This window comes from Jaculus jaculus, chromosome 4 (assembly GCF_020740685.1).
Source record: "Jaculus jaculus isolate mJacJac1 chromosome 4, mJacJac1.mat.Y.cur, whole genome shotgun sequence".
NCBI classification, from domain to species: domain Eukaryota; kingdom Metazoa; phylum Chordata; class Mammalia; order Rodentia; family Dipodidae; genus Jaculus; species Jaculus jaculus.
Window position 1 is genome coordinate 60948362 of NC_059105.1, and position 525859 is coordinate 61474220.

At 42.1% G+C, this 525859-nt stretch overlaps 3 protein-coding genes across 3 annotated transcripts; all 3 read left to right on the top strand.

Annotated features, from left to right (window-relative positions):
* Nucleotides 1-37323: 37323 nt before the first annotated feature.
* On the top strand, nt 37324-456337 carry Pde11a (phosphodiesterase 11A). Its single transcript, XM_045146663.1, has 20 exons — nt 37324-38226; nt 90719-90877; nt 173956-174045; nt 178404-178544; nt 204351-204415; nt 232266-232398; nt 265443-265518; nt 268522-268589; nt 269809-269901; nt 307180-307230; nt 353880-354026; nt 354272-354379; nt 371084-371193; nt 380400-380490; nt 384517-384617; nt 400706-400783; nt 407092-407155; nt 414847-414921; nt 418670-418753; nt 455089-456337. Exons 1-20 carry the CDS (start codon nt 37324-37326, stop codon nt 455242-455244), a joined length of 2793 nt encoding a protein of 930 aa, XP_045002598.1. The 3' UTR covers nt 455245-456337.
* Nucleotides 218434-218925, top strand: LOC101610148 (probable ribosome biogenesis protein RLP24). The gene has a single exon (XM_045146664.1). It carries the CDS (start codon nt 218434-218436, stop codon nt 218923-218925), a length of 492 nt encoding a protein of 163 aa, XP_045002599.1.
* Nucleotides 456338-467948: 11611 nt separating the features above from the next.
* Nucleotides 467949-470016, top strand: LOC101610436 (tetratricopeptide repeat protein 30A2). Its single transcript, XM_004660300.2, has one exon. It carries the CDS (start codon nt 467949-467951, stop codon nt 469941-469943), a length of 1995 nt encoding a protein of 664 aa, XP_004660357.2. The 3' UTR covers nt 469944-470016.
* The last annotated feature ends 55843 nt before the right edge of the window (nt 470017-525859 follow it).

The following is a 525859-nucleotide window of genomic DNA, read 5'->3' on the forward strand; positions in this document are numbered from 1 at the left end:
TGAATGAGATGATTCTTTTTTTTTTTAAATATTTTTTGTTCATTTTTTATTGATTTATTTGAGAGCGACAGACACAGAGAGAAAGACAGATAGAGGGAGAGAGAGAGAATGGGCGCGCCAGGGCTTCCAGCCACTGCAGACGAACTCCAGACGTGTGCGCCCTCTTGTGCATGTGGCTAACGTGGGACCTGGGGAACCGAGCCTCGAACCGGGGTCCTTAGGCTTCATAGGCAAGCGCTTAACCGCTAAGCCATCTCTCCAGCCCGAGATGATTCTTAACTAGTAAATACTGGTGGAAGCTAGGTGTGGTGACAACAGGTCTGCATTCCCAGCACAGCTAAGGTTGGAGCAGGAGGATTGTTGAGTTGGAAGCCAGCCTGGGACAAAGCCAACAAATCAATAAATACAGGTTGTGTAAAAAATGTTGACACAACAAAATGATTTCCCTTGATATCCCTTTCCTTTCTGTCATTGCTGAATCTATTGGTTTTGTTTTCCTTGGAAGAGAGTAATGCTTGCTCCAGAAGTAATCTTCCATGATGAAAGATGGTGGTAATAAAAGTGGTAATTGTGACTAATACTTGTAGTTTGAAGAGGGATAATAGATATTTTTAGCAAATGACTTTCATGTGAAATCTATAGCTTATGAGTAAAGTGTCCTAAGTTGCTAATAACACTTAATTGCCGCAAAGTCTAGCTAGTCTTCCTGCCTTATATTAAAAATAATCAGGAATAAAGTATTTCTAGTTACTAATAGATAATACTTTCTTTTTACTTTGTTGTATCATGAATGTACTTCACTGACATGACATATATTTTCTTTTGCTGCTGAAGCTTTCTCCTTTATGGCTGTTATTCAAGCACCCACTGAAGTTTCACGCTATTCAGATAATTAATAAAGTGTAGAAATTGAATGTGGTATTTTGAGTGATGATTGGAATTGTAGCCTTCTTTTGGATAAAGCAAGTTTCTTTTTTCTTTCTTTTTTTTTTTTTTTTAGTTTTTCAAGGTAGGGTCTCATATTAGCCCAGGCTGACCTAAAATTCAGGCTGGCCTCAAAATAAATAAATAGATTAATTAATTAATTTAAAAAATAAAAGACTATCCTCCTACCTCTGCCTCCCAAGAGCTGGGATTAAAGGCATGTGCCACCACACCTAGCTAAGGCAAGTTTTTTTTTTCTCAATTTTTATTAACATTTTCCATGACTATAAAAAATATCCCATGGTAATACCCTCCCTCCCCCAACTTCCCCCTTTGAAATCGATTTTCCAAAATATCCCCTCCCCATCTCAACCAGTCTCTGTGTTATTTTGATGTCATGATCTTTTCCTCCTCTTATGATGGTCTTGTGTAGGTAGCATCAGACACTATGAGGTCATGGATATCCAAGCCATTTTATATTTGGAGAGAGCATGTTGTAAGGAGTCCTACCCTTCCTTTGGCTCTTACATTCTTTCTGCCACCTCTATCGCATTAGACCCTGAGCCTTGGAAGGTGTGATCGAGATATCACTCAGTACTCCAGTCACTTCTTTCCAGCACTATGATGCCTTCTGAGTCGTCCCAAAGTCACTGCCATCTGAAAAAAGAAGATTCTCTACCCAAAGTGAGAGTAGCATTAATATAAGGGTATAAATATTAAGAGAAGTGCTTACTGGGCAGTTTGATAAGCATAGTATATACATTTATCCAGACATCAGCAGATGTTACAACCCTAGGGCTCATGACTATCCCTGTTTTAAGTTTTCAGTATCAGGGATATATTCCCTCCCATGGAGGAGGCCTCCAGTCCAATTAGAGGGCAGATGGCTTCCATCATGACAGACATGCCACTATTGCACCCGTTGGCTCATTTGGGCTGGCTGGCCAATTATAAGGCTTGCAGTGTCCACTGTTGAGTATCTTCACTGGTGGTATCTCTCCCATTGAACTACATGTAGAATGGTTTCTTGCAGCTTTCTGTCAGCTGGTCTACATGGAGGAGGTTATCAGCTCAGTTCCAGTAGGATTTCCCAGTGGCCTTGCAGTCCAAGTATGTGGAGTCTTCAGCAATAGGGTCTTACCATCAATTACTGCTGGGAAACCAAGGGCCTTGGAAATGGCCTATAATGTTTTGGGGACATCAGGGACCTCCCTGGCCACAACTCACTGGAGGTATCCCATCCCTAGCACTGAAAATATTCTAACAATGATCTATGGATCCCGAGTGTTCCATTGTCCAAAACCAGAGGATTCCATCTGATATTTGTATCCTCTTAGATTTTGAGTAGCCCTCACTCCACCTTTCCTTTACTCAGTATCTTCCCCTGACCTCATTTTGGGCCTTTTCATCCCTGTTAATCTATTCTTCTACTTACATATATACAATACCAACTTATTAAGTACCCTCCTCCCTTCATTTCTCTTCCCTTTATATCTCCTTTTTAACTTACTGGCCTCTGCTACTGAGTTTTTTCCTTCTCACACAGAAGCCCAATTGTCTGTAGCTAGGATCCTCATATGAGGGAGAACATGTGGCACTTGGCTTTCTGGGCCTGGGTTACCTCACATAGTATAATCCTTTCCAGATCCATCCATTTTCCTGCAAATTTCATAACTTCATTTTTCTTAACCACTGAGTAGAATTCCATTGTATAAATGTGCCATATCTTCATTATCCACTCATCAGTTGAGGGACATCTAGGCTGCTTCCATTTCCCAGCTATTAAAAATTGAGTGGCAATAAACATAGTTGAGCATGTACTTCTAAGGAAATGGGATGAGCCCTTAGGATATATGCCTAGGAGTGCTATAGCTGGGTCATATGGCAGATCAATTTTTAGCTGTCTTAGGAACCTCCACACTGATTTCCACAATAGCTAGACCAGATTGCATTCCCACCAACAGTGTAGAAGGGTTTCTCTTTTTCCACATCCCTGCCAGAATTTATGATCATTTGTTTTCATGATGGTAGTCAATCTGACAGGAGTGAAATAGAATCTCAATGTAGTTTTAATCTGCATTTCCCTGATGACTAGGGATGTAGAACATTTTATTAGATGCATATATGCCATCCACATTTCCTCTTTGGAGAACTATCTATTTAGCTCCATAGCCCATTTTTCAATTGGCTTCTTTGAATTCTTATTATTTAACTTTTTGAGTTCTTTATATATCCTAGATATTAATCCTCTATCAGATATATAGCTGGCAAAGATTTTTTCCCATTCTGTAGGTTGTCTCTTTGCTTTATTCACAGTGTCCTTTGCAGTACAAAATCTTTGTAATTTCATGAGGTACTAGTGGTTAATCTGTGGTTGTATTGCCTGAGCAATTGGAGTTATATTCAGAAAGTCTTTGCCAAGACCAATATGTTGAAGGGTTTCCCCTACTTTTTCCTCTAGCAATTTCAGAGTTTCTGGTCTGATGTTAAGGTCTTTAGTTCATTTGGATTTAATACTTGTGCATGGAGAGAGAGAAGAATCTATTTTCATCCTTTTACAGATACATATCCAGTTTCCCCAGCACCATTTGCTGAAGAGGCTGTCTTTTCTCCAATGAGTATTTCTGGCATTTTTATCAAATATTGGGTGGCTATAGCTACCTGGACTTACATCTGGGTCCTCTATTCTGTTTCATTGATCTACATGTCTGCTTTTGTGCAAGTACCACGCTGTTTTTGTTACTATGGCTTTGTAATATAGGTTAAAATCAGGTATGGTGATACCACCCGCCCTATTTTTTTGTTCAGTATTATTTTAGATATTCAGGGTTTTTTTGTGATTCCAAATGAATTTTTGGATTGTTTTTTCTATTTTCATGAAGAATGCCATTGAAATTTTGATGGGGATTGCATTAAATGTGTAGATTGCTTTTGGTAAGATTGCCATTTTCACAATATTGATTCTTCCAATCCAAGAACAAGGGATGTTTTTCCATTTCCTAGTGCCTTCTGTAATTTCTCGCTTGAGTGTTTTATAGTTTTCATTGTAGAGATCCTTTACTTCCTTGGTTAGGTTTATTCCAAGATACTTTATTTTCTTTGATGCAATTGTGAATGGGAGTGAGTCTCTGATTTCATCCTCTGTGTGTTTGTTGTTAGCATATAGGAATGCTACGGATTTCTGTGTATTTATATTATATCCTGCTACATGGCTGTAGGTGTTTATCAGCTTTAGCAGTTTGGTGGTAAAGTTTTTAGGGTGCTTTATATATAGAACCATGTCATCTGCAAATATTGATAATTTGATCTCTTCCTTTCCAATTTGCATCTCTTTTATGAGTGTCTCTTGCCTTATTGCTATGGCTAAGACTTACAGTACTATATTAAATAAAAGTGGGGACAGTGGACACCCTTGTATTGTTCCTGATTTCAGTGGAAAAGCTTCCAGTTTTTCCCCATTTAGTAATATGTTGGCTGTAGGCTTGTCATAAATAGCCTTTATTATATTGAGATATGTTCCTTCTATTTTCAGTCTCTGTAGGACTTTTATCATGAAGGGATGTTGGATTTTGTCAAATGCTTTCTCTGCATCTAATGAGATGATCATGTGATTTTTTTTCTTTTTTGTTCTTTGTTTTGTTTTGTTTTCTAAGGTAGGGTCTCACTCTAGCTCAGGCTGACCTGGAATTCACTATGTATTCTCAGGGTGGCCTCTAACTCTCAGCGATCCTCCTACCTCTGCCTCCAGAGTGCTGGGATTAAAGGCATGCGCCACCACACCCGGCTGATCATGTGATTTTTGTCCTTCAGTCCATTTATATAATGTATTACATTTATCGAGATTTGTGTATGTTGAACCATCCCTCATCTCTGGGATAAAGCCTACTTGGTCAGGGTGAATGATCTTTCTGATATATTCTTGTATTCTGTTTGCCAATATTTTGTTGAGAATTTTTGCATCTATGTTCATGAGGGAGAATGGTCTGTAATTTTCTTTTCTTTTTTTTTTTTTTTTTTGGTTTTTCGAGGTAGGGTCTCACTCTAGCCCAGGCTGACCTGGAATTCACTATGGAGTCTTAGGGTGGCCTCGAACTCATGGCAATCCTCCTACCTCTGCCTTCCGAGTGCTGGCATTAAAGGTGTGTGCCACCATGCCTGTCTGTAATTTCCTTTTTTTGTTCTATCTTTGCCTGATTTTGGTATCAGAGTGATGCTGGCTTCATAGAAGGTGATTGGTAGGATTCTTTCTTTTTCTATTTTATGGAAAAGCTTAAGAAGCAATGGTGTTAGCTCTTCCCTGAAGGTCTGGTAAAATACAGCAGTGAATCCATCTGGGCCTGGGCTTTTTTTAGTTGGGAGATTTTTGATAACTGCTTGGCTCTCCATGCTTGTTATACGTTTATTTAAGTGATTAATCTCATCTTGATTTAATTTAGGTAGGTCATATAAATCAAGGAAATCATCCATTTCTTTCATATTTTCATACTTTGTGGATTATATGCTTTTATAGTATGTCCCTATGATTTTTTAAATTTCTCTGGCATCTGTTGTGATGTTACCTTTTTCATTCCTAATTTATTAATTTGTGTCTCTTCTCTCTTTCTTTTGGTCAGATTTTCTAAGGGTTTATCAATCTTGTTTATCCTTTCAAAGAACCAACTCTGTTTTATTGATTCTTTGGATTGTTTTTTTTTGTTGTTGTTTCTGTTTTATTAATTTCTGCCCTAATCTTTATTATTTCTTCCCATTGACTGATTTTTGGTTTGCCTTGTTCTTCTTTTTCCAAGGCTTTAAGGTGAAGCACTAGGTCGTTTGCTTGCGACCTTTCTAATTTCTTTTTTTAAATTTTTTTTCTCAATTTTTATTAACATATCCCATAGTAATACCCTCTCTCCCAACCTCCCCCCACTTTTCCCTTCAAAATTCCATTCTCCATCATATCCCCTCCCCATCTCAATCAGTCTCTCTTTTTTTTTAAAAAAAAATTTTTATTAACATTTTCCATGATTATAAAATATATCCTATGGTAATTCCCTCCCTCCCCACCCCCACACTTTCCCATTTGAAATTCCATTCTCCATCATATTACCTCCCCATCACAATCATTGTAATTACATATATACAATATCAATCTATTAAGTATCCTCCTCCCTTCCTTTCTCTACCCTTTATGTCTCCTTTTTAACTTATTGGCCTCTGCTACTAAGTATTTTCATTCTCACGCAGAAGCCCAATCATCTGTAGCTAGGATCCACATATGAGGGAGAACATGTGGCACTTGGCTTTCTGGGCCTGGGTTACCTCACTTAGTATAATACTTTCCAGGTCCATCCATTTTTCTGCAAATTTCATAACTTCATTTTTCTTTACGGCTGAGTAGAACTCCATTGTATAAATGTGCCACATCTTCATTATCCACTCATCTGTTGAGGGACATCTAGGCTGGTTCCATTTCCCCACTATTATAAATTGAGCAGCAATAAACATGGTTGAGCATGTACTTCTAAGGAAATGAGATGAGTCCTTTGGATATATGCGTAGGAGTGCTATAGCTGGGTCATATGGTAGATCAATCTTTAGCTGTTTTAGGAATCTCCACACTGTTTTCCACAATGGCTGGACCAGATTGCATTCCCACCAGCAGTGCAGAAGGGTTCCTTTTTTTCCACATCCCCGCCAACATTTATGATCATTTGTTTTCATGATGTGACATAGAACATTTTTTAGATGCTTATATGCCATTCATATTTCTTCCTTTGAGAACTCTCTATTTAGCTCCATAGCCCATTTTTTGATTGGCTTGTTTGATTCCTTATTATTTAACTTTTTGAGTTCTTTGTATATCCTAGATATTAATCCTCTATCAGATATATAGCTGGCGAAGATTTTTTCCCATTCTGTAGGTTGCCTCTTTGCTTTTTTTCACTGTGTCTTTTGCAGTGCAAAATCTTTGTAATTTCATGAGGTCCCAGTGATTAATCTGTGGTTTTATTGCCTGAGCAATTGGGGTTGTATTCAAAAAGTCTTTGCCAAGACCAATATGTTGAAGGGTTTCCCCTACTTTTTCCTCTAGCAGTTTCAGAGTTTCAGGTCTGATGTTAAGGTCTTTAATCCATTTGGACTTAATTCTTGTGCATGGTGAGAGAGAAGAATCTATTTTCATCCTTCTGCAGATATATATCCAGTTTTCAAAACACCATTTGCTGAAGAGGCTGTCTCTTCTCCAATGAGTATTTTTGGCATTTTTATTGAATATCAGGTGGCTATAGCTAGTTGGGCTTACATCTGGGTCCTCTATTCTGTTCCACTGATCTACATGTCTGTTTTTGTGCCAGTACTATCCCCATTTCAATCAGTCTCTCTTTTATTTTGATGTCATGATCTTTTCCTCCTCTTATGATGGTCTTGTGTAGGTAGTGTCAGACACTATGAGGTCATGGATATCCAGGCCATTTTGTGTCTGGAGGAGCATGTTGTAAGGAGTCCTACCCTTCCTTTGGCTTTTACATTCTTTCTGCCACCTCTTCCGCATTAGACCCTGAGCCTTGGATGGTGTGATCGAGATGTTACTCAGTACTCCAGTCTCTTCTTTCCAGCACTATGATACCTTCTGAGTCATCCCAAGGTCACTGCCATCTGAAAAAAGAAGATTCTCTACCCAAAGTGAGAGTAGCATTAATATAAGGGTATAAATATTAAGAGAAGTGCTTACTGGCCAGTTTGATAAGCATAGTATATACATTTATCCAGACATCAACAGATGTTACATCCCTAGGGCCCATGACTACCCCTGTTTTAAGTTTTCAGTATCAGGGATGTATTTCCCCCCTTGAAGTGGGCCTCCAGTCCAATTGGAGGGCAGTTGGTTTCCACCATGACAGACATGCCACTATTGTACCCGTTGGCTCATTTGGGCTGGCTGGCCAATTATAAGGCTTGCAGTGTCCACTGTTGAGTATCTTCACTGGTGGTATCTCTCCCATTGAACTACATGTAGAATGGCTTCTTCCAGCTTTCTGTTAGCTAGTCTACATGGAGGAGGTTATCAGCTCAGTTCCAGTAGGATTTCCCAGTGGCCTTGCAGCCCAAGTATGTGGAGTATTCAGCAATATCTAATTTCTTTTTTTTTTTAAATTTTTATTAGCATTTTCCATGTCTAATTTCTTAATATAGGCACTTAACACTATAAATTTACCTCTTAGGACTGCTTTCATTGTGTCCCAGAGATTTTGGTGTGTTGTGTTCTCATAATCATTTGACTCTAAATTTTTTTATTTCCTTCTTGATTTCATCATTGATCCATTCATCATTTAGTAGTGTGTTGTTGAATTTCCATGATTTTGTGTATGCTCTATAGCCTTTCTTGGTATTGATTTGTAGTTTGATTCCATTGTGGTCACATAGAATGCAAGGAATTATTTCAAATTTCCTGTATTTGTTAAACTTTGCTTTGTGTCCTAATATATGGTCTATTTTAGAGAATGTTCCATGTGCTGCTGAAAAGAATGTGTAATCTGCCGCATTTGGATGAAATGTCCTGTAGATATCTGTTAGGTTCATTCCTTCTATGACCTCATTTGGTCCAGATGCCTTTCTGTTTATTTTTTCCCGGGATGACCTGTCAATTGATGAGAGTGGGGTGTTGAAGTCACTGACTACCACTGTGTTTGGTGTTATCTGTGACCTTAGTTCTAATAGCATTTGTTTGATGAATTTGGGGGCCCCTGTATTAGGTGCATATATGTTTAGGATTGTAATGTCCTCCTGTTGGAGTGTGCCCTTAATCAATATAAAGTGGCCTTCCTTATCTTTCTTGATTAATGTTGGAATGAAATCTACCTTGTCAGATTTTAGGATAGCAACCCCTGCTTGTTTTCTAAGTCCATTTGCTTGAAACACCATTTTCCAACCTTTCACCCTAAGATAGTGTCTATCCTTTGTAGAAAGATGGGTTTCTTGGAGGCAACAAATTGTAGGATCCTGATTTTTAATCTAGTCTGCAAACCTATGTCTTTTCGTTGAGGCATTGAGGCCATTGAAACTAAGAGATAATATTGAAAGCTGTGTATTCATTTTTGCCTTTTTTTTTTTTTTTTTGTATTTCTTACTTTTGCTCTCTGTGTTAACTAGTATTTGAGTATTGTTTGTTTTTCCTGGTTCCTTATATGTGTGCTTTTCTTTTTCTTCAGCATGGAGGATTCTTTCAAGTATTTTCTGTAGAGCTGGTTTTGACTTCAAATATTCCTTTAGCCTGCTTTTGTCGTGGAATGTCCTTATTTCTGCATCTATTTGAATGGATAGCTTTGCAGGATAAAGCAACCTTGGTTGACAGTTGTTATCTTTCAGGACTTGGATTACATTACTCCATGCCCCTCTGGATTTTAAAGTTTGTGTTGAGTAATCTTCTGTAATCCTGATAGGCTTGCCTTTGTAGGTAACTTGATTTTTCTCTCTGACTGCTTTCAGTATTTTTTCTTTGGTTTGTGTGTTTGGTAGTTTGATTATAATATGGCGAGGAGAGGTTCTTTCCAGATTTTGTCTGGCTGGTGTTCTAAAGGATTCCTGTATCTGCATTGGCACCTCTTTCCCAATTTGGGGGAAGTTTTCATCTATGATTTTGTTGAATATGCCTACTATGCCTTTGGAGTGGAATTCTTCTCCTTCTACTATGCCCTGAATTCTTATGTTTGATTTTTTCATAGTGTCCTGAATATCTTGAAATTCCCACTCGTACTTTTCTATTAGTCTTTCTCTTTGTTGGGCTGTATTAGATCTGCCACCTGGTCTTCTAGTTTAGATAGTCTGTCCTCTCCTTCATTCATTCTACTAGTGAGATTTTCTATAGGGTTTTTTATTTCATTAACTGTGTTCTTCATTGCTAGTAATTCTGACTGGTTTTTCTTTATTATTTCTATTTCCTTATTTATGTCTAGTATTGACCTCTTTATTTCATTAAATTGGTGTTCTCTGTTTTCTTTGATTCCTTTGATTTCCTCTTTCATTCCTCTGATTTGTTCTTTGATTTCTTTGAACATATTTATAATCATTCTTTTGAAATCTTTCTCGGGCATTTCCTCTAACTTGCCCTCACTGGAGGTCATTTCTGATGCATTAATACTTTTTGATGGATTTATATTGTCTTGATTTTTGGTGTTTCTTGTGTTATAATGTATATATTTTTTCATCCTGGATTATTTAATTATTGGATTTTCTAGATAGCGGGGTATATTTAGATGGATCAGTCAATCTGATGTTATATAACTTCAGGGTAGGAGCTTAAGGTGCTAGGTGTGGCTCTTAAGACTCTCAGAGTATCTACAAAAGCAACCCCAGGTGTTGTTTTTGCCTGCTATGAGAGTATTCAAGTAGGTTGAGTAGAACCAAATACAGATAGTTTCTAAAATTTAACTAAAAATGTACACTTTCAATGAAAAACAGCTGAGAGTATTTATCCAAGAGTAGGTATTATGACAACCAGATCCTCTGTCTGTCCCTTAGCATGTGTGGTGCCTCACCCACTCCCTTAATCCTGACAACAAGGAGGTTGAGATTTCTGGTCTGTTGAGGGTTGCAAATTAGCTTGTGACCAGGTGAGACCCTTCCCTGGTGTAATCCCAGTTACCTCTGTTTCTGTTTGGGTCCCACTGTTGGTTCAGGTAGGCATGGCCGGGTCCCTGGACCGCTGCCCTGTTCACTGGAGCTGGGCACTGGCGCTGGGAGAGGGGAGGCTGCTGATGTTGCTCTAGTTCTCTTGCTATTCCATGTGTTCTTCTACTTGTGATCTACTCCTCTGTTGTTCACTGCCGCTCTCCCTTCATGTTTCTTGAGTTTGTGGAGAGCTCCGGTGTGAGTGGAAAATCCCCTGACCTGGCTTTTCCTGCGGCTCAAGCCGAGCCTGGCAGCTTTCTGGTGCACCGCTGTTGTTCCGCGGACCTGCCAGACCCACTTCTAGGACGCTCTGGATCTCTCCTACTTTTCCGCTGCCATTTCAATTTCCTATACACCTCACTTTTTAGTAAAAGTGTGTGTTTTGCTGTGTTTTTTTTTTTGGCTCCCCATCCCCCCAGGCTGCTTTGGCATGGTACCTACACCACCATCTTAACTGGAAGCCCTAAAGCAAATTTTCTTATCCTGATTTCTACCATATCTAAAACATTGAATGCTAAATTCTTTATTTTTGGATGCTGTCCCCTAAAAGTACGTTTTTCTTTTAGGTTAATTGTTCATATTATTGTCGATAGCTATACAGACTAAAGAAATTAGGAAGACACTCATTTTGCCTTTGTTTATTTATTTTTGTTTATTTTTATTTATTTGAGAGCCACAGAGAGAGAAAGAGGGACAGAGAGAGAGAGAGGGAGAGAGAGTGGGCGCACCAGGGCCTCCAACCACTGGAAACGAACTCCAGACGCATGTGGCCCCTGGGTCCTGGGGAATCAAGCCTCAAACCAGGGTCCTTAGGCTTCACAGGCAAGTGCTTAACTGCCAAGCAATCGCTCCAGCCCTTTATTTAATTATTTTTTAGGTAAGGTACTGCTCTAGCTCAAGCTGACATGGAATTCACTCAGTAGTTTCAAGTTGGCCTTAAACTCACAATGATCCTCTTACCTCAGCCTCCCAAATGCTGAGAATAAAGGTGTATGTCACCATGCCCAGCAATACTGTATTTAAAAAGCTTGTCAGGTGAATGCAAATATTCTCTAGTTCTTAAATCAACATATGCTTAAGGCAGCACAGTCAAATAATTAGAATTATAGAACTATGGTTTCTGTAATAATAATTTGCTATGTCAGAATATATTCTAATCACTATGTCCCCTGTACTCATTGTTCATACAACACAAAGTATTAGGGAAAAAAAATCCAAAAAACAGGAAAAGCACCAGGATTTTCTTATAGTTATGCAAACAAAAATCGAGGTAAAACCTAGAAGTTATAAAGGAGACACTGACATCTTATTGTAAAGAAGAAAGCATGTGGATTGGCATAATTTACCTTATTGATTGTTTTTGAGGCAAACCCAACGGACTGGTCTTTTCTAATTTTTTTTTTAAATTTTTTTTGTTCATTATTTATTTATTTATTTGAGAGCAACAGACACAGAGAGAAAGACAGATGGAGGGAGAGAGAGAGAATGGGCACACCAGGGCTTCCAGCCACTGCAAACAAACTCCAGACGCGTGCGCCCCCTTGTGCATCTGGCTAACGTCGGACCTGGGGAATCGAGCCTCGAACTGGGGTCCTTAAGCTTCACAGGCAAGCGCTTAACCGCTAAGCCATCTCTCCAGCCCCTTTTCTAAATTTTTAAGAAATATTTTATATTTTTGGGCTGGAGAGATTATTTGCCTATGAAGCCTAAGGACCCTGGTTCAAGGCTGGATTCCCCAGGACCCACGTAAGCCAGATGCACAAGGGCGCACGTGCACCTGGAGTTTGCAATGGCTAGAGGCCCTGCCGCATCCATTCTCTCTCTGTCTGTTGCTCTCAAATAAATAAATAAAAATAAACAAAAAATTAAAAAATATATTTTATTTTTATTTATTTATTTATTTGAGAGGGGGGCAGGGAAGGGGAGGAAGAGAGAGACAGAGAGAGAGGTAGAGAGAATGGGTGCACCAGGGCCTCCAGCCACTGCAAATGAACTCCAGATGCATGTACCACCTTGTGATCTGGCTTACATGGGTCCTGGGGAATTGAACCTGGGTCCTTTGGCTTTGCAGGCAAGCACCTTAATCACTAAGCCATCTTCTTCTGCCCTTTTTTTTTTTTTTTCTTTTTAAACATTGTATTTATTTATTTGATAAAGAGGCAGACAGAGAGAAAGAATGGGTGGTGTGTCAATGCCTCCAGACACTGCAAACAAACTCCAGACACATGTGCCACCTTTTGCATCTGATTTATATGGAGAATTTACTGGAGAATGGAACCTGGGTCCTTAGGCTTCACAGGCAAGTGCCTTAAACACTAAGTCACCTCTCTAGCCCTAGACTTTTTTATTTTTTATGAGGGAGAGTAAGAGTGTGTGCAAGGGCAAGAGAGAGAGAGAACTGGTGTTCCAGGACCTCCAGATACTTTACGTGGATACTGAGGAATTAAACCTGGGCCCTTGAGCTTTGCAAGCTTTAGCCTCTGAGCCATCTCTCCAATCTCCAACGTGCTTAGCTTTATTGAGTTAGGTTTAACAAAGGAAATTATATGTCATATTTTATTTGTTTGCCTGCTGTCAAGGTTTGTCTCAGTCTAGCCCAGTATGACTTGGAACACACAGCATACCTCAGCATCCTGAGTGCTGGGATTAAAGGTGTGCATCACCATGTCCAGCAGTGAAAATCATATATATTGTTTATTTATGAGAGTGTGAGACAAAGAGAAATAGAGAGAGAGAGATTTAGCATGCCAGAGCCTTAGCCACTGCAGATGAACTCCAGACAGGGGCACCACCTTATGCACATGCATCACCTTGTGCATCTGGCTTACATGGGTTCTGGGGAGTTGAACCTGAGTCCTTAGGTTTCACAGACTAGTGCCTTAATCACTACGCCATCTCTTCAGCCTGAATATCATATTTAAATGACAATAGTTGTAGTGTTTCTATTTGAATTGGTGCTTTTTTGCAGGATTGGAAAAATAGGTAGTTTGAAAAGCATAATGAACTATTTAGTTATTGGTAGAAAGAGGATAATTTACAAGTGAGGAAATGAGATTGAAAGTGATTAGAAAAAGCTATCATGTCTTTTCTAAGCAGTCATCTTTTTTTAAAATTTATTTATTTATTTATTTGAGAGCGACAGACACAGAGAGAAAGACAGATAGAGGGAGAGAGAGAGAGAATGGGCGTGCCAGGGCTTCCAGCCTCTGCAAATGAACTCCAGACGTGTGCGTCCCCTTGTGCATCTGGCTAACATGGGACCTGGGGAACTGAGCCTCGAACTGGGGTCCTAGGCTTCACAGGCAAGCGCTTAACCGCTAAGCCATCTCTCCAGCCCTAAGCAGTCATCTTTTTCTAGTGTTTGTGTGTGCGTGTATGTGTGTAGCATATATGTGTGTGCATCTGCACTAACATATCAAGTATTTCTAAACACTATTTTAAACTTACTAGTGGCCTACTATATCTAACAGTCTAGAATTCCAGACCCCTACTATCTGAAAAGGCTTTTAAAAAATTAATTTAATTTAATTTATTTTTTGAAGATAGGGTCTCACTCTGGCTCAGGCTGACCTGGTAGTCTCGGGGTGGCCTTGAACTCATGGTGATCCTCCTACCTCTGCCTCCCGAGTGCTGGGATTAAAGGCGTGCACCACCCCACCCGGCTTATTTAATTTTTTTTTTTTGACATAGGGACTCAGTGTGTAATCCAGCTTGGCCTTGAACTCACTATGTAGCTCCTGCTGGCATCAAACTCATTATGATCCTCTTGCTTTCATGTCCCAAGAGCCGATTGATGACATGCATCACATGCCAAGCTGTTTTACTTATACTGAGTAATTCATATCACATAGCATTTCAGAATATATAATTCATTAGCATTTACTGTTTTTTATTTTTATTTTATTTATTTATTTGAGAGTGACAGGCAAACAGAGAGAGAAAGAAGCAGAGGGAGAGAGAGAGATAGAGAGAATGGGCGTGCCAGGGCCTCCAGCCACTGCAAATGAGCTCCAGATGCCCCCCCTTGTGCATCTGGCTTACGTGGGTTCTGGGGAATCCAGCCTCGAATCAGGGTCCTTAGGCTTCACAGGCAAGTGCTTAACCACTTAGCCATCTCTCCAGCCTGGCATTTACTGTTTTTTATCCAATGTTTTTATCATCCCATAGCACCTTCATCTAATTAGATTATCACTCCCCATTCTCTCTTACTCCCATTCCTTGACAGCAATAAATCACTTTCTGTCTCTTTGGATTTGCATACTGGATATTTCCTGTTACATCATCCATTACCCAGGGACTGGTCTTTTTATTTAGCTGAGTATTTTCAAGGCCTTTCACAATTGCAGCATGTATCAGCCCTTTGCTCCTGCTCTTGGCTGAAATCTTCATCATTGCCTCCAGCTACATCATCCCAATCTCTGCCTTTGTCATCACAGGTTCCCTCTGTGTCTCTGTCTTCATGTGACCATTTACTTTTTATTTTAAAGATTTTATTTTATTTATTTGTTTTTATCTGATTCATTTTTTATTTATTTATTAGAGAGAGAGAGAGAGAATGGGTGCACCAGGGCCTCCAGCCACTGCAAACAAACTCCAGATCCATGCACCACCATGTGCATCTGGCTTACGTGGGACCTGGAGAATTGAATCTGGGTCCTTAGGCTTCACAGGCAAGGGCCTTAACCACTAGGCCATCTCTCTAGCCCTGATGTATTTATTTATTAGAGACAGAGGAAGGGAGAGAGAGGGAAAGAGGAGGGGGAGAGAATGGACACGCCAGGAACTCTAGCCACTGCAAACGAACTCCAGATGCATGTGCCATCATCTGCATCCGGCTTATATGGGATCTGAAGAATCAAACCTGGGTCTTTAGGCTTTGCAGGCATGTGCCTTAACTGCTAAGCCATCTCTCCAGCCCTTTGGCTTTTTTTTTTTTTAGGTAGAATTTATTTCACTCTAGTCCAAGCTGACCTTGAATTCACTATGTATTCTCAGGGTGGCATCGAACTCATGGTGATCCTCCTACCTCTGCCTCCCAAGTGCTGGGATTAAAGGCATGCGTGACCATCCCCAGCTGACTGTTTATTTTCACAGATACCAGTCATATTTGATCTGGGGCCCTTCCTACTCCTACATGGCCTTATCTTAACTACTCAGAGTCTGGGGTACTGGAGGTTAGAACCTCAAAATATCTTTATATTCAAAGATTACATATGTCATAAACAGATAATCAATAAATATACTCAGTCTAAAAGTAAATTAAATCTTTGTTAAATCAGGGGTATTTTAAAATGTTAAAAATCTCAACAAAGAAGCCGGTGTGGTGACACACACCTTAAATCCCAGAATTCCGGAGGCAGAGGTAGGAGGATTGCCATGAGTTCAAGGCCACCCTGAAGCTACATAGTGAATTCTAGGTCAGCCTGAACTAGGATGAAACTCTACCTAAAAAAAAAGAAAACCCAAAATCAACATAGTTATTAATAGTATTATTGTACTCAGAATGTGTAAAATAAGTAGGCAATAGGTATTATAAAAATTAATTGGGTATTTATCCTTGTTTTTTTTTTTTGTTTGCTTGTTTTTGTTTTTCAAGGTAGAGTCTCACTGTAGCCCAGGCTGAACTGGAATTCACTGTGTAGTTTTAGGGTGGCCTTGAACTCAATCCTCCTACCTCAACCTCTCAAATGCTGGGATTAAAGGCATGCAACACCATGCCCAGGTTGTCCCGGTTTTTTGTCAGGAAATCTCTAAAGCCTTAGCATTTCCCAAGAGAAAGGAGTATCATGTTTGGCCTCTGGCACTAGGATTGGCTCTTGCTAGCAAGATGATTTCCCTCTGAAGGGCTCTTAGATCATTTCTGAATAGGGGATGACCTTACTGGAAGGACCAATCATGTGATTAGATAATTGTGGCCTTGAGCTAGGTCAGTCAGATTTCTGGAAGAGAACAGGGAGTAAGATTCAGGAAATTGCATTCTGTCAATGTGGCCAATGAGTCAGTCATGTTTGTGTAATGAAACCCCTGTAGAAAGCTCTAGACACTTTCAAATGGAGGCTTGGGTTGAGTGTCCTGGTGGGTGAGCACATCCCTGTGCTGGGAGAGTAAGGATCCTGTATGTAGGCAGCAGTGCATTTGGGATCCTCTAGGTCTTCACCCTTGTAGGTCTCTTCATTCCTCATTCTTGACGTGTAGCCTTCACGGTGAGCCATGACTGCAGGTATACAGTGCTCCCGAGCATAACAGTAGGCTGTGGGTTATAGCCTCCATGGTTCCAGCCCAAGCAATCTGTTTCCTGACCTCCTGAGACACAGAAGTCATATATTAGCTCTTACCAGGAGAGACCGAGCCCCAGGCCCTATGCCTCCCCAGACATGAAGCCATGAACTAAAATAAACCCTTCTTCCCCCTACGTTGCTTTGCTCAGGTATTTTGTCCCAGTAATGAGAAAAGTAACTAGTATGGAGCCCTTCCTTCAAAGATGACATGTCTGTGTCCTGTGGCCTGGAAGGTGAAAAACTGAGTTTAAGGAGATTTTCATGGCCAGCTGACCCGCTCTCTTTTTTTTTTAAAGCCCAACAAAAGGTTATAACCTTGCCCTTCAGGGCATGTCACATACTTCAGAGAACTAGTTTCCTGAGATAATCTGTGATGGGCTTCCTCCCACTCTGGTCCAGGTTTCATGCGAGTGACAGTCTTCTAATGATGTTTAGAATTATAGGTGCTCCTTAAAAAGGCTTTTACAAATTTATTTATTTAAGAAAGAAAGAGGCAGATAGATACAGTGTGTGTTTGTGTGTGTGTATGAGAGAGAGAGAGAGAGAGAGGGAATGAATAGATGTGCCAGGGCCTCTAGCTACTGCAAATGAACTCCAAATGCATGCGCCATCTTGTGCATATGGCTTATTTGGGCATTGGAGAATCAAACCTGAGTCCCTTAGGTTTTTCAGGCAAGTGTCTTAACTGCTAAACAATCTCTCTAGCCCCCCCAAAAGATTGTTTAAAAAATATGTTTCTATACTTATTTATTTGACAGAAAGAAAGAGGGAGAGGGGGAGAAAGAGAGAGGGAGAGAGAGATTGGGCAGGCCAGAGTTCCAGCCACAGCAAACGAACTCCAGATTGTATGCCCCCTTGTGCATCTGGTTTACATAGGTCCTGGGGAATCAAACCTGGGTTGTTTGGCTTTGCAGACAAACATCTTAACTGCTAAGCCATTCCTCCCAGCCCCCCCAATTTTTTTTTCAACATTTTTTTAAAATTTATTTGAGAGCGACAGACACAGAGAAAAAGACAGATAGAGGGAGAGAGAGAGAATGGGCGCTCCAGGGCTTCCAGCCTCTGCAAACGAACTCCAGACGCATGCGCCCCCTTGTGCATCTGGCTAACGTGGGACCTGGGGAACCGAGCCTCGAACCGGGATCCTTAGGCTTCACAGGCAAGCGCTTAACCGCTAAGCCATCTCTCCAGCCCTGTGTAGATTTTATCTTCGCTAATAAATTCAAGAATTCAGTTTAGGGCCGGAAGCAAAACTTGGAGCTTTTACTCCTATTCTATGCCACTTTTTTGTCATTATTATAAGGGCGGTATTATCAGTTAACTTCCATAACATTGGTGTGAAGATCCTGATTGTGCTCAGCACATAGTTGAAAGGGAGACAATTCTAGAAGATTCCATTAAATCTGCTCAGTGCTCAGGCTTATTCTTAATATATCTGACAAGTAGGGGACAATGCTTCTCTTGGAGCCCAGTGTCAGGGTACTGTGTGGGAAAGTGCCTCTGGGGATGCAGAGAGGCTTCCGGCAAGGCTGAGTTTGTTACTCTCCACCTGAGGGAATTTTCTGATGAGAGGAGAGACATTTATAGGGACTCCAAGAGAATATTCAGAGCAGAGGTGGTTTGCAAAGATACAACATTAGGTGACATCCTTCATTTGCTAATAAGCAGGAAGCCCATTAGCTGCGGGAGAAAGAGCCTGCGCTCAATTCGCCTCATCATCACCGCTCAGATTTACACAGCCCAGGCAGACGGGCTTGGTGGGAGGGTCCCACGTCTGGACTTTAAATACTTTTGACGTAGAGGAAGTAGAAGGAATCTGGTGGGAGGAAAGCTGAGATGTTAAAAAGCAGCTGGGGAGAAATGGGAACACAAAAACATCGCAACACACTCGCACACATTCACGCAAAAGAAATTGTTCAGGCAGCAATGTGTTGAATAGCGCCTTACGCTTAAATACGGTATAGTCAGGGTAAAACAACTACCTTGTGGATAGTAGCAATGCTTCTTTTCTAAAAAAATTTAATTTAGGGCTGGAGAGATGGCTTAGCGGTTAAGCGCTTGCCTGTGAAGCCTAAGGACCCCGGTTCGAGGCTCGGTTCCCCAGGTCCCACGTTAGCCAGATGCACAAGGGGGCGCACGCGTCTGGAGTTCGTTTGCAGAGGCTGGAAGCCCTGGCGCGCCCATTCTCTCTCTCTCCCTCTATCTGTCTTTCTCTCTCTGTCTGTCGCTCTCAAATAAATAAATAAATAATTTTTAAAAAATTTAATTTAATTTATTTGAGAGAGACAAAAAGGGGCAGATTAAGAGACAAAGAGAAAAAGAGGGGGAGGGAGTTAGAGAATGGGTGCACCAGGGCCTTCAGCCACTATAAACAAACTCCAGACGCATGTGCTATCTTGTGCATCTGGCTTACATGGGTCCTGGGGAATTGAACCTGGGTCCTTTGGCTTTCCAGGCAAATGCTTTAATAGCTAAGCTATCTCTCCAACCCATATGTTTCTTATATTAATGAAAGTTGGAGGAAAATTTTCAAATGAATAAGCATGTGGGCTGCAGGGGACCTGAAACTGTCCGAAATCACATCTCCAGATCCCACACAAAACAGCTGGGCGCAGACAGCCATGTTCGCCTATAACCCCAGTCTTGCAGGGAGCCCTGCAAAGCTCTGGAATTAGTTAAAGGAGATTCAGGTTCAACATAGGCCTAGGGGCAGAGTGATGGGACGCTTGAAGTCTCACTCCAGCTTCCACAGGCGAGCAATCTAGAATAAAAATGTGTTATTTAATTAAAGTTAGAATGTGAAGTCATTTCACTAGTGTTAGAGAAGGAAAGACTAGAACTCTTCAAACAGCAGTGGAAGTCATTAGGGCCTGCATTCCTCAGATTTTTCACACTAACTTGTAAAGTATCTCCCTGATGTAAAAGTCTAAGCAGCAGTTCATGTGAGAAACAACATAATATTTATTTTTCAAGAAATGTAATTTTTTTAACTGACCCTCTGGGTGCTACAAGATCATTGTATATAATACAACATAATTTTGAGAGTGTTTTTCACTTATGCTTCCTCCTTATCACCTTCAAAAACATTAGTGCTTATTAGGTAGGAATTTAGAGTCAGGTTATCATCTCCGTATTTCTCACCTGGTGATCATTATCATCCACTTGTGAGTTCAAAACCACAATTTCATTGAATTCCTTAATCCCCACTTAATAGCCTCTTTTAAGCACAGAAGCTAAGTGAGCAGGGCAAGTTGGAGTGAGGGGTCACTGCGTGCATAGATTACGCAAGGGTCGCATGAGCTGATGACAGACAAAAGGCAAAGAAGAGCACAGAAAGGGGCAGTGTTTTCCCACACATTATTTATTTATTTATTGGAATTACAGGGTCACATCTTAATTCCTGAATTTAACAGTTTAGCATTAATATCACCACATGTATGCAAATAGTGTAAAACAAGTACAATGGTATTTTTAATATTTTCTCAGATTTAAAATGGGTGTATGTGGAGGAAACTCTGGTGGTTTGAATTAGGTGTTCCCCATAAACTCATGTGTTTGGAATGCTAGGTCCCCACCTGATGGCCATTTGGGAATTGGAGTCTTGCTGGAGGAGGTATGCTATTGGGGGTGGGCTTGTGGATGTTGTAGCCAGCTTCCCCTTGCCAGTGTTTGGCACACTCTTCTGCTGCTGTTGTCCACTTGATGTTGGTAATGCCCAGCCTCTGCTCATGCCACATTTTCCCCTGCCATCATGGGGTTTCCCCTCAAGACTGCAAGCCATAACAAACCTTTCTTCCCACAGGCTGCTTTTGGTAGGGTGCTCTGTGCCAGAAACATGAAGGGAATTGCAACACTCATTTTAAAAATATATTTCTAGGACCATTCATTTAAATGCACTTTCCTACTAAAGAAAGCTCAATATTTATAATAAAGCCATTCTGACAAAGGAAAAGTGACACCTTCTTGCCTTCTAAAGTGTAAAGCTGCTGGGTGTGGTTGCACACACCTGTAATCCCACCACTTGGTGGGCTGAGGCAGAAAGATATCTAGTTTGAAGCCAGCCTGAGCTACATTAAGACCCTGTCTTCACAAACAAACAAGACAGAAAAGAAAGACAGGATGAGATGGGGGCGGGGGAGGAAAGGACAGAGGAAGGAAGGGAGTAGGGGAAAAAAGAAAAAGGAAAGAAATAACAGAAAAGGAAAATATATTTAAAACAAGTTCATCTCCTTTCAAAATGCAAAAAAAATAAGGATATTTTTGCAGACAGGATGTAAAAATAAACACCAGTAAACACTAGAAAACTGATGGTTCCTATATATTAAATTTTATTTATTTATTTGACAGAGAAAGAGGGAGAGAGAGAGAGAGAGAGAGAATTGGCGCACCAGATGTGTGCGTCCCCTTGTGCATCTGGCTAACGTGGGTCCTGGGGGACTGAACCTTGGTTCTTTGGCTTTGCAGGCAAACACCTTGACAGCTGAGCCATCCCTTTAGCCCCTATGTTAAATTTTAAACTGAGAAAACTGAGTGAGAGCTAAAATCAAGTATTTAGTGCTGATCCTATATGCTGGTGATACAGGGATTGTGGATTCCTTTTACACCAATGCACTGATAATTTGGGGTGTACCCAGATCCTTGTTCTTTGAAGTCCAAGAATAAAATCCACAGACCAGAGGATAAGGATCAGGAAGATTTATAGCTTAAAGCTTAATGAAGAGGAGGCTTGAGCCTAGAACCTAAAAGAAGGAAGCAAGCTGGAGCTCTTTTTGCGGGGTAAGGGGTAGCTGCATGAGGAAGGTCAGGTCTGCAGGTTACTATGGACAAAGACTAGATTTTATAGCTTTGCCAGTCATCTTAGGTAAGGATCAGAGTTTCTGTCCTCTAGCAAGGTACAAGCTTAAAATCTAGAGGTCTCTCCTGAAGGGTGTAACACCCAGTTTTCTGCAAGCTTAGTAACATTTCCTGCTTTTAGTCAAGGAATAAGAAACCATTCTTGGAGGATTTGGAGGATTCTATTACCCTGACTGCCTAACCAATTCTGTTTTCTGGTTTCCCAATATGTGACGTTGTGACCTTTTTATGTCAGATTCTTGCTATACCCCTATACTTTTTTTTTTTCTGTCTTTTTTCAAGGTAGGGTATCACTCTAGCCCAGGCTGACCTGGAACTCACTTTAGTCCCTGGTTGGCCTCAAAATCACAATGATCCTCCTGCTAGGACTAAAGACATGCACCACAACGCCTGGCTATAGCCCCATACTTTTTTTTTTTTTTTTTTTTGGCTTTTCTAGGAGGGTCTTACTCTAGCCCAGGCTGACCTGGAATTCACTCTGTAGTCTCAGGGTGGCCTTGAACTCACGGCGATCCTCCTACCTCTGCCTCACAAGTGCTGGGATTAAAGGTGTGCACCAACATGCCTGGCTATCCTATACTTTTAACTGGTGTTCCATACACTTGATACTAATATCACCTGTCTGTCTCCCTCACACTGAATTCATTTATTCAAGGTGGTGTCTCACCCTAGCCCAGGCTGACTTGGAATTCACTACGTACTCTCAGAGTGGCCTCAAATTCACGGTGATCCTCCTACCTCTGACTCCCAAGTGCTAAGATTAAAGACATGTGCCACCACGTCAGGTGAATTTTTTTTTTTTTTTTTTTTTTTTTTTTTTTTTTTTGGTTTTTTGAGGTAGGGTCTCACTCTGGCCCAGGCTGACCTGGAATTAACTATGTAGTCTCAGGGTGACCTCGAACTCTGGGCGATCCTCCTACCTCTGCCTCCCAAGTGCTGGGATTAAAGGCGTGTGCCACCACGCCCGGCCAGGTGAATTTTTTATCCTATAAAAATTTGCAACAGTTGGGCTGTGAAAATGGCTTAGTGGTTAAGGCATTTGCCTGTGAAACCTAAGGACCCCGGTTCAATCCCCAGTACTCACGTAAGCCAGATGCACAAGGGGGAGCATGCGTCTGGAGTTTGTTTGCAATGGCTAGAGCCCTTGGCACGCCCATTCTCTTTCTCTCTCTGTCGCTCACTCTCTTTCTCTCTCTCAAATAAATAAGTAAAATAAAACATTAAAAAATTGCAATAATTGAATGGAACTGAAAAAAAATTATAGAAGCCTTGGTTTTGGTTGATTATCTATTTGGAGGAAGGTATTTAACATAATTCATGACAATCATGACGATGCAAGTGCTGCTGCTTGATAAAAAAACAATACAAATGGGCACTGAAGATGCACACCCATTTCTGTCATGGTAAGAACAGCCTGCCGCAGTGGAAGCCATTCATTACTAGTCAATAAACACGTATTGTGAAGTGGTATGTAGTCTCCAGAGATGCCCTCAACAAACTTTGCTTCCAGATAGTCATGACAGGAAGCAATATATTCATTAGATTTATTACCTGTTGTTAAGGTTATTGCCGGTGACAATGTCACAAAATATTTTAACCCTGTACAATATAGGTTGCCATTTTTTCTAGCTCTTTGTAACAGTTTCTATGTTATCTTCTATCTGGTTAACAAAAAAAGAAAAGAAAAGAAAATATAGGTCAAGCCAAGCCCAGTCCAGGCACAGCTCTTTCTCACCCTCATAAGTCAAACCTCACAGTCCATAGTTCTTACTACATTTCAACTCTGACCAGCATAGTCCATCAAGCTGAATTTACAGCACTAAAAGGCGCCTCTTAGGGCCAAGGTTTCAACTCCTTCCACATTCCTCTTGAAAATTAGCTCCAAAAACCCAAAGGCACACAGTCAGGTGCCTAGCTTAATCCCACTCCTTGGTACCAGTTTACTGTTGCAGTCAGATTTGCATTGCTGACAGAAATCACCTGATCAAGAGAAGCTTTTGGAAACAAAAGATTTATTTTGGTTTACAGATTTGAGGAGAAGCTCCACGATGGCAGGGGAAAACAATGGCATGAGCAGAGGGTGGGTATAACTCCCTGGCCAACATAAAGTGGACAACAGCAACAGGAGAGTGTGCCAAACACTGGCATGGGGAAAGTGGCTATAACACCTATAAGCCCACCCCCAATAATATGCCTCCTCCAGGAGGCTTTAATTTCCAATTGCCATCAGCTGTGGAGACTAGCATTCAGAAGACTAAGTTTATGGGGGACACCTGAATCAAACCACCACAAGGCTTAATTACAGCACATAAGGCTATGCGGGACATTTCATATTCAAACTGCCACATTCTCCTACAAATATTTACTTCTGCTGAATTCTGTGTTTTTTAAAATATATTTTATGTATTTGAGAAAGAGACAGATAGAGAATAGGTGCCCCAGGGCCTCCAGCCACTGCAAACGAACTCCAGAGGCATGTGCCATCTTGTGCATCTGGCTTACGTGGGTCTTGGGGAATCAAACCGAGATCCTTTGGCTTTGCAGGCAAATGCCTTAACAGCTAAGCAGTCCCTCCAACCCATGAATTCTGTTTTTTTTTTTTTTTTTTTTCGAGGTAGGGTCTCACCGCACTCTGGTCCAGGCTGACCTGGATTTAACTCTGTAGTCTCAGGGTGGCCTTGAACTCATGGCGATCCTCCTACCTCTGCCTCCCGACTGCTGGGATTAAAGGCGTGCGCCACCATGCCCGGCTGAATTCTGTTTTTATTTCAAGTAATTTTTCAATTATCCCCAAGTAGCAGAAGTTATATATTATTAAATATTCATATCAGCATTTACTGTTTTCAAAAAGAGTATAAATATTTAAAAATTATGTTTTCTTTAGGCATATGGATTGGTGGTTAAAACAATAACATAACATACTCATGGAGGGCTCACAACATGCCATATTCTGTTGTAAGTACTGTGCACATGTGAATGCTTTTCATTCAACAATCCTACTAGGAAAATGATCTACACTCTACAAATATAGTTGATGAAGCAGACAGAAGTTAAATAACTTTTCCCACCAAAGCTTGAAGCTAGTAAAAATATGACAAATAGAGAAATTAAGAATAGCCTGAGGTTAGTGAGATTTCCCAGTGATTAAAAGTACTTGACTGCAAAGCCCGATGGCCTGAGTTTGATTCCCCAGTACCCAGGTACAATCAGATGCACAAAGTGCCATATGCATCTGGAGTTCACTTGCAGTGGCAGGAGGCTTTGGCCCTTCCTTCCTTCCTTCCTTCCTCTCTCTTTCAAATAAATAAAAAAAATTTTTAAAAAGAACAACCTAAAAAGATTAAAGAGTGACAAAGTTGACTATGCTGGAGGCTTCCCACAGTGGCTCTCACTGTGACCATTAACAGAGGTGCTATTCCCACTTTAGTGGGGGAATCTGCTGAATAAGAAGAGCTAACCTATGAAGTATTAATCTTGAGTACATATTTAAAGTATGGTGTTTTAAAATTGTCGATATACAAATGATCTTTAATCTTGATATAAGGAAATATTCTTTCTAATTTTAAAAGTTATGGCTATGATCGCCTTTTAAAAAACTTTTTGACAACTTCCATAAGCATGGAAAATAAACCACGATAATACCTCCCACTACCCTCATTTCGCCCTCCTAAATTCACCCTTCACTGAATCTCTTCTTTCCAATTAGTCTGTCTTCTATGTTGAGGCATTTTTTCCCCCTCTTCTATTATGGAGTTCTTGTACAGGTGGTGTCAGCCACCATGAGGTCATGAATATCAAGGACATTGTGTGTCTGGAAGAGTGCATCATAGTCTTTCCTTCCTTTGACTCTTAAATTCTTACTACCACCTCTTCCAAAGTGATCCCTGGGACTTCTTAGCACTATGGTGAGTTTTGAGTCACCCCAGTGGGTCACTGCCAGCTGAACAGAGAAGCTCCTCTTACCAGAAGTGAGAGTAGCATTAATATGTAGGCATAAACAAAAGTGTTAAGAGGGCAGTTTAGTGGATATAATACATGCATTTAGCCAGACAACAGTAGTCATTCCTCCCCTAGGGCTTATGACCTCCTAGCCATAGGCTTTTGACTAGTTTTTCAGTACCAGGCATGTATTCCCTCCCATGGCATAGGACGCCAGTCCAGTCAGAAAGCAGCTGGTTTCTCTTAACAGACATGCCACTCACTATTGCACCAGTTGGCACATTAGGCCTGGATGGCCAGCTATAAGGCTTGCAGGGTATGATCACTTCTTTTTGTTTGTTTATTTGCTTTAGAGGTAAGGTCTCACTCTATCCCAGGCTGTCCTGGATCTCACTCTGAAATTCCACACTGACCTCTCCTGTTTTCACCTCCCATCTCTTCATAGGCACAGGCATGTATGTGATAGTGTGACCTGGAACTCACAGTGATCCTCCTACGTCGGTCTCCCAAGTACAACACCACTCCTGGCAGGAACACTTTTTTATTTTTATTTTTATTTTTTTAATTTTTTATTTATTAATTTGAGAGCGATAGACACAGAGAGAAAGACAGATAGAGGGAGAGAGAGAGAATGGGCGCGCCAGGGCTTCCAGCCTCTGCAAATGAACTCCAGATGCGTGCGCCCCCTTGTGCATCTGGCTAACGTGGGACCTGGGGAACTGAGCCTCGAACCAGGGTCCTTAGGCTTCACAGGCAAGCGCTTAACCGCTAAGCCATCTCTCCAGCCCACTTTTTTATTTTTTCAAGGCCTCAGAGTCTTTATATTTTCCACAGTGTTATATAGGGGAAGAAAAGTGGGGAAATAAGCTGGCTGACGTGATTTAGGGCTTTGGAATTTTCAGGAAACCTAGAGGGGATGTAATTAGGTGTTCATCTAATCTTGCCTCAATGGCTTAACATCCTGACCATAAACTGGCCTTTTGCAAAAGATAAGATTCTATAAGCAGTCTGCTGACCGACAAGGAACACTTTTTAATGCTTAAAAAAAAGTTGTGCAAATTTTGAAGAAAATCATCAGAATTAGTTGCAAATTATAAAAACAAAAACGGAGACAGAATCAATATAATGAAGTCACTACCACCACAAACATGGTTGAAAGTTTCCCCAAGGTCAATGACAGATTATCTCTAGAGGTTGAAGATCAGTTCATAGGGAGAAATTTGCTGAAGCCCAGCCTGAACGCATGAGTGGAAAAACCCAGGCAAGGCAAGCCAGGATAAGAAAGATGCCCGTTTGGGTCATTGTTAGCAAATGACACATCTTTTCTATGCTCAGAGGAATATTTGAGTAAGACACTAAAATAAACCACATTTTTCATCATCATATATTGTAGCTTGAACTTTATAATTTTCCAAATTATTGGGTTTCTTTTTTTCCCCTTTTTTATTTATAATGTTGGTATTTGAAGAGATATAGATTGGTCTATTAAAATTTCCTATACATACAAAAATTTCACTGAAGTAGGTCATAGGCGAGGTGTGGCTATGGCTCAATGACAGATGTACAAGACCCTGGGTTCCCTGCAAAGACCAACAAAAGAAAACAAAGCAAGCTCCAGGGCTTGGGGAGATGGCTCGGTGGATAATGCACTTACAGAAAGCGTGTAAGCATCATGAGTGGTGGAGTTCGGATCCCCAGCATCCATGTGAAAGGCAGACATGGCATCACACACACGTCTGTAATCCCAGCATGCCTATGCGGTAAAAACAGCAGGGTGGAAAGCTTGCAAGCCAGGTAGCTTGGCAACACATTGGTGAACAACAAGGAGACCCTGCCTCAAACAAGACTTCTGAAGTCTGAGGACCAACCCCCAAAGTGGTCCTCTGATCTCCACATGTGCACTGGGGCACGCATATATGCGAAGAGTAAGTTATATACTAAAAACAAACAAACAAACAAACAAAAAAAACCCCACACATTTATACAAGTGGGAAATATCCTTCACAGGTGAGATATTTCAGATGTGTCCACTGGCAGTTCTAGCTTGTATGCAACAAGTTCTACCATATACAAGGCCACATTATTTAGTTGTTTTTATAACACTTAGCAATGATGTAATTATAGCTTCCAGAATGATGCCTAGTTGCATTAGTTACTATTTTATAATAGACAAGTGCTTTAACTGCTGAGCCATCTCTCCAGCTTACTATCTTCTAATAGGTTCCACACTAGCAAGAGTAATACATGAGAGATTCATGGTTTCTCTCATAGTCTAAAATGTCTTTTAAGTTTGCATGTTCACTTCAGAAAGGTAAATTCAAACATTAAAATGTTATAGATGTTTTATGACTAACTTAGGTAGAGTACTTTAAAAATAAGTGCTTACTGTAAACTAGAGCTTCTTGGCCTTGCTCTAGTTCCTAATTTATTATGGTCACTCAAAAATAATAAATAGAGAGCCGGGTGTGGTGGCACAAGCCTTTAATCCCTGCACTCGGGAGGCACAGGGTCACAGTGAGTTCAAGGCCACCCTGAGACGACATAGTGAATTCCAGGTCAGCCTGGGCTAGAATGAGACTCTACCTCGAAAAACCAAGCAACAACAGAAAATAATAATAATAAGTAGAGAGTTGTCATGTTTACTTCTTGACATTAGTTATTGTGAAAGTTAGCCATGGGAGTAATATTTCATCTTTGGATCAAGTCATGCATAATAGATGAAACAAATGGAGAATGTCTTTTTTTTTTTTCCGAGGTAGGGTCTCACTGTAGCCCAGGCTGACCTGGAATTCACTATGTTGTCTCAGGGTGGCCTCAAACTCATGGTGATCCTCCTACTTCTGCCTCCCGAGTGCTGGGATTAAAGGCATTTGCCACCACACCCTGTTGAGAATGTCTTTTAATGATAAAGCATTTGTATTCTACTCTTATAAGACATGTAAAGCAGTGCCAAAAATAATTTTTTTGATTGAGTGAATAAAGTCATGGCAATTCAGAAGACAGGCATTAATGTTTAACCTTTATTTCCACCCTTCATATATATATATATATGTGAATGTTTTGTTATTTATTTATTTAATTGAGAGATAGAGAGAAAGAGGCATATAGAGAGAGGGAGAGAGAATGGGTGTGCCAGGGCCTCCAGCCACTGCAAATGAACTCCAGATGCGTGCACCCCCTTGTGCATCTGGCTTACGTGGGTCCTGGGGAACCAAGCCTTGAACTGGGGTCCTTAGGCTTCATAGGCAAGTACTTAACTGCTAAGCCATCGCTCCAGCTCACCCTTCTCATACATTAGTTCCCTAAATTAAAATCTATTATTGAATTTTTTCTCTCCAATTTTCCTCCATTAATTCTAATTAGTAAGTCTACATTCTCCTTAACAACATTGATACTAATACTAATACAGATTGCTGCTGAGTATATACAAGCAACATTCTGAAGTACAATATTATACAGATATTGTTTGTTTCATTCATTTATTTCCTGGCCTAACACATTATCAATTGTCCACTGTCAATTGTATAAATATATTGTCTTACCTACCTAATTAGGCAGTTGTTTGAGGAAAGGGATGAGGATTTATGTGTTAGCTTTACATTTCAATTTCCACATGTGCAAAAATGAAGAAGTGATCCCTAAGGGTCTATCCAGTATCAAAATGCAATGGATCCTTTTGGAATAACAAAGATATTGTATATGCCACCCAGTGTTTTGCGGGGGTCTTCCTACCTTAGGATCTTGAGTGATGAAACTACAGGAGTAGACCATCATGGCTAGCTTGGGTCCCATTTAAAGTAACAAAAGTTATCCTAGATGTCCATGCAGTGTTTTGTACATTAAGAGTGCTAACTGAATGTTATTGATGAGTAATGGTGGTGTATGCCTGTAGCCCAGGAGGCTGGAGCAAAAGGTTTATAAGTTGAAAGCCAATGGTCTATATAATGAAACTTTGTTTCAACAGCAATGGCAACAACATGCTCATTGGCAATAATGATGACTCGATTGACATTGACAGTGAAATGACAAAAGTAAGTCTGTACTCATGCTTTAAAAATGTTTTGCTTATTTGCAAGCAGAGAGAAATAGAAAGAAGAGAGATAGACAGAGAGAATGGTCACACCAGGGCCTCCAGCTCCTGCAAACACACTCCCAATGCATGCACCTCCCTGTGCAAGTACCTTCACGGGGGCACTGGAGAAATGAACCCAGGTCATGAGGCTTTGCAGGCAAGCGCCTTAACCGCTGAACAATCTCTCTAGTTCAAGCATATATTCCTAATAGAAAGAGTCATTTCTTTTTCCTCCATAAAAAGCCACTTGGACTCCATTCACAGCTTGCTGGAGACATGGGTGGTAGATGGGGAGGGAGTCAGCAGCCTTTTCCTGAGTAGACTGACACAATAATGGACCTTTTCACACACAGTTGTGCCCCGGAGGATTCTGCCGGCTGAACAGTGTCTTACAAAATCATATCTACTTTCACAATATCATACCTTTGAGCTTTGAGAGTTGATGCCCCAAAGGGGTTTTGATAGCCTGAGCCCGTTGCAGCGTGTGGGATAACAGCTTAGATGCCATTAGCCCATGAGCAGAAGAGGGCAGAATTACACAGAGAGTTCTCTGGAGTTACGCTTTTGAAGGGGAAATATATTGTGCTTTTTCCTAATGGGACTTCTTTGAGGTTCTGTGTTGCATTCATTTAGCCCCTCCAGAACGGACATGGAACCTGCTTGTCTCCTCTCCTCTTTGCCCAGGGAGGATGCCCTGTACAGGTTCTAGCAGCAGGCTCAACTCCTTCACCATCTGGTGAGTTATGGCCATAGATGAGGGAGGGATAAGGACGAATTCAAGGGTTTCATTCTAACACCCTTCCTTTAAGGTCAGAAGTCTGCCGGTGTCTTCTGGTAGGCTGTCATGTCTCCCTTCAAGGAAGCATTACTTTGTAAACTTCTCTTTTTCTGGGTGTTGGAAACTTTCCCTCTGTCCTCCCATTAGCTCTAGGGGAGATAGCCTCCCCATTGCTGAGTCTCAGCTCTTTTGATAATCCCTGCGCTCTATATTATCCTTTTTGTTGTTGTTTTCAAGGCAGAGTCTCCAGCCCAGGCTGATATGGAGTTCACTATGTAGTCTCAGGCCGGCCTCAAACTCATGGCGATCCTCAAACCTCAGCCTCCTGAGTGCTGAGATTAAAGGCATGCACCACCATACCTGGCCAATAGTCTATGTTTAAAATTACTCCTTTTGGGCTGGAGAGATGGCTTAGTTGTGAAGGTGCTTGTCTGAGAAACCTAAGGGCACATGTTTGAATCTCCAGGTCCTAGGTAAGCCAGATGCAAAGTGATACAAACATGCAATGTCACACATGCACCACAAGGGGCGCATACATGTGGAGTTGGTTCACAGCACCTGAAAGGGCCTGGTGTGCCTTTGTTAAAAAAATAAAAACTTCTTTTGTAACTTAGTCTTATAATTGCTGTCATTTGAATGGTCTTTTTCTCTTGTTTGGATTATGACTAGTACTCCCTGAAAATAAAGAGGAAATGACACTTGGGCCACACTAACATACAGTTTTGACTATGTGGCCCTCCATCGCAGCATTCTGGACTATCTTCCCCAACTTATTAACATTTGTAGTGGCTTCATGTACCAAGCAAGGAAAAAGAATCTCACCAATTAAAAAGCCAAACAAGAAATGTCAAAATCATTCCCCAAATCTGTCCTTTATTGCTTTTCCTTTCCTTCCCAGTTCCTGGCTTTACTCCTGCTTTTCTTGGTCTGCAGAATGAAATTCTCAGTCAAAAGTGAATGTTTTAGATTCAGCTCTTCAAGATGAGTAAAAGGATTCTGAAGGCACATGGTAATGATGATTGCATAAAAATGTGAACCCAGTCAGTACTACTGAGCCACACACTTAAAATGGTTAAGATGATAATGCCATATGTATCTTGCCACGATGAAAGAACACATACATAAATTAAAAAAGCAGAGGTGTTGTCTTGTTCTTTCTTTTGCAGACACCCAAGCTTCATAAATGCTAAGTAACTGCTGTATAATGAATGCATGGAAAAGCCTGTTCACTAAGCCTCTGTTTTTAGGCAGCCCAGCACTTGTCTACCTCTCTCCCTTCTCTGCAGGTATTCGGAACTTTTCTTGCCTCCATGCACAACAGTGCTGTTGTATCATGAATGGTCAGTAAGTTGCATGCTAGTAAATAGGTTTTTATTTCACTTTACTTTGTAACAGTTTATTATTATTATTGAGGTATACTTCACATATCCTTCAATTCACTCACTTAAAGTATCTAATGCAGCTGGGCCTGGTGGTACAGACCTACAATCCCAACTACTTGTGAGGCTGAAGAAGGAAGAACCAAGGCTCAAGGCTTCTATGTGCTTCAGAGTGAGTTCAAGTCCAGCTTGGACAACTTAGTGAGATTGTCTCAAAATAAAAAGTAAAAAGATGTGTGGGGATAAAGGCTAGTGGTAGAGAGCTTGTTCAGTCCCGTATGTTCAATTCCATACATTTGTCTGTTCAGTACAATATAACACAGTAATTTTAATATTATAAAGTGCGTAATACAGATTGTGCAGCCATCACCACCATCAATTTTGGAATACTTTCATTACCTCTCCCCTTAAAAGCCCACATTAGCCGTCATTATTCTTCCTTTCCCCTCAGAAGTTTATCTATTTTTGGGTTGGAGAGATAGCTTAGTGGTTAAGGCTCTTGCCTGCAAAGCCAAAGGACCCGGGTTTGATTCCCCAGGACCCATGCAAGCCAGATGCACAAGATGGCATGGGTGTCTAGAGTTTGTTTGCAGTGGCTGGAGGCCCTGGCATGTCCATTCTCTCTCAAATAAATAAATAAATGGAGAAATGAATCTATTATCTCTATGGATTTGCCTGTTAAGAACATTTGATGTAAATGACATCATGTGAAATGTGACCCTTTGTGAATGATTATTTTGCATATTATTTTAAAGTCTTATACATAGAAGTACTCTATTCCTTTTTATAGTAAAATAATAGTTCATTATATGAATGTACCACACTTTATTAATCCATTATTAACTAATTGATGGATGTTTCCACTGAAGACTTATAACTATTTAAGAATAGATAATGTATTTAAAGAATATACTGACTTGGAACATTTGTGGATTTTCATGGTATAAATATTTTCATCCTAGCTGACTATGAGATACATAATGTAACTGAACACACATTGGCAAGAAAGGGTTACATAAGCCGGGTGTGGTTGCGCATGCCTTTAATCCCAGACTTGGGAGGCAGATGTAGGAGGATCACCATGAGTTCAAGGCCACCCTGAGACTACACAGTGAATTCCAGGTCAGCCTGGGCTAGAGTGAGACCCTGTCTTGAAAAACCAAACAACAACAACAACAAAAAAAAAAAAAAGAAAAGAAAAGAAAAGAAAAAAGAAAAAGAAAAAAAGAAAGGGTTATATAGGTCCTTGTGAGTCTCCACAAACCAATTCTAACAAACCATTAACCATCTCTACTGATGGACCATTGAAGTAGCCAGAGATGTGACTTCTTGCAGCAAGGTTTTCCCACACTAATAAGTAAAGACAGTAATGAGAAGAAAGTAATAGAACAGCTAATATTTATTAAGCACTTATCGTGCTGGGAAATGTACTAAACATTTTTTTTTTTTTGTCTTGACTCAATTCTCTATCACCACTCACCTTCTTGGCAGGCATCAGTTCCAAATTACCAATATTCCGTGCCTGTTCACTGTCTCGGAGCCGGTCTCCCTGCTGTTCTGTAAATACTCCCACACACCCCATCTCACAGTGTTAACATGCACTTCCTCTACCTGGAACATTCTTACTCCAGATATCAACACAGCTCGTTTGTTTATCTCCACCAGATCTCTGCTGAAGTGTCCCTTCCTCAGAAAGGCTTGCCCACCACCTCATCCCCTTATCTAAGTAATCCTCTGTCAATCTTTCTTTTTATTCACAGCACTTATCACTAACATTCTATTTCTTAGTATTTTTGGACTGTTTCCCCTTTATAATATAAGCATCATGAAAGCACAATCTATGGCCACACTCAAGTTCACAGAACATTTGTGTATGTACGTATCTATGTATGTATGTACGTATGTATGTACAGAGCCTCATGTAGCCTGGGCTGGCCTTGAACTTGCTGTGTAGCTGAGGATGACATTGAGCTTCTGATCCTCTTGTTTCTACCTCCAAGTGCCAAGATGACAGGCATGTACCACCATGCCCAGTTTATGTGGTGCTGGGAATTGAACCCAGGGCCTTGGGCATACTAGCTAAGTACATTACCAAGTGAACCTCATCACTAGCTCTGAATTGTAACTTTATTTTATTTACTTATTTGAGAAAGAGGGAGGGAGGGAGGGAGGGGGAGAGAGAGAGAGAGAGAGAGAGAGAGAGAGAGAGAGAGAGAGAGAGAAGGAGAGGGCTCTTAGCCACTGCAAACAAACTCCAGATGCGTGCAGCCCCTTGTGCATCTGGCTAACATGGGTCCTGGGGAATAGAAACTGGGTTCTTTGGCTTTGCAGGCAAACACCTTGACCGCTAAGCCATCCCTCCAGCCCCTGAATTGTAACTTTAGAAGAGAGTTATGGGTTTGTGAATTCTAACTCGATAAAACTGTTAGGAAACAATAACTGAAGCCATTTACTAGTACCCTGCTGGCCACGGTACAGCAGCACTGTAGCTGGTGGAAGCAAGAAAATCCCTGGGCATTTGTTTTACTCACTTTAGTAGTGTTCCACCGCAAAGCCTATGAGCTGGGCAGTTTTGAACAAGTGTTTCCCTCTGCTCCTCCTCGTATAATCCAGAATGTTCAGAGAACATTTTACTTCATTCTCTGATTTCCTTTGACTGGTCCAAATTCTAGTACGTGTGGGGCTCACCTAATGCAGGTGGAGACAATAGAGCGCCGTGTCTAAGAGTATGCTTGGGCTGCAAGGTCACTGAGAAATTAAAGTGGAGCTGAGCTGAAAAACTCTTCCCCGTAGACCGGCTGACAGTAAGTTGGAAAAGCTATGCTGCATGCAGCTCTGTTCTCGGGAGAGAGAAGTCACTGGCATTGATAAACAACAGTGGACACTGCAAGCCTGAGGTTTGGCCAGCTAGGCCAAATGACCCAACAGGTGTGACAGTGGCATGTCTGTTATGGGGGAAACCAGCTGCTGTCTAATTGGATTGGAAGCCCACTCCATGGAAGGGAATACATGCCCGATACTGACAACTTAGTCAAAAGCCTATAGTGGGGGAGGTCATGAACACGAGGGTGTAATGTCTGCTGTTGTCTGGCTAACTGTATGTATTTTGCTCATAAAACTGCCTTGTAAGCACCTTTCTTATCATCCATACCCACATATCAATGCTACTCTCACTTTTGGTTACAGAAGCTTCTCTTTTCAGATGGCAGTGTCCACTGGAATGGTCTTAAAAGGTACCATAGTGCTGGGAAGCTGTGATGGAGGAGTGTTCAGCACTGAAACCTCTCTATCACACCTTCCCAGGCTCAGAGTACATTGCCGAAGAGGTGGTGGAAAGAATGTCAGAGCTGAAGGAGGGGTAGGACTGCTTACAATGCAATTGTCCACTCAGAAACTGTCCTTGAAATCCATGACCTCGCAGTGCCCAGTACTACCATCACAAGACCCTCATAATAGGAGGAAAAGATGATGACATCAAAATAAAAGAGAGACTAATTGAGAGGGGGACAGGATATAATGGAGAGTGGATTTGTGAAGGGGAAAAGTGGGGGAGGGGAGGGAAGTATCATGGTTCATTGTCTACAATTATGGAAGTTATCAATAAAACAAGTTAAAAAAATTAAGGTGGTGAGCAATTGAGGGAGACACCCTATATGGACCTCTTGCCCCCACATGCACTCACAAGTGTGTGCGTGCACACACACACGGATGCTGAGAAGATAAGTTTTGGCTATTTAAAATGATAAAACATTGCACTTTGTCTGCTAAGCTCTGAAGACACCTTCTGGGGACTGAGCTGTACTTACTGGCAAGGTCTCCTGCGTGTGTGTGGCACGGAAGCCTCTGAAAGCGTTCTGCCCCTGCAGCCCTCATCTCCTGCCCTCCTTGCTGGCATCCTCTAGCAGCGCTCCGGGGGTACCCTTGTTCTCCACCTGCTTTTGTATCCCACGGAGCGACACCATCACCTGCATAGCCTTTCCCCTTTCCTGCGTGTCACTTAGCTTAACCGCCTGGTTGGGGAAGGCCGGTGGGAAACCTGGTATTATCAGCCTGCCACGGACCCACACCAGCTCCGGCCCGGAGAGAGGCACCTCCCCATTGTGCAGATGCTTACCTTAGGACATTGAGAGTGAGGATGAGCGGACATGCTTTTAGAGAGAGAGGCAAGAGAGAGGAAGAGAGAGAATGGGTGCGCACCAGGGCCTAACTCCAGGCACATGCACCATCACGTGCAGCTGGCTTACTTTGGGTTCTGGGGAATTCAAACTGCGTCCTTAGGTTTCGCAGGCACGTGTCTTAACCTCGAAGCTATCTCTCCAGCCCCGGGGGACATTCTTGAAAGAAAGATCTGGTATGTAGTGTTGGCTGGAAGGCTCCTGGGGCCCTCAAGTGGACTTTGCTGTTTGAGCAGAGCTTCAGGAAGAAGTCCAAGTAACTGAGTTTCTCCCCTGTCTCCACCACCTTCCTCCCATCCCAGGCAGCACACAGTCAGGCACACGCCTCGGGTCCCTGAATGTCATTAAAATCAGGAATTGCTCACACGGTGTGTGTGTGTGGGGGGGGGGGCAGCCTTCATTTGCTAATTTCTGGGAAACTCAGTTCCATTAGTATTTACTGAATGACCACAGGATGCCGGGCAGTTCCCAGGAATCCTGAGAACCTACAGTCCACTACACGCTTATCCCAGGAAGATACCCACCCTCCCCGGACTGCCTCTGAGCACCCTCATTTCCTCGGTCTGCGCTCCTCATCAACTCTTCTCCGTACTTAGTGCTGGGGTGGGGGGAGCGCCCGTTTGGACGTAGCAGGATCGAGGGGCGGGAGTGGGGCGGGCCTGGGAGGCGAGGGAGGACCCAGGTGCGCTCCCCGTTGGCATCGCGGCGCTCCAATCAGGAGTCGGCCGCGTTCCCGCCGCGGACACAGGCGACGCGCACTCTTCCAGGAAGCGCCTGGCATCCTGGGCCGTGCACTAGGACTGGGGCTGGAGTGCCCGCCAGCCTCCTCCTCCTCTCCTCTCCTCTCCTTCTCCTCGCCTCTCTCTCCGGCCGGGCCCGAGGCTACGAGCCTCACCCCGGGGCGTGTCCCGCTCGACCTCCCGCGCACCGGGATCCGCACAGCCCGGTTCCAGCGGCGGCGGCAGCAGCCCCCGAGCGTGGGCGGCGGCGGCGCGGGTGGCCCGGGGCAGGCGCGCGGGGTCCGGCCGGGCACCTGTGCGGAGCAGGGCTGGGTGGGTGGCGGCTGGGTGCCAGCCACTCTGAACCGCCGGAGGACTGCGCGACCTCCCTCCCAGCTGGGATTGGCGTTGCCCCCAACAACCTGCGGCCGCCCGGCCAGGGAGGTGGCACGGAGCTGGGGACACTGGAGTGTGGCAAAAACATGTTCAGAAACAGCTAGGGGCAGGTCGACGTTTGCTCCAAGAGTAGTAAGGCAAGACTACCGGCGCCCACGACGATGGCAGCCTCCCGCCTCGACTTCGGAGAGGTGGAAACTTTCCTGGACAGGCACCCGGAGCTGCTGGAAGACTACTTGATGCGCAAGGGGAAGCAGGAGCTGGTGGACAAGTGGCTGCAGAGGCGCAGTCAGGGTCCGGGGGCTTCAGGCCCAGGGCCCGCTCCAGCTGATGCTGGCATCTTGGCTCACAGCGGTGGCAGAGGCGCCGGGGGTACCGCTGGACCACCGGGCCCTGCCAACAACCAGCCCTCATCCGGGGTTGCGGATGGAGCTGGGGTTCCACTGAGTCCCGCCTGGGCCAGTGGCAGCCGGGGCGACGGGAACCTGCAGCGGAGAGCGTCGCAGAAAGAGCTGAGGAAGAGTTTTGCCCGCTCCAAGGCCATCCACGTGAACAGGACGTACGATGAACAGGTGACTTCCCGGGCCCAGGAGCCCTTGAGTAGTGTAAGGAGGAGGGCACTGCTCCGAAAGGCCAGCTCTCTACCCCCCACCACGGCCCACATTCTCAGCGCCCTGCTGGAATCCAGGGTGAACCTGCCTCAGTATCCCCCGACCGCCATCGACTACAAGTGCCACCTCAAAAAGCACAACGAGCGCCAGTTCTTCCTGGAGCTCGTCAAGGACATCTCCAATGACCTTGACCTCACCAGCCTGAGCTACAAGATCCTCATCTTTGTCTGCCTCATGGTGGACGCTGACCGCTGCTCTCTCTTTCTCGTGGAAGGGGCAGCCCCTGGCAAGAAGAGTTTGGTCTCCAAGTTCTTTGACGTGCATGCGGGAACCCCGCTGCTTCCCTGCAGCAGCACGGAGAACTCAAATGAGGTGCAGGTCCCCTGGGGCAAGGGCATCATTGGCTACGTCGGGGAACACGGAGAAACCGTCAACATTCCAGATGCCTACCAGGTAAGGACTTTGTCTTGTCCCTGGTCCCCGGTCCCGCTGGCTTGCGAAGCAGACTTTCTGTGCTAGCGCTTTGGCATGGCGAAACACATCTTATTTAGACCTTTTTGCAATGCAGTCTTGTTGTTTAAGGACTTTTCTCTTCACTTCAGACTAGTTAGAATGCTACATCCATCTTTTGAGGTAATGGTCTTTCCCCAACACAGTGGTTTATGGGAACTTCATACAGCAGTCGTTAGTACCACGTGTTTCCCTTTCAAGCTACTGTCTTTAAGAACATCCCTGTATAGGTTTAGAAGGTATTTGTGGACACAGTTAGTGTCTACACCCGAATTGCTTTGTCAATCTGATGTTTGTGTCCCTGATATTTAGGTGTGTGTATGTGTGTGTGTGTGTGGACACCATAACCCTTTTTTTTCATTCTCTGGTGTAAGGTTGGAAAGGGAAAAATGTGCCTAGCTCCCTTCCTGCTGTCCACCTCTTCTCTAGCTTAAATTTGCACGAGTTCTAACGTAGGAAAGACAAGGACGACAGGAGGCAAGTCAGGGGACCCGTGTTGTGTGTCGGCATCTACTTGAGTTGTTTCTGTGATCTAGTTCTCTATAGGATCTAATAGAACATTCTCTGAGTCAGCTTGTGCCAACAGCAAAGTAAACAAAAATGCACATTTTTAGCAGCTCCAAAGGCAACCAGCAGGGTAAACATGTTAGTGTCAAGTGGAAAGGAAACCCAACATGCAGTTGTCTGGTTTTTCTAGCCCCTTCATTTCCATAGTGATTTGAACTTGATAATGGATGCTCAATCTGAAAGCCAGTCGCTTCTCATTGCTACAGTATCTAGTCAGTGAAAGTGATGAGGCTGGATGTTACCTTCTGTGAGACTTCTTCAGGGCTCATAAAACCTAAAAGTTCTGAGCCTGTGGAAGTTTTACAGTCTTTGATGACAACTACTTGCCTCAGAAAGATACATGTTTCTCCAGGGTTTTGTCGCTGTTGATCAGAATAGCAAAAGTGGTTGCAAGAAGCCTCACTGTAAATTTTTCTCTATTTCACCCTTAAGTTTACGATTTTACGTAGAAAGCTGACTGGCTCAAACTAAACCCATGCATCATATTTTCTTTTACTCACACATCTGTCAACGTAACTCTTAAAACTTAAGGAATGCCTATGAAAATGATATTTTGTTAAACCTTTGTATTGATTAGCTACATTATTCTTGAAGACTTTGATATATTAAGGCCCAGAAACCTATTAGTGCTTGCCAGCAAGTATTAATATCTCTGCAGTCCTTGAAAGTCATGGGATGAAATGAAAACATTTAACAGTTGATATATTGAAGGTTCTCTATAATACTTGTTTAAAAAATCACAAATTCCTTTCTTATTATGTACACACCCTAGTTACGTGTCCGGGCTGTGAAAATTCTCTTTATTTGGACGTCACTAATTCAACCTTGGAGCTGCAATCTTTTTATGTCATCTTTACTTTTCTTTTCCATTTACAATTGATTTTTTTTTCTTATTTATATAGCTTTTCTTTCCCATTGTCCTCTTTCATCCCCTCGCTGTTATTTAATATTGTTCACATACTGCTGTTTCTTTTTGGCTTTCTTGGCAGTTATCGTGTCTTCCTGAAGCCTAGAATTGTGGCTGTGGACAGAGCAAATCAGGTTTTCAGCAGTTATCGCTTCCTGTGAGCACTGCCTTGACTCTGCAGATCTTGTAAAGTGACGTTGCCCTCTCGTATGCGGAGGCTGCCGTTTTCTCACCCTGGGCAGCAATGCTGCCACGTGAGGAAATTGCTTTAGGAGACTGAGATGGTTGGTGATGTTACTTCATGTCCATTGAGTGGAGAAGTTGCATTGCTTTTTCTTTCAGCATTGGCTTTTACATATTTTTGCTTTTTCAGCTTGTTGTGCTTTTTAAAATTTTACCTCTCCTATTCTTTTTTGATAAAATTACTGTTTTTTTTCTTTATTTCAGTACACTACTCTCATTAACAGTGAGACCCTAGGAAGAAGTAATTTCCCAGAATCTCAATTTCCCATTCACACAATGGGAATAACAGCGACTACCTGGCAAAATTTATTATTGTGAAAATAAAATGAGATAGTATATTAAAGCTTCTAAAAGAGTATGACCCAAGCCGGGTGTGGTGGCGCACGCCTTTAATCCCAGCACTCGGGAGGCAGAGGTAGGAGGATCGCCCGTGAGTTCAAGGCCACCCTGAGACTACATAGTGAATTCCAGGTCAGCCTGAGCCAGAGTGAGACCCTGCCTCGAAAAACCAAAAGAAAAAAAAAAAAAAAAAAAGAGTATGACCCAATGTAATTACATAAGAGGAGGTAGCTGTTGATGATAATCATATTTACTTCCTTATCTTAGACTGAAGTGTGCACTCAGCACATTGTGATGAGACCAATCATTCCTACAGCTATGTTCCACCCTTACATCAAATATTTAAAAACAGCTTTAGGATCTAGGAGCGCGGAAGAGCTTTTCTTCCACTTTCTACTTAAGCTTCTCTTAAGTGTGGTTGCTATCAGCTGACCACATTCTAGCCAATCAGAAGTTCTATACCTTGCTCTGTGGTAAATCATGGAATAGAAACTTTTTCCAGAGTTGTATTGCCGTTGCATATTTCCCCAGTTCTAGCATTTCCCCCATCCTTTCTTTTTCCAAGTATTACAGATTTTTATTCATAAAAATTGATGACCTTACAAATGCATGCTCTTTCATTATGATGTTTTAATCCTTATAGTGTATGCAAACATCTTGAAATTTCTATGTAAAAATATCTTTCCTGATTTCCTGAATAGTTTAAACATGTGTGTTGCTTAGATTTAGTTAGTGTACATCTTTTTCTTCAGGAGATTAAATTTTATTACAGTTTCAGATTTTAATCATTTGATAATTAGGTTACCAGTCTTAATCACTGGGGGGGGGGGTGACATGAGTGGGGTCAGCATTGAAGACATGTATGATGAGCATGGCATTTGGAAGTCAAAAGTAGAATGTTTTTTTTTTTTTTTTTTTTGGTTTTTTCGAGGTAGGGTCTCACTCTGGCTCAGGCTGACCTGGAATTCACTATGTAGTCTCAGGGTGGCCTCGAACTCTCGGCAATCCTCCTACCTCTGCCTCCCGAGTGCTGGGATTAAAGGCGTGCGCCACCACGCCCGGCCCAGAATGTTTTTTTAAAATATATTTTTATTTATTTATTTGCAAGGAGAGAGAGCGGGGGGGGGGGGGAGGAAGGGAGGGAGGGATAAAAGAAAGAGAGGGCTAGAGGATGGCTTAGCGGTTAAGGCATTTGCATGCGAAGCCAAAGGACCCAGTTTCGATTCCCCAGGACCCACATTAGCCAGATGCACAAGGGGGCTCATGCGTCTGGAGTTCATTTGCAGTGTCTGGAAGCCCTTGTGTGCCCATTCTCTCTCTCTCTTTCTCTGTCAAATATATATATATAATTTTTTTTTAAAGAAGAAAGACAGAATGAGTGCACCAGAGCTTCCAGCTGCTGCCACTTTGTGCATCTGGCTTTACATGGGTACTGGGGAATCAAACGTGGGTCCTTAGGTTTTGCAGGCAAGTACCCTAACTGTTGAACCATGTCTCCAGTCCCAAGAGTAGAACGTGTAATGAAATACTAAAGTTGAATAAAAGTTTACAAGCCAAAACATTCCCTCTGTTTATTATTTGTATTACTTTTCTTAATTAGTCCTGGAGTACAGACTTGAAATAGGGAGAAAAATAAAGAATTGCAAGGAAAGAAACACACTCATTTTGAGTATCTAGCATAGTGATTGCAATTTCCCTTCTTTCCCCTCTGACAGTTATAAGTTATTAAGCAACCTGCTTTAATATAGTAATGAATAAATTGCCCTCCAGAGGTTGCAAATAAGAGCATTCACATAACAGTGCTCTCTTTGAGATATTCTAAACATCCAGGAGATAGCACTTTGAGCACTAATAAAAAGTGCGAGGGGAATTTGCGTTCGTTTTGGTAATGATGACACTGGCGTTTGGAGGGCTTGGATCTGGACAGCGGCCGGATGTTTTGTCAGGTGAACTGAGCGGAGGAAAGGGCGGGATGCGGAAGAGTTCCAGGTGTGCAGGCTTTCCAAAGACCTGATCTGTTTACACAACAGATTCATTTATTCATTAAGTCCAACAAGCAGGCACTGAAGTCCTATTACATCCAAAGCCCTGAGTTGGGAGTGTTCGGGTGTGCGGGGACCTTCTTCTTGTCCTCCACGTGCTTGCCTTGGGAACCATGGACTGCGCTAAAACAGCAAGGCAAAATGGTGTCATTTTCAGAGAAGAGTGCGGGCATGGTGTGACTCAGCTCATGATGGAGGACTGAAGAGAGGAGGTGTCATACCAGCTGTAAAAAAGGGTTCCATTGCCCAGCCGGGGACGATTTTGAGATGAGGGACATGAGCCAGGTACTTCAAAATGGCTGCAGCAGGTATCCAGTGATAACCAAGCGCGAAGTGTGTATCTGAGAGCTTGGTGTACTTGAATTTGGCCAGAGGACTGTGTGTACTATAGCAGCAATTTCCAAAAGTAAGGCGAGGACCAGAGAAGAAAGGACCTTGACTACCTGGCTCTGTTGTTTGCTGCCAACAGTAGGTCACAAGAAGCCCTTACCAACCTGTTGGCATGATCCGTCAGTAACTTGGTGGATCAACAGGGAAAGGTTTGAAGGTGGGGGAATAATTAGGAGCCTCTTACGATGGTGGGCCAGAATAACTAAACTAGAGCGGGGACAGTGGCAGTGAAGAAAAGATGGGTGATGTCCTGCAGGTGTGGATTTGGGCTAGGAGGGAGGGAAATCAATGGTGACTCAAGTATGAAGGGTGAGCCTTTATTTATTTATTTAAGTTTTTGAGGTATGATCTCACTCTAGCCCAGGCTGACCTGGAACTCACTCTGTAGTCCCAAGCTGGCCTCAAGCTCATGAACATCCTCCTACCTCTGCCTCCATAGTGCTGGGGCTAAAGGCATGCACCACCACGTCTGGCTGGTGATGCCTTTATTAAGAACCAGAGCGGGCTGGAGAGATGGCTTAGCGGTTAAGCTCTTGCCTGTGAACCTAAGGATCCCGGTTCGAAGCTCAACTCCCCAGGACCCACGTTAGCCAGATGCACAAGGGGGCACAAGCGTCTGGAGTTCGTTTGCAGTGGCTGGAGGTCCTGGCGCACCCATTCTCTCTCTCTGTGTCTGTTTGCCTCTTTCTGTCTGTTGCTCTCAAATAAATAAATAAACAATAAAAAAAGAACCAGAGAGCTAGGTGTGGTGGCGCATGCCTTTAATCCCGGCAGAAGTAGGAGGATTGCTTTGAGTTCAAGACCAGCCTGAAACTACATAGTGAATTCCAGGTCAGCTTCGGCTAAAGCAAAACCCTACCTCAAGCCCCTACACCCCACCAAATAAAGAACCAGGGAGAGAGTTGGATGATGGTGGCTTATGTCTGTATTAAACCCACTGTGGGCTGAGGCAAGAAGATTGCTACAAGTTCCAGGGAAACCTAGGTTACATAGTGAGTCTGAGGCCAGCCTGGGCTACCACAAAGTGAGAACTTGTCTCAAAGGAAAACAAAGTGGGTGTGGTGGTACACACCTTTAATCCCAGCACTTGGGAGGTAGAGGTAGAAGAATTGTTGTGAGTTCTAGGCCACCCTGAAACTACACAGAATTCCAGGTCAACCTGGGCTAGAGTGCGACCTTCCACGACAAACCAAAAAAAAAAAAAAAAAGGCAAAACACACACACACACACACACAACAAACAAACAAACAAACCCAGAAACAAACAGGACTTAATGGTTGAGTGCTTGTCTAACATGCATTAGGCCCTAAGTTCGATTACCAACACTGCAAAAACAACCAACCAACTACTAACAAACCAACCTTGAATAACGAAGCAGAGGAACTGGATTAATGGGAAAAAAAAAATTCAAGGTAGGACTAACTGTAATATGTGGAGCTTAGAGCAAAATGGTGGGGGTTAATTGCAGGGCATGGTGGTTGCATGCTTTTCATCTCAGGCATATGTAGGAGGATTGCTGTGAGTTTGAGGCCAGACTGAGACTACATAATGAATTCCAGGTCAGCCAGGGATAGAGCAAGAGCCTACCTTGAAATCCAAACCAAACCAAAACAAACAAAATATTGGTAGGGTTGTGAAGTCAATCTCTTCATATCTCCAAAGTGTTTTTTGTTTGTTTGGTTTAGTTTTTCTTTTTTTTTTTTTTTGAGGTCTTGCTCTAGCCCAGGCTGACCTGGAATTCACTATGTATCTCAGGGTGGCCTCAAACTCAAGGCGATCCTCCTACCTCTGCCTCCTGAGTGCTGGGATTAAAGGGTTGCACCACCACCTCTGGCCCAAAAGTCTTTTATGTAAACCACAGCAGCTTCCTGGCTGGGAACAATTTGGTAGTTGTTCTCTGGTGGGGGAGAAGCCCCTGCTGAGTTGCCTGCTGCGTGTGCCCTGGTACACCAGCTCTGCCAGGAGATGATCCGAGCCTTGTTCCACCCTGAGTGTGGACCACACGTTCCCCTGCTCCCATGGGGATCCCATCTTGGAGCAAATAGGGATACCAGATGTGGCTTATGGGCCTCTTCCTCCACTGATAAGACCAGGTTGCCCTGCCTGGTTTCAGGGCAAGTCAGAGAGAAGGAGACTGGGTGGAGCCCCGGGGACACCAGGGAGCAAGATCAGGTGGTTGGGACCCAGCCCTATGCAGACAGGGTGAGGGGAATACATGTGGAGCCAAGGCTCCAAGCTCCAGGTTTACACTTCATGGTCCCTGTGGACTTTACGTGCAAAGCGCAGATTCGGAAATAAAATTAAGACTTTCACACAGGGCAGTTTGAAGACTCAAGGAGCACCACCCCTCCCCCTGTGACTGCACTGGTCACATGCTCATGAAGCTGGCCCTGACTCTGAGTCATGCTGAGTTGAAGGTGGAGAGGTTCAGTTTTATTCCAGCCTAGTGTCTATTGCTGTCCATCACGTGGCCTCAGCTCCATCTTAATTAAATCATGTGCCATTTTCAATGCCTGGTTAGGGCTATTCTATTTCTGTGCTTTGCATCCTTTCTGCCAGGAATATTTTTTTTTCCCCTCCATTTTGGCACATCTGAATCTTACCCTGCCTTCTCATGATGTAAGAAGGGGCAGCTGACTGCTTGTGCTCGTGAGAAGAAAGGCTAACACATCAAGTTGTATTTAAGAATCCATTGCACCGTGCCAATGTTGTTATGATGTATTCACTAATACTGTGTTGGCATCGAACCGTTCGTTTTCATTGAATTTCATTTTTGATTTGATTTTAGAACAACCTTCATAATGTTCGCCTCAGAAGGAATTAATTTTAGGTATCTAGAAAATTCAGTGAAGAGTGTGCTTCCATCGCTGATGAGGTAGGTGCTGACACATACGGTCTCTCGTCATGTGACTGCGTCACAGAGATTCACAGACAGATGTCAACCCTCTTCCAACCCTAGTGTTATATAGAAGTGGCATGAAATCTCGTTTCAGCTTTGTTTAAAAATTTACTCAAGCCCACGGGCAAGTTCACTAGTCCAGAACCAGAATTGATTTTGTGCTTGCAGCAGGAAGCCTTTTCTGTGTCAGCCCCTCTTCCTGACAGACTCATGATCATGATAAACACAGTGACAAATTGGACTGGCTGCTTTTTGCATGAAGAGCGACGACAGAAAAGGATGATTCCTACAGCATCTTGGAGAGGTGGTTTAAGGTGAACTCAATTTTTTCCCAACCCACAAACTAAATGTTTACTGATCTGCCCAATTTATTTTGGTTCTTGAAGTTTGGTCACATGTTTACTTACAAGGCAGGCTTTATTTGGAAGCCAGTGTTTCATGTTTAATATGGTGTTAAGGAGTCATAGGAAGTTCTTCTCCGAAATAGTGTTGAGTTGTTTTATAGGGAAGTCACTGTGATCATTGAGGGGCACTACTTGTTACTTTTGTCAATTATTTCAAAGCTAGTAGTTTGCAATGTGGCCACATTCTTCTGGAAAGTGAAATCTGAATCATAAAAAGTTTAACCATAAGGGAGTTGGTTAGTTTTATAATATTTTGAGCGAAACTTTGGTTCCTGATCATTTATAGGCATCAAAGCTAAATTTCTTTCCTTAGGATAAAAATAGTACAGAAGGCATTTTAAAAAGATGAACTTTCTTTTTTTTTTTAAATAAATTGTTGTTATTTATTTATTTGAGAGAGAAAGAGGCAGAGAGGGAGAAATTGAGAGAGAGAGAAGGAGAGAGAGAGAAAAAGAGTAGGCATACCAGGGCATCCAGCCACTGCAAATGAACTCTAAATGCATTTGCCACCTTGTGCATCTGGCTTATGTGGGTCCTGGGGAATCGAACCTGGGTCCTTTGGCTTTGTTGGCAAGCACCTTAATGGCTAAACCATCTCTCCAGCCCAAAAGATGTACTTTTTATTATTCCAAACCTTTCTTTTTTTTGTTTGTTTATTTTTATTTATTTACTTGAGAGCAACTGAGAGAAGGCGGGAGGGAGGGAGGGAGGGAGGGAGAGACAGAGAGAGAGAGAGAGAGAGAGAGAGGGAGAATGGGTGTGCCAGGTCCTCCAGCCACTGCAAACGAACTCCAGACATGTGCACCTCCTTGTGCATCTGGCTAACGTGGATCCTGGGGAATCGAGCCTCGAACCAGGGTCCTTAGGCTTCACAGGCAAGCGCTGAACCTCTAAGCCATCTCTCCGGCCCCAAACCTTTCTTATTAATTGGATGGTTTCAACTGAACAGCAGTGTCATAGGTTATAAATTATGATTCCTGTCACAATGTATAGCTTCAGGCTATTGCAAATTTAGTATAGGAATTTTTTTCACTTCAATGAAACACTGAGGTACCAATGAGCCAATGAATGTTGATAGAAGATGAAGAGAAGCCCCATTTCTCATCAGCAGTAACCCCACTTACTGGAGTTCCAATAGCAAAGCCAAGTGTAAGCTCTTTCAAGACTTCTTGCGGTTTTTTTTTTTTTTTTTTTTTTTTTTGGCCAGGTGTGGTGGTGCACGCCTTTAATCCCAGCACTTGAGAGGCAGAGATGGGAGGATTGCCATGCGTTCAAGGCCACCCTGTGACTACATTGTGAATTCCAGGTCAGCCTGGGCTGGAGTGAAACCTTACCTCAAAAAAAAAAAAAAAAAAAAAAGACTTATTCTTTTGATCTCCTGGTAGTTTTCCAATTTATAGAAGGACAGACCAAAGCTTGGGAGGATTAAGCAATTTACTCCAAGTAGCTCAGAGGGTGAGGGAGCCAGGATACAAGTTGAGGCCGGTTACCTGCATAACGTTCATGCCTAGCCACTCCTAGGATGACCTCTACTTTGTCCACACACTCATGCCCAGGCCTTTGCTTTCTCTTGTTCTCCTTCAGTCCAAATTCTCTCACACTAGCTGGGCAGTGTGGCTAAAAGCCTGTACTCTGTGCACTCGGGAGGATGTTGCTGTGGATCCTGTGTGGCTCAATAGAGGGCTCTGTATTCAGCTGAGTAACTATCGCTCATGTCTGCCTTACATCAGTTCATGTGCTTCCAAACTGAAAGTTCTGCCAACTCAGACAATACAGGCGACCCATCAGGAAGTTTGTCTGTGAATACATCTTTTAAGTTTTTGCTCTTTATTTTGAGGGTTTTCTAAAATAGGACTTAAAGGCCTAAAAAACTCTGAACTGCTTGTCTACATTAGTTAACTCTCCATGTTCAGTATTCTAACTCGAGCTTCCCTTGCTTTAAGGTTTTCTTTTCTTTTTCTAATGTAGTTTGTTTGTTTATATATCTGAGAGAGAGAGAGAAAGAGGCAGAGAGAAAGAGAAAAGGGGTGGGAGGGGGGAGAATTTGGGTATACCAGGGTCTACAGCGACTGCAAGTGAACTCCAGATGCATGTGCCACCTTGTGCATCTGGCTGTTTTGGGTCCTGGGGAATTGAACCTAGGTCCTTTGTTTTTGCAGGCAAGTGCCTTAACCACTAAACCACTCTTCCAGCCTCTCTTTATTTTTCTTAATTGGCTGATGTTTTCATTCACTTCATTCCATGTAGAGACCATGTTATAGAGGGTAGACCAACCCCAACCAAATCTAGAGGCATCCCACTGCCAACGTACGGGAGGGAATAGGATGGAGCAGAACTGCTCTGACTAGCTGGGTTCCTAGTGTTTGGGGCACTTTTCCTGGGGAGGACTGTCCAGGTAGGGCACCAGTGACTGAGCAAAGTATGACTCTATCAAAGCTCAATTTGATGAGCCAGTGAGATGAATGGGTTTTACTTACACAGCATAGCATGCATGAGGATTTCCCTATAGGAGTGTGGGTGCCCCCAATGCAGCTCAATCACCAAGATAGCTTACTTACCCCAGCTTGTATGATGAGTTCTCCAAAGCTGTATAGACAGTGTCTCCCCTTCCACACACTATATACATTAGTACCTCCTAAGATCATGACGCCACACATAGTATGGGCAGAATTATGTACAGCTGACTGGGAGATACAGGAGAGAATGGCTGGGACCTCAAGGGAGGGTGACTCCCTTCCTCCTATGAGAGAACATTGAGAGGCCCAATCTTCAGGAGCCACTGCTTGGGAGGAAGATGGGATTGGCTTGTATTTTCAGAGGACAGTGCTCATTCAGATGGTATAACTTCTTGGAGGTAGAGCATTGCTCCAAGTGGAGGGAGGTTTTCTTTGCACATCTTTATAGATGTGGGGGATTATAGCCAATAACTTTGTAATTATTTATTTTTCAGGAACATTACCCTTTCGAGCTTATTGATCACAAATTGTATCCTCCACATACTCTGGAAAGGTCATATAAATATTTAGGCATTTCAGATGTGTATTAGTCAGAGTTCTCTAGAGGAACAGAACTGATGGAATGAATTGTATTAAAAGGGAATTTATTGGATTAGTTTACAGCTGTCCAACAGTAGCAGTTTGCAGGTCCAAGAGACAAGGAACTGTAGCTGCTCAGTCCACAAGGTTGGATGCCTCAGCAGTCCCAATCCATTATTGAAGGCTTGAAATATTCCTGGAGCCTCTGGTCTTTAGTCCACACTGGCCTCCAGTCCATGCTGGTCTCCAGTTCACGCTGGTCTTCAGTCTATGCTGGTCTTCAGTCTACACTGGTCTCCAGTTCACGCTGGTCTTCAGTCTATGCTGGTCTCCAGTTCATGCTGGTCTTCCGTCTATGCTGGTCTTCAGTCTACACTGGTCTTCAGTCCACGCTGGTCTTCAGTCTATGCTGGTCTTCAGTTCACACTGGTCTTCAGTCTATGCTGGTCTTCAGTCTGCACTGGTCTTCAGTCTACACTGGTCCCCAGTTCACGCTGGTTTTCAGTCTATGCTGGTCTTCAGTTCATGCTGGTCTTCAGTCTATGCTGGTCTTCAGTCTGCACTGGTCTTCAGTCTACACTGGTCTCCAGTTCACGCTGGTCTTCAGTCTACACTGGTCTTCAGTCTGTGCTTGAAGGCAGCAAGCAGCACTGCATCCAGGTGGGAGGAAGGAATCCTCTTCTCCCAGAGCTTCCTTAGATAAAGCCCCCCTCCAACAGGGGCTGCCCACTCTGGAGGAAGGTCCCCACCTTAGGGAATGACTTCCTCTTTTAGTTAATCCTTCCTGGAAGCCATCTCAGATACCCACTCAGGAGGAATGTCTGTGGATTCCTAAACCGATCAAGTTGACAATCAAACTCAACCTTCACAAGATGGCTGTACTTATATTCTGTTTCTAAGTTGGACTTATTAAATGTCCACAGGCCATATCCAGTTGAAAGCCATCCCTTTCCCTTCTTTTACCTAGAATTATCACCAACACACAGGGCTGGTTGCTAAATCTCCTCTCCCCACCTCCCAGACTGCTTTCACCCAGAATACCCAGAACCCAACGAGAACTACATCGTGGCAGGGAGTTGCCCATCCAGAGGGACAATAATTTATCCAGACAAAAAGCATGTCCTGAGAAGAGGGGGGCAAGAAAATATCCTCCTCATACCCCCCCATCTCCTACTAGTGCCTCTTCCTCACTGAGCCCACCTGGTGGACCAGGGGAACCTGTCCCAGCACTTTTCAGGAGTCAGCTTCCTGGCATGGGATGAGAAGGAAAAGGTGGCAAGCCCATCAGGAGAGGGAAGTGGGGACATTCTAACAGTCAGTCAGTTTTCTCACCACCGATATGTGTGCACAGACCAAGTGAAGGAGGAATCTCTTAGGTGAAGTGAACACTAAATGTCACCAGTTTATGGAGTATTGGGATTCAAACCTGTTGAAAATAAGTTCAGAAATTCCTGAATGATATGTGACTACCTTATTCTTTCCCAGTAATCCTATTGATTCTAGATGCTGTATGTTCCTGAAAAAAGTCTGTGGGTGGTAACAAGAATCAAACATACTTACAGAAGGGTGAATTTTGAAAATTTTTTTGAAGATTTATTTTTATTTATTAGAGCTAGAAAGAAGGAGAGATAGAGATAGATAGAGAGAGAGGGGGAGAGAGAGAGAATGGGTGTGCCAGTACCTCTAGCCACTGCAAAGAACTCCAGATGAATGTGTCACCATGTGCACCTGGCTTATGTGGGACCTGGAGAAGTGAATCTAGGTCATTAGGCTTTGCAGGCAAACACCTTAACCACTAAGCCATCTCTCCAGCCCCAACTTCTGGGTTTTGACAGAAACTTTCTTCTGTATAACTGGTTTAAGATCATTTGTTGGCACTCTTCATATTTCTGTGGAAGCAAAAATCTTGGATACTATTCTCAGTTCTATCAAAGCTTTTTCATCTATAGTGTAGTTATAATATTTCAAGATAGTTCCACCCTACAATATTTGATGAGTCAACTTCTTAAATCTAATCATTGCATCCTCATGACATAATGGAAAATCATTTCTTCACAAAAATGTAAGTTTTTATTAATGTTTAAAATTTCCTAGTCAATAGCTCACAGTGATTCTCTCGGAAAAGAAACTTTTTACAAAAATATTTTACTTATATTTATTTATGAGAGAGAGAGAGAGAGAGAGAGAGAGAGAGAGAGAGAGAGAGAGAGAGGGAGGGAGGGAGAGAGAGCAAGAGAGGGAGAATAGGGGTGCATCCAGTCATGGCAAATAAACTCCAGACACATGTACCACCTTGTGCATCTGACTCATATGGGTCCTGGGGAATCAAACCTCACTCCTTTGGCTTTGTAGGCAGGTGGCTTAATTGCTAAGCCATCTCTCCAGCCCCCCCCCCTTTTCTTTGTTTTTTTTCAATGTAGGGTCTCACTTTGGCCTAGGCTGACCTCGAATTTATTTTGTAATCTCAGGCTGGCCTCGAACTCACGGTGATCCTCCTACCTCTGCCTCCCAAGTGCTGGGATAAAAAGCATGCGCCTTCATGCCTGACTTTCCGACATTTTTTTTTTTTTTTTTTTTTTTGGTTTTTCATGGTAGGGTCTCACTCAATCCCAGGGTGACCTGGAATTTACTAAGTAGTTGGGACCTTGAGAAATGATTGGAAGTATGTGGTAGGGGAAGTTGTTTACCTTGGCCGGGAAGTAAGTGTGCATATGTGTGTGTGTGTGTGTGTGTGTGTGTGTGTGTGTGTGTGGTGTGTAGAGCAGAGACAAGATATATACTTCAGTCAGCATTCTACTTCTCTTAGCTAGGCCCCACCTCCCAATATCCACTCAGCTCTAAATTCATATAGGTTAATCTATCAATGATGTTATAGCACTCATGACCCAATCATTTCTCAAGGTCCCGACTCTGACCTTGAGACCAGCTCACTAAGGACCAGAACTTCAGTATATAAATCTTTGGAGGCCATTTCACTTCAAATTTTATTTATTTATTTATTTATCAGAGTGAGAAAGAAAGAGGGAAAGAGAGAAAGAGAGAAAGGGGGGGGGAAGAATGGGAGCACCAGGGTCACCAGCCACTGCAAACAAACTCCAGATGCATGCACTCCCTTGTGCATCTGGCTTACGTGGGTCCTGGGGAATTAAACTGAGATCCTTTGGCTTTGCAGGCAAAACCCTTAACCACTAAGCCAACTCTCCAGCCTGGCCATTTCATTTCAAACCAACCAGGCCAGGGCTAGGTACAACTAGAGACCACCTCTATGACACACAGCCCAACAAAATTATGCAAACGAGCCAATCCTGAGCTTACTCCATACATCTTCCTTGCTTTGCCTATTCCTTCTCTCAAGAACCCCAGTAAAGGCTCTGAGTCATGCTTTACCCTCAACTCTTCTACCAACTGACCCAAGTATTCTGACCAACCTATCCTCTACCACATGGCCTGGTGTGGCATACTGTGGCGACTGCTACTGGGGTCTGTGAGCAGAAGCTCATTTCTCATGACAATAATTTCTGTGCCCGCATGCCTTAGCATACCTGATTAAAACAAGACAAGGGTATATTTGAACACAGTGCCACATAACCATTACTACATACATACACAGGTAATGATGATCTTAAAATATAAAGTAGGGCTGGAGAGATGGCTTAGCAGTTAAGGTGCTTGCCTGCCTGCGAAGCCTAAGGACCCATGTTTGACTCTCCAGATCCCACGTAAGCCAGACGCACAAAGGTGAGGCAAGTGCAAGGTCACACATACCCACTAGGTGGCGCAAGCATCTGGGGTTTGATTTCAGTGACTTAGGCCCTGGGGTGCCAATCCTCTCTCTCTAAATATATATATGATGATTTAAGTGAACAGCAGACTTAGAGGATTTACTTGGCACTTGATAAGCATGGGAATGTTGGAATTGTTTTTATGTTTGACCAATATGCTCACATTTCTAGTATAATATTGTAATTCCAAATATAACATGTTTCTTTGCTTTAAGTCCCCATAAGAAACCTCTATACTAACCATTTGTAGTTTTATTAGTAAAATTCTAAGATTTTAAAAATAGTTTTCATTTTTTAATTTATTTGAGAGAGAGAAAGAGAGAGAGAGAGAATGGGTGCATCAGGGCCTCCAGTTCCTGCAAACAAACTCCAGATCCATGAGCCACCTTGTGCATCTGCCTCATTTGGGTACTGGGGAATAGAACCTGGGTCCTTTGGCTTTGCAGGAACTTGTCTTAACTATTAAGCCATCTCTTCAGCCTGAAATCTAAGACTTTTTTCTTTTTTCTTTTTTTTGAGGTAGGGTCTCACTCTAGCCTAGGCTGACTTGGAACACACTCTGTATGCCCAGGATGGCTTTAAACTCACAGTAATCTTCCTATATCAGCCTTCTGAGTCCTGAGACTAAAGACATATGCCACCATGCCCCCCTCTAAGAATGTTTTTTGGGGTTTTTTTTTTTGAGGGGGTAGGATCTCCCTCTAGCTCATGCTGACCCGGAATTCATTATGTAGCCTTAGGCTGGCCTCAAACTCATGATGATCTTCCACCTCTGCTTTCCAAGTAATGGGATTAAAGGCATGTGCCATCATGCCCAGCTTCTTTATCTATTATCTTTGTGCTTTAACATTTACAGTTTTTTTCTTTTTTCTATTTTTTAAAATTTATTTTGTAATTTATTTATTTGAGAGAGGGAAAGAGGCAGAGAGGGAGAGGGAGAGGGAGAGGGAGAGAGAGTGAGAGAGAATGGGAGGGAGAGGAGGGAGGGAGAGAGAATGGGCGCACCAGGCCTCCAGCCACTGCAAACGAACTCCAGATGCATGTGACACCTTGTGTATCTGGCTTACGTGGGTCCTGGGGAATTAAACCTGGGTCCTTTGGCTTTTCAGGCAAGCACCGTAACTGCTAAACCATCCTTGTAGCCCATGTTTTTTTTTATTTTTTAATGACAATATTTGGATCAAGTATTTTTAAACTATAAAAATTCTATCAGCTGATGTTAAAGGGCACATGAACACCAAGTTTTAGTTTTTGTAGTCAAGATGCAATGACTCACTAGGCTAGGTAGAGTCTATGAGACATTTTTTTTTTTTTTTTTTTGTGGTACTGTGACTTGAATGGAATTGATCTCTGTCTCCAGTTCTTTGTTTTTTATATTTTTAAAATTTATTTGTTCTTTTATTTGTTTATTTATTTATTTGAGAGAGAGAGGGAATGATGCTAGGGCCTCTAGCCATTGCAAAGAACTCCAGATACATGCATCATCTTGTACATCTGACTTTACATGGGTGCTGAGGAATTGAACCTTGGTCCTTTAGTTTTGCAGGCAAATGCTTTAACCACTAAGCCATCTTTGCAGTTCTCTTGATTGTCTTGAGACTGTGTCTCTATGTAAACCAGGGTGGCCTCAAACTTTCCATGCTTTCCATCTACCTCCTAAGTGTTAGGATTATGGTTGTGCACCATCATACTTGGTTTCATAATGGATTTTACTTTGAATGTGTTGGCATCTAATTAAACAAAAGGTAGGCTTCTTGCTTTTCTATTTGGATTTGGCATTACTTTTTTTAACGTCTGTGTATACATATTTTATTTTACTATTTTTGTTTGGTGGGGGGAGGGAGAGAGAGAAGTAGGTAGAGAGAATGGGTGCACCAGGAACTTTAGCCTTGCAAACAAACTCCAGATGCATGCGTTCCCTTGTGCATCCGTCTTACGGAGATCCTGGGACTCGAACCTGGGTCCTTTGGCTTTGCAGGCAAATGCCTTAACAGCTAAGCACTTTCTCCAGCCCGACATTACTTTTAAGACTGTGCATTATTCTTTTAACATTTATTCTCTGTGCTACTTGATCAGATTACAGAATGTTTTAACCTTTACTTTTTTTTTTTCAATTACAAACATTTAGATGGTATTCCTTTTTCATTTAAATGGCTGTGCAAAGTTTAATGAGCTAACAGTTTTTATGGGTATTTGGCAACTTAATGTGTGTGATTACATATTTAAAGTTTAATAACGGCTGTAATGGAATTAAGAACTGTAGACTTGGGACATTGTGAGAAAGATCATCTCAGAGTTGCTAAGGAAACCTTTCTTTCTAGATTTGTTTTACTTTTCTGCAGAAGCTCTTCTGGATCTTCTGGAAAAGTGAAGCTATTCCCCCCTCCTTCCCCACAGAGTCCCCACGGCTCCCTGTCAGGCTTCTGCCTCTCCCATGCTTCTAGAGGACTGCTAGGCGAGAGGGCTCTCTCACTAGGACTGGCTGCTGTTTTGCTTGTCTTCAGGTATGCCGGGATAGGGCCAGGTTCTTCTCTTCCTGTTCTGTGAGAACCTGGATTTGAAAGCCTATGCCATCATTATAATCCCCGTTGCTCATAATCCTGAGATCCTGCAGAGAGACAAGAAGGAGTGGCAGCCTTGTGCCAGGCATTCCCGGCAGGGAGAGGAGCGCAGGTCTCTGGAGAGGGGGCTGGGCATGCTGCTGGGCTCCGAGGCTTCTCTTCCCTATGGGTTTCATCCATTTTTAAAATGAAGAAACCAGAGCCAGCTTTTGGGTTGGTTCCTCCATCTACTCATGCTTGCTGTAAGTAGACAGAAAGGAACTGGCACTTGGGGAGTGCCCACTAATTTAAAATACAAAGGGCAGGAAAACATTTTTCCACCTCCAAATTAGTCCAAATGAGATTCTACTATGTTGAATTGAAGAACAAAAAGGTCAGCTGGGAAAATAGGATTCACTATCGTCATGAAAATATTTCATAGTTAAGACCGTGGGTTTCTGTTAAAAGAACAATTTTGTTCTCCAGAAAAAAGCCTCTAATGAAACGAGATCAGGCATTCATGTGTATAGCATTGCAGCTGTATTGATTGGTAACTTCTTGGAGCAACCTGGTGAGGCTGTATCATTTAATGCAGAACGATGGGGAAATAATCTAAGGCAAAAAATGCACAGAAACTAAGAAGGAATAAAAAGAAGTAGGTATGCCTGCTTAATTAGTGTAAATGCGGCTCTCAGCCACCTCCTCACCTCACTCGCCCATTGATCTGCCCTTCTCTTTGAATGGTAATTTGACACGTACAACAGTTTCTGTACCTGGTAACTAGTAGGAACTTATTTTTAAAGGCTTTTTTTTTTTTTTTTTGAGAGAGAGAGATGGGGGACACACACACACACACACAGAGAGAGAAACAGAGAGAGGGAGAGAATGGGCATGCCAGGACCTTCAGCCAGCTGTGATGAACTCCAGAACTCTTTTGTGGTTAATGTGTGACATTGTGTGCTTGTGCCATTGTGTATCTGGCTACATGGGACCTGGAGATTTGAACATGAGTTCTTAGGCTTCACAGGCAAGCACCTTAACCACTAAGCCATCTCTCCAGCCCTAGTAGGAACTTAATAAATAATATTTGAATAAATGAAGTGCCTCTTCCAGACTTTATTTTGTCTTGAGAGAGACAATATTACATAGGCTAGGGACTGTATTAGTTAATGTTCTCCAGAGGGACATGACCAACAGAATATAGGAGGTAGATAGATAGATGCACATAAATACATATATAGGTGAATATATTGATAACTAATAGATAAATGAGAAGGGCTTTTTTTGTGTGTGTGTGTGTGGGGGGGGGAGAATGGACTTAAGCGATTATAGAGACTGAGAAGTCTCATGGTGGATCATCTGTAATTTGAAAACCCTGTGATACTGTATGCTGGGAGCATGGCTTAGTCCAAGTCCAGTGCTTCAGAGCTAGGGAAGCTGATGGCACAAATCAGTCTGAAGCCAAAGGTTTCAGAACCCTAGAAGACAGTGGTCATTGGATTATGTCTCCGAGTCAAAAAAACCAGAGAGCCTGGAGTTTGATGTCAAGGATAGAAAAAGAAGAGTATCTCCTGTTCCAGACATAGGTAGATAAACACACACTCTTTGTTTTCATTCTCTCCAGGTCTGAGGCCAACCGGAGGGGAGGTGTCTGCCCACATCGAGGGCAGATCTTCCCCCTCAGTCTATTCACGTGTGCATAATAACCTCTTTGGGAAACTCTCCTAGCCATACCTAGAATCATTCTTCACCAGGTTTTTAGGCATCCTTAAATCCAGTGAGGTTCATACCTAAATTTACCACCTCAGAGTTTCTCTGGAGTGACACCTTTTACAATTGGGATTAGATAAGTGTTTTTTTTTTTTAATTATTATTTTTGCTGTGGATTAAGGGCTGATGTCACTGGGTTTTGCGGCATCTTCTAGCCTCTATCCATTATATACTTGCCCACTTGGGACAATTTGAAAGGTCTCTGGACTTTGTCAAATGTTCTCTGCGGACAAAAGTAGCCTCCATCCCAGAGTTTGGAAACCACTGGTATAGGACTTTGTAATAATTATGTACTGCCTTAAGAATATTCATAACTTCCAATGTAACAGTTCCAGATCATCCTGAGGAAAATTTCATGGTACATATGCTCAGAATTGTCTGTATGAATATTCATGATAGCATTATAATAGTGTAAAATTATCAACCCAAATATCTGACTAAAGGCTTGGCTAAGTAGATTATGGTTCATCATAAAATGGAATATTTAATCAGAGGAAATTTTTTACAAAATGCTATTAAGCAAACAAAGCATAGTAGAGGGCAATAGAATATCAGTTTTCTTAGCAGCAGCAGCAACAACAGAAGCTTGAGGGAAGTTACTGTGGGTGGTAGTTTGGGACACACTGGGTTTGGTTCCACTACCCAAGACTTGTGGAATATATATTACCCCTCCAGTTGTTCATGTCTGTAATCCTAATATGGGGATAATGATAGCCATCTTAAAAACCATTCCAGGATTGGGCTGGGGAGATGGCTCAGTGGTAAAGGTGCTTGCTTGCAAAGTTTGCTGGCCAGGATTCAATTCCCTAGTACCCATGTAAAGCCAGATGCACAAAGTGGTGCATGGGCCTGGAGTTCGTTTGCAATGGTAAGAGGTCTGGCACACTCATGTCTCTCTCTCTTGTTCTCACTCCCTGCTCACAAATAAATAAATAAAAGTATTTAAAAAACTAAAATAGGGCCAGAGAGATGGCTTAGTGGTTAAGACACTTGCCTGTAAAGTCAAAAGACTCCAGTTTGATTCCCCAGGACCCACGTAAGCCAGAAGCACCTGGAGTTCCTTTGTAGTGGCTGGAGGTCCTGGCATGCCCATTCTCTCTCTCTCTCTCCTTCTTTTTCTCTGACACTTGTTTCTCACAAGTAAATAAATTAAAAAAATTAATAATTCTTAAAAAATTCTCCTGGCTTAGGTGAATTTATACATGAGAAATACTATTTGTTGCTTTGTAAAGATTTAGTAAAAAGTGGTACAAGGCTGGGGATAGACATACCAAAACGTTAGTAAAATTATCTCTGAGGGGTGGGCTCACGGGTAATCTTGAATGGTCTGGCCTCCTCTTTTCAAATCTGCATTCATAGCTGCTTTCACAGAGGTACCTCGAGAGCTGTGCGGTACAGGATAAAACACACAGGAGTTTCTCTCTGTTCTGGAACTCAGTGCCCGGCTCGCCTCAGAAGGGGCTTTTTTTTTTTTTTTTCAACAGTGACCAGGTTTGACTTTATTCTTTTTTTTTTAATCTTTATTAGCATTTTCCATGATTATAAAAAATATCCCATGGTAATTCTCTCCCTCCCCCCCACACTTTCCCCTTTGAAATTCCATTTTTTTTTTTCCCTCTCTCTAGGGACTTTTTTTTCCCCCTCTAGGCATCGACATTCTCAATAGGTTGCTACCAGCATTGTCCTTGGTTGATGAGGTAGGGAGGGAAGTAGGAAGAAGAAGAGGAAGGGGAAGAAGAAAGAGAGAGAGAGAGAACTTGAAATGGGAGAATTGAAAGGGTTGGCTCAGGCAGGGGCATACACTGCTCACAATGCACTGTGAGCATGCTTGTGATGCAGGGTTGGAGTTCTGGGATGGGCTAGGTCTCCAGAAAAACGCAGGAGACACCCCAGGCTCATGAACCCCAACTTCAGGTCCTTGTCCAGGTTATCAAAAACTTGAAAATGTGAACTCAGAGAAGGGTAAATTATGAATTATGAGATTTCTTTTAGGGAGAGTTAGGATTTCTGGGGGAGGCAAGCAGGAGAGCCCAACCTAAAAGAAATTCTCTCCCCTCCTACCCGGGCTGGGCAGGGCTGGGGAGATGGAGAACAGGAAAGAAGTCTGTGTGGGGAAGGGGATCAGACAGTGCAAAGCAAAGCAGGAAAGCGCTTAGGTATAAAGAAATTCTAAGGCCGGGTGTGGTGGCGCATGCCTTTGATCCTAGAATTTGGGAGGCAGAGGTAGGAGGATCGCTGTGAATTTGAGGCCACCCTGAGACTACATAGTGAATTCCAGGTCAGTCTGAGCTAGAGTGAGACCCTACCTTGAACAACCAAAAAATAAATAAATAAATAAATAAAAATAAATAAAATTAAATTTAAAAAAATAATAAAGAAAAAAGAAAGGAAAAAAATTCTCCCCTTCCCAGCCAGGCTGAATTGCTCCCTCACATTGTTGGGAAGGGTCAGCGGGCCAGATGGTCAGAAGACCCACGACTTTACAAAAAGTTCCAAAAGCCAGGAGGGGACAAGAGACTTCACCCAAGTGGCTCAGGCCCATTTCCATGACTCACACACCCAATTAGGATGAGTCAGCCTCACCACCAGACTCAGGTGTGTAAGGGAAGGACGTGATTGGTTGCTAGACTCAAGAGGCTGAGTCAGGGAGGGCCAGCCCTGCACAGAGGTGCTAAGCAAGGAAAAGTTGAGGAAGAAGCAGGAAGCTGTCACAGAGGACCCGTTGTTTGCAGCCATCTCGGATGCGACTGGATCTCACACTGTATTCTACTCTTGCCAGAGCAGGCTAAATGACATCTGTGTTTTGGTGGGTGAGTCCCTAGTTAACTACTTATCATCTTATATGATGTATCCAAATGAAATATGATGTTAAAAATAATAATAATAAAAGAACAGAATGATCTTGCTCCTAGTGGGTATCATTTGCACCATGTCTAACTGCAAGGTGGCTGGCCGATGTGGTTTCGTTCTACCCCAGTCAGCCACTGTCCCGCAAAGTCCAGGATCTTCTAGCAGCGAGCTGTGAGCTATCTTCTACAGCAGGTCATAACTGCAACAAGATTTGAGGGAGAAAATCTGAGGGGCTTTGGGACAAGATCAGAAAGGCCCTGGAAAAGGACCCCTCCTCTCCACCGTGTTAAGAATGGTTTGGAGAATAGGACTCTGATGGCAGAAAATTTACTAAGGAGAGTTTTACCTCTAAGCTAAAGGGTCTCAGGGCTACTGGGTCAAAGGCTGAGATTACATTTGGATGCATAATTTGTAGCGTGTAGAGAAAAATGAAAATGGGATATTGTCCAGTACAGGGAATTCAATCTCTCCTCCCCCAAGAGCAGTACGTTCAGGCCACACCCCTACCCATGATAAAATGAACGGGAAGTCCAAAGGATTACCATCTCGGTGCCACATAAGCTTGTACCTGGATCAGGATGGGCAAGAGACCCTCATAGAACCCCTTACTAAACAGGGCATGGTGCTGCCAGCCTGGTGTGGGCACAACCTTGGTCTGACTCCACTCTGAGACATGGAAGAGGCCCCTGACCTTCTCTATACTCATGCTTGGACTTCTGCTGGGCATAGAGGACACCTCAAACACACAGCCCCTCCCCCAGCTACCCTACACGGGTGCAGCATTAGCCCTGAAGCCTGGATGGTGGCTGCTGGAGACTGAGAAGGTACTAGAAGGCTGAACAGGACAGTAATTGTAGAGCATTAAACTTTCCGGGGGTGGGGCCCTTTGTGAATGCACTGTGACTTTAACTGTAAGAATGAATGATGGGGTTCTGGGGCGATGGCTCAGAGGTTGAAGGTGTTTGCTTGCAAAGCCTGTCAGCCCTCTATTCTCCAGTAAAGCCAGGCACAAAGTGGTACATGTGTCTGGAGCTCATTTGAATCACCAGGAGACCCTGAGGTGTGCAACCCAGTCCGCCCCCCGCCCAATGCGCACAAATAAAATGATGCAAATGGAAGTTCATTCTTTTCCTACTTACTCCCATAGTGCTTTGTTCATATGACTCCTAAACATTCCTTTTCTGTCATTTAAGTTTTGGCTCACTTGTTTTTCTCTCTATTAAACTGTGAGCTCCTGGCAGACATAGGCTTCAGCTTTCTTTCAAGAATTCTGTGTTGGCATAGCACCTGAAATATGGCAGAGAAAAAAATACACACGTGTGTGTGCTTGAGAAAAAGAAATGCAAATGGAAATTACCTCACAAGGGCTAATAGCCTACATGCCGTCGTTGCGCTAGGTTCCGAGGTCAGCTTAGAACAAAGGTTTAGCTAAGTCCCTTATAAACCAAGAGTCCTTCTGTTTTCCTGCACACATGGCTGCAGGGCTGCAGTGGTGTACACTATGGAAGTTAGCCACAGCAGGGTCCGGGGCAGCAAAGAATTCCTGCGTTACTCACGGGGAAGATGAATTATCAGGCTCCAGAGGCTGAAAGCAAGAGAGGGAGGTGTAAGCGGTGCTCTCATGTGACCGGACTGGGGCTTTGGGAAAACCGTGCTGACGTGGTTCGTGATGGCAGTGTTGGAACAAAGGAGACACATTCAGCTTTGCATGTTTATTTAAACGACAGTGGAAATATCTTTTAGGCAAGGCAGAATGATTCACTAGAGAGAACACGAAAGGTCAGACTGGGACTGTTATGATGCAGGGTGGTAATTGAAGCCAGATTAATGTGTATGGAAAACTCAGGATCAAGCCTCTAATGGTGGCAAATACACCGCCTCACCACTTTCACTTTTCTCCCACAAGTATTTCTATTTCGCTAGTTTGTCCTTGTTTCTAGGAAGCAATCTCCCAGTTTATCACATCCATTTTTCTTCTTTCCCTTCTTCTTCTTCTTCCCCTCTTCCTTCTTCTTCTTTTCCTCCTCCTCCTCTTCTTTCTCTCTCTCTCTCTTTTAAATAATACTGGGGTTTAAACTTAGAACCTCCCATATGCTACTCCACCTCTGACCTGTATCTCCAGCCCCATCAGGTTACTTTTTTGGGCATTGTTAGGCATTTTTAGTTGCGTCATCTGCCATTACCTTGGGTCCTGTGAGAAGAACGCAGTGCTTCAGAAGCCCTCAGTGACTTCTTCGTTTAAACAGCTACATGACCGGTATCTTCAAAGACGGGACTCCCAGTGCTCAAGGGATCCAGGACTCACCGCCAGAGATCCTGGAGCTGCTGCTTCTTCCCTTACCCCCTCTCCCTTCCCTTTCTCTTCTCATCCTCCTCTCCCCATCCCTCCGCCTGTGCTGTGCTTTTCCTCTTTGCCATCCCATGGCTGCTGCTTCTGTGTTTGTTATGGGTCTCCTGGTCACCCCTCCAACTTATTTTTCTTCCTCCTGTTATCCTTTATCTTCCTGATTTTTTTCCTAATTCCTTTCCTCTTTCCCTATTCTCTTGATCTTCTTTTTTCTTTTTCTTTTTTTGTTTTGTTTTGTTTTTTCGAGGTAGGGTCTCATTCTAGCTCAGGTTGACCTGAAATTCACTGTGTAGTCTCAGGGTGGCCTCGAACTCATGGAGATCCACCTACTTCTGCCTCCCAAGTGCTGGGATTAAAGGCGTGCACCACCATACGCAGCTTCTCTTGCTCTTTCTGACCTTACTGTACTTAACAACAACAACAACAATAAAATAAATATAATATGCAAATAAGTATTCATTCCCAACTTTTAAAAAATGTGTAGCCCAGGCTGGCCTTGAACTCCTGATCCTCCAGCCTTTGCTTTTTTCAGCAATTTCCTACCAGTGTGTGCTATCACAACCAGTCTTTCCCAGTTTTTAATTTCAAACTCATTTTTTTTTATTAGTTATGTGAAGGGTGTATACAGTCTTGTTTGTACCACTGTTAGCCTTCTCCCCATCCTCCCTCCTCTGCAGGGACCCTCCTCATTGGGGAATATGTGTCGTGCACAATTTTAAAAATCTCATTTTAATTAATCTTATTTCCTCAGAAACCTGTCTCTTTTACTGCCATGTGGCCAGTGATTGTACCTTCTTTTTAATTTTAAAATGAGATGCATAGGATATTTGTTCTTCTTTTTAACTATGCAAAGTTTAATTACATTTTACACTGCTACCCCATGTGAATCTTATGTGGGTCAATGTCTTACAATATAAAAAGGACCTTATGCTTCAAGAACATTCTAAGAACAAGTATCAGGGAAATTGATATTTAAATACTTGGCATACAAAATTCAAGCTTTTATTTGAATGAGAAGAATGATATAAACTCTTTCTTTGGTATCTCTCTTAGCCTGGTGTCTATCAGGAACCCTTGACAACAGCAACGTAGAAGTTGCCATATTAGAAACAGGCCTATTGATTATTTAACATCTTGTCTCTGTGAACTGTAGGTTCCTGATGTTGAATTTCCCTTGCAAGGGATTTTTAAAAAATCTTTTCTTTTGTATACAAAAAGAAATATTTTCCATCTTCCTGAATCCACCAGGATGCTTGTGGGGTTTAATCACCCTTGTTACTATATTTCTTCTCCCTCAATGTCTTAACGCTCCAGAACTTGCTTATTCATTTGTAAAGTCCAGCCACAGGACTTGCTGCTGCCCTTCTGTGACAATCCATCAGAGAAAATTGAGCAAGCTTTTGAAGCTGTGTGCTGTGTTTCTGAGCGAGGACTTTTTCATCTTGAGTGAGAAGAACACAGAACCTTAATGTCTGTATCTGTATTAGCAGAATGTGATCCCTTCTCTGTATATGGAAGTGTATTTTTTAGTCACCCCAGCTTTCTGACAGATATTTTCTCTCTTGATATAGGAATATAGTCATTATAAATTCACTTCTAATCCTAAAGTTCTCTAGAAACCCATAAAGTTAAAGAATAGGCTATATTTTCAACATTTTCAATAGGAAAACTTAAATAAATGAGCACCAGAGTTTTAAAATTTTCTCTTTTCCCGTGGAGCTGTCACCTTTAATAAACCACTAGCTGTCTAAGGAGACATGATAGTAAAATAATAATTATAATACATATTATTATTACAGCAGAAATACCAATTTTTCTATTTTCAATGTTCTCTTTGCAGAACTTTCCTTTATATATTACTTAGTGCATTTGGAATTAAAAGTAATGGCTTCTTGCAGGGCATGGTGGTGCATACCTTTAATCCCAGCACTTGGCAGGCAGAGGTAAGAGGATCGCTGTAAGTTCGAGGCCACCCTGAGACTACATAGTGAATTCCAGGTAGTGAAGACCCTACCTTGAAAACTCCCAAAACACATGCCATTTGGGATTAAGTTTCAAACACATGAACTTTTGGGGGTGTTATTCAAGCCAGGGAAGAATGCATATAAGACATCAGGATATCACATTTATCATTTGGGAAGCTCATATTGAGCTGTGTATTTATACTTAGAGGCATTTATAACATTCAACTCCTGAATTAGACTTAACTTCCCAGGAACAGACCATGTTGGATGTCCATAGTCCCCCAGATGAGCAACAGATCCATTGAAGCTTGCAGCCTTTAGAGACAGAGTGGAAGGTGTGCTTCTTCAAGGGATCCTGACTCCTGACTAAGGGACAGAGTGGGGGGCTAGGCTGTGCTCAGGAAACCAGTCCTACTTCCTTGGGAAGATCAAGGAGTGAGTCCCATGGCTGGAGAAGTTAAGGGACTTCTCTTGGGATCCGGCAAAGGCAGTAGAGTGATCCTTTTCTCTCAGATGCCATGCCTCCCATCAAATACATTATTATTCCTCACACACACAAAATTGTTTCTTCCACTTCCCACCCCACACCAGTCTTCTTCCCTTGCCTCCTCATTCTCAGTGGTCCAGGCCAGGAACCTGGACATTATCTTGGATTACTTCCTTGAGTTCACTCACTATATGAGCTCTATCAAAATATTCTTGATTGGGCTGGAAAGATGGCTTAGTAGTTAAGACACTTGCCTGAGAAGCCTAAGCACTCAGGTTCGAGTCCAGGTAAGCCAGATGCACAAAGTGATGCATGCTTCTGGAGTTCACTTGCAGTGGCTAGAGGCCCTGGCACATCCATTCTCTCTCTCTTCCTCTATCTGTTTGCAAATAAACAAATATAAAAACTAAAATAACTCTGAATTCTTTAAATAGATCTTAAATATGTCACCTTTTCCCATTTCCACCATCCCAACCATGTCTAAGTCACCATTATCTTCCACCTTTTTATTGAAATTGCCTGGTCCTTATCAGGTTCAAAAGAATGTATGAAAGCCGGGCAGGGTGGCACACGCCTTTAATCCCAGCACTCGGGAGTAAGAAGTAGGAGGATCGCCATGAATTCGAGGCCAGCCACCCTGAGACTCCATGGTGAATTCCAGGTCAGCCTGGGCTAGAGTGAGACCCTACCTCGAAAAACCAAAAAAAAAAAAAAAAGAAAAAGAATGTATGCGGCAACATGAAGTTCTTTAGTTGCTACCCAAGGTAATAGTGGATAGGAAGGTGGAGCTTGCTTCTTCAAAGGATTTGTTGTCACAGTTACCTTCATTTGCAAGTAGAAGGCCTATGAGCAGAAGTGACAAAGTAATTGTGTCTTTCTTGAAAAGTTTGGGACATGGTGCCTCAGGAAACCTTACATCTTTGCAATATAACTCATTAATTTCTGTGAAAGCAAAACAAAAATAGTAACAGTAATAACTACTTATGAGGAACTTACTCTGTGCCAGGCATTGGCTTAAGCATTAGCATTAATTCTGGTATTGTATTCATGTTTATATCTCCCAGGAGCTCCTTATGTGACCATGAGGTGATGGTTTTAACTTACAGGATTATAATGGAAAATCATACATTATATATATTATGTATGACATATTATGTATGATCTATATATATCAGTATGTATACATATGTATTCAGTATAATGTTTGCATATTTTGCTTTCAAAAAATAAGTAAATGAGGATTCTAGGTTCATATCATTTCTATGAGGTGAATTGTATGTCAAAAAAGATTCGTGATGTACTTAATCATCAGACTTTTAGAGAGCACTTAATCTCCTCTTTGTCTTTGGCAGAAGTCAATCTTCGCAAATATATTTACTCACACCCCAGAAAAAATAAAACAAAATTACCTGCTTTGAACTTAGCTAACAAGAATGGCAAACAGTATTGACTTCTGTCTCTGTTTGTTCCCACTTTGATTGGTCTTTTTATGGTTTGGAACTAGATTTGACACAAACGTGAGCAATGGCTTCCTAAAACACATCACAGAGTCTTCAAAGTCAGACAATATGGCTAAAAGAGCCCAAGCTTTAGACCAAAGCATGTCTTGAATTAGCAGCCTGGCTCAGTCATTGTAAAATATGTAGCTTCTCTAAGCCTCTCATTCCGTGTGTGTGTGTGTGTGTGTGTGTGTGTGTGTGTGTGTGTAACGAGGCCAATAATGCCTACTGTGCATGGCTATTGTGAATACTGTCTATGTAAAATACTGACATTGATATGTGGTTATATGATAGGCTCTACATAAATTATAGATGCCATTGCTACTATTGGAGGAGTCATTATATTGTATAACTATCTCAATTCCTTTCCAAATTGAACTCATCACAAGCTTTATTTGGCCCCTGCTGCACAGCTAGCTTACCATGTGTGATGTTAGAGTGGTAAAGATGCTTATGTCTGTTTTTCTGTTGACTTAGAAAACCAAAATTGAAAGCCACAGTCTGAGGATGTTGTTGCTTTTTCTTGAATACACATTTTGTTGTTAGAAGCATCCTTGTCTTTTCTGGGTGGTCAGGGGTATAAGCTTAGCACCGCAGGTCTAGTTAATATCCTGAACCTGGTGTGAAAGAAGGGTCCAGTGAAGACGTGTCCTAGAAATTCTATCAAGCCATTTGAAAGGCTTCAGGTCACTCTTTTGCCTGGGATAGATATTGTCTGATAAGGGAAGTAGGATTTATTCTTATCTAAAATGATTTCTTTCTTACATTCTATTTCACAGCTACTGAATACTTACCAACAGCCAAATACGATTGTATAAGGTTGCATCGCATGAACCAACCTAGAAATTATCCCTAGAATGAATATTTGTTGGAAATATTACCTGGAATTTATAGTCATCATTTCTAGCATCTTCTGGGGCTGCCTCCCCAGCAGCCAGCAGACAGTGAACCTATATTGTCTTTTTCTTGTTTGCCCCATTGACTGATTGCTCCTCATGTGAACTTCTCAGATTTCTGATTTGTCTGTCTCTCTGCTGCTCTCTTCTACCTTTTGACTATAAATAGCATGTGATACCCAGCCCCACACCTAACTAAGGTTTCTGGTGTACCAAACATGCATCTGGACCCAGTGTCCTTAGCCCTCGATTGATGGGTAGAAGAGATAGGAACAGAGTTTAGGCACCCTATCATGATCTAATTTATGACACTTACCTTTCCTTGGAAATTTATTAACAAAACTTGGCCATTGTTGTATCAGTTATATGGGACCATAACATGGAAAAAATTCATTTGTGTTATTTATTTCCTGTTATGTGTTAAAGTGTCTTCTATTATTTCAGATAATAACTATATCACATATGCAACTGAATCAATGATTTGTACATCTGATGTGGATTATGAGAATTTATCATTTGTTTTACTTCAGTCAAATTTAACACTTTCAGTGAGGAAACAAACTTTCATTATCTTATCTCAAGCAAGAAGCCAATCTGAAAGATGAGGTGAAACAATAAAAATACTTGTGGTTGATGGCTGAACGTGGCAGACCAAGGAAACTTGGCCAGTTTTAGTTCTTCAGCATGCCATTCTGTGGCTCTCTGTTGAAATCCATCCTGCTAAGTTGCTAATTTAGGAGCACATGGCAGAAAAATAGTGAAAATTTTGAGTCCAATTCGCTAGGTACTGTGAATCCAGACCAAAGTCAGACCAAACAGGATAGCAAATCTGACTGCACAGTGTTTTGTGTAGATTTGGAAAATCAAGGAACTCTCTGCTTATATCTGGGTTCAGTCAGCTATTGCTGTTGGTCTTGAGTACATTGTTTAAACTGCTTATTGCCTGTTTCTGTGTATGTAAAATGCCTACCATGCACTTTCAACACATTCTTTGCACTTGTCAAGAGCAGTGCATTCAAGGCATTAGAGCTTATGTCTTTGGATACATATTTTTTTATTATTTATTTTTACTGACAACTCCCATAATTATAGACAAAAACCATGGTAATTTTCTCTCCCCTCACTTTCCCCTTCACAATTCTATTTGGATATATTTTTTTCTTTATTAGTTATGTACACAGTAGGTATACAGCCATGTTGGTACCATCATTAACCTTCTCCCTGTCCTTTCCCCTCCACAGGGAGCCTCCTAGTTAGGGATTTTGGGTCTTCTATTGTGGGGTTTGGCATCAGTTATGAGGAAGAGGCAATGTCTTTGTGCATAATGTCCCAACTTGTGACTCTAACATTCTTTCTGCCCCCCCTCTTCTGCACAATTCCCTGAGCCATGTTGGGTTTGTTTAGGTCTACTTCAGTGATGAGGTTTTGGGAGCCTCTCTGTCTCTGGATCTCTGGTTTGGTAGGAGTTGAGTGTTCTCTGCATCTGTCTCCTTCACCCTTGTGCTGGTACCAGCTTCACCAAGAAAGCAGCACTCTTGCTCATTTCCCCAGTTTACTCTTTCAGCTAGGGCCCTGGTGAGGTGCGATAGGCTGAATCTGTCCTCAGGTTCTGCGTCATCTGAAAAAGAGAAGCAGATAATCCAAGCTATAAGACAGAAGCATCCTTTGTTACACCCAGTTGCTGAGGTTGAGTTTGCTTAACCTGTAAGATTCATTCTCCATACTGTAAAAACATACCATACAGAAACTCTTTCTGTGTTAAAATATTATGTCAGCCAGTTGAGCGCTGGCTATTATGATTACCTGAGAACTCTAAGGTTCAATGTTGGTCACTTGTTCAAGTTTTCACCTCTAGCTGTGTGCTGTAACAATTAGTACACATTTAATACAATAATTTTGCAGCAGTAAATCATATTTTGGTTATGCCCTCCCATCCCCAATTATATAGTTTGTCTATGTAACAGGACTTGGGAGAGGCAATTAAATTAATGACCTTGAAATAAGGTAATAATCCTGTATTCTCTGAATATGTCCATACAAAAGGGAGGCAGGGAAGCCAGAGTTAGAGGGAGAGCCTGAAGACTATTGCCCTGCTCTGAAGCACATTGAAGAGGGGAGGTGGAACCATGGACCAAGGAATGTAGGTGGCTCATGGAAGCTGAGAGAACACACACACACACACACACACACACACACACACACACACACACTTGATCATTGTTTAGGCATGTATCAAATTTACAAGCTAGTAACAAAATGTTTTCCAAAGTGATCATTAAAGAAGTCAACTACCCATCCCTCCCCCAACAAGAAATGGTGATAAGTATAACTTAACCAAATTACAAAAATGGCAAAATTTTAAGTCATGCACATCTATTTCTTGAAACCTCTTTTCAAAATAATGTGAGCCAGGCGTGATGGCACATGCCTTTAATCCCAGCACTCGGGAGGCAGAGGTAGGAGGATCACCATGAGTTCGAGGCCACCCTGAGACTACATAGTGAATTCCAGGTCAGCCTGACCCAGAGTGAGACCCTACCTTAAAAAAAAATTTAAAAAAAAAGCAAAATAATGTGAAACTTCCCAATGTAAAAAGTTCTCTCAAAAATATATGGTAACATTAAATGCCAAAACCAACTTTGGAAAAGTAGAGAAATATTTTCTAATTTTACTTTAGGTTTTATTTATTTTATTAACTTTATTTATTTCAGAGGGAGAGAGCAAGAGAGAGAGAAAGAGGAAGAGAGAGAGCGAGAATGAGAATGGTCACGCCAGGGCCTTCAGCTGCTGTAAATGAACTCCAGATGCATGCACCATATATGGCTTACGTGGGTCCTGGGGAATTGAACCTGGCTAGCTTTGCAGGTGCCTTAGCTGCTAATTCATTTCTTCAGCCCTCTTTCAGTTTTTTTTTTTTTTTTTTTGGTTTTTTGAGGTAGGGTCTCACTGTAGCCCAGGCTGACCTGGAATTCACTATGGAGTCTTAGGGTGGCCTCAAACTCATGGCAATCCTCCTACCTCTGCCTCCCAAGTGCTAGGATTAAAGGCGTGTGCCACCATGCTTGGCTAAGGTTTCTTTATTTTAATATTTATTTTACTTTATTTTGGCTTTTTGAGGTAGAGTCTCACTGTAACCCAGGCTGACCTGGAATTCACTATGTAGTCTCAGGGTGACCTGGAACTCACAGTGTCCTCCTACCTCTGCCTCTCGAATGCTGGGATTAAAGGTGTGCGCCACTATGTCTGGCTTTATTTTTTTATTTATGAAAGAGGGAGAAGGAGGCAGATGGGGAGAGAGAGAGAGAGAGAGAGAGACAGAGAGAGAGAGAGAGAGAGAGGGAGGGAGGGAGGGAGGGAGGGAGGGAGGGAGGGAGGGAGGGAGGGAGGATATGAATGGGAACACCAGGGCCTCTAGCCACTGCAGATGTATGCACCACTTTCTGTATTGGGCTTTTTAAGTGGGTTCCGGGGAATTGAACCCAGGTCCTTAGGCTTTGCAGGAAAGCACCTTAACCACTGAGCAATCTCTCTAGCCCTCTTGTAGATCTTGAGTTGATATAGAGCAGGGGGAAGAGGTGGAGAAAGATGGATAAAGGGAGATTTCAGTTGTTGAATTCAGTATTCTCGAGAATGCAGGAATATATTTTAAATAGGACTCATTCAACAAGATGTCTGGATGAGCAGATTTGTGGAGAGAGGTATTCCAAAAAGAGCTTGTTTCTAGACCATTGGATAGGTATTGACTACCTTTGAAGGGTGCTAAATTGTGCTAAACCTGTGTCAGAAGTTCACCTACTATCCTTTAAATATCTAGTCTTCAAAATGTACTTGGTATTTACCATCTGACATCTGACATTTTATATCTCCTTGGGAGTTCCCTAGCAACATTATGTTGCTATGGTCATTTAGTTGATTGAAATATTCTAATTTTTGTCAAATATGTTGTTTCCCTTTTAAATCATTTGAGAACACCATTTTCATCAAAATCTGTGAAACTGAGCATTATTTTGACTTTTTTTATGTGTACTTTTATTTTTTCTCTCTCCTTTTTTTAATTTTTAATTTTTTAATAATTAACAACTTCCATGATTATAAACAATATCCATGGTAATTCCCTCCCTCTCCCCACTTTGTCCTTTGAAACTCCACTCTCCATCATATCTCCTCCCCCTCTCAATCAGTCTCTCTTTTATTTTGATGTCATCTTTTCCTCCTAATATGATGGTCTTGTGTAGGTAGTGTCAGGTGCTGTAAGGTCATGGATATCCAGGCCATTTTGTGTCTGGAAGAACACATTGTAAGGAGTCCTACCCTTCCTTTGGCCTTTACATTCTTTCCGCCACCTCTTTCGCAATAGACCCTGAGCCTTGGAAGGTGTGATAGAGATATTTCAATGCTGAGAACTCCTGTCACTTCTTCTCAGATGAGGCATCTCAGTGATGCCTTCTGAGTCATCCCAAGGTCACTGCCATCTGAAAAGAGAAGCTTCTCTAATGAAAAACAGAGTAGCAGTGGTATAAGGGTATGAATGTTAAGAGAAGTGCTTACAGGGCAGTTTGCTAAGCATAGTATATACATTAACCAGATAGCAGCAGACGTTACACCCTTGGGCTCATGACTACCCCTGTTGTAGGTTTTCAGTATCAGGGATGTATTCCCTTCCATGGAGTGGGCCTCCAGTCCAATTAGAGGGCAGTTGGTTTCCCCCATGACAGATGTGCCACTATTGTACATGTTGGCTCATTTGGCATGGTTGGCCAAATATAAGGTTTATAGTGTCCACTGTTGCGTATCTTCACTGGTGATTTCTCTCTCTCCCATTGAACTGCATTCAGTGTAGTTTTTTTTTCCAGCTTTCTGTCAACTGATCTATGTGGAGGAGGTTTTCAGTTCAGTTCCAGCAGGATTTCTCAGTTATTTTGACTTTTTTTTAAAAAAAATTTTTATTAGCATTTTCCATGATTATGAAAAAATATCCCATGGTAATTCCCTCCCTCCCCCCACACTTTCCCCTTTGAAATTCCATTCTCCATCATATTACCTCCCCATCACAATCATTGTATTTTGACTTTTTGATGATAGCACTAGCTTATATATTTCTGATAGTATACCACTTATATAGCTAAAAAATGTAATTAGGTGTAGTGACTTTTGCCTTTAATCCCAGAACTCAGGAGGCTTAAGTAGGAGGATGGCTGTGAGTTCTAGGCCAGCTTGAGCTAAAGAATGAGTTCCAGGTCACCATAAGTTAGAGTCACACCTACCTCAGAAAACACAACAAACAAAAAATGTGAACTCAGGGATTTTTTGTTTTGAAGTCTATCAAATAAATTCTCAAATGTTTCTTTGAACACAATGTCAGATTCATCTGTAGTTTCTTTAAGTGTAGCTTTTTCTGGGAATCTTTTTCAAAACTTGATCCTTGGGCTGGAGAGATGCTTAGTGGTTAAGGCACTTGCCTGCTAAGGCTAAGGACCCAGGTTTGAGTCTACAAGTCCCATGTAAACCAGATGCACAAGGTGGCACATGCATCTGGAGTTCGTTTGCAGTGGCTAGAGGCTCTGGTATGCCCATTCATTCTCTCTCTAGCTCTCCCTCTCTGTCTCTAATAAATAAATTTTAAAAATCAAAAATCAAAACAAAACATCCATTATGTGGCTTAGTACTGCATTCTACCATGTAAGGGTGTGTCTCTTGAAGTGGTAAGAACAAGATTATGTTGAACAGCACAATACTTCCCAGGAATGCATAATTCTTTGTACATTCATCTGTAACCAGTTAATAGTTGTCAGTAATATTTTGACATGTTGGGCATCTTTTGCTTTTGTAGCAAAATCTACGTGTGTCATTGACAGTGTGTTGTTATCTGAAATATAGTAAACACTGAAATATTGTAGCTCCTCCTTTGAGAATGCCACAGGCAGTTTCTTCTGCTCTTGTAGGGATCTTTTTTTTTTTTTTTTTTTTTTTATTTATTTGAGAGCGACAGACACAGAGAGAAAGACAGATAGAGGGAGAGAGAGAGAATGGGCGCGCCAGGGCTTCCAGCCTCTGCAAACGAACTCCAGACGCGTGCGCCCCCTTGTGCATCTGGCTAACGTGGGACCTGGGGAACCGAGCCTCGAACCGGGGTCCTTAGGCTTCACAGGCAAGCACTTAACCGCTAAGCCATCTCTCCAGCCCTCTTGTAGGGATCTTCATGTGTGGAATGCTTCTGGAATTTGTATTAAATTTGTAATAAACTCTTAACCAGTCATGTCTTAGTTATCCAATGTTCATCTTGAGGATCATGGTCTGTGTTTTCCTCTTCAAGGACAATATGAGCTTAGAGAAGGGAGGCTTCAGGGATGTGGGCTTGGAATGGGCAAGCCAGACCCAGGGCCCCATCTGGAAGATTGTTGGGAAGTAATGTCATGTTACTCCAAGTCTTTTTTCCCTGTGGAAGGTCCTGGTTGTGTATCCTGGGATCTCAGTGGTTGGACACACTGCTATGGCTGGAGGACTTGCTTGTATCATTCTCATGCAGGGTTCTATCAACTGGTGCAAGTGAGCAGAAACATTTTTTTAAGGAGAATTAATATCAGCTACTACTAGTTTTCAGCTTTTAGTATTTATTCTTTTGGCAAACCAAGATGTTACATAAGATGTTGTGATGTTTAATACTCAAGTGTGGGCAGACTCTATGTTGACAGTCCGTCCATGTCATACTTAGAATACGGCCCCACTATAGTAGCTTGGAAATTTTTCAGTTCTGTTTCTTGATTTTGGGCAATATTATCAGGTTTTTTTTTTGATACTCTGTGTAACAATTTAATTGGCTCTAACACTCATGATAAATCCTTATTACCAGGATGATAACAGCTTAAAAATTACTAAGGCATTTCGATGGAGACTGGTTTAGACCCACTTACATCTGCTAGAGTGTGGAGGTATCTGCTTTTTATGCTGTTATTATTTGCTAAGATTAACTTATCTCCTTCTTGGAAGCAATCATCTAGAATATCTTGCTTTTCCCTTTTACTGAGAATCTCATTGCATAATGACTTTTCTTTTTGGTTGGCACTTTTGAAGCTATATTGCCATCCAGATCAGTAATATCATCACACTGAAGGAACTGCGTTGATTCTATTGCTTTCTAAGCTACTTTTCTTCAAAATGTTCTTGTGTCCTAATAAAATCAATTATAATATATAAACTAGTAACCTATACATTTATATGGTAGTTTGAATTCTACCATACCACAATCAGTTTCCCATTGGATATTAGCTATTTTTCAATTTTCTTATTTGATTTTTAAAATTTTTTAAAAATTTTGGTTTTAATTATTTATTTATTAGAGAGCGAAAGGGGGGGGGGGGACACACCAGGACATTCAGCCATTGCAAACGGACTCTAGATGCATGTGCCACCTTGTGCATGTGGCTTACTTGGTTTCTAGGGAACCAAACCTGGGTCCTTTGGCTTTACAAGCAAGTGCCTTAACTGCTAAGCCATCTCTCCAGCCCTTAAATTTTTTTTTTTTTAATTTATTTGAGAGACAGAGAGAGAGAGATACAGAGAGATTGAGAAAGGACACATTGGGTGTGCCAGAGCCTTCAGAACTCCATACTCATGCACACCTTGTGCATCTGGCTTACATAGGTCTTGGAGAATTGGACCTGGGTCCTTTGGCTTTGCAGGCAAGTCCCTTAACTGCTAAGTCATCTCTCCAGCCCCCTTATTTGAATTTCTTAGAAATAAAGTTTGAGCTGGACGTGGTGGCACATGCCTTTAATCCCAGCACTCGGGAGGCAGAGGTAGGAGAATTGCCGTGAGTTTGAGGCCACCGTGAGACCCCATAGTGAATTCCAGGTCAGCCTGGGCTCGAGTGAGAACCTACCTCAACAAGCCCCCCGCCAAAAAAAACAAAACAACCCCCCCAAAGTTTATGTATTAAAGAGATAAAATGTTTAAAGGCTTTTGTTACTAATTGCTAAATTGTCCTCCCCATATATTTTGTATTATCACCAGCAATGAATAAATATAGTTATGTCATTAATACTTTTTTTTTGTTGTTGTTGTTTTTGAGGTAAGGTTTTGCTCTAGTCCAGGCTGACCTGGATTTCACTCAGGGTGGTCTTGAACTCACAGTGTTCCTCCTACCTCAGCCTCCCAAGAGCTGGGATTAAAGGTGTGCACTGCCATGCCCGGCTCATTAATACTTTTTTTTTTTTTTTTTTCGAGGTAGGGTCTCACTCTTGTCCAGGCTGACCTGGAATTAACTCTGTAGTCTCAGGGTGGCCTCGAACTCATGGCGATCCTCCTACCTCTGCCTCCTGCATGCTGGGATTAAAGGCGTGAGCCACCACACCCGGCTCATTAAAACTTTCAATAAAACCAAATATTGATACCTTACATTTTATTTTTTTCCAACTTTATTGAAAAAAGCACCATTAGGATAGTTTTGCACTTCTCACCTATTTATAGCCATCAAAAACTTTTGTTACTTCCTTATCCTTTGGTTCATAATTGTATAAAAGGATCTAATATTTATTGTTACACATGAGCATCTAACATTGTTGTACCTAAGGATCTAACATAATTGGTTTATACAGTAAGAATCTAACACTTTGCTAACCACAAATGTTTAAAATATTTTTCTGGGGCTGGAGAGACGGCTTAGTGGTTAAGGCAGTTGCCTGAAAAGCTAACAACCTAGGCAACCTGGGTTCAATTCTCCAGTACCCACGCAAAGCCAGATGCACAAAGTGGTGTGTGCACCTGCAGTTCCGTTGCAATGGCTGGAGGACCTGGCACACCCATTTTTCTCTCTGTATGTCCTTCTTTCTATCTTTCTCTGCTTGCAAATAAATAAAAAATAAATAAAAAATATTTTTCCAAGATTATTTTACTTTCAATTCTATTTGTATTTTTAATTTGTCATTTACTTATTTGAGAGGGAGAGAGAAAGAGAGAGAGACTGAGAAAGAGAGAGAGCGAGAGGGAGAGAATGGGTGCACCAGGGCCTCTAGCCACTGCAAACAAACTCCAGATACATGCACTACCTTGTGCATCTGACTTACATGGGTTCTGGGGAATTGAACCTGGATTCTTAGGCTTTGCAGGCAAGTGCCTTAACCACAAAGACATCTCTCCAGTCCTCTATTTGTATTTCTTGTGTGTGACAATGACAGACTATGTATCCTTGGCTGGCTTCCAACTTGTAATTCTCCTACCTCAGATTCCTGAGTGCTGGGATTACAAACATGTACCACCATACCTAGCTTTTTAAATAATGTTTTTGAAGTTATGAAATGATATTTCATATGTACTCAAATCTATTAGTTTTCCCTTCAAGTTTTCTTTTGAACTTATGCCTCAGAAGACTTCCTCCTGTCTGATCATGAAATCACAAAATTTCAGTTATGTTTATTCATTTTGAATATTTTTTTGTTTTTGGTTTTTCAAGGTAGGTCTCCCTCTAGCCCAGGCTGACATGGACTTCACTATGTAGTCATAGAGTAACCTTGAACTCATGGTGATCCACCTACCTATACCTCCCAAGTGCTGCGATTAAAGGTGTGTGCCACCATGCCCGGCTCCCATTTTTAAATTAAAAAAAAATTAATTTTTATTTATTTATTTGACAGAGAGAAAGAAGACCAAAGGGTGGGGGGGGGAGAGAGAGAGAGAGAGAGAGAGAGAGAGAGAGAGAGAGATATGAATGGGTGCCCCAGAGTCTCCAGCCACTGCAAATAATCTCAAGACACATGTCCCGCATTGTGCATGTGGCTTATTTGGGTTCTGGGAATTGAACAGAGGCCCTTTGGCTTTGCATGCAAGAGCCTTACCTGCTAAACTATCTCTCCAGCCCCCATTTTGAAATTGTTGATATTTAAGATTGAGGTAAGCCCAACAGACTGGCCTTTTTGTGTGTGCAAGAGAGAGAGAGAAGGAGAGAGAATTGGTGCGGTGGGGCTCCAGCCACTACAATTGAACTCCAGACACATGCACCCCCTTGTGTCCATTGCAACTTTGAGCTCTGTGTCACTTTGTGCATCTGGCTTCCACAGCACGTGGATAGTGGCAAATGGGTCCTTCAGCCATCTCTTCAGCCCAACATTTAAAATTTAAAGAAATAAAAATGTTTTAATATAATTTTCAATTGTAACAAATAATGATTTAGTCTAGTATTCTTCTACCAAAAGTATTTTTTTTATCATTTGCTTTTCTGATAAGACTCAACTGAAATAGTACAAACAGAAGAAACAGAATGAAATCTCTCTTTTATTACTGGCTAAAGATTCGGTAGAAATAAAGGCCAACACTTTAGTATTAGGCCACTAAATTTTCTGAGTGCAAATTTATGATTTATTAGGTAGTATGTAGGATGTATGCATTCTCATAATGTTGACTATAAAATTAAAACATTTTTTCTTATGTTAAAATGGAAATTATGTCTTAGAGTAAATTTTCTGCCCTACTTGTTCAATTTTTCAGAAGTTCATTATTTTTTTGGTGTGTATTTATGTAATGTGTGTGGTATGTATATGTGTATGGATATATAGTATATGCATGAGTTTGTACCGATGTGTGTGTGCCCCATGCACAAAAGAGAATGTCAGCATTTTCCTCTATCACTCGTCCACATTATTTCCTTGATACAAAATCTATCCCTGAACAAGAGCTGCTATTTTTGGTCAGACTGGCTAACCTGCTAACCTTATTGATTCTCTGGTCTGGGCTCCACTGAAGGACTGGGGTTATAGGTGTACATGGATTGTTAACATGGGTGCTGGGCATCAAACTCAGGCCCTTTCATGCCTTCATGCCTAGGCAGCAATTTCCCCAGCCATTAGTTAATTATTTTTAGCTTCTAATTCTGCTTGAAATTTTTATGCATGAAACTATACAGAGATCATATTTATTTTCTTCAAATAAGCAAGTAACTGAGTGATCCATATTTTTATACCTGATTTGAAGTATAGGTCTCATGATTAAGCAAACATATTTATTCCCCCCCACACACACATGCGTGATGTGTGCCTTCCTGTGTAGTCAATTGTCCTGTTTTAGAGCAGTCTCTTACTGTTTTAATTACTCTTCTTTGAAATACTTTTTTTTTTTTTAAGGTAGAGTCTTGTTCTAGCCAAGGCTGACCTGGAATTCACCATTAGTGTCAGGGTGGCCTCGAACTCATGACAATCCTCCTACCTCAGCCCCCCTAATGCTGGGATTAAACATTGTGTGCCACCATGCCTGGTTGAAATACATTTTTATATCAAGTGGTTCCTTCATTTTTATCATGTTCAGAAGAAACAGTAAAACATTTAAAATATTTCACTTTAAGATATTTAAAAATGTTTTAGGGCTTTGAAAAGCTGACTTTAAATATATTACTTGTGTGTGTTTTGCATGTACACGTAGAGGCCAGAGGACAACCGTAGGTGTTGTTTCTCAAGTACTGTTTTTATTTTGTTTTATTTTTTTGTTGTTTTTCAAGGTACGGTCTCACTCTAGCTCAGGCTGACCTGGAATTCACTCTGTAGTCTCAGGGTGGCCTCGAACTCAAGTGATATCCTACTACCTCTGCCTCTGCCTCCTCAGTGCTGGGATTAAGGGCTTGCGCCACCACACCTGGCTGTTTTTTTTGAGGTAGGGTCTCCCTCAAGCCCAGGCTGACCTAGAATTCACTATATAGTCTCAGATGGCATCAAACTAATGGCAATCCACCTATCTGTGCCTCTCAAGTGGCGAGATTAAAGGCATGTGACACCATGTCTGGCTATGTTCCCCATTTTTGAGACACGGTCTCTCCTTAACCTGGAACTTGCCAAGTAGGCTAGACTAGCTAGTCAGCAGGCGTCAGGGCTCCATGTGTCTCTGACACCACCCCCTAGTGCTGAGATTCCAGGCATGCACCGCATGCTGTCTTTTTATTTTACACGGGCTTTGGAAATCTGGACTCAGATCCTTAGGCTGGTAAGGCAAGCATTTTATTTACTGAGCTTTCGCTCCAGCCATGACACTCTTTTTTAATGTTTAAGCTGTGTGTCAAACAGCAACAGTGACTTCAACGTGATCTTGAAAATGTAGTGAAAATATATGATAGTAATCATTAGTATAATTTGACATGAATGTGAGAAAGGTCAGGAACATACTGAGATGGCTGTTTACAAATCTATTCCTTTTGGAGGCCCCTTTTCAGGTTGTCTCAATTGGATATATGAGGAAAGGTTCAAAACTCTTTGCTGAAGGTAGCCCTTGCTAGGTTTTTTTTTTTTTTTTTTTTTTGGTGTTTTGAGGTGGGGTCTCACTCTGGTCCAGGCTGACCTGGAATTAACTATATAGTCTCAGGGTGGCCTCAAACTCTGGGCAGTCCTCCTACCTCTGCCTCCTGAGTGCTGGGATTGAAGGTGTGTGCCACCACACCTGGCTTCCTTGCTAGCTTTTAACAAATGGATGACACTGATTCTACAATGTGCTCTGTTACATTCGTACTCCTGACCTCTGCCTGCCTTTTCATGCGTCTCTTTCTTCACACTGGCTTTCCCTGCATCCCTGCTTCTGATGGTTTGTTTGGCATCTGAACCATAGCTCCACACTGACGATTAATTCCCTTGTCCCTATCTGCAGACTTCTTGGCCTTTCTGCTTCTACCTTACAGCCACATTGTCCTGATTCATTGCAGTTCTAGAAGATCCCACCGTGACAGGAAGAGAGGTTATCTGTGCTTCAGGAACTGGCCTTTTCTTAGACATTTTACTTTCCCACAGTGAAGCTTGTAGAATGTCTAGTGGTATCCACAGGAAACATCTGCACCATCCACTAAGGCCGGTGAGGAATTTATCATTTTCCTTCTCTCCACCTCACCTGGACTTGCCTGTTGTGCAGTACTTCTTCCCCTTTCACATATTGTTTTGTTTGTGTTTGTCCTTAGACGTATTTATTGTCAAAAAGATAGATACGGGCTGGAGAGATGGCGTAGCGGTTAGGTGCTTGCCTGTGAAGCCTAAGTACCCCGGTTCGAGGCTCGGTTCCCCAGGTCCCACGTTAGCCAGATGCACAAGGGGGCGCACACGTCTGGAGTTCGTTTGCAGAGGCTGGAAGCCCTGGCGCGCCCATTCTCTCTCTCTCCCTCTATCTGTCTTTCTCTCTGTGTCTGTCGCTCTCAAATAAATTTAAAAAAAAAAAAAAGATAGATACTAAGTGATAACAGGACAAGATTGAAAAAATTAGTGCCAATTAACAGAAGAGCACAGACACAGGATCTTGCAGACAAGGTTTATTTCAATAGCACAAATAAAGGGGGAGAAACCCCACAAACATGTGATCATAATGACTGCTTCAAAGCCTCCTATCAAATATATACATTTTTTAATTTATTTGAGAGCGATACAGAGAGAAAGCGGCAGATAGAGAATGGACACGTGAGGGCCTCCAGCCACTGCAAACTCCAGACACGTGTGCCCCCTTGTGCGTCTGGCTAAAGTGGGTCCTGGGGAGTCAAGCCTCAAGCCTGGGTTCTTAGGCTTCACAGGCAAGCGCTTAACCGCTAAGCCATCTCTCCAGCCCTCAAATATTTTTTTTTATGGTGTCTGCTAACCCTAATTCAATTTGGAATGAAAGGAGGCCCATTAACTGTTTTTTGGATAGAGCTGATCTCTGCACAAACTGCCCCACATTGACTATGCCACTCAGGTCTATAGAAAAATGGAAGATTTGGGGCTGGACAGATGGCTTAGCAATTAAGGTGCTTGCCTACAAAGCCAAAGGACCCAGGTTTGACTCCCCAGGACCCACATAAGCCAGTTGCACAGGGGCACACACATCTAGAATTCATTTGCAGTGGCTGGAGGTCCTGGCATGCCCATTCTCTCTTTCTCTCTCTGTACCTGCTTATTTCTGTATCTCTCTCACTCTTAAGTAAATAAATAAAAATAAAATATTTTTAAAAAATTTTTTGTTTTTATTTTTATTTATTTATTTGAGAACGATAGAGAAAGAGGGAGCGAGAGAGAGAGAATGGGTACATCAGGACCTCCAGCCACTGCAAACAGAACTCCAGATGCATACGCCCCCTTGTGCATCTGGCTTACATGGGTCCTGGGGAATCGACCCTTGAACCGGAGTCCTCAGGCTTCACAGGCAAGCGCTTAACCGCTAAGCCATCTCTCCAGCTCCAAATAAAATACTTTTAAAAAGAGAAGATTTAAGGGCCACGTAAGCCAGATGCACAAGGGGGCGTACTCATCTGGAATTCAGTTTGCAGTGGCTGGAGGCCCTGGCGCCCAATCTCTCTCTCTATCTGCCTCTTTCTCTCTTTCTCTGTCACTCTCAAATAAGTAAAAATAAACAAACAAAAATTTTTTTAAAAAAAAGAGAAGATTTGAAAGAAGATTTGAAATTGTGAACAGTTTTTGAAAATACTTTGTACAATTTAAAACTCTATGTGTTGTGATATAATTCAGAGACAAGATTTTTGGCTACTACAATAATGCTTTGCATACATATCAGGAACAGCAATGATAATTTTGTGTCTTTTCTTCAACAAGAATTTATAGGAGGCCCAAAGCATTGCTATCTAGTTACCATATGCTAGGCCTTTGTTTTTATGTGATGTAATCGCAAACCGTCTATTAATTCAGAACAGTTACTTGTTTGTTTTTTTTTTTCCTATGGAGAAAGGCAGAATAGTACATTTCAAATCATTAAAAACTAATCAAAACTTTCAAGAGCTTAGCTTCTCAAGCATTCTTTGGAAAGTATGTCTAATGATAAATTATAACTGTAAGGAGATGCTTTTATGAATTGGAATTATATGACTGTTACTAATTGATGAAACAATAAAAGTCATTTTTTGAGCCTCAGAGACTTTGGCAATCTTTGGTTTGGAATTTCAATGGATTATTCATTTTACACTTTACATTTTTATCAGTTTCTCTGCATTAAAACTCCATAACACATTTGAAAAAGAATGTAGATGACATGTGGGAATGAACTTGGTGTCTAGACTTTTCCCTGGGTGGGTGGCAGCAAGTGTTAGGAAAGGTATACTGACCCAGTCCATCAAGCTTTTAAAGAAAACAGAAGGAACATGTAACAAAATACAAAATGAATAAAGTTGTACTGAAAACTCCAAAGTGTAGTTTGCAGTCTATTTCCATCATACCCCAGAACCTTTGGATTTAAGTGACTCTGTAGTTCAGTGTTTTTTTTTTTTGTCTTTTTTTTTTTAATTTTAGAAAGAGAGAGAGAGAGAGAGAGAGAGAGAGAGAATTGGCCTGCCAGGGCCTCAGCCACTGCATCGCACTCCAGATGCTTGTACCACCTAGTGGGCATGTGCGACCTTGCGCTTGCCTCACCTTTGTAAGTAGCTAAGTGGGATCTGGAGAGTCGAACATGAGTCCTTAGGCTTCGTGGGCAAGCACCCTAAGGGCTAAGCCATCACTCCAGCCCTCATCCCGTGGTTTTTAACCCTGGCCAACATCTAGAAGTCAGATTCCTTAGCTTGCATCCCCAACTGCTCAGGCTGGGTCTAAGATATCACAGTTTCCTAAAGGTCTCCAGGTGTTAGCAAGGGTTGTCAGTGACAACCCTTCTGTTGTTATCCACACCAAAACGTATCTGTAAAGCAATACCATATATAGCTTATATCACTTTTGCTGTGTAGTTGATTATCACAGTAATTCTGAAACAAATTCATTTTTGCAAGTATCATAAAACTAATAGAAATTTTATAATTAAATGTTTCCTCATCTTTTAAAAAAATTTTATCTTTTTGTTTTGAAAACATAACTACCATCATGTGGACAGTTTTAAATTCAACACCTTTAAGCATTTTGTCTTTGAAGGGTACAATGTAGAGTTGAGATTCTGGTTACAAAGATCTCTCTTTTTTTTAAAAATATTTTTATTTATTTATTTGAGAGCGACAGACAGAGAAAGAAGCAGATAGAGAGAGGGAGAGAGAATGGGCGCGTCAGGGCCTCCAGCCACTGCAAACGAGTTCTAGATGCGTGTGCCCCCTTGTGCATCTGGCTAACGTGGGTCCTGGGGAGTCGAGCCTCGAACCGAGGTCCTTAGGCTTCACAGGCAAGCGCTTAACCGCTAAGCCACCTCTCCAGCCCCAAAGATCTCTCTTGTAGGATAAGTAGTGGCTGAGACTAGTTCTTGGCTAAATCATGAGCATGGGACAACTTCACTAGAAAGTGTTGGGAATAGAGATCCGATACCTGAGTGAAGGCATGAAAGAGACCTTAGCTAACACATCCTGCCATGATCCTGAGACCTTCTTCACTGTGACTCCTGCCGCGCAGTCTTGGGTGCTCGTTCTGGGAAGATGGAAAGGGGATGGACTACTGTTTTGCTTTAAGCCTTTGTACTGATTGCTTTCCTCTCTGCTTTGACAAAATACTGGACAGAACAACTGACAGGGAGGAAAGATTACTTTTGGGTTATAGTTACTGGGCTTTCAGGCCCTAGACCTTGGCTCCGTTGACTCCGGGCCCGTGGTGAGGCAGAAGGTCTAGGTGGAGCACCTAGGAGGGGACCAGGTATAACCCCCAAGGGCATTTGCAGTGTCCCTTCTTTCAGTTAGGCTCCAGCTCCTAAAATTTTCACAACCTCCTCAAATAGCACCCCCAGTTGAGGACCAAACATCCGCCGCATGAGCCTGTGGGGGACGTTTTGTACTCCAGTCCTAACAGCCTTCCAGTGTGCCCTTCAGCTGTGTCTTTGGGAAGCCAGGAGGGATTCTCAGGCAGAGTGGATATAGCTCTTTGCTCAAGGTTCTGAGCGCTCGGGCCGCAGAGGGGAGTTTCTCAGGCCTGAGTGAAGGTTGAAAGTGGAGGCTCGTTTGCCCAGTGTGTTCTGCGACACCATATTCAATAAGGAACTGATAGACGAGGCTGCAATTACAGAACGTGGGTCAGAGGTAATACCGTATTACTGTTCTTTAGGTAGGGGACACAGGTCAGTTCTCTTTTATGAAAAGTAAAAACTGGTTTTGGCCTTTTGGCTTTGTCTTTTTCTCAATGTTAAAAATCATAATCAAATATCACATATAAAAATATGTCTGCCCAAAGGCATTAGAAGATCCCTGAATTCCTCAAGAGTAATTATACTTAAAACAGCTGATAGGAAAAATATTATGACATAAAAAATACTTGAAGCAAGAAGAGCCTACTACAGTCGTAAGAAACTCATTTCAGATTTAACAACCTTATTAAAGGAGCCCTTACCTTCATTTATTAGAAATCATTCCTGGTACAGATCATTTCTTGTTTTGTCCTAAGGGAAATGAATAAAAATTGAGTACCATTCTCCTTGTGATATTTCATTAGAGACCTAGAGGCATTTGCTAGTTTCCTAGCCAAGCATCCACTCTTAGAAACAGATAAGCCCCCTGCCATGGGCCTTGGTGCCTCTCCTGTTGGTCCTGCTTCCTTCACACTTGGCCTTCTGTGAAACTTTGTTGGTGAATGTGGCAAATTTCTAGACTTTCAGCTTAAAATTTAATAGACAAAATTTTCCTCCTCACCAAACCAGTCTTTGCTTTCTGTTTTAAGTTCATTTACCAAACACACACACACACACACACACACACACACACACACACACACACACGTCTCACTCTAGTCCAGACTGACATGGAATTCACTCTGTACTCTGCATTAGTTTTGAATTCACAGTAATTTTCCTAAGGCTCCTGAGTGCTAGGATTAAAGGTGTCAGCCACCATACACCATACCTGGCTTGAACAGCTCACTTTCTTTCTTTATAAAAAATATTTTATTTATTTGTACATGAGATAGGAAAAGGGAGGGGAGAGAGAGAGAGAGGGAGAGAGAGAAAGAGAGAGAGAGAGAGAGGGAGAGGGAGAGAGAGAGAATGGGCATGTTAAGGCCTCTAGCTACAGCAAATGAACTCCAGACACATGAACCCCTCCCTTGTGCATCTGGCTTCTGTGGATCTTGGGGAATCAAACCTAGGTCCTTTGGCTTCACAAACAAGTGCCTTAACCACTAAACCATCTCTCCAGCCCAAATAGCTCATTTTCTTTTTATTTCATTTTATTTTTTATTGAAACTTCCATAATTATAGGCAATAAACCATGGTAATTCTCCCCCCACCACTTTCCCCTTCATACCTCCCCTCTCAATCATACCCCTTCCCCCTCTCAATCAGTCTCTTTTTTATTTTGATGTCATCATCTTTTCCTTCTATTATGATGGTCTTGTGTAGGTAGTGTCAGGCACTGTGAGGTCATGGATATCCAGGCCATTTTATGTCTGGAGGAGCACGTTGTAAGGAGTCCTACCCTTCCTTTGGCTGTTACATTCTTTCCGCCACCTCTTCCGCAATGGACCCTGAGCCTTGGAAGGTGTGATTAAGGTGTTTCAGTGACAAACAGCTCACTTTATTTGGGAGATTTTCTCTGGCCTCAGACTAGGTGTGCTCTTTGTTTCTCTTACTGCTACATTCATTTATCATCATTAGTTAGCTGTTAAGATCTATTTCTTAATATCATCTGTTATTAAACTTTCCACTTGAATGTCAGAGTCATATGTTTCTTTAATCATTTCCCTAATTTTCTTCTTGTCATAAAATTAATGACTCAATTTTGTGTGCAGCCTTCTCACCATCTTAAGTTGAAAGGTTAATCTAGAAACTAGCATATATTGAGAAAGTGTATGCTTCCATCACTTCTCCTGGCCTCCCACCAGGTGAGCTGAACTTGGTTGTGTCAAGTTTGAGTTAATTCATGAGTATTATCCTAAAAGTAGCATGGTGAAGATGTGGGCATAGCATGTTTTAAGATGTATTGTTTTAGGCTGAGAAGATAGTTCAGTCAGAAAAGTGCTTGCCTCATAATGATGAGTATCTGAGTTCAATCCCCAGTGCTCTGGTGAGGAAATGCTGGACAGAGTGGTGAGGACCTATAATCCCAGTGTGAGGAGGCAGAGACAGGTGGATCCTGGAGCTTGATGGCCAGTCTAGCCTACTTGGTAAGCTCCAGGCCAAAGAGAGACCCCTTCTCCAAGAAATGGATGACATATATGAGGGTGATACACAAGGTTGTCCTTAGGCTTTCATGTGTGTGTGCACATATATGAACACCCCCACATGTATCCACACATACATATGCAAATAAAAATGAAAAAATTAAGGTGAATTACTATTATTATTATTATTATTATTATTATTTTGATTTTTTGAGGTAGGGTCTCACTCTAGCTTAGGCTGACCTGGAATTCACTATGCACTCTCAAGGGTGGTCTCGAACTCATGGTGATTCTCCTACCCCTGCCTCCCGAGTGCTGGGATTAAGGCATGTGCCACCATGCCCGGATAAGGTGAATTATTCTTTTTTTAAAAAAATTTTTATTAGCATTTTCCATGATTATAAAAAAATATCTCATGTTAATTCCCCTCCCACTTTCCCCTTTGAAATTTCATTCTCCATCATATTACCTCCCCATTTCAATCATTGTACTTACATATATACAATATCAACCTATTAAGTACCCTCCTCCCTTCCTTTCTTTTCCCTTTATGTCTCCTTTTTAACTTACTGGCCTCTGCTACTAAGTATTTTCATTCTCACGCAGAAGCCCAGTCATCTGTAGCTAGGATCCACTTATGAGAGAGAACATGTGGCGCTTGGCTTGCTGGGCCTGGTTAAGGTAAATTATTCTTAAAACCAACAAAACTCAATTAAATGAATCTCTCTAGCTTTTAAGTGGAAACTATTAAAATCACAAATATCAGGCTGGAGAGATGGTTTAGAGGTTAAGGCACTGGTCTGTGAAGCTTAAGGACCCATGTTTGCTTCCCCAGTAAGCCAGATGCCCAGGGGGATGCATGCATCTAGAGTTCATTTGCAGTGGCTGGAAGCCCTGGTATACCCATTCTTTCTCTCTCTGTCTCTCTCTGTCTGTCTACCTCTCTCTCTCTGTCTCTCAAATAAATAAATAAATATATTCAAAAAATTTTAAAAAATCATAAGTACCACTGTGGCTATTTCTTTTGTCAAGTCACAGTTTATCAGGTAGGTTTGGAGAATTGGTTGGATGATGACGGTTTGTAATGTTTTTCTAATCTGCCATCATGCTGGAGCATTCCAGTGACTGTTGTTCTCACGTGAGTTTGGATACTTTGGCAATGAATATATTCTAGGTTTGGTGGTTGGTCCCTTCAGAGTTGGTGGAAAAAAGACCCCTCTCCACAGATGCAGACTGAATTGGAATTCACTATGTAGTCTCAGGGTGGCCTTGAATTCACAGTGATTCTCCTACCTTTGCCTCCTGAGTGCTGGGATTAAAGGTGTGTGCCACCACATCCAGCAAGATTTTTTTTTTTCTTGAGGCAAGCCCAAGAGACTGGTCTTTGTGTGTGTGTGTGTGAGTATGAGAGGGGGGGGGCGGATTGGCACACAAGGTCCTTTTGTCACTGCTGGGCCTTCAGCCACTGCAGTGGAACTCAAGATGCATGTACCCCCTTGTCCATATGTGCAATCTTGCATGCTTGCATCATCTTATGTGTTAGGATTACATGAGACCTGGAGTATTGAACATGGGTCCTTAGGCTTCACAAGCAAGTGCCTTGACCACGAAGCCATCTCTCTAGCTCAGGATTTTTTTTGCCTGTGTCAGGACCTTCACAAGGTAATTTTTCCAGCTTTGTGTAAAGCTCCTTCCATCATTCTCTGTCTCTCTCATGCACCTTGTCCTTGTCTGTGGTCTCACGTACCATGGTGTATGGTGGTACATCTGTCTGCCTTGCCCACACATTGCATGTTTGTGAGGAAGGGCTGTGGCTGGATTTGCCTTCTGCTCTGTCTCTGGGAACACAGCTTGACACAGAGGTTCCTTAGTGGTGTTTTACAAAATTAGCTTAAACATGTGTGTCTCAAAGTTTGGTTGCATGCTCATTTTAATATTGGAGATGACGCATACTGGTCAGAGTCCAGATACAGGTACAGAGTCCAGGTACAGTGTTAGTTTAGTCTTGAGGTTTTTTTTTAGATTTATTTATTTATTTATATTTATTTATTTATTAGAGATAGACAGAGGGAGAGCATGCAAGGGCCTCTAGCCACTGCAAGCAAACTTCAGATGCAGGCGACACCATGTGCATCTGGCTTACATGGGACCTGGAGAATCAAACCTGGGTCCTTAGTTTCACAGACATGTACCTTAACCACTAAGCCATCTCTCTAGCCCATAGTCTTGAGGTTTTCATCTTGTGCAAACCTGTCTCCTTAGACCCTTAATGAAAATAATAGCTCCTGCCCGGCGGAGGTGGTACACGCCTTTAATCCCAGCACTCAGGAGGAAGAGGTAGGAGGATTGCTGAGAGTCCGAGGCCACCCTGAGACTACATAGTGAATTCCAGGCCAGCCTGGGCTAAAGTGAGACCTTACCTTGAAAAACCTAATAATAATAATAGCTCCAAGGCTGGGGAGATGGCTCTGTAGTTAAGAGAGCTTGCAACTTAAGTATGTGGGCCTTTGGGGGCCAGAAGCCACTAAGTTTGACTCCCCAGAATCCTCCTGAAAAGCTGGATGTGTCCATGGTAGTTTTAGTTGGTGGGCTGGTAGGGATGGAAACTGGAGAATCGCTGGGGAAACTGGAGAATCGGCAGCAGTTTTGGGTTAAGGGAGAGACACCTTCTCAAGGAAACACATGCTTGAAGGATAGAGAGGGGTACCTGACATTGTCCTCTGGCCTCCACATACATAGTCCATACATCACACATGCCACATTGCATACATACTCTATACACATGCAAAACAAACAAACAAACAAACACAAACAATAGTTCCTAATGGGGATTGGGAATAGCACTTTTTTTTTTGGTGCTAAGTCTGTACATATTGTGGAGTGAATGGAGAAAGATTAGGAAAACATGTCATTCCAGCCCCTGGCTTGAAGTAGCAAGCTGGTTACGTCCAGGTCCTTGTCTTCCACAGAACATGTTTAGTTTCTGTTAGCCTTGCTGGAAGCCAATATTCCTCACCCCCAAAATGATCTAGTATATGCATTTTCAAATAAGGATGTTCTCCTATATAACTCCAAATAAGTTTATATTAAAACCATGATATGCTCTAATATTAAGTCCTTATTTCAACTCTTTCCCACTCCCCACCCCACACAAGTAAAATACCTTTAGTGAATAATTTCCAGTGACAAATCACATATTTTGTCTGGATATCAAACCTCTTTACAACTCCAATGGCTTCTGAATTTTGGCTTTTGTTTTAAGTTTTTGTTTCTCATGGTGTTAGCATTCTTTTCTTTTTTTGTTGTTATTTTTATTTATTTATTTGAGAGTGGCAGACAGAGAGAGAAAGAGGCAGAGAGAGAGAGAGGAGAGTGGGTGTGCCAGGGCCTCCAGCTACTACAAACGAACTCTAGACGCGTGTGCCCCCTTGTGCATCTGGCTAACTGGGTCCTGGGGAATCAAGCCTTGAACCGGGGTCCTTAGGCTTCACAGGCAAGTGCTTAACCACTAAGCAATCTCTCCAGCCCAGTGTTAGCATTCTTGAAGAGTCCAGGTCAGGCTTCAGAAGGAATTACTACTATTCTGCATGCTACTTAATCTTCTTTCCCTGAGGGATGTGATTTCTGTTATTTGGCAAGAGCATCCTAGGTTCTTGTGATGCCTTCTTCTTCCTCCTGAGTACTGGGATTGCAGGTGTGAGCCACCACACTCAGCTCAGCAGTAAAAATTTTTTTTTCTAAATATTTGTCATGGTATTCCATTTATATACTTATATGCTTTTCTCATATATTTTATATCCAGTTATCCTTTTAAAATAACATATTTTATAATGTAGCAGACTATAGGTATAGCAGACAGCTTCAGGTTCTCTGAGATGAACTTCCAGACCAGGCACAGCTATGGAGGAAGGGATATTTATAGAAGCTTACAGATCCAGGAAAGTTCCATAATGGCAGAAGAAGCTGGCCTGCCTTCACAGGTCCAAGCAGAGAGCCCGAAGCACAAGCCAAAAAGCCAAAAGCCACACGGCACAGCACACTTCAGGAACTCCAGCTAGGCACACTTTGCATACCTATAGATTGAAATCTCAAACCCACCACCACACCTTAAGATCTGCCCAGTGACATTGCTTCCAGCCAGGTGGCTGCAGATACAAACTATAAATTAATAAAACACTGAATATATTTGGGGCCATCTATTCAAACTACCAGAGCAGGTCCCCTTAGAAAACTTGCCTCTTTCCCAGCTTTGTTAAGTTGCCATTTCAGACCTCTCTCTCCATGAGTCATGGAGATGATGCTCATGGAATCATTTGTGTTCCAGTGCTGGTTTCCCAGGAAGTCCAGTCCACTACAGAGAACAAACATCCATGGGGGCGGGCCAAGGATTGTATATCACATATGGAGTTATACTTCTCATGCCTGTTGATCCCCTTATACTTGGAAGTGAATGCTTGCTCTGTCTTATTAATGTTATTATTATTTTAGGATCGAAGATTCAATGATGAAATCGACAAGCTAACTGGATACAAGACCAAATCACTTTTGTGCATGCCTATCCGAAGCAGTGATGGTGAGATCATTGGTGTGGCCCAAGCGATAAATAAGATCCCTGAAGGTGCTCCATTCACCGAAGATGATGAAAAAGTAAGATTCTTATGTCTTGCCTGACACGGACTTTCCTTCTGGGTCACTGATTGCTACTTTCCCTGAAAAGATGGGAATTGTGTGAATAGCTCTTCCATTAGCCCCATTCATAGATCAAAGCACTTTTCTTGCATTATACAAAATGGAATGGGAGAATTTTTTTTTTTTTTTTTTTACATTTCATAGAATGTAGGATAATTGAAAATAATTACTTCATCTTTTTCTAGCTTGCTTTTCATTACAAGTCTCAGTGGTATTCTTGTGACTCCCTGGTCTTTATCTTTCTTATAAGTAAGCTCTTTAATGGGGGAATCACACCATAACCACATCTGGCCCAAGGGAAGGCAGGGAGGGTAGGAAAGTTATTGTGTTTCAGAAACTTAGCATTTTGTCTTGTATTTTTTACAACTATAATGAAGAATTGTTTTCACAGTTCTTATATAAAAACTCACATAAAATGAATGTGATTTAATTGTTATTCCAAATCACTAATAAAAGGAACGTTATTTTTTGTCTCTGAGGAGCAGTTAACCTTGATGGAAATGGTGTTCTTTTCACTCTGAAGTTCTAAGTTCTCTCCCTAGTAGTTTATTGCCAGCCTATCTTAGAAGGGGCCTTTCAAAGCCCCTATGTTCTGATTTTGAGGCTCTTATCTTCCTATTGAATAGAACCTGGTTGAATATTTGTAACATTTGAAGCAAAAGCAAATCTCAGTGGGGTGTGGTGGCGCACGCCTTTAATCCCAGCACTTGGGAGGCAGAGGTAGGAGGATTGCTGTGAGTTTGAGGCCACCCTGAGACTACATAGTAAGTTCCAGGTAAGCCTGGGCTAGAGTGAAACCCTACCCCGAAAAACAAACAAACAAACAAAAAACCAAAATCACAACAAATAAAAAAAAACAACCCCAAATCTCATGTCAGTTTGAAGACTGCCATATTCCTATTTGATGAAATATACTTAATGATTTTACCTTCTGGATGAGGGGTTGCTATTTGCCAGTGCTAAGTACTAATGCATTAAATTAATGTAAATGTTCTGCTACAGAAGGTCAACATAAAATTTGATTATAGGGAAATAGGAAGATTAAAACAAAGTGTTTTTTAAAATCTTTTTGAGGGCTGGAGAGATGGCTTAGCGGTTAAGCGCTTGCCTGTGAAGCCTAAGGACCCCGGTTCAAGGCTCGGTTCCCCAGGTCCCACGTTAGCCAGATGCACAAGGGGGCGCACGCGTCTGGAGTTCGTTTGCAGAGGCTGGAAGCCCTGGCGCGCCCATTCTCTCTCTTTCCCTCTATCTGTCTTTCTCTCTGTGTCTGTCGCTCTCTAATAAATAAATAAATAAATAAAATTAAAAAAAAAATCTTTTTGAGGTAGGGTCTTACTCTAGTCCAGGCTGACCTGAAATTCACTATGTACTCTCAGGGTAGCCTTGAACTTCTGGTGATCCTCCTATCTCTGCCTCTCGAATGCTGGAATTGAAGGTGTGGGCCCCCATGTCCGGTGGAAGATTTTTATTTTTTTAATGAAATGAATCCTTAATCAAGGTCATTTTTATAGCAGAAGTGAAGCCGTTCAAATCCTGGTCAAAGTTTATAGGCTGGCAGAACATGATAGGACCTCAGATTATTTCTGAACAATTTTGTAAGCTACAGCATAGGATGCATGTGGATTGTTGTAGAGGCTAAGGGGCAAATCCCAAATCTTTTATGCCATTCAGGAGCTAACAAGGTGAGAGGAAACAAGTTGGCCTAAGACATGTTATGAGTTCCTAGGACTCTTCAAAGAGGTAGCATTTAACCTTGTAAGCCAGAATAGCTTTGTTATGGGGTCTATTGTCTATTGTAAGACCATTCAACTCACAGAATGTGAGGCAAAGTTTTATTGGGTAAAAAGGAAGAAAAAGAAGAAAGCTGGTATACCAGGTCTGCATCCCAGAGGATAGGATCTCAGAATGCAGCCCTGAACTGTTTGGAGTCTCAGCTTTTATGGGAAATAACCACATGATGTTTATAGTAAAAACAGGATTGGTTGTTAAACCACAAAATTACATACTATTAAACAAGGGTGGGGGGAATACAAGAAGTCACAAGGTTACATAGGTCACATAGGCAGAACTGAGGCAAGAATCATTCTATGCTATGTAATCACAAAGATATTTAGAAACAAAGAGATATAGGGAGGTCATGGTACATTGCACAGAAGGGTCATCCCATTCCGTAGGTAACACTAAACACCCGCATTGCACAGAGGGCTCATCCCATTCCTTTCATATTCCATTTTCCAGCTTTCCATTGGCTGAACAAAATGAGACTAAAAAGACATTTAGGAAACCAAAATACAACTTTATGAAATGTCTAAGGAAAACAGATGACAGAGTTCCAAGCTAATGCACCTTCTTCCAGGATTTAGAAAGATGTGGGGTGTGTGTCTTCAGAATGGAACAGCTACAACCTCATGGCATGACCCAACATTCATACATGTGACTGTGGTCCTGTCTCTGTTCTGCCTTGTTCATTACCTATTTGGTTCTCTTGTTTGATTCATTCATGTTGTTTGCTTCCTAAGTGACTGCTTACATAGAAGCCACGGCTTCATGAGTTCTGCATGATTTAGAAGCAAGGTTTGCATAGGACTTTGCACATCTCTGAAGCCACATCTGTGTTTAGATCTATTGAGAATGAGAACTTGGGCTGAGATCCAGCTTGGTGACTGACAAGAAGAGACCCATAGAATTTGTTGGCTTTCTCACCTGTCAGCGATGGTGTCTACCATTCTGTGGCACAAGCATTAAATAGGATCATAAACAAAAAAGAATTCATGAAATATAAGAAACTGAGTAACTATAGAATATAACTTTTGTAATTAAAATAACATTTTCCTTAAGAATTAAGAATTTTTCTTTTGAAATTGTCACTTGTTCATAGGTCACTTGTTTCTTAATTGCAGCCCTAGGTCCCCATTCTGAAAGTTGTATTTTTCTCTTCTGCAGTTATCCCAAGGGCTTATAGCAGCATTTTATTTTCTAGTCCTTTTTGGCTTTGGTTTTGTTTTTCAAGAAAAGGTCTCACTCTAGTGCAGGTTGACCTGGAACTCACTTTGTATTCCCAAGCTAGCCTCAAACTCACAGTGATTCTCCTAACCTCTGTTTCCTAAATGCTGGGATCAAACCACCATACTCAGGTAGTGTAGTTCTTTTTTAAATTTTTTGTTCATTTTTATTTATTTATTTGAGAGTGACAGAGAGAGGGAGAGAGAGAGAGAGAGAGAGAGAGAGAGAGAGAGGGAGGGAGAGAATGGGCGCACCAGGGCCTCCAGCCACTGCAAATGAACTCCAGATGTGGGCGCCCCCTTGTGCATCTGGCTAACATGGGTCCTGGGGAATTGAGCCTTGAACTGGGGTCCTCAGGCTTCACAGGTAAGCGCTTAGCTGCTAAGCCATCTCTCCAGCCCTAGTTTTTTTTTTATGCTACTTTCACTTTTTGGGTAAAGCTAGCCAGGGTAGGTTGGTAGGTAGGTTATATGCATGTAGGTAGCCCCCCCCCCAATATGTTAAAACTCCAACTTTTGTAGACTATAAGCATATATGGTACAAATAAAAATAGTTCACAAAAGCTGGGTGTGGTGGTGCACACCATTAATCTGAGCACACTCAGGAGGCAGAGTAGGAAGATATCCATGAGTCTGAGGCCAGCCTGGGACTACATAGTGAATTCTAGGTTAGTCTGAGCTAGCATGAAACCCCTACCTCAAAAAACCAAACAAAAAAATTATTATTTTTTTCACAATATGAAAACCAGTACTTTCTTTGCCTGAGAGAAATAAAATTAAATGTGTTACATTTATTTAGGGCTATTCATGTATCTCGTGTAATTGTGCATAGGATTGTGTTTGGTTTCTTGAAGATTCTATGCCTGTGTGGTGTCCTAGAATAATTCTTGGAAGTGCCTGGAAAAATCACTGGTGACTTTGCCATCATTCTACCCAGGTCCCATCATAGATGCTCCCCTGATAGGTGGTAGCCTGACCTCTGACCAAAAGTTTTCTTTTCATGATATGAACACTGTAATGATCTTTAAAGTTCTTCTATAATTAGCAAGAACTTGATCAGCAGTGGTGAAGGTTTTATGTGAATCTCAGCCTCCCCTATACACATATTAATAATTTCATTTAGAGACTGACAAATTACTAGTTTGTAGTTCACGTTGGAGGCACACACACAAAAAAAACCAGACCATGTGGAAGAGATGATTGGAATGTTCTGGATCACTTCATGGGTTTTAAGCAAATGTTCTTGTTTTTTTTCGGTGATATGTGTAAGCTAGCTGATTTAGGTACTACAACTAGAGTCCCTGTATCCAATTAATTTGTCACATTGTTATTCCTTGGTGAGGGAAGGGAGGTGTTTTTTTTCCCCAGAATAAAATAATGAGACATGAATAGGAGTAGATCCTTTTTTTTTTTTTTTTTTTGAGGTAGGGACTTGCTCTAGCCCACGTTGACCTGAAATTCACTCTGTAGTCTCAGGGTGGCCTTGAACTCACAGTGATCCTCCTACCTCTGCCTCCCGAGTGCTGGGATTAAAGGTGTGCGCCACCACGTCTGGCTTAAATCTCGAAGATCTATTAAGATGTATGTCACACTAGCATGAGAAGCAGGAAATGGCCGTGGGCATGGGCTCTTGTCTGTCCTCCTAAGCTGCTTATATTTATGTCACAAAGGTTCCGTTTCTTGTGGCGATGTTACATCAAGCAGGACGTGTCCATTTACGTATCAACATCTGACATGTAACAATTGTGGCCCGAATGCTTGGCTACTGGTTACAGGGTTTCTTTGGCCTCCACGCACCGCTCTTTGGCTCATAATTTGGAGCGTTCAGCTGCCCGAGTACTTTCCTCTGTGCGACTCCTTCAGATACCCTGTGAAGCTGGGGCGCAGCCAACTGAGCTCAGCTGCTGGGCACTGGCCGCCCTCCAGAGCTTGTTACTGGTGATGCCGCCTTCCCAACCGACAGAGAGCGCGGTGCCTGATGACGCCTGAGTCTCTGTAGACACTGGAGTTCATTATCAGGAACAGGCCTGAGACGCAGCCCCGCACTGGGGAGGATTTCAGGAGCTCTTGACATTTCAAAACTGCTTCTGCTTGAGAGGCTGAGATGGCAAAGGTACAAAAGTTATGACTGTGATGGGCCGGCGTGGGGGGTCTTTGAGGGCCTTCTGCTGATGGAGTGACGATTTGGTGGCCTCAGAAGACTGACGACAGTTCAGGCATGTGTTACTTATCTAGCTTTTACTGGCATAGGATTGAGTTTCTTTTCTTTAGACCTGGCTGCGTGCTGCCATTCTTCCAGATTAGCCAGCTCCCAAGCATCTAGTAAGTTTAGTAAAATCAGCTGTAATACGAGAAAAGTTACATGGATTTCTTCTTTCGATTTATTCCTTTGAATAGCTTTTATGAAAGATATGCTCTTAAAGTATCTTTCAAATACTTATTAATCCTTGTTTTCCAGGATATGTTACAACTTTCAAAGGAAAGTTTGTGGTTTCTTATATTCCATTATCTTTAAGATACTTAAATGCTGTCACATGAACCTTTTCCCCTGGGCAGACGTGAACACATAAGGGCTCACTCTATAGATGGCCAAGATGACAGACCAAAGATGGCACTAATACTAGTTTGATGAGCCAATGAGGTTATGGGGGGGGGTTCCTTACAGAGCAGGGTGAAGGGTTGATTACCGGAGCAACAGATGGCTCAAAGGCAGTTGCACCTGTACCTTTTACTTTATTATTTATCTTCTATCAATTTTATTCAAATGAATGTGCTTTATTAATATCAATAATAAAAAAGTAACATCAAAGGAGCCCAAAATAAAATAAAAACTCTTTCACAATGGAGCAAGACTTGGCTCAGTACTCTCTATTAAATAACTATGACAAAACTGACTTCAACTGAGTTTATTTCTTTTTTCCCTCCTTTCTTCCAGGAATTTACTTAAGGAGTATGTCTCTAGGCAACCTTTATTACACTGAACATGCAAGAGAATCTTGCTTTTTTATGTTCATTGCAAGTATCCTTGTACTGTCTTCTTATCAGTATCAAATTGTAATCACATCAATTTATCATCAGCTGGGTGGAGGAAATTAAGAGATTTGTTTGCAACCTGGCATGGGACCAGGCTTGATAGCACTGGGTAGATGAAACTCTGGTTTCTAGGAGGGACAGGTCAAGGGCTGAGGACACTAAGTCTGTTGTCGTATCAAGGGACCAGTAGATCCATAGCTCTTGTGGAACTTGAAGTAGTTAAGCTGCCTCTAACACTATAGAGTGATCAAGAACTTAGAAAACATGGTCTCTGGTTTTTTCAGGGTTTGGACAGGAAGGGATGATCTTCAGTCACACATTAGAAATAAACAAGCATTAGTTGGCAGGCAGAATTGTTATTAAAGAACCAGAGCAGGTGCTGTGGCTTCTTATTTACTAGAGATTTCAAATTGAGGCAGATGACTGTCTTTGAATAACTAGTTTAATGCAATTGTCTGAATAGAACACCAAGGGTGTTTCTTTTCATCTTAGAATACTGAAATACTTGAATTGATTTTTTTTTTTCCCCTGAGGTAAGGTATCACTGTAGCCCAGTCTGACCTGGAGTTCACTTTGTAGTCTCAGGGTGGCCTTGAACTCACAGTGATCCACCTACCTCTGCCTCCAGAGTGCTGGGATTAAAGGTGTGCACCACTATGCCTGATGACAGAATCATACTATGTATCCCAGGTGGGCCTGGAGTTTTCTGTGTTGCCCAGGTTATCCTCACACTCACGGGCCCCTGCATCAGCCCTCCTGCGTGCTGGGATTACAGGAGGCACCTCCATGGCTTGCCGTGGCAGTACTGCTGCTTCCTCCTCCTCCTCCAAGACAAGACCTCACTAAGTAGGCAGGGTCTCACTATATATTCCCAGGCTGCCCTGGAATGAAATTGTAAAAACTTATTATTATTATTTTTTTTTTTACTACAAATGCAATTTAGTAGAAATCTGAGTATATTTAGCTATCTTAGGATTGCATGCCTGTCTGTCTGGAATTTTTTCTTCCTTTTAAGACAAAACAATTTTCTTTTTTAAAAAATTTTATTTTATTTTACTTATTTCAGAGAGAGATAGAAAGAGGCAGATGGATGAGGGGGAGGGGAGGAGAGAATGGGTGCACCAGAGCCATCAGCCACTGTAAATGAACTCCTGATGCATGAGACACCTTGTGCATCTGGCTTACGTGGGTCCTGGGGAATTGAACCTAGGTCCTTTGGTTTTGAAGGCAAACACCTTAATCACTAAGCTATCTCTCCAGCCCAGACAAAACCATTTTCTAATTCTAACACCAAGTCAAATTTATTGTAGAAAATTTTATAACTTAGAAAAAAATATTAATATCACCCATTATTCTCTTTCAGATTATATTGCCATTATTATTTTTATTATTAATTTATGTTTTTCTCTTCTTTTTTTATTAAGTAGGAACTTTGTATGGATATATCATGTGTTGGTTCCATCATTTCCCTCCTCCCTGTCCTCCTTCCACTAAGGGCCTTCCTCAGTGGGATTGCTGGTATTCACCATGGGGCTGTGGTTATGCATTGTGAGAGCAGCAGTCTGTCATTGGCAGGGGACAATGCCTCTGGATATACCCTCCCACCCTGTGGTTCTTACAACCTTTCTGCCCCATCTTTGCAAAATTGTCTGAGCCTTGGTGGATATGCTTTAAGTCTACTTTAGTGTTGAGCTCTCAGCAGCTTCTGGGTTTCTGCTTTGGTGCATTCTGATTATCCTCAGCATCTGTCTCCATCACCCTGGCCCAGGTTGTCAGGCTCCCCATGGAAGCAGCGCTCTTGGCCATCTCGCCAGTTCCTCTGTGGTTTCACCTGGGCCCTGGCTCATGTGTGAAGAGTGGTTTATCTCCTGCCAGGGAGTCAGATATCTTTTCATATCTTGTTGATAGATTTTGGTTGTCTTTGATTCTCGCTGCCTTCTGAAAAAGCAAAATAGATTCTCCAGTGGAGAGTGAGATCAGCATAGATTAAAGGGGATAAACGTTGTTAATATAGAGAGATTTTGATGGCTAAAGCCTGTCTTTGGCTAAAAACTAATGAGAGCTTCTCGTTAGAGTTCGTAATCTTGGTTTCCTTAGGATTCTGATTCCTAGTTGCTGCTATGGATTCTTTCCACTGAACAGATCTCTTAGCCCATCAGAAAGCCATTGGTTACCCACATAGGCTCGGTGCTATTTCACAGGTGTGTATGTCTTGTCAGTCTGGTTGCTTTCATATAGCAGTGTCTCCTGCTTGCTCGTAACATTGTTGACCATTTTCCCCCAGCAGCTCATGTAGTACTTTCTAGCACTATATTGGCTAACCTTCTGAAAATTAGCTTTCTTTCAGATTAAGATCCCTCAATGTTCTTTGTTGCCAGCATGTGGTGTATTCAGCAATAGGGTCTTAAAACCTTTTACCTCAGGTGAGTGAGTAATCAAGGGCTTTGACAGAAGCCTGTTTTGTTTTGGGGACCTCGTATGTCTCTTTTATCAACAATTCAACCAATTTCTTGTACTGGAAGTAATAAGCCAGAGCTTAATATTTCAGGGTTAGGCTTAATCCCATCCTCTCCAGGGCCCTTCTTATCAGACAATTCCCTCATACTCCTATTGAGGGTTATAAGTTCAATCTACTATGCAGGAGGAAGGTTTCTATGATACCAGTTCATTTTGTATTTGGTTTTGTGTATATCTCCCTTCACACTCCCACTCCCCTTCCTCCCAAATCCTTCCATCCCTCTTGTCTCTTGAATTTTCTGTCAGATATGCCTGCAATTCAAACTGTTCCAGTTTACCAACCACAGATGAAGGAGAACATGTGGCATTTGTCTTTTTGTGATTGCATGAGTTTGTTTACTATGATCTGTCTATTTTCCTACAAATTTCATATCAGTTTTCCTAAGTGCTGAGTAGAGTTCCATTGTGTATTTGTACGTCTTCATTGTCCATTCATCAAATGATGGCCATCTGGGTTGATTCCTGTTCTTAGCTATTGTGAATTGAGCAGCTATAAATATGGTTGAGCAAATACCTCTGCACTAAGTGTGGAGCCTTTAGGGAGGATGCCCAGTAGATACTGGGTCATTTGGTAGTTCTATTTTCGTCTTTTTCAGGAATCTCCATATTGATTTCCATAGCGGTTGAACAAGTTTTCACCCTCACCAGCAGTGAATGAGGGTTCCTCTTTCCCCACATCCTCGCCAACATTTATTGTCATTTCATTTTTTAATGATTGCCATCCTGACTGGAGTTATGGAGTCTCATGATTTAATTTGCATTTCCCTGATGGTTAGGGATGTCAAATCTTTTCTTTTTTTTTTTAAGGTTTTTTTAAAATTTATTTATTTGAGAGCGACCAACACAGAGAGAAAGATAGATATAGAGAGAGAGATAGAGAATGGGCGCGCCAGGGCTTCCAGCCTCTGCAAACAAACTCCAGACGCTTGCGCCCCCTTGTGCATCTGGCTAACGTGGGACCTGGGGAACCGAGCCTCGAACCGGGGTCCTTAGGCTTCACAGGCGAGCGCTTAACCGCTAAGCCATCTCTCCAGCCCTCAAATCTTTTCTTAACTGAGTGTTAGGCTATTGTATTTCTTCATTGAAGATTCTGTATTCAGTTCCCTGCCCCATTTTTTGAGTACATTGACTTTTTTTGTGTGTGTGTGTTCCTTGTAGATTGTAGATATTTGGCCTCTCAGTGGTATAGCTGGTGAAGGTTTTCTCCCATTCTGTGGGTAGCTTGTTGGCTCTGCTTATGGTGTGTTTGTCTATACAAAAAAACTTGTTAGCTTTATGAGATCCCACTGGTTGAGTGAATGTTTAATTTCCTGGGATACTGGGGTATCATTCAGGAAGCCTTTCCCCATTTCTGTATTATGGTTCATTCCCCCCATTTTTATCTTCCAGTCATTTAAGAGTTTCAGATTTTATATTGAGGTCTTTAATCCATCTGGGGTTGATTTTTGTGCATGGTGAGAGCAGTGAGTCTAGTTTCAACTTTTCTACAAGTGGTTACCCAGTCTACCCAGTCTACTCAGCCCCATTTGTTGGATGCCATCTTTTCTCTAGTGTACACTGTTGGCTTCTCCGTCAAAGAATCTGCAGTTGTATGAACTAAGGGCCAGGTCTTCAGTTCTGTTCCATTGGTCTGTTTGTCTGTTTCTATGCCAGTACCATGTGGTTTTTGTTACCATTTTTCATTATTCTTATTCTTTTCTTTCTTTCTTTCTTTCTTTCTTTCTTTCTTTCTTTCTTTTTGAGGTAGAGTCTCACTCTAGCCCAGGCTGACCTGGAATTTACTATGGAGTCTCAGAGTGGCCTTGAACTCACGGCGATCCTCCTACCTCTGCCTCTCGAGTGCTGGGATTAAAGGCATGCGCCACCACGCCCGGCTTCTTTCTTTCTTTTCTTTCTTTCTTTCTTTCTTTCTTTCTTTCTTTCTTTCTTTCTTTCTTTCTTTCTTTCTTTCTTTCTTTTTGAGGTAAGGTCTCATTCTAGCTCAGGCTGACCAGGAATTCACTATGGAGTCTCAGGGTGGCCTTGAACTCATGGCAATCCTCCTACCTCTGCCTCCGAAGTGCTGGGATTAAAGGTGTGCACCCCCACACATGGCTTGGATTATTTTATACTATTCTTCAAACATATGATTTGTATGTTTGCATTATTTTGTCATATCATTATTCAGTTGTTGTTTTAATCATTTTAATTTTTAAATTTTTGTTTATTTTTATTTATTGGAGAGCAACAGATAGAGAGAGAAAGAGGCAAAGAGAGAGAGAAAGAAAGAGAGAGAATGGGTGTACCAGAGCCTCCAGCTACTGCAAATGAACTTCAGATGCATGCGCCACCTTGTGCATCTGGCTTATGTGGGCACTGGGGAATCAAGACTCAAACCAGGGTCCTTAGGCTTCACAGGCAAGTGAAGCCATCTCTACAGCCCATAATCATTTTAGTTTTAATCCCAAAATTATTTTATTCTAAAATTGAGATGAACAAATTAAGTAAATCTTGGACCACATCTTAGGATAGCTATTGGGTTGAACTATTACACTGAGGTGTCACAGATCAGCAAGGATCCAGTGTCTGTAACTTCAGTTGATCCAAACTAATGCTTAGAGTTACTGAGTCAAGGGATTTGAGATTAATTTTTTTAAGCAGCTTTGTTGAGATATAATTCATATACAGTAAAATTTACCTATCTACCAGTTCAGTGGTCTTTACTGCATTTGCATAGATATTTAATTATTATGACACATTTAAAGATATTTCACCCCCAAACCTCTGTCCATTGGCAACTCATTTCCCATTTCCCCAAGCTCTCTCCTAGTACAGAAAGCTGCCATTCTACTTGCTGTGCCTGTGGATTTGTCCATGTGGATGGCTCCTATAAGTAGAATCATGTGGTATGTGACCCTTGGTGGCTAAGTTCTGCTTAGCACAGTGCCTCATCCATATTGTAGTGCATATCAGTACTTCATTCCTTTTCATGGCTGTATCCTATCCAATGTAATAATTACCATATTTTATTTGCCTATTCACCAGTCAATGAGCATTGGAATTGTTTTCACTTCTCAATTATTATGATGATGCTGCAACACACACAAATTTTTGTGTAAACATGTGTTTTTATTTCTCTTTGTTCTATTCCTGTTGGGCTATCATGGTAACTTGTTCTTTTATATTTTTCAATATTTATCTATTTATTTGACAGAGGTGAGAGAAAGAGGAAGAGAGAGAGAGAGAGAGAGAGAGAGAGAGAGAGGGAGAGAGGGAGAAATGGGTACACCACGGTCTCCTGACACTACTGCTGACCTCCAGACACACGTGCCACTTTGTGCATCTGGCTTTATGTGGGTACTGAGGAATCGAATGCAGGTCATCTGCTAGGCTTTGCAAGCAAGCACATTAGCCACTGAGCTATATCTCCAACTCCTAAATTGATCCTTTTAAACTAGAAAACAAGATTAGCATGATGCAAATATACCACAGCCAATTTGGTCACACCCCACCTCTAGATGATGTAAAGTAACACCTATCAGAATATAACAAAATGGCTGCCAAAAAGTCAGAATTAGATGAAATTTTCTTATTTTTCTATATGCTTTCTACTTTGCTTTCGTAAAAGTAGATCTTAGATGAAATCTTCCCAACATGAATATGCTTATTTAAACAAACTTCTGCTAGAAAATTCAGTCAAATAGTACATATATTCTTTAGTGATCACTGGGAAGTCAGAATGCTCTTATAGTTGATGTAAGTCCACCTTGTAGCATTTCACAAAAGGACCTGACTCTGGTGGGTAGTGTCAGCAGGTGCCTCATTAGGTCCAGTGGCAGGGCTAGACAGCCTCAGGAGCCATCCCACTGGATACAGGTTTGGAGCTTGCTAAATCTTTTTTTTTTTTTTTTTCCCGAGGTAGGGTTTCACTCTAATCCAGGCTGACCTGGAATTCACTATGTAGTCTCAGGGTGGCCTCGAACTCACGGTGTTCCTCTGCTTCCCTGAGTGCTGGGATTAAAGGTGTGCACCACCACAACTGGTAAGCTTGCTAAATCTTTACAATATTTTAGTATAAGGATGCATCTAACACTTTGTAATAAATATGTGCAACTTGAGTATTACTGATTATAGTTATCAGACCTAATATGCAACACCTATTGTCCTTATTAACATGCTACCAATTTTACCAACAAAGTGTATTTCTATCATGAGCCCCACCTTATGCTACTGAAGGCAGATAATGTTCTCTGGAGCTCTTGTCACAGCTACATTTGGAGAATGGCTTTTGTCCTACCCCTGGAGTACACTCTTTTTTTTTTTTTTTTTTTTTGGTTTTTTGAGGTAGGGTCTCACTGTAGCCCAGGCTGACCTGGAATTCACTATGTAGTCTCAGGGTAGCCTTGAACTCACGGCGATCCTCCTACCTCTGCCTCCCAAGTGCTGGGATTAAAGGCGTGTGCCACCACGCCTGGCTGGAGTACACATTTTTTAATTTAATTTTTAAAAATAGTTTTATTTGTGTGTGTGTGTGTGTGTGTGAGAGAGAGAGAGAGAGAGAGAGAGAGAGAGAGAGAGAGGAAGAGAGAGAGAGAGAGAGAATATACCACCAGGGCCTCTTGCAGCTACAATCTCCAGACACACATCCCACTTTGTGCATTTGGCTTTAAGAGGGTACTGGAGAATAGAACCTGGGTCAACAGGCTTCACAAGCCATCATCTTTAACTATTGGGCCATGTCCCCAGCCCTTGGAGAACACATTTTTTTTTTTTATGAGCGAGAGTGAGTAAGTGAGAGAGAGAGAAAAAAAATGGTGCTGCAGAGCCTCTAGCAACTCCAGTTGAAATCCAGACACATGTGCCACCTTGTGTTTGCATTACATTGTGTGTCTGGCTTACATGGGACCTGGGGAATCAAATGGGGGTCCTTAGGCTTTTCAGGCAAGTGCCTTAACCTCTAAGCCATCTCTCTAGCCCATGGAAGAGACATTTTTGATGGAGAAAATATCTGCTCCTTCATAGTATATTAAACTCAGATTCCTACACATAAACACATCATTTCACATTGTCTTTGCCAAGAGAACTTAATGCAAATTATAGGCATCAACAGTGTGCAGTTTTTCTCACTTTTTTTCTTCTTAAGTGAGAAAATAATGGTAACGTTTATTACCTGTCTTTGCGGTGATAGGTGCTTTGCATACGTGATCTCATTTAATCCTTATAATAGCCCCAGGGTTATTTATGAATCATTCTCACTTTATGGATGAGGAAACTGAATACAGAGTTCAAGAGTGTGCCAAGGATCACCTGGCTTGTGCTGCAGAGCCAGGATGCCCCTGTACCTGTCAGTCTCAGTGTGGCACACAGGACCTTTGGCACATGTTTGCTATTCTTCTGTTGTCTCGCCTTCATGTTTGGTACTCAGATACACACAGACTGCACTACACCTGATGCCGATGCATAAGTGCTTAAATAAAATAGGAGATTCTGTGGTTCGTAGTGGAGGATGAGCAGTGTGTGACTAGGTAAACCATTGATAATTGACAATGTCTGGTGTCATTTCAGCCTTCCATAAATATCTGTAAACAAGCTTCTGCAGTAATGTGTGGAAGAAAAACAGAAAATCTAACAGACTAAGAGTTGGGATCATTAAAGTGTAGTGATGCAGTTGCATATGTCAAACTGTGAGGTGGAAACCTTTCATTTTCATTCTTTCCACTCTTTATGTTCACTGACAGAAGAATTTTAAATGTGTGGGGGGTAGTTTTAGTATTTTTTTCTTCCTGATCAACATCTAGCACTCTTTTGTTTTTAAAATGTTATGCTTAAAATTCAGAATTTGTAAATGGCATTCAGTTGTGCTAAGTAATAAGGTGACATGTTCCAGTATAAGTTACTCTGCAGTCAATTAAGCTTTTTCTGTTCAGAAAAATTATGGTGTAATATGTTTAAATGAAGCTACATCCTATTCCTTGTTGGAGAATTCAAAGTAGAACATAAGCTAAGTTTGTGGCATACTTTGTAATTTCAATTTCTAACAATTATTTTTAAAATACTGACTTAAAAAATACACTTGGATCTTTCCCTTTTCTTCTTTTTTATATTGGAGGTAGAAATGAAGCCATTTATTTTTGTCATTTTCCACCATTTCCTCTTTATTTCTCCCATATCTGCTTTGGGTCATATCCTGGTTCGATGTGATTGTAGGCTTTTTCACTGGCAGATTCTGATCGCCTTGCCAATCGGCAAAGGGGAATTTTCTCCTCCCCCCTTGATTTGTCACGCTCCATTTAAAGAGAAGGACAAGTCTCAAAGGTAGGCACCACTATTACCAAAGCAGGCAGCAAGGTCCCTCCAAGGGAGAGCCGGAGCTGTAGTGAGAGCATGCTAGGAGGGGGCGGGAGTAACAAGCAGCTTTGCAAAATGAGGCTTTATGTAAGTTAGAGCTGCCCAGAGAGGCTTTGAAGGTCTTTTATGCAGAGTTCATGGAAGGGGGCTTTTATAAAACTAAGATGTAATAATGAAACTCACTGGAAACAATTCAAAATGATTGCTCATATGAGAACACACTGGCACCATGAGAAGGTTGGACCCTGCCTTCATCCATCTGTAAAGCATGCTTGGTGGCTGGAGGGATGGCTCACTTAAAGTCCTGATGGGAACTGAGACTGCCTGAGTTCTATTCTTCAGTACCTACCTAAACAGATGGGGACAGTTACACCTGTCTGTTATCACAGTCCTGCGGGGAGCAGAGACTGGAGAATCACTGGGGCTTGCAAAAATGCCAGCTCTGGAATCAGGAAGAGACTCTGCCTTAAGGAAGCACTGGGCAAGTGTTGAAGGGGGACCCCTGATGTTCTCCTGTGGCTTGTGCCTGCATACACGTGAACATGCACATCTGTACACACATGTGCATATGCCACACACACACACACCCTGCATACCACACACATGCACCAGACATTCTACACACATGCACATGCAAAAAAGCATGTGTGATGTTTTGGAATAATTACTGTCTATAGGATATGAGTGAATACGGAAATCAGAACCTTTCTGTAAAGATTCCACCTAGTGTCTAAGAGCAAGGAGCAGCTCACAGTGTCAGGGAAGTTTGACCTCCATCTTCAGGGCTTCATTATTTGGGTTACTTGGGTTCCGAAGCCTTATCTATATCTGCTTTCTTTCTCTCTTAAAAATGATTCTTACTGGGGCTGGAGAGATGGCTTAGCAGTTAAGGCACTTGCTTGTGAAGTGTAAGTCTCCAGCTTTGATTCCCCAGGACCCACATAAGCCAGATACATGAGGTGGCACATGCTTCTGGAGTTCATTTGCAGTGGTTAGAGGCCCTGCTATGCCCATTCTCTCTGTCTCTCCTCTTTTTATCTGCCTCTTTCTCTCTCAGATAAATAAATAAAACAAAATAAATTTTAAGAAATGATTCTTATTAATTTTACAGAGCTTTTCATACTGACTTCAAGTTTGTTTGTCGTTACTTTTCATTGGTTCTTGTGGCTTAGTGTAACTGAAATTTGTTCTCAGTATTTAGCTCCAGTTTCTATTTCCAGACCCACAGTGAAGGAGAAACTTTCTGTTATTTTCCACTGTCATGAAGACAGGGAACCAAAGTCCTAGATGAACTCACTAATATCCACTGTCTCCTTTCAGAAAGTGACTCTAAGTTTCTGCACAATCTTCACCAAGCACCTGACAAGATACCATCAGGATTAGCATGGATCTAGAAATGAGAGTTTTGTGTCTTCGCCTGTGAAACAGAGTGACAAGAATTGTGGTCTCTGGGGCTGGGGAGTTGGTTCAGCACGTACTTGTCAAGTCTGCCAGCCTGGGTTCAATTGCCCAGCACCCATATACTTCTGGATACAGAGTGGCACACACACATCTGGCATTTATTTGCAGCAGCAAGAGACCCTAGCATATACACACATATGCAAATAAGTAAATCCATTAAGTTTATTCTAAAGAAAACAATCGTGGTTTCCAGGAGCTTGAACACACATTCTTTTCTAGATCGAGAGTGTTCGTGGTATTAAGATTTGATCCCGATGCTGTGGCTTGCTGCCAAGGAAGGCGTCCATTCTTGCGAGCCATCTAACCAGGAACAACACGCAGACAACTTCCAGTCCGCAGAGCAGCTTTCTTCAGTGACAGAAATACCCAACCCAAACTGCTTCTTTCTTGTCCTGAGAGTGTTGCCGTGGGGCAGATTACACACAGATCACTGGGTCAAGTGGGGGTGATTGTTCCCCTGGCCATGTGCACGGCCCAAAGTCATTCTCCTTGGAGTTGCATCTTCACTGAGACTAGTGTATAAACACAAGTCTATTTGTGCTGGAAGTACAAGGTCATGGCCATCCACCTGGAAGATGATTATTCCTAGAAAAAACATCTTTGGAAAAAAACACTCTGTTTCTTTCATGGTTCAGTGATGTAAAATGTATGCATATATATATATATATATATATATATATATATATGTATTTATATATATATGTATCAAACTCTTCTGAACACTAAAGGCAGGGAGCATATCTAGCAGACAGGCCAGTGGGGCAGGTGCTGTTGAGAAAGATGATGCGACTGGGTAGATCACATGTCAGATATGCAGCTGGTTGTAGTTGACGCTCTTTGGATGATGGAAGTGCGAATTAGCATAACATCAACATTTACAGTTTGGAACCGTTATCCTTCATATATGAATTTTGTATGATTCTCCATAAGGCAGCTGCTTAGATTTTCATTATAGTTGAGGTTCCTGCCATCTGTCTGGCCCAGCAGGAATTGTGGAACTGGAAGTCATTGTTCTTCCTTTGCATTCCTCTTGGCTTGGCATATATATAGACAACTTCTATACTTGGCCCTTATTTTTATTTTTTTACTTTTGGTTAGTAATGGGTTGAGTATTCCCTCTTCTTTTTTTTTTTTAATTTTTATTTATTTATTTGAGAGCGACAGACACAGAGAGAAAGACAGATAGAGGGAGAGAGAGAATGGGCGCGCCAGGGCTTCCAGCCACTGCAAACGAATTCCAGACGCGTGCGCCCCCTTGTGCATCTGGCTAACGTGGGACCTGGGGAAGCGAGCCTTGAACCGGGGTCCTTAGGCTTCACAGGCAAGCGCTTAACCGCTAAGCCATCTCTCCAGCCCTTCCCTCTTCTTAAAAAGGGAAGATCTGGGGTTAGGGAGATGGCTTAGCAGTTAAGGAGCTTGCCTGCAAAGTCAAAGAACCTAGGTTTGATTCCCCAAGCCCCACATAAGACAGATGCACAAGGTGACGTATGCGTCTGGAGTTCGTTTGCAGTGGCTGGAGGCCCTGGCGCGCCCATTCTCTCTCTCATACATAAATAAATAAGTAAATAAATGTTTAAAAAATAAACTGGAAGAGCTGAAAGTGAGAGTACTTCTTGTGTTTATTGTATAAACAGTATGATTTTATTTATTTGTGTGTGGGGGGGGTGTATGCCATGGCACTTGTGTGGAGGCCAGGGGTGTCTGAGCTGTACCTTACATGCATCCTAAGGAATCAAATCTGGGTCCTGTGGCTTTTCAGGTAAGCACCTTAACTTCTAAGCCATCTCTCCAGCATAAAACGACATAATTTTGACATGCCAGAATGTGCAGCTAATCAGTGTAGAGAATGTGATTCTACTTGAGGATTAAAACAATGAAGTCAGTTTTTCATGTGTGATGCACATGGAGCTTTTAAGAAATATGTGCAAGGGGCTGGAGAGATGGCTTAGTGGTTAAGGCATTTGCCTGCAAAGCCAAAGTACTTCAGCTCAATTCCCCAGCAGCCACGTAAGCCAGGTACATAAGGTGGCGCATGTACCTGGAGTTCATTTGCAGTGGCTGGAAGTCCTGATGCACCCATTCTCTCTCTGCCTCTTTCACTCTCTTAAATAAATAAATATAAAATATTAAAAAAGAAATACGTGCAAGAGTCTTATTCTATAAGTCTTTATGAAAAATTACTGAGAGCTGTCTGCTGTGAATGTATGTGAATGTAAATCAGAGGAAGCAAGGAGACCTTAAAAGTATTTTGTTCCAACTCTCATTTTTCTAAAAAATTTTTTTGTTTATTTTTATTTATTTATTTGAAAGCTACAGAGAGAGAGAGGGAGGGGGAGAGAGAGAGAGAGAGAGAGAGAGAGAGGGGGAGGGAGAGAGAAAGGGAGAGAATGGGTACGCCAGAACCTCCAGACACTGCCAATGAACTCCAAATGCATGCACCCCCTTGTGCATCTGGCTAACATGGGTACTGGGGAAATCGAGCCTCAAACTGGGATCCTTAGGCTTCACAGGCAAGCGCTTAATGGCTAAGCCATCTCTCCAGCCCTTTTTGTTGTTTATCAAGGTAGGGCCTCACTCTGGCCCAGGCTGACCTGGAATTAACTATGTAGTCTCAGGGTGGCCTTGAACTCATGGCAATCCTCCTACCTCTGCCTCTCAAGTGCTGGGATTAAAGGCATGTACCACCATGCCTGGCCCAACTCTCATTTTTGTGCTAAAGAACTACATATACTTAATGTCTTTTTATTTTATGTGTGTGTGAGAAAGAGGGGGGTGGGTGGAGGGAGGAAGGGAGGGAAAGAGAGAGAGAGAGAGAGAGAGAGAGAGAGAGAGAGAGAGAGAGGGAGAGAGAGAGAGAGAGAGGATGAATTGGTGGTGGCCAGGGCCTCCAGGCACTGCAACTGAACTCCAGATGTGTGTGCCCCCTTGTGCACATGTGTGACCTTGAGCGCTGTGTCACCTTGTGTATCTGGCCTACATGGGACTTGGAGATTCCAACTTGGGTCCTTAGTCTTCTCAGGCAAACACCTTAACTGCTAAGCCATCTCTCCATCCCTACTTAACTTTTCTTTTGCACAGTAACTAGAGCACAGAGCTCAGCGCTGCATTTTTCACTGAACTCCAGCATCACTGCACCTTCCTCTTGTCCACATGGATGTTTGCTGCCTACAGGCAGAGGACCAGAAGGAGATAATCATCCAAGGCTTTGGGATACGGAGGGGTCAAAACCACCAGACAGTTCTGTTATATGGGTAGGAAATTCTGGTGCAGTTTGTCCCCAGAACGAAGACTGTGTGCAGGCACCAAGTGCTTCCGGTCCTGTGTAGGGGAGGAAGGATTTTCCTATTTTTTTTTTTTCTTTTTCTTTCAAAGGATGAATACTTATGGGACAAACTGACTAGACAGATTAACAGGAGGACAGGTCTATACATTTATTACATGCATAGAGCATCACATGACTAAAAAGTAAGCACTGCAAAACCTGGTGAAATCTAGAGTCTTATGAGTGTTCCTTCCAGAGGAAGAGGAAGCAGGATACGGGCTCCAGGAAAGCTCCTGCCTTTTCCCCCAGTAACACCCTAAACAAGGTTCTTGAATGGCATTTCCTGAATTCTCACACACTTCAAAACCTAGGAAGTTTCTGCTTCCACAATGACAAAGAATTCCTGGATAATGTTTATATTCCAATCATGAGAATTAGAATAAGAAAAGCCTGGGAATATAGCTCAGTAGTAGAGTGTGAGGACCTGGATTTGATCCCCAGTATTGCAAATTAAAAAAAAAAGACAAGGCTGGAGAGATGGCTTAGCAGTTAAGGTATTTGCTTGTGAAGTCTAAGAATGCATGTTCAAATCTCCCGGTCCCACATAGCCAGACACACAATGATGCAAGCATGCAATGTCGCACATGCACACAAGGGGGCGCACGCATATGGAGTTTATTCACAGTGGCTGAAAGGCCCTGGTGTGCCCATTTTCTCTCTCTCTCTGCCTCTTTCTTGCTCTCTCAAAAACAAAAATAATTTTTTTAAAAAAAGGATAGCATGAAAAGAGTAAAACGGAATCTCCTTCCCAAGTATCACTGAAGTAAAGTAGATTTTGTCATACATTTTTGTAAAATTTATTTTAATTTATTTATTTGAAAGAGAGAGAGGGAGAATGGGCACGCCAGGGCCACCGGTCCCTGCAAACGAACTCCAGACGCATGCGCCCCCTTGTGCATCTGGCTAACATGGGTCCTGGGGAACCAAGCCTCGAACTGGGGCCCTTAGGCTTCACAGGCAAGTGCTTAACTGCTAAGCCATCTCTCCAGCCCAATTTCGTCATATCTTGACAATCTCATTCGCACTGACATTAAAGTGCTGAGTGGTAGGTAAAGTCCAAGGCAGTCAGAGTTCTGCCTCTGTTAATGCTGACCTTCACTCTGATCAAATTTCTTTTATGTCAGACTGAGGAATCTTCAAAAAAGTTTTTGTAAAATCATAATGTTACGCACATTAACAGTGCTCCAACTGCTTACCTATCTACTGGTGACCACTAAGCTGGGCAAGTAGTGAATACAATATAGGCAAGGGTAAAGTTAGCAACTGACAGCTTATGTGGAATGTCCTCTTAGGAACCATGAGAAATACAAAGGTTGAATGATGGAAATGGATTGAGAGGAAGTAGAAGGAAGGTGTTCACTGAAGAGGCCAATAGAAAAATTTCAGTAACTTCTCTTATTTGTCCACATAGTGCATTTAGAGTCCAATGTGCTTTTATGGTGCCTATGTGTGCAGTATACGGTGTAGGTACACATGTGCATGCAGATGCACTCACCCTCATGTACGTGCACAGAGGAGGCTGGTGGATCTCTCCCTCTGTTGCTGTTTGCCCTGTTTCTCTTAGACAGAGTTGGTGCCCTATTGAACCTGGAGCTTGCCATTTGGATTTGGTTAGATGGCTGTCCAGTGAGCTCTAGTGATCCTTCTGTCTCCACCCTACTCAGCTCTGGTTGCTCGCATGAGCTTCCAGGCCCCGCTTTTTCATATGGGTGCCGGGGAACCTGACCTCAGCCAGCAAGCGTGCAAGCACGCGTATCCCCTAAGTCAACTCTCCAGCCCCTTTCTTTTTGAAATATGTTCATTTAAAAAATTTATTTGCGGGCTGGAGAGATGGCTCAGCGGTTAAGCGCTTGCCTGTGAAGCCTATGGACCCCGGTTCGAGGCTCGGTTCCCCAGGTCCCACGTTAGCCAGATGCACAAGGGGGCGCATGCGTCTGGAGTTCGTTTGCAGAGGCTGGAAGCCCTGGCGCGCCCATTCTCTCTCTCTCCCTCTATCTGTCTTTCTCTCTGTGTCTGTCGCTCTCAAATAAATAAATAAATTAATTAATTAAAAAAATTTATTTGCAAGAAGAGAGAGACGAAAGAGAGAGAGAGAGAGAGAGAGAGAGAGAGAAGAGAAAAGAGAAAGGGAATGGGCATGGGCATGCCAGGGCATCTTGCTTCTGTAAATGAACTCCAGACACATGCGCCACTTAGTGCATCTGGCTTTACATGGATACTGGGGAATCAAACCCAGGCCATCAGGCCTTGCAAGCAAGGGTCTTTTTAACCTCCAAGCCCTCTCTCCAGTCAGATTCAAATGTTTTGGTGCAGGCACATTGCCAGATTTACAGCCAGCAGACATCCTAGAATCGTAAGCATTTTAGCTCTATGCAATTTGCTTTATTAATTTATGTACTAATTGGAAACGTTGATTTTATGTAACTGTTTTTCTGATGAAGCCTGTTTTATAGAGGCATTGTGTGGGTGTGTGTGGTGTGTGTATGGTGTATGCGTGTGTGTGGAGATGAGTGTGGAGGCTGGAGAACACCAGGCTTCCTCCTCCATGGCTCTTCCGCTTCCTTCCCTGAGACAGAATCTCTCAGCCCCTCAGGCTTGTGCAGCAAGTGCTTTCATCATCTGTGCCATCTTGCCAGCGCTGTCTTGATAATGCTGGGACGGGTTGCTCTTATATTGCTAGTAAGATAGCTCTACAAGTTTTTGTTTCTATGTGCGTTTGAAGGCTGTGTTAGGTATATTAGAAAGGAAGGGTTAGTCTATTAGAGTTGGGAAGCCATTCAGGTGGGATCAGATTTCTCTCCCCAAAGCATGATTATAAACAAGTTTCACTGTAAGAGGAAATGTGTTTTATTTAGAGAACAGTTAGAAATTTAATTAGGGTTTTGGTGAAGTCCGGGACTGAGAAAGAAATTTTATTACGACTCAAGTGTTCTCTCCCCTCTCTATCACAAAGCACTCATGGTTAAATAAAAAAACTCAGGGAACAAGAAGGAGTGCGCCCCCAGTCCCTGCATAAAGAAACAACAACAACAAAACAGGCAAACAAGCAAAAAACCCAAAGGTGTCACCTCGAAAGGAACAGCAGATATTTCAGCAGAGTCTTCATTCTGGGGCCAAGGGTGAGTGAGCTCGGCCTGGGGATGCCAGGTTTAGGTTACTTCAAATTTCCATGTTCCAGTGGGATAAACAGTTTCATGGAGTTTTTGTAGTAACAGAGCAAAGCCAGGAGTCAAAACGCTTTCCAAATACATTGGCGGAACACATCAGCAAACTTGGAACATTTCTGCCATAGGCCTCAGACGCTGTCTTATGACATTCTTAGCTTTGGGGTTGGTGGAAGCTAGGGTTCTGGTCCAAAGTTCCAGAGGTATGTGACTGATAGTAACAAGGATGAAGGCTACACGCAGAGGTGAGGATCATTTAGCGGGGTGAAAGAGCACAAGATCATTTGCTTCTGGACCCATGACATCCTACGCCCCCACAACCACTGAAGTCCTCATTGGCCTTGCTTAGTGTAGGCGTGGCGTCTCTCCAGGAACTTGACTTTACAAAGGGAATGCTCTTCTTTGTATATAGATGGTTTGTCACATTTAAAACCGCATGCCCTCCTGGTATCTTCTAAGTGATCTCTTGTATTCTCATGACTTCTGGATGTAGCTCCTTGGAGGCATAAAGTTCTAGGATTGAAAACTACTATAAATAGTTTTTTTTTTTTGTAAAATTAAGTATCATCATAAATTATGTAATTAATTTTATAAAATGAAGTAATAATCTTAGTTCCTTTTATCCCTCCAGAAATCTTTCTGATTTACTGAAGTGTTTGGAATAATAAAGCTAAGAGATGAAAAATCCTCATGTTCTCATAGAAATCTCTAAAAGCCCTGTCCTGACCAGCAAACAAGGCTGCTAAGACTGCAGATGGCATCTGAAAGCAATATGCATAGTTTTATGCCCCAGTATAAATTTCACTCATTCGTTTTTGTTTTAGCAAGGTATAGCCTCGCTCTAGTCCAGGCTGACCTGGAATTCACCGTGTGGTCTCAGGCTGGCCTTGAACTCACCGTGATCCTCCTACCTTGGCATCTTGAGTACTAGGATTAAAGGCATGCACAACCATGCCTGGCTAAAATGTATTATATTTTAAATGCTTTTCTCAAACTATCCTCTCTAGGAACTTATAACTCTGAAAAGTTCTGTTACAATTTTATTTTGTTCATTTACTTTCCCTCCCTCCTTTCCTAACTTTCTTCTTCCTTTCTGTGTGAAGGAAATTTCCAGGTATCCATGCCCTCTCACATACATGGCAAATATTCTACCACCAAGTTACATCCCCAGACCTTCCACTAGACATTTTGAAAGTTAAAATCTAATTGGTTGGGCTGGAGTCATGGCTTAGCAGTTAAGGCGCTTGCCTGCAAAGCCCACTACCCATGTAAACCAGATGCACAAGGTGGTGCATGCATCTGGAGTTTATTTGCAGTGGCTAGGAGGCCCTGACATGCCCATATAAAATCTGATTGGTGAAGAATGTTTAAATGCAAAAATAAATGAAGCACTGTTATAACATTAAAGGAGAAATCACACAACCTGAGATGCAAGAAAATTCAACATACAAATGCATTATAGCTGGCCAAATAGTAATCTCATTGAAATAATTCCCATTTCCTTCTGTGAAAGGGTTATTGGATTACTAATCATGTGACCTTTGCTGGGCCACCCCAAAGTGGCTGGGATGAGGCTCACCAAAAGAGAAAGAATGTCCTGTCTGCATATTAGATATTTAAAGCTGAGCCTGTGGTGGCGTTGTTTCAGGTTGAATGAAAATGCCACATAGTCAGTTCTCTCACCCTGTCTCTTCCTCTCTCTTGTTTCTTAAAGTATTTGAGGCACCCGATGGGAAATATGAATAGTTTCATGGCCAGATGAGATGGGGAGCTAGGAATTCTCCAAGACTGTTTTCATTTTTACTTTTTTTCCCCAGTGGTTGGAAGGGCTGGTAATCTCTGATTACATTAAGCCTTGACCAGTATGGGTCCACCCTGTCTTTCTGGCTGTAGGATTCCAGTAGACTACTGGTATTGAGCCGTGTCTCTGACTCTAGCTGAAGGAATTTCGGGTGAGGAGTGGCGGCCCGCGGGGCCCGTGGCACTATTCAGAGAGACCACACAGTCTGTACTCTGCCAATCCGAAGAGCTATTCTCTCTGGAAACAGGGAAATTCGTTAACTATAACGAAGAACCATGCCAATGCATAACTGTTAGGATTTTGGCTCCAACAGACCAGTTAGTGGATCCACTTCCCTGCTGTGTACATAGCATAAATCCCTAGTTTGTACTTAGAGAAACCCACAAAAAATATCCTCTGTCTTAGAGAGGAAATGAGTTTTCATTTCCTTGTGTATCAGTAGCTTGCTTCTGAATATGCCAGGAAGATTTAGCCCTGGGCTGAGTGTTTTTCTGGCCTGCATTCGTTCTGTGCCATGACTAATAGCTTTTCCTCATAACCACATCAATACATGACATTGCTTTAGGAAACAGCATCCCCGATCTCCAGCGAGTTGCTTATCTGTCCTGGAGCAGACGACATAGCACAGACTGTCGGGCTTATGCATTGTCTGACGTCATGAAGGTGCTAAGGCTACCGATTGTTCTGTTTAATGTGTGGCCCAAGACAAGTCTTTATCCAGTGTGGCCCTGAGAAGCCAAAAGGTCGGAGAGCCCTGATCTAGAGTGTAGGAGAAGTACAGTGGATGACCGCTGAGGGAGGACAATGAAATCAGACTCGGATCACCAACAAGATGATGTGTGGCTTTGAATGCAGTTCGTGGGTGCTCCCATTTTGCTGTCCCCTCCGAGAGCTCAAACTGAAAATTTTCAACTTAAACCAATCCATTTTAAATACATAAGACACCATGTGTGAGGCCTCTAAAATCTGTGGCTTGATTTACACACACACACACACACACACACACACCATCTCAGAAAAGAGTGGTGGATTCCAGACCTTGGGAAGGTTCAAAGTCTTTGAATTTCAACAGACATCTCTTGCTTCCCACACACTTGTCATGGCAACAAGCTTCCCACAGCTGCTGTCTACGGTCCTCACCTTGGCTTGACTTTCAGCATTGATTCACATCTTAATCCCAGTGCCACAGGGAATGAAGCAAAGATGGCCTTCTATTGTCTATATGTATTCTAATACATATAGACAATTCAGACTCCTGGCAGGGCCAACAACAACAGCAACAACAAATATATATATATATATATATATATATATATATATATATATAATATTATATATATAATATATATTTATATATATAACATACATACATATATATGCAATATTAATTTATTTGACAGAAAAAGAGAGAGAGAGAGAGAGAGAGAGAGAGAGAAAGAGAGAGAGAATGGGTGCGCCAGGACCTCCAGCCACTATAAACAAACTCCAGATGCATGTGCCCTCTTTGTGCATCTGGCTAACGTGGGTCCTGGGGAACTGAACCTGATTCCTTTGGCTTTGCAGGCAAACGCCTTAAGCGCTAAGCCATCCCTCCAGTCCCCAATGATATATCTGTAGAGATAAATGCAAAATGCAAGCAAAGACGATTAAGACTTTTAGCTTGCACTGCTTTGAGTCATGCCTAGGACCCTTCTTGGCATTGGGGCTTGGAGCACTGCACAGGTCACGTGCCCATGAAGCAGGAGTTTTAGTTTGGCTGTAAAGATGGAGAAGGATTTGCCTTAAATATATGTAACTTAGAAAATAGTAATTGAATGATGTTGTTTATGTTAAATAGTATTTATTTTGATCAAAGAACTATAATTAGACACCTGGTATCTTGGATGTTAAGATGTTAACTTTGAAGAGTGTACACAGTATTTCATGACAGGACCTTTCAGCTAACTGGCCTTTAACTGCATCCTTCCGGGAGTTTTTACAAGTAGAAGTGGATTTACCTACCCATGCATGTGTTCATAGTGAAAGCTTAAGGGTTCCAGAAAACACTGGGTTAGCCAGGGTGCGCTAGAGGAGCAGAAGCAATAGAATGAATATGTATCATAAGTGGGGTTTATTAGCTTACAGGATATGGGCTGTTCAGTCAGGTAACAGCTCTCTGCAGGCTGAAGACCTGGAGAATCCGGCTGCTGCTCAGTCCACAAGGCTGGATGCCTCCGCATTCCCAGTGTGGGGCACTGAAGACTGGAGGATTCCTGAAGCACCCCAGGTCTTCAGTGCACACTGGAAGGCTGACAGAGCTGACGTCTGCTGTCTGCAGAGGCTAGCAGCAGAAGGGTGGGTGCACCAGTGAGTAGCTCTGACACCCAGGCAAAAGGCCCCGCGCTGGCTTGGAACTTTGCTATATGCAGTCAGTCCAGCAGTGGAAGTGAGGGAAGGTCTTGCCCCCTCCACCAGTCCTTCCTGGAAATACCCAAGAATGTCGATAACTGATTCCTCATCTGATCAAGTTGAAAATAGAATTTAACTGGCACACACTGTGTCCTTCAAACTTAAGTTCTTTGAATTAAAAAAAATATGTTATTTTAAGGTTTTTGTATGCTCTGTAAAAACAGAAAGATTTGAGTTAACTAAGTTTGGTTTAAAATAGGCTCATAATAACATAGAATAGATCTCACCAGATATGATAAGGATTGGTAAGTGGTTAGTTAAGTACAACTTTCATTAAAGTGGCGAATCATTTCAAGTTAAAACATTTTATTTTAGCTTAAAATATTACTGTTCAGTCATTGAACTGTCTTACTGGCATGCAAATCTTTTTCTTCCAATAACTAGAGAAACTCTGCTTTCCTTACATAGCCTATATCTATGGCACACTTCCCTTGGCTAATAATTTTATATATTAGAGGTAAGGGCTAGCCCAGACTGACCTGGAATTCACTATGTAATCTTAGGGTGGCCTTGACTTCATGGCAGTTCTCCTACCTCTGCCTCCCAAGTACTGGGACTAAAGTCATGTGCCACTATGCCTAGCAATCTAATTTTTTTTTTTTTTCTTTTTGAGGTAGAGTTTCACTCTAGTCTGGGCTGACCTGGAATTCATTATGTAGTCTCAGGGTGGCCTCGAACTCCTGCCTCTGCCTCCTGAGTGCTAGGATTTATGGCATGTGCCACCACTTTGAGCTAATCTCACATTTTTAAAAATTATGTGTATGTGTGGGAGAGAGAGAGAGGGAGAACACATATAAATCATGCACGTGGGTGCACAAAGGCTTCTTGCCCCTGCAAACAAACTTTAGTAATATTACAGACGTAAATTTATATTCCTGTACCTTTCATTTCTTGGGAGGAATTATTCCTGGGATACTCCTCAGTGCCCCTTGCAGATGGATTCCTGACAAGTCCAGCCCATCAGTCTATCAGCTATTGCCCAGACTTGGGCCATAGCATTCACAGCAAGTCTCCTTATCTGTGGCAGTTACCTTCTCATTGCTGGGAAAAACACCCAACCAGATGCAGGTTATGGAAGAACAGGGTGCATTTCACCTTACAGCGTCAAGGGGGAGTCTCATCACGGCAGGGGCAGCGTGGCAGTAGCAGGAAGCTGTCTGACATTGTCACACACCAGCACCAGGGAGGAAGCACCAAGAGTGAGCTAGCTGTGAGCCCCATTGGGGTTGAGCCAATGAACTCCAAGGCCCACCAACAATGACACACCTCCTCCAGCAAGTCCCTGCCTCCTAAAGGCTCCACCAGCTAGGGACCAAGTCTGAGGCTTAATCACCAGCACTTGAGGCTATGGGGGGCCATTTTACATTCAAACCATCACAATATCGTATCACATGTCTCTGTTCCTTCTTTGTCATTAGCTACAGCTATCGTGGTGCTAGGAATGTTCATTAAGTGTGCTGAACACATCCTAAGCACTCCACAGGTACTGTTTCATTCAATCCATGGACCACTGTGGGGTGTATGCTATGATTATCCCCATTTTTAAGAAGAGGAAACGAAAGCCCAGGGAGCTAGACAGACAAGCAGTAAGCAGTGGTGGCAGGTCTGGAATCAGCTCATTAATCACAATCTAAGTTGTGTCTAAGAGAAAGAACACCCATGAAACCCTGCCCGCAGGCGGGGCAGAGCAGAGGGAGCGCAGGGAGCTGTGAAACGCCGGTGACACTGCTGTCAGAGAGGCTTTTGTGCTCCTGGGCAGCTTCGTGGCTTCTCAAGGCTGATGCATGACGCTAGGGAAGAGAGAGCTGAGAAAGGGAAGAGACACAGAGTGGATTATCCTGATGGTCAGAGCTGAAATCACCCGTTCACTGTGTGTCTCATGCATAAGAGATGATAACGGAGGAGTGTGTGCTCTTCCCACGGTAACCTAGTGACATCATTATCTGTTCTGTTCCTGTCATTGCGTATAGGAGGGTGGGGTCAGCGGTGTACTAGGTTGGGACAAAAATGAACAGTGAAAGCGAGGGTCCTGTTTTCTGCTTGTTATGTTTTTCTTGCTGCTTGAAAGACCTCCTAGTTGCAAAATGTCATTGTAGATAAAGGAGGTTTTTGTCAAAGATCACTTTTTGAGGCTAACTGCAACCTTCTTCTGGAGTTTGTTTGCAGTGGCTGGAGGTCCTGGAATACCCATTCTCTCTTTCCCTCTTTCTCTGTCAAGTAAATAAATAAAAATAAAATAAAATTTAAAAATTGCTTTTAAAAATAAGAAGGGAGGGCTGGGGAGATGGCTTAGTGGTTAAGGTGCTTGCCTGGGAAGCTTAAGGACCCAGGTTCAATTAGCCCGCACCCTCGTAAGCCAATTGCATGCATCTGGACTTTGCAGTGACTAGAGGCACCCATTTTTCTCTCTGTCTCTATCTGTCTCTTTCTCTCTTAAATAAATAAGCAAAATATTTTTTAAAATAAGAAAATATAGTCCATTCTTGATTTATTTGGGTTTGAATTGATTATCAAACTATGTTAGAAATGTTTGCTCTGCTTCTGCATTCTTTTCCTTGTGCAATTTAGATTTTTAAAGAAATTGTATTTATTTGAGCGAGATAGAGGCAGACAGAGAGTGAGAGAATGGGTACAATAGAGCCTTCAGCAGCTACAAACAAACTGGAGATGCATGTGCCACCCTGGCATCTGGCTTATGTGGGTCCTGGGGAATTGAACCTGAGTCCTTTGGCTATGCAGGCAAGTGCCTTAACAGCTAAGCCATCTCTCCAGCCCCCCTTGTGCAATTTAGTTCAAACCACAGGTGTCCCTATACCCCCAGGGGCCATATATATTTGGAAAGTAGGAGCAACACAGACCAAGTGAAATGAAACTGGAGGTCCATGGTGGCAACCCTTTATTAAGGTTCAGCAATGTGACATTTCAGTACTCTAAGTGAGCATTCTTTCCAAGAAGGGATTACTACCATTTATCTATACTAATTCATTTCAGCTTCCACTTCCATTTGGCATGTAGATGTTTTTGTAGTAATCAAAAAAGAGCAGCACTAATTTTTAACCACCAGCACCCGAAGTGCTTGCTGTCCCAGCACAGCATAGGCTTATCAGAGGCCATTGCAGACCATTACTGAACATTAGCTATGCTCCTTGATTCAGTTGCATCAAATGCCAGTTGACTCAGGAGTCTCTTCAAGAAGCAGGGATGTGCTACTGGGAAGGCTTATTCTGAGAGAAGCTGGAAGGGTCTGAGAGAGTAAAAGTTTTGAATGTCTGCTTTATGAGATGCTTGGTGCTATAATAACAGCTATATTGGGACACAGTTGCTTAGGTAATTTATCTGAGAACATCATGCCAGTGTCAGTCAGCTTTGGATCCAGTAGACCTCGGGCAGCAGGCCTGCTTACTCCTGCTCTTCTGCCTCTAGTCCATAAGTAGGCCAAGGGCTGTGAAAAAAAAGTACTCTTGACTTCAAGACTGGGCTCTTACTACTCATTAGTTAATGTAAACTTGGTGAGTTATTTTTTTCTTCTTAATTTTTATTTATTTATTTGACAGAGAAAGAGGGGAGAGGGAGAAGAAGAGGGAGAGGGAGAGGGAGAAGAAGAGGGAGAGGGAGAGGGAGAGGGAGAGGGAGAGGGAGAGAGAGAGAGAGAGAGAGAGAGAGAGAGAGAGAGAGAGAGAGAGAATGAGAATGAGTGAGCCAGGGCCTCCAGACAGTGCAAATGAACTTAGAAGATATATTACTGAACCCAGGGAGCTTTTAATTGGGGACTGAAATGTGCAACCAGGTGCAAATTAATCATTAAGAAAAAAAAGCAGAAAGAGGGGATGGGGAGGTGGCTTGCCAAAGTACTTGCCACACAAGCCTAAGGACCTGAGCTCAGATCCCCATGTTCTATGAAAAAGCAAAGCAGGATGTTCCACATTTACAATCCCAGACATGAGGAAGCAGAGACAGGATAGCACTTCGAGCTTGTTGGCTAGCTAATTTAGCTGAACTGGTGAGGTTTAGGTTCAGTGGGATACTCTGTCTCAATGAATAAAGTGCAGAGCAACCAAGGAAGACACCAGACATTGACCACTGGCCGCCACATGCATGTGGCTGCATACCTGCACACATAACGTGCACATGTACATTCACCCAGAAATCCCCCCCCCCCACAAAAGCACCAAGAACAAACTCCCACAATGTGCAAATGCTTGAAGGAGGTACCAACGTCAGCTATGTTTTCTTTTTTCTCAGAGTTTCTCTGCAATTAAAAGTGCATGTATGGGGCTGGAAAGATGGCTTAGTGGTTAAGGTGCTTGCCTGCAAAGCTAAAGGACCCAAGTTTGATTCCCCAGGACCCATGTAAGCCAGATGCACAAGGTGGTGCATGCATTCAGAGTTCATTTGCAGTGGCTGGAAGCCCTGGTGTGCCCATTCTACCTGCCTCTTTCTCTCAAATAAATAAATAAAAATTTATATACATATATGATGGAAAGCTGGATCAATGGTTAAAGGTGTGCTCTTGGAAAGCCTAATGGCCTGGGTTTGATTCCCCAGTACCTGCATCAAACAAAGTGGCACATGTGTCTAGAGTTTGTTTGCAGCAGCAGCAGACCCTGGTGCACCCATACTCATTCTCTGTCTCTCAAATAAATAAAAATGAATTTAAAAAAATTGAAAACAAAAAACTGTTTTTTTAAAGGTATGCGTGTGCCACTTACACCTACCTTTAGAAATATAGTAGTGATTTCGTCAGAACACTTTAATTCTCAAATTTTAGCGTATGGAGCTATCTGACTTTGCATTTGACTTGTTATGTGCAGATGACCAAAAATGGCACGCATCATTTTTTAAAAAAATTTATTTATTTATTTGAGAGCGACAGACACAGAGAGAAAGACAGATAGAGGGAGAGAGAGAGAATGGGCGCACCAGGGCTTCCAGCCTCTGCAAATGAGCTTCAGACGCGTGCGCCCCCTTGTGCATCTGGCTAACGTGGGTCCTGGGGAACCGAGCCTCGAACCGGGGTCCTTAGGCTTCACAGGCAAGTGCTTAACCGCTAAGCCATCTCTCCAGCCCACGCATCATTTTTTTAACTTATTTATTTGAGAGTGACAGACAGAGAGAGAAAGAGGCAGATAGCGAGAGAGAGGGAGTATGGGTGTGCCAGGGCCTCCAGCCACTGCAAATGAACTCCAGATGTGTGCGCCCCATTGTGCATCTAAATGTGGGTCCCGGGGAATCGAGCTTTGAAACAGGGTCCTTAGGCTTCACAGGCAAGTGCTTAACTGCTAACTCATCTCTCTAGCCTGCATGCATCATTTTTAGATTTTCCATTGTTACCAATCTAAAATGAGAATAGCAGTAATACACTCTCAAGTAGTAATATATCTTTTTTAGTAACAGGCACATTTCAGATTTTTGTATAGCCATTTCTGTACCCAAGCCTTGCAACAATTGAATGGTGAGACACAGTTATTTTTGTCTTGATTGACAGCTGCTGAGTAGAAAAGAATTATGTATAAGGAATATAACCAACAGTACATTAAAGACAAGATATATCATTAATTTGTTTTATTAAGTGGCACTCTTTTGGGAGTTGGTTTTGTCACACATTCCTGGTAAGAGCCCCTCATCAGCTTCAGAATTGCCCATCTGGAAGGTCACTTTTCTAGGCTGTCAATGTTGGTTGCCCTGTTTAGTTGACTGAAACAATCCAATTACACAGACTTGGTTACTAAACTTGTTTATGTCATGGCTATATCTAGTGAACTGTAAATTTGGAATTTTATGTTTGTCTTACAACTTATGTATAAATTAAAATGGTGCTAGGTATTTTTGAATAAAAGGTTAAGGATCGCAAAACAGGTGAAAGAGATTCCCTTAATCTGGCAAGTAACAGAATACTTGGGAATTTATGTTTCATCTTTGAATTGATTCATTATAGTAAATAAAAGTCCTAAAAGGGGCTTCTTCTGTTTGGGAAATGGCTAGAATGAACTTTTGATATAATTATTATAGCTTCTTCCTTCCCATTGATGTACTCTTGCCAGTCTACATTATAATCTTACACTTTTCCCAGTTTTCTTTAAAGCCACTTGGGCTGGTACCTTTTAGAAAGTGGTTGTTGATTAAAATGTCAATAGCCCATTACTTATAGTGCCACCTTGTGGCCATGATTTATTACTGCTGGCCACTTAGAAGAGGTCGTATGTTAAGCAGTTTCTCTCCAGCTCCAATATTAACTATTTTGAAGCTCTTTATAGTTGTAGCAATGATTACAGTGCTCAAACGTCACAGTATATTCTGGTTTGTGGCATAAATATATGTCATTGTGTGAAGTCTATGCAGCAGTAGAAATGAATGTGTGGTTTTGGGGTATTATGTTTGCATGATGAAAGTGGGGTTTGAGTCAAGGTCATGAACAAAGTGAAAAATAGAAAAAACTCATATTACTCATTTAAAGACATTTAAAGAGAAAAAATAAATTGGTTGCAAAGAATTCATTCTGACTAGAAAGTGTGTGGTTTCTCTCTGTAAGTTCCATTGAGAGCCATTCTCTTCCATCTGTGATAAGTACAGTTGAGGTCATCATATGATTAACAAGCAGTTAAAGAAAAGGTCCGCATTCCTTTTCTGCAGTATAGACTTTTGTGGGCCTCGCTGAAAGGGCCTGGGGCAGTTTTTCTTGTCTTGAGACCAGGAAACCATAGATGACAGAGAAGTGAGTGTCTAGTCATTCCATATCCAGCTAAGAGCAAGGAGACATCGGTTCACAGTGTAGTCATTACATTGAACTCGCTCAGTACGTGCCTTCAAGATGAACAGGAAACAGAATGAATCACTAGAGAAGGATGTTCTACTGGCCTAAAGTGCTTCATGTACCACCCTAGCTAGCTCTTGCAAAATATCTCTAGCAAGACAATTGGTAAATAATAGTTGCAGACTGACTTGTGTCTTTACCACTCTCTAAAAAAAGAATAAGTTGAAGTTCTGATGCCCAGTTACTCAGAGTGTGACCCCATTTGGAAATAGTGTCTTTACAGAAATGCTCATGGAAATAGGGTCCTTATAGAAATAAGAGAATAAAAATGAGGACTTTAGGGCAGGCTCTATTCCACTGGAGTAGTGTCTTTTAAAAATGGTGAATTTCCTATGTGAAATATGCATGCATCAAGGGAAATCTATATAAGGAGAGTACCACAGAAGGCCTGGAGTTCTCCTGCCCTAAACCAGAAATCCTTGAGGCTACCTGGCAAGTGGAAGCTGGAAGCTGGAAATAGCAAGGAGAGACCATTTTCCAACAGGTTTCAGACCTGGATGGCCCTTCTAAGACCTTGATCTCAGATGTTCAGCCTTGGGTACTGTGATGCAACATACTTCAGTTGATCAAAGCCATCCAATTTGAGGTACTTTGTTAAGGTGGCCCTAGAAACTTGACATAATAAACTTTGCTCCAGGACTTATTGCTGGGCCCTCAGATTGAGCATCTTTAGGAAGTTATCTTAACATCACCCCTGGAAATCTGTTGTTTTTATTCTAAGGTGCTAACAGATGAGGGAACTGTTTTCCTGAGGGCAAGAGATTTGTTCAAGTTCACATAGGTAATGAGTTAAGGAGCCGAGGACTGGTGCTGAAGTTGATTTAACTCTAGATTCTCACTTCTAATCTCTTTCTTGTTCTCTGTGTGTGCATGTGTGTGTGTCTATGAGTGCATATGTAGTATATGGTTTTCCCAACATGTTTACTTAGAGCCACAGATAGTTGGCATTGTCACATATCACTCAGAACCAGCCACCTGCATCCAAGGGAAAGTTACTCCTAACCTTCACTAGGAGTCCCCACCTTCCATTTTCAAGGATATGACAGGGCTGTCCAGTTCTCTGACAACAAAAGGAGGATAATATTCTCTTGACTCTGAAATTTGAAATTTATAACCTTATTGGCCTCTTTCCTCACAGCTCTCCATTTCTTTCTGCCTGTTTCCATCACCCAAATCCATTCAGCTTAATATGTGTAACAAGGTGAAAAATTTACATGGAGCCAATTTTCTGCTTCAGAAGAAGTTCTTTTTAAAAGGCTGACCAATGACTCTGTCCAAAAAACTCACAAATAAATCTTCACTGAACTATATAGATATCAGAGATTCTGAAAGTAGAGCTAAAACTTGAAACTCAGGTTTCCATCACTGAAAATTCTAAGAACAGACCCTTTTTCTAAATATCAAAATGAGTGCCTTAATTTTATTAATAGTTGTTTCTAATTTATACATCAACTCCATTAACTGATCTAAAAATTTTAGAAATTAGTTTTATTTTCAACAATGCCACAGGTTGATATAAGTTCAGAGGGAAAATCTAGGTAGGTTGATAGTTATATAAAACAGACAGGTAGTTGGACACTTGGTCATAAGATATAAAAACTAAAGCTATCAAATTAGATTTCTATTAGTTCCTCAAAGGTAGATCATTAAGAATCTCAGGCTGTACTTAGTTGTTAATTCCTAAGATGTCTCCTTATCTGGTGTGATGGTTTATGTTGACTGCCAACTTGACAGGACCTAGAATCACCTACAAAATGAGCCTCTGGGCACACTTCTGAGGGATTGTCTTGATTAGGACCATCTTTTTTTTTTAAAAAAAATTTTTTTTCATTTTTTTTAAATTTATTTATTTGAGAGCAACAGACACAGAGAGAAAGACAGATAGAGGGAGAGAGAGAGAATGGGCGCGCCAGGGCTTCCAGCCTCTGCAAACGAACTCCAGATGCGTGCGCCCCCTTGTGCATCTGGCTAACGTGGGACCTGGGGAACTGAGCCTCGAACCGGGGTCCTTAGGCTTCACAGGCAAGCGCTTAACCGCTAAGCCATCTCTCCAGCCCAGGACCATCTTAACTGTAGGTGGCCCCATCCCCCTAGGCCTGGGTCCTGGACCAGCACTCATCCCTCTCTGCTTCCTGATTGTAAATGCAATATGAGCAGCTCTGCTCCATGTTCCTGTCACCATGAGGGATTGTAGCCTTGAACTGTGAGTTGAAGTAAACTCTTCCACCTTAAGTTGCTTTTGCCAGGAATTCTGTCAGGACAATGAGAAGGGTAATTCATACATCTGGTGTTCTTCAGGTTAATTTCAGGTGTCACCTTCCACTTAGTGTTCTACCCCAAAGCAGTAGCTTTCAAAGTTTTTTTTTTTTTTTTTTTTTCAAGGTAGGGTCTCACTCTGGTTCAGGCTGACCTGGAATTCACTATGTAATCTCAGGATGGCCTCAAACTCACTGTGATCTTCCTACCTCTCTTCTCGAGTGCTAGGATTAAAGGCATGTGCTAACATGACTGGCCAAAGTTTTTCTTTTTAATATGGATTAAAAAAAAATCTATTTGAGAGAGAGAGAGAAAGGCAGATAGAGAGGGAGAATGTGCGTACCAGGGCCTTCAACCACTGCAAACAAATTCCAGATATATGGGCCACCTTGTGCATCTGGCTTATGTAGGTCCTGGGAATCAAACCTGGGTCCTTAGGCTTTGCAGGCAAATGCCTTAAGTGCTAAGCCATCTCTCTAGCTCAGTTTTTTTTTTTAAAAAAAACTCTAATCCGCAGTCATAATGTCAGGGTAGGAGATTCAAGGGGAAGCAGCTCAGCCCTGCTAAGTGCTGTTGAAATATGAAGGATGACTAAAGTGACTGCATACTTGGGAATCATTAGGTATTGAAGCAAATGTTTTTGCCATTTTTGATAGAAATGGTCAATGATAAATGTCCATTCATACTTTAGTAAGAAAGCTCTCAGGTTCCTATTGTCTAAGGTCACCTGAGTATTTCTCTACTTTCTTATTAATACAGTTGCAGAAAATGACGAATCCAGCTTATTTTAGAGATGGTGGGTAACATCTAGACAATTTGGAGTGAAAATTCTAGAAAACCAGCCACCTCTAAGCAAGTCAGAAAACAAAGCAGCTAGAAGAGTGGAACATGACTTCCAAGCAGTGACGCTGCACCGTGGGCCGGGGGCACAGTAAGCACTGGGGGCAGCCGCACCCCCTCCCCAGGGGCCCTGTCCGCTGTCGGTTTCTCTCGTCTTCCTGGCTTCGGTGAAAGCGCAACTCGTAGCAGGCTAGGAAAGCTGAAACCTCCAAATCGTATTGCTGTCAAAGCTGATCCACACCACCAACAGAGACTTGGGAATTTCAAAGTAACAAGTGGCAGATCAGACCATGAAAATGAGAAAGGCTACTTTATAATAATGTTTGTAGACCAAGACCAAGAGAGGACTCTTTAAAGTCTGGCACCAAATGGTAGACAGGAAAAAGAACCCCGAGAAACAGTCCAAGACAGGCAGAGAACAGTGAGAGAAGGAGGCCGGAAAGGTCCAACATGGTATCAGGTCCTATTCAAAATGTAGACGTGTTACCTCAGTGAAGGTGGGGAGAGACGGGAGAAGCAGGGAGAGAGAAGAAACGGATGCAGTGACCACATGGAGCACATTTGTTTCTTCAAGATGTTTGTCCTTGAAGAGAAGCAGAAGGGCAAGTGAAAAGAACAGTGGAACTGAAGAAGGTAATATGATGGGAGAAATGAATATAAAGGAGGAAAAGGAAGAAGATGGTTGGGCAACGGGTTCTGTGCCTTGCTGAAGAGATGTTAGCCAGACACAGAGGAGGGGCGGGATAAAGGCTAGGATGAAGGCTCAGAGGGTAGGGAGACTTCAAAATCAGGTGACTTTAGGTAACTCCCAAACAAGTCCCCCTTCTCTGTGACTGAGGAGCCAGTGGTCAACCCAGAGGTTGGTGGGCAGTAAAGGAGGACAGAGAGCTTTGAAACTGCAATCTTGAGAGTACTTAATGTAGTCGTTGTGATGACAGCGGTGGAAAGTGTCAACTGAGATAGTGGTGGGACTGAGTTGGAAAGGGGAGGCGGTTTATGGGGACAAGAGAGTTCTGAGGCTCTATGGGCAAGACCTGCCAGTCAGCACGTTGTGGTTTGTGTAAGAAATGTCTCCCAAAGACTCATGTATTGAAGGCATGTTCCCCACTGCAGTGTTCAAAGGTGGGCTTTGGTGAGTGGCTGGATCATGAGAACTGACTCTGGGTCATTACTGAATGACTGTTGTGGAAGGTGGGGCCTGGGTGAGGGAAGTGGACTGCTGCTGGGCATCTCTCGTGTGGTCCTTTCACTGGCCTCTCTGCCTCCTGGACACCATGAGGTGAGCAGCCTCCTCCATCACATGTTCCCATTACCATGATGCCCTGCCTCACCTCAGGCCCAAAGCAAAGAGCCGGATGACCTTGGATTGAAGCCTGAAACCATCATCCAAAATAAGTGCTTCTTCCCTTGAGTTTTCTTCTTCAGATTTTTTTTTAACTTTTGTTTATTTTTTATTTATTTGATAGCGACAGACAGAGAGAGAAAGAGAGAGAGAGAAAATGGGGCGTGCTAGGGCCTCCAGCCACTGCAAACGAACTCAAGATGTGTGTGCCCCCTTGTGCCTCTGGCTAACGTGGGTTCTAGCGAATCGAGCCTTGAACCGGGGTCCTTAGGCTTCACAGGCAAGCGCTTAACCACTAAGCCATTTCTCCAGCCCTCTTCAGATTTTTGCCACAGCAATGCAAAACTAACACTGCCCTCATATGTGGTTGTGATCCAGAATATTGAAGAGAATCTCAGGCAGTATTTTCTAAAATGTGAGCCATGGCTCATTGTTGGGACAGAAAGTCAATTGAATCTTGAGCAGTATATTTTTTGTATTTTTTTTTTTGTTGTTGTTCTGATAGTAGGAATTAAACCCAGGGTTTTGTGGATGCCAGGCAAGTGTTCTACCACTGAGTTATAGCCCCAGCTATTTTTTTAAAATGAAATTAAATAGACTAAAAACAACCAGAGTGCATTGCACTTAGGTAGAGTAAGTATTATGATGATGTTATTAATATATATAATGTGCTGGATTCCTGGTGACCAATCAAAGATTGTCTCTCTCCTTGGCATTTTCCCACTTGTGATAGGTAGTATTGTAGTCTATTAGGTCAATTTAGTTTTATTGAGTTTAGATATCTAAGTACCAGGATGAAGTCTATAGCTTTTTGAAAATCCTTCTAACACTAAAGATGTTAGTAGAGGACAGAATGATTACTGGTGACTGTGAGTCTTCTTAGCCAGGCCTTTAATGCCATTGGCTAGTTGTGAGCCTTTGGGCAAGTCACTTTTCTCAGATGAGTTCGATTCTCTATATATGTATGAAACTGACTTCACTTCCCTGTGTTATAAATAACACATTAGGAGAGAACAAAACACATTTTTTCAAAATTTTGTTTATTTTTATTTGAGAGCAGCAAAGAGAGAGAGAGAGAGAAAGAGAGAGAGAGAGAGAGAGAGAGAGAGAGAGAGAGGGAGAGGGAGAGAGAGAAAGAGAGCAGGAGAGAGAATGGGTGCTTCAGGGCCTCTAGCCACTGCAAATGAACTCCAGATGCATGTGCAACCATGTGCATCTGGCTTACATGGGTCCTGAGGAATGGAGCCTCTTAGGCTTCACGGGGCAAGCACTTAACTGCCAAGCCATTTCTCCAGCCTGAGAACAAAACACATAAAAATATATATATTTTAAAATTTTTATTTATGTATTTAAGAGGCAGAGAGAAAGAGCGTGTATGGGCACACCAGGGCCTCCTGCCACTGCATGTGCCACTTTGTGCACCTGGCTTTATATGGGTACTGGGGAATTGAACCTGGGCCATCAGAGTTTGTAAGCAAGTGACTTTAAACACTGAGCCATCTCTCCATCATGCAAACAAAACAATTTATGAGAAAAAAAGTAAAAGGATATATGCTGAGACTGCCTGTCCACTTCTTGGGTGTTGTGAGATCACTGGCTCAGTCAATCCCGAGAATGGGTAGCATATGTCTTGTAAATTGGAGAGGGCCTGCCTCAATCCTAGTGCCATTTGAGAGAGTGATAAAGTTCTTTGAGGCATGGTCATTGGCATTGGTCAGATCAGGACTCACTGTTTTTTTTTTTTTTTTTTCTGTGTGTGTGTGTGTGGCTTGCTTTCTTTTATACACAATTTTATCATCCATAGATATTCAACAAGTTCTTATTGAACCAGTACTATATCCCACCTGTATCTGTGAAGTAACAACTAGAAGAGGCATATCGGCCCTGGCAGAATTTATTTTTCCTAGCACGATTCTAATAATATATACCCTTCATATTTCTGTGGGAATTAGCGGATATAGTACAGATAGACTGTGTGGTGCAAGGCTCAGCCCCTCGTACATCTAATGAACTAGAGAGACTGAGAAATTTAGTGTGGCAGGCATGCAGAAAAAAGTGATGGTTAGGGGACATAGTGTGGCGAGGGGCCATTGTTGTTTATTGAGTACTTACTATTGTCAGTGTTTGTCCTAGGTACGATAATGTATCGTACTTCAGTGAGGCAGGTATTGGCATGAACTCGGTCATAACTGAGGAGCTTCTCTATCTGAGGCACTGTGCCGGGCACCAGAGATAGGGAGAAAGTATGACACAGGCCTACTTCCAGAGGTAGGGGCAAGAGGAGGCAGGGTCAGTGCTGGGGAGGACATGCCATGGAGAGTGAGGCACACAGGACCTCTGCAGCCCCCGAGCCATCGGCAGGGGTAGACTGGCTGGTGGGAGTCAGTGTGGAGGACACCTTAGCTTGGGTTACAGAGGACTCTGGTTCCAAGCAGAGACCTTGCTCCACTGGAGGTCATTGTTGCTTGCTAGGAACGATCTGGAAATTGCTTTAGGATGAGAATGAAATACATTCAGATAGACTGTTGTTTTTTTTTTTTTAAATTTATTTATTTGAGAGCGACAGACACAGAAAGAAAGACAGATAGAGGGAGAGAGAGAGAATGGGCGCGCCAGGGCTTCCAGCCTCTGCAAATGAACTCCAGACGCGTGCGCCCCCTTGTGCATCTGGCTAGCGTGGGACCTGGGGAACCGAGCCTCGAACCGGGTTCCATAGGCTTCACAGGCAAGCGCTTAACCGCTAAGCCATCTCTCCAGCCCAGATAGACTGTTTTTGAAAGCAGTTTCTGAAAGAGGATCAGAGACCAGGGCAAGAATGAGCTGGGTATGTCTTTAGATCTACTCTCCCCCTATAGAGAGATCAGGGAAGGGGGACTGGGTACCAGACTATGGTTGGGAATCCATTAGGAATGAGCTTTGTCTCTTTTTTGGCCTTGAGTTTAATTTTCTAAGTTAGGAAAAGTTCCTGGATTTTTTTAGTCTTTTTGTTTTGTTTATTTTTATTTATTTGAGAGCAAGAGACGGGGGGTGGGGAGAGAGAATGGGCGCCAGGACCTCCAGCCACTGCAAACGAACTCCAGACGCATGTGCCCCCTTGTGCATCTGGCTAACGTGGGTCCTGGAGAATTGAGCCTTGAACCAGGGTCCTTAGGCTTCACAGGCGAGCACTTAACCGCTAAGCCATCTCTCCAGCCCTGGTCTTTTTGCTTTTTTAATTCAGAGGAGTTATGGAAGATTATAAAGGTCTTACATTTTGTGGTTTCCACGTGGGAGGGCGGGCCACTGGAATGCAGTGTGTGTCCCCTGCTACTACATGCTCGGGTGGGCTCTGATGGATTGCTTTGGGTTGGTGGCTTCCCTAGAATCCATATAGATGGGGACCCTTATAAGCTCAGGGAAGGTCATTGAAAACAATAGATTTTGCTTTGTCTTTTTATTGTCTCATGAATAATTAAAGGGTAGATATACAGAAAGCTTATGGACTGTTAAATTTTATTTAACTTTCCTGCATCATCCCAAAGAGTCTCCTATTTGCTTTGCCTTTAAAATTCCTGTATGCACCTTTTTCTTTTTGAAAAGTAAAGTTTTGCCCTCAAGGAAGTTATAATTCTGGAAAATGTTTTTTAAAGCATTTGGATATTAACTAAGCTTCCAGTTCAAACCTTACATTTTCTGAAATATTTTTCTTTAGCTTAACCTCCTTTTGCATCTACTTGTGTTAAGCTCTATAATAAAGAGCATCTTCATTAATCTAAAAAGTATGTTCCTAAAATAGAAATCAAACATAGAAAGATGCTCCAAGGATTTTCTGTTCAAATGGTATCTACTGTAAATTTATTTTGCAGTGTAACTTATGTGACCTAACTTATCTTTGCCTACTTGGATTTCAATCTGTTAGGTTTATCTGAAGCAAGGCTCATCAATTAACCACTGTTTATTTTGTCTTTATTACTCTCATAAAATCTGGAGCTACCACTTCCACAGTTTAAAATCCAGTCTCATGTGGTTAGTACTAAGTTACTATTAACAGAAATATGGAGTTTTCCTTTATTTACAATATATTTTATATCCAAGATAGCACTATATATTTGTATGTGTTCAGTACATCAAGATATAATTAAACAATCCCCATTAAGCATGACTGAAGGATTAAGCATCTCCATTTCACTGATTATATATCTACAAATGGTGACTAGAGATATTGACATATTATATATGTGTACATTTATTCACTGAAAAAATGTTTATGTAATGACTACTATGCACCAGACAGTGGACTAAAAACACTGAGGAATATGAAGTATAATTATGTGTATAAGATATATACACATAAAGTCCTACATGATGTAAGACTTAAATTATGAATTAAGATAAGAACATAAAGTAGCATTTGTCAGATTGTAATAATATGAGATAATTTTAGCTGGTTGACATAGACAAACATTTTAATATTAATGGTGATATTTTTATAGTACATGCTTTTACATCAATTTATGTAGATTATTACTGGCATTCCAACATAGCTATGATCTAAAATTTCATATAAATGTATTTAAGTAAAAATGTGGGACTTCATTTCAAGAAAATACTAAAGATAAAAATATAACAGACAGAGCTGGGGAGATGGCTTAGCAGATAAGGCATTTGCCTGTGAAGCCTAAGAACTTATGTTCGAATCCCCAGGTCCCATGTAAGCCAGATGCACAGTGACGCAAGCGTGCAATGTTGCATAAGCACACAAGGGGACACTCGTTTCTGGAGTCCATTTGCAGCAGTTGAAGGTCCTGGCATGCCTGTTTTCTCTCTCTTTCTCCCTGCCCCCTTTGCTCTTAAATAAATAAATGATGTAACAGATAGTATGTGGATATGGAAAAACTAGTGACAGATATGTGAACACTGAGATTTGAGACCCTGGTGAAAGGAATGCCATGCAGGGATTTGTGCCAAAGCACGGTGTCCATGAGGCTCTCATACTGGAGCAGGGGAAAGTTCTGGTAGGCGAGGAGGCCAGGACAGGCTCTGTGCAGAATGAAGGAACTGAATCCAGGCAGGGAAGGGAGAAAAAGGATGGCTTTGGTGAGGTTATCAGCATGATAACTGAACCTGGAGGCCAGAAATGATGTTATATCATGTATGGATTAAGGAAAAAGTGGAGAGTGGAAGGGTGTGGAGGAAAGGATGGAGGAGACGTGGCAAGTCTAGAGAGGGAGGAGCAAGACTGTACAAGGAGCTGAATGTTACCCTGAGAAATCTGGGCTCTTCCTGCTGTTTATGAGGAAGCCCTTGATTACTCTATTTAAAGCATAATATAATAATTTACAAATATTTTACTTTTATTTAGTTTTTGAGAGATAGAGAGACAGAGGCAGATAGAGAGAGAGAGAGAGAAAGAACAGACATGCCAGAGCCTGCAGTCACTGCAAATGAACTCCAGATGCATGCACCACCTTGTGCATCTGGCTTATGTGGGCCATGGGAAATTGAACCTGGGTCCTTTGGCTTTGTAGGCAAGTATTGCTAAGCCATTTCTTCACTCCTATAATCACTTTTATAATCACAACTGTTGACTAGCACTCTTTTTTGTTTGTTTGGTTGTGTTTTTGTTTTGTTTTGTTTTTTGAGGTAGGGTCTAATTCTTGCTCAGGATGACCTGGAATTCACTATGTAGTCTCAGGGTAGCCTCGAACTCTCAGCGATCCTCCTACCTCTGCCTCCCAGGTGCTGGGATTAAAGGCGTGTGCCACCACGCCTGGCCTGACTAGTGTTCTTACTACCTAAAATTTTGAAGCTATTAAAATGTAAAGTAATAAAATGCATACAACTTTCTTCACTAATACTTGATAAACAAATAAACTGTATTCTTTCCTACCCGAATCTAGTTCTCTACCTGATTTAACTTTCGGATATCCAATTGACATATCCCATTTAATATAATCTCTTTGCAACAAGTTTATCTGCAAAGTCATCTCTATTTTTCTAACATCCTCCCGCTTGTTCCAAACTCAGTAGTTTTTTGTAAAATCACTGGTTAATTTAATCAAAACTATTGGCACATTGACTGAGGCTCAAAATAAACACTCAGCGTTCATATCCACAGGTTGCATTTGACTTAAAGTATAGAAATTCTTTGATGTCCTCATGCGACTGGTGCCAGGACCCCCCATAGATAGCACCATCCTTAGATGCTCAAGTCTCTCATATACGGTATTTGGGTAGAACTATCTCCGTTCTCTTCATTATTGTAGCTACCACCCTGGTCATCGTCCAGGTCTCCTGTTTGGATCGCCTGGATGAATGCTCGTTATACATATGTGTCGTCATCATACTTTGTTCTCATCCATTCTCTTCAGATTTTCCTTTTCAAATTAATTAATTAATTAATTAATTAGTGAGACAGACAGAACGACGGCGGGGAGGGGGGGAGGCTAGAGGTGCACCAGGGCTGGTTTACTGTTTTTTTTTTTGGTTTGTTTTTGTTTTTGCTTTTCAGGGCAGGTTCTCATTCTAGCTTAGGTTGACCTGGAAGTCACTATGTAGTTTCAGGGTGGCCTCAAACTCATGGCAATTCCCCTCCCTCTGCCTCCCAAGTGCTTGGATTAAAGGTGTGTGCCACCACACCCAGCTGGTCTATTGTCTTCCCACAGCTTCTGCTCCTGGAATGTAGGCTACCTGAGGATAGCAAGTCCATCTTGATGGGAACCTCTCACTCCCAATACCAGCAGGGTACCTGGGATGACACAGGGTGGCTGATTTTGTTAATTGGCCAATTTATGAATTTTTAATTTCACAAGTTTAAGGAGGAATATCTTTCATTTTTTTCATATTCTTTCTGCATGTCCTTACTACTACATCAACAGTCTTTAACTATAGAATGAATCTATGTGGAGAGGCAGGACGAATTCAGCACTTCTCTCTATGCAACTCAGCTCTGACTTTTCCAGCTTGAGAAATTATGCCTTTTCCTTATGGTTTGATTCTGATGAAACTCTCACCAGAAATTTTGAAGCTGCCTCTTTGATAGCTATTCTTTTCACTTTCTTCACAGTACAGCAGCCCAAGGAGGGAGATTGTTCCTAGGGTGAGCATGAATGATGGCCCATGATTGCTTCTTTGAGATCACAAAGCAGTAATTTACCACTCTTGACCTTACTTCACTTCCATTTGTGGAGAGATAGGCTTGTTAGTCTGATTTTTTTTTCAAGTCCAAACTAAAATATGTTTGCTTGGCAATTAAATAAAACTGCACATACATTTAAAGTAGAGAAGGGATGGAAGCAGTCTTACGAGAGCTTGTGCTGATCTTGAGATGCTTACCACCACTATTCTCCACTAAGACCATTTATCAACCCTGCTGTATGTTTGTGCTACACGGGGGAGAAAACATGGTGCAATACTGTATGTACTGCAGAGTTTAATTATATATATATATTTTAAATTTTTATTTATTTATTTGAGAGCGACAGACACAGAGAGAAAGACAGATAGGGGGAGAGAGAGAGAACGGGCGCGCCAGGGCTTCCAGCCTCTGCAAACGAACTCCAGACGCGTGCGCCCCCTTGTGCATCTGGCTAACGTGGGACCTGGGGAACCAAGCCTCGAACCAGGGTCCTTAGGCTTCACAGGCAAGCGCTTAACCACTAAGCCATCTCTCCAGCCCAGAGTTTAATTATATTTTTAAGTGCATTGAAATAATAGAAAGATAGTTCTGAAATGATATTTTGTTTTCTTTATATATATATTTTTTACAGATTTCTGGGTTTTAACATAAAATCAGGTATTACTTGTATTTACTTTTTCCATTGATGATCCTAAATAAAAAGACTGTTCTGTAAGAGAGAGGATTAGTGGAGCTGAAGCCCGACGTGGGCTGTGAGCACGGGACCTTTCTGCATGATTTTGTGCGCCCGCTGCCAGGCATCCTCTCTCATTCTAGTAACTTGGAGAGTCATGTAACTCAGGGGCTTCTGTTTTATTTTCTGGTTCAGAAAATCTGGCTTCTGGTTCACAACTTAGTTTGAAGTATAATTCTTCTCCAGACGAAAATGATTTAAAAATCACATTGTACTACATAATATAATTTCATTTCTTCCTGAGCAGCACGACCCAGGGGAAAGTTTTTGTCTCATTTGTTTTGTTGTTGTTTTTAGGATTAAAAAAAAAATTGCTTCCGTTGAATTGATAATGTTTGGTTCCATGAAAAGAAACACTATTGGATTTAACAGTTCTAACAATTGGTGCTCTGAGACCAATGAAAATAAAGAATTCAGTTTGCCATCTTCGTTGTCCTTTTGTGTTGGAAGAAATAGCATGTGTTACATTGAATTTTCAAGAAAGGTGGAGATATTTGTACATTTGTGTCCTTGTATACTAGGGAAAGCCAGGACAGTTGGTGACATATTTTTAAGTATATTGCAACTTAAAGATGGACCTATGGACAAACAGGTAGTTAGAATCCAGGCCCACTATAGACCTGTTGAATCTTACCTAAGCAGCCTAACAAGATCCAGGCACCTTCATTGATGACTGGCTTAGAATGCTTTGGGACTCTGTTGGCCTTGGTGGCTAAATCTCTAGCATCATTTACTACTTTTCTTTCCTTCCCTGTCACCCTTGAACAGTCTTGTAAAGTGGGTCTTAGGGAGTTGAGTGTGGTTTGTGACCTTACTGAAAATGTGCATAAAATTAGGTGCATATACTCAGCTCTCCTTAGTCTTTTCAGGCTGCAAACCCAACAATATCACATGCTACCTTAAAACATGGAACAGGGTGGCTGTTATCATCACAGAATTATTATCTTTACCTGGGAAAAAATATCTAGAAAAGAGCCCACAGCAATAAACCTTTTCTATTACAGAATCACATTGACCAGAGAATAGAGCAGAGACATGATTTTTGGAAGCAGCATTGTCGCTCAACCCAAATTGAATTCTGCTTCACTGGTCCTGATGTGTCTAGGTTAGAAGAAAATTGCCTGTTCCAGTCCCATAGGTCTTGCATGTTTTAGGGTAATTAAAAAAGATGAATGTCTTCACAAATGGGAGTTTTGTTCCCTAACTTTTATCTTTTTGATTACTTCATTTCCCTAGACAGGTTAGAATCATCCCACCCCAAACCAATTAAATCCGCTTCCTAAAGCTTGGGAATGGGGATGAGGTCTACTGGGTTTTGTTTTGTTTTGTTTTAACACCCTCCTGGTGGTTTTCAAGTGTAGTCAGGTTAACAACAGACTGCACAGAGCAATGTGTTCAATAAATTCCAGAATAGCCTTCTTGGGGAATCATGTATCTTTCATTATCTAAGGGACAGCTGATTCTGTTTCCTCTGGGTGATAAAGTCCCATTTCATATTGGAATATCATTATATACATGCCCTGCTGGGCTGTCTTCCCTTATCATGTCAAATAGAGGCTCATGTACAAAGAAGTTGTTCAAATCTGGAACTGACTCCAAGAACTATTGACTCTTCCAGCTTCCCCTCTGCCACTCTAATTACCAGCCCAACTCTGAAATACTTCCTGATTTTTATATTATGTGTGACATTTCAAACACAGTAAGTCGGAAAGGGACTTCTCTCTTGGGCTCCTTTGTAGAGTGTACTCAGGACACTTAAGAATAATGCAAATGAGCAATTGTGCTGTAGCTAAAGAATTTTTAATTGTAAGTAACTTTTTTTTTTTTAAACCCATTTAGAGTACTTGGCTTTGTGATACTGTAGCTTTAAATAAACACTCAGACATTTTTTTCAGGTCGATAGCACACAAGAATCTGTACATCCCAAGATTTCAAAAAGAACATCAGAGAGCATTTTAGACTCAGGATAATTTACTATCACTAGTAATGCCTTTCATCAAATAAGGGAAGTGAAATCCTGTGAGAAAGTTCCCACTTAGATAGCTTCCACTCAGACACATTTACAAATTTATGCCCAGTTACATACTTATATATTTTTTCCATTTTGTACCTTAAGCATTTCTGGCATTATTAGATTTTACAGCCAGTTCTCTGAAAAATAACCCAAGAGTTTACCTGTGAATTGTGCTTCTCTAAAGCTTGCTGGCGATCTGAAGGTTCATCTTCTCACTCTTTTGGGAATTTTCATGAGAATTAGAGATTTGTGCTCACCTCATGTTCACCCCTAGAAGGGACTTACCAGAACTTCTCCTCTAAACAGGATTTGCTTCAAGATGATGAGAATGTATCTGAGAATGAGAAATTAGCATTAGCATCTTTTGGGGGGGGATGGGAAGTGGGGTCTGTAATTACACAATAATTTAAATGTAATGAAGATATTTTTGAAGTAGCAGCTTGTGCTCTACATTAATGGAAAAAATGGAAATGCTTTCTTTTCCTAGTATTAAAGCTTTAGTTTTTCATTCTGGAGAGAAAAATCTATTCAGAGGGATGCTACGCTTCTTATGCGATCTTAGCCTGTCTCCACCTCTTTTTATCTGGAGGATTTGATTGATGTCTTATGGGGAATAAGTCTTTCCTCTTTTCATGTTGCTGCTCCTCCGTGTTTGCCACGAGAAAGAAACGCTAGTACGTCATGTTTATGTAGAGAAGCCGAACAACGAAGGGTCTAATAAAGCCTTGCTTATTGCATCAGTGGTTGGCGTGAAAAGGATGTGAAAGAACCTGAGTGTAGGCCAGGCGCAGAGGCTGGAAAAGTCACTTCATGCACACAGGAATTCCCAGTGTGGCTGTCCACCTTGTTGAGCTCCACGGCTGGGGCACTCCCGCCTGTGCCAAGATCAAAGATGAAGGCTGAGGCTGAGAAGATATCTCAGTCAGTGAAGCCCTTACCTTGCAGGCAGGCAGAAGGACCTGAGTTTGAGCCCCAGAAGCCAGGTGTAGTAGAATGCGCTTATAATCTCAGCACTGGGGAGGCTGAGTCAGATGGATGACCGGGGCTCACTGGCCAGCTAGTCTAGCCTCCTTGGTGAGTTCCAGGCCAGTGAGAGACCTCCCCATCTCAAAATAAATAAATAAATAAATAAAGAAAGAAAGAAAGAAAGAAAGAAAGAAAGAAAGAAAGAAAGAAAGAAAGTGGATGGAATCTGAGGAATAGTACCCAAGGTCCAAGGCTGTCTTCTAGTCTCCACTGTGAATGATGTCCTTCTTAGATGCTCGCAGTGTGTATTTAGCTGCACAAGGTGTGTAAAATGCTGCGCAAGATTTTGTCTCATCCAGTGACTTCTGAACCTACTTGGCAGAACGCTCCTCTTTGAGTGTTATTAACACCATGCAGAGCAAGCGCTAGGTTAATTTCTTGATTTTTATTATTTGCAAAGAGAACTGTTCATATCTTAAAAATTAATCTTTAAATGTTGTACAGTGTTTGTTTACTAAATGAGATTGATAATGGCATTAGCTGGGAACATAGCAGGCTCACAGGAAGACAGAATATTATAAATGGATGTGCATCTCTCATTCAAGCAGCTGCTGAAATCTCAATTTCCTTATTAGGCGTTTCTGGGATAAATAAAACAGTGTAAATTCCCAAGAATCCATTTTGTCCTGATTATCATTTTATATACTTTTTCCAAGCATGATTATAGCATAATCAGAGTTGCCTTTTGGCCTGGATATCTTTGAAGAAATGTAGTCCAACAATAAATTGGCGATTACAGTTAATTCAGATGCTTATTCAGTTTCTGAAGTAAAAAAACCCACAAATTAGTGAGTATATTCTTGATATTTAGAAGCATACTTAAAAGCTAGCTTCTTTTGGGCAGTCCATTTTGGGGGCTCATAATGAAGCCTATATATCATGATTGGCTGATATATCTAAGTATTTTTAAAGTATTGGCTCCTTCTCTCTTTTTCTTTTCAGAATTTTGTTGTTGAAGAGATAGCGAAGTGACCAGTTTGTTGTGGCTTGCCAAAGCTTTTCCTTCTGTTGACATGGAAAGTCCCAGGTCCTAGAAAGTCCCTCAGATCCCAGGATGTTTGTCCTATGAAGTTTTCCACAACGTGTATTTTGCTGGCTGCATTCCCACTGTTAGCACATCCCTCTGTTTCCTGTAGTTAGGAAATTCCTGTGTGGATCTTGGATGAATTTCGGTTCAATCATCTATCCCTCTCTCCTTCCCCTCCTTCCATTTTTAAAAAGTATTTTTGTTTGTTTATTTATTTGAGAACGACAGACACAGAGAGAAAGAGGCAGATGGGGGGGGGGGGATAGACAGAGAATGGGCATGCCAGGGTCTTCAGCCACTGTAAACAAACTCCAGACATGTGCACCCCCTTGTGCATCTGGCTAATGTGGGTACTGGGGAATTGAGCCTCGAACCAGGGTCCTTAGACTTCACAGGCAAGAACTTAACCACTAAGCCATCTCTCCAGCCTGCCCTCCTTCCACTTTTGATTGTAGTGTATATATATACTTCTGTCAGGAGACAGTAATGTCTGGTTATTATTTCTCTTTTTGTGAGTTAGCAGCTATTGATAAGCAACTGATGAAAAAATATATTAAAAATCCTTTTCTGGGCTGTGGTGATTGCTCAGTGATTAAAGACACTTTCTGGTAAAGCTTGCTGGCCCTGGGTCCTATTCCTCAGTACCCACGTAAAGCCAGATGCCCAAAGTGGCAAATGTTTCTGGATTTCCTTCGCAGCAGCAAGAGGCACTGGTGTGCCTATGCTCTCTTGTTTCCCTGCTCACAAATAAATGTTTCTCCTACCTCACATTTCTTCTGTTGCTGACTGTGAGCTATATAAGCTTGCTAAGACAGCATAGCGAACACCACAAACTGCAGAAACTTACTTCCCCACAGTTCTAGAGGGCAAGAGTCAGGGTTCAGGGCGTGAGCAGGTCAGTTTCCTCTAAGGCTCCTTCCAGCGACATCACACCTCTCTTTTTCTATGGCTCCCTAGGACTGAAGACTAAGATAAAATCTCATTCACGTCTGCAGAGAAAGAAGAGCCTCCTAAAAGAGGTCCAGGGGAAATTAGGCAACTAGGTATTAGAGTTTGGGTGGCGGTGAATGGTTGATAAGAGGCGAGGCCCATACAAGACTTAAATAACTCAAAAATACTTACAAGCATGGCATGGTTAACCAGGACAACTCTATACAGATCGTGTGTCCTTAATTAATAAAGAAATAAAAAATGATTGTTTAATAATAGCAAATTTAGAGATAGATGGGAAGCTGGGGAACTGGGTGAATGATACAAAATTTCAGACAGGAGAACAGTTCAATAGATTTATTGCAAAGTAACATGTTGATGATAGTTAATCCAAATATGTTGAAGCCTTGAGAATTACTGAGCAGATTTCTAAATATACTGATCACATAAAAGTACACTCACTGTTCCCTTCAGGCCACCGCAGGTAAGTGCACTCCACTGCAAAATGAGAGATGACGCATTTTAAGTACCTCAAGTTAGCCATTTCACAATGTCTGCATATCCCAAACCAGTACGCTGTGCATGACAAATATACACAAATTCAGTTTATATTATATAAACAGGACTTTGACAGTAACACTGAATTAGAGACAGGTAGAGAATTTACAACGCATACATGTAAGATGAGAGGACTGTTTTTTTGACAATTTTCTTACGTGCACATAATGTGTTTTGATCACAGTTCCCTCCCATTACCTTCTTTTGTCCCCAGGAGATGCATTTCTGATGGTGAAAACTGTGGGAATCAGAGGGTTAGCCTATGTCTGAGCATGAACCCTGAGGGGGATGGTCTTAGATAAAAGGCTACTGGGTAGGACTCCCTTAGTGTGGAACTTTTGGGACTTTTCCAGTGAGAGTTCAGAGACCAGGAGCTGACGAGAAGGCTCAGTGGTTAGGAACACTTCCTGTGCTGCAAGAGGCCTTGAGGCCAGAGAGAGCGCTCCACCAGGCCTTCCCCCACAAACCTGGTCATGGCCATGCATGTCTGTACCCCAGCTCTGTAGGGGTGTTCTCAGGCCACCACAGGTAAGTGCACCCCACAGCAGGTGAGCGCAGAGGGTTCCACATGGACACACACATACCCATATTACACACATATAGACACCAAAAAAAAAAAAAAAAAAAAAAAATGAGGCCAGTAAGAAGCTCCCAGTTCTCTTCAGTATTCTGAGGATTGAACAGGGTCCCAGTTGGTTTGTGTTGGAGGCTCACAACATGATAATCTGAGGGAACACATTTGTGTTTTGTTTGGAGCACTGAAAATGACTTTGCTCTTACATTACTTGATGGCTCCTGTGGACTGTTCTTCCTGGCTAAGTCACTGGCTCTCCTACACAGTGCATATAGTATATTCCCCCTGAGTTTTTGGGGGTGAGGTGTCGTGACCCTTCTCCCCTCCTTTGCATCTTACTTTAAGGGAGAGAAGGATTGGGCCTCAGGGAAAGCTAGTTATTCAGTATTCCTTTACACTGACTGTTGCTTCTACCGTGGATCTGGATTTCCCCAGAATGGAAACCGAGACTCATGCCAAAACTATAGATTTTTTTTTCTATCCTTGCCTGTATTTAATTTGTTTCCCCTTTCCCAGGTGTTGGATATGGCTATTGATTACATTTTGTAGTTGCTAACACATGCTTGCCTGCCTGAGTGCAGTCCTCTTTATTTCATAAGCACATGTGTACCATCTACTGCCTGCTCTGAGGGAACGTGGGTATTAAATCAGTCTCTAATCTAACTTCTCAAGTTCTTCAGAAAAATTAGCTTCAGGAACAGTAGTCGTTTTATGAGTGCAGCACAAATATATAATGATATTATGAGATAGCTGCTGAATTGCATATAATTAATTGATCAATTTAAACCTCAAAGAATGTTTTAAATTGAGCAATGAGAACTCTTAACATATTAACTGCCGAACCACAGAAATCTGACAACGTGAACTACCAACAAACACTATGCATTTTGCTTATTATAATCATATTTATCTTGGACTCTTGATTTATTAAATAAACAAGTTGTACAAATGTTTGCTTCCTTGAACATATTAAAACAATTTTTATATTTTCTTTTATTTATGAGAGAGGGAGAGAGAGAGAGAATGGGCACACCAGGGCCTCCAGCCACTGTGAATGAATTCCAGATGCGTGGACCACCTTATGCATCTGGCTTACGTGGGTCCTGGGGAATCAAACCTGGGTCCCTTAGCTTTGCAGGCAAGTGCCTTAACCACTAAGCCATTTCTTCAGCCCCCTGTACTTAAAAATCTTATTGCCATCTTTAATTCCTGCGTCAGTGCAAACTTTGATGGTTCTTTACCTTATTTCACCAAGGTAGGGTCTCACTAGGGCTCCCCAGATTGATCTGGCTAGCCAGCTTGCCCCAGGGATCCCCCAGCACCTTCCCAGGGCTGGGATTACAGGTGGGTTGTCACCCTGGCCTGGCATTTATATGGGCCTTAGGGATCCGAACTCTTCTGCTCCTGCTTTCACAGCAAGTGATTTATTCTCTGAGCCATGTTCCCAGCTCTTCAATGCATTCCTTCAAGTACCGTTTTAAGGTTCAGTTATTTGAAATGCTGGATAGTAGTTTTCATTTCTCAAGGTTCAGGCAGTTACTGACTTACTGACATCTAGTTGGCATTTTTAAACACTTAGCCCATCAGTGGAGATTGTCAGCTAATTAAAAAACAATCTCTCTAAATATAGTCTCCAGGCCCCAGAGAGTGGGCACTCCCTTAGAAGGGGGAAGAGGAATGAGGTTTGGAGCTGAGGCCCTGTGGAGGAGGACTCTCTGATCTAAGTTGGAGGCAGTTGTTGACACCATCCAGTGGTGCCTGGGAAGATGAGAAATGAACATGCAACACACAAAATATGATTTAAAGGAGGGCCAGAGGAATTCACTGAAGCAAAGCCCCTCACTGACTGTACTTAACGCTTTTATTCAGTTTCAGGCAGTAAAAGCTACAGGGAGTCTAGACGTAAGACAGATCATGAGTTCATATCAGCTCAGATCACAAATTGTTTAGCTAGTAGTTAACATGTCAGGAAATCTTTGCAAAATCTGGTGAATTCCTTATGTAGGAACTCCACCTGCACAGTTTTCCATGTCCTTGGGATTACCCTGTGCGAAGATTAACTGTTGTGAATGTAACTGTGTTGATGTACACAGGAAGTGAGCATTCAGTGTGGGGCCAGGATATGGCCTCGAAGCCCTTGTGGAGAAGAGCTGGCTAACTTTGGTCTCTGATCTCTCTTTCCAAGCTCAGATTCCCCACCCCAAAGACCCCTAAAGACAAGGATTTTGTTTTGTGCATTCCTGTACCCCTGTTGTTTCTTCAGACTAACTTAATAAAACACAGGTCAGGTTGTTAAGGCTCTCATATTGCTTCATTTGGAAAAATGTAAAAATTGAAGTCATAACTTCAAGTTGTGTTACTAGATTAGTCTATTAATTTGAACAAAGTTAATTCTTCAGCTCGAGTGAGAAGACAGAATCAGATTTTACAAAGAAGCAGGAGATATTGAGCTCTGATTACAGGAGTCTGTCGTTTATTATTAGAATCACAGAAATAAGATCTTCATTGTCAAGTGATTGTCATGTGGCTTTGTCAGTGTTCATTAAATCAGGTTTTTCTGAAGGCTGGCTCCTCTCTCTATCATGTTCTTTTAAAACCCACTGTAGCAGTATGTGCTGATGTTGGTCTTATAGCATTTTTTTAAACCATAACTCAGAGCTTCAAAATACTCCTTTGTTTTAACCAAGTAGTTTATGTTACTTTTTCCATTAAAGCTAGAATAATGAATGCAAAGACCTATTGTCTCATTTACCCAAGATCTCATACATCACCACTGAAGTAATATGGAAACTATGTGATTCTAGAACTCTTTTATCCAAATATAACTGTGGGCCCCCTTTTCATGGGACAGTGTGCCATGTAGCCTGGCACAATGGAGGGTGATGAGGGTTTTGTTCATTCTGTAGCACACCAGTTAAGAGGTGCATTTTCATGTTCTCCATGTTTCTGGGGCATAGCGTCAATGCTGGTACTGCTGCTGGCCAGTGGACATTTGGGAAGTAGTCTCTGTTTTGACTTAAGAGAAGAGGCAAGTGTGTATGAAGGTAAAACTTAAAAACGATGGCGGAAGAAAGTCAAGTGCTGCATGTTCTCTCTCATATGTGGATCCTAGCTTCAATTATACTTGTATGTGAGTTGGAATAAAAGTCATTATAGAAGCCAGAAAGCTAGAAAGGGCCTATGAAGCAGGGGAGGGAGAAGGAGGAGGTAAGGGGAGGGTACAGTAGATATGTAAGTACAGGGAAAAAATACTGGGAGCGGGTGATTGTTCTAAGGGGAGGAGATAAAGAAGAGAAGGGGGTGGGAAGGTTAATCACAATTTAAGATGTGGCTGGAGGGATGGCTTAGTGGCTAAGGTGTTTGCCTGCAAAGCCAAAGGAACCAGGTTCTATTCCCCAGGACCCACGTTGGCCAGATGCACAGGGTGGTGCATATGCCTGGAGTTCATTTACAGTGGCGGGAGGTGCTGGTGCACCCATTCTCTCTCTCTCCCTCTTTCTCTCTGTCAAATAAATAAATAAATAAAAATAATTTAATAATTTAAGATGTTATGAATAAGCCATATGGAAACCTACTTCTTTACTAGTTAATTATATATGTGTCAAAAAGGAGAGAGTTTGTATATCTGTGGAGGTAGATAATGTTGTGCTCAAAAGCCAAAGTGGGGGCTGGAGAGATGGCTGAGTAGTTAAGGTACTTGCCTGCAAAGCCTAAGGACCCAGGTTCTACTCCCCAGAACCTATGTAAGCCAGATGCACAAAGTGGCACATGCATCTGGAGTTCGTTTACAGTGACTAGAGGTCCTGACACAGCCCATTCTCTCTCTGTCTTCCTCTTTTCTCTCTACTTCTCGCTCAAATAAATAATAAAGATATTTTTTATTAAAAAAAAAAGCCAAAGTGTTATTAGAAGAAGTTCTGTGCCAGGGGTGGGATACTTTCCAGTGACTTGTTGGCTAGGGAGGCTCCTGATGCTGCCAAACATTGCAGGCTATTTCCAAGGCTTTTGGTTGCCCACCAGCACTAGATGGTGAGACCCAGCTGTTGAAGATTGCACATGCTTGGGCTGCAGGTCGCTGAGAAATCAAACTGGAGCTGAGCTGGAAGTCCCCTCCCTGCTAATTGCCTGTCAGGATGCTGAAAAGAGCTGTGTAGCATGTACCCTTTGTGAGGAGAAAAGTCACCACTAATCTTATCCTGCAGTGGACCCTGCAAGCTTTACAGCTGGACAGCCAGGCCAACTGTACCAACTGGTACAATGGTGGCATGTCTGTTTTAGTGGAAGTAATTGCTTTATTATTAGATTTGAGGACTGCTCCACAGGAAGGAATTCATACATGGTACTAAAAACCCAGTGAAAAACCTGGGGCTGAAGAGATCATAAGCCCTGGGCTTGTTGGACTACGAGTGTTGTCTGGCTAAATGTATATATCATGTTGACCAAACTGTCCCCTAAGCCTGTAGGTTTATGCCCATATATTAATGCTACTCTCACTTTTGGTTAGAAAAGCTTCTCTTTTCAGATGGCGGTGACCACTGGAGTGATTCAAAACTCACCAAAGCATTGAGAAGTGACAGTGGAGTTTCAGCACTAAATAAGACATCATGAGCCTCCAAGGCTCAGGGACCATTGTAGAAGAGGTGGCAGAAACAATGTCAGAGCCAACGGAAAGAGGGGACTGCTTACAATGCTGCTGTTCAGATATCAAGTGGCCTTGATATTCATCACTTCACAGTGGCTGACACTAACTACACAAGGCCTGCATAATTAGTGGGAAAATGATGACATAAAAATAATAGTGGAATAACCAAGACAGAAAAAAAAATTCAAATTCAAAGTCTAGTTTACAGAGTTCAGTTAGCTGTCATGGCATTGGCTCTTTAAAAATTAATAATTAGAGCCAGGCATGGTGGCACATGCCTATAATCCCAGAAAGCTGAGGTAGAAGGATCATTACCTTGAGGCTAGCTTGAACTGCAAGTGATATATAGAGCCTGTCTTAAATAACCAAAATGAAATAAAATAAGGGCCACTAGATGAGGGCTGGTTAATGATGATGTGGCATTTATGCCAGAGCCAAACTGAAGGGCACGGGAGACCTCACCTCCAGGCTTTAGGGAGCTAATGAGGATGCTTAGCTAGGAGATGTTCTCATCAGATCTGAGCAGCAGATGGTAACAGAAAGAGAGGGAAAGCTAAGGTGGAGGCACAAGAAGGCTGGTAAAGAGATTTTTCTGGTAATGCAACTGATAGTTAAGTCTTACAGACTTGGAATAAAAAATACCAGGATAGGAAAGTCTTTTCATGTCATCATAGTAGACAGGGCTTTTAGTGCACAGATCTAAAAATATGAGACCACTAAGACTGAGTGGAGGAAGAAAAAAACTAAAAACTAAACACTCAACAAAAAATCTAAGTGAATAATAAATAAGATATTGTTCCTACTTCTACTGTCCTACTATACTTTGGGCTTAAGTAAGGTAAAAAAAAAATTATGGCAAACTTTGAAATTTTCAGCTCCCCCTTGAAACATATCTGAGATCTGACTTTTTCCTTTGAAAGTTTCAACCCCTCAAAGCTGGAACACTGTCTCCTGTCTGTGGGCTCCATGTTTCATGGCCCAGAGTTTCTGGCTCTTGGCGTCTTCATTTCTTGCTTGCTTGCTTGCTTGCATTGCATCCACTGAGTCAACATGAAGACCTTGAGAGATACTGAATTACATATTAATGAGTCAAAAATTGATCCTCTTAAACATGGAATGTGCCCATAAGGAATATTCAAGAAAAGCTGAAATTAAAATTCTGCTACAAACTTTCCTTAAAACATCATGAAACCAAGAAGGAAAGAAAGTTCAAGTTACTTTTTACTTTTAAAAATTATTCAGTAGTAGCACAGGGGATGAATCAAGATTTTTCTGACCAGAGATGAAGAGCCTTCTAAGGTTAGCTTGAGACACTTAAGAATGGCTATACATGGGCTGGAGAGATGGCTTAGTGGTTAAGCGCTTGCCTGTGAAGCCTAAGGACCCTGGTTCGAGGCTCGGTTCCCCAGGTCCCACGTTAGCCAGATGCACAAGGGGGCGCACGCGTCTGGAGTTCGTTTGCAGAGGCTGGAAGCCCTGGCGCGCCCATTCTCTCTCTCTCCCTCTATCTGTCTTTCTCTCTGGGTCTGTCGCTCTCAAATAAATAAATAAAAAAAAATTAAAAAAAAAGAATGGCTGTATATGATGTGATGTGTAGGCAAGAGGAAGTCAGGGCTATGTCTGACATGTAATTTGTACAAATAATGTTTTCAAAGATAGGCACATTGTTGGTTTAGTCTCTGAGACCTTATTAACTTTCTAAACTGATGTAGATTTGGTGAGAAGTTTTGCTGCTGCCTGACTCTTTGTTAAAGCAAGAAAAATGATATAAACTAAAAGTGAGTCCTTTATCCACCCCGTCCCACATCTGCACTCTGAGCTTCCTGGTACCCGTGAGGGAGAAAGGGCTGCCGCCACATCCTTCCCCTTGTCAGGGGCTGTGCCGGGGGAAAGTCCAACAACAGTAGAACATGGGGAAACAAAACCATGAAGATATGTGTGGTTCTGTATATGTATAGGCACACAATAAATTGAATTATTTTTTGAGAGACATTATGCTTGAGATGGTGTTTTAGTTTACAGGGAGAGAAAAGACAAACAAAATCATGACTTCATCACCCAAGATTTCACTGTCCATCCATGGACTTGGCATCGGGTTTTAACAATTCGTTGAGCCGGGGGCCTTGTCTAACGTTATGGTAAGTAGATGAGCATGAGAACATTCATGCCGTGACACACCCGCGAAAAGTAGGTTTGCTGGAGATACTTGTGAGATTTCTACCCTTTAAGATCAATACAGACAGCCATTATTGCTTTTCCTATGGAAGACCTCTACTTGGAAGTCAGTGTTTCTGTAGTGTTGGCTTGGGACAGGCTGTGGTTGGATGATGGCACACAGATGCGGTAGCATATAGAGGAAGTCCAAAATAAAATCAAAGGTACTAGATCAACATATTATGGTTGATTTTAGTGAGGATAAGAGCTTAAAGCATGGGTGCATTCTGAACTTTTAAGAAATATATTTTTTTCAATTATTTGAGAGAAAGAGGCAGTTATAATGGATGTGACATGGTCTCTAATTTGAGAGAGGGAGGGAGAGAAAGAGTCAGATAGACAGAATGAACATGACAGGTCCTCCAGTGGTTTCAAAATAACTCCAGAGACATGTGCCACCTTGTGCATCTGGTTTACAAGGGTCCTAGGGAATTGAACCTGGGTCCTTTGGCTTTGCAGACAACTACCTTAACCAGTAACCTATCTATCCAGCATGCATTCTATTTATTTATTATTTATTTACTTATTTATTTATGAGAGAGAGAGTGAGGTACACAGAGAGAAAGAGAGAAAGATAATGGGCACGCCAGGGCCTCCAGCCACTGCAAACAAACTCCAGACACATGTGCCACCTGTGCAACTGGCTTACGTGGTTCCTGGGGAATTGAACTGAGACCTTTGGCTTTGCAGGCAAATGCCTTAACTGCTAAACCATCTCTCCAGCCTCTGTATAATGAACTTTTGCAGGACAAAAAAAGAGGTTGGGGGAAAGTCTACAGATATTTCTTTAGACAGATGGAATTGTGTCACCTATTAAATAGTGAATTACATTCCAGAGTAAAGCAGATGCATGTATTCTTGTTTTGGTCATTGCATGTACTCAGGTGTGACATTTTCTAGACATTATTCTTGATAGTTTATAGATGTGCTATTTGTTCATCAACTACTATTTATTTAACATATCTGGTTTGAGGCAATCTCTACATGCTGGGTTTGTGCTGGGTGCTCAGAAACCTCAAAATAGACATGAAGGTTTTGGAATAGATATAAAATTTTAGAAAATTTCAAATAAGTGTGGTAACACCAAGCATTGTGGTTGAAATGAAGGTTAAAGATAATTTTCCTAAATAACTGTATTTGTGTACACTGATCATTTGGGACAGAGCTGTGATTTTTCTCTTTGTACTGTCCTTTCCCCCATTTGTAGTCATTTGTGTTTTAGCCCCCAACTCACTGATAGGCTTATGGTTCTAGTTTGGACTATCAGACAATTTATTTTCTTCAGCTACCGGAATGGGTTCATTAGGACCTGTGTGGGGCAGCTCGGGCCAATGAAAGTGAGGTGTAGCATTTCTGTGCTAGCCATCAAGAGAAGGAAGTTGTTTCCACACTGCTGACGTCTTATTCTGAGTAGCTATGTGGAGAGCTGCTATAGTGCTTGGGAGCAAGCTCACATGAAGAACAGCTGGGCCAGTGAGATAGGAGTATTCCTTTTGCTGCTTTTCCTTGTTTACCTGTAAACAAAGCCATAAAGATAAGCTGTAGGAACATATTGAGGTGCCCATTTGGGGCCAAAAGACAGAAAGACACAAAAATGAATTAGCTATTGCCTTGGACTTCAAGTAATTCTTAATCCAGGATTATAGATATCAATAAAAATGAACTCTATTATTAAAGTGCCACATGCATGGAGTATAAAATCATGATAAAATACTCTGTATTTGGTGGGATGGGGAAAGGGCCAGAGAGAAAATGAGATGCTAAGAGGAAGCTCCATAATGATGAATTAAAATTATATTTGAGCCGAGTCTAGTAAAACAGAAGTAAATGGATGAAGTTGGCAGGTATATTCTACAATGAGGGAGTAATAATCAACAGGGAGGTTATAAAATATAATTGTACATAAGGATAAATAATCTGTTGTGTCTAAGACATGAAGATTGTGAAGAGAGAAGTGTGCTGGAAGATAAACCTAGAAAAGTAGGTTGGGAAGAAATTATGAGGGCCTTGATGTCAGGGCCACTAAGAGGCAAGGGGAATCATGGAAGACTCTTAAGTGTAGCTTGGATTGAGTTACATGGAAGAGTCATAAGTCTAGCTTGAACTGCAGGGTCGAGGGAATAAGAGAAGAGAGCAGCTATGCTGAGAGACGGCTCACGGGTGAAGTCAGCATGACTCAGTGACACTGGATGCAAGACATGTTGTTAGTTACCTTCTCATTGCTGGCAGAAGCACCCAACCAAAAGCAACTGAAAGTTACTTATTTTGGCTTATAGTGTTGAGGGGAAGCTCTGTGATGTCAGAGGAAAAATGGTGTAGCAGAGGGTGGACATCACTTCTTCCCCACAAGTAGAAAACAGAAGTAGGAGAGTAAGCCAACTAATACTGGCAAGAGAAAGGTTTATGAGCCTCAAGGTCCACTTCCAGCAATACCTCCTCCAGCAAGGCTCTATCTCCCAAATTGCCATCAGCTGGCAACCAAACATTCAAAGTACATGAGCATATGGGGGACACTTAATTCAAACCACCACATCATGCCTCGGATTTTGGGTTCTGGTCTTCTTGGAAAGGTAGGAACCTCACTAAGATATCATATTCCTCTTGGAGGGGAAATAACTTGCTAAGGCTGATAAGTTGTGAATTTTGCCTTGGGCATAGGCATTTGGGGGGCTTTTGAGACATGTAGGTAAAAATCTTGAGGAAGTTGTATAGTTCTCAGGCTCAAAGGGCTAAATCTGTGTTGGAAACATAAGCTTGGGGTCATAGACATGTGACAGGTTAGTTTAATACACTAGTGTAGATAGTGTTTCCTAGAAAGAGAGGAGAATGATATAGGAAGTCCAGGATCACACCTTGAGAAATTCTACAAGTAACAACCAAATGAAAAACATTAATGCGTCTGCATTAATTAATTAATTAATAATAATTAAGCGCAGGAGAAGGAATAATGTTTTGTCGTTCTGAACCAAGATGTTCTAATGGCATTCACTTTCTCTTGTGTACCCATCTTGTTCATGTGTCACACTTCCCATTGATGAGAGGGGCCATGGCCATGTGTGGTGTCTATTTAGGGAAGAAGTTAAACTGGAGATATCTTTGACTTGATTTATATGACTTCCATTCATTTTAAAGTAGAGTTAAGTTGCTGCTGGCTTTAGACTATAACATTGGCTTCCCTAAAAACTCTTTTACCCCTTGTGATGGTTAATCTCTGGTTGACACATTGACAGGGTTTAGGATTACCACAGAAGTCTGTGAGAGATGTTTTAGTTTAGGTTGGTTGACATGGATGGACTCACCTTAACTGAGGGTAGTATTGTTCCACGGGCCAGGGTCCCAGACTAAATAAAAACCCCTTGCTGTCTGCTCCCCAACTGTGGTGTATTGATTGTGACCAGCTGCCTCAAGCTCCCACTGCTTTGCCTTTCTCTACCAAGGTGGACTGTAACCAAGACTGTGAGCTGAAATAACTACTTCGCAACAGATAAGTAACTAACACAGCCACTGTCCCAGCTCCCTCAGTAGCTTGGCACGAAAATCCAAAGCCAGTGGTAGAGAAATTTAAAACGGATGGAGCAAGGAGCTAGTCTTTGTAGATGTTCTCCAGTCATCAAATATATAAAGTTTGCTTTTCACAGATGCCCAAACAAAACAGTTCATTCTTGTTGGGCCAAACTCAGTAATGCAGAATGTATGGTGACAAACACCCCACACTTTCTTTTCTTTATTGCTGATATATGGGATTGTGAACAGACTAATTGATCATGTTTCTGGCATTTGTTGGACACAAATCTGTGCTAGTCTTACAAATAGAAAATTTACTATGTTTCTAGGTGAAGGGGTATGTATTCTGCATTCCAACCATCAATAACACAAAACAAATTTTGATTGACCATGCTAGAAAAGACTGAATTGTGTTTCTTTGTATCTATAGGAGAATATTAAAAACTGTTGGGCTGGAGAGATGGCTTAGCGATTAAGCACTTGCATGTGAAGCCTAAGGATCCCGGTTTGAGGCTGGATTCCCTCGGACCCACGTTAGCCAGATGCACAAGGGTCACATGCATCTGGAGTGAGTTTGCAGTGGTTGGAGGCCCTGGCACGTCTGTTCTCTCTTTCTCTCTCTCTTTGCCTCCTTGCCTCCTTCTCTGTCTCTGTCTGTTGCTCTCAAATAAATAAATAAAAATAAACAAAAAAATTTTTAAAAACTGTCATCACATGCACATACAAAGACAATCAAAAAGTGTGCTGCCACAGATTTAGGAACATTAATGAAAATATTTCATTTTTCTTGGATATCATTTTGTTTAGGGTATTTTTCAATTGTTAATTAATCAAAATATATTATAATTTATTTTGTCATTCTAAATAAATGCTAATTTTTATAATTTTGTATGTTTTTTGTGTCTCCTAAAAGAGCTCCCTTTTCAAGCCTTTCAAATATGAGATTTGCCCCTAGTTAAGATATGAGAACATTTGAGTAAAACTATCTGAATGTTTTAGCCAGGCGTGCTGGCACGCATTTTTAATCCCAGCATTTGGGAGGCCGAGGTAGGAGGATCACCATGAGTTCAAGGCCACCCTGAGACTCCATAGTGAATTCCAGGTCAGCTTGGACTAGAGTGAAACCCTACCTCAAAAACCAAAAAAAACCAAAAAAACAAAAAAACAAAAAAACCTATCTGAGTACTTTATAAAACTAATTTTCTAAGATTGTAAGCCTATACTTTTAAACAACATTTTTTTTTGCAACACTATTTTTTAGAGGTACTATACCAGTTAACCTCCCTCAAGAGATATATAGTAATAATGATTTTTGTTGTTGTTTCTCGAGGTAAGGTCTTATTCTATCTGGCTTAGGCTGACCTGGAATTCACTATGTAGTCTCAGGGTGGTCTCCAACTCAAGGTGATCCTCCTACCTCTGCCTCCCAAGTGCTGGGATTAAAGGCATGCAACACCACACCCAGAAAATAACTACTTTTAAAAATAAATTTATTGGCAACATCCATAAATATCTACACAATAGACCCTGATTATAACTCTCTCCCATCACCCTCCTTTGTCCCACTTCCTCCTTCCCCCTCTACCGTACCCCACCTCTTTCCAACTGCTCCCTCTTTTATTTTAATGCCATCATTGGTTTTTCCCCTTCCATCATCTATGACAATATGAAGATGGGTCCAATATCATGTAGGTCTTGTGAGGTAATGATAACTCTCTGAGGTCATAAGCTTACCAGCCTCTGCGTGTCTGGAAGACAGTGGGGAATGACTATTTCTTTAAATTATTATCAGCTTTAGGTATTCATTTTAATTATAATGTTTGTCAAGATAGTAGGAGAATTTTGTTAGTATAATTATATACACATAATAATTTATATAATTGATATAACTGATTTATATATTTGATGCAATAATAAATTTTATAATTAGTATATTGATTTTTTCTTTTTAAAAATTATTTGTTTTCGTTGTTGCTGTAAACTATCTGTTTCTATCTCTAGGTCATTTTTATTAGCTCTTTTCCTGATTTATTTTAAGGAATGCTTTCCTTTATTAGAGTATTCATAATTGTCATAAACATTGCCAATAATTTTCTCAGTGTGTTTGCCTGCTAATTCTATTTATTCTATATCTTGAGATGTACATGTTTCCAACTTCAAATGTCTTTCAGATAATTTCCACATTTAGGAGGTGGCCTTTCACAGTGTTTTCAACATTTCTCTAGAACTTTACAATTTTATTTTTTACATATATACTTTATTTTTATTTATTTGAGAGAGTGAGGTGGCAGGAGAGGGCCAGGAATGAGTGTGCCAGGGTCTTCAGCCACTGCAAATGAGCTCCAGATGCATGTGCCATCTTGTGCATCTGTCTTACGTGGGTCCTGGGAAATCGAACCTGGGTCCTTTGGTTTTGCAGCAAGTGTGCTGCTGAGCCATCTTTCTAGCCCCAAGCTTATTTTATTTTTTGTCTTATCTCTAATCTCCTTGAAATTTTTTTTAAAACACTTTTATTTTTAGGGATTTTGTTTTCCCAAAATGGTGGAGTATGTCCCAACATGATTGTTTCAGGGAAGTGCTGTGTTTGTAACATGGTAATTTATTTTATGTATTTGGTTCTAGACTTCTGATTATTAATTTTATTATTACCAAGTCCCAATAATACTCTTCATGAATCATCATAGCTTTGTGATAGCACCTTTTTGAGTCATTTGTTTCTTTTAATGATGGCTATCATAAAGTTTTCACTGCATTTGAATTTTAGAAAAATTCCCCCAAATTATGAAAATGCCATTCCATGTTTCATTAAAAGAAGTACCAGTGAATTTGGAGGGAATACTCATATATTTGTAATATTGAGTCCTTTTACTTAGAAAGAAACTGTTATGTTTCTCAATTAAAAAACTCCTCAATACCTTCTATAGCTTATTAAAAAATTTTCATAGCTATTGGGTAATTAGATTTGATTAAATAAAATATTAGAATATAAAGAAGACCATATTTTCTTCTTTTACAAGTTAAACGTTTACAACAATTAATTTTGAAATACTAGACCATCAAAGTATTCTAAATAAGAATTCGCTGGGCATGGTGGCGCACGCCTTTAATCCCAGCACTTGGGAGGCAGAGGTAGGAGGATCACCGTGAGTTTGAGGCCACCCTGAGACTCCATAGTGAATTCCAGGTCAGCCTGGGCTAGAGTAAGACCCTACCTCAAAAACAAACAAACAAACAAAGAAAGAAAGAATTAAGCCTAATATGAAAAAATGAACTATAACTAAGAATTCTTTTTTTTTTTTTGAGTGCTGGGCTTAAAGGCATGAGCCACCATGCCTGGCTTTAATTCAATTTTTAAAAATATTTTATCTATTTGCTAAAGAGAAAAAGAGAGAGAGAGAAAGAGATAGAATGGATACACCAGGGCCCCTAGCCACTGCAAACAAACTCCAGACACATGCACCACCCAGGTTCTTTAGGCTTTACAGGCAAGTGTCTTAATTGCTAAAACCATCTCTCCAGGCCAAGAATTCATTTTCTTATTCTTTCTTTCTTCTTCTTCTTCTTCTTCTTCTTTTTTTTTACAAGATAAAAGGGCTTTATTTTACTCAGTTTGAAAGCAGTCATTGTTTACTAACTCATTGAAGCAATTAATTCATTATTTTAGTCTTCAAATGATCAATTATTCAACTATTTACCCATTGCTAATTGAACTCTTTCCTCCTCCCTCCCTTTTTTATTTATTTATATTTTAATTAATTTATTTTTTATTGACAACTTCCATAATTGTAAACAATATCCCATGGTAATTCCCTCCCTCCCCCCCCCCCACTTTCTCCTTTGAAACTCCACTCTCCATCATATCCCCTCCCCCTCTCAATCAGTCTCTCTTTTATTTATTTATTTTTTAATATTTTAATTTTGTTTATTTATTTACTTATTTGACAGAGGGAGAGAGTAAGAATGGGCACAGCAGGGCATCTAGCCACATCAAACGAACTCCAGATGCATGTGCCCTCTTCTGCATCTGGCTAATGTGGGTCCTGGGAAATTGAACCAGGGTCCTTTGGCTTTGCAGGCAAATGCCTTAACTGCTAAGCCATCCTCCAGCCCTTTTATTTTGATGTCATCATGTTTTCCACCTATTATAATGGTCTTGTGTAGGTAGTGACAGGTACTGTGAGGTCATAGATATCCAGGCCATTTTGTGTCTGGAGGAGCACATCGTAAGGAGGCCTATTCTCCCTTTGGCTCTTACATTCTTTCCGCCATCTCTTCTGCAATGGACTCTGAGCCTTGGAAGGTGTGATAGAGATATTGCAGTGCTGAGGACTCCTCTGTCACTTCTTCTCAGCACCATGGTGCCTTTTGAGTCATCCCAAGAACACTACCATCTGAAAAGAGAAGGTTCTCTACCAAAAGTGAAAGCATTAATATATAGGTACGAACATTAAGAGAAATGCTTACTGAACAGTTTGGTGAGCATAGTATATACATTTAGCCAGACAACAGCAGATGTTACACCCATAGGGCTCATGACTACCCCTTTTGTAGGTTATAGTATTAGGGAGGTATTCCCTCCCATGGAGCAGGCCTCCAGTCAAATTAGAGAGCAGTTGGTTTCCCCCATAACAAACATGCCACCATTGCACCCATTGGCTCATTTGGCCTGGGTAGTCAAATTTAAGGCTTTCAGTGTCCATTGTTACCTTCACTGGCAATCTTTCTCTCTCCCATTAAACTGAATGCAGTGTAGCTTTTTCTAGCTTTCTATCAGCTGGTCTACATGGGGGAGGTTTTCAGCTCAGCTCCAGCAGGATTTCTCAGTGACCTTGCAGCCCAAGTATGTGGAGTCTTCAGCAGTAGGGTCTTACCATCTATTCCTGGTGGAAAGCCAAGGGCCTTGTCCATGGCCTGTAATGTTTTGGGGGTACCAGGGACCTCCCTGGCCAATAACTCACTGGATGGTATCCCATCTCTCGCACTAACATTTTTCTAGTAACAATCTATGGCTTCTGGGTGTTCCATTGTCCAAAAAAGTAGGTTTCCATATAAATTATTTAAATCCTCTTAGATTTTGATTAGCTCTCCCTTCCCCTTTCCTTTACTCAATCTCTTCCCCTGACCTTACCTAGGCCTTTTCACCCCCATTAATCTGTTGTTCTACTTACACATATACAATACCATCCTATTAAGTGCCCCTCCCTTCCTTTCTATTCCCTTTAAATCTCCTTTCTAGCTTACTGGCCTCTGCTACTGAGTTTTATTCCTACTCACATAGAAGTCAATCATTTATAGCTAGGATCCATCTATGAGAGAGAACATGTGATGTTTGGGTTTCTGGGCCTGGGTTACCTCATTAAGTATAATCCTTTCTTGATCCATTTTCCTGAAAATTTCATAACTTTATTTTTCTTTACCACTGAGTAGAACTCCATTGTGTAAATGTGTCACATCTTCACTGTCCACTTATCAGTTGAGGGACATCTAGGCTGGTTCCATTTCTTAGCTATTATGACTAGAGCAGCAATAAACATAGTTGAACAAGTATCTCTAAGGTAGTGAGATGAGTCCTTAGGATATATGCCTAGGCATGGTATAGCTGGGTCATATGGTAGATCTATTTTTAGTTGTCTCAGGAACCTTGACACTGACTTCCACAATGGCTGGACCATTCTCTGCATCCTCACCACTGTTTATGGTCATTTGTTTTCATGATAGTAGCCAATCTGGCAGGAGTGAGATGGAATTTCAATGTAGTTTCAACAGCTACTTTTTTTTTTTTTTTTTTTAATTTATTTGAGTGTGATAGACAGACAGAGAGAGAGAGAGAGAGAGAGAGAGAGAGGGAGAGAGAGCGAGCGAGCAAATATGAGCATGACAGAGCCTCCAGCCACTGCAAATGAACTCCATATGCATGTGCTACCTTGTGCATCTGGCTTACGTGGGTCCTGGAGAATCAAGCCTGGAACTGGAGTCCTTAGGCTTCACAGGCAAGCGCTTAACCACTAAGCCATCTCTCCAGCCCCTCAACATAGTTTTAATTTACATTTCCCTGGAGACTAGGGATGTAGAATATTTTTTAAGATGTTTATATGTCATCTGTATTTCTTCCTTTTGAGGACTTTCTAGTTAGTTATTTAGTTCCATGGTCCATTTATTTTATTTTATTTTATTTTTATTTATTTATGAGAGAGAGAGAGAGAGGAGAGAGAGAGAGAGAGAGAGAGAGAGAGAGAGAGAATGGGCATGCTAGAGCCTCTAGCCACTGCAAATGAACTCCAGATGCATGAGCCACCATGTACATCTGGCTTACATGGGGCCTGGATGATCGAACCTGGTCCTTAGGCTTCACAGGCAAATGCCTTAACTGCTAAGCCAGCTCTCCAACCCCATGGCCTATTTTTTAACTGGGTTGTTTGATTTCTTATTATTTAATTTTTTGAATTCTTTGTATATCTTAGATATTAATCCTCTGTCAGATGTGTAGCTGGCAAAAGATTTTCTCCCATTCTGTAGGTTGCCTCTTTGCTCTATTCACAATGTCCTTTGCAGTACAAAAGCTTTGTAATTTCATAAGTTTCCAGTGATTGATCTGTGGCTTTATTTCTTGAGCAATTGGGGTTATATTCAGAAAGTCTTTGCCAAGACCAATATGTTGAAGGGTTTCCTCTACTTTTTCCTTTAGCAGTTTCAGAGTTTCAGGTCTGATATTAAGGTCTTTGATCCATTTGAACTTAATTTTTGTGCATGGAGAGAGAGAAGAATCTATTTTCTTCCTTCTACAGATACATATGCAGTTTTCCAAGCACCATTTGCTAAGGAGGCTGTCTTTTTGCCAATGATTATTTTTGGCATTCTTGTCAAAGATCAGGTGGCTATAGTACCCAGTCTTAGATCTGGGTCCTCTTTTCTGTTCCACTGATTTACATGTCTGTTTTTATGCCAGTACCATGCTGTCTTTGTTACTATGGCTCTGTAATATCGGGTAAAATCAGGTATGGTGATACCACCAGCCTTATTTTTGTTGCTCAGAATTGTTTTAGATATTCGAGGTGTTTTGTGCTTCCAAATGAATGTTTGGATTTTTTTTTCTATTTCCGTGAAGAATGCTATTGGAATTTTGATGGGATTGCATTAAATGTGTAGATTGCTTTTAGTAAGATTGTCATTTTCACAATACTGATTCTTCCAATCCAAGAACAAGGGATGTCTTTCCATTTCCTAGTGTCTTCTGCAATTTCTTGCTTGAGTGTTTTAAAGTTTTTCTTGTAGCGATCTTTCACTTCCTTGGTTAGGTTTATTCCAAGTACCTTTTTTTTTTTGATGCAATTGTGAATGGGACTGATTCTCTGATTTCATCCTCTGTGTTTGTGTTGTTAGCATATAGGAAGGCTACTGATTTCTGTGTGTTTATTTTGTATCCTGCTACATGGCTATAGGTGTTTATCCACTCTGTTTGTAAGAATTCATTTTCTTAATGCTCAAATATATGTATATACACATTTGATCTTTAAATACTTTTATCTAGACTCTTTCATGCTTAGTTTTTAAGGTAGTGATTCAATTTTGTGCTATTTTCAAGATGATATATTATCAGGAATATTAGGTTTTCAAAAAATATTTAAGAGTTTCCTGAATTCTGATAGTTTGAACAACACAGAAATTATCTTGTTTTTTTAGGCCTGAAGGAATTTCTGTATGAAATTTCTTTATCTGGTACTGACATCTTTTCTGAGGACAGTTCTCTTATAATTCTTTCTTGTATTTTTGCAGTGATTGTTTTATTTTGGTTTATTAATTCTTTTCATTCAATTTTCTTAATTTACATTTAAAGTTCACATGATTACATCAGATTAACAAGCGTATGCAATTAGGATTGTGGAAAGAAATCTATTATGATTCCTTTATTAATTTTTTAGATAGCTGTGATTATATTTTTATTACTTTTGTTTTCCCTTCCAGGTAAATTAGCTAGTGAGTTACTTATCTTACTGCTTTTTCTAGCAGGAACCAGTTTTGAATTTAATTACCAACTTTGCTAGCTGTTTTCTCCACTTTTTTTCTTTATTTTTATTCATTTCTTCTTTCTTCAGGTATATTTTTTGTTCTTTGTGCTTACTCTGTATTTACTTTAGTACTTAAGTATTTGAACCATGAAGAGAAATAGCACTTTAGAAGAAATGAGACTATATAGTGGATAGACTGTGGGTGAAAGTAGAAGTTGTGGGTGGGGAACTAAAGCATTCTGGCTTTAAAGATAGCTTCCTGGGTTTCATGCTAGACTGCTTTAAGACAAAGAGTGAAAAATCTCATTAAATTTCTGATGAATTACACAGACAGTATCCTCGTCTTTGGATTTATACCACATTTTAGAAATAAAGGTTAGCCTCGTACATAGTTCTATTTTTTTTAAGGCCAAATTATAAAGTTCTCTTTGTCCTTAAGGGCTTCTATTCTAAATGTCTTGAATTTACTAGGCAGTGCTTTGGTACTTTAGTTGCATAGACATAACTTATGAATTTGATCAAGGCTTTTTCATTTGTAATATTCATTTAGGGTACTGTTATATTAATTAAATATTAATGATCTAAGCATATTTTCTATGGCCTTCTTTGTCTTAAATGCCACTGGAGAATATTGCTGGAAATTTTAAAAAATGGATGGTTTATTTTCTCTGTCATTAATATTGCATTTTGATGAAAAATTACTTTTGGAAAATGAAAAAAGAAAGTTCAAAATATGCAAGTAGAATAATCTCTTTTGTGTCTTGTGTGTTTCTTTGAATAGCAACTTTATATTACCTCACTATCTTTTTCTGAGACTATTATACCTCTTGTATAAGCATGTACAAAGTAGTAAGCTATAGTCTTAAATATTGAAGATAATTTTTGATATGCTCCCAATGAAATTTAAAAATGACTACACATGGTATAAACATGCTCATACAAAAGGAGCTTGTAAAAACTTAGTTTTTACTATGCCTATGACATTTATACTATTGCTTACATTTAAAAAATTAGAAAAGGCCCCACTGGGATATGTTTAACAGCATGGCTTTTCTGGATGGGAAACAAAGGTTAGTGGGTGACAGAAATGGAGAGGGCTCTGGGGATTGGTAGCACATCATGAGGTACTGCTGTCCAGAGGAGCAGAGGAATAGAAATTTCACAAACTGCTCAAGTGTGATGACCTCCTCAGGCCTGTATATGGATAACAGTTAAATGTGGCTCCAGGGTCTGAACCTGGGCGGTTTGAGATTTATGTTTCATTTGACATAAAGGACATTTTGAGGACTTGCTCTTTGTTTTGAAAGAAAGAATTTTTTCAGAGTGTAGTTCATAGGATACGCTTGCTTTTGAAATGCCAGTTTTGAGGTAGGTTAGGAACCTTCCAGTTGAGATGGCCCACAGGCAGCTGACTATGTGGAGAACAGTAGAAAAGATGAGACCCAAAGAGCTGACTTTAGAATCCTTGCAGAAGTGACTATGAGGGTACAGATGAAAGGTCAGGACTTCAACACCTATTTCATGAATAGGGTTGAATTTAGGGTTCATTTGAACCTAGGACCAGAGATTCTAAAAAAAGCCCGTGTGACAGAAAGAGCATGTTCACAGCTCAAGTTGTATGTCATGATCAGAGACTGAAGCCTGAGTAAGGAAGGTGGTAGAGGTAAAGGAGAAGTGAGTTAAGGACACAGGCATGTGCAGTCAAGGTTAAGACATGGGAGAGTGACGTCGGTGCAGAGGGACTCAGTGATGGGCTAAATCCAGAGCAAGCAGGAGAAGCAGGTCCATAGAAAGAGGACATCTTGGTGACTTTCAAAACTTGGCATCACAGTTGTATTTCTAGCTCTATCATACTTGAAGGTTATTCTTTGAATGGCTTCCCTATTTTATTTTGTCATAGCCTTGAATTGTGAAATCCTTAGAGAAAGATATAGAAAGGGATGGTCAGAAGACCAAAGACTGAACATAACTTGCCAAAAATGTAAAAAGAAATCAGGCATCATGGCTTACATCTGTAAGAATAGTCCTCAGCAGGCTAAGACAGGAGCCTCTTTAATTGGAGGACAACAATAAAAGAAGAGAAGGAAGAGGAAAGAGATGTAGGAGGGCATAGCACTTGGAAATAAGCCAAGTTTAATGCCTAGCCGCTGGTATGTGTGCATGGTTAAAGAGAAGGTAAAAATGAAAGAGTTGATGTATTTTGTGATTGTATTGGTTAACTTCTCATCACTGGGACAAAAATGCCTGACCAAAATCTGTTTAAAGGCGGAAAGGTTTGTTTTAGCTTACAGTTCCAGATTAGATTCCTTCATGGCAGGAAGGCAGCCGGAGCTGGACACACAGAGTCCAACAGTGAGGATGCTGAGCAGAGCCACGAATGCATCCTCTTGCTCAGTCAGCTCTCTCTTTCTTACGTAGTCCAGGACCCTGCCCACAGTCAAGGTGGGTCTTCTTGCCTCAAATTTCCTGGTCAAGATAATCCTTCACAGGAGATTATAGATTGTGTCAAGTTGGCAGTCGACATAAACCATCCCAGTGACCTTGTGACTGAAAGCTCACAGACACAGGCTACTGCTGGCTGTTGCTGTAGACTGCAGACAGTGAGCCAATGACAGCAGGTCACAGTGAGGACATGACAACGTGCTGACACTGAGCACACGGAGGATAGGAACAGCAACGCCAAGGGGAGAGAAACATATTCCCCTCTGAAGGGAGAGGGCAGTATCTAAACACAAGTGACAGAAACAGTCATGTTAGAGCGGAAGGGGACCCAAATCCCTCAAAAGGGACTGGGATCTAAAACCCACATCAAGGAGTTACCTTCACATAAAGCATGCCTATTCCCCTGGACCAAGACACAAGGACAATGTCCTAGGTAAACTGAGATAAAATAACGGTAAGTGTGGAAGTTAAAACTTTTTATTAGTGACAATGTTATATAACCCCCTCCCCCAATAATCTAGTTCAACTTTATAAAAATAGCATGTACAAAATGGGCAGCAGACAGGGAGAACAAGCTTTTCACTCACATATCTGGTAAAGGCTTCGTATCCAAACTATATTTAAAAAATTGGAACTCAGTAATAGGCAAAGAAACTGTTCAGCTTAACAATGAGCAAAGGGGGGCTGGGAGGTGGCTCGGTGGGTAAGAGAACTTGCTTTACAGACATGAGGACCCACCACTTGAAAAGCCCTACATGGGCATACATGCCTGTAGCCCGGAGCTGAGTCTGAGTCAGGCAGAGAAAGAAAGATCACTGGGGATCACTGGTCATTCAGTCTAACTGAAAGATGGGGAGCTTCTGGCTTAGTGAGAGAGTTTGTCTGAAGGGAATAAGACAAAAGAGCCATAGAAGAGAACAGCATTGTAAAATTGTTACACAGTTGGGCAGGCTCTTGAGAAATTACCCATCCTCATCCAATAAAATCTAGCATTCACACTCCTAGGTATTTATCTGAATGAATTGAAAACTTTTCATCTATACAAAAGCTGGAACATGAATGTTTGTGGGAATTGTATTCATGATTGTCAAAACTTGGAACCAAAAAAGATAAGTGAAAGGATAAACAGGCCAGGATAAATACTAATCATTGACAAGAAAAAAATGAGATACCAAGCCATGAAAAGACAGAGAAAGACCGTGAGTGGATATTGCTAAGTGAATGACACAAATCTGAAAGTAAATACACTGACTTTAGCTATGTGCCATTCTGTGAAAGGCAAAAGTACAGTGGAACCTTCAAACAGTATGATAAACAAAAGCAACCAGATGCACAGGCGACATGTTGTATGATTCCATTTATGGGAAACACCCACTAAGTTAGGACCTAGAATTAGAAAGAGTTCTGTAAATGAAATTGTGAAAGTGGGCTTCTGCTAATGAAAGGAGGAAAGAGTGTGAATGGGTTCCAAATTTGAAGGAAACCTTAGGTATTTCTCAGGAGATAATCTAAAAGGAAGCTCTTATTCATACATTGATTGTGATATAATGGGAATTGTCTTGTGTGATTTCAGGTATTGGTACCCTAACCCGCATTTATACCTGTGCTAAGTAAATGGGTGATCATAATGACCTGAATAGCTAAATCCCATGGATACCTGGATCAACCCATAACTCAAACCAACTTCTTACAGGAACTATGACTTATAAAGTAGATGGATGAACTGTGTAGGTCAACTTGCATATAAAAATAACCTTGACACAGTTACACAAGTAGCTTATCTTTTTCTGAGGCCAGCCCAACAGATTGGCCTTTTTTTTTTATGAGAGAGAAAGAGAGAGAGAGAATTGGTGTGCCAGGGTGTCCACCATTGCAGTTGAGCTCCAGACACATGTGCCCCCTTGTGCAGATGTGCAACCTTGCACACTTGTGTCGCCATGTGTCTGGCTTATGTGGGACATAGAGAGTTGAACATGAATCATCAGGCTTTTCAGGCAAGCAACTTAACCACTAAGCCATCTCACCAGCCCAAGTAGCTTGTCTTTATGAAACTTCTTCATGCTGAAAGGGGGAATAGGTCAAATTTACCAAGTCATAATATTTATACTTCTCAGACAAGCAATTATGGCTTTTAAGTCTTTGCAGCTATATTAAAGAGATGACAGTGGCTGACTCTTAAGTAAAATGATTTTTAAACATGGAAAATGTTTAATTCTTAGAAGATAAAGATTTTTTTCCTGGGTATAAGTGATAACTAACCAGCAAAATATAATCAAAAGGCATGAAGAGATCATATAAAATAGATAACCAACACATTATGGAAAATGTTTGAGCTCAGTAGTAATCAGACAAATGTAAGTTAAGGCAAAGACAAGTATTGGTTTGAGCTGTCAGACAAGGTTTTTAAAAAATGAAATACTCAGTGATGTGTGACTGGGGAAGGAATACTTTGATTACTGGTGGTAGGATAAATTGGCAGGTTTTTTTTTTTGGAGGATCATTTTATACTATCACTTAAGATCTTTTAATGCACATATTTCTTCATTCTTAATTTTTTCTTTTAAGAATCTGTCCAATGGAACAGTTGTCCTCAAGTGCAAAGCTATATTTATAAGAAAGCTCATAGCAGCATGATTTGTACTAGAAAATTGGAAAAACAAGGTAGGTTTCTGTGTTTCTGGGGCTTTCCACAGAGATTTAGATGAAGAAAGTAGTTGCTCCGAAGTGCCACATAGAGATTCTCAAGATATATTCTCAAGTAGGAAGGAAGTTGTAGGAAATAATTTACAGTGTTATCATAGTTACCTTTATTAACACTGCTAAACTAGATATTATGTGTGTGAAGTTCATTCACAAAGCTTATATACTGTGAGAGCACAGGCTGTCCCTTGGGAAGAGAGTAATTAGACCAGAAATAAAGAAACAACTGCAGTGTGTGTATTTCTCTACTGTTCACTTTTTAAAAGAAAAGTAAAAAATTGTTTAGATCTTTGGTGACTTAAAAAGTAAAAACACATCAGTGATGAAGAATATATAATATTGCCTAGCAAAGAAAATTGTTTATATGACTGTGGATTGAGCAAAATAAATAATTTCCAGTAGTAGGAATTTTTCTGAGAAAATCATCATGGAATGCATAGATTTCATTGCGATGGCATTTGACTCCAGGGTTGCTCATCTAAGATTAGAAAGAACTCCCTCTCTAACAGTGTGTGACTGAGTCAGTAAACAGTATTAACCAGATGAGTGGAATATTTGTGGTAATTTAACAGCTTTGTTGAGACATGTTTTACTTCATTAACTTAATCCATTCAAGTGAACAATCAATTGATTTTAGTACTTTTATGAGTGGTATAACCATCATAATAAATTAGTTTTAGAACCTATCCTCAGAAATCCCCCAATATCCATTTACAGTTAATCCTGATACCATGGGCTAGCAAGGGCAGCTACTAATCTACTTTATTTCACTATAATTTTTTCCTTTTACGAACCTTGCAATAGGATATTTTGCATCCATAGAAATTGGTCATAACAAGTCATAGCCACCTTGTTAAAAGTGAAAAAAAAAGAGTAGGTAAAATTACATATATAAGAGCGAACTATTTGGTTTATATGAAAGAGAGAATACTTGAATGATGTACTTCAAAATGTTCATCATGCTTATGACAACTACAAGTGATTCTACAAAGAATAAGGCTCCCCAGTGTGCTCCTTCAGGAGTTTCCTTCAATGGAGTATCTGAATAAAAGGGTGGAAAATCTAGAACAGTCTCTGATGTGAGAAGATTATGTTTCTAAAGTTGCAGAGGTGGGAGCCAGGTGGCAACGAGGCTGCTGGGACTGGTACCTTCAGGACTGGTCAGCCGAGCCGAGCCCTGCAGAGTCCGAGAGAGTGTGTGATATTGTAGGCTTCCTTCCCCAGCTACCTGCAGCCAGCCTTCCTCCAGAGAAGCCTGGCCTCTTGGGGGTATTTTAGCCAACACTAGTTGGTTAGAAGGGGGTGATAAGAATTGAAGGTACTTATTCTGGTCCCACTTTTAATTTTTTATTTTTAAAAATATTTTATTTTCATTTGAGAGAGAAGAGAGAGAGAGAGAGAGAGAGAGAGAATGGGTGCACCAGGGCCTCTAGCCTCTGCATACAAACTCCAGACACATGCACTGTCTTGTGCTTACGGGAGTCCTGGGAAATCGAACCTGAGCCCTTTGACTTTGCAGGCAAAGCCTTAACTGCTAAGCCAACTCTCCAGCCCTGGTCCCACTTTTAATATGCAAGGACAGGAGGAGGTGCCCTTACATGTCCCTGTCCTGACAAGGGAAATCCAAAGAACGACGAGGGTCCCTCAGAGTAAGTTCTGCTCCAAAAGTGGCTCAGTGAAGCCCACCACGAGCTGCTTCCTCGTCAGCTGTGCCCCGAGTTCTAGTTCCTTGCTGAGTCTCTGCTCCTTTATCTTGCCTTTAATTCTGTCTCATAAAACCAAAGCTTCTCCTGTCTGAGTTTGTTTTCTTTTGTCTTTTGTGAATGAAGCCCTACCCATCCTTTATTGTTATTTCTTAGCAGACATGGATTTTGATTTTATAGTCTATGCTATTTTTTAAAGTGAATCTCATTTCTGTGTATCTTTTGGAAGTCCCCTTTTTTGAAGAGTGTACATCATCATAGAAAAAGGTATACTTTGCTGTGGGATATTATATATTGTATGTAGTCTAGTCGGATGTGAACTAACAAGACCCACTGATGATTCTACGTGTTGAAATAAAAGCCCCAGCTATTGTCTTTTCGGATCTGTACAGAGGCCACAGTGTGTGCAGTGAAGGAATTAATCTCTGGGAGCAGGGATTTCCTTTGGAACCTTTGGAAATCTCCAAACTCATTTTTATTCCATTGTTTTGCAAGATTCTGTTCCTAAAAAGGCTTTACATGCTTCATTGCATGCAGATGGTGTGACTGCTTTCATATTTTGATATACTATTTTCCAACTTGCGGACTTGAAGAGTTTCTTTCGCATTTGAATTACAGCTCTCGTCAAGCATCTCCAGCTTCAAAGGAGAGGGCCTGACCCAGGGAAACCTTGCCTCACCCCCCTGCCTGAGGTCAGGAGGAACTGTGAGTGTGGCTTTCAGCATCTGTAGAGGAAGGAGGTGCTGCCTGGAACCGGGAAGCTTCTCGCCACCCCTAGTCCCTCTGCTGACAAGGGTGCAGCTTTTCAAGCGGTGTTGCCCTCCAGGAGGGGGTGCTCTGTAAAGGACCTGGCCCCAGGACCCCTGGAAATCCCCAGGGCACACCTGCCGCACTCTGTAATGACGCATAACCCTTAAAGACCAGTGGGACCATGGGGCTCTAATCGCCTTTCTCTGTGGTTCACAAGTCTGAAAAGCCTTGCTTTCATACATTGATGGACAGTCCAGTGCTCAGATTTCATGCTTATTAATGATATTTTCATGAGTTTCCTGGGCCAAAGTGACTTTTTACACTGTTTAATGATTTTCAGTTTAACTCCCTTTCTGAGTGAGATGTTGTAAAGATTAATTAGCCAGCGTTCACAAAGTGCTTTCAAGCTGGAAAGTGCCACACAAGAGTGGGCAGACTCATTAGCTTCTCAGTCATTAATGCTCTTTAGACCTTCTGGCATTCAGAAACTAGATGGTGAAGGCCAAATTAGTTTAAAAAAAAAAAAAAGAAAGGAAGGACTTTAAGAAGAGCAGACTGGAGTAGAACATTGATTCTTATTGGGTGTTTATGATTTTTAGTTGTTTTTCATTTTGCTTTATCTTGGTTTAGAACTGAAAAGATTTTTTTTTTTAAATTCTATTATACTTTTGGCTTTTTGTTTTTTGCTGTTTTCAAAAAAAGAAATTTACCTGAATCCCTTATCCATTTATTTATAAATTCTGTAAGTCATATTCTCATATCAGTACCTGTAGTGGCCTTAAATGTTAAAGTGCAGGGCCAACAGTGTGCGGCAGTCCCTGGATTAATAAAGGGTATCACTCAAGTGCAATGAATCATGAAAGCATAAACTGTTGTCTCCATCCACAGTTATATTATAGGTCAGCAAACAGATAGATAGATGTTCCTTGATTGACGATGGAGTTACATCTGAAAGTCATTGTAAATTGAAGACTTTTAAGTCCCAAAGGCATTTAGTATGCCTCACCTACCACATGTCTTATCTGAGCAGCATAGTCTACTGCAGGAGGTTGGTCATTTATCCTTGTGTTCATGGGCCAACTAGGAGCTTCTGCTTACTGCTTCTTCCCAGTGTCCCACGAGCACTGGCTAAGAGACTGCTAGCAAGTAGTTCTACCTGGGGCTGGAGAGATGGCTCAGCAGCTAAGGAACTTGCCTCCAAACCCTAAGGACCCAGGTTCAATTCCCCAATACCCACGCAAAGCCAGATGCAGAGAGCGGCACATATATCTGCAGTTTGTACTCTATCTGCCTCTTTCTCCCCTCAAAATAAGTAAAGAAAATATTAAAAAAAACAACAAATTATAGTATATTAAAGTATAGAGCTTTTACACTATCATAAAGTTGAAATATATCCCAAGTTTGGGATTATCTTTCTATATTATATTAGTGTTTTGTATAATTCAGTTAAGCCTTTGGTGGAGATGGGGAAAGTACAAATAATTACCAAATGCAGAAACAATGTCGAAAAGAAACTGAGGGGCATTTTTCTGCCAGTGACTACTGTAGTCAGTTCCACAGTGCTGGGATGCACTTCCAAACAGATGCAGTTTATTGGAGGAATGGGATTTATTGCAGGCTTACAGATTCAGGGGAAGTTCCATAAGGGCAGGAGAGACTGGCCTCCTCTCCCAGGCCCAAGCAGACAGAAACCACCAGCAGCAAGCACTACACGCAAGCACAAGCCGCAGGGGCCAAGCTCAGATTTCTTTTTTTTTTTTTTTTTTAATATTTTTTGTTCATTTTTTATTTATTTATTTGAGAGTGACAGACACAGAGAGAAAGACAGACAGAGGGAGAGAGAGAGAATTGGCGAGCCAGGGCTTCCAGCCTCTGCAAACGAACTCCAGACGCGTGCGCCCCCTTGTGCATCTGGCTAATGTGGGACCTGGGGAACCGAGCCTCAAACTGGGGTCCTTAGGCTTCACAGGCAAGCGCTTAACTGCTAAGCCATCTCTCCAGCCCGAAGCTCAGATTTCTGTGCACACCTTTGTGCTAAAAACCAGATCCGCCCCCAAACACACCTCTTCCAGCCCAGTGGCCAGAAATTCAAGTTTTAATTAAACACCTGAGTCTATTGGGGACATACATTTAAACTACCACAGTGACTGACAGACCCTTTTTTAATTTTTACTTTCATTTTTTGGTTTTTCAAGGTAGGGTCTCACTCTAGTCCAGGCTGACCTGGAACTCACTATGTAGTCTCAGGGTGGCCTTGAACTCATGGCAATCCTCCTACCTCTGCCTCCCGAGTGCTGGGATTAAAGGTGTGTGCCACCACGCCTGGCAACAGACCCATTTTTTTCTGTGAGTAATTGACAGGTCCGTTTGGACAATAGCCCATCTTTGTTGTATGCCAGCAAGCCTCTAGCAAGACAGCAATCTTACGATCCTTCGGGCAGGCCACAGCGTCACCCAGCACCAGAAATATAACTCAGATTCCCTTCTTCTAACTAGGAACCAAAATCCTGCAGTCTCAGTTTGTGGTTTTACCAGGTGCTGCTAGTGAAGGAAGAGGTCCATCCTCAATGAACTTCAAGCCTGCTCATAGCCGACTTGCTACCTAGCCCAGCTATTAAGGGCATTTGAGCTGGTTTCCAGCATCTCGTGAATAGAGTGAAAGCTCGTGCAAAGCCGCAGAGGAGCAACAGTGAGAGGCAGTTTATTGCGCATGCAGCGTTGGTAGCCCGATGTCTGACGGGACAGGGCAGTCAGGCAACTGTTGTTAAATTGAGTGGATCTGCGGATTACAAGTGGATAGGATGTGAGTTTTGCCATTTGCTTTTGTTTGGGTGCTGTCGTGGAAGCATCAGCTTGACAAAGCAGAGTCAACAAAACAAGGCAGCCTGAGAGCCTCGTGCCATTCAAAAATGTCATGTTAAATCCTTCATGATGAGTTTGAATTAGCCAAGTTTTGTTGTGTTTTATCTCTGCCGAAGAATATGAGTTTGCAATATGATGGATTTGTAATGCTTATAGGAGCAAATTTCATGAGCGTGATTATTTGCTAGATGTTTAAAATGGAGGATGATTGTGGAGTGGCTTTTGCTGAGGTTGTGACAGTCTCATTCATCTGTCAAGATGGAACAGAAAAGGACTTTATCTCAAACACAGCGGGGTAGGTTAAAGAACTAATTCTTCGAGTCTGACATGTCCTTTCTGGAAAGTACAGTATGTGATCCACAAAAATCACATAGTTAATAGAATTCTTACTTGCAAATTCAAGATTGTTGGGCCAGAGAGATGGCTAGGCAGTTAAAGCACTTGCCTGCAAAGCCGAAGGACCCAAGTTCAATTCTGCAGTCCCCATGTAAGCCAGATGCACCAAGGTAGTGCATGCATCTGGTGTTTGTTGCAGTGGCTGGAGGCCCTGGTGTGCCCATTCTCTTTCTCTATCTGCCTTTCTCTCAAATAAATAAATAAAATATTTTATTAAAAAAATTCAAGGTTGTTAGACAAAAAGTCAAGAAAGAAAGAAAACTACAATGAAATGGTGTTCTTTGTGTGTGGGTGATGTTGACTATTCCCTTCTTGGTGAAAGGCAGGGAAGTTCTGGAAGAATCTCTGAAAGCTTTATGTCAACAGGCTTATGTTGGCTCTGGACAAACTTTCTAAGTCATGGGAAGAGCAGTAAAGAAAGGTAAGAAAAGAGAACAGAAGTAACATCTGTTTCCAGAAGGCAACATGTGAAAATTCGCTGATTGAGTTTGCTCCAAAGGCATCTGATTTTTGTACTTCTCAGTTCCCAGCCCATTGCATTTTTTCTCTTCCTCAAGAGTGAGGTCGTAACTTCAGTATGTATGTATGAAACTGTGAAGTCTGTTTAGGGATCTAGGTCACAACTGAATGTGGCTAAGCAGGATTTTAGTAGGAAATAAATGATAGGGGGTGAGAATTGTGCTTCGCCTTTAATTTTCCTCAAGTCCTCTGCAAAATCATCCTTTACTCCAGGCATGTGTTCCTGTGTGTGAGAGGGGCAGAGGGAGAGAGAGAAAGAAAAGAGAGAGGCAGAGAGAGAGGAGAGGAGAGAGAGAGATCTGCATGGTGAGCAATGCACTGCCCTCTGCAGCTGATATCTGGATCTGCTCCATGTTTTTTGCTGTGTATCTCTTCCCAGGGCACTGTAGTCATTCTCACATCCTTTCTCCCTCCCTCTGTCAGAAGTTCCCAGCATTTCCTCAGACACGTTTCTGCAGAACTATCCTTGTGCATATTTATACCTAATTATTTCTACCCCACCGTGGGCACAGTAGAGCTGTTCTCAGAAGGCTACTAGGTCCTCTGGCTCCTGGGTTCCTGCTGGGCCCATGTCAACCATCATGCTTAAGTCTGGTAGCTGTCAGGCCAATCCAAGAGCCCTGTCACAGACATTCATGTACAAAGGGATTCACTCATATTCTAGCTGCCTCCAGGTGTGAGTGCGCATACCTCAAATCCCAGTTCACTCCCCCATGTTTTCTTTTTGCACTATAAGAATACAAGATATATTGGACACAGTTCCTGTGCCATGGCTGTTATAATGTGCAGCTTTACTCCATGTTGTCATCACTGTGAACTTCCCAGTTATGCCACCTCTTCCATCTTGGAGTTAACTCTGTAAAAAACGTCTCTTTGAAGTTAAGATATTAATACAACAATGCGCTGCCCAGCTCTCGTGGCTAATGAGGAAGGACTGGTGAGCGTTTGTCCAGGTATTGATGCTGTAATGTTCTTAAATGCTCTCTTTGTCCCAGGTTATGCAGATGTATCTTCCATTCTGTGGAATTGCCATATCTAATGCCCAGCTCTTTGCTGCCTCGAGGAAAGAGTACGAAAGAAGCAGGGTGAGTAGACATTTCCACCACCATCCTCAATCTGTTCTTGGGGCCTTCTCTTTGGGGGTGGGCTTGGTTTCTCCAGGTTGGGTCTCACTCTGACCCAGGCTGCCCTAGAATTCACTGTGTAGTCTTAGGCTGATCTCAAACTCACAGTGATCCTCCTACCTCAGCCTCCCAAGTGATTAAAGGTGGATTAAAGGTGTGTGCTATAGCATCCGGTGTATCGCATCTTCTAAAAGTAGTAAACGATCATTGTAGAGTCTGGGAATCATTTTCATTTGTGCAATCCTACAAGGCCATGGTCAAAGATATCCCTAAGCAATAAGCTCAGATGGAAGGAAGGGGATACAGCTTCTCTGTTGTTGTTCCTGGGAATAGACTGGTTTCTTTTAAGAGGGAAATTACTCTTATGTCTATACTCCATGACATCCGATATATCCCTTGTAGCTTTGAAACAATAACACAATTTGGGGATGTTTTTACAATTTAGTTCCCTTCAGAAGCACAGTATGTGACAAATATGACTTCATACCACCTTCCAGATCTTGTTTTTCAATTGAAAGATTTTCTGGGAGAGAACTGTAAGGTATTCAGGACACTCATGCAAGCACTTTATAGAATCATAAAGGATCACAGGAGACAGTGGTCTTATATACCTCTAGGAGTTACAGAGTCAAGTAGTGAAACAAACCCTGATGCTCACAATGTGTTAAGTAATCAAATGGAGATAAAATTATATTAGGCTCACTCTATAATATGCATGAAGATTATTGTCTGACTTAGAAATACATTTACTATGAAAATATTCAAAACGGTTTGAACCTTTCAGCTACTCTGGTAATCAAATGAATTAAAATTCCATTCATTAAACATTGTGATAAATGACTTTCACAGTAATCAAATAAACACCATTGATGACACAGACTCCTAAACATGACATAAACAGCCATTTTCTGATTTGGCTCTTATGTTCATCTTCTGTTTGGTACCCCAGCAAAATGATCCTTTCTAAAACATGTGTTCGATTCACCTCATTACACTTAAAAATATTTTATTTATTTATGAGAGAGAGAAAGATAGAGACAGGGAGAGAAAAAGAGAGAATGGGCATGCCAGGGCCTCTAGCCATGGGTACTGGGGAATTGAACCCAGGTCCTTAGGCTTTGCAGGCAAGTGCCTTAACTTCTGACTATTTCTTTAGCCCCTTCATCACACTTTTTACCATAATTCTCTGCCTTCAATGCCTCATTTCTACATATCTGTCTTCTGCCATCCACCTGGCATATCCATCAGGATTCAGCTAGGCTTTCCAGTTACTTCCCTTCTCCACTTACTGTTTTCCTTGTTCTATGGTGGGTATCTATTATGACATATGATGACATTTAATGATGGCCATCTTCTCCAAATACATTATCAACTCCTTAAGGGCAACTCGTTTTATTAGTCTTTGCCTATGGGGCAGGACTCATTTGCTTACAGTGGCTCCATCATTCTGTAGCCCATTCTTACTTGAGCTGGAATCTCTTACTGGTCTCAGAGCTTCCTTTTACTTATTTATTTAAGAGAGAGAGAGAAAGAGAGAGGGAGGGAAAATGGGCACACCAGGGCCTCTAAGCCACTGCAAACAAACTCCAGACGCATGTGCCACCTTGTGCTTATATGGGTGCTGGGGAATCAAACCTGCATCCTTAGGCTTCACAGGCAAGCACCTTAACTGCTAAGTCATCTCTCCAGGCCTCCCCCCTTATTTTTCGATGCCAGCTCCAAAGATTCTCAGCTCTCTACTCTCCTATAGGACTGGGGTTGCAGGTGTGCATGGACACACCCAGCTGGTTTAATGTGGGTTCTAAACATTCAAATTCAGGTAGTCTTGGGCCTCCTCAGGCCATCATGCTTGCTCAGTAAGAGTCCTTATCACTGATCCATCTCTCCAGCCTCCAGTTCACTTATGAAGAGAGGTCAGCCAGGCCTCCTTAAAGACAAGATGGGCTGGGGAGGTGGAAAGAAAGAGGAAGAGATTAAAGGCAGGGAGAGGAGTGACAAAAGACTTTACTGAAGTCAAAGGATGAGCTAGCTGACACTGGGGCAGTGAGAAATAAGAAACTTCCCTCAAAATGGTGGTGAAGTATATGGGGCTTGTGAACATGGAAATTAAGCAAAAGAGGCTGTGGTTCGTGCATTTGGAAAGCAAACAATTAGATACTAAGGTCCAAATTTTGGGGAGTAAATATTAGGACTAGAGATTAAGATGCACATCAGCAAATGGATGGTTCTTCAAGACGTTAAAGTGTGGGCCGGAGGGATGGCTTAGCAATTAAAGTTTTTGCCTGCAAAGCTAAAGGACCCAGGCTCAATTTCCCAGGACCCACGTAAGCCAGATGCACAAGGAGGCGCATGCATCTGGAGTTTGTTTGCAGTGTTTGGAGGCCCTGGTGCACCCATTCTCTCTCTCTCTCTCTCTCTCTCTCTCTCTCCCCCTCTCTTTCTCTCTGTCCAATAAATAAATAAAAATAAAATAAAATATAAAAAAGACATTAAAGTGTTAAAGATGGTGTTTATAGTTAAGAGAAGTAGAAAGACCCAAGGATGAGCCCTGGAGCAGAAGGGCATTAGAACAAAGACACCTGTTCCTTCAAGATAAGTGACATTAGAAGCAGGTTATTTTCAGCTGTTTGAACTGTTTCCACAGTTTGTTAAATTGCTTATCTTCCTAGATTTTCTCCTTCTTTTGTCCTATTCTACATTGTTATTTGTGAAACTTTCATCACTTGTTAATAAAGCAGCAATTTTTAATTAGAAAGAATAAAATTACCATAAGATTATTTGTCAGTGCAAGACTCGAGGAGCATTAGTTTTTCTCCTGGGAGAAATGTTCTTGTGGAGTGGTCCCAGAGGCTCTCCAAGCAGTCACAACGAATTGAAAAGTTAAATAATTGCTCAGTTAATATGATCCATCTGAAGAAATAATGTGGATGATTAAGGAAGGAGACATTTCCCCTTTAAGAACAGGGAATTTGCTTGAAATTATCCAGATGATTGTTTTGCTTTTAACATGGCATTTGAACATAAAGTTATCAGCAGTTTGAAGTCCAAATGTCAATGAGTCAAGCTTTATGTTCTGCTGTGTTTCTTTGTGCTTTGGAATCACAGAGCAAGATGGCCCTTAGCCACAGTCACGGTCTTTCCTCGGGGGAACAGCACCCAGAAACATTGCTCCCCTTTCACTGTTTCAGTAAACCAGGTTCATTTCATGGATCCCTTAACTCATCCCAGTGCTTTTCTACCTGAATAGACTCAGAGAAAACAGTTGGTTTCATATGATTTCTGGACAAATCAACTTCATTACCAAAGCAGAAAATCAAAGTCGATAAGCACCACAATGAATAGACATGAATTTGAAGATTCATGAGCTCCTTTAGTAAGAGGTCAGACCCATCATAGAATGCCTTAATTCTCCTGAATAAAGCACTGGCCAGTTCACTGGCTGTGTAATTCTATGATTACTCTGGGAGAAGCATCATTTCTATCCACCTGTACATAGCCTGTTATTCTTCATACTCTGGAAAAAAATCTTGCCATTAAAAATTCCAAACAAATTTTATTTCAAAGCATAAATTGCAAGTGATTTCAGGTGGAGAAAGTGACAGGCTATTACAATTTAATTTTTAAATGAGAACACAGTGTCTGGGTTACAGTTTAAGTTCTTTCATTAAATATATGTGCTTTTCAGTCTGCCATTTTTAACAGAAATTTTAATGATGTTTTCTTTCCTGAGGTATATAGTAATATCTAAATTTTCTCCTGGATAGTTGGGGGTGAGGCAGTATTTCCTTTTCTTGTGTAAAAAGATTAGTGTGCCAATTTTATATAAATTTTTTGAACCTTACTTAACATTCACCTCTATAATTCTTCCAGAAGTCTGTGAGGTATGTTTTAGTGAAAATAAGTCTCAAGTTTGACCATGAAGTTATTTCTTCCTGATAGTGAAGAAAGGCTGCTTTGCAATTTTCTGAAATAAATGTGCTCTGGAGAAATTTAAGTACTTGTTATTTATAAAATATTCGGTTTGTACCTAGTCTTATTGCAGAAAAACCACTGTAGTGGAGGAAAATGCCTATAGCAAATGACTATATGGTCCCCGTTCTACAGGCAGGCTTGACTCTGCAGTTATCTTTCCATTTAAGAGTGTGCTATAAAACAAAATGACAGAACCATGCTAAAACTATAATGATAAGTACTTTGAAAATTGGTTACACAAAATCTTTATGGTATTAGAACAAACACTGTATGGGATTTTGAGAGAGGAAAAGCTGATGTTTTTCAGTCTTATATCCACCTAAAAATGCCCATCTCCTGTTCCCCAGGCTTTGCTAGAGGTGGTTAATGACCTCTTTGAAGAACAGACTGATCTGGAGAAAATTGTCAAGAAAATAATGCATCGGGCCCAGACTCTGTTGAAATGTGAACGCTGTTCGGTTTTACTCTTAGAGGACATTGAATCACCAGTAAGTTACTTTCGATTTTTCATATAGAGTCAAGACCGAGAGTGCAATGAAGTTGAGTTTATCTGTAATTGAACTTGGGCAATCGTGGACAGAACAGCTGTCTTCATGATTCTTCTACCTATGAAGTAACTTGTTTACAAGTGAGAGTTTATTTCCTTTAGATCAGTTTCCTCCTTACTTTGCCTCATGTTGGAAACATAGATTCTTTAAGCTGATCAGGACCTTAGAGATCCATCCCAGCCCTGCGTACTTAACGAAGGCGCTGAGTGACTAGTGCACTGTCACACAGCTTAAGTAGAAGAGAGGAGCTCGAGGTCTAGTCTCCCCTTCTCTTCACCATTAAGGAGCAGGTCTTCAGCATTGCCTAGTGGACTGCAGTACCGACAATGGCCCTGAGCCCTCCACAGGAGACCAGGAAGCAAATAAACAACCAGAGAGGATCTGAGAAGCCAGCACCCTTAACTCCTGGAGCTAGGACAGATCCTACCTCAGGGTTGCTGGGCTGTTCTTGGCAGGAGTTTGCCTTGCTGGGCCTCCAGATTCTTCCATCACCCCAGTGGGCCTGAGGAATCCAGCCCAGAGCAGCCCACCTCATCTCCCCAGTCCTGGCAGCTCATAGGCAGCACCAGGGAGCCTCTGGCTTGGTTGGTACATCTTGGTGATTTGTGCCCAGCTTTTAGGTTCTGTTCAGCCTGGTGGCTGTTTGAGAGAAATTAGCTGGAAAAAAATACACAATAATATTAAAATTAATGGTCACTGTCAATCTAAACTCTTCAAAGTTAAATGTCTAGCCCCTCGGTAGCAACTCTCTTCAAAGACCAGGAGTTATCAAGCAATTAAAAGCTGCTTTAATACCTTAATGATATTTTATTATACTTAGGAAAGATTCCTATTTTTGCCTTTAGAATTGTCTCAAAGAGATAGTAACATGTCTTTTATATGCTAGGAACATAGTAGGCTGGGTCTGAAGACCAAGGACTGAGTTAAGTAGGCTAGCTATGACATTTTAAAGTAAATGTCATGACAAACCCTTATACATAACAGCAGCTTCATAATACTTATATCTTGTTTTAATAAGGGATAATTTTATTTAGCATCTATGCATTAAAGAAATAGGTTTGTGTTGGGCTGGAGAGATGGTTCAATGGTTAAAGGCACTTGCTTGCAAAGCCTGATGGCCCAGGGTTCAATTCCTTATTACCCACATAAAGCCAAGTATATAGAGTGGAGCATGCACCTGGAGCTCATTTGCAGTGGCAAGAGACCCTTGGCGAATGCACATGCTCTCTCTCTCTCTCTCTCTCTCTGTCCTTGCAAATTAATAATCAACAAAATTACTTAAACAAGAAATATGTGGGCTGGAGAGATGGCTCAGTGGTTAAGGTGCTTGCCAGCAAAGCCTAAGGACCCAGGTTCAGTTCTCTAAGTACCCATGTAAAGCCAGATGCACAAAATGGCACATGCACTAGATCCCCCGGCCTGAACCTGTGGGGTGGAGGAGGAGGTGCCTTCTCATAGATGGCCTGCAGCTGAAGCCAGAGGTGTTCTTGCACCTGAAATAAAGCTTGTAGGGAGGAGAGGAATCTTTCATCATCAAATTCAGTTAACATTTCTGCTTTGATATTGGGCAACAAGGGTGGGGGCCTTGCATACATGATTTCAAAAGGGTCCAGTCCCATGGTATATGGGAAGTTTCAGACTCAGAAGAGGGCAAAGAGAAGGAGAGACACCTAGTCACCACCAGTTTCAAGGGTTAATTTAGTTAGGGTCTCCTTTAGGGTCTGATTTATCCTTTCTACCTGTCCTGAACTCTGGGGACGACCCACACAATGAAGTTTCCAATTTGTCCCCACAATTTTAACTATAGCCTGGGTTACCTGTGAGATGAAGGCTGGTCCATTGTCTGACCCCCCAAAAAACAGGTAACCATACCTTGGAATGATGTCATCTAAAAGTTTCTTGGCCACAATTGTGGTCATCTCATCTTAGTTGGAAAAGCCTCGGTCCATCTTGAAAAGGTGTCTATAAATATTAGTAAATACCTGTGTCCATATAAACCAGGTTTTATCTCTGTAAAGTCAAGTTCCCAATTTACTCCTGGTTGGGTTCCTCTTTCCCTGATTCCTGACTGAGAAACTCCACTTTTTCATTTACTAGGCAACAGGCATGGCTTCGGGCTATGGCCTCTGCTGCCTTTTGTCTCAAGTCAAACACTTTAAGGTGGGCCCGTCTAAGTAAGTCCTCAATCTTCTCTTGTCCTAGATGAGTGCTCTGGTGTATTTGTCTGATGAGTTGGCTAGCAAAGTCCGATGGGAGGACAATCCTTCCGTCAGGAGTCTTACAACATCCTTGTTCCTTATAGGCTGCCAGGCAGGTCTTAATCCTCCGTGGTTCAGAATCAGTGTAGTTTGGTGTCTCTGGCAAGGTTGGCACCACCATTGGAGGCAGTTTTGCCACCAGGGTGGTAGCGACCTGGAGGGCTGCCTCTCGCGCCGCCTTGTCAGCCCTGTTGTTCCCTTCAGAAGTAGGATCCTCCCCTTTCTGGTGACCAGGGAAGTGCATGATTGCTATCTATTTGGGGAGCCATATAGCCTGCAGGAGGTCCAAAATCTCCTGTTTATTTTTAGTGGTTTTTCCTTTTGCTGCCAATAGTCCCCTTTCTTTATAAATGGCCCCATGAACATGTACCATTGAAAAAGCATAGTGGCCATCAGCATAGATATTAAGTCTCTTTCCTTGGCCTGGTTGCAAGGCCTTGGTCAGGGATATTAACTCAGATTTCTGGGCAGACGTACCTGGAGGGAGGGCTTCTGACCATACAGTTGTTTCTTTGTTGTCACTGCAGCTCCTGCATGCCAGACACCATCCTTAAGGAAGTTGCTTCCATCTGTATAACAGGTCCGCTCTGCCCCTGTAAGGGGAACATCCTTGAGATCTGGTCGGGGGCCCTTGTGTACTGCTCAAGATCTCCGAGCAGTCATGTATAGGGCTGTCCAGATCCGGATCAGGTAGCAGCATTGCAGGATTGAGGGCCTGACTGGCGGCAAATTGAACCAGTGGTGGGGTGGGGGTTGAGAAGAAGAGCCTGATAATGAGTCAGTTTGGCGTTGGTCATCCACCTGTCAGGGGCTGCTTTAGCACTCCTTCAGCGGTGTGGGGAGTAGTCACTCTCAGGGGGTATGGCGACCCTGAGAGGAGCTCGCAGGCTCCCTTTAAGCACAGCTAGAGGAATTTTGGCGGGCTTAGGTAATTTTTAAACATGATTGGCTAGGCAAGCAGTAATTACAGTTGTGCATGTCTGATTGGTTGGGGCAAGAAGGTGCAAAAGGGACATGTCTCCAGGAACTGACTCAGCCCCGGGCCATTATCTTTTTCGGCCACTTGTCAGGATCACTGTTGATTATCAGCCCTCCCTTTCTCAGAAGTCTTGTTTACCTCTCCAGGAAACTGGAACTTAGGCCTAGTTAGGGTGGCACCTTACTGAATGAAGCCTGTCATGGCGTCAGTTTGGTCCCTTCAGACGTAAGCGCACAAGGCTGCACCTGCGCACAGGGGGTGCACATGTGTGAATTTTGATTGCAGTGGCTGGAGGCCCTGGTCGGCCAATCCTCCCCGACCCCCCCTCTCTCACTGTCACATTAAAAAATGGTAGTCTGTTGGGCTTGGATATTTTTGAAGAATAACTTATTTCAATGTTAATCTGCATGTTTACATTATCAGATGTGGCCTTTTTTTTTTTTTTTTTTGGTTTTTCAAGGTGGGGTCTCATTCTAGACCAGGCTGACCTGGAATTCACTATGGAGTCTTAGGGTGGGCTTGAACTCACGGTGATCCTTCTACCTCTGCCTCCTGTGTGCGCCACCACGCCCGGCTCAGCCATGAATTTTATTGCTCCCAAATCTGATGAGTGTTTCTCACCTGCTCAAAATCTATTGAGTATACTGTCTGAAGTACTCAAAAGTACCTTTTTGGAAAAATGATTCCACTCCATGAAAACCAGATGCAATTCAAGTTTGTAGGTCAGATCCTGCATTGAAAAACAAAATTCAGATATTAAAGCCTTTGTTATTCTCAGAAAACCCAGAATTTTCTCAAAGAATAAGAACCTGAGGATAAAGTTTTTAATAAATATTATAAAATTTACACACATACTCACAAGCTTAGACTAACTAGACAGAATAATGCATGCAATGTAAGCAAGTCTTCTTCACGTTGTCCACTGACTCAAGTGTCCATAACTGGTGGTAGTTGGGTGTTGGTGGGGGTAAGTGAAAAGTCCCCTCAGGCACCGTGACAGGGAAGAGGATGCAAGGTGGCCATGTCAGGGAAGACAGGACCGGTGTGTGCAGATTTTGTAAAGTTCCTCAGGAACATGAGGGACATGTACAGTTTTCCTCATGCCTGATAGACGTTAACAGAGGGGTCTTCATGTCAGAATGAAGGTGAATGGAATTGTTGCCCAGACCTGGAGTGGGAATCAAGCCTCCCAGCACTAGAGATGACTGTGCTGAGGTCCACGATGTTGCTGACCCCTTAGCAAGGGCCAGCTTGGGTGAGAGGATCTCTAAGAGCAGCTGTTTCTCTCCAGAGCGCCCAGGAAGTTGCAGGTCACCTGGTGAAGGTTCAGCATTCAATGAGCTTAAATCTGAAATGAGTGAGAAAACCTCATCAGGCTTAATTCTCTGTTGTGTTTTGTCAACAAGCTGAATTAGGCTCAAGAAGAAATTGAGTCATGGGAAAGTGTGACTTTTTTTCTATGGCTATCTAAAGTCTTTGAGGTTTGTAATCAACACATCAGTTACATTTTCTAATTAGTCTACTTGCATTTGATTCATTGGAATAAGGGAATTTGGAGTTGATTATTCTATAGGTATTTTGTAAAGAATACCTGGCAGTTTGGAAAAACTTTTTAAAAAACTAGATTCCTACTTCATGCCGGTTAGTTTTATAGAAAGTCAGAGTATGGGGCTAGAGAGATGGCTTAGCCGTTAAGGCACCTACCTGCAAAGCCTAACACGTTTGACTCTCCAGATCCCCCTTAAGCCAGATGCACAAAGGTGAGGCAAGTGCAAGGTCAGACATGCCCACTAGGTGGCCCAAGCATCTGGGATTTGATTTTAATGGCTGAGGCCCTGGTTCGCCAATTTTCTGTCTCTTTCTCTCTCAAAAAAAAAAAAAAAAATTAACAAAAGAAAGTAAGAGTATGACTTCAATGTAAATATTAAACAAATGTTGGCCAATATTTTTAATGAATTTATGAGGGAATTGATATGTTGTTACAATAAGTTTAAGGAACATCTGAGAAGAGAGATATTTCTAAGAAATGTTGGGATAAGATTTTGAAGTTATCACCAAAACTGTCTAGAGAGCAAACTTGGCCACAAATTATACTCTCTGAGGTTATTTTTGGAGAGAAATTGTTTATATTTCTACTACAGAAAAAAAAAGACAGGTAAGTATGTTACTTTACAAAGTGTGTTGGTTCATCATTAGTAGTGAGTGGAGCTGGGTACATTTCTTAGATCGGGAGGTGTTTCTTTATCTTCTGTAAATCCCCAGGAAGTCTATATTTCAGGCTTTTCAGATCATATAATCTCTGCTTCAGATACTCAACTCTTGCATTGCAGCATGAAAGCAGTCATAGACAATAACAAAACTGTCTGTGAAATGAGTGGCAGTTTAAGCTTGGTGTTCACATAGTAGTTTGCAGACCCCCTCTCCTAGATAATCACCTCCCATTACTAATTTAAAAATTAGCATATAGATTAAGAGGCATCAGCATGGGGCTTCTAAAAAGACACCATGCAAAAAGGGTGGAAGAGGACAAAAAAGAAAAGAAGAAGACATCAAACTAGAAGAGGGACTACCTGGAAAGAAGGGTGTCAGTGTGAAGGGAGCAAGGTGGGTGGAGCGGGGACCAAAGTTGGGCAAGGATGGTGATCAAAATACACTGATGCATGTGTAAAAAGTGTCAATAAACATGTTTTTTTATTTTTATTTATTTATTTGAGAGCAACAGACAGAGAGAGAAAGAGGCAGAAAGAGATAGAGAGAATGGGCGCGCCAGGGCCTCCAGCCTCTGCAAATGAACTCCAGATGCGTGCGCCCCCTTGTGCATCTGGCTAACGTGGGTCCTGGGGAATTGAGCCTCGAACTGGGGTCCTTAGGCGTCACAGGCAAGCGCTTAACCGCTAAGCCATCTCTCCAGCCCAATAAACATGTTTTTTAAACAGGGCCCAATCTATGCAAGCAAGACTAAATGGCCCACACTATGCAAGTGTGCCCAAAAGTCTACATTGTGCAGAATAGAGGCCCAGATTCTTTGGGCACTGGCACTACTTGAACTACTGAACTTTCTCTCTTTGTTCCACCTGCTTCTCCTGTCTTGGAAGCATACCATCTCTTAATAAATTCTTTGTTTATGCTTCACACACACACAAAGAAAGAATGAAAAGAAGAGAAAATAAGAAAAAGGGAAATGGATGTGCAAACAAAAGCTAGGCCACAAGTGCTACTCTGTGAGGTTATCTTTTGCCTTGAGAGAAATTGCTTCTATCTCTACCAGAGAAAAAGCCGCAGGTAACTCTGTTACTTCAGACACCAAAAAACTGAAAATGCTTTTCCATGGAATGAAATTAATGATAATGTGATCTCTCTTGAATGATAAGAGTGTTCAACAAGGACAAACAAAGAATTGAGGAATGTACAGGAAGCAGTGAAATGAAAGGCCACAGAACCTGGCTGGTAGAGCCTGGACAGAAGCAGGAGAAATTGTGCAATCCTATAGCAATGAATATTGCATTTTAGGAAATAATGAAAGCAAGGAAAAAAGACAGCTCTAAAATGCTTTCAAAGGCACGAAGAATGAAATTGAAAATGAAATGGAAAATAACATCATACAAATAGAGGAAGAGGGATAAGACTGGAATTGTAACAAAAGAGTTCGACGTGAGGATAATTGGGTCTCTCTGGAGAGAACATGACAAATGGACCAGGAGAAAACATTCAAAATTATCACCCTAGGACATTTTACTGAATCAATTTAAAGTTGGATGTACAGACTGAAAGAACACGTCATTTCAGAAAAACTTGATACTCACTGCATAGTGCTAGAAATACATTTGATGTTAATGGAATTCAGAGATATAAAAAAAATTGTGGGCATATAGGCAAAATTCTAAGTTACCTGTTGCAGTAAAATTCATTCCATCATTAGACTTTTTCATGGTGCTCTCTCCAATGCTGGAAGGCAATGGAACAATATCTAACCAATCCTCAAGGGGAAAATGTGACCCTACAATTTATTCTTCTTTACTTATTTCAGACAGACAGAGAAAGAGGCAGAGAGAAAGAGAGAGAGAGAGAGAGAGAGAGAGAGAGAGAGAGAGAGAGAGAGAGAGAGAGAGAGAGAGAGAGAGAGAGTGAGTATGGGCACGGCAGGGCCTCCTACCACTGCAAATGAATTCATACACATGTGCTACTTTGTGCATCTGGCTTTACATGGGTACTGAACAATCAAACACAGGCATCAGGCTTTGCAAGCAAGTGCTTTTAACCATGGAGCCATCTTTCCAGCTGGTCCTGCAATTTAAAATCCATCCAAATTCATGCTTGCTTATTTAATCACCAGTAGATATTTTCAGATATTCCAAGAAGTGCATGAAGTGTAGTTCAAAGTAGTCCTCTCTGAAAAATGTTAGAGATTAAAATCTAGCTATGTAAGTATGAAATGATGCCAGGGTAAGTAAGACCAGTATTTAGTTTTGAATGTATTTGAATGCGTAACTAAGGCTAAAAAGCAGTGTAGCTTATCCTTGTAGAAACAAATGTAAACTCTATAAACTATATTAATGGTGCTAGTTCTTCATGTCCCCCAGTTCCCCAGAGCAACACATGGAGGTATGCCCACGCATTCAGTGGACTGTGTCACCCAGAGGACCCGTATGCTGGGTGGGTGTCCCTCTTCTCAGGAGTGGTATCAAGTGGTGCTTATCTGCTAGATCACCTCTCAAGTCTGTTCACTGCAAATGTCAGCCTTTCCTTGAATTTGTTAACCTCATGCCTTCGTATCTCCATAGAATTTATTGTTATTTTAAATACTTATTTGTTAATTAGAGAGAGAACCAGAGAGAATGGACACACTAGGGCTTCTTGCCGCTGCAAATGAATTCCAGAAGTATGTGTCACTTTGTGTATGTGGCTTTACATGGGTACTAGGGAATTGAACTTGGGCTGGCAGGCTTTGCAAACAGGTGCCTTTAACTGCTGAGTCGTCTCCCTAGCCTGAATTTATTACATTTGTTACTTGTACATGTGAAACTAATTGTATCAGAACTATTTCCCCCTAAGTGTAATAGCACATCTCTTTTTTTTTTCATTTTGTCTGTTGATGTACTTTTAATTTTTTTCTCAATTTTTATTAACGTTTTCCATGATTATAAAAATTAGCCCATGGTAATACCTTCGCTATCTCCCTTTCCCCTTTGAAATTCCATTCTCCATCATGGGGAGGGGATCCCCATCTCAATCAGTCTGTCTTTTATTTTGGTGTCATGATCTTTTCCTCCTCTTACAATGGTCTTGTGAAGGTAGTGTCAGGCACTATGAGGTCATGGATATCCAGGCCATTTTATGTCTGGAGGGAGCACGTTGTAAGGAGTCCTACCCTTCCTTTGGCTCTTACATTCTTTCTGCCACCTCTTCCGCATTAGACCCTGAGCCTTGGAAGTTGTGATCAAGATGTTACTCAGTACTCCAGTCACTTCTTTCCAGCACTATGATACCTTCTGAATCATCCCAAGGTCACTGCCATCTGAAAAGAGAAGATTCTATACCCAAAGTGAGAGTAGCGTTAATATAAGGATATGAATATTAAGAGAAGTGTAGCCCTTCTATTTTAAGACCCTGTGTACACATGACTCTTTCTGAGTTTGCTCTTTAGTTTTTTTGGATTTATTTACCCATTTCTATAATAGAATCACAGTCTTGATTATTGTAATTCTTTGATATCTGACTGGATAAATCCTTACTGTCATTCACTTCTTTTCACACACGAAGGGTTTATTTTTTTTTTTTTTCCTGAAGTAGGGTCTCACTCTAGCTCAGACTGACCTCCTGGAATTCACTATGTAGTTTCAGGCTGGCCTCGAACTCTCAGCGATCCTCCTACCTCTGCCTCCCAAGTGCTGGGATTAAAGGCGTGCGCCACCACACCTGGCATGAGAAGTTTTTTTGTTTTTTTTTTTTTCTCTATAAGAGGCTTGTCAAGCTGACTTCCTAGTACCCTACCATTCAACAATGAGATGTGATCAAATCATTTATAGTCGTAATCACTTTCTGTTCTCCATCTGTCTTTTTGGGATATAGATGTATCCTAGTCTTTAGCACAGCTGAGAGCCATTTATCAACATATCTCCTTGTCCAATTATGTAGGCTGTTGATCTAGATGTCCAGATTGATTGTGTGTGTGTGTGTGTGTGTGTGTGTGTGTGTGTGTGTGTGTGTGATTGAATTTGGGGTTGCAGCTTATTCTGGTGGGAGATTGTGTGTCTTCACTGTTACTCTCGTTGTCTCCTTCCCTCTTTCCTACCTGTCTAGGAGTTTCCTCAGCTCCTTGGCCCTGGCCAAAAACCAGGGCTCATGTATGTTACAGAGGGAAATAGCTGGACTTAGTGGGAATAGTGGGAATGCGTTGGGTCACCTGTCTCAAGGAGATGCTGTTTGTCCCCAGCCTCCAGGTGGAGTTCATGTGGCACTTGTCACGTGCTGTGCTGGAGCTGGAGGATCTAGGCCCCTGTCTTCAGGATTTGTCTTTGGAGTTCTTTCCCCTCCCTTAACCTTCCTCCCTCTCCTCTGCTCCCTTCCTTTTAACCTGTAGGTCTCTATCTGGTTCTTTTCTTCCAGTGGTTTTTGAATCTTTGTTCTGTTTTTTGGAAGAGATAAGATGTGTGAAAGAATGAACTTAAAGCACTGTCTCTACTGGCATTCCAGGTACCCCTTTATACTCAAGAAATAACACAGTAGTATTTCAAAGACAAAAACAGTTCTTTCTCTAAAAAGAACTTTTGCTTCTATTTTATTACAACCCTTCCTGAAAACAAAAGTTTCTATATATTTATCATTAATTGATTGATTCTTTCTTTAATATTTAATTAAATTAATTTATTTTTGTTTTTTGAGGTAGGGTCTCACTCTAGCCCAGGTTGGCCTGGAATTCACTATGTAGTCTCAGGGTGACCTCAAAATCATGATGATCCTCCTTCCTCTGCCTCCTGAGTGCTGGGATTAAAGGTGTATGTTATTCTACCCAGCTAATATTTTATTTTTATTTATTTATTTGAAAGAGGGAGAGAGAAAGAGAGAATGGGTGCACCAGAGTCTCTAGCCACTGCAAATGAACTCCAGATGCATGTGCCACCTTGTTCATCTGGCTTACATGGGTCCTGGGGAATCAAATCTGGGTCCTTTCACTTTGTAGTCAAATGCCTTAACTGCTAAGCCATCTCTCCAGCCCTGATGCTTTCTTTTTTAAAATTAATTATAATCTTGTATACATCATGTGTTGATACCATCATTTCCCTCCTCCCTGCCCCTGTTCCACTGAGGGCCCTCCTCAGTGGGATTGCTGGCATTCTCCATGGGGATGTGGGTTATGAATTGGGAGAGAAGCAGTCAGTCATTGTGGGGGGGCGAGGGGAATGCCTCTGGATATGCCCTTTCAACCTGTGGCTCTTACAAACTTTCTGCCTCCTCCCCCATAAAATTCCCTGAGCTATGGGGGGTGTGATTTAAGTCTGCTTCAGTGTTGAGCTCTCGGGAGCGTTATTTCTGTTTTGGTGTGTGTTTAGTTCCCTTAGTGTCTGTCTCCTTCACCCCGCACAGCTTGTCAGGCTTGCCACAGACGGAAGTAGCACTCTTGCTGGTCTCACCAGTTTCTCTGTGATTTCACCTGGGTCCTGGCTGTTGTGCACGGGGTGGTTTATCTCCTTGGTTCTCACTATCTTCTGAAAAAGTATGATTTTGATACTTTTCAATAGCTGACTATCTCTTCACTGAGAAAGAAGAGTGAAGCCATTCATGAAGCAGACACTCAAGCCAAATCTTGGACTGAAGCTGCAGCAGGTCTTGGGACCATGGAAGATCACAGAAGGCGAGGCAGAAGCAGGGATCAAAGAAGCAGCAGAAGCCATGACAGGTTGGAAAGAAAACGATCTGGTAGACCCAAGAGCCTCAAAAGCTGGGATGGAAAGTCATATAAACACTGTAGCAAAAGTCGGGACAGAGAGCAAGATAAGAAAATGCCTGGAAAAAAAAAAAAAAGGGAAAAAGGGGGTCTGATGATTTTAAAAAGAAGTGTGAAGTCCAGTATTCAAGACAAACAGAGTGAAGGCACTCAGAGGAAAGTGATCTTAAGAATGGGGTCATGGGGACCAGTGATTCGTGAAGCGTAGGTAGGCACTGATGAAGATGGGATTAAGCCAGGGAAGAAGACAAGGAGAGAGCATCTTCTGAAGCAACGGTGAGCTCGTGCAAAGTATTGTGAGGACTGCTGTTTGAAGACTGATGAATCCTGAAAATGGCACAGAGTGAGAACAACATTAAAATGAGGTGAAAGCAAGTCATGGTGGCATAGAAAACATATACAGCTTAAATAGTTATTTGTTTTTTTTTTTAAATGAAATGTGAATTCAGGACTGATGTGTCCAAGCAGATTTCAGGACATGTGTTCATAACACAGGTGCCCTTTTGAAAACTTAGGTTTTGTGTCATAGTTTTCTTGATGATCTTTTGAGAACTATTTACCTAAACATGTGGCTTGCCCAGTGTTTAATGGCAAGTTTTAATTCTTAGGCTTTGAAAGCAGGATTAAGTGTTAGTATTCATGTGGAAAGATACTCACAAAATCAAAACAAATAAAAGCTGGCTTTTGCCAGTGTTTGCTATTTCATGGCCTCTCCAGAGCTGGAGGAAAAGGGCCGATGACATTACTGTCTAGCTGTAGGAACTTTGATTCACCAATATCTTCGCTCAGTGCTGGGAGCCTACGGTCATGGTCTTAGGCATTCAGGTGTAAACTGATCAGATTGCTGAGTGGTGGCCAAAAATAGAAATGATAAATGCCTTTCTAGCCAGGCTCCTGCCAAACTTGATATTTCACTCTCTTTTTGCTGCACTTGAGTCTTTTAGTCAATTGATTGTAAGTGACTTTGTCAATGGCATTTCTTATTAAGCTGAAAACAAAACAAAAGAAAACCCTTAGCTGGCTACTGCTGTCAACATCAGGAAGCATGTCATTTGAACTGAATATTCTCTGCTTAATGCTATACCATTCCATGGACCTATCTAAGTAATTCCTTTTACTTCTCTTAGTTCCTTTCCAGTTCATGAATTTACTATCATCTCTCTTTCTTTTGGCACTTAGGCAGGGAAAGTGAATGTAGACATTTTAGTCATAGGTCCTAAGGCTCCGTCTGTCTCTAGCATTCCCGCTACTTCTTTGTCCTACATGCTGTGGAGCACTTCATAGCAGAGCTTGCTATGAGTTACTTCCTGGAGCTCCTCTGCTGAGAGAAGCAGATCTAGCCATGCCTGCTGGCTTTCTAACACACCCCTCACTTATTTAATGGGTTAACCTTCCCTTTTCCCACATTGGAGGGAAGAGACTGGCAGTGAGTGTTTTCTGATGGTTCTAACCTGCTCGTGATCCTGTCCCCTCCTTCCTAGCTGGGTTGTAAATAGTGCTCAGCCTCTCCATTCCAAATCATTTTCTTCCTATTTCGTTATCTTTCTTTTGTTAATTTTGCTTCTCTCTACAAGGAAGTCAACCTACTTTCCATTTTTAAAGTGCTGTTTTAGACTACAAAATGAAAGATATCTAAAAAACTCAATAATAATTACTCAGACTGTGTATGTACAGACACACGCACACACACAGAGTGTATATGAACATACATTGTTAATAGATCATATGGTATAGTCACATACTAACTTAGTTTATTCGAAATCAAATGTGCTCCTCATTGTACCCAGAGCCACCTTTACTCACTTTATTTATTTTTTTTAGTGTTTTAAATTTCTTCGTTTTTTGGTTTTTCAAGGTAGGGTTTCACTGTAGTCTAGGCTGACTGGGAATTCACTCTGTATTCTCAGGGTGGCCTCGAACTCATGGTGATCCTCCTACCTCTGCCTCCCGAGTGCTGGGATTAAAGGCGTGTGCCACTACACCCTGGATTAACTCAATTTATTAATGAACACATACCAATATATCAACTCACACATGAATCACTTACATGTGTTAAGTGTAGTTACATATGTAAATTATGTATGTATAGTCTTCAACTCCAAATTCTAGTCTTACTGGCCATCACAGTCATGTCCTTTCCCAAGTTTCTAGCATGTTTGGTGCTTATTAAAGCACTTAGTGGAATGATCATTATATACTAACTCAACCAAAAACACCACCCATGAGTCTGTAAGCTTTTCCTAGTACCTCTGTCCACTCAGTTCCATGTCTGTTACTCCTGAACTCCAGCATCATGTCTAGCCCTTCCATTATGCTTCTGCCACTGTCTTTACTAATCTCTCACCTGGAATTTTCTCTTACTCTATTTCCTTGCTTACGAGTAAGGAATTCTTCCTTTCAATTATTTCCTCATACTGCTTCTAGTTGGTAATTATCTGTTGCCTAGACAACAGTGTTCATACCACCAACATTCAAGGCCTATCACTGCTGTTTTTTTTTTTCTTTCTTTTTGCCTGGTCGTTAGCTGTGTCTACTCATCTTCCTCATGTTCCCATCTCCAGGCCAGATTATACATATGCTGGCCTCTGTGTCTTTGCACATATGGTCTCAGCACAGGACAAATGCATGGTACAATGAGGGGAGGACACGATGACTGTCTCTAGGCTAGTGCGACAGGGAGGAAATATAGGTGCTTAGAGGAACGCATGGACAAGGGACTTCTCTGCATCATGCAGGAGACTTGTGAGAGCCGTGAGACTGAACACACAGGTCTTACTTGGAACAGGGAAATCTTTTGAGCAGAGCCAACTCCAGAACACTGATGGGGATTTCTTCATGATTACTGTTCTGGGGGCCCATAGTGCTTGGACAAAGCTTAACACTCTCCATGTGGTCACTCTCAGCAGGACCTCCTGCATTTGTGATTGATTTTACTCTGTATGACTCAGCACCCTTGACGGATGATCTCAACACACTTGGATAGTTTTATTCTCTGGCTTAAAAAATTTTTTTTGTTTATTTTTATTTATTTATTTGAGAGCGACAGAGGGAGAGAGAGAGAGAGAGAGAGAGAGAGAGAGAGAGAGAGAGAGAGAGAGAGATTGAGGATGGGCACACCAGGGCCTCCAGCCACTGCAAATGAATGCCCGATGTGTGCACCCCCTTGTGCATCTGGCTAACGTAGGGCCTGGGGAATTGAGCCTCGAACCAGGGTCCTTAGGCTTCACAGGCAAGTGCTTAACCTCTGAGCTATCTCTCCAGCCCTATTCTCTGGCTTTTTATTGAGTCCCACAAACAAGAAAGATCAGCAGAAGATCTAAGGAAGAGAAGTGTCACTATTTCCCTTGTTCATTCTTTGCCTACACTGGAGGTGGCTGAATTCTTCCAAGATTCCTTGTCACAAGTCCAGCTGCTGCATGGCACCAGTTACACCACTTCTCTGTGTCATCTGAGATCTAGGAGCATTCACTGCTTTCCAAAATTGCTAGCAACACGTGCTTCACCATTCCTTATTACTTACTTTTAAGCGACCCACACTCCTGTAACTAGCCCCTTTATTGAATTCTGTTCCATCAAACTCTTTTGTGTGGAAGGGGCTTATCAAGAAGGATGGTAGCAGATGATCATCTAATTCATTGTTTTGCTCTTTTGAATTGTCTTCTGGAAAAATAAAGATTCAAAGAATAATTTAAAAATTGACAATTTCTTAGTAGATAATGTTCTTCATGGTGGCAAGAATATCTACTTGAGTATAGTTATTGTTTGATAAGTTGTTTTTAAATGAAAAGAACAGAAAGAAACCAGACTAACTACTGCTTGATAAATATCCAAATTAAAAGGCTTCTGTCCATGGAGCTTTTCCAAAGAAGAAGCAGGGGACATTTTGTTTACTTCACACTCAGCATGTGCTCTGTCTTTCTTGGGGTGCAGTCACCATACTGATCAACAGTGAGAGGTACTTGGCACCACTGTTGATATTCAGTGAACTATAAACCCCTTCTGATACTTCTGTTAGAAGAGTCTCTTTATTGCTTAGTGTGTGTGTGAGTGTGTGTTTTTACAGGTTCATTTGTATGTGTGTAACAGATCAGAAATTGCATTTAGGTAGTAAAATTTATAAGATTTGTGAAACTAATAATCATGGTCTTAGCCCAAAACATGAACACAGCATAAATTCTATTGTCTTTTATTTATGATTTCACCTATTTCTTCTTGTTTATAATTTTGGCAGTGTGTATCTGAATTTCATTTCAATGCATGGTATTTTGTTCTCAATTTTTGTTTTTCTTTCAGTTTTTTACTTGCTTGGTTTTGAGACAAGTTCTTACTGTGTAGCTTAGCCTAGATTTAAACTCAACATCTTCCTGCTTCAGTCTCCTGAGTGCTGGAATCATACTTGTGTACTACCATGACCAGATCAATATATTTACTTTCTATAAATTCATTTTAAGATACAAAAATATAAATTTATTGCTGAGGAAACTTTTGGGGATGAAAGGAGGCATTACTAACAAGTGTCCCAGGACAAAAAACTAAATTTTGTGGCCCAAGGCTGGTGTTGCCATCTTCTGGATTTTATCTGGTTTATACTCAAAGGTGTTTTTTACTCAATTACCTTATTGCTCTACTTATTTTGTCTTTTATTTTCTTGCATCCTGAAGGGACTCAAGCTTGCTGCTCTTTTATTCTTATATGTTGGATTTATTTCACTCAGCATTTCAGATTCTCTTCCTTACCTCACAATAACAGTCTTCTACATACAACTATGGCCCATAAATGGCTTTTGTCAACTATTAGATTTTTTCCATATATAGAGACCATAGTCTTGTATCCTCTCACCCCCAGTCCCCATTTCCCTGAGGTCCCTCCTCAGTAGGGTCCTTGGTGTTCTCTATGGGGTAGTTAGGGCCTCTGTTAGTTTTTGGGGGGTGTACTTCAGGATATTATGCCCACTTTGCGGCTCTTACAATCTTCCCACCCCTTCTTCCATGGCAATCCTTTGAGCCTCAGGTATGCTAGTACTTTGTTTTTGTGTTGAGTTCTTTGTAGTCTCTGTATTTGTGTTTTGATGTGTTTCAGTTCACCTCCATGTTTGTTGCTATTTCCTTGGAGGTGGTTGTCAGGTGAGCACTGGGAGCAGTACTCATGTTTCTTCTCTGTGGTTTCTCCTGGACCCCAGTAAATGCAGTAGAGGTGGCACTTCTTGTGGTGAGCAGTCCACTATATTTCTTGTTGAATTGATGGATCTTGGATCTCTCCAGTATTGTCTACCATCTATAAAAGCTATAACCAAGAGTGAGAGCATCTTTGATTAAGAGGGGTATGCATATAATTTTGAGAGCCATTGTGGTGAGGATACCCACCCAGCTTGTCCAGAGAACAATGGGGGCTTCTCTCTGGGGGTTGTGACTTTCTTGTCTGTGGGACACTGACTTGGTTCCCAGTACAGTTATGAGCTCTCTCCTTTTGAGTGGGCCTTATGTCCAGTTGGAGACCAATTGGCAACCCCCATGAGCTGTATGCCACTATTTCACAAGTGTGTGTTTCTTTTTTTTGTTCATTTTTTATTTATTTATTTGAGAGCGACAGACATAGAGAGAAAGACAGATAGAGGGAGAGAGAGAGAATGGGCGCGCCAGGGCTTCCAGCCTCTGCAAATGAACTCCAGACACGTGCGCCCCCTTGTGCATCTGGCTAATGTGGGACCTGGGGAACCGAGCCTTGAACTGGGGTCCTTAGGCTTCACAGGCACGCGCTTAACTGCTAAGCCATCTCTCCAGACCACAAGTGTGTGTTTCTTGTCATACACTTGGTGTTCTAAATACAGGTTTTACAAATAAAGAGAATTGGAGGATATATATTTTTCTAGTTCAGATATTCCATGTCATGGAAAGTGCCACTCTGGCACTCTGGTTGCATGGTTTGCAGGGTCTCCTGCTTATTCATGCTGTTCATGACCATTGTCACTTAGTAGCTCCCATAGCACTTTCCAGCATCATGAGGGTTTATCAAGAGAGAGCTGGCTCAGTTTCCCCATGGTTTCTTGGTGTCCTAAGATGGCAGCCCATAGTGTATTCAGCAACAGGGCTTTGCCATTTAGCGTTGTTGGGTAACCAAGTGCTTGGCTATGACCTGCATTGGTTTGGGGATCTCATGGGTCTCCTTGGCCAACTGCTCATTGTGTGGGTAACCCAGTTCTGGTCCAGGGATTCACAAGCCAGAGCCTATGTCAAATATTAATTTTATGGAACAAATTCAAGTTATTTCATTTATAAAAATATTTAACCTGTATTTTTATTTTTTTCAAGGATGTAAGAACTTTATCCTCATTGTATTTCTATTCAATTTGGTACCAAAGAAAGAATTTAAAGCTTTGAGAGCCAGGCATGCTAGCACATGCCTATCATCCTGGCAATCAGCAGGCTACAGCAGGTTGATTCCTTTTGTTCTGTCTGGACCCTCAATGGATTTGGTGATACCCAATCACACTGGTGATGGAGATCTTCAAATAGTAATCTCTTCCAGGAACAGAAATAATGCTTACTAGCTATCTGGACATCTCTTAGCATAACCAGTTGACACATAGAATTAATCATCACAAGTGTTAAGTCTTGGAAGTTTACCGACATTCTTCATTATTCATTGACATCTCCCTCTCCTGTGTAGTGCTTAGTGCGTATGGGATGATTCAGATCTAACAAAGCCCAGGCAGCATTAGTATTTATCACCATTTTTTGCTAAAGACACGGGGACCCAAGAATCATTGCTTAAGTGCAAAGGGATATGGTCTATAGTACTGTCACTATTTGATACCGGTTGCAAGTTTGGGGGTGTCTAGATCACCCTCCATTTCAGTAATTAAAAAAAAAATTTAACTTTTTTCAATTTTATTTATTTATTTATTTGGCAGAGAAAGAGGGGGAGAGAGAGAGAGAATGGTTGCACCAGGGCCTCCAGCCCCTGTAAACAAACTCCAGATGCGAGGGCCCCCTTGTGCATCTGGCTAACGTGGGTCCTGGGGAATTGAACCTGGGTCCTTCAGCTTTGCAGGCAAATGCCTTAACTGCTAAGCCATCCCTCCAGCTCCCATTTCAGTAACTTGATAAAAAGATTTAAAGAGCTTAGTAGTAATGACCTGTGATAACACATGTAAAGTTTTTCCAACAAGGAGCTAGTGTCTAGAGTCTTTATTAGGGCTTCACCGTAAAAATGGAGCTGGCCTCCCACTTAGATGACCTCTATCTCTGTTTTTCCAGAGGTAATGACATTATATGTCCCAACTATTTTCCTAACATCCACAACATCAAACTATACCATTCTAAATCACATTGTTACTATCCTACTGTCCCCAAACCTCCAAGTAAACACTTATTTTCAGTAGGACATTCTAAGGGTTTAGAGATTCATCTCAAGAGTGAGGGGTGTATTCTGAAGGTTAAAATCTTTACTATATACAAGGTCAACTCCATGGATAAAGAATCCATGTCTGATGTCTGACTTTGATCATGACATCATGGACTGGTTTACTGTGGATACAGTAAACTTACAGCTGGCACTTTCCATGAAATGGAGTGCCTTAACTTGGAAAATATTTATCCTCAACTTTATTCATTAAACATGTATTTAAAACACCAAACAAATGAAATCAAATAAAATATTTTGACCCTGTCTTTCTTCCTTCCTTCCTTTCTTTCTCTCTCTCTCTCTCCCTTTCTTTCTTTCTTTCTTTCTTTCTTTCTTTCTTTCTTTCTTTCTTTCTTTTTTTTTTTTTAAGACAAGAACTCAGGTAGCCTAGACTGGTCTAGAATTTCCTATGTAGCTGAGATTGACAGTGAACTTCTGATCCTTCTGCCTCTACCTATGAATACTACAATTATAGTTGTGTACCACTGTTCCCAGTTCATGTACCATGAGTGAACTCAGTGTTTTGTGGATGCTAAGCAAGCTTGTATTTACAGCTATGTCTCCAGCCCTACAGCCTGTTTCTCTTTTCATCAAAATGATTTTTCCCTCATTTTAATATTTTGAAGTGCTCCTCATTTACATTTCAAGTATGTCAAACATCCTGACATTTCATCAAGAAATGTGTGCCTATCTTGTTTTCTTTGTGATTCTAGATCTTTAAATATATAGTTTAAAATTTCCCTTTCTATATCTTATAAGGAGCTCTCTCTCAGATGGAAAAATACATTTGTAAAGTATCTCTATCGATAATTTATTACACTTTTGACATTTCTCAGGGTTGATTTCTTAAAATATGAATCTGGAAGTATACTTTTTCCCCTAGGGAGTGCTGCTTTTGGGGAGCTAGGGAAAATTAAGTTTCTTACATATAGCTACTCCCGGGCTGCAGGGGTATTTTCCTTGTTATTTTCACACGTGCATCTCCATACCTATCTCACTGTTTGACATATACAGTCAGTGTATATTTGTTGTGTCGGAGGGCAGCTTTCACAAAGTTAAATACCTAACTTTGCACAAATCTAATGTCCACATGCAGCAAAGATTGACTTAACTCATTAATTAATGAGAGTAACAGTGGGATGGTGAACTTGGCACTTGAATAGTGCTGGCAAAAACGGCTACTTCAGATTTTTTATTTTATTTTATTTTACTTGAGAGCGACAGAAAAAGACAGAGAGAGAATGGGCGTGTCAGGGCTTTCAGCCTCTGCAAACGAACTCCAGATGCGTGCGCCCCCTTGTGCATCTGGCTAACGTGGGACCTGGGGAATCAAGCCTCGAATCGGGGGCCTTAGGCTTCATAGGCAAGCGCTTAACCACTAAGCCATCTCTCCAGCCCCAGATTTTTTTATATTATTACTGTTACTAGGACAATAAAATTGTAAGCACTGGGCTTTTCTTTTCTTTTAAAGAATATTTTATTCTTATTTATTTGAGAGGGGGTAAGAAAGAATGGGGATGTCAGGGCCTCTAGCCACTACAAATGAACTCCAGATACATGTGCTACCATGTGCATATGTGGGTACTGAGGAATTGAACCTGGGTCTTTAGGCTGTGTAGGCAAATGCCTTAACTGCTAAGCTATCTCTCCAGTTCTGAGCTTTTCTTTTCCGCTGCATAGAAATCATCTGTTTTTCTCCTTGAATACAATTCATTTCTATTGCTATCAGTTTTCCCAAAGTTAACACCAACCCTTATAGAGCTTTAAAAAATTCTAGTTAGTGGTCAAAGTAAGCTAGGTTGAGTCCCTGTTCTTTCTCTTCCCATAAGTTGCCTGTGATGACCTGTGAAAATGGTTTGCTTCTGTCTTGACCCAGAAAGTCCCACAAAATGTTGCAAATTAAGAGATTCAAATCTTTGTGTTCACTTATGACCATCCATGAAATTTCTCAGACCACCAAAGATACGCAGATCCAAAAGGGCACTGATTATCTGAAAGCTGTCACCTTACAGAATCAATGTGTACTAGCCCTATTGCATAATGGTGGAGTCCGTATGTGTGCTCAGGCCAAACAGTGGGACTGAACACAGGTCTGGTGGCCCAAAAAGAGTACTGACTTTTTGCTATACATTTTAAAACATTGCAGACAGTAATGCTGGACTTCAGGGTTTAGATGCAGACTCTGGTCATTGAGCATATCCAGGTAAGCCAAGCACTCAAGGTTCTCTACAGTACCTACAGAGCTCCTGGTCCAGTTAACCCATGCAGGAGCCCCCCTGTCACAGGGAGATGGTCCTCATTGAAAACTGTTCCTAAGCCAGAAGAGGATGTTGTACAGAAGGAAAAAAAAAGGGCTGGAAAGATGGCTAGGTGGTTAAGCACTTGCCTGGGAAGCCTAAGGACCCCAGTTAGAGGTTCGATTCCCCAGGATACACGTTAGCCAGATGCACAAGGGGTGCACACGTCTGGAGTTCATTTGCAGCAGCTAGAGGCCTGGTGCACCCATTCTCTCTCTGCCTCTCTGCCTCTTTTTCTGTCTGTCTCTCGCAAACAAATAAATAAACAAATTTTTTTTTTTTTTTTTTTGGTTTTTCGAGGTAGGGTCTCACTCTAGCCCAGGCTGACCTGGAATTCACTATGGAGTCTCAGGGTGGCCTCGAACTCATAGCAATCCTCCTACCTCTGCCTCCCGAGTGCTGGGATTAAAGGCGTGCGCCACCACGCCCGGCTCAAAAAAATTTTTTTAAAAAGGTAGCCCAGAAGAACTAAAAAATATAGGAATAATTCATCATTAAATAAATGCAAGTAAGAGTAAAAGTTGTCTTCATTCATACTTTCAGTATTCTGCTAAGATGGATCAAATGAGTTTACATGTTAAAATTAGAAACATACAGAAAGTATTGTTAATAACACTAGAGAATTTAAACTCATATGCTGGCTCAGAAAATTAAGATCTCTGCTGTTTAATTTCCACATGCAGAAACAATTGATCATTTATTGGTTATTTGATTCATTTATGCATGCCAAGCCAAGTCCCTTTAAGTTCCTTTTAGACTGTGTTTATTCAAATTTAATCATAAAGTAGATATTCAATGAATATCTGTGGAATGAATTCTTTTAAGGGCAAAGTTGGTCTAACAAGCCCTATTTTTGAACAAGTCATGTCCACATAATAAACAGCTGTGATACCACTTGCTTTTGCTGAAAAATAAACTGGGGCTTCAGAATCAATCCAACATGATATGACTTTCAGTTCTGCAGTTTACTGCTAATATGGCTTCCAGCCTATCTGCTTAACCACTCAGCCTTGATTTCTCTCCAATAACATGGGGATCATATCTACCTTGCCAGTATCCTCTAAGCACTAACACACACACACACACACACACACACACACACACACAGAGGATTGGGTGTAACTTGTGCAGTCTGGCTCATTTGCAGTAAGATGTCAGGATGCAGTCTGGAGCAGGATGGAAAATAGAAGCAGTTATCATCATGTAGCTGAAGCCGTGGAAAGACGTTCTAAATGGTGGAAGATCAAGAAGGCAGCATAGGATCACCTCAGAATGGGGCAGTTTCCTCATTCACATAAGATAAACAAAATGCTAATCCTTTTGTCCTATTATTGTTTTTTTTAATTTTTAAATTTTTATTAGCATTTTCCATGATTATAAAAAATATCCCATGGTAATACCCCCCTCTGCCCCCCGCACTTTCCCCATTGAAATTCCATCAACCTATTAAGTATCCTCCTATATTATTGTTTTAATGCTAAGAATTATTTAATACTTAGTAGCAGAGGCAAGTAAATTAAAAAGGAGACATAAAGGGAAGAGAAAGGAAGGGAGGAGAGTACTGAATAGGTTGGTATTGTATATATGTAATTACAATGATTGTAATGGGGAGGTAATATGATGGAGAATGGAATTTCAAAGGAGAAAGTGTTGGGGGGGGAGGGAGGAAATTACCATGGGATTTTTTTTATAATCATGGAAAATGCTAATAAAAATTTAAAAAAGAATTATTTAAGCTATAGTTTGAAGGATTTATTATTTGGTAATATAGCCAGCAGTCTCTTTGCGGCTTGCTGGCCCTTTAAAAATCCAAAAACAGAGCCGGACTTGGTGGTGCATGCCTTTAATCCCAGCACTTGGGAGGCAGAGGTAGGAGGATCACCAAGAGTTCAAGGCCACTCTGAGACTACATAGTGAATTCCAGGTCAGCCTGAGCCAGTGAGACCCTACCTCGAAAAACAAAAACAAAAACAAAAACAAAAATCCAAGAACATGGCAGCTAGATCTGGATTCATCAGTGGGCTGGAGAGACGGCTCTGCAGCTAAAGGTGCTTGCTTGTGAAGCCTAATGGCCTGGGTTCGATACTCTAGTACCTATGTAAAGCCAGATGCACAAAGTGGCACTTGCATCTGGAGTTCATTTGCACTGACAAGAAGCCCTGGTGGCACACCCATTCTCTCTCTGTCTCTGTCACTCTCTGCTTGCAGATAAATAAATAAAAATATTAAAAATGATTTCTAGCTGGGCGTGGTGGCGCACGCCTTTAATCCCAGCACTCAGAAGACAGAGGTAGCAGGAGGACTGTCATGAGTTTGAGGCCACCCTGAAATTACATAGTGAATTCCAGGTCAGCCTGAGCTAGAGAGAGACCCTGCCTCAGGAAAAAAAAAAAGATTCCTAAGTGATTGAGTTTTGTTTAAATCCACATAACATAGGTATTTCTGTTTCTTTCTTTCTTTTTTTTTTTTTTTGTATAACAAATAAGCCCAAAATTCAGAAGCTAAAAACCAACTAAGTTATTCTGTTCACAGATCCAGGATCTGTGGATAGGAACATGAAGAGGGCACAGCAGGAATCTGGGGCCCCAGTTGAAGAAACTTACAGCTTGTGGCTGACTCAACTGCTGGGAACCAGAATCCACTGACAGTGGTTCCGTCATATGCCTGCTTCCTGGGCTGGGTCATCAAAGACTGCGGCACTGGGGTTTCTGACCAGAGCATTGACATGTGCAAAGACATGGCTTTCTCCCTTTGTGTGTAGTGGTCTCAGGGTAATTGGACATCTTACACAGTGACAGTATCCACCCACACATGTTGCATAGGACAAGGTCGAAGCTGAAAGCCTTTCACTACCATCTTGAAAGGCTTGTGTCGTCTCTTCCCTATACTCTGTTGGTAGAAGCAGTCAAATCTTACCAGATTTATAGAGAAAGAACACAGTCCCACCTCCTGGTAAGGAAGGTAGCAGGGTCACACTGAAGGAGAGTGTGGGTACGAGATATTATTGTGGACATTTGTTGTAAATTAAATTCAATAACGGGTGTAGAGGCTTAATTCACAGTGCAATAGAAAATGAAATCTGTTCTATGGCTGCCAAAGGTGTCCTTGCCTTTGAGATACTGTCAATGTCTTACACAATCATCTTAGCAAAGAGCCTTTCTTTTTTTTTTTTCTTTTCTTTCTCCTATTATAGTTTACCAGACTAGGCTCATTACCTTGCTGAGAAAACTTTTCTTAGTCTTTCCTGGAGTCCAAATTATTTCTCAGGTGCTCATCATCTCCTTGGAATTTGGTAAGGTGAAAGGTCTTTGAAGCATGACTGCATCAGGCTAAGGCCAATCTTAATATCAACCATGGAATCATCCTTTAACACATGTATTTCTTCCCACTAGAGGCCATGTTTCTGTATTGAGGGTCAGAAATGGGGCCTTCCCTTTAGCCTTTGAGTATTGTTAAAAGAGCAGCTTTCTAGGGCCAGGCAGTCTTGCTTCAACCTCAGGTGCCTTATTAAGTTGTTTGAACCCTTAGCATGTTTCTTTAAAAAGTGGGACTTGAAGGCCGAGTGGATAAAGCACCGACTGCTTATGTGAGGAGCAGAGTTCTGAGCCCCAGAACCCATGTAAATGCCAAGTGAGCATGGCAGCCCATTTGTAATCTCAGTACAAACAAGGGATCCCAGGGCAAGCTGGCTAGACAGACTAGCCAAGTCAGGGAGTGACGTGGCTCAGTAAATAAGACAGAGAGACATTGTAAAAGACAGCTGATGTCAGTTTCTGTCCTTCACATGCATGTGCCCACACATCTGGGCAGATGTGCCACACCCTGTCATACAGACACACATCCACATATACAGGTACACAGCAACACAATTTGCAAAAACAAAAGTCTGTGTGAGTGTCCTCATCTACAGATGGAGGAATAAAATCTCTACAGAGCTATAGAGTAGTTTCTGGTATCGGGTCTGGTATACAGTCAGAACGCAGCTGCACTTTGTTAATGAAAAGGCATTGACATTTTCTTTTTATTTTTTAAAAACAAATTTTTTGTTATTTTTATTTATTTATTTGAGAGCGACAGCGAAAGAGGCAGATAGAGAGAGAGAGAGAGGGAGAGAGAGAGAGAGAATGGTGTACCAGGGCCTCCAGCCACTGCAAACGAACTCCAGACACGTGCACCCCCTTGTGCATCTGGCTAACATGGGTCCTGGGGAATTGAGCCTCGAACCGGGGTCCTTAGGCTTCACAGGCAAGCGCTTAACCGTGAAGCCATCTCTCCAGCCTGGCATTGACATATTCTTTGCTTCTGACTTCTTCGACCTGATCAGTGTCAGGCAGGCTCCTGTGTGGGGTGTGCAGGGTTACTGGTAGGTGAAGGAAGAGTCGATACCGGGGACAAGGGATGCTGAAGGCGGACTCCTCTTCCTTGCTCCTTGTGTCGTTCAACTGAGAATAATGGTAAGATGAGACAGCCAACTTCAAAAGCCTGGGGTAGATGGAGGGCATCCTTTCTGAGGGGTGTTTTGTTTTTGCCTTGTTTGCCATGGTTAGCAATTGGGTTGGTTAAGAGGGCAGCATAAAAAGTACGCAGATAGGTCCTTTGTGCCTTACCCCCACATATTATGGTAAAAATGTATACAGATTTAGTAAAACACATCAAAATGTTGACAGTGTATGCTATGTAGGGAGGAAAAAGCCAAGTAGAATAGAATTTTCCTCTCTTCTCTTAGGAGCTCATCCCTTAAAATCTCTCTTTAATCCTCAATTATTGTAACAATCATCATAAAAATGAAACTGTTTATTGCATCATTTAGAACTGTGAGGAAGTTGTAATTGACCTGGACTTAACTGCCTCTATCTGTGACAGGTGGTGAAGTTTACCAAGTCCTTTGAATTGATGTCCCCGAAGTGCAGCGCGGACGCTGAGAACAGGTAGGGCTCATGGGGACAGAGCTTTTCCTCTGATGCCCTTTGGTCCTTGGCATTAGCAGTGTTTTGTGATTTTCTGGAATTGCTTTTCCTTTGTATCAACAAGTACAGTCAAATATCACTCTTCAGTCCTTCAGAGTTTAAATTAAAACTATAGTTGAATAATGAATGTGGATACATCTATTTTGCAATCAACTTAAAAATTTTTATGTATTTATTTATTTGCAAGCAGACACACATATACACAAAGAGACACAGAGAGAGGGAGGGTGAGAGAGAGAGAGAGAGAATGAATGAATGAATGAATGAATGAATATGGGCATGCCAGGGCCTCAAGCCACTGCAAATGAGGTACAGATACGTGCACCACTTTGTGCATCTGGCTTTATGTGGGAACTGGGGAATCAAACCTGGCCTGTTAAGCTTTGCAGCCTTAGTTAACCTCTGAGCCATCTCTCCAGCCCTGCAATCAATTTTTTTTTTTTTTTTTTTTTTTTGTGGAAGGAAAGAATTTATTTTGGCTTATAAACTTGAGGGGAAGCTCTATGATAGCAGGGCAAACAGTGGCATGAGCACAGGCTGGATATAATCTTCTGTCCAACATCAGGTGAAAAAAGTTGGAGAGTGTGCCAAACATAAGCCTGCTCCCAACAACACACCTCCAACAAAGTTACAATTTCCCAATTGCCATCAGCTGGGGATCTAGCATCCAGAATACATTAGTTCATGGTTTGAGAGAGAGAGAGAGAGAGGGGGGGGGGGAATGAATGAATGAATGAATATGGGCATGCCAGGGCCTCAAGCCACTGCAAATGAGGTACAGATACGTACACCACTTTGTGCATCTGGCTTTATGTGGGAACTGGGGAATCAAACCTGGCCTGTTAAGCTTTGCAGCCTTAGTTAACCTCTGAGCCATCTCTCCAGCCCTGCAATCAATTTTTTAAAAAAATTTAATTTATTAGTTTTCTTTTCAGCAAATACAGGCAGTTTGTTACCATTGTTTAGGCTCATCCATGACCTACCCCCTCCCAGTGGCCCCTCCTTGTTGATGTAAATGGGTCATGCGTTGTGGAGTTAGCCCACAGTTATTGGGACGATAAATGTCTCTGCATATCATGACTCAACATGTGACTCTGACATTCTTTCCGCCCCCTCTTCTGCAAATTTCCCTGAGCCATGTTGGGTTCATTTTTGGTCTGCTTCAGTGCTGAGGTGTTGGGGGCCTGTGAGGCTCTGGCACCTTCCTTCCCTTTTCCTTTGCTTTCTCTTATTTGAACAGTAATATCTTCTTGTGAGAAAAACGAGAGTTTCATGTAATGCCATGTTTATCTCTGTTGGCATTTTTGAGGCCATAACAATGAAAGTAAGGGTTAGGGACATCTGGCAACTCTCTCTTAGCTTTGCAGTTCTCTGAATAACAGCTGAATTACTACATAAATTGGTTGTCTTCGATCGGGCTCTAAAGTTGTGAAATTAACAAAAATAAAGAAATATGAGAAAGACAGGTCAAGTGCTCAGGACAATATGAGGGCACATGATGATGATGATGCTGTCTGGCATCAGTCGCAGCAATGTGAGGGACTGCCATTCATTAAGTGCTGCCAAGTGTGCTAGATAAGATAGTAAGTGACTTATATGTGCTCAATCCTCACCAAAATCTTTGGAAGAAGATAATGTTACACTAGAAAAATCAAGATTCAGCAAGTTTAAGTAACTTGTTTAAGACCCTACAGCCAGTGAGGTAACCTCACATCCAAGGACAAGATCACCTCTCCCAACTTCTAAACTAGGATCCTGTTGTGACACATAATCAACAATCTGACGGTTGACCACATATAATGAATACCTCCTGGGTCAATGTTTCTCAGATCTGGATCATTCATATTCAGGTTGGAGAATTCGGTAAAAACTAAGTGTGCAGATGTATGGCTGAGGGATTCTGATTACGTTGAGCAAGGACTACTGAAAAGCTATACATTCAAAAGACTCTCTGGGTAAAGTCTATTTCATGATTCAGTCTTTAAAGGTAATCTGAATTTCATGTGTATGATTGCCTCTTGTTTCAGAAAATACAAATCAATTAATTTAAATCGCTACTTCATTTATTTGTACTGTTTTCAAATGTATGAATTTAAAAGAGGACTCTGCCACGTAACATAAAATCCCATTTAGAGGGGTGTACTTGAAAAGGCAACAGTATAGCATCAGAAAGCAGATCAGTAGTAGCCAGGGGCTGAAGACAGTCAGAAAGAGAGATGGGTGGGGGGAGAACAACTTGGCTAGATGGAGCATGGAAATCTGTGTTGTGATGTACTGTTCTCTAGCTCGTTGTGGCCATGTCTGTATTGACAAATAGAACTGCATTTGCCAAGATTTGCAGTACCACACACTAAACAGGTAGTTTTATTCTCTGTGATGTGTACTTTAAATAGAAATAAAAGTGGGAAGATAAAGCTTTTGTAGGAGGCTTTTGTGATAATGCAAATGAATTTATGTTGACATTTGTATCTAATGATAGCTTATCTATACGTAACGCAAATATTTAGGTAGAGAGAATAACTACTGGTAGGTATTTCTTAAATGCAATATTATAAAATAACACAAAATATGTTAGATAAAATAACTATAAATGGCATTATTTTTTAGTCACAACCTTAAAAAAGTTATATATCTCACATGTGGGGGGTTCTTTCTGAAGTCCTTAAAACACAACTTTTAACATCTTTATGCTTCAGCATTGTTAGTTTTATAAGATTGAATATGTTCTCTTAGTCACTTCAGAGTTAAATATTTCTGCATTTCTGATTCTTCTATTTAGTGAATAAAGAAGTTCCATGTCAAAATGAAATGACCTGAGGCCCAGACTGCCCTTGGAAAACTTTCTGGTAATAAAAATAAAAGAAAGAAAAGTCAGCTTTTCTTTAAAATGACATTTAAAAAGTGCCTTTGAACTTTGACATTATGAGATAGTCCTAGTCACCACTCTATTTATGGCTTCCAAATTAATGGAGAATGTTCATTTATCTTCCCTTCATTGTCCAGTAATTTTCCTCTTGGAGATGTGGGTTCCTTCAGCCATTGATTGGAAGTTAAAAGAATAGAGACAAGGAGCTCTAGCCTTTACTTCGCCAGAGGCAGGGAAGGGGTGTTGAAACAGGCTAGGAGTCTACAAATCACAGCCTGTTCCAACACATTGTAAATCTTTCCTTTAGCCTTTCATCACTTAACGTCCTCTCTGTAGATAATGTCCATTAAATATCTTAGTCCCCTGGACATCATTCAGACATACAATAGGACAGCTTTTAAAGGATGTCTATGGCTTCATGTAGCAATATTTCAGCATACTACTTCAATTTTGATGAGCACTAATTTGAGGCTTGCTGATTTTTATCGACAGTCCTGGAAAACTTCTTTTTCTACAAGCCAGTTTCATTGCTGACTCATCGGTTCTGCTTAGCATCTTAAACAGCCAGTTTTTTTTTTCTTCTTTTTATTTTTTTTGTAATATCTGTTCTCCCTGTGGTCTGTATGCACTGAACACCAACCATGTCTGAAACTACAAGTGATTTTGTAGATCCCTCTCCAGTGAGATGTGTCCCTGCTCTGGAACATCCTTGACAATACTTCTATTGATAAGATTCTGTGTCCTGAGCAGACTGCTTCCATTGATAGAGAGTTCTAATTGCTAACCAGATGTTTTATGTTTAATTACATGTCTGTAACTTCTACATGTTTGCTCTAAATGTATCTACTGAAGACAGTTATTCCTTAATTCAATAGCCATAATTTGAGTACCTATTCAATGTTGGAGAATATGTCAGATGATAGGGCTATAAAAATTTAAAACAAAAGAGCAACAGTTTCTATTCTCAAGTATCTCAAGGTCAACAAACAGTGGTAAAAGTAAATTAGAAATATAATATAAGCCGGGCGTGGTGGCGCATGCCTTTAATCCCAGCACTCGGGAGGCAGAGGTAGGAGGATTGCCGTGAGTTCAAGGCCACCCTGAGACTACAGAGTTAATTCCAGGTCAGCCTGGACCAGAGTGAGACCCTACCTCGAAAACCAAAAAAATAATAATAATAATAATAATATAAAAACGGATTTGACAGCCCTCCAAATTATGGCCAGAAAAAGAGTCACCTTAACTGTGATACTTGCTGCTTAGTCATTTCTCTGTGGTAAGGTAATATAGGCCCCATCCATAGTGCCTTGTAAAAACTCTTGAAGTATTTTAGTGAGTATCTTGATTTTGTTTTTAAACCAGTTTTATGAGTGAATCATCATCTTTTCCAAGCACTCACCCATAGCTCCTCTGCATCTGGACATGCCATCATAGCGTCTGCCTGGGTATGAGCCTCCTGTCCACTCCACTCCAGAGCTCCCAGTGGCACCAGTGGACTCCTCACCACTGCTCTGCTATAGTTCCTAGCACTGTCCTAGACACACGAGTGAACTTCTCAAACCTGAACATGACTGCTAAACTATGTAGAAATGGGGGGAGAGCTTTTTTTTTACTTTCCCTAGCATCCTCTTCACAGTTTCTTTCATTCATGTACACTAACTCATAGATAAATCCCTGCCCCCAGATACAAATGTGTCTCAATTTAGGCTCCCATGTCCTATTATAAATGATGGCAAAAGCAGTTAAGTACTGTTTGTGGAAGAGGGGTCGGGCTGGGAGATAGCTCAGTCAGGGTCGCAGTTACTTTTCGTTGCTGGACAAACATCTGACTAGAAGCAGTCTATGGGATGAAAGGGTTTATTTCAAGCTGACATAATCCAAAAGAAGTTCCATCACCGTGGAAGAAGCAGACTCACTTCCATAGATGCATCCACAGCACAGAGAGAGAAACCAACACCAGCCAGAATCCACAGCTGGAGCTCCAAAACTGGCTCTCCACATACCCCTAGTATGGTTGTACTACACGATCTGCCCCCAGTGCCTCCTCCAGCAGGCTGCTGGAGACTTCAGTAGGAAGCTTAACTTTAATCAGAACCCCCTCCAGTACTGGAGGACGTACATTCACATTCACACTACTACAGTCAGGAAAGTACTCGTCTCCTGAGCATCAGGACTGGAGTTTGATCCCCAGTTCCCATATAAATGTCAGTGGCATATGTACTGAGCAGGCAGAGATGGGCAGATCACTGGAGCACACTGCCATCCAGTCCAGCCTAACTAGTGAGACACAAACCAATAGCTTAATCAAATCCATCTTATGTCATCAATACTGACTTAAAAAAAAAATGAAAATCTTCTCAAACCATCCACCCCAAATTTTACCTTAAGATCTTTCCTGAGAAGTCCAACTTAAAAATTTTGGTAAAGCAGCCTGAACAAACTTCTTTGGATGTTTTGCTCAGCCTTCCACAGACCCCTTTTTCTTCTTGACTGGTAACTGTAGTTTTTTCAGTGTAATGTGTCCCCCATAACCCCATGTGTTTTGAGTACTTGGTCCCCACCTATCGGAAGTTTGAGAAGTGGACCCTTGTTGGAGGAGGTGTGTCACTGGGAGTGGACCTTAAGCTTTATCAGTCCAGCTTGCCAGTGCTAGCTCAGGATATTCTTGCTGTCTCCTGTCAATGGCTATGGCAGCAAGTGATGCCCAGCCTCTGTTCTGCCATACTAGTTTGGCCTTGGTGAAGCATGCCCTTGAGTCTCTGAGCTGAGATAAGCTCTTTCCTCCCATCAGTTGCTTCTGGTCAGGTATTTTATCCCAGCAAAGAAAAACTAACTGCAACAGGAACAAGTTGTTTGTATAATTATACATCTTACAAAGAGATTTAGAAAAGTCTTCATCATTAGGGTTTTAATTTAAATATATTTTACTACATTTTTCAAAAAAAAAATAAATATATTTTACTACATTTTTCTATGGACTATGGTATGCTTTAGAAACTTTGAAAGTTCTACTTTCTTCACTCTGCTATTTAAAGAATAAAAACAAAATAGTCACCTGGTATCTATCATTTCTAGAAGGTTATAGTCAACTAAAAGGAATTTTCCCACATAATTTAGTAAATGTAGTAAAACAGAATGTTATTTAAAACCCAAGTTTGGGGCTGGAGAGATGGCTTAGCAGTTAGGGTGCTTGACTGCAAAGCCTAAGGACCGTGTTTGGCTCTCCAGATCCCACATTAGCCAGATGCACAAAGGTGAGGCAAGTGTAAGGTAGCATATGCCCACTAGGTGGGCCAAGTGTCTGGGGTTAGATTTCAGTGGCTGAGGCCCTGGCACACCAACTCTCTCTATATTTATTGCTCTCTCTCTAAAAACAACAACAATAACAACAAAAAAGTCCTGAGGCTAGAGAGATGGCTTGGTGGTTAAAGGTGCTTGCTTGTAAAGCCTGATGCCTTGGGTCTGATTCCCCAGAACCCATGTAAAGTCAGATGCACAAAGTGACATATGTGTCTGGACTTTGTTTGCAGTAGCAGGAGGCCTTGGCATGCCTGTATTCTCTCTCTTTCTCTTTCTCTTTCAAGTAAAAATATTTTTTAGAACCCAAGTTCTATAACCATTTTGACTTTTTAAGATTAGGGGAGTTGTGAGGACAAAATTTATCTCTCTAGGGCTGGATAGATGGCTCAGTGTTTAAAGGCTCTTGCTTATAAAGCCTGATGGCTTGGATTTAGTTTCCTAGTATCTATTTAAAGCCAGATGCACAAAGTGTTTGTTTCCAGTGGCAGGAGGTCTTGGCACACCCATACTCACCCTCTCTGTGGCTGGTTTTCTCTATCTCTCTAAAATAAATAAAAATATTTAAAATTTTTTATCTCACTGGGAAGTATTTTTTAATATTTAAAATATTTTTAAAATATACTAGCTTTATATTATTCCCTCATTTTTGCAACTAGAAGAGGTAGAGAAAAATAAATCTAGAAATCATTGAGCACCTAGTAGGGTAAGACCTTTTGTTTATGGGCTATAGATATATCTCAATAGTAAAGCACTTGTGTAGCATGTATGATGCACTGGATGCAATTCCTGATATCACAACAAAAGAAAAAATTGTTTAATGAGTCTATGAGCATTCAGGTCATTCTGTTGCCTCAGAGGAAAGAAAAGCATTGTGTGTGGAAAGATGAGAGCAGTCAGAATAATGGCCTGCCCAAAGATATCTCTGGACTTGTCCCCAGAACCTGTGAATATTGCCTTACGTGACCAAAGGACTTTGCAGATCTGAATTGTGAGCTGGGCAAATTATCTTGAATTGCCTGGATGGACCTACAATCATGTTCTAGAGTTTCAGGCATGTGCCACTATACCTGGCTTTGAAAAACATTTAAAATAAGAAATTGTTTTACATACTGTTTAAGAGATTTGCCATGGGTTACATGGTGCCTTCTGGTATTAGTTACTTTCTCTTTGCTGTGACCAAGTAACTAATAAGAAGTAACTTAAGAAAACAAAGGTTTCTTTTAGCTTGGTGTTCCAGTCCATCATGGCAGTGGGGGTGGGGGTATGGCAATAGGAACTGCAGTCCACTGATCACATTCACCCCTTAGTGAGGAAGCTGAGAGGTGATGAATGCTGCTGCGGAGCTCGTGTTCTCCTTTTTATTCAGTCAGGACCTTAGCCTACGGAAAAGTGCCATGAGTTCTCCCACCCCAACCTAATGTAGAAAGTCCCTCCCAGGCATTCCCAGAGATTTGGTTCCATGGTAATTCTACATCTTGTCAAGTGTCAATCAGAGATGAACTATCCAGATATCCCTATCCAAAATTACAGATCCACCCCAAATCTCAAAATGGGACCTTATTTGGAAATGAAAATGTAATTAGACATCTTGAAATTAAATAAGGAATCCTTATAAGAAGTGTAAAGACACAGAGGCACAGGGAGCCAAGGCCATGTAAAGACAGAAGAGGCAGACATTAGAGTGAGCAATATGTAAGCCCAGAGGCCTCCAGCATTGTCAGAGAAGCAATTTCTAAGGTTTCAAAGATTTATTTGACTCATACCCCCAGTTATCAAATGAGGAAGATAAAACGGATAACGCACACTAGATATTTCTTCCAACAATGGAGCTCCAGGAAGCTATGATTATGTGAATCCAATATTGTCATTATAATGATTTCTTATTTAATTACAGAAAGAGTATAACTGTCTTTGGAGGTCTCTTATACTTTTAGTCTAATGTCTAATGTCTCCACCAAGACATTTGTGACATGAGACATTGGAATCAGCTGTTCTCATTTTACAAGTAAAGAAATGGAGGCTTGGGGAGATGAAGTGTCTTGCACACAGTTGAGGCTAGATAGTGTTAAGCTATTCCTCCAGGGGCAATACTCTCCTCAGATCTGCACACTTTTCTGCTAGTTTATACCCAAGAGGGGTATGTACAATAAAGACCAAGGTCTTACTTTGTAGAAATAGTGATATTCTGGTGAAGACAGGAAGTGTAGGGTAGGCAGAGGGGTTTGGGGATAGGTGAATACTGCATAAAAGACAAAAATTCCACCAACCCTTCTAAAGTCAATGGGTAAATCAAGTATGGTGGTGCACTCTTATAATCCCAGCAATCTGGGGACTGATAACAGCAAGATTGTGAGCTTGGGACCAGCCTGGGCTATATTGTGAGGCCCTGTCTTCATGAACAAAACAAATAAACAACTACGTCAAAAAAATTCCCCAAATAATATTAAGAATGTCTAGCATGGTTAGAATATCTGGCAATATTAAGGCAGTCCCTAGCTAAGCCATATTAAATCCTGAGACAAAAGAAAAAATACGGCTCTGAAAACATTTTTGACATTTTATTCATTATAGAATTTTATACCAATTTGCCTTTTGAGATATTGCACTGAAATGTTGTGTATCTTAATTGTTGAGTTCTCTGTGCTTAAGTTTTTGTACCTGAGGAAGTGTTTGGGTGTCCTCACCCTCTCTCGGCTTCAACCCTTCCAAGAGAATATTAGTGAGAGTTCATTGGACACAGATGCTTTCCCCTGGAAGCATCAGAAGACACGTAGGTAGGGAGATAGGCATGTAGAAAAGTGAAGGAGGGATGCTTGAATTTTAAAGCCTTGTAAGAAGGCATCCTTTTTTCAACACAATATTACTTCCTCTCAGAAACCTGATCATGACTTTTTTTTTCTTCTGATCACAAATTTTGATGGTTTCTGCTATTTAGAAAGCCAGGATCCTTATGATCTTATAATATAGTCTGGTATATTTTGAAGCCATAAAGCATTGGTACTGATAGAGACTGTATTTCTAACAGTGATGTTTTCTTGGTTTTGGTTTTGTTTTTTTCATAGCTGGATAAACCAGCATTGTTAAGTAGTAGAGGGAAAGAAAGAGAACTAGATCTTCAGCTCATTAATTAAAAAAACTCACTATTTTGTGGTTTTGCTGTGTGTTACGATAAATACTGTACAAAGGTTGCCTCATTTATTCCCATATCACAGATCAGGGTAAAGAGTATGTCCAGGGCCGTATCATACATGACAGAGACAGTGTCTGCAACACAGCCAACCTGGTCCTGTCACTCATTCTCTCAGCCACCCACTTACTATTTGTAAGTGGATTAACAGAGAATTTTATTAGAACCACCAAAAGAGCATAATGCCTTTGCTTAGGAGTTACTCAGAAAGGTATTTGGGAGGCTGGAGAGATAACTTAGTGGTTAAGGCACTTGTCTGCAAAGCCTAAGGATCTGGGTTGGATTTCCCAGTACCCATGTAAAGCCAGATGCACAAAGTGGCATTATGTGTCTGGAGTTCATTTGTGGCGGCTAGAGGCCCTGGCATACCCATTCTTTCTCTTTTCCCTCTTTCCCTCCCTCTTCCCCCTCTCTCCTTGAAAATAAATACAAGAATAACAAAAGAAGATATTTCTTGAACAAATGATTTATTGACATTTCCCCCACACTGGAAATTGTAATGGCGGCTCAATGCCACTGCCATCGAGGTGGAGCCATGACACAGCTGTCGCCTGGTGAACTGCTGAGGTGCTTACGTCATCACTTTGTGTGGTGTATACTGCTGGGATACAAGGCTGTGCTTAAGTGCTGGTTGATACTTTCACAAGATTACACTATGATTTGGCATTAAAACAGAGGATTATAAAATACGTAAACAAGAAGTAGAGTATGATCTGACAGAAGTGATGCAAATATTTCTTGCTGAGAACTGGTCACAGGCCTGTGTATTTCTATGCAGCAGCAATTAAACAAGAAACTGAAATGCAAATGAAATGATGTCTTGTTTTGTTACTGAAATACACAAGGAAGTATCACCTACCGCATGTCCAGACATGCAACCAAAGACAGAATTTACCACAGCCCAGACAACGAATGAAAGGAATTTCAACACAGTAAGAGGCTATTATAGACAAAGTCATGTGTCCATCAGGACTGTTACTATAGTGGGAACACCAATTTGTCAAAAATTTCCAAGTAATTGGAAGCTACTTCATTTCTAGTGACAAGTGATTCAACCGAGGGAAATGAGAAAAAAAAAATTGAATGTCATCAAAGAGGAGATGCTGAGAAAATCTCACTGTCTTTTGACATGCTTGTAAATGCCAAGGGTGCTAAAACAATTAATATCAAGAAGTCAGATCACTGACTGTGGCATTTCTTCATGATGGCATGTAAAATGTCAAGCTGCCAAAACTTGCCACTATATTTAACTCTAAACAACAAAATGAAGACTCAGGAGACAAAATTTTGGCCACGAGTCCACGTACCATGTGTCACAGATTCTGTTCCATTGTGTGAGCAGAGGCATTGCAGGTGCAATGGAGGCTAAGAACAGGAGCTGATTCTGGATTCTGTAGGCAAAGCCTGAAGAACAGAGCTTTCCGCCAGGTGGGGACAGAAAAGGAAGCCAGGGACACGCAGCAGAAAGGACAAGCCAAAGATCCGAAGCAGGAGCAGAGGTGACACGTGTTGTCAGCTTACAGTTAAAGGAAGCGTGACTGGCTTAAGTATCGAGGAATCCAGAACCTGTCCTATAGCCGGCAGAACTTATTCTGCCAACAACCTGAAGGAACTTGACGCTGTTCCGTAAGCCCCAGAAGGCCTGCAGCCCTGCCAGCATCGTGACTTTGGTCTTGTAAGAACCTGAACAGGAAGTGCAGCCACACTATCACGAAATCCTGACTTCCTAAATTCTGAGATGATAAAGGGCTGCTCTTTTAATCTACTTCATTTCTAGCAGTTTATTATCCAAAAGTAGAATATAAAAGCATTATTACTGTATGAGATTAAACTCAACCTCCTATGAGAATAAGACTGAACTCTGTGACATTAGTGTACACATGTGCGTGCACACACACACACACACATACACACACACACACACACACACACACTACACAGGAGTGTCTGACAGCTGAGCTACAAATGGATGACATGGGGCCATGTGGATGACCAGGAGTCTTCTTTTGGGGGGTGGAGGGTTTGAGGTAGGGTCTCCTTCTAGCCCAGGCTGACCTGGAATTCACTATGCAGTTTCAAGGTGGCCTTGAACTCACGGCAATCGTCCTACCTCTGCCTCCCAAGAGCTGTCATTAAAGGTGTGTAGCACCATGCCTGGCTGACCACAAGTCTTATATAACCTTCCAAATTTATGTTATCCCTTGTTTGTTTGTTTTTGTACCTGAGTCTGTGTAGTTAAAGAATTGCTAATGACATGACTGAGCTCCAGCCAAGAAGGGCTTACTCGAGGAGGACACTTCAGGCTCAGCTGTAGTTTTCTCCTAAGAATGATAGCATCAGGTCTCACTGCGGGGTGTGGGGCAGCTCAGCAGAAGGTGCTGGAGGTGGTCTCAGGGCACTCTTCTGTATCCATGGTATTCTGGGTGCATCTGTGAACATAGATAACTGAACTGAGAAGTGATTCAAAAGAATGACCCTCTGAATTGGAAGGATTTTAGAGATGTCTCAACAATTTCTTTTGCTTGTGATTTTGATTTCATGCATAATCAACATACATAGTTTTCAATTTTCCCTGAAGAATAGAGTATGATAAAAAGTATGTCTTATCTAAAAGATTTTTGAAAATAAGATTAAAATATTTTAAGTAATGAGAATGCATTGTCTCTTGGCAGCATCTTTTCTTTCAGTGGTTTGAAGATAACAATGTATCTTATGATTGACAGTACTAAAGACAACAATGCTTCTTATGATTGACAGTACTACAGACTCAGTTAACTAGTTTGGATGTACAACACCTGGTTTTCCTGTGACTCCTTAGCTGATCTACATCTACCCTGGAGGGTACATATTACGTTAACTTTGAAAAGCACTTGAGGCAGTTTAACATTTCTTTCAGTTTTAACATGGGACGGGCAGCCCTGCTATTCTTTTCAACAAATTTTCTGCTTCCATCTCCTTGGCTAGAATGGTAAAGTTTGTGTTCCATCAGTTCTGTGTGGAATCCAGTTTTGCAAACAAACAAATGAAGAATCTTTCTAACAGTGCTCTGAAACCTTTCCAGATTATCTCTGTACCTCTCTTTTAAACATCCAGACTCCATGGCCTAATTCCTATCATTTTTAAAGGCAAGATGATATCCATAGTTCTAAGAAGATGAAAACATGAGGTGATCTCTATAGTTTGTCCAAGGGTCTATTAACAAGACTCCCAGAGTGTCTGGGTAATCATCCTTGTCCTGTATCCATGATGCAACCAGGAATAAACTTGCCATAAGACAGATTAGCCCAACGAGATTAAGTATGACGAGTGAGGGTTTATTGACTGTTAGGTGGGTACTGTGGTTATAAATTATGTCACAACTATGCTGTGGCTGGTCCACATGAGTGACCCCTAGCATCCAGTCAGATTATGAATCTGATTCTGGGTTTAGAGGAAAAGTCACATCTCCAGCAAGTGTGATGTGACACTCTGATGTTCCACATGTGACACTGATGTGTCTACAGGGAATCAGGAATTACTGTGGAGAGTGTTGCTAAGTGTCTGTCACTGTGACTCCTGTCTGTGCCAGTGTCATTGTGTATCCTCTGTATTAGGACCGCCAGTTATTGTACATGAGTCTAAACACACCTAAAGTGAACAATTTGTGTAACTACACTTACCTTTATTATGCACATATGTTCATATTTAGTCCGAGACCAAAACAAAAACCTTGCTATCCTGAGCCACCAAACTCATTTCATGACTCACCACTTTGTTGTAACTCATAAGTTGAAAAACACTGCTCCTCAAATCTAAGTCTTATCTCTTTACCAATGAAATGTTTGTAGCTTCACTAACTATTGCTACTGGTTATTTTTAAATACAGTGAGGAAATGGTATTTCTTAAGTATTTGGAGCTTCTTTACTCATACAATACTGTCCATCAGATTAGGTACTTGGGAATTACTTAATTTACGTCTTTTTATTATTATTTTACTTCTGAGAGAGTGACAGAGAGAGAGGGGGAGAGAGAATAAGAATGGGCACACCAGGGCCTTTCAGCTGCAGCTAATGAACTCCAGATGCATGTGCCCCCTTGTGCATATGTGCAACATTGCACACTTGTGTCACTGTGCATCTGGCTATGTGGGACCTGGAGATTTGAACATGTGTTCTTAGACCTTACAGGCAAGCACCTTAACTGTTAAGCCATCTCTCCAGACCTAGTTTACATCTTTTGTACATTGACTCAGCACAACTGAATAAAAGGTGTGCCATTTGGGACCACATACAGTAATAATGTCCCCATACCTTCTGTTATAGAACAGACTCATTTCAGTTCTGCTGGGACCCAGCACCCTCATTCTTCAAGTCTTGTACTAGGGTCCTGTTTAGAAACACATCAGTGAGTCAGCTCCTGTTCTCTAAGCAGCATGTGCCAAGGTTACATGAACAAAATACTGTTCAGAGGAAATGATTTGAAGGATGAAGAAGACAAGTGGACGGGAGGGAAGAAAGGATGGAGGGATTGTGATCAGGGTACATTGTGTGTATGAATGGAGGTTGTCAATTAAAAGTTTTAAAAAAAAGAAGGGGACTTCCTCTCGTGCTCAGGGCGTGGTAGGAGAGGTCCCACTTGGGTTCGACATGAAGATCGATAAGTGTTACTTCTGTTCCGGGCCCATCTACCCAGGTCACAGCATGATGTTCATCCACAATGACTGCAAGGTGTTCAGATTCTGTAAGTCCAAATGTTATAAGAACTTTAAAAAGAAGCGTAATCCCCGCAAGGTCAGGTGGACCAAAGCCTTCCGGAAGGTGACTGGTAAAGAGCTCACAGTGGACAACTCATTTGGATTTGAAAAACATAGAAATGAACCTGTGAAATACCAGCGAGAGCTTTGGAATAAAACTATTGACGCAATGAAGAGAGTTGAAGAAATCAAGCAGAAACGTCAAGCCAAATTTATAATGAACAGACTGGAGAAGAATAAGGAACTACAGAAAGTCCAGGACGTCCGGGAAGTCAAGCAAAACATCCATCTGATCTGGGCCCCGCTTGCAGGCAAAGGAAAGCAGCTGGAAGAAAAAATGGTCCAGCAGTTTCAGCAGGATGTGGGCATGGAAGATGCATCTTAAAACTCACTGTAGCCATTGTCTGCCTGTACATTTGAAGATCTCCTTTGGAGACGTAGACTGTAAGTTATTGATTACTGTGAGGTCCCTCAGGTGAAAGGTGACATCCCTGCTCTCTCAGAACTTCAGACCACCCGGCTGTCAGCTGCACCTCTGCGCCCCAGTCTCGCCGAGAGCTGTGCTTATGTAGATCACGACGTCTGTGAGTGCATACGTCAGTTGTCACAGAACATGCTCATGCCATTGGGAGAGTGACCAGGTAGCATTTATGTAATTACTGATGACAAAACGTCATGATCTTCTCTGCAGTCGAATACTCCTTTAGTAGGGTCACGGTGTGGGGAGGGGTCGTAGCAAGCCATGGTTGACCTGACAGCCTCACTGTCTTTTATTTTGATTGTACTTGATAGCCTGGCCCCAGTTGCTGTCTGCTCTCTGCTTCTCTTCTGCTCATGCAAAGTGATCAGCAGCCTCATACGTGCAGTCACAGCAGAGAGCCACTCTCTCCTCCACGCCCCCTCTACCTGGAAGGACTGTAGCCCTTTTAAACTGTGAGCCCAAAATAAACCCTTCCCTAAAGTGGTTTTTTTCCACATATTTTGCTACAACAATTAGAAAAGTAATACACTTTATCAATTTGTAAATTCTCTCCTCTTTTTCTCTTTTTTTTTGGGGGGGGGAAGGGGCTCAAGGTATGGACTTGCTCTAGCCCAGGCTGACCTGGAATTTACTATGTAGTTTCAGGCTGGCCTCAAACTCACAGCGATCCTCCTACTTCTGCCTTGCAAGGGCTAGGATTAAAGGTATGCCCCACCATGCCTGGCACTCTCTTTTTTTAAAAAAATAATTTTTTTTTTTTTTTTGCAAGCAGAGAAAGAGAGAAAAAGAGAGGTAGGGAGAAGAGAGACCTATAGGGAGAATAGGTGCACCAGGGTCTCCAGCCGCTGCAAAGGAACTCCAGATATATGCACCTTTTTGTCCATCTGGCTTTATCTGGGTACTGGAGAATAGAACCTCAGGTCATTAGGCTTTGTAGGCAGGAACCTTAATCATTGAGCCATTTCTCTTTCTTTTATCCTCACTTTTACATATCTGTTTATCTAACTTGGACTATTAAGCAAACTTACACAATTATGTAAGAGAAAATATTTCAAATACATTATAAATATGTCCCATTTATTTTCCTTTCTTTTTCATGGATTTTTTTTTTTTTTTCTGCTTGGCCTCTCCGTTGAGAAGCATGTGATGGGGCTCATGTATTTACAAACATGTTCTAATTTCAGGGAATTACACTGCCTATCCTGCAATCAAGGAAATGAAAACAAGTTTTAAAACATTAAAAATTAAAACAAAATGACCCCTACCCCAGTCACCCAGAAACGTGAGTGAGATTTATGGTGATATGTAACTTCCTTTAGATAGCCTCATAACATTTGTTTTGAGTATTACTTAGCACAGTTAGGACTATTGGCTGTATTTGACAATAATAATGTTGAGTTCTAGATGGTTCTAGGGTCTCATGTCCACCTCTCTTTCAGTTCTTTATCAAGAAAGCCTAACTCAGCAAGTCTGAGTCAACTCAACAGAGGATAAGACTGGTACCAGAGAATGGATGAACTTTAGATGCTCTTGGTTTCAAGGCCTCCTCCTTTATCAGAAGCCCAATTATTATAGAATCATATGGGTGATCTCTGTTCCCCTTTTCTAAAAATATTCTGATGTTACACAGTTGGGGTATAGCTACGAAAACACTTTATGTCTGACCTAGGCACACCTTTCAAGAATGTATAACACCTTGATACTTTGGTTTTGTAGGTTTTCTTTCCAAATAGCCCAATTGTGTAAGTCCAGTCCAGGCACTAGTAGTAGATGTGTCTGTACATAATTTTATTGCTAATTATAATGACCCTAAAGGAGAAGAAATGTTTAAAGGAAGTTGTATATTTGCCAAATTCATCTTGAGATACTCAAGGATGCCGTCTTCTTGAATGTCTAACTTTCACATATTAACATATAAAATTCAGATATCGGACTGGGGAGATGGCTTAGCAGTTAAATGTACTTTCTTACAAAGTCTGCCTGCCCAGGTTCAATTCTCCAAATGCCATGTAAAAGAGCAACAAGAGACCCTGGCATGCCCATAATTATTTTTATTCATCCTCTCTCTCTCAAATAAGTAAATACAAATACTTTTAAAATTAAGATATGTAATTTTATATTCATGTCCATGGCTTTGAACATGAATACTCAAATGAAAGACAAACCCTCTCATCACCCCCTATTAATTTTAGACTAGGGGGTTTGTTATGCTAGTAAAACTGTCACAGAGAATAACAGTTATAAAAAACGTTCAATGAACAATGATCATAAAAATGTACTGAACTTAGACATAATAAAGTGGCCCATGTAGGTCAACCGTTCCTTGAATTGATGCTAAGCAGTAAACAGTTATGGCAGCTCTGAAGCCATCATGGCTTTTATGTTTGACCCTTAGTTTTATAGTTCTCTCTCATTTAACATGCTTTAGTTAATATAGTTACTAACTGATTCCAGTTCTCCTCCCTTGCCCTGGGCACTGTGCACATGCCCAGGACCTATCGTGAGGTATGCCGCTGATGCAGAGGAGATGGTCATATCTATCCCCCAGAGAGATCCAGTGTGGCTACCTGAAGCCTCTACAGGTTAAAGTTTTAACTGTGCACTATTATTAGCAATTTTGCACACTAGTACTTTCTTTTCAGTACCTGTCCAAATCAGACAATGATACCAGTCAAGGAGAATAATATCTCTCCCACCCTAGGAGCTAAGCAGTTGATCACAGCATGCCCCCCACCCCGTTTATAGTACGTAAGAAACTTTGCATTGCATACCCAGCAGTATATGATAACCCCAAAGCAACCCTTGAAATGAATACTTGTAATATTCCATTAATACATTTACTGTAGTCTCATGGATACTAAGTTTTGACCAAGATGATTATGCCAACAGTAAAAAATATATAAAATACAAACCAAAGCAACTTTCTTTAGTTGTGAAACCAAAACAAGTCTTCACTATGTATTGCTACAAGGCAAACACCCACCCCTCACGTCCAACCCGTTTAACACCCAAGAGTCATGAAACACTTTCCCAAAGTGACACCTACTTCTAGGGGAGATAACCCTCATAATTTTAATTGTGTAACTTGAGGAAATGTCAAGAAAGTGTGTTAGTTGGTTGCTGTGTCTTAATTTATAATAATACTAATGCTTTCAATGAGAGGGATAAGAGTGTGATGAAGTATCCTCAGGCAAGACCTTCAGGGCAAGTTCATGAACAGGTCATGATGAACTTGAGGACTTCCTGAAACAGAGTATCTTCCTTGGCGACCATCTTGGCAGGGCGAACAGCATGTATCTGCTTGCTGTTTGTACTCTCTCATCCTTTCATAACAAAAAGACTCATTTGGTAGCGTCCACAGATAGACTAAAGCCAGGAGATGATTATTGATGTCCCAGCCCTAGGGGCTTATGCCCCTCCTGCTGGGGTCCCAGCTTTGCGTCCGCTGGTATTGACTGATTTCCTTAATCTCCTAATTAAAAGACAAACTTCAAATAATGTTGTGCAGCTAGAGGGGGCAGACAGAGCTTCAGGTGGAGACCAGCTCTCCCGAGAAGAAAAAGTAAGGAATGGAGTTTGTTTGTGAATCCAAGTTTAGAGAGGCATCTAGTCAATAAAGCAGAATGTCAAATGCTACCATGTTTAATCTGTCAATCAGAATTCAATTTTTGTTTGCAAAGCATGGACGAAGACATATCCGTCCCAAATACTTCCTGAATTTGCATGGTTCTCGGCCTTTCTGGTTTCTCCTCCCACTGGGTAATTCTCTAGTTATCAGAAGGTCTGATGACAATCATTCTTTGACAGTGAGAATTTCTGCCCAGACCTTAAGTGATCACTTTATACTTAATGGTCCCAGTCTTCATTAGTGATCAAGGAGAAGGTGTGGGTTTGATTCTGAAAATGATCAATTGGCGACAAACGCTGAGGACACTCATGACACATCAAAGAAGAAACTCGCACGTTGTAGTGTCCAAGTCACTGGTACAGGCTACTCCTCCTGGTGGGCAGGAAGTAGAGAAAGGGAATACGGTGAAGGGCTAATGTAAGATAGAACAGAAGGAACACAACCCTGCTGATCTACTTCCTTCAGCTAGGCCTCATCTCCTCAGTAGTGCTATTGCTTCAGTAATGTATCAAGGAATATATCCATAGCTAAGAGTCCTCAGGATCCAGTCACTTTCCAAAGTCCATCAGCTGGCAATGACACCTCCACCATATAAGTCTGTGGGGAACATTTCATATTCAAAACACAACAGGCAGGTTTCCATGTACCAACTCATTAGGTCAGCAAAAAGGAAAAAAAGAAATTCATTCCCCTCCTGGCTAGCATGTAGTACAGACCCAACCAGTGGTCATTCTTGAAAGAGTATGATACTGGAAGTTTCTAGGGAAGCTGTGTAAATAAACTCTAATATTGAAAACAGAAACATCACAGACATAGTTCAATGCTCATTTTATTTGAATAATTTGTTTTCTAATACAGAGATTCTTCCTTGAGAAATAATTCTGAAGATAGCCTCAAATTTATTTTCACAGATTTCTGTGTTTGAGACTTCAGCTAAGCTAGAATTTTCAGGCAACTGAAAATGTTGAGGTCACTTGTCCTGGGGTATTTCATTTGGTCTTGTTTTGTTTTGCTTGTATTGATTTCTCTCTTAAACTGCTCTGGAACTTGTCAACCCTGAGGTTTCTGTCTGCCTCGTAGGCACTCACTTCAGTGGCAAGCATTGCAAGAGTCTGTGTTTTTTGTTATAGGGCAATTCTATTTTATCCTTACCCTTGGTAGTCAACATATTTGAGCTGTGAAGATCTCTTTGGAGTCAGTTTGAGTCTCACATTTGGAAATCAGATCCCGCCGAGGAAGGAGACTCTGAACTGTAGCCCTTTCCATGAAACTCATGTAAATACACACATCTTCCTGTGACCATGATCTTTATAAAATGAGAGCTACAGTTGGCTTGACACTTTAGAATGAATTCTGAACTTAGGGATGCCAATTTTCTAGAGTTAAACATGCATCACTTTGTGCATCTGGCTCTATGTGGGTACTGGGGAATCAAACCCAGGCCTTTAGGCTTTGCAGGCAAGTGCCTTCAACCACTGAGCCATATCTCCAGCCACTGCTGTTTTTTCAGTCAGGATTTTTTTTAACAAAACATATTGTAAATATAAGGGTCAAAATAACATAATGTAAGAAGTATGTAAATAAGGAGCATAACAAGTCATGTAACATAGAGAAATAAGTTTGTTTTTGTAAACAAATAGTGCAGTAGGTAGCATACCAGCCTCATAAATAAACAAAATTGGAAATAGTTGGATGTTTCAAAAATATCTGTTTGTGGATGTCAGCCAAACTTTATACTCTGTGGGTAGAATCTAAAGGAACTATTTAATTAGGAGATGTGTGACCGTGTGAACCAAAGCAGTATGGCCTTAGGATCCAAAGACACAGTACACAGGGCCTTCCCTAGTATTAGAACTTTGGCATCCCAAGAGCTAGTGGTCAGCCTTCTTCCGGTAGATTCCAAGCAATGAGCTTGGAAGCCTTGGATGAAAAGTGTCGCTCCAGAGACTTATGGGGTACAGGGAGGATCCAAGTATCTGTGTTCTTAAAGTTATATTCATGACAGTTGGGAACCATTTAGTTGATACCAACTCATTTGCACCCTCAAGCTGTGATGGTCTGGGGATAATTAAGTTACAGATGTGTTTCCAAACTCTGGTGACTATTGCTATTTTGGTTAGGCTCAAACACAAAACCTTAATGTTGACCTTTGATATGTCTGGTCAAAATTTTTAGACTCACAAGAAAAGGTTGGTTAATTCAACTTTGGATGTTAATATGAGCTCCCCAAATCCTAAAGACCAGCTGGAAGCTGTCAATTCCAACCTTCCTCAGTGGAAGAAGAATGGAGAATGCTCAGAGTCCTTGGAGAAGACCGCTGTTCCAGACTGGCCTTCGCACGGAAAAGTTCACTAGCAGAACTGTGCCTAACGCTGCTGTGAACAGGAAAGTGTGTTCACTCAAGGAGCTGGCCATAAGTCTGAGAAGAATGATCTTTCGGGGAAGCCCATGGGAGACATGCTAATTATTGCTACACATTCCAAAGGCTGTCAGACAGTGAGATCAGTACTCTTCTGCTCTAAGAGGGAATTGTTATCGGGATATCGATTGAGTTGCCATAATGTGCATGGTATATTTTGAGGTCGTGGGTTTCCTGTCTCTGAAGGTGCTCGATTTAAGATTTCATGCCCACTGAAGAAGAGATTGAAAGAAGTCATTGGTAGCCCATAGAAGGATTTCCACAAGAGCTAGAAAACAGATGAGAAACTCCGAGTAAATGTGCACAGCTGGGCTACATTTCACCTACTCTCGTTCTCTTTACAGAGGACCCTATACAAAGCAGAGCTGCTCATGATTTTAACCTTGTCCTGTTCCAACAGCAATCAGCTGAAAAGAAGAAAATCACAACGAATAAAAGAGACCTCATGAATCAAAGATAGTTGACTTACACCCTTTATGAAAGAACTGACCCTTTAAGCCTGAGATAGCTCTCAAATATCAGAACTAATTGAGTCCCTCCTACCTTTTTTGCCTTTTTTTTTATTTTTTTCTGTTCTACAAGATAGAGTCCTGCTCTCTCCCAGCTGACCTGAAATTCACTCTGTGGTCTCAAGACTGACCTTGAGCTCACAGTGATCCTCCTACCTCTGTCTCCCAAGTGCTGGCATTAAAGGGGTGCGCCACCATACCCGGCAAGTCCCTTTTCTTTATGACTAAACTCATGGCACATTGTGGAACGTACAGAGAACTACTGTTATGTGTGGATTTGCAGTCAACATTCTAGTGCTTCTTAAAAGTGTTTACAATGCAAAACCTTGGCATAAATTACTTTAGTATGTACAACAGCTACCCAAGTAGCTCTCTGAAACTCAGTCTCAGATGAAGCCTAAGAGCCTTGCCTGAGATCATTTCAGGAGACGAGCGGAAAAGGCGTTCGAATGAGATATATCTGACTTCAGAGCTAGAGGGTTGAATTTTAACACAAAGCTCCCATCTTAAAAACATAAAATTGGGACTGTGGAGATGGATCAGTGGATAAGCCACTTGCTTGCAAAGCCTAAGGACCTGGGTTCAGTTCCCCACTACCCACGTAAAGCCAGATGTATAAAGTGGCACATACATCTGGAGTTTGTTTGCAGTAGTAAGAGGCCCTGATGTGACAGTTGTCTTCTCTCATTCTCTCTCTTTCCCTCTCCCTCCCCTTCCCTCTTCCTCCCTTCTCCTTCTCTCTCTGTAAAGTTAATAAAAATTCAAAACAAAAGCAGGGGGGGAAAAAGCAATGTTTTGAAAACTCAGTGTCATGAATCTGCATCATGGTAGAATGTTGGGATTGAACAATTAAACTGATGCCAAAGTCTTAATATGATGGCTATGGGCTGAGTGTGTCCCCAAGTCACATCTTAAGCTGAATCCCGATTTTGAGGATATTTGGAAGCAGAGCCTTTAGATGATGAGTTAGTCCTTATGAATGGGATTACTGTCTTTATAGAAAAGGCCCTGGAGAGCCTCACTCCTCCCACCTTATGAAGAAGGAACCAGATGGTGAAGCTTCCAGTGCCTTGAACTTGGTTTTCCCATTTCAGAACAACAAGAAGGAAATGTTTACTGTTTTTAAGCTACCCAGTTCATAACATTTTGTTCCAGAAACCAAGAACATAGCAGTGATGTAATATAAAAAGTAAAAAGAAAATCAACTTTCTTATTTTTCAGAGTATCCTGCTGCTCTAAACCTTAGTGCTTATACCCGTGGGGCATCAGCTGAAGAGATAGACGGTGGTTTTTAGAAAATCTGTTAGAACTGTTTCAGCCATGGGGCAGGTCAGCTCTCACCTCCTCTGAAGTCTTCGCTAGACTCTAACACTGGAAGCCATGTCTACCTTCGTGGTTTTGTTGACTGGGTGGCTTGGCAACATGCCCACATGACAGGCTTCTTATTTCAGAATTGCACTAGGCATTTTAATTTATATGTTGTTTAGTTGCCGCTGGGTAACAAGCTCCCTAAGGACAAAGATCATAGCTTTCTATTGTCTCAGCAGTGTTTATACAGGGTGAATACTCCTACAACTGTTCAACGAGATTAGAATGATTTCAGTGCAGCCTGAACTAAGCCAGATTCGAGGGTATTTTTACACTTACAATGAGTCTTTCAGGAGCCCCTGCTCAATGAGCATTTTGTCATTATTCCTTTGTTGGGAATTCTATAAGTAGGAAACCAGGTTTTTTTTTTTGTTTTTTTTTTTTTTTTCGAGGTAGGGTCTCACTCTGGCCCAGGCTGACCTGGAATTCACCATGGAGTCTCAGGGTGGCCTCGAACTCATGGCGATCCTCCTACCTCTGCCTCCCGAGTGCTGGGATTAAAGGCATGCGCCACCACGCCCGGCTAGAAACGAGGGTTTTTAATGATCAAATGTGATGTTTTTGCTCCCCCTTTCTGCAGCTCAGACTGAAGTGCTTATCACTGTCAGCATCTTATGAACTTTCTTTGGTGTTGACTGTCCCTCCCTTTTATTTTTATTTTTGGTTTTTCAAGGTAGGGTCTCACTCCAGCCCAGACTGACCTGGAATTCACTCTGGATTATCAGAGTGGCCTTGAACTCACACAAATCCTCCTACCTCTGCCTCCTGAGTGCTAGGATTAAAGGCGTGCGCCACCATGCCCAGGTCCTTTGAATTTTTAGATGATAACCCAAGATTCTTGCTCTTCTCCTGTCCATTCCTAGAAGAAAATGGGGTTAATAGAATCATCTGGGATTTAGGAGCCAGATTTAGGTAGAAAGTCCATTTCCTATTGGGAAGTTATAAAGCATTTCTGAGACTTGGTTTTTCTGAACTATAATATGTAGAGAATCATCTCCATCTTACAGGATCATGTAAGGACAGCAAATTAGTTGAGCAAAACATTTATCGGGTCTGGTCCTGTCCCAGAGTGCATGATGAGAAATTAAAAAACACACACACACACACACACACATATAGTTAGTTAGTTAGTTAGTCAGTCAGTCAGTTAGTTAGTTAGTTAGTCAGTCAGTTAGTTAGTTAGTTGAGAGAGAGAGAGAGAGAGAGAGAATGGGCATACCAGGGCCTCTTGCCACTGCAAACAAACTCCAGACACATGTGTCACCTTGTACATCTGGCTTACATAGGTAATTGGGAATCAAACCTGGGTCCTTAGACTTCACAAGCAAGCACCTTAACCACTAAACCATTTCTCCAACTCAAGAGAATTTTGTTTTTTCTCCTTCTTTCTTCTCTTCCCCTAGATACTGATTTCCCTTCGGTAGCAGACAGCTTCAGGTTTGCTGAGATGAACTTCCAGACCAGGCACAGTTATGGAGGAAGGGATATTTATTGAAGTTTACAGATTCAGGGGAAGTTCCATAATGGTAGAAGAAGTTGGCCCCCTCTTAAAGGATGTGTGTGTGTGTGTGTGTGTGTGTGTGTGTGAGAGAGAGAGAGAGAGAGAGAGAGAGAGAGAGAGAGAGAGAGAGAGAGAGGGAGAGAAATACCAAAAGCCAAAAGCCACACAACAGCACACTTCAGGAACTCTAGCTAGGCACACTTTGCATATATTTACATTGGAATTTCAAACCCACCACCACACCTTAAGATCTTCCCAGTGACACCTCCTCAATCCAAGTGGCTGCAGATACAAACTTCAAACTAATAAAACACTGAATATATTGGAGGTCATCTATTCAAACTACCACACCTACATAAGCTGTCCCTGAGAAATTTCATCAGTTGAATATTCTATCCCTGAAAATAATCTTACCTCTATATCATCAGCTTTCAGTCCTGAAAATCAACTAGGGTTCTGGTCCTGAGTTTTCTATAATGAGAAACATATTTTGGGCTTCCAGAATATGCTATCCTTTCCATCTCTCCACTTCTCAAAACAAATCCTTGCTACGAATAGTGCCACATGCTCAGGAGCAAATGTGAGCCACCACTGTTTGTCCCCCATGAGCTGTGGCATCTGCTGAGGTGTCTCTCCACTGGATGCCAGTAATACCTTATACACCATGTCCACAGTGTGCCCGGGTCTCCCCATCATCAGCCTCTTTTGAGCTCCCTGGCTTCCTTTCCATTTGTGTGTGTGTGTGTAGATGCACACACCATATGTGCATGCGTGTGGAGGCCAGGGGAGAATGTTCAGTCTTTCTCTTAACACTCATCCATGTATTTTTTCCTTGAGTTGGGGTCCCTCTCTCAATCTGGAACTGAAAGACACTTGTTGGCAAAACTGTGTAAGCTTTCCACCCACATTCTTCCACAGTCCCACGACAGCTCTTTTTCCTGTTTTTCCCCGTGCATAGTAGGTCAGCACTTTCAAATTTCTTGACCATAGAACATTTTTAAATTATACTATGGTTCTGGGGAGATGGGTCAGTTGGCAAAGTGCTTGCTTTTAAAGCAGGAGGATCTGAGTTAATTTCTCAGAACCCACAGGGGGTATTGGAAAAAAAAGCCAGAAATGATGACATGCCCTTGTAATCCCAGTGCAGGGGAGGTGGGCATAACAGGATCCTGATCATTCTGATCATTCTATTTGCCCTTGCCAATTTCCAGGCCAATGAAAAATACTGTATTCAAACAGAACAGGGCATAGTGCCTGAGAGGAATGCAATTCAAGGTTGTCCTTTGGCCTCCATGCACACACATATGTGCACCCACACAGGCATGAACATGTACATATATATATATATATGCACAAAAAATATGCTGTGAAACACAATGTACAAACAACACAGAATGAAATAACACGTCAATAAATCCCTGAAAAACATTCACAATTCAATGCACATTGTTTATGTATAAACTAAAAAATGACTTCATTAACAGAGATCCTCATAGGTCTATTATTATGTTTCTTCTTATATTTTATTTCCATTGAAGCATAATATATATTTTCGTTTTTCATAGTCACAAAGTAGCACGGAGAAAACAGAGCATGAATTTTGTTATGTTTTAGAAAACAAACATCTTCTCTTTGAAGTTCTCAGTCTTTGTACTTGTGATGGATGTTCCTCCTAAGAGCTGGAAGGCTGAGCTTTTCATTAAGACTTTCATTGTACAGCTAGCGATCTGTAAAGACCTTTATGTACTTTTGATGTTTTATTTGTAGCAAAGTATGAATCGCATCACAAACATTTAGTGAATTTACCAGACACAGAGCATCTGTATCTACAGATGAGATGTGGTAATAGTGGTAAAGTCTGTGGTTGTCACTCACTCATGCGCCTTGCGTCCTCCATGCCAGTTCCCACCATGCTCCGTGTGGCATAAAGTCCCAACAGGCATATGTGGTGTAATAATAACAACAGTGCACAGTGCTCAATATTGTTGCCATGTAATGTAGCTTAGACTAAAAGAATCGATAGTGATCTTATTAGTGCTATCATGTGCTCTTCACATCGCATGCACCCACTTCCACCACAGTGTAGTCTGTAAACCATCTCCCTACTGTACTTTCCTTTATTCACATAATTATAGTTACCGTCTTTCATCCCATCAAGCCACATGTTAAACATCCTCCCTGGAAATTTCCGTCCTTCCTTCCCTTCCTTTCTTCCTTCCTTCCCTCTGTCCCTCCCTCCTTCTTTCTTTCTGAGAGAGCCAGATAGAGATAGAGAGGATGAACGGGGACACCAGGCCCTCTAACTACTGCACATGAACTCCAGACACATACGCCACCTTGTGCATCTGGCTTTATGTGGGTACTGGGGAACCAAACCTGGGTTCTTTGCCTTTTCAGGCAAGCACCTAAATTGCTAAACTATCTCTCCAGTCCTTTCTTTTATTTTTTTAAAAAATTATATATGGGGCTGGAGTGTTGGCTCAACAGTTAAGGTGCTTGCCTACAAAACCAAAGGACCCAGGTTCAGTTTCCCAGGACCCACACAAGCCAGATGCACAAGGTGGCACATGCATCTGGAGTTCATGTGCAGTGGCTGGAGGCCCTGGAGTGCCCATTCTCTCTGTCTGCCTCTTCCTGTCTCTCTCCATCTATCTCAAATAAACAAATAAATAATTTTACAAAGTTATATGTGTGTGCAGTTGTGTGTGTGCTCACACACACACACACACCACATGAAGGTCTCAAGTGTTGTTTCTCAGAAATGCTGTCTACCTTTTCTGAAACAGGGTCTCTCATTGGCTTGTAGCTGGCCAGTTAGGCTAGACTGGCTGGTCAGTGAACCCGGGGATCCACTTGTCTCTGCCTCCCCAGGGCTGAGACTACAAGTGCTGGGTTCTGGGGATGGAAATTGTCTTAAATTATGTTGTTTTGAACAGTACTCGGTTTTGCATCTCTCCAGCTTCTGGAAGTGCTCAATATGCCATGGAGAAAAGACTGAAAGGGAGGAAGCTGGGGGCAGTCTTACTAGTTCTCACACTGTAAATTTGATGTCTGCCACAAAAGTGATGAAGAGAAAAATCCACAAATAATTAGGCACAAAATTCTCTATTCAGTTTGAAGATAAAGTTAAAATTACTAATATTAGTGGTTCATAACATTAAACTTTCACATTTCCAAGTAGGAAATGTGATTTTCTTTAGAAATATACTCAGAGATTACAAAAATAGTAACTCATATACTGAAATTGTTCCTAAGATTATACAGTCAAGAGGTGCTCTTTAGGTGCATCTAAAATTTCATATGTTCTTGCTGAGCATATACTCCATGATAGAACACTAGCTTAGCATACATGAGGTCCTGGGCTCTATCTTCAACACCACACACACACATACACACACACACACACACACACACACACACACACACAACCACGTAATTTTTATTTCTGATTTTTTTCCTCCTTCTTAGCATCAAAAAAATGTACTTTAGTTAAAAGGGACAGGCTCGGAGTTTAGTGGAACTTTATTAATCACAGTTCTGTTATTTTATTATCAATTTTGGTCATTACCTGATTATCTGCTTTATATCTGTCTGTTTTGGGGCTTAAGCACAGCCTAGATTTACTCTCTGGCTTACATGTTTCTATCCATGGTTTCTGTTAATTTGCATTCTTATGGGGGAGTCTTATAGTTATCTTCATCACTTACTCCTCCTTAATAAGGATGGGTCATCTTGCCATTAATGTAGTTGTGTAGAGTTTATTTTCAAACCCACTTACACCTCTCTTCTTCCTGTTGCCTGCCCTTGGTGCTCTGACAGTTTCAAAGAAAGCATGGAGAAATCGTCATACTCTGACTGGCTGATAAACAACAGCATAGCAGAGCTGGTCGCCTCAACAGGTCTTCCTGTGAACATCAGTGATGCCTACCAGGACCCGCGCTTTGATGCTGAGGTAAGTGTTCTGTGGTTGAAGTTCCCTTGTCACAATGCTGGTGGTTTGCTGGTTGGAGAAAAAAGGGGATGTTATATAGGTCCACAGCAACCAAGTTTCCTGGCACTTATGCGTTCTTTTGTGATCTGTGATCTGGTTCTCAGTGTTGCCTGCCTTTTTTGTTTTAAATTTTTTTTTGTCTATTTTTATTTATTTATTTGAGAGAGACAGACAGAGAGAGAAAGAGGCAGATAGAGAGAGAGGGAGAGAATGGGCGCGCCAGGGCTTTCAGCCACTGCAAACGAACTCCAGATGCATGTGCCTCCTTGTACATCTGGCTAACATGGGTTCTGGGGAATTGAGCCTTGAACCGGGGTCCTCAGGCTTCACAGGCAAGCGCTTAACCACTAAGCCATCTCTCCAGCCACCCCCCCCCCTTTTTAATGTGTGAGAGAGAACTGGTGCACCAAGGTCTCCAGTCACTGTACTCGAACTCCAAACATGAGCACCACCTTGAGTGAATATGTGATCTTGTGTGCTTGCAGTAACTTGTGTGTCTGGCTTATGTGGGACCTGCAGAGTCAAACATGGGTCCTTAGGCTTTGCAGGCAAGTGCCTTAACCACTAATCCATCTCTCCAGCCCAGCTTTTTACTGGAAGAACTTTCCTGTCTATCTTATTTGTGGCAAGATGATTGTTCTTAGTCATGATTGGACATACTTTGTATTAAAGTACAAAACAAAATATTTAATAAGAATCTATGCCTAACATAGGTAGTTGCCAACAGCTGCTAGGATTACTACCGTACTTTTAAAACTTGCTTCTAAGAACAATAAATTGTTTGGTGTTATTGTTTAATGTTTATTATAAGGCATATTGTACTAATAGGTAGACAATATTAACATGCAGGATTAAAGCTTACATTTTGAGGTAGCACAGAATATCATGTAGGGAAGTTTCATAGGAGATTCTAGGGTGTTTCTGTGGAGATATAGCTAAATATTTAGATGTATCAGGTAGATGGATAGGTGGAAGGATAGGTAGATAAACAGATGATAGATATATAGATATATAGACGATAGATAGAAAGCCAGGATGAGCTCTGAAAGAGTAGCTGGAGATTTGGGTGAAGGGCGGAAAGGCTGGTGCTGCAGGCAGAGCTGAGCCAGCATGGGAGGCTGGGGGAACTGGGATTAATGTGGTGGAAGGGCCATGATAGATGATCCTGAAGAGGGAAACAGGGACTATGTCACCAAAAGCCTTTGGGCTGTTGTAATTAATGACTTGGGATGTTTACTTGGACAGTGGAACCAGCATTTGAGTTTTAAATGGACAAGATTCAGGAGTTGTAGTTTTTTCAACTGCTCTATTTATGGCCTGGGCTGGTTTGTTCTCCTTAGACAACCTGGTAGTCACATCTCATTTCTCTCAGGTCACCATATTGTTGCCTACCCAGCAGGAGTTGTGTGTTTTTTCTTGTTTTCGTTTATTTATTTACTGAAATTTTGAGGGCAGGATCTTATTATGTAGCAATTCTCCTGCTTCCACTTCCCAAGTGCTCAGGTTATAAGGCATGTAACCCCAAGTCCAGCAGAAACTGTATTTTAGAATGATCATACCGGCTATAGGGTATATTTAGCAGTAACAAAAGAACATTCAATTGTACAATGCCAAGAAGTAGGGGTCATCATCATCTGTACTTCAGAGAAATTGAAAGCTTAGATGCCAGACAAGGCTGCAGTCAATACTGTCTCTCAGACTCCACATCCCGTACTGGCTCTCCTGCTTCGGGCTGCCCCTGGTGTCCGTTGTGAGGACTCAGTGATGTCAGGGAGACAGGAACCTAAATCTAATTCATAACTTCAGTCAGATCATCTTTGCAGATATCTATGAGTAAATGTTAGATTCCCAGAACCCATCACTTCTCTGTAGCTTCCTGGAATTCTCCTGCAGCCTCTACTTCTCATGGGTTTTCTCTTCCTCCTAGAGCAAAAAACGTGCACGTTCTTACATTGGAAACTCTTTCTTGAACTCCCACTCCGTGCTGAGTGCTCTTAGCTGTCCTCATGCTGACCACCCTCCAGCTCCCTGTCGTCCTGAGACATTGAGTCTGAACTTTGAGTGACCTCCTTTGAAAAAGTGCATAGTCCCAAACATCTTCAGTTCGCTTAGAAGTAGACCACCACCATCACTTGGGTTCTGTGGCTGCAAGAGGGAAGATGTTATAAAGATGTCAGTGTTTATGGACTGTAGCACTGTGATTGGGCTAGGACTGATTTATAAAGTCCTCCCATTTGCTATGTGACTTTTTTCCCTTGATCATAGAGAGGGTGTATTTATGAAAAGATTTCTGTGCACACAGGTATTATAAAAAATGCTTCCCATATTCTATAATTACCACCAATAACTGAACAACCTCAAGGGCTTCATTATGCAGAGAAAACAAACAGTGATTGCCTATTGATGGTTACAAAGTCCATATATCTAGTTAGATATGTGGAAATGATACTCGTTTCCCACCCCTGGTTGTAGCACTAAATTGGGCGTGACTTGCTTTCATTATGTTCTTAGCTTTAGAACATGTAGGTGAAAGTCTAGGGATGTGAGTAATTCATCAACTTGTGTCTTTATTCATAGGTTCATAAAATATATGCACAGGTATAAGAGAATATGATGCAGTGTACACTTGTGTAACCAACACCCAGTTTAAGAACAAAAGAATCATTACTTTGAACCTCGTTATTGACCCCTCCATCCTATCTCCTGAGTTCCCGGCCCCAAGTAAACAATATCCAGAATTTGAGCTTAGCATTCCTTTGCTTTCCCATAGAGTTTCGTTGCACATGTTTGAATGTCTGCAAAATATGCTCTTGTGTTTTGCACTTCTTTGAACTTAACACTAATTAATAATGTGCATCTTTGTATGTGGCTTTTCTTCTGTGTGAACTGTGTAAACGTGTGGCCCATTTTATTGCAGCCAAGCATTCCACTGCCTGAATAAGCTTCAGTTTGTTCATGCTTTAGGTTGTTGATCGACACTGGAATTCAGTGTCTCACTGTCACATATGTAAGTGCCAAGGACATTCTTTATTTTATTTATTTATTTATGAGAGAGAGAGAAAGGGAGAGAGAGAGGCAGACAGAGAAGAGACAGAGAATGGGTGCACCAGGGCCTCCAGCCACTGCAAATGAACTCCAGATAAATCCACTACCTTCTGCATCTGGCTTTATGTGGGTCCTGGGGAATCGAATCGGGTCCTTTGGTTTTGCAGGCAAGCACCAAGCCATTTCTCCAGCCTCCAAAGGCATTCTTGTATCTTTTAAGTGTCCAAGCACAGGAATTTTTCTAGTCTGTTCCCAGTGAAATGATATGCTGGGTCAAATCCTTACCTTTATATGAAATGAAAAACTCTTGCTCAATTATTGTTTTCCATGTGAAAAGTAGCATATTTAGTAAGCATAGCTAATATCTCAAGAATAGTTCTTGCTAATACAATCTAATGACTTTTATCTCTAGGAACACCTAATTAGTGATACAGCCATATTCCATTTCCCTCCACACTTACAGCCTTTCCAGTAAGGCAGCCTGCCCTGCCGTTCTATGAAAAGAACAGAGTGGTCTCTCCAGCAAAGGCAACAGTTATTCCTGTGGGATTAGGTATAAAATTTTCATGCTACTATCTAGTAGTTAAAAGCAATGATGTTTGAAGGTACTTAAATGGTGGTAGATTAAGCAGTGACTGTTTCATGAAATCACTTGCTTCTTTATGATGTAAAGCATGAACCACCTAAATGTTTTCAATCTTCTACAGAGCTTATAGCGGCTTTTAAATGCAAATCTGAAGGTGCATCATGCCATGGCTTTTTTGTTGTTGTTGTTGTTTTGTTTTTGAGGTAGGGTCTCACTCTAGCCCAGGCTGACCTGGAATTCAGTATGTAGTCTCAGGGTGGCCTCGAACGCATGGCTATCCTCGTACCTCTGCCTCCCGAGTGCTGGGACTAAAGGCATGCCCCACCGTGCCCGGCTTATGTTATGGGTTTTATATGTTCTCTTTGTGTGATACTGCAATGCAAAGTTGCCTAGATGAAGATGAGAGAGAGAGAAAGAGAGAGAGAGAGAGAGGGAGGTCTGTTTAGCATTTTGTGTGTATGGGAGGGTGTGCATTACGCATCACACCAAGACAAGCACACTCATTCATCTGCTTAGGAGTCCTCCCTCCAGTATTTTGTGCTGCAGTGACAGACTACAGACTGAGCAGCAAGTTATTTCATGGGACCAGGAGGCACAGACCTTCTCTGCACAAAGCCTAATATGTCACCATATGTAGATTCAGATAAACACAACCACTTTAAATAATGTTTGCTCATCGGGCTGGAGAGATGGCTTAGCGGTTAAGCGCTTGCCTGTGAAGCCTAAGGACCCCAGTTCGAGGCTCGGTTCCCCAGGTCCCACGTTAGCCAGATGCACAAGGGGGCGCACGCGTCTGGAGTTCGTTTGCAGAGGCTGGAAGCCCTGGCGCGCCCATTCTCTCTCTCTCTCCCTCTGTCTTTCTCTCTGTGTCTGTCGCTCTCAAATAAATAAATAAATAAATAAATAAAATTAAAAAAAAAAGTTTCTAATAATGTTTGCTCATTTAATGTGTTAAATATTTCCCTCAAGATAAAAAAAAATGAGGAAGTGAGATGACTTTGACCTTCACTCCACTGCCGAAGTGGTCTTAGAATCTCCCTAGAGTCGGAAGGCAACTCTGCAACTATCTTGCCTTCCTAAAGATACTTGGATTCTTTTTGCTTGAGTTTGGCATGTAGAACCAGGTTTATTGTGAGTATTCATAGCTAAATGCAGATAGTCCCTGACTCGTGAGTTTTCAGCTTGACAATGCTGCAGAAGCATATTCATGCAACCATTCTGTTTTTACTTTCAGTCCAGTTTTCAGTGTTTGCCTGAGCTTTCCAGTACTTGATGATCAAACAAGTCTTGTTAGATTTTTTTAAATCAACTTATATAAATATTATGAGCACATTTATAGCAGCCCTAAGCTCAGCTATGATGTTTGGTAAGATAGGTAAGTTAAATTCATCTTTTACTTAGGATGTTTTCAAGTTATGATTTTTTTTTAGGATATAACCCCATTGTAAGCCAAAAAAATCTGTAATTATGTATCAGTGGTAGGAAATTAGGAGACAGTTTTTCAAAATCTGAGCTTAATGATTGGTCTCCACTGGGAAAGTTGCTTGCTTTCTCTCCACTGATTTCCCAAAATCGTTTGAGGCAGGTTATCAAGAATTTGCTAGGTTGCATAGCCTTTTGGTATATTGTTAATATTTCCTACATATTTTCTCAGCCTAAGTCTACATAATGGATTCAAGCTTGCTAGAAGCACAATTATCCTGAGCACTGGCATCTATTCTAAGTCGCATTGTCTCAGTGGACTACTCTGGCAACTTGAATTCTCTTTACTAAGGTATAACAGGCCCCAATTCATCCACAAATGTGACCTGGGATAGGATGTCTCCAAATGGATTTTATACTGTAGATACATTGATAACAGAAATGGTGCAAACATCTTTCATTTATTTTTTTTTAATTTTTAAAATATTTTTATTTATTTATTTGAGAGCGACAGACAGGGAAAGGGGCAGAGACAGAGAGAGAGAGAGAGAGAGAGAGAGAGAGAGAATGGGCGTGCCAGGGCCTCCAGCCACTGCAAACGAACTCCAGACGTGTGCGCCCCCTTGTGCATCTGGCTAACGTGGGTCCTGGAGAATCGAGCCTCGAACCAGTGTCCTTAGGCTTCACAGGCAAGTGCTTAACCGCTAAGCCATCTCTCCAGCCCACATCTTTCATTTATAGGCAGGGAAATGGAGACTTAGAGAGCTGAAGTAGGTAAAACCACTCATTTTTCTCAAAGCAAAGATCCACTATGTGTCTTCTAATGCCTTTGAGTTGTCTTTGGCAGGGGTAGAGGGAACATCAGCTGGTGAGGGGTTGCCTGGGCAATAGAATTACCAGTCTCTTCACATAGGTGCAGAAACATACAGCTACAAGAACTACCTACCTTCTGCCTGTGGGCATACTATTTAATTTTTTTGCATGTAAAATCCTATGTAGATGCTTTGTAATCAATACATAGATGGTCAATAGTCCCCTATAGCAGCCAGCTGGATGTAGACCAGGATCCTCACAGGAGTGGACAGGCATCCAAGGACCAGGTACCTGGGGACATTGGGTGTGATCAAATTTCAGTGCTTGGTTACACTTGCATAGATCCTAGAAAGCCGCAAATTCTCACAAAATATAGAGAGAAACCAGTTACACTTGTGTGTTCCAAACAGACCCCATGCCAGTTAGGGAAATCAACTCCAAAATCTCTGACAGTTTTTGCTTGTGCTAAGCCAAATAGGTGTTCCTGATGAGTGACTGTCAGCCAGGCTGGGTAGAGAGACATTTCCAGGTCCTGAATGAAATTATTCAGCAGTAGCTTATGAATGACTTGCCTAGTAGACCATCTTGAGAGTTCTTCGGAGCTCCAGCTGTTGCCGCCAACTCCAATACATCCACTCAGGTCTATTTGGTCAGTCTCTTCTCTACATTGGATTAACATGGGAAGCTGACCAGTTTGGGGATTCATGATGCCATGGGGTAGTTTCTGATAACAAGACATCATTTACTGTAGCAAGCTTTGGCTTGGCTATGCTGTTTAAGTATGGAAGCAAACTAGATTTTGAATTTCTGTGTCATTTCCTCCCTTGTGATAACTTTGGGAAAGACCTCAGAAACTCCGTCCTAAGAAGGTAAGCAGCAAAATAATGGTTTTAATTTTGAGTCTTAGTTTTTTAACTGTTGTTCTTCCTTTTGATAGAAGCTACAAAGGGATGTCATTAATGTGATATAACCTCATCCCAGGTGCTGTCAAGCACCTGCTGAGAGGGCTGGTGGGGCAGTTAATATTAGTTGACCCCCCCAGTAGGTGTCCTCTTTGTAATCCTCTTAAATAGTTAATGGAGTTTCTTCCTTGTAGAGAACAGAACAGAGGAGCAGGTGAGCCATAGTAATTGTTTGCCTTTTGTATCCCTGCTGGAGTTGACTCTCACCAGAGCTGCCTGCTGGGTTTGAAAACATACATGATGTTAAGGCCAAACTTCTTGGGAAGCCATAAAAGAATGATTATGTATTCATATAGTCATAGAGCCAGAAATAAGTTCCTGCACTTTAAATTCTCTACCTTATGAGAATTAGTGTATAATATATTATTTCAAGACTTTGTGATCCTTGAAACTGTTGTAAAACAGAAAATAAAATAACATAACTGATCATATCTATGTGGTAAATGAAACACTGATGTGCATGGATTTTTCTGTAATAGGTTTCATGGTTTTGTCAGTCATTCTCTTTGGGAAAGGGGTATGCATTTTTTTTCTGAAGAGGTGGATAGAGATACTATGCACATTAATTTTCACTTTTGCATAAAAATTACCCTAAACTCCCTGCTAGGACAACTTTCACTCATTAGCCAGCCCCACTTGCCAGTTTTTTTCCTCTACTAACCCCCTGCTGATAGGAAGATGTGATGATAGCTGTCTGTTACTACCGTGATGAAACATCCCCCCACCCAAAATTGCAAGCCAAAATAAACTCTTTCCTTCCCTAACCTGCTTCTGGTTGGGTCTTTTGTCCCAGAAATGAGAAAGTAACATCATGATACATCTGGGTTTGCTGCTCAGGATCTCCCAAGGCTAAAGTCAAGGTGTTGGCCTGGTGGCATCTCATTTGGATCCTAGTCTTTTAAAGCTTATTTGGGTTATTGTCAGAATTGGCTCCTTGTGAATAGTCTCAGTCTCCTTTTACTTACTGGCTACTGCTCAAGGATCTCTGGTCTTCTAGAGATTGCCCTCAGGGCCTATCAGGTAGACTTCTCACAATGTGTCACCTCATTCTTCAAAGCCAACAGGAGAAATTCATTCCAGTTGGTGGAGGTATAATGTCAAGAGTAACTATACAATCTCAGAAGTGATTATCCCCGTAGCCTTTGTCAGGGAAGTGACTATCTTCCATAGTCACAGGCCCTGTCCACACAGGGAAGGGCTTATATAAGATGTGTACAAACCTTAGGGAGGAGCTGGTAGAAGGCATATATTTTAAAGGCCATCATAGAATTCTTCCTATCACAATATATTTATGAGTCCATACAAAATCTGCGTATCTCATAAAGCAATCTGTATGTCCTGATAGGAAAAAATGTTGATGAGATCAAAGTACAAGTCACAGGGAATAATATATTCATGTATGTTTGCATAGAATAATTTTTGGAAGTATGTGTACATATATGTGACACACTTGTTAATAAATACCTCAACCTTCACATGTACAAAAGAGAGCTTATGGGCTGGAGAGATGGCTCAGTGGTTAAAGGCTCTTGGTTGCAAAGCCTTATGGCCCAGGGTTCAATTACCCAGTACCTACATAACACCAGATGCACAAAGTTGTGCATGCGTTACATATGGAGTTTGCTTGCAGTGGAAGTTAGCCCTGCCTTTCCCATTCACTCTCTCTCTCTCTCTCTTTATCCTTGCAAATAAATAATAGTAATAATTAAGAAAAAGAAACAACCAGAGAGCTTACAGTGTTTTTTTTTAATTTTTTTTGTTCATTTTTTATTTATTTATTTGAGAACAACAGACATAGAGAGAAAGACAGATAGAGGGAGAGAGAGAGAATGGGCGTGCCAGGGCTTCCAGCCTCTGCAAACGAACTCCAGACGCGTGCGCCCCCTTGTGCATCTGGCTAACGTGGGACCTGGGGAACCGAGCCTTGAACTGGGGTCCTTAGGCTTCACAGGCAAACGCTTAACCGCTAAGCCATCTCTCCAGCCCGCTTACAATGTTTTTATGCCAAGCCCGATGTGTGTTTCTCAATCTCTGATAAGGCAATTCAATCCTTCCTGATGCTTGAATGGGTCATAAGCCGTGATACTGCCTTTCACTCGTGTTGCACAGCTTGTCCCCGAGGAAGTCCTGTGTGCCACGTTTACCCAGGATCTGACCGCTTCTCACTACTCAACTGCTATCACTTCATAATGGTGGTTCAAGTCACTGTGGTTTCCTGACTAGTTTATGGTTGTGGCTTCCTGAACTGCACCCTCTACTTCCATCTCTCCTCCCATATTTTAATGTATTACCCCAACACCCAGCAGCTTTTACAGTTTCAGATCAGGTCACGATTCTTCAGTGTCTTCTTATTTTATGAAAGAAAAAGCAAAACAGTTCTTTTAGAGGTCTGCAATGTCATGAGCTGGCACCCACTGTCTCCCCAGTACTTCCTTACTCTACTGTTCCAGTCACAATAGTTGCAGAACATGCCCCTTGGGCACCCACCTCAGGGCCTGCACTTTGGCTGCTCCCTCAGATGTCACTCTTCAAGATCCATGGGGCACCCATGTAGTCTTTCTTTCTTTCTTTCTTTCTTTCTTTCTTTCTTTCTTTCTTTCTTTCTTTCTTTCTTTCTTTTTCTTTTGTTAAGATCACTGTTCAGTTGTTACCTTTCAGTGAAGCATGATGTAAGGAAAGTGTAGGAGAAAAGAAAGAACACTGGACTTGATCTCTACAGACAGAGGCACAGCGAGGGGCAGCAGCCTTCCTGCAGGATGAAAGCTGAAGCACCCAGACAGGCTGCGGTTTAAACTTGTAAGGAGCAGTCTAAGGCAAACATCAAACATACGGAATTAGGTGCAGGTCCAAGGGACGTAAATAAGGCATCAAAGTTTTTTGCTCAGAATAGGCTCTTTAGCAGAGTTGACTAGGGAGGACTGGATGTCTCCATTCTTTTTTTTTTTTTTTTTTTTTCTTTTTTGGTTTTCCAAGGCAGGGTCTCACTCTAGCTCAGGCTGACCTGGAATTCAGAATGTATTCTCAGGGTGGCCTTGAACTCATAGCGATCCTCGTACCTCTGCCTCCCGAGTGCTGGAATTTAAAGGTGTGTGCCACCACGTCTGGCTGATATCTCCATTCTTTATGGCCTTTCATCTTAAGGTTAGTTATTAACTCTTTAGTTCCCTCTAGTTTTCAGGGAAGGCTATTAACCCCTCAGTCTAGACTCTGGAAGGATAAAAGCAATTGGGGAGAAATGGGGATGAGTGGGGCATTTAAGGGAGGATCTGCATGGGTCACAATTAGGGTGAAAAGCTCTCTCAGAATACTTCCTTCTGGTGATGGGGGGGGGGGAGTAAATCTCTCTAGGTGTCCTGCACAGTTCTGTGGAAGTTGGATGTCCAGGGCTGACATTCAGTGGCCATGAAGAATTCAGTGACTCGCTGTGAAGTGAAGGCATGGATTCTGTCCTGGAGGAATTCAGTGAGCCATCTGAGCATGCAAGGGCCAAAAGAAAGGGTGACCATTGTCATAATCAGGGGGATAAAGTACATGTCAGAGACAGGATAGGTTTAACTTGAAGGGAGTAGAGGTGTGAGGTTTTTTTTTTTTTTTGTATCATTTATTTCTCCACAATTGCTGCAGTCCTACGTTGAAGTTCTTCTAGTCACAAGGTATGGCTTCTGAGAGCCTCAGCTTTTGATTCTCCATTTGATTTTGTACCTTGTGTACATAGCAGGCTGTGGTTTCATATGGCTTTTATGAACAGGCAAGGTGGTAGCTCTTTAGGAGAGTGATAATTATCTGAGCCATTAGGAAAGAAACTCCGAGATCATATTAGATCTATTAGCCATTATGATCTGGTTAATATCTATGTATGAATTTTCTTATATGTAACATGACATTTACAGGTGACATGAACATTATATCTAAGGTTGAAAATATCACGGGTGGTAGGTAAGGGGTGCTGTCTGCAGGAAAGGAATTGTTAACTTGGATGGGGAGTTAATTAAAATTTTTGGAAATATAAAGATTTGGCCTAGGTAAGGTAAGAAGATAAGGGATTAGTATTAAAGCACTATTTAAAACATCTTAAATAATTTTAATTTTAAATATGGTAGAGATTAATAAATGTACTAATTTTGAAGCTTAGTTATCAGATTTAAAGGTTTTTGTAAATTCTTAATATAGAAAGCTTATAGTTTTTATTTACTTAGTCCAGAGATAAAGGTCTGATTTAGCTTTAGAGGAACTAATGGAGGCTGGAAAACTTTAAGTTTGATTAATTTTACAGGCACAATAAATTTTATATAATTAGGTACAGTTTTTTTGGAATAAGTTCGTAGCAAACAAATAAAAGTTTTACTTAATAGGAAAAGAAACCAATTGTTAACAGGTATTTATGCAACAAAACATAGGCTTTATCAGATGGAAAATGTACATACTCAACATTTGAATACAACTTAGTTATCTTAATCAGAGATAAAAGGCATGGCACTATAAGTAAATTTACCAACTGATTACAGAGAGTTAAGTTTGAATTAGATAAACAATTGAGGCGAGAAGTACAGAGAAACAACTTTATATGTTGACTCATCTTATCTTAACTGAAAACACTTTAACTGAAGACATTCTTTTAGGCAGAATTTACTTCAGACAGAGGGAGAGAGCTTTCACTGAAGCTATACTTACCAAGTTCCCAAACACTGATTGTGCCAGAGTTTCATATCCTTGACAATCCTCTGTTTGAATCTTTCTGTACTTGTAAAAGAAAGAGATTTATGGTCTGAGAGGGTTAAGACATTCCTTTTTGTCAAAAAACACAGGTTGTTGTCTCAGAGTCAGTTCCCATTTGTTTAACTTTTGTTATAAATTGTTACAGAATTTTCTGTTATCTATTAGTTGTCATAAAGGAATCTTCCTTGCTGTAGTTTCAGGAGAGGGAAGTATAATATCTATTGTTTCTCTTAGGTGCATCCATACATTTTCATAGATACATTGCGTATACTCCATCCACACTGATATAGGCTAGGAACATTAGACATACGATAACATTTTCAATAATTTTGTTCAACAGAAAGCATGTATACCATATCTTAATATTGATAAGTATAGAGAAACATCATTATGTTTGTGTTTTGTCAGTAAATCCAAATTAATCATTTCTATAAAGATTTAAGTCATAAACATTCAGAAGGCATTGTTAAGAGGCAGGATCAAATCCTGGAATATAAATATGTACTAAGCATGAACAAGCATGAAGTCAGAAATATGTCATAAACCAGGTTTTAGTGACTTAACATTATCTTAAAATATATCTATAAGCATCAGAATGCTTAATGACCATAAGCACTGGAACAATTAGTGACCATAAATTTAGTTGTACATAAAGACAGACTTCATAAAACATAGAACACATGGCATGACTTGGCTGGAGAGCATTAGACATAACAAAGAACATGAAACATGAAAAGATGTCTTTTTCTGAACATTTTAGTTTTACTTTGTTTGGTGGGGGGCGGGCAGACTCTATCATGTGGGAGAGGCCTGAATGCCCTCTGGGAAGGCATGGAGTTGTTGAGCAGGTCCAGTTGATTCCACATGGAGCCAGAAAGCGAAATCTGTGTGGCCACTGCTTACGACAGGTAAGGAAGGTTCACACAGGAGAGAACAGAGTCCCCATCTCACCATGTGGCTATTGACTATAAGCAGATTTTTCTAGGAAAGTATGTTAAAAAACTTTAAGGTAGAAAAAAAGTTCAAGAATACCAGTGTAATCTGGAGAATGGGCTGGAGGCCATATTTAAAGTCTAGTTTTATAGTTGTACTTTGAACAGTAACAGGTTAAACAAGCAACTGTACTTTAGGATGAGAGAGAGAGAGAGAGAGAGAGAGAGAGAGAGAGAGAGGGAGAGATTTACAGTAAAGGAGGGCTTGTGGTCATCTTCTTGGGCTAAGGAAGGCTGGGTCACTATAGGAACTGTTTAATGGGGTGAAGGAAGATTGCTGGGTGGGAGAGCAGAACTGACAGAAGAGATCAGGCAGTAGAAGAATAGAGCCAGTTGCTAATCCAGTTTATGAAGTTATCAAGATCTTTAAGAATTTGGAAGCCAAATGTGTCATTTTTAGCCAAAGGAAATCATTGTCCAATTTTTTTTTTTTTTGTGATCAAACCATATTGTAGTAAAAAAAAAAAAAATGAGGCACTTGTACTTTATGTCTCCTTTTAAAAGGCCAATAATTTTAAGATTGGTCAGGAGACAACCCAGCAGAGAGGTCAGTGGAATTTTGGAAATTTGGGAACCCATAGAGGGGTGAGAAGTGCCAGGGCATCTGTCTGAAGATCAGGAGTCGGAGACCTTCTCCTGGAGAAGGACAGGGAGTTTAGACAGCAAGCAGGCATTTTGACTGGAGGCTTTCAGGGCAGTCCTCCGAGCACAAGACAAGGAAGCCACATCTGTCTTCCTAGGTACTTTAGGAAGACAGATGGAGGCTTACCCCCCTCTTAGGGCTAAAATGAAGTGGCTATGGCAAATGGCCCTCCCTATGGTTGGAGGTAGGGCAGGTGAATTATTCTATCTGGCTATTGGAGATCTGTTCCAACCATCTGGGAGTTTTGAGAACCCAGGGGCATTGGAATTTTCAAGCAATTTATCATGGTGAAAGGAGAGAGAGAGAGACATAGGGTAGATACCAGAAACTGTATGGAATTTGGGTTTGGACCTGGGACAGGCAGCCACCATAACAACAGGGCAATAGCTGTCCTTAGTTTGAATTTTAAAATTGACATTTTTTTCTTTTTATTAACCATTAGCCATAGGCAAGGACCTCCCTAGGTGCCTGCATTTGTTTATTTTATCTTGCTGTGAGGCAGTTGTTGGCTTACTGTGATTGTCCTGCCTCCCCTGCAGGGTGTTCTCTGGCAGGAAAGGGGAAAAGCAAGGAGAGAGATACTAGGTACCCATATGCAGGGGTTAAAGAAGACCCGTAAAGACAGGACTTTTTGTTGTTGTTGTTTTGTTAGGAAGACAGGGTTTCTGTTTGATTTAGGGTGATGGCCTGAATTTGGTGTGAAAGGGAGAGGCCAGCTGACAGAACTGTGTGAGAGATAGAGTTTTAGGAAGGGCAAGAACAGGGGAGGGAACCTCATGTATCTTTTGCTATGTCATCGGAGAAATGAAATGTTAAAATACAAAATATCAAATTTAGACCAGCATTGGTCATGGTTTAGAGACTATTGTGTCCAAATTTGTATAGACAGTTGGAATAACTTGGCAGGTAGGAACTCAGGAAGTATGAGCTCCTTTAAATTAGCCTGAGATATGCCAGTGGAGTGTCTTTTGGAACAGATAATTTAGAGTCTATTTTGGAGGACAAAGACTAGAGTGGCTAATCCCACCACTAGGAACATGTCCCAGGTTTAGGGAGGGCAAACAAAGTGCAAGGATTAGGAGAGAGCATTCCTGCAGTCCTAATGTTTGGAGTGTCTTGTGCACATGGGAGGCTCTCAGAATCTGTGATCATCCACAGACTGAAAAGTGAGAAACTCCTGGAATTTCTAAGATCTGGGGTGGAGTGCCTTTGCTATAGACCAAGAAAAAATACCTTATCCTGAAGCTGTAATCTAATGAGGGTGTGGACGCAGCAGTGGATGCATCACACAGCCAGGCCTCTTATCTGGTGGCAGGAAAGGGGAAGAAGAAGGAGAGAGAGGTATGACCCATATGACCTGGTGGATTACCCAAAGGGCTGTCAGAGACTTGGCTGAGCTCAGAGAGGCATTTTGGACATTCACCAGGGAGTAGCCCTGGCCAGAACTCCTCATTCTCTACAGATGAGCCACAGAGCTCACGCAATCTGAGAGTCAGGGTGAGAGGGCAAAGAGAAGGAGAAAGCTTCCAGGTATCAAGCTGGGTTTACACAGAGAACCAATAAAGCTTCCTGAGCCATGAGGCCACACAGAACTTGTGCTGCACAGATAGACAAAAGTCACAAACGACAGAGATCTCAGGTCAGACTGGTGACCATTTAGTCCAAATAGTGATCTCAGCAAGTGTCCATGCTCCCAAAGGAGTGAGACACTGGCAGGGAGATGGGTTAGAGGAGAGGGAAAGAAAAGGAGAGGGCATGACGCCCCAAAGTCCTGAAGGGATCTGAGCCATGGCACCAAAATGTAAGGAAAGTGGAGGAGAAACGCAGGAAAGAACACGGACTTGATCTCTACGGACAGATTGTTTATTGGGAGGTACAGCAATGGGCAGCAGCCTTCCTGTGGGATGAAGGCTGAAGCACCAAGTGAATTAACTGTAGGTAAGGGAAGTAGATAAGGCATCAGAGTTGTTTGCTGGCAATAGGCTCTTCAGCAAAGTTGACTAGGGAGGACTGGATGTTTCCATTCTTTATGGCCTTTTCATCTTAAGGTTAGTTATTAACTCTTTAGTTTCCTCTAGCTTTCAGGGAAAACTATTAACTCTTCACCTGGCACCCTTCATATTCCTTAACCTTCTTTTTAATTATTTTATATATATTTATTTATTTGAGAGAGAGAAAGAGGCAGATAGAGGGAGAGAAAACGGGCTCACCAGGGCCTCCAGCCACTGCAAATGAACTCCAGATGCATGCGCCAACTCGTGCATCTGGCATACATGGGTACTGGGGAATTGAACTTTGGTCCTTAAGCTTCACAGGCAAAAACCTTAACCGTTAAGCCATCTCTCCAGCCCTCCTTAACTTTCTTATGTTGCTATATTTACCCTCTTCCCTATAATCCTATCACCTGCTAACATAAAATTTGGTACTATATATGTGTGTATTTTACTTTTTTTGTGTTTGCTTTTCCTGGGAGACATGAACAAACATCTTTTACCACAGATTGGGCACCAGTGGCAGACCAAATTAAAAAAAAAAAATTGATTCCATCCAAGTCCAGTTTAATTAAGGTTACCCACAGGAAGATGAGTGAAGAGTTATGTAGTAGTCAGCTTTAGTTGTTGGGATGAACCTCCAAACCAAGCGCAGTTTATAGGGGAAATAGCATTCATTTGATTCTTACAGATCCAGGGGAAGTTCCATAATGGCAGAAGAAGGTGGCCCCTCTTATAGGACCAAGAAGAGAGAGAGAGGCCATCACCAACATAGCAGCACAAGCAAGAACACTTCATCCCGTTTATTCACTTCTCAAGCTTCTGAAACCAATACCAGGTGTGCAGGACACAGCCATATTCTTAATTAAGGGCCAAAATAAATCAGTGACTTTGAAGATACGGTTCCTTCTTTTCAGATATCCTTACAAAAGAGCTTGTATTCCTATCATTCAGTCTTTATGGGGTGGGATCACCTCAGGCATTCTCTCTATTATTTTAAAATAAATCCATTGAGCCATCTTCCTTAAGATTGCTAATGTGTTCCACAATAGCAGCTTCAGTAGCCTAAAACCAATCTCTGTGCCAGTAAATTTTAAACTTGTTTAAGTTTTTCCAACTTAAAATCTTAAATTTCTCAGTCATATATTTAGACAAGCACATCAGTACATTACAAATTTAACCTTGATCAAACTCTCTAGGCATGGGCAGTAGAACACAGCCAACTCTTATGCCAGTAGCCCAGTTCTAGCAAAGTTTTCTGCCATCTTTCCTTCCCCTTAGAAAATTTGTAAGCCAAGCCTCCAAGGGCATAAACCAAGACTCCAAATATAATTCTTTCTGCATTTAGCATCTTCAGACCCTTACAAGAACAGTCCATAAACTTTGGCTTACTGCTCTAAAAGTGTCTTTAGTTGCAAGTCCCAAGTTTCCCATTCCTCCAGTGCACAAGTTCCAAAAGACTAAAATCCACATGGTCAGATTCATTGTGCATCAACTCTATCCCACTCCTAGTACCAATTCTGTAGTAATTAGCTTTAGTTGCTAATATGAACCTCCAAAGCAGGCATAGTCTATGAGATAAATGGCATTTATTTGCAGCTTACAGATCCAGGGGAAGTTCCATAATGGCAGAAGAAGTTGGCTTCCTCTTATAGGACCAAGGAGAGAGAGAAAGGAGGGGGGGAGGCCATCACCAACATAGTAGCACATGAAGCTGTCTATTTCAGGTTACTTACAGGAGTATGGGCAACTTACAGGGAGTGGCACCACTAAAGAAAAGTCTCCAGCTTGTCTTATGTAACACTTAATGGACTACATTGTGAGCCATTCAGGAGCCCTTCTTCATGACCTTCCATCTCCACATTAGGGCATGTCAGGAATGCCCAATCTTGTTAGCGTATTATCTGGGTAATCACAACTACTCTGATTTCCCGATGGTAATGGCTATGTTATGCCCAGATAACAGTATTCCACAATAGACTTCTATCACTAGAATGTAAGCTCTATGAAGGTGGAAACTTTTTCAGTTTTGTTCACCACAGTATCCTCAACTAGAACAATATGTTGCATATAATAGGCCTCATCATTGACTATTGTTCAATATTGTTGAATACATTATCTATTTATTATTCATGGATCTACTATACATTGTTGAATGTATTTTATGTTGAGATATAAACATATTACATGGTTGTAAAAGCAGATGAGGAAGTTTTATTCCAAAATTTTAGTAGCAATCATCTCTAGAGATGATTAGTGTCTTTGATTTTATTGTTGCTTTAAATTTTTCAAATGTTTGTATTATTTTTATAGGCATGAAAATTTCTGAAGACATTTAAAAATTTTTATAATCTTTATATCTTATGTAAATTATATTTTGCCTAAGTATTGGGAGCCCTCTGAAAGTTATGAGAAAATTTTAAAACCAAGGTTTAAAAAATGATAGAAGTAGATCAGCTTATTCAGATAAATTATTTTTTCTTGATTTTGCAAGTATGAAGTATTCTCTTATATTTTAAGAGCTTTGTCTAATACTATCTTAATAACATGTACATAAAGTATATTTACTACATTCAGAAGCCATTGGTTGTTACAGAAAAAATTCAGTTCTAGGGTAGAATACTTCCCAGTGAGCTTTTGGTCAAGGAGGCTCCTTATATCCCCAAAACAGTACAGGCTATTACCAACACTCTTGATTGCCCGTCAGAACAAGATGATGAGACCTTGTCTCTGAAGATATCATATATTTCAGTTGCTGCATGCTGAGAAATACAAGCTAGAACTGAGCTGAAACCTCCTGTCTGTTGACTAATAGTCATAGTGCTAGAAAGTGCTATGTAGCCTGCTGAGGAAGAATAGTCATTGGCAGTCTTAACTAATGCTGTATCAGGTGGCTTTTTGGACTGCACCATCAGTAGACAAGTACTTTCAATATGAAGCAACTATTACAGCCTAACTTTTAGCTGGCATCAAGCCTCTGACTTCAACTCCATATAATCAGTTGCCCTCTAAAACAATTTATGTGATGTGGTCCTTCTTTTCGTATTAGAGTCAAAAGAAAACATTAAAACCAGCACATTAATATAAAATAAGCCATTATTTAATGTAACGTATTACATTTTATTGCTTACTTTAGTATTTACTTCCACTTGTACAGTGAGAGAAAGAATTTTTAGAGCTGTTACATATAGGGTTTATTTCATGCCTACATTAAGAGTGAACAATTGGACCCAACTTAAATATGAAAGATTTCTTCAGCACCAAGAGTCACAGAAAATAATCAGAAAGTTGGGTAGTTGTTATACTTGGATTGCTTTGATGGTCTGAGGGTCCTTGCTATCCCTGCGATCATTGGCCACTAGTGTCTGGGTGCAGGAGAAGTTGGGGGAATAGGATAAGTGTGACAGGCAATGAACCACCCAGGAGACAGTCTGATGAGTAGCACTCTGTTTTGTTTATTCAAAAGGGGGGTGGGTTTATAAACACTTGGGAAAGGTTGAGAAGACACATACAGACTATAAGATGATTAGATACATAGGCTTATGGGTTGCTATCTAATTGGCTGGTGTTGGAAGGCAGAAGCTATGAGGGAGAAGTTTCAAGGGAGATAAAAGTGTGAGAAAAGCTATGTGACTTCAGCCACATATTGGATGGCTACAGCAGTAGGGAGACTATTTACTACCATATGTTTTCTTGAGCAGCTGGCCACAAGGTCAGGAACTGTGGGAGTGGGGGATAGAACCTTAGACCATGGAATGTTCAGGTACTTTGGGATAGAGGAGAGGGCCCACTGGTCCTTTTTCCCCTGGGTGAAGATGAGGTACACCATGACCTCACGAGAAGGGAAGGCCAGCTCTGACACCAGAGTGGGTTCCCAACAATAAGGCTAGCTGCAACCCCCACAGCCCAAGGTCCCCGGCCATGTCCAATAGCCCAGGCCAGCTTTCTCATAGTCCCAGCCCATGTTTAACACTGCCTGACAGTGGTCCATGTCTTTGTTACAAACCCAGGGGTGATGGGAAGCCCATCATTCCCCAGACCCCTCCACCATGATGGCCACTTACACACTGAGGCTCATGCCTATGATCTGACAAGTAGTCTTCCATCCCGTGCAATTCTTCCATGTGAATTTCTGATTTGTTAAAGCCCAGTATAGACAATTTAGAAGTTCCTGCCCTTTGTAATGTAGGATAATGGGACCCTTTAAGGATAATAGGACCCCAGTCTGAAATCCTTCTAACTTGGAGCATTAGAGTCCATTTTGCCTGTCAGATCTTCACAGAGAAGCACTCCTGCAATCTGGGGTGCTGCCAGCCAGCCTTCCAGGACAATTCACTCTCTATTCTCTGGAACATCTTCTGTTCTATTGGTCATGCTTCTGTTAAAAAGGAAATGTGCAAAATTAGAACCGTTAAGAGATAAAGCTCTGTGAATCTGCAGATATGTGTCTGCTTCTGACACTCTTCTCTTAGGCACTAATACTTACCATAAGCCAGTTTGAAATGTTTTCTCAAGACTAGAGTTTGGTGAGGAAGACTAAATGATGGACATAAGAATCCCAGATAACAAGGAGGGGTGGGGAAGGACAAGAAGGATCAGGATTACTAAACCTTGATAAGATAAAAAATGGAATGGCTATGGGTGATAAAGACAAATATGGGGCCACAGTTCTAAGAATCAGATAGACTGCTGCATGAGCCTCAGCTTCAAGCACAGCAATCGGGGGGGTTGTTTGTATCAGGAATTTATGATCTGGATGCCTTCAGGTTAATCCTATATTAGGCATGGACAAAAATAAACTCTACTCTCCATTGTTATTTCAAGGAAATCAAGGGAATGGCTCTGAATATCAGCTGTCTCATCTGGACTAGTGCTGAAACTAGAATCTCTCACCAGTAGACTAATCTTTGGGGATAAAGAATTACTTTAGATTATTGTTAAAATTATGCATATCTTTCTGGGTAACAGGAGCCACCACATATTCATGAATAGTTTTACAGTGTCACTATTCATTGTACATTTCCTTTGAGATGCTGGAGAGTAAGACAAGTATGTGTTGAATGCTCCAAGAACTAAACTGTCAACCATCTTTAATTAGGTCTGTTAACTAGGAAGGTCCTATGAGGACAGAGACTAAGCAAACTCTTTAAGTAGATAAAGTTTTAATTGGCTACAAGTCACTCTCAGATCATATACTGATATGAACTACAGCCTGTTGAAGGATAGCCTCATCTCACATAGTCTGATTTGGGGACTTCAGTGGCATGAGTTTTATACTAAGATGATTAAGCAGGGAGCCTGTGGAATAACAAGTTTGACAGATATTTATTTCAATATTAATATTACTTCTAAAAGCATGCTTTTCAGATTTTAAAACCCCTGCACACATATAGTCTCAAATAAAACTACTTGTAAAATTAGAAGTGAAAATCAGCTATGATGTCACAATCTGGATATGATCAATGTTACCACTTTAGTCTGTAGGGGACAGGGATGATAAAACTGAGGCATTGAGAATCTGGACTGACTTGGTTGCCATCATACAGCTAATATACATTTTTGAATTTCATTAGCTGATATGACTGGAAGACAGGGTTATCTAAAACACTTGAGACAAAAGGAGAAAAGTTTTAAAACATTTTATTGATAATTTATACATATCCATATTATTTTTGATCACAATTACCTCCTGTTGCTTTTTTTTGCCCTGCTTACCCATTCTTTTTCAATTGAATTCCTTTTTTTCCCCCTCTAGACCTTCTTCAGTGGGCCCAATAATATGTAGGTAATAACAACCACAATGAGATTATGAATGCAATGGCTACATTTTATCTGGACAATAGCACTTCTCCTCATCCTTTGGCTCTTTTATTTCTTTTTTTCCTACCACCTCTTCCACAAGGTTCCCTGAACACTCAATTATCACTTCTTCTTGGCACTTTGACAAATTTTGAGTCTCTCCAGTAGTCGCCACCATCAGCAAAAAGCAGCTTCTCTGATCAAAAGTGAGAACAGGGGCTGGAGAGATGGCTTAGTGGTTAAGCGCTTGCCTGTGAAGCCTAAGGACCCCGGTTCGAGGCTCGGTTCCCCAGGTCCCACGTCAGCCAGATGCACAAGGGGGCGCACACGTCTGGAGTTCGTTTGCAGAGGCTGGAAGCCCTGGCGCGCCCATTCTCTCTCTCTTCCTCTATCTGTCTTTCTCTCTGTGTCTGTCGCTCTCAAATAAATAAATAAAAAAAAATTTAAAAAAAAAGTGAGAACAGTACTAATCAATGGGCATAAACATAAACAGAGGGCAATTTTATAAGTATAACATTTCCATTTAGGCAAGCAACAGTAGTAATTTCCCATAGGGCCCAAGACCTTCCAAATCATGGGTTCTTGACTAGGTTTTCAATACCAAGCATAAATTCCCTCATGAGAGCAGTTACCTTTTCCCTCCAAAGGCAGTTACTTACTCCCATACCAGTTATACCACCGGTGGACCCATCTTGCCTGGTTGGCCTGTTGTTCAGCTTGCAAGGTCCCCTGCTAGTTAAGACTCTTGGTGACTTGGCTCTCTCAGCAGTCTGCATAGGACTTTCAAGCTCTGCAACAGCTAGCCAGTAGGATGGAGGTTTCCAACTCAGTTCCAACTTGATTTCTCAGTGTCCTACAATCAGAACATGTACTATCTTCAGTAATAGCATCTTAACCATCTCACGGTGGTGGGCAACCAAGATGATTGTCAATAGCTCATATGATTTTAGGGGCTCCTGGGCCTCCCTAGCCAACAACTCACTGAGGCATATCTCACCCTGACATTAAATTTTTCCTATAACACCCTATGGTTTCAGGGTGCAGTTTTTTCCACCCCCACAGGGTAGTTCTGCCCAAACTCTTCTTTCAAAAATTATGTTCTTTAATGCTGGGTCCCCTGGCGGGTAGTGCAGAGGAAAGGAACAGGCCCGCTGGTTCCTCCCAAGGGGTTGGTCGAGGAAGAAGGTGGACGTCAGATGACTCAGAACCTCTCCTAGTCACCGGAGAAAAACCACACTGAGTCAGGAGTCTTGCCAAAGCAGGAACTTGCTTTATTGTTACAGGTGGTTGCCTATATAATGTTGAGAATGAAGGCGGGGATTCTAGGATGGGGGGAGAGGTAAGGGCCAATAGTAAACTGTGACTATTGAAATGATAATTCCAACTCCTGCACAGAAGTAGCTGGCAAGAAGCCATTAGGCGTATTGCTGAGTCCTAGCTGGCCAGAGACAGGTCGTCAAACTTGAGCTAGGCTCAGGAAGTTCCACTCACGTCCGGGACTCACAAGGCCCAACACTTTTTTTTTTAAATTATTTATTTATTTATTTAATTGAGAGTGACAGACACAGAGAGAAAGACAGATAGAGGCAGAGAGAGAGAATGGGCGCGCCAGGGCTTCCAGCCTCTGCAAACGAACTCCAGACGTGTGCGCCCCCTTGTGCATCTGGCTAACGTGGGACCTGGGGAACCGAGCCTCGAACCGGGGTCCTTAGGCTTCACAGGCGAGCGCCTAACCGCTAAGCCATCTCTCCAGCCCAGTCCCAACACTTTAATTAGTAACAAAGAAGTAGGTTTCCATATGGCTTATCCATAACATCTTTAGTTTTGGGGTTTTTTTTTTGTTTGTTTGTTTTGAGGTAGGGTCTCACTTTGGTTCAGGCTGACCTGGAATTCACTATGTAGTCTCAGGGTGGCCTCGAACCCTCAGTGATCCTCCTACTTCTGCCTCCCGAGTGCTGGGATTAAAGGCGTGCTCCACCACGCCCGACTTACATCTCTAGTTTTGGTGAACTTTTCTCCACCTCTCCTCTTGTCCATCCACCCTAGTCCTCTGAGACCATCCCACCCCCAGTATTCTGCCCCTTTACTTATGTATCTCTCCTCTTAATTCCTCCCCTCCTACCCACTTATGAGCCCTAAAAGCATGAAATTTGTTTTGGCTCACACATTTGGAGCCATCAACCCATGATTGCTTGGCCTTGTTGCTTAGCTCTATTATGGTGAGCATGTGTGGTAAAAGAGGTCTGTTCACTTCAGGGTAGCCACCAATCAGAGACAGGAATGGCTGAGGTCGCAATACTTCATTCAAAGGCATGCCACTAAGGACCTAACTTCCCACAATTAGACTCTACCTCCTAAAGGGCTGGATGGCTAAGACTTCAACAAATGGGCCTTTGGGGACATTTCAAATGCAAATTGTGGTACTCAGGATTAGGAATGATTTTTCACCTTTTCTTTCTCCTGTCTTGGATTTATTCTTAGAAGGTCCTGTGCATCTGTAGTGAGCTTCATCTCCCATCTCCTCCCTCTTCTTCTGCCCTGTAGGGATTTCCTTTCCGTTTCATAAGTAGCATGGACTAACCTGGCCTAGAAACAGTGCTGTGCCACAAACAGGTGATGAGAGAAATGTCTCAACGATCTTAGGGAGGAAACTGCACTCTCCTCCCACTCTCATGCTTCCCTTGTTCAGTTCTCCCCACCACCACCTTGTCAGGCTCACTGAGCACTCTGACTACCGCTACGTTCTCTCCCTGGCCTCTTAACTTCCTTCCCTTATCCATCATCTCCCCTCTGTGGTCAGCAGACACAAGACTTTATCTAGCTCTGAAGGGATACAACTGCTTCCTCAGGGTGACTTTCTCTGCCAGCCCTGACCACTTCACTTCTATTATCTAATTCTTTCTATTTTGACCATCCTTGCCTTCAATGACTCTTCTGTGTTGCTAAGTTCTATAACCTTCTCTCCAGTGCTTATCCCCTCTGACATTTCTACAGTGTGTGACACTTGTTCCCCCTTAGTTCTGTTTTGGTTCATTTGTTTGTTTGTTGCGTTTTTATCTAGTCAGTGTCCCACTGTAGCACAGGCTTACCTGGAACTCACTTTGTAGTACCGGGCTGGTCTTGAACTCACAGAAATCCTTTTACCTCATCTTTCTGAGGGCTAGGACTAAATGCATGCACCATCACACTTGGTGCCTTTAATTCTCTTTTGAACATAACTTTTATCTTTGTGTGCACATAATTTATGTTATTTAAAAGTTAGGAACTAGAAAATAATTTTTAAGCTCCCAGATGCAAGAAATTCCAGGTAAATTATGGTTATACTTTTTCAATTTTTTTATTACACATGCATGCCCATAGACATTTGCACGATTATCACTTAGCATATTAATCATTTTCCATTTTTAGATAATGTTCTTCTACAGCAGTATTTTATTACATGTATAATATTCCATCGTGTGAATGTGCTTTGATTTACTTAGTCAACCAGTGAACATTCAAGTTGTTTTTGATATATCACTGTGTAATAATGCTATGATTCACACCTTTATTTATAAGGTTTTATACATAGCCTTGATATTATTATAAGACAAATTCCTATTAATGAAATTAGTAAATAAAAGATTATTCAAACTTTCTACATTCTGGATGCATGCCCATGAACTGATTTCCAGAAAGGCTAGAACAATCTTTCCATGCCTTAGAAATGCTATAAAACTTTGGGATTAAGATCATGAGCTTTGGAGTTCTGTCTCAACTCTGTCCTTTTAATCTTAAATATTATGTCCTCCAAGATTCAGTTCTTTAATTCCTTTTTACTTCTGTTTCTGATCCTATTGGTATTATTTTTTGGACAATTTCTGCCCTCGTGACTTTACCCATGCAAAGCCCCCCTCCTCTCCAATTATCACCCCAGTTTACTGTTAGTTTGAATTTGACATGGTTTCCCTTAAGTTTCCTGTGTTCCCCACCATAAAGAACTCTGATTTTTACTCAGGCCAGCTACCTCTTAATTCTCCTCCTTAGAGATGGGAGAGATCATATACCCAAATGAAAATATTCTTTAGGGAAGGCATAGTACTTTAAAAACATTGGGTAAACAAACTCCTTTCTCTGGCAATCAGTCTTAATAAGGTTCATTTTTCTCACCACCAGCTTTTGGAGCTGTCCTTACTGAATGTTCCTTTCCTTCTTGCCCACCTGGGATTTGTGAGAGAGTTCAGATAGGAGCTGCAGGTGTCTCAGCGTTGGAGGGATACGCACACCTATTATTCAGTGCTGGCTCCGGTCACCACTGTCTGTCCAGGTGTATTGCCCTCCCTCGGCAAAAGCAATATAGATCCAGTCATTCTACTGCTGCTGGCACTAGCTGGTCTGTAGGCTATATCCCTGAAGCCTTCCAAAAACACTGTGCCTCCTCTTAATGCTTACTGGCATGGCCTTATGCCTTTGAGGAGAGGAAGAAAGCAATCTGTTCTTTGGGAAGATAACTTTGATGGATGTGTTTGTTATTGTCTGGCTTCCTTTGAACCAGATTCTCCCATTCAAGGCAGTTAATCTTTCTAAGCCTCATCTGATAAGAGTGGTGGATAATAATCCCTACCTCATAGAGTTATTTTAGAAGGATATAAAATATTGCACGTATAAGTGCTGTACAGGGTGCCTGACATATGCTGAACATCCAGTGAACACTAGCTTAGCATTTTGGTCTTCCAAGACCTGTTCTAAGGGGTCTAAATCTATTTCTGCTTTCTCTATAAAGCATCTTTTTGAAGTTTTTATAATAGTGTTCTGAACATTGTTTACTTATTTTATCTTTATTTCTGTCTTTACTAGACTATGAACTTCTCAAGGGTAATGACGGAATTCGATTTTATATTCTCAGTGCTCTGCAATGTACACACACAGAGAGCATTAACAAATAGCTATTGGAAGAGTACATTGGATGGATGATTTATATCCATGTTGTTTCTATTCACATTCATATTTGTTTTGCATCTGGACTACTCAAGAACTAATCTGGGTGTTACATTAAACTACAAAAGAAAAGATGAGATGATTAAAATGTGTAAGGACTGAAGGGTAAGATGGCTCAGTGATACTTCTAGAAAACCCACCATATAAATAGCTTATTAAAATTAATAATTGGAGGCTGGAGAGGTGGCTTAGTGGTTAAGGTACTTGCCTGCAAAGCCAAAGGACCTAGGTTGGATTCCCCAGCACCCATGTAAGCCAGATGCACAAGGTGGCACATGCATCTGGAGTTTGTTTGCAGCAGCTAAAAAGGCCCTGATGTGCCTATTACCTATCTCCTTCCCTCTCTCTCTCTACTTCTTTCTTTCAGTCTCAAATAAATTTAAAAAATGAAAATATTTAAAATTAATAATTAGAGCCAGGTGTGGTGGCACATGCCTTTAATCCCAGCAGTTGGGAGGCAGAGGTAGGAGGATCTCCATGAGTTCAAGGCCACCCTGAGACTACATAGTGAATTCCAGGTCAGCCTGGGCTAGAGTGAAACCCTACCTCAAAAACCAAAGAGAAAAATTAATAATTGGGACTGGAGAGATGGCTTAGCAGTCAAGATACTTCATTGCGAAGCCTAAGGACCCAGATTTGATTCTGTAGAACCCACATAAGCCAGTTGAACAAGGTGGTGCATACGTCTGGAGTTCATTTGCAGTGGCTAGAGGCCCTAGTGCACCCCTTCTCTCTCTCTCTCAATAAATAAGTAATAAAATAATGAATAATAATAAAATTAATAATTGAATTCTCTATAAGTCGATGGATACAATTCAATTATAAAATTCAGGTATATTTATGTTTACCAGTAGCAGTTGGCCCTGTCTCTGTAGGTTCTGTGTAAGGAGATTCAAGCCGCCACAAATGGAAAATGTGAAAAAATATACTTGAATGACTACTAGAGAGAAACAAAACTCATCAGAGTGCTGAGAATAAGTGCTGTGAAGTGCTCAATGCTAAATGAGACATCTATATTGCCCTTGCAAGGTTCAGGGGACATTGCGGGAGAAAAGAATGTAAGAGCTGGAGGATGGGGACGAGTGCTGTGGAGCCATCTTCCGGGCATGACATGACCATTTTATTCATAAGCTCGCAGACACTGCTGTTGCTTGCTCTAGGCCTGCACTATATTGGGCCCATCAATTTCTGTCATGGATGGTGGAAGATGGTAAAATAAAACATACCAAATTAGAAGGAGGTTCAGTGGAAGGGGTTTGGGAGACAAGAGAAGATAAAAGGAAGGTATTGTGACCAAAATACATTGTATATACATGTTTGAAAATTGTCAATAAAAGTTAAAAAGCAATCATAGATATGAAAAAAAGTCATCTGGAGCTGGGTATGGTGGAACATGCCTGTAATTTCAGTACACTGAAGTCTACGGGCAGGACAATCATGAGTTCAAGGCCAACCTGGACTATGCAGCTAGACTCTTTCTCAAAATAAAAACAAAATGCAAGCCGGACATGCAGAGGTCGGAAGATTGCTGTGAGTTCAAGGCCAGAGGCCACCCTGAGACTACATAGTGAATTCCAGGTCAGCCTAGGCTAGAGAGACACTCTGCCTTGGGAAAAAAAAAAATTTTTTTTTGTATTGAACAGAGTCAGATTTTTTTTCTTATCATTATTCCCTCAACAACTATATCCTGCAATAAGTAAGCATATGCCATGTACACTGATTATACATCATATATATAGGAGGAGTGCATTGGTTGTGTGTGGATAGGATGCCAGTTAATACAAAGGATTTGAGTATCCATACATTTTGGTTTCCTTGAGGGTCCTGAAACAAATTACCCACCAATACCAAAGAAAAACTATATAAGCATTAAAAAAATAAAAGAGAGCCAGGTATGGTGGCACACACCATTAATCCCAGCACTCAAGAGGCGGAGTTGGAGGACTGTCTTGAGTTCAAGACCACTCTGAGACTACAGAGTGATTTCCAGGTCTTTCTGGGCTAGAGTGAGACCCTACCTCAAAAAACAAAATCAAAACAGAACAAAACTTTTAAAACATCAAGGAATGAATGAAACATGTTATGTGTAAGATTTCTACAGATAAAAGTATAAGATTATGCTGAAAGAAATTTGAAAAGCTCTAAATAAATTGAATGATGTTTATGAATCAAAAGACTAAAGTTTGTATTTTGTAAATACTATTATCTTCCATAATGGTTTGCAATTTAATAGAGCCCCTTCCCAAATTTTAGTAGTGTGTATGTATATGAAAACTGAAAGTTGATTCTAAAATTTATATGAAAGTATTAAATTTTCAAGAAGATATAGAGTTGACAGTTCATATTACCTAATACCAAGACTTATGGTAAGACTTATTTGGTAGTATGCTTGGCATACAAAAGGATAACTACATTGATGGAGAAATAATAGTGTCCAAAACCAGATTCAAACAAACACAGATACTTGGTTAACAGAAAAGGATGCATTGCAGACTGATAGGGAGATATCTCCCTCTAAGTGGTATTGACTCATTTAAAAAAAAAAAAAAAACAGTCCTGGAGGGATGGCTTAGCAGTTAAGGTATTTGCCTGCAAGGCCAAAGGACCCAAGTTCGATTCCCCAGAGCCCACATTAGCCAGATGCACAAGGGGGGCGCATACATCTGGAGTTCATTTGTAGTGCTGGAGGCCCTGGCATGCCCATTCTCTCTCTCCTTCTTTCTCTGTCAAATAAATAAATAAAAATAAAATATTTTAAAAAACCATAGCTCACATTGTACAAAAAAGTAAAATTATAGGGCTGGAGAGATGGCTTAGTGGTTAAGTCACCTGCCTGTAAAGACTAAGGACTCAGGTTCAATTGACAGTACCTATGTAAGCCAGATGCACAAGGTGATGCATGCGTCTGGAATTTGCAGTGGCTAGAGATCCTGGCATGCCCGTTCTCTCTATATATTTGCCTCTTCCTCTTTCTCCTCTCTCTCAAATAGATAAATAAAAATTTCAAGTGAGATTATAAATTTAAATGTGAAAGTTAAAGGAACAGATTCTAAAAGTAGAAAGATACCTCCACGATATAAGAATAGGGAACCATTTCTCTAACTTTAATATTTTTATTTAGAGAGAGGGCATATGAGCATTCGGGGCCTAGTGCCACTGCCGGCAGACCCCAGACACATGTGCCTGTCTGTGCATCTGCCTTTATACACTGAGAAATTGAACCCAGGCCTTCAAGCTTTGCAAGCAGGCACTTTTAACAGCTGAGCCATCTCTCCAGCCTGGAAAATTTTTCTTAACTAAAATACAATCAGAGACTGGGGAGATTTCCCAGTGGCTAAAGGTGCTTTCTTGGAAAGCCTGCCTTCCTGGGTTTGACTCCCCACAGTTCCCACATACAACCAGAAGCATAAGATGGCACATGCTTCTGGAGTTCATTTGTAGCAACAAGAGGCCCTGGTCTGCCTATTCTCTTTCCCTCAAAATAAAAATAAAAACCTTGTTTAAAAAAAACAATCAGAGAATACCACATGGCTTTTATAATTGTTAACACTAAAACAAAATAAATCAAAACAAACAAAAAATCATAGATAATATTAAATGGTAATCTTATAAAGCAACTGGAACTCCCACAGACTTCTAGTTGGAGAGTCATTGGTAAGACCACTTGGGAAGACTTTTTTTTTTTTTTGGTTTTTCGAGGTAGGGTCTCACTCTGGCTCAGGCTGACCTGGAATTCACTATGTAGTCTCAGGGTGGCCTCGAACTCACGGCGATCCTCCTACCTCTGCCTCCCGAGTGCTGGGATTAAAGGCGTGCGCCACCACACCCGGGGGAAAACTTTCTGTATACAATATTGAAGTTGAAGTAGCCACAACCCAGCGCAATTCATTATAGGTACAGGCCCAAAAGAAATTAATATACATATGTATTAATTATGCATGAGAATATTCATAGCACATTATTTGTTACTAAGCTAGGAAGCCTCAATGTTCCTCGGGAGTAGACTGCATTAGCAGTGTGGAATAATGATGTCACCATGTGATAGTCAAATGAATAAAATCTCAAAAACATGTTATGTAAAGAAACCAGCTCCACAAGAATATGTATTTAATATATTTAATATTGACTTAGTATATTGAACCCATTTATATCAAGTTTAAACTCATCAAACTAGTTGTAATCAGCATCAGAGTTTTAGGCAGGAGGAAAGGGTCGTGAGGTGGTTTGGGATGGTAGCAGTGTTCTCTTTCTTGATCTCAGCTCCCATGATGAAAATTTGTCAGGCTCCATCCTCATGAACTGTCACCTTTATATGTGCATGTTCATCCTGAGAACCAGAAACTACTGTTCTGGTATGAAGAATAAAACATTATTATAAAGTTTTCAAAAGGAAAGACAGAAAGATATTAAATGTAAAATTTAGGTGTGTCGGGCTGGAGAGATGGCTTAGTGGTTAAGTGCTTGCCTGTGAAGCCCATGGACCCTGGTTTGAGGCTGAATTCCCCAGGACCCACGTTAGCCAAATGCACAAGGGGGCGCATGCGTCTGGAGTTCATTTGTAGTGGCTGGAAGCCCTGGCGCGCCCATTCCCTCTCTATCTGTCCCTTTCTCTTCCTCTCTCTCTGTCACTTTCAAATAAATAAATAAAAATGAACAAAAATATTTTGTAAAAAATTTAGGTGCATAAGTTAATATCTAATTTCAAGTTTTTAAAATATGTAGCACTGAACTCTTATTTTTAAATATGTGGCTCCAGGGGCTAGAGAGATGGCTTCATGGTTAAGATACTTGCCTGTGAAGCCCAAGGACCCAGGTTTGATTCCCTAGTACCCACGTTGCTGGCATGAACTTCCAAACAAGGCACAGTTATGGAGGAAGGGATTTAATGGAGCTTACAGGTAGAGGGGAAGTTCCGTAATGGCAGAAGTTGGCCCCCTTTCACAGGTCCACACAGAGAGAAGAGCCACCACTAACTAACACACAAGCAAGGACACTCCAGGAACCCCAGGTAAAGCTCTAACACTTTGCATACCTTTACTGGAATTCCCTAAACAGACCTTAGGGCTGGACCCTAGCATCCTCGCCCGCAGTGACATCTCCTTCAGGCAGGTGACTGGAGATCTAAGTTACAAACTTTTTTTTTTTTTTATAAACTCCTGAATGTATTGGGGAACAATCCATTCAAACTACCACACTACATAAGCCAGATGCATGTGGTGACACATGCAGAGTTCTTTGCAGTGGCTAGAGGCCCTAACAAGCCTTTTTTGTCTCTCAGTGGGCTGGTGAGCTGGCTTAGTCATTAAGGCCTGCAAAGCCAAAGGACCCAGGTTCGATTCCCCAGGACCCACATAAGCCAGAGGCACAAGATGCCGCATGTGTCTGGAGTTCATTTGCAGTGACTAGAGGACCTGGCGCACCCATTTCTCTCTCTTTCTCTTTCTCTCTCTCTCTCTCTGCCATTTTCTCTCTCTAATACATAAATAAATAAAAATATTTTTTAAAATGGATTTAAAAAAAATCTTCTTACCTAAACAACCATGAATCAAAACCTTGATTCCTTATTTCTTCCTCCTGTACTAATAGGATGACAGGTTGGTCTTTCTCACTGGAAGCAAAGTCCATATTAACTCACTAAAACCCTCTCAGTCTTAGCAGTGCCTCTCTCACCATTCAAGTATGGGCACTGCTTATAGTGTAAGGGGAGTTTGTTCCCAAACAATGCTGTTGGTAGCTATACTCTTATGTTTAACTTGGCCATCTCCTTTTCGACCACAGGGATCAGCTAGGTGTGGTGGTACACACTTTCAATCCCAGCACTCTGTAGGAGGATCACTGTTGAGTTCAAGGCCAGCCTGAGACTACATAGTGAATTCCAGTTCAGCCTGGGCTACAGTGAGACACTACCTTGAAAACCCCCAAATAAATAAATAAAAACTGTTCTAGAGGACAGAGGTCTTCTGAACATCCGCATTCATTTTCTCTTTCCTAGTTTGTGTTTCAATAAAGTTTTGGCATGTGATTGATTTTACAAAATCTATAACAATATAGTGAAACTAAAAATATGTAGTAATACAAGTTGACACAGGGCTGGAGAGATGGCTTAGCAGTTAAGGTGCTTGTCTGCAAAGCCAAAGGACCCAGGTTCGATTCTGTAGTGCCCACGTAAAGCCAGATGCTCAAGGTGGCGCATGCATCTGGATTTCATTTGCAGTGGCTAGAGACCCTGGCACACCCATTCCCTGTCTACCTGTCTTTCTCTCTTTCAAATAAATAAATTAATTAATTAAAAAAACAAATAAAATCAAAAAGTTAATGTACATATACATTTCTTTGACTCAAACATTCCTACTCAAGAGCGAGCCCACTGACTACTGCTTTAATTAAAGTGCTTTGAATACTGAGGAGATCCAGTTACGAGAATACTTGCCTGGTGGGGTGACTGAGCGGTTCACACGTATACCCCTCTGTGGCTGCAGGGACTCAGGGGAACGAAGTTGGCTTGGGCTGTTTCAACTGATTTATGTTCGATTTTTTGGATGTTTACAGTGACCTAATAAAAAGAGGCAGGTGAATGTGTGCTTTTATTAAAAAATTAGATTGAATTGGGAGCCAGATGCACTGGGACTCACTGGTGATTCCAGCTCCCAGAATGTGGAGGAAGGGGAACAGTGAGTCCAAGGCTAATCTGGGCAACAGTGCCAGATCCTGTCCAAAAAAGTTAGACTATAATGTATAAAAATAACTTTTTAGGGGCTGGAGAGATGGCTTAGCGGTTAAGCGCTTGCCTGTGAAGCCTAAGGACCCTGGTTCGAGGCTCGGTTCCCCAGGTCCCACGTTAGCCAGATGCACAAGGGGGCGCACGCGTCTGGAGTTCGTTTGCAGAGGCTGGAAGCCCTGGCGCACCCATTCTCTCTCTCTCCCTCTATCTGTCTTTCTCCCTGTGTCTGTCGCTCTCAAATAAAAAAATTAAAAAATAACTTAAAAAAATAACTTTTTAGTAAAGGTCAATATTTAATTTTAATTGTGTATGTGTGTGTTTTTCTTTTAATATCCCAGGCCGACCAGATATCTGGTTTTCACATACGATCTGTTCTCTGTGTCCCTATTTGGAACAGCAGCCACCAAATAATTGGTAAGACATTACTCAGATAATTTTAACTTGTTTGGGAAGAAATAGACCCTTGATTTTAAACATGCCCATATCTTTTTTATGTGCTCCCCTTTTAAATTTTTTTTTGGGGGGAGGGATAGTGTCTTACTACATATCTTTGGCTAACCTAGAACTCATTATGTCAACCAAGTTAGCCTCAAATTCATGATGGTCCTCCTGCATTTGCCTTCTGAGTGCTTGGATTACAAGTATGCACTACCTGGCTTGGTATGTTTCTCATTTTTATGTCTAGGAGTCATCAAGTTATGTCTCTAATGCTTGTAAGTCTCATAAGCACAAGCACCTAAGGTTTGTTCATTGATCAGAACACAAATACTTATTAAGTTTAAAGAACTAGGAAATTTTGATGTTGAGAAGATCTCAGAAGCCACCCAATAGAATTTTATTGTTTTTACCTTACAGACACTGAATTTGAGAGAGAGGGAGAAAGAGAGAGAGAGAGAGAGAGAGAGAGAGAGAGAGAGAGAGAGAGGAAGAGTGGGATGGGAAGGGGAGAAAGAGAACTTAAATAGATCAGAAAGCTATAGGATTAATGTCCAGGCCTCTAACTCCTAGAACGCCTTCCCGTTATATCAATGTGTTTACACCCATACTCACACGCATACTGTGGAGACAGAGGCAGAGAGAATATGCGGCATTAGACAGCTGAACATACTTCCTCTTTCTGCTAGTGCAGCTCCATAACACGTCATATTTTCCCCAGAATAAGGAAAATGTGAGCAAAAGTAGCTTCCAGTATTTTTTCTCCCTCCTTGCCCTTTTCTCAAAAGCTTAGTTAAGGCAGGCCTGGTGGTACATTCCTAAAATCCCAGAACTTAAGAGGTAGAAGCAAGAGAATCATGAATTCAAAGTCATTTTCAGCTGCACGGAGTTCCAAGTCAGTGTGAGCTACATGATACCCTGCCCCAATTAAAAGAATAAAAAGAAAAACCAAAACAAAACTTAAAAAACTAAGTTAGGAAATATGAAATTAAGTCTAGAAGCTCGGGCAAAAAAATCATGGTTAAACCAGAGCAGTCATGGATAGAGGCATTAGCTAAAATTACATAAACACCATAAAAATATTTTAAATTTTTAAAAATTTTTATTTATTTATTTGAGAGAGAAAGGGAGAGAGAGAATGGGTACATCAGGGTGTCTAGCCACTGCAAATGAACCTTACATGCATGCGCCCCCTTATGCATCTGGCTTTATGCGGATCCTGGGGAACTGAACCTGGGTCCTTTGGCTTTGCAGGCAAGTGTTTAACCACAAAGCCATCTCTCCAACCCTAAAAATATAATTATTTTCCTAAGAGATATAAGACAGTGAATATATTTGGAATACAATACAATACTTTATTGGCCTCATTTGGCTTCATCTAAGATTGCGTGTTAAGCTCTGAGGCACCACTACCTGACCAGTGACTTAGTATCCTGCAAGTGTGGTTAAGACCTGAATTTTGGAAAAGTTTTTTCATCAGATTGTCTTATCTACACAAAAATAATGGCAGACTATTAAAGGTATTCCAAATCTAAGCCTAAATACAAAAGTGAACTAATTTTCATCTTACATAAAATTTTAAATACATTTTTTGCTGAGGGGAAAGAAAATGTCCATAAGGAATATCCTAAGTTTGCCTGTTACATGACAAAACATTTTTATTTATTCTATGTGCTTTTAAGAATATGATGAGTTATCTTCCTGGTGGGAGTTAAGTGACTTAAACAATACAAGCTCACTTTGGAATTGCTTTAGAATTGTAGCTATGTTTTTGTTTGAACTAAATGGAGGGATCTATTTTTAAGGTTGTATTTTTCTGGTTAGACTGCTGTCCTTTGAAGGCCCTGGACCAAAGTATCCATACAATGAGGGAAATGAACTTTGAACAGAGGAAGTACTCATAAATCAAGTTTATTAGGGTTTCCTAAGCCTTTGGAAGGGGGCAATAGAACTCACCTTGCTCTGAAGATTTACTGTGCCATATTAATTTCCATTGTTTTTAGACATTCCTATTCACTTTATAAACACTTAAACATTATACCATTTATAGAGAATAAGACAGTGGTTACTAGGAGTGAGGTGAGGGGAGAAAATGAGAAGGTGTACATCAGAGGATACCAAAAAGCAAGTATGTAGGATGAAGGGTGTAAGGATCTAATGTACAACATAAGAACTATGGGGAATAGCGCTAGAGGGATTGCTTAGTGGTTAAAGCATTTGCCTGCAACCAGGACCCTAATTCAATTCCCTAGGACCCATATTAGCCATATGCACAAGGGGATGCATGTGTCTGGAGTTTGTTTGCAGTGGCTGGAGGCTCTGGTGTGCCCATTCTCTCTCTCTCTCTCTTTCTCTGTCAAATAAATATATAAAAATAAGAAAGAACTATGGGTAATAAAGTTGGCCTGTCTTAGAAATCAAACCAAATGAGATTCTTTGCTGCTCTTGCCATAAAAATCTAAAACTCTAAACCAAAATGGGTGTCTATGTGAGTGGATGGACATATTAATTTGCTTAATTATAGTAACATTCTTACTGTGTGTATGTGTTGCATAATATCATGGTATAGTCCCTAGATATACATAACGAAAACTTGAAAATTATCTCATTTAATCTTCAAAAGCCCATTTTACAAATGGGAAACTTCCATGCAAAAAAAAAAAAAAAAGTTATAAGGCCACATAGCATCTAGTGGAACTGAAATTTAAGCTAAGTTCATCTGACTTAGTTACTATGCCATATTGCCCCTCTCAAGCCTTAAGGGAAATAACAGGTATATGCAGTTCAATATGTGCATCCAGTCATATATATCATTTTGTGTGTATATATGCCAATACCTCTACAAGCTGTATCAACATTATGGGGAGTTTGGACTGATTCTTTGCAGTTACAGAGTCACAGAGACATCTGTGGCCTACTCTATTCCGGTGACACACTACTCAGTATTGAAAATGACCATGTGTTCCAAATTTTTCTCAACAGGGGTTGCTCAGGTGTTGAATAGACTTGATGGGAAGCCTTTTGATGACGCAGATCAACGCCTTTTTGAGGTAAGAAAATCAACTCATAAACCAATAGCCATCGCTGAATCTCCAATAGTCTCCTTGCCTACATTTGTAAGGATAGCTAATCATTAATCATTGTTATATTTAAATGGTGTACCAAATTTTAAAGGAAGACTTAAAGAAAATATACATGTATAAGCAATATTTAATTGTACCTTTCATTTAACAGATTAGTTTGTAACCTTTGATCATTTTTAATATATTATTTATTTATATGCAAGACAGAGAGGGAGAGAGAGAGAAAGAAAATGAGCACATCAGGGCCTCTAGCTGCTGCAAACAAACTCCAGACACATGCACCACTTGTGCACCTGGCTTTTCATGAATACTTGGGAATTGAACCCTGGTCATTACGGTTTTCAGGCAAGTGCCTTGACTGCTGTGTCATATCTCCAGCCCCTATGATTATTTTTATCCTAATTGTTATATCTGATCTTTGTCTTCTCCACATGTGTTTAGCCAGGAGATCCTTAGCCTGCTCTGCCAGGGGTACCACCCACACCTTCCTTTGGTTCACAGATTTCCATTCCCTCCAGTGCTCAACTAGAGAGCAGATCCTCGAGTGGGCTTTCTTGGGGATTGTACCAGAAGCCATGAAGCCCCCATCATTATTTTTCTCTAGCCAAGGACACCTCACTGTTCCTTTATTAACTAAGTCAGACCTGCTTGTCCTAACCTTCCCTTGTGGTTATTCTCAGGTTCCTTGCCAAAACAGTTGATAGCCTACCTACTGAATGAAGAGGCTTTTTGTTAAATTGAATTGAGTTATTAAAATCAGCCCACCACCCAAATAAATTAAAACCACGTTCAGACTGTATGCTTGCAAATGTGTGAAGTAATTTCTTCACATTGACATTAAATTAATGATTTTTTTCTCATGTGCAACATGAGCTATAAAGTTGTTAACGATAACATTAATTAAGAATTTTAATGTACATGTTTCCCTAAGGCCTACCTCTGTACAGTAAAATCACATTTTCAGACTCATCTCTGATGACTGTCTGCTTTCATCTTTAGTTTTTCCAATGAGTTATTATAATTAAAAATTTTTTTTAAAAAAAATCTTTTAGGAGAGTGGGTTTCAAGATAGGGTCCCACTCTACCCTAGGCTGACCTAGCATTCACTCTGTAGTCCCAGGCTGGCCTAGAACTCACAGAGATCCACCTACCTCTAAGTTGAACTAATGAGCTTTCCCTATCCTAGGCTTTTGTCATCTTTTGTGGCCTTGGCATCAATAACACAATTATGTATGACCAAGTGAAGAAGTCCTGGGCCAAGCAGTCTGTGGCTCTTGATGTAAGTATAATATTTGTGTCAAGATCCTATGTTAAAATCTTATTCTTGTAAAGGAAAAACATGTCCTTCCTATGAGTCTTACTTTCTTAAATTTTTAATTTTTTCTTCTTTGGGTCATAATCATTTAAGGTCATGAGTTCAGATTTGATGAGACCCTCTCTGGAAAATGTATAAATTACTGTGGTGTTTTGAATGTCATGTCCCCATAGCCTCAGTGTTTGTGATTGAGCAGCTTTCTGCGTAGTGGAAGTCTTTGGGAAGCGCAGCCCTCCGGGAAAAAAATGTTTCACTGGGGATAGACCTGGAATTCAGCTCTGTGTGTTTGGAGTCAGCTGGTGCTTGCTAGTGCTGGCTGGTGTCTCTCTGCTATGGCTGTGATGGAGTGAGCCAGCCTCCTTCACCATGATGAAGCTTCCCCTGGAAGCTGTAGGTCTGAAATCAACACTTTCCTCCCATAAGTGGCTTCTGGTCTAGCTTTGTCCCAGCATTGAGAAGGTAACTAAAGCAGTTATTTATAATTTCAAGAATTATAAACCAGGCATGGTGGCACATGTCTTTAATCCCAGCACTCGAGAGGCAGAGGTAGGCAGATTGCTGTGAGTTTGAGGCCACCCTGAGAGTACATAGTGAATTCCAGGTCAGCCTGTGCTAGTGTGAGACCCTGCCTCAAAAAATAAAACAAAAATAAATAAATAAAAACATGATTTCAAAGGTTCTGAGGAGCCCATTCATATATATCATATCATTAGATATAGGTTTTATATACTATATTGATTGAATAGTGATCATTTAAAAATAACTTGTCACTGTTTATAGGCTCAGGACTTGGAAGACAGAGGCAAGATGATCATGAGTTTGAGCCAGCCTGGACTACATAGTGAGACTCTGTCTCAAAAAAAAAAGTCAAGATTTAAAGATATGAACTTATATTTGAATATATAGAGACACTTCTGAAAATTCACTACTTCTCTTATAGTAGGAGAAAACATCACTAGGATGCTGTATGGCCCAGACAAGAGAAGCTGTCTTGTCATTATCCAACTGCCCCTTCTCCTCACTCCCTGAGCACACAGGCACACACCTGCTGCTGAGAATCCACACACCCGCTTCCCTGCCGGCACTGCAAGTCTGCTGAGCCCCACTAAGTTCAAAAGAAGTTTTCATCTCCCATAAATCTCAGAGGCTTGTTTTGACTTATGACCTATGTTTTCTAGCATCTGCTCTGCAGATGGGACCAAAGTCTCTGTTTATATCTATGAAATGTTTCTTACACAGAGAAAGTATCAGTGTCAAAATAACAGTATGATGTAAGACACGTGCACCCTTCAAATATTCTAGATGCCACATTTTTGGAGAAAGAAAAAACCAAGGAGAAGGATAAATATCCAAATCAAAGGTGCCTGCAGTGCTCTGATTTAAGACTTAAAATACACAAAATTGTGCTATCTAATTACCCATGTCCTTGTTTCCTCCTGGTTACACTATGAATTCTGGAAGCATAGAATTTCATAATTTATTTTCTTTTTTTTTCTAAAATTTTTTTGTTTGATGTTTATTGATTTATTTGAGAGCAAGAGACAGAGAGAAAGAGGCAGTTAGAGAGAGAGAGAGAGAATGGGCACGCCAGGGCTTCCAGCCACTGCAAACGAACTCCAGACGTGTGCGCTCCCTTGTGCATCTGGCTAATGTGGGTCCTGGAGAATTGAGCCTCGAATCGGGGTCCTTAGGCTTCACAGGCAAGTGCTTAACCGCTAAGCCATCTCTCCAGCCCCATAATTTTATTTTCAATGCCTAGCAGGACACATTGCAAAGGAGTAATTTATGGAATAGTTTTCAATGGAGAGATAGAGAGAGAAAGGAGGAAGGAAGGAAGGAAGGAAGGAAGGAAGGAAGGAAGGAAGGAAGGAAGGAAGGAAGGAAGGAAGGGAAGAAGGGAATAAAAAATTGAGGTAAGGGAATTTTTCATTGTTCTCCTGGTATAGAACTGCTTCTTTAATAAGTAACATGTTCACAGCATGGGCCAAAAGATAGCACATGGTAAGTTAACAAGAGGAATAATTGCAAACACATACCAAAGAATTAAAAATCACTGGTAGCAGTGTGTGTATTTCTGTGTGCAGAATTATATTCATAGTGTGGGTCTGTCATCCTGCTCCAGTGTGACAATTAAGTAAGATGCTGCATGTGAATATTTTAATGAGCCATCAATAAAATTATAGCAACAACAACAACCATGGTGCTATTGTTTGTAGTAGTACATTTAGTGCTGAGAAATGTTTGGAAGGAAGAAGGACAAGAATTTGAAGCAAATACTGAGTTGTAACTCTCCTTCACACTAATCAAACTCTGATCTCCCCAAACTCGCTTCACCTATTATATCTTAGTTCCTGAAACTATTTGAAGCAGAGGCAGAGGACGAAGCTGGGGAGAAGGCTCAGCTGTTAAAGATGCGTACTTGCAAGCCTATTGACCTGAGTTCAATTCCTCAGCACCCACATAAAGTCAAATACAAAGTGGCACCTACATCTGTAACCCCAATGTGCCTAAGGCCGTGGGAGGTGGAAGTGGGAGAATCTGGAAACTTGTGGGCCAGCAAAACTGGTGCACACAGTGCCAAAACAGTAAATAAGACCCTGTCTCAAAGAGAAGGTGGTGGGTGCCGGAGAGATTTCTTAGTGGTTAGGGTGTTTGCTTGTAAAGCCAAAGGACCCAGGTTCAATTCCCAGGACGCATGTAAGCCAGATGCACAAGGTGGCACATGTATCTGGAGTTTGTTTGAAGCAGCTGCTGGAGGCCCTTGTGCACCCGTCGTCTCTCTCTCTCTCTCTCTCTCTCTCTTTCTCTCTCTCTCTTTCTCTTTCTCTCTCTCTCAAATAAATCAATAAAAATAAATATGTTTTTAAAATAAATAAATAAAAGAAGGTGAGAGGGAAGGACAGAACACCCTGAGGTTATCTTTTGACCTCCACACCATAAGAAAAAAACTCGGGCTGGAGAGATGGCTTAGCAGTTAAGCGCTTGCCTGTGAAGCCTAAGGACCCCGGTTCGAGGCTCGGTTCCCCAGGTCCCACGTTAGCCAGATGCACAAGGGGGCGCACGCGTCTGGAGTTCGTTTGCAGAGGCTGGAAGCCCTGGCGCGCCCATTCTCTCTCTCTCCCTCTGTCTGTCTTTCTCTCTGTGTCTGTCGCTTTCAAATAAATAAATAAATAAATAAATAAATTTAAGAAAAAAACTCTACATACTAGTCCCAACTATGGGTCTCTACGTCATTGTGTTGTGGTATCATTAGCACAAATAGAGAGAGGAGCCCATGCACCCCCATATTCTCACACCTCGCCCACCTCGTGGTATGTCCTCATGCTGTTGAGGAGGGGCTGGAATAACTGGGCTGAGGCAAGAATGATAACTTTGTCCCAGATTGAGAGACGCTCACAGGCACCACTTTCGTACTCCCGACCCACTCACGGAGCTACAGAACATAGTAAGTGCTACCATACCCTCATCCCTAGCCATGGTCTTCTCACCTGTGGAGACGTGTTAGGTTCATCGTGAACACGGTCTTGTTTGTGCACCTCAGTTACCTTCTGTCCTTACACACCTCTTCTTGCCGACCCTACCAGATTTCTGGCTCAGCTCAGTTTATGACGCTCTCATGCTTTCAAGAAGTTGAGTTACACATGTTGACTTACATGTGCTATGGATCTTACGTCTTTCTGGGGTCACAAGCAGCCATGCCAGTCAGAACCTGGTGTTGTCATTTTGCTCTTGTTCCCCTCTCTCACTTTCAGCCAACCCTCAAGTCGGTGGGGACCAGGCTTAGTGCTTAAGATCAGGTGGCCTTGCACCCTGCTTCCTGGCCCAAGGATCTACCATGCACAAGAGTATCTGGAAGGATTTCATATTCTCAGCATTTATGTAGACAAAAAAATGATTTGTTAAGAGCTACTAAACTCAAATTCATGAATGAGCTTTTTATATGCTATAATATATATTAACTTGCAGATGAATATATATTAAACTTATGGGCTTATAAATATTACACATGCATATGAATAAATATAATCTTAAATAAATATTTCTGTGAAAATCATGTATTTGTGTTTGTATAGTTATAACAAACTTAATCTCATAAAGGATTTGAGCTACTTTATAATGCTATAACTGATCCAGCTAAAAGTAAAAATTAAATACTACTAACAAAGCTGAAGAGAGAGAGAGGAGAGGGTTGGGGGACTGAACCAAATGCCATTTTCCTACATTCAGGCAGTCAGGGAACATTCGCCATGTAGATTCATCTCCTTGTATCATCTCCTTTTTGCACATTATTTTCAGTCTGCATCCTGCTTGAACCTGTCCTGAGAAAGGCAGTATTTAAATGGATCTCTTTCGATCCTGGAACCTTATTACATTGCCTCATTTTTCATTAGTAACAGGAGTGAAGCAAAGCAATTCACCACCCCCGCCCCCAGGCTCCGGTAACAGTAACGACCCTAGAAGCCTTTCTTTCCAGGAAGGGGTCACTCATAGTTCTGGGCCCCAGAGCTCAGAGAATGTACTACCACCGCTCATAAGGAGACTCTGGAGAGACTGCATGACTTTGTGGAGCCTTTTCAGCATCCTTGCCCCAGGGCATTTAGTACAAATGCTGCACCTCTGAAAGTGACTGCTCTTCAGATCTACCCTCTGAAAAGGCTAATTGCTACAAATGGGATGGAGTGTTATCTTCGAAGCACTCAGGGCTCCCAGGAAGAAAGCGTTTTTGTTGTTGCTGTTCGCAAAATGTATGGCTTTTACTGCTCTACCTTGCCAAAGATCCCCAGATGTCCATGTGCTTATTTAATATTTAATACTGGCTACTATTTTTACTGACTCAAAGTGGCATATTAAACACACACACGTGTGTGTGTGTATTTCTTTACATGTCATTTTGTTACATTGATCTGGAAGATAAACAGAATGTCATTGTTTTAAGTCTATTTTATTTTTGTTTTGTTTTTCCAGGTAGGATCTTACTCTAGCCAAGGCTGACCTGGAATTCACTATGTAGTCTCAGGGTGGCCTTGATCTCATGGTGATCCACCTATCCCTGCCTTATGAGTGCTGGGATTAAAGGCGTGCGCCACCACGCCCGGCTTAAGTATACTTTTAATATAGGTTGTGCCTGGCACCAATGTCTTTTGTACAAAGAGGCTGTTGGCTTTATCCAAGCAAAACACAGTGTAGTTTGGATTGAATCCTGATTCCATAGTTGCTGACCTTGGGCAAGCTATGTAAACCCTCACTTTGTTTCTTATGTTTAAATGGATGTAAGGAAGATGTTTGGCACACAGGGCCCATGTTTAGAGCCAGTGCTCAGTTACAGCTGGCACACTTGTCCTCTCCTGTCCATGGGTTCCACACCTGCCCCTTCAACCAGGGTGGGAAATATTAAGGAAAAAAGGTAGCTGTGCTAAACATCCAAAGGCTCTTAACATTCTTCCCTACACAAGGCAGGTATAGTAATGACTTTCTAGCATTTACATCATATTGCCTAGTGTAAACAATCCAGGGATGGTTTAAAGTATGTGGGAGGATGCGTGTTTGCCAGAACTAAGCATATAGTAGATAGTACTTTAGCACCACAGATTTGGTATGAGGGAGATTCCCTAGACCCAATGGCCTGTAGCTATGGAAAGGGACCTGTCCTTAGCATTGTGTAATTTTACCAGTGCTCGTGCTGCCCTTGATTTCCTTAAGCTCTGTCCAGGTGATGTAATATTTGCTTAAGGCTGTGCTTCAAAAGAGCTGTATTTCTATATGTTCACATTTTCTCAGAGTTAGATGGACAAACATGTTCTGCTTCATGATTGAGTTCACAACAGATTTCCCATTTCCTGGTTCTTTGCCATGAGCTCTGTTACTTACACCATGGGGTATGTGGGCAACATGTCAAGTGCTTCTGTGGGCACTCCTGCATCCTCCAGGCATCCTGGCATTTTGTGTGTCTTTTGGCACAAAAGCTAATGGTTGGGCTGGAGAGATGGCTTAGTGGTTAAGGCACTTGCTGCAAAGCCTAAGGATCCAGGTTTGATTTCCCAGTGCCCACAATGTGGTGCATGCATCTGAAGTTTGTTTGCAGTGGCTAGAAGCCCTGGCGCACCCATTCTCTTTCTCTCTATCTATCTGCCTTTCTCTCTGTCTTCCTCGTTCTCTCTCTGCCTCTTTCTCTCTCTCACATAAATAAATAAATCACACATTTTTTTAAAAGTCTCATGTGTCTTAAAAAGGTATAGCTCTCCAAAGAGAAAATCTTCCACAGCTTTCAGCAAAAACCTTGGCATACAGAGGACTCTCGTTCCTTTTGCCACATATTGGCAACTTCAGCTCATTTTATCCACAGCCCATAGAAGATGAAGGAAATTTTTACATATCAAATATCTTCTAGTTTTCTTGTCTTTAAAAATGGAGTGACTAATACATTACCTAGACTGTGTTTAACAATTGAATTATCAACTCAATGATTTTGGTGAACATTTTTTTCTGAATTTCTCACAATTTAGGTATGCAGTTCTGTTGTTAATATCCTTTTACCTCCACATATAATATGACTACTGTGAGTTTCTTAGGGAGCAGAGATGTTCTTGAAGATGAGTAATGGAAGAAAGAGAAATTTACTATTATTTCAGTGACTTTAATTTGATGATCCCGATCTCCATTCAGCATTAGTAGCCAAGAGTTCCAAAAGAGATGTCTTTATATATGTTCACACTTTCTAAGAGTCAGAACCTGAAGAAACTCTACCTAAAAGTCAGAGAACATGCAATACAAATGTCGATGCAGAATATTACTTCCTCAGTTTGAGCATTCAGAATTGCCCTATGGGGTGTCTTTCATAGTTATTGCAAATGAAGCCTTACCTAATACTGATGAGAAATTTTCCACAAAGTGTAAGTCTGGGTGTTAAGGGATGCCTCATACAGCTTTATGATCAGAGCAGGAGAGGAATGAGGGTCAAGCAGAGGGTGAGGAAAAGGTGTATGCAGTCAGGAGCCATTCATTCTCCCATGCCAAAGCCTCTCCCATTTATTTCCTCCTTTCCAATTTCACAGTGACCATCCTACTTAAGGGCTTCATTACCTGTTGCCTGGGCAATTGAAGTACCCTTTTACTTGTCCCTCCTAAAACATATTTGAGATTGCATCACTCGCCCACTCGTAGACCTTAAGCTACTCTCCCCTTACCTATCAGAGTACAGACGTCCTGGCCTTTGGGCCCTTGGAAGTCTCATACCAAACTACTTTCCTACCCTTGGCTCTCATTTCTCTTCTCAAAGAATTTTATGTTACTTATACACTCACATACCTCGTAGTCCACAAGTCAGCCACATGCCTGTTTGCCATCTGATCTTTAATATCCCCTCCACTACTGCTATTCTCTCTTCCAATTATGCCTTCTCCATCCAAAGTCACCTCATCATTCGAAGCTGACCTACCTGTGCTCTTCTCTAGAAAGCTTCTGCTCTCGTGGCTGTCTCCCCTTTTATCCTGTTACAAGTCTGCATGTTCTCCTATCCCCTGAAGTTTGGGAACTATGAGTTCATGCTTCATCTTTACTCCCCTTGGGGTTTTTCATGCCGGGGGTACTCAGTAAAGTGCACCGGATACATGCATACATGCTGCCATGAGTTGTGATCCTCCAGGGCAACATGCTAAAAGGGAAAGGCTTGGGCCTTTCCGAACATGATGATGAGGAAGCTGAGAGTTGCTCTTGGCATAAATCTTGTTGCCACAGGCTGGCAGATCACCATCTCTGACTTCTTCCCCAACACAGTAAGCTGTAAGTGCAGCGTTGGCTGTGTGGGGACTGCCAATGAGGACCTCTTTCCAGATACCATGCCCCATGAGATATGGTATGAGTGCAAAGGAACCCACCTGGCTTCCATTAGTTAAGGCGAAAGAGATAATTAGCCCATGAGGAATTGCCTTAAGTTCCCAGGAAATGTATGTCTCTAGGCAGGTAAGTGAAAGAGCTACACTTCCAGCATGCACACAGATGTCACTTTCTTCCTTCTTGACCTCTTCCTTTAGTCCTTTTCTGTTGAAGCAATCGGCCCCACTCCTGGGTGAAGGCTCTGGAGGATGTCGTGGCTCTTCTGACACCCAGCAGAGTCTAGGTGTCTCTTTGCTGTTTCTCTTCTCTGCAGCTAGAAGCCTGTGGTCTAGAGGGCGTCTCAGTGGATTTTTTTTCTCCTCCCCTTCCACCAAAGACTAGTTGAGGACAAGAGGAAGGTGGGATGACAAGGCAGAGTCTTTGCCGTAGGGGCTTCCCTAACCTGGCTCTGGGACCCTCTGCACCCGGCACCGGCATTCTGTTTGCCAGGAGTTGCTTGAATCAACTGTACACACAACTCCCTGGCTGGCACTCTGTTATTAACAATGATGTGGGGCTGGAGAGATGGCTTAGCGGTCAAGCCCTTGCCTGTGAAGCCTAAGGATCTCGGTTCAAGACTTGATTCCCCAGGACCCACGTTAGCCAGATGCACAAGGGGGCGCACGCGTCTGGACTTCGTTTGCAATGGCTGAAAGCCTGGCACGCCCATTTTCTCTATCTGCCTTTTTCTTTCTCTGTCTGTTGCTCTCAAATAAATAAAAAAAATAAAAATAAAAACAACAACAACAAAAGATCATTTAAAACAATGATATGGTGTGGATGTACCCTTCCTGGCCGCTAACAGCCCCATCTCAGGTCCCGGCCTGTAGTGACACATCTAACTTTTCCTGTCTGGGGGTCAGCTTACTCTTCTAGGCAGGCCAGCATCCGTTTAGGCTTTTTTGTTGTGGCAAACATAAATGTAACACAGGATTTACTTTCTTAATCATTTCTATTTTATACCTTAGTGGCTTCAAGTACATTCACGTTGTTCACCCAAGACCACCGCCCATCTCCACAATGCACTTACCATCCCAACCTGAGACGATACCTGCTGCCCCATAATCTTCCAACTTTCCCTAGCCCATGGAACAGCCATTTACTGTGGCCATAAATCTGACCTTGCTAGGAATCTCATGTCAATGGAATCACACAGTATTTGTCCTTTTGTGACTTATTTATTGCACTTAATTTGTGGTAGGCACTGTTCTAGGTGCTGAGGATTCAACAGAGGAAAAACAATATTTATATTCTCATGAACCTTATATTGTAGGGGAAGGCAGGGAGTCGGGAAGTAAACAAATAAATTAGCAAGATAAATTCATGATAATGTGTCATAAAATAACAGGATGTTTTGATAAAGAGTTTGTAAAAAATAGGACAAAGCTTGGGTGCCTGCAAAAGAAGGCTGTGTCATCTTTCTTGTTGCTGTGACAAAATATCTGAGAAAAACAATCTAAAGGAGGAAAGTGACTTTGGCTCATGGTTTCTGGTGTCTCTGTGCATGGTTGCTTGGCTCCGCCACTTGCCTCAGAGGAGGCAGAACATTGCCACGATGGGCGTTTAGCAGAGCAGCTTGGAAACCACAGAGAGAGAGGACAGGCCGGTCACACTATCCCCTCCACACACACACTTCCAGTGGCCTACTCCCTCTACACCTCCCCCTGGCACCACCCTCTGGAGTCTGAGCCTTCAACATGTGAGCTTTGGGGGGGACATTCCACATCCCAAATGGTGACTGAACTTCCTTGACAAAGTGATGACTAACCTGTGTTATCTCACTGTTTTGTTTGATTGATTGATAATTTCCATACAAACCTATGTGCCAGTATAGGGTTTCACTCCAATTCTCATGAGGCTCTTTCTTCTTGTTATCTTGGTGATGTCTGTTTTACTTTTTGCACATGTATATGTATTTCATGTATATGCAGGCATAGGGGTGTATGTGCTGCCAACATGCGTGTGCATACAGAGGCCTGAGGACAACCTCAAATGTTGCTTCTCAGGAACATGATCCACCCCCCCCCCTTTTTTTTTTTTTTGGACCAGATTCTCCCATTGGCCTGGAGCTTGCCAAGTAGGCTAAACAGGCTGGCTAGGAAACCCCAGTATCCACTTGTTTCTGCCTCCCCAGTGCTGGAATTACAGGCACATGCTACTACGCCTAGAATTTTTATGTGGGTTGTGGGGATTGAACTCAGGTCCTTAGGCTTATAAGACAAGCACTCTGCCAACTAATTCATTGCCCCAGTCCTTTTCTTGTTGCAAGCATGACATTCCTGAGAGGAAATGGCCCTTATATGAAATTGCTATTAGAGCTACATTCTCTGGTTTTCAGGATAGAGTGTAGACCAACTGATAAGGCTTTGTGAGAGTCCCAGACCTTCTCGTAGTCCACTTGTGTCCCCTGGAATCCCTTGGTCATATACAACAAGCCCACTCATGTCCCCTGGAATCCCCTGATCATATACACAAAGCCCACTCATGTCCCTTGGGATCCCTTGATCATATACACAAAGCCTACTCATTTACCTTGGGATCCCCTGATCATAGACACAAAGCCCACTCATGTTCCCTGGAATACCCTGGTCATATACACAAAGCCCACTCATGTCCCCTGGAATCCCCTGATCATATACACAAAGCCTACTCACGTGCCCTGGAATCCCCTGGTCATATACACAAAGCCCACTCATGTGCCCTGGAATCCCCTGATCATATACACAAAGCCCACTCATGTGCCCTGAAATCCAATGATCATATACACAAAGCCCACTCATGTCCCCTGGAATCCCCTGGTCATATACACAAAGCCCACTTATGTGCCCTGGAATCCCCTGATCATATACACAAAGCCCACTCATGTCCCCTGGAATCCCCTGGTCATATACACAAAGCCCACTCATGTCCCCTGGAATCCCCTGATCATATACACAAAGCCCACTCATGTCCCCTGGAATCCCCTGATCATATACACAAAGCCCACTCATGTCCCCTGGAATCCCCTGATCATATACACAAAGCCCACTCATGTCCCTTGGGATCCCCTGGTCATATACACAAAGCCCACTCATGTTCCCTGGAATCCCCTGATCATAGACACAAAGCCCAATCATGTGCCCTGGAATCCCCTGGTCATATACACAAAGCCCACTCATGTGCCCTGGAATCCCCTGATCATAGACACAAAGGCTACTCATGTTCCTTGGGATCCCCTGATCATATACACAAAGCCCACTCATGTCCCCTGGAATCACCTGATCATATACACAAAGCCCACTCATGTCCCCTAGAATCCCCTGGTCATATACACAAAGCCCAATCCTGTGCCCTGGAATCCCCTGATCATATACACAAAGCCCACTCATGTCCCCTGGAATCCCCTGGTCATATACAAAAAGCACACTCATGTCCCCTGGAATCCCCTGATCATATACATAAAGCCCACTCATGTCCCCTGGAATCCCCTGGTCATATTCACAAAGCCCACTCATGTGCCCTGGTATCCCCCGATCATATACACAAAGCCCACTATGTCCCCTGGAATCCCCTGATCATATACACAAAGCCCACTCATGTCCCCTGGAATCCCCTGATCATATATACAAAGCCCATTCATGTCCCCTGGAATCCCCTGATCATATATACAAAGCCCATTCATGTCCCCTGGAATCCCCTGATCATATACACAAAGGCCACTCATGTCCCCTGGAATCCCCTGATCATATACACAAAGCCCACTCATGTGCCCTGGAATCCCCTGATCATATATACAAAGCCCATTCATGTCCCCTGGAATCCCCTGATCATATACACAAAGCCCACTCATGTGCCCTGGAATCCCCTGGTCATATACATAAAGCCCACTTATGTGCCCTGGAATCCCCTGATCATATACACAAAGCACACTCATGTGCCCTGGAATCCCCTGATCATATACATAAAGCCTACTCATGTCCCCTGGAATCCCCTGGTCATATATACAAAGTCCACTCATGTGCCCTGGAATCCTCTGATCATATACACAAAGTCCACACATGTCTTCTGGTATCCCCTGATCATATACACAAAGCCCACTCATGTGCCCTGGAATCCCCTGATCATATACATAAAGCCCACTCATGTGCCCTGGAATCCCCTGATCATATACACAAAGCCCACTCATGTGCCCTGGAATCCCCTGATCATATACATAAAGCCCACTCATTTCCCCTGGAATCCCCTGGTCATATATACAAAGTCCACTCATGTGCCCTGGAATCCTCTGATCATAAACACAAAGTCCACACATGTCTTCTGGTATCCCCCGATCATATACACAAAGCCCACTCATGTCCCCTGGAATCCCCTGATCATATACACAAAACCCACTCATGTGCCCTGGAATCCCCTGATCATATATACAAAGCCCATTCATGTCCCCTGGAATCCCCTGATCATATACACCAAGCCCACTCATGTGCCCTGGAATCCCCTGATCATATACACAAAGCCCACTATGTCCCCTGGAATCCCCTGATCATATACACAAAGCCCACTCATGTCCCCTGGAATCCCCTGATCATATATACAAAGCCCATTCATGTCCCCTGGAATCCCCTGATCATATATACAAAGCCCATTCATGTCCCCTGGAATCCCCTGATCATATACACAAAGCCCACTCATGTCCCCTGGAATCCCCTGATCATATACACAAAGCCCACTCATGTGCCCTGGAATCCCCTGATCATATACACCAAGCCCACTCATGTGCCCTGGAATCCCCTGATCATATACACAAAGCCCACTATGTCCCCTGGAATCCCCTGATCATATACACAAAGCCCACTCATGTCCCCTGGAATCCCCTGATCATATATACAAAGCCCATTCATGTCCCCTGGAATCCCCTGATCATATATACAAAGCCCATTCATGTCCCCTGGAATCCCCTGATCATATACACAAAGCCCACTCATGTCCCCTGGAATCCCCTGATCATATACACAAAGCCCACTCATGTGTCCTGGAATCCCCTGATCATATATACAAAGCCCATTCATGTCCCCTGGAATCCCCTGATCATATACACAAAGCCCACTCATGTGCCCTGGAATCCCCTGGTCATATACATAAAGCCCACTCATGTGCCCTGGAATCCCCTGATCATATACACAAAGCGCACTCATGTGCCCTGGAATCCCCTGATCATATACATAAAGCCCACTCATGTCCCCTGGAATCCCCTGGTCATATATACAAAGTCCACTCATGTGCCCTGGAATCCTCTGATCATATACACAAAGTCCACACATGTCTTCTGGTATCCCCTGATCATATACACAAAGCCCACTCATGTGCCCTGGAATCCCCTGATCATATATACAAAGCCCACTCATGTCCCCTGGAATCCCCTGGTCATATATACAAAGTCCACTCATGTGCCCTGGAATCCTCTGATCATAAACACAAAGTCCACACATGTCTTCTGGTATCCCCCGATCATATACACAAAGCCCACTCATGTCCCCTGGAATCCCCTGATCATATACACAAAACCCACTCATGTGCCCTGGAATCCCCTGATCATATATACAAAGCCCATTCATGTCCCCTGGAATCCCCTGATCATATACACCAAGCCCACTCATGTGCCCTGGAATCCCCTGATCATATACACAAAGCCCACTATGTCCCCTGGAATCCCCTGATCATATACACAAAGCCCACTCATGTCCCCTGGAATCCCCTGATCATATATACAAAGCCCATTCATGTCCCCTGGAATCCCCTGATCATATATACAAAGCCCATTCATGTCCCCTGGAATCCCCTGATCATATACACAAAGCCCACTCATGTCCCCTGGAATCCCCTGATCATATACACAAAGCCCACTCATGTGCCCTGGAATCCCCTGATCATATACACCAAGCCCACTCATGTGCCCTGGAATCCCCTGATCATATACACAAAGCCCACTATGTCCCCTGGAATCCCCTGATCATATACACAAAGCCCACTCATGTCCCCTGGAATCCCCTGATCATATATACAAAGCCCATTCATGTCCCCTGGAATCCCCTGATCATATATACAAAGCCCATTCATGTCCCCTGGAATCCCCTGATCATATACACAAAGCCCACTCATGTCCCCTGGAATCCCCTGATCATATACACAAAGCCCACTCATGTGTCCTGGAATCCCCTGATCATATATACAAAGCCCATTCATGTCCCCTGGAATCCCCTGATCATATACACAAAGCCCACTCATGTGCCCTGGAATCCCCTGGTCATATACATAAAGCCCACTCATGTGCCCTGGAATCCCCTGATCATATACACAAAGCGCACTCATGTGCCCTGGAATCCCCTGATCATATACATAAAGCCCACTCATGTCCCCTGGAATCCCCTGGTCATATATACAAAGTCCACTCATGTGCCCTGGAATCCTCTGATCATATACACAAAGTCCACACATGTCTTCTGGTATCCCCTGATCATATACACAAAGCCCACTCATGTGCCCTGGAATCCCCTGATCATATACACAAAGCGCACTCATGTGCCCTGGAATCCCCTGATCATATACATAAAGCCCACTCATTTCCCCTGGAATCCCCTGGTCATATATACAAAGTTCACTCATGTGCCCTGGAATCCTCTGATCATATACACAAAGTCCACACATGTCTTCTGGTATCCCCCGATCATATACACAAAGCCCACTCATGTGCCCTGGAATCCCCTGATCATATACATAAAGCCCACTCATGTCCCCTGGAATCCCCTGGTCATATATACAAAGTCCACTCATGTGCCCTGGAATCCTCTGATCATATACACAAAGTCCACACATGTCTTCTGGTATTCCCCGATCATATACACAAAAAGCCCACTCATGTCCCCTGGAATCCCCTGATCATATACACAAAACCCACTCATGTGCCCTGGAATCCCCTGATCATATATACAAAGCCCATTCATGTCCCCTGGAATCCCCTGATCATATACACCAAGCCCACTCATGTGCCCTGGAATCCCCTGATCATATACACAAAGCCCACTCATGTCCCCTGGAATCCCCTGATCATATACACAAAGCCCACTCATGTGCCCTGGAATCCCCTGATCATATATACAAAGCCCACTCATGTGCCCTGGAATCCCCTGATCATATACACAAAGCCCACTCATGTGCCCTGGAATCCCCTGATCATATACACAAAGCGCACTCATGTGCCCTGGAATCCCCTGATCATATACATAAAGCCCACTCATGTCCCCTGGAATCCCCTGGTCATATATACAAAGTCCACTCATGTGCCCTGGGATCCTCTGATCATATACACAAAGTCCGCACGTGTCTTCTGGTATCCTCTGATCATATACACAAAGCGCACTCATGTGCCCTGGAATCCCCTGATCATATACATAAAGCCCACTCATGTGCCCTGGAATCCCCTGATCATATACACAAAGCCCACTCATGTGCCCTGGAATCCTCTGATCATATACACAAAGTCCACAGATGTCTTCTGGTATCCCCCGATCATATACAAAAAGTCCACTCATGTCCTCCAGAATCCCCTGGTCATATACACAAAAGTCCACCCGTGTCTTCTGGAACCGTGGCCGAGGTGCTCAGTTCCTAAGCTGACTGACAAGAACATGGAGCAAAGCACAGTCACAAAGTACAAGGACCTAACACTTCAGCACACACTGCCACCTGCCACTAGGGTTTTCTGTGGCATCCAGTGAAGGGATTTAAAGCATGACCTTTAATCCCACTCTGTTGGGACCTTAGTTCAAACTCTGCTTCCTTTTAACTGTGTGTCTCTGGGAAGGTCACTTAACCTATCTGTGCTTCAGTGTCACTTCCTAACTGTGCGGGGTTGTTCTGAGGATGAAATAATACAAATCCGTCCTCAGCACTGAGCTGGTAAAACATTGATAACAGTTACTTGGCACATCCCCTGACTCCCAGTGTCACTTGGTGCTTTCTGAGCCAAGTTTCATGAAAGCTGATGCTTCAGACGCAGCTTCTGTCCAGCAGATGGGATCAGATCAGCTTTCTGATGAGTGGGATCCTGGGTCTCCAGATCAGAGCTCGGAGGAGAGAAGGAAGGATGCCCTCCTGGGGCCGCGTGAGGAACAGCGCCTTTTTTATCTCAGAAAGGTTTGTTTCAAAGGCAAAGACAGGAATTGGTTTTTCTCAATCCAGATGCATCCACCTTGTAATTTGCAGATATTCTTCTCAGATTCTAGAATCAGTTTTACTGATGGGTTCTGGACTTTTATTTAGGTATTTTGTGGAAAGCTGGAGACCCTACATCAACATTCATCCAGGTAGCATTTTTCAAATATACTTTTAGGTGGCTTTTCTTTTTATACATTGACATACGGCAGTTTGGACATAATTCTCTCCTATTACCTTCTCTAGTTCCCCCCCTCCATCTCTCGTTTCATTGAACCCCTCCTCTTTCCCACTAGTCCCTCTTGTATTTTGATGTCTTTTCTTTTTTTTTCATAATCCATGTGAAAATGTTGGTGGGCTCAAAGTTGTACAGGCCTTGTGGCAGTGACAATAGCAGATACCAGCTATGTGGTCACAAATGTGCCATTACTTCATGTCTAGGAATAGTGTATCAAAGTCCTCCTCACCACTCTCTAGCTCATATCTTCTTTTATTTTTGAATAGTTTTTGATTTATAGAAAAATTGGAATACAGGGAAGAGTCCCCATAGTCCCCATATACCCTGCACCCAGATTCTCCTTTGCCTAATGTCTGATATTGGCATGAGATGCTTGCTGTAATTAGCGAACCAATATTGCTATCCTATAGGTAACATAGTCCCCACTTTATTCAGATTTCCTTCCTCTTTTTCTGTTTCAGGATCCCATCGAGAATGCCCCATTACCTTTAGACATCAGGTCTCCTTGGGCTCTTCTGGCTGTGACAGGTTTTCATACCTTCCCCTTTTTGATGATACATGGATTAGTCATGTATTTTGTACAATGTCTGTCCACTGGGACTTGTTTGATGTTTTCTTTGTGTTTAAACTGTTATTCCAGATTTTTGGTGAGAAAAGCCATGCCATTTTTATCACATCATATCAAAATACTGTCAAAATGATTGGCAGGTGTCCAAATCATAAAGATAATTTTATTCCTGTTTCCTACAATGTACTTTTTGGAAAGAGGTCACTGTGAAAAACTATATCTAAGGAGTTATGCTCTATTTCCTCGAGGGGGGGAGTATTTACATAAATTACTTTGAATATTTTTACTGTATATTATCCTCCAATTTTTTCCTCTAAATCTACCTACCTATCATCTATTTCACTCATATTGATTTTATATGTTGAGTTATAATCCAATTTTACCTCATTTATCAAACACCATTCTATACCAGAATTCAATAAGGTAATGTCTTTTTAAAAATATTTATTTATTTGCAAGCAGAGAGAACATGGGCATGCCAGGGCCTCTTGCCACTGTAAACAAACTCTGGCTGCATGTGTCATTTTGTGCATCAATCTTTACATGGGTACTAGGGAATCAAACTCAGACCAGGCTTTGCAAGCAATTGCCTTTAACCACTGAGCACTCCTTCCAGCCCTGATAAGGTAATATCTTAACAACAGGATAAAAACGTTTATGGATATTAGAAATAGTCAATTGATAATTCTGTGCATTTCTAATAATCTATCCTCATTTAACAATTCTGGAGCACTTTCATGGAATCTGTGAGGCTTTATTGATGCATAATCATTAATGTAATGAGTGAATCACATACTATTTGCTAAGCAATTAACCCTCACCAAAACATGGTAGATGTTATGTAAATTTCATATACAATCCTTCCTGGAATTTTAGTATATAGGAGGATAGAGTCTAGAGAAGGTGTGATTGTAGCCCAGTGTGATGGGTCCACAGCAGAGGAAGGTACAACATTGAAAAATGTCTGGGGCTGGAAAGGTGGCTTAGCAGTTAAGCGCTTGCCTGTGAGGCCTAAGGACCCCGGTTCAAGGCTCGATTCCCCAGGACCCACGTTAGCCAGATGCACAAGGGGGCGCACATGTCTGGAGTTCGTTTGCAGTGGCTGGAGGCCCTGGTGCACCCATTCTTTCTCTCTCTCTCTCCCCCTCTTTCTCTCTCTGTCTGTTGCTCTCAAATAAATAAATAAATAAAACCAAAAAATATTTTTAAAAAATGTCTGGTAGTTAAGGCCTCTAATTCATAAAGCTTGGTCAAAAACGCTCTGAAGAGAAAGTAATTTGCAGGTGACAGAGAGCAGTGAGCTGCCCACTTTGGAAAGACAGCTATCAGAAATGCTGCAGGGAGAGATAAAGTGACGGGAGAAAGCCAAAGGTCTGAGTGAGCATCTTATTCAGGGCAGCCGGGCGTGTCGGCACACCAGGGTCTGAGAGAGGGGAGGGAGGGGGGCACGAGGCTAGAGATGAGCCAAATAGCAAGAGAAGCCTGCGCTGCATGAAGGAATTTGAACTTGGTTGTGAAAGTGGTAGAGAACGATTGAAGAGTTTTCAGCAGGCGCGCAACATGATTAGTTTGACATTTTAGAGTGATCCTCCTGCCATCTACGGAGAGATGGAGCTCAGTTCTTTATAAGCATGCCCTGTTTTTAACAGCAACAGCAAAAAGCTGATCATGTTTCTGTTTTACTTCCTGTTGAATCATATTTGGTGGCTTCCCAAAATCAAGTCCAACTTCATAGCATTTGTCATTCCTGCCATGGTCTAAGGAATGTGCTATAGGGTCGTGGACAAGAGTCCCCAAACATAGCAGATGTCTGGAGTAACTTAACATAGTCCCCATGGAAACCTGACGAAGTAACTATTATTTTAATGCACTTGTTCTGGCATAGTTGGAATTTTCCTTTCAGTGTTTATGGTTTTCTCTCTTTGGCTTTTGGGATGAGGTTTTACTGCTCGTAGAGATGCTGAGTTTATTGAACAGTTCTCATGTGCCAGGCACACTATGACACACTTATCATGTATATTTTGTGGCATGTCCATCAAAGCAGCATGAAGCAGACAATAGTATTCCCACAGGACACATGGGCAAACAGTCTGGGCAGTGTTTAGAAACTCGCTGAGAGGGTTTGGGAGCTTGTGTTAAGCGGAGCTGGCTGCAGAGCAGGGTTGGAGCCAGTTCTCGGTATCAGTGGGCTGTGCTGTGCAGATGTGCTACAAGGCGCCCTTTGGGGACTCTCCTATCAATTGCAGACTCCATGCAGCCCTGGGGTCCTTAGCTGTCTATTTCTTCTGTAGCGCTCAGTATCCGTTCACTTATTTAGCTGTACTTTTCTGCCCCTTCACTCTAGACTGTAAGCTGCCTGTTGGCAAGGATTTATGTTCCCGCATTAAGTAGTATATCTTGAGTTTCTAGAATGGTTCTTAAAACCTAGTTGCTACCTATAAATATGTGTTGACTGAGACATCGTTAAAGTCTGTGGTCCCCAGTCCTGCCTGAGATTGGGGTGATGAAATTCGCCACCTGCAACATCAGTCCTACCAAGCTACAAAGCAGAAAATGGTCCAGCCCTTCCCCTTCCCTCGAGTTACTGGATTCGGGAAGAATTAGATCACCTGTTCCTGGGCCACAGCAAAGTGGGACCGAGGCTCCAGGCCTTCCCAAAGGCAGGCAGAAGCGACAACTCTTACATTTGTGGTCAGGGTACTTTACTTTTGAGGGCCTTTCTCCCCCTTTTGTTCCCTGGGACCCTGGGCTCCTCCGGCTGAGCAGGAGTGGTTGCTCAGGCTGAGCCCTGCTCCTTTTTCCCCCCCGAGTGGCCCCGCATTGGCTCCGCAGGTCTGGCTCTCTACTCCCAACATCCCAGTCCAGCCCATCGTCTCCCCCTCCACTCTTGCCCACCTCCGCTTCATCCTCACAGCAGCCAGTGTTCTCTTCTACAGGCACTGTGGCACGTGTCAGGGGAATGAAAGGCCACAAAAGTGGGAGTGGCAGTCATTCCTGGGATGCAGCGTAACTGAGGAGAGCGCAAGGTCAGAGGGAAGAGAAAACTGATCCCAGACTGTCTCTTGTCTAACCCTCCAGTGAATCACGTGGACTGTAATAGCACATTCATCAACCTGGACCCTGTCCAGCTCTCCCCCTTATTCAGGGTTTCCTGCGTCCCTCCCATTGCAACTTCTTCCCCTGCTCAAATCCTTCTCCTCTGTCCCTAGCCAGGCTCATTCTTTTTCTTTCTTTTTTTTTTTTCAACTTTCCAAATCTCAGTTTAAAGACCATGTCCTCAGAGAAGCCAACCCTCCCAGTGTGCTGATTCCTCCTCTCATTCCTGCCATCCACACCCGTTGCCTCTTTCAGCATTTTATTTCTTAATTTTGTAGCCATTGTGTGTATGTCTGCCTGTTAAATGACTGTCTCCAGTGCTGAAAAAGAAATTCCATTATGACAAGGAGCTGTATGCTCATCCAAATTAAGTCCTTAATAGATGTTTCTTTTCTTTTTTTCCCTTAATCGAATGGCTTATGACCTAGGTACTCCAAACTACATTGATACTATTTCCTGACTTACTCCTTAAAATTGAATTTCATCTATATGGTTACCAACCTTGGCTCAGACATCTCTCTTGCATTAAGTTGTCCTTTATAGTGTTATGCTTGGACGTCCCTTTCTTCCATGGTGTCACTTTTCCTTCCTGCGACCAAATACCTAAGAAAAATGACTTAAGGGAAGGATGATTTATTTTAGCTTATGGTTTTAGTCTGTCATAGAAGAAGGGCAGAGAGTAGCAGTGCACATCATGGAAGACAGGAAGCATGGAGAAAGAGGAAAGTCATGGACAAGATACCCCCAGGGATCTACCCACATTAGCCAGACAGACCTTACCTCTGGCTGTCTCCAGCACTTCCCAGAATAGCACCCCCAGCCACTGAGTCTTTGATACGTGAGCCTTTGAAGAGGCCACTTCGTATGCACATAGCACATGGTGAGCAGCCCCCCCCCATGACAGTGCACAGCATCTTTTAAAAAGCATGTGTGTCATCCTGTGTGTGAGTATGGGGATGTGCATGTGGAGAATAATCTTGAATGTTGGTCATTGCTTTTCACCTTGTTTGAGGCAGGGTCTCTTGTTTGCCACATAGTTGGCCTACAAGCTATAGGATTCTCTCATCTCCACCTCTTTTCACACTATAATCTACTGGGTTTACAGATGTTTGCACTCCACATCTAGCTTTATGTGGGTTCTGGGGATGTGAACTTGGTTCATTAGACCTGCACATCAAGCACTATACCCCCAACCCACCAGACAATTTCAAGGGTGACCTAAACTAAGTCTAGTCCCTCCTAATTCCTTTTGCTGTAGAGAGAAGTCTCAGCCAGTCCAAATAAGCCTAGAGTATTCCATGGTTTCTCTGTAATGAATGTAAGTAAGCAACATAGCTTTCGAAGATGATAAACTATGTTCGTATCCCTATTAATTATGCAAAACATATGGGGGAAAGGCATAGAAAATAAATGTAAATAAATATTCAATAATTGGATATTCAGAAGTATGCTATTAAATGAAATCGAACTACTAATAGTTCCAGATATATAAATTGCAGGTTTGGAAACTCATTGGCATATGTTATAGTTGTTTTAGAAACAGCGAGAACCAGTCCAAGTTTTCTCAAGTGTCCCAAAGAATGCTATGTTCTCTGTTCTTAGTGACAAACAAGGAAAGCAAGCAAGCAAGGAGTTCATTCAAAAAGCAGTTGTGAAACATTAATGCATTTAATAACCTTCATGATTAAGACAAACAGTGGCACTTCAAGACAGAATGTGAGGAGCACAACGGTGGAAACAGAATGCGTCTCTTAAGACACTTATAAATCGCAGTCCAATACGTGTATGTATAGAGTCATATTGAATCACATGAAGACTTAATCACAAAACCCTTCTTCATTTAAGTGTTAACAGTTGAGATCCTTTATGAAAGACTAGAAACTTAGAAAATAGAAGAGTCATTACCACCTGAAACTTCTCCAAAGAAAAAGGCTGTCTTTTTCATCTTAATGACATTTAAGTGATTGAAATGAATAAGCATTTCCTGACAGTTATATAATAGAATTAATCCAAACCCTTATCCCTTGCTTATAAGAATATTCTTCTACATATATCAGATTTTGTTCAGTCAAAGCAACAATATCTAATGATCTTATTTTATATGTATATATGTTAAATGTAAACATTATCTAATAGGTATATGCTATAATGTCACTTATTTGGAGATCTTATCTACCAAACACGGCCCTTATAGTACAAAAGGGACTAGGGAATAATCAAAAATCAAATAAGCCACAGTTTCATATATTAGAGTTTGCACATTGGGCTCATCTGCTCTTGCTTTAGATACAATTCTGACCCGCAGTTCTAAGTTGTTATTTAATTGCCCAAGCCCCACTCTGGATCACTACCAAGTCTTTCTGGCCCTCTCCTGTCAGAGTCCATGGTAGGATTACACTTCCTCCCTCTGCCAGAGCTCTGGCCAGTGGAAGACAGCTATGTCTTGTCATTTACTCATAAAGGAACTGGACCTTAAGCTAAGTAATTAAGCCAGAGAGCATTCCGAGAGCAAACAGTCTGACCTCAAGTTCCTGTGTGCAAAGGCAAAGCTATGCTTCTTCCCAAGGTGATCAAAAGAAGTAGTGACAGTTAAGAAAATAACAATTTACTAAATGGAAGGGAAATGGCCTGCTTTGAGAATTTCTTCATATAATATATGAAACAACTAATCTACATAAACAAAATCAAGCAGTACTACTGGCCCCAATAGATAGCGAAGCAACAATATTATACGACAGTGTATAATCACAAGTCAAGGGATGAATTCAGAATTCTGTGCTCAGAAAATTATCCCATGATTTTGAGCAGTGTTTTAATCAAGTTGTTTTTATAAATCAAAGGGCTCTAAACTGATATTCCATGAAACTGATTTCACAGCACTTCTATTCTCAACAGAATTGGAAATGGAAAGAAATTCAGTCTCAATGATTCATAGATGAAGCTATTCAGATCACACTGGGATTCAGAGGAGAAGCAGCCACATTTTCTTTCATCTCTGTTCACTCTGACATTTAACCAGTAACCTCCTGTATAGTATGCTGATCTGGGCATTTGTAACCTGCTTTAACTAGTGGCTTTTATAGGATTGTCCCCAAACACTTGTTAGATATGCAAATTCTGAGGCCCCACACTATAGCAACTGTATAAGGAGTTCTGGACACAGGACCAGCCTGTGTTCTAGTACATTTAGAAGATTGGGAACAATTCAGCAATGAATTGGGCAATGAACAATTTATGCATGGAAGAGCTGATGAAATATAACAAGGTAAGTGAGATGTTATTTAACCTTATGCTCTGAAATTCCATGGAAGGATTTCAGAAAGAAAATCCTTGGCACGTTGTGTTGGAACAGAATAGATTATGCAGGAATAGATACTGACTACTTCCAACAATCAGAGGATATAGAAAACCATTTCATATGAGAAATGGAGGGGACTTTGTTATTTTTACCTTTGAAATATAAGGTCAGGGAAAAAAATGGAAGAGATTTCATTGGAGAGAAGCCAGAAAAATAAAGGGGGCTGCTGGAACTGTGTGAACTAATGGTTACTGAAAAGTCCCGTTGTTGGAAGGGTCAATGGTGTTTTGAAAATGGCAGCGTTGACATTTCATTTGCAGGTGTTATTTGGTTATTTTGTTGTATTTCTGCCCTTCATCTTTTCTGGAAAACAGAGGGGAGTGTAGGGAAGGAAGGCAAGATAAGGTAAGAGGGGAGGGAGGGAGAAAGAGTAGGGGAGAATAGGAGGAAAGGAAGGAAGACAACTTTCACCTTGTAGTAATTATGAATGCTTGATGTGTTTGGCTCTGTTTGTGAAAACTTAATTTCACATTTACTATGCTAAGTATATAAACAGATACAGCCCCAATGTATGTAAGAACTTAAGGGCCAAACTGAGATTTAAACCTAAAGGAATCTGTATACATTTTTTTTTTGATTTTCAAAATACCACATTTATCAGATTTTACAAAGGAGTGTGAAAAGGGGAAGCCTGAGGTTACCTGAAACACCTGAGAAACAAAGTGGGGAGAAAAGAAGTATACCACTTGGAGCCCAAAGGCCCAGGTGGACCAAGCCTAGCTCAGGAGTCCATGTGACCAGATAGGAATCTGGGAGAAAAAGCATAGAAAGAAAAGAGAAAAGAAAGTTCAAAGAGCTCTTGCCAGGTGGGGAGCTGGAGGAGATAATGAACCCACGCGAGAATAAGGGATTGGGGGCACCTGGCTGGGTTTGGGCTCAGCCAGCACTGGCCCAGGAAAAAGAAAAAACTCACCAACAGCTGGAAGTTCCTAAGTGATCAGAGAGCCAGAGAGCCTGCCCTCCCCTTGCAAAGGTATTTAGCATGGAGGGATGTCTTTTGGCCCAGGGGAACCAGAGGGCCAGCAAGTTGGTTAGGTCTAGGGGCTGTCTCAGGAAGACATTAGTTTAATTTGACCACCCACAATGTTTAAATCCCATGAAAGACCTCCTTCCCAGGAGGGGTCCTGACTGTTTGTGGTAAAATAGTACTTTGGAATTAAGCAAAAGATAAGAAAAACTTTCCTGCCCTTTTTTCCTTCAGGGGTCCAGTCACCCTAACTCTACCCCCCTTCACTTCCCCCTCTCATGAGAAGATACTCTGTTGTTAGAGGAAAAGGCAGCGATGATGTTGTCAGATTGTTAACTATTTCCTGCTGAGTGGGGCACAAAGTTGTGGCAGTTAGAAAGTCTCTCCCAGAGAGGAGAACTACTCTGGAAGTACAATGATGGAGTGCAGGAAGATAGCCTCAGAAGAGAATGTTGGGGAGAAAGAATAAAAGTAAGGAGTTAGTGAGACGTGAGCACATAGCAAACGGGTAGCCTTTGGGGTGTATATATTCAGGGTGTATACATTCTTTTTTTTAAAATATTTTATTTTTATTTATTTATTTGACACAGGAAGATGGAGAGATAGAGAGACAGAGACAGAGAGAGAGGAAGAGAGAGAATGGGCATGCTAGGGTCTCCAGCCACTGGAAACGAACTCCAGATGCATGCGCCCCCTTGTGCATCTGGCTAACGTGGGTCCTGGGGAATCGAACCTGGGTCCTTTGGCTTTGCAGGCAAATGCCTTAACCGCTAAGCCATCCCTCCAGTCCATGGGTGTATACATTCTTAAAAGGGCTCTGAATTTCCATAAGTTTCATTAAGGCCAATTTTACATAGATTTTGAAAGACCACAAAGCTTACACCTTATTACACAACTGCAAGGAAGAAGTCAAGTCGTAGGGCAGCATGTCCTAGTACAAGGTTGACCATAATTTGTTTCTTTATTGGACTCCCCAAAACTCTGTGCAGCTAACCACATGCAGCCATTTTATTTTGCTTATGATCCAGAGGTCAAAAATCCCACAACAGATAGTCCATTTCAGAGTCCCATGGTGCCAGCTGTGGGTGGGCATGGGCTGGAGGTTCCATTTCAAGATGGCTTCCTCACACGCTCACTTGTTTGGCTTTATGGGGCTCCTTGGTCTTTTCTCCTCTCTGGCATTTTATCCTTCAGGCTTCTTCATGGGTTGAGAGCTTCTCACACATAATGATTCATGTCTATGGGAGAGAATGTTTTCAGGAACCAGGAAAAAGAAGCTTCCAGGGTCTTATGTCCTGGGTCTAAAACAACTGGCAGAGCAATGCTCTTTATATAGATATTAATGAAGCCATCACTCAGAGAGAAGGAGGGTCACAGACCTTAAAGGTGGCCTCTCAATATGCCACATAAAATCATTTGGATGAAGACAGTTTTTGCCCTGTGGCAAGTGCACAGGTACTGATATTTAGCAACTGGTGAGCAAAGGGTGAAAGATAGTTTGGGTAGCTGCAAAATGACCATCAGTGCTGTCAGATGTATTGTTTATAATTATGGGTCCATTTTAAGGGGTTGTTTTAAATATTAAACTGGGATTTGAAGTGTGATCACTAATATTAAATTTCTAATCTAGGCAATTACAGAATAACCACATTGGATCTTGGATTTAGGTAAATTATGCAACAAACATCCCTCATCTTGAATTGAGGGCTCTAATCAAATCACTGGAGAAGTTAATTCCTTATCTTAGAGTAAAGCAAAGTGCAAAGATGTCATGTCCGTTCTGTTGAGGAATTTAAGTAAAGAAGACCCCTGTCAGAATGAGCAGATCCCACAGTGACCTAGAACTTGAAGCCATTTGCAGAGGAAATTGCTGTGAAGGCTAATTTCAGCCAAAGCTCTTTGGAAAGCTCTTTTTACTTATTTTCTTGAATATAATCTGATAGATGATTTTGTCTAATTCCTGTTTCAATATAAAATGTGAACCTGTTCTTTTTCGTTGTTTATTTTTTTAAAGAAAACAAGTCTTTTATTTTGAGTGACCAATATAATTGACCTAGTAAGAACTTGGTACTTTCTTCTAATTGTAGTTTCTTGCCCCATCCTCTTGGTTAAATGGAGAATTTATTGCTTCTTTTCCAGAAGATCACTGTTTCTAGAAGATTGCTGTCCTCGTACCATGGAGAACCAGAGGCTGGCTGTAAAACTAATAGCTTAATTGACAGTACCAGTTTTGTCTAATACCAAATGAAATTGATGACCAAAATCACATCTAGGTGATTTAGGTGCCTTTTTAATCATTTCTGTGTAGACATCAATGATTTTGTCAAAATGTACCTCAGTTTCTCTTTCATCAACAGAATTCTTGAATGAGTTTAATTCAGTAAACTCTATCTTCAACATTTACATGCCCAACAATTGCAAACCTACGTCATGCATGCCACCTCTCTTCTCTCCCATTGTCTGTGGAAGACATCGCCGATCAGTCACAGCACACCTCTGCCAGTCCTTCTCCTTAAATTTCAGTAATCATTAGCAGCCCAGTGCTTCCTACGATTGCAAACAATCAAATAAAGTTGATGCTGCCGGGGGTGGTGGCGCACGCCTTTAATCCCAGCACTCAGGAGGCAGAGGTAGGAGGATCGCTGTGAGTTGGAGGCCACCTTGAGACTGCATAGTGAATTACAGGTCAGTCTTGGCTAGAGTAAGATTCTATCTAAAAATAAAAAAACACAAAATTAAAAATAAAAATAAAGTTGATGCTCACATGAAATGTGTTCACCAGGATGGCACAAGATGCCCAAAGTGTCTTATCATAGAAACTTACTCATAGTAGATAACCCATAAGTAGTTGCTGATATGGGCTACAAGTGTGGCCCTTCTGCCCTGCATATAGTAGCTAAATAGCAGCTGATTCTAAGGTCACTGAGACAATAGATGAAATATTTTAGTTGATTCCCCACATTCAGGAGGTGGTATTTTTTAATTATGTATGTATGATCCCTTTAAATTTTATTTACTGTTCTCAATCATTACCATGGGGCCTAGCATCTTATTTAGCAATGTTATATGCCATCTCAGGAGCTTCCTCTTTTTCTACATTAAATTCAAAAAGTTTAAGTCCTTGGATTTTTTTTAAAAAAAATCTACAGCATTCATTCTTAAGCCAATCATATGGCAGACAGTTTTCTGCAGTGCCTCTGTGAGCTTTTCACTCCTTCAGATAGCAGATGGTCTCTTAAACATCTGACAATAGAAACGGATGATGTCCACAGCTCTAAATCACCTGCTCCCTGGTGTTGCTTCCTGTCCTCAACTAGGTAAGGAATCCAGGAGCATGTCTTTATACACCTAGGTAATGCTTGTCAGGCAGCCCAGGCAGGTGAGCTGGCTTTTCATTGCTGGAGTCTGTCATTCATTGTGGCTGGCGCACTGCTGCTGATGACAAGGCTTCTTTCTTTCTTCAGAGCTCAGCAATATCTGTTACTTGGGATTTCACTTCAGTTCAACTTAGCTTCAGTTTACTACCAGTCCCACTTCAAGTGTCACCGAATGCCACTTTTCCTCCAGAGCCATCAATAATCAGCATATCAGTAAAAAAACCATATGGCCGCTTTCTGCGGGAGACAGTCTGCCTGGATGCTCAGCGGGGTCTTTGGTCCTCCACTCCGTGAGATGGTCCTCCGCAGTGGTGCTTGTATCCATCGGCTTCTGGAAAGGTTTAGTTCTCGTTTCAGGAGCAACAACCTATGCAGCTCCATAGCAAGTGAACATTCAAAATAACTGGGATGAGAGCTTTACCCTCCAACACTGCAGAGCAGTTCCTAGAACTGCAAGACAAGCATTTGGCTAGAAGGCAAAGCTTGACATACTAAGCCTATTTGGTGGCACTGTTCATTGTTTTTCTCTTGAAATGTAGTTAATTGTCTTTTCCTGCTGTGCAAACTCAACACAAAGGCATGACTTCTTTCTTCTGTCTTTCGTGGGTTTGATAATGGCTTTATCTTGCTCTTTCTATTTTGCTAGGAGCAAGTTCAATCCAAAAGTTAATTAAAGTAGTGGGGGCTTTGCAAGTAGTGATTTATTTTAGAAACTATAAAGAATTCTTAAGTCAGAACTCATCAACAGAACTAAGTCACTAACTTCAACTTTAAAATATTTTCTAAATTAACATCAGTGTAAAAAATAAATCTGGGATAGAAATTTCTTGTGAAAGTTTGTGTTCAAGTGTTCTGTGAAGCAACTATTTACTTTTGCATGTAAGCTTTATACAAATTTTATTTTGCTGTCAAAAAATTAACCATTGTGTATGTTTTGGCTGAATTCTCACAACCTACAAATGTTTCTCCTAGAGGAAGACACTGTACACACAATTATTACATTTTGCAAGTACCTTTCTTTTCAAAACAAATGTGACACATTCAATCAAAACCTCTTTACTTGATTAAAGATATCTTGTCCAAAAGATATACTGTATCCAGATTCCTTCTGTGACATTAACCTTAGGGAAATCACATTGATTATAAAATTAACATAGAATTGAGAATTATAGAAGGGATTTTTAACTTCTCCAAGGCTTAAAAATCATAGTTAGCCAGGTGCAGTGTTGTGCACCTTTAATCCCAGCACTTAGGAAGCATAGGTAGGATTGATTACTGTGATTTCAAGGCCTGCCTGGAGCTAGAGTTCCAGGTCAGCGTGGGCTAGATAGAGTGAGACCTAAAACAACAACAACAACAAAAATCATAGTTTAAAATATATGATTCTGTATCTGGTTAAATATTGTTCTCAGATATAGATATTTGCTGACTGTGAGTCATTAGCTGTACCACATCTATTATTTACATGCCAGCAGTATGATTTTCTTTGGAAAAGACTGGCTATGCTAAAAGTAATCAGGGACTGCATTTATGTATTTCCTTCAACTTTGTCACAGATGTTTAGTTAATGAGGTTATATAGAGGCACAAGATTTCTTAGACTACCATAAAGTAACAGAACAGCACAAACCGAATGGCTTACACAGTAGATATTTGTTTTTCCACAGTTCTGGAGTCGAAAAGAGCAAGATCAAGGTGTTGGCAGGTTTGCTCTCTTCTGCATCCTCTCTTCTTGGCCTGCAGATGGCTATCTTCTCTCTGTGCCCTTACATGGTCACCCCTTTCTCTGTGCGCTGCCTGTGTCCTAAAGTCCTCTTTTTAAAGCACACCACTCATCTTGGACAAGGGCCTACTCGTGTGACCTCATTTTACCTTAATTACCCCTTTAAAGACCCTATCTCCAAATATAGTCACATTCTGAGGGTTAGCAAATGGGTGAGTGAATTTGGCAGAGTGAAGGACACAATTCAGTTCATAGCAGTAGCATGGCAGAATATATTCCAGACTCAAGACATCTGGTAAATGTCCAGATTAAATATTGGGCAGGAAAAGTCCCTGGGAGGTGTGGAGTTGGATAAAGAGAAGCATGAAGATCTTGGGATCTGGCTCAGGATTCTGCACATTATTTTTGTGCCCCCCCCCCCCCCCGCCAGCTGCTCATTTGAAGCATGTGGAAGTGAGGTTACCAGACACAGGATGTCTAGGTAAGTTTGGGCTTCAGATAAATGACAAGTTCTTGTTGTATAAATATGTCTCAAGTGATATAAACTTTCATTGCTGATCAGAAATTCAAGTTTAAGCAGGCATCCTGTATTTGTATCCGCCTAAACTGGCGCTCCTACCTCAGCTGCTTGTTTATACTCATATGTGATACATGTTATGATTTCAAGGAAACTGCATGAATTCAACCCACTAACAAAGGCAGAAGGAAGAATGTGGTCACGGAAGCATCTTGTCCTTTAAGATGATCTTATTTCTTGATTCAAATATACTGAGTTCTAGCCAAACAAGTTTTAGGCATACTGCTAAGTCAGGATAGGAGAGTATATATATATATACACATATATATAAACTAGAACTAATATTTGTCCTTATGGGGAAAACAAAGGAAGAAAGTTGGATTTTGCTCATGGTTTCAGCCCATGGTCACCTGACCTCATGACTTTGGGCCCAAGACAAGACTGAACATCATGACAGAGAGTGTGTAGTAAAGCTCAGCTGCTCACACAGAGAGAAGAGAGAGGTGAGGGCCAAAATGTACCCTCTAAAGATATGTCCCCAGTGACCTGCTTCTTTCAGCTATGCCTTGCCGCTTGGAGTTTGTACCATCTCTTAATATCACTGCTAACTGAAGACCAGGTCTTCTACACATGAGTTTTTGAGGAACATTCCAGACCCAAGCATATAATAGTATATATTCTAGGCTGGCAGACGAGGGCTGGCAATAATAAAAGTAACAAATGTCTCCAGTTGTAGAAAGTGGTATGTCAAAAGAACATCCCTTTAACTCAAACTATAATGGTGGGATAAGGTGGTTTCTAAAGGTGGACAGGGAAGACCTTACCAAAAACACGAGATTCAACCTAATTTCAGAAGAGGATGCCATCCAGATGTTGAAGGCCAAGGAGGCCCTCCAGTGAAAAAGAACTGAGTGCATTACATACCCAAAAGGAAGTGAATAGGGCTGCAGGAGGTGGAAGACAGTGCATGTGGCATTGTGTGCACTTTGAGAGGGTGCCAATGGGCAGATGGTGCAGGTTCCTGTCTCCCTTAACCTCATTAACCTAATACCCAGGGCCCATCTGTACACACATGGAAGGAAATGAGGCAAACATGTAATGGGAATCTATTGGTGAATTTTCAGCTAGAGAATGGCATGACGGGATTGCATAACTTTAAAGTATCGCTCTGGCTGACATATACACCGACACAGGAAGGATTATCTCTGGGAGATGTGGAGGACTGAGCTTGGCTGGTGTCGATAGAGGTGGAAAGAGTGAAATTGTAGGAGTGGAAATGACATGTTTTTTCTAATGGATTTGCTCTGAGGACAAGAGTGAAGAGGAAAAGTCCAAAGATATTCCTGAGGTTTCAACAATTGGATAGAGTGCTAGTTATGGAGCTGAGGAAGTCTGTGAAAGAAAAAACTTGTGTAGTGCATTAGTTTCCTGTTGCTGCTGTAATGAAGTTAGTATAATCTAGCAGATTAAAAGAACACATGGTCATCTGTTGAAAGTCTGGAAGGCATAAATATATATACAAGGTAAGTATACAAAGGACTTTACATGGTAAAACCAAGATGTAGGTGGCTCTTTGCTCTTGTGGCAGCCGTGACAGACAATGTGTGTCTCCTTGCCTTTTGGGGCTTCTGCAGCCCATCTCCATGCTGTGGCTCACCTCAAAGCAGCAGTGCCTAGCCAAGTCTCTCTCAAATTGTGTCAACCTAACCCTGACTCTTCCTACATACTTCTTACACTTTTAAGGACCCCTCTCATTACATTGAGTGTACCCAAATAATGTCTTAATATTAAAATGACTAATTAGCAGTGTTAATCCCATCTACACCATTAATTTCCTAGTGCTAATATCACGTAGTTACAAATTCTAGGAATTAGCACATAGATATCTTGTGAAGTAAAATGGAATAGTATTATCGTGCCTGCCACATATGGGGAAATTGACATGCTAAATTTGAGGTGCTAGAGAGTCGACTGAGGAGGAATTCATAATGTTGGCCATTGGAAATATGAGCCTGCAAAGTGAGTTTAGAACTAAACGTGGAAGCTGTTAACATAGAAATGGTGAGTAAGTCTCTGGCTAGCATGCCATCTCTGATGGAGAGACCACACCTAGAAGACTTGCACATTTAGAGCAAAGGAAGAGGAAGGCCAAGAAAGAACGCAGCAAAAGGAACAAGGAAATAGGCCCCCAAAGAGGATGCTTCGGGAAAGGAGTGGTGATCCTCTGAATTAATTGCTGCTATGAAAAGCATCTGATGGGGCTGGAGAGATGGCTTAGTGGTTAAGCGCTTGCCTGTGAAGCCTAAGGACCCCGGTTTGAGGCTTGATTCCCCAGGACCCACGTTAGCCAGATGCATGAGGGGGCGCATGTGTCTGGAGTTCGTTTGCAGTGGCTGGAAGCCCTGGTGCGCCCATTCTCTCTCTCTCTCTCTGTCACTCTCAAATAATAAATAAATAAATAACGAATAAAAAAAAAAGCAAAGCATCTGAACATCTGTTAATGGATTTGGCAACAAAAAGTGGAAGCTTAAGGGTCTGGGAGATGGCTCAGGGGTTAAAGTACTTGCCTGTAAAGCCTGATGGCCTGGGTTTGATTCCCCAGGACCCACATAAAGCCAGATGTACAAAGTAACACAAGCATCTGAAGGTTGTTTGCAGTGGCAAGAAGCCCTGGTGCACCCATCCTCTCTCTTTCTGTTTCTCTCTCCCTCTTTCTCTGCTCTTAAATAAATGATATTTTTTTAAAAGAGGAAGATCGATTCAAGGTTTCAGTGATGAGGTTGAAGCTCCGTAGAAATACCCAATGAAGGTGGAGGAGTGGAAGGGATTGATCAGTGACTGGAGGTGATGGAGCTCTTTGGGCCTCAGCAGCATCCGTAGATGTTCATGTTTAAATAGTGAGGCAAAGATGCACAAGGGGGCGCATGCATCTGGAGTTCGTTTGCAGAGGCTGGAAGCCCTGGCGCGCCCATTCTCTCTCTCTCCCTCTATCTGTCTTTCTCTCTGTGTCTGTCGCTCTCAAATAAATAAATAAAAAATGAACAAAAAATATTTAAAAAAAAATAGTGAGGCAACCACCTTTGATCACAGTCTTTTTTGTTTCTTTTTCATTTTGTTTTTTGAGGTAGGGTCTCACTCTAGCCCAGGTTAACCTTGAATTCACTATGCAATCTCAAGGTGGCCTTGAGCTCACACAGACCCTCCTACTTTTGCCTCCTGAATGCTGGGATTAAGTGTCTCTCAAAATTTAACAAGCAAACAAAATACTAATATATAGCCCATAGACTGTGAAACAATCTCCGTGAACTATATATCAGAGAGAAAACTTGAATCCAAAATACACTTGAATCAAAAACGAACTCCTCCTACACCTCAATTAAAAATTTAAAAAAGAAACTAATTATAAATGGGCAGGAAGACTTAGTCTGTAATAATTATATGCTTCACTGAGTCAAATAGTTTCAATTTAGTGGTGTTAATAGCTCCCCCCCCCCCTTTTGAATAAAAAAGGGGGTGGGAAAAGCTGATTTAAACAAAGGGAGGGTAGTGTGTCTTATTCATACACTATAAGCCTGGCTAAGCACTACCTAGTGGCATAGATTTTGAATTGCAGCTTGAGTTTGTGGATTTTTTTTTTTTTTTCTTTTTTAGGGTAAAGGCAGCTTTTGAAAATTAACTATGCAAAAGGGAACTCATAAGCACTAAAAAAAAAAAACAAAGACAAGATGAAAATTAGGGTTTATAATACTAAAATTGAAACAAAAAAGCATAATTTACTTTGTACTAACACTATTATTAGTTAGGAATTACTAAAGAACATAATATGATAGTCAACCAAATATGTATAGGGTAGAATTTTAACTGAATATTGACATACTAAATATAATTCTTCTGTATGCAGATAGTCAATATATAGTAATGCACTGACTTCTCTTTAGAATTCTATGGAATCAAACCCTCCCCATACAGTATTTTAACTAATGTTTTGCCAGTAGCAAGCCACTCTATTGTTAATAAACAAATCTTACAATATGACATTTTTATGAGTCCCTTCCAAAAGTGAAGCAGGGTTAGGAAAATCATAGAAAAAGAAATAAAGTCAGTGTGAAAAGTATTTACAATGGGAGAAAAATATTGACTTCCAGGAACCTTTAGAAGTAACATTTGAGGACCAGAGGGATGACTTAGTGGTTAAGGCACTTGTCGGCAATGCGTAAGGACCCAGGTTCAAACCCCCAGAACCCATATAAGCCAGATGTACAAGGTGGCATATGTGTCTTGAGTTCCTTTACAGTGGCTAGAGGCCCTCTGATAAATCCATTCTCTCTTTCTCCCCTTCTCTCTCTTTCTCTACCATAAATAGATAAAAAATATTTTTTTAAAAAAAGAGGGCTGGAGAGATGGCTTAGTGGTTAAGGTGTTTGCCTGCAAAGCCAAAGGGCCTAGTTTCAAATCCCCAGGACCCACGTAAGCCAAATGCACAAGGTGGCGCATGTGTCTGGAGTTAGTTGGCAGTAGCCGGAAGCCCTGGCGTGCCCATTCTCTCTCTTTCAAACAAATAAATAATTACATTTTTTTGTTTATTTTTATTTATTTATTTGAGAGTGACAGAGAGAGAAAGAGGCAGAGAGAGAGAAAGAGAGAGAGAGCGAGAATGGGCACGCCAGGGCCTCTAGCCAGTGCAAACAAATGCCAGACACTTGTGCCCCCTTATGCATCTGGCTAACGTGGGTCCAGGGGAATCGAGCCTCAAACTTGTGTCTTTAGGCTTCACAGACAAGCACTTAACTGCTACGCCATCTCTCCAGCCCAATAAACAAGTAATTTTAAAAAAGAAATTGAAAAAGAAAGTAACATTTGAACTAACTTATAATCTAACGTCCTTTCCTTTGCGTCATACATACCTATAGATTTTTCTGTGTCTCAGTTAAGTTTCGGGAAGTTATTACAGATCTTATAGTATCTTATAATACATTGTAATTTTTCCTGTTACAAATAATAAAATGCCCCCCACTCAGGGTTTCACTTGAAGCCTCTAATATTCAAGAATCATTTACTAATGTAAAGCAGGGGTGACAATAATATTTCTCATATCATTTTACAAATGAAACCCAAAGAGACTGTGCCAAGCTCAGAGAGCTGGGAGGCGGAGGCGCCCGGCAGTGTGGCTGGAGGGTTTGTGTTTTACCCACTGGGTGATGCTGCCTTCACTTGTGAGCTTTGGCCTCACGAATGGTGTGTGCTCTGGCTGATTGTTTGCAGTTCTTGGCCAATAGCTTACTAGGTTGGCACGTTGCCACATGACCACAGCACTTAAAAACAGAGTTGTTATGGCTTAATGGCTTCAGAAATGCTGTCATGTTTCAGAGCAACTACGATTCTGCAAGGTCGGCAAGATAGAAGGATTTAACATTCCTTAACTTGAGATTCATCTAGATTAAGAGTGCATTTGGAAGCACAGAACATGCGACATGCATATGTTATATGTAGATATTGGCATATGGATGTATATTTGTCTTATAACATGCCAGTACTGCCTGCAACACATGGACATGTTTTTGTCCCATAAAATAAGGAATCTGGAGCAAGGTGGCCCAGGGCAAGCTTCTTTCCCTTCTCTATGGGCCTTAACAGGTGGACATTCACACTCGTGGCTGTTACCTCATACAAAATAGAGTTTGGTGCATCCCCAGGCCTTTCAGCTGAATTCCAGAGAGAAAGAAAAGGGAAGAAAGCAGCCTGAACACTTTCTCACATATATTTCACCGATCACAGCAATGTTATGTGCCCACCTCAAGTGACCACCTTGAGCTCTACATAACCTTTGAAGTGAGGTTTGACGTTTAAGCCTCTGTTAGTGAGTCACGATGTGGTGATAAGCCACAGAGGTTGGTTTCTTGCATACATGACGTCATTGGGTGCAGGTTGGCTGAAACTCTGTAGCTATGTGGTCGCTAGTTTGGGGCCTGGGCTTCCCAAGCAACCATGGCTTCCCATGATTGAAGGAAAAGGGAGCTCTCTCTTAAAGATGCTGCTTGAAAGCACATCTGCCACTTTCCTCCACATTCTATTGCCCAGTGAATAAGTAAGGTAAGGGTATGTAATCCTATCACAGAAAGGTCACAAATACATAACAAGTTAATTTTTTAATAGTTTTATGAGAGAGAGAGAGAGAATTGGTGAGCCAGGACCTCCAGCCAGTGCAATCGAACTCCAGGCGTATGCCACCTTGTGCACATGTGTCACTTTGTGCGGGCATCACCTTGTGCACCTGGCTTACACGGGATCTGGAAAATCAAACACGGGTCCTCAGGCTTTGCAGATAAGGCTTTTTACCTTAAAACTGCTAAGACATCTTTCCAGCCCTAACCTTTTAAATTTTTTTTTTTTTTAATGAGAGCATGAAAGAGAGAATTGGCATGTTAGGGCCTCCAGCCACTGCACCCAAACTTCAGACACATGTGCCACCTTGTGTGCATGTGTGACCTTGTGCATGCATCATCCTGTATGTCTGGCTTGTGTAGGATCTGGGAAATTGAACATGGATCCATAGGCTTCTCAGGCAAGTACCTTAACTGCTAAGTCATCTCTCCAGCCTTCTAATCTTTTGTTGTTGTTGTTTAGTAGAATCTCGCTCTAGCCCAGGCTGGCCTGGAATTCACTATGTAGTTGCAATGTGGCCTTGAACTCATGGCAATCCTCCTACCTCTGCCTCCCAAGTACTGGGACTAAAGATGTGTGCCACCATGCCTGGCTTAATCTTTTAATAAAACTGGAGAGATGGCTGGAGAGATGGCTTAGTGGTCAAGGAGCTTGCCTACAAAGCCTAATGGCCCAAGTTTGATTTCCCAGTACCCAAGTAAAACCAGGTGCACCAAGTGGCACATACATATATAATTTGTTTGCAGTGGCTGGAGGCTCTGGCATGCCTATTCTCGCTGTCTCTTTTCCCTCTCTGCTTGTAAATAAATAAATAACATATTTAAAAAAAAAACAAAACAAGAAAATGAGATTAAGGAAGGAAATGGAAGTTAGGTTGAGGACCAGCAGTCTCTACCTCAGGACATGCACAGCTTTCTATTTACAGAGCGCTTCTCAAGGTGAGTACTCACATCATTTGGCAGCCCCAGTCCGTAGCTGCACCACCTTCCTATGATGAAATAACGTTTAGAAAAGTCCTGGCGGAGAGCAGTGAGTCTTTAATCTGAGTCACAGACGAGTAGTGGAAGTCTCTTGTCATGGATTAAGACCCAGTATGGCAAGACAGTACGCAAGAGCAAAGAACTTGAGAAATACACCATTTTGTTTAGTGACTGAAGTTCTCCTTTCCTTCTGACCAGGTGCTGTCATACCATGCGACATGTTCAAAAGCTGAAGTTGACAAGTTTAAGGTAAGGAAGCGAATGGTTGCTCTGTTGGTATATAACCTTAAATGTTATCTGCCCTCTAGACCCTCATTCCTGCTCACTGGGTGTGTGGGAGACAGACCTGAGCAGAGCATGTTTGAATATTTCCATTTTAGAGGAGAAGGACTTATATAATTGAATCATTCCCTTCATGATTTAAATTTCCCTATAAGTGAGTCAGTACTTCTTCCATTGGTTAAGTAAGCATGATAACAGAAGGAAAAAAAAGTGTGTAATATGGTGAAAATTAGAACACCTGGCCTTGGCATCGTTCTTCTTTCTATCTTACTGTTCCCTTAAAATTTTAGGACCTTATTATTGTAGTTATCTATGAAAATAAGTGGAAGAGATTGAGATCATAATAGTTCACATTTACTGCGTGCTTACTGTGTGCCAGGTGTAAGACAAGGTGCCTTACCTATGTTCCTACCTGCCATCCTCACAGATGAGGAAACTGTGGTGCAGAGATGCTATGTCAGTAGACTAAGGTCAAATGATTATAAGGGGACAGCAATCTGGCCCCAAGACTGGAGCTAACCACACGTTTCAGTGCTGCTTGACTACTCAGGGTATCATTTTTGGCTCCAATATCTGATGAGTCTGTAAATGAATGCTATGTGGTCCCTCTTTATCTTAGTTACCACTGTTCTCTTAAATATTTTATTTTTATTTATTTACTTATTTGACAGAGAAAGAGGGAGAGAGAAAGAGGGAGAATGGGTGCGCCAGGGCATCCAGCTACTGCAAATGAACTCCACACCTGTGCGCCCCCTTGTGCATCTAGCTAATGTGGGTCTTGGAGAATCAAAACTGGGTCCTTTGGCTTTGCAGGCAAATGCCTTAACCACTAAGCCATCCCTCCAGCCCTTCCACTGTTCTCTTAAGTGCAGTTCAGAATTTGGTCTTGTCTCCTCTTCTCCTCCCAGCCAGTTTTTTGTTTGTTTGTTGTTGTTTTGCTTTTGTTTTTCGAGGTAGGGTCTCACTTTAGCTCAGACTGGCCTGGAATTCACTATATAGTCTTAGGGTGGCCTCAAACTCATGGCAATCCTACCTCTGCCTCCCCAGTGCTCAGATTAAAGGCATGTGCCACCATGCCCAGCTCCAGCCAGTTTTCTTTTTCTTTTTTTTTTTTTAACAGTGGCCACAGCATAGGAGGGCTGGAGATGTAGCTCAGTGGTAGAACACTTGCCTACTGTGTGCAAGATCCTAGGTTCAATCCCCAGTACGGCAAAAACAAAGGACTGTAAGAAAACTGACCTTTTCCCCATTTAAAGCGTTTGAGTGTCTGCGCTTTAAAATTTTTGTGGACATTCCAAGATTATCAGGAAAAGCTACCACAGCTGTGAGAGAGATCATGGGTGGTGGTGTAATATTAGTATAAACTGCTTGGCGATGCTTAAAAGTCTCATTTGCATGTAGATCCATTTGTCTTCACAGGGGAAAGTGGCCCAGAGAACTTGGGACCAGATCATTGAGCTGTGTTTTAGCCCTGAGTCACATGAACAGCAGGGGCTAAAGGGAGATCTCTACTCCTGAGAGTAGAGCAGGACAGGGGTGAGCACACCCACCGCAGGCATCGGGCGGGCTGCCTCATCAGACACACGGGCACTTGCCGTGCCACCCAGGTTGAGAGGAGAAGCCATGCCAGCAAGCGGTCGGGAGCTGCAGCCCGGGAAGGAGCCCCACAGCGGCAGGGAGCGCTTGTTCTGACAGCAGCCTGCACACCGCCTTCACTGTTTCCTGTCACTATAACAACATGCCCACGCCGGGCGCTTATGCAGGACAGAGCTTCTCAGCTTAGCTCATGGAGAGGCCGAGAAGCCTGAGAGCATGATCCTAACAGCTCCTCAGCGCTTGGGGAAGGGCCTCTTGCTGCCTCACCACGAGGCAGAGAGTGTCGCATGGCAAGATCCATTCGGCATGGTAGACAGCAGCTCTTGCAATAAGGCCGCCATTGCAATAAGCCACTGACCTGCTCATTCATGAGCAATTAATCATTCACAAAGGCAGAGTCTTCAAGACCTAGTCAATTGCCATTGCCTCATTTCTCAACACTTGCATTGTGACAGAATTTCGAACACATGCAAAGTGGGGACACGTTCAAATCATAGTGTGTACTGACCTAGAATGTGTGCTCCACCAGGACGGGGGGCCGGGGGGGGGGGCACTTGTCTGTCCCCTTCGCTGCTTGCCACGGTTGCCTTTCACAGTCCTTAGAACATCGTGGCACTCAGTAAGCATGTGGTGAGTGGGTGAATGAATGGATGGATGAGCGGATGAAAACCTAAGTAAATCCCAAGAGCATCAGAATTCTGGAACTCAAAGCAATTTGTCCTTAAGAAAATGTTAATGTTATGGTGATGTAAAATTATTGTGTATGCCTTAGATAAGTCATTTAATGTGTATAAATTTTATACATATTTCCATAGAAATACTTAAGGATTTTTTTACATTAATCACAATTACACGTATCAAAATATCGTATGTGACATCATAAATCTGTGAAATGCGTAGTGGTTTTTGTATCAGTTTTGAATAGAAATTCTAGTTAGCTAGAAATCTTATTTATGGTGATACTAAGTTCTTGTTAAAATGCTAACATACTGTCCTCTTATTATGCTTACTGCCATTGCTACAAGCAGGGCAGTGATAAGGAAGAAGAGAAGGGCTCACGATGAATGATACATAGCTATCAGAGCTACTGAGTGGGACTTGTCAAGCTATAGCGCGCCAGTGTGTCTTCACAAAGGTCACTGACCTGCATCCAGCCTTAATTCTTTGCTTTACAACAAGGAAAACCCCATTGTCATTGAATTTGCCACACTCTCTTATTGTTATCTCCCAACCACACTGAAAACACAAAGTATTTAAATTTGAGAACAAAGGGTTATTTCATCTTAAAATTATCAAGATTATTAACTTACCTAATTTATTCCAGATTTTATGACAAAAGAGATCAGCTAGCATCCTATTATAATGTAATTGAGATAGAGTAGATAATTTTAACCAAATAGCTTTTTTGATATATAAAGTAAATAAAACATTATCATAATTGGTAGCTGGTGTCTGTTATAACTGCAGCAATAATGTATGTAAAAATGTAGTGGGCTTAAAATAATCCTGCACATAGACAGTGAAAAGCATCTCAACTCCAGACTGGGGTACATATGATGGCAGGTTCCTATCACTCTAGCTAAGTGGCAGTAAATCACATTTGCTTTGACTACTATATACAGACAAGCCATGTTTATGTTAAAATATGTTATAACCTATGCGGCCTTCGGTACCTTTTTTTTTTTTTTCCAGGTAGGGTTTCATTCTAGCTCAGGCTGACCTGGAATTCACTATGTAGTCTCAAGGTGGCCTCAAATTCATGGTGATCCTCCTACTTCTGCCTCCCAAGTGCTGGGATTAAAGGTGTGCACCACCACACCCAGCAATACTTTTTAAAAATAGGGATACTTGGGCTGGGGTGATGGTTCAGCAGTTAAGGCACTTACCTGCAAAGCCCAACGACCCAGATTTGACTCCCAAGAATTCCCATAAGACAGAGGCACAAGGTCACACATGCTCACAAGGTGGTGCATGTATCTGGAGTTCGATTGTAGTGGCTAGAAGCCCCTGCTTTCCAATTCTCTCTCTCATAAAAAAATTAAAAATTATTTTAAATAGGGATACTTAAAAAAAACTAAATATGGCTGGAGAGATGGCTTAGCGGTTAAGCGCTTGCCTGTGAAGCCTAAGGACCCCAGTTCGAGGCTTGGTTCCCCAGGTCCCACGTTAGCCAGATGCACAAGGGGGCGCACGCGTCTGGAGTTCGTTTGCAGAGGCTGGAAGCCCTGGTGCGCCCATTCTCTCTCTCTTCCTCTATCTGTCTTTCTCTCTGTGTCTGTTGCTCTCAAATAAATAAATAAATAAATTTAAAAAAAAACAAAAAAAAAAACTAAATACATTGATTTGAAATCTGGAATGGGAGTGTTCCATAAAAGATTTTCATGTGCTAAAGATAGTTGAGTCCCAGTGTGATGCATTATACTCAGCTAGGATCAGTGGCTCAGAGATGAATCCAGGGTTTAGGAAAAAATAGTTTCATCATCTGCTGCTGAGAAAGATCTGGAGGTCAAGTACACCCATCCCTGTGACACACCTCCATGGAAGGCCTGGATGCAGACATGTCTGGTAGAGCAGCAGTTTATGGTTATTGACATGAGCCTGAGAGCCCTTCTGAGTCAAGAGTTCTTCCAAATGCAAGTGGACTCCACAGGTCCCACTTTCTCGATGAATCCAAGTTCAATGTGTTTGTCCCTTACCTCAGCCACCCATCGGTTCACATTCTCAGCTGAGAGTGTGAGTGGATTTCAGTTTACTCCATGTTCCCGACAGCTCAGGGTCAAGACATTCACTACAGACCAGGGGCAGGACACCTTCCTAGCAGGGGCTGAGGGGATCCATGCAGGTTACGAGGTCATGTTGTAGGGACAAGATATACCCTTAGGACCCCCGGAAATAAGGAGAACAGGGGGAACTCCAAGAACATTGGAGCGTGAGAGCTGCATCAATTACTCTTAATTTGCTACCGTTTGTATTTCCAGATGGTGGGGGCTAAATGAGGACAGAGTTGATTGACTTAAGATGAGCCTGTAGTAAACCTTTAACAGTTTTCAATGTTTGGGGCTGGAGAGAAGACTTAGTGAGTAGGGCACTTGCTGCAAAGCCAAAGGACTAAGGTTCCATTCCCCAGGACTTACATAAGCCAGATGCATAAGGGGGTGCACGCATCTAGAGTTTGTTTGCAGTGGCTGGAGGCCCTGGAGCTCCCATTCTCTCTCTCTTTCTCTCCTTCTCTATCTGTCTCAAATAAATTAATAAAAATAAAATAATTGTCAATGTAGGGCTGATAACACCATATACTTACTCATATTTACTGTTCCTATTTCACACTCCTTCATTTGGGGGTGTTTCTTTCCCTATTCTAGAATGCTGTGATGGGGTGGTCATTGCTTTTACTCTGATCACCTTATTTCTCCTGTCAAGAAAAATCTTGGAATATGTGTAATGGGGATTAAAGGATTAAAGTTGATAAGCTTACTAGATATGTCCCAAGACTGGCCAATCAGAACAACTGGAATTCTGTTCATCCAAGACTATTCTGTCAGAACTTGAGCTTATTTTTCCTGGTTCTTATACTATTTATATACAAGAAATAGTCCTATTTTAGGGCCATTTACACACACAAGTATCACAAAACTTCCTGATACTAATAAATTAAGTACTTTTAAAAGTCTGGTTCAGGTTATAATGTTAATAAATTATCCTTTATGGGTTGATTGCCCTGTGTATTAATGAGGACACCAGGATCTAAAGAATGGTGTTTATCCTCATTAGCATTTACTGATCTTCCATGAACTTGAAATAAGAAAGTGGTATGCAGAAAATGTGTGCAGACTTTACTGCCCATTTATATCCCTCCAGCACTGCGCTAACAGGAATAATGTATAAAGACCATATTGACAATTAGATCTCTTTGAAGATGGCTGGTTTAAAGGCTTTTAATAACCTGAAGATGCCAGCTGGGATAACATAAGAAAATGAGTTTAGTAGACCAATTATATGCTCCTGTGATTTTATGTAGTTTTCTCAGATTCCAACGCAATGGACAGACCAAATGGTTATCACCGTATACTGCCAGTTTACCAATTAAAATCAGCTCATGGACATTCTTGTGTTATATTACCACCTTCTATCACCCCTTCTTCCAATTCAGAGCTGCATGGGTTACAGCTGCAATCGGAGGACCCACTCCTTTACAGCTCTGTAACTGCCTCACTAATTAAATGCCAATAACTCAAGCTGCCTGTTTGGGTCTGGACCACCTCTTCCATATTTCAAGTTTTCAATATTAGTACCTAGGCCACAAATTAATATTCTGGTAAAGTAAATAAAGCAAAGCAACCAAGAACAGACACATCCTGCATAATTTCCATACCAAAATAAGCATTTCAAGTCAAAAATAAGATCTTACTGCTTCCTCTGCTGACTGATCAGATGTGATTTTAGGCTTGTAATTATGGTAATAATTATGCTTATTACTACATAATTTAGGTTTGAGAATTCACTTTGCTCCATTGAAATGGATTCACGAGGAGAAGAAGCCTCGAGATCTCCTGTCTGTGCTGCTGTGACAGTTTATGTGTCGGCCACTCAGGGCCTGCGGGAGCGGGAAGAAGTAAGGGGACGCCCTCACTCCCATCGCTGGCCAGTGCTGAGGATGCATCTTTCTAACTGAACCTCCAGGGGGCGCTCCTGTCTGTCATTGGCACAAGGACACCATGTAGGACCCCTTACCCAGCCACTTAGACAGGCAAGAGCACACTGTGCACAGGAGTGACATCACTCAACCTCAAGTGACACAGGAAATGCTGTAAGAGAGGGGCAAGTATAGCAGAGCTCTGGAAAGCTGCTGGACAGCTCATGCTGTCACCCTTAGGACAGCTGCTCTCTTAGAGGCAGAGCCTGGAGCGAGCTTAACTGGAGACAGCCCAGGACAGAGAAGATTCAGGGCTTTCTCTCTCTCTCTCTCTCTTGTTCTTGCTCTCTCACTCTAGTCACATTCTTCTGTTTCTGAAATGCTGTTTCCAGAAAGCTCAGCACTGGCTTTCTAATTTCCGTTGGCTTATTTCTAAGGTGCTATGAAGATTGGGTAGCGGATAAATACAATTTGGATATCAACTTTTTGCGTAACTTATTCTGTCCTTCTCTTCCCTTTTAAGGAATTCTTTGAAGTCAAGTTTAATGTCTGAGGCTGGGTTTTGTTTTTTTTTTTTTTTTTTTTTTTGTTGTTGTTCATTTTGAACCGTCTAGGCAAGTTATTGAACCTTCCCCTGAGAAACGAAGTGTGGAGGAAACAGCTGCGTCAGCCTGGGGAAAGGGGGTCTGCTCAGGCCAGGCTGCCACCGTCAATACTTGGTGTGCCTGGTGCCCAAGAGTCTGCTTCTCTATGAATTGTGTGTTAATCACATGCTGCATCAGGACTTTGTCACTCCTGGGGATTAGAGATGCTAGGGAGAGGGTGGTGCTTGGGATCAGGTCTTTGAGGCTGGGCTGACCTTTCTCTGCTGCTGAGCTCAGCAGCCGCCAATTGGGGGCCCTTCAAGGACCCGCATGACCCAAATATATTGTCCAATGACCCTGACCTCCGCTCACATCAGTAGAGACAGCCACTATCTGTCACTTCTTTCCCCTGGAAAACAAAGCAGGAACTCTGTCACCAGGTCAGTGGGAACATCTACTTACCCTGGGAGGAAGACTGGGCCTGAAAGTTTCCATCCACTCCATTATGGCAGCTAAGTTCATTGAGTTCATGGCCCTGCTTGTCACCCTACGAGATGCAGGGACTCAGGCTCTGCGACAGTGGTATAAATGAAAGTTCTCCCCCCTACCTAGTGTTAGGAAATAGAGCAATAACGCATGCAGGAGGTCCAGTGGAGGCCACAGAATGCCAGTGAGGTCCCTGACTCCTGAACTGTGAAGGGAACAGGAGGTCCCAGAGTGTCAGAACCTTCCAGAACACCAGATCAAGTGGGACTGCATCATTCTCCAGTCGGCCTGCTTCCTTCTAATTCAAGCCATCTGTAACCATAGATGTGAATCTTGGAAATGAAGGCCAGGCACCCCATCACCTTGGGATTAGGGCTTTGATGTAGCATCTTCATGGTTCCCTCCACTGATCATTCAGTACACATATAAGCTGCGACCTTCTGACACTCTGCTTCTCTTGCCTTACTCTGTAGGGCCATACTTCTGGGTGGAATTGCATGGTCACCCATGACCCTTTCCCTCCACACTCCCACGTGCTACTCTGCCTTGGAGCACAACCTCACGCAGGTCTAGCTCACAGCCCTCACCGCCTCAGCTTCTTGCCCTCTCCCCTGCAGACAGTAGTGAGACACTGCTCTCTTACCCAGGCTTCTGCTCACAAAACTCAGCATCTTCGGGGAGCTCCAGGGTCTATCAGCTTCAATTCTCCAAGCTGTAACCCCCAGTTCACTTTTCCAGCCTGGCTCCCGGGCTCGCACTCACCACCCTCCATTACTTCTGTATAATGTTGTCTGCCCACTCCCTGCCCTTTCCTATCTTCACTCCCACCCTCCTCTCTGTTCCTGCATATTTAAAGTCTTAGCAATCCATCTGACCCTGCTCAATTGCCTCTGTCTCCAAGTCGTTCTAACTGTCCTTCAAGCCAAAGTGATCCTGCGGCTGTCTTCTTCATCATACTCTCCGGCTACTACCTTGCAACATAAATCTTGCTATACCTTTCTGAGCAAATGGTCAACCTAGAAGCATTTTTAGAGGAGAATCCTTGTCTTACTCCTTCTTGTAGCCCTTCATATCACCTCCAGCCATGCTTTGTATGTGGATGCTGAAGGAATTGCTAACTGGTGACCAAATTTACTGAACTGTTCGCATTCTTAAAAAATATTTTGTTTTTATTTATTTATTAGAGAGAGAGAGAGAGGGACAGAGCAAGGGACAGAGAATGGGTATGCCAGGGCCTCTAGCCACTGCAAACCAACTTCAGATGCATGTGCCACTCTGTGCATCTGGCTTATGTGGGTTCTGGAGAATCGACCCTAGGTCTTTAAGCTTTACAGGCAAGCGCCTTAGCCACCAAGCCATCTCTCTAGCTCCTGTTTGCCATTTTTTAATTTAAAATTTTATTTATTTTTTTGCAATCAGAGAGAGATAGGGGAGAGAGAGAGAAAATGGGCACACCAGGGCCTCCAGCCACTGCAAATGAACTCCAGGTACATGTGCCCCTTGTGCATCTGGCTTATGTGGGTCCTGGGGAATCGAACCTGGGTCCTTTGGCTTGACAGGCAAATGCCTTAACCGCTAAGCCGTCTCTCCAGCCTCCTGTTTGCCATTTTTAGTGGTGAATGGATTACAGTGCTTGGGCAGAAATTTGATGTAGGGATCTATGACAAGGGAAATATCTGAAAGTCTTAGTTCAAGCCTTGCTTGATATTAGTTAAAATTCCATTGTTTATGTTCTCTGTGTGTGTGTATCTATGCATGTTCCTATGTGTGTGCATGTGGAGGCCAGATGTTGACATCATGTGTCTTCCTCTATGGATTCTTCAGTTTACTTCTATGAGGCAAGGCCTCTCACTGGACCTGTGTCTCACTGATTTGGCTAGATGCACTAGTCAAAAGTCATAGGGGTCCTTCTGTGTCTACTTCCCCGATGCTGGGATCACAGGCATTTGCAGCCACACGCAGACTTTGCACGGGGAAACGAGGATCTGAACTCAGGTCCTCAGGCTTACATGGCAAGTACTTTACCCACTGAGCCATCTCCCCTGCCCAGTTTTATGTTCTTTATTATTAGTTTCTGTTGCAGTTACCTCCTTGTTACTGGGACAAAACACCCTACCAGAAGCATCTTATGGGAGGAAAGGGGTAACTTCAGTTTACAGTTTCCAGGGAAAGTTGCATCACAGCAGGAAAAGCCTGGCACAAGCAAGATACCGGGGAAAGGACGTAGGCTGAGTGAGCTAGCTACCTCTAGCAAGCAGAGCTACGAAACCACCCCAGCGACACACCTCATCCAGCGAGGCTCTGCTTCTCAAATTGCCACCAGCTGGGGAGTGGATGTGAGGCCTAATCGCAAACACATTAGGCTCTGGGGGACACCTCACCTTCAGAGCAGCACAGGTTCCTAATGCAGTCTAAGCTAGGTGAAAAGAAAAGGATTTATGTTTTTTGCGATTGGCTCTGGCCCTAGCTCTTTGTAGTGCTCTCCTACGGCATTTCTCTCATCCAGAATCCTCTTGCCATTAGTTGTTACTTGATTCAGCAATTTCTTTACTACTAAGTCATATTCTTCACTCATGTGTCTTGCTACCTGAAACATTTAAAACTTATTAGTTGTATGTGTGTGTGCGCGTGTGTGCATGTGTATGTAAGTGCATGAGCCTATGTGTGGTGTTGTATGTATGTGTGTGTGTGTGTGTGTGTGTGTGCGCACGCGTGTGTGCGTGTGTGTGTATGTAAATGCACGGGCCTATTGTGGTGTTATATGTATGTGTGTGTGGGGGGGGTGCTGGTGTGGCACCTTCTGCTCTCGCCTGCATCAGCCGCCCCTCCTTCATACATCTGCCTGTTTTCCTTTGCACTGGAGTCTGTTCCTGATTCTGGAGGGTGCTGTTCGTGAGCCTCAGTGATTGTTGGTTTCCTCTCCCCACAGGACTGGGACTACACAGTGTGGGGCCGTGCCCAGATGTTTACATGGGGAGTAGTCGGGCGGTCTGGTGCTCCCTCAGGTCTTAATACTTATGCGGAAAGCACACTGAACTGCTGAGCCATCTCTCCAGCACAAACCTGTTATTTTCTTGACTCTCAAAGGTCTTTCAAATGTTTCCTTATTTGCACTTGTGTTCACTTGTTTGTATGGTCCTGTTTTCTGTCTCTCTTACTCATTTTTGGAGTCATGTACTGGTTTGGTAGTTCTTCATGCTTCTCAATTGGAAATGGATTCACCCAAAATCTTAAAAATATTTGTGAATTGTGATTGGGCTGGTCTGAAGTCACTACATGAAATGCAGAGTAAGGAGAGAACATCTGACTTCAGAGATTCATGCAGTCTTGGGAGCCAGAGATTCCCCTTGACAATGGTCTTTCTAAGAGTGTGAACACAATACAAGGGTGAGCAAATGTGTGTAAAAGAGTGAGCAGAACAGACCTCTTAGTTCATTTAAAATTTCTGGGCTTCAAGTTTCCTTATCTGCAAAACAAAACTATTTCTAGCTACAAAATGCTATAATTTTTATGAGCCTATAAAATTTATCTCTAGGAGTGAAGGGGAAAATAAAACACAAAACAACATAAATGTTGACAAAACATCTTGGGGATTTTATGATTCTGAATACTCTGAAGTTTGAGTTGAAACCCTAGTTAAAAGTCAGGGTGTTTGGTAGAAGACTTGGCTCAGCTTGATTTAATTACATTTTATAAGCAATTTTCAAAGCCTCTCGTGACCGTTACATTTGAGGGATAATAAAACGTAATAACACGCACGAGAGGAAAACTGATGGTTCTAGGTGAGACCAGTCTCAATCACATCAATATAATAGCTATACAAAACTCTATCAATAAATAAATATTTACTTAGTAATTGGGTGTTAAATCCTATGAAATAATAACATACATGAAAATATCTTCGAGTTATTGTCTGTGAGTCTCTCAGTATCTTGGTGAAGGAAAGGTCCACACGTCTCCACTTCACAGACCAGAGCTGAATGTGGCAGGAAAGCTGGGTGTGGTGTCACAAGCCTGTGGTCCCAGCGCTTGGGAGGCAGAGGCAGGAGGATCTTGTAGCTGCAGGCAAGCTTGGGCCACATAGTGAGGAAAAACATAACAAAAAGAATTGGCAAGAGAAATGGACCCATCTGCTTTATTGTTTTTCTTTCCACTGTTTTTTTTTTTTTCTGACTTTAATAGATAGTACTTGCTTTTTAAATAGGAAAATGGAAGCAATGTCGTGGAATTTTATCCTGAAATAATTTCTTTGGATTCAACTATTATTCTTTTTTAATGTTTTATTTACTTATTTGGGAGAGGAGGAGAGAGAGAGACGGGGAGAAAGAGAGAATGAGAACGGGTATACCAGGGCCTCAAGCCACTGCAAATGAGCTCCAGATGCATGCGCCACTTTGTGAATCTGGCTTTATGTGGGTATTGAAAATTGAACCTGGGTCCTTTGGTTTTGCTTGCAAAAGCCTTAATCACTAATCCATCTCTCCAGTCCACAACTATTATTCTTGTGACCTTCATAGCATTTTTCATTTTAGAGCCAAATATGCATGAATAGTAAAGATGTGTATCTTTCTTTTTTTGGCTAACCTTAACAAAAATATTTTTAAAGCACCATTCATGATCCTCTTTAGATAATTAATATGTGATGCTGTTTTTTTGGGATTTTTTTTTTGTTTTTTTTTTTTAGAAAATTTTCTTTGGATTTGTGGTTGTGGCATCCATTTGGCCCATTTGGCTTCCTACCCTGGGGTTTCAGAATGCTTAGAAGACTAACAGAATTGGAAGCAGGCAAGGTGGAGATGTCACATCATTCTTAGCAAGAGGGAGTGTGATCCATTACTCTGACAGGTCACCTATCTCCCGTACTCTGACTGGCTATCTAACTCTGTAACATCTTCCCATCTGAAGCTCAGCGGGGGGGGAAAAAAACAGTACTGCTTTATTATCCTATGTTATCTGGGCCTGCCAAGTACCTTGTAAGAAAGATAACAAGGATATAAGATTGTACCCATCAGTTCACTGATAAAGCACTTGTCAGGAGATAAAGTCTTATGTTTAAGGCATGAGAACTTATGAACTAGGGACCATGGAAAGGAAGATATGAAGTGAGGAATGTGAGGCTGGGTTTATATGGGTGTCATATTGCTTATAGTGATGTGTGCTATTGGGACATCATGGATAGTACTTTGCATATCTGATGTGATGACTTGAATGTAAGTGATGAAAATTTGGAAATTGTTATTCTGGTCTAGTCCCGCGATATTATCTCAATATGTATGTGTGTACAAACATGTGCTCACACCCTGGCTTCCATTTAAAGGTCTCATGATGTAGAGCTTCAACTCTGGCTTTAGAAGAGGTGATCCTGGCAGTTCATTGTCTCTGAGGAGATAAGCAAATGGGAAAAATCAGGGAGAAAACACGATCTGAGATGAAACAGTTTGGCCACTGGGTGCCATCCTTGCTCCACGTAAGAATTTCCTGAGCCACATTTTTAGAAAAAAAAAAAAATAGTTAAAAACCCAAAAGATAGTGATTTAAAAGTAATTTAGAGATATACTAATGTTTGTGTATGTGCGTGACCTGGACTATGTTAGTGACACGGGCAGCTGATTCATTCAGCCAGGCCTGGGCTGGAGGGGCCAGGAGCTCTCCCCTTCGGTTCACCTCATGAACAAAGCCTGCCAGGCCCTCAGGCTCCACGTGCTCAGCCAGGCAGCCTGCGGAGGAAGGGAGGCAGTGTGGAGGGGCTGGAAATTGATGAGTCTGGGCCACAGATATCCAGAGGCCAGCAGGTCGGATGCCCCATCAATTATTTTTATTGTGCATAATTGCGGTGTGTGTACAGCTCGGGGCTTGAACCAACCGTGTGGTGTCCCCTAAGCCCTTCAGGATTCCTTGCAGAACTGAGATGGTAGAGATGTTAAGCACTACTTTCTTCCCCTCCCCCCTAGAATGCTGCATGTTGGTGGGACTGGTAACTCCAGGGTGCTCTTTTCTTCCCTGGAATTAATCTGTGAAGTTCACAGAGACATGACCTTACAGGCACCAGACCATCCAGAGCAAATATCTGCACAGAATTTTGTCTCTGTGGGCTTAGGGCTCACACATAAAACCAAGGAATTATACTCAGCATGAAAAGGACTGGCCCAGAGAACATTCTTCTCTGGTCAGGTAATCCAGACTGATGTTTTCAGAGCCTCTGAGGGCTGGAATTAAAAGAAGTGAGAGAGCGAGCAATTAAGAATTTAATAAAAATGGAAAATCCGTTACAGCTTTTTCTGCGGCACAAAACTCAGAAGCCACCTTACAACACCACACTGTAGATGAGAGCTAAGTTCATAACAGATTTTGCCATATCAGCTGCCTTCACAGTTGACCTAACACACTGTCCCGGAGCATCAGCCACAGGTTTCATAAAGGCTCAGTGTAGTGAAATTCACATCCCGTGGAAGGATGCCGTGTTGAGAAGGGGTGGTGAGAACTCACAAAGTCAGGCTTTTCTCCACCTGTCCAGGAATGATGGGTTTAAATACTGTCTGGGGCTAGGCGTTGGCAGGTGACTGGACTGTAAAACACATTTCCTGGGCTTACTACTGATCATCATAGCCCCTCAAATATAGCTGTTCACTAAGTAATGCTACTATGGCTGGTGCGTTCTTGCCCCTGTGAGGTGCTTTCATGGCTCTTACTTTTACATGCTAACAGCTCATCTCAGAGGAGCCATCGGTGACTAAACCTAGCTTATGCATTAGGCAGGTAAGGGGGGGACCACTATGAATATGGAGGCCCTTTCCTTGGACTCACCTCCCCAGTATGTGCTCATAATACTCAATGTGATGGTCACTTGGAAGATAACAGTTAATGAATATGCCATCCCTTACAGGCCTATTTCAGGTGCTTTACCTGTATTTTCACAAAAGCCCTATCATTATTTTTTTTTTCTTGGCTTAGATATGATCAAACTGAGGCACATAGAGAAAGATCCCAAAACGTACCACACTTGGGATCTGGATGGACATGGCCTGCTGAACGTGTAGCTTTCCCTTTTGAAGTAACACGGGACTGTTTTGGAAAACAGTGACTTTGGCTTGGCTCTTCCTTGTGGTCTGATTATGAGCGTTTGTAGAATCTTGGCTTTGTTCCTTTGGTAGATGAGTTCAGGTTTTTACTGACGGGGCTGCGTGTGTATATATGTATGCACTTGTGTGCCTGCACGTGTGTGCAAGCACGTGTGTGTGCCTGTGCCAGGTTCTATCGTCTGCAGAGCTGTCCAGCCCATGTTTGGGCAGGTGTGTCTTCTTAGGCCACCAGCGCTCTGCAAAGTCGACTTCGAAGGAAAGGTTTGTGGAATAATAACAACTTTTCCAAACAATTTTAGAGTTGACTGATTCCACCCCTCTTGCTACTGGGTACATTTCCTAACATATATCATAATTCACCTTTGGCCTTTCTGAAGACAGGAGAGGGTTCTGGGAAAAGCTGGCTTTGTGGGGACTTGTGCAGGACTAGGTGGCCCTGCTCACAGCTGGGCTCAAGTTTGTCAAACAACTCTGCAGACACTGAAATGGCTGTTGAAGAACAATGCTTTGTACTCCTCCTCCCGCTTGCACCTCAGCCAGAAAGAGCCAGAAAGACTCAAAGTTCAGAAAAGAAGTTGTGGAGGGTGCCTTCTATATTGTTGTTGCTCCAGTGTAAAAAGTCCCAAGAATTGTCACACACCTTAAAACATTTAGAAATATATGTCTGCTTGAAATATCTTTCCATCTTCGGTAAGCTTGGAGAAAGCTTTACTCTGATTCTCTAAGGACCTGTATTTGAGAGAGAAAAAAAGAAAAAGCTGATGTTTTGGATGCGCCAAAGGTCTGTGCAGGCAATTGTTTGGAAAGTACGCTCGGCAGTGGGTTGAATTGAGCCGTCTCACGTGAGAGCTGCTCGGCGTATTCACTGTGTGGTGCGTTTACTCAAGAGAAGTCACTGGTGGAATAGGCTGAAAACCCCCAGAAGCAATAATTCTATCCATTCAGTATACAGTAAGCTTGTAGTCTTCCTGGAAAGGCCTACCCATGGGGAGGACAATGTGTACCCCAAATCAAAATGGCCCCATGAAATGTGCCCCTGCAAAGCCAGCTTTTTTTTTTTTTTTTTTTTTTTTGTTTTTTGTTTTTTCGAGGTAGGGTCTCACTGTAGCCCAGGCTGACCTGGAATTCACTATGGAGTCTCAGGGTGGCCTCAAACTCACAGCGATCCTCCTACCTCTGCCTCCCGAGTGCTGGGGTTAAAGGCGTGCACCACCACGCCCAGCTCTCAAAGCCAGCTTTTGAACCCATGTGACCACCCCTGGGAAGTTGGCCACTGTGACTCTGCACCAAGCATCCAGGTAGCACCTGGGCCCAAAGTACAGCGCCTCACGTTGAAGCATCCAGCGCCCAGCTATGCTCGCTGTAGACTGGCCTCCAACAGCCTGGGCATCTTTCAGTAATCTCCTGGAGAAGGGAGCAATTCCCGTGTTTCACTTTAGAGCATTTCAGGGATATTTTCTGCTTAATCTAGCTCGCTTCACACGTCTATTTATAGACTGATAAACTAAAGAGGAACACCTGCATTGCTTCCAGGTGGAAACAGGTGGTTCGAGTGGAGAGACCATTTCCCCTGGAAAGGAGAGAAAGGCTGAAGGTATCATTGTGCGACTTCGCAGGTGAAGTGTAACTCCACACAACTTTGAAGCAGGGACTGGCAGTCCCCATCAGGCCCTCCCGTGCCTTGTTTTATGGCCAGAGGACATTTCCTGGGATACATGTGGACACTTGTTAGTGATCTATCTGCTAAAGTAGTTCCTCAAGCAATGGTGGCTAAATTATGTCATTAGAGTATTCTATATGTCCTCAAAGCAATTCAGTATCTGAGGATAATGCCATTGATTGTCCCCACAACATGAGTCTCATCCAAATTTTTGTTTTGTGTTGTTTTGTTTTAGAGGTAAGGTCTCATTCTTATCCATGCTGACCTGGAACCCACTGTAATCTTGGGCTGGCCTTGAACTCATGGCGATCCTTCTACCTCTGCCTCCCAAGTGCTGGGATTAGACCCATGTGGCACCATACCCCACTCATCCCAATATTTTAAGGTACCCAATATACAATTAATTTGGCCGAGAGTCCTCATTAATGACTATGTCCTCAAGTGAAAACCATACCAGAGAAGAGCATCTTTCTGTTGTGCTTGAATGCCAAAGTCTGATATGTAGCCAGAAAGGTCCCCTTCAATGGCTGCAACCAGTAGCCTACAGAGTCCATGAATTCTTTACGAATTCATAGGATATACTGGAGGATTAAACAGATCACACAAGCCAGCCGTTCCTACGTCCTGTGTTTGAAACTCATGATAAAATAGCTCAATTTCTAATCTACTTCGCAGCCTCATTAGAATTCAATTAGTAGAAGGACATTCCTTCCTAGAGGCTCTTTGGCAGATTTGTGTGTGAGCAGTTAACCCTGGGGTAGCAAAAGCAGTTACTTGTATCCAAACAATCCTCTCTGACTGCAAAGCTGATCGGGAGATGTTTAGATAGGACTGAGCTTCTCCTCCCACCTTCTCCCCCCAGCATGCAAACATCTGAAGCCCACAGAAGGGGATAAACTGCAGCCCGCGCTGCCCCCGACGCCATCCACATCCTGTGGCTGCCAGAATTTTAGACTTGAAGGTGAAAGGAGAAAGGTCAAGGAGGGGATTTGGGCAAAAATAAGATGAAGACAAAATTACACATTCTTCTTGACAGCATTGAAAATTGTTTCCTAAAGAAATAAGTTTTGACTTTAAGAATTCATAAGCACATGTTCTATAGAAGGTACATAGAAATACCCGTATGTTTCTTGAATAAGAAGACTGCTCCTCAGGCCATGCAAAGCAGGGTGTCTGAGGGGAAGACAACCTTGAGTTGGATTTTGTGCACGTGTTTTTCCCCCTCTCCAGTATTCCCTTTACTATTCTTCAGATGCCTGGATGCAGACTCGGGGAGATTTATTTTTCTTCTAACAGGGTATGTTATAGTTGTCACTCAGCCTTGAAATAGTTTTCCTCTCCGGTGGAACATCAGGCCGGTAATATATTTGCGGACCTTTTCCACCTGTCACTTTGCTGCCAGCCTTACTGCGTCAGCATTGCACAGAAAGCCGACACAGCCAATAGCAGCGTTGGAAGGTGCTGCATTTCTGGGACTTGTTTGCAAAATATTCCAAGTCACCCAGCAACAGGAAAAAGTATTTCATTGGTTCCTCTGGCTGTCAGCTGGAGACGAGGGTTAGCCAGATGAGCCTTCGCTGGGAAGATCTCCCTGAGGCTCTTTGTTGAGGGGGAAACGTTTGGACACAGGAGACTAGGGGGTCAAATGTGGTACACTGCAACTATTGTGTTATTGTAAAGCATGGGGCTTCTTTGTGTGCACACATGCATACACACACACACACACACACACACAGAAAGAGAGAGAGATAAAAATCAAATGTAAAACAATGGCATCATATCAGGACAAGTGAGTTGAACCTGAAGGATCATAAGGCACATGAAAGATAGACGCTGCTGGGCTAGAGAGGTGGCTCAGCAGTTAAGGCCCTTGCCTGAAGGCCTAACAACCAGAGTTTGATTCCCCAGTACCCACATAAAGCTGGATGCACATAGTGGCACATGCATGCGGAGACTGTCTACAGTGGCTAGAGGCACTGGCATACACATTCTCTCTGTATGTCTCTTCTAGCTCTCTCTTTCTCTGCTTGCAAATATATATACTTTTCATCGAGGTACGGTCTTTCTGTAGCCCAGGCTGACCTTGAGTTCACTATGTAGTCTCAGGGTGGTGTTGAATTCACAGTGATCCTCCTACCTCTGCCTCCCGAGTGCTGGGATTAAAGGCATGTGCCACCATTCCTGGCTCAATTAAATATTTTTAAAGAAGATAGATGCTAGTCCCCAATATTATCTACTGATGAAAAGAAGCACTAGTGGGCTGGAGAGGTGGCTTAGTGGTTAAGGCACTTGCCTGCAAAGCCAATGGATCCTGGTTTAACTCTCCAGGACTCATGTAAACCAGATGCACAAGGTGGCACATGCATCTGGGGTTCATTTGCAGTGGCTGGAGGCCTTGATGTGCCCATTCTCTTCCTCCCCCTTCCCTCTCTCACTTCCTGTTTATCTCGCACAAATAAATAAGTAAATAAATATATCTTAAAAAAGAAAAAAAGGAAGTACTGGTGAATGTGGGCCCTCCATGGAAAATGAATGAGAGCTCATTGGCATAGAGACAGAAGAGCCTCTCAACTAGAGGCGAGATGCCATATACAGTGGTTTTCTGAATGCAAATAAATCCTCCAAGTTACTTTAGCAACAGCCAATCCTGTAAACTCCTCTGTTCTTAAAAAGTTCTTCGGGCTGGAGAGATGGCTTAGCGGTTAAACGCTTGCCTGTGAAGCCTAAGGACCCCGGTTCGAGGCTCAGTTCCCCAGGTCCCACGTTAGCCAGATGCACAAGGGGGCGCACACGTCTGGAGTTCGTTTGCAGAGGCTGGAAGCCCTGGCGCGCCCATTCTCTCTCCCTCCCTCTATCTGTCCTTCTCTCTGTGTCTGTCACTCTCAAATAAATAAATAAATAAAAATTTTAAAAAAAAGTTCTTCCTTCTGCTTAATGCATGACTCTTACCTTCCTTCCATGCAAAGTCAGAGGAGTGAGCCATAGTACCCAGACTTATGCCTCCAGTCTCCTCTAACTTCTCCCTATAGAAGAGAGAGAAAAAAAAACTTTCTGTTTTTGTTTTTAGTTGTTATTACAGCATAGAAAACCAGTGCTGAGTGGATGCACATGTAGTAATTGGGAAATCCTCAGAGAAGAACAAGCTGTGGGGAGGGGGAGATAACACAGGGGGCTGGAGAGATGACTCAGTGGTTAAGGCACTTGCTTGCAAAGCCCAAGGACCTAGGCTCAATTTCCCAGTACTCACATAAAGCCAGGTGCACAAAGTAGTGCCTGAGAGCATCTGGAGTTTGTTTGCAGTGGCTCGAGGCCCTGTCATGCCCATTCTCTCTCAAGTAAATAAAATATTTTTTAAAGACAACATAAATTAACCTGACAAAACCAGTCCTGACTGGAAGTCCAACTTCTTGTCACTTCCAGCCATGTGATGGAAGGAAGGGCACCCTCTCTCAGTCCACTCCAAATGTTCAATGCCAGAGATCTGTAAATACTTTGTCATTGGTCAAGGACCTGAGTCTACTGCAGAGTGGACAGTGTAAGTGCAGGAGTCACTCACTATGAACTTATCACTTCTGACCCACCTGGTCACCTCACTCTTTGCTGGCTTTGAGGAGCGACATGGAGTGGGAGTGCTATTAACTTTTCCAGAGAGTTAGATTTGAAATTGACCATAATTAATGGAAATTACAATTAACAGTGGATGACATATCCAATGACTATGGAGTATTGGATGACTATCCAATACTGTTGCATGCATGTTAATTCTGTAGGTCATATTAACCAATTCACATGGGAATATTACTTCTTTATACCTCTGATGGGTATGCTTAATGATACATTCAAATTTGCCTGATCTAGATTCTAGGCTACTTGCAAACTGGTATATCTCTAATGCTTACCAAAATTACTCACACATAGTAGGTACTCAGTAAAATATTTATTAAATGAATAAAACAATAAATTGATGATTGGAAAAAACAAGTTAATAAATGTCACAAAGCTCATGGAGCTATGTTAGCCTCACAGGTAACAAGCCTGGGAAAGTTGCAAGACATTTGATTTTCTTTTACATGCTTGGGTGTACACTTCTAATGGGTACTAACTTGGGAGACCTGAAGTGTAGTCTTGTTCCTTTGTAACACTGCAAGATAAATATTATGGCCAACTCCATTTTATTGGCAGGTAAAGAGAGTCACTAAGGTCACAGAGTCAGTAGGTCAAAGCCTAAGACTTGAACCCAGGTCTAATCCAAAGCTTGCCTTCATTATAGTCCACTTCATAAAAGAGGTCTGCCTTCGTTTCTATGCAATTTTTAAGCACTGAATTATGAATTCCAGGAACAGAAAATGCTGCATTTCCCCATAGCATTACCACCTCTGCTTCAAAGCCCAGAGTGGCAGATCGAGGAGAAATTCACACACCATTTTGCTTATGAAATTCAGATATGTATTTTTTGAAGATGATACAAGTTGTTTTCTGAGCTGCAAACAGGTAAATAAGCTCAGTTGGAGCTTTACGTGTTGTTCCTGCTACAGTGGTGTGGAAAGGCTCATATCAGAAGCTGTCACGTTCCCCACGTGTGGCTTCAGGTCCCAGGCCAGCTTCACACCTGCCATGTACTGTGGACAGTGCAGCCTTCACAGTCATGAAAGTGGGGAAGTGAACCATCCTGAGGAGTTACATGAAGATTAAATGGAATAATAGAGTAGATGTGTCCTGGCATATTGTAAGTGCTCAGTAAATATTAAATAACCTTTTCCATTCTCCTTTACCCTTGAATAAAAAAGATGATGAAGAATACCATTTGTGGAGCAGCATATAAAATGACTATACAAGTATCCAGTTTTCTTTTGGGTCTTGCCTGGTTAGTAAATGCTGAGTCCTTATTTAAAGAGGAAAAATAATGTGTTTTCTATTCCAGCAAAACTCTAGACAAGCTGAGATGCCAGGAGCAAACTCAGAGCTAGAGTCGACATGAGACCATGCCTTCCGAGGCGCCAGTTCCCAGATTCTGCTCTGCTTCCATTCCCCAGGGAAACTGTACTAATGATTCACACCGTCTCAAGGACCTCTGGCACATATTAGCAGTGGAGGACAGCTATCAAAAGAGCAGAAAAAGTCTTATCAGGTTTATCTACTGCAGAGATTCTCATATTTGGTGAGGGGGAGCTACTTTTCACACACATACTCAATAGAGTGGCAGGTGTGTGTTCTCAGAACTGGCCTGGGTACAGCAGCCTGTCCCTTCCCTCTCCCAGTGGTACCAACAGGAGAGGAGGAAGTAAACAGTAGGGACAGAAGCCATGGAAACAGTAAACCAACTTATCAGCTAACCACAAAGACACTCCTTGTTGACATTAACCTTGGGGAATTTTTTCACAGAGGTTACTCTCACGCCCAGCCATTGTGAGCATTCTTTTTCCAAATCCCACTGGCTGGCAGCTTTTCTAACAGTACCAGGGCAGACCAGTCTACACATCTATTGGTCTGGGGTCTGCATGTTGTCAAGGAAATGCACAGAAACCTGAACAAGGCATTTCTAGTGGTCATGTTCAATTTATAATCAGACATGCCATGCAGGTTTTGGAATCAATACAGTTTTCAGAGAGAGCCTTTAATTATAATGCATATCATTAAATAATAGTTGCAATAAAGATTCGCCTCAGAATTTCCGAAGAGCGAGTCACTTTAATTACAGTAATGTATATTTCAGGGCTGCTCCGTTTTTATTGTCAGTATTTCTGCTCTGAAAGGAAAATGTGTTGCTGTTTTGAGTTATAAATTTCATCAAAGAAGAAGAACTTCTAAAGATTCATGTTGCCTTAAAATACCCAGAGTCACTCAGAGAGCAAGCCTTTACCTCCAGCCAGGGATCTCAGAAAGGTGGTGGAAATAAAATGGAACTGACAATGAAACTGAGCTGGAGTATGTGCAGGAATTAACGATGTACTAACTATCTAACTGCCTAAAATAAAACCAGCAAGTCCATGATTTGTACTGTGCTGAGCAGAGGTGCAAACGTTCTTATGTGTAGCTGAGATCATGCTCTGTTGTCAATGAAAGCTCAGCACCTGAGAAGGGAGCCTGGGCCATCCCTTGTGCCTCAGACATCCTCCAAGCATCTCTGACTTACTCCTTTGCCAAGGACCTTCCTTTTTCTGATGCATGGTTCGTGTTTGTGAGTAGCTTATAGATCATAGCAAACTGGTATCTATTCTCCTGCCAATGGCTTCAGACCTTATCAAACTAGGCATAGTTTAAATAATAATAGTAACTATGATTGCTATAATCTATCTCATGTTCATATAAGCATCAAAGCAACTCTCAAAGATGAGTGGTTTGGGCTTTCTTGACCTTTATGGAGCCCATAAAGCACAGGGAGTAAAAGAACTAACTCAAGTGAGGCTCAAATCTGGGATTAGAATCACACTCTACAAATAGTCTTTGAGGTAATTCTTGCTGTTCAATGTATGGTCTGACTTGTTCCAACAGTTAAGAGGAAACGACAATTAAAATGGAGGACACAGCAGTAGGGGAAGGAACACATTTATGACTTCATGTGTGAACAATTTCAGTCTATCTTCAATTTATAAATATTAATATTAATATTTTACATTATTTACTTTATTCTCTAAAGAATATTTGGCACCATACAATAGTGATCCTTAGTTGCAAAAATGATTTATGGGACTTAAAATAATGGATTGGCAAATAAGTATATATTTGTTTGTTTCTGTTTTTATAGATGCAGATGCTATGTTTCTGTGCTGTGTGAACTGTCTTTTGTCATTTTTATCATGGGATGATAGTGACTCTCTGGACTTTTCTCTCTCACATATTAACTCCTAGTTGTATGAAAAGATAGGGTATAAGATTTGCCTGATCTGGCCATATTCCTTTAATCAGCTTATTTGTAACACATTTTACTATTGAGACAATTGACTAGAGTAAGGCCACTGTCTGTAGCTACGACAAATGACAAAACTAACTAGCACCTTAAACCCACAACTACTACCCAGAAAGAAAAAAAAAAAAAGTTTTTGGCAAATGTAATCAGACTGAAATATAAATCTCTGGAAAAGAAACATAAAAAGAACAATAACAAGAAAAGGAAAGAAAAGAAAGGCAGTTAAAAATGAATTGCTCCATATTGCTATATCTCCAATAAAAAATAATGGTAGATTATTAGCAAAAAAAAAAAAAAAATCATGTGTCTGATGGACCAACTGGTCTACCCTGACCTGACCTATTCATGCTATAGCAATGTTATATTTTACTCCAAGAAATGACTTTTTACATTCATTTATATTATTTTTCTACTATCTAATTCTAAAGCAGTCAAGTAATCCTTGCCTAAAAGCTGCTTTGATATTTTATTTTCATTTCCTATAAAAAGTGTCCAAAGCTGAAGAATAGTTTTATCAATGTAAATAATCTACCTGAGGGTGTTTTATATCATATTCAATGACAAACTATGAAATGTAACATTTTTATTTTGATAGCCCATGAAATCCATCAGCTATTTTCACAGATCATTCAGAAAAAGATCTGACTTTTAAGAATTTGTGATCCTATAAGAAATATTTGAATAAAAGATTTGCAGCTTTTAAAATCAACATCATGATTTACTAATAAAACCTAGAGTCAGTGAGTGAAATGTTATTGTAATCATTTATCCTTTGTGAATTTTAAAGGAATAAAGAAAGTCACTGCTGTCTCATGCCTATAGTTTATATCTAGCAACACTAGATTAGAGCAAGAAGCCTTTTCTATTCACCCTGCAGTTCATGACTCTTCCAAGAAATAGTCATATACTGTTGCCAGGGGGCCGAGGTACTAAAATAACCTCAGTCTTAATGAGATAAGGATAGATAAGGTAGAAAAAGGGCTCTACTCATTGCATGTCTTCAAGAGTAGCTGGAATAGAGAGAAATATATCTTGATTCATTTTCAAAATATAAATTTATAACTTGTCTGATCTCTTTCTTAGATGGGTTCATGTGCGTTTCCCCTATATGTATGTATCAAATGGACTGATCTGAAATTTCCATTTAGTGAAATCATCTTCATAAAAGAACACTATATTTCCTTTGAGTGAAAATTTCAATGTTAAAAATATTCTCTCCTTGATAATTTATCTTTTATTGGTTTTATTGAACATGTTTCTGTGTGTGGGTCTTTCTTAGTACAGAAATATAAATATGATCATATTAAATACATTATCTGACATGCCTCACATTCCAAACAAAAACTATATAATCCTGCCAATTAATCTGAAAGAGATTAATCAAGGCAGCTGAATGTGGATCAGTTCTCCCTCAGACTGGAAGGGAACTTTGCAGGGGCAGTAGAGTCTCAAACCAGCAGATTCTAACCCTGCTACCAACAGGAACTTTTACATTGGGTATGTTATTCATCCTGTCTGTCATTAAGCCAGTAGAAACCAGCCTTTCTATGATTTTGGGGTTCCCTGAGTGATGGTATCCAGAGGTCACATCTACTCTCTTGTTTCCTAATGTGCTAAGTTGTGTGGAGCTGAACATGGGAGCCATCCTTTCCTGAGATCCCTGAGTGCTACAGGCAGTGTGGTGAGAGACCAACCAAAAAGGTATACAAGAACCCCAAAATGCAAATGAGACCTTCAGAATCGGGAAGAACCTGAGTGGAGTGAAGTGGAGTGGAGTTGGAATGGGAGAGAAGAAAGGTGTTTGAGATCATGTCAGCATCCTTAAGGTTCTAAACTCATTCATGAGAGCCATTGGAATGATGTCCCAGTACACCTCCAGAATGGATTCAGTAGTTTTAGGGTAGGAGATCCAATAACACCTTGGACTTTATCCAGGTATTTCCAACTAGCAGTTAAATGTGACTTAAGATCTGGGGAAAGCTGGAGCACAGGCCACTGGAGTTCAAAGTCAAAAGCAAATGAGTACAATGTAGAGTACTGAGTGGAGTGGTTTCCACAGTGGGATGGATTGAGAATTACAAGCGTATTATGAAAATGGGGCACAGCTGGGGGCAACACTATGTATTACTTCAGGAGCAATAAACCAGGTCTCTGACAACATCTTTGGTGTCTTTCATGCTTTTCTTTTCTCCTTTTCCTCCATTGGCAAGAACTCCTCCTCCCCGCACCAGAACAACTTCCTGTTTTAGATAGAGGACAACTCATCCATTTCTTGGATGCTTTTGCCACTACCTTCATAGTAAAACTAGGGAGAAAGAGGCTGAGAGAGAGAGAGAGAGAGAGAGAGAGAGAGAGAGAGAGAGAGAGGAAGGGAGGGAGAGAATGGGCATGCTAGGACCTTCAGCCTGCTTCAGACAAACTCCAGATGCATGTGCCCCTTTGTGCACATGTGTGACATTGCATACGTGCATCACTGTTCATCTGATTGTGTGGGACCTGGAGATTTGAACATGAGTTCATAGGCTTCGCAGACAAGCACTTTAACCACTAAGCAATATCTCCAGCCCCCAATTTGATTCTTTTTCCTTGTTAAATTACTCAGTGTTTCTTTTACCAAAGAGAAGCTTTTTTTTCTACATCAGTTTTCATGAATCTTATCTGAATATCCCCAAATGGCCTATTTTTGTTTACTTAATTATTTCCTACACTCTGACAGTTTCCTTTCCCATTCTTGAATGGCTGGTGTTTCTCTCATTTGCCTCCTAATTCCCCCTTCTTGGGTATGTTGTGGATTCCTTCCCAGCTTCCAAATTTACACACACACACACACACACACACACACACACATACACACATATATTCTTCTACTTAATATTTCACTTAGCACTCAAGCGGAGCCATCCTCAATTTACTCATTGAATTTTTTTCTTCAGAATGTCCCATTTCCCTGCTCTCATCCTCATCTGGAGGTGCAGAGGTGACCATGACGGTGTGCAAACTGTCTCTTCCAGCAGCTGCAGTCCTCTGTAGTATTTGGATCCTTCCTCTTTGATCTTTTCTTCTGATCATAAGGGCTCAGATCTACCTTTGTGACACTCCAGTGGCAGGGGCAGAGGGACCGCTGGAGGTGAGCGGTGACCTCACAAGCATCTTAGATGGCTGTCAGCCTTTAACCAGGCTCCAGAAAGAGCTCTTTGGCTCCCAGGTCTCCTTGCTGCCCTCAAGAGTGAAATCTGGCACTTCTGCCCTAGGGGTGCTGGGGCCTATTTTAGAGATGGTGAGGCCTAAATATACCCGCGCTAGAGTTGTGACTCTTGTGCTCTTATTCCAAGGTGCTAAGTCACCGCAAGGCCTGAGACCCTGCCACTATCTCAAATATCAAAGTCCTCAGTAGTTTAGCTATGATAGAAAGCCATTCAGAACTGTTGTCCTCTATTTCAAACAGCAGGTCTGGAAAGTCCAGGGCAATATAAAATGAGGAGAGTAGATGGAGGAAAGAATCATTCGAGCAACTTTCACGAGGGTGTGTAAGGAGTAAACGCTACAAAGGTTGGTTTCTAGTGCTCATTGTGTGTCAGCAGTCAGCCTTCTGTCTGCTATTTTCAGTATCTACCTCATTCCAGGATTCATGCTGAAGAAGCCCCAGCTGACACGTACCATGCTTACAGCAGAAGAAAGAAAAAACAATGGCTGACACAGCCATGTGATGGGCATTATGATTTCTGCTGTGTGTGTGTGTGTGCACGCACATGCACATGTGCACATGTGTGCATGTATGATGGAGGAAGAAAACCTTGATACACATTATTTTTACTACAACTTACTAGCCAAAGCAAGTCATGGTCAAACCTGAAGTCACTGGCAGGGAAGTGTCGTCATCCCGTAAGAGTGAACCTCCTGAAAGAATGTTGTTCCTAACAAGGAAAGCCACCTGAGCAACGGTGGTTTAATCAGGTGGTCTGGACATGGCGTTGATCGCTGCCTGGGATTCTGGTAGAGGGGAGAAGAATCTTGTCTCCACTCATATACCCCACAGTGTAAACTAACACAGGAAGTCAAAGAAAGTTTCGCTGTGCTTTTAGTTCATGCTGATCTAGCTTAAGTTACTTAGTCAAAAAAAAAAAAAAAAAATCCATGGTGGACCAAATGGTCAGCACACTTTCTCCTGTCACAGACGATCCCTGTTAGACTTCAGAAACAGCCTACAAGGACACTAAACATATTTCTCCCCCTGCTACTTCCTGCTCACTAGCTCTTCCTCATATTCCTTCATTCCCTTGTCTTTGTCTGTTACCTTCAAGCTTTTCTCCTTTACTTTGTTTCCTGACCTGGAATCCTCCTTTGGTCCTGGGAATTTTTAACTCTCTAGGCCCTGCTACTCCTGGTCTTGCTTGGTTTCCATACTAGGCAGAGGCAGGGGAGGCATGCGACCCAAGATGAACACCAGATGGAAGCTAGCTTATCTTTCTGACTGATCCAGATTTGTAATAAGCAAAAGTTACCTCAACCAGAAAAAAGACTGACATAGAGTTTTAGAGTCTTCCACTCACACATTCTCTCATTTCCAACTTGAATTTCCTATGTGTCTGTACTCCGCTACCCCTCCCTGATTCTGGGATGTTTCAGTCCTGTAAAACTCCAAATCCTTTCTCTTCACACCCCTTCCCTTCAGACTACTCAGAGTTTCTTAATTTACTCAAGCTTCTTACCAGCAAGTTAATCTCTCTGAGTGCAGCAAGAGCTAATTCAATGAGAAGCTGGCTGCAGTTGGTAGCCACTGAAAAAAATTGCCAATCTATTTCCTTTTTTATTTCTTTTTTAATATTTTTTATTAGTTTTCTATTCAGCAAATACAGGTAGTTTGGTACCATTATTAGGCTCATCCATGACCTACCTCCTCCCCATTGGCCCCTCCTTGTTGAGGTATATGGGTCATGCATTGTGGAGTTAGCCCACAGTTATTGGTACAATATATGTCTCTGCATATCCTGACCCAACATGTGGCTCTGACGTTCTTTCTGCCCCCTCTTCTGCAAAATTTCCCTGAGCCATGTTGAGTTCATTTTTGGTCTGCTTCAGTGATGAGGTGTTGGGGGGCCTCTGAGGCTCTGGCTCTCTGATTTGGTAGGAGTTGATTTTTCTCTGTGTTGGTCTCCTTCCCCCTTGTGCTGGTATCCGGTTCATCAGGAAAACAGTACCCTTGCTTGTTTCGCCAATTTTCCTTAGTTTCAGCCGGGGCCCTTTTGAGGTATGATGGGGTGACTCTCTCCTTAGGATCTATATATATCTGAAAAAGAGAAGCAGATTTTCCAATGGAGAGTAAGTTAGTTCCAGGACAAATGAAATAACCCTTACTTTTTTTATAGAGAGTTGAGTCGGTGTAGGCCCTCTTGTAGCCCATGATTGATGGTAGCTTGATATTGGAGAGAGGGCTTATGTTTGGATATGGTTCTGACTTGTTTCCCAGCTCCAGCTATGGGTCCCATACCACTCAGGGGATCAGTTAGCCAAATCAAGAGCAGTTGGTTCCCCCCCATGGGCGTGTGCCACTATTGCACTTGGGTGGGCACCACAACCAGTTATTTGTTACTAAGTAGGTTACACCATGATTTGCTTGGACAGATATTGGTCATTTCCCCCAGTCGCCCATGTAGCACCTTCTGGCACTAGATGTGCTGACTGTGTCAGCTGCATATGGTGTCTTCAGCAATAGGGTCTTACCACTAACCTTTGGTGGGTCATCAAGTACTCTGACAGAAATCTGTCATTCTTTTAGGAAAGCTTGTAGGTTTCTCTGATCAAAAGCTCATTGTGGATGATAGCCCCATGCTGGTACTGGGAGTTACAGGTCAGTGCCCACTAAGCAAATGAGGAAAAATATAACTAATATACAAGAGTTAGAGAGGGAAGAGAGAGAGGGAGAGGGAGAAGGAGGGAGGGAAGATGTAGAAGGTTTAGGTTAGACTTGATCCTACCCTCTTCAGCGCCTTATGGTTCAGGTGTTTCCTGTAAGGGCCTGGTGAAGGTTCAACCATTTGGTCTGCCTTTTAGGAAGTAGAATTTTATGGTACCATTGCCGTTTGGGTCTAGATTAGTGTTTCCCTTTAGGAGATGCAAGCAAGCTGCAATCTCCTGCCATCCTAGATCCAGTGAGCTGACATTCTGACATTTCAGCACTAAGTCCTGTCATCTGAGGCTTTCTCAGCTCAAGGCATGTTGTCGAGGCTCAACGTGCGCTTGACCCAGTGTCCTTCTTCCCCACCTCCCGCCCTGCCTTTCAACTGCTTGGTTCCTGTTCTCTTCACGTGTCCTGGCATTTGTCTCTTTTCTTTGAGAGCTAAAACCAAGAAAGCAGCATTTTTCACTTCTCACTTTTGTATACCACTAACCACAGATGATCTACTCATCAGAAGTTAGAAGTGTTTACAGCAAAGAAGGAGGTCAGAAAGGGACATTATTTAAAAAAAAAAAAGTTCTATCTCTGATGTCTGTAATCAGCATCTGTTTTAAATTTTGATTCTGCAAAAAAAAAAAAATTTAAAATGGGGGGCTGGAGAAATGGTTTAGCAGTTAAGTGCTTGCCTGTGAAGTCTGAGGACCCTGGTTCTAGGCTTGATTCTCCAGAACCCACATAAGCCAGATGCACAAGGTGGCACATGCATCTGGAGTTTGTTTGCAGAGGCTGGAGGCTCTGGTGTGCACATCCTCTCTCTCTCTGCTTCTTTCTCTCTCTGTCTGTCACTGTCAAATAAGTAAATAAAAATAAACAAAACAATTTGATTCTGTGGTTTGTTGATCCTCATCACCAATAAAAGATAGCTAAGGAAACTCCATTATACATAGCTTTATCAAGTAACTCTTCATGTGATTCAATCATTTTGCTATCTGTAGAAGCAGGAGGTAAATCCAGACATGTTATCCACAAATTCCAAAAGCAAATAGACCAGGGGAGACCTGCTGATCCTTTGCTGCTTGGTAATCTCACTGGACTCTGGGCCTGGCTTCTTACACTCCACATTTACTGATTCTTCCACCTCACCACTTACTTGGGACCTTCCATCCATCCCTGGAAGGATTAAGAGTAAAATCCTCCAGCCCCTCACTGCCCATTGGAAATGGGCTTTCCTTCAAACCTAAAGACACTGCTCCCTCCTACTCCCTAAACTCCTTCTCTTTCTCTTTTGGGGGCATGTTTCCAGAGAAGGCATTGATCACACATGTGTCCGTGGCGTTTACTAATATTTATGGGAAGTCTGCTAAGGGTTGGGCTCTCAGGTATGGACAGAAAAACAAAGCAGATAGTTTCTGCTCTGTCCTGCCCTTCAGGAAGTCCCTGCCTCCAGGGATGCAAAGATGCCTGCACAGCACTTGGCAGCATGCCTGACTCCTCACAAGCCCTCAGGAAGTATGTGTTGAATGGATGAGCGTGAGTAATGGTATAGGAAATTTAATGGAGGGCAGACTGTGGAAAATGATATAGGAGGAAAAGGCCAAAATACACTGGGAGAATCAACATGAGAGATGTGGCATGGGTTCAAGGAAGCCAGGAGATGGACAGAAGCAAAGCTGCCAGTGAGGGGTTCTGCTGAGCCAGGCAGGGTGCCGAGAATCAGGAGTGGCACGCCAGGCTCTCTGAGAAGGTGATCGTTCCCGGGACCTTTCTTAAAAGGACAGCTGTGTTGTTCTTTTCTAAATAAGGGGAGTACAAGGATAAGAACCCAGAGATGGTAAGGGTGGGTTCCACCAGCAATATAAAAGCCTGAAGATCCACTCCGTCACCACTTGCCGCATGACGGCCTCCTTCCTCAGTGGAATGCAGGCAGCGTGCGCTGGGGTCTGCAGTCCCCCATCCTGTCCTTTTGCAGTATTAAGGTTGATGAATCATTTTTTCCTTCTGATGTATTTTGGACAGATAATACTGAATATTTTTCTTTCCAAAGGTGAATAAGGTACATTTTGCTAGGGATAGGGCCCTTGTAGATGGCCTTAGAGCTAAGGTCAGGGAAGAGGTAGAGTTAGAATTGAAATCAGCAGACTTCTTTGGGCGGGGGGGGGGGGGTCACTGTGCTTGAATGTACTATGGAAGCCTGGATTGGTAGTGCTCAGCTCACCGGCAATGATAACTATTTCTAGAGATTGAGTTGTGTCTCCCTTAAAAATCTGTATGTTGAAGCTCAAATGCTAGTTCCTTAGACTGTGACCACACGTGGAGGTGGACCCTGTAAAGAGGTAATCAAGGCTTAAAAAAGTCACATGGGTGGGCCACAATCCCATATCATTGATGACCTTCTTAGAAGAGCAAATAACACTCATGACAAAAACCCATGTGGGGACACAGCCATCTACAACCCAGGAAGAGAGGCCCCAAGAAAACCCAAACCTGTCGACAGCTGGACATTATTAGGCTGTCAGCCCCCAGAGCTGGAACCACATTGCTGTGCACCGTCGCCTGATGTGTGTTATTCAGTCTGTTAAGATAGTCTTAGCATACAAAGCTCAAACAAAAGGACCTACTGTGAGTCTGGCCCTGTGCCAAGCATATTGTCTTATTTAAATTTATTAATGATGACAGGGGAGAGAGATTTTTGAGCTCCTTTCTCAGAAGACAAGTAAGTGCCCAAGGCCACAGCTGTAAGAAGGGGCGAGCATGAATTCAAATGCACATCTGCTGGGCTCTGGAGGTTATGCACTTGGCAAAGCACCAACCACATTTATGAAGTACTAGCAGTAAGGAAAGCACAAGGCAGCAGTAACTGCTGACACTTGAGAATCTTAATCCTTTCCTTATGGAACTTATAAATGATGACATTCAGACTCACAAACACCAAAAAAAAAAAAAAAAAAAAAAAAAAAAGCTGTATGGAAGAGAATCTCTGGAAGCAATAATAGTATGGTAACATTGCAATGAACCTAAGCCACAAGACAGTTAAGTCACGGCATAGACCATAGAGGGTAGTGGTTACAAACCCAGACAGCAGGGGCTCCTTGATTGGATTTGAATTCTAATTCTAGCCTTTTTCTACTGAAATGTGCTTAGGCAATTTACTTATCTTCTTTGCCTCGTTTTTCTCATCTATGCTAATGGGATCTAAATTGGGACCTATAGAATATTACCCATGATGTTATTTCAGGATTAAATAAGATACTTTAGCACAATACTTGATGTACCATTTGTCTCAAAAAATGCTCCATGAGGGTAAAAATATGTCTTCTAATGTGACTTCTGCCCAGTGCTAACAAAATATCTAACCTGTCTAAACATGGTTAAACTCTTCATTTTTCAGTTATTAGGGTTAAATTTACAAATGTTTATTTACTATTATACTTTAAAAAATTAATTAAAAAATTTTTTTGTTCATTTTTATTTATTTATTTGAGAGTGACAGAGACAGGAAGAGGCAGATAGATAGAGAGAGAGAGACAGAGAGAGAGAGAGAGAGAGAGAGAGAGAGAGAGAGAGAATGGGTACGCCAGGGCTTCCAGCCACTGCAAACAAACTCCAGACACGTGGGCCCCCTTGTGCATCTGGCTAACATGGGTCCTGGGGAACCGAGCCTCGAACCGGGGTCCTTAGGCTTCACAGGCAAGTGCTTAACCACTAAGCCATCTCTCCACCCCCCAAAAATAAATTTTTAAAATTTATTTTATGAGGGAGAGAGAGGGCACACTCAAACCTCTAGCCGCTGCAAACAAACTCCAGATGCATGTGCCATTGTGTGCATCTGGCTTTGCATGGGTAGTGGGGAATTGAACCCGGGTCCTTAGGCTTTGCAGGCGTGCACCTTAACAGCTGAGCCATCTCTCCAGCCCTATTATACATTTTTAATATAATTTCATTTCCAAGATACCTTTGCCCTATCCATGACATTTACCTTAAGCCAAATACAAATATATGCCATCAACAACATTGTCTAGGCAAAATTGAAATATTTGTCAGTGTGAGAAAATAGCCTGACAGACCGGTGGTACAAAATGGGCTGATATAATAGCTAATCAAAGTCAAAGTAGATTAAAACGCAAGCATGTGCATGACATTCCATGCATAGATGTTCGTGTGTGTGTGTGTGTGTGTGTGTGTGTGTGTGTGTGTGTGTTCAGAAACACTGCCATCCAGGGTAAATCCAGGCAGGACTCAAGACAGGAATTGCTGTCTCAGAAATCAGGCCCCACACCCTCTTTGCCTTACTTAACAGATTAGGTCCTCATAGCACGTGGCTGCTTTATTCAGCCCTAGGAGTGAAAACCTCTGTTATGGTGCTTCCTTTGTCTTTATGGCCCAAACCAATATAAATATTTACTGGATCTATAAGTAAAAGTATAGGAGTGTTCATTTTTGTTGCTCTATCTCTATACGGAACCATGAAACACATGGGGAAAATAAGGTCTATTTTTCTAAGAAAAATCCCAAACACATACCAAGGCAGCAGCTGAGACATGTTATTTCAGAAGTGACACAGATTCTGTTACACGTTTTGATGCACAGAATGGGAAATGTTTATTCTGAATACATAAATATTGAAATATTTCTGCTGGCCAGCTCACTGGAAAGTGATGACTGGATGACCAGTTTCATGTGTCCCTGGTGACAGATTGTACTCCTGACCCCAACTAGCAGACCAGAAAAGCATGGGCTCTGAACGGAACAAGGCTGAGAGAAAGCATGGGATTAGGCCAACAACGTGCATGGGGAAACCCCGACAATGCCCATATCCTGGCCAGTGGCCCAGCCCATCATCTTCACCTTGAGCGTAGCCCAGCATTGCCATTAGCTAGTCATGATAATCCTGGAGCAAGGTTTCACCGCTCCCTGCCTTTGCTCCGTGGTGAGCGGTGGAACTTGGGATTCATCATACCTGCATGTCAGCTGACCTCACTCAAACCCACAAGGAAGAGAGGCTGAGCATTAGTCCCCTTGAACTCTGACGTTGTCCTCCTCTGCCATTTCCTAGCTCTGGGCTCCAGACCTTTTGGTACTCTTTGGGGCTTAGGTCTTTGTCTCAGAATTGGTCTCTCTTCCTTTAAATTGTTGTTATTGACATCCTGTGGTAAAAAAAAAAAAATGTTTTTCTTGAGCCTAGAAATAAGCACTGAGGAGCCTGAGGAGATGGCTCATTGGGGAAAGCACTTGTGTCACCAGCATGAGGACCTGGGTTTAGGTCTCCAGCATCTACATAAAAGCTAGTTGTGGGGCTGGAGAGATGGCTTAGCGGTTAAGCGCTTGCCTGTGAAGCCTAAGGACCCCGGTTCGAGGCTCGGTTCCCCAGGTCCCACGTTAGCCAGATGCACAAGGGGGCGCACGCGTCTGGAGTTCGTTTGCAGAGGCTGGAGGCCCTGGCGCGCCCATTCTCTCTCTCTCCCTCTACCTGTCTTTCTCTCTGTGTCTGTCGCTCTCAAATAAATAAATAAAAATTAAAAAAAAAAAAAAAAAAAGCTAGTTGTGGAGACCTATGCTTGTAATCTCAGCACCAGGTAGGTGGAGGCAGGAGGATCCCTGGGAACTCCTGGACAGCTAATTTAGCCAATTTGGTGAACTCTGGGTTCCTAGATCAAAAATAACTTGGAGAGTGGTTACGGAAGATACCTGACATAACCTCTACACTCCACACATACATGCACATGTATGCACTCTTGCACAGGCATGGCACATGCGTGTGCACACACACACACAGACACACACAAACTATGATTGTCTAATAAGAATATGCTAAACCAGGCCAGGCATGGTGGTGCATGTGTTTAATACCAGCACTTGGGAGGAAGAGGTAGGAAGATCACAATGAGTTCGAGGCCACCCTGAGAGTACATAGTGAATTCCAAGTCAGCCTGGGCTAGAGTGAGACGCTACCTCAAAAAAAATAAAAATTAAAAAAAAAAAAGAATATGCTGAACCAAATTCACTTCACCTGTTCACTGGCACTGATTTCTAAACTCTGGTTCACCTCTAAAGGCTGATGTTGCTAGACAGCTTCATCTTTAGAGGGTGTGCTGGTTCTCGTACCTTCCTTCTCCTTTATTAAGTCGTGTCTGGTCCTTGTCTAGTGCTTGTGTGCCCTGCAGGCTACCAAATTCCATGGAGCAAAGAAGACACCTTGGTGGTCATGTCTTCTTTCTCTGCAGAGACCCATACAAGACTTCCAGCTCAGTGAGTTGAAACTGAGATGGACAGGAAGCCATTATGGCTCAAGCAAGCACATGAGTCAAAGAACAGGTTGGCAGAGAGCAAGGCGGTTCTGTCATGATAGAGACTAAGGTCACTGCTCCTGATCTAGGAGGGCTGTGCTGGGCTGGTAGCACATGGGTTAGGGAGTTCATTACTCATCTCTCTAAATCTTAAGGTCTAATGCAAACAACACAACCTTGGCTACTGTCCTTCCCTTCCCATGGGATAAGAAGAAAGACACTCTAAGAAGTTCATGACTGCCTCATGGGGTCACCGTGCCCTACTCCCACATCCGTCCCCCAGAAACCTATTTCCTTCTTAGTGTGATGAAGGAGGTTATCCTACTCCGCAGGTTACACAGCTGGGAATCTCAAGATCAGTACCAGAGGTTGGGGGCTCCTCCACATGCCCCCTATTCAAATAGACCCATTGCTGTATAAACAAAAGAACATTAGATTTACCCCAAGGAAGCTGCTTGGCTCATTTATATCACCAGATCTAGGATGTTTATGTGTAGATACATGTGCATTCATGCACACATGTGGATGCATATGTATAAGCTGGTTGACAAAAGGTTTGCACAACCTCAAATCCACCAGGAGAGAGCTTCTCAAATAATGTTCTTTTTAACATTTTTATTTGTTTGAGAGAGGTGGAAAGAAAGAGGCAGAGTGTGTGTGTGTGTGTGTGTATGTGTGTGTGTGTGTGTGTGTGTGTGTGTGTGTGTCTGTGAGAGAGAGAGAGAGAGACACTGTGGGCATGCCAGGGCCCCTTGCCACTGCAAATGAACTCCAGACGCATGTGCCACTTTGAGCATCTTGCTTTTACATGTGCAATGGGGAACTGAACCCAGGCTTACAAACTTTGCAAGCAAGTGCCTTTAACCACCAAGCAATCTTTTCAGCCCTAGTATGTGGGGATTTTTTTTTTTCTTTTGTTTGTTCGTTTGCTTGTTTTTGAGGTTGGGTCTCACTCTAGCCCAGGCTGACCTGGAATCAGTCTATAGTCCCAGACTGGCCTTGAACTCATAGCTATTCTCCTACCTCTGCCTCCAAAGTGCTGAGATCAAAGGTGTGCACCACCATGCCTGGCAATCAAATAATTTTCAGTGGCATTTCCAAGCCTTCAGTAACTCATCTGATAAATATTTAATGAGTTACTTCTGTGTGCCACACCCTGCCCACTGTGGTGAAGACTGTGCCGAGACAACAACAAATGAGCCACTCTGACCTCCTTCTTTTCTGTTGGATTACTAGCAAGTAATTACACAGTGTGGTGCAGGGACATCATTAGCCACTGTCCCATCATGCTGGGGCCTTGAACTGATTCCTTTCAGCTCCAGTCAAGTTCAGGTTTTCAGGGTCCTACTTTCACAGTTTCTGGAGGCACTCAGGATCCTGTCCCTCTTTCTTGACTTTATCGATATCCTCGGGCCTTATGTGTTTGGGGACTGCACACAGGTGCATTTCCCAGAGAGGTGTCCCTGTCAGTGGGTGGTCATGGGTAGGGCGCTGATGGCTAAGTCTTCACCAGTGTCCCATGAGAAGAGTAGCTGGTGAGTCCCTGAGTGCAAGCAGTGAGAGAGGCATCTACTTTAACAAGGGTGGTACAGGCCAAGGACCCTGATTTAACTGCTAGGTGGATCAAGAGTGCTTGAGTAATGCCTCCATGGTAGCCTTACCTTGGACTTTGTGTCCCTGGGTAAATGTGCTGACATGAGCTGCATGCTCCAGGCCCCTCTCCTTCACTCCCCAGCACCCTTTCTCTGCCCTCTGTGGCAGGGGGAACTCTTCCCTTCTGTTTCTACTGTCTTCCTCATGACTCACTCAACTCAGAGCCCTACTCAACCTAAACCAAGTTTCCTTCCCCTGGAGGACCCAGTGGCTTCATAGGAATAAAGTCCTCCTCTTTAAGTAGGCTTTGGTTTAGGCTTTACATACACCTTTGAAAGGCGTTTTATCATAGTATCTATTAGTTAACACTTAAATTATGCTGAACAAATGATATGAAGCTAAAGTTTAATGATAATTTCAAATTACTATGGGTACACTAAACTCAAATGCATTTCTCCCATTCATTCCAATAATGTCCTGTTTCCCCCATTACCACACTTAAACTATCCGAAACCATAATGATAATGAGAACTCTAACTTCACTAGCAGAATGCTTTGTTGATGAAGTCATAGCTGAATGGGCTATTAGGAGGTGGAGCCTGGTTAGAGGAGGTACATCACTGGAAGTGTTTATCTTAACCCCCTTTACCTCCCCTCCTTCTCCTCTTTCTCCTCCTCTTCCTCCTCTCTTTCCTTTCTTCTTTCTCTTCCTTCTCTCTCTCTTTCCTGTCTGCCACCAGGGGAACAGCTTTCCTTCACCACACTCTTCCCACCGTGATGCCCCTGCTTTCCCACAGTCTTCAAAGCAACAGAGCCAGCCAACCATGGACTGAGACCTCTGAAATCATGGGCTGGATCTACTTTCTCTTTTAAGTGGATTGTTTCCAGGAATTTTGTCCCAGCAATGAAGGCTGAATAACACAGTGGGTAGAACAACAACATAAGACCTACAATTAGAACAACCATTAATGTTCAATATTTCTTGTTTCTGAGCACTTGACTAGGTTCACTATTTTAGTCATGCCGCACAACACTGCCCAGCATGGTTTTGTGATTATCTACAAAAGAATGCTTAATCTGAGAATTTTTTTTTCACAGTTGGCATCAGAGTAGGGTTTGCTTCCATACCTGTTATGAACCATGTTCCAAGCAATTACAAGGTAAATTTAAAAAATGGCATTTAGAGAAAATGACAGAAGAATTGGTATTACTTCTTAGTAATCCTACTGCATTGGCTTGGTGGTTTGAATCAGATGTACCCCATAAACTCATGTATTTTTTAAAAAATTTATTTTCATTTATTTATTGCAGACTAAGAGGGAATAGGCATACCAGGGCCTCTAACCACTGCAAACAAACTCCAGACACATGTGCCACCATGTGCAGCTGGCTTATGTGGGACCTGGAGAATCAAACCTGGGTCCTTAGGCTTCACAGGCAAGTGCCTTAACTGCTATGCCATCTTTCTAGCCTAAACTCATGTATTTTTAATGCTTGGTCCCCACCTGGTAGCAATTTGAGAGGTGGAGGAAGTATACTGCTTGGGATGGGCTTTGGGTTGTTATAGCCCAGCTTCCTCCTTGCTAGAACTCAGCTCAGTCTGGCTACTTTGTGCCTCCTGCTATGGCAAGAAGTAATGTCCAGTCTCTGCTCTACTATGCTTTTCTGTTGTGATAAAAATTCCCCCCAAGACTATAAATTAAACTAATCCTTTACTCCCATTAGATGCTTTAATTTTTTTTTAGGCTTTTTGTTTTGTATTTTATTTATTTATTTATTTGCAATGGAGAGAGAAAGGCAGATAGAAAGGGAAAATGGACATGCCAGGCCTTCAGATACTGCAAACAGACTCCAGACACATGCGTCACCTTGTACATCTGGTTTACGTGGATATTGGGGGATTGAACCTTGGTCCTTGGCCTTCGCAGCCAAGCACCTTAACCACTGAGCCACCCCAGCCCCTATTAGATGCTTTTTGGGGGGTGTTCTGTTCCAGAAACGTGGAGGTAACTGCAACTGGTAGCGCCACGTCTGATGTGTGCTCCTGCTCTCCAAGGAGAAGTCTTTTTCCAGGATAGTCTTGGCCTCTCAAGAATTGATTCTGCATTAGCTCTGATCAACACTAATCTAACAACTGGTATTCATTCCAAGTCTGTGAGCTTAGACACTTCCCCCAGTGGTGCACACACACACACACACACACACACACAGAGAGAGAGAGAGAGAGAGAGAGAGAGAGAGAGAGAGAGAGAGAGAGAACGAGAGAGAACATTACAACCCCAAATTGGTCCAGGCTGCTCATCTTGAGAAACAGACCACACAGCAAGTCATCTTCATCTGTATCCCAAGTGCTGCCCATGGTGTATCAAATTAGTTTGTCTAGGACAAAAATGGGGTGGCCTTTGGATTAGCATTGATCCATTTTTAGTGGTAGTGTAATGGTTGGGAGCCAGACCTTAGGCTCAAATTCCTCAGGTTCAAATCTACCCCTGCCAATTACTCTGGAATTTCAGATGATGTATTTATTATGAACTTTATATGTAGCATAAGATTTTAAATACTCTCGGGTTCTTTTTGAATATCAAATGAATATTCATAAAATATTTAACCAGTGCTGGCACATAATAAGTGCTATAGAAGTATTAGCAAAGAAAAGACCTCTGTTGTCCTTTTTCCATCACCATAGCTTGGCTTCCAATCTTCATCATAACCCAGATTCCTAAGGTCCCTGACTCTGCTTTTACCAAGAGGAGCAAGTGACTAGGTGGATAGCAACAGGTACCTTTGTTTTTTTTTGAATTACCAAAGCTGACCTACCATCCACTTTGTTGTTTCCTCCCATTTTCTGAGCAATCACAAAATGTGATATTCATGTGTCAAAGAACCCAGGACTGTATTTTAACATTTTATAGCTTCTTTGTAAAGCTACCTTATCAGTTTTAGAGGAGGCAGTTTTATGACTCTCTTTGATAAGCACTTAACTATTAAGACCCAAACAAAGGAGAGGAATGGATGGTCAAAGGATATCAGGTACTCACAGCAGCTAGAGTCTCACTTCTTGAATGTTATTCAAATTAGCTCCAAGACTCATAATTCTGTGTTTTCATTTATTGCTGCAGTAAAGCAAATGGTTCTTTTATCCAAATGTTATTTCCTGACTATTAATTCAGCAGTTATTTCAGATTGTGACACTCCTCTTTGATTTAGGGATATGGTACCTTATAAATATTTAAAAGTTGGAGACTGGCACTTTGAGAAATTGGCTTTGATTTGTCTTGTTAATATCATATGGCTGGAGTAATTATAGACTTGGAAGAAGTGGTCTTGCTCTGTGTTTCTCAGGAGAGATGAGGAGCATGTGTCTCTGGACAAGGAATCTGGCAACGGAAAGCTGTTCCCAAGCCTTTTGTAAACTAGACCTCCATGCCTGTCTCCTCAACATGCCCTGGCTCTTTACTCTTCATTCTCCAGAATTTGCTCTTGAACTTGAGTATGTGTAGATGAAAGCCACTCATTGCTTTCAAAGGTTGAAAACGGTCATTCGTGAAAGGCTTGAAAGTTTGTATGCATCTACAAACCAGCACAGGTTTATAGCAGGGCTCAGGGTGATATATAGATGGGTATGATTTAACTGTGGATCAATCAACCTATTAGGGGAAAAAAGACAAGGTCAATAAGGCCAGGTCTTCATGAACCAGAGGCCATCCTACATTTTTCAACCTAATGTTCGTATTTCCTTTCCATTAACATTTCATAATGAAAAAATGCCTATATTCTCTAATTTTTAAGATCATTAAGTGAATTTAGTGCTTTTGAAGGGTGGAAGATTTATAATGGGATGAAGGGCTACGCTATTAATAACTCTGAAGGTAGGTTCATATGGAGAGCAGCAATACTATCTCCATGGCCATTTCTGATCCTCTGGTGACAAACTGTAAGAGTGTTCAGTCCCTTCTACCAATTGGAAAACAAACTTCCCTCCTGAGACCAGAAAGACCTGTGTCCTTTTGGACAGTACCTCTGTCTCTTGGGAAATGACTTTCTGGTTGGGTTTTAATTTGAATTGATAAGAATTGCATCAATCATAGGTATTTTTTGTGTGCTTGGTGCTTTTGGCCTGCAATTCCAGGAAGGTGGGAGGGCAGTGGAATCATCCTGGCACTCCCTCAGAAGAAGAAGCATGGTGCCCATGATGGATTGCTAAGCCTGGTAAGTGGGGCACTCTCGCCAGGTATAGACACACAAGCCGCAAGTGCATAGCTTGTGTACTAGAAAGGGACTGAAGATAAAAGCTGGCATAATCTGGATTATCCACACTGATAATTTTTAAAGTGTCACTTAATAAAGATAATTTGGGGTTGGAGAGATGGCTCTGTGGTTAAGGCGCTTGCCTGCAAAGCCAAAGAACCCAGGTTCGATTCCCCAGGACCCCCATAAGCCAATGCACAAGGTGACACATGCATATGGAGTTCGTTTGCAGTGGCTGGAGGCTCTAGAACGCCCATTTCTCTCTCTCTGACTTTAACAAATAAATAAAATTTTTTAAAAAGGTCATTTTGATGATTTATGAAAATATAGGTTAAATACACTCATTCTCTTTTATTTCCTCCCCTAATCCTTACCAAGATAGCAATAAAGGTTTAGGTTTTGCTTTAGCTTTGCTTTATTTTTAAGGCATAAATTGTCAAAGACAAATAAATTGGGAGAGGATTTAACAATGATGGCCTTCTGGAAGCTAGATAACAGACAGATGCATAGCAAGTAATTTAGCAGACCAGAGAAAGGCAAAGGAAGCTAGCAATGAGGAGACTGAAAAGACAAGATTTACACCACAGACTCCTCCCCACAGACAGCTCAGGAACTGGCTCCAAGTGTGTCTACTGCTCAGAAAATAAAAAGTCGATGAGGTAGTGGGATCCGAGATCTCCTATCTCTTTCCTCATTTCCTGGAGGCTGGAGGGGATCCTCTGAAGAGGGTAGAACCACTGGGCTTTGAGGTGAAGGCTCACAGTGCAATGAGGGCAGGCAGGGAAACTAAAGACCAGACTGAGTGAACAGGTATAAACCATTGCTGAGGCCACCCAGTCCCGCCCACACCACGCTGTACCCAGAAAAGTCTCTGGGGGAATATGAGTAGCTAAGAAACAAAGAAGCAAAGATACTGACCTTTCAGGGCTTCCCTTAAGAAAACAGGTCAAGCTATCCCTACAAGCTATAATGGAAGCCTTTAAGTACCCGCTTTTAAACAAGAACAGGAAACCAACCATTACCAGACATCTAAGGAAAACCTCTGAGGTTTCAGAAACCTCTGATATTTAAAAACTTCATTGAAGAACAAAAAGACACTAATCCATCAAAGGAAAAATGCAAAGTGTGGTATATGTATATACAATGACATATTACTCCGTCTTAAAAAGGAAGGGTATCTTATTACATGATATAGCATGAATGAACCTTGAGGACATTATGCCTGTCAAACAAGCCAATCACATGAAGACGGATACTGCGTGGTTCAGGGTACGCGGCATAGCTGGGGGAAGTAAACTCCTGAAAACAGAAAGTAGAAGACAGTCACCCGAAAGCAGAAGAAGCTGGAAGCTGCTCAATGGGTGTGCAGAGTTTCAGCTTCATGCAACCTGCTATACAGCAATGTCCCTGTAGTAACAACACTGTGCTCTTAAAATTTTTTTTTTAGTAAATTTATGTTATATGTTATCACAATAAAAATGGAAACAAAATAAAAAGAAGGGAGTAGATTCTGAAAGGAAAAAAAAATGACAAATAGAATTATCACTAACATCTTCAGAGAAGGAAGGGAAGATGAGATATCCATGAGGAAACATTAGGATGCTATTGAAAAGGACCAGCTAGAGAATAAAAGAACATTTAGAAATAAAAACTGTGACATCGATATCTGAAGAGAATGAGGAGATACTACCTTTAAAATAGAACATAGAAGAAAATAACAGGAAAAAAACAGGAGAAATTGAGAAAGAAAGAAAATGAAAATCAAAATGGAAAAAGAAAAACAAAATTAAATTTTGAGGGCCAACGAAAAGTAGCCCCAAAAGATCAAAGAGGATAAGCCTTCAAGGAATTCATTTACATTTTTTCTAGGATTGAAGAAGATGATTTTTTCAGGGTAGAAGGCTTGCACTGTTCCTGGAATACTGGATGAAAAGACATTGACACCAAGGCACATTTTCATGACATTTCAAATTCTAGAAGCAAAAGGAATATCCCATTAAAGCAGATCAGGGAGTTGCTTTAAAAATACAAGAGCCTGGGCTGGAGAGATGGCTTAGCAGGTAAGGTGCTTGCCTATGAAGCCTAAGAACTTATGTGTGAATCTCCAGGTCCCACATAAGCCAGACAGACAGTGATGAAAGCACACAATGTCATGCAGGTGCACAAGAGGGCACACGTTTGTTCACAGCAGCTGGAGGCCATGACAAGCCCATTCTCTCTCCCTCTCTCTCTTTACCTCTTTCTATCCCTTTCAAAATTTAAAAAAAAATGAAAGAAAAATAAGGAGCCTAGAATCTCAAAAGTAGTATCTGAAACTAAGAGAGAAACGCATGTAACTTTCTCATGGAAGGATGTCCAACTTAGACATCTTGCTTGGACAAACTATCAGTGTAATGTGACATGACAGAAAAACACTTTTGGATGGTGAGTCTCACACATGTATCTAGCCCATGCCTTTTCTTCGGAAGTATGAAGATATGTCTTGTTTATTTTGTGTATTTGAGAGTGACAGACAGAGTGAGAAAGAGGCAGATAGAGAAAGAGAGAATAGGCACGCCAGAGCCTCCAGCTGCTGCAAACGAACTCCAGACTCATGTGCCCCCTAGGGCATCTGGCTAACGTGGGTCCTGGGGAATGGAGCCTCGAACCAGGGTCCTTAGGCTTCACAGGCAAGTGCCTTAACCGCTAACCCATCTCTCCAGCCCAAGGATATGTCTTATCTGTGAGGAGAGAGACCAAGAAAGAGAAATGTGTAGTATACAAAAACAAAAGGAGAAGAAAGCATCTTAAAGGATGAGATGGGGCTGGAGAGATTGCTTAGTGGTTAAGGCACTTGCCTGTGAGGCCTGAGGACCCAGGTTCAATTCCTCAGAACACACATAAGCCAGATGCCCATGGTGGCACATGTACCTGGAGTTCGTTTTCAGTGACTACAGGCCCTGACATGCCCATTCTCTCTTTCTCTCTCTCTAATAAATAAAAATTAAAAAAAATTAAAAAGGATGAAATGATACAGCAGACACAGAAGGTAGCCATCCACGTGGAGAAGTGTGGATGCTCAAAGGCAAGATTTCATGAAATTTATGGACTGCCCAAAGCATCCAGCATTTTGAAAGGAGGCTTAGACAATTGGTAGAAAGTTTGAGTTAATTATAAGCACACAGACAGCAAAGCATGTATTAAAATAGATAATTCTCAGCTGGGCATGGTGGCATACCCCTGTTCCCACTGCACTGGGGAGGAGGAGGCAGGAGAATTGGAATTTCAAGGTGATCCTCTAATATATACTGAGTTTTGAGGACAATCTGGTCTACTTGAGAAGAGTGTGACTACATGTGTGCATGTGCTGCAGCTAGCAAGGTAAAGCTAATTTGCTTTTAAAACTAATGTGCAGCTGGGTGTGGTGGTGCACACCTTTAATCCCAGCACTCAGGAGGCAGAGGTAGGAGGATTGCCATGAGTTCGAGGCCACCTTGAGACTACATAGTGAATTCCAGGTCAGCCTGGGCTAGAGCAAGACCCTACCTCAAAAAAATACCCCCCAAAAATTATGTGCATTATACCACAAAGACACATGTATATCCATGTTTATTATTGCATTAGTAAAAATACTCATAAACCAGGCATGGTGGTGCATGCCTTTAATCCCAGCTCTTGGTAGGCAGAGGTAGGTGTATTGCCATGAATTCGAGGCCACCCTGAGATGTGAGTTCCAAGTCAACCTGGACTAGAGTGAGACCCTACCTCAAAAAACAACAACAACAAATCACTCGTACTATGGAATCCATCTAGATGCCTAATAGCAGATGAATGAATAAAGAAAATATAGTATATATACACAATGCTATATGCAGTGAAGTTTTATTCAGCCATAGAGAAGAATGAAATTCTTTCATTTGTAGGAAAATGGATGGGACTGGAAATCATGTTGCACAAAAGAAGCTATGTCTGTATACATGTGACATGAAAGAGGGGACAAGTGAGGACAATGGGACGAGGGAACAAGAAAGGGTAGCGGGGGTGATATGAGCAAAATGTCTGATATGCATTGTCAAGGGCATAGTGAAACCTATCATTTCGTACACTAATTTTATAAAACCCATGTTTATTTAACTTTAATTAAAATGTTTTAACGGAAACAAATAAAGTGCTTCCATGGGGTCAAAAACTCTAAGCAAGCAGTTAAGCTTGCTTGTGAAGCCTAAGGACCCCGTTCGAGGCTTGATTCCCCAGGACCCACGTAAGCCAGATGCACAAGGGGGCGCACGTGTCTGGAGTTTGGTTGCAGTGGCTGGAAGCCCTGGTGTGCCCATTCTCTCCCTCTCTGTCTGTCTATCTATCTACTTATCTGCCCCTTTCTCTCTGTGTCTCTCTCAAATAAATAAATAAAAATAAAAATAAACCTCTAAATAAGGGCGCACGTGAGTGCACACACGCACACACACACACACACCATGCTTCAACTTCACAAGCCTTACTTTTTAATTCCAATGAGCTACAGTCTCAAGCCTGTTAACATATTAAAATGATATAGTGATGGGTAAGAGGATTGATTTTTTAGTAGAAATAGTTTTCAAAATGGAAGAGTAATTGTCCTGACATGTATGTATGTGTGTATAACATATATATATATTTGCTCATTGTTTGTCCTTAGTGTAAGGAATAGCCAGTGTTTAGATTTTAGCTTAGACATGTAAACTTCTACGGGGAAGCAGAGTTGGAAAGAAAGGATTGATTATGTGGTTTCTGAAATGCTTACAGTGACCAGGGTTGGATTTAATTGTTTGGCCAAAATAGTCCCAGGGCACTAAATTACCCTCAGAGTAATTTATGCCCAGCAAATAGCCTAGGAATACAAATTCAGAACGGTCTGTGATAACTTAAAAAGCACTCCCCTTCCAAGAGTGGCCCAAATGGTGTGGTAAACCCACAGAAATCAGCATAAAAATAATTTCCAGAGATTTTTTTCCTCCTCTTTAGGTCTGTGCAGGGCAATTGACCAACAGTCACCTAATATGTATTTTTTTAAACCCTGAACTTGTAAGTAGGGTTGTAGTTACATTGGGATGTTTATACAGACCAAAGCTAAACAATCTAGCAAAACTTATCTCTTCAATGAAAGTATGCTTATGTTAATGCTCTGTTTTATTAACACATTATATTGTGCACCAGAGATGTACAGTCTGATCATTTCTGGCCTTTTGAATATACAGAACACGTGTGCAACAAAGGGTCCTTACAAGCTGCAGTAAAGCCAAGGGTTCCCAACTCCTCTGCACAGCAGCAATTAAAATGCAGAGCTGCTGGCCGCCCAGATGTTCCTTGCATTTAGTACTCTATAATATGCATCAGAATATATTGCACAACCATGGTTTCTGTAAACTAGACAGTTCTGCATTCTAAATTCTGCAGACTAGATCCAGTGTGTGTATTTTATCTTCTGATGAGCTCCCCCTCCCCCACCCCGGTTTCATTTGCTTGGGGAAACAACAGTTCAGAAACAAAAGACATTTATGGCTTGGAGTTTAGCTGTATCAGGGTGTAAGTGCGGGTCAGGCCTGATTTACGTGGCACTTCTGATAAGCAGGGGAGGAAAGCAAGACGCAGGGCTTGGTGAACTTGGCTTGACTTATGTCTTTTGCTTTTGTAGGCAGCCAACATCCCTCTGGTGTCAGAACTGGCCATCGATGACATCCATTTTGATGACTTTTCCCTCGACGTTGACGCCATGATCACAGCTGCTCTTCGGATGTTCATGGAGCTGGGGATGGTGCAAAAATTTAAAATCGACTATGAGGTAAGATGTTTGGTGTTGGGTGCTCTAAAGAGTATGTCTGGGATAATGTTTTAGCTACTCTGAACAAAAGGGTTCTCCAAGACACAGCACCGGTCATGACCCCTGCTGGGCATGCTCATGGAAGGATCGTGAGAATCTGACGTCATATTTGGAAGGCTTTTATCCCCTCAAGGTATCATTTTGGTGACAGTGGTCCTCTGGGGACACATATAACTGCCTGACCCAGCCTCTCCCTCCCGTTGCAGACACTGTGTAGGTGGCTTCTGACAGTAAGGAAAAACTATCGAATGGTTCTGTACCACAACTGGAGACATGCCTTCAACGTGTGTCAACTCATGTTTGCCATGCTAACCGTAAGTGTTCGTGTGTGGTCAGTGATGGAGGACAATCACCCGCATCTGCCTGGACCTCTGGTCATCTCCTGTACATTTCCATTTCTCTCAGAAACTGCCCTGTGATTACCATGTATGGCAAGCCATTCCTGCCCTGGTAATGAAAGTTTATATTTGACTATTTCAGAGCTTGAAAGTTACAAAATCATTGGCTCCTTGGAGCAGGAGCGTAGTCTTAGGATGAGGATGCAAGCTTCTTTTCAATGTTCTCTCTTGGTAAACTGGTTCTTTTGCCTCTTCCGCCAAATGCTTGAATTTTCAAAGTAACCCCTTAAAGGGAATGGGAAAGAGTGATTGGACAAGGAAATTTCAGGATAAGATTCCCTGGATTGCTGGAAAGTTTCAGCAGGAAAGATGGGAACATAACCCCAGGAACCTAGAACCCAGAGAGAACACTTGTTTGGGGGGAGGGCTCTTGTGGGATTTAGGAGAAAGAAGGTTAAGAGTGGATGTTTGGGGGGCTCTTGTGGGGCTCAGGAGAAGGAAGGATGAAGGTGTGTAATTGGGGGCTCTTGGGGGCAGTTTCAGGAGAAGGAAGGGTGAGGGTGTGTAATTGGGGGCTCTTGGGGGCAGTTTCAGGAGAAGGAAGGGTGAGAGTGGGTGGACAGGGTTCAGAAACTCACTAAGCCTAAATTCTGTCCCGTTCACTCTCAACAGTGGCAGTGGCCATTGCATTTTATGGAGACAGCCAGTATGATAGGCCAGGGGCAAGCCTTGGCATTCACCCTGAAAACAAGTGTTGGTGGCAAAAATGAAAACAAAATCCTCTACTTGTCCCCATCTGCTAGCAAGAAATGAGGCTTATGTCGGCCTCATTTTCACTTTCACTGTTAGTCACTAAGTGAAATGTTTTCTACCTTAAATATGTTGCTTTTGTTGGCCTCATAGCAACATATGCATGCACACATACACATACATATGTGTGGATGTGTATAAATGCACTTACCATACAGAAAATAGACTATAATAAGTTCTAGGTTCTTAAAACATAAACACAAATGCCTTTATCTTTGTAACCACTTTAAAATTTAGACACAAAATCAAAAATCCCAAATGAAATACATTTCCTTTCGGTTCAAGTGAACAGGAGCTCTTCTGGTTCTTCTCTGCTTATTGAAATTGTACTCATCCTTTGCAGCATTAATCCAGTGCCAGTACATTTTCCTATAAAGTCCCCCCCACGCTTTTCCCAAAACATCAATAATAATTTCCTTCTCCACACTGATACATAACACATCTGTATATCTACTCTGTGTCTTAACTTACCAATCTCTCACTGGCCAGTAAACTGCCCAAGAGAAGAGCTAATTCCTTCAACAACACTCATTTATTTATCCACCACCTATCTATTGAGAGCACCCTACACTCTTCCATGTACTTGTCCTATTTTCAACAAATGTATGCTGGATCAGCTTGGACTGAAGTGTGCATAAGGTCTAGGAAGATGCTTAGGGACTTGTGTGGGTCCTCCTCTGGCCTGGAGAACTGGCTGGTCCTGCCTGCCAATTGTGCACACAGTCAGAGCGCAGCAGCAGTCCACTGCACAAGAGAGATGCTCCAAAGCATGGGCCTCAATTGCCCACGTGATGACCTTGCTGAAAGACAGAAACCGAGGGTTTTGCTTTTCTTTATCAGATCACAGTAGACAAGAAAGTATTTCTGTGCGCAGAGATCATGAGTCTGGCTCCTAGAGGGCATTAACTTTTTAATTGGTTCTTTTGGAGATTGATGTATACAATTGCCAGAATATGTAAGCAGAAACCCTGTCCAACAAAGGAAATAGGAATGGCCATGACACTGTGAATTGTATGTGTTAAGGATAAAGATAGACTTTGAAAAACAATTTCTGGCAGAGAATATTAAAGATTTTGTATCTAAATTCTGGTGTGATCAGATAATAAAAATATTTAGTCATATGGGAAAATACCTGCTCAATATCAAAATCATATAAACTTCTGTGGCAGGTAACAAGTCATCATATCTATGTAAATACCCCCAAAGTGTAAACAGTGGTCATGTATGGCTGTTGAGTTACAAAGTGTTGGGACAGACTTGAATGGCAAGCCTCTGCATAGTCGTGAAGCAGGAACCTGGCAGGAAGTGGTGGGTCTTGGTGGACCCGTGGGAGTGAAAGGGAGCAGATGGTTAATATTCATCAGTGAATAGATTCCCAGTACAGACAATCTGGATACTCTTTAAGAAAGTGGAGAAGGAGAAGTTCCCAGCCATGTCTCCACAATGCGGACAATGGGAACATCGCACTGTCAACATTTGAAGGCTGCAGTTATTTTTACATCTGGTCAGCAAGTTGAAAAGTGCCGCTGTTAGAAAGGTTTGGGTTTTGTTTTCTGTATCCATGCTACTGCAGAAGCAGAAGCCTTCACTGTGGCAGTCTCTAAGGGGGGTGGCAGTAAGGAGCTTTCCAGAAAAGATGCGAGTGAGTGCTGCTTTATTCCCGCTTCAGTAGAATTGGATAGCTGCACCTGGAAAAGTTGCTATTGCCTTTCCTTTACATTTTGCTGAACTGTAACTCAAGATTACAAGCTGAAAATGTCAATTAAAAAATATTTTAGGGGGCTGGAGAGATGGCTTAGCGGTTAAGTGCTTGCCTGTGAAGCCTAAGGACCCAGGTTCGAGGCTCGCTTCCCTAGGACCCATGTTAGCCAGATGCACAAGGGGGCGCACGCGTCTGGAGTTCATTTGCAGTGGCTGGAAGCCCTGGCGCGCCCATTCCCTTTCTATCTGTCTCTTTCTCTCCCTCTCTCTCTGTCACTCTCAAATAAAGAAATAAAAATGACAAAAATATATATATATGGAGAGAGAGAGAGAGGGAGAGGGGGGAGAATGGGTGCACCAGGGCCTGTAGCCATTGCAAACAAACTCCAGACACATGTCCCACCTTGTGCATCTGGCTTACGTGGGTACTGGGGAATCGAACCTGAGTCCTATGGCTTCAACCTCTAAACTATCTCTCCAGCCCAAATCAGAAGGCCTTAATTAAGAAAAAAGCTATGGCTATAACTAAAATTACTTGATCAGGATAGGAAAAATTCATTTAATTCACTCATCAAATCTCACTTCTGAAACCTGACCTCATGGTAATAGGATTGTTTCAGACGCTCCTGAACCCTATTGGTTCTTTGACCGTTTGGATCTCGTTCCGTTCAAAGGCTCCCATGTTCTATTTCTGTGTGACTAGTTAAAACCGACGTTTTCTATTTTGTTTTTTTTGAGACAGGGTCTCATGTAACCCAGTTTAGCCTTATACTTGCCAGGGATGACCTTGAGTTGCTGCTCCTCCTCCCGCGTAATCAAGTAATCCCACGTGATTGTGATGGTGTGTCACTACCTCCGTCAAAAAAGAATTATTTTTTTACTCTATGCCAACCACTGGATTCAGCCTAGATCACAAAGCATAAAAATAATATAAAAAGCCATGTGTGCACTGAATTTTCCTCTAGATGGCGCTCCAAGGCAAAGTTTCTCAGCCACTTGCGGTTGGGGGGGTGTGGAATAAAAACACACACAAAAAAACCTTGACAGATCTTTCATGAAAGTGCTTCTTTCCTTCTGGCGCAGGGGACACTGAGGCACACAGCCGACAGCAGAATAAATGTTTTCACCAACAAAGCCAGGCTGTCTGAACAGAGCTCCTTCTCTCAGGATAGGCCTGTTTTATGACTGCCTCTTGGCCCGCCATGCCGTTAGCATAAATAATACAGCATTCTCTCCGTGTGACCTGAAATCTGATTGTGCATGTTCCTAAGCCCATTGTCTCCAGGAACGGGAAGATGCATAGTTACATGTGACTGCTGAGCAAATTTTGGCACCACAAATGATGACAGGACATTGGAATTATAAATATATGCAACAACTTCCTGGTCTTTAAGTCTAAAATTGTTCCACACACACACACACACAAAAACATGGGTTCAGAGTTGTGTCTTGCAAAAATATCCAGGCTTATGTTTAACTATTAGTATGTCATTTATTTTATTAGAACTTGAAAAAACAGGCCCTTCGATGTGAATTCTGATAGACATTTAGTTCACCTAGCACTGTACTGATCACTTACTGATTTGGTCCATACAGCTGGCCTGAAATTTAAAATTTATATGACGAGAGCTTCAATGGTATCCTTTTGTTTTAAAGAAAATATTTTAGATAGTTACAATTTATTAGGCTTGAATGCCTCCAATAAATACAGTAGGTCATGCCATTCATACTCATGGTTAAAGTGGGAACGGAAAACCTGCAAGTGGATGATAACTATGCAAATTCTTGTTTTCTACATAAGAATGTAAAAACGACACTACTCACCATGCACACGCAAAATGAAATATGAAGGACACATTTCTTACATTCACGGTGTAAACCAGAGAAGGGAAAAGACTATTTTTGTTTCTATTGTGTAAAATTAAAGGCATATAGTAGTGTCTGGGTTGCAGAGACATGTGTTGGTTTTATAAATGATGTATGATTTCTGACAGATTTTCCAGGGTAGGGGTTCCTTAAGAGTCAGTATTCTTTACTGGCCTATAAATATACTCATTAGCACTTTGTGCCATGCCCTGCATCCTGTAAGGCTCAATAAAGATGAATTGAATGAGTGAATTTAGTTTAGGGTAATATTCAAGAAATTATGTTACTCAGTGTCTAGCTTTTAAAAAAAAACATTATAAAATGTTGAGCAGATTTCACTGCTATTAATCCTGTTCTTTCTTCATAGCCACTAAAGTTCAGCTAAGGTTCATATAGAATATTATGATCTTGCAGAATTCACTGGATATGAAACGAGAAGAGCACATGATCGCATTAAAATTCACGGTGGTGCTGGCGGCCTGGCTCTGGTGGGGAATTGCAGTTAAACACTAATAATAACCAAGTATCACAGCACACATGTCAACAACCCCTGACGTTTACTGGGGGCTTCTTACATCCCCAACGTGGAGGTAGTATGTTTAAGTCCATATTTGTGTTGTCAACAGGGTTATTTTCAGAGATAAGTCTGGGCCATTTTATTGATAATTCAAATGAGGGAGCCGAAAGGACATTTAGGGAGAAAATGCATTCCCTTCGCAAGCTGCAGCGTCACACGCTTCGCTGTCTGAAGTTGTCAGGGAAGTCCTTGATTTTTGAGGTAGAAAATTCTTTCTGCATGGTGGTCACAGAAGCACAACTGGAGGTCTTTGTTTTCTCCCCAAGAAGGACAAAACCAACTGAATTTTAAAATGAAACGTTTTCACGAGATAACCAGCATTCTCATCTCAGTAGAGATCAAATTCTTCTGCTGGTTGTAGCATAGGAAGGTACAAGGTGATCTCCGTGTTTTGCTCTGTAACAGACTGTAGTCAGCAATAGCTGTAAATGTAAGCATCATCTTACCTTGGATTTTCTTACCAATATACGTACTAATGAGCTATATTTACCTTAACATAAACCACAGCATTGCCACAATAGTATAATAAAATTTGCATGTTAGAAAAACCACCTTGTTAATTTTCATGTAGGTATAACTTAAAATATGGCAAATTTTCAATTTAGGAAAGGAGAAATTCTTAATGCTTTTGCAGAACTCAGTAGCAGTCTAGAAATTATCTGCAGAGCTAATCAGTTTGAATCAAATGTTTGGGCTGCATTTGAGACTCCTGTCTTTCAGTCCTGTAAGAAGGCTTCAGTTTTTATTCTCTCTACCTACACTTCAGAGCTCCAATTCGCCACGCCATTCTTCTCCCCATCGTGCTTTTCATCCACATTTATTTCATAAAGGTAAAAAAGCAAAGCTGAACATAATTAAGAACCTGGTGTGCTAATAACCAAACCTACAATTGGGCAGGATAATCCAATCCGTTTTCTCTCACAAGAGAGTAACCTCCATAACTCACTTTAAGCGCTGCCATTCATGAGTTATGAGTCATTCCCTTTCTAGTGAAAATAAATTCTCCGCACTGCACCACCAGCACAAGCTGGGTATTTTTTCGGAAGACATGTAAATTGTAAAAGTGTATGAACGTAATCAAGTCGGACGTTACCAGGAAGCTATAAGCTCTTACTGATGGACACAGGCTTGTAAGGAAATGGATGTGGCTTGGGGGCTGGGCATGTCTACTTACAACACAGGATTTTTGATTAAAGTCAGTTTATTCTTGAGATTTTTATGGTGTTGGTAAACTACTTAATCTGTCGCTTTGTGTTTTATGACGCCAGCCGAATCCTCCAGGTCAGAGAAACCGGGCAGCAGAACCACATCGTTTATCACAGCCTCCATTTTCCACAGTGTATAACTTCCTAGTGGCATGTTCCTGGAGCTGAAACCTGGCACTTATGGGTGTTTAAGTTAGGGGCTTTAAAAAGTTTTAATTTTTCATGGGTCTCATGTTTAATCTTAACCTAATGATGGCAAATAAAAACTGGGGGAAGCTTTGAAGAGGGTTTCTTCTCTTGAAATTCAACCTGGCCTCCCAGGGGACTTGGAGAGTGTTGTCTCTCTGCCGTTAATATGACCAAGTGAACTGCTTCTTTCTCTGTGCTCACAAAGCCTGGGTGATATCATATTGAGACCACCCATAATTCATCATAAAACATACACTTTCTAAACATGCTGCCCTTGTCCTCAGAAAAGTCATAGCAGATATACCTTAGTGGTAAATGCTAAGGCTTTAAGAATTTGGCTTTCTTTTCCTTTTGTCTCCTTTTCAATGCAGTAGATGCGGAGCATACAGCTAGCCTTGTTATATCACTTTAATTTTCTCAGGTTTTTGTTCATCTTTAATTGACCCATAATTCTTAAATCCTGTTCAGGTATTTATCAGGAATTATGTTGATAACACTGGGCGATTATTGTCACTGTTGTTGTTGCACAGTTTTATACACACAGGAGAGGAGAAATATATTGGCTGATTTTGATTTGCCCACATGAGGTCTTCCTGAAAATGAAATAAAAAATTTCACTAGAAACTCAAATTCTTTCCTTTACTTATCGACACATAATTTACCATAAAGACCAGTGAATTTTGCCATCTTACCTTTCTGGGACTTTTTGTAGCTAAGCATTTGCAGGTTATTTGAGAGTAAGAGTCACCATGTGCCCAAACCTGCCTTAGAGTTTATGATAAGATACTAAGGGCTTTCAGAAGTTCTCATTGTAAAAGAAAATCATTTTGGAATGGCAAGATGACACAGTGGTTACAAATGTGTGCTTGCAAAGCCTAACAATCCCAGTTCAACTCTCCAGTGCCCACATAAAGCCAAATGCACAAAGTGGCACATGCCTCTGGGATTTGTTTGCAGTTGCAGGAGGACTTGCCATGCCCATTCATATTCTCTCTCTCTCTCTTCCTGCAAATAAATAAAAATGTAAAAATTAATGTAAAAAAAGGAAAAAGCAGAAAATCATTTAGGTGTAAACTATTGGGTTTTCCCACTGCGAGGAAAGAATCACTTTATATTTGAATCAATATTTTTAATGACAAATTAATAATTGGCTACATTCATCCTCAGAAGACAGAGAAACAAATTTGCTCAAAAGTCTTTCAGTGCCATGGTTGATCAGGAAAACTAGGCATGGTGAGCGTCCCAGTGCATGTTCTTGTAAAGAGACTGTAATGTGTCAGTGCTGAATGGCAGTCTCTGACAGCTAGAAAGGTCCTGGCCTTTGGGCTTCAGATAGAATTGAAGTGCCTCTTTTCCAGTTCTGCAGACACAGCTATTGGCGTGCAACCACCTCTGTAAGAACCAATTGACTTTGACGTCTTGATTCCATTGCATGTCGCATGCGGTGGAGTTCTGTGCATGGTGACTTCTCTCCCTGGTGCTTTCATCATTTACTATCCCTAGTTGGCAAAGGCAGTGGAAGACAACAGAAGAAAAGAGACATCAGAATAGTAGAGGGATGAGTTGGAAAGAGGAAGGGGTTCAATGTAGGGGTAAGGGGGACAAAAGAAAGTAACGGGTGGGAATTATGATCAAAATGAATTATGTTCATGTATAAAAGTTGTCATTAAAAAGGTTTGTAGAGGGCTGGAGAGATGGCTTAGTGGTTACCCGCTTGCCTGTGAAGCCTAAGGACCCCGGTTTGAGGCTCGGTTCCCCAGGACCCACGTTAGCCAGATGCACAAGGGGGCGCACGCATCTGGAGTTCATTTGCACTGGCTGGAGACCCTGGCCCGCCCATTCTCTGTCTCTCTCTATCTGCCTCTTTCTCTCTCTGTCACTCTCAAATAAATAGATAAAAATAAACAAAAAATTTAAAAAAAAAGAGAAGAGACTTGCGAAGGCATTTCATTTTAAAAAAAAAAAAGTTTTGTAGAGCTGGAGAGATTGTGTAGTGGTTAAGGCACTTGCCTGGAAAGCCTAAGGACCCAGATTTGATTCTCCAGGACCCACATAAGCCAGATGCACAAGGTGGCACATGCATCTAGAGTTTGTTTTTTTTTTTACAGCAGCTGAAGGCACTGCCATGCCCATTCTATCTCTCTTTCTCTCGTTCTCTCTCTCTCTCTCTCCCTCTTTTTCTCTCTCTCCGATCAAAAGCCAAATACTAATTTTAAAAAGTTTTCTAAAAAGCAGGCAATCTGTAGTCTCAGGTAGTATAAATTTCCCCAGAAGCACTGCTGGTAGGCAAGCAAAGTCAGATTCTGTCCTAACACTTGAGAAAATCCTCTGCCTAAGTCATGGCATTGGAGCAAATCAAGCTATGTCTGTTCACCTGCAGGCCCCTGGGCTTCATGCATGGATGCATCTTGATGCAAATGCAGCAGTCCCAAGAAGAAGCATGTCAGGTTTGCTGTAAATGCAGATGGAGCTCAAACAAGGATCCTGAAAGTTCCACCACCTTGATCCACCCCTGACTATCTTGTTATAGGTGTCCCTGAAAGTGTCCTTCCTGTATAGCCTTCAGTCCCAGTTAGAACACCAAAATTTCACAGATTCCTCACATTAGAGGTAGCTTAGCAGCTGGGCTAGCCATCACCTATGTAACTTGAGACATTGGTTTAGAAGACAGGAGCACTTTATATGTGACATTTATAATGAAGCCCTCAAAGAACATGTGGCTAAAATAAGTTTGATTTTAACAATGTACCAAAAGTTCTAGACAGTGACTGTGCAAGCCTGTGTGCAGCAGAAATGAAGACATACTTCCTATGTAAATGCACCCTGTCTGCTCACTCAAGCCGGAGGTTCGAACTCAAGCCTTCAGTAGCTATCTCAGAACTTTACAGCATAGACCGGGAATATAGTGGGCAGAGTTTCCAGAAGATATTCTTCTTTAAGAATCCTGTCATTCAAGCCCTTGGGACTGGGTAGCATTCTTGGTTTTGTGTGTGTGTGTGTGTTCAAGAGACAGGGGAGGAAGAAGAAGAGAAAAGTCTCTCCCAAAACCCAGCCATACTGTCTTGCTGAGGGCTCTGCAGCAGTTCGTGGACATCAGCATCTGTGGAGGCACGTTGGGATATCTGGATCTCCAGTACCATTGCTGGACTTCTTTCCTCTTGATTTGCTGTCTGCCAGACCAACAGAATGAGCACCTTGGGAAGGTCACCACCATTCTGCCCCTCCAGGCACTGTGTTCAAGAGGAAACACGAGGGCAGACTTTCTGGTTTCTCTTTCGCAGGTTCCCGTGTCAGGGCTGCAGACATGACAAGGCCTGCAGTCCATGATGCAGCTTCTCCAAAAACAATGCAGAGGTGCTAGGCCACCTCCACCATTGCTGCATGCCACAACCCAGGACCCGGGTTGTAATGACATCTCATTGAAGAAGGTCACTCTGTGGCCAGGCTCAAAGTATGAACAGACTCTACACACAGCAAGGTCCAGGGTTGTTCACAAGTGCCTGAGCTAGTGCAAATGCTCAATAAATATCTGCTCAGTGAAAAAAATGTATGGGCACTTTTCACAAGCTCCCCATTTTATTTTAAACTAGGACAGTTTGATCAAGTACAGGTTTATCTTAAAAGGAAAAAGTCTAGGGCTGAAGAGATGGCTCAGCACTGGCTGGCAAAGCCAAAGGTCCCAGGTTGGATTTCCCAGTACGCATATAAGCCAGATACACATGGTGGTGTATGCATATGGAGTTTGTTTGCAGTGGCTAGAGGCCCTGGTGTGTCCATTGTCTCTATCTGCCTGTTTCTCAAATAAATAAATTCATTAAATATTTTTTAAAAACAAAAAGTCTAATATATATATATATATATATATAAAATATAAAATAAATTTTAATAAGTGCTCTTTATGGTTATTTTGGACAAAAAGGAGACATTTTGTTACCTGTAATCCACTGCTTAGGATTTTCTGATGCATATCCTGGTAACCTTTCTCCTATGCATATTTAGACATTTTATAAAATTGACTTTTTTTTTTTTGGTTTTTCGAAGTAGGGTCTCACTCTGGTCCAGGCTGACCTGGAATTAACTATGTGGTCTCAGGGTGGCCTCGAACTCTTGATGATCCTCCCACCTCTGCCTCCCAAGTGCTGGGATTAAAGGCGTGTGCCACCATGCCCGGCAAAATTGCCATATTTTTTATAAGCCATTGTACCTTTTTTGTTAACATTCCAGGGTTTTTTAAAAAAAAACAATTTTTTAAAAATTTTTTTATTTATTTATTTGAGAGCGACAGACACAGAGAGAAAGACAGATAGAGGGAGAGAGAAAGAATGGGCACGCCAGGGCTTCCAGCCTCTGCAAACAAACTCCAGATGCATGCACCCCCTTGTGCATCTGGCTAACGTGGGACCTGGGGAACCAAGCCTCGAACCGGGGTCCTTAGGCTTCACAGGCAAGCGCTTAACCACTAAGCCATCTCTCCAGCCCTTAAAAAAACAATTTTGACTGGGAACTTTAGCATACGAACATCCTACAAATTGGCAGTACTCTCAAGGGAGTATCCTCTTTTGTGCCCTCCCCTCTGCCGCCATTGCCCTGAGGGCCCTGCTCAGGGGGACTGTGGGTAGTAATCACCATGGGGTTATGAATGTGCCAGTCAGCTCCTGTGGGGAGGACAATGCCTCTCAGTATGCCTCCGCAGCCTGTGGCTCTTACATTCTTCACACCCCACCTTTCACGATGTTTCCTGAGCCTTGATGGGTGTGTTAGAAGTCTAACCTTCTTTGTTAAGCTGTGTATCTTACCAGGTTCATGTTAGTGTACCAGAGCCATATTAGACTAAAGTTGCCTAATGGCTCCATAGTATCATCTAGTACCACTGAAGAACAATGCACTTCAAAGATAAAGCCCACTCCATGAAAATCCATAAAGCTCTACTGCCTAATGCTTTGTTAGCTCAAGACTACTTAAAGCTGCTTTAGGACACCTGTACCTTCAGGGTGGAGGCTGGAGAGCAAGGTGAATGAGAATACAGATTTGTAAATCAGACTGACTTGGCTTTAATCCTATCCTGGCTACTTTTCAGCTGTGTTATCTCATACCTCGATGTTTTTGCCTATTAGATGGGAAGATGAGAATATATCTGTCTAGAAGGTCCTTATGAGAATTAAATGAATTCATGAAGCTGAAGTATTTGGGAGAGTACCTGGTATATGCTAAGCATTCTGACAGTATTAATAACTGTTAGTATTTTCCCAAGCCTATTTTTCTCAAACATAGCAACTGCTTGATGCTTAACAGACCCTTAGGACCTGCGTTAAATGAGTAAATTCTCCATGGGACCATCTAGGGTTGACATTATGGCTGTTGAATTTGTTCCTGTTTGGGTTTAACAGAACAAGAGTAAAAAGCATTTTTCTTTGACCACGAAATTCTTCCATTCACTAACATGTAGAATTGACTTTAAATGGAGAGTGCATCCTACCTAGCAGGCTCCAGTTTCATGTTGGCTAATGACAGAAATTAGTAGTTGTCTGTCAGACCCTGAGAACCAACCCTACTTGCTTGGGTACTTTGGAAACTTTACTGTAATATATGAAAGTAACTGGGGTAGGGTTATCCCCCTGCAAATATTTTTAAATTTTTTATTGTTATTTATCACAAGAAGAGAGAGAAAGGGAATGAGTGTGCCAGGGCCTCTAGCCATTGCAAGTGAATGCCAGAAACATGTGTCACCTTGTGCATCTGGCTTTCCGTGGCAACTAGGGATTTGAACCTGAGTTCTTAGGCTTTGCAGGCAAGCAAGCACCTTAACAACTGAGCCATCTGTCCATCCCCCAAGCAAATATTTTTAGTCTGATAAGGCTTGTCAATGGAGGCTTTTCAGGGGGGTATTCATTAGGCTTTTCTGAAGAGGGTGACTTGAGAATTAGGTCTATATGTCTTAACCCTTTCTTTACTTATATGTATTCATTGCTTATATTTCTGATGTATACTTGTATAGAGTCTGCAGATAAATGCAGTAAGATACAGTTCTTGCTGCCTGTCTGTTTCCTTTTTGAAACTGTATTATCTTCAGCAGGCAGCTGACTCTTCTACTTCACGTGGGTAAATGTAGGCTAGAATGGATCAGGCCAGCAGGAAGATGGATGAGGGTGGGGGAGGGACAAATGGAAACTTAGTGGCAGGTAGACACTTTTCAGGCCTGATGATTCACAGAAAGCATTTACCAGGCAGCTTTAAATCACAGTCAGGCACCGGGTGCTGCTTCAGTGATTCAGGTATCTTAGGCAAGAGAGGTAAATATGTTTTGTGTGGCTGTGTGCATGGTGAAGTTCGGGGATTCTTCATTCTGAGGATCCGGGGGAATGCTCCACAGCCTTTGATGATGGAAACCTATAAAACAAAAATTCAGGAGAGTCCATGGCTCTCATCGAATTCTTAACAGAACTCATGATACAAGTAGAAGTAGAATTTAATCTTAGAACTAGATTTCAAGGGAAGGAAAAAATAAAGGAAACTGTATAGAAAATCTCAGCAAAAGTGGGTTCCAGCCGAATAGGGTGGATGCCAGCTGATGGCTTAAAAATGACTTAGAGTGTTGATGCTGAGTTTACTAGACTGCATTGATTTTAACTTCTAACTAAAGCTCTAGTCACGTCACAGGATCATAGCATGGTCCTTTTCTCACTGGCTGGGTCTAGCCACCAGCATTGTCACAGGCAAAATTTCTCCAAATTTCAATGCAGTGTCATTGGGCCACTTATTTTCAAAATAATTACTGCTTACCTGATAGACTTTTAGGACTTCCTTAGCAATAGCAAGACCAAACACAACAGAGTTTCAAAGATACCATAAAAGTGCACATAGGCCTCTCAAAAGTCACCCCAAATGACAGGAAGAACAGAAATGGACATAAATACCCCATTTCATAGAACTATAACCTATAAAAAGAGAAGTAACTTAGGAAAGAACAGAGGCCCACCCTTGTACCTTCAGGGCTTAGGTGATGGGAGAGGGGATAAGAGCAATGCCTTCAAAACCTGCCAAGGCTCAGGAACTGGAGGCTTTAGAGACCACAAAATAGGGTGCAAGGGATGAGGAATGGCGAAAACAGTGAGTTGCTCCAAAGCCCCCATCTCCTCACTACATGTTTAGAAGGATTCTCTTCCTTGAGAACAGCAGCGAAAGAAAAGCTATGGTAAGGTAAGACAGGCCGATGGCCATGCCCCCCAGGTGGGAAGCCACGGCACTGTTCTCAGGATGCTAGAACTGTGTTTATGCCACCCCAAGCAACAGACTGTGGAGGCCAGAGGAAAGGAGTTTAGATCTGACATTTGTGCACTCTCCAGTGAAAGACCAGCTTGTCATCAGGTCACCCTGTACTAAGGCCCAGCAGCCCACACGTACCACACATACACCCTGGTGCAAGGTGAACTTTGCATTGCTTTACTCCTAAATGTGGAATCTCTACCAAAGCCATTTGCGAGAACTCAGAGAAAAGAGGGAGCTCGGAGGACACAACCAGAAAGGCAGAGAAAGAAGATAATGAATCCGTGGGAGAAGAATAGCGTGCCATTAGAAAAAGAGCAGAAGCCAGGCGTGGTGGCGCACGCCTTTAATCCCAGCACTCGGGAGGCAGAGGTAGGAGGATTGCCATGAGTTCAAGGCCACCCTGAGATGACAGAGTTAATTCCAGGTCAGCTTGGACCAGAGTGAGACCCTACCTCAAAACAACAAACAAAAAAAAGAAAAAGAGCAGGAAAAAGTATTTAGAAATTTAAAACTGCTGGAATGTTGGTGGGATACTCTATATAGGGAATGCAAGAGAAAAGATTTTAAAAATAGTAAAGTCCATACAAGAAGTCAATATCTAACCAACCGGAGTATCATTCAAATAGGACAGAAAAAAATAGAGAAGAGAATATTAATAATGGAAAGATTAAAACATGGTGGGCGGTGAAGAAGTAGTGTCCAAATTATCTTTACTATACAGACTTAAATTTTTTTAAAAAATCACAAACCAAAGTATATCTTTGTAGAATTCCTCAATACCAGGAACACAGAGGAGATTCTAAAAGAAGGAAAACCAAGTAACATTCAAAGTATGAGAACTAGGAATGGTATTTTTCTCAAGAGCAGTTTTGGAAAGTAGACAATAGAGTATTCCTTCAAAATCAAAGAGAAATTACGTCACCCAAGAAGTGTTAGGCAAACAAACAGTTGAGTATGAGAATAGAATAAATACTCACTGCAGTCACGCCATCAAACTGTTGAGTCCCTGAGAAATAAATGCCCTTTCTTATGAGGACCCTGGAAGATATATGGCAGCAAAATGAGGCAAAAATGAGAAAGAGAAAGATGTGAGATATGGGAGATACAAGATCAGCTCTGGAGTTGCCCTGAGTGAGGGTGAGAAGGAGTTGGATCCAGCTACCCCCTGGACACAGAGGATCCCATAAAAACTGTAGCCCTTTTGGTCTTAAAATTGTTTCAACTGGCATTTTACAGTCATGTAGGTTATGAGAAGGTGTAGATGTTTCAAAGAAATCCTAACTCCAGGAAATGAAAAGAGTTATATAAGTAAGGAAAAAATCATGGTGTTGGGTGGAGCCGTGAGTGACGTTTACAGGGTGACCATGAGGAAAGCTCTCGGCATAGAGTACCCTCGGAGGAAGGGAGTGCAGGAAGCGTCACCTCTCACTTACCACTGGACCACCAGTGTTTTAGGTCAAGCTGGAGGAAAAGTGCTGGGTCTGGGCCCCTCTGCCCTGTTGTAGTTGTGAGTCCTTGTGTGATTCAGTTTTCTCACCTATAACTAGGGATAATAATAGCTCTTACCTTATTATGACTGTTAAGAGAATTAAGTAAGTAAAACAGTTGAAAGCTTTAGTATTCAGTGAATAACTAACACTAAAATATGGGCATATCATATAGAAATGTGATAGAATCCCCACCAATTTAGGTTATGAAAAACACAAATGAACATGGTTGCCCTTGGGAATCAGGAGAGAAAGCATCAGGGATCAGTGGGTTTGGGCTCTAAGTCTCTTAGTGTGATTTGATTTATTTTTTTAAATTGCAAGTAATAAATTCGAATAAAGCTAATATACAACTCCAAATTTTAAAAAGAAGGGCACACACGTTTTGACATGGGCTATTTCCTACTTCCAGACAATTTGTTGTCATTTCCACTCGTTATAAATGAAGTTGTATGTATCATCAAGTACAGCAGAGGAGCCAAGTTCATTTTTGTAATAAAATTTCCCACATAGTGATCTACTCAGTTCTTTCTGTAATATAAGCATAATTAATTAAAAAAAAACACAAAGTTTCTGTGGCTGTAAAAGAATTTTACACATATTAGCCAGTGATCCTGGATTCAGGGAGAGAAACGTACATGAAAACTACAGAATTCTGAACCCTCACCCCTTCCTCCACTCTCTGATAAAGAATTTAATAAGAAATGCAATGGGAGACTCAGGTTGTAAAAAGTGAGGGAGAGACAGAGGCCTGGGATCAGGAAAATGCGCAGACCTGCTCTCCCAGAGGGACGCTTCCTCCTCTAAACTAATGAAGGGAGCAGCAGGAACCAAACAGCCACTGCCGTTGTCACCTTCGCCTTCGTAAGTATATCAAACTGCTTCCAAAAGGAATTATATCACAGCCATGCATTTCACGAGCAAAGAGACCAGGACCAGAAACAAAGAGTTCTAAATAATGGATACTTCCCTTGATCCTCGATCTGGCTTGCCTAGTCCTAGTTTTTAAGACTTGAACTGCCTCATGGCTCATATTCATCTAACCACTCACCTAATATGGCTTAAGGTATCTACAGGACATGATTCTAGAATGTCATCATTGCAACAATTTGGGTATTTTTCTGCTGTATCTTTTAACATACGGATTGCATTATCTTTTCCCACTCACATTTGAATAGATGCTGGTGGGCATCTTGGAACTCGTGGCCCCTTATCCCCTTCCTCCAAATGTGATGCTCACATACTGTGCACCATAGCAAAACACTCTGCGTGGGGGGCCTTTGCCACATGGTCACTACCTGGAGAGCAAGCCTCCTCTCTCAAAGGGAGGGAACAAGCCAGTCCGAACTTCGTTCTGGTGTAGCAGCACGAGTCTCTGTGACAGCAATCAAATTCATCATTGTGTGGACCTTAGGGTGTGCAAGTGACCACTCAGCGTGCTGTCATCTAACAGGGTGGCAGTTAATCATTTCCTTAAATGAAGTGGGTATGAAACCAGATGATTGCTGCTCGGCCAGCTAGCCCCCTCCAGCCTCCTCCTGCCCCTGTTAGTGACTCGCCATTTTCCCCTTCTTCCCAGACGGCTGGGTTTCAAGAGATTCTGACCGAGGTGGAAATTTTAGCGGTGATTGTGGGATGCCTGTGTCATGACCTCGACCACAGGGGAACCAACAATGCCTTCCAAGCTAAGTAAGTGTTCTAATTGTTGTGATCTTAATGCGTTGGCTGTTCTGTTCGGAGCCAAAGGTGACGAGCGCTAAAGAGTAAAGCATTAATTTCTGGCATTGGAGGCCAAGGCCACGTGAGACTCGGGCATGCATGTCATGGGCCCCATCCATCTTTATAATTCCCTATTCTTCTTTTAATTGCAAATTTGTCCTTCATGTCATGCTTGCTGATTTGGGCTGTCTCCTCCGACCTCAGTCACATAGCAAAGCTTGAGCTTTACATACAGGGCCTCCTTTTTTCTTCTCTCTTCCATGACATGTCAAGCTGCTTTGACCTGCTGCTACCAAATCTGGTTTGGCAACTATTAACATAGAGACAGGAATAGGACATTTTATGAAACTCTCCTCATCCATGCCCCCTTGGGAATATGGTAGCAGAGAAGGAAATCTCATGAATACAGGGACAGGTAACCAAATATTTGTCCTGAATGGAGAAGACAACCCCATAGATTAATCTGACCCTAAGTAAGCTGCACTGATCAAGACAACCACTGTTTGGTGACAGATTGTGTGTCTAAGGCCACAGAATTTAGGGGTGCTGAAAATATAACCAGACCCAGGTTGGACTCTTCCATTGAGTGTTTGGTTTTAACAGTCTTTGAATGATCTCTCCGCAAAGAAGAAGATCTAGAAGCTGGAGACAAATGTTCTGGGATAGAGAGGAGAAGCTAGGAAGGGCTTCTATAAAGAGGTCAGATTAGGGCTGGAGAGATGGCTTAGCGGTTAAGGCACTTGTGTACAAAGCCTAAGACCTATGTTCAACTCCTGAGGTCCTGTGTAAGCCAGATGCACAAGGTAATGCATGTGCAAGGTCACACGTTTGCACAAGTTGGTGCAAGCATCTGGAGTTCCATTACAGTGGCTGGAGGCCATGGTGAGCCAATTGTCAATCTCTCTCTCTCTTTCTGTCTCTTGATCTTGCTCTCTCTCATAAAAAGAAAAAAAAAAAAAAAAAAAGACCAGTCTGTTGGGCTTGCCTCAAAAAAAAAATCTTTTTTAAAGAGGTGATATTAACTTTCAAATGACTAATTTCAAAGTCAGGTGCATCCCTGTTAACTGAAGCTTCAACAGTTCACTCTGACAACAGCACACTCAGTGACAACAGGTTGTGTTTAACTGTCACTCCTTTTGTTCCCTAATCACCAGCCCCCCCCCCCCGCCCCACTCCAGAGAGACCTTGAAGTTCTGGACCTCCGCATTTGCTCTAGTTTATCAGATCATTTTGATCTTGTGGCCTTCTCGACATATCCTGCCTCCTGTAGCACCCTTCTACAAGCTTCTCTTGTCAGGATCCAGTATCCAGCAATGACTTGACCCTCCCTCATAAGCTTGTGTGACACTCATTCTGAAAGAAATTCAGCCCTGGCCCAGTCTCACAAGTCAATTTCTTGCTACTCTGCCTAGCCTTGTCAAGCCTTTGGGAGGAAAAAAAAAAAAATGTCACAGTTCTGAGAGTCAGAGACACATTGGATATACACACCCTCTCAATAACAGTGGCACAGTTCTGTGAGCTTGAGACACATTGAAGATACACACCCCCCCCCCAATTCAGCTGAGCACTCAGTACTCCCTACCCATCTTTCTGCGTCCCCCAGCAGCTCGCTCTCCATTGCTCTTATCAGCTCTGGGCACTGAGTGTTCTCTCTTCCTAAGCTCCACTGCCTCCCCACACCAGCCGGCAGATCACCATGCCTCCTACTTCACTGAGAAAATTGAGACCATCAATCGAAAACTCTCTCAATTTCCTCCCTTGCCACCTACTAACAGATCTGTCCCTTCCTCCTCCCCTCCTTGCGCGGGGATGGCACGGTCCTCCCCACGTGTGAGGCGAGCCCTCCACCTCTGCTCTGAATCTCTTCTTCACTCTCTATCCTTGGGCACCTTTCCCCATTAATTCCCCTCCCTCTCTCCTCCGTCTACAGCTCCCTGTCTGCCAGTGCTCTGCGTCCTGTTCATGCCCACGGTGTTCCCTCCCTGAAGAGACCCACCTGCCTCCCCACTCATCTCTAGTTACTGTTGCCTCTGTTTACATTTTTTCTTCCCAGGCAAGCTTTGTGGAACGTTGTCTGAGCGAGCTGTGTTCACTTCCTCCAACCCTTGTTCTTCCACATGCCTTTCGGTTCCATCTTACCAAAGAAGTTTCCCTCAATAATGTCATCAGTGGCCCCCTTATTTATTATTTTTTTTTCAGAGCCATTAGACACTTTGCACTGTTTTGCCACTCCTTGCTTCCTGGACCCCTCTACCTTCGCCTCACAAAGACTGCTTATCTGACTTCATAGCCTTTGTCCCCAGTGTGCCTCAAGGTGTCTCTCTCCCTGCCTGGCCTTCAAGGGCAGTGGTCTCCCCTTCCTGTCTGCTCTCTTGGCCTTTCACACAGGGCTATCTGCCTGATCCATGTCTTTGAATTGTAATCCACAACTGATCTCCAGAAACACCAGCTCGTTGAGGTGCATCTTCAACATGAAGTCCCATAGTCACCTCGTTCTTGGTTCTCCCCTTCATGTATGTTTCTCTTTCCTTCTCTTATTTTCTATCCCAGTGCACGGCCTGAGTGGAAACGTCCAAGTCTCCCAGATCCCATTAGCAGCACTCATCCATGCCGTCCCCTTTTTGCACTCTGACAGCAACCACTGCCTTGCCTCTGTCCGGGAGTGCTGCAGGGAACCCCTCAGCTCCCGCCACTCTGCTGAACGTGCTGGCGTACTGTGGCCCGTGCACGAGGGTGACCAGGTCACTCTCCTGCTTCAGTGGCATCTTCGAGCCTCCTGTGAAGTGAGAATCATGTAGACATTCCTTATTTTAACCTCTCAAGGCCTGTTTCAATCAGGCTCTTGCCCATTTCTCGAACCTAGGACCTACTTGCCCTAGCAGCCCACTCCATCCATGCGTCCATTTTCTGGACTCAAGGAAGCCCTTCAAGCTCACATCTTTCTGACATCAGTGTGCTGGTTCTCCATCTCCCCCTCACTATCAAATCCCTTCCGTTCCTTTCCCCACAACTCCTCTGCTCTGAACCATCACTTCTAGGCTCTGATGCACACTCCTCTTGTCAATGTTTTATGCCTTCACAATGCCTTGAAAATAGTTTTCTTTTAAAAGTGTGCATCTCATTCCATTTTAATTGGGGCCTTACAGTTGTGTCTTCCCTTCTTTTGTACCTATAACTCAACAGTGCAAAGAAGTAGAACTATTATGTTCACACAGTAAATGTTTGCTGAGTGAAGGAATGAATGAGGAATTCATGAATGAATCTTGTCTTATTTCAGTATTCCTTTCCAATAGCTTCTTGATTTTTACATCGATGCTGCCTTTCCCAGTGTGCCTGTGCATAACCCTGAGGGGGCAGCTCTGCTTGCTATTGACCCCTCAGCTATTTGGACTAAGTGATAATTAAAACTGGACCAATCTGGTCTTAACTCCCAAGATATTGGAGTTGGATTCTCATGATATTGATTTATTCAGCTTCAGGAGCCAACACTCCTGGTCCAGGTACACTTGGGAGTTGTGGCTGCCATTCAAGGAAGGCTATGCCCACACCCCAAGTGCATGAGACAAACAAAAAGGCCAGCATAGGGAAAAGAGAAGGAAGCTACTATTCAGATAGAACCCAAAAGGAAAGCTCATGTAGATTGTGAGAAGGTGGAAAAGTCAGACTTTTTCTTTGTCTCTTCTTTGTCACTGCTATTTCTCTTTCTGGGCAACTCAGGCATATTTGTATCACTTAAACAAACCCTTTCTTATACTTCATTTCGTTTTTTGTGACTAATGATCCCTGAGACAATGAAAATGATAATGTATTTGTCATTAACCATGTCAAGCCCTTACCAACACTTCTGCAGATAGTTTGATTCATATTTCAGAAGTGACGTGCCCAAATTCATCCACACAAAATGTGGGAGAGTGGCATCTGGCCCATTACTGCTTGATTCCAAAAGGCATTCTCTATCTACGATGTCACTAGCTTCCATGTCTGTGTGACATCTATCTCAAACATTTGGGCTTACAGTATATTGGCCAAATTGCCAGGCCAATGAACTCTAGCAAACTAAAATATATTCTAGCATCCAGCAACTCAAAATATTCCATAAAATTGTAGAATTGAACTAAACCTTAGTTACAGCATTTTACAATGCCTTAATTTTACAAAAATGGAAACAAAGGTCCCCCAAACCTCAGGTTATTTGTATGATTGAACACCTTTTACACATATTATGTAGGCATTAGGTCATTGATACACACAATCAAATCTACCTGTTCCAAGATGGTAGGATGTGTTTCCAACAAGATGAATAACCTTGTTCCCAATTTACCAAGCCATGGATGTCCATTGGTCCTACATCAACTTAATGAAACCACTTTTGGACAGAACACTTACAGCCAAGACCACCTGACCTCAGTAAAGCTTTCCTTTGACAATAAATACTGGAAGAAACTTTTAACATAACAGTGAAGGAACTAACATTTTATTAATTAAAGTAAGAGATTTAGTGAGCATGTCGTTGTTAGAAAATATCTATGAAGGGCTAGAAGGATGGCTTAGCAATTAAGGCATTTGCCTGCAAAGCCAAAGGACCTTGGTTTGATTTCCCAGGACCCACGTAAGCCAGATGCATAAGGGGGCGCACACGTGTCTGCAGTTCATTTGCAGTGGCTAGAGGCCCTGGTGTGCCCATTCTTTCTCTCTCTCTTTCTGTGTCTCTATCTCACTCTCTGTCTGCCTCTTTCTCAAATAAATAAGTACAATTTTTTAAAAAGAAAATATTTACAAAGAAACTATATATCCCTTTCTCCTTTGGTATTCCCTAACAATTGGTGGAGTGGTTTTATGTTCAACTCCCTGTGGTAAGTTACATTGTGAGAGAAGCAAGGATGTCCAGCAAACAGAGCCTTATCTTAAAGTGTTCATCAGTCTAATCCTAGGCTTTCAGGTGATTTGGTAACAGGATTGAAATGCACCAGTTATGATGTAGGAAAACATATGCCACCTTTTGTCATACATAAGACTATAAAAAAAATAAAACGAGGCTTTTAGCAAGGGACCAATTACTATATAAAATGCAAAATGCCTCTACAATAAAAAGTGTGACTACTTAGAGCTCAATTTGATTTATACTCTTAGCCTTTCTGATAAGTGAACCTTTGCATTTTTACATTTTATTCTTAATTTTTAAGTATTGAGGTGCGTGAGGTGCATGATCAGTAGGTAGAGAGGCCAGCAATACCACTGTGCACTGAGATTGCTGGCTCCTGTTTTCTCTGAGGACCACGTTCCACACTCATCCCCTCTTTATTACAGCTGCCCCTGATGATTAAATATCAGCACCAAGCAGCTTTGTATTATATTCTCCTAGGAGACTCCTTCTATTCATTTCTAGCATAATCTCTGATACTCATTTCTTGGGAATGAAAACCCATCTTGTCGCTTTCGGCCAGGTCCCAGAAGTGAAATACTGGGGCACATTAATCTGCCATGACAGCCTAATCCCATTCCTCACCACCTCCCAACAATTCTCAATTTCCTAATCACCTCCCATAGTTTTCCTTTCGAAGGTTTCTGTCAAGCTGTGGCCGCACACTACTGGAAAGTCTTGCTGTCAAAGAATCTGCATATCTAGGGAACTTGGGAAGCTATGCTTTGATTTATATGCTGATGTTTGGTGTGTGCACAAAGCAGCAAATGCCTGTGGAAACAAAATTCTCACAGTGACTTTTAGTAAGTTTCTCCTCTGCGTGCTGTCTGTCTGAAAATGAAAAACTATAGTATTTAGGATGGCCCCACCAATAATATACTTCATGAATATTCACATCTATAAATTACCATGTCTCTTTCTACACACACCCAAACCAACTCACATGGTGGAGGTATTTACCATAGACAATTAAAATAAGATGTGGTGTGAGAGTCCATTTTTCCCATGATTAACATGGCTTTCTTCATTTACACTTAAAGAAGGGACTATACCTTCATACAAAGTGTACTACATTACAGACAAGACCTTTGTAAAGTAGCTTTCTGCTTGATTAAGAGTGGAAGAAACTACATATTATGTCCCCCCTCCTGCAGAATCCAAATACCTATTTTCACATTTTGTTAACTCTGGGAAATCCTACCTAAATAGTTCATACTTTTTGCATGCGCATGTGTGTGTGTGGTGAGTATGTGTGTCCATATGTGTGTGAGACACATGTATGTGTGAATACATGTGGAGGCCAGAGGGTGGTGAGAGTGTCTTCCTTGAATGCTATCCGCTGTATCTACTGAGAGAGACGAAGGCCACTGAGCCCAGAGCTCACTGATTCGGCTGGTCTTGCTAGCCAGCTTGCCCTGTCTCTGCTTCCTGAACGCTGTGGTTACAGGAGGGCTGCCACACCCGCTGGGCATTTCTGAGTGCTGACTATCCAGTCCTCATGTTTGTTTGGCAAGTGCTTTATCCACTCATCCATCTCCCAAACCCCCAGTTTGAATTTGTTTTTTCAAGACAGATTTCCCAGTCATTTGATCATCAAGTCCTTATTTCTACCCTTTATATTTGGCATCCCAAAGAAATGTTTTCTTTATAGTATTTGCTGATTATGCTAATCCTGACAGACAGGTTTTACTTTTGGCTACCTGGGTCATTTTGTCACCATGACTATTGCTCTTGGTGGTCCTGAGAAGTTCACAGTATAGGACGTCAGGGACAGGCAGCAGTCCTGGAAAGCCTATGAGAAAAGGCAGTAAGATGTTTCAAAGTCTTAGAAATTCTGACTGGGACCAAATCTAATAGTGCAAAAATGGTTTGGCAGTCAGTCTCACATTGCTAGGATGAACTTCCAAACCAGGCATAATTATGGAGGAAGGGCTTAGTTTGAAACTTACAGATTCAGGGGAAGTTTCATAATGGCAGAAGAAGCTGGCCCACTTTCACAGGTGCACGTAGACAGAAATACCAACACCAGCATTACAAGGAAGCTGTCTCCAGGGACCCAGGCAGAACTCAAGCACTCTGCATATCTTTAGCTGGAAATTCCAGATATTCCCCCAAACACTTGGGGCTAGACCTAGGGTCCACCCGCAGTGACACTAAGTTACAATCTTGACTAAAACTGAATCTTTTGGGGGACATCCATTGAAACCACCACATATGGGATTCATGGAAATGGTAGTATATATCTACATGACTTTACTGTGGGAAATTCAAAGTAGAGTTAGTATCATGCTCCGTTTTCTAGATGCCAAGGTAGTTCCTAGCCTACAGGAAGGTGAGCATATTTTCATATGAGACTGGTCAGAGAACATGCCTAACAGAACCTAGGGGACGATGAGGCTCCTGGAAGTAGGAGCCAAGGATTATAGATCTGAATTCCACATGCCTGGGACCTGGCATAATAAGAGTCATCAGTTCTTGTCAGCTGAATTAACGATAAGAGAATATATGCATGCATGCTTGAATGAATGAATCACGATGTGTTCCTGCACTTTCATCACATTAGTTTGGTTAAGTTACAAAATCTACATATTTTCTATAATTGTATTGGCTGAATGCAGGATGGAGTTATAGAAGGGAAGGAAGAGCGAGTGTCATAGGAAGATGCTCAGGCCAGAGGCAGTCCTGCACCAACCCCCTGAGGGTCCTGCTAAAGCACAGCACCTCCGAAGCCATGTGGCCATGGGCAACAGGGACAAGTGCCACACAGGAAGCCTTAGCATTCCCGTTAGAAGGTGTCCATTTTCTTACTCATCCTGAAGAAAGAAAATACAAAGTGACTTATGATGATGTAGCTAGCTTAACTTTTTATGGGTTCTGCTAAGTCAGTATGAATAAAGACAAAGATTAGATTTCCCTCCTCTCCCCAGTGCCTCTGTTATCAGGATTCACAACCGTGAGTGAGTAGCGTCTGAGCTTGGCTGGGTAACAGAAATGAATCAGGGTTCTGAGCTGTGCGTTTAGCTCCACTAGCACAATTCTGATTTACATTTTGAAAGCTGCTTTCGTTGATGACAACCAATACCCAATATCAGAAATGTATGTTGAAATTTTCATTCTCATTACATGATGGGAAGAAGTTGAAATATTTGGATTCAAGTCTAGAACTGACACTAGCTTGCTATGTCACCTTAGAAAACTTATGTGACTTCTCAGCCTCTGATCTTTAGTGTAAAGTAAGAAAATGATATCTATTTTGTAGTTGTCATCACAAGTAGATAAAATAATGTCATAAGTGATTAGTGTGTTTCCTAGTGTGTAGTAGACACTAATAGTAGCTTTTATTCAGAGTATCATTATTATTATAATAGAATATGCTAACATATTTATCACTAGATCCTTCGTGGCCCCTAAGATGCCTTGGCTCCTATTCCCAAAAGACAGTTGGAAATGATTGTGTTTGAACATTCAAAATGAACACTTTATTGACCAGACACTGTGAGGGATGGGTTGTTCCACACAAATGAAAGCTATAGGTAGCTCAAAGTAATCTCTTCAGTTGTCAATGAACGGGAAACGTCCTTGTCTATTTTAGTGATTGATCAGTAATTTATACGTTTCTGTCCACTCCATATCAGGCACTGTGATAGTTACTTTTCAAATTTTACTGTGCACTCGTAAACAATAGATGAGACAAGCAGTGCTATTGAAAGTTTAGAGACAAAGAAACCATGCCTAAAAGAGTCCAAAGCTACTAAGTGGAGGAAGACCTAAGACTATACTTCAAATCCTAAAATAACTGGAGACTTCCACACTAAGGTATGATAGTGTGACCTTGAGTGGGGAAACCCTACCAGAAAGTCATCACATCTATGTAAAGGAGACTCTGCAGAATATTCACAAGGGTTTTTGTTCCTGTGGAGAGTTCTGTGCCGTTGCTATGAGAGTTGCTCTACTCCCTACTCACTCAGAAGATACGCACGGTTCAGTTCATGAGGCCTGCACGGATTCCAGACCATATCTCTCTTAACCTGTCAATTACTAGAGGCAAGGATAGTGCCTTGTTAATCATGTGTCATCCATAGCATACAGCCCAGCAATCAGAAAGCTCATCAAAAGTCTGCTGAAGGGATGGATGACACAAGCAAGTATCCGGGGTGTTCATGGCCCTCCGCCAAAAGCAGCTTGCCCCCAAGAGCTGCTGTGGGGAGCCAGTGAACTTGAAGAACCTCCTTACTCAGCCTCCGTTCTCTTTCAGGAGTGGCTCTGCCCTGGCCCAGCTTTATGGGACCTCAGCGACCTTGGAGCATCATCATTTCAACCATGCCGTGATGATCCTTCAAAGCGAGGTACGATCTGCTCCACTCCTCCCCTGCACAGAAGACCAACTATATGATCCCTCCCACCCTTTTTCTTTCTCTCCCCACAGACAGACAGAGAAGCTGCTTTTGTCTAAACTTGGGCCTTGGTGGCTTGTTTGACTCTATCACAGGCCTGACCAGGAACCTTGTTGTAGGTCTTCCTGAGCTGATCCATTTGGTTTTATTATTGTCATGAAGGTTTTGAAGATTTGCTTACAGGGTAACAGGTACAGCCTGTCTGTCACCTGCATACCACCTTCCCTTCCATAAGGGACGTAGAACCCACTAAAGGAGGGATAATACAAGCACTGAATGGCCCAACATTTTCATTTTGGGAAACCCCAAACCATTTTTAAAAATGGTAGAAACAGGGCTGGAGAGGTGGCTTAGCAGTTACGGTACTTGCCTGCAAGCCTGAAGACCAAGGATCAGCTCCCCAGATCTCACGTAGGCCAGATGGACAAGGTCATGTGCACATACAAGATGGCGCATGTGTCCGGAGTTTGACTGCAGTGGCTAAGGCCCTGGTGTACCAATTCTCTCTCTCTCACTCTTTCTCTCTTGCTCTCTTGATCTCACTAGCTCTCTCTGACATAAATTTAAAAAATCTTTTAAATGGTAGACACAGGGATGGAGAGATGGATTAGCAGTTGAGGCACCTGAGTGCAAAGCCTAAGCACCCATGTTTGACTCTCTAGATCCCACATAAGCCAGATGCATAAGATGGCACAAGCCCACAAGGTCACACATTCTCACTAGGTGGTGCACACATCTAGAGTTCAACTGCAGTGGCTGGAGGCCCTGGCACGCCTTCTCTCTCTGTCTTTCTCTGTCTCTCATAAATACATGTGCCAGGGAGGGGGTAGGGGAAAAATGCATGTGCCACCACACCCAGCAATAAAATAAAATAAAATATGGTAGAAACAAAAGCAAGATGAGAAAGTCAAGCTTTATTAGCACAATCAAGAAACCTATTAAAAGTAAAAAATCAAAACAAAACAAAAACTTAATGTTTCTGGTAGGATCCATTTGAAAGTAAGAACTGGCATTAAACCTAATGCCAGCGGCTAGTGCCACATGCCTTGTTGTCGTTCCCATGGCAAGGCAGGACTTAGAAGGCCCTGAATGTTTGCCCTTTTACTTACTGCAGAGAAAACAGAAGTATTTAGCTGACTCTGGCTGAGGTCTTTGAGTTTTCCATTTGCCAGGAAAGGATCTGTTTAACTGTCTGAAGGCATCCAGACTCTTTTTTTTTTTTTTAAGGCCAAGAAGGATCATGTGTTCCCCATTATTTGTCACTTCTCTAGCTGTGCCATTAATTATTATTATTATCATCATTAGGCCTTGCTTCGCTGAAATAGCATCATTAAGTAAGGAGGGCCTTTCTGCCAGCCTATCTTGAGAAAGCTTGTCTTTTATAACATCACAAAAACCTTCAGTCCCATAATGGGGAGTCACTACTCCAGAGACCGTATGTAGACTGGTGTAGGACAAGCTTGCCAGAGGCCATGGGTTTTCAGTGGGGAGTGAAGCGCCCAAGGTAGGGGTCTCAGGATCCGACAGAGCCAGCCTTCTGGTGTTGGTGGCTGGGGAGTTTTCCTATGAGAGCCATATTCCAGCTGAAAGCTGCAGAAGAGGAGGGAAAATAGCAGGCACTTCGGTGTAGACCGACTTTTCTGTACTGGCAAGTGTGATGAGCTCTCGCCTCTGGCCTGAGAAAGCCACACTGCGGTAATGACAGGGATTGAAAACATAATGGGCCGTTTCCTGGGGAAGCAGTCCAGCTCCCTCCAAATCTGTGTCGACGCAAACATGCAACATGGACTGCCCTCCACTCTGGAGAGACCAGTAGTGATGGAAACATTCATGAGTCTTGGCCCTGATTCACATCCCCTTCTGTTCTACATCAGGAAAGCAGATGTCATGACCATCCCATGTTCCAAAATGCACACTGGTGCAGAGGCCAGAGGGCTTGTGTAAGACTGCCCAGACCTTTCTCCCTCCATGTTTGCTTTTCCTTCTTTAATTCCAGACCCAGTCTTCCCCAAACTAAGGGTAGAAGCATCATTTGTGGGAGACTCAACTCTATTCAGGGATCAAACTTGAAGGCAGTTTTTAAGACTAATTCACATATTTAACAATGCACCGATGCATTTTTTTTTAATTAAAGCTAATGGGCTAGCTTTGTCACTGTGTGCCCTGAGAGCTGTGTTGTTTACTTGTGTCATTTAAAAGTAGTGAACGGGAGCTGGGGAGATGGCTCAGCAGCCAAAGGCACTCGCTTGCAAAGCCTGCCAGCCGGGTTCATTTCCCCAGCCACCCATGTAAACTTGAACACAGACAGTGCCCAGGCATCTGGCATTCCGTTTGCAATGGCATGAGACGCTGGCGCTACCACACAGACATGCACGCACACAAACATGGATGCCAGCATGCAGATAAAAATAAAAATTTTAAAAATAATAATAAAGGAGGTGGAAGTCACAAAATAATCAGGACCCCAAAATTCAGACGAGTTTTCTTTCCTGAATGATAACTTGTATGATGACTTACTTCCCCAGGCTCTTCTTCTTTCACTTGGTGATGCTAGGAATGTCACTGACTCCAGCTGACAAAGCGTCTGGCCATTTTTTGCTCAGGCCTGAGAATATTTGCTTTTGACTGGTCCATGGAGCCATGCTCAGAAAAAAAAAAAAAAAATTACGATGTGGCTTTCCTTTAGTTCTTCATTTTCTTCCTAATGGCTGGATTAAAGACCCAGAAGAGTTCCTTTGAAAATGATTATTAATATTGGACCTGGTCCCAGGTGGAGCCAATATACTCCAGTCTAAGAAGTGGCGTGTTCGTTTACCCAGTGAGATAAATTAACTCAGCAGAGCAGATTATCATCTAGTGCCTGGAAAAAAAAAAAATACAACTTGCTAATTGATATTCTCATTTCCTGGATGAATTAATTTATCTCTTGTGGAGGATAGTTTATTCTTGGAACGTCATTTGCTCCTTTCCTTGACTGCCGTCTCCTAACTGTCAACACTGTGTGAAAATTGGGCCAATTCCCAGGCCATGTACCTACGCATTCATATTTCATGTTAAGAAAACCTGATAAATGGAGCCCTGACTTCCCAAGTACATGACGTGTTTAGGAGGCGTTTCCACTTCACTAAAAGTGAAGAGTGGGGCTCCCGTGTAACCCAAACAAATTCTGATGAAACAGAGAATACTTTTCTATAGCATAGAGATAAAGCTGTAACTGCGACTTTTTGTAGGTGACCATCATTAGAGTCCCATTGCACCACAAACAACGCCTTGCTCGCCTGAGCTGTTCAACTGTTACTCACTGTACTAAATTTAATCAAGCGCTCACTTCATAAATGTGTCCTATAGGGTTAGTGCAGGATTTCTCATCGGAGCGGTATTGACGTGTTGCATCAGGAAGACTTGTTGAGGCGAGTCCCCTGGGCATTGAAGGATGTTCAGTGCATCTTTGTCCTCCCGCACTAAATGCTCATTGTGCCCCATCAAGTCGTGACCATCAGAAATCTCTCTAGATACTCCAAAAGCCCCCATGGCCGAAACCAGTTGTGAAACACTAGCCTTAATGGCTTCTTGTCCCCCTTGGAGTCACTTGTTGCCACAGCAGTTGTTCCCAGAAGGCCAGCTACACCTTTACCAGTGAAAAAGATTTCCAGATGGTTTTCCAGGTTTTCTACACTACATTTCCATGGGAAACAGACAGCTGGGTTGAGTTATTGGCATAATAATACCTATAAAAGCCCAAGTTCAAGCATTTTCTGAGTTTTACCTTCCAGGCCGGACAGATAATAAGGTGTCCTCCATGAGCCTCCTCAGAAGCAATTCCCTTTCTGGCTTTGCTATGTTTGCTGGGATTCTGTATATAAAAATGATGTTTCATGTTCCTATATCTCTCTCTTTTTTTTTAATATATGAAGAACATTCAATCAGCAACCACAGATTTAATGATGTATTTTGTGACTGTTAACCTTCTCATTACAGGGTCACAACATCTTTGCTAATTTGTCCTCCAAGGAATACAGTGACCTCATGCAGCTTCTGAAGCAGTCCATCTTAGCCACAGACCTCACACTGTACTTTGAGTAGGTATCAGCACTTGACTCACTTGACAAACGCAGGTCTAAAATTACATCTTCAATTAATTTGAAGGCCCGTATTGAAGGTCAGTCTTTATCCCAGCATTGATATCAATGTGTACAAGGACTATGTTTTTTTGTGTGTGTTTTAAATTTTTTTATTTTTAGATAGAGTGAGAGAAAGGGAGAGAGAGAATTGGCATGCCAGGGCCTCAGCCACTTAATTGAACTCCAGACGCTGGTGCCAGCTACCTAGTGGATATGTGCAACCTTTTGCTTGCCTCACCTTTTGTGCATCTGGCTTACATGGGATCTATCGAGTCAAACATAGGTCCTTAGGCTTCGCAGGCAAGCGCCTTAACCACTAAACCATCTCTCCAGCCCAGGATTATGTTTCTAATGGTGTTTTCCCTTAACTAAATGTAGTTCATTAAGGTGGCATCTGTAAGGCAAGGATTCATGGCTACAGTGGCATGTTGTACCACTTAGTTTTGTGATGTCTACAGCCACCAAAGACTTCTAGTATTTTTTTATTTTAGCTTCCTTTGATATATCTGGAGACTTACTGACTTCTCACTGGCATTTTTTATTACCTAGCCCACATATAACTGTCATTCTGTCTCCTTGTCTAGATCCTTTGTGGATTTTTTTTTCTCAGTTTTTCTATATATGAATTCTAGAACACATGTTCTGTTTTCTTTACCTTCACTGCAATTATTGCTTTCCAAGAAAGCTCTAAGCTTGGCTTGACTTTCAAGACCCTCCCTCACTCTCTTTCTCCTTTATTTTTTCACTCTGACCTTCCATTTCTCCCCTGTGGGATTTGTCTACTCCAACCACGCCTGTCTGCATATTAGTCTTAAAGACCACTCTGCCTCTTATGCCACAGACATATCACCATTCCAGCATGAACTTCTGTTCCTCTACCACACCATCTAGTTGAACTGCTTAGTCTCTTCTACCATGTTTCCCAGGAAGTTTGAGGTCCACACCCTTTGAAATCTTACCCACTGTACTGTGGCATTGAATCAGGTATAATTAGATTTAGTGGTAAGAAATAGAAAACCCAAAGCAATAGTGGCTTACTTCTGTGTCACATAAAGAAGTTTGAGGAGCCATAATCTGGAGCTGGCACAGTAGCTCCATGAAGTCTTCGAGACCCAGGCTTCCTATGCTGCTGGTTTCAACACATGGTCTGCATGTCTTAGTCAAGATACTTACTCAAGCTCCAGCCATGATGTCTATATCTCAGCCAGAAAGAAGGCAGAAGGAACAATGAAGAAAGAGCAAAAGGGTGATATGCATTATCTTCCAAGAGGTTTCTGGAAGTTGCCACAAAACATAACCTCTTACATTTCACTAATCAAAATTTAGCCACTTGGCCATATTGAACTTCAAGAAATTTTGGAAGAGGAAATCTTGATTCTGGAAAGCCATGGAGCTATATTACTAAAAAGAAAGGAAGGAGGGATATAGGGACAGACAACTGGTTGTCCATGCAGTAGGCTTTTTGTTGTTGTTGTTGTTGCTAGAGTATGTTGTCATGGGATAATAGGAAGAGCAAGGGTTTTGGAGCAATATTGACCTGGGTTTAAATTTCACTCAGGCATTCTACTTAAACCTGCTAGTCCGAACTAAAAGTGGGAAGCTATGATTTACTCCTCCTAAAATACCATTAAAAGACTTCTTTAGAAAAAAGCATCCAGCTAGAGAGATGGCTCAGTGGTTAAAGGTGCTTGCTTGCAAAACCTGATGTTCCAGGTTCAATTCCCCAGTACACACATAAAGCAACATGCAGAAAGAGGCGCATGCACGTGGAGTTTACTGAGAGTGGCAGGAGGTCCTGTTGTACCCATGCTCACTCTCTCCTTTTCTTTTTTTTTTTTTTTTTGCCTCATTCTCTCTACTTCTTGCTCAAGTAAATAAATAAACAAAAATATCTTAATAAATAAAAAAAATTTTGTATAAAAAAGCAAGGCTAGGCTGGAGAGATGGCTTAGCGGTTAAGCGCTTGCCTGTGAAGCCTAAGGACCCCGGTTCAAGGCTCGGTTCCCCAGGTCTCACGTTAGCCAGATGCACAAGGGGGCGCACGCATCTGGAGTTTGTTTGCAGAGGCTGGAAGCCCTGGCGCGCCCATTCTCTCTCTCTCCCTCTGTCTTTCTCTCTGTGTCTGTCGCTCTCAAATAAATAAATAAAATATTTTTAAAAAAAAAAGTAAAAAAGCAGGGCTATAGAGATGGTTCAGTAGTTAAAGGTGCTTGCCTGCAAAAGCCTAAGATTCTGGGTTTGATTCCTTAGTATTTATGTTCACCAGATGCACAAGGTGGCACATACATCTAGAGTCCATTTGCAGTGGCTAGAGGTCCTGATGCGTTCTCTCTGTCCCTCTTTTTCTCTCTCACAAATAAATAAAAACAAAAAGTTTGCTTGCAAAGCCTGCCTTCCCAGGTCTGATTCCTCAGTATCTGTGTAAAGTCAGATGCACAAAGTACTGCATACATCTGGAGTTTATTTGAAGTGCAAGAGGTCCTGGATATGCCCATCCACACACCTGCTTGCAAATAAACAAATAAATAATTTTTTAAAGGCATAGATCTGCAATGAAGAAAAGAGGGTACACAGCAACTGATAACAGAAAGGTCAGTGCATTAGTGGACAAGAGGAGGAAGAGTAGTGGGTGGTAGCTGATCTAGCAGAGATCAGTAGAAGGCAGAAGCCACAGAGGAGGACAGCTCTGAAAAGCAAGCCATGCACCCTTCAAAGCCTCACTGTGCTTAGATACAAAAGCACTGTGAAAGGTGGCTGTGATGCTGGAAGCCTAAGGCAAAGTGATTGCCAGCAAGCCAGGTGACGGGACCTTCATGGCCCATGAGCCCTGTACTACAGTGAGCAGGTAAGCCAGTGTTTCCTATACCCCCAGAGAAAGCCAGAGAAATGAAAAGAAGGGCTCTGGACTAAGGAGAAGTACAGTGTTGAGATAAGATGCAGGGCTCAGGAAAGTAGGTTCAGTAGATGGTACCAGTCTCAGGATTGAAAACCCAGAACCCAGTCATTCTGAAGTTAGAGGTCACCCATCCAAAGTTGTCAGATTTGACAAACACAGAAAGATCAGTTAAATTTAAATTCATGGTAAACAATGAATAGTATGAAATGTTGGAAGCATCTTTACATAAGAAGTTTTTTAATCCAAAACCCAAATTTAACTGATCTTCCCGTATTTTAGCTATAAACATACACACACACACACCCTACTTAGCCTAATTCCTGACTATGACACAAACACACAAAGATCCCAGAGGTTTTATAAGCCTCTAAAACAAAGAACAAAGACCAAAACAAAAAATGGAATTTAGGGCTGTGGACTTAGCTCAGTTGGTAACATTCTTGCCATGCAAGCATAAAGACCTGAGTTTGGTACCCTAGAACCCATGAAAATGTTGGGTATGGTAGTTTGAATATATACCCCATAGTCTCGGGTGTTTTTTATTTTTTCAAGGTAGGGTTTCACTCTAGCTCAGGCCATCCTTGAATTAACTATGTAGTCTCAGGGTAGCCTCACACTCATGGTGATTCTCCTACTTCTACCTTCCGAGTGCTGGGATCAAAGGTTTGCACCACCATGCCTGGCTTGACTTGGATGTTTTATTAAAGCTTGTAATTTGAATCTCCAGCTGCCTGGCTGGAGGAAATGTCACTATGGGTGGGTCCTGGAGTCCAGCCCTATGATATCACTGTGGATGGACCTTAATTCCAACTCAGTAGTATAGAAGAGCAATGTGAGCTCTTAGGTCCTGCTTTCAGCTAGTTTGTGCTTGCTGCTTTTGATTTGTGCTGGCTGTTTGCTTGGATTTATAAATGGGAGCTAGACTCTTCCACCATGGATGGAACTTCTCCTAGATCTGTAATCTCAAAATGAACCCCTTCATCCCACAAACTGTGTCTGGTTTAGAAGTTCATCCCAGCAACATGAATCTGTCTACAATAGAAATTTGGTACCAGAAGTGGGGTGTTGCTGAGATGAATCAACCATGTGGATTTTGGTCTCTTGGAACTTGTGTGCTGGAGGAGAAATATATATGAACTTGGAACTTGTGGCTGCAGAAGCCTCACAGCATGGAAAGCAAAAATTTATTGGCTACTTTGGTGAGAGTTTGAAAATGCTAAGTGAAGAAAGAATTGTATTTGGAGGCATTGTTTATGAACTGTCAAAGGGTCTTCTCCTTAGTTCATAAACCTTCTTTTCATATCTCTGCATTTCTCAGGGGGTTGAGGAAAGACCACAGAGAACTTTATTGGAACTGAATTGCTGGCTTAAAGGCATTCTGCAGCCCATGCCCAGAGAATTTGATCAAGGTTGAATTTGAAGTAATGGACTGATGTGCTTGTTGGAAAGTATAGAACTGAAAGTCATAAGATTTAAAGCTGGAAATATTCAAGCAAGTTTAAAATTACAGGCACAGAGACAGATTTATTGTTAAATAGGTTACCATCATTAAGGTGCTTATATTAAAACAATGGAAAAGATGTGTGATGTGATTCCACCCAGGAAAGACTGAATGATAGAAATGTAAACTCTTAAAATGAGCTGGGTGAAAGGAAGAAATCTGCTCTTCAAGGTCACAATTTATTTCCTCCCTGCATTCACAATGGCTGTGTTCCTATACACCTCGTATTGGTTTTGGAAACATAAAAAAAAAAAGTGTGGAAGTGGGTCATGAAGTACACATCATTCTAGAAGACGCTGCTGAGATGCCTCACTTGGAGCAGGGCAAGGTCCTTAATTCAGAGGCCATTGAGGCCATTATAAGATGGGCTGTGATATGCAATGGAGACCTGAAGATGTTTTAGAAATACCAGGACTGTGCAAGGCTATCATAGAGTGCTGTTAGCTTGGGAAAGAAGTTTCCCTGGTTATTCAGCCCAGCTGGAGGGATGAAAATTGAAAACCCAGAGACTGTCATCACTCATTATGGATGTTGACCTTGAAGTATGGATGTTTGATGTTTACTTAATTTTTTTTTCTTTTGATTTTTCATTGGTCCAGTCTCTCTTTGCTAGGCCTTATATGATGGAAATATTTACTCTGTGCCATTATGTGTTGGAAGTATGTATTTTGTTTTGATTTTATAGGATTTGCCATTAAGAGTCAGTCTTAGATCTCAGATGAGACTTGGGATTTTGGAACAATCATAAAGTTGGTAAAGATTATGGGGACCTTTGAAGTTGGACTGAATACAATTTTCAATGTGAGATGATCATGAGTCTACTGGGGGCCAGGGGTAGAATGTGATAGTTTAATGGTATGTCCTCCATGGACTCAGTTGCTTTATTAAAGCTTGTAACTTGGATCTCTAGCCACCTGGCTGGAGCAGGTGTCACTGGGAGTGGATCCTGGAGTCCAACCCAAAGGTATCACTGGGGATGGATCTGAATTCTAGCCCAAAAGTGTAAGAGAGCAGTGTAAGCTCTGGGGTTCTGTTTGTTGCTGGTTTGTGCTTGCTGCTTTTGGTTTCTTTTAGCTTGTTGACTCTCTGCTTGGATTTATAAATGGAATTCAGCCTCTTCCACAATATATTGAACTTCCCCTAGATGTGTAAGATGAAATAAACCCCTTCCTTCCATAAACTGTGTCTGCACACATACACTGGAATTTAGAGAAAATGAAGAAAAAAGCCTCACTGTTGTTAATATCCTTGAAGAAGTATGATATTGCAACCATTAAACAATGGCATTAGACAATAATAAGATGCTTTATAAATAATAATAGAGGCAACTAAGAAGGAGAAAGAGCTCCTGAAAATTAAAAACACAATGATTTAAAGAAAAGCTCAAATGAAAGCACTGGGAAATGCTGGTAAAGAACCAAAGAACAAGACAGAGACTGGCTACAATTCCTTGTGTGCCTTTCAGTGCCTTATCTGTATGCCTGCATCAGTTTGACATGTACAAATTTTAATTAAAATAAGATACACACATAAAACAATCCCTACTCTGCTGCTAATGAGCCACATATTTATACATTGTACGCATGTACAATGGATAGAGCACACCTTATACATCTCAGATATCTTATAAGTGGTGGCACCTACCACCACATTGACTTTACAACCTATTTATTTTGCATGTTCTCTGGCTTTTCTGTTGCCTTTACTATCAATACTACCCCCCTTTTTTTCTGAATTGAATGAATGTCCATGATTTGGAATTTATGAAGTCAATACTCTTTCTTTATTTCTTCTTCCTGACTGCTTACACGATTGAATGTTATTTTTCTTAAGGTAGAAGCATTTCCCCAAATCAAGTTTACAAGTAACTTTTAAGGGAGAGAAGAGGGGGAAAAAAAAGAAAAGAAAAGCAACAACAGTCTCAGCCCTTGGAGTCCATTTATCAAGCTGTGTTGGGGATGTGACGAATCGCTGAGTGACTGCTGCAGTGCAGTCAAGGAAGTTGGTTGCAAGTCATTTGCTCATTACTCTGTTCTTATCTTAATGTTGCAGCCCCTACTAATGTGTGCTGACTCCCGTAGAAGCTGGCTTACTCTCTTTCTGTCAACATTATTGTGTGTATTGGTTTTTTTTTTTTTTTTTTTGAGGTTCTGACTAGCTGTTCATTCTCTAATCTAGACCTTCAGGGGGCTGATTCACTTGCCTGTCTAAAGTTGCATTAAACTGTTGCCATATTTTTAGCCAAAACAATCCGTCAGGTTAATGAGGGGGAAAACAGCTACTCTACGTGGTTATTCAGGTACTTTTATTTCAACAGTGTACAATCATGGAAGTGGAGGGAGTATTGAAGATGATGTTAGCCAGCCCATGTCCTTTACTCTTTCAGGTCAGCCAATGAAGTCTAAATGGTTTAATGGTGTAGCTTGGGTCAGCTAAGTAATTATTGGCAAAAGTGTACCTTATAACCCTTTTGAGATTGTTTTCCATAATCATATTCCTTCTCTCGTGGGCAAATGAAGAACTAGCTGTCCCTTGAATTACAAATGCATTGTGTGGTAATATCTACCTATCTTGGTATATTTTAATCAGTATCAACCCAAGAATAATCTTGATTTCCTGTGCTCTTTCTGAAAGCACAGTTGGACCCAGCGCCTGCTTGCATTCAGTTTAGTTTTAGGCAAGGACGCTAGAAATAAGAGTGAGGTAAAAGGTGGGGGCAGTGAAGAAAGAGGGAAACCACTGTGAGGACACAGTCCTTGGTCACCTCTGTGTTCAGCTGGGTTTGGTCTCACGAGGAGCATGAGAAGTTTCTTGTGCTTCATCTCAAAGTTGTCCCCCAGAATCCATCATTAGGTTGTGGGTACCAAGGACTGGGCATTCCTATAGCCATCCCTAGTCCCACACAAGGAGACTAGGAAAGCCAGGGCAATAGTAAACACAGGGTAACCATGGTGGGAGTTAGGCGCCTGTTGTCCTGACAATGGCTGTAGAGAAGGATGACCAAGAGAATACAAGGCATCCCTGCAACTGGTTCTAGTTACTATTGGTTCTTCATCCTTGATCACTCAGATTCAGAAATCATGGTGGACCTGTGCATGGTGGCATACTTGGGAGGCTGATAGGGGATGGTTTCCATGAGACTGAGTCCAGCCTATGCTACGTAGCAAAACCCTGCCTCAAAAAGAAAACCCCAACTGGGGCTGGAGAGATAGCTCAGAGGTTAAGGTGCTCGCCTGCAGAGCCCAATGACCCAGGTTTGCTTCCCCAGTACCTACATAAAGTCAGATGCAAAAAGTGGCCCATGAATCCAGAGTTCGTTTAGTTTGTTTGCAGTGGCTGGAGTCACTGGTACACACATATTCTCCACCCCACCCCTCCTCTCTTTATCTGTATCTCTAAATTTAAAAAAAAAACAAAACCATAAATAATAAAAAGAAGTCATGGTGGAGTTGAGCAACCTGGAAAAGAAGCCTCCCTAGGAAGAAGAACTTCACCGTAGAAATGGCCCAGGAAGGTCGGCAGTGGGTCTGCACTTTTGAAAGGGCGTATGGCTCATTCCTAGGGGTAGAAGTTCCCATCACAATCCAGAAGGGAAACATGGAAGATGAATGATACTGTGAAGACACAGAAACAATCACAGAACTCCTAAATGTCATCTAATTCAAATTTCATTTTAATACAAGAGAGCTAGAGTGAAAGTAAGAGTGTGAGAGAGAGAAAAGTGGTGCGCCAGGGTCTGCAGCCACTTCAATTGACCTCCGGTCGTGTGCGCCCCCTTGTGCGCTTGTCACTTTGTGCATCTGGCTTACGTGGGATCTGGAGAGTTGAACATGTTTCCTTAGGCTTTGCAGGCAAGCAAATTAACTGCTAAACCATCTCTCCAGCCCCTAAATTTCATTTCTAATGGCTTTGAGTATCCTCCAGATTATGTGCTACAGAGAGTATATGCAAGGACTCACAAGATTTTAAAACAGAAACAAACACAACTCTTGATGTGGATGTCTAAGTTTCACATCCTAAGAGTAGAGCTTAATTATTCAGTCTGATTTTCCAACTCACTGGAAAGTCAGTTACAGCTGAGCTGTTTTCTGAAATTGATTTCCTGCGCCTGGGTCTGAATACTGCAATGAAGGTTCTGATAATTAAATAGTCATTTCACTAGCGCATGCAGGCATTAGAGATATCTTATCAGGAACCAGCCACGTGACTTTGAGAGAGTCACTCACTTCACCTCTCTCTACCTTGGGTTTCTTGTCAGAAATATGAGTTCAGGCATTTTACCCAGGCCATCTGCTAGGGGCCTGGTGGCAGTCAGAGGAGATTACCTATAGGGAAGAGCTTTGGTAATTTAAAGCACCTTATAAAAAAGAAATCATTCAGCCAGAAACTTCATAAAATATGCACCATAAAAGATGGCACTTGGGGTGGGCAGAGAGGAATAGATCTCAAATCACGAGTGTTAAAACTACAGAGATGTCACAGATATCCTGATAATGTGTACTGCTGTCAGCCACCAAAGATGACCGATTGCAATGTCTACAATTAGCAATGAAAACAGAAACAGGTATGTCCTGCTTAATTAAGAGCTCTGCATACATGTTGACCCATTGAATGCTGAAAGAGTCTTCAACTAGGTACTTTTAGAACTTCACCATATGCATGGGGAAACTGAGAACTGGAGAGATTCAGCAAATTTCTCACCATGTTAACAGTAAATCTGAGATTTGAAAGAAGCCGTTGGACTCTGGCATATGTTGTCTGTCTGTTGTGGATGCATATGCATGTGTGTGCATGGGGAGGCTAGCGGACAGCCTCCAGTGGCATCCTCAAGTCTACCATGCACCTCTTTTTTTTTTTTTTTTTTGCCTGGAGCACACTGATTAGGTGACTGCCTGGCCAGCAAGGTACAGGGATCCTCCTGCCTCTGACTCCTCAGCTCTGAGATTATAGGTGCATTCCACCAGACTTGCCATTTAGGGGTAGAACTCAGATCTTCATGCTTACAAAGCAAGCACTTTACCTGTGGATCCCCCAGAATATGTTTAAGTCTTCTTGCTTCTCCCTGAAGCTATTTAGCTATTAGAGTGCTAAAGGCAATTCTGGGAACACTTAGGCAACAGGGACAGCACAAACTTCAGTATGCATGTGCCTGAGGCTACTTCCAAGCACATGAGGTGTCAGACCAGCTAAAGTCTTAGCACCCTGGAGTGTAGGGTAGGGGTAGAGGCTCAGGGAATAGCTGTTCAGGAGCCAGTCTGGTGGAGATAGGACTGTAATTACAGGTTCTGTTAGCAGTTCAACTCAGCGGGCCAGTCACAGGTTGGCAATTCTTGCACTTTAATGCAGTCATGGAAGGTTGCTACTGGTTAGCAATACACAGTTTAGCATCCATCCCCAACATTGTGATTTCATAACACAGTATCTTTCCTCAGACTTGTCCCATGTCTAGTACTGTGTCACCCTACAATGGAAGCTCCTGTAAGATGCAGACATCTTACTGTTTAGCTTATTCTTGGACCCCCCCCCCCAACCCTGATATACTGCCTGATATGATGATCTCCCAAAGTATTAACCTTTATATTTAATATTGTTACTGCCATCTCATTCTGGGCTTAGAGATTAAGTGGCCTAAATCATCAAGTTGTCTCTCATCAGGGCACCATGTCAAATGCTTCAGGCTACTGTCAAAGCAGAGAAATACCAGACAATTCTTCAGATTTCATATGTCCATGCAGACACCCAGTGCTTTTCAGACAGGCTCTTAAAAACAAAACAAAACAAAACAAAAAAAACCAGCCAGACTAATCCTTATGTTGGAAATGATCACTTCTCTTTAGGTTCTACAAGCATTCATTAGCAATTATGGAAAATGCCCAACCTAATAGTTTCCTTGTCTTTCCATAGTGTGGCAGTAAGTAGATTTCTCAAATGCATCTGATAATGACAACCAAATGTACTAAATGGTTTTATATTGTTTGCAGTAACAGTTTTTCCATCCTCTAAAAAGTAGATTAATATCAAGATAATTTATTAAAATGTGTAGTATGTGTGGAATTTAGCAAATTTCATAAATGGTCACTCATTCATCATTCAGCAAATATTTATTTAGAACACACTATGTTCTGTGTTTTTCAACTTCCATAATTGCCTGCACTCAGCCAATGTCAGTTTTGAATAGAGGAAATTGATGTATTGTAAGGTGTTAATGACCAATGGTCCTTAACCTAGTACTGTTGCCCAAATAGACTTGTTTTTTAATACAGCCTAATGCATTGACACACTGAAAGTCTTCTAATGGTATAACAATGCGTCTATGACAGGTTGATGGAAAAATATTCTGACAGTTCTTGACATGCTTCAAAGTATTTTACATACTCATCTCCATATCCTCATTCTCATGATATGTCAGAAAGTCAATTTTTAAATGATTTTTAAAAAATTATTTTACTTTATTTATTTTAGAGAGAGAGAGAAAGAGGCAGATAGAAAATAGAATGAGTGCACCACAGCCTCCAGCCACTGCAAACAAACTCCAGACACATGCATCGCCTTGTACATCTGGCTTACGTGGGTCCTAGGGAATAAAACCTGGGTCCTGGCTTTGCAGGCAAGTGCCTAACCCATTAAGCAATTTCTCCAGCCCTCATTCCCCTTTTTTTAAAATATTTTTTTAAATTATTTATTTATTTATTTGAGAGCAACAGACACAGAGAGAAAGACAGAGGGAGAGAGAGAGAATGGGTATGCCAGGGCTTCCAGCCTCTGCAAACGAACTCCAGATGCGTGCACCCCCTTGTGCATCTGGCTAACGTGGGACCTGGGGAACCGAGCCTCGAACCGGGGTCCTTAGGCTTCACAGGCAAGCGCTTAACTGCTAAGCCATCTCTCCAGCCCCCTCATTCCCCTTTTTGATGGCTACTTGACACAGGACCCCTTGCTAGGCACTGGGAATGCACAAGTAGGTGAGGCATGGTTCTTACCTTCAGGGACATGGACCCCTTAGGGAAGAGAAATACATAGTAATGATATTGCACATGGAATGCTATGGCTGGAGTCTCTGCAGAAAGCATCCTGAGCAAGCTCCATGGATGTCACACCTGAAACAACACTTCTGCTGGTGACTGCAGTCAGGCTGAACTCTCTGGGCCTTGTGTTGTGTTCTGCCATTTTCAACATGTAGAGTAATCCTAGTCTTTCTGTTTCCTGCATTCTGCCAGTTTTATTCATGCTGTCACCAACACAGTATTAGATGCATGCTTCATGCAGAGTCTTATCTGGCCCTGGAGTGGTGGAAACCAAAGAGAAAATTCACTTCGAACTTAAATACATGCCGAAAGTGTGGTGGACACCTGTAATCCTTGCACTCAGAAAGCTGAGGCAGGACAGCCTAGGCGGGTTTAAACTACCTAGCAAGACTGTCTCACCACACACACACACACACACACACACACACACACACACACACACATAACTTTTTTTAGTTATTATCACTGAAGTTAACATCCACAGATTACTTCTCTATTCCCTCTCCAAAAGCCTTTTGGATCTTTGCGGGATCTTCATTTCAAAATATACAGTGCTCCTGTAAGAACCCTGAGAGGACAGGTACACTCCTGACCCATGTACACTCTCCGTGCACACACCTACTGCCCTGCCTGGTGACTGTGGACTGACACAGGAGGGGATACACAGTGTTATCTTGTGTCATTGCAGCAAAAGCCCTTTACGGATTTTTAGTAGACTCAAAAACATTGGGGCTGGAGAGATGGCTTAGCGGTTAAGTGCTTGCCTGTGAAGCCTAAGGACCCCGGTACGAGGCTCGGTTCCCCAGGTCCCACGTCAGCCAGATGCACAAGGGGGCGCACGCGTCTGGAGTTCGTTTGCAGAGGCTGGAAGCCCTGGCGCGCCCATTCTCTCTCTCTCCCTCTATCTGTCTTTCTCTCTGTGTCTGTCGCTCTCAAAAAAATAATTAAAAAAAAAACATTGCCTGAATAGATAACAGTATGTACATCCAATATACATTGTATATCCTATAAATATATAAACTTACCCCCAATATCCTAATTAAAACCCAGAAATGATGCCTTCTCATTTTGCCAAGAAAAGGCATCTTGCAGCTATGTCACCAACCAGAAAGGTTTTCAATGTAGCAATGGATGACTGATGGCCAATCTTTGGAATTATTCAGTGTAATTTTAGCAGTTCTTTTCAAATGATGCTTTTTTAAAGACTGCTATTTTCCAGAGTGGAACATATGTCAGCAGGGCAGAATAAAAGCCTAATAAAAACATATCTGATTATAAATGAGATTTTTTCCAGGAAGTTGCTTTTCACTATCTGGGGTGCTTCCCATTGTCCTTGAAAACCAAGGTTCCAAATGATCTGCTTGAGAAGTTAATGACGTAGTTCCCTGTGACAAAGGATCCAGGGGGGTATTATATAACTGTGTTTTATTCAGTTTTACAGACTTGTGTTCCTAGAAAGTCTTTTCTTTTCAGCAGTTTTACATATGTGCATTCTGGTTGCCATGTCATCTCTATGTACATATGCATATACACAACTCACACACAAATTCATAAGTTGTTCTCACACAAACATTCTACGTATATTGGAAGTAATCCAGATTGTCATAATCAGAAAACAGGTATGTAAACATTAGAGACATGACATGTCATGTACTACCATACATCAGGAAGGAATCTAACAACATAGGTATTCACCCAACATTCAATATTCCATAGTGAAAAGCAGAGGGCCAGAGAATACATACACCATTGTCATAGAAACCACAAAGATATGGGTAAAGTTGCTTAAATGAAACTGGAAGGCGATCTTCTTATGGGTGGGGAAGGAATATATTATCATATTGTGGTGTATATATACTTTCAGCAATGACTAGATGATTCCTTTTTTTTTTTTTTGGTAGTGTTGGAGGTCAAGCCAAGGGCCTCCAAGCTCAGATCTTATGCATGCTGGGCAAGTGCTCTACCACTAAGCCACATTCCCAACCCTTGATGTCTCATATTTAATTTGACAAAGTCATGATCTGCAAGAATACTTCTATCTTCTGAGGTCATAGCCAAGCCTTCAGAGGGCAGAGAAAATAGAATATAGAATCTAACAAGAAATAGCTGCACTCTGGTAGTGGAAGAAATGTGAAATTAATATTCTATGATTTTAATATGCCTTCTGAAAAGATTCCTCTCACTCCTCTAGATATCCTATTCTTGGGATAATCAATGTTCCCTTTATTCCCAATGTGATGGGATCTAGCTTTGTTAATACCATATGAAACTGATAACCAATTCTGAGTTTGATGTATTTAGGAATTTCATATGGAAAAGTCTAGTTATTAAAGATTTCTCATTGGAGATTTTATTCTTAGGCCGTTCAGTTGTCACATCATATATCTGAAACTTTGAAAGTGGGATTTGTTTTCTCAGTGAGTCATCCATCTACATAACATTCCTCTACTTGCCATCAGAGATGATATGTCTCATGCATTGAACATTTTTTCACAGTACTGGGTATTGTCCATGCTAGACAAGTGATGAGCCACTGAACTAAGCCCTTTTCTGCCATTTCACTTTTGAAACAAGTTCTATCTAAGTTGCCTAGGCTGGTGTGGAACTCACCAAACTCCTGCCTCATCCTCTAGCTGAGCTAAGAGGTCTGCAATACTAGGCCCAGCTGGGAATTGTGTTCTTACCGTGTACAACGTGTGTTGTTGTGAAAGAATCTGACCTTTGAAAGAACTGGATAAACTCTTTGATCTCTATGAGGGCCTATTAGTTCACTGTGTATTATTACTGATGGTGATACTGTTCATGTAGTTTTTATATCAATCTCAACTATCAGACATTAAGAATCTTCCAGTCCAAACACTTAGTACACCTTACCTCCAATTCTCACTACTCAGCTGGGTACTGGATCTCAGCAAGGTGGAATCATTCATCCAGAATCCCTCAGCAAGTAAGTGACAGTCAGCATTAAAGCCAACATGAGTCTAAATCTGGCCTCTTTCTAACCCACCAAATCCCTTTCTATTTCAGTTCACTGTGTGGTAGTGATGTGAAAATGATGACCAAGGAAAGGGGTTGCATATAGCTGCCCAGTGGAGGAGGACGGGAGTTTCTTGGCCTTTCTACCTGTGAAATGCTATCTCCGATGACTGCTTTGAGCTTGTCTTAGAGAGTATTTCAGAGTTTAGTATGGCCTGGTCCTGTATCTACTTGAAAGGGTAAACACAGTATTTCTGGTTTTATCTGGAACAAAGGTGAACACATTTCCCTTCCAGATGTGCTCCCTTTCAGGTAAGGTAGCTCATCAGTCTTACTAACTGGCAAGAAAGCTGTAATTGGTCAACTCCTAAAGGGTACCCCACTTCAGATGCAAGAGAACTGGTTATTCTCCACACCATTGTCTTGGCCCTCCAAGCCTCAAGGGATCAGCACTAAGTTTTCAAGATCCTGCTCTGATTTCCACCATATGATATGCCATGGAATGATATGGAATTCTGTAGTTAAGTGAAGTTAGACAGGCTTTTATATCTCAGTATTTCTCAGAGCCTTCAAAAGGCTGATATGAGTGATGTATCCAAGAGCAGTGTGTGGAAAGTAGTATTTCTTGAACCTATGTGGCCAGGAAATTCCAGTATGGAATAACTCTTAAGATGAGCACTTTGTGGGATGTACTTTGGAAAGTGATTTGTTAGGATCCTTCGAATGTTCTCTCATCCAGAAGTGGCAAGAGGGTGAAAACTTACGACATGATTTTCCAAATGGGGATGCCCTGCTCACCTCTCACTACAAAAATGAAAAGTCATATAACTAAAGTTTTGAAACTAAGAATAAATTAGTGTATTTTCACAATTTGAAGATGTTCCTTCCACATCTACATTTCAAATGTAAAGCCACAAGGTGTGTGTGTGTGTGTGTGTGTGTGTGTGTGTGTGTGTGTAGCACTTAAAGTATTCAGACACACTGCTACATGCTTTGCAGATGAGATCTCATTTATTCCTCACAGTGAGCCTGTGAGTTGGCACATATCCCCAAATTGGATCTTGGGAAGTTGAGGCTGAGAAGGTGTAAGTAATTTACCCTAGATGCACAGCAAATAGGAAACTGAAGTACCGTTTAAACACTGCTACTTTCTGACTCTGTTAAGCATTGAAATGGCAAGACAGCTATTTTCTAACCTATTTTCTAACAAATTATTTATCACGAATTTACTACCAGGGAGTGTATCTTATCTTGAATCATCATGAAGTGAAGGTCCACGTTGAGTGATAAAAGAACATTCTGACAACGTTTGCTTGCTATTTGTGCATGCCTCCCTTCTCTGACTCAGTTGCCATCACGAGGGCTTCACAGCCCATAGCCTCAATGCAGACCCACATCGCTCTGCTTTACCGCTTTATAACCGCCTGTGTAAATACGTTCAGAAATGATTGTTGCTCTTTCTTGAAGCCTTGACATTTTTTTAAGTGATTTATTTTGATAGTGTTTTAGCCTCATGATTTCAAATATTAAGTTACTTGGTTCAGGTGATCTTATATTTCCTCCCGTAAATGTGTTTATGTCACCCCACAGACTGAAAAATTTCATTCCAGGGTTTTTTCCCCCTTTTCTTCATTTGATTTCCCCGCAGGAGGAGAACTGAATTCTTTGAGCTTGTCAGTAAAGGAGACTATGATTGGAACATCAAAAACCATCGTGATATATTTCGGTAAGAAAAAAAAAGCTCATGTTTGCATGTTTTCTCATTATTTGAATGTTTTTAGCCACTGTTTTTGGACAGTGCTAAGAGTATACAAGTGACATTTAAAACAACAAATCTTAGCTTACATTCAATACATTCCAAGATTACTTGAGTCACAAGAAACAAGAGTGGACCTTTGTGGCTTAAAATATATCATTACTTTGCTTCCTTTCCATAAACTTGCAGTCAAAATTAGAAAATGATGTTCAATTTCAATGAGCCATGATTTCTTCTTTTTCATGAGGGTAGAAGGATGTAAGGTGGGTGAAAAGGAGTTTTTTAAACTTAAAAACCAGAGTAACCTAACTCAAAGAAAAGTAGGAAGCATGTTTTTATTTAGAGGATAAAAATACAAAAACCAGCCAGAGGAATTTTGGTGGAGGAGACAAGGGGCCTATTTTAGACATAACCCTGGACTTCTTAAAGTGGTTCAGAAAGGCCGGCAGTAAACTCTTGTTACTTGGCACATCTGTAGCCCCTCTGGGTAGGCATAATTCCTCTCCTACCTCACCCTTCTCCTGTCTCCCCATCACCTACCCTAAATCTCTTTTTGTCTCCTTCCTGTTCTTGCATTGCTGGGTTTTGTTGGTTTTGTTAATATTTTTTTTTAATTTTTTTGTTTATTTTTACTTATTTGAGAGCAACAGAGACAGAAAGAGGCAGAGAGAGAGAGAGAGAGAATGGGCGCGCCAGGGCCTCCAGCCACTGCAAACCGAACTCCAGATATGTGCACCCCCTTGTGCATTTGGCTAACGTGGGTCCTGGGGAACCGAGCCTCGAACCACGGTCCTCAGGTTTCACAGGCAAGCATTTAACCGCTAGGCCATCTCTCCAGCCCTTTGTCAATATTTTTTGAAATCGGTGTTGGTGGTCAGACAGTCACTGGAATCGGCCCAGTCAGGATCCCTGCCATAGCCTCCTATGTGCAGCATCAGACCTCTGCTACCAGCTTCAGAACTCGGGGCTCCTCCTCCTCTTCCTCTGCAGCTGACCTCAGGTCCTCTTTTCTTGGGGCTGTCTCACCCAAGGGCCCCCATCTCTCCCCTCTCTTGCAGACTTCTTTCTAAGAGAGAGAGAGCGAGAGAAGGATAGATCAATGTTAGATAGATAGACAGACAGACAAGATGATAGATCTTCAGCTAGCACTTCCACTCATGCTGTAATTCCATTGCCTCCTCTCCATCCCCCAACCCAACCCTACCCCTACGGTGGTATAAATTACTGACTTTGGGGTCCATTTTCACAATCTCATTTTATACTTTATGACTTTTTGAAACTGTTGCAGTCAGGTTCACATTGCTGCCAGAAAATACCCGGCCAAGAACAGCTTGTGGAGAAAAAAAAGGGAGGGGTATTTTGGCTTACAGACTCAAGGAGAAGCTCCATGATGGCATGAGCAGAGGGTGGACATCATCCTCTGGCCGACGTAAGGTGGAAAATAGCAACAGGAGAGTGTGCCAAACACTGGCAATGGGGAGCTGGCTATAAGACCCATAAGCTCGCCCCCAACAATACACTGCCTCCTGGAGGATTCAATTTCCAAATCTCCATCAGCTGGGAACCTAGCATTCAGAACACCTAAGTTTATGGGGAACACCTAAAGCAAACCACCATAGAGACCTAAAACCATCCTTCTGCCTCCTCAATCAAAACAATTCATCCCTGGGGGCCATGGAGATGGTTCAGCTGTTAAAGGTCCTTGATTGCAAAGCTTGGTGGCCTGTGTTTAATACCCAGTACCCACATAAGAATACAAAACAAGTGCCATATCCATCTGGAGTTCACTTACAGCCACAACAGGCTCTGGTGTACTTATTCTCTCTCTCTTTCTCTCTCACTTATTCTCTCTCTCTCTCTCTCTCTCTCTCTCTCTCTCTCTCTCTCTCTCTTTCTCTCAAGTAAATCAGTAACTTTTTAAAATTTATCCCCAAAAGTCACCTTTCTCAAGGTTTCATCTTAGTTTTCTCTTTCCCTTCACCTCACATTTGACTTCTGCAAAGGAATTTCTTTCTTTTGGTGTGATTTTTAATTCCAAGAGTACTTAGAGGAACTATTTTCTGGCCCTAAATTAAATCACCATAGGTCCAGTCCCAATCTCCTTCAAGCCTCGTCCTCCGTGCCCATATTGTATACAACAATTCTTCTGTACTGGCCTTCTAGGACATCTCCAAAGCACTTAGCAAAACGCTATTTAGTATGAACTCATTTTAACATAAATTACATGTCGATCTACCACTCTGCACTTGCTTTTCTACTTAACTAGATGTCTCTTAATTCCTTCCACAACCTCATCATCTTTTAGCATTACGTTGAATTCTACAATATGGATATGCTACTGTGTGGGTCTTACTGGAAACTGTACTTTCTGCTCCCTTCAAAAGCCACTGATCACCTCCTGGCTTCAAACCCTAGGACTTTTTGTCCTCATCAGCTTCCATCTCTCTAGCCTTGATTCTGCAGAGCCGTTCTCTCCTACATTTTCTGCTTTCTTTCTGACTCTTTCTTCCCCTCCTTGTCCTTCTCTCCCTTCCTCCCCACCATCCAAAAAGGTAGGTGTCCACTAAGGATCTAGTGTTGGGCCAGATGTGGTGGTACACACTTTTGATCCCAGCCCTCGGGAATTTTTGAGTATCTGAGGCCGGGAATGAGTTCCAGGTGACCCTGGGCTAGAAGGACAAAAAGACAAAATAAAACAACAACAAAAAAAGATGTAGTTTTGATTCTCTTGTCTTCCTCCTCAACATCCATGATTTCAACAACTATCTCAAATGTCTCACAGCTCACTTCTTAAGCCTCATCTCTCTTGCAGTTCTTCTGCTCCTAAGCAAGGGGCCTCTTCAGGAAGAAATCACTTATCTGGAGCACAGGATGTAAAATGCAAGCGTTCCCAGGTTCTGCCCTCTGCCCTCAGCTCTCCCTGCTGTCCCCTTGCACGCTTAGACCCTGAGTCCCTGACCCTGGTGCTCCAAGGATATGCTCTGCCAGAGCACCATCTGTAGAGAATGTAAAAACTGCATAGGAGCCACCAAAGGTCGGTTGGCTGAGCTACTTGCCCCTGAATGAAGACCTGTGGTTGCTATAAATATATATTGTTGAGGATCAACCAGTTGATAAGGACGTTTCAAACAATTACTTATCTTTCATTTTTTTATTTGTTTATTTATATTTTTATTTATTTTTGATGAAAACCCAGGTCGTTAGGCTTTGCAGGCAAACACTTTAACTGCTGAGCCATCTCTCTAGCCCCTCTTTTCATTTCTTCCCCTTTTATTGTACATAAATCACAATGTAAGGCAAATCCAAGCATGCCCCAGGTTATGGTGGGTTCTAACACAGCTGTGGACTCAAACACTTTCCAGAGCAAGTTACCGTTAGAACCTTTCAGACTCACCCTGTGAGTCTGTGCCCCCCATCGATGCAGAACTATATATTTCTGCTTTTACATAGTAAGTGCAGAATCAGTGGTGATGGGAAAGACAAACAGAAAAGGAATTCCTCACAATTCATCATTTCAGAGGAACATTTAGGGCTTTGCTGTATGTTTAAATTTTAAGGGCTGGAGAGGTGGCTTAGTGGTTAAGGCCCTTGCCTGCAAACCCAAAGGACCTAGGTTCGATTCCCCAGGACTGACATAAGTCAGATGCACAAGGGGTTACACGCATCTGGAGTTCATTTGTAGTGGCTGAGGGCCCTTGCGTGCTCATTCCCCACTCCTTCCCCCCTCCCACCTGCCTATTTCTCTCTCTTGTCTCTCTCTCTCTCTCTCTCTCTCTCTCTCTCTCTCTAATAAATAGCCATAAACTATTTTTAAAAACTTATAAAAACTAAAAATAAAATAAATTTTAAGACACTGAAGCAAGGTACAAACTTCAAGGTGCAATATTTTTGGTTGTGAAGAGTTAATTTTAGTTCATATAGGAAATCTTTTACTGAATTTGAGTATATCTTTAAAATTAAAATTTATTCCTCTTAAATTGTTGATTATTTTTAAGCCACAGAACAAATCAAGATAATAATGACTCCAACATTGTTACTGAAATAATTTTGGCATATAGAGAATCAGATACACTGGACACTGGCATTCTTTTCCTACTCCACATAGGCCAGAAACTCTCTCTCCTTTTCTTGAAGATTACTCATTCGTTTGCACTAAGCAGATTAATAGAACTTGATTGCAAATTGAGCTAGACTCAAACACAGTTGATACAAATGTCTTTCTTGCCTTTCTACTCTAGAAAAGATGCTTGGCACTGGAAAAAACTGCTCCTTTCTTAAGATGATTGATTTAAAATAAAACAAAACAGTCTTCTCCTCCTTCAGTTCTTCCTAGCCCTCTCTTGTTACTGGCTATGAATATATGCTTCCAACTGTTCTCCCTCTTCAAGTGACTTCACTTTCACTCCAGAGTTTTCTCCCTTGAGATCTAGCTAGGACCCTCACCAGTATCCAACCTTGAATGACTCCCTGGTGCCAACCGCACAAAGATTTCAGCAGCACCACCATCTACCTCCCATCCTCTTCCTTCCTGCTCGAGCGGAGTATTCATGGTAGAGAATCTTCCAGCAGGCTGGTAGATTGTAATCCTCACTGTTAGAACCCGGCTAAGTTGCCTAACCTTTCTGCTATAATTTTTGATCTGTAAAATGGAAATGATAATAGGAACTCTGCCACGTATAAAAACTGTGTGAGTCAGCCAGGAGTTGCTATTCAATCAATGCCAGCCACCAGAATTGACTTTGAGACTAAACAGATACTCACAACCTTGCCGATCAATTCATGAAGGTGCTATGCATTGAACCATCCCACCTGACCAGTTGAACAGAGCCTAAGAAATTATCCAACTTATGATCCAAATAGGCAAGCTCACAGAGATTATTTCCTGTCCGGGAGACATTGCAAAAGCTTAAGTGCTACTGATAGCGGTGTTTTCTCGGGGACTCCCCAGATCCTAAAATGAGGGTCATCAGGGTCTATGTAGCAAGGTGAGGTCTGTCCCATTTTAGAAGCTTTGGGATGAACACAGAACCCTAAATTCATTACTCACTTTACGAGCATCACTAAGTCTCTCCATCCTTTTTACTTATGTGTAGGTAAAGACGCTAGCACCCAGGTTAGCTCGCAGTTAACCCTTAATTAGGAACACACGGACACACGGTCGGTGCTGTGATGCTGAGTGCCAGAAGAGCTGCCATAGAAGATGCCAGCACAACTGACTGATGTGTCCTCCTTGCATAAGGCTCAACACAGAGCTGTTGAGATGAGCTTCTTCCTAAACGCTGCTCAATCTAAGGGGGCTCTGGATGCTGGTGCTGCCCAGCTGGGCCCTGAATGACCTATTGTTATCTGGAGCTCGCCCGGGTCCTGCTCCACCATGTGGGCCGCAGACATGTTTGCAAAGCGCTGGGACGGCCCGCTGCCCTTTCACAACGCACCCTCTCTTCCAAAAGCTGTCAAGCAAGATGTGACTGCCCAGCTCTAGTCCTGCCTTACCCTTCATTGCATACTGCTGATTTGAGCTTGGTGGAAGGCAATTTGGAACAAAGAACATTTATTTTTCACCCTCCCACAACATCTAACAATTATCTTCTGTGTGAATCATTCCCAATGCTTCCATGGTTCGATGTGAATCCTAGTTAATTAGATCTTCCCCTGGAAAGTCTTGCTTCAGATTGTGCCTGTGTTTTCTTATGGGCTCGAGTAAAGCAAGGCTGAGTCTATTTCACCTTCATCATCTATTCAAAACCTGGTGGGTACCAGCAGCAGTGTGGGTGCCATAGGGTGGGTCTGTCCTGCAAACCTTAGCTCTGCGGAGCTAAGAACACAAAAGAGTTCCTTGCATGGCGTGTGCCTTGCCTCTTTGGCATGGGTTTCTGCACCTTCCCACCAACCAGTGAGAAGTCAGCAAAGAGATTCATCAGCCATGTTTATAGAGTGTTACATACTGATTCCCTTCTTACAGATTTTTTTTTTTTAATCTCATTCTCAGTTATTTTAACCAGAGCTTGCTTGGTTCAGATGTGGAAGGAAGGGTGTCTTGCTTTCTTTGACTTGCTACAAATGAAACAAAAGGGCCACAGAACAGCTTTGTGTTCTAAGCATCAGGTCTGCGTATGGAGCCTCGGAACAGGGGTCTCTTAACAGCAGGCCGCTGTGTAGGTGAAAGAAGATGTGAGCTGGCCTGGTTCCTGTTTTATTTATTTATGTATCTAGGACAGGTTTGTTTAGGAAAGCAACAAAAGATTATTCAGGCTGTTTTGTTCGGTTCTGTTTTTCAGATCAATGTTAATGACAGCCTGTGACCTTGGAGCCGTGACCAAACCGTGGGAGATCTCCAGACAGGCAAGTGGTGATTAATGACAGAGGAGGAACGGGAGAAGGGGGGCCTATTCCCAGAGCCCTGACCATGGGGCTCAGAGACCTGCATCGATTTGCATCAGGATGGGCTGGTGTGAAGAGCAGCGGCTGAGCCGCTTAGTAGGAGACTTTTCCATTCAGCAGCCTCTCCTTCTTTGTGCTTTCACAGACTGCTCATATTTCTGACTGTAAGAGGTCTGTGATGTGCCAAATCTGAATAACACTTCTACCGCTTCTTAAGGCAAGCAGTTCAAGATGATGACATCAAAATCAAAGAGACTGATTGAGAAGGGGAGGGGATATGCTGGAGAGTGGAGTTTCAAAGTGGAAAGTGGGGGCAGGGAGGGAATTACCATAGGATAGTGTTTACAGTTATGGAAGTTATCATTAAAAAATAGTGTTTTTGAATATATAGTCATTTCTTAGCATAGGTCCTGGTTTTCACATCTGGTGTTGGAGGGGGGAAGGAAAAACAATTTTATCCTATTTAGATATCAGAGGGCTTGATGGCCAAAGTATGCAACATCCAGTTGAATTTGTTGCAGAATAATCATACCTTTGCACATTCTCCATGCCCCCATGTTAATTTTATGCAACAATAATTTTCAATCAAATAGCTACTTGACTCAAGATCCTTGACTACTGAGAGTATCTATGAGCTAATAGCTTTTTAGGTTTTTCTCCTCTTATTTCAACTCATTATTTTTTAGGTTTTTTTTGTTGTTTATTTTTATTTATTTATTTGAGAACGACAGAGAGAGAGGGAGAATGGGCGAGCCAGGGCCTCCAGCCACTGCAAACGAACTCTAGACCTGTGCGCCCCCTTGTGCATCTGGCTAACATTGGTCCTGGGGAATGGAGCCTCGAACTGGGGTCCTAAGGCTTCACAGGCAAGCACTTAACTGCTAAGCCAGCCCTCATTTTTTTGAGGTAGGGTCTCATTCTAGTCCAGGCTGACCTGGAATTCACTATGTAGTTTAAGGCTGGCCTTGAACTCACAGCCATCTCCCTACCTCTGCCTCGTGAGTGCTGGGATTAAATATGTGCACCACCACATCTGGCAATTTTTGTTTGTTTGTTTGTTTGTTTTTTGTTTTTGAGGGAGATTCACATTAGTCTCAAATTCCTGGGCTCAAGTTATCTTCCTGCCTTAGCCTCCTGAGTGCTGGGACTAGAAGCTAACTTGTTAAGTTTTGTGAAGCATGATATGGACTATGGAGTCCAAAATGGTAACAACATTTTAGGGAAAATAAGATTCATGTATCAATTAAATAAAAACCTGTGTAGTATCTCATTTAACCTTTAAAAAGCTTTTTTGGTAGGTATGGTTACTATAGTAACACAAAATATTAAATCCTAATTCCTGAAACCATTAATGGAGAAGAAAGGGGTATTTTTATAGATGTGATTAAAGTAAGAAAAGTAGGGGAGATGAGCCTGGATGATGCAGACAGGCCTTAAGCCCAGTCTCAATCAAGGGTCCTTGTAGAAGAGCAGAGAGAGAAATCATTCAGAAGACAAAGCAATATGGAGGCCTGGCAGAGACTGAAATGATGTGGCCGCAGACCAGGGAGCGCTGACAGCCACACGACCCTGGGAAGGAAAGGAAAGGAACAGAGGAACTCTAGAGGAGGCCCAGCCCGAGGCACCTCAGCCCTGCCCAGTGAGCTGCTGTAGAACTCCTGGCCCCAAGCACTGTGGAAGAATGAATTCGTGTTGTCTTTGAGGTCATTATTTGGTACTTTTAGGAAGAAAATACTGTACTCACTTCATGCTGGGAAAGATGGGTTTTACAGAGCATGAATAAGTAGCATGGATTCTATGGATAGTAGGTGGTGGGCTAAAAATCGACGCTAGCAGCTTAGGCCCAAGCCTTTATTCTTAAAGTTTTGTCCTTTCCTATGCAGGGCAAATTAATCTACATTTTAAAATGCTTCAAGTGTGTCCACAGAACAGACTATGTTGTCCCTAAACACCGTGGTTTAGAACAGCACATCTCTCACAAATGTGCACATCCGACATCTGGAACCTCTGTTCTTACTCTGGACTGGCTGACGCAGCAGCCACTCTCTGCCCCCCCCCCCCCCAGCCATACACTGGCAATTGAAAGCCCCTTTCAACAGTTCGTCATCCCAGACTTGTCATGTGACCCCACTTAACTGAGGACAATCCTTCCCCCAGCAAGGAAAAGCCAGAAACTGTTGGTGAAAACATACTGACCACAGTTTGTCATTCCACCTGCCAAAAATGTGACCTGTGTCTGTCTGCAGACAAACCTGCCCATCCCCTTCCCAGGGGACATGACTCAAGTGGCCTTCAAAGTCAGGCCTTCAAAGTCAAGTGCAGAACTGGCAGATGGTATGTAGCCTTCCCTCCAGCACCTCTGGGTGTACCTTATAGGCCTCCACGTGCCCAATATGCAGTGTCTAATAGCCATCCTAAACACACAACATACCAACGTTACAGTCCCTTTTACAAATGGAAGAGATGAGGAATACTTGTAGACACACACACACACACACACACACACACACACACACACACAGGCATTTGCTGAAAAAGCTCTCTGCCCATGGTGGGCCCAATGTCCTAAGAAATGCTTCCTGCTCATTACTCCTCATGGCCGTTAGAGGCTCCCTAGGAAATTGGTCCTCTTCTGGTATCTTTGATATTACCTAAAGGTGAAGCAGTTTTCTCAGCCCACTTCTCACCTACAGAAGGGTGACAGCTTAAGACTCGTTTTCTGTGGAACCAGGCTCATGGCTTCCTCAGTATCAAAATTGTCTAAAACATTCAGTCAGCTTCCTGTGTCTTCGAGTCTCGTCATTTCCATTTACCAAAAATAAATAAATAAAACACAGCTACAGTCCTTGGCTGTACAGGTATCTTTGTAGTTCTTTGCTTCCTTGCATTCAGGAACAAAAAAAATACAGTTAATCTTTCTTTCTCTTGTGATTTAATTCCTAGTACCTTGGACCTCACAGGGTCTGGTAAGAGAATCATGTAGTTGAATCATTTTTGAGCCACTTTTGGCCCATTAAAAGAATTTGGTGAATGTCACTTACTTATTCAGATTTTTTTTTATCATGGGTGTCCTAACCATAGCTCTCACTGGACTCTTATTTCAAGGCTGGATTTTAATTGATGTTTTGTCATTGAAAGCGTACCTTAGCTTTAACTTTTAAAATCAGCTTCAAGCCGGGTGGTGGTGCACACCTTTAATCCCAGCACTCAGGAGGAAGAGGTAGGAGGATTGCCATGAGTTCGAGGCTACCCTGAGACTCCATAATGAATTCCAGGTCAGCCTGGGCTAGAGTGAGACTCTACCTTGAAACAAAAAAGCAGCCTCATCTTTCACCTCTACAAGGCTGAATCTTTCTCGCTTCTTTCACTTGCAGTCATAAGCTTGCCAGTCCTTTCTAGTTCACTTCTGTAATACCCAGGAAAAGGTCCATAGTAGCTATTGCTGTTACTCATATTTTGGTTTCCTAATGTCTTACCCTAAGGTTATACATTTATTTTTTTTTTTAATTTTTTTTTTAAATTTATTTATTTGAGAGCGACAGACACAGAGAGAAAGACAGATAGAGGAAGAGAGAGAGAATGGGCGCGCCAGGGCTTCCAGCCTCTGCAAACGAACTCCAGACGCGTGCGCCCCCTTGTGCATCTGGCTGACGTGGGACCTGGGGAACCAAGCCTCGAACCGGGGTCCTTAGGCTTCACAGGCAAGCGCTTAACCGCTAAGCCATCTCTCCAGCCCAGGTTATACATTTATTTAAGTTGATTGTCTTCATTTCTGTGAGAGTTGTTCAACATTGTACAACATAGTTTTCCTTGTAGCTTCTCTGTCCTATACCTGGCCACCAACATATGTCACATACTTCTTTTTTTGTTTTTCCTCCTCTTTGAATTTTTTTCTTTTTTTTTTTTTAACTTAAATACCTTGCTTTCATATCAATTTTTGTACTGGTCAAGGTTAGGGCAGACCCTGCTGCAATAACAAATGTGTTCTGAATTTCAGCCAATTCACATAAATATTCATTTCTTGCTCACGTCACAGTCTTGAGTAGTTTTGCTATAGCTCCTCTCCTTTTGAGCTCTGTTTGCAATTTCATTATAACATATTTGAAATCACAAGAGGTCATATGAAGAATTTGTGTGGTTGAGCAGTACCGGATGCCATCTCTGCCTACCATGGGGGAAGGTAGAGAACAGATGGCAGAGATGAGGTAGGTGGCTCTTCCAGGTCTGAGGAAGTGTAGTGCTTACTAGGGTAACTGCAGGATAGAAGCAGGTGCAGGGATGAGAAATGTAACTTAGAGGGGATGAGAGAAGTTAAAGAAGACTGGACAGTCTGATTGGGGTGAGGTGTGAAGTACCCAAGCATGTGAAACCCCAGAGAAATGCACAAGAATTAAGGCAGCAAGCACATGCCCAGAGCAGGAAGTGACAGGGCAAAGTACTTGGCAGGAAAAGACTTTGTGTGTTGATATTTTAGATCATGTTTGGAAGTCCAATGCACACTTGTAAGTAGGTAGTTTATTGATCACAGCTGTAAGTACACTTTCATTTATAGGATGAGAAGTTCTGTCACTAAGTACAGAAGTGTAAGAGTTCAGGAAACTGAGGAAGTTGTGTTTTTGCACATGTTTTATCAGAAATGTCACACATCTGGTAATTTTAATCTGTTTGTCTCTAAACTGAATAGGTGAAAGTATTTTTAAAGCTATATACATTTCATGACTTTAGGGAACAAATGGACAAAACAATAGAAACTTCTGAATTTAGAAATGTGAATATATACATTTATATTTATGTACTTATGCTAATGTGTACATACATAAATTTCTGCATGTATATGTGGTTTGCATGCATGTTTTTGTCTTTATATGTGTGTGGTTGCATGTGTGTGCATGCCTGTGGAGGCCAGAGGACAACTTTGGATATGTTTCTCATACCATATACCTCCTTTTTTTTAATTTTAGAGAGAAAGAGAGAGAGAGAGTTGGTGCACTAGGGCCTCAGCCAGCACAATCTAGTGGGCGTGTACAACCTTGCCCTTGCACCACCTTTTTGTGCATCTGGCTCATGTGAGATCTGGAGAGTTGAACATGGGTCCTTACTAACCACTAAGCCATCTCTCCAGCCTGCCATCTGCCTGATTTTGAGACAGAGTCTCTCACTGGTCTGGAGCCCACCAGTTAGGCTAGGCTAGGCTAGCTAGTCAGTGAGCCCGGAGCTCCCAGGGCTGGGATTACAGGGATGCATCACCATGCTGTGCATTGTAGTCAGGTCCTGGGTCCTCATGCTTAGAAGTCAAGTGCTTTACTCACTGAGTTATGTTCCCACTGTAGCTCAGGATGACCCGAAACTTACTATGCAACCCAGGCCAGCTTCAGACTCGTGGCAGTCCACCTGCCTCTGTTACCCAAATGCCGGGATTACCAATGTGAGCCACCATACTTGGCTTATATCTAACATCCAGGACGATGACGATTTTAAAACTCCTTTGCAGAACGCTGCTTAACTGGGACTATTCCACTTACCCTTCCTCACAAATAGGACTTTAAGCATGTGGGTTTTCCCAGTGATCCCCTAAGGCCTGATTAGCACCTCAATTTCCTTCTTTAATAAAAAATGCAATCAGGAGCCACTTAATGTTCCTGACTGGGTTTTTAAGTACAAACCAAACAGTGGTTGAAAGGAGCACGGGGAGATACCAGAGATACTTTAAGAAGAGGAAGGGCAGTTTTGTTTTAATTTCTTTACTTTCCATGGGCTACAGTCCTATGTAAGGCTCCCAGCTTGGGGTCCCTGTGGTGAACATTTACTTTCTTTAATGCAAAAGACCCAGTGTCAGAGCCAGCTGAGGGTGAGTTCTGGGAGCTGTGCTAAGGAGGGCAAGCCCTGAGGGGACCACTTCTCTTTAAAGGCAAGGCCACAGAAAGAAGAGTGGAAGGGGAGTGCTGAAAGTGGAGGTAGGCGTGGAGACTAGAGAGGGAAGAAATGAATCAAGCCCCAGAGGACCTGCCACAGTCAAGCAAAGGGAGGGTAGTCAGAGTTCTGGAAACTTCCAACTGCTTGTATGCAGTCAAATCCTCAAGGAACTGATGTTTCCTATTAGAACTGTTAGAAATCCGACCTTATTGGGATTTTTAATAAATTAGAGTATATTTGCTGCTCTCACCTTTATGTGTGTCCATATACATAATACGTGTGTAAGTCTAACTTTTGTTACCTGTCTCTTGAGATACTTATAAATAAATTGCTTTTTTTTTTAATGGTAAGGATTTAATGTATGTTAGGCAGCAACTCTACCACTGAGCTAGGCTTCTTCATTATTTATGTTGAGACGTGGTCCCACCAAATTTGCTCAAGCTGATCTTTCTACTCATTCTGTAGCCTAGGCAGGCCTTGAACATGTGATGGTCCCACCTCAGTCTCCTGAGTAGTGATAATTACAGGCCTATGCCATGAGGCCTGGCTTAGATAAATTATCTTAATTCTGTGTACTTGACCAAGATCAAACCCTTTCATCTTTGGCCATGCATAAGAATCTTCTTTATTATTGGAGCTTAAAAAGGAGCAAACTAGTTTGGAGATCTAGGTTTTCTTGTCATCAATTGTCTTTACATTTTTTTCCTACTCTTCCAATTTCCACCGACCCAGATAATTTATTCAGAGATATCCTAGCTGCACACAATGTTTTTGAAAATCCTGTTCAGCACTTATCTATTGCATTGGCTTGCTTTCCCCAAATGATCCTGAGAAATAAAGGCCTGGGGCATAGAGAGCAATCATCTCTTAAAGACAGTGTCATGTACTGATCATCCATGCTGATGTGTAAAAGGTAGAAAAATGCAGCTATCTGTGGTTTGGGATAGAACAGCCATTGCCTTGAGCTTGCAGTAACTACAGCCTACCATAAGGTAGCACGTGTAGTGATTGGCTTTACACAGCCCAAATACCATGTTCTTCAAACTGCATCAAGACATACTTTAAGATTCTAGTAGGAGCCAGATGTGGGGTGCACGCCTTTAATCCCAGCACTCCGGAGGCAGAGGTAAGAGGATCACCATGAGTTTGAGGCCACCCTGAGACAACATCGTGAATTCCAGGTCAGCCTGGGCTACAGTGAAAGCCTACCTTGAAAAACCAAAAGAAAAAACTCTGGTATGAACCAAGACTACCATTAGTCTTGTTCCTTGATTGATTGCTTCAGGTGAAAGCCGACAGAGAATGCCCAGGGCTATTCCTTCCAGAGTACACAGAAACACTGGTAGGAATGGAGTTCTATAATCTCTGTGGTAGCAAAATAAAGCCAGACTAAGATAAAAGTGCACAGCCAGGAAGGATCTGCATAGAAACAACCAAAGCTGATTAAGTGATCATTATATGATAATATATAATATTGATAAAAATTATTTGCTTCATTTTTCTTCATAGGAACTTTTCCTAGATCTCCCATTGGCATGCATCTAAAAATACACTGCACAAATTCTCATTAAATCAGTTTCCTTGATTAAATTCTATAATTCCTTCAAACATAAAAGGATAATGTACTTCCTCATAAGCTCTTTAAGTGATTGTGTTGAAGATAGATAATCAGTATGTATATAAGGCAAAAATAACTCGTGTGTCTCCTGGTAAACTACACATAAAATTTTCTGTTCCAGGTGGCTGAACTTGTAACCAGTGAGTTCTTTGAACAAGGAGATCGGGAGAGATCCGAGCTCAAACTCACTCCTTCAGTAAGCTTATCTTCTGTTACGATGCATGCACCCTTTTGAATGACATTTTCAAAAACAACTTGAAAATCAGAAAGACTGAGAAGGGATTTAGAGAAGGAGTCCTGAAAGTTTACAACTTTAATTAAATGTAAATCCTAAACACCCTTATTCCCAGGTTTCCAATTAAGAGTGGTGAGCTACTTAACAAGCGTTTCTTGAGCGCGCACCACGGGACAAGCAAGCAGGCATCGGGCACGGTGTGCAGAGTAGAATTCGGCTACGTCAACCCAGTGCTGGCCTTTCATCCATGCCTATTTTGGACCAGAAATACAGCCAAAATTTAAAGACAAGTTGTCCAGCCTTAAGAATCTAGGCTTTATTTTTCAATTTTGAATTTTCAAAATCCCCAAAACAAATGATTTCAAATGTGTTTCCTTTCCTTGTCTGCAAAATGAAAAGTTTCACCTGAGGAATTAGATCCTGTGGTTGGAATGCTTTTTTTTGTTGGACTTACCCATCCAATTGTTACATAATTTTCTTTACTTGGCTTTACTTGGGTGATGAGAAAGATCAAACAAGGGTTGGCAGGTTTCCAACCAAGCACCTTTAACCACCGATGGTCTCCCCAGCTCCTCAAACATTAATTTACACATGACTACCACAGAAATAAGCCCTCACAGTTACTGTAAACTTACCTCAACATGTGTGTCATCAGGATCACTCGAGGAGGGAAAGTAGTCTTTTCAATGAATGGCTCAGGGAAAACCGGCTATTTCCAGGCAATCAGAATAAAGTTGCTTCCCATAGTCTTACCATGCATCAAAATAGACTCAAAATGTTTCATAGATCTAAGTATAAAAGCTTAACCAATAAGACTCCAAAGAGTTTTATTGGTTAAGCTTTTAATGTGACTCAGCCATAGTGTCTTACATACAATGATACCAAAACACAAGAGGCAAAAGATAAGACAGCCCTGAGATGCTGCCCCTACAGATGTGTAATTGAGCTTCAACAAAATTAAATTGGACTTTGTCAAAAACTAAAAATGCCTTGGGGGCTGGGAAGATGGCTCAGCAGGTAAGAGCGCCTGCTGCACAAGCATGAAGACCTGAGTTCTGATCCCCAGCACCCATGTAAAAATCTGAGTATGACTATAATGCTTGTAACCTCAGCAATGAGGGCAGCAGAGACAGGAGGACCTCTGGGGCTTGCTACTCAGCCAGTGTACCCTAAAACTGGTACAAGCTCCAGGTTCTAAGAGAGACCCTGTCTTGAGGAAATAAGGGGGAAGAGCAGTAGAGGACAACACTAACAACCTCCTCTGGCCTCTGCACACATGCTCATGGGGTGTTTGCATCTGCACACATATATGCATACACCACACATGCACATATACACACACACCTCATGTACTACAAACATTGTGCATTGGCATGAAAAATGAAATGATAGTCTACAAATTAAAAGAAATTATTTACAAATCATAAGTCTAATAAGAGCTTAGTATTTCAAATGTAAAAATATTATAACAATAATAAATAGCTCAATTTTAAAAGTTGGGAAAGAATCTAAATAAACATTTTATATATATAAAGTATGTATGGCCAATAAGCACATAAAACGATTCTCAAAATATCTAGCTATCAAATACAAATTGAAATTGCAGTGAGATACACTTTATACCCACTAAAATAAAAAATACAGGTGATGACAAGTGTGGGTAAGTGCAACTTATTGGAAAAACAGTTTAACAATCCTCAAAAGGTTAAATAGAGTTGCTGTATAACCCAAGAAATCCACTTGTATGTCTATCTTCAAAAGAAATAAAAACATCCGCCCACACAAAAACTTGCACATGACTATTCATAACAGCATGATTCCTAACAGACAAAAACTAGAAACAACTCAAATGTGCTCTCTATCTATACAATGGAATATCATTTGACAGCAAATAGATGAATGAAATATTGATGCAGGCTGTGTTGATATGCCTCAAAACTATGCTAAGTGAATGAAGTCAGTCACAAAGAACCCTGTAGCCTATAATTCCATTGGCATGAAATACAGAGCATAGATACATTCATACTGACAAAAGCAGACAATTGTGATAAACATGTTATAACATTGAGTGTGATGAGAATTGTATAAACCTGTGTATACTTAAACAGAAAAAGAGGAATTATATAAGTATATCAAAGGGCTGAGAGAGAATATAAGGCAGAATGCCATGGTTTGGATACAGCCTGAATCACAGTGTTTCATGTACTGAAGTGTAATCTCCATTGTGAGTGTTGAGAGGGTAGAAATTTCATCCAGCTATGATGTTTGGAAGTGTGTCTTTCGGAGGTAATTAGGACTAGCTAAGGTCAACAGAGTGGAGTGGTCATAACTGAGTAAGTATGATATATACAGTCACAGTCCCTCTTTCTTGCCATATGATGCCCTGTGCTATCAAGGCCTGCCAAGAAAAGGCCATTTCCTGACACAGGCCATTCAGCCCCAGAGCTATGAACCCAACAACCCCTGTTCTTTAGCAAACTTCTCAGCCTCAGGTCTCAATGATACAAAATGAATAAGTGCATAGAAGGCTTGTAAAGGAACGTTGTAGATAAGCATCACATGTCCATAAGAGCTGTCGCTTTCTCCAGCCTGGTTCAAATTCGTCTTTGAACTCTACACTTTGTCCCTGCTAGCTCATGTTCACATTCCATGGCAAGAATGAGCAGATGCTATGGGAGTCAGTGACCTTCCACCTATTGTAGACATTGTAGACACTTTCCTCAGAACTGACAGCTAGTGATTTCTGCCACACATGCTTCCACTGTGGTCCATAAATCTGAAGGGTGCAAATCTTTTCAATATTTCTGCATCAAGAAGATGGTTTGGACTTGCCCACGTAACCTCTATGGGTACCAGAATTATGTGGATGTCACATGCCATCTAGAGAAAAGGTGCAACCTCTCAAGGAAGACAAGTCATGACTAGGTAGTGTCATCCTCCAGGTTGATAGGGGCACACGGCAGCTTGGTAGGCCTTGTCCTTATTCTTTAAAACCATGAAGAGGGTCATTGTCACTGGAGTGGGATTGGCTGTGATGATTCAAGGAATTAATCTTCCAATTCTAACCAGTTGTTTCCTTTGTCAAGATTTCCCAAGAGAAATAAGTCATTCACTTTACTTCTCAAAAATCCACCTAAATTCTTTCTAACATTATGATGTCAGAAAGTTTAAAGGCTGGGAATGAAGAATCCTTCATCATTGACAATATTTGGGAATGTATTAATGATACAACCTTACTAGAAAACTCACCTAATTGTCAAACCAGCGCCTAACTCTTAAAATTACTATAAATGTTTTCTGTTTAAAGTAAAATTGTTATTAGGCACCTTTCCCAATCTGCTTTAACATTTTACTATAGTAATAAAAGCCTGCATTATTTTTGTGGCAATAAAATACATCTCCTTCCCCTTGACTTGTACCCAATTCCCACTGACCTGGTGATTTGAATTAGTAACAGTTAACTGTATGTGTAGATAGATTTGAACCCCAAGGAGTTGCATGTAATGAAGTTCAAATATAATTTCACTTGTGAATCTCCTAAGAAGGCATGAAAAGAGTTTGTTTATCATAGATAGAAGGAAAGCAGTTATGTGTAAAGACCGATGACGTAGTCAGGGGGTAAAAATCAAGCACTCTGGCAGTGAGTGACAGCGCCCCTGTGAAGCCCTCCAGTGCAGTAAAGTAATGCTCTCCTCACCATTCATTCCAGGCTATTTTTGACCGGAACCGGAAACATGAACTACCACGGTTGCAATTAGAGTGGATTGACAGCATCTGCATGCCTTTGTATCAGGTAATATTGCCTTGGGAGTGTTGGTGTGTCCTGTCTGAAGTGGGAAAGGAAGTGTGTGTGTGTGTGTGTGTGTGTGTGTGTGTGTGTGTGTGTGTGTGATGTCTGGAAGTGCTGTAGTAGGAGACTGGTTCAGGATGTGTGCTTTGCCAACAGTCTCGCTGCAGTTCGTCTTTCCTCAGACTTCTGACTTCCCAGTGGGTTCTGGGAAGCTGGGGACTGGAGTCTCCACCACCTTCCATAGCATCATTTCTGTGGACTTCATCTCCTCATCTACATTCCAGGGATCACATGTGAGCTCAGTCTTCCCCAAACTGTGCCCCGTGGAACACACAAAGGCAGCCATGGTCTAACACTATCTCTTGATTAACCCAGAAGTTCTCAAATAGAAATGCCTTTGTTTTCAATCTTTTTTTTTAACCTTTATTAATATCATTCATGAAGGTTTCCTGAAAGTGGCATGAAATGTGACTTTCTCCTCTGACCCCATGGGCTGGACCACTGGGCCATGTGTGTGAACCACCGCCCACATGCACTGTCTGCCTCTCTCTGAGACAAATGGGCTGGGGCGGTGAGCCCTGAGCTTGAAGCACTGATGAGTTCTAGCTCTGCCGCCTCGTGTGCTAAACCCGCCCTGGGCAAGGAGACCAGTGTCAGCTTCCCGTGGTTCACATTCCACTTTTTTTTCCTTCAAGTTTGGATCCGAGCTGGCATTCGTTAACACTAAGTGTCGTTGTACATTGACTTTTAATTCTACTGCTAAGCATTTGCTTTCATCTGTAAACCCCTGTGAGGTCTTTACCCCCGACCTAGCTCAATTAGACTGAGCTGTGTTGCTAACTTCAAAGAGAGAAACATGCAGGGATAGCAAAACCTCTTTAGTTTCTCATTCCCGTCACTCCATTAAGACTGCCGTATTGTTTTTTAAGGACCTCACAGCCATTAAGCCTTAAACTTATCTACCACTTCATTTTCAGTACTTTTAGGGATGGGTGAGCCCTGTCACTGTCCCCTGACAACAAACAAATGTCTTCAAGATGCAAATGTAATTTGTATAACTATAAAAGTGAATTTACTTTTTGTGTTATATAATCCATTAAATGCCCGATAGCATAAGACCAACCAAATATAGATTAAAAATTTTTTTTGTTTATTTCTATTTATTTATTTGAGAGTGACAGAGAGAGAAGGAGGCAGAGAGAGAGAGAGAGAGAATGGGTGCGCCAGGGCTTCCAGCTACTGTAAATGAACTTCAGATGCATGCACCCCCTTGTGCATCTGGCTAACGTGGGTCCTGGGGAATCAAGCCTCGAAAAGGGTCCTTTGGCTTCATAGGCAAGCGCTTAATCACTAAGCCATCTCTCCAGCCCCAAATACAGATTTTAAATAACTGTTTGTTGTTTTAGTTATCAATGATCATGACTTCTTTCATCTAATAATGAAAGATTGAAGAAAAACACTGAGAATAATATGCTTCTTAGAAAGGGGATTCTTGACTCTCTTTTCCTGTCTGCTCCTCCCCACCCTTAATGTTAACAATCAGTCCCATGAATAAAGCCTATGGGTTCTGGCTCAGGTATCTCTTAGCTCCTAAACTGATCTTGGCTACCCACACTGAACGTGTTAACATTATTAAGTTTCCTATGCACACTAAGACAATAAATGGGATCAATAAATAACTCTTTAAATTGATAAATTTCTCTTACTGGAAGTAAAGCCTTAGGAGGAGGAAGATGTGTATTTGGTGGAGTGGTTTAATTTCATATAGTCATTTTTAAAGCTCTTGGAAAAGAGCTCCAGGAAAAAGTGGCTTCTTGTGTGATTAGGTATAGCCAATGCTGAAAGGGCCCTCCTATGACTTCATGTCATATGACTTTTCTTCTTGGAAGCAGGGTCTCACTTGAGCTCAGGCTGACCTAGAGCTCTCTGTATCTATCCCAGGCTGTTATCAAATTTATAGTGACACTTCTGTTTTAGCCTCCTGAGTGCTGGGATTAAAGGCTTGAGCCACCATGCCTGCCTGGGGAAACTAAGTTTTTAACTTCGGAGCCATCTCTCCAGCCCTGTGAGCAAGGCTCTGTCCACAGACCACAGTCTGGCTCCTGCTTATACAGTGGGATTCCCATCACACCCCTGGTGCTGTTAGGTGGATAACCTCACACTAACTACAGGTGCTCCTGAACTGAAATGAAGTCAGTCAGCCCACAGTTAGGAAGACAAAATCTTCAGGAGATAACTAGGATAGTCACTGAAGTGTCATTGGTCCCTCAGGTAAAATATTTGCATCAGCTCAGGTTTTTATGGAACTGCAGTTTTGGATTTTGAACATAAAAGTATAATAGTGAGCAGTCGGAGACAGTAGATAGACAAGCAGGGCCATATGTGGCGTCCCAAGTCCCCTCCTGTGATTTGGACTGAAATGACATGGTCTGAAATATAGAGCTTAAGCGTCCAGCCTGGCCTAGCTACACTGAGTGGGGAATATGGCAGAAGGACACAGAATAGTACACAGCTGGCAAAGAAAGCCTCCTGATGGCCCAAGCCCTGCGCCTCACAGAGCAGATGCTTAGAGAGAGAGCTGCGATAGTCCTGTGCACGGGCACTGGAGAGGCTGGAGGCTGTCGGGAACAGGGTGGGACGGTAGGAAGTTGGAGAGGGGAAGGTAGACAAGTGGCCAGGCAGGAGATGCAAATATGGTTTTAGGACGGCCTTTTTATGTCATTGACTTTCTCTGGGTAGTTCAGTTTTACTTCATGGTTTTACAAGGCTTGTGATTGTCGGATGTCTTAATTGATTAAGCACTTTCTGGTTGTGTTCTTGGTTGCTGATGTCTATCCTCCAGGCACAGGATAAAGATTATCGCCGGCAGGTGCCACAAAGGCCCATTGGTATGCTAGTGGGAACCCACACCAGGACATCTGAAAATCAAAATTACTTGTAGGATAGCTTCAGTCTCCAGTCTGTGTCTAGGGAAAATAGTAAGGAATTCTTACTTTTCCAAAATCTATACATTAGGAGGTTATCAAAGTAATCAAGTAATTAACTGAAAGTGATTAACAGAAAATATATGAAAGCATATGGGACAGGAGTTTATCTCCGTGATAGACTGCTTACCCAGCATTGTGTAAGACCCCAGGTTTGCAATCCATAGCATTGAGGAAAAAACTCATAAATATCATAAATGTATATAAGTCCCAAACAGAAACGTGTGGGCCCTGTTCGTTTGATACAAGTGAGAGGTTGGCTGGATGCATCTCAAGTAGAGAAAGAGAGAGGGTTCTTGTGGCATTGCTTTGGCTCTCACGCAGGTCATGTGGAAGGGCACTGTGGAGACCAGACCCAGCTCACTGTTTGTTACAGAAGGAGATGCTGCACCATGTCTGTATGCATATGCTCATATATGCAGAGGTAGTTCTCCAGAACTTGTTCTTCTATTTGTCTTTTAAATCTTAGGGTTCCAAACATCTTTTTTTTTTTTAAAAAAAAATTATTTATTTATTTATTTATTTGAGAGCGACAGACACAGAGAGAAAGACAGATAGAGGGGGAGAGAGAGAATGGGCGCGCCAGGGCTTCCAGCCTCTGCAAACGAACTCCAGACGCGTGCGCCCCCTTGTGCATCTGGCTAACGTGGGACCTGGGGAACCGAGCCTCGAACCGGGGTCCTTAGGCTTCACAGGCAAGCGCTTAAACTGCTAAGCCATCTCTCCAGCCCCCAAACATCTTTTTAATCTTAGGTTTCCAAACCTTTCAGAAGGAGAAAGACAGAGATAGAAAGATAGAGGCAGAAAGACAGAGTTAGAACTAAAGAAACAGAGAAACAGAGAGCGAGAGATGGTCCAACCCAGCAGAAGTCATGATTTATCTGTGACAGCATTTTAATCAGGAAGCATATAGGAAGCTGAGAGCGGGCAGGGGACCATCAAAGCGTGTTCCCCAGGAGAAGAGTAGAGCCTGGTTAGTTAGCTCTGTCCTAGCAGGGTTTCTCAGAGGAATACATTGACATCTGAGTCCCAAGCTTTCCGCTGTCTTTGCACCCTGCTGGGAAGCCATTAGCCTGCTGTTCAACATCTTTGGAAGGGGAAAAAAAAAGTAAAAGAGAAGAAGAAAAAAAAGACACTATCAAACTTTGAAGTCACTGCTGGAGCCGCCTCAGGGATAAACAGAAACCCTCCTGTCACAGGGCCACTCTGAGCTTCTCTTCGTAAGAGCAAGGGGAGTTTTGGCCACTTGTTTCCATTCTCAGCTTAAACTTCACACACCTGGAATGTCAGTGATGCTCAGAGGCTTGAGAAAGCTTCCATTTGGCCAACGATTAAAATTTTGTTATGAACATAGTCAGATTTTTTAGCTCATCCCAAATTGGGTTTGATTTAGGCCTGGATTTTCTCCCAGATAATACAAAAAGGCTAGACCTCATCAGCATCTGGACAGAATATTAGTCTCCATTCAGAGAAGGAAGAATTCGCGGAAGATACTGCGACTCTTTACAAACACAGCACAGGAACTCCCCAGCGGCAGGACTTTCAATGTTAACTTACAATAAATGTAAACTTCTTTTCAGTTTCCAGTTGTAATGGTCATTTTAGAAAATCTATTCCATCAGGGCTGGGGAGATAGCCTAGTGGCTGAAAGTACCTGCTTGCAAAGCCTGTTGGCCTGGATTCAGTTCCCCAGCCAACCATGTAGAGCCAGATGGGTTTTCATTTGCAGTGGCAGAAGACCCTAGTGCATTCACACACATACACACACTCATGTTAATAATCAAATAAATACTTTTTTAAAAAAGAAAATATATTCAACCTGATAGAGCTACTAATGTGCCCTCCAGAAAAATGAGAAAATATTATTAAAATATACTTAAAACTATATTTTCCAAATACACTGGAAAAGAGGTTTTAAAGCCCTACTTCAGGAAAGTCTCTGGATGTTAATAAAAGTTGGTAAAAGTAACTCAGCTTTCCCCAGACAGCTCATGGCTTCCGTCTGATTTTTCCAAAAAGAAAAAAAGAATCACTAATGAGCTGCTGAATGACCAGTTGGAACACAAAACCATCTGCTCTCAAAAGGCTGACAAGGAAGGGAATGTGGGCAGAGAGAAGGGCACTTTCATCAGTTTTGGTTTTTTCTTTTTCTTTTTCTTTTTTTTTTTTTTAAGAAAGGACATGCACACTTCGGAAAAGACATTACCCAGATCAGCTTCTAATGTTTCTCTATGACATTTAATATTCTTGGGAATGAAAAGAAGAGATAATTGGGGCAAGTTCCTGACTCATCCTTACGAGGAAAGACATACATTGAATGACATCATATATACTCAGAAGCAACAAAAACCCAGGGAGGGAAGGCAGGAGGGAGGAATGCGTTGGGTTGTACGTGGGATGAGCTGCTCCTTCAAGCCCTGGTCACTAGCCCCAGCTGCCGAAGTGGGTAGACCTCTCGTCTCACAGCGTCCGTGGTAAGTCCCCAACCCTGCCAGTTTCTTGATCAGTCCCAGCCAGCTGGCTCTCTCAGCATTTGCTCAGTCCCTCCAGGACACCATGAACTCCCTGCTCCTTCCCCCTCACCCTGTTGACCATACAACTTCTGAAGTCCTTTAGAATATGTTGCTGTAGGAACATTTTATCTGTTTCCTGAAGTAGGTTTGAAATTCCAGAGAAAAGACCTTTCCTGACCCCTGGAAGTGTGACCCTGAAGGAAGGTGGAACCATGATGGTGGCCTGTTCTCCCTTGCTCAGCTCTCGTTCTGCCTCCCTCTCTACTGTCTTCTCTCCCTCTCCATAACACCCACAGCAGAAAAGTTCCAAGCGTCCTCTTGCTTGTCTCAAGGTGCTGTTTTTATACAAGGCCCTCAGCTTTCCCAGCAAGAGCTTGGTAGAGTGGATGCCTCACTCAGCCAGGCTTGGCTCCTTATGAGTAAAGAAGAGTTCTGGAACTAAGAGACCCCTTTCTCCCAGCATAGTGCTGGCAAGCAAGCTCTTTGCTCTCAGAGCTGAATGATGATACTGCCATTGTTTAGCTCCCAACGACTACTGGCCCGGAGCTGACTGAGTCACTGTGAGGAGTCACAGGCACCATCATAGTCAAATGGAGTGAAAAATGCCGTAATTTCTCGTTTTCAAAATGTCATCTTTGAATATATCTATAGATAGATCGGCAGACAGCTAGATAGACAGACAGACAGCTATCTCCAGAACCTAAGGGCCTAAAGGAACACCTACTTACCTCCAAAATATTCCATGTCACATAGGGATGGCAGGGAAGTGTAAACATTAAAACAAATGCGTTCTTTCATGTACTTTACAAGCACTTCCACTACAGACCAACCAGGGATATCCAACAAGGCAACATGATGTCATCTCTAAATATGTTTGGCCACAATCATATGCCTCCATTGGTAACAGGTTGGACACACCTCTAAATTTTGCCACAGTGATCCTTCTTAAGAAACAAAGAAAAAAGTAAAGGGAAGAGGGAAGATGGAGATGGGGGAGAGAAGAAAGAAAATGAAAGGAGGAAGGAAGAAAAATATTAAAAGAGTCTGATCATGGCACCCCTGCCTCAGGCTAAAAGCCTCGGGTTTCTGTCATCATCCATGAGACAGTCATGATCCCTTGGTTTGGCAGTAAGGGCATCTGTACTAGTCAGCTTATTGTGCTAGGATGAAATGCCTGAGAAAACTCTAAGGGCTTGTTCCATCTTAGAGTTGCAGGCTGTAGTCCATCGTAGTGGAAAGGCACAGCCCCAGGAGCCTGAGACAGCTGGTCGCAGGCAGCGCAGTGAGGAAGCAGAGCGATGAACGCTGCTGCCCAGCCAGCCCTCTCCTTTACATATAGCCCAGGACCCCAGCCCAGGGAACGGCGCGGCCCGCCTTAATTAACCTAATCAAGATCATGCTCACTGACATGCCCAACAGAAAACCTAATCTACATCCTCCCTTACAGGTGATTCTAGGTCCTGTCAAGTTGACATCACATTCCACTCTCAGTCACATCCTTCCTCTCCACCCTGTTCCATCTCTTGACCTCATGGCCTGTCACCTGCCCACTTGCTTGCCTAAGTACCCTCTGCTCCAAAGCACAGGACACCCTAGACCCCTTTTGCCACCTCCCCCTATCTTCCTTTCTTGTCCTCTCTGCCTGCAACAGGCCATCCCAGATGGCCACTTCTGGAAGACTTGACTGCCCTGACATTCCATCACGCTCACCAGCCAGCCCTTCATGATCATGTGCAGCCTTCTATACAGATTATCTTGCTGTCCCTCGCCCCATAAGACAGTTTTCTGGGAATCAGCCCATTCCAGGTGTCTTGCACAGTACCTTCCAAATAAGAACTGTTCAGTAAATGTTTGCTGAAGAAATGAGTGAAGGCACAGCAATGTGAACAATGAAATCCAACAGCATACATTAATTATAAGCAGTGGCAAGCAGGAAGAAAGGTTATAATGTCATTTTTAAGTTACCATCAATAAACATAAAAGCCCCTTCAGCAGAATATGCAGACTTATATTCCTGGCCATAATCTAAAGTATATGGCCTATGATATCATTTTAGAAAGTGGTTTAGTTCTCATCATGGGCGAATTGGCCCTTAATTCTACTGTAAAGCACCAGTTTATAGCCATGAATTTTCAGAGCTTTGACTTTTTCAAGCTAGGAAATACATTAAATTTTCTTTTATCCAGGATTGCCAGAAAATGTAATCTCCTAGTTATTTTAATATTCAAGTGAATAGATGGAGCTGGCATATATCAAAGACACTGTGCAGGAAGTTATGTACTATCTCATATGCACGTGATTTCAAGAAATTATAATATAATAAAAAGACACAAAATTTATCAGGTTTAAAATTCAATGTTTATTTGACATAGAAGATTTTTTTCAGATTCACCAGTACCTAACAACCACTAATACAAACTCCAAATAGTAATGTACTACAGAGGATAAAGTGCCAAGTAGCAGGGGACTCAGTGGTAAAAGGGCATTGAAGGCCATGTCCCCTCCTGCCTTTAGCATGAATTCTGCAGATGAAAATGTCTCATACCTGTGGCTATTGCTTAGATAGAAGTCTTCTTCAGCACCCGATAGGTCAGGGAATTTTCCACCTCCAAACATGCTTAGGACTTGAAAAATAGATCATTTTTCTCTAAATAAATAAATAGGCGCCTTTTATTTGTTTCATGCTGTGAAACTTAAAACTGTTCTTTATAGAGTAGTACTTAACCTGTTTTATTCATATGTATGCTATGAACTCCAAAACTGCTATCAGGAATCTATTTTGAACTTCTAGAATCAAGTGAGAAATAATTATCCGTCTTTTGAGGCTAGAACTGAAGATGAGATCAACTTCTCCATAGCCAGCTTACCAACATAAATAACTCTTTTAACAGAATGCCTGCTTTGAAATCATAAAGCTAAAGATCACTTACTATAAGTCCATACAAAGCTTTGAAGGTTGTCTTGACTTAAGTTACTTCCCACTTCCTCTAAAGAGCATATTTTAAGAGCTAATTTACTCTTTTTCATAACCCTCTCTTCTTTTACTGTCTTCAGAAGAACAAAAGAGCAGACAAAAGGAATGAAGGAAGGGAAGGAGGGAGGAAGGGAAGACGGAGAATTAGAATGGGTGGGGTTATTAGGATAAGAACAAAGACCTCTTTCGATGACTGGTTTCTTGTACTGTGAGTGTATCTCCAAAACGTCTGCAACGTACTGTTCACTCGAAAGGTCATCATTGCTTGGACTTGTGGGGAGTAAAGCATAGGATAAAGTATTCTTGCTAAGCTTTTGCCAATCTTCTGGAGTTTTCTAAATGTTTCCAGAGAGGATTCAAGAAAGTACTACTTAGTCCTCAATGGTCACCACTCATATTTAATTATCAGAGCTTCAAACCTATTTATTAAATAAGATACTCAGAGCACACCGTCTCTATCCTAGTAAATGGATGTGATAGGACAATGTGATCAGAGAGTTGAGTTCTCAGTTTCTACATCAACCAACATAGCAGCCCTCAGTGGAGTCTGTTAGCCAGAGTCTAAAGTGAACATAAAGATTTCTCTTGAACTGAGGTGTTTAAAAAAAAAGTCACTTGGGGTGGAGAGATGGCTTAGTGGTTAAGCACTTGCCTGTGAAGCCTAAGGACTCGGTTTGAGCTTGATTCCCCAGGACCCATGTAAGCCAGATGTACAAGGTGGTGCATGCATCTGAAGTTCATTTGCAGAGGCTGGAGGCCCTGGTGCACCCATTCTCATTCTCTCTCTCTGTCTCTCTCTCTCTCACTCTGCCTCCTTCTCTCTTTGTCTGTCTTTCACTCTCAAACGAACAAATAAAAATAAACAACAACAACAACAAAAAAAAAGTCACTCATCAGAATACCATGCTGGAACCAACAGGAAACCTGGTTCCCTCCTGTCTTGCCTTCATAGTGCTAGAAAGCCCTGTGGGAGCCACTGGAGGACAACAGTCACGAACAGCATGAATAAGCAGGAGACCCTGCAGAGTATGAAATCAAGAAGCCGTACAAGAAGTACGTATTTGTGCAATAGTGGCACACAGCCTTTGAGGTAACCAACTGCTCTCTGGACATGAGACCCACTCAGGGGGAGAGAATTCATATCCAATACTAGAAACCAAGTCAGAATCTCATGGTCTGGAAACTTGGGCTTCAGAAAGAAGTTCCTTCTGCTCTTGGAGAAGAAGAGTGGGCATTTTCATACCAAAATAAATAAATCTCAAATAACTTTGCATACCCGCTTTAATCCAAGCTGCCTTCATACTTGGTTAGAGAATCTGCTTTATTTTCAGATGGCAGAGAAAATAGAGGAGAACCAAGATCCACTGATAAGACAAGAAGTTAGCCATATGCCCACCAAGAGATGTGCCACCTCTACCATATCTGCCAAGGCCCAGGAGAAATTGCAGTGGAAGCAGCAACATAAACACTGTTCTATCTACTAGCCTGCCAGCCAGGTCCAGAGCAATGGTGACAGACACATGGTGACCAATCAAAATCTATCAAAAAGCTGGGCATGGTGGCAAATGCCTTTAATCCCAGCACTCGGGAGGCAGAGGTAGGAGGATCGCTGTGAGTTCGAGGCCACCCTGAGACTACATGGTGAATTCCAGGTCAGCCTGGGCCAGAGTGAGACCCTACTTCGAAAAACAACAACAACAACAAAAAACTATCAAAACAGAAGTCCAAATTGAGAGAACTCAACACTGAATCAGACTGATAACAGGCCCATCATAGCTCAGGAAACATTGCAGAAGAGGGAACAGAAAGATTGTAAGAGCCACAGAGTGGGTGGGACTATCCTGAGGTGCGATTTTCCTGCTACCCCACAGGGACTTACTGAGGCCTTTATGATCCCCCTGTGAATACCATAACTCCACTGAGGAGGGCCCCCAGGGCAAGGGGCTAAATAAAAAAATAAATAAAAAGTAAAAAAAAAAAAAAAAGGGCTGGAGAGATGGCTTAGCGGTTAAGCGCTTGCCTGTGAAGCCTAAGGACCCTGGTTCGAGGCTCGGTTCCCCAGATCCCACGTTAGCCAGATGCACAAGGGGGCGCACGCGTCTGGAGTTCGTTTGCAGAGGCTGGAAGCCCTGGCGAGCCCATTCTCTCTCTCTCCCTCTATCTGTCTTTCTCTCTGTGTCTGTCGCTCTCAAATAAATAAAAAATTTTTTAAAAAATTAAAAAAAAAAGTAAAAAAAAATATATATATATCACTATAGAGCCCTGCAGACATGAGACTCTCCTTGAGCACACTTTTCAGGAAGTAGACTTTGAATACTGGCTGTATTTACCATTGGATGAGGGTTTAAATTGTAAGGATTTCAATGTGCTTTTACATGCACAATTACCCCTGACTATGAGGGAAGAAAGACTTCATTCTGGATCCTAGAGTGCCGCATGATCTAAATTGTACAGATGAGCAAACTGAAACTCACAAACGCTTGCTGACTTAGATGGTAGCAGTGGGTCTTGGGCAAGGCTGAGCCTCCTTCCAAGCCTCCTTGGACTGCTGCTGCTGCTCAGTAATCTGCCCCAGGGTGGGATCGGTGGCTCCACCATGCCCAACAGTGCTCCACCTTTGCAAATAAAACTCAGAATCCTTCAGTGGGAGGCAGTCAGGATGAAAGATCCCTAGAGCATTCAACAAGTTAAGTTCTGCTGAGCTGGCCACTATAGAGTCTTCTCAAAAATTAATATGTCAAGTTGTCCGGTTTAACACTTTCATCTATAAAATGAGTCACTGTTGCCAGTTCAAGGTTGACCTGACAAGTTCGTCATCTTTATGAGAATCCTATTAACTTTATAAGAATAAGGGGAAATTTAAAAGATATAAACTCCCTTGGATAATGGAAAGAGGCTGGAAGAACTGTGAGGAGCATGATAGAAAAACCTAGGCTGTCTTGAACAAACTTAGTACCAATGCTAATGTCTTGGCTAATGAAATCTCAAAAGGATTCGAGGAAAGAAAACTTACATTACCTTAGAGAATGCCAGTCATCATGAGCAGACCATCAAGGCAAACAAGAGGCTTGCATTCTTCTATTCCAGTAACGCCCTTTCCACCACTGTCTATGCGCAGCACATACACTATAGTATTCTGTTTTGATCACTTATCACAAAAATAACTTTGAAATGAGCACCTTGGTTCTTGGTTTTATGGACTTGTCTAATATTAAGTGGGAACAGAAATAATCCAGTTGTAGTTCTTTACATAAAAAAGTAAGATAATGGGGCTGGAGAGATGGCTTAGCAGTTAAGGCACTTGCCTGTGAAGCCTAAGGACCCATATTCAACTCCCCAGATCCCACATAAGCCAGATGCACAAGGTGACACGTGTGCAAAGTCACACATGCACACAAGGTGGTTCATACATGTGGAGTTCCATTGCAGTGGCTAGAGAGAGGCCCTGATGTGTCGATTATTTCTCTCTCTCTCTCTCTCTCATAAAAAAGTACAATATACCTCTCCAAGAAACAAAATTTACATGGACACAAGACATCCTCAAATATTAGAAAGTAGAAGGGATCTGACACCCCAAATGTCTTAGAAGGGGACAGTGATGGCAGGGGAGCTGGCTGCTTGTCAGAAAGAGCTGCTGCCAGGCTGAGGAGAGAAGGCAGTGGGTACTGCCAGGAGTGAGTTTATCTGTGTCCTAAGGCTGCTGTAACAAAGTACTGCAAAGTGAGTGGCTTGAAATGACAGACTTATAACCTTGCATAGTCCTAAGGGCTGGAATGAAGATAATAGCAGACTTGGTTCCTCCAGGAGTTCTGAGGAAGAATGTTCCAGGCTTCTCTGCTGGCTTCTTGTTGTTTGCTACCCTTTGTCCCTGCTTGGATTGTGGATGTATTACTCTAACCTCTACAAAGGTCTTCACTTGAGCTTATTATAAAAATCCCAACCATTGGATTTAGGGTCTACTCAAATCCAATGTGATTGCCTTTTATCTTGATAACAATTGAAAAGACCCTATTTCCATATGTGTTCACATTCACAGGAGATAGGACTTCAGTATTTTTTTTTGGGGGGGGGCACACTATTCTTGGCACAACTCTGAGGCCAAATCATGACCTGGGAAAGAGAGGAAAGGTTGAAAGTTGATACTGGCATCTTGGGAACCTCCCATAACCCACTCAGCCATGTAAATAGCTATTTATTTATTTTTTTATTTATTTGAGGAACCAGAAATAGGTCTATTCATGTTTTATTTATTTGAGGAACCAGAAAACTTTTCTCTTGAAGTACAGGTAGGGAGGTGTATAGCTGCACTAAAAGCTTGTGGCGTCACTGTATGGACTCCTGCATCCTCTCCTACTTTGCACATACATAGTCAGCAGCCAGGTGCCCCAGAGCAGAAAAACATCATTGATCTGCAGGGGATGGAGAACAGGCAGAAAAGATCTACATGTAATTGCACTGGAGTCGCTCAAAAAACCAGCTCCCTGCAGGATGAACCTAAGATGAAGCCCTCCAGCTGACTATCCCTCCGGCTTCCCTCCCTCCTTCCTGGTGCAGCTTGCCTTGCAGATGAGTTTCAGTGCAAACAGAGAAGCATGGATGTGTGTATGCACGCCTGCACACACACAGACACACACACACCATGAAACAAAAGAGAATGTAAGACACACAGAAGCACAGAAAACAAAAGACTATGTTGAAATCCTGCCTTGACCATATATGGTCTTTGCAGATGTTACCAAGATAAGACAAAGTCTTAGAGTGGGCCCTTAAAAAATCTCTTTTTCTTTTAAAAGCCAGTAATACCATGTAAAGAATAAGAAACTTGTTACAAGACCAGAGGAAACTTACTGGGAATTTACCTTCTCATTACGTTCTAGTTTCCAGGTCATGACTTTTCTCCTCTTCCAGGACCCCCTGTGTCAGAAGGGAACTCCTAACTGCCCCCACTCAGACTTGTCATTCTCCATAGCCCCTCCCTAGATTCACCCCCACAATCCTGTATTCTGTTCTCCAGGCACTGTCTTCCTTAAGCAGGTCTGATTGCCTCATACACATATTCAGATGCCTTCAGCCTCTTTCTCTCCCTTACTAGATGGGGAAGAAATCCAGTCTAGGGCTGGAGAGATGGCTCAGAGGTTAAGGCCCTTGCCTGCAAAGCCTGAGGACCTGGGTTCAATTCCCCAGTACCTACATAAAGCCAGATACACAAGGTGGTGCATGCATCTGGAGTTCATTTGCAGTAGCTAGAGGCCCCTGTGTGCCCATTCTCTCTCCACCTCTCTCTAATAAATAAAAAATTTATTTAAAAAATTTAAATAGAAAGGGAAAATCCAAGAAACTGAGACATACAGAGGAAGAGACTGCAGAAAAGGAAACATAAAACCTAAGACATGGCCCAAGGGAGGCGACGAACACTGCTGTGTCCTCTTTCAAACCTGCCTTTAGGGTTATAAAACTAGCTTCACAGGTTCCACTGTGAGTAGCATCATTCTGATACTTCTTCTTTATTTTTTAATGAGAGAGAGGAAAGAGAGAGAGGGAACTTGGCCATCAGGGCCTTAGCCACTGCAATCAAATACCAGACGCATGCATCACCTTGTGCGCATGTGTGACCTTGTGCATCTGCCATAAGTGGGTTCTGGGGAGTCAAACCTCGGTCCTTAGGCTTCTCAGGCAAGCACCTTAACTGCTAAGCCCCACTCTGCTGCTACTTTAAGGACGTTAGCCCCGCAAATGACTTTCTTCTAGGGAGCAAATGAAGTTGAGGATAGATACTAGTGACCTTCCTGGGTCTGGGCAAAGGGAGGTGGAAACGCTTTGAGGAGAGCCTCCAGGATGCATCTGTTCCTGTTACCAACACGGATATTATCTCTAAGTCTGTGCTGTGGGCACCAGCCAAACTGCCCACCTTCCAAGATGCAGTGAGTCTGAAACGGCATTTCTTAAGCACTTACAATGGGCTCAGGCATGCATGATCTGATTTCATCTTTTTAGCAATATCAAGGTAGATAGTGTTGCCCTTTTTCAGGTGTAAAAAATTGAGGCTACAGAGTTCCTGCAACTTACCCAGGAAGACACAGTAAGGGACGGAGCATGGGCTCTTCTTGCCTTCAGATCGGAGGCTCCCTCTGTGACACCCAAGAGGAGGTGTGTGCAGGTAGTAGCCCTCTGCAAACCTCAGAGCCTTTGTGGGGTCACCTTGCCCTGTGATACCCAACTATTCCTAGATGTGCTGTTGCAAGAAGCAAGAAGAGCCAAACCCTGAAAGGTCACTATTAAGTCAAATGGGGTTTAGAACCCAGGACTTTCAACCTTTAGCTTATGGTTTGTCCCAATAGAAACTACCAACTATTCAAAAAATTTGAAGCATATCATCTCCACTTTTTAAAATAAGATATTCTGAAGGGACAAAAGGAAAAAAGGAAATTCCAAATTGGTTGTGGGAGAGTACATGCCTGTAACCCCAGCACTTGGAGTCTAACTCAGGTGACCTGCTATGAGTTTGAGGCCAGCCTAGACTGCAGAGCAAGATCCCCCCCCCCAACACACACACACAGGAAATAATGGGGAGCGAAGCAGGTCAGCAGATTTCAAACAAGCAGGAAGCTAACCCAACCAGAGTTTGTTTGGAAGGGCAGCGTGGCGAGCCCGATGCCTCCAAGGAGGGGAATGGAATGAAAAGTCTGCAAACAAGGTAGAAAAGACAGCCTGAGAGGGCCTGAGAAACTGAACCGAAAATCTGAAGGAAGATAAATGGATAATTTAACAGCCATTCAGTTTTTAAGAAAGACAAAGAGCAAGCTACATTGCATCAGAAAAGGACTAGAAATGATGACGGATGGCCCTTCAAGACAGAGGGGAGCGCCACAGGACCTCCGCGGCTGCAGAATTCCCAGCCGAGGGCAGATTTGAGGAACTAAATAAGGATATGAGACTGATGTGGATTGAAGAGTTTTTCAAAATCTATTTAATGGCCAGGCAGGGGACATTGATCGCTTTCCCGAGGAAACGTTGAAGAGCAATGAGGTAGTCAGCCCTTCTTTGCGATGTGGATGGGTGAGGGGGCAAGGGGACTTAGACACAGTGCTATCCTAACATACAGAAAACATTAAAATGATTTTTGAAGGATACGGGAAAAACACTGAATAACTTTCTTCTTTAGGAAATAGCATTTCTTTTTTCTAATCTTGGACTTATAAGCTTTCTTAAACTAGTAGTGACTGGTGACTTCTTTTTTTTAAGTATTTAATTTATTAATTTATTTATTTGAGAGACAGAGAGAAAGAAGAGAGAGAGAGAGAGACAGAGAGAGAGATAATTGGCACACCATGGCCTCCAGCCACTGCAAATGAACTCCAGGTGCGTGTGCCGCCTTATGTGGGTACCAAGGAATTGAACCTGGGTCCTTAGGTTTCACAGGGAAGCGTCTTAACCAGTAAGCCATCTCTCCAGCTCAGTTGGTGACTTCTTGAATGATCCTCACATGGCCAAAGATGACTGATGATCTGTTCATGGTAGAGTTTTAATTTTACTTGTATATTATTTATTTGCTTATTTACCGTAGTGCCGATGACTGAACTCAGGACCTTCTATATACAAGCTGTCAAGTGCTCTGTCATGAAGTTACATCCCCAGCCTTGTGTTAGGACTTTCATATTTATTAGTCACTATTATTATTCCCCTGTGTGTGTGTTTGTGAGTGCAGGTCAGAGGGCAATCCTGAGTGTGGGTCCTTACCTTCCCCCTTGTCTTGAGGCAGGGTATCTTGTTCATCACTGAAAATGCCAGGCTAGGCAGCCTGTGAGCTTCTGGATTTCCCTGTCTCCATGTCCCAACACAGTGTAGGGGTACTGGGATCCCAGAGGCTCATTACTGCATCCACTTTAGGTGGGCTCAAAGGATCTGGACTTGGGGACTCATGGTTGCATTTTTTTTTTCTTTGAGAAAGAGAGAGAAAGGCAGGCAGAGAGAGAGAGAGAGAGAGAGAGAGAGAATGGGCGCGCCAGGGCTTCCAGCCACTGCAAATGAACTCCAGATGCGTGTGCCCCCTTGTGCATCTGGCTAACGTGGGTCCTGGGGAATCAAGCCTCGAACCGGGGTCCACAGGCTTCACCAGCAAGCACTTAACCACTAAGCCATCTCTCCAGCCCTCATGGTTGCATTTGAACAGCAAGCACTTTACCCACTCAGACATCTCCCCAGCCCAACATTTTAAATAAAATACTTCATTTTAAAATAGTTAATGCATCCCAGTGAACACAGCTCAAAATTTCCAGAATATACAAAAGATTTCAGAGGAAAATTATTCTCCTCCTGCTGTCTTCCAGATCTAATTCCTGTCTCTAGAAGTGGCCATCATTAACTAGTTGTTCATGACAGGGACAATCTATATAAAAGCATGAGGGTAGCTGGGCATCATGGTGTATGCCTTTAATCCCAGCCCTCAGGAGGCAGAGGTAGGTGGATCACTATGAATTCAAGGTCAGCCTGAGACTGCATAGTGAATTACAGGTCAGCCTGGGCTAGAGCAAGACCCTACCACCAAAAAAAAAAAAAAAAAAAAAAAAAAGCCATGACTGTCTGTAGTGTGGTTTTTCACTGATTTCAGTACAAGTTTACTCACTGACGTAGATGTGTGTAGCGTGCATCCTGCTCTAGATTATGTTTTTGTATATATAATGTATATTGGAGATTGTCTTTGCCAGTTTTCTTCTAATTTTAGAGAGATAGAGAGACAGAGACAAAGAGAGAGAGCAAGAATTGGCACACCAAGGCCTCAGCCACTGCATTCAAACACCGGATGCTCACACCACCTAGTGAGAATGTGCAACCTTTCACTTGCCTCACCTTTGTGTGTCTGGCTTCCTGGGATCTGGAGAGTCGAACAGGCAAACACCTTAACTGCTAAGCCATCTCTCCAGCCCTCTCTGCCAATTTTCAATCCAAACTAATTTCTCCTCTTTGATAGATATATATTATCATATCTTTAAGATGATTACATTATTTGTCCAATAAAGAATTGATTAATTACATATGGGCACTGATGGTTTGTATTGTAAACAATGTGCATTAGCTATCCTTGTAAACACATCATTTCCATACTTGGTTGGTAGGATATGTATCAGAAAAGGGGTTCCTGGGCATTTGAAGCAGATATTTGAAATTTGGATAGGTATTGCCAACTTTTGCTCTGTAGAATTTAGAGTAACATATTTCCACTGTTTATTTATTTTTATTTTATTTTCTATATCCTAGTTATGGCTATGTTTTCAGTCTAGATTTATTTACTTAGAGTCATTTGTTACTTTCTGTGAACTCTCCTCATATTTTGCCCCTTTTTCTTCTGGGCTAGTGTTCTTTGCTTATTTATTTGTAGAAGCTTACTGAATATTGAAGAAAATGACCTTTATCTGTGGCCAAAGTAGTAAACACATTTCCCAGTTTGTGTTGTCTTTTCATGTTGTTTATGTTGTATACATGTTGGGTATTTTTTTTTATTCTGCATTGTTTTGTTGATATTTTTGTTATTGATTTTGTCTGATTATTTGTTTGGTTTTGGTTTTCTGAGGTAGGGTCTCATGCTAGCTCAGACTGACCTGGAATTCACTATGTTGTCTGAGGGTGGCCTTGAACTCATGGCGATCCTCCTACCTCTACCTCCCGAGTGCTGGGATTAAAGGTATGCGCCACCACGCCCCGGCCCTTGCTGGGGTTTTTTTGTTCGTTTGTTTAAGACCAGGTCTCAATATGTAGCCCTGTATAGACCAATCTGGCCTTGACCTTGCAGGGATCATCCCTCCTCTGCCCACATGCTAGGATTACAGGTACGCACCACTGTGAGGCTCACTTTACAGAGACGAGTTCATGAATATTTTCTTGTGCGGCTCTATGTTCTGGGTCACCTTTCCCCATTACCAAAACTAAAAGCTTTAACCCCATTTTTTAAAAATATCTATGCCACTGACTCTTCGGGTTTAATTTGGTTTCTGTACAGTGTGAAGTAGCATCCCATCTTTCTTTTTGTAGATAACGACCCACTTTTCCATGCAAAAATTTTTAAGCTTTTTCCTTATGGTTTGAAAGGCCACACTGTTACATTCCCTTTCGTTTTTACTCTACATTTTATATTATTGTTTTTCCAAGCTATAGTATTTGAATTAATATCACTTTACAATATATTTTAATATCTGATAAGTCTAGCCTCACATTTTCCATACTCTCCAATATTTTCTAGGTATACTTGGTTACTTTTCCTTATAAGCTTTAAAATTTAATTTAAATAAATAAATAAAAATAAAAGGAAAAAAGAACTCTGTTTCTTTGTCTCTCAAATAAATAAATAAATTTGAAATTTAATTAAAAATAAATCTAGGGCTGGGTGTGAAGGTACATACCTTTAATCCTCAGCACTTGGGAGGCAGAGGTAGGAGGACTGCTGTGAGTTCAAAGCCAGACTGAAACTATAGAGTTCCAAGTCAGCCTGGGCTAGAGTAAGATCCTGCCCTAAAAACAAACAAACAAACAAAAAGATAAATAAATAAATCTAGCATGGAGGAAATGGTTCACTGGGTAAAGTGCTTGCCATACATGCATGGTAAAATGCTGGATGTGATGGTGCATGCCTCTAATCCCAGCACTGGAGAAGCAGGGACAGGTGAGCCCATGGCGCTTACTAGATAGCTTGTCTAGAGAAATCAGTGACTTTTGGATTCCATGATAGAACCTATCTTAAAACAAGGTAGAGGATGATAGAGGAAGATTCCTGACATTAGCCTCCAGCCTCCACACACACCTGCACACATGAACACACATGCATGTGTTCCTACATGTGTATACACACACACACACACACACACACACACACACACACAACCCAAAATCTAGTTGTTGGTTTTTTTGGTTTCTGGATTTTTGTTTGCTTGGTTTGGTGGTACTGGGAATTGAACCTAGAACTTCACTTATTCTAGGCAAGCACTCTATCATTAAGCTATATTCCCAGCTCCACTTTGTCTTCTTATCAGAAAGCTTATTTCATTTTAAATGGTCTATGACTAAAGGTTAAATTAACATAAATATAAAATGTTGCCCATTAGAAAGTGTTTTAACTTATGAAAGTCTGTGTTCCTGGCCTTATACTGGACTTCAGTTATGTAATAAAATGTTTGAGGCTATTAGTCCCACTGTCCTGGTAAATGCAAATTTTTCCTATATCTGAGCCTTTGGGGACTTCATAATGTAAGAAAAGAGAGCCTCAATGACATACCCTCTGCTAGTGCTAGAGTGGACAGACAAACCCCTTCCCTTCATAGACAGATAATATACGTCCAGTGACATTCTCTTACTTGCCTTCTAGTTATCTTGAAAATCTCATTTTCTTTACTATGCCATGGAATTATGAAAAAGAAGATTCCTTTACCATTCGGAAAGACTGCCAAAGGAATAGGGAAATTTTGTCCCCAAAGATCTTTGCTTGAAGACAAACATTCCCCCTGGATGCTTTGGGTCTTGTCTTCCTTAAGTCTGGGGCATTGGAACGTGTGGACTTGATAACTCCCACCTTGAAACAGGAGGCTTGTTTGGTGCTGGGCATGAGGACCACTTTTAAATGCACATACTCATCATCTTCATCTCATAACTGGATGGTACCCAGTGCATATGATTAGCGTTCAGGTGCTTGGGGACTGCACGCTAAGAACATTCCCTAGACTCTATGCTTTGTGGCCCCGTGCTCCTTTACTCAGAGCACCAGCAATAGTGGCAGCATGGCGCCTGTGTTTACATGACCCTGTCCCACACACGCACCATCTGCATTGTGCTTGGGGGAACCCTGACAGTCACGGCACATGGGAACTATCTTTAAAATGTAAGACTATGACTATCTGCAGCTTAACTAAAGTTCTAATAGGTCACTTTACACACTGAATTTTGCAAAAAAAAAATTGTAGATTTTTTAAAAAATTCTATAAAGTCTCAGGTGGCCTAATTTTATTGGAAAACACTCTGTCATGTGAAGAGGATTATTACCATGTGGCTACATTTTAGTTACATGTCCCAACCACCTCTCCTATGAAGCCCCATCCATCAAAGGCTGTGGCTTCTGGGTCAGCAGCCATTCCTGCCAAGTCAGGAGGCGTCCACACAATGAACATGATTGATGAGCTACCAGTCCGCTCTGAAAACCCAGCCACCAGCAAGCCCAGGACAATCTCCTAGAGGGACTCATTAGAACAGAAAGCACTGTTCTGTTCCTTCCCATTCACATGAGCTATCCTTGGGCCCGCCTGTCATTCCTTGCTGGATTTTCCTAGAGCAAGGTGGAGTAGATGAGTCATAGGTGAAAGATGCATTGTGTACACCTCACATTTGGGAAGTGGTGCAGAGGTGGCCTCCCTGCAGCGAATCTGCCCTGCACCAATGCCAGAGATGCTGGGACCAAAAAAGTCAAGCAATCAGACAAAGGAAGGAAGCGTTCTCTATCCTTGGACCTGCAGTAAGGTGGAAGGCAGCTTTTGTGAGATCCTCAGTGTGAACATACCATGGGCCAGCCTGGACTGACATTCTAGCTCTGCTCTGCTTATCCCTTAACCAGACCACCTTGAACTCTTTTAACCTGATTCCCTAATCTTAGGCACCTCATCTGTGCAAACAGAGCCAATCATCGTGCTCACTGCACCGTTACGAGGTTCAATCAGCTCATAGACTCAGAGCTTCAGTCCAGCACCTGGGAACCAGACCACTTCTATTATTCACTGATTCATCACCTAGAGGATGCATCGAATTTCTAGTACTGACAGGCAACAGGTGGCCCACCACACAAACTCAGCCCACAGATAGATTTTTTTTTTTTAATGTAAAATGTCCACTTTACCACAGTCCCCAGCATGCCCAACTGTATGGTGCAGCCCAATATTATGGAAATAGCAATGCCATTAATCTGAAGAGACTAACGTTCTTGCCTCATTAATTCAGAATGTTAATGTCATTTGTGAATATCGTTTTCCACAGAGGAATCCCTAGAGCCTATAAATAAAATAAGCAACCAAGTAACTGTGAGGTCAGGATGGAAATGGGAAGGAAAGTGCATGGTTGGGTGTTCATTTGTACATCTGCTCTTGGAGCCTGCTGCAGGCTTGGAAGAAAATGATCTCTTTGTAAGTTATTGCTAGTAGTATAATTAGCTTTCAGGGTATTAAACACCGATGCTACAAACATCCTCTTCAGTTATAGCTCAGGTTGACCATACGCTTAAAACTCTTAATTGCACACCTGAACCATACCGACTGACACTGGGATCTGATGGGGCTGTCTACTTCCGTACAAAGCATTACCTCTGTTGTTTTGCTTTCCCACTCTTTGGGTAGCTGTCTCACCCTTTTTAGAAAGATATCCAATATCATTAGTTTAAAAAAAAAAATCTGACAATATGTTTCAACATTTGCAAAACTGTCACATACCCAACCAAATACTAGTTAACCGAGTAAATGCCACGGGCAGAAAAATAGTCTCCTCATTGGACAAAGCAAGTCGCCCTATGTGATAAATATAGGGTACTGAATTCCCATGAGGAAGGAAATAACTGATGGCTGGTTTTCTTTGGGAGTGCCCCTGGGTCACAGGCAAAACCCAGGCTAGATCATTGCCTCCATCTTTGCCACTAAGGGGCGCTGGTGTCCTCCATCAGGGCCTGCTGAGTCGGCAGCCTGCAGGATAGGGTAGGACAGGGGCTCAGGGAGAAGGGAATAACCACTTAGCCCTAACTCAGTCCTAACTTGGTGGCAAGCATTCCAACACAAGTGTCAGAACCACATTTGTACACAGAACAGTGGGGACTCTCTCAAGCCCAAGGCGGACAAACTCATGCAACACCCCAGGATCAGAGAACAAATGACAAAAGTAGAAGCTGGATTTGGAGCTGAGAAGCAACTCCCACTCGTTCGTTCCGGCAGTGATGGGGGTTGGTTGGCTCTTATGACTAGGGAGCCAGAGGTATAGTGGGCTGGGCGGCACATAACTGTGCCCAGAGGAGTGAACGGTCACCAGAGGCACGTACCCTCTTCCTGACTCATGGTTGTGCTCCAGCTTTATGCTTACTCGATCCTCAGAGTTCCAGGCAGCCTGATGCCTGGAGAAGAATGCTCTAAAAGCGGATACCTCAGATCTTCAGCTTCCGTAAACCACTGTGCGATCTAGTCAAAGACCTGGCCTCTTCTGAGGCTTTCCTTATTCTTAGACGTTGGTTTCATTCTCAAACATCAACCTCGTGGTTGGACAACCCTGAACCCTGTTCACGCTGTTGCAGAGTACCACCTTCCTTCCCCGCCCCCCGGCAGTCCTGGTCTCTTCTGACTTACCTCATGGGAACCCATCTGAACCACCATGCCACTTGAGTCTGTGAAGGACATCTAAGGGCAAGCTAAGCCTGTCTAGAAATTCATTTTTCTCTCCTAGTAATCAAGGTTGCCCCATGTAAAGTCCTATGCTAACGTCACAGATAGCATACTTGGTTAGAGCTGTGGGCTTTGGAAACAAAGACATGTGGGTCCAAACCCCAGCTCTTTGTTCTAGGCAAATTATGTAGCCTTCCTGAGCCACATTTTCTCATCTCTAAAGTGGACAAATAAATATCTCCCTTGAGTTGTTTTGAAGATTTAGTGAACTTTTATATTTGACACACAGATACAACCTAGAACCTGCCTGAGCTACCTAAATATTTATTTCTAAACATCTGAAAATTATATTTTTAAAAAAGATGCTATATGGCTAACCTGTCTGTGAATGTGTAAAGAAAGAATTTCTTTAAAGAACTCAGCTTGCTTCTGCACTCAACATTACTGTTTATTTGTTTTTCCAAGTACGTTTTAAAAACTGCAGGAAGCCTCGTATGGCAGTTAATACATTATCTTAAGCAATTTAATGCAAATTAATTTTTACACATCCTTGAATTTCAAAACCTATTGGACTGGGGAGGGCAGAAGTGAGGCTGAGGAGGCTGAACGCTGCCTCCATCTGGACCCCAGAGCGGCTCCATGTGTTCCCACGTGGATCCCCGGCACTCCGCAGCTCCCCAGCCAAACAGCATTGGTGCCGTGGAAATGGTGAGCGCTAACGTGCATGGAAAGAAGGCTATTTCAAGTGCCTTGGAAAATGTGAGGGGGTTATTTTGGCATTTCAAAGTTTTGTTTCCAAACCACCATTCACATTAGACATCAGGTTTTAGACTGTTTTGTTTCCGAATTTCACTCTCTCTTACTGCTCCGATTCCTTTTCTGATAGAGCCTCGTGGGCTATGTTTGAGAATTTGGATCTGATATGCTGAGCACATTTCTATCAAATGGGACCCCCTTAAAGGCTTAGAGTAGAGAATGACAAGTTTGCGTACATGTGGTAATCATCCACCTGTAGCTGCGGCAATGTAAGAGCTGACTGGACAGGAGCCAAAGGGATGCTGGGAAACTAACTAGGATGCAATAGCAGGAGATAAGGTGGGGTGCTATTGTAGGACACTCTGTATGATGCTATAGCAGGAGACTGAGGGGAATGCTACTGAAGGAGACTTGGCAGGATGCTGTAGTAGGAGACAAGGAGGACACGGCAGCAAAATTCAAAGGGAAGGATTACGTTGGCCTGAGTGACGGTTGCAACAGGGGCCCCAGGCAGATATCTAGTGCCTCCCCCTGGAAGTAGGATTGCTGGATGCCAGTGAAGAGGCAGTGCCACGAATTTCAAGCTGGGGTAGGATAAATGTCTGCATATCATGACCCAACATGGGGCTCTGACATTCTTTCCACTCCCTCTTCTGCAAAATTTCCCTGAGCCATGTTGGGTTCATTTTTGGTCTGCTTCAGTGATGAGGTGTTGGGGGCCTCTGGGTCTCTGAATCTCTGATTTGGTAGGAGTTGATTTTTCTCTGTGTTAGTCTCCTTCCCCTTTGTGCTGGTATCCAGTTCACCAAGAAAACAGCACCCTTTCTTGTTTTGCCAATTGTTCTTAGTTTCAGCCAGGGCCCTTTTGAGGCATGATGGGGTGGCTCTCTCCTTAGGTTCTACATATATCTGAAAAAGAGAAGCAGATTCTCCAATGGAGAGTAAATTAGCACCAGGACAAATGAGATAACACTTACTTTTTTATAGAGAATTTAATAGGTGTAGGTCCTCTTGTGCCCCATGATTGATGGTAGCTTGATATTGGAGAGTGGGCTTATGTTTGGATATGCTTCTGACTTGTTTCCCAGCTCCAGCTATGGGTCCCGTACCACTGAGGGGATTAGTTAGCTGAATCAAGAGCAGTTGGTTTCCCACCATGGCTGTGTGCCACTATTGCACTTGTGTGAGCATAACAGGTTATTTGCTGCTAAGTAGGTATGACCATGAGTTGCTTGGACAGATGTTGGTCATTTTCCCCCAGTCACCCATGTAGCACCTTCTGGCTTGTTGCAGTCCAATTTGCATTGCTGGTAGAAATCACCCAACCAAGAGCAGCTTCTGGGAAAAGGGGATTTATTTTTGCTTACAGGCTCGAGGGGAAGCTCCACAATGGCAGGGGAAAATGATGGCATGAGCAGAGGGTGGACATCACCCCCTGGCCAACATAAGGTAGACCACAGCAAGAGGAGGGTGTGCCAAACACTGGCAAGGGGAAACCCATAAGCCCACACCCAACAATACACTCCCTCCAGGAGGCATTAATTCTCAAATGTTCATCTGCTGGGAACCTAGAATTCACAACACCTATGTTTATGGGGGACACCTGAATCAAACCACCACATTCCACCCCTGGCCCCCATAAACTGATAACCATACATGATGTAAAAGGCAATGCATTCACCCAACTTTAAAAGTCTCCATAGTTTTTATCAATTCCAATGATGTTCATACATTCCCCATAGTCAAAGATCTTTTAACTGAACCCTAATACCAAAAAATAACCTCAAAAAACCCAGAATGGTACATAACAAATATTCACACTGCAAAAATGGCATTGGGCATAGCAAAGAAACATTCAACCAATACAAGATTTAAAACAACCAGGGCAAATATCAAACTCTGTAGCTTCAAGTCCAGCAACTCTAGCCAGTGACAAATCTTCAAGTTCGATAATTCTAACCAGCAACAAGTTCCAATTCTGCCCCTCCAGCTAGGCTACTCACAGTCCTTCATTGGGGCCAGTAGCTCTCCTTGGCAGCCATCTCATGGTCCCGGCATCTCCACTGGGTCTCCAGTGCAATCCACAGTTCATCCTCATGGCCCCATGGGGTCTTCATGCGGGCATCCAGCAAACCTGCTTCACACTGCCCATGGCCATTTCCAAAACACAAGACTGTGTTGCAAACTCAATGACCCTCTTTCCAGCATTTCTTATACTCCATGATACCAGGTAGGGTGCCAATTTGTTAATCCGGGGGGATTAAAGCAGACTTTGAAGAATAGGACACTCCTTGAGCACTTAGGCCCCTTCAAAAGAGTCAACATTCTTCCTGTTGCCCCAGCGCAGGTCAGCTAACCCAGTCTCAAAGGTTGTAATCTGTCAGTTGAAGCTGAATGGGCAACAGTTCACCCAAAGATTTTTCTTCTGTGCCATATCCCTCTGCTCACACCAGTTCATTTCTACGCAAAGCAACCCTGCACAACTTTTCAGGACCCAGGCATAACAGGAAGCTTCGCACACAAACTGCTAGCCTAGTCCAGGCAAAGCTCTTTCTCACCCTCATAAGCCAAACCTCACAGTCCATAGTTCTTACTGCATTCAGGCCTTTCAACTCTGACTAGAATAGTCCATCAAACTGTACTTACAGCACTGTAAGGCATATCTTAGGCCAAGGTTTTAAATCCTTCCACATTCCTCTTGAAAGTCAGCTCCAAAAGGCCAAAGCCACACAGTCAGGTGTCTAGCAGCAATCCCACTCCTCGTCTGGTTCACATTGCTGGTAGAAATCACCCAACCAAGAGCAGCTTCTGGGAAAAAGAAATTTATTTTGGCTTACAGGCTCGAGGGGAAGCTCCACGATGGCAGGGGAAATGACGACATGAGCAGAGGGTGGACATCACCCCCTGGCCAACATCAGGTGGACCACAGCAATAGGAGGGTGTGCCAAACACTGGCAAGGAGAAACTGGCTATAAAGCCAGTTTCAGCCTGCTCCCAACAATACACTCCCTCCAGGAGGCATTAATTCTCAAATGTCCATCAGCTGGGAACCTAGCATTCAGAACACCTATGTTTATGGAGAACACCTGACTCAAACCACCACATGGCACTAGACACGCTGACTGTCTGGGGACTGACTCTCTTCCAGCTTCCAGCCATGGATTTCTGCTTTGACTGTCTTCTGTGTCAGTTGCCATCTCCCTGGAGCTGGCTATCAGGCTGGCCAGGAGAGAAGACTTCCTGTTCAAAATCACAGCTTCCTCGTAATGTTTCCTGGACCCTGGCGGATGTGGTAAAGGAGACATGTTGTGTGGTAGTCAGTCAGCTGTTTTCTTCTTGTCAGATTGATGGATCTTAGACCTCCCCAGTATTCTCTGGCAGTATGTTTTGTATTTGAGATCTTTTTGGCTGCCAGAACTTCAGGTGGGGGAGCGCTAATAGATTCTAGGATATTCTTTCTATATAGTCTCTACAGCAAAGAATTACTGGGCCCAAAACATCAATAGTATTGAGGTTAACTGACTTCATAGATCACTTCTTTCACTTCCCACTGAGTGGTCATGAACAAGTGCTTTAAACTAGATCTTCGTTTCCTCCATCATGGAACAACACCACAGAGGATAACAATATTGACCTCACGGGATTACTGACAAAGGTAAACCATAAAGCACACGATTCACTTAGGACAGTCTCACATAAAGTAACCATTTTAACATAAAGTAACCATTTTATAAACATCTGGGAATAATATTAATAGCCTGGGAAGCACTCAGAAAACCCTTGTGGATGGTCAAAACAATGGACTAGCTATAGGAGATTTAGGTAGAGCCAGTCACCATGTGGGAGCTCCTTTTCAGGAAGGAGTGAGGTCAGGACCTTCTGAAGCAAGGTCTTTGTGATGCTCAGGTAAGACCCAGCATAGGGTGTCCATGTTAGCATCTAGAGCTGGATTGTATGTCTTTCTTATAAGGCTTAGTCCATTCCTGTACTGTCTTTCCAAGTCCTGAATCTAAACAGCAGCTACAGATTCTGTTTTTATTCTCTTGTTGGCATGGTAGATATCAATCTCCTGCTCCATAACTTAGACACAGTTCAATATGTATTGATTTAATAAAATATCAAAATGCAAACTGACACGCTCTTTGGCCCAGAAATACCAATTCTGTAATTTGATCTTCTGATAAATTTCCTGCTAAAAAATGAGTAGGCACAAGGATGTCTATTATACCATTATTTGTAACAGCCAAATACAAATAACTGTACTTTCCATTAACAACAGGATTATCTAGTTAAAGTTTGACAGCAATGGGATACTAGGTAACTAAAAAAAAAAAAAAAATACAAGAATACAAGAGAACCTATTTTTAACTTACATAAGGGAAAAAAGAATTTGAAGGCTATTCAAAAACTGATAATATCTGTTATCTCTTTGAGGAGAAAAACTCCAGTGGTCAGGGTGGGGTAGAAGAAACCTTATGTACCCGTGTATATTCCTTGAACTACGTGAATGGGTTACTCATTGAAAGTATAAGTAAAATATGGATTAGCTGCATTGCTAGTCACAAAAAATCTCGCCTGTTGACTGAATAAAACTAGGAAGTGGGGTCTCTGAGCCAGCTAGATGACTATATGTCAGGGCTGTGTCACTTCAAGGAGCAAATATCCCAGCTTTTGTCTGTGATGGACTAGGAAGGATCTGGAACAAGCCAGGAACCTGGTAATATAAGTAAGATGCCCCAGGAGAGAAGCTATACTTTCTAAGTTGGGTTTCACAGTTCACCTTAGCCTGCACTGCTCAAGGAGAGTCTGTATTAAAAAGGGACAGCAGAGATGCATGAGAGTGAACAAGCCTCTCTCTGGGCTGCCTGACAACTCCTGGACCTCCAGGATCTGCTGAGTTTCCCCTCATCTCTGGGAAGCCCCTGACCCCCTACTTCCCACATGGGCTCTTTATCCCCTCCAGCCCTCCACATGGCAGGAGCTCTTTGGACTTTCTTTTCTTTCCTCTCTAAGTCTCTTTTTATGATTTGTCCAGACCCACCACGTTGGCTCTCAAACAACATGGATGTGTTCATTCTGTTTCCCTTGGTCCTGTACTTCCTTCAATAAATAAAATAATTTAATAATAAAAAAATAAAAAGCGTGCATAACTTTAATCCCAGCACTTTGGGGGGCAGAGGTAGGAGGATCCTCATGAGTTGGAGGCCACCCTGAGACTAGTGAATTCCAGGTCAGCCTGGACTAGAGTGAGTCACTACCTCAACCCCCCCCCAAAAAAATTTTCTTTTAAAAGACAGTATACAAGGATCAGAAATAATGGGTACAAGTTACAGGGATGGAGATTTCTGCTCAGCCTAAGGAATGATATTCTAAAGTTAGAACAGTCATAGTAAAATGAACCATCCTTGGGAGGCAGTTCGCTCAATGACTCTGAATGTGGTTAAATGGTGACTAAATGGTCACACACAGGGATGCCATAGAGCTGTCGGCCATCCTGTGGCTTATTGGGCCATCTTTGAATCTTTGTATGGGCACAAGGAGAGCCACCAAATGGGTGCTTTTACCTCTTTCTTTTTCTACATGTAAAGTGAGTCAGTCTCACAGATGCATCAGGAGTCACTTGCTGGCAGTCAGCTTTCAAGAACAGCCACATCTGTAAACACTGGAAGCAGTTCTCTTGCCAATGGCACTCGGCTTGTAGTCACCATGAACCTTGGGGTTCAGGCTAATCCTTTGCTTTTCTAATATCATAATAGTCCTACATTCTCTCAGCCAACAAATTTATGCTGTTACAAATTTATGCTGTCAGAGTAAGGTAGGGTAGGGTTTTATGAACTGGGACCTGCCCAGAAGACAATGATACTTGATATGGCAATTCTGTTTCAAGAGAGGAGAAAGTAGAAAACAAAGAATTCTGAGAAAGACATTCTCCTCCCCACACCAACAGTTTATTTGACACAAAGGAAGTATGAGGAAGAATAATGAAGGATAAAGGAAAGAAAGCTGCTTGGGGCTAAGCCAAATAAACTTAAATGGCTTAAGGAATAAATCGGTGGAGTAATTCGAATCATGGGCAGGTGCTAGAAATGTAATTTAGTAAATGCTCGGGACCTGCCAAAGAAGAGAAAAATGTGTTGCTTTGAGATCATTTCCCAGTAGCTTCATAAAAGAAAACTGATTACAGGAATTTAATAAGTAAAACAGAGCCAGAAATATTGTAATCAAATGAGTTTTTAATTACATTTCAAGCAGAAAAAAATTCCAATTTGTGCTCCCAGGATTTAAAAAAAAAAATAAGTTCTAGAGAAATGCTTTTGTAGCAGGAAAATAACACAAACACTAATTTCCATAGGAATTACAGTAGTCATTTTAATTAAAAGGCTTGAGCAGAGTAAAGAGGAGCTGATGCCAAACCATGCTAAATAAAACCATAGCAGTCACTGCTACCTAACACTATTGTCTAAAAGAAACACAGAGCCTGAGTGAGGATCAGGCATCTGCATTTTTCTCATGGGAATGAAGGGGATTTGATTGCTGACTGAGTTATTATGCTGTCTTGTTTTATTATCATATGAAATCACTGGTACAACTAATTTTAAAATAGGTGTTTTTGTTTAGTGTAATAAAAATCACTGGAGGGAGGGAAGGGAGAAGGAAGAAGAAAAAGAGGGAGAGAATGAATTCATTTTGTAAGGTCTATTAGTTACTCTACTCACTGCTGTGACCAAATACCTGACCAGAAGCAGCTTAAGGAAGGAGAGGACTTTTTCTGGGTTAAAGTTTTGAGAGGACACATTCTATCATGGGAAGGTGTGGAAGCAAGAGCAAGAGACCACTAGTCACATTGCAGCCACAGTCAGGAAGCAGAGAGTGAACAGGAAGTAGAGCCAGACTGTAAAACATGAAGGCCCACCCCCAGTGAGCCACTTGCTTGAGCAAGGCTCCACCACCTAAAGATTCCACAGCCTTCCCTAACAGTGCCATCAGCTAGGACCAAGTGTTCAAACACATCAGCCCATGGAGATATAATTTTATATTCAAACCATAGCATCCCACCCCTGGTCCCCATAGGCTCATAATGCAAAATGTATTAAGCACAACTTCAAAAGTCTCTGTAGTTCCAACACTATTCAGAAGAGTAAGTACAAAGTCTCTTCCATGACTAAGGCAAATTCAATTGTATGAGCTCCTGTAATACCAAGAAGTAAGTTACAGACGTCTAGAATGCATTGGCATAGAATCCAAAAGGAAGAATGAGAGCATTGCAAAGAAAGATTAGAGCAAAGCAAGAAGACCTAAACACATTAGAACAAACTCTAAATATTGAAACTCTACATCTGGCATCTGGGATTTGTGATGAAATTGCTAGACTCCAAAGAGTTTGAGTAGCCTCACCCTTCTAGATTTTCTATCCAACATACATATAGCCTCTGTCTTGTGCTGCCTCTGAGCATGCAGCTTTGCTTGGCAAACATCCCATGATCCTGGCATCTCCAACACACTGGGGTCTCCATTGTATCTTAGATTTCATCTGTATTGCTCCGCTCAGTGGATTCTCAGGGCCTTATTGCAAATGAATATGACCCTGCCTCACACTGTCCAGCCTCAACTGATCCCTGAAACTGTGGACCAAGAAGATGCCATGACCCCTTTAATCTTACATCTTTCAAACCAATACCATATGGATGAGGCTGCCAGTTTTTATTGACAGCTTAGGGTAATGCCTGCCCCCCTTACACCCAAGCTGTGGCAGCTTTTTATACTCCTTGGCTGCTGAATCTGTGGTAACATCTTCCTCAGGACCTTTCCTACTGTCCCAGTAAAGAGAGCAGCTTAAGGAAGGAGAGGACTTTTTCTGGGTTACAGTTTTGAGAGGACACATTCTATCATGGGAAGGTGTGGAAGCAAGAGCAAGAGACCTCTTTAGTCACATTATTCTCACCAATCTGTTTAATCTTTTTAACAATTACATATGATTTGTCAATAGCAGTCTCTTTCTATGGAACATCAAACCATTCTCTTCTAGACTTCACGATTTGCTAATCTTTTTACTCTTACTCTCTTTCACTGTAGGTCTGAATAAGAGCAGTGAGTTATAATTATGACACAGACCCACTCCCACCTTCAAATTTCTTGTGCCAAATAGAATAGCCTATAACTTTTAATGTCATCCTTACTTGAGTTCCCAAGACATAGACAGAATGTAGCCATATTCTTTGCAAGAATACCACATGAACTATCTCAAGCCCAGTTACCAGTAGATCCTCATTCCCTTCTGAAACCTCGTGAGCTGTCTCCTCTATCCATGTTTCTCTCAGCATTTTGATCTTCTAAACTCCCACCAGAATGGCTCCTTAAGCTCTACTCATAGCATTGTAGAGCTTCTCTAGTCCAAAGTTCCAAACTCTTCCATATCCCTCCTACAAGCCATTCCCAAACACCTTTGAACCACACAGTCAGGTTCCTACAATAACAACCCCACTTCTCAGAAGCAATTTTCTGTATTAGTTATTCTGCTCATTGCTATGGGCAACTACCTGACAGATACAGCTTAAAGAAGGAAAGGGTTTATTTTGGCTGATAACCCTGGATTGAGGGTCCATCATGGAAGAGAAGCATGATGATAGGAGTAGGAAGACAGCAAGTCACATTGAATTCATTCAGGAAGCAGAGGGAGAACAGAAAGTGAGGCTCAATACCAATTCCCTATAAGTCACTCCCTGCAGCGAGGCTCCTATTGTAGTCAGCTCCACAGTGCTGGGATGAATTTCTAAACCAGACACAGTTTATGGGAGAAGGGGTTTAATCTGAAGCTTAAAGATCCAGGGGAAGTTCCATTGATGGCAGAAGATACAACCAAACAGAGAAATACAATCACACCACAAGCAAGAGCAAACTAGCAGGGAGCACAGGTCAGTGCTCAAGTACTCTGAATACATTTAGGCTGTAAGTCAGATCCACCCCCAAACACCTTTGGGCCGGACTCAGGATCTGCCCTCCATTGACACCTCTTCCAGCCAGGTGGATGGAAATCCAACTTACAAGCTTTAATAAAATTCCTGATCCTATTGGGAGACATACATTCAAACTACCACAGCTCCCCTTCTACAACCTTCCCAAACAGCACCACCAACTAGAGAGGAAGTGTTCAAATACTTGAAACTGTCATTTACATTTCACATTCAGACCACAAATAGGGAACTGATATGAAAAGAGATGCTACTCTTACCCGGTTAAACCTCCCTATTCATTTGGACACCTTATTTTTCTGGGATTTCAACCCCCACTCAACTCCCTTAACTTACATTTAATTACATTTCCCCATACTTTTGTACTGCTCTAGAGTGGGACAGTTAGTTGTTTAAGGGTATATATGAAGTTTACTATTAGGTGGGAAGGCTCTGAGTAAGGCATTTCACCATTCTCAACAGCACAAGGTAATCTTCCAGTTGAAGGACTATGCAATGGATTACTCCTTAACCCCCAAACATGCCTGAAGAAAGCTTCTCAGAGGGTAGGTAGTGATCTCATTCATTTTTGTCCCTTTTTGATGAATGTGACCCACCCACAAGTCGTCTACATGGGACCAGGGTTATAATCTGTGGTCAGAGAAAAATAGGCCCAAAGCATAAAGTAGGAACAATACCATTCCAAAGGCCAACACTCCCATACCCCTATGTTCCTTCTATTATTTATTACTCTCTAGGAGAAAATTAAACTACCTTATAGGGCTTAATGTAACAGAAGAGAGAAACTTCATTCATCCATAAAGATAGAGGTTTAGATGATTTAACAAGTTAGACAACATGAGGGATAAAATTCAAGGTGAAACCCATGTGTTTATAATGATTATCTTCTCAGTTATAAAAGTAAAATTTATTGATCTTCCTTTTAAGCCTGTTTCTGTGCTTCTCAAAATTAACACACTACTTAGGGAATATATAAAGCAACTACAAAGGAAAGACACTGCTTTTTTGTTTTGTTTGTTATATGTTTGTTTGTTTGTTTTCCTTTATGGCCCAGGGTAGTCTTGAACTCAGTTTGTGGTCCCAAAGTTGTTATTTTCTCATTGCTGGGATAAAACATCTGACCAAAAGGGATTATTTTGGTTTACAGCTTCCAGGGAAAGCTTCATCCTGGCAGGGAAAGGATGGTAGAGCAGAGGCTTGGTGTCACATTTTTCCATATCAACTGGCAGAAAAATAAAAATCATTAAGAATAAAACTGAGCTCTCACAAGGGGAAAGCTGGGTTATAACACTCAAAGGACTGACCCCCAGCAACACCTCTTCTAGCAAGGCTCTACCTTCCCAACCTGCCACCAGGGGGGCCAGACGTTCAAAACACATGAAGCTCGATCAGAAATACATGAAGCAATGAGAAGCACTTTACATTCAAATGAACACACTCCGCAATCCTCAAATGCCAGTCCTCCTGCCTCTGCCCTCCAAGTATGGGGATTGCAAGTTTATGCCACCACATCAGATGAAGAAAAAGCATTACTTTTTTAAACTACGAAAATAAACAAACACACCACTTATATCTTCAAAGGATAAAAGACAATTTTTAAAAAATAAAATGTAGGTCTTGAAATATTGCTTTGTAGTTAAGGTGCTTGCCTGCAAAGCTTAAGGGCCCAGGTTCAATTCCCCAGAACCCAGTAAGCTAAATGCATTAGGGGTAAATGTGTCTGGAGTTTGTTTGCAGTAGCTAGTGGCCCTAGTGCACCCATTCCATCCCCCCCAATAAATAAATAAAAATATTTTTTAAAAATGTAGCCTAAATCTTCTTGTTTCCAGTGCTGGTGATTGAGTCCAGTGCTTTCCATGGATTAGAAAGCAGCTCTATCACTAAATATCCCCAGCCCTTATTTCCTGTTTTGTTTTGTTTTTCAAGGTAGGTTTCACTCTAGCTATGTCGTCTCACTATGTAGTCTCAGGGTGGCCTTAAACTCATGGTGATCCCCCTACCTCTGCCTACTAGGTGCTGGGATAAAGATGTGTGCCACCACTCCTGGCTCTTTATGTCCTTTTTGTTGAACTGTCCCCAAAAGAAAAAAGACACCCAAAACCCCCTTTGTTGTATATGTTCTACATGAATGGCTTCATTTATATTTACATTTATTATTATTTACAGACGGATGCTGAATAGCTGTGTCTGCAAATCATATTTTACTGGTTGAATATATGGAAGCCTTTAATAATGAAAAGTGAAATTTAAACTAATAAAGAAACTTATAAGGGCTGGGGATGTAGCTCAGAGGTAGAGCAGTTGTCTAGTATGTGCAAGGCCCTGGGTTTAATTTCTGACACCATTATTGAAAGATAGATAACAGATGAGGAATATAGTTTAAAGGAAAGATAACTAACTCTCTAAACTCTGAAATTTGCTTTTTAATTTAACAAATCGTTGAAGCAAACAATAATGACATTTTCCTGTCAAGCAGAGTGTGTATATATATCTCCCTTTGTCCTGTAGAATGTTTACCTACTGCTGCTTAGAGTGAGGCTGTAGCCACAGTACAGAGGCAATATCCTCAGCCCAGCCCTGTCTCTGTGTGGATTCTGATGTAAAAGCTTCAGAATGGCTCCTGAGCATTAAATTCAAATGAGCCACCTTACTGTCTGGGTTCTCATCCCACTATAAAGGCCTAGCCAGGGCCTGTGTGGCTGAAAGCTTAAGCCATTTGGGAGTAGGGGGACTCTTCTCTTTAAATATGAATGAATGAATGAATGCAAAAGAAAATACTTAGAAGAATTTGAGGATTGGATGCAATAAGGACCCTGAAGCGTGAGCTGCATTAGCAGAGCAGTCCATCTGCCCCTGTCCGACCACACTCGCTGTGGCCTCATTACCTCCACAGGCCTCCATCACTTGCCTCCACTCCCCTTTCCCTTCTTTTCATTGTATCTATTTTTATGTGTGTTCCCATGTCGATATGTGTTTTCAGCTCTTTTTACCTTTGCAAGAGGAGTTCTTTCTCCTGTCTCAGAAATTTACCTGAGTTTTCCTATTTGGCAAAGTCCACCCAAGGGCATGTGTGGCAGAACCATTTGCAGGCTTGTTTTTGTAAACATCTAAGTTCCCAGTCCACTGAGATCCAGAGCTCTCTGTGGCAAGCAAAGACACTCATACTAACAGGTATGTGTGAGCTGATATTTTGTCTTCTGTCTTGCTTGAAGTGGTTTTCAAACAGGGTGGGGGCTGGAGAGATGGCTTGGCATTAAGGCGCTTGCCTGCAAAGCCTAAGCACCCATGTTCTACTCTCCAGGTGTCATGTAGGCCAGACACACAAAGTGACACATCTGCACAAGGTGGCAGGCACATGCACACAAGGTGGCGCATGCCTCTGGAGTTCGACTGTAGTGGCTGGAGGCCCTGGCACACCAAGTCTCCCTCTCTTTCTCTCAATCTCACTCTCCCACAAAAAACGAAAGGAAAAAAAAAAAAAGAAAGAAAATGGGAGTTTACAAAACAGACTCTCCCTGAAGTTGTAATACAACCAACGTTTTTATCTTATTTTTCCACTTTCTTCAAAGATTCTATTAATACAACATGATGGTGTTGAGTGCATATTTACTTCTCATAATTGGTGCCTGCTTCCCAACACGACCACCATTTCATTTCCTGTAGTCCATTTCCATTCCTCCTGTAAGTGAAAGGTGAAAATTCCATCTCTCAGTGACACAGGGTCCTCTCTCCCCATGTTTCTTCTTTTGTTTCAGGCCTTGGTGAAGGTCAATGTGAAACTGAAACCGATGCTGGATTCAGTGGCTGCAAACCGAAAAAAGTGGGAAGAGCTGCACCAGAAAAGGTCATTGGCATCAGCTGCGCCCCGCACACCTGCCAAGGTCACAGCGGGAGGGGAGGACAGGAAGTAAACCACAGTCTTCCCAGAACTGCTGCGAAACGATGCAGGCCTGAAGGAAGGGTCAGCCTTCACCAGCCACATCACCCTTCTGTTCTTTTAGCTCAGACAGACCTCAAGTCTTGGCTATGCTGGGAAGCATAGCTGGGCTTGCTTGAAAGCATAGTCAGCAGCAGAGGGACGGAAGGACAAAGGAGGAGGTAAGACAGGGAGGAAGACCATCGACTTCCTTTAAGGACCCCACACTGCTTGAGACAAAGGGGCAGTGAGTGGATTGGGTCTATGGGCTGAGGACGGTCAGCTCAGCTCACTCTGAGGTGAGGGAACACAATGGTGAAAGCGTTACTCACACTGCTTCTTGACACATATGTACAGTATATGGCTCTTTCCTGCTACAAGCCATTTGCTGCCTGCCTTTGCAGCCTTTGCTGGAGTATCCTTTTGTGCCAGACTATCCCAGGGACCCAGGTTTGCATTCTATAGAGATATTTCATTTTTAAACCCTACAACTTCTTAGTAATGCACCAAGACTGTTAGAATCACCTGCCTAAAAGATAAACTTGTTGTCCTTGTTAGTCAATCAATCCCAATACACAGCCCACAAAGGGCCCATAGTAAGAAGATAGTAAACGTGTTCATCTGTTTGATTTGCAGCTACATTGTGATCATGGCCCCCCTTTTCCAGAATTTTTTAATCTAGCCCTCATTGTAGACCAAAACTTCCCCCAGGAGGAATGGATTAATAGATTTAATTAAAGGAAGAAGGAAATGTATAGCCAGATATTCCACAAGTGACACACAAGTGTTGTAACTATTTCTAACACTGAGAGATATTTCATAGGACCCAGCAGAGCCATGGAGACTGAGCATGGACTAGCTTGAAGTTTCTTAGTGATACATTCATTTATTTAATTGAGAGAGAATGGGCATACCAGGACCTCTAGCCACTGTAAATGAACTCCACACACAGGTACAACCTTATGCATGTGACTACGTGGGTACTAGGGAATCAAACCTAGGTCCTTAGGCTTTACAGGCAAGCATCTTAACCACTGAGCAATCTCTTCAACCACAGAAATATTTATTTGTGACAGATACAGAAAGATGCAGACAGAGAGAGAGAGAAAAAAAAAAAAGAGAGAGAGACAGTGGATATAGGGATGACAGGGCCTTCTGCCATTGCAAAGGAACTCTAGACACATGCACCACTTTGTACACCTGACTTTACATGGGCCCTGGGGAACTGAACCCAGGGCTTCCAGGTTTGAAAGCAGTACCTTTAATCACTGAGCCATCTCTCCAGCCAAGTATGTTTAAAATGTAAGAAATAATGCTAGAAAGATTGAGAAATAACCATCTGAGCAGAAAACACATCTTCTATAGGAAGTTACATTTACAATCAATAAAAATAAACTGCAATAAATAGATGTAATCACCAGGATACTTCTTTGCTGAACACTTTACCTAAGACACTAAGAACATGGCCTGTCTCATTCAGAGAACACTGGGCTAGAAGATGAACATCTTTCCCTCCCTTTGGCAGTATTGGCTTTGGACAAGTCAATAAAATTTTCTATTTCCTTTGTCAAATGAGATACTAGGAAAAGATTTTTCAAACATCTTGATCTTAGGACTCTTGGTCCAAATAATTATTTCCAGGAATACCCAAGACATCAAACATCTAAAAGCAAAAGTCCTTTCTGAAACAGGTCTGAACTTCCAAAGCCTACACAAATCTTCATCTCTTTTGAGTATAGCCATGATGCTCCACAGAGGAACTCTTGACAACTTTGAAAATCCCTGGATTGGGAGATGTGGATATGGCTCAGAGGTTACAGGCACTTGCTTGCAAAGTCTGTCAGCTTGGGTTTGATTCCCCTGGGTTGATAGTGACACATGCATCTGAAGTTTGTTTGCAGCCACAAGAGACCCTGGTGTGCATACACATGTGTGTGCAAATGCACATGCGCACGCACGCACGCGCACACACACACACACACACATACATAAATAAATACTTGATTAAATAATTAAATAAAAAAATAGAAAATCTATAGAATGGATAAAACCTGAGTTTATTTCAGGTTTGAAAAATCAAAAATATGGGCCAATTTTCAAAGGGGCTTGCTTTTCTGGAACAGAGGACATCCAGGAGACATTTAAAGATGGGTGGTATAAAATAAAGTTTCCAAAACAGAAATGAGGGGAAGTGGATGATCATAAAAAGAAGTCAGATTTGTTATGGCAAGAAGTGAAGGAAAAGGAAATTATAAATTGGGTAAAGAAGAAGAAAATTAGAAGTCCAGTACAAGAAAGATAGGGACTAAAGCCAGTGGGTAAGAGAACTGGGAAAAGAGAGATGAAAGTCAATCCAAATAAAGAGAAATGGCACTTCCAACACCACAAAAACTGAAGGTGCAGAATCCTGTCATAAATAGAGGAGAGAGACAACTGAGCAGGGAGGGGTAGACAAAGGGGAGAAAGAGTGGGTGCCCTCAAAAATAATGTTCCTAGCTACCCTTTACAGCTGTCTCTGCAGGGAAGCCTGAAGAAACCAGGGGAGAAAATGAGTGCAGGAAAAATTGCCTCCACAGAGCAGGTAAGAGGAGGCTGTTCAGATTTATGGATTTTATTAAGCCAGTTTTCTGAATCACTCTGCTATAAAGGAAAATAGCTTCTGCAGGACTGCCCCCTCCCCTCCAGGTGAGGAACAAAGAGGGGTGGGGTTAGGAACAGACCCTTGTCTGCAAGATCATCATGTGTCCTCCTCTCAGAAGCACTGCAGGTGTTTCTGGGTATTGTACCATATCATGTTAATATCACAAACGGGAATTGAAAAATCAGTTCACGTGGGGCAACAATGAGCTCACATCTGTTATTCTTCCTAACAATAAATAAATAGATAGATAACCAGACAAACAGATGCCAGTCCATCTACATCAAAATTTTAAAGTGTGTGCTTTGTGATAAAACTGGTCCCAGGGTCTTTCAGATACTGCAGGCAACTACAAGCACTGTAGCTACCCTGAACGTTAATTCTGCATATTGCTAAGGGGAATGTAATTTATAGCACAAACCCTATGGTTTCCACTAAGGGTGAATTTTCCTCTCATTTTCTTGCCTTTTTATTGGCTTCACTGCACGGTTGCCAATAGCAACATCCACTGGTAGCAAGGGGAGTTCAACACCATTGCAATCTGCCATACAGTGGAGCCCTGACAATGTCAACCATCAATCAAGTAGCTGTTTGTAATTGCCTCCATCTATTTCTCCTGTCTCAAGGTATCTTTTCTATTGTGGGTAAAGATTCAGAAACTGCTGACTAATGCCATTGGTCTGTTCCTTCCATGCCCATGGAGTGGTGTAAAAGAGGGTAGCAGTCCTCCCGGAGCCACAACCCTGAAGGTTAGTGGTTGGCTCCTGGGACTTGGGGATATATTTTTTTAATCCCTCTGTAAAATAATTTGTTGTTTCTCAAGAAGGTGAAGTATGGATGCTTCCCCATATTCTGTAGACCTTGCTATTATTTATGAATGGAGATAGGCATTTCTTGAGCATTCTTGTGAACCTCAAACTGACCAGATTATGTTTGTTTCCTCAGATCTTTTGGTATTTACAACTGAAATGACTTCATCCCACTTTTTCTTTTTAAAAATATTTCATTTATTTGAGAGAGAGAGAAAATGGATGAGCCAGAGCTGCCAGCCACTGTAAACGAACTCCAGATGTTTGCACCCTCTTGAGCGTTTGGCTTACATGGGTACTAGGTAATTGAACCTGGGCCATTAGGCTTTGCAGGCAAGCGCCTTCACTGCTAAGCTATCTCTCCAGCCCCCATGCCACTTTTTCTATGAGAAGTATTTTTTTCAGATATGTTATTTATTCATATTAGTCACTATGTAAATAATACATGTACACCTTACAACTCAGCAAGCCGTTCTGGCAGGTAGGAACAGCTTGGCCTACTACAAGGGGTGCCCATGCATGCACAATAGAACAGGACCCCATCCTAGCAGGTTGCTGGCTGGACCCATCATCTTGGGACTCTACAGGTCTCAGGTTTTCCATCTGATAAATAAAAACACTGATTTTTATGCAGTTTCCACATCAAAAGACCAAGCTATGTTTTGCTTTTGATAATTCTCACAGATAATTTTCTTCTTTACTTTTCACAAATAAAATAACAAACCTAAGGAAGTCATCTTCTCACTAAAGACAAAAAATTTACACACATGGAGTAGGTACAAAAACAATCATGGTAGTTGGGCATGGTGGCGCATGCCTTTAATCCCTCGGGAGGCAGAGGTAGGAGGATCGCCATGAGTTCAAGGCCACCCTGAGGCTACATAGTGAATTCCAGGTCAGCCTGAGCTAGAGTAAGACCCTACCTCAAAAAAGAAAAACAAAACAAACAAACAAACAAAAAATCCTACTACTAGTATCTGAGCCTGGTACAAGTGATGGTGAAAGATATGGTCATCAGTACATGTTTATAAATATAGTTTCTCTTTATTTCATAAAGAATGATTTTAGATGATCTCATATCTGTCTCCTATGAATGGGAGTCATTAATTTAGAATTAAATTTATAAAGTGAATTGCACATATGTTTCCTCTGTTTCTGAAATCTGAGATGCTTCCAGGTATTTTATATTTGCAAATATGTTGGACTTAAAACAACCTTCAAATGTGTTGCATTAGTGTGATAACAATATTATATTATGCTCCTGGAATTCAGTTGCTTTTTGTGTGTCAAATTTATCATAATTTATCCACTTCTCTTAGGTCATTAAACTGAGTCTGCTCAATTTCCTTTGCAGTACAATTATTTTAAAATCCATTTCTCCTGCAGACTATTATGAATTACAGACAGGCCAAAAAAAAAAAGCACCATCCTCAGTCACAGTGTGAAACAACTGCCTTCAAGTGAGACAGAAATTTAAACATGTTTGGGAAATATTTAAATGTAAAAAAAAAAAGTTGTGTTGGTGTGGAAAAAAATTACCGAAAGGATTCATTAAAGCAACTGACCAGAAACTAATTTGGAACCCTAAAAGCTCTGGCATGTCACTGTCAGTGAAGTTTCATTACTGTCTTCCGATTAGCTGTCTCTGAAACTGTCACCCTGCCATAGGTCGTAAAGAACTCCCAAAGCTCAAATGTACCACAATGTAAAGGTTAAGTCTGGCTACAGTGAGGCCAAAACCTCATATGCTTCCTAAGTGAACAATAAGAGAATAAAAAATATAGATGGCAGAAATAAAATAAGATCATGACCAGCCTTTGGGTTTAGGTTTAGATTTTAAATGAGTAGAGCTCAATGGGTGTATTTGGCCTGTGTCACTCCTTTTCCTCAACTAGGAATTTTGGGTTGCACATATTTTTAACTTTGATTTTGAATATTCTTGCACGTTTGTACGTCTCAGCAGTACTAAAGACAGGTTATTAATCTGTGTAGCCTATCTATGCCAATGTCACTGGTTGTATACTCTGATGCAAAAATGTTTCCTACAAAGTAAATGAAGTGCTTGCTGTGAAAATGTGTTGAGGCCATAATCTATCTGTGTTCATATTCTGTGTAATTATGTACTGGAATCTTCATCTTTCTTTTGCTTTCGTTTAGGTTTAGATTAAATCATGTTTAGGCAAATTTGAAAACGCAGCGTAGAGTGGAAATAGAAGGCTAGATTGTGTAGTCCCATTTCCTTGTGGAAATACTGTTTTTGCCACTTTTTTGTATGTACAATAATCTAAAAAGGATCCCCTACGGGGTTGCTTCCTAATTGCCATTGTTTCATACAAAAGAAGGGAAATACGTGTTCAGCGGAGCTGTCTGAAGCCCTTCCCTTTGTGTGGCTTCCCCGGGCTGAAGTTGCATTGCAAGGGTGCTGCATTCAAGACTGCTTGGCCACTCTCAAGCAACTAACCCATGATTGTGAAACAGACTGCTTTAAGAGAACTGAGAATCCTTGTTTTTAATAAAAGGCTTCATGTTTCACTTACACTCTGGAACAATCTTCCTTTTGCGAGGGGCTGAAAGAAGGAAGCATGCATCATCCGAAGACCAACAATTTAAATTTTGACTCTCAGCCCATTCACTCCGTTTTGATCTGTGATGTCTGCCTGTGTGAGAGGGAGACTGGAACAGCATTTTTTTTTTTTTTAATGGAAAAGGGGTTCTTGGAGTTATTAAGGGTTTTTTTTTTTTTTTTCTTTTTTTCTTTTTCTCTTTTTCTGGTAGTAGGGCAGTCTGCAGCTAAACGCTGGGTGCCTGTGTGTTACACATGGGCAGTTACACAGGAGGACCACATATACACAAGCCTCCCGGCCTCTGTGACGCTATACAATTACACAGTGGCTTCGGTGATTAAACTTTAAAATTCTAACGCCATTGTGCCTGTTCGATTAGAACAAACGGCCACAAATGATCCAAAGCCAATTCAAAGGACGGCAGAGGAGGTGGCCCGGGCGAGGGGAGAGGGGCCGCGTGGCCCTCTAGCGGCCACCACCAGCATCACCGCGTCGGCTGCGGCAACGCCTGGCTTGGCTTCCTCCTGGTGCTTCGCAGCCTGAGGTTCTAAAGAGGGGTGGGCAGGATGAACCACGCACCCACGGGAGGGCTGCGGACTAGTGAGGGAAGGTCGGCGAAGTAGGTCTGATGCAGAAAGTGCTGCATGAACACATGGGCTTATAGTAGTGTTTGAATGGCTGTTTTACCTTCCCTGAACCCCTTTTATAAACCATCATGCTATTGGGATCTCTTTGATAGGTTAATTCTGATAATAAAATTGTAAACTTCAAAATGAAGCTGCTTACCAAAATCAAAGTATGCACTAGAAAGAGATCTAGTTAAAATACGAAGAAAGATGGAACTCCCCTTGAGAAATCTTAGTGAGGGGTCACGACTCACGAAGCATACATGTTCCCAAGTGCTGACTCAGCATAATCTTGCAAAATGTCTCCAAAGACTGAATAGATGCTCCTACAAATTATTCAACCGCATTACCAATTTGACACTAGTTCATTATTTTCTTCTCTGTTTACAGTGGAGATGGGCTTGGGGAGATAAGGATGTAATGTTCCTGAGCTGCCAACTGGCCATCCTGAATAAAATGATCTGGAATCAAAGGGGAAAAGAAATAACTGGAAAATGATTGTGCAGAAGGACATCCTTTACTGAGGAAGAGGTTTGCCCAGAGCTGTGATTGAAACACTCACAAAGTAACAATGTTTAACTATAAGAGCTAGTCAATTTGCAGGGCAAATAAGAAAATATGTCCCCCAACTACATGTAAAAACAAATGATAAGTACACTATAATGTAAACAGGCCATGATATTTCATCACCTCATGTTTTGGCAGGGAAAATGCTAAAGAACCAAATACTATGCGTTTAGCTCCTATAAATCTTGCCCAACTGCAGTTTGTCTTTAGGTTAAATATACAGTGAAATTGGCCCTGTGTCTTGCAGCATTTTCTCGATCCCTGACTCCTTTCTACAAGTCTTTAACTCACTTTATTACAATCACTAAGTGCTTTCCTATTGCCGGACATGGTTTTATAGACTTACTTTTGCACTCCAACTTTTCAAGGTTCTACTGCAAACAAAATGATCCTTTGTATTTTAAAATATTTTGCCTAGTTTGCTTTCCAGGATTCCATCATTAATTAAAGACCTTCTTTTACCTCCCCTCTCAAAAATAAAAATGAACCTACTCCCCAACTACCTATCAGAGACTAAATAAAAGTCAGTCTAGAGCCCGGCGTGGTGGCACACGCCTTTAATCCTAGCACTCAGGAGGCAGAGGTATGAGACCGCCCTGAAACTATATCGTGAGTTCCAGGTCAGCCTCGGCTGGAGTGAGACCGTACCTCAAACCTCCCCCCCACAAAAAAGTCAGTCTATCACCCCACTAGTGATGGTCATGTCAATTTCACAGTGTGACTGGTACACTCATTTCATTCTGAAAATGACCCTGGCCTCCATCTGTCTAAGCCAATGTCCTGGCTTTTTTCAAGCTAGGCTTCTATGAAGGAGGAAGACAAAATGGCTGTGCTCCTGCCCACTTCAGCTGCATGTTCATCGACCCAAAGAGGAGAGCCACAACTGCTCCCTGCAGGATAAAGGAAATTGGGAGGAGAGAAGAAAGTCCTTTCAATTTTCATGGGCTCTGGGGGAAGAGTCCAAGTCTCACTCTAACCCAGGATGGCATGAAACTCACAGTGATCCTTCTACATTAGCCTCCCAAATGCTGGGATAAAAGGTGTGAACCAGTACAGCTGGATTTCCTTGTATTTTTAAAAAATAAGTTGTTAAAAGCTAAATGCTTTTCACTACCTAAATACAACCCTTCAAATATAAAAACAAGACACGAAGAGCAATTTCTTGTGTCAGTGTGCGGTCATCCTAATAGAGACTTATTCAAGATAACTAACCATGTATAAAGTATTGAGCCTAAGTTCCCCAGGGATGAGTGTCCCGTCCCGCGGGACCTAGTTATTCATGGGGGCGAGGAGGACCCTAACCTGAAATAAGATGGGCAAGAGAGAGGAAGAGACTCAAGCAAATGTACACTTGTCAAGAGTCCAATTTTATTGAGCCACAGTGGCCTTTTTAAGGGGTTAGGGTTAGGGTTTTGGGGGGGGGGCTGGAGGAGGCAGGTGATGGAAAGTTACAGAATCTTCTTGGCCTTTGGCCTAGGACAGTTTGCGGTTATTCCGAGAATTCACTGTACAGTTCTCATGTCTCTGCAGTTGCCAGGCAGGGTGTTAATTAGTTAGGTGTGGCGGGTGGGGGGATGGAATCAGTTAGGTGTGGTGGGGTGGGGGGAATGAGGAAAGGTCAAAAGTTGCTCAGGGCAGAAGTTGCTCAGGACAGAAGTTTGCTCAGGGCAGAGGTTATCTCAGGGCAAAGGTCTGTTCAGGGCTCATCTCCTCGTCTCCAACAGATGAGTGTAAGGCAGCCTACCAGTTGTGGAGAAGACACACTGCCCTCTTTACTATGCAGTGCCATGGGCCAGCATCCCTCCATCACACACCTCATGGCAAAAGGTGTGCCAGGTCAGGCTAAGAGAAACCTCAGAGTAGGGCACAGTAATATTCTTCAACTGCTTTCTGTGGAAACCTCGAGTGAGCCAATGCCCCACTTTACCTTCTTGAAATGGGTGCAATTTGTCCCTTTCATAATGTTGATGCATTAGGATGTTCCTTGTCTGGTGGTGTCCAGGAAGACATATCTCTGCCAATTCTCATTGAAGGTGAAGACTTCAATAAGTGCCTATGATATAAGACTTGCACACCTACTTAAGCCACCTTGCAATACTAGGAGATACACAGCTCCCACTAGTCACTTCCCAATACCTGCTTGAAGTTGCAGTTCAGCAATGGGTGTTCAAAGTATGCTGTCTATACTTAGTTATTATGAAGCAAATTAATTAATCACATTTTTAAAAATACCAATTTTCCCTCATTCACACTTGACACCAAAGACTGGAGAGACCTGATGAACTATTGGGATGGATTATAGAGTTACTATTCACTATTTCCTACTAAACCTAGCTTGCTGATCATGGCTCTGCCTCTATTACCTGAATATAATGTTGAGGAAATTACATGAACTTTTAGATCTTTCTAACCAATAGTATCTTCATCACTAATATGTACATCGCAGAGTGATTCTTATGATTAGAATAAGTTATGTAAATAAACTATGAGAGTTCATACAATATGGTTGCTGTTGGCTATGACATTTAAATATAGAGAAGATTTATGGGAAGCTACAGTATTGAGTAAGCGGTTAAAGATATACTTTTATTTGGTACATGTTAATCTTAGGTCATAGAAAGAACACTAGAGATCACGGACTTCTTACTGGCAGAAAATGTTGGAGGAACACAATAGTGATTACATTCAAGTTTAGACTTAATGGGTTAAGAAATAAGATGTGAGATGATGGAATCTAAAACTGACCCTCCTGCCCCAAGATTCATAGGAATATTTGCTCTCACCAATATCTAGTAATCACCAAATTAAGGCTGTCTGGTTACTGTACTCTGGTCAGCATAGAAAGATAATTCTAGGGAACTTCCAAGGAGGTAACACACTTTTTCCACCCCGTTTTTTTTCACTAAAACACGACAAACCAACACCGTTAGTACAGAGCATATTGTGAACTACATTGAAAAGTGTCCTGGGGCTTTGGTCCCTAAAGACAGCTCACGTGTTGATGTGGTACCACCCAGCCAGTGAACAACACTATACAAGGGAGAGAAGTCTAACACTCCCATACCTACATGAAGTTTATAGGCTCTTCTCCTATTTGAATATACAAAACAAAAAACCACGCAAGCAAAGGAGATAGATGACTCCATGTCCATCCAAGGACCGGGCCTCTTCGGGCACGGACTACACTTCCCATCGTGCCATGGGGCCAGGTCGCACAAGGAAGGGCCAACAACAGTGCATGACGGGAGAGACGAGGCGTTTCCGGGCCTGAGCGGCAAGAGGCGTTTCTTCTCCCTTTCCGACTCTCTCCGCTACTCGGTGTGGGCTGTGATAGTACCTAATGAGAAATTAAGAGAGATCACACGAGTGTTTCCGTTCCTAACGGGTTTCTTTTTTCCTCCGCAAAGTAACTGGGGGCAGACTTCGGCCTCAGTCTCCTGGTTGCCTTGGAAACGAGGACGCTCTCACGGCGTTGGCCCCTCCCGCGGGGGAGGCCTGGGCGGTCGGGAGTACCCGGATGCACCAGCGCTGCAGCGGGGCCTCGCAGCTGCGGTGTGCGCGCGGAGGAGAGTCACCCTGATGTTTAGGTCAACCTGGGTTGTTTGCTCTCAGAAGAGGGGACACTATTGCGACAGTTTAGGGGTGATAGGACCTCAACGTGAATGACTCCTTACTAAATGCGGTCATTGTTCTTCGTAGCCTGGTAAGGGAAAAATCTAGGTCCTTACTACAGGTCAGAAATGTCAGAAGGGCTGCAGTTTCCCTGTCTCTGCCCTCCGCGAAAGTCCTTCCATCCCTCCCCCCGCCAAAAAAAAAAAAAAAAAAAAAAAAAAAAAAAAAAAAAAACCTTCCTAGAGAATTATGATTTGGGGGAAGATTGCTCTTTTCCAAAAATCCTGACCCCAGACACTTGACGTCAGGGCTAGACTAGCTAGAACAGTCACCTGTCCACAGGCCTCACATAAAACATATATATATATATATATATATATATAGACACACACACACACACACACACACACACACACACATATATATATATATATATATATATATATATATATATATATATATGTATGTATGTATGTATTTTAAAATAGCCTGAGCTTCAAGTGGGCGTCTCACACCCCCTCTGTGGCCTCCTTGGGCCAGAATGATGCCATGGAATGGAGACAATACAGTTGAGAACTCTAACGTTTTGCTCCACTTTTTTTAGCTGCATAGAAACATCAACAATTATATTTGGCCTTTAATAGTCATTACAGAAAATTTTAAAGAGTTAATTCTTCGATCCCACAGTTGTGCTCCAAATTAAGAAACATTAGTACTGGAGTGTTTTCCACATTGCATCTTAGAAAAGGAAAAAAAATATCCTACACTATTCCTATTCCCATCATCAAATTTCTCAGTGACCCGTGCCACAGACAGAATGGTCTACAAATAGTGAAATCTCATGTGGAGGCATTTTGTGGTTCATGTTACCGCTTTCCTGTCCACAACCTTCCCAGTAGTTTTCCGGAGAATCCTTAATGTAAACTCTGTTCATTCTGTCCGGTCATTTGATTTACTAACACAGAAAGAACTTCAGTGTTTATTTTCCCTATCCTTTGTAACTGTCCATCCCATTTTACCTAACGTTTTCAACTTGCAGCACCAGCAGGTTCTCATGATTTGTCTTAATGGTTTTCCCCTGAGCAGAGATAACTGCTATAATGAAATATACTCGCTTCCTTCAGATGAAGTAAGGCCTATATATAGTTCCTCTGTGGCATCTGGAAGGAGAGATATCACAAGATACGTCAGTGAATGTGGCTGAGAAGATGAATACAGGCTCCACAGCTTATTGAACTTTCAAACTATTTCCTGTTCTCATTCACCTACGTTATAGTGCCAATTTCCCTGTGAAGAAGTTTTTTTTTCGAGGTAGGGTCTCACTCTAGCCTAGGCTGACGTGGAATTCACTATGGAGTCTCAGGGTGGCCTTGAACTCATGGCAATCCTCCTACATCTGCCTCCCGAGTGCTGGGATTAAAGGCGTGCGCCACCACGCCGGGCTTGAAGAAGCTTTTTTTTAAAAAAAAATATTCTATTTATTTGAGAGAGATAAAGAGGCAGATAAAGAAAGAGAGAGAATGGTCGCACCAGGGCCTCCAGCTACTGCAAAGGAACTCCAGACACATGCACCTGTGCATGTGACCCTCGTGGGCACTGGGGGCTCAAACCCGGATCCTTAGGCTTTGCAGGCAAACTCCTCAACTGCTAAGCCATTCCTCCAGCTCTGGAGGATCTTTGAAATACTAGTTTATGGGTCATACATCTACAGAGCGTTACTTTTGCATAAGTACAGAGAACAAGCACAGTTCCTGGTCGCTTCCGAGCTTCCTTGGCTTGGATCAGCGCGTTGAGAGAGGAACCTTTCACGGACTTCCGCTTCCGTCGGCCCGTTGCCCTGGAAACCAGCGCGTCGGACCCCTGTGCCCCCAGCCTGGGCAGTTATGGCGAGGCTGAGCGGCTCGCACATCCCCGACGGGGAGTACACGGCCGTCATCTACCGGCTCATCCGCGACTCCCGCCACGCAGACGCCGTGCAGCTGCTGGGCGGAGAGCTGCAGCGCAGCCAGAGGAGCCGCGCGGGCCTCTCGCTGCTGGCCTACTGCTACTACCGCCTGCAGGAGTTCGTGCTGGCCGCCGAGTGCTACGAGCAGCTCAGCCTCCTGCACCCCGAGCTCGAGCAGTACCGCCTGTACCAGGCGCAGGCCCTCTACAAGGCCTGCCTCTACCCAGAGGCCACCCGGGTCGCCTTCCTCCTGGACAACCCCACCTACCACAGCCGCGTCCTCCGCCTGCAGGCGGCCATCAAGTACAGCGAGGGCGACCTGCCAGGGGCCAGGAGCCTGGTGGAGCAGCTGCTGAGTGGGGAAGCTGGAGAGGAGAGCGGCGGTGAGAACGACCCCGACGGTCTGGTCAACATGGGCTCTTTGCTCTACAAGGAGGGACACTATGAAGCTGCCTGTTCCAAGTTCTTTGGGGCCCTGCAGGCATCGGGCTACCAGCCTGATGTGTCCTACAACCTGGCTCTGGCCTATTACAGCAGCAGACAGTATGCCCCAGCTCTGAAGCACATCGCGAACATTATTGAACGGGGCATCCGCCAGCACCCAGAGCTAGGTGTGGGCATGACCACGGAGGGCATTGACGTCCGCAGCGTTGGCAACACAGTGGTCCTTCACCAGACTGCGCTGGTGGAAGCCTTCAACCTCAAGGCAGCCATAGAGTACCAGCTGAGAAACCACGAGGCAGCCCAGGAAGCCCTCACCGACATGCCGCCCAGGGCAGAGGAAGAGCTGGACCCTGTGACCCTGCACAACCAGGCACTGATGAACATGGATGCCAGGCCTACTGAGGGCTTTGAAAAACTACAGTTTCTGCTCCAGCAAAACCCCTTTCCCCCAGAGACCTTTGGCAACCTGCTGCTGCTCTACTGTAAGTATGAGTATTTTGACTTGGCAGCAGATGTCCTGGCAGAAAATGCCCATTTGACTTACAAGTTCCTCACCCCCTATCTCTATGACTTCTTGGATGCCATGATCACATGCCAGACAGCTCCCGAAGAGGCTTTCGTTAAGCTGGATGGGCTGGCGGGGATGTTGACTGAGCAGCTCCGAAGACTCACCAAGCAAGTCCAGGAAGCCAGGCACACCAGGGACGAGGAAGCCGTCATTAGGGCGGTGAATGAATATGATGATGCCCTTGAGAAGTACATTCCCGTGTTGATGGCCCAGGCCAAAATCTACTGGAACCTTGAAAATTACCCCATGGTGGAGAAGATCTTCCGCAAATCTGTGGAATTCTGTAATGACCATGACGTGTGGAAGCTGAATGTGGCTCACGTCCTTTTCATGCAGGAAAACAAATACAAGGAAGCCATTGGCTTCTATGAGCCCATTGTCAAGAAGAATTATGATAACATCCTGAGTGTCAGCGCCATTGTGTTAGCCAACCTCTGTGTTTCCTACATTATGACTAGTCAGAACGAAGAAGCCGAGGAGCTGATGAGGAAGATTGAAAAGGAGGAAGAGCAGCTCTCCTATGGAGACCCAGATAAGAAAATCTACCACCTGTGCATTGTGAACTTGGTGATAGGAACGCTTTACTGTGCCAAAGGAAATTATGACTTTGGCATTTCTCGAGTTATCAAAAGCTTGGAACCTTACCATAAAAAGCTAGGGACTGATACCTGGTATTATGCCAAAAGATGCTTCCTATCGTTACTAGAAAACATGTCAAAACATACGATCATGCTGCGTGACAGTGTTGTTCAAGAGTGCGTGCAGTTTCTGGAGCACTGTGAGGTCTTTGGCAGGAACATACCCGCGGTGATAGAACAGCCCCTGGAGGAGGAGAGACTGCACATGGGGAAGAACACGGTCACGTATGAGTCCAGGCAGTTAAGAGCACTGATTTATGAGATTATGGGATGGAATATGTAGTAACAGGCAGTGGCGTTGTTACAAAGGTCTTATTATCTGCTGATCACCATTTTATTTGTTTATAATTGAATATTTCAACATTTAATTTTGAACTCTGTCCACTTTTAATGGCAAATGTCTGAGCAGCTTTAACATTACTATGCAGTACATTGTGAATCTTGCCTGCATTCTTTCTACCAGTGACAATCACCCAATTGTCTGGCCTTCAAGCACCAATTGCTTTGGTGGTGTCTTTATATTTTAGCTTCAGGCTATCAAAAATGGGTTGGTATTAGCCAATCAATATTGCAGTGGCATCTGCAGTGCTAATGTGACTGGTATGGAGATGATCGCTAGTCTACAGCTGACCTTTTCTCTTTCAGCAAAAAAACAAAAAAAAAAAAAAACAGGAAAGATTTTGTCCATCTCATAATAGACTGTGCTGCCTAATAATTCTAAATATTGACTGTGTGCCTTCAATTTCTTCAGAGATTTTTTTTTTTTTTTTGGTTTGTTAGTTTTGTTTGGGGTGGTTTCCTGTTTTTTGTTGGGTTTTATCCTTTAAATTTCTTGATTTCTTCAAAAACCAAAGTCTAGTTTGAACTTTGGTCTAAACCTTTTTAGAAGCACTAGTATTTAATGATGTAATTTTTTTCTTTGTTCTTTTCAGGTTGCCAAGCTTAGTCAGTGCTTCATTCTTTTTTCCATAATTTTGTTGATTGGTTAGTTCCTAACTTTTATAATAAGCATGTGTTTTACCACTCTTGATTCTTCGTAATTGATTGAACCTCCCCGTGAATACTGGCAAATATTAAGTATAACAACTTTTAAGTGTTTTCAGTGTTGGGAGAAAGAAGCACTGAACTCAGAACAGAAAGGGCAGTTCTAATATACAGACTTCCCACAATCTGTCGGTCTTGAGCAATTCCCTTACTCCTTGGGTTTTAATCATTTGCACTATGAGATGCTCTCTACAATTTCTATACCATCTGATTCTGTAAAATCAGCATAAATAAAAGTTAATGTTCTTTCATAACCTGGATAGATAAAAAAGTCAGTCCAATTAACATGTTCTGGTATTTTGGCCTACAGGAAATTGTAACCACTAAAGGTAAATGTTATCTCATTGTAACTTATTGATTACTAATAAATTTGGACTTTTGTCTTTTTACTTGGAGTTTTTGCTTACAACTCTAGCTATAAATATATATAAGACAGTCAGTATCTGTTGTGGTTGTGCACAACTGATGAATTTTGTAAATATTTAGAAAGTATAAAAATTTCTTCCATTGATCTAATAATGCATGTTTATTGGAGAAGAGGCAATTTGTTTGTAATCATGCCCTAAAATGATAAACCACCACCCTTTAGCTCAGGGATTTTGGTGGCTGTTGTGTGTCCCTCGCCCCTGCAACCAATTACTCTTCAAATAATTGGAGCCTCTCCTGCCCCCAGGGTGAGGCCTCCAGCTGGCACTCTCTTAGGTATCTGGATAATACAGAAACAGGTGAAGAAAGGTGTGATAGAGATTTAGAGACTTACTTCACAACCCACCTTGGATCCCCTTCAGCTCCACATCTCAGCATTTAATGAACTGTCTGCTAGCATTAACAGAACAGAGGTAATGGATAACAGAATGGAGGTAACCGATGCCAGAGCTGTCTTTGTAACCAACTTAACAAATCAGATCGTCAGTCCTTATGCCCTTGCTTCATTTAATGCAAGGAGGAAAGGTCATGCAGGGTTTCCAAAAGGACAAATTCACCTGGAACAGGAGGACAATCTCCAGTTTATAAAGCTTCCTCTGGGGGTATTGTCTTCTCCTGGCTTCAAAAGGATTATTGAAGAGATAGTGGTGTTTACTGCTACAGAATGTACCACAAGATAAGGAATGAAAAATCTGTCTTCCTTGCCAGACCTTTTCTTTCCCTTTTTTATTTTTTCTTTGTCAATTACAGGAGCATGTCCCTGATAACTGACAGTCCACATCACAGCCAGGTATAAAAAATGCATCCCAACCTTCAGCAGTAAGTGTCAGGCAAGCTAGTCCTATGGCATCAAAGTGACTCTAGAAGTCCTTTAACCCTGCATTAGTCCAATCTTACAGGACACCTCTAGAGAAAAAGTAGCATCTGAGAGGACTCACCAGAAGCATGGGAGCTATGTAATTTGTAGAACACGAGTCTTATTTCTGTATTTGCAGTGGCCTCCATCTTTTTTCTTTTTGAAATGGTCTATGACATTAAAATTAAATATACTCAGTTCTAGAGAGTATTTGCTTTTTCTCTACAACAAAATGGAAAAAAAAAATGGGGCATTACCCAGAAGGTGATATATTTATTATCCATACAAATAGTGCTGAGTAATCGCTTGGGGAGCAAATCTTTGCAAGGTGATTATATTTGAATCTGCTGTTAGTTGAAGGCTTTGGAGTTGTTCAAACTAGCTTCCCTCGATATGGGACCAAGACTGAGCCACCATATAACTGAAACCCTATAACACCATAATGTATTAGAAAAGGAATTGTCTTCATAGAGAAAATTACCAGAAACTAGAGTTTTATGTGTGTTTCTCACATGAAAGAAGAATTTGTGAGTTTCAGAAGGCCGTAACAGTAATTTGGTTGTAAATATTATTAGATGAACATGTAAAATGAGCCTACATTCTTGTTCAAAAGGGAAATTGGCACATTTCTGGAATTAAATGCATCATTATCCATGAATGGATACTTTCTTGTATTCTGAAAGCAGGACAGTAGCAAGATATGTAAGACACCATGTTTTGCTCCTTTGTTTTCAATTATGAGGAGAGGCAAAAGGTTCAGGGAAGGAGCACATAACCAAGTTTCACCAGCACTCACGGCAACTGCTATTAAAATAACCAAAAAAATGGGGCTGGGGAAATTGCTTAGTGGCTAAGGTGTTTGCCTATGAAGCCAAAAATCCCAGGTTGGATCCCCCAGGATGCACAAGGGGGTGCATGCATCTGGAGTTCACTTTCAGTGGCTAGGGGCCCTGGAACCCCCAATCTCTATCTGCCCCCCCTCAAATACATAAATAAAAGTATTTATTTAAAAAAATTAAAATAGGGCTGGACAGATGGCTTAGCAGATAAGGCATCTGCCTGCAGAGCCAAAGGACCCAGTTCAATTCCCCAGAACTCAGGTAAACCAGATGCACAAGGATGCATGCATCTGGAGTTTGTTTGCAGTGGCTTGAGACCCTAGTGTGCCCAGTCTGTCCCTCTTTCTCTCAAATAAATAAATAAAATATATTTAAAAAATAAAAACAACAAAAAATTTATGTCTACAGTGCCCAAAAGCTCTCATGGTCTTGTTAAGGCTCAGCAGTAAGTTACTGGCTGTAAGTTTTTCTAGTCAGGGTCTCATCTATGAAAACATAACCCCTTAGTTCAATTATTCTACATTTTCCAAAGTCATATCCCATAGTTTCTTCACATCTGAGAAGTAAAACATACTACATGCAATGTGATATTCATAACATTTTAAACCAGAAGATACCATAGCAAGATGCAGCCATATCCTAATATTGTTAAACAATTGAAGTTTGCAGGAATTAAACCACTTTGCTAAAAAAGATATTTTTAGAAGGTAATACCACAGGCATATGCTGTTACTCTATGTATATATTAGAAAAGGCAAAACTTGTTGCAGTTAACACACTACTTTCATTTCTGGATCTTTACTATTATTAAACTCTTTTGAAAAAAAAAATCATACTAAAGAACAGAGGAGAGAAATACATGACTTGATTGAGATGGTGAATGTAGCTTAAGAAATTAAGACTATTTTCCTGACAGGATACATTAGTTCTGCAATAGGGTCTTACCATCTATTCCTGGTGTGAAACCAAGGGCCTCTGCAATGGCCTATAATGTTTTGGGGGCATCAGGGGCCTCCCTGGGCAACAACTTCACTGGCACTGAAATTTTTCTAATAAAATTCTATGGCTCCTGAGTGTTCCATTATCCAAAACAGTAGGTTTCCATATGACTTATTTGTAACCTCTTAGATTTTGATTAGCCTTCCCGTCACCTTTCCTTTACTCACTCTCTTCCCCTGACCTCACTTAGGCCTTTTCAACTCCATTAATCTATCCTTCTACTTACATATATACAATACCATCCTACTAAGTTCCCCCCACTCCCTTTCTATTTCCTTTATATCTCCTTTCTTGCTTACTGACCTCTACTATTGAGTTTTATTCCTACTCACACAGAAGTCCAATCATTTGTAACTAGGATCCACATATGAGAGAGAACATATGACGTTTGGCTTTCTGGGCCTGGGTTACCTCACTAAGTATAATCCTTTCCAGATCCATCATCCATTTTCCTGCAAATTTCATAACTTCATTTTTCTTTACCACTGAGTGGAACTCCATTGTATAAATGTGCCATGTCTTTATTGCCCACTTATCAGTTGAGGGATATCTAGCCTAGTTCCATTTCCTAGCTATTATAAATAGAGCAGCAATAAACATGGTTTAGCAAGTATCTCTAAGGTAGTGAGACAAGTCCTTAGGATATATGCCTAGGAGTGCTATAGCTGGTTGATATGGTAGGTCTACTTTTAGCTGTCTCCGGAACCTCTACACTGATTTCCACAATGGCTGGACCAGTTTGCATTCTCACCAACAGTGTAGAAGGATTCCTCTTTTGCCACATCCTTGCCAACACTTGCGGTCATTTGTTTTTATCATGGTAGCCAATCTAACAGGGGTGAGATGGAATCTCAACGTATTTTAATCTGCATTTCCCTTATGACTAGGGATGTAGAACATTTTTTAGATGTTTATATGTCATCTGTATTTCTTCTTTTTAAAATTTTTTTTCTTTATTTATTTGAGAGTGACAGACAGAGAAAGAGGCAGAGGGAGAAAGAGAGAGAGAGAATGGCCATGCCAGGGCTTCCAGCCACTGCAAACAAACTCCAGACGCACGCGCCCCCTTGTGCATCTGGTTAACGTGGGTCCTGGGGAATCGAGCCTTTAACCGGGGTCCTTAAGCTTCACAGGAGAACGCTTAATCGCTAAGCCATCTCTCCAGCCCTGTATTTCTTCTTTTGAGAATTCTATCTAGTTCCATAGCAACCCTCCTTTTTTTTTTTTTTTTGTTTTTGTTTTTGTTTTTGTTTTTTTGTTTTTCAAGGTAGGGTCTCACTCTAGCTCAGGCTGACCTGGAATTTACCATGTAGTCTTAGGGTGGCCTCAAAGTCACAGAGACCCTCCTACCTCTGCCTCCCGAGTGCTGGGATTAAAGGCATGTGCCACCATGCCTGGCATCATAGCCCATATTTTAATTGGGTTGTTTGATTTCTTATTATTTAATTTTTTTTTTTAGTTCTCTGTATATCCTCTATCCAATGTATAGCTGGCAAAGATTTTCTCTCATTCTGTAGGTTGCCTCTTTGTTCTATTCACAGTGTCTTTTGCCTTACAAAAGCTTTGTAATTTCATGAGGTCCCAGCAGTTAATCTGTGGTTTTATTGCCTGAGCAATTGGGGTTATATTCAGAAAGCCTTTGCCAAGACTAATATGTTGAAGGGTTTCCCCTACTTTTTTCCTCTAGCAGTTTCAGAGTTTCAGGTCTGGTATTAAGGTCTCTGATCCATTTGAACTTAATTCTTGTGCATGGAGAGATAAGGATCTATTTTCATCCTTCTACAGATACATATCCACTTTTCCTAGCACCATTTGCTGAAGAGAGTGTCTTTTCTCCAATGAGTATTTTTGGCATTTTTGTCTAATATCAGATGGCTATAGCTATCTTGACTTACATCTGGGTCCTCTATTCTGTTCCATTGATCTACATGTCTATTTTTGTGTCAGTACCACACTGTTTTTGTTAGTATGGCTCTGTAGGATAGGTTAAAATCTGCTATGGTGATACCTCCAGGCTTATTTTTGTTGCTCAAAATTGTTTTAGATATTCAAAGGTTTTTTGTGCTTCCAAATGAATTTTTGGATTGTTTTTTTTTATTTCCGTGAAGAATGTCATTGGAATTTTGATGGGGATTGTGGTAAATGTGTAGATTGCTTTTGGTAAGATAGCCATATTCACAATATTGATTCTCCTGATCCAAGAACAAGGAATGTCTTTCCATTTCCTAGTGTCTTCTGCAATTTCTTGCTTGAGTGTTTTAAAGTTTTCTATGTAGAGATCCTTCACTTCCTTGGTTAGGTTTATTCCAAGGTACATTTTTTTTTAATGCAATTGTGAATGGGAATGATTCTCTGATTTCATCCTCTGGGTGTTTGTTGTTAGCATATAGGAAGGCTACTGATTTCTGTATCTTTATTTTGTATCATGCTACATGGCTATAGGTGTTTATCAGCTCTAACAGTTTGCTTGTAGAGTCTTTAGGGTCCTTTATGTATAGAACCATGTCATCTGCAAATAATGATAACTTGATCTCTTCCTTTCCAATTTGTATCCCTTTTATGTGTGTCTCTTGCCTTATTGCTGTGGCTAAGACTTCTAGTACTATATTAAATAAAAGTGGGGATAGTGGATGCCCTTGGCCCTGATTTTAGTGGAAAAGCTTCATGTTTTTCTCCACTTAGTATTATGTTGGCTGTAGGCTTGTCATACATAACCTTTATTATGTTGTGATATGTTCCTTCTATTCCCAGTCTCTGTAGCACTTTCATCATGCAAGGATGTTGGATTTTGTCAAATGCTTTCTCTGCATCTAATGAGATGATCATGCGATTTTTGTTCTTCAGCCCATTTACATAATGTATTATATTTATCGATTTGTGTCTGTTGAACCATCCCTGCATCTCTGGGATAAAGCTTACTCGGTAGGGGTGAATGATCTTTCTGACATATTCTTGTATTCTGTTTGCCAATATTTTGTTGAGAATTTTTGCATCTATGTTAATGAGGAAGATTGGTCTGTAATTTTCTTTCTTTTTTTGGGGGGGTGGGGGTTTGAGGTAGGGTTTCACTCTAGCCCAGGCTGACCTGGAACTCACTCTGTAGTCTCAGGGTGGCCTCACAGCGATCCTCCTACCTCTGCCTCCTGAGGGCTGGGATTAAAGGCATGTGCCGCTAGGCCCGGCTATAATTTTCTTTTTTGTTCTATCTTTGCCTGGTTTTGGTATCAGGGTGACACTGGCTTTGTAGAAGGAGTTTGGTAGGATTAATTCTTTTTCTATTTTATGGAAAAAATTTAAGAAGCATTGGTGCTAGTTCTTTCATGAAGGTTTGGTAAAATTCACCAGTGAATCCATCAGAGCCTGGACTTTTTTTATCTGGGAGATTTTTGATAACTGCTTGGATTCCCATACTTGTTATAGGTCTATTTAAGTGGCTAATCTCATCTCTATTTAATTTAGGTAGGTTGTATAAACCAGGGAAATCATCCATTTCTTTCATATTTTCAAACTTAATGGAGTATATGTTCTTATAGTATGTCCCTATGATTTTTTTAATTTCTCTGGTATCTGTTGTGATGGCGCACCTAATATAGGGCTCCTAGCTTCATCAAACAAATGCTATTAGAACTAAGGTCACAAATAACACCAAATACAGTTGTAGTGGGTGAATTTAATACCCCACTCTCATTAATTGACAGGTCATCTCAGCAAAAAACAAACAGAGATGCATCTGGATTAAATGAGGTCATAGAACAAACAGACCTAACAGAAATATACAGGACATTTCATCCAAATGCTGAAGAATACAATTTCTTTTCAACAGCCCATGGAACATTCTCTAAAATAGACATATATTAAGACACAAAACAAATCTTAACAAATACAGGAAAATTGAAATAATTCCTTGCACTCTATCTGATCACAGTGGAATCAAACTATAAGCCAATAGCAAGAAAAGCTATAGAGCATGCACAAAATCATGGAAACTAAACAATACACTAAGTGATGAATGGGTCAATGAAGAAATCAAGAAGGAAATCAAAAAACTCATAGAGTCAAATGATAATGCGAACACAACATACCAAAACCTTTGGGACACAATGAAGGCAGTGCTAAGAGGGAAATTTATGGCTTTAAGTGCCTATATTAAGAAATTAGAAAGTAAACAGCTTAATGCTTCACCTTAAAGCCTTAGAAAAAGAAGAACAAGGCAAACCAAAAATCAGTGGACAGGAAGAAATAATAAATATTAGGGCAGAAATAGAACCCCCCCCCAAAAAAAAAACAATCAAAAGAATCAATGAAACAAAGAGTTGGTTCTTTAAAAGGACGAACAAGATTGATAAACCCTTAGCAAATCTAACAAAAAGAAAGAGAGAAAAGACACAAAATAATAAAATTAGAGTTGAAAAGATTCATAATTACATTATTAAGGGAGGTATCAAATTTACTGCAAATAATCATACGAAATATAAGCTAGAAAATCATAAATGTAATCTGATATTTACAGATATTACCTAAACAGATTTTATATTCAAATTTGGTATTATGATAAACATCTGGAGTGTATCTGCAAGTCCAGTGTAAACAATGATAGCTTGGACTATTTCATTTCTTTTTTAAAAATTAAAAAAAAAAATTTTTGGTTTTTTGATTTTTAGAGGGAGGGTCTCACTCTAGCCCAGGCTTACCTGGAAATCACTATGTAGTCTCAGGGTGACCTCAAACTCATGGCAATCCTCCTACTTCTGCCTCTTGAGTTCTGGGATTAAAGGTCTATGCCACCATACCCAGCTGGTTTCATTTCTTGCATCATACAGCTGAGTCTCAGGGAGATAAATTTCACTTGTTCAGACAAGAGTCAAAGTGTGACAAACAGAATTAAAATCTTTGTCTCCTTTCTTAGTTATCACACTCTTTCCACTCAAGCAGATTTCTCCCCCTAGGTTTGTGTTGGTTTTGTCAAATTATCCTATGAACACCTTACAATTTGTTTTTCCAGAGTTATGGCCTTTACCACTTCCATGGGTGGTTATATACTTGCTGGTCTAATAAGTCATGATCAAAATATACTTAGCGACCACATTTCCTGAGCAGATGTAGATGACACTGAACTTTCCAAAAGTGTGCTGGTGAGATCTGAAGCGGGCAGCACATTCTGTTTGTGGTGGGCATAGAGTCAGTCACCTGCAGTACAATTTTTTTTTCATCACCTCTTTTCTTAAAAAATACTTTTTATGATCCTCAAGTTCATGATTTTCTTCATGTCACCAAATATGTAAAAACCGATGGGAGAAGGCTCTCTGCACCTCAAAAACCCTGGCATGAGTGCCTCAGGAACCACAACAGTGGTGGTGGTGGTGGTGGTGGGGGTGGGGTTCTTGTGGATGCCCAGTCTGCTGCCCTTGAAGTGTACTCCATAAGCCTATTTTCCCAGTGGGGGGTGGGAGAGAGAAGGAAGACAGCAGAGAGCTAGCTCCCAAGTGCCATAAAGCTCATACTTACTTGCAAAATCCACTGGCACCAAACTCTTCAATGCTTGCCCTGTTTGAGGAGATGGCCCATTTTAGCTAGGGTGTTCAGGAGGAAAAAAACAGAAGCCAACAAGACAAAAGATGGAATTGCTATTATCATTTTGTTTTTCCACTTAAAAAATATTTTTATTTATTTATAAGCAGAGAGACAGTGAGAGGAGAATGGGTGTGCCAGGGTCTCTGGCCACTGCAAACAAACTCCAGATACACACCCCACTGTGCATCTGACTTTATGTGGGTACTGGGAAATCCAACCTGAGTACTTAGGCTTTGCAGGAAAGTACCTTAACCTCTGAGCAATCTCTCCAACCCCCCTTTTCCACTTTTTTTTTTCCCTAATAGTTCTCAGAATCAAATGACAAACTTAAAAATAGAGAGATGGCTGAGCCAAAGCCCTGTAAGATTGTGTTTTCCTTTATGGAAATGAGAGTGAGAGGGAGGGATAACTTTTTGTAAAGTCTCAGATGATTCTAAAGTGTGGCCAAGATTGAGAACCACTGTTTTATACAAACACAGTAGTGGTCATGGATGCCATATGCAGAGGCAGAGCTACCTGGAATACAGCAGGTGTGAGAACAAATGGAAATGGAACAAAGGACCTGAATTTTTCTTTTTGCTCAAGGTAGGATCTTACTCTAGTCCAGGCTAACCTAGAACTTACTCTAGCCCCAGGTTGGCCTTGAACTCAAGGTAGTCCTCCCATCTCAGCCTCCTTAGTGCTAGGATTAAAGATGTGAGCCAGCAGGCCCTGAGTCTTTAAGATATTCTGCCTGGGATAGTCTAATGAGTCAGAGTTATAGACAGTGTGCCTCTTTTAAATAGGTGAAACCTCTTAACATGTTCAGAGATTCTTAATGTATCTTTGCCTTTTATAGAAGGAATTTGAAAAGTCCTTAAGTATCTAGAAGGTGATAGCAGAAACATTTTAAAGGAAGCTTCCAGAACATGAGTATGTTCAAAATCCAGTTGAAAAACACCTTAATATCACTCATGTTGGTAAGAGAGGAAAATTTTTCCTTTATTCTCTTAGGGGTTTCAGCTGAGACTGACATAAAACACATAAAGAAGGGATGGAGAGATGGCTTAACTGTTAAGCGCTTGCCTGTGAAGCCTAAGGACCCTGGTTGGAGGCTTGATTACCGAGGACCCACATTAGCCAGATGCACAAGGGGGAGCATGCATCTGGAGTTCATTTGCAGTGGCTGGAGGCCCTGGTGCGCCCATTCTCTCTCTCTCTCTCTATGTATGTATGTATGTATGTATGTATGTATGTATGTATGTATGTATATGTGTATATATATATATATATATATATATATATATATATATATATATATCTGCTTCTTTCTCTCTCTGTCTGTTACTTTCAAATAAATAAATAAAATTTAAAAAAACACATAAAGACAACAAAAGCCCCACATTTTATATATACATACAATCCTCACCAACACTAAAAAAGGAAGACCCAGTGACAGGTCTAAGTTCTTCTATACTAATTTGAACAGAGTAGAAACTGGGGGCGGGCGGAATAACTAGAAGGAAGAGTTTATTAAGATTTTTCTGTACAAATTTCACTCTGTCTTGACTCCCCATCTCTGATCACATGGAAGATTCAACTGCAGCTTTCAGAAAGAAAAGAGAAGGTTGACGTTCGCAGCGTTGGCAACACCTTTGTCCTCCACCAGACTGCGCTGGTGGAAGCCTTCAACCTCAAGGCAGCCATAGAGTACCAGCTGAGAAACTACGAGGCAGCCCAGGAAGCCCTCACTGACATGCCGCCCAGGGCAGAGGAAGAGCTGGACCCTGTGACCCTGCACAACCAGGCACTGATGAACATGGATGCCAGGCCTACTGAGGGCTTTGAAAAACTACAGTTTCTGCTCCAGCAAAACCCCTTTCCTGCGCCTGCTGATTTCAAGCAATCTTTAGCTCAAAATAATCAATGACAAATCCTTTCATCAGCATCACTGCTTAGTTTTTTTTAAACTGACTTTGCTCAAGTCAAAAATTATATGTGTGCATTGCTACAACCATTTTCACCAAGGGCTTTGGTTAGCTGTGGATGCATTGATAGGGACTACATTTATCTTGTCTCCCTGCAAACATGGACTCTTCCACAGCAGACTGAAATCTTACATGTGAGTTTATAGTGCACATACATCTTTTAAATTTGGCATTAAGAATACAATATTCAACAGGTATGGTAATTTATTATGCAATATGCAATCCCCACTCTATCTACTCCTATCCCCTCTCCCCCACCACACACACACACACACACACAGAGAGAGGGGGGGGGCCTCTAAACAAATGGATCTCACAATGCTTGGCTGCAAATTCAAAATCTCATGCCCCAGACTGCATTCCGGAACAATTAAAGCAATCTTTTTATGGGTAGAAATCAGGTATTCATGTTTTTTTTTTTTCTCTCAATAGCCAAGGTTTGAGAGCCACAGGTTTAAGCCAGTTCATGTAATTCTTCTTCCAATGATTGATTTAGGTATAGCATGTGACCCAGTCCTTCCGAAGGCATTAGAAGGCTTCTAGAAAAGACACCTTTGTAGACTTTCTTACTGACAATTTTCATACATGCACATAATGCATATTGATCATAATCTTCTCTAGTTAGCTTTATTTGCACCCCCTTGCCCATCTCTCTTCCACTGAATTCTCTTCTGTCCAACTAATCTATTTTGATGTCTTTCCTTTTTGCCATCCTCCACTACCCATGTGGAATGGTGGGTGTCCTAAGATTGTGCAGAATTTGTGTAGGTCTTGTTGGGGTAACAACAGCTGCAACAAGGTCATGAGGGCCATGGCCACTTCACGCCCAGAAGCCAACCTTCCAAAGCACACCTCTCGTCCTCTTGCTCTTAAATTCCTTCTGCTTCCTGTCCGTTCTGCAATGTCCCCTGAGCACTGGTGTCGCGGAAGGTATATATATGATAGAGGTGTCTCTTTTAGCACTGAGCACCCAACAGTCGTTCATTCTCAGCACTTTGATGAGTTTTGAGTCTTCTCAGAAGTTACCTTCATCTGCAAAAAGAAGCTTCTCAGACCAAAGGTGAAAGCAGCACTGATGTATAGACACAAACATAAATATCTAGAGGGCAATTTGGTGGACATAATATAATCCATTTAGCCAAACCACAGTAATAGCTCCTACCCTTCCTAGCCATAGGCTTTTGATGAGGTTTTCAGTACCTGGTATGTCCCCTTTGGTTGCCACCATAACAGTCATGCCACTGTTGTACCAGTGGGCACACCTTTCCTGACTGGTCAGTTGTGTAGATCACAGGGTTCACTGCTGATTAAGACTCTTGGTGACTTCTCCCTGACCAACAACTTACTGGAAGGTACCCCATCCTAGCCCTGGCATTTTAGCAAAGCTATCTTAATCCTTTACAAAAAGAAGGATATAAGAGTCCCTCTTCTATATTTGGGTATTGTTGATCTGAATCTTGTGTTGCTATCTTATGACCATGACAGAATCTAGCCCAAGATTTTGAGACTACCATAGAATTAAAACAACTTAGGTCAGACCAGAGAGATGGCGTAATGGTTAAGGCACTTGTCTGCAAAGCCTATGGAACCAGGTTTAATTCTCCAGGTCCCACATAAGCCAGGTACAGAAGGTGGTAGATGTATCTGGAGCTCATTTGTAGTGACCCCCCACTCTCTCTCATAAATAAATTTAAAAATATTTTTAAAAAAACAGCTTAGGTCCTTAATGATACCTTTGACTCACCAATATTTCCCTGGAGCCCGGCTTGCCTCTGAGTCTCCTGTACTATGAGAATAATAAATGACCTTGTTGTTTAAACTTGTTTCAGCCAGATTTTTCTGCTTCTGAAAGCACCAAGATCTCACTTATCATTGGTGAAGTTCTTCTTTCTGACCATGTCTACTCAGGCTCCCCTGAACTATTCAAGCAGGTCTCACTTTTAGACTGTTTGCTTCCTCATTATGCAATTTTAATGAATTCTGATAGGTTGGTTCAGCTCTAATTACCCTTTTTCCATATCTGACCTTCTTCAACATGTAGTTGGGATTATCCTTCAACACCACCCCCACCAGATGACTGGGCATCACCTTGGCCTGTGTCAGCAGAAGTCCTGCTAAGTCTTATCTAGCCAGAATTGCTCTTTCCAGTGATGTGGCTGTTCCGTGACTTTCCAACCCCATCCTGTTCTTATGCTCTAAATTCCTACTTATCCATGCTGTATTTGAAGTTGAGTCCAACCTCTCTCTCCTCAACTACAAAACCCTATTGCCATAGTCCCCTGTGTGTCATAGCTTCATGTTGCTGGGATGAACTTCCAAACCAGACGCAGTTTATAGGAAGAAGGGATTCTTTGAAGCTTATAGATCCGGGGGAAGTTCCATAATGGTAGAAGAAGCTGGCCCCCTTTATCCAGGTCCACACAGAGAGAAAAGCAACCACCAACCACCACAAGCAAGCACACTCCAGGAACCCAGGCAGAGCTCAAGCACTCTGCGTGTCTTTAGGCTGGAATTCCAGATCCACCCCCTAACACACTTTAGGGCTGGAGCCTAGGATCTACTCACAGTGATGCCTCCAACAGCCAGCAGCTGGATATCTGTTACAAGCTTTAATGAATTCCTGAATCTACTGGTGGACGTGCATTCAAACTACCACACCATGCTTGTGAAAATAGCCTCACTCCCAACTTGAAAAACAAGTGCCTTACCATGTTTAACAAGTGTCATAGAGGATTTTTTTTTCTTTAATACCATACATAGGTCATATAGCTTAAGTATTGTCCAGAAAATGATGAAATTTTGTACATATTTCTAAGCACAAGTCATCCCACTATTCCTTGGGATCCAGCATCATTTCTTTTTTTAAAAAAAAATTTATCTATTTATGAGACAGAAAGAGACAGATAGAAAGAGAGAATGGACACACCAGGGCCTCTAGCCACTGCATATGAACTCCAGACACATATGCCCCCTTGTGCATCTGGTTTACGTGGGTCCTGGGTAATCAAACCCCAGTCCTTAGGCTTTACAGGCAAATACTGTAACCACTAGTGCCCCATCATTCCCCAGTCCTCGCATCATTCCTTTTAATTTTTTTTTTCTTTTTATTTTCTTCTTTTTTTTCAGCATTATTTTTTAGTTTCAACTATACAGGACAAAACTAATTAACCTTTGTAAAGGCATTGCCTGAAGGCTTTTCACTAATATTGATCATGTGGGATTTTTAAAAGTTACTTTGTTCATTTATTTATTTGAAAAAGAAAGAGAAAAAGGCAGAAAGAGAGACAGAGAATGGGCATATCAGAGAATGGCCACTGCAATCAAACTCCAGATGCATGCACCACCCTGTACATCTGGCTTTATGTGGCTACTGGGGAATCAAACCTCAGTCCTTAGGTTTTGTAGGCAAATGCCTTAACTGCTGAGCCATCTCTCCAGTCCTCATATTTTTTGAAAAAAATTACAACAGTTATTCGTGATATTGAGTATGCCTTTATTTTCTCAGGAGAACATTCACTTACACAGAAGTAAGTAGAACATAAAACTAACTCAAGTGACCTATCCCTAAGTCTAAAGTTTGCTTGCTGCTTCTTGCTCAAAATAAAATAAGCAGCAATGCGGGCAGTGTCTCATATGGAAAACATATTCTTCAATTTAAAAATTTCCTTCATATGCATGTAGGTCTATTTCAGCAAAATCTCACTAATAAATAGAATAAAAATGAAAATGAAAACAGCAGCAGCATTAATCCATGGGTAGTAAACCTGCATGTTGAAGTGAAGCAGTCTAATCCTTTCTCCAATGAGAAATACTAATCTCTGGACTGTGGTATTTCATCCTTGGCCCCTTCAGTGGGAAACTTTGTTATAGGAAAAAGCTTCATAAAAAATAATTACTTTACTTTTACCTGATAATCCTACTCAGCCCTGCATTCCACTCATAGGGGCTTAACACTCTGCTTCATTCTCTAAAAGAAGAGCAAAGGAAATTCACATTCAGACTGGATGGTCTACATCAGGTTAGGATTGGGAGAGTTGATTTACTCATGTGGTCTCTTTAAGCATCCATGAGGAAATAGTTTCTGAAACCGAATTTGTTCACTTCGCCTTCCATCTTTAGGCCTAACCGTCCTCCCCCCACCACCCCCACCCCCCCCCAAAAAAAAAACTCCTTCTGTGAAAACTGAAACTCCAGTCATGGATTTACTGGTTGATGTCATTTCCAAAGCACAGTGTAACCTTGATAGTCACAGTGGGAATCTGCCTTTCTAGGGGGTTTCCATCTGCTTCCCATTAGAAGGAACTGCTCTGGGGCACCCATAGTAAATGCAGAGCACCCATTGCTCCCCATGAGTCCCAGAGCCTTAGATTAGTCTTTTTAGGATCAACTGCTGCTAAGATTAAATAAGCTTAATTTTCTCTAGAATAAGAAGGTCTAAGCTGGGCATGGTGGCTCACGCCTTTAATTCCAGCACTCGGGAGGCAGAGGTAGGAGGATCGCCATGAGTTCAAGGCCACCCTGAGATGACAGAGTTAATTCCAGGTCAGCCTGGACCAGAGTGAGACCCTACCTCAAAAAACCAAAAAAAAAAGAAGGTCTATAGAATGACGTTATTACAATTTGGTTTTCATTCATGTCTGGCTTAATATAGGTTAGTTTGTTAAAAAACAAAAATCTGATGATGCAAATATTACCAAATGAAAATTGAACCACCAAAACTCCTTCCTTCATTTCCTTTGGTAGAAGAGTCTCTGTATAACTTTATTGCTGCACCCATCATTGTAAATAGCTTACATTTTAAGCAAATGTTTTTGAGCTCTTTGGATCTAAAGTTGCTTAAAACAAAATAGTGAGCCGGGTGTGGTGGCACATACCTTTAATCCCAGCACTCAGGAGGCAGAAGTAGGAGGATCTGCATTCACATGAGTTCAAGGCCACCCTGAGACTACAAAGTAAATTCCAGGTCAGCCTGAGTTAAAGTAAGATCTTACCTTGAAACTCACCCCCCCCCCAAAAAAAAGTGTCTGAAGGCTACTTATTTACACTCATTAAAGGTTCCCGGAAATAATACAATAGGTTGAATCTAAGAAAATATATAATAACAAGAGATTTTAAGACTGACCTTTTACAGGTGAGTTTTTAACAGATATCAACTGCAAATAATTGAGGTTTCACAGTAGTACCAGGTTGCAGCTAACTGGAAATTGAGTGCATGCATCCAGCCACAAATGAACAATGGGCACCTTTATTATTGAATAAATGGAGACTGAGTTAGTTCTCCAGGAATGTTTAATAAGGGAAAAGATTTTGTGAAGATCAGCCTTTCTCATGTCTTTTCTCCCTGCAGGTACGGCCGCTGTCTGTCAGAGTGCCAGACTGAGAACAGACCTCCTTCGTGCTTCTCAGGGGATAATGGATTAAAGGTGTTTCTGTAAGTTGGGCTTTCTGTGTTCGCGTGTCATTTCCTCCAAGAAGGCTGTGAGGCTGAAGTAAAAGCAACAACGCATTACAGTATTTCTCAATCCCCAAGTCCTAGAAAAAGACCGGGACACAAAGGTCTTTTTATTCATCAAACACCAGTTGATTTCAATGTGATTTCCTTGTGTGCAGTTTGAAATGAGGCGTGGTCTCCAGGGAGAGTTTTCCTGATCATACTGGGGAAAGGAGCTATGAACACTAAATGCAAAGAGTGTGGAAGGACGGAAAAGGGGGATGGAGAAGACTCCAGAAAGGAGATGGGCACAGGAGGATGGCTAACTGACCTGTAAAGAAAGAACGAAATCACAGCTGCGATGCCTACCTAGCTCAAAGAAGGGGTGTGCAGCCTCAGATGCTTTCTACAGCATGCTACACACATGAGCGCGGATGCTGACTCCTACTCTTCTTTGAACAAAATGTGACTTTCATTTATTATTGATTCAGCAAGTATTTGTCAAAAGACTTCTGTTTGCAGAAGAAAAAAAAAAACCCCTACATTTTGCCACCTATGATGAACTTTCCTCAAGAGAGTATCGCCTAACAGATTTATGGGAGAGCTGCCCTGAACTCTTTAAATCTCTGCTCCTTCTCTGAAAAGCTAAGACATTAGATATGTTTTTCAAATTTCCTTACAATTCCAATCTTTTCTAATCCAGTGTGGGTGGTTTGTTGTTTTGTTTTGTGTGCCATTTCCCACAAGCACAAGTTCTGTTTGGAGGAAAAAAATCCGACCAGTAGAGGGCGCCGCACCGCTTCAAAAAACCCTAGGAAGGCCTTGGAAGGCTCACCACTGGAACCAGGATCACACCTCCGCTTGACATCCCACCGTTCTTTGTCAGCTATAGATTTTAAAACAAAACAGCTAGCCCGGGAGTCAGTCTGAGAGTGAGTGTGGTTGTCAAAATTCAGTCTGAAATTCAGTTTTCAACTTTTATAAGGATCTGGTAGGGCCCTGCACACCACATTTTGATCAAACAGCCTCAAAGCTCTGATGGATACCAAATTTTTCCTTATTCCTGCAGTAGCTCTGGGCTAGGGAGGCAGAGAGCTGGAAAAGCATTGGTTCCAACCCCATCCTTATAAGACACTAAAAAGACTTAAGTCCCCCAATAAGTTATTAATGTGGAGATAGGGTTATGTAGTTATGCGGAAAAACTCATTAGCAGCATGCCCTAGGGGCAGTGCGACTTTGGGTATGCCATCTCTCCTCGGAACTACTATTTCTTTGTTCCATAAAGTAAAGGTACAGCGAAGGATCATTTCGGCTCCAGACGCAGGCTTGCCACATGCAAACGACTGCCATTCGATCTTCTCTTTGCAGACAATGTGCATTCTGCTCCATTGCTCCTTCATCTTCTTTGAGTTTATAAAAGCTGTGTGCCTCTATTAAAGTTCAGCTGTACTAGGACAAAAATTTATAAATCTGGTATGAAGACAACTAAAGAGATAATCCAGGCAGGTAGCAGAATGTGTAAAAGTGAAAACAGGTGGAATGCTAAGTTTGTAAAATTATGAATGATAATGCGGAGTGGTGACACATGCCTTTAATCCCAGCACTGGGGAGGCAGAGGTAGGAGGATCCTTGTAAGTTCGAGGCCACCCTGAGACTACATAGTGAATTCCAAGTCAGCCTGAGAGTGAAACCCTTCCTCAAAAAAATTATATGTATATATGAATATTTCTTTCTTAAAAAAATTGTGTGTGTGATTTCTTTCTTAAAAATATGTGTGTGTGTGTGTGTGTGTGTGTGTGTGTGTGTGATTTCTTAAAAAAGAACACTTATGGGGGTCAAGAAATGGCTTAGCAGTTAAAACACTTGCCTTTAAAGCCTAAGGACCCAGGTTCAATTTCCCCACTACCCACATAAGCCAGATGCACAAGGTGGCGCATATGTCTCGAGTTTGTTTGCAGTGGCTAGAAGCCCTGGCATGGCCATATTCTTTCTCTCTCTCTTTCTCTCATCCCCCTTTCTAAAATAAATAAACTAAATTTAAAAAACTGCTTACGGGTTGTGGAGATAGGTCAGCAGTTAAAAGTACTTGCTTGCAAAGCCTGCTGGCCTAGATTCAGTTCCCCAGTACTCATGCAAAGCCAGATGCACCAAGTAGTGCAAGCATTTGAAATTCATTTGCAGTGGCTGGAGACCCTGGAGTACCCATTCTCTCTCTCTCTCTCTCTCTCTCTCTCTCTCTCTCTCTCTCTCTCTCATCTGTCTTGCTGTGTTTGCAAATAAATAAATAAAGCTATTAAAATAAAAACACTTATAAATGGGATATAGCAGTTCTCACCAGCAATCTCAGCATTCAGGAGGCTGAGGTAGGAGAATTACTGACAACTCAAGGCCAGCCTGGGTTACATAGTGAGATCTAGGCCAATCAGGACTATATTGTGAGATTCTGTCTTGAGACAAAACAAAAACAACAACAATTACCTAATCCAACAAGATCAAGACAAAAGCCAAAGTTAAGCATCCGACTGCAGCCAGCTAATGATGTTAGGAGATGAAAGCTCAGCGACCCCTGCCTGGGCCCCCACTCCTGGTGTACGCTACGGCTTCCAATAAAGCTTCCCAATATTCAGGATATTGAGTTTGAGCTCAGGGAAAACCAGACATCATGTCATCACAGTTTGGAGTTACAATGTATTTCTAATAAAAGCCTACAACACTTGCCAATTTTTTCTTTTTCTAAGAATTACTTCAAAAGCGATGTTTGCTAGAAGACAGGAGGTGGGGAAACTCCAGTGTGGAAGACACACTTACACAGGACCAAGTGCTTCTTTCTGCGTAGTCACAGATATGAGCACACAGTTCCTCTCCTGTCACTGTTTTTAAATCCCTAAGCATTTATGAAGATGAAACTTTGCATTTAAATTTTGTACAAGGTTCCGAAAGTTAACATGCATAGCCATGGCTTACTGTGAGCCGAGTCTGCTTCCTGTGTGCCTCTTGTGCAGGGTCTGGTCCTTTGTCACCCTGTGAATGCCAGGTCAGAGCCTATGTCTTACAACACTCCAGCATGACTCCTCTTTTCTAAATGCCCAGAGTCTCATGTTCTTTAAAAAAATAAAAAAACTTTTTGTTGGAACTGGAGAGATGGCTTAGTGGTTAAGGCACTTGCCTGAGAAACCTAAGTCCCCAGGTTTGATTCCCCAGTATTCACGTAACACAGATACACAAGGTGGCACATACATCTGGAGTTTGTTTGCAGTGGCTAGAGGCCCTGGTGTGTCCATTCTCTCCCCTCCTCTCTCTCTCTCTCTCTCTCTCTCTTTCATCTATCTTGTCCTCTTTCTCTCCTCTCTCACTCTAAAAATAAATAAATATTTTTGAAAGTTTCTATTGACAATTTCTGTACATATGGACAATCTACCATGATCATAATGCCTTCTCACCACCCACTCTTTTCCCTCTTCTGAATCCCCCCTCCACAGAATCCTTTCTTCTGCTCATTGAGTTCTCTCTACCATGGGTAGTCTAAGAATTAAGTGATTCATTTTAGAATTAACATGGGAAGCAATTGGGTCCTTCTGAAAATTTTGCCTATGGCCGAGATTAACACGAGCACATGCTGCTCTGAACATGCCACATGAAGTCTTAAGTGTGGCCAACAACAAAGCAGCCCCGGATGAGTCATTGCGTTTATGGACCCTTCATGTTGGTCTTCTGCAGGCTGGGCCTCTACTTGAAAGGTTGAAAGTGGTTCTTTGGAATGAATAAAATACAATTTCACTATGACTGCAAATTATTTCTAAATCCCCAAAGCCATGGACTACAGCAGGAACTAACGGCCTCCCACCCCAGTTGCATAAAAGAGGCCAAAGGGGGTGGGGGTCTGCCTGGCCCGTGTGCCAGAGCATCTTAATAATCCACCAGTCTTCATCTTTTCCAAGCTCCCCCCGCCCCACCAAGGCAGAGCAGAGCAGAAACCAAAGACTCAAGGAGGAGAGGAGAAACAGAAGAGAGAAGCCTCCTTGCACACATGGGAAATGCTTCTCAAGAGCAATCTTTGAAAACTATGTGGCCACTGGAGGGGACTGGCCAGAGAGGAGAAAGAGTAAGCAAGCCTTCAACTCACCCGGTGGACATGCTGACATGTTAACCCAACAGGCAGGCTTCGCCACACAAGGGACCCTTATCCTTGATTGCTTTATGAAGTCGAAACAGCAATGGGCATCATTAATCATTTTGTCAAAGTCCCAAATGGCTTCTACAGGCCAAATGACTGGGGATGTTCAGGAGTGTAGCTTTCCTGCAGGAAGTGGAATGCACCCAAAGGGCAACTGAGTAACAATTAGTCACCTAGGTTGGGAAGGGTTCTTCCTCCTGGGAGGAAGCCTGTGTCTTTAAAGTGCATCCTTACCAAGGTTCAGAGCCAGGTCTAAAATTTCTAGAGTTCTCACTTTCCATCTGCGACGTATCTGTAGTTCTTTCCAAAGCCATAGGGCCCTTGAGTGGCCTCAAGGCACACTGTGTTGCTTCTGTCCACCTTCAGAAGAACTCTGTGGGAGTGCATTTTGCACCACATTGCCATACAGTGACTTACTTATTTCTTGATTTATTTGTGAGCAAAGAGGAATAACTGAATGAGTGGGTGTGCCAGGCCCTCTTGCCACCACAAACAAACACATGTGCTACTTTGTGCCTCTGGCTTTATGTAGGTACTGGGAAATCAAACTTGGGCCAACTCAAGCTGGTAGGCTTTACAAGCAAGTAACTTTAACTGCTGAGCCATCTTCCTGCTCTGCCATCCAGCTCCTAGAACCCTGTTGCCATGTGCCTCATTGTGGCTGAGCTTCAGACAGGCTGCTTCCTCCCTCTGGATTCTGACTTCTCTTTTTTGGAACTTTCAAAAGAACATTTTATTGACAATTGTCATAAATACATGTAATATATTTGATTATAATCCCCTCCCATTATTTCCTTTCGTCTTCCCTCCCCACTCCTTCTTTCCAACTAGTCCTTCTTCTGTTTTGATATCTTTTGATTTGTATCTTTTATGAGAGACAGAACATGAGAGAGAGAGAAAAACAGCAATGGTGCACCAGGGCCTCCAGCCACTGCAATTGAACTCCAGACCCATGCACTACCTTGTGCACATGCGCAACCTTGAGCCGTTGCATCACCTTGCACGTTTGGCTTACATAGGATCTGGAGAGTCAAACATGGGCCCTTAGGCTTCACAAGCAAGTGTCTTAACCACTAAGCCATTTCTCCAGCCCTGTTTTGATGTCTGTTTTTCATCCTCCTCTATCATTTATAATAACATGTTGATGGGCCCAATATTGTTCAGCTGCTGTGAAGTCATGAATATGATGGTCACTTTGTGTCCAAAAGAAAGACAGCGTGGAACTTCGTTTTAGAAAAAGAAAACATTCAATTGTAATTTTCTCTGCCACTTTAAGATTGTTGTGGGGTTTTTTGTTTATTTGTTTGTTTGCTTGTTTGTTTTGGTGCTGGGGGTCAATCCGGGACACTGGCTATATCTCTGACCTAAAAAAAATATGCAAATCTTTTTAAAAGTCTCTTGCCAGTTTTACAACCCAAGAATGTCTTTCTCGATGACATAAGAGCTATGGTTTGAAACATCATCAAAGGTACTAGCACCCTCTCTCATCTGAGCTGTGAGATGCCAAGAAGGAGGCATTCCCTTGGTTAAAGCCACTTGGCAATCAGCCGGCTCAATCTCTCTCCACTGCTGCAAAATCCTGGACCCTGTCTCAGCACTGAATTCAGAGTCATTTCTGGCTCTCCCCTTGGAGCAACCTTGAATGAAATCTACGTGCCTGCTTGTTTGCCCTGAGAAAGTCTTACCTTGGCATCAATAATGTGTTGTGTTCCTACAAACCCTGATTGCCTTAGGAAAGATGATGACTCAACTGCAGTAGGCAATGTGCCTCTTGGTTGGTGTCTTCCTGGGGCATCCTGGGAAGGCATGTGTGAGTTAAGCCTGACACTAGGAGAAGGGACATACCACTTCCAGTGAGCGGAACTAAGTCAGGGAGGCGGGAGGGGCTCACCAGGGCAGCCTGGGTTTCATCTTGCAAAGACTTACGGAACCCTGAGCTCACACCAGGCACTGCTGCAGGCATTTTACAAATATAATCACATTTCCTCTTCAAACAACCCTAAGAAACAGATTTTTATTACTAGTCCAGGGTTTTCAGGTGAGGTACACCTTGAAAAGCTTAAGTAAACTTGTTCCAGCTCACAGAGCTTATGACCACAGAGCGCTGGCATCTCCATGCCAGTGTCTGCTTTAACCAGTAACTTACACTGCTACACTTTACAGCTAGAACCAAACAGCATGAAATCCCAAGCTGTGGTGGCAGACCCAGGGAGACCTGCTCAGGAAGCCATGTGTATGTGGAGAAGTCTGAAGTCTACCTGAGAGAGGTTTTAGACTTCATCAACTTGTGGCCACCACGTCATCCATCACGATGTTCTCGCTCACAGTTTGGACAAGTTGGCTTGGCTTTCCTTCGGAACAACATCTTAAAATCTAAATCATTTCCTCTGGGCAGCTCTCAGGTGACCTTGGCTCACTGAAAGGAACATGGTGGCTTTCATGGCCTTTGCAAAACGCACTTGGCTCACAGAGAGTCTGTCCTAGGCCCATCCCCTTTGCCCTCCCTGGATACTTCCTTCCAACATTCTTTCCTCCCTCCCTCCTTGTCTCCAAAGTGCAGGACACCTATGGCAGAAGAACTGTTGTTCAGACACAGAAAAGAAAGCCTAGTGAAGCTGCGCCTGCCTGGACTTCAACCATGGCTCCCTTCACCTGGTCTCCAAGTGCCCAGAAGAACCCCCAGGAGCTACCTATGAGCATAGCTCTGGGCTAGGTGTGAGGAGCCCCCGCCGGTACCCACATCATTCCCTGAGCCATCCTTTCTCCATTGCGGAAAGTGAACCCCCAGGATCTGCGCTTTGTAACTCTCCAGGGCTGTTAGGAGGTTCAAACGAGATAATGTGCACAAAGTGCTTTGTAAACTGTAAAACGCCGTGCAAATGCGAGGGCTTATTATAAACCACAATACAGCGATGCTTTATGCTTTTATAAAACTACTGGCTGGAACTGCAGGAAGGGGAATCCCTCTGGTGATTTTTATTTTGGAAACAGGAGGTCTTGGGCTCGTCTGCTTGCCAGGAATGGGATTCCTGGCGGCAGCTGCGGACTCCATCCCTCGCTGGCACATATGGCTGGCCCGGGCCCCCCGCCGAGGTGACAGTATGTACCGCTGGGTTCCAGCGGCCAATGCTCCGCCCTCACACCTAGGAGCTAGAGACTTTCGCCTCTCCCTTCACCAGGAGAGCATCTTTGTTAAATAGAGAATGTCCCTCCTTAGCCATCAGAAACAAGAGCCTCACCCGTTAAGTCTCCCTTTGAGCAGATTGAAAAACTCACATGCTGCGGGTTTTGTTTTTTAAAGCATTGCTGTGGTTAAAATGGAAATTAAGGTCTGTCCCGGACCGGGATGTGCAACTGGGGGCTGAGCCTTCCGGTGGGTGATACGGCCCAGCGCGATGGATGCGCAGATACCCAAGCACCCCAGGGCCATCGAAGATAACCCGCTGCTCCCCAAGGTGTCCCCCGAGACCTTCCAAGGCCAAGGGCAACCATGGGGCTTGTAAATGTCAAGAGGAATGATGAACATTTGTAGAAAAGAAAATGTTTGACTAATTTCCTCTTCTGTGGACCAAACACACCACCCTATGTATTTAGAATCGGGGGTTGACAGCCAGACCGTGGCAAGCTTCAAGGTTATAGGCTCATAAATGGGATTAGATAAGCCAGGCAGTGTGGCTCCGATTTCAGCCCTTTTAAAGTTTTAAATTGCACAGAAAACCAGGCGAACAGTTCCGAAGGGAAAATAAGGTGTAACGCCTCTTCACGCAAAGGGGAACGAATTCTGCTATGGTGCTGGGGGCTTAGAAATGTCCAGGGTCGTTCCTAGAGTACGCGTTAGAACGAGTACATAGTTTAGAATGCTAGAAGCAAAGAAGCAGGTCAATAATTTATAGCTTAGATGTTTTCTAGTACATTTAAGCTATGGCCAAACAAATTTTGAAACATTTTATTTACTTGAGAGAGAGACAGAGAATATGGGCGCTCCAGCGCCTCCAGCCACTGCAAACAAACTCCAGACACATGTGCCACCTTGTGCATCTGGCTTATGTGGGTATTGGGGAATGGGACCTGGGTCCTTTGGCTTTACAGGCCTTAACCGTTAAGCCATCTCTCCAGCCCAAGAATTTTTTTTTTTTTTAAAGGAAAGGATAAAGAAAATGTGTGAAGACCAGAATTGAAAGCAAGAATTTTAAGTCCTGGAGAGTACAATGCATGCCACCACCTGGACGCCTTTGCATTTTAAATTATCTCTTTCTTTTTAATTGATCTGATTAATTCTTCCCACCTTGCCACTTGGCAGGTACGGTCGCTGTTGCCTTTCACTGCATTAATGAACCCATTCACTTTTTCTCCAAGTAATTAAGACTGTGAGTTACACATCACATTCTTAAATTGGCTTAGTGTACCGTCAACCCAGTCTTTATTAAAGAAAATATATGACACAGGGCATTTCTTCCTGCAAGAGTGTTGAGTTTCTATGGAGTTTCCCTCCACTTGTCAGAGGAGAGTGGTGACTTTGTTCTTTGGGTCTTTCACAGAAGAAATACTGACCTGTAAAGGTTATAACATCTCCGGCAGTGTTTCATTCTTAATACACTCAAGGGCTGGAAACTCAAAGGGCAAATGATGGATTCATGGTCAAGGATTTCTAGTGCCATGAAAATTCTGACCAAGTCTTTTCATGAGCTATTTGAAAAGAAATAACTCTGGAGATGCTGGTAAGTTAGCTAAGAGAAATATATTGCTCTCTTATGTTTGCTTTGTTTCTAGACCATTTAGGAAACCTGAGAAACATTCAGATTTATTCAATTGTCTGAAGACAGCAGCTGAGCACCCTAGAGAAGATTTCATCTGTGGTGTCGACAGCCCTCAAGAAAGCAAGCTTCAGTATCAGCCATCCCAAACTGTTACCCTAAACATTTGGCTTCATTTAGGACTTCTGGATCTCAACTTGATCCCCAGAGAAACTCAATTTATCATGAAAGATTAAGACACTCTCTCCTGGTCCTGAATGAGGTCTGTCCTCCACAGATGATTCTGGCAGAGTGACCTCAAGCAGGAAGAAAATGATATACGGACATCTTCCTGATGATGAGTATGATGATACAAACTCAACGCTTGGAAGCCTGAGATAGGAGGATTTCCTTGAGTTCAAGCCTGTCGGGGCTGCAGAGTGAGCCTCTTTCTCAACCAAGCAAACAAAGCTCCTCTTTGATGCTGGAAAGACTAACCTCACAAACACAAAATGTAAATAATTCTTCACGTTTGCACAGTGAATGCTTGTAAGAAGTCCAGTTTGCAATTTTATGAACGAAAAGGGATTGAGACCAAAGATACAGCAAATGGCATTTTTCTAATTCTTACTGAATCTTTTAGTCACAGGTAGTATCTAAGCTCTACTAATCAACTCGGACCAAACTCCACCAATAGGGAACATAACTTAGTTCCTAATTTTTATAAGGGAACTTACATTGTCCAATTTTCTATCCCACCATTGTAAAATTTTTATAGTGTTCTTTCGTCTACTGAGGTTTCAGGTGGTTAACTGCTATATTTCCTTCCAAGCCAAAATGTAAGTGCAGTAATGATATCCATGTGTTTTCATAAAGGCATGTTGGCCCGTGGTTATGTTTTAAATGGGTGTCAAAACACACATACTCACCCAGAGTCGCAGAGTCAGCTGGAATGGCATTTCATCTTGTTCTCATGTGTGGAAGACTGCGTTGTGACAAAAAAAAAAACATTCAAAGCTAATGTGGCTCTGTCTTTTGCACTAAAACTGAGAGCTTAAGTTCTTATTACTTATTGTTGGGGTAACTTGAAACAGAAACAGAGCAGTTCAGATTCATCAAAGGCATGTGTGGGAATAGCAGTAATAAGAAGAAAAACAAATCCATTTCAGAGAATTAAAGTTCTTATACATGCTGTTGGAGTCAGCTTTGTGGCCTGTACCCAAATTGTTTTATGCCCCATGAAGCTGAAAGGAATTATGGTCAGAGAAATGAGGCCTTCAATTTCCAGGAAGCTAACAAAACGAGGGAACCACCTCAATGTATTCCCAGTCTGGCTGGGATGATTTCACCACAGGGACAGAGCCATTCCAAATGACAGCCAGTCAATCTCTGTGCCCAGATCTACAGAAAGGGCCTGCCAAGAAGCAAGAACAACAGCCGTGGGAGAGTCTTCAGCATTCGAAAAAGTTCCTTGCTCTTCCTTCAACCATGCTTTCTTCCTATGCTGGCATGGGACTGTCCCCTTGGGACAGCCTTGGGAGACCCTGTGTATTGTCCATGGCCAGCTTAGCAGCTCTCATTTCTGAGAGCCATGCCCTCAATAGCACCTCCCTCCTGGTCACCTCTCCCATTTTCTTCCCTTCCTGTGAGTAGTTTACTGTCTTGCAGGCTAAAGTTTAGATCAGGAACCTTGAGGACCAGAAAGGGAGACACCGTAGGAAGCGTGGCTTAGATCTTCAGAGTTTACTCCACTGTTTAAAATTCCGAACATAACAACTACTTAAAACTAATAATTGGGCTGGAGAGATGGCTTAGCGGTTGAGCGCTTGCCTGTGATGCCTAAGGACCCCGGTTCGAGGCTCGGTTCCCCAGGTCCCACGTTAGCCAGATGCACAGGGGGGCGCACGCATCTGGAGTTCGTTTGCAGAGGCTGGAAGCCCTGGCACGCCCATTCTCTCTCTCCCTCTATCTGTCTTTCTCTCTGTGTCTGTCGCTCTCAAATAAATAAATAAATAATTTAAAAAAAAACTAATAATCATAGGACCCTCCTGAGTGATTGTAACACTAGGCTTTAGCTTTTCAGTGTTTGGTATAAAAACTATTTCATGTACAGAAATATTGATATTTTACTCACCAGTTAACTTGGCCTTCTCTCAAATTCCATCCAACCTGTTCCTCACCCAGCTCACGCATAGATCACAGACACCCTTGCCACAAGCCTCCCTGCTGAGGGAGGAGAGGAGGACTCCCCAAGTGGGCCTATCCCTCCTGGTCACAGGGACAGAAAGGACAGTATTACACCTGGATGATACTGGCCAGGGTCTGCTGTAGACATGGCTGTCTTGAAAGTTCCATTTAAGGAGATCAAAGAAAGTGTGTGTGTGGAGGTGTGTAAGCAGGGGAGGGGCAGGGACCCAGGAAAACAAACAACAAAGGCAGGAGCAGATGGTAATTCATACTAGAAAGACAATGCATACTTGTCACTATAACTTTATAAACTTTTACGTTATCGTTACGGCTTAGACATGGATATCCGCTTTACCACCAAACCCTCCCGTCACCTGGGCCTCAGGACTGAGGCAGATTTACGTTTCAGGTCTGTAGCTGGTTCACCATGCTCTGAAGAATACGGAGACTTAGAAACGAGCCTTGAGGACCAATGTGGAGCCCAGACCAAGGCAGCATTCAAGGATAGGTTAGCCTGTGGGGCTCAAAGATCTTATTCTGAGCCCACTTTCTGCCCACGAGAGAAGCCGCACCCACACAGCACATGGCACCACATTCCATCCCAAAAGAGAACTTTGATTTTTTAACATAATTTTATTTATTTGAGTGAGAGGCAGAGAGAGAGAGAGACAGTGAGTGACATGGGGGCACCAGGGCCTCCTGCCATTGCACATGAACTCCACACATGTGTCACTCTGTGTATCTGGCTTTACTTGGGTACCGGGAAATCGAACCCAGATTGTTAGGCTTTGCAAGAAAGGGCCTTTAACCTCTAAGCTATCTCTACAGCCCCTGAACTTATATTTTTATATGATGTTTTAAATAAGTTCATTAATTTCTCACATGTAAAATGGAATATCTACTTTTAAGTTCTTAGTGAATTCTGAGTATGTTTTAATAAAACAACTTCCAGGAATCTATGTAGGCAAAATAAGGACCACAGCCCTGAGGTTATTGTGTTGGTTTGAGTTGAATGTGATCATTTTAGGACTGTCTTCTCCTACCACACAAACTCTATGGCTCTTGACATCTCAGTACATTCCCATTACCACATCAGAGAGAGTAGTTTGAGCTCCCAGAAAGCTACAGAAGTCCACAGTTTCCCGTCTCCTACCCACCAGTCAGCCTGGCAGCTCTTCCACAGGCCCTCTGGACTCCAGGTGCCCACATGCGCGGGTATATGAGCTGAGAGCCAGCATTCACCATTACAAAGAAACACATTACTATCAGTTCATATACAAAGCTTAGAAATGCTGACTTTCCATCCAAGCATATAAAAGGATAGAGGGTTTTGTTCTACAAAGAGAGACTGTCAACTGGCCATCAAGCCCAAATAGGTAAATCTGAAATGCCACTGTTTGGGCTTCAGACAGGGAGCAGTTCTGAGCAGGCTTTCCCCGCCTCCTTTGTCCACCACCACCCGTCCCTTGATGATGAGGGAGAGCTCTGGCTTGTCATCAGGCAAATGTTTGCGCATGTGTCTAGTTGGCATTTGTGGTGTCCCCCATAAATTTAGATGTTCTGAATGCTAGGTCCCCAGCTGATGGCAATTTGGAAATTAAAGCCTCCTGGAGACGGTGTATTGTTGGGGGCAGGCTTATGGGTGTTATAGCCAGCTTCCTTTTGCCAGTGTTTGGCACACTCTCCTGCTCCTGTGGTCCATTTGATGTTGCCCAGGAGGTGATGACCACCTTCTGCTCATGCCATCATTCTCCCCTGCCATCACGGAGCTTCCCCTTGAGTCTGTAAGCCAAAATAAACCTTTTTTCTCACAAGCTGCTCTTGGTTGGGTGGGTTTTTTTTTTTTTTTTTTTTTGCCAGCAAAGTGAACCTGACGGCAACAGTATTCAGCGGAGACAAGCTGGTAGCCAGCATGAATTGTTTGCCTTCCCCTCTATCTATACTTCTGGACTTGCCTAGGTTCGCGTCTGAGCTCTGGCAAAATGCTAGTAGACCAGCCATAGGTTCCCACACAGACTGATGCCTGCTGTGCAATCTGAGAACGTGGCAGAGGAACATAACTATTTTCAGTTATAACTTCCAGCCTCTCACACCCAGAATCACTTTACTCTCAGCTGTACGTTCACAGACAAAGGGAGGATCCTGGTTGCCAGCTGCTGTCATGACAGCACCTGGAATTGGGACTCATTATCAGGCCTTGGCTGGCATGCTCTGCAAGATACCTTGTCCTCTTCCCGTCTGACATGTGAAGATGATTAACTGGAAACATGGCTGTGAGTAGGCCACCATACTGCAGTGCTTAGCCATCCCCTTGCACACATTAACACATAGATCCAGGTCCTTTATGAAGATAACCAGTTTGGAGAACACCTAAAACATTATGCTTGATGAAATGTGTAAATATATTATAAATAAATTATGTTCTAGACCAGAAGAATAGTGAAATGCCCCTGGTTCTAACGGAAGAGCTGAGGGACACGTGGAGGTGGAAATACAGTTCTAACAGCTACCCTGATATAGCACAGTCCCCCACTATGTTTGTCTGTAGAATATTCATCATCTTACTACTCTTTCTCCAAAGTATATCCAACCCTCTGGAAGAGGTTCAACTCCACTATCCGGAGCTGGGGAGGTGGAGCATAGTTTGGTTCAGTGATAGCACCTCATACACTTGGTTCTGAAAGGAAGGCAGATAATTCAACTAAACATAAACAGAATCACTCTATGTGGTTTTCCAGTGATGACTTGCTTCCTGTGTCAACACTTGAGGTGGCTCAAACTGATCCCTGACAAGACCCTTCAGTGGCACTGGCAGCTGCTAAAGTATGTGCCAAGTATAGTGGATTGACAGTTTTTAGTTGTTTTTTTTAAAAATATTTTATTCATTTTTATTTATTTATTTGAGAGCAACAGAGAGAGAGAGAGAATGGATGCACCAGGGCCTCCAGCCACTGCAAATGAACTCCAGATGCATGCACCCCTTTGTGCATCTGGGTAACGTGGGTCCTGGGGAATCAAGCCTGGAACTGGGGTCCTTAGGCTTCACAGGCAAGTGCTTAACCACTAAGCCATCTCTCCAGCCCTGTTTTTTTTTTTTTAATTTTTATTTATTTGAGAGCGACAGACACACAGAGAAAGACAGATAGAGGGAGAGAGAGAGAATGGGTGGCGCCAGGGCTTCCAGCCTCTGCAAATGAACTCCAGACGCGTGCACCCCCTTGTGCATCTGGCTAACGTGGGACCTGGGGAACCGAGCCTCGAATCGGGGTCCTTAGGCTTCACAGGCAAGCGCCTAACCGCTAAGCCATCTCTCCAGCCCTGTTTTTTTTTTTTTTTTTAAATGTGTGTATCATGTGCTAGGACTCTCTGCTTAGGACCAAAAGCCCATGACCCTTGCCATTTCCCTCGAGATAGGAATCAAGTGCTACAGCTTTCACGTCCTGATCCATGTTCTTTGCAGGTGACCACTTTGCTCTGGGTTGGCCGGGGGGTTGTAAAAAACCCTCAGATCCCTTGGTTCTGACGATGTATCATTCAAAGGCTAAGTGCCATGGGGAGTGCTATTTCTATCTTCAGGGATAACGGAGGCAGTAAGGCTGACCACAAACCTTCCTAAAGGCATATAGTCTTTTGAACTGTTGTTGAAGAAACAAGAAGAAATCATGCTCTTTGACATCCCATTCAACAGCACCTCCTCAGTACCTCCAAGTACAGGAAGAATTAAGAACACTCAGGTCTACATTTTGCCTTTATTTCCCTCTTCTGCCTAGAGCTCCTTGCTTTCCCCTGCTCTATACCATTCTTCCTTTTCTAAGTGTCATGTTCCCTCCCATTCCCTGGGAAAAACGATACTGGAAAGTCTTTAGAAAAACAAATGAATCTGAAAGATGGAAAAACAAATAGTTTTCATGACAGCACCTGGAACTGGAACTCAGTGTACTGGGCCCTTGCTGGCATGTCCTACAAGGTTCTCTGCCCTCTACCCATCTGATATGTGAAGATGATTAACTGGAGACATGTCTGCAAGTAGGCCACCATACTTCAGAAAAAGAGTTTCAAAATCGTATCCCTGTTATTCCACCAAATATTGAAGCATTAGGTAGGCAAGTCCACTCACATTTACCCATTCAACAAATGCTCACCAAGAAAGCAGAGATGTGGTCCTTGCTCACAATAAAATTTCAGTCCACAGGCTGGAGAGATGGTTTAGTGGTTAAGGCACTTGCCTGCAAACCAAAGGACCTTGGTTCGATTCCCCAGGACCCACATAAGCCAGATGTGGAAGGTGACACATGCGTCTGTTTGCAGTGGCTGGAGGCCCTGGCACACCCATTCTCTCTCTCTCTCTCATAAATGATTAAAAAATTTTAAAAGGCCAGTCTGTTGGGCTTGCCAAAAAAAAAAAAAAAAAAAAAAAAGCAGTCATATGGGAAGGTCAATGAGCACCCAACAATTGTAGAGATTTCAGCACCTGTCCTACCGAGTTCCATGCTCTCAATCCCAAATATTTTTCCCTTAGAAGATGGGGAGACCTTTGACCAGATACTTTATTCTATTCTACAGGTTGAGAAAGCTCTGGAAGCTTTAGAAAATGTTTGTTGGATACCTAAGGAAGGGGCTGGGAATGTAGCTCAGGGGGAGAGAGCTTGACTTGCATGTGCAAGGCCCTGGGTTCCATCTTCAGCATCACCAAGAGGGGCAAAGGACACTAAGGCACTGTGGAGAACACAGCCGATGCTCATCAAATAGATGAATCCATAAATGGACACAGGCAAGGGATCATCCACAGGTGCATATTCCTGTGGGCTCACATGCAGATAGCTCCCTACTTTGATTGCGCAGAAATGGGGAGAAGAACCTGGAGAACATGAGGCTGCTGCTGAGCCCCACTGAGCAGCGCTGGACACAAAGGCAGCTGGGGGGGGGACCCCACCTCTTCCTGCAGTTGCACAAGAGCGCTGCAGGTTGTAGCACGCTTCCATGCCTGGAGAGAGCACGAAGCTAGCGTGGATGGACAAGACTGAGACTATATAGGACCTCGTGTCCGTACAAGCTTTGGCTGAGGTGCTCAAGGAGGGGATGGTGTCTGTTTTCTCAGCCTTGCAGCACGTGCACTTGAATCCCGTCTCCTCTTCCATCACACCTTCTTTTTTTTTAATTATTTATTTGTTTATTTGAGAGTGACAGACACAGAGAAAAAGACAGATAGAGGGAGAGAGAGAGAATGGGCGCACCAGGGCTTCCAGCCACTGCAAACGAACTCCAGACACGTGCGCCCCCTTGTGCATCTGGCTAACGTGGGACCTGGGGAACCGAGCCTCGAACCGGGGTCCTTAGGCTTCACAGGCAAGTGCTTAACCGCTAAGCCATCTCTCCAGCCCCCATCACACCTTTGCAAGTACTGCAGCTATGAGAACTTAATGGATATAAACGAAAGAATGAATATGGGACAGAATGAAAATTTGGCAAGCAGAAGCGAACGCCACTCAAAAGGCCATTGTTCCAACATGAGGATAAGAAGGTTCTGGATCCTGGGCAGCACCTTCCTGTTCCAGAGCTGTACCTGGCATACCCTTGTGTTCCTGCACCCCAGGCCTGAGCCCTCACAGGCATGACTTTCAAAGCATAAACAAGGAAAACCCTTCAATGCCAGTGTTCCACCTGAACCTCCCTCTGGCAATGAAAACCATTCTCATGTCAACAACAGGAGCTTGACCCAAGAGGCCTCTGGAATAGGAGAGGACTTCATTACACTCCCTAATTAATCTCAGGATTGGCAAGAGTTACTAGAGTGTCAAGATATTGTAGTCAGACAGATGCTTCTCCTGGGCTCCAGCGACCAATAAAGTTGTCAATTATGCTAAACAACAAAAATTCATAATGTTATCAAGAATTCAGTGTTTTTGTTTGAAAGACATGGGGGAAAAACATCCTGGGTTTGGAGCCTGAAAGGGTGAGTTTAAGGTTGAATGTGACCTTGAACAAGCCCATTGACTTCTAAGGCCCTCGCTTTAAAATACCAAGAAGCGCGTCTGTGCATCCCACACCTCACTTGGTGGTGTGAGGGGCCATCACTAGTGCCAATAAGGAGTTTTTTTTTTTTTTTAAATTAGCATGATTGTGGGGAATATGGATGTAAAAGGGCCAGTTAGCAGACCACTCACTGCAGGCCAGTAGCCTGCAGGTTAATCTTAACCTCAACTGAGACTAAAGTAGTAGGAATGGAGAAAATGAAAAGGGCATTTTTGATTTTCTAATACACAAAAAGTTTCTAGGTTTTTTTGTTTGTTTGTTTGTTTGTTTTTCTTTTTGCTTTTTCAAGGTAGGATCTCACTGTAGCCCAGGCTGACCTGGAATTCACTATGGTATCTCAGGGTGGCCTCGAACTCACGGTGATCCTCCTACCTCTGCTTCCCAAGTGCTGGGATTAAAGGTGTGCGCCACCACGCCTGGCAAGTTTTTTTTTGTTTTTTTTTTTAAGATAGTGTCTCACTGTAGCCCAGGCTGACCTAGAATTCACTATGTAGTGGTCTCAAACTCATGGCGATCCTCCTACCTCTGTGTCCCCAGTGCTGGGATTAAAGGTGGGTGTCACCACACCCAGCTGTTAAGTTTCTAAATTTTTCAAGAATGAATGAAGTATAATCAGCAATCCTTAGAAAAAATAATCTTATTTGCCAAAACACTAGATCTTATAATAATTTCTGAATTTGGAATTTCAGTCCTAGTTTTGGAGCATCAATGAGGCTGATGCATGTCTTACTATCACGTTTGTCACCTGATGTAATGTATCTGTTGCCTAGATTCATCCTCTTGTAGACTTAAGTGTTGGCAGGGAAAGGATCTTGTTGCAAGAATGTGGAAAATCTGTCTTGGTGGCCAGCATTCTACTCAGAATATAATCATCATGTAATGAACAAAGGATTGGTCATGTCACTGTGAGATTTTTTATTACTGAAAATATTCATGATAATCCTAAAATATATTTCTTACAGATTAAAAGACTTAGTTTCACAGATAAGTTACCCAGGTTCATAACAGGTGTAGTTTGGATTCAATTGAGCCTCAACCTGCCTCTGTGGTCAGTGTCCTTATAATTTCACACTTACCTTCAAGGTGCTATGTTGTCATCTTGCCCTGCACTATTTTGGTTGGACACATTTCACTGTGGGGAAGAGGGAAAGGCCTGGGGACTAAGGTCCAGTGTGTCGGTTGGAGTATATCAAGCGATGCCTAGGCCAAAGCCTTTAAGGATATCAAAAGAACCAAATTGGGGCTGGAGGGATTGCTTAGTAGTTAAGGCGTTTGCCTACAAAGCCAAAGGACATCAGTTTGATTCCCCAGGACCTACATAAGCCAGATGCACAAGGTGGCACATGTGACTGGAGTTTGTTTGCAGTGGCTGGAGGCCCTGGCCATGCCCATTCTCTCTTTTTCTCTCTGTTAAAGAAATAAAAAAATTTTTAAAAAGAACCAAATTGCTGAACTAAAGTAATTTAGTTTAAGGATCCTAACTGGCTTTGTATTCAGTTCTATAATTAAGCAACATTGCGCTGTGTAAACTCAAGTATTCCAAGGACCAAAGAAGGGAAGAAAAGGACTGAAGAAGGTAGAAATGAAAACAAAAAAGGCAGTTTTGCCCTTTCAAAGTAACTTGTTTTGTGTAATGTGGAAACAAAGAAAAAGACACTAAAATAATTTTTTTTTTTTTTGAGGTAGGGTCTCACTCTAACCCAGGCTGACCTGAGATTCACTATGCAGTCTCAGGCTGGCCTCACACTCACAGCTATCCTGCTACCTCTGCCTCCCCAGTGCTGGGATTAAAGGCTTGTGCCACCATGCCTGGCCTAAAATAATTTTTAAAGATATTTTCCATTTTTATTCACTTATTACAGAGAGAGGGGGTGGGAAAGAAAGAGAGAGGGAGGGAGAGAATGGGCATGCAAGGGCCTGTAGCCACTGCAAATGAACTCCAGATGCATGCACCACCATGTACGTCTGCCTTACATGGGTTCTGGGGAGTTGAACCTAGGTCTTTAGGCCTCACAGGCAAGTGCCTTAACCAGTAAGGTATCTCTCTAGCCCTAAAATAATTTTATAATAAAGTTTTCAGGCAGGAGAGATGGTTTTGTGGTTAAGGATCTTGCCTGCAAAGCCTGGTGACTGGATTTGATTTGTACCCACGTTGAGCGCCTGCAGTGGCTAGAGGACCGGATGCACCCATTTTCTCTGTTTCTCTCCTCTCTGCTTGCAAATAAACAAATAAAAATATTTAGGGGCTGGAGAGATGGCTTAGCGGTTAAGCGCTTGCCTGTGAAGCCTAAGGACCCCGGTTCGAGGCTCAGTTCCCCAGGTCCCACGTTAGCCAGATGCACAAGGGGGCGCATGCGTCTGGAGTTCGTTTGCAGAGGCTGGAAGCCCTGGCACGCCATTCTCTCTCTCTCCCTCTATCTGTCTTTCTCTCTGTGTCTGTCACTCTCAAATAAAAATAAATAAAAATATATATATTTGTGCTTACTTCAGCAGCACATGTACTAAAAAACTGTTTCGTAAGCCGGGCGTGGTGGCACATGCCTTTAATCCCAGCACTCGGGAGGCAGAGGTAGGAGGATCACCATGAGTTCAAGGCCACCCTGAGAATACCTAGTGAATTCCAGGTCATCCTGAGCAAGTGAGACCCTGCCTTGAAAAACAAAAACAACAACAACAAAAAGACTGTTTCATGCTAAGTGTGGTATCTACACCTATAGATCCAGCGCACGGAAGGCAGGGGCAAGGGACTAGTGGCATTCAAGAGGTTAAAGCCAGCCTGGGCAAGATGGTAGAACTCGTCTTTAAAAAATGTAAAATTAATTTTAAATTAAATTTTAATACATTTTAAATTCAATTCCATGTTGTTTTTATTAGAAATAGAAAAATAACTATTTAGTCACTGGTCAGACAGCTCGGCATTCAGATTTGCTCCCACAAAGAATGTAGCCTGCACCATCCATCCTAGAGACTGTCCCCAAGCTAACAGAGCACATTAGTTCATGTTACCTTTGTCATGTAAGGGTGAAGGCAGAGGAAACTCCCTTATCAGGCCAACTGGTATTTGGCCTCCTTGGGAAATATTTCTTTCATGCCTCAAATATTGATTTCTGCCTAGAGTCAGAGAAATAGCTTAACTTCAAGTTGGGGAAGTAGAACTTTAATCCAAGTCACTCCATTTTGATTGTTAGCCTGATCAGTTGGGACCTAGTGCAGGAGCTTAGTCTCAAATAATAATGGCCTCCTGAAATTTTTTATTTAGCAGAATTAAAAGTCTGATGATAACTTCAACAAAACCAAGAGAACCCAACATAGCTTGAGGTAATTATATAACACTGTCATATAGTGTCTTTTCTGTTTCAGGTCAAGTATGGCATGGAGTGGTGGTTTGAATCAGATGCTCTGCTTAAAACTCATGTGTTTTGGGGCTGGAGAGATGGCTTAGCGGTTAAGCGCTTGCCTGTGAAGCCTAAGGACCCCAGTTCGAGGCTCGGTTCCCCAGGTCCCACGTTAGCCTGATGCACAAGGGGGCGCACGCATCTGGAGTTAGTTTGCAGAGGCTGGAAGCCCTGGCGCGCCCATTCTCTCTCTCTCCCTCCATCTGTCTTTCTCTGTGTGTCTGTCGCTCTCAAATAAATAAATTAATTAATTAATTTAAAAAAAACTCATGTGTTCTGGATGTTTAGCTCCCAGCTGATGGTAATTTGGAAGATGGGAGCCTTGCTGGAGGAAGTGTCTTGCTGGGGGCAAGCTTAGAGGTGTTATAGCCAGCTTGCCCTTGTGAGAGTTTGGCTGACTCTCCTGATGCTACTTTCCACCTGCTGTGGCAAGGAGAAGATTTTCAGTCTTTGCCCATGCTGTTTTCCCCTACTGTCTAGGAAGCTGGCCCTTTAGAATATGAGCCAAAATAAAAACTTTCCTCCCATCATTTGCTTTTGGTTGGATGCTTTCTCCCAGCAATGAGAGGGTGACTGCAACATGGGGAGAGTGAAAACCATCAGGGCCCCATGTCTATCTAGTTCCTCAGGGAGTTGGTAGAGACTTCTAGGAGGAAATGAAGTTTCTAGAACTGACCTTCCTACTCCAGCTAAGACACCAACATGTTCCTCTAGCAGAGGTCTCAAAACTCACAGTGTTCACTGTAATGTCATCAAATATTGCCTCACTGAATATCACCATGCAAACTGGTGACAACTTTGATCACACAAGTGGTCCAGGAACGCAGTGTCTCCTTCCTGTGTGGCCAATGGTCCCATTTGTCCCCAGGAAGAAACGCTCCTGAGGGTTTCTTACATGTCCTGTGGAAGCAGCTCCATGTCTACATATGCATGTGCCGAGGATAAAACACAATGCGACACTAGTTGGTGTGGCTTTATGTGTTTTCAGCCTTGCGCAGATATGCATAAACATTGCTGGCTAAAACTGAGTGAACTGGGTAAACACTTGTTAAATGAGGTGACAGTTGTTATGCCATGCCTTGAGCTTTGAAACCCAAAAGGAGCCCTAAAGTGACCATTAAAACCTCCTGACTTAGCCTGGCCATCAATCAGCAAGCATTTCCTGAGGCATGAGGGCAAAGGTTAATCTCTCCTTGCCCTCCCCTAAAATTGGAAATATATGCACTTACCTACAAGGAGAGTTGACCATCACCCATGGATGTGTGTGATTCATGCCAACAAGCAGCCCAGGCATTGCCCTGAGTCACATAGACTGTCTCAGTATGGAGCATAAGTGATTGAAAATCAGCCCTTCCCCCACAGAACTTCTGCGTTTTGACACTGAGGTCCAATTATTCATTGCTTTGTTCTTGTACCCTATTAATAACCAGCTTCCCAAAAACACCTAACACAAGACCTGGTATATAATAAATCCCTAAAAATTAATAAGGTAAATTTATTTTCATGGCTGATATTTTAAACTTTTTTTAATTGGAGAGGCAGGGAGAGGTAGAGAGAGAATGAGCACACCAGGGCCTCCAGCTACTGCCAACGAACTCCAGACATATGCACCACCTTGTGCATCTGGCTTACGTGGGTCCTGGGGTATCGAACGTTGATCCTTTGGTTTTGTAGGCAAGTGCCTTAGCTGCTAAGCCATCCCTCTAGCTCATGGCTGGTATTTTAGACTGACTGTGCAGGTGAAGTAGGCATAGTAGGTGCTTGCTTAATACATCTTCTGTTATGGTTATTGTTACCTTTGCTATTTCTTTGGAGATATGCAAAACACTGTGTATTAATACCTGTAACATCTGACTTTTGGAAGGAGTGGTCTCGAGAAGATGGGCAGCCTCTTTGTTTAAAGCTCAAAGAAGAGAGGAAGGAAAGACTGCTTCCAACTACCGACAGATGTCATGCAATCACCTCTGGTGGCTGGAGATGCTTGCGGAGCTCAATTTCTTAGGTGGCTACAGACCTACTTAAATGAGACAAGAGGACCATTTGTTAAAGCCCCAAACCATCGCCAGAAGCCAGCTTCAGGGCTCCAGGCTCAGTCTGCCTCTCTGGGCCTGCCATGCCACCTTTTCTGGCTGGGAAGATGACTTTAATGGCCACATCCATTTGGCACCAGTGAAAGGCCCTGAGCTATCAGGCAAGCTGCTATTAGAAGGCTGTGTTTGTGATCTCCTGGCACCTGCAACTCTGGTTGGCTGGCTTTCCAGCTTGCCCTGGCACTCAGGCCTGGCGTTTCAAAGAGGTCTGGCAGTAGAATCTAGGAAATGGTACCTTTCAAAACAATGTGGAGAAAGCTAATGTCAAGTTGGCAAAGCTCACCTAAGGCCACCTCCATCTGTCACCTCTCTCTCTTTATGACTATCCATTTCCACTTTCTTTTTAGAAGTTGGAGCCTCTGCTGTCCTTTCTGTGCCCTTGTTGGGAACAGGCCTATGGTGACATCGTCCTCCCTACTGTCTCACAGTTGGGCAAGTAAGGCAGCTGAACTAATTCCCACAAGAGTTGTCTGCTAAGCCTAGGATGGAGAAAATGATTTGACATGAAGAAGATGTAACCTACCTGCCTGTCAGAACATTGTGATCTGTAAAAATCACTGGGTGGCCATGGGGTGGGGGGGGGGTGTGTCAGGAGTCATCTTACATCTCCTTCTGCAGACCAAGGTGGGACAAACGAAGATATACATAGGAGGGTACTGGGGATTTCCTGCCATCCCTTGAGCATCAGCTAGGATGTCTTAGTTGCAAGCAACCAAAAGCAAAATGACATTTACTGAAAGGATACAGAGTAGCTCACTTTTTTGTTGGTCTGTTTGTTTTGAGGTAGGGTTTTGCTCTAACCCAGGCTCACCTAGAATTCACTATGTAGTCTCAGGGTGGCCTCAAACACACGGCGATCTTCCTTCCTCTGCCGCCCAAATGCTGGGATTAACAGGCGTGCACCACCACACCTGGCACATTTATTTTTCTTTTCAAAAGCCTGATACCATAGCCTTAGAAAGAGCAGGAATAGGGCTGGAGAGATGGCTTAGCAGTTAAGCGCTTGCCTGTGAAGCCTAAGGACCCCAGTTCGAGGCTCGATCCCCCAGGACCCACGTTAGCCAGATGCACAAGGGGGCGCATGCATCTGGAGTTTGTTTGCAGTGGCTGGAGACCCTGGCGCGCCCATTCTCTCTCTCTCTCTCTCTCTCTCTCTCTCTCTCTCTGCCTCTTTCTCTCTGTCTGTCACTCTCAAATAACTAAATAAAAATGAATAAAAAACAAACAAAAAAGAAAGAGCAGGAATAAGATAGGGTCTTATGATCAAGAAAATAAGGCTCATAGTAGAGATTCATTCTTTAGGTTCTCCATCACAATATCAATTGGCTATATTTTCATCAAGACTGGCTTTGTTTGACAGGTTCATATCAACTTTACAGAGCACACAAGAGGGCTTATTCCTTAAGGGGAAATCAGGATAACTGGATAACACCAGAGAGATAAAAAAAAAAAAATAGGTATGCACCTCTCAAATCCAGAGAATCCCTTTTTTTTCATGCAATGTTTGCTCTAACTTGCCAACAGCTGGATTTTCCCATGGGGGAAAATGGTGGAAGATTTCAGGAAGTTAAAGACAGGAGGGGATTTAGTTACTCTTAGTAAGTAGGGTAGCCCTTTAGAGGGGAGTCCTGGAGCTGCTTGCTGCTTGGTAAACCTGAATGAAGTAGTAATAGCATTCACCTAAGGAGAGACTTAGAAGTCACCCACATTGCCTCTCCTTCTTTCCCTCCAATCAAGTTGGGCACCAAATACTTCAGTTTTACCTCCTGAACATCTTTTGCTTCGAGCCCCAGCTTTACATCTACCAGGGCTAATGCTGCTTAGCTAGTTGATTCTGCCTCTAGTAGTTTCCCATGCTGCAGCCACAGGGACCTGTTAGAAACCCAAATCTGATGAAGTATTTCCCCCTCCAAGGGCTTCTCTCCGTAACCCAGGAAAGCCTTACACACAGACAGCACCTCTGTGGTATGTCAGTGGCTCGCTTCTCCAGTCTGCTTTCTTTATACTTTTCACAGGAAGTATCCTGACAGCACTGTTAGGGCCTGAAAAACGCAGTGACGAGGGGCATAAGAGGTTTCTTCTGCTGCGGCCGAGATTCAGGGCTATGGACTAAATAGGGCATTTCTGCTATGCGACTGTAGTTGCAGGCAAGTTCTAGAAGGAATTAAAGTAAGGTCGTTAAAGATGAGGTCTAATCCCATTCAGATGGTGTCCTTGTATGAAGAGGAAGAAACACCAGAACATCATCTTTCTGCTATGTGAAGTCACAGCACAAACCTGGAGAAGACAGCCCTCACCAAAATTCCCACTTTGGCCTTTCACCTGAGACTTCTAGCTCCTAGGACACTGAGAAAATAAATTCCTGTTGGTTAAGCCACCTGGTCTGTGTTATTTTGTTATAGCAATGCCATGCTGCCAAATAAGGCACCCTAAAACAGTCTACAAAAATGTGACATTGGTGGTGGTGGGGGGGTGTAAAGTGGTTGCTGTGCAAGCCTGAGGATTTGAATTCAGGTCCCCAGCACCCACATCAAATCCAGGCATAATGGCACATGCCCGTAACCCCAGCTGGGCAAAGCAGACAGGAGGATCCCTAGGGCTTGCTGACTAGCTAGTCTAGCCAAATCAGCGAGCTCTAGGTTTTACAAGAGAGCCTGTCTCACAATAAGCTGGAAGACACCCAACATCAACCTCTGGCCTCCACATACATAAGGACATGCATGAGCAGCCACACACATACAAATGCATATATGTATGCATGCACACCACATACATTAAAAAAAAATCTTGATATCCCTTTGAAGTCATTGGTTTTAAAATAAGTTTCAATATTCCCTTCTGCCTCATAATAGTTTCTTTGGCTCATGTGCTCTGTGTTTTACATAACTGAGTACATCAGGCCATAGTGATCTGCTGACTTGTAATGTTTCTGGTCTATCATCCACACTATACCACATTACACCACACCACATCATACCATACCACACCATACTATACCACACCACATCATACCATACCACACACACCAGACCAGAACAGACCATACCACACCACACCATGCCACAGCATACCATGCCATACCCCACAATATAATACCACAACACACCACATCACACCATGCCATACTACATCATACCATACCTCACCATAGGAGTGTAGAGCTCAGTTTCAGAGCCCACCTCACTTATTTACCCTTTAAGCTTTTGTATATTCTGCTGTCTGCTGGAAAAGTCTGACTCCTTTTCATCCACTTGGTGAATCCTTTAATACAAAAGGAGAAAAAAAACCCAAATTGACTTCCTCCATTAAGATTCCCCTGGATTACACCTCAACACGCACCTCCTATCTCCCTTGTGCGCCCGCTATACCTCTCGCAGGTATACAGCTCTCTGGATCATGCATGTCCGCACGGGCGCCCCCTACTGGACTGGAAGTTCCTCGTCTGCACAAGATCCGATTTATCTGGGTATTCCCAGGTCTAGCCGAGGCCCAGGAAAAAAGCTGAAGAATGAATGAATGGGGTAAATTAGTGAACATACAAACCATCTTACATGAAAGCAGAGTTATGTTGTGGGATATCCTTGGGGGTAACGTGTTGAAAATCTGCACCAGTTCCAGCCAGGCAGGGAGACATTTCTTTGTAGGAGGCTCAGCTGCCTTAAGGCCGCTAAGGCCCTCGTGATAGGGCCTCCTGAGGTTTCTCTAACCTTTTGGTGAGCCTCTCCTCCAAACCCTCATCACCTCTGACACTGACCGTGACCCCGGACAACATTCCCTCTGAACTCTCGTCGTTGAATCCTTAAGTCCCTCATGTTTTGAACTATCATGTTTACTTTGTAATCAGGCCAGTCATATAAAACATGCCTCTCCTCCATTCTTCGGAATATCGGCTTCCCCAAATCCGACCCAAGTCCTTTATGCCTCTTGAGCGGTTCGTCTCAGAGGTACTGAAACCTCAGGCTACCTTTCACCCGCTGTCAGCTAATGCGGGTTAGAAGCGGGGCTCAGTGGCTGCAGCGGAGGTGGTGCGCAAACACCCTGCCCTCGGGGGCGTCCCAGCCTCCCTGCCTCTTGGACATCTTTCCCAGCCTAGCCCTGTCAACGGCTGGTTCTGTTCCCTTGCCTTGGCTCCCACTGCTTCTTGCCCTGGAATATGTGGTCCACCTCAGCCACACTCATTTGAATCCCCATCAAGATTCTCTACCTGCTGACATTTTCTTCATCCCACAGGCATCTTTGCGGCCTCTTCAGGTGCCCCACCCTGGGGGGCTCACTCAGTCCTCCTTCACATGCTGCTATTTTTCTGTCAGCCTCATCGCGAAGCCCCTCAGCAAGGGGCTTTGGGTGGTATGCCTGCCTCCCACCACTAAATCAACACACAGCACTGAAAGGAAAAGGTCCTTTCTGTTTCCTCTGGGTCCTGCTCAGGGCTTGGCACCCAGTGAGTCCTGACACATGTATGGAAGTTTGTTAGCTCCACTAGCCCTGTGGGCCCCTCCCTGGCCTCACTGGCTTCAGTTTTCCACTTCCCAGAATGCCTCTGTCACCCTAGCTGGTTCTTGGCAGCTCGGGCACTCATGGCCATCTGTAAATTCAGGGTAATGCCCTGCACCAGGGTACCAGACTCAGGAGAAGGGACCTAAATCTTGAACATTAACAAGATCAACAATATCTGGGAGCCTGACAGAAGCGGTTAGGTCTCTCTTCCTTTCTTGACTTGTCTAGAGTGGAACTTCATGAATACTTCAAGGCATATTCTGACTGTGGAAGATTCTCTGTTTCTTTCAGCAGAGGGCAGGACATAACAGTGGTGAAGGGGAAAAAAGGAAGCAAGATGATCTTCGAAGATCCAAGAGGTCCTCTCAGATGCTCCATTAAACATATACAAGTGCAAGGGCAAGAAGCCCACAGCTTTTATGCCACAAGAACAGAGTAACCTGATGACCAGAGAGTGACCCTGGCGGAATCAGACAGAGCCTGCACAGAACACACACTCAGCTTGTGAGTGGCCTCTCTTACCAGCAGACTTCACTGTCTCTGTCTTCAGCTGTTCCTGCTGCCATCTTCTCAAAGGAAAGACAGCACAGTGGTCCTTGGGCATCACCTGCCCAGGAAGTGAGACTCTCCTGCTCAATTACCTTTCTTGTTTGTCAAACAGAGCAGCTCAAATAGCTCCAACTCTGGGACTGAGTCAAAACATTCTCCTTGATGTCAAGACCCACAATGCTCTGGGGCCACATCTAATTAACTTATAGCCTCTGATGTCAACAGCTTCCAGGCTAGTATAGTGCTTTCACAAACACATTCCAGAAGAGTCAACATGATCTGGTGTTGACACAGGCCCATAACTGTCTGAGGCAGTAGTTTTCAATTTATGGATGCCATAAAGCTTTGGCAATATGATTGCTACAATGTGTGGTGTATGTTTGACAATAAGCAGGAGGTGGGAGGCTGGGGAGCATTGGTTCCACATTTGGCTGTGAATTTGGGCTTGTGAAAGAAACCTGTAATGATTTCTGCTATTGTGAAGCAACCTCAATAATGCCTTCAAACAATGAGTCAGAAATGTTAGGCACTTCTTTACTAACAAACTCTAGACTTCAACATTGGCCCAAAGTACATTAGTCATTCAGTAAATATAAGTTACCACCTGTGCTGTACCAGGTACACAGTGCAGAACAAGTATAAAGTACAATGGATCACAGGAAACGTGCATAAGTTTGCTTCTATGGATGCACTAAAGACTGTCGCAAGCTGGAACAGAACACCATTATGCACACATATGGGGATGGTGTCAAGTGCATGTCTGTGCATTCCAATTAGATTCCTTACACTTTTTCAAAGCAGGGCAGCTAGGTCATTGAAAGCTATGCAGCCAGTAAACATTACTCTCTACCTACAGGATGCTCCAAGCATCATACTATAAATGAGATGCTAAGGGGCAAAATGTATGACATCCAAAACTTACTGCATATTTTAAGAACAGACAGGAAGTTATATATTTAGACTCATATCCACATGCTCATGGTCAGGTGATTCCAACTAGAAAAAGCATTTTTTTTTTTACCTTAAAAAATAAAGTTACTGGGGCTGGAGAGATGGCTTAGTAGTTAAGGTGTTTGCCTGCGGAGCCTAAGGACCCAGGTTTGATTCTCCAGGTCCCATGTAAGCCAGATGCACATGGTGGCTGCGTCTGGAGTTCGTTTGCAGTGGCTGGAGACCCTGGTGTGCCCATTCTCACTCTCTCTCTCCCCCTCTCCCTCTCTGACTTTAATAAATAAATCAAAATAAAATCTTTAAAAAAAAATAAAGTTACCACAACACACCTATTTAAATAGCTGAAATGCAAAGCAATGGCAAAGCTAATACTGATGGGGATGTGGGCAACTGACAGTCTCTCCTGTCACTAGTGGGAATGTAGAATGGTGTAGCTTCTTTGGAAAACTATCATAGCCAATTTTGTGTCACTACAACAGAATTCTAAGACCAGGCAGTTGATAAAGGGCTGAAGTTTATTTCTCATAGTTCTGGATGCTGGGAAGACTAAGATCAAAGCACTGACATCTGGGGTCTGATGGGGATCTTTGTTTATATTCTGTAATGGGGAAGAACTAGGTGTCCTTTCTTGGTAGAAGGCAGAAAGGCCAGAGGGGATGAATGCTGTTTGGTCACATGGCAGAAGATCAGAAAAAGAGGAAGTTAGTCCTGAAAGCCTGACCTCTAAGAAATGTGACTGCAACATTCTACCTGTGTTCCACCTCTCAATGATGTATTGTGTCCAACAGATGAATTTTTGGAGGGGATAAAAATATTCAAACTACAGCATATGTCATTATATATTTTTTAAAAATCTACAGAAAACACAGCATTTAAAATGAATTCTAATATAATCCATGGGCTAATGTTGATAATGTGTCAGTCAGTGTTGGTTCAAGGGACTCTAGGGACTTTGCCAAGTGTACTCCTGAGGTGTCAGGTGTTAACGGTAGGGGAAGTTTAGCACGTGGGAGGGGTAGAAAAGAGAGCATGTGGGAACTCACTACTCCTGACTCGGTTTTGCTATGAACTCAAAACTACTAGAAATAAATCCTATTTAAATGAATGAATAATCAAATGACAAAATTTGCATCCCCAACTGTAGATAGGTATAGAAAGAAAGAAATAGATCCAATAGGTATGTTTCTCAGCAAGGCCTCTGATGAAATTTCTTAGGTTCTTTGTTATATAAGAATGTTGTTCATTTAAAAAAAATTTGGGGCTGGAGAGATGGCTTAGCGGTTTAAGCGCTTGCCTGTGAAGCCTAAGGACCCCAGTTTGAGGCTCGGTTCCCCAGGTCCCACGTTAGCCAGATGCACAAGGGGGCGCACGCGTCTGGAGTTCGTTTGCAGAGGCTGGAAGCCCTGGCGCACCCATTCTCTCTCTCTCTCCCTCTATCTGTCTTTCTCTCTGTGTCTGTCGCTCTCAAATAAATAAATAAATAATTTAAAAAAAATTTTATTTGCAAGGAAAGAGAGAGAGTGAGAGAGCACACCAAGTCCTCTATCCATTGCAAATGAACTCCAGATGCATGTACCACTTTGTGCATCTGACTTTAAGTGGGTACTGGGGAATCAAACCTGGGTCCTTAGGCGTTGCAGGCAACTGCCTTAACTGCTGAGCCATCTCTCCAGCTCTGTTTTCTATTATTATACTGACCCTTCAGTGTATGCAGCCAGAAATGGACCAGTTCACATGTGGGACATTCTGGATGACCCCAGTGAGCCTGTGCCTGGCCCCAGGAATTGTGTTATCACTGGCAAACCAGAAGCCAGATGAGGCCAGCACGGAGGCCTGGTGCACAGCAGCTGTTGAGGATAGGAGCTGTTAGTGTTCTGTGCCTGAGAAGAAGTGTTGAGAAGTGAGTATAACTAACCAGTCATAGAAATATGACTCTGATGTATTGAGTGGAAAAAACAAACATCAGTTTTGCAAAAAGAGCATGAAAAAAAAAAGAGGGTGTGACTAGGGATGGACCCACTTCTGCTTAACATCACGTTTGATCTTAAAAGACCTAAAGATTGGAGCTGGGGAGAAAGCTCAGTGGGTAATAGTGTTTGCTATAGAAGCACAAGAATCCTAGAATGATCCCTAGCACCTAGGTATAAAAAAAGCTGAGCATCATCTACTGCCAGGAGGTGCTATATGAATGACTGGGGCAAATGACCAACATCTGTCCAAGCAACTTGTGGTCTAAACTACTCAGCAGCAAATAACCTGACATGATGCTCATCCAAGTGCAATAGTGGCACACAGCCATGGTGGGTAACCAATTGCTCTTGATTTGGCTAATGGATCTGCTCAGTGGAACAGAACCCATAGCTGGTTCTGGGAAACAAGTCAGAACCCTATCCAAATAATGAGCCAGATCTCCATTAGCAAGCTCCCACCAATTGTGGGCTACAAGAGGGCCTACACCTATTAAATTCTCTCTAAAATAATAATGGCTATCCCATTTATCTGGTTCTGACTTCACTCTCTGTTGGAGAATTTGCTTCTCTTTTTTGGATGGACACAGATCCTGAGGAATCAGCCCATCACACCTCAACAGGGTACCAACTGAAACCATAGAGTAATTGGGGAAATGAGCAAGAGTGCTGCTTTCTTAGTGAACCTGGTACCAGCACAAGGATGAAGGAGATGCACACAGAGAACACTCACCTCCTACCACCAGAGATCCAGAGACACAGAGGCTCCCAAGACCTCATCACTGAAGTAGAACTAAAATGAACCCAACATGGCTCAGGGAATTTCACAGAAGAGGGGGCAGAAAGATTGGTAGAGCCACATATTGGGACATTATGCACAGAGACATTTCCTCTTCCCCATAACTGCTGTGTTCAAATGCTTTGTGCTGTAATTTTTTAAATCTCCTTCTCCTATAGTCCACAAACTGGACTAGTATATTTTGTTACCACAACTTGATCACTGGACTATAGGAGAAGGAGATTTAAAAAATAACAGCACAAAGCATTTGAACACAGCAGTTTTTACCATCAACATGCAGCCTCTTCAGGAATGAGGAGAAACAGCTCTTTGCAAGTCCAAAATGGAAAAGAACGCTGGTGGAGGTAGCTTCCAGACACAAATAGAACCACTGGGTCTGTGAACCAAAGGGTTACAATCTTAATCGATTGAAGGTGGGGAGGAAGAGGCAGAAATTAAGTAAACCTGAACCACAGCCAAGGATCAAAACCTAACACCTTCCACATGAAGTGTTGGCTCTTCTAGGAGCCTGTTAACACCTCATAACTATAACCACGACCCCCAAAAGAGACTACTCCGCAAAGGAAATATAAGGATCCACACCAAAAGTAACCACAGAGTTTGAAGTGGAGCAGATAACTCTTCCCAGAAAGACTCAGTGAAGAAAGAGAAAATGGGTGTATTTCTTTAATGTTCATCATATTCCTGAGTGTGAATTACCCATTCAAACCTTGTTTTCTGGAAATGTGCATTTTTCTATTTTTCTATAAAGCTTTCCTATTTTACATGTGAAACTAGTGGGTTTCCACCTCATTTTAGGGGTTGGATAAGAACTTAAGGATGGGCTATAAGTTTCTACCAAGCACTGTTGGCTCCATTAAGGTGCTACCAACCTGGATCTTTCTAATATTCTAAGAAACATTTGGAGTCAAGGGTACTGGTGATGTTAGAGCCTTAATGTTCTGGGTGTCAGCTGAAGATCAGAGGTGTAAAGACAATTATTCATTGTTTCAATTCCAGGTCTTCCCCTTCCCTTAACAAGATATGGCTTAAAAATTCTCAGAAGTCAGGATGGTGGATGGCTCAGTGGTTAAAGGAGCTTACTTGCAAAGTAAGCAGGTCCAGGATTGATTCCCCAGTACCCACATAAAACCAGATGCATAAAATGGTACAGGCAACTGGAATTCATTTGCAGCAGCAAGAGGCCCTGGTGTTCTCATAGCCTGTCTGTTTATCAATCTGCTTCTCTCCCTCTCTCTCTCTCATACACACACATACACACATACATACAAACAAATAACAAACAACAAAACAAAACTTCCTGTGAACAAATTCTCAGAATCAGTCGTACAAATTTGCAGATATCTCTGCAGAGGCAATAGAATGAGGGATGTGATTGTGTATATATTTAATAACAGCTTTGAGAGAGATTTTTATGTTTTACACATAACTTTGATACATCTCATTTAGTTTTCACAACAAAGACACATGGAAAATGAAAATGAAGAAATTGAGCCTTTGGAAGAATGACTTGTTAGTTAGTTAGAAGGACTAGCTAGGAAGTGACAGACTTGGGTTTTGAGCCAAGATCCTCTCACTCAGCAACCAGTCCACATGCCAAAGCTAACCCACAGTGCTAAGGTCCTACAATTATGAAGAACCTTCCAAGTAGAGAATGGAGCCTGGATGGCTTAAGAACAACTTCAGTACAGAAGGAGCATCCTGTTGGTTTTATGTCTCAGCAGTTGGTTGATGGAAGACTCACCACGTATGAAGAGTGAAGAAAGGGGCGTCAGAAAGACTTTAGTCTCCAGTGGACCGCAAAGCCAGCTCACAGGCTGATATCTTGGGGTCCATACCATCATTCCTGTTGGGCTCAATGAGAATATGAGGCAATGAAGCTTATTAGATAGCCCATAAGAGTAGGTGCAGTACAGTGACTGCACATATATGCAGACCTTCCTCTTTGTCCCTTTTTATTTAAATATATTTAATTAATTAATTAATTAATTAATTTGAGAGAGTAAAAGAGGCAGAGAGGGAGAGAATGGGTGCGCCAGGGCCTCCAGTCACTGCAAATGAACTCCAGATGCATGTTCCACCTTGTGCATCTGGCTTATGTGGGTCCTGGAGAATCAAACCTGGATCCTTTGGCTTTGCAGGCAAACACCTTAACCACTAAGTCATCTCTCCAGCCCCTTTTGGGGACTTTCTGAAACAACCTCAGGCTACTTCTGAGGTCTGAGGATAGGCTCCTGATTGGGCAGGTAAAGAGGGGGGATAGGGAGTCATAGACCACTGAACACTGAAGCAGATAATGTTTAAACTACCTTTGTTTTGAAAAACACACCATCACACCTTGCTTTTGTAACTACTGGCCTATTGAGGGCATCTTTCCGAATCAGTAAAGCTACAGCTAACAGTCTTCATGTGTGTTTGTTGCTGTGACCAAGTAACTAATACAAACAATTTAAGGGAGAAAAGATTTCCTCTGTCTCATTGTTTCAGAGATTTTAATTCTTTATGGCCAACTCCACTGTGTCCGACCACCTTTGTGAGGTGAACATGGTGGTGACAGGGGCGTGTGGAAAAGGCTGCTCACTTCTTGGCAGACAGGAAGCTGGACAGTGAAGATGAGCGAGGGGAACAGGTATGACCTTCAGATACATTCCCTAGTGACCTACTTCCCCCAACTCAGCTCCACCTCATAAAGTTTCAGAACATCCCAAAATAGCGCCAGCAGCTGGGCACCAAATACTCACCACATGAGCCTAAGGGGAAAAGTTTGCATTCAAATCGTAACACCATGACTGATTACTGCCTTGTTCCTCACACTGTATAAGAGAATGATAATTTATTTAACTGGCACACTGTTGCTGAGCATTTATGTTACTTCCTGTGTATGCTATTAAAACCATGCTGCTATAAACATCCTTGACAGATTTCCTGAACTTACTGGTGTGCACTGAACGAATGCAAGAGGAAAGATGATTTCCAACATGGAGGGTAAATAAAGGCAGGGTTCAGGTTAAGCAGGACCTATAGCTGGATATGGAACTGGAGGTAAGAGTGGGGTGAAAAGCAATGGAAGGAGGCAACTGGCCTAGCTGCTGTGAGGGCACTGATGTGGAAAAGGGAGGGAGGAGAACACAGCGCAGTGAGGATGGAGCAGAGCTGGTAAGCAGGACAGCTGGGCTCAAGATTCCCAGGTAGACTCGGACAGGACTGAGGAGGGCTCTGATCAACCAGCGAGGGGATCTGTGATTGGAGAAACAAGACGGCATGCTGACTCATACATTGTGGAGGGTATCTATCCAGGCCTCTGCTCAGTGGGTAGCTCAATGTCAACTCTTGTATCCATGTTAGAAGGGGAAAAGAATGGCCTCATGTCAGACAGAGCAGGAGATGTACAAAGACAATTCACAGGCTCAGAAAAGTTTGATGGGGTGATTCGGAAAGATATGGTGTGAACCTGGCACTAGAACCCTCCCCAAAGTGCCAACTGATCGTATGAACCATCAGAAAAAAAAAGGGCATAGCATATTCTGTGGTTCCATACTCAGATCCTTGTGAACATTCTTCGGTGTTGACTTGGCTCTGCCTGCGTTGGTCCTGAGCTTCCAACAACATTGCTTTCTCCCAGAGGCTGGCTTGCTTTGAGGAGAGGAAAGAAGAAACCCGATAAGTCCAGGCAGCACCCGGAATTCTAATCGGGTGGCTTTTACTCTTCGGCATTCAAGACCTCACCACCTCAGCACCAAATTCTCTTTGGTCTAAACTGGACTGTGATTTTTTTTTTCTAAATTTAGAGTTTATATTAGAAATTAAGATTTATTGCATTTGCAGACAATTTTTAGCCTTTTATGAAAAAAAGAGGAGGCAATAGGACCCACTTGCCCAATGTGTCATTTTAAGCACAGTGGTGAGCTGAGGGTGGCAGCTTTATTTATCACCACATGCTCGCTGGAGCGCTGGCAAATGGAATTGTTTGCCGTGCCAAGCACACAGGGAATGAGTCCAGTACCAAGGCTGTTCTTTTACAGCAGCTTTGTGATCTTGAATTATGAGATTAGACAAGGTTTGGGACAAGGGAGTCTCTGTTGTTTGCTTTCCTTTAGTGAAAATTTGAGGTGGAAGAAAATCTAGAATAAAAGGATTTAAAAAAAAAATCATTAAATGATGGTCATTGAGATTTCTGATTTATTTCCTCTGATTATTTGCCAAGCCAGAAATCATGAGACATAACATCTTCTCTTTATGGAATGAGGAATTTACTAGTGTTAAACCCTGAGTCTAACCAAGCACCTTGCTTTGACCATTAGCCCTAAGAGTGGGTGCTCTGTTTCCACGGATGGGGAGTTGGAGCCCATCCTCCTGAATGCACATCGTTGTCAGAGAGTGAACAGCCGGTTTTTGGAGATGTTCCTCTTTTCTCTTTACTGCTGAGTTATGTCAAATCCAATTGATCTGCAAGCCTCTAGCGCTTGTATGTCATCTTTGCTTTAGAAATGCCATTCATATAATTGCTAGGTGAATCCCTTCTTTCTCTCTGCGTATCTAATCATTAGACCAACAGCTCCTAAGAGCCATTCCACCGTTCTCACGTGCCACTGCGGGAATGCACGACAGAAGCCACCTTCCTAGGAGCCCTCTTCAAAGGCTTCAGTGTCATGTGAGGCTCTGCCTTCAGGCCCAACCTCAATTTACTTTTCCATCCTCGTCTGTAGCCTTCAAGCTCATGTCTGGACCTTTGCAAAAATTTGTGTCTTTGGAAGTATTATCCATTTGGCTTAGCTTAGGTTGCCATAACCAAAACCATCAACTGGGGGGTAGGTTAAGTAATGGAAGTTTTCAGAGTCTAAAGTCTAGAAGTCCAAGATCAGGACGCTACTAGAGAGACTCTCTTTGTGACCTATCTGTCACTGTGTTCTCATGTGGCACAGAGAGGAGAGAGATTTTCCTCTTTACTCAAGGCCCCTAATCTCCTCACCCTTGTCACCTCATTTAACCCTAATTGCCTTCCAAAGATCTCATGTCTCCAAACACTGTCACCATCACACTGGAGGTAAGAGCTTCAACATGAACTTGAGGACCATTCAATCCATCACACCACAACTTGACTTAAAAGTTACCTGTGGGCTAGAGAGAGATGGCTTAATGGTTAAGATGCTTGCCTGCAAAGCCAAAGGACCCAAATTCCATTCCCCAGGACTAACATAAAGTCAGATGTACAAGGTGGTGCATGCTTGTGGAGTTTGTTTGCAGTGACTAGAGGCCCTGACACACCCATTCTTGCCCTCTCAAATAAATAAATAAAATACTTTTTAAAAGTTACCTGTTATGAGGGTCTTCCTGAAATGCCATGGGTACATTTTATCACAGCACCCCATGTTCATCGTGATCCTTATCACATTGTATGACAATTGTGCATATCCCTATACTTCTTTCTTTCTTTCTAACATACATATATATGATATATTCTTATATCCACTAGTCTTGGCTCCTGTCACCCTGAGGGCCCTCCTCAGTGGAGTTATGGTAGTTATGTTTAGTCATGAAGGCTTTAGCCATCCCTTCCCCTCTGGACTTCAGGTCTGTCATCCCATGCTCCCTAAGTCCCAGCCCACCCAAGATCTCGAAGGCTTATTCTGTAAATGGCACGTTTCAGGTTCCCAAGTCACAACAACCAGCTAAGGAGTGAAATCCGAGTCCATTGATCAGGTTTTACACCCACATCCTCTGTTTGTCAGAGGCCAGCCTTCAACAAAAGGAGCCACACTGTGAAGGTGTTTTGGATTCTGGTGGGCAGGCAGGAAGAAAAACTGTCCCTGCACATCACCCCTCCAGAACCTGGATGCCCATGGGTGTCATTCCTCGGGCAAAACTTAGAACAGCACATAGCAAAACAAGAGTGACAGCCTATCAGTCATTTGAGATCTGAGGCTATTCCCATTGTTAATGTCAGCTCTGTTCTTTCTTTGTCAACAGCTCTGATCATGTTTATGACGCTGCTTAGATACCTTAAATCTAAAATTTTAAAATAAGTAGGAAACAGAATTGGATAGCACACCGACTTCATTAAATAAAATACTTTTTCTTCAGGAAATAAATTTGAATGAAAAAAGTTTTTAATATAAACCTCAGTAATAAACTTACTGGTCACTCCTCTGAGAAATGTAATATGCTTTTTAATCTAGAGGCTTTAAAGCTTATAATGACTCTTCACTCTCATATGGCTAGATAGACTTAAGCCTTCAAAATACAAGTCAGGAAGAATGTGTCCTTGAAGTCTTAGAAGCATTTATTTTCAATTATTCAGGGGAAAATGAAATTTCCTTCACTGTTCTGAGGACTGTGTACTCCATGCACATGACTTAATAAATAGTATAAAAGATATCCTAATTTTCCAAGTATTATAATATTTCTAAACCTGAAGCCCTTTCCCTGTAAAATCCTATATATGTATGGGCCTGTCTGTGTGCCTCTTTGTCCTGCAGAAAAGTATCCAATAATTAATCTCTCCACACTTCATATCCTTTAAAGAGGAAAACTGCTTTCCAAGGGTGAGATAGAGAAGATGCTGCTTTAAAAGTTACTGGCAAAGTGCTCCTGGGCTCATTTTGGCGAGAGAGGCCTCCCCAGACTTCCTCAGCTCCGCTGCCACCATGGCACACAGTTTACCTTCCTCTCTAAATTTGGAGCCCCAGTCTATAATGAAGAGAAAAACAAAATAAGGAAAAAGGCTAGCTGTCTAAGAGCCTTAATTCTTCTTTGTGGTAAAAGGCAACATGTTACTGAGACTTTTGACCTCAAGGGGCTAGGTGAGATGACTTTCCACATGATTAACTGTGAAAGGTTTTATTGCACATTCACCTCTTAGATCCCCCGATTTAATTGCCACCAAAGTACTAACATATGTGGCCTGTTTTAAAAATGTCCATCCACCAAATGGATTTGCTTCTCACGAGGCCACCCAGAGCTGGCAGCTTTCACCTCTGCACACCTCCCTAAGGTTCTCAGCTAGATGGTGGAGTGACCCTGTCAAGCTATAATAAAAGTAGCTCCCAAGGAAAGAGGAGGCAGTCTCTCCTATGACCCCCAGAGAAAGCTCAGACTTGCCATGTTTCTTTTCCTACACTGGTGATGATTCAATTGTTTGCTTGTCTTCCCCTGCAGACATTTATTTAATTCTTAATGCATTTGTTTATTGATACATGGTATTTGTATGTATTTATGAGTTAGGATGAGATATTTTGATCCATACATACACTGGATAATGATCAAATCAATAATCTATCCTCTTAAGCTTTTGTCATTTACTTGCAAATCCTGTTGAATATCTCAAAATAATTAGCAAATGAGAGATGTTCTGAAAACAAATCTCTTTTTCAAATCTTTTAAAAATGTATGCATTTTACAGATGGGCATAGGGGCACACTACTATCAATGAATATCATGATTAATCAGCTCAATATATCTAAATTGTTACATATAGAGGCATCAAAATGAACATATTATATACAGGATAAGATGTAGAGGGTTTTAGCTTTTCTTTAGCACAGCTATTCTTACATACAGCCAGTTCCCAACACCATTCCTCATGATACCTGATGGTACTTGAGAGACAGTAAGGAAAAAATGATGGTATCCATGTTTTCTGCTATAAGACCTAAAGGGGGATGTCATAAGAAGTGAGATATAGAACAAGCCAA

Coding starts and splice junctions, on each gene's coding strand:
- LOC101610436 (XM_004660300.2), top strand. CDS start 467,949: ATGGCGAGGCTGAGCGGCTCGCACATCCCCGACGGGGAGTACACGGCC.
- LOC101610148 (XM_045146664.1), top strand. CDS start 218,434: ATGAAGATCGATAAGTGTTACTTCTGTTCCGGGCCCATCTACCCAGGT.
- Pde11a (XM_045146663.1), top strand. CDS start 37,324: ATGGCAGCCTCCCGCCTCGACTTCGGAGAGGTGGAAACTTTCCTGGAC. Junction 268,590..269,808: donor CAGATCAACGCCTTTTTGAG/GTAAGAAAATCA, acceptor TCCCTATCCTAG/GCTTTTGTCATCTTTTGTGG. Junction 354,027..354,271: donor AATTTAAAATCGACTATGAG/GTAAGATGTTTG, acceptor CTCCCGTTGCAG/ACACTGTGTAGGTGGCTTCT.